This window comes from Lepus europaeus, chromosome 13, assembly GCF_033115175.1.
Source record: "Lepus europaeus isolate LE1 chromosome 13, mLepTim1.pri, whole genome shotgun sequence".
In the NCBI taxonomy this organism is placed as follows: domain Eukaryota; kingdom Metazoa; phylum Chordata; class Mammalia; order Lagomorpha; family Leporidae; genus Lepus; species Lepus europaeus.
In genome coordinates, this window is record NC_084839.1 from 96,798,986 (window position 1) to 97,368,787 (window position 569,802).

Below are 569,802 nucleotides of genomic sequence, written 5' to 3' on the forward strand. Positions count from 1 at the left end.
GCAATTTTGATGCTCAAGCCTTATTATTTAAGGAATATATCTTGTAAGGCTATGGCTAACACAGATGGTGATTCATCTATTGGATGTGGGTAAAATCAGTTTAAAACCATGTAGAAAGGAATCACCATAGGAAGGAATGGAGGATGGCCCAATTCCTTGGGCCCCTGCACCCACGTGGGAGACCTGGAAGAAGCTCCTGGCTCCTGTCTTTGGATCAGCCTAGTTCCAGGTATGGTGGCATATGGAGAGTGAACCAATTGATGGAAGACCTCTCTCTCTCTCTCTCTCTTTCTCTCTCTCTCTCTGCCTCTATAACTCTGCCTTCTAAATAAATAATTAATTCTTTAAAAAATTAATACCAAAAGTGGCAACCAATATGAATCCAAACAGATACTTATTTCATGACAAGCCTACTTCACACGGAAATGAACAGCAAGGAGTGGTACTGGAATTGAAACTTCTGTTTTCTGTAGAGAATCATTTACACATTCTACACATTTATTATTAATATATTTTTATTTCAGAAGCAGAGAGAGATAAAAAGAGAGCTCCTACTCACTGGTTCACTCCCCAACTACCTGGAACAGCAAGAGCTGAGCCAGGACTGAATCTAGGAGCCAGAAACTCAGTCTAGATCTCCCACATGGGTGGCAAGAATCCAAAAACTTGAGCTATCACCCACTGCTTCCTAGGATCCACATCAGCAGGGAATTGCAGTTGGAAGCAGAGTTGGGGTTTGAACTCATGTATGCCAATATAAGGTACAAGTGCCTTGACCAGTATTTCAACTACTAAATGCCTGTCAGAAGCTTTGTAGCAGCCTCGGTATTTAGCCATGTTCTCTCTCTGCATTTGCAAAGGCCACAGAAGTCTGTCTGGTTCCAAGATAAAATCACACACTAGAGCCAAAGCAAGACATAGAAAAGGACCCTGGAAGGATGCACGGGGCTCTGTGGAAGGCAGTGGAGGGGATACAAATGGCAAAGACAGATCAGCCCAACACACATGGCCCTGTGAACTCTGCACATCTTCCCCTCTCTGAATCTTGTTTTCATCATGTGTAGGAGATGAGAATAAAACACACAGGATTTAGCACTACTCTAGAGTTTAAATGGAATGGAAAGGCAACAACACAGATAGTGTGAAAGTGTGCCTCCCACAGACAACCTTCATCGACCTTTATCAAGACCACCTGTTAGCACTGCGTGGTCCTGGACTGATGACCTTTCCTCTCACCCAGGCTTCTTCATCTGTAAAATGGGCAATGGTACTGCTTACCTGTAAGGTTCCAGGGAGGATTATATGACACAGGTAAACACTTACTACAGTGCCTGGCACATTTCTCATGTTCGATGATTGTCAGCTGCGATATAATGACGATGGTAACCTTGAAGATGAGTGGGAATAAAGACCATCCCAGGAGAGCATTTCAAGCATGGGAAGCCAAGACACTGTGGCAAAAAATAACCTACATGGAGGATCTCTGTGGGTGAGACCCCAGTGGAAAGAAGGGGCTACCAAAGAAGGAGGTACTTTTCTTTGAAGAGAGGCGAGAACCACTTTGCATATGGCCCTGTCTTAATACCGATGGAGATTGTGGACTCAAAAGGCTTCCATAGCCTTGGCAGCTCATGTCAAGAGCCTTGGGTGATCACTGATGTCAAAAATAAGAGTGTCAATTGTTAAATCAACAACAGGAATCACTGTGCACTTACTCCTCATGTTGACCTCTGTCCATAATGTGTTGTACTATGAGAATTAACGGTATAACTAGTACTCAAACAGTACTTTATACTTTGTGTCTGCAAACAGTACTTTGTGTGTCTGTGTGGGTGCAAACAGTGGAAGTCTCTACTTAGTATAGAGTTGATATTCTGTATATAAAGTGAATTAAAAATGAATCTTAATTAAAAATGGAATGGGAGAGGGAGTAGGGAGGTAGGATGGGAGTCATGGTGGGAGGGCAGGAATGGAGGGAAGAAACACTATATTCCTAAAAGCTGTACACATGAAATTTGTATTCATTAAATAAAAGCCATAAAAAAAGACCATCCTGTGGGAGGAGGCCAGGACACAACAAAGCTCCCATGGTGTGCAATCCTTCCCACGACCAGCGATCCACATCCTCAACCCCTCAAGCAGCAGCCTGCCTATCAAACTGTGCCAATGTGCCTTTAGAAACCCGATAATGTTAGGATCTATGGGGAAAATCTGACTCATTTGCATTTTTCCAGGACTCACCTGTGACTTAAACATCTTTTTTCTCAAACTTTTCCAAAAATAATCTATTTTGTTCTCCTGTGTGAGTTTGTTGGAAACTCACTCAATCCTTTTGCTACAACAGTCTGGCCTAAATAATCAAAACAGTCCAGGAGCTGAACCATCACCAGGCAACTTTTCTATGTCTTCTATATGGTTTGATGATAGGTGAGAAAGATCTGTCCAGACAGACTCATGAAAAAGCGTTATTGTATTATACTCAATTACTCTCGTACACCACCCACAGATGCTGTGGGGAGAGAGAAGTGGCAGCTCTATGTGATGTGATTTCAGCATTCCAGAGATTTTTTGCTTTGCCATGAACCATGAATTTCTCCAAAATCTCACATCTGTTTTTCATGTTGTCATGTTGTTCTAGAAAAATATCAAAATAGTTTAACCAAAATAGTATTTTCATACACATGGACCTCCTGCCTTCTGTAGTGTATTTATGTGTACATGCTTGGAAGGGTCAATAGCTCATTACTACATCCAACAAGTAATATTGAAACAGAACTTATATCTTACATCTTTGTAAATAACTCACAAGAAAAGAGAGCAGTGCTTCTAGCAACGAGACCAAAAGACTGTAAAAGAAATAGATGGATACTTGTCTTCTGAGTAAAATACATATGTGTGTGTATGCCTTGGATACTATCAAAACATCCCTATATTTCTTTTTTTCTATATGTTTTATTATATTCCCGTATTTCTTATGTCGCCTTGCCTTGCCTTGCCTTGCCTTGCAGAAATGCAAACCAATCAGCTTACAAAACTGACCAACTGAAACATAATGTAGAGCAGTGGTTCTCAAATCTTTCCCCTCATCAAGACTGCGTAGAGCAATGATGGAAACTTGTCCCCAACATGACCTCGAGTCACAGAACCAGTATTGTGGTGCCTACCCTGCCGCATGGTGTTTACTTTCTTGGACTGATTCCTCAAGGAGAAGTGCAGACTGCCACAAAACGAGTTTCAAGATCTGTCCAACACCAGTGGCCCATGAATACTGTGCTGTCTCTGCAGCCTGGACCCCCCGGAAAGCCTCCATACCACCTGGGTACTGTCGCTCCATAACATCCAGGGATTCCCCCTTTTAACTTAGTCTCCATAACTTGTTGTGATTAGATATAACAAAGACAGTTAAAGAAAGAATATTTCATTTCTATAGAGAAAAGTTTTTTTACTACTCATTATCTTCTCGAAAGCAAGAGAGGATTTGCTCTAATGAGTTGAATTCCAGTGACAGTAGAACTGCCCCCCTTCCTGGGAGGGTTGACATAATGCTAACAAAAATAACAATTAACATTTGTTAAACACTTTCTGTATGCTTGACATTATGAAAAGACACTGATAGCCATTATCATTTAATCATTAATGTAAGCCCATTAGATGTGCACTATTATCGCGCTCACTTTAGTCAACAGAAAGAATACTCAGAATAGCCTTTTAATCCACTCAAAGTCACAAGTAAAAGAACTGAGATGCAAAACTAAATTGTTTTGATCCCAGATCTGGGGCCCTTGACCTTGGTGAAATTGTATAATATAACTGTACATAGTTTACAGCATAAAACTGCAATTCTACCCCAGAGTGAGCTTGTAGGTAAAGTTCCAACAGAGGGTCAAGTGAAGGGATGAGGGAGGGGGTAAAGTCAGAAGCACACTGGGCACAGCAAAGGATCTGAGTCAGAAGAAGGAGGCCCAGGGCCCAGCGTTGTGGCACAATGCATTAAGCTGCTGCCTGCAATGCCAGCATCCTTGTGGGAGCCGGTTCTAGTCCCAGCTGCTCCACTTCCAAACCAGCTCCCTGATAATGTGCCAGGGGAAGCAGCAGAAGACAGCCCACGAACTTAGGTCCCTGTACCCACATGGGAGACCTGGAGGAAGCTCCTGGATCCTGGCTTCAGCCTGGTCCAGCCCCAGATACTATCAACATTGGGGGAGTGAATCAGCAGATGGAAGACTCTCTCTCTCTCTCTCTCTCTCTCTCTCTCATCTCTATCTCTGTAACTCTGCCTTAATAAATAAATAAATAACTCTTTAAGGAAAAAATAGTGAGGGCCAGCACCAGCATCAGGCTAAGGATGTGGAAAAATACCTGAGACTCACAGTCACATTGAAATCTGGGAAGCTGTTGGAAGCAGGCCAGCATCAAACGAGGGCAGCTCATGGGCAACTGGGAAGATGCAAGAACTGGAAATGAGGTGAGAGTCAGTCCCAAGTAGGCCCTGAAACGAGACTCCTGAAGAAGAGGGCCTACCTGTCTGGAGGAGCCATCCTCTGCACCCACACCTGAGTTTGTCCAGGCTTTCCGTCTTTCTATTCCTGCCTATGCAATAGCACAGTGAGCACTGGGGAGAGGCCAGTAGTACACAGGTACTATGCCAATTCTTCATGAGTCATGCCATCCAACATGCTGGGAAAAAAGAATTGCATTGATCCTTGAATTACTCAACATCAGAATCATTTGAATTGCACCAACAAACAAAATTCAATAGGACATGGTAACATGTAAAGGACTCTACAAGATGCATTGGGAACGTGCCCATTCCCAGAGCCCCCTAACACATTGTCTACTGTATTTAGACAAAAATTTTTAAATAAAGCTTTTTAAAAGCTAGTAAGGATCAGAGCTGTGATTAATGGGTAATTTGCAGCTTTAAGTTATTCTTGTAGATAACATACATCTAAAAAATGCTTAATCTTTATTTATTTCAGTATTTACTTGAGAGGCAGAGAAGCAGAAAGATAGAGAGAAAGATCTACAGATGCCAGCATTGTCTCAGGGGGTTGAGCTGCTACTTGCCATGCTGTCAGTATTGGGTTAGCAGTTCAAGTCCTGAGCACCTGAATGTTCTTCTTCTGATCCAGCTTCCCACTAATGCACGCAGGAAGGTAGCAGAAGCCCCAAGTTCCTGGGCTCTTGCTGGGAGCCCACAATGAAGCTTCTTCCTGGCCCAGACCTGGCTGCTGCAGCCACTTGGGGAGTGAACCAGCTAATCAAAGATCTCTCCCTTAGAAACTGTGAACAAGAAAAAAAAATTCCTTTACCTGGTAGAGATTCTTCAATTTCTTTTTTTTTTTAACTTTTATTTAATGAATATAAATTTCCAGTGTACAGCTTATGGATTACAATGGCTTCCCCCTCCCATAACTTCCCTCCCACCTGCAACCCTCCCCTCTCCCGCTCCCTTCCCCTTCCATTTGCATCAAGATTCATTTTCAATTCTCTTTATATACAGAAGATCAATTTAGTATAAAGATTTCAACAGTTTGCACCCACATAGAAACACAAAGTGAAACATACTGTTTGAGTACTAGTTATAGCATTAAATCAAAATGTACAGCATATTAAGGACAGAGATCCCACATGAGGAGCAACTGCACAGTGGCTCCTGTTGTTGACCCAACAAATTGACACTCTAGTTTATGGCGCCAGTAACTATCCTAGGCTGTCGTCATGAGTTGCCAAGGCTATGGAAGCCTTCCAAGTTTACCGACTCTGATCATATTTAGACAAGGTCATAAAAGACAGAGTGAGGATAGTAACCAATGATCCTAAGAGTGGCATTTACCAGGTTTGAACAATTATGCAGCATTAAGTGGGGAAGAGGACTATCAGTACACACAGGTTGGGAGTAGAGCCATTGGTGGTAGAGGTTATGATTACAAAGGAATGAGGCCCAAGTACGCTAGACAGGGCCTAGAACAAAGGACAGAGTCATTATTAGAGGAGCTAAGAAAGGTGCTGTCTAAGCTACAAGTAATTTTTCTGATTGAGAGGCAAATAGAACCTGATAGAAGGGGCTTGATAATAATCTGGTGGGCTTTAGGCCTTGTAAATTCAGAGGCCCAGACCTATCTATCTCTTCACATGGGGTATATCCTAAGGGAGGTGTGAACCTCCTAGGGGAAGGCACTCTGTTGACTTTCATTACTTGGCTGGCCTGGGAGGAGAGCTGGCCAGGTAAAGGCAGGGGGCATCTCTAACAAGAAATTTACAGTTCTGCCTGCAATGTTGCTGACCCTAGTTGGCTGTCCCCTCAGCTGCAGTGGTCACTTTGGAAGTTGGGCTGAGTGAAGGGCTTTTCAGCTTAGAGCCAATAAGATCTGTGGCTCTGACCTGGGCATCCTTCGACTCCAGGGCAGGTCCATTTCCAGTGATCCAACTCTTGGCAGAGCTGCCAGGGCTCTTCACAAGTTGACTTCTGCTGAAGCCCAGGCTTACCACTTTGAAAGCCACTGCAGTGGACTGGCCTGTTGGGTCTCCTTGAGGGCAGATCACTGTACAGATCAGCCATTAATAGGCCTGCCACCCATTGCTTCTGATGCCTAGCTTTCTTTTCCTCCTGGTTTGTGTTAAAGCAGACCAGAGGATGCAAGTCAAGGGAGTGCCCAAGTCCCATCTCTCATCTTCGGTGGCCTGAACTACAAGTCTATAGTCACAGGCATGTTCTGTAGTAGTTTTTCTAAGGTAGACAATGCCCATGAGGAAAATTATATTCTCACTTTCAAACTTTCTTTCCCTTTGGTCTGAGAGGGAGGTTTTTTCTACTTACTGTATACTTCGCTGATGGCGAAGTGAATCTAGCTATGAGATTATTATTTAAGTTCTTATTTTGGCTATGCTATTACAGAAAAATGTTAGCCATCTCTTTTATAAGGTCTAAAGATTAAATTGTGCGTCCTACAGATTCCTTTATAATAGAATTAGTTTCCTACCTTGAAGAGAATAGAGAAATGAAAGAACAAGTTGGGCTTAGAATAGAGAAATGAGGGAGCAAGTCCTAGATCGCTTGCTGACAATAGCAATATTACATGAATACTTAGCAAACCATTTCAACCACTAGATAACAACTTAAGAAAACATTTACCAGAAGGTCCAATGCCTTCTATAAATTTTAAGAATCATGTATTTGAAAACACCTCTTAAATATCTAACATGGTGTAGTTTGTTTAGCCAGTAAACTTAAGCACAACCATCTAAAATGTTTTTAGTTTCTTTCTACCAACACGTTTAAAACATATGATACACAGATTCAGGTCACTCAAATTAAAATGTATCTTTGATTGATTTTAGCAGCTTAAATTTATGGACAATCTTATCTATAAGCCATTTAAAATAAAACTCTTAATAAAATTTCCCCATGTGGACATACAATATGTACACACATATAACATAGCATAATAGACCAATATAGCAATTTTAATAATAGCTTTTAAAATCTTTAACTCTTTTTGTCAATTGCCAATTGATTTGAATTGCTTTTTCTTTTTAGTAACCTCAGTTAACCATACTTTCTCTCAGTTGGTACTTTTAATACATTATTGGCTTCATCTGTTTACAGAGCCGTCCCAAAGTACTGAATACAATAGAAGTGGCTGGACAAAGTCCATAGGAACCTATAGGAGGACAGCTAAACACAGAACCAACAACGCTTTAGTTTTATGAGCAGCACATCATATATAACTGTGGATGACAAAAGACTTTAAGTCGCCATGTTTAAAATTATAAACTCATCAACCAACAAGAGGCACATGCTTACTTCACAGTATTTTTGAAAGCACCTGTAGGATTTTACAAGTATTTAACCCTTTAGGCCTCTGGGGCTTTCTCATTAAGATAACTATCATGTCTAGTAACACAAGATCATTAGACTTTTTAATTCTCAAACATTTGTATTAATAGCATTTTCCATTATAGAAACTTAAAGTCTGGTACCACATCACATCTTGACAGAGATTCTTCAATTTCTAAAACAAAAATCTTAATGGTGAAATGTTGAGACTAGCATCAAGGTAGGGATACTAATTTTAATTATTTCTCTTCTACTCAGAAATGCAGAACAGCATAATAAAGTAAGAAAAAAATTTCAGCTGTAAGGTCTTGAAAAGAAAAATATCATTATTTGTAGACATCATATTTCACATGTAGAAATTTCAGTATAATTTATGACTAAATTAAAATACATAAAGAAGCTAATCTGAATCTTCAAATAAATCAGCAAAGTAATTGCATTCTTGTTTACCAAAAATACACTAAAGGAATATGCAATTTAAAAATCGAACTTATTTCAGACTTATTTCATTTGTAAATTGGAAGACTTGATATAATAAAGATCTGAATTTCTCCCAAATTAATCTAGAGATTCTGCTGTCTAACAACAGAAAAATGTCAGTGTACTTGTGTGACTTGATGCACTGATTGAAATTTTATACGGACTTGCAAAAATCCAAGAACATTTACAAAGAGGAGCAATGCCAAGGGAATTATCCATCCAGAGAGTAAGAACGACTGCCAAGCTGTTGTGAATCGGGCTGTATGATGAGATAGGAGGAGAGACAAACAGACCAAAGGGACAGAATAGAAAACATAGGAACAGTCTCACCACCTGGTTCACGGTGTAGGTGAATTGTAGGGGACAGAGTTGCTCTTCAAACTGTGGTTGTGTGTCCACTGAATATCCACATAGAAAAAGTCATCATTGACTCCTGCTTCTCAAGTGATTAAAAAACAAGCTCCAGGTGGACCTGAATGTGAGTAGTAAAATACAAAACAGGAGGACAGTTCATGAGTTAGAGTAAGCAAGACAAAAGAGCTCTGGTCACCCAGGAAAATGCGGATAAGGTGGACTACAAGGGATCTTTCAAAAGACACCATTAAAAGAGTAGATAGGAAGCCTGTGAAGTGGGAGAAGATATTTGCCAAAGGTGCAACTCATATATATGTCAAGAATACATAAAGATCTTTGACAGATCAGCACTTAGAAGACAGAGAAGCTCAAAGAATAAGGATTCTAAATGGCCGCTCAACATATGAAAAGGTTTTTAACTTTGATAATCATCGTGGAAATAAAAATTGAACTTACAATGTAGTATCATATATAATCCACAATGATTAAAACAAAAAGTCATTAAACCAAGAGTGGATCAACTGGAACTCCCATACATACACTGCATAAGGGTTTACAAATAGTTATAGCTCTTTTGGAAAAAGCTTTGGTAATATCTGCCAGCTGCACCTATGTACATCTTGTGACCCAGCCATTCCAGTTCTGGGTTTGCTGCCAATGAAATGATCCACATATGCTCTCCAGAAGACATTTACCAGAAGGTTCATAACACTGCTTTGTAACAAAAGCTAGAGACTCCCCAAATGCTCTTCTACAGTTGAATGAAGAAAAAAAAAAAGGTTTATTGATGCTAAAGAATTCTGTTGAGCAATGAACAAGATTGACACACAACTGCATATAATAGCTTGGCCAAGTCACCAGAATAAATTGAATAAAAAAGCCAGACATAAAAGAGTGCACATGGAATGATCCTGTCTAGAGTTCACAAACAGTGTGGATCATTCATGTTAGAAGCCACAGTGGTGGCCTTTCTTGGTGACAGGAGCAGAAGGGAGTAGGGTCAGGAAGGAAGGATATAGGGCTGTCCTTGGGGATGGGGTTACAAGTATGTGATCACTTTGTGAAATTTGATCAAGTTGTAGACTTAAAATTAGTACTATGCCTTTGTCTGTCACTTTTCAGTAAAAGGTATTTTAAAAATAAGTTAATAGAAGGTGCTGAGGCACAGCGTAAACTTCTTGGGACACCCACATCACTGAGTGTTATTTCAAGTCCTGGCAGCTCTTCTTATTGAGCTTCCTACAAATGCATCCTGGGAAATAGCAGGTGATGGCTCCAGTGCGTGGACCCCTGCCACCCACTTGGGATACCCGGATGGAGTTCCTGGCTCCTGGCTTCAAACACTGTCCAGATCTGGCTGTTGCAGGCATCTGGGGAGTAAACCCATAGATGGAAGATACCTTTCTCTACTTTTCCTTTTGTGTAAGAAGTTGAGAGGAAAATAAATAAATAAAAACCTTTCAAAAAGTAACAGGAGGGTGGCTGATTGGCCTAACAATTAATTAAGAAGCCCACTTGCCACATCTGAGTGTGTGGGTTTCATTCCCGGCTCTAGCTCCTAGAGCTTCCTGCCATGCGCACCCTGGGAAGCAACAGTGATGGTGCAAGTAAGCTGATTCCAGCCACTCACACAGAAATGTGTGTTAAGTTCCCAGCTCCTGGTGTCTGCTGAAAGCATTTTGGAAATGAGCCAGCAGGTTGGGAGCTTTGTCTGTATCTGTCTATGAAATAAACTTCAAAATTTTTTTTCACATAGTCAAAATAAAATGAGTAAAAACAGCAAGAGTTTTTAAAAATTAAATGCTGGTAAAAAAATTAACAGGGGCTGGTATTGTGGTGCACTGGGTTAAGTTGCCACTTGAGATACCCACACTCCATATCGGAGTGCCAATTCAACAAATGGCTGCTTGGGTTTCAATCCAGCTTCCTCCTAACATGCCTAGAAAAGCAGCAGATGATGCCTTAAGTACTTGAGTGCCTACTGCCCACACGGGACACCCAGATGGAGCTCCCAGCTCCTGACTATGGCTTGGCCCAGACCTGACTATTGCAGGCATTTGGGGAGTGAACCAGCAAATGGTAGATGTGTGTGTGTGTGTGTGTGATTGTGCATATGTGTGTTACTCTTTCAAATAAATGAGTAAATCTTTTTGATAAACTAGCCAAAGTTTGTATTCTAGAAGCAAAATATCATGCCAGTCATTTACATTTCCAGAAAAAAAAATAGGCTCCAGTTCAGTAAAAGCAGCACTAGCCTCCAAGTGAGACAGAGCACATTTGCCTCCTACCTGGAGTATACACTAAGGACAAACTCAGCCCTAGTCCCCTAGCCCTGCAATCACACTGCTGAGAAATGACAGACTGGCTCTGCTTTTTTGGGGTCTTTGACCAGGGAGCAGGATCCTGTTGGTAATAACCAATGGACCTTCTGGAAACAAAAGAGAAGTGCAGGCAAGGCTATTCCCAGAGAAAGCCAGGGAAAGAGTAGCCAGTGTGATAGTAGATTCATTGGAGCTACATTGATGTGAACTCTATCTCTTTATTTCTTTAAAAAAATATTTATTTGAAAGGCAAAGTGATAGAGAGAAGGAAAGAGATCTTCCACTACCAGCTCACTCCCCAAATGGCCACAACAGCCAGATCTGGGCCAGGCTGAAACCAGGACTGGGAATTCCATGCAGGTCTCCCACGCCTTCCCAGGTGCTTCCAGATGGGAAGCAGAGCATCCAGTACTTACCCCAGGGCTCGAATGTGGAATACAGCTGTCACAAGAAGAGGCCTAACCTGCGCCACAGCGCTGTCCCCTAGTGCTTTACTTCTTTTATTTCCTTGAGATTTATTCTAGTTATTTGAAGCACAGAATAATAGTGAGAAAAGAAAAGACAGAGAGAAAGAGAACTTTTTTTTTTCATTGTCCATCCTTTTATCTAAGGTCTACAAATTTCATGCATTTCCTGTATGCAAATTCAGGAATAGAGTGATTCTTCCCACTCCACCCTCCCTCCCACACTCCCACCCTTCTTCCTCCTCTCTCCTATTCCCACTCTTAATTTTAACAGAGATCTAGTTTCAGTTTCATTTATACTCAAAAGATTAACCCTACAGTAAGTAAAGAGTTCAAAAAGTAATATGAGGGGGAAAAAAACTGTTGCTCAATCCATGGTTCACTCCCCAAATGGCTACAATGGCCAGTCCTGGACTAGACCAAAGCCTAGAGCCTGGAACTCATCAGGGACCCCGATGTGGGTGGCAGGGCCCAAGTATTGGGCCATGATCTGCTGCTTTTCTAGGAGAATCAGCAGGGAGCTGAATCAGAAGCAGAGCATCTGGGACTCAAACCAACACTCTGATATAGGATGCCCACGTCATAGGCGGTGGCTTAACCTGCTACACCACAACATTGACCCTGCCTTTCTTTCTTTCTTGACCTAAGTGATTATGTTAAGAATGTGCAATTCATGGGAAGCGCAGAGAAATTTCCAGCAGCATGTGGAAAACTAGGATATGGCTCAGAGTCCCAACACAAAAATGCAAGCACCAGACTGACTTCGATACAACGAAGCCAGTTTCTGCTTCTGCTTCATTCCCTGTCTTCTCTGGGCTTCTCCAGAAGCTGAAACTAACAAAGAGAGTTTGTGAACTGTGTTTTTGAACAGAAGCATGTCCCACGCAGTCAAAGGGAGGGACGAAGTCAGTGAAACTCATACAGGGACACACTACCCAGACCACCATCGCTCAATCCTGGGAACGTACCTGAAAACACCCGACAAGTAGCATGCCAGGACTACCCTGCACGAGAGACAAACAGCTGCACACATGTGGGTGTGGCTGGGAAGCTCGCAGGCCAGGAAGCCCAGGTGTGCAGTGTGGGCCGGTAGTAAGGTCGATGAGGCGGCCCCAGGATAAAGGGTAGCATGACTCACAGCTAGAAGGGAAGACTGCTGGGGCCCAGTGGATCTGGACGGATAAGAGGAACCCTTTATGATGTTTTTGCAGGCTAGAAAACACAGTTGTTACCCCCATTATTGAAGGAAACACAAGGAAAATGTAATTATTGGTGCCACCTGCAAAGTATCCTAGAAAACCTTCTATCAAACCACTCTGGATTCATCCCAAGTTTAATAAGGGTGTATGCACTTGAGCATCCTGCCCATCTGAAAATCAAAAAGAAAAATGGAGTCTCCCTCTAGCGTCCAAAATGCTGTTGTACAATTCTGTTGTAAATTCATGACAAGACATTGCTTAATCATCTAGAGAAAGAATTTCTGAGCTGCCTGTGTTTTGTTGAGATTTCTGTCTACACGTGGCAGTTTATTTCACTGGAGATATCATGATGCTCAGTTAATTGATGCAGGACAAAAGTCAGCCAGCATTTTCTGCAGAGAACAAATGCTAAATATTCTAAGTGTTGTCGAGCACAGAAGTCTCTATTGCACCTATTTCTGGTTTTTCATCATATATTATTTTAATAAGTCATCAAAAATGTAAAAAGCATACTTGTTTAAGATTTATGTCCTTATTCATTTATTTGAAAGGCAAAATGACAGAGATAGAGGGAGAGGAAGAGATCTTACATCTTCCCGTTCACTCCGCAAACTCCTGCAACAGCCAAGACTGTGCCAGGCTGCAGCCAGGAACCAAGAACTCTATAGAGGCCTCCCACAAGGGTGGCAGAGACCCAGCTCCTCCGGCCATCACCCACTGCTTTCCCAGGTGCATTAGCAGGAAGCTGGATCAGAACTGGGGCTCAAACTAGCACTCCAGTATGGAATGGGGGCCTTCTAAGTGGTGGCTTAGCCTGCTGCATCACAGTATCAGCCTCCCATAAATGTGCTGACCATACATAAATGGGCCAGGTGGTGAGCAGCTGTCCTAACCATCAAGATGTGCGTTGGGATACCTGTGTCCACTTAGGAATGCCTTGTTTCATCGTGTGGTTCTGGCTCCTGATTGGAGCTTCACACTCATGCAGACCCCGGGAGGCAGTGGTGATGGCTTCAGTAACTGGGTTCTTGCCATCCACGTGGGAGACCCAGACTGAGCTCCCAGCTCCTGGCTTTGGCCCAGCTCAGTCTCAGCCTTTTTGGGAAGTGAACCAGTGAATGGGAATTTTCTCTTTCTGTCTCTATGTCACTCGAAAGAAAACCAAAAAACAGGCCAGAGTAGGTTATAATTTGTTGATTCCCAGAAGGACTGGCCCTAGTTCTAAAGAATATATAATTATTTCTTTTCTATCTATTTTAGTTAGTATTTAATTTACTTATCATAAATTACATATGTGTAGGTTGATACACATGCTGATAATATTAAGATGTGGCTTTTTTTAGTGCTTTAAAATATTTGTCAAGTTCTTTACAAATATCCTTGGTTTCTAATGTTTATGCTTAGGTTAGTTTAAATTCTAAAGAAGAATCATGGCATTTTGGTGGATTGCTAGAACTTAAAAGAACCTCTCTCCCAGTGCAGAAATTCTTAGTACAAAATCTTTAAAAGAGGATCACTCCACCTCCTCAACATATTTCCGTGATCCTTTTTCAACTTCCTGAGTAATCACTAGAAGATTCTATAATCAAATTGCTGAGCTACAAGTGTTCTGCTGAAATTCCTTTCCAGAGGTAGAAATTTCCTTTATTGGAGATAGTCAAGCTTGTCCACTACATCTTCCTTGTTCTTGTTCTTCATGTATTTGAGAGGTCAAGGCCAGCTTTGTAGCACAGCTGCTTAAGCTGCTGTCTGCGACACCAGCATCCCATAGGAGTGCCATCTTGAATCCGGCCGCTCAGCTTCTGAGCCAACTCCCTGCTAATGTGCCAAGGAGAGCAATGGAAGTTGGCCAAGCTGCTTGGGCCCCTGCACCCAGGTAGGAGACCCAGATGGAGTTCCAGGCTTCTAGTTTTGGCCTGGCCCAGTCCTGGTTGTTGAGGCCATTTAGTGAGTGAACCAGCAGGTGGAAGATTCATATTCTCATTCTCTCTCTCTCTCTCTCTCTCTACCCCCCCCCTTAACTCTGCCTTTTAAATAAATCAATAAATATTTTTAAAAGGTTGAAGATGTTATCATGTCCCACTACATTTCCTATGTTTTTGAGACACCATCACCAACTCAGATGTGGCACCAGTCTTTGAATATGCTCTCGTTTTGTGTGCAGGGCTGCCTTTAATAACTATCAGCCTGGGACTTTGGATAAGACACTAAATGATGCAGTGGACAGAGTCCAGGCACCACAGTCACAAAAATGGAGTTTAAACCTGACTCCAGCTTTTATAAACTGCAAATCGTTTAACCCCACTATACCTGTTTCCTTATCTGTAACAGATGTATAATAATAGTACACATAGCATAGGCTTCTTTAAAAGGAATTCATTTATTTGAAAGGGAGAGTCTTTTTCACACAGAGAGAGAGACGGAAAGAGAGAGGGAGGGAGAGAGAGAGATAGAGGGAGCAAGAGAGAGAGATTCCTTCCACTGCTCCACTCCCCACATGGCTACAACAGCCAGGGCTGGGCCAATGTGAAGCCAGGAGCCTCAAAATCCATCTGGTCTCCCACATAGGTGGCAGGAACCCAAGCATTTGATCCATCAGCTGCTGCTCCCCAAGTGCATTAGCAGGAAGACGCATGGGAAGTGCAGCAGCTGTGACGTGACTCAAGCACTCTCACATGGAATATGAGTATCCCAGGCAGCTCCTGGTCTGGTAGCTGAACACCCTGCAGATAGCCTTCTTGATAGGCTTCCTGGTGACAACTCATTTAAATATGTATTAAGTGACTGGAATAGTAAAAAATCCTCAAATTTTTCACTTCACATATTTTACCAGTAATTATTTGTGCATGCAAGAAGACTTCAAAAAATTGATAGAAAATTTAATTAAAATAGATTATTTTGGTTCAAAAACATTTTAAAACCATGCCTAACTTTTTTACAATACCCAGCTTCATAATGAACATTTTACATGAATTTTTTTAAGTATCCTAATAAGAATAATAATAATTAATATAATAATTATAATTATTAATTATAATAAGTATAATAATTTGGGCTTATTAATATTTCATAATAAATATATGTTATGATTCATTTAACTCAACTATGAGTTAATTTTTCAATTGTAACATTTTAATTTAATGATGCAATAATTACCTTTGAATATGAACCTTTTATCTTCAGAGGAATTAAGATTTGTTTCCATGAGATTTAATGATTTTTTACAGCGCTTCACTCTATCATTGAGGAATAATGTTTTTTTCTTCTTACTATTTATTGAAATCTTTACTTAGTGTAGGGTTAACATTCTGAGTATAAAATATACTATAAGTGGATCACTGTAAAATTTAAAAGAAAGGATGAAGGAGAGAGAGTGGAACCATGGGCAGGAGGGAGAGTAGGGTGGGAAGTTTCACTACACTCCTAAATCTGTATTTTGAAATACATAAAAGTCGCTCACCTTAAATAATATTTAAAGTGAAAAAAATTTTAAAGTTTGTAGAAATGATTAATTAAATATCTGTTTATTTTGTGCAAAACGCTTTGAAATCTATGAATATAAAGGATCTTCAGAAAAGTTAATGTAGTTTTTTGTTTTTGTTTTTTTCGTTTTCTTATACAAAGTGTTGATCTCTTTACCTAGAATAGAGTTAATCTTCTGTTTCTAGATCTTGGGACCAACACTGTGGCATAGCAGGTATGGCCACTGTATGTAGCGCCAGCATCCCACATGGGAGCTGGCTGGAGTCCCGACTACTCCACTTCCAATCCAGCTTTCTGGTGAGGCCTGGGAAAGCAATGGAAGATGGCCAAAGTCCTTGGGCTCCCCACTCACCTGGGAGACCTGGAAGAAGCTAATGGCTCCTGGTGCAGCTCTGGCTGTTGCATTCAACTGGGAAGTGAACCAGCAGATGGAAGATCTCTCTCTCTCTCTCTCTTTCTTTCTCTCTCTCTCTCTCTCTCACTCTGCCTCTACCTCTCTGTAACTTTGCCTTCAAATAAATAAATAAATTTAAAAAAAAAATAGATCTTGGGGTCGGTGTGTGGTGGAGTAGGTAAAGCTGCCACCTGCAGTGCCAGCATCCCATATGGGAGCTGGTTCAAGTCCCAGCTGCTCCACTTCCAATCCAGTTCCCTGCTAATGTGCCTAGGAAAACAGTAGAAGATGGCCCAAGTGCTTGGGCCCCATACCCATGTAGGAGACCCAGAAGAAGCTCCTGGCTCCTGACTTTGGATCAGCTCAGCTCTGGCTGTTGCAGCCATTTGGAGAGTGGGTGGAAGACCTCTCTGTTTCTCCCTCCCTCTGTCTGTAACTCTGACTCTCAAATAAAGAAAGAAATCTTTAAAAAATAAAATATTTTTAAATTTCCTTTTTTCACAAATTTTGTACAGTACTCTCATATGTATTTATGTATAGTATGTATACCTATACAAAATGTATATATACTTATATAATAAATACATGTATCTATGGAACATTTTATACATAACATTTTACACTGATTTAAACATTGTGATTCATTGACACATACATACATTTATATGTACATACATACTTGTATATGATGTGATTTATTGATTTTTTGTGTGCATTCTGAATTAATAAAACCCTATCAATTTATTGTGTACAAGCACTTACACCATATGTGAATGTTTTACTTGGGAAACTATAGATGTTAGAATTGGTTAGGTAGACCAAAGGAATTTAATTTGACAAATAAAAAAGCCATCTGCACATTAATGTTTATTGCAGCTCAATTCACAATAGCTAAGACCTGGAACCAACCCAAATGCCCATCAACAGTAGACTGGATAAAGAAATTATGGGACATGTACTCCATAGAATACTATACAGCAGTAAGAAACAATGAAACCCAGTCATTTGCAACAAGATGGAGCAATCTGGAAAACATCATGCTGAGTGAATTAAGCCAGTCCCAAAGAGAAAAATATCATTTGTTTTCCCTGATTGATGACAACTGAGCGCCAAAGGGGAAACCTGTTAAGTGAAATGGACACTATAAGCAACAATGAACTGATCAGCTCCTGTCCTGACTTTAGATGTACAATGTAATACTTTATCCTTTTTAGTATTTGTTGTTGTTGTTCTAGTACTATTGGTTGAACTCAGTAATTAACACACAATTATTCTCAGGTGTTTAAATTTTAACTGAAAAGTGATCCCTGTTAAATCTAAGAGTGGAAAAAGAGAGGGAGGAGATGAACAATTTGGAACATGCTCAATCGGACTGGCCGCAAATGGTGGAGTTAGAAATGTGCAGGGGATTCCAACACAATTCCATCAAGATGGCATGTACCAATGCCATCGCACTAGTCCAAGTGATCAATTTCAGCTCACAATTGATAGCTCTGATAGGTCTAAGAGTCAAAGAGATCACACAAACAAGACAAGTATCTGCTAATACTAACTGATAGAATCAAAAAGGGAGAGAAAGATCCAACATGGGAAGTGGGATACACAGCAGACTCATAGGATGGCAGATGTCCTAAACAACACTCCGGCCTCAGAATCAGCCCTCAAGGCATTCAGATCTGGCTGAAGAGCCCATGAGAGTATAGCAGGCATGGAAAGCCAAGATATCATGGGGAAAAAAAAAAAAAAAAAGACCTAAATGAATGATCTCTGTGAGTGAGATCCCAGTGGAAAGAACGGGGCCATCAAAGAAGGAGATACCCTTCTCCGAAGGGAGGAGAGAACCTCCACTTTGACTATGACCCTATCGGAATAAGACCAAAGTCAGCGAACTCTAAAGGCTTCCATAGCCCTGGCAACTCATGACTAGAGCCTAGGGAGATTACTGACGCCATGAACAGGAGTGTCAAATTGTTAAGTCAGCAACAGGAGTCACTGTGTACTTACACCCCATGCGGGATCTGTCCCTAATGTGTCGTCTAAAGCCAAGTGATGCTATGACTGGTACTGAAACAGTATTTTTATACTTTGCGTTTCTGTGTGGGCGCAGACTGATGAGGTCTTTGCTAATTATATACTGAAGTGATCTTCTGTATATAAAGAGAATTGGAAATGAAAAAAAAAAAAAACAAAAAACAACCTGGTGTTAAAATGGAAATGGCATAGAAAATTAATTATTTTGAAAAAAAAATTATGTAGGATCTCTGTCTTTAATGTGCTGTACATTGCTATTTAATGCTATAATTAGTAATCCAATGGTAGTTTTTTCACTTGATGTTGCTATCTGGGCAAAATGTTGAAACCTTTACCTAATATATACTAAATTGATCTTCTGTATACAAAGAGAATTGAAAATGAATCTTTACATGAATGGAAGGGGAAAGGGAGCGGGAGGGGGGAGGGTTGCGGGCGGGAGGGAAGTTATGGGAGGGGGGAAGCCATTGTAACCCACAAGCTATATTTTGGAAATTTATATTCATTAAATAAAAGTTTAATAAAAAAAATAAAAAAAAAGAATTGGTTAGGTAGAAAAAAAAAGAATTGGTTAGGTAGAATGAAAGAGGTAAAAGCAAATTGTTACACGTAGACTTGGTCAATGCAAGCTGTACATACATTTTTTAGATTAAAAAAAGATTTGTTTTCAGATGTACAGTCACTGGATCAATTAATTTAAACTCATTCAGTCTCATATGGCACACCTATTTTCAAAAATATTATACCCAGTTTGGCCTTCTGTCACCAAGTTTTGCGTGTGACCATCTAAATGTATCTTTATCACCATTGAGTCATAGTTTTTTAGGTATTTTCTACCACTTAAGGTTCACTCTTTTTTTATAGGAAATATCTCCCCTCTCCTAAAACAGTTAAGATAAAAGAAGGGGAGTTTAATCAGGAATAAGTAGATGTATTAGAGTCTTAGGAAATATTCTGTATGCTTATATATATAAGTATATGTGACAGTACTTCAAAAGTTTCGTGGAAATTGGAGTTAAATTGGAGTTTATTTTGATGCAAGAACCCATGCAAACAAGGGGTTTTCAAAAAGTTAGTGCAAAAAGCCTAGTAGGGAAAAAAAGGCTACGCATGGATTTCGAAATGGTTTTGCACCAAAATAAACATTAATTCCATCTTTCCCACAAACTTCCTAAGAATTATTTCATTTTGTATGCTCGAGAGGCATAAAAATAGAGAGCTCCCATCCACTGGTTCACTCTCCAGATGCCCATCACAGCCAGGTCTTGGCCAGGCTGAAGCCAGGAGCCATCTATTCAATCTAGGTATCTCATAAGGGGAACAAGAACTCAAGTATTTGAGTTATGGCTTGATATCTCTCATGGTAGACAATCTCAGGAAACAACATCAGAGCCAGGTCTTACACCAAACACTCCAATATGGAATACAGATGTTCCAAGAGGCGTCTTGGCCACCAGGCAAAGTGCTCACACCTTTAAAACTTATTTGAAGTTCCCTTACCCGTGACCAGGATGCTCATTTCCCATCAGCACAACTGCTGGCCCCTCCCCCGAGCCTCTGGCAGCTCTTACCTGGATTAATACAACGTCATTCTGATTTCCTTTGTTCCACTCTAGACCACAACCCCATCAACTCAGTCATCATATGAGCCACTGTATGATCCTCTTAAATGGATCACTTAGTAGTAGATCACACCACTTTGCTGAGAAAAACTCTGAGGCAGCTCCCCCACCTCATTCAGGCTAAAAGCCAAACAACATGGTGGCCCCAAGGTCCTTCACCATCTTTCCCCAGGTCCCTTTCTGACTCCCTACTCCTCTGCTCACTCACGGCTATTCAGACCCAGGAGACTGTCGCCACCCTGGAGCTCACCCAGCATTTCCCACAGTAGACTCTACCCTGGCTTTTCCCTCTGCCAAAGATGCTCTTCCTCTAGGCAGCCATATGGCTTCCTCCTCACCTCCTTCAGCCTAAGCCTAGAGACCACCAATTCAGGGCACCCTGACCATTCTATTTTTTATTCAATGCTTTTCAAACCATAATTCCTGAGTTTTTTCCATCACTTACATTCTCTTGAAACATACTGGACAATTTATTTTTATGATTATCTGCTCACCCTAAAATATAGGCTCCAGGAAGACTTTCTCACCCTTTGCACAGTGTCCAGCAACCATATGGCTGGGAGTAGAAATAATAAAGAAAGACAACATTCAAGTCCTCCCACATATACATAATGTACCTAAGGTCAGCATTCTTCCAGTATAGGCACTTAGCCTAGTGGTTAACAAGCCTGTATTCCACCTTGGAATACCTGGGTTTGATTCCCATCTGCTTGACTCCTACTTCCTGCTGATGTAGACACTGAGGGCTCAAATCATTGGGTTCCTCTCCACTATGTGGGAGACCCGAAAAGGAGTGAGAAAGGTCAAAAATCAAGCTTCTTTCTCCTCAATCAACTGAATGTGTTGTTCACGAGTGAAACGCTGAGGAAATCTGACCTCGAACATTTGGGCAGTAGATACACATATTCAACATTAGCAGTCACACTTTATGGCTAGACTTTTTCAAACCATGAGTTAAAAGGTGCAATTCTTAGTGAGGTAACCTGAGTTTTTTCCTGGGTGACTGAAAACTAGAAAATACTACCAGTGCAGAGACATAGCACAGACATTATTTATAAAAGAAAGTGAACCCACCACAACCTTTTCCAGATTTATGGTTGAAAGTGTTGCCAGGCCGACGCCACGGCTCAACAGGCTAATCCTCCGCCTAGTGGCGCCGGCACACTGGGTTCTAGTCCCGGTTGGGGCACCGATCCTGTCCCGGTTGCTCCTCTTCCAGGCCAGCTCTCTGCTATGGCCCGGGAGTGCAGTGGAGGATGGCCCAAGTGCTTGGGCTCTGCACCCCATGGGAGACCAGGAGAAGCACCTGGCTCCTGCCTTCGGATCAGCATAGTGTGCCGGGCACAGCGCGCCAGCCGCGGCGGCCATTGGAGGGTGAACCAATGGCAAAGGAAGACCTTTCTCTCTGTCTCTCTCTCTCACTGTCCACTGTCTGTCAAAAATAAAAAAAAAAAAAAAAAAGAAAATGTTGCCAGACATTTTCAGATCTTCGTCTCTTGTTGTTGCTGTTGGACCACTAATGATGTTGGATAACTTGGAACAGTATAAAGATCCATTGTAGTTGTTTAATAAATGTCTGATAAATTTAATTAAGACTGGAGGACTGGGGTGAAACTTTGGCAGTTGTTTTTCGGTTTGTTTTGTTTTTTTTTTTTTTTTTTTTTTGACAGGCAGAGTTAGACAGTGAGAGAGAGAGAGACAGAGAGAAAGGTCTTCCTTTCAGTTGGTTCACCCCCCAAATGGCCGCCACGGCCAGTGCACTGCGGCCAGCGTGCTGCGCCGATCCAAAGCCAGGAGCCAGGCGCTTCCTCCTGCTCTCCCATTTGCTTCAGCTGTTTTGGCCTCTCACATCCTGTTTGCCTAAGAACTTTTTTTTTTTTAGGTTTTTATTTAATGAATACAAATTTTCATATGTACAGCTCTTATTTATGTATTTATTTATTTATTTTTGACAGGCAAAGTTAGAGAGAGAGAGAAAGGTCTTCCTTCCATTGGTTCACCCCCCAAATGGCTGCTACAGCTGGCGCGCTGCACCGATCTGAAGCCAGGAGCCAGGTGCTTCTCCTGGTCTCCTATGTGGGTGCAGGGGCCCAAGCACTTGGGCCATCCTCCTCAGCACTCCCGGGCCACAGCAGAGAGCTGGACTGGAAGAGGAGCAACCGGGACAGAATCCGGTGCCCCAACCAGGATAGAATCCTGGGTGCTGGTGCCACAGGCAGAGGATTAGCTAAGTGAGCCGTGGCGCTGGCTGGAACAGTTGTTAAGACACAATTTGAGATGCCCACATCAAATATAAGAGTGCCTGGGTTTGAGTCCCAGCTCCTCTCCAGATTCCAGCTTCATGCTAATGTATACCCTTGGAGGCAGCTCAAGTGGTTGGGTTCCTGCCATCCACATGGGAGAATGGATTTGATTCCCTGGCTCCTGGCTCTTGCCTCTGACTTACCCCAGCCCTAGCAACTGAGGACTTTTGGGGAGTGAATCAATATGTGGGAGACTTCTCTCTCTCTTTCAAATAAATAAGTGATTTTTTTAAAGTTATTTATTTATTTTTGAAAGTCAGAGAGAGAGAGAGAGGCAGAGACAGAGAGAGTATCTTCCCTCCACTGCGTCACTCCCCAAATGACTATGGTAGCTGGGGCTGGGACAGCCTGAATCCAGGAGCCAGGAGGCAAGAGTTTCCTCTAGGTCTCCCACCTGCGTACAGAGGCCCAAGTCTTTAGGCATCTCCCACTGCTTTCCCAAGCCACTAACAGGGAGCAGGATTGAAAGTGGAGAAACTAGAACACAAACTGGCACCCCTATGGGATGCCAGCCTCACAGGTAGCACAGCTTAACCAATATGACGCTATACAATACCAACCCCCATATCAGTGATTTTTTTTTAATTTTAGTATAATAAACTCTTTTTTCCATGCTGATAACAATAAGGTAACCAAGAAACAATATGGCTGCTTGTAGACAAAGAAATAAACCAAATCCCACTCCATTGGGATCCAGATGAGAAAGCAATGGGCTGAAAACACTTAAGAAAATGTTCACAGTTGATCAAGGAATTCTCACCACATGCCGTCATAAGCATCACTTATTTCATTACAAGGAACTTCAAAAGGTCTATAGAAAATGAAACTAGAAGATAAGTTTATAATGAGTCAAAAATTTTTGAAGTCAATGCATAAAATGGATCTTTATGAAATTCATGGAAAATGTGTTATGAAAAATTATGCATGGATTTCAAGTGTTTTGCACCAAAAAAACATATTTTTGTATTCCTTTTCTCACAAACTTTCTGAAGTGTCCACATAATTCCAACATTCTGGTATTGATATCAAAATAAAATATCAGAGAATCACGGCCATTGTTCTCAGCTTCATGGTAACCTAAAACTTATATCCCACTTACTGGATTCTAACTACGAGGATGGTTCAAGCAAAAGCTCTATCACACCCAGAACTGTTATACAAGAGTCTCTGGTGAGATGAGGGATTTTGCACATTTTGGGTACAATCTGAGAACTTTGATCCAAGGCAGACACTGAGAGCTATAATGCACTAAGTTTGGCATAACAAAAGCTGTGGACTCACACTGGTTCGTGGCTATGAAGAGAACATCTAAACTCACATTTACAGAAGGGCCTAATCTGAGTTTGCTGGGGCACGGCGGGGGGTGGGGTGGGGTGGGGGGGTAGGACTCATGGCTGCAGAGCCTTGGAAGGGCCAGGCAGGATTGAGAGGGTCCTGGGGCCACATCCTCTGGCTGTTAGCCTGTTTGGCCCAGAAGCACAGAGCTCTGGGTAGTGATTCCAAGGCTTCCACCTGTCCCCGCTCACCCCTCACTGATGTATCTCTCAACACACCAGGCTCCAGCCACGGCCCTGACCTGCATCAGGCTGTGACCTTGTCTTTCCACCTGGCGTCTTCAGGGCTGGGCTCTCAGCTGTCTCTGCCTATCACGCCTGGAACCATCCACTAGAATTCACCAAGCATGCAGTGCCCTTTCTATTCTGAGAGCCTCCACCTCAGCCCTGTCTCACAATATATGAGAAGGTTGGGAAAGGCTTGAACATTTAGAATCTGAGACATAGACTCACTGGTCATAAATGGTCAGATAACTATCAGATTCTCAAAAGCTCTTGTAGCCCCATACCAGGCCTGCATTTGTTTCTTGGAGTTGCTGTAACAAATTACTACACATTTAGCACCCAAAACACCAATGATTTATTATCCTGCTGCTCCAGAGGTCCGAAGTCCTAAAATCCAGCTGTTAGCAGGCCTGTGCTCTGCCTGCAGGCTTCAGATGAGAATCCATTTCTTGGTTTTTCAGCTTCTGAAGCTGCTTACAGTCCTTGGCTTGCAGTTTCACTCTTCTGTCTTCAAAGTCGGCAGTGTTGCTTCTTAACTCTCTCTCTCTCTCTCTCTTTCTCTTTCTCTCTCTCCCTCCCTCCCTCCCCCTCTCTCATAGGATCTTTCTGTATAAGGATCCTGTGATTCCATTAGGCTCACCCAGACAATCCAGGAAAATCACCCCACCTCAAGACTCTTATACTACTCACACCTACAAAATTGTTTTTGTCATGAAAAGTTACACATTTGTTATGTGCTTGAGTATCTTAATTTTTATTCCTAGTTCCTGGCCCCACAGAGATAAGAATACAAAGCAGAGGCATAAATCCAGTGCAAGAGTGAGAGCAGGATTTATTTAAGAGTGAGAGTGAATACAAATTGAGGCATGAGTGTGGGCAACCCCACATGCACAGTCACCTGCTATGACTGGGCTGGAGAGTTGTCCATGAGGAGAGAGAACTGGGGGAGGCCAGAGAAGGACCCATAAGCAAAATCCAGAAGTCAAAAACTGAAGAAGAGCCACTCCCACATGCATTAGTCCCTTTTATGAAGTAGGGGGAGGCACTGCACTTGAATACACAAGTGGGATGGAACTTGGACGCAGTGCAGTGTATCGGAGACTTTTTGGGAGTTTCGTGGCACTTCCACGTAGAGTTTAACTTTCACATGGTCATCACAGCATCTCCTTCCTGGTCCTGGATGAGACACAGGTGAATCATGGGAAAGTGTGTAGATTAACAGGTAAGAAGCTGCCATTACAATGCAGAAACTGTGATTCCAGCTCACCTCTTCCTATCCAGTCTTCCTGCCTGGTTCGCCCATATCAGATTGACAGTTTCTGGGGTTAGAGAGTGGACATCTTTGTGGTCACCATTCTGCCCACCACGACTCAAGATTTTACTCATTTGAAGACAAGCCTTTACTGGGCAGGCCTAGATCAAGGCTGGGTGCAGAGCTACCCTGAGGGCAGAAAAGCAACATTCCGCCTTGGACATGTGTCTGATTGGCTGAAAAGGGCAGGTGCTTTGCCAGATCAGTGTGCTGCAGCCTCCGAACAGGGAAACTGGAAGGAGGGGCTCTGCTCGCAGCTGGACACAAGACCCCGGCTACTCAGCACCGTGGCTGGGAGGAAGTCACTGCACCTTCTGAGCCAGGGCCTGGGGAAGCTGTGGTTCTGGAAACTATTTCTGCCACAACAAAGCCAAATGGATTTTCAAAATCAGCAGAGACAATACAAAATCACGAGAACTCGCCACATCTTCCCATACCCAACCCTCAACTATTTCTAATGTGGTTTGTATGTTGTCCAACACTGAAAACTTCTGCATTCTGTCCTGTGGTTCAAGTTTGAACATGGGTCTCTATGCAAGCAGACTGGAGCTCACTCCCAGGCTTCACTGTTGCCAGCTGCATGGTGGCTCCTCTTTGGGTGGACTGACATCCATCATCCTCCTAAGGGTTCAGGGTCATTGTCTGCCCTGCGTTCCCACCCACTTGATAAGTTCCACTTCCTTTCTATGTGAGGGATCTTTTCAGATTTGAAATTCTTGTGTCACTCTTTGCATATGAGTGAATATCTATTTTTTTAACTTTTATTTAATGAATATAAATTTCCAAAGTACAGCTTATGGATTACAATGGCTTCCCCCCTCCCATAACTTCCCTCCCACGAGCAACCCTCCCCTTTCCCGCTCCCTCTTCCCTTCCATTCACATCAAGATTCATTTTCAATTCTCTTTATATACAGAAGATCAGTTTAGTATATATTAAGCAAAGATTTCAACAGTTTGCCCCCACATAGCAACACAAAGTGAAAAAATACTGTTGGAGTACTAGTTATAGCATTAAATCACAGTGTACAGCACATTAAAGACAGAGGTCCTACAGGATATTTTTAAAAAATTGATTAATTTTCTATGCAATTTCCAATTTAACACCAGTTTTTTTTTTCATTTTCAATTATCTTTATATACAGAAAATCAATTCAGTATATACTAAGTAAAGATTTCATCAGTTTGCACCCACACAGAAACACAAAGTGTAAAAATACTGTTTTAGTACTTTGAATATCTATTTTTTAAAGATGTATTTATTTGAAAGTCACACAGAAAGAGAAGGAGAGGCAGAGAGAGACAAGGAGGGCGGGGGCCGGGGGGGGGGGTGTCTTCCATCTGCTGATTCACTCCCGACTGGCAACAATGGCCAGAGCTGTGCTGATCCAAAACCAGGAGCCAGGAGCCTCTTCCAGGTCTCCACATGGGTGCAGGGGCCCAAGGACTTGGGTCATCTTCTACTGCTTTCCCAGGCCATAGCAGAGGGCTGGATCAGAAGTAGAGCATCCGGGACTTGAACCAGCACCCATATGGGATGCCAGCACTGCAGGTGGCGGCTTTACCCGCTATGCCACAGCGCTGGCCCATAAATATCTTGTTCACTTGAGAAAGTGGCAAGTAGTACCCCAAGCTGACAGTTTGAGTGATGATGAAGAAACTAGAGACAGGAGGGAAGCAGATGGGAGGGATAGAGAAAGTTTGGACTTAAAAAAAAAAAAAAAAAAACCCTAAGGGAAGCTGGATGCTGGATGTGTTTCTTTAATGGTGACAAATATCTCACACTGACATAAGTTAACAACAGGGAAGCTGGGCCTGGGGTATACTGGAGCTCTCTGCACTACTACAAAACTTGTAAATTTAAAAGCACTCTGAAATTTACAAATTAAAAAGAAAATGAATGCAGGTGTGGATATTTGACACAGCAGTTAAGATGCTAATGGAAATCCTGCATCCCATAAAGGAGTGCCTAGGTTTAACTCCAACTTCCTGCTCATGCGTACCCTGGGAGGCTGCAACCCAGAGCCCCACATCGGAGACCCAGATTGTGTCCTCTGCTCCCCTTTGTCCTGACCCAACTCCATCAGCTGTGGGCATTTGGAGAGTGATGAGCAGATGGAGCAGATAAGATTCTCCCTCTCTCACTCTTATTGCTGCCTCACAAATGAAATAAATAAATTTTTTTAATATTTAATTATATTTAAAAAAACAAAACAGGTGTCATTAGTTGTAGATTTTAAACATGCAGAGCATGAAAAGGCACCTCCATGATGCAAACACAAAATCCAGAATACCATCCAGGCGTTCTTTGCATCCTGAGGCTTCATCCGCACAGTCTTGTTCCGGTCTTTCTCTCTCTCTCGCTCTCGCTCCGGTTCTCACTTTCTCTTTCTGCTTTACGCCCCATCTGTTTGTGAAAGCTCTCCAGTTTCACACTGTGCATCCTCAGGTCCTGCTCTTTCTGCACACAGTGTTGTGAGGAGCACTCGCACGAGGGTTTGCAGATGTAGTCTGCTTCTTTTTCATATACAGGGTGGAAACATAGCACTCCATTCATTCATTCTGCTGCTGAGGGACATGTCACATTTTTACATTATAAAAATGAATATTCTTGCAAGTCTCCTGATGTCTTGAAAGAGCTTTCTGGTTTCTGTACTAAGATTGGAAGCCTTCGGGTCCTAAGAAATGCATGCCGGGACCGGCGGTGTGGCTTAGCAGGTAAAGCTGCCGCCTGCAGTGCCGGCACCCCATATGGGCACTGGTTCGAGTCCTGGCTACCCCACTTCTGACCCAGCTCCATGCTATGGCCTGAAAAAGCAGTAAAAGATGGCCCAAGTCCTTGGGCCCCTGCACCCGCATGGGAGACCCAGAAGAAGTTCCTGGCTCCCAGCTTTGGATCGGCACAGCTCCAGCCGTTTAGGCCAATTGGGGAGTGAACCAGCAGATGAAAGACCTCTCTCTCTTTCTCTCTCTCTCTCTCTCTCTCTGCCTCTCTTCTCTCTGTGTAACTCCGACTTTCGAATAAATAAAAATCTTTTTAAAAAATTGTTGATCGTAAATTTTCTCTTCTCGCTACAAAAAATGACGAGCATATGAAATGATGCTTATGTGAATTAGTTCAATTTAACTATTCCACAATGTATACATATTTTAAAACATCATGTTGGGCCGGCGCCACGGCTCAATAGGCTATTCCTCCACCTGCGGTGCTGGTACCCTGGGGTTCTAGTCCCAGTCGGGGCGCCCAATTCTGTCCCTGTTGCTCCTCTTCCAGTCCAGCTCTCTGCTGTGGCCCGGGAGTGCAGTGGAGGATGGCCCAAGTGCTTGGGCCCTGCACCCGCATGGGAGAGATAGGAGGAAGCACCTGGCTCCTGCCTTCGGATGAGCGCGGTGTGCCGGCCGCAGCACGCCAGCCGCAGTGGCCATTGGAGGGTAAACCAACAGAAGGAAGACCTTTCTCTCTGTCTCTCTCTCTCACTGTCCACTCTGCCTGTCAAAAAAAATCATGTTATTATACAACAAACATGTACAGTTTTATTCACCAATAAAAATTACATGCTTATAATAAAAATACATAAGGTGTATACCCTCGCCTTAGCTTTCAGACAGAGAATCTCCAAATTTCAAATGATGTATAAGTGCAGATGTGAAGTCCACAGCCCAGGGAGCTCTCTCTGGCAGTCTGGAAACTGCTGTGTGAGAGGTAGGAGATGGGGTCTTTAAGTCACTTGATGGAAAACAGAATCCAGCCAAGAAAGTCAAAGGTTCAGTACTTCAGCTCCAAAGCACTGGAAACAGCCCTGGCAGAGCCTGACAAATCATGCATAGGACCTGGGTGGACCGACTCGGGAGAGCAACTCTGGGGCAGAATAAGGTAATTGAGAAGGGAGTGGACCACTCGGAAAATACACAGCAAAGAAGTGTAGAAGCAGGAGGAGGAAATGTAGGGTCCTGCAAGATTTAGGAATATTAAAACCTCACAGATAGTAAAAGTTTCCTTCTGGTTGTCAACCTCCTCAAGACCCAAAAAGTGACTTAGAGGTGAGCATTTGGCACAGCCACTACTTGGGACACCAATTGTAGACCTGGGTTCCAGTGCCAGCTCTGCCTTCCTTTCCAACTTGGTGCTAACACACGTCCTAGGAGGCAGCAAGTGATGGTTAAAGTAGTTGGGTCCCTACCACTGACATGGGAGACCAGGACTGAGTTTCTGTGACCTGGATTCAAGCGTGGCCCAGCCATAACTCTTGCAAGCATTTAGGGAATGAACCAGCAGCAAATGGAATAGATCTCTTTCTCTTCTCTCTCCCTCTTCCTCTCCCTCTCCCTCTCCCTAGATCTCTATCTCTATCTCTATCTCTATCTCTATCTCTATCTCTATCTCTATCTCTCCAGCTCTATCTCGATCTCTCTCCCCTATCTACGTTTCAAATAAATTAATTTAAAACTTTTTATGTGATGTACTAAAGCAATTGTAGTTTGTGGACAGAAGAGGGAGCCTTTGAGATAGAAATTGAGATCTCCATCTCCCCAGCTCCATTACAAAGAAATGGAGAAACGCCCGCAAATTTTGTCCAAGCTAAACCACTCTAAAAGAAACAGAAAACAATTCATCTGGTTGTTATACCACATTCTTGAAAATCACCCAAGACTTTCCCCTGTGACTTCCATTGTATCCAGTACTTTGGGTCAGTTCTGTAAATAGACAATGCTAAACTTCAACAAGGGACTACAGGTTCCAACTGAGAAAAACTGTGGTTAATTCTGGTTACTAAGAGCAGGAAGTAATTCTACTCAATTAACGGTAATTTCTTTAAAAAGCAGTGAAAGGCCGGCTCCGCGGCTCACTAGGCTAATCCTCCGCCTTGCGGCGCCGGCACACCGGGTTCTAGTCCTGGTGGGGGCGCCGGTTCTGTCCCGGCTGCCCCTCTTCCAGGCCAGCTCTCTGCAGTGGCCAGGGAGTGCAGTGGAGGATGGCTCAAGTGCTTGGGCCCTGCACTCCATGGGAGACCAGGAGAAGCACCTGGCTCCTGCCATCGGATCAGCGTGGTGTGCCTACCGCGGCGGCCATTGGAGGGTGAACCAACGGCAAAAGGAAGACCTTTCTCTCTGTCTCTCTCTCTCACTGTCCACTCTGCCTGTCAAAAAAAAAATAAAATAAAATAAAATAAAATAAAATAAAATAAAAAGCAGTGAAAGATTTTAAAGAGCTATTACTGAAATTTATTTATTGTTCTGTGCTGTAATCCATGTGATGTATGTTGTATATGTGTACATATTGTATGTGTACATGGCAAAATGTATCAAGAGCTCTGTTTTAATTTTCAGATAAAATATCGTTCATATAAATTTAAACTAATAAATTAACCCAAAATACCTTTTTGGTCCATGTTACCTAAATAAATCTCTCACAGATAGGTTGTTTTAAGTTTGTTGCTAGGAAAAAAAACTAAAAATGTGTTTTAAGTCATTGACATGTTTATACTTGGGTTTGCTGGTCAAACAAGTTATACTTGTGTAAGATATTCAAAGTGTTTCCAAATACATGTACTCTTGCCTTAAATTTTACAGAAGGCATCAGACTTTTTGTTAAATGTTTTCATAGTGCCAGCAGCCGTGGCACAGCAGGTAAAGCCATGGCCTGAGGTTTCAGCATCCCATATGTGCGTTGGTCCGAGTCCCGGCTGCTCCACTTCTGATCCAGCTCTCTGCTATGGCCTGGGAAAGCAGTGGAGGACGGCCCAAGTGCTGGGCCCCTACACCCATTTGGGAGACCCGGAAGAAGCTCCTGGCTCCGGGCGCAGCTCCAGCTGTTGCAGCCAATTAAGGAGTGAGTGGGCAGATGGAAGACCTCTCTCTGCCTCTGCCTCTAACTCTGCCTTTCAAATAAATAAATATTAAAAAAATAAAATGTTTTTGTAAGTTGCTATTTGTCAGTTAAAATTGCTTGCTAGGTTTTCCCTTGGCATTAAGTTACTGAGACTAAGCAGTCTGGGAGGGCTGGCTTATTCCCTCATTTCTCCTCGATTCTCTTCAAGATGAGAAAGCGACTTTTCCGAAGGACTCTCCAGGATAGACAGTTTGATCCTCAGACCTTACAAAAGGAATGGCTAACATTTTTCTGTCATAATTCCCAGCCCCATTATAAAAGGCCAAATAGCCTGGCCACATATAGAAGACCTGGATAGCATAGCCAAAATGGGAGCTTAAATTATGATATGATTTCACAGCTAGGTTTAGTTTGGCGCAGGCACAATAAACAGGCAAAACCCCTTTACAGAGCCGCAAAGCAGAGAGGAAAGAGCTTTTGCGCTGAGAGCAAGCTCAGGAGGAGGTTTTAATCAGAGCCTGTGAAAACTTGCCTGTAACTAGAGATTTCTATCTCAGGCCACTAAAGATTAGAGATGGGACTAAACACCCCCTTGGGTAGCATCCTAAGGGCTGCCTCTCTGGTCTACTTTAACCAAGAGCAGGAGGAAGAGGAGCAATGTAACAATAGGTAGCAAGCCAACTAGTAACTGCTTTACCTGGTGTTCTGCCATCAAGGAGATCCACTGAGGCCAGATAGCACCTGTTTTTGATTTAAAAAGCCAGGAGATTGGGCAAACAGCACTTGTGACTTCACGACAGAAGCCAGCCTCTAGAATCTTGTCACAGCTCTGCCGAGAGCTGGGTAATTGGAACTCCCCAGGGGCCCCAAAGGGCTCCAGGACAAAAGCAAAGACACCCACTGTTGTCTACAAGCTGAAAAGGCTCTTTACTTGCTCCCCACCCCCACCCCAGCTTCCAAAGCAGCCACTGCTAGTGTGGGTATGGCCTCAATATGAGGTATGAGGCTATGAGGGTGACATTGATGGCGGCTCTGTAAGTTTCCTTCCAGAGACACTGCCTATGCTACACCAATCTCCTATTCAGGCCAGCTCTCCTCCCAGGCCAGCCTGGTAATGGAAGCCAGCAGGCTGGCTTCCCTATGTTTCTATAATCTGTGGTCAATAACCTCAATATAAAGTCTGATTGTTAAGTACGTTGTTTGAAAGTTAAAAACGAAGGCTTCGGATCAGCGCGATGCGCCGGCCACAGCGTGCTGACCGCGGCGGCCATTGGAGGGTGAACCAATGGCAAAGGAAGACCTTTCTCTCTGTCTCTCTCTCTCACTGTCCACTCTGCCTGTCAAAAAATTAAAAAATTAAATTAAATTAAATTTAAAAAAAACGAAGGCTTGGAATGTCAACTTTCACAACAGGCACACCTGTTCCTAGGCTTTGGTTATTTCTAAATTTCCAGGTGCCTTGCTACCTGAGAGCCCCCTGGAATTTTAGGATTACGTTCAAGTTAGAGTTCTTCAGCTCCAGAAATACAAAAGAGGGGGCGGCACTGTGGCATAGTGGGTAAGGCCACCATCTGCAGTGCTGGCATCCCATATGGGTACCGGTTCGAATCCTGGCTGCTCCACTTCCGATCCCACTCTCTGCTATGGCCTAGGAAAGCAGTAGAAGATGGCCCAAGTCCTTGGGCCCTTGTACCCATGTGGGAGACCCAGAAGAAGCTCCTGGCTCCTGGTTCGGATTGGCACATCTCTGGCCATTGTCACCAATTGGGTGTCTCTCTTTCTCTCTATGTAGCTCTGACTTTCAAATAAATAAATCTATTTTTAAAAAAAGAAGAAATACAAAAGAGCCACGTTTATTAACTGCCCCAGATGGGGGTGCATCTCTGACCTGACAAGAACGTGCGAGCTGACCATCTGGAACAAATGAGCAGTACCCCAAGAAGCCTCCAAGTGATACAAGCAGGCAGATAGGATTAAAACCACGCCCCCCTCCACCCCACCCCACCCCCGCTCTTACGTGACCTCATCTGTACCCACCCACCTGCCAATCAGACTTCGTAACCACTCCCCTTTTGGAACTTGATAAGCGCACTGTGCCTCCCCCTCCTCTCCCATGCCTCTCTGGCCCTGTCCCCTACGTTTGCCCACCCACCACGCTGTTCTGCGGTCATTCCTGCCTACGAAGTTTTTCTCTGCATGGCTTCTGCTTATGAACTCTGCTTTGTGGGCCCCAATCTGCTTTCTTCCTGGTATGGAACTCCTGGTACGTTTTTCTGATCACCCTCTCCCTTCAATAAAGCCTTCACGTTCCTGTGTGTTTCTCTCACTTCCCCAAATAAGTTCTAAACCTTACCATGCTACCTGTCTTCTTTCTGTCTAAGCTTAGGATGCTTCTCCGAGCTTGAGACAAGAACCTGAAATATTGATTTAAAAACAGGTTCCCCATGGTGCTGTGGCTTAGTCGGTAAAACCACTGCCTGCCATGCTGGCACCCACTTCCAATCCTGCTCTCTGCTAAGGCCTGGGAAAGCAGTAGAAGATGGCCCAAGTCCTTGGGCTCCTGTACCCATGTGGGAGACCCAGAGGAAGTGCCGGTTCAAGACCCGGCTGCTCCACTTCCGATCCAGCTCTCTGCTGTGGCCTGGGAAAGCAGTGAAAGATGGTCCAATTCCTCAGGCCCTGCACCCACGTGGGAGACCCAGAGGAAAGTTCCTGGCTCCTGGCTTTTGGATCAGCACAACTCTGGCCATTGCAGCCATCTGCGGATGGAATACCTCTCTCTCTGTCTCTGTCTCTGCCTCTGCCTCTGCCTCTGCCTCTTTGTAGCTCTGCCTTTCAAATAAATAAACAAATCCAAAAAAAAGAAAATAGGCTCCCTGATATCACAGGCATGATAGTTCCAAAAGAGTTCCTGAGCACTACACTCCTGCTCTGACCATGCTGGAGGCTGGTCAGTCTATGCATGGCTGAAGCTACAGCCCTGCTCCAGTCACAAACCAGGGAGCCAATGGGCCAACACACATCAGAAGGCTGGAAAATTCAACGGGGGACACTGGAAATTAGGGTTGTGATGTCACACTATTCCATTTATTTTTTTAAAGATTTATTTGAAGGTCAGAGTTACACAGAGAGTGAAGGAGAGGCAGAGAGAGAGAGAGAGAGAGAGGTCTTCCACCCACTGGTTCACCTCCCAATTGGCCACAATGTCCAGAGCTGAGCCGATCTGAAGCCAGAAGCCGGGAGCTTCTTCTGGGTCTCCCACGTGGGTACAAGAGTCCAAGGACTTGGGCCACCTTCTACTGCTTTCCCAGGCCATAGCAGAGAGCTGGATTGGAAGTGGAGCAGCTGGGACTCAAATTAGCTCCCATATGGGATGCCGGCACTGCAGGTGGTGGCTTTACCCACTATACCACAGCACCGGCCCCTCATTATTCCATTTAGACTGTTGTACCTGAATGAATGCTAACAAGGAGTACCACACATTGATAAAATCTGATGGTCCTTTATTGCCAGCTGTGGAGAGTGGGCTCATGCCCTAAAGAACTCTCAACCCCGAAGCCCAAAGCAACAGGGTTTATAAAGGCAAAAACCACAACATAAGGAGGGGAATATATGGTTGCTAAGATCAAGAGGGAATACATAGTTACTGGGATCAAGCTTACCTAAAACCTATGCGAAATTAATATCAATTATGATATTGATAGTACCGGTTACAATCTTAACAATATCAATTATAATCTTGACATTAATCCAAATATTGGTTTGAATCCTATGTAGGATATAGACAAATTACATTTTTATCATTAACCCAGGTGCAGCTTATCCACTTCCAAGCTTGAGCGATCACGCTAGAGGGCTTCTATGCTTTGCCAAGTGTGATGTAGTGCACTGCTATTGTCTGACTGTTTCAGATCACAGTGTCAGACCAGAGTCTCACGGTGTGGGGGCTGCCTTTCCAGAATGGAGCCTCAGGTGCTCCAAAATGGAGTTCCTACTGTCAAGGTGTTACTTCATCCCCCCCCCCCCTTTGTGTTTTGGACAATAATCAAATCCTTGATTCAGCCACATCGTATGGATCAGGAAGGATATTTAGAGCAGAGTAATAGGTCTGTATATACATGAGTTTGACGGAAGCTATACTTTGTTTAATGAAATTTAGTAACTGGTTAAGAATTCAGGGGCCTACAATCAGCACAACCCCTTCAAGAGACGTTACCTGGCTGTGTAACAGATTGATAGAAGATTGGAGTTGGCTGATGTTGGCGTCTGGGGAGGAATTAGCTCACCCAGAACCAAGGCTGCTGTGCTGAGGGCAGCAGTGCCTGCCACACTGAACCCAACTAGGACCAGAACTAACCCGGGGCCTTTTGGTGACAATTGGAATGGGAGGTGCTAAGAGCTGATGTTTGCTTTGGTGGACCCAGCCCCCCTGTTGCTAGTTTTGGGTACAGAATATCACAGTGGGGAGAGTTGGGATCAGGTCTCAGAATAAATCTTTCGTTCACAGCTTACAGTCTGTATGTATAAGACATTCTGTTAAAGCCTGAGGGGCCCACACACACTTAGCCCAACCAGACGGCCTCAACCTCCCCCTCTTTAAATCCACACCCTACTACTGTAGGGACCCAGGGCGTCAATCTCATCTTGGCTACTTCCTGCTGACAGGGGGTCGTTGTCCTGGGGGCCCCTTAAGGTGTGGAGTGGGGAGTGGCAGCTAAAACAGGGTTCCAACAGGAGGTGGCCTCCCGAGGGGGCTGCAGGGTCAGCTTGTAGAAACTGCTTCCATCCAAGGTTTCATGTGCAGGGCCATCTAGAGTTGTATTGCTTTAAATCTGGAGAAAACAAATCTAACAAGCAGGCAAATACACAGAGTCTAAAACAAAGGACAGAGTCATTATTAGAGGACCTATGAAAGGTGCTGTCCAAACCAGGAGGGAGTTTTTTGTTTGTTTGTTTGTTTGTTTAGAGGCAAACAAACTGACAGGAGGGGCTTGATAACTACAGGGGTACTGGAAGAGACACCTTAAGGGAGGAGTGAACCTCCTTAGGGCAGGAACCCTGTTGACTCCCATTGCCTAGCTGGCCTGGGAGCAGAGCTGGCCTGAACAGGAGATCAGTAGAGAATAGGCAGGATCTCTAAAAGCAAACCTACAGCTCTGTCTGCAGTGTTGATGACCCTAGGCCCTCCCCCTTATGGCTTTGGAAGCTGGGCAGAGTGAAAGGCTTTTCAGTTTAGAGCCTACAAGGTCTGCGGCTCTGACCTAGGAGTCCTTCGACTCCAGGGCAGTTCGGTTTCCAGTGACCCAGCTCTGGGCTGGCAGAGCTGACAGGGCTCTTGGGAGACTGGCTTCTGTCATGACTGATGTCTGTCCTAAGCCCTGGCTTTTTACATTGAAAACCAAAGCCATCTAGGGTGGACTGGCATGTTGGGTCTCCTTGATGACAGATCACTGTGGAAAGATGTTACTAATTGGCTGTCACCTATCCTTACATTGCTCCTGTTCAGAGGAGGCCTTTAGGATGTTAGCCAAGGGGGTGCTCAATCCCATCGCTAATCTTTGGTGGCCTGGGCTAGAAATGTGTTGTCACAGGCATGTATAAGATCAAACATGAAGACCACTTTATCCAAACCATTTTGAACCAATTAGCAAGACTGTATCTCTCTGTTAGTTTGGTTTGGAAAGGGAGGTTTTGCTGTTAACTATATCCATGGCAAAATAAATCCAGCTGTTATATGTGGCCAGGCACAAAGACAGAAAAATGTTAGCCATTAATTTTATAAGGTCTGAAGATCAGACTGCATATCCTGATGGAGAATTTAGAATAGAATCAGTTTCTCATCTTGAAGAGAATACAGGCTTTTTAGATTATTTACTGTCAATAATTTAATATTAAGTGAAAACTTAGCAAGCAATTTTAATTGTCAAATAACAACTTATGAAAGTATTTACCAAAAAGTCTACAGCCTTTGATAAATTATAAGAGTACCTATAGTTGGAAATATATTTTGAATATCTAGCACAAGTATAACTTGTTTGACCAGCAAACCCAAGTATAAACATGTCAATGACTTAAAAAAATCATTTTTAGTTTCTCTGTACCACCAACTCTAAAACACCTGATACAGAGTTTTATTTAGGTCATGTGAACCAAAAATGTATGTTAGGTTAACTTAGTAGTTTAAATTTATGAGCAATCTTATATCTATAAGTCAATTAAAACAGAGCTCTTAATAAATTTTTTATGTAGACATACAATATATACACAGATAACACATAACATACATTACAGGATAGAAAAATAAAGCAGTCTTACAGCTTTTTAAGACCTTGAACTGTTTTTTTGATTACCAATTAATTAGAATTGCTTTCTGTTTTTAGTAACCTGAATTAACCATACTTTTTTAGTTGGAACCTGTTAAACTTTGGCTTTATCTATTTGTAGAGCCATACCAAAGTACTGGATACAATAAAGGTAGGAAAAAGAAGTCCTTTGACACCTAAAAGAGGACACATTGAAATACAGAGCCAACAATGCTTTAATTTTTATGAGCAGTAAATCTGACTTTTAGTGTTTAGAGGAAAATACAAAACTGTGAATGACAGAAAGCTTTAAATAGCCATGGTTAACATTATAGAACTTACTAGCCAACAGGGGGAGGCACTTGTTTACTCCACACAGTATTTTGGAAAGCCCCTGTGAGATGATATTAAACATGTATCCCTTTTTAGTCCTCTGGGAGTTTTTCATTAAGACAACCATTATGACTGATAACACAACAAAATTATCAGACTTTTGTAACTTTTGGACATTTGTATGAGTAGCACTGATATAGACCAGATTTTATTAGTGTTAATCAAACCATAATTTTTTCAGTAAAAACTCAGCTGTTTTTAAACAATCAATATTTAAGGAGAGACAGAAAACATAAAGATTACCTCAATAGGACACAAAATTGATGTCTCTTTGGTCTGCCACTAAAATGGGAACTAAAACCTTTAAATATAAGTTAGCACATGGAATGACCCCATAACTTGGAACAGTTTTAACGTCAGAACTAGGAAAGAGAAGAGAGCTTACTAGATCCGGCTAGAAAACTGACAGTCACCAATTAAATAAAAACTATTAAAAGCAGATGTTGTAGAAGTTTTTAACAGAATTTAAAGACTATTTTAAAATATTTACTAACATACATGTTTTACAAAAACCTCATTGTTTTAGCAGAGGATCAGATTTTAATTAATAGCTTTTGTATCCAGAAAATTTTTCATTACCTTTCGTGACTTTCTCACACCTTTTACAACTTAAATTTATTCTTGTAACCTTTCTATGACTTAAACCTGTTTTTAATCCTCTTTCTTTCTTAACCTTCCTTACCAAGACCCCTTTTTATCTGCTGATTTCTTAATTTACATTGAAATAACCGTTTAAAAATCTGTAAACTAAGACAACATTTTTAAAATAACACATCAAATTTTAACCTTAGTTACCTTTAAGCAGTCTTGAATTATTCTTTATACATGGATTCTATGAAAACATTTTTGTTAGACACATTTACCTCATTTACCTTTACCCAATTTATATTTAGCAGTTACACCTCGGTGACTTAACATGTTGATATTGTATCATACTTTTATCTGAATTAAGGTCAAAATTACATTTACATGGAATTTTACTCTTTTTATGAAAATCCAGCTAGAAATCAATGATATAAACCAGAGATTGAAAAAAATCCACATCGGAGCTGATCACCCATTGTTATTTTTTATCCAGATCTGTAAAAACCAAGCCACAAAATGTTGGCAAGTGACAAGGGAATTTTAAGGCAGCACTCTGTAGATTCAAAAGAGAGAAATTTTTGAACATCCACTGAAAAGGTGTCCCCTTAGACTGAGCAGAGCCCATGCTCAGGGGAGGGACAGAGACTCCAGAGACAAGGGAATAAAGGAGACAAACAGGCAGGACAGGGAGAAGAATTTACCTCCCAGGATTATGGATGCAGACGGTGCATCAGAAAGTGGCCACGAGACAGGAACAGAAGCCAGTACATCCAGGACAGGCCTTTCTTTAACCAGACCAGAGTCTCCCGTCCTAACGCCGTCGCGCTCAAACGGAACGGAGACTGTATTGGCGTCTCGTCAGACCTCCAATACCCAGAAGGCGCCACCAGAAAACAGGAGTCGACTTACCAGAGGACCTAAGGCCAATTGGTCGGTGAAGAGGTCGAGCCGAGCCTCCCAGGTCGATGAATCGGGACACAGGGCCCTGGAACATCATCAGGGGGCGCCTCCCCTATGGCCAGAGCACCAACCTGGAAGGATCGGAGCGAGGTCTTCCCGGAAGTGGGAGGTGGTCTCCATATCTCGCTGGGGCCTCCAAAATGTTGTACTGAGGGAGTGCTAACAAAGGAGCACCACACACTGATAAAATCTAATGGTCCTTTATTGCCTGCGGTGGAGAGTGGGCTCATGCCCTAAAGAACTCTCGACCCGAAGCCCAAAGTAACACAATTTATAAAGACAAAAACCACAATATCAGGAGGGGGAATACATAGTTACTGGGGTCAAGCTGACCTAAAACCTATGTGAAATTAAAATCAATTATTATCTTGACAATACCAGTTACAATCTTAACAATTCCAATTATAATCTTGACATTAACCCAGGTATTGGTTTTAATCACATGTAGGACATAGACAAATTACACTTTTATCATTAACCCAGGTGCAGCCTATCCACTTCCAAGCTTGAGCAATCTATGCTCTGCCAAGTGTGATGTTGTGCACTGCTATTGTCCGACTGTTTTAGATCATAGTTTCAGACCAGAGTTTCGTGGTGTGCAGGGGGCAGGGGGGAGGAGTGCCTTCCCAGAATGGAGCCTCAGGTGCTCCAAAATGGAGTCCCTATTGTCAAGGTGTTACTTCAAAACTAACGATAGTATTGACCTTGCTGTTGTCTGTAGGTCTGGCCAAGACAGCTCTGAAAGAATGGAGCCTGTCACAAAGGGTTGCTCCAGCTCTGTTTTATACAAGAGTAATGGGTCTGTCCAGAGGAACTTTTCTTTTTCTTACAGTAGCCTATGTTTTACCCAAAATAGTTCTTTTTTTTAAGATGTATTTATTTATTTGAAAGTCAGAGTTACACAGAGAGAGGAGAGGCGCAGAGAGAGAGAGAGAGAGAGGTCTTCCATCCACTGGTTCACTCCCCAGATGGCCACAACAGCTGGAGCTGCTCGGATCCAAAGCCAGGAGCCAGGACCTTCCTCTGGGTCTCCCACGCAGGTGCAGGGGCCCAAGGACTTGGGCCATCTTCTGCTTTCCTAGGCCATAGCAGAGAGATGGATGGGAAGTGGGGCAGCCAGGACTTGAACCAGTGCCCATATGAGACGCTAGCACTGCAGGCAACAGCTTTACCCATTACACCACAGTGCCCCCCCCAACCCAAAGACTTCTGAATGCATTACCAACAAAGCAGGGACAAAAGCCAACAAGTGGGTTAGCAAATAGCCAGTGTGAACCTTGGTTTTCCTCACTCCCCAAATACACCTTGTCCCCAATAACCAAACTCTTCCTATACTGGTAGCCGAGTGAGTCCAAGTAAGAGAGCCATCCATTTCATACCCTTAACAGATGGCCTGAGAATAACACCTAGAGTAAGTATGATGTGGAATGAACTGCTAAGTCATTAATGGCTCTCCAAAACCCATTAGACTCCTTAGCAGCAATGGTCCTGCAAAACAGGGGGAGATTGACCTGCCAACTGCAGAAAAGGGGCGAGTTTGCCTTTACTTAAACAAACAGTGCTGCTTTTATGTCAGCAGATCAGGAGTGGTCAGATATATGGTCCAACAACTTCATGAAAAGGTCACAAAAATGAGAGAAAAAATAGCTAGGTCTTCACAAAAAGGAGAGAAAAAAATAGCTAACTCTTGGAGTTTTGGGTTAATACATGGAGCTGCACATCCCGGCTCCTCCCACTGTCCCGACCTCTGCTCATGAATTGTCTAGCACTCCTGTTTGGTCCCTGCAGCATTAACACGTTAACCAGAATTGTCTCTGCCATAAAGTTCAAATTCTCCTCCAAAGCTACCAACCAGTTAATTTAGAAGAAATAACCGAAGATGGTTTTATTTTGGGGATTTCCCCAATACAGAAAAAGATGCAGTCAATTCTACCAGGAGACAGAAGATGTGTTAAAACTATCCATTTTTAGTTGGTATAATTTAATGCAATGCTCTAGACTGTCCATGGTGCTTATATCTCCTTATATTAAATACCCCTCGACATTAGAAAAGATTTAAGAAACTTTTTATGTATCTTTTTTAGAAATTTATTTTATTTATTTGAAAGACAGTTACAGAGAGAGGTAGACAGAGAGAGAGGTTTTTCATCTGCTGATTCACTCCCCAGTTGGCTGCAACAGCTGGAGCTGCGCTGATCCAAAGCCAGGAGCCAGGAGCTTCTGGGTCCCCCACGTGGGTACAGGAGCCTAAGGACTTGGGCCATCTTCTACTGCTTTCCCAGGCGCATTAGCAAGGAACTGGACTGGAAGTAGCACAGCTGGGACTCGAACCAGCACCAAGAGTGGATGCCAACGCTGCAGGCTGGGCTTTAACCCACTGAGCCACAGTACTGGTTCCCTACGGAACTTTTTAGAAAGACACCATGCTCGTGGGTGGAAATGTGTCTGTCAATAATCCTTTAAAATAAAAAAAGTGTAATGCAGTCCCAGTTCTACAACTTCAAGTATTACCAGGATATCTTTCATTGTTTCCATTGTTGTTGTGCGTTTTTCCTTTCTCTTTTCTTTTCTTCCATTGTATATGTAGGTGGGGAGCTTTTCTTAATTTTTCTGGGGATTTGACAAAGCCATATTTCTTTAGTAAATATATAAGAATAATTGCAGAAATGCTGAAAAGGAAGAGTGAGGAGGAAAAGTATAAACATGATAATATATAAAAAAGTATAAACATGATAATATATAAAAAGTATAAACATGATGATAAATTTTACAGTGGAGAGGATATGGATCTCTGGAACAAAACAGAGTTCCAAATTTGTGTTGAAATGTGGCCTGGGAGGCAGGGATCTGCTGCTGTGCTGGAGACCCCACCCACCATGTTACAGTTCCTGGGTTCGAGGCCCAGCTCCACTTGATCCCAGCTTCCTGCTAACGCTGGAGGCAGCTCAAGTACTACCAGTGTAGGAGATCCAGATGGGGTTCCTGGGTTTGGCCTGCTCAGCCCTGGATATCGCAGGAACTTGGGGAGTAAATTAGTGGATGGAGGACCTCTGTCTGTGTGTCTCTCTGCCTTTCAAATAAATAAAAATAGATAGAAGTCCTTATTTGGACACCTCGGTTGAGTTCCTAGCTCCCAGCTCTAGCCCTGGCTCAGTCCCATTATAAGGAACTATTGAGCCAAAATAAAGGAACTAAGACTAATACCAGCCGCATTTCTTTCTGCTTCTGTGTAATAGCTATGCTTACAGGACATGTGTTGTCTTTAGAGAACAAAGAAGAAAGAAAAGCTTCTAACTCTTATCCTGTTGTGACCTATTCCCCCAACCCCTTATCTTGTTTTATTGCTTTACTGCCGCCCTGCAGCTCTTCTTCCTGTTGAAACATACCAAGGTCTTGTTGCCACCCCCGCCCGGATGGAATTTTCCCAAGCCCCTCATCCTGTTACCCTGCCATGCTCATCGACCCCTCCTTCCCTGCTTAATTAAACTGCTTGCTTGAGCTGATAAGGAAAAAAGAAAGAGTGCAGAGCATGGACAGCCCGTACCATCCTCCGCCCTGCTTCCTCAAGCTGATAAGAAGAAACTACCCGCGACCCCCATCCCAAGCCCCTTACCTTGGCAACCATTAACTTACCCAATAAAATGCTAGTAACCTGTAGCTTGCCCAATAGAATTGTAACACAGTTAAGTATGCTAATATTGTAGTTTTAGCTTTAAATACTCTGTAAACCTTTTGTTCGGGGCCGCTCTCTCTCTCTGCGCCTCACTAGAGGGTGCTGCTGAGATGGCCCATTTACAAATGAAATAAACTTTCCTCTTGCCTTTTGCATCGATTGGAGTGGAGTCTGTGTTTCTGGGGGTCCAGTTTGTGGGACGCCTGCTTAAGGGGTCTTACACCATCTGTTGCAAGAAATTGGAGAGTGGGCCGGCGCTGCAGCTCACTAGGCTAATCCTCCACCTGCAGCACCAGCACCCTGGGGTTCTAGTCCCGGTCGGGGCGCAGGATTCTGTCCCGGTTGCTCCTCTTCCAGGCCAGCTCTCTGCTGTGGCCCGGGAAGGCAGTGGAGGATGGCCCAGGTCCTTGGGCCCTGCACCCATATGGGAGACCAGGAGAAGCACCTGGCTCCTGGCTTCAGATCGGCACAGCGCGCCGGCCATAGTGGCCACTTGGGGGGGTGAACCAACAGAAAAAGGAAGACCTTTCTCTCTGTCTCTCTCACACACTAACTCTGCCTATCAAAATAAAAAATTTTAAAAAAAGAAATTGGAGAGTGAACCAGCAGATGGCAGTGTGTTTCTCTCTCTCTCTCTCTCTCTCTCTCTCTCTCTCTCTCTCTCTCTCTCTCTCTCTCTCTTTCTCCCTCTCAAATAAGTAAGTAAATAAATAGTTTTACAAGAAAGAAAATAGGGTCTGATGCTGTGGTGTAGTAGGTGAGCCTCTGCCTGCAGCACCAGCACCCCATAGAGGGGCTGCTTCAATTCTCAGCTGCTCCACTTCTGATCCAGCTCCTTGTGGATATGCCTGGGAACGCAGTGAAAGATGGCCCAGGTGTTTGGGCCCCCACCCACCCACATGGGAGATCTGGAAGAAGCTGCTGGCTCCTGGCTTCAGATTAGACCAGCTCCAGCCATTGTGGCCATTTGGGGAGCGAACCATCGGATGAAAGACCTCTCTCTCTCTCTCTCTCTCTGTAACTCTTCCTCTCAACTAAATAAACAAATCTTAAAAAGGAAAGAAAATAAACAGCTAATTTTATTAATTATAGAGAGCTCACATTAACAATAGGAAAAAGACAAATGACCCCCTCTCTCCAAAAATGAGCCGACTCTATGAAAAGGCAGTAAGAGAAAAAGAAATACAGAGGAAAGTCAACAAATTTATGAAAGAGCAGTTGTTCTTTCTTAGATGTAAATGACTTCTGTTCAAACCAAAGTATGTTTCTCCTCACTGGTTGGAAAAGTAAGCAGGTCCCCTCTCACCCTGTGGCAGAAGTGTGCTCCTTCCAAAAGTTGTACTTTTGAAATTTATATTTATTAAATAAAAGTTTTCTATTAAAAAATTAAAGAAACAGAATAAAGAACTTTCAGTAACACTCTAAAAAAAAGTGTGCTCCTCTTTTGGAGGGTCATATCTATGAAAAGTTTAAACATACATTCTCCTGCCCTGCCATTCACAGAGCAGTCCTGGTCCCACATTTTCAGACACGCGTCCAAGGGTAGGTATCGTTTCCAGTTTATGGGGCTGCTTACATAAATTATAGTGCATCTATACAATGGAATAGACAGCAATCACCCAAAAGGTGGTGCAGAAGGAATAGCTATAGGTTCTGATAGGAGCAAATCTATAAGCTCTTTAAGTCTTTTCAAAAGAAGTTACAAAACAACATGTTTAGGATGATCTCTTTTGGGTAAACAAAATAAAATAGAGAAATGATTAGATAATGATAGATGAGGAGCAGGATAGACAGATAATCTCATGGAAAGCTACAGCAGAAAGTGTTGACAATATGTTACCTTTGGAGAGAAGAGCTGTCAGTGACACAAGAGAAGGACTTTCCATTCCATTCTATGCACTTCTGTGCCTTAAAGTGGTTTTCTTGGCACCAGCGTTGTGATACTATGAGTTAAGCCATTGCTTGTGATGCCAGCATCCCATACTAACAGTGCCAGCTCGGGTCCTGTCTGCTGGTCTTTCTGATCCAGCTCCCTGCTAATGCACCTGGGAAGGCAGCTGGAGATGGACCTCTGCCCCTAACACGCGGACCCAGATGGAGTTCCTGGCTCCTGGTTTCAACCTAGCCTAGTCCCTGGCTGCTGCACTATATGAGAACGGAAGAGCTCTCTGGGCCTCACCTGCTGCGCTCTCTCTCTCTACTTTTCAAATAAATAAATAAATCTTTTAAAAAAAGCTTTCCATTTTCAATCAATGCTAACAACTTTATAGAACATAGAATTAGGTCACATGATAGCTGTCTTGAGGTTATAAAACCACTGTGGTTGCATATAAATGTGTCTAGACGTCCAATGGACATGTGCCGAGTGTCCAGAATGGGTGGCCACTGCTCCCGGGACTTGGGAGACAGAGGCCACAAGGCACAGGCTAGCTCTTGGGAAGCTTATGGCCTTGAAGCTGGGGGAAGAGATGATCATTGAGAGACTTATTGACTTAGCCCATGGAGTGACAGCCTGGGGGAAGTCACAAAGCACCATGGGTGAGGGATAGCAGGGCAGCCCAGATTGCCAGAGAACAAGTCCACACACACTGTCGAGTAGCGATTACTCAATGTGGCTCCTTGTCCTCCACTGGGTGGCCAAGTACTCAGTAACCCGAGGAAAGGAGCACAGGACAGCTGGTCAGGGGACCCAGGACAAGGAAGGCATCAGAGAAAGGGAAGCTTTACTGAACTGTAAAGGAAAAACAGATCTGACTTAGTCTGCTTAGAGAACCACAATAAAATGTCATGGACCCGGCAGGCAGCTGAAACAAGAGAGACGTGTTGTCCCCCAGCTCCGGAGGCTGGGGGTCTGAGATGCGGGTGTCGTCAGGGTTGACATCTCCTGAGGCCACTCTTTGGCCAGCAGATTTCTCTGCATTCATGCCATGGGTGCATCCACACTTCCTGCTCTTATGGGCTCCAGTCCATGAGGTTAGGAGTCACCCGCAAGACCTCTGTACGACCCCTCTCTCCAGAGGTAGCTGGAGGCACAAGGGTTAGAGCATGACCAGGTGAATGTGGGGGGACACAGGCCAGCCCATAGAAAGTCCTAGGCCAGAACGAATTTGGGGGTGGTCCAGGCGGAAGGAGGCAGGGTCTTGCTTGCTCCAGTTGGCTCTGTTTGAAGCTGACCGGTGTCGGGCTGGGAATGTCAGAGCGAGGGCAAGGCCCCTACAAACCACCGGAGGGGAGTCTCTGGGCTGATGTTCCTGCCTTGGAAGAGGAGAGGGCTCAGGACTTCCCCAGGAGCCCTCCCAGTGGAGTTCCCAGGAACAGCCTCCATATCACTATTGTGAGTATCCAGCCCTCCAAGGCTACTTTGGTTCCTAGCCAACCCTGGAATCCCAGATCCAGGCACTTTTTCTCCTCCTGCATCCTCTTACAGGGTCCCTGGTGTGAGAGAACGTGAAGCCGTTCTAACATCCCAAGGCCCTTTCAGTGTCTCTGGAGGTCGCTCCTGCCCTGCACCTGCCTCCGGCCCACTAGGTCCAGCAGCAGACACTGGAGACCTCAAGGCAGACCTGGCCGTGGGCTGGGGGACTTTGGGTGGGACAGCAAATGTTCTGGGAGCGGGACCTCATCTCAGAAAAATGTACTTTTCTCTTCTGGGCAGTTTCTCTCTCTCTCTCTCTCTCTCTCTCTCTCTCTCTCTCTCTCTCACCTTCTCTCCCTCTCTCTCCCTCCCTCCCTCTCTCCCTCCCTCCTCTCTCCCTCTCTCCCTCTCTCCCTCTCTCTCTCTCCCTCTCTCTCTCTCTCTTTCTCTCAATTTGTTTTTGTACGTGTGTTTCCAAATACAGACTTAGCTAAAACTATAGCCCTGTCCATCTCTGAGAGGCGAATTTCACTCGCCTGCCATTTCCTGTTCACATGGTGAGGAATGAGGGAATTAGTGAGTGGCCCACCCCACCCACTCTGCACAGCCCAGGCGTCCGCAGGCCATCGGGTAAACAATTCTTTAATCCTCCGTGGTCTCACCTGCAATCCTATAAGTCCCCCAGGTGCCTTTCCCTGAAAACACCTCTATTGTATAGAGAAACAAATGATCCCTGCAGGTGTGCACTGGCCATCAATACACGCCCACAGGTGTTGCCACAGAAAAGGGACCAACGGGTAAGAAAGGTGGGATCTGCCTGGATGACAGCAGGGGTCAGTAACACGAACCAGGGGACATGTTCCCACAGCCACCACCCAAACATTGAACCCAGAGCCTGTGAAGCAAGGATCTTTCTAGCATTGCACCAAGGCTGACCACAGAGAGCCCGCCTGGTCGTCAGCATCCCAGCCCCCTACAGAGGAGTCTCTCACAGCAACCACCGAGCTCCCATGCGGTGGAAACCAGAGCCCTGATTTTAAGTAGTTTCCTTGCACAACAACTGCTGTCAGTGGGTTGAAATCAACATGTTAAATAAAGCAAAAATGGGGCCAGCACTGTGGGTAACACCACCACCTGAAGAGCCATCATCCCATATGAGCACTGGTTCAAGTCCCAGCTGCTCCACTTCCCATCCAGCTCTCTGCTGTGGCCTGGGAAAACAGTAGAAGATAGCACAAGTCCTTGGGCCCCTGCACCTGCATGGGAGACCTGGAAGAAGCTCCTGGCTCCCAGCGGATCGGCGCAGGTCCAGCCATTGTGGCCATCTGGGGAGTGAACCAGCAAATGGAAGACCTCTCTCTCTCTCTCTGCCTCTCCTCTCTGTATAACTCTTTTTTTTTTTTTTTTTTTTTTTTTTTTTGGACAGGCAGAGTGGATAGTGAGAGAGAGAGAGAGAGAGATACAGAGAGAAAGGTCTTCCTTTTTGCCGTTGGTTCACCCTCCAATGGCTGCTGCGGCCGGCGGACCGCACTGATCCGAAGCCAGGAGCCAGGTGCTTCTCCTGGTCTCCCATGGGGTGCAGGGCCCAAGCACTTGGGCCATCCTCCACTGCACTCCCAGGCCATAGCAGAGAGCTGGCCTGGAAGAGGGGCAACTGGGACAGAATCCGGCGCCCCCACCAGGACTAGAACCCGGTGTGCCAGCGCCGCTAGGCGGAGGATTAGCCTGTTGAGCTACATTGCCGGCATAACTCTTTCAAATAAATAAAGCAAAAAAATTTAATAAAGTTTAATCAAGTATAATAAAAACATTTAAAATAACATAAGATCAAAGTAGCTGTAAGTTTAGGAAATAAAAATAGTGATTTTAATGAATGTACAGGATAACTACGCAGTGTGTCCACAAGGACAATTTATGAGAATAAAATTATAGGCACTCAGTAAATTCAATCCAGTAAGCAAACCCAGATAAAACTATCTAGTTTGTAATTATCCATTAATAGAAATGGAATTCCATTTCATTTTTAATCTTTGGCTTCTATTCTATTAGATCATATGTACACTATAAACCAGAGACAGAAAATAGGGAATTATTTTGTTTTTGTTTTTTGAAGGTTTTTTTTTTAATGTATTTATTTGAAAGGCAGAGTTACAGAGAGGCAGAGGCAGAGAGAGAGAAAGAAAGAGAGAGAGAGAGAGTGTGTGTGTTCTTCCATTCACTGGTTCACTCCCCAACTGGCCACAACGGCCAGAGCTACATGATCCAAAGCCAGGAACCAGGAGCTTCTTCCAGGTCTCCTCTGCGGGTGCAGGCGCCCAAGGACTTGGGCCATCCTCCACTGCTTTCCCAGGCCATAGCAGAGAGCTAGATGGGAAGTGGGGCAGCTGGGACTTGAACCAGTGCCCATATGAGAAGCCAGCATTGCAGGCGGTGGCTTTACCCGCTATGCCACAGCACCAGCCCCGGAAAATAGGTTTAATCTTTTAGCCAAGTCTTATCAATTGGAAGTGATTCTTGGAAAACTGTTAAGAAGGATTCTGAGGACCCAACTGGGTTCACTGAGAAAGAGCTCCCTGGTCATTTACTAATGTGCATTACAGGTATAGGGAATAAGTGGCAGTGCACACGCCACACAATTATTGTTCCTGGTGATTCCAAAATGATTCGCCAGTGCCGGAACACAGGCAGCCATCAGACAGAGCGGTGTGGAACCAGGGCCAGGCAGAGCCATCAGGAAGAACAAAGGAGTTCACCCCTGGGCTTTCATTGGTTCCCTCCTTGGATTGCTAAGAGCTTAGGTGTAGCCTGATCCCTGGGCAGGTCCTATATGTAGGGAAGGAAGGGACAGGGTGAGTACAGGAGCTGCCCTCCAGGCCTCCCCTACCTTGGGCTCACACCCAGGCTTCAGAACTCAGGGCTACCGTGGAGGGGAGCACCTAAAGCAGCAGCCGTCCAGCGCCAACAGGCAGCCGGGAAAGAGCAAGGTCTTGAGAACTCGCGCTCCTGGACTTCGTGAGTATGGCTGGAGGCCTCGCCCAGTTCCCTGTTCAGCTTCCTCCCGTGAGAGCAGACAGCAGGGACAGGAGAGGGGGGAGAGTGGCCACTTGCTCCAGCACAGAGCAGATAGGAAGAAGAGAAAAATATGTCTGCCGCTAGTCCCGAGTTTCCCAAAGCCTCTGCCTGTTGGACCCAAGGTGGAATTCTTACCGTGAAGGGTGAGTCTCTCCTCAAGAGTGAACTTGAGCAAACTACTGCCAGGCGCTTCTCACCCTGCAGGTGGGAGACGCCTGGCCCCACCTCCGTGGAAGAAGGCTCCCAATCTCAGTGTGTCTGCCCCAGGACAGAGCTGGGGTCTGGTCAATGGAGCTGCTGCTGAAAGGATTCCCTCTTCTTAACTCGTCCCCCCAGAACAGGCTCAGCCTGCACAACCACAGACATGTGGGTGTGACAGTCTGGACTCAAACATAGGTCTCGCAAAGCTCTTTCCCAGGAGGGTGGGAGTGCAGTGGGTCCCAGGCACCCAGAGCCCTGGCCTGGGTCCTCAGGACGTGACAGTACTGTAGGAGAGACAAGGAGGCTCCTCTGGAAATACCTGGGCCTCAGGGCTTCCCTAAAACCTTTGCCCTGCATCCCGGCATCGCTGTGTCACCCAAAGTCCACTTCGGGTGCTAGCGGCCCTTAGGAATGAACTTGGTCAGGGAGACAGTATCTGGGTGCCTGGCACAGACCAGTTAGTGGACTGTCCTGTAGCTCCACTGGAATAAACACCACAGAGCTGACCCCACCCATTATGTGGGCACTGGGAGTGAGCACGCCCCCAGGAACCTCCTGGAAACCACCCCACAGGCCATTGTGGCAGCCGTGGCTTCTGGGCCTTGCTTCACCGTCCCTTAGAGCCCAGTGCGTGAGGACCCCGTGAACCGATGAACTGGGAAGCACCGTACATCCCTGAACCAAGGGGCTCCGGGAGGGCTGGCCATGTGCCAATTTCATTTTCCCATGGGGACGGCCGCAGAGCAGGACTGTGTCTGCAAGCGGCAGCAATGCCTGGGTAAAGGTGGTTGGGGCTGGGCGGGAAGCAAGCTGGGACTCGGGGAGGAGAAAGTGTCTGTGTTTGACGGGCACATAAGCAAGTTCAAAGTCACTCGACGATGTAACAGAGGTCGGGTGCTGGCATCAGACCAAGCTGGAGGCACGGAGGTGCACCAATGTCTTTCCCGTGATGGAAAAGCTGAAACCAGCCAACGCAGAGGCTCCCAGGGCTTGCTAAGGTGTCACGGTTTTCCTATGGCCCTGAAGTCATTGTCACTACGCTTAATGTGTTCAGGTTAGCTTTTCACTTAAGAAAGTTGTTTGAGGTAAATGCTATGTCTTTTTCAACTAGTTTTAAAAGTTGTTTAAAAGATGTCCAGGGAGGTACTCTCGGCCAACTTAACAGAATAAACAGGTTTTCTACTCAAGCCAACAAATAGTAAATTGAGGAATTTATAGTTCTGATTACAGAGCAGATGACGAAAATCCTCCCAAGACAACCACAAGAAAATTCTAGAAACCTGCAACAAATATGTGTTTGTGAGAGAAAAGGACATTCAAGGGGCCCCAAAAGAAGCGACTGCCTGGAGACAGCCCCCCAGGGGGGCGTGGGACCCACAGTGGGGGTGGGAGGCAATTTAATGCCTGGAAAGGTTGGGAGACGAGTGTTTGGGCCCTAGCAATGAGAACACTAGGGGCTGAAGGACCCTAATCTGTGAGGGTTCTACAAAGGGCGCTGGAGAAACTGGACCCCCAAGGGCAGAGAGCAAAGCAGCTGGGGTTGGGGGCCTCCTGGGCTGTGCACGCACAACACAGCTTCCTTCCCGGGCTAGAACAGCTCCAAGCATGCAGCCCACTTGGCCCAGCAACCCCCCAGACAATAGATTAACTTAAAAATAAATCACAAGTTATTACTACCCCTGGGCCGCATGGCTGGCCTGTGTCCAAAGCCCCCGTACCCTGAGAAAATTAAAGACCGGTAAGGAAGAAGGCAGCTGGCTGAACTGGAGGCCACACATCACAAGCCCCCACCCCAGGTAATTCTAGCCCCTTGTCCAGTAGGACACCCCCTTTCCCGAGATGCTTTGCTTCATCCTGGGTTTGGGGAAAACTGACCATGTAAATAAGTATATTAAGCTCCGTGTGGGATTTTCCAGATGTATCATGAAATTCCCAGGTTCCTGCACAACCCCATAAAAGCAGATGCTCCTCCCTCTTGCATCAGAGATCAACACTAGGACTAGGATAAGTGCTGAGCTGCTCTTTCTCCTTCTTCCTTTGCCATACCGCTTTGCTCCCTCAAGCCCACCCCGCTTCTCAGCTGGGCCACGCCTCTGTGTGTTCGTTTTCTCACCTTTTAAATAAGCTATCCCTTTGTGCACCATATATGTATGTGTGTGTGTGCACCTGTACTTAGGATGCTTCTCTAAGTCAAAGGCAAGGACCTGGAATAAAAATTAGACCCTATCTCTCCCACTTCAAAAACCCACTGAGAAAGAACCCTCACACAGAACAAGGAGTATACTAAGAACTCCTGGAACTTCAGGTTGTACGGTGTGATTACAGCCATTTGTTCGTGTATTTTAGAGTATAGATTGGACAGGGGGCCAGGGCTGTGGTGCAGTGGGTTAAAGGCCCTGCCTGCAGTGCCGGCATTAAGTATGGGCACTGGTTCAAGTCCTGGCTGCTCCACTTCTATCCAGCTCCCTGCTAATGCACCTGGGAGAGCAGCACAGGATGATCCAAGGCATTGGGTCCCCACACCCACGTGGGAGACTTGGAGGAAGCTCCTGGCTCCGGGTTTCAGGTCAGCTCATCTCCAACCATTGTGGCCATTTAGAGAGTGAACCAGCAGATGCAAGACCTCTCTGTCTCTACCTCTCTGTAACTTTGTCATGAATAAATAATAATTTAAAAAAGAATACAGATTGGACCATCAAAAACAGAATGACTACGTGGAAGAGTAAATTTCCTAAGCAAGTACACAGCTCCAGAACTTTGTGAAAAGATGTAAAATATATTTCTTAAAATATGAAGGCACATCAAAAGTTCATGGGAAGATGGAATCAAAAGACAAACCTGCTTTGTGGAAAAAATCTTTGGAAAATTGTAATATGTATTTCTCATAAATTTTTTAAGATCCCATATATGTAGGTGTTTCAAAATTTTTTGTCCCAAAATTAGCTTATTTTGATTCAATTGTCCATGAACTTTTTAAAATGCCCTTGTTTTTAAAGGGCATTTTAAAAATGCCCTTTAAGGCCTAACTGAGCTGCAAAACTGACAAGGAAGTGCAAGCTCCACAGGGAACCAGAGGGCTCTCCTCCAGGCAGCCAGGGGGTGCAGCACAGGAGCTAGGAATTCTGGGAAGAGGTCAAACTCAGAAAACGCCTCCTTGAGATGGGGCCTGGTGAGATGCCCACCCCTGCCCCAGCCCTCTGGCCTGTGTATGGGGAGGCAGGGAGGGAGGCGATTCTCCCCACACACTGGAAATCACGAAGTGCCTCTCACCCGTAAGCAGCCCACCTTCACATTATATAGGTAGTGTGGCAAGTGCGTGAGACTTTTGGTTTCTCTGGTCCTTTTCTTTAAAATATTATAAACCTCGGGGCCAGAGCTGTGGTGTAACAGATTAAGCTGTCACCTACAACACCAGCATCCCCTAGGGACACAGGTTCCAGTTCCAGCTGCTCCACTTCTGATGCAGCTCCCTGCTAATGCATCTGGGAAAGCAGTAGAAGATGGCCCAAGTCCTTGGCCTCTACACCCATGTGGGAGACCTGGAGAAAGCTCCTGACTCCTGGCTTCAGCCTGGCCCAGCCCTGGCTATTGTAGCCATTTGGGTAGTGAGCCAGTGCCGAATAGAAGATCTCTCTCTGTGTGTCTAACTCTGCCTTTCAAATAACAAAAAATAAATCTTTAAAAAAAAAAAAAACTTTTTTAAACCTACAGCAAAGCTAAAAAGCAAGCAGTACAAAGAGAATCTGTCACCATCTCCCAGCTCCACCAAGTGATATTTTGCTGCAGCCACCACCACTCCCCTGCCTCTGTCCTTTGCCCCTCCCTCTGTGTGTGTAGATGTGTGGGTGTGCACCATGCACTTGGGAAGCTCATGGAAAAGGAAATGAAAAGATAAATATATTTCATGCAAAAAGTCTGAAGTCCATGCTTACTACAGGGCTTCAAAATGTTCATGCAAATTGAGTATTATGAAAAAACTATACATAGATTTAAAAAAATTATACATCAAAATAAGCTCATCTCTTCATTTCCGTTTATGCATGGGTTTCTGAAGTGGTCCCGTAGCTGTCCACCCACACACACACAGATGTACACCATTTCACTGAACCTAAGTGAGGGTCACTCTTGATGGGTACAATGAATCTTTCACCTAATACGCTCTTTAGCCAAACTCAGAGGCACCAGCCTTTTGCAAAAGAATGAGGTTTATTATTTGCAAAGCCAGGCAAAGGAATATTTCTGCTCCAAATTACCTCCTCCTCCTCCGGCTCAGGGAAGGAGCTTATATAGCTGTAGAGGCCGAAGCTGGGGAAATTCGAGAGTGAGTCTTGCCTTTATGTAACACCTTTAGTCATAGCTGTGCACATGCAAATCCGAATATGATCTAGCCTCACAGCAGTCACAGGATGTTCATGTTAATGGCAAATCCCACCTGCACATTGGTAGCATTCATTCTTTCCTGAGTGACAAACTGCTTCTTTATTGAATGAGAATTTTTATTTGGAAAAAAAAAAAAACACCTTATAGATTGATCATAACAGGATTTGACAGGGGAAGGAAAGAGGAGAAAGGAAGTACTCAAGGGAAGAAAACACAGCCCACAGTTACCAGGCCTGAAATTTGTTTTATTGTTAGCAAGGCAAGGGGGGCCTCAGTGGAGAAACAGGACCTCTTCAATTTGGGGAGCTCTGTTCCACTGTAACACTGCACTCCTACATGGTGTTGGCTTTGTCTTCTAAGAGTAAGGACATTCTCACTCATGATCACACCGCCAACAACCAAATATTCTGTGTTCAAATTTAGCCAGAGGCCAGGCAGGTGTTTGGCTTCATGGTTAAAACACAGTGTCTCATATTGGGTACCAGGATTCAAGCCCCAGTAGCAGCTCCCCAGATCCAGTGCAGACCCGGGAGAGCTGCTGTTATGGCTCAAATAGTTGGCTCCCCACCACCTACGTAGGCATTTGGGGAGTGAACCATGGATAGACTCGCTGGCGCTCGCTCTCTCTCTCTCTCTCTTTCTCTCTTTCTCTCATTCTCATATCAAAAAGGGAAAGACAAGCTTCCTTAACATTTTCTAAAGCTCTCCCCCCATTCAGAATCAAAGTTTCTTGCATTGAGCTTGGTGATGTCTCTAGATTCTTCTAGTCTAGAACAAGTGCTCTCAGCCTGGATCATTTTATTTCTCTTCTTGGGCATTTCCCCTGCTGGTGGTTCTTTTGAAGAATCCAGGCTCATTGTCACATAGAACGTCTCTGCCTCTGGATGTATCTGATTATTTCTTCAGGATGAAATCCAGGTCTAACACTGTTCCCAGAGCACTCCACGGGCACTGCCATGGGCAGACACTCACTACCCCAAGTCCAGCTCCCATGGGTGCTGCTCAGAACACAGGGTTGAGGACATGGCCCGGACCTCTTCATCACGAAGGGATGCTTTCTCTTCTTTGATCCGAGGACAGGTACTCGGAACTGCACGAACAGCAGGCCTGAGCCTCCGGTTGCCTCTCAGTGTTTTGAACAATGGCTTTTGGCATCCATAGGAGTTTTTTACTTCTACCTTCCCTTCCACAGTTATGAACTAGCATTGTCCTGTACGAAAGGTCAGCTAATGCTTAAAAGCAGGCACAAAGCCTTGCAAGAATGATGATAAATCTTTAAAAATTACTTATTTTTAGTTGACAAAAATAATATGTATCACTTATAACCCCATGTCTCAAAATACACATACACAGCCAAACGCTCAGTCAACCTGATTAACCACTACTTCACATACTTATTTTTTTAAAGATTTATTCTATTTATTTGAAAAACAGAGTTACAGAGAGAGGTAGAGACAGAGAGAGATCTTCCATCTGTTGGTTCACTTCCCAGATGGCCGCAACTGCTGGAGCTGTGCAGATCAGAAGCCAGGAGACAGGTATCCCACACAGGTGCAGGAGCCCAAGCACTTGGGCCATCTTTACTGCTTTCCCAGGCTGTAGCAGAGAGCTGAATCAAAAGTGGAGAAGCCAGGACTTGAACCGGTGCCCATATTGGGATACTGGCACCACAGGCCAGGGCCTCAACCCACTGCGCCACAGCGCCGGCCCTCACATACTTATTTTTTAAGATGAGAACACTTAAAATCTGCTCAGTACCTCCCCAAACTCTGCTTTTCTGCTTGGTACTTGGTCCTTCTAGGAGGTTTGTTTACTTCTTTATCATCTGTGCACCCTGAAACAGAGCTAATTAAACTGCTTCCTATTCCCACAGTTTTGACTTCTTCTATTTAAATTAACAATATAGTATCAGATTCCCACCTTGTATCTCTCCCAGCTCTCTTAGAGTACATTTTTAAAAACAGGAATAAGGGTGCCAAGCATTAGAAATGCCACAAATATTTCTTTCTTCCAAATACCTGTGAAACCCACAGTTACGATGTCCTTGGAGGCAATGGAAGATCTCCACCTGGAGGAGCCAGAGACCCAGGAAGTGAACGGAATCCTCATGACCAAGATGATCAGCGATAATTGGGACAAAATCTGGAATTTCCAAGCCAGACCTGATGATCTCCTCATTGCAACCTATGCAAAGGCAGGTGGGTCTAGAGGCCTGGCTGTGGGGGCACAGCCAGCTGTTGCCGGGATGAGAGAAGTGACCCTTCTAATTTAAAGAACTGGGTGTCACCAGGGCTGGCCCCAGAACAGACGAAAGCCAGACTTAACATACGAGCTTCCATCCCACCCCACCCCCCAGATCCCAGATTTCTATTTCGGTCCCCGGTAGAGAAACAGTGACCAGAATCCCAAATCCAAATCCCAAATCCCAAAAGGACTTGGTGAATTAGGAAGTGATTTAAGAACACAGAGACAGCACAGAGTTTCTTCTAATAACTCTGGCCAACCCAGCCACTTCCGGTTCCCATGTGCTAAAACCTTCTGGGATTAACCACATGATGCTCGTTCTGGTGCAGGAGAGAGATGCGCAGACTGAGTGCCTTCATCCAACACAAAGGCGCTGAGAGATCCAAAACCTAGGGGAGCACAGTGGGATGGGGCAGAGCAAAAGAGGTGACTGCTACCAGAATCTTATAAAGTGCAGAGGAGTGTGTGATGAAGGCAGACAAAAGCCAGGAAGTGTCCTAGGCCTGTGCATGGTAGAACAGGAATTCTGAGCTGTGGAGACTGTGTTTCTGCCCTGCTGGCTCCGAATCCCCTCCTTAGCCTCACTGCCTTCTCACCTAATCAGCGTATGTTGCCAGAGCCCACTGAGCAAACTGGGCAAGGCGCTCCGGCAGCAGGCTTTAGGGTCTCAGGAACCACCTTGTCAGGCTGGTTAGCAACTGGATCCTTCTCTCGCTCAGATAGGCACTAAAATTCAGGGCAGAAATTGTCAGTTCACCTTGGAAACTACGTGGTCAATGCCAAGACCTTCCATGCAACGGTTCCAAGCTCTCTCTCCAGCCACCTGGAACCCTCACCTCTCCCAGCACCTCCCAACTTCCTGTGAGCCCCACCCACACTTCCCACCTGCAGTGGGACACTCACCTCCTCCCCCGGCTTCCACTCTTCCTTCCAAATCGGCTCCTCCACTGTGCCTTGCTGACCTCCTTGGCAGGGACCAGGCCTGCTCCTCTGACCTCTTCCAGAATTTTCCACACCTCACTGCCCTTCCTGTGTATTTAGTTAGCTGTGTATGTGTCATGTATCAGCCCCAGTTTGGCTCCAAGCTACAAAGACAGTTAAAGTAGTAAAGGGAAAATAGGTGTTTCTTGGGTAGCCAGCCCTCTGTGCCATGGTCCAGCTTCCCCCATACCCATATGTCCACTTACTGATCAGTCAGGACCCCACTGGCTGTAAGTGTGAGAAAACCCCAAATGCACAAAAGTAGCAGTTGGTTGTCCAGGACTGAACCTGGCTCCTAGCTTTCTACTCCACCATCTCCTGGTGAGGCTTTTGACTATGGCCCTACATGACTGCTGGAGCCTCAGCCTACACATGCATATTCGAAAGAGCAGCAAGGAGGTTAGAGGGCTTCCCAGAATTAAGTGGAGGGGCCACATTTAGCCTTGAGAAAGAATTAGCAATGTCGTCTTTGAACTAAGTAGTTGTGTATCCAGCTAAACAATGAGGGTCTCCTGATTGGGAAGAGAAGAAAAGCGCATAGCAGCTGGTCAAGAAGTGGTCTCTGCCATGTTTTTCCCTCTCTGAGAATATTTGCTAGAATTGCTAGAGTAGATTTGCTAGATTTACCCCCTCTGGGAAGATTCAAGGTTGCTAGAGTAGGCACAGTGGCAAGTTCCTCTTTATTCTTCCCACATTCAGCTTGATTGATTCATTTGATCAAGCTGTACCTACAACACAAAACTCTGGGATAGAGACAAGAACAAAGGGACCAGCTCCTACCTGGATCCAGCTCCCAGAGTCACAAACAAACAAATGCACAAGCAGATGGCAGCAGTGAGCACAGAGGGCCACCCATGCTCAGAGGAGGGCCCTGCTTGCCTTGGGTGGCCGGCAGAGGTGACCAGTGAGCTGATTCCACTCAGCGTTCAGCAAATGTGAATTTAACTGAGTGCGTGAGTAATCAAGGAAACAGAATCACCTTGACAAGGATCCCGATGCTGCCAGGCACAACCTGGACCCAGGAGATCGTGGACATGATTCAGAATGACGGCGACGTGCAGAGGTGCCAGCGGGCCAACACCTTCGACCGGCACCCTTTCCTTGAGTGGACTCTGCCTCCGCCCCTCAACTCCGGTAGGTGTGCCCCACCTGCTACCTGGGAAGGTTGGAACCACCGTGCAGGGTCAGTTTTTACCCGAGGGAAAAATTATTTCTCCACGCAGCCTTCTAGAACACCTTTCCAAAAGCCACTGGGGAGGAGTTTGAAAAGGATTCAGAGCAAAACAACAGGGGGAAAAAAAACCGACTACCACTTCCTTTCCTAAAACGCGTGATTTAGCGGCCTCAGCACATTCCCAGCTGTTGCTCTTTGAGAGTCACCACGTGCAACCCAGCGAGGGCTGGGCTGAGCACCCAGAGCCCTCCAGGATTCCGAGCCACATTCAGGGCCAGCAGTGTGGTGCAGTGGTTAAGCCACGGCTTGAGATGTCAGCATCCCCTATCAGAGCTCCGGTTCAGATCCTGGCAGCCCCACTTCTGATCCAGCTCCCTGCTAATGCACGAATGCACCTGGGAAAGCAGCACATGTGGTTCAAGTCCTCAGGCTCCTGCTGCCCGAGTGGGAGACCCAGATGGAATTCCTGGCTTCACCCTATCCAACTCTGATGTTGCAGCCATTCGGGGAGTGAAGCAGAGGATGGAAGATCTCTCTCTCTCTCTCTCTCTGTTTTTGTTTCTCCTTTTTTTTTTTTTTTTTCACTCTTTCAAATAAGTAAATAAGTCTTTAAAAAGCAACAAACATTCGTGTGCTACCAGGTCAGGGGGGTTGTCTTTGAATATGGGTTTCCTATAACCTATCAGAGAATCAAGCCAAATTATGCCTTGTACCATCATCAACAAATGGCTGTGCTTCACTCCCAGTAATCTGAGGAAGGTGAGATATGGACCCCTTAGAAGAGCTTGTAATCAAGTTGGGAATCAAGGCCACGCTTCTGTAAGGCAAACAAAAACAAGTAGCAGCTTTTGCACTAGGAGATGACCCTATGCTGAGGACATATAGACTTTGGGATCAAACAGTCCTGCTTCAAATGCTGACTTAGATTCTAATCTGGGTGACCTTGAGCAGGTTATTAAGGTCAAAACCTAAAGTTTCTTCATTTGTAAGATAATAATCCCAACAATAATTAATTGAATGTTTCAAAACAGCTCTAAGAGGATTTGGGCTGTCCCCAACACAAAGAGATAGTAGATGGGCCGGCGCCGTGGCTCAACAGGCTAATCCTCCGCCTAGCGGCGCCGGCACACCGGGTTCTAGTCCCGGTCGGGGCACCGATCCTGTCCCGGTTGCCCCTCTTCCAGGCCAGCTCTCTGCTGTGGCCCGGGAGTGCAGTGGAGGATGGCCCAAGTGTTTGGGCCCTGCACCCCATGGGAGACCAGGAGAAGCACCTGGCTCCCGCCATCGGAACAACGCGGTGCACCGGCCACAGCGCGCTACCGCGGCGGCCATTAGAGGGTGAACCAACGGCAAAGGAAGACCTTTCTCTCTGTCTCTCTCTCACTGTCCACTCTGCCTGTCAAAAAAAAAAAAAAAAAAGAGATAGTAGATGTTTACAGTGATGTATATTCCAATTACCCTGATGTAATATTGCATACATTTGTTGACATATCACACTGTTACCCCTAAAATTTACATACATAGTACAATTACCATGTGTCAAGTAAAATATTTAAAATAATAATAAAAATAACTAATAAGTATTGAAAGGCTACTATTAATTGTGCTAATTGTTCCAATGTCTTTTGTTGAAAAACTTACCTTACTCTCTCTTTCAATTGCCTTGACCCCTTTGCCCAATCAATAAACCCTGTGCACTGGCTGTGTTTCTGGGTTTTCTATTCTGTTTCTTCCCATTATGTATCTGTCTTCATGCTAATGCCGCATCATTTTGATTACTATAGCTTTATAACAGGTTTTGGAATTAAGCAATATAACCCTCCTCCAATTTTTCTTCTTTTTCAATGTCTCTATAGCTATTCTAGGATTTTTGCATTTTTAATCAGAATTAATACATATCAAAATTGAGTTTTCCTGTCTACAAAGGTGGTTTATATTTCCAACTCTTTAGGCTTTCTTTAATTTCTCTCAACAATACTTTGTAGCTTTCATTATGCAAATTTAGCACACCTTTAGTCAAATTTAACCTGGAGTATTTTTTATTTTATACTACTACTTTTACTATTATAAATGACAGTTCTACATTTTGAGTTTTGATTACTTATTGTTAGTACGTTGAAATATGGTTGATTTTTGTATTTGATTTTGTATTTGTATCTTTCAACCTGGCTTATTAGTTCTAATATTTTTTGTAACTATTCTCTTGAATTCTCTACAACCACATCTTTTATGAGTAAAGAAAATTTTACTCCTTCCTTTCCAGTATTTATGTCTAAAGTTTCTTTTTATTGTCATATTGCAGTATCTGGAATCCCTAGTGCAATGTTGAACAGAAATCATGGCAATAAACATCCTTGCCTTGTTCCTGATCTTAATGGAAAAGCCTTCAATCATACACCGTTAAGTGCGAAGTTAGCTACAGGGCTTTGTAGGGTTCTGTTGCTTTTGTTTTCTTTTTTTAATATGTCCTTCATCAGATGGAAGATGATCCCTTCTATACCTTGTTTTCTCAGAGTTTTTAATCATAGATCAGTGTTGGGTTTTTGTCAAATGCTTTTTAAATTAGAAATTCAATTCCTATGTTTTCATTCATTCTTTGTTTAGGATTATAAATTTTTACCTGATCACTGTGTTAAACATATTTAGTTTTGACATATAGTGCTTTCATTATATTTCACTTCACTACATTTTTTTTGGAATTTTTGTAATTTTACATGACATATTTCATAGATGTTTCTAAATAGCAATGCTTTTATAAATGTTATGTTTGGATTTTATTTCTTTTTAAAATTTTTATTTATTTGAAAGACAGAGAGACAGACAGAGATAGACAGGACAGAGCTCTTCCACCCACTGGCTCACTTCCCAAATGCCCACCACAGTCAAGGCTCGGCCAGGATGAAGCCAGAACTCAATCCAGTCTCCAGTGTGAGTGGCAGGTACCCGACTACTCGAGCTGACTCCCAGAGTGCACTTCAGCAGGAAGCTAAAATGGAAAGCAGAGCCCAGACTTGAACCAGGTACTTCAATATAGGATGCAGGCATCCCAAACAGCATCTAACCTCTGGGTCAAAAGACTGCCCCTAAAATCTAGCTTTACTGCACTGTGACCTGTTTCGCTCTGAATGTTGTGGTATTGTGTTATTAACGTGTTTCTATTTCTGCCGCATCAGCTGTGGTTTCTATTCTCTAAGTGGTTCCTCAGTTGCTTGGTACATACGTATTCATGACACACCTTACTGATATAACAGGGACTTTAACTTCACAAACTTCCTTTTATGTCTCATGGAGAGCTTTTAGGGTTGATCCTGCTTTATCTAATAGCATCATAATCCCTGGCTTCTCGGGGTTTTCATTTGCATGTTACACTATGCATTCTTTTAGTTTTGCTCTTTTTTTTTTTTTTTTTTTTTTTTTTTTTTTTTTTTGGGACAGGCAGAGTTAGTGAGAGAAACAGAGAGAAAGGTCTTCCTTCCATTGGTTCACCCTCCAAATGGCTGTTACGGCCAGCGTGCTGCGCCGATCTGAAGCCAGAAGCCAGCTGCTTCCTCCTGGCTTCCCCCATGCAGGTGCAGGAGCCCAAGAACCTGGGCCATCCTCCACTGCCCTCCCGGGCCACAGCAGAGAGCTGGACTGGAAGAGGAGCAACCAGGACAGAACCGGCGCCCCAACCAGGGCTAGAACCTGGGGTGCCAGCACCGCAGGTGGAGGATTAGCCTAGTGAGCCATGGTGCCGGCCTAGTTTGCTCTTTGTTAATCGCTGTACTTCAGCATTTGGATGAGTTTTCTTTTATGAGCCAATTTGACAATGGCTGATTTAAGCCCACTCACACTCATTGAAATGACTGAGGTGCTCGGTCACTGTTATATTGTCATGTGTTAAGATCATGCTGTGTACTACATATACTGTTCCCTTCCCTATTTAGTGTATCTTCTTTGTTTGTTTCTTTTTTTTTAAACTGTATTTTGGGTTTTTGGTTGCTTGGTTGGTATTGTGGGTATTTAGGAAAGTTTATACTTTTTCCTGGTGGATTTTTAGCATTATTACCTTTTATAATTCCTCACTTCTCCTTTCTCTTACTGAACATTTTACAGTCTGTTCTGCTAGTTTCAAAGGAATCCTTTGATCTAATCTGTTACACAACAGCCAATGATCTTATTCGGTGTTTTAAATCCTACTCTTTCCACTTTGTTGAAATTTTTGAGTTTTACACATTATTCCTCTGCTCATGATCTCACCCCCTGCCCCGAACTTTGATTCTAGTGTTAAACATGAAATATTCACTAACAGTCCTCTTTATCCATTTTCCAAGTAATCTCTTCATTAGATAAAACTCATTCCAGCAGCTAGAAACCTATCCTCTACATCAGCCCCTTTCTCTCTGACCCTTTTCACTTCATTTTTTCATCCCATCATTCTCTTTGTTGTTTTCTGGCTTTGCTTCAATGACCTTTATGAAATTTTCATTTAAATCTATTCCAATCTCTGCTTAATAAGCTAATCTTAGTTTCTTGTTATTTGAGAGGCAGAGAGACAGACAGATGGACACAGAGTGACTCCCATCTGCTGGTCCACTCCCCAGATGCCTGCAATAGTCCCAGCTGCAGGGCTGATGTTGAGCTGGTTGAGGAAGATGATGGGAGAATTGTCCCATGGAGCAGGGTGGAGCAGTGGAAAGAAAGGAAAAGAGAGAGACAGAGAGATCTTCCATCCACTGATTCACTCTCCAAATGGCTGCAACAGCCAGGGCTGGGCCAGCCCAAAGCCAGGGGCCAGGAACTCCAGCCAAGTCTCCGATCTGAGTGGCAGGGCCATCTTCCACTGCCTTCCCAGGCATATTAACAGAGAGCTGGATAGGAAGTGGAGCAGCCGGGAATCGAACCATCACTCTGATCAAGGATGCTGTGACACAAATGGCAGCTTCACCCACTGCGCCACTGCAGTGGTCCCCTGTACCCAGCATCGTAGCATTTAGCATTGGACTTTGCATTTCCAAGAAGGACTTGCTTGTGGTCTGTTCAAGTCTTCCCTGCCTCCCTCTCTACGACTGTCCATACCCACAGGCTCATTTCTAACTCTGGTTCTCATATTTACTATAAAGCTCAGTTTCCATCTGGAAGTGCATCTCGGCAGGGAGCACTGGTGGGCTTTGAAATAAGAGTTGAAGGAAAGGCTGAGGGTCTCCAGGCAGAGCTGCTGGGGCTACAGCGGACCCAGCAGGCCCCTCCCTAGGGACTGCCACTTCTCCATCTGCCTTTGTTCTACTTCCCATCACAGCAACAAAGCACCCAAGGGCTTGTTGGGGTCCAAGATCTCACCTGCCCCAAACCTCCGAAAGCCCTTTTATCTCCTCAAACAAGCACCCACCAGTGCACAGCAAACAAGGGGAGCGGTGCGGCCTCGGTGGTTGCAATAGCTCACAAGTGTTTCCTCAGCCAGAACGGTCAGGTGCGGTGTCCTCGGGAGGGAAACACGTGCATGCAAAACCATTATTTTAGCCAAAGAGCCAGTTATTGTCACTCTGACTCCAGATGTTTGAAGTGAATCCATGTAGCTAATGAAAATGTTTGACTGAATGCTGTGTGGCCGAATTTCCCAGGTCTGGATCTGGCTAACAAAATGCCTTCTCCCAGAACTCTGAAGACTCATTTGCCAGTTCAGATGCTACCCCCTTCTTTTTGGAAAGAAAAGTCAAAGGTAAGAAGTGCCAGCTCTTCAAACCCAGCTTCGGTCACTACGGCCACAGAATGTCTCTCATTAACTACAAACAAGCAGGACACTGAGAGAGAAGTACCCCGTGAAGCCGTGGGGCAGAGGGCAGCATTACCCCACATTCCCAGCCTCCGTTCTGGAGCTGCTTTTCCTTCTGCACTGAGATGTTTTCAGGAAAACCATTCTGACTACCTGCCAACCAAGCCACATTCAAACAGGATGCCAATGACACAAAGCAGGCTTCTCCTGAGGAAGGCCGGTCTCTCAGTGTGGGTCTTCTAAGACGTGAGGGCCAAGGTGTGACCTGAAAAGCAACCTATTTGAGGAAACTCTGCTGGGAAGAAAGTTGGGTGAGACAAAGGAGCATGGAGAACCGCTGTTCTGACCCCTGTGAAGGAGAGCCAAGGGAGAGATCTGGTAGACCTGGACTGCAGTGCAGCCCTAAGCAGGGTTCCCCACGCTCATGGGAGCCCTCGGCCAAAGTCGATCAGCAAACAGCCCCACATCTCAGGGGCTGGGCCTGCCTTAGCATCAAGGCTGGGCTCACTCATTAGCCAAGAGCAGCCCTTGGGAATTATGGCTCAGAAGCAACCTGATGGTGTATTCCGTAGTAGCTGAGACCGATTGTTCACAGCCAGCCAGAGACAGGAACAGCCCATGTCACCATGGCAACCCTCTAGCCACATGTCTACTTTGGTGTCCAAAATAAGACCATCTTCCTGTTGGGATAAGAAATCTGACTTTGTCAGTGTGTAGACAATTGGCCTACACGTAGAGGAAATCTCAAGAGTAGGTTCCCAGGTACTGCTATATCTCTATTTCCTCCACTTCCTATTTTTTTATTTTGACATTTCCTGATCCAAATCCTATAGATACAGGCAAGTTGAAGGTACTAGTGGCTCTCTTTGGTATCTGACTCACCCATGAGTCTTACTACTGATGAAATATGGAGTACAAGCCAGACGTCAACTTAGAAATTTGCAAAGGAAAGTCAGGTCATGTAGCACAATGGAATACCTGCAAGAGACAGACCAGCACATTTCTCCTTGTTAGCAAATTACTGGACACCCGCTTATATGAAGGCTGCTGAGAGAGTGAGTTGATGTTCTTTGTTTTTGCTTTAAAGATTTCTTTTACTTATTTGGAAGGCAGAGTGACAGAGAGGAAGAGAGAGAGAGAGAGAGAGAGAGAGAGAGCAAGTGAGAGAGAGAGCGTCCATCCTCTGGTTCACTCCCCAAATGGCTACAATGGTGAGAGCGGAGCGAGGCTGAAGCAAGGAGCTGGAACTCCATCCAGGTCTCCCATGTGGATGGCAGGGACACAAGGACCTGGGCCATCTTCTGCTGCTTTCTCACATGCATTAGCAGAGAGCTGGATCTGAAGTGGAGTAGCCAGGATTCAAACCAGCGCTCCAATATGCGATCCTGGTGTCCCAGGTTGTGGCTTAACCAGCTGCCCCACGACACTGGCTCCATGAGTTGCAGTTCCAAAGTGTCCCTCAGCTAAAATGATTGCAAACTCTTTCACCTTTTGGGCTGAAGTTACCAAGGAAATGACAACAGTCAAGACTGTTTAGCCGAGACATGCTGGCCTCAGTGCAATGCTCAATCACACAATGCAGTGGACAACTTGTGCCTCTTTTTCTGAATTTTCAGTATTTTTTTTTTTACAGGCAGAGTGGACAGTGAGAGAGACAGAGAGAAAGGTCTTCCTTTTGCCGTTGGTTCACCCTCCAATGGCCGCCGCGGTAGGCGCGCTGCGGCCGGCGCACCGCGCTGATCCTATGGCAGGAGCCAGGTGCTTTTCCTGGTCTCCCATGGGGTGCAGGGCCCAAACACTTGGGCCATCCTCCACTGCACTCCCTGGCCACAGCAGAGAGCTGGCCTGGAAGAGGGGCAACCGGGACAGGATCGGTGCCCTGACCGGGACTAGAACCCGGTGTGCTGGTGCCGCAAGGCGGAGGATTAGCCTAGTGAGCCGCGGCGCCGGCCTGAATTTCCAGTATTTACCAGCTCTTTATCTTGCCCATTTCCTTACTACAGATAAACCACAATACAATTGAATAGTTTCACAAATATCAAGATACTATTTCATTATTGATTTGCATCCTTGATATTATACCTGGGTCACTTTTATTTGGGAAACTTCCTGGTTTATTCTCACAGATAGATACCATCACTCACTATGTGATACTTTTACTGCCCAACCAATGTTGTTTTCAAATCTTACAGACTCAGTGTCAGAAGACACACTAACACTTGGTTATTCGTCATACTAACATCTTCACTGTGTGAAATCAGTCCTCCTGAATAAAGTTTTCAATGGCAGCATCTCCCTCCCTTTATCCACATAGACTTGTGAATTATCTGAGAATGACTTTAGAAAGTTTAGTCTGATCTTTTACTTTTATGAAGGTGTTGTCAGCCAAATAATGGTCAGCCAAAGATATCTAAATTTTAGCCAAAACTAGGATTATTACTATTGCAAAACAGACCTTGGAGACATGGCTGAGATACAGGTCTTGAGATGAGAGGATTGTCCTGGATTATCTAGGACATAAATATCATCACAGAGGTCCCTAGAAGAGGAGAGAACACGTATCATAGTAGGAAACAGGAGATCTGGCAACTGAAGCAGGAAGTTGGAGTGATCTTAGGAAGGAATCAAAAGCTTAGGAATGCAAGTGACCTCCACAGGCTACTAACAACAGGAAAATGAATTCTCCCCTAAAGCCACTAAAAGGAACCAGCCCTGCTGACACTGTGACTCTAGGCTGTGAAATCTGCCCTCCAGAACCACAACATTTGTGGCACCTTGTTACAGCAGCCGTTGGAAACTAATATAGATGGATCAAAAACATGGAACTTTCCTGTGACACTGGCCTTCACAGCACAAGTGCATTTGATTATGTTCCCTGTCTAGCCCAGGACTCCCCCCAATCTCCAGTCACTCAATCCCAGACAGCAGTCACCAACACAAGCATTAGATATTAAACAAAATGCATTGGCACAATAATAAGACCTTGCAGTTGTATCCTATGTGATAGCTTCCTTGGTGCTCTCATGAATATTGGATAGAAAATCTGTAGAAAGAAAGGGGGCAGAAAAACAAAGTCACACCAGGATGCTACTCCTCCAAGACAGTAATGGGGGAAATGCAGCTGGGAATGTAAGAGTTGGAGTAATTTGCTGAGAGGCCAGCGCTGTGGCGCAGCAGGTTAACACCCTGTCCTGAAGCGCCAGCATCCCATATGGGCGCCAGTTCCTGTCCTGGCTGCTCCTCTTCTGATCCAGCTCTCTGCTATGGCCTGGGAAAGCAGTAGAAGTGGTCCAAATCCTTGGGCCCCTGCACCCACATGGGAGGCTGGAAGAGGCTCCTGGCTCCTGGCTTCAGATTGGTGCAGCTCCAGTCATTGTGGCCAACTGGGGAGTGAACCAGCAGACAGAAGACCTCTCTCTCTCTCTCTCTCTCTCTCTCTCTCTCTCTCTCTCTCTTCTCTCTGTGTAACTCTTTCAAATAAATACATAAATCTTTTATAAAAAATGCACCTGTTGAAACCCTAAGCCCAAGGCGATGGTATAGGAAGTGGGGACTGTGGGATTGGGTCACAAGTGTGAAATTAGATTAGTATCTTTGTAAGGCATGATCATCTACGAGGAAGCCCTCACCAGATACTGAATCTCCTGGCAATTTAATCTTGGACTCTCAGCCTCTAGAACTGTGAGAAACAAATTTCTGTTGTGTGCAAGCTATGAAGCCTGTGCTATTTCATTATAGCAGCCTGAACAGACTGAGACACTGTGAGTAAATGTCTTAACCCCCAAGAATATCATAGATTGGGTGACTGTGGTATTCATACACAAATCAGGACCCTTTTGAGAGGTGCTTTTACTGTTTATGCTAAGATCACAGCTAAAATACGAACTGTCAATCTAGGCAAATTGGGAGAAATGTCGCCTTGATCACAGAAAACACATGCATATTTAATTATTCAAATGGGATAGTCCAAGGTTCTATCAAGAGACATTTTAAGGACCTGGGCCTTCATTCTGAATAAAGATATGTTTCTGCCTTGTTTCTCTCTGCCTTTTATTCTCCTCATTGGACAATTTCAGATCATCTATGTGGCTAGAAATGCCAAGGACTGTCTGGTGTCCTACTACCATTTCTCCAGAATGAATAAAATGGTGCCTGACCCTGGCACATGGGAGGAATACGTTGAGACATTCAAAGCTGGAAAAGGTAAGCGAGAGAAAACCACAGGCTCCTATATCGTTATTCATTCATCTGCTAACATCAGAAAGGAAGACTTCCCAATGGATGGTTGCATCTACCCAGTCCTGCAAGGACAAGACAGAGCACTCATACTCAGTCATCCAGGGAGACTTTAACAGAAGACTACTGCCAAAGCTATGGGAAGAGTTTAAGGACCCCAGAAGGGCTGGTAGAGTATTCTGGGGGAGCAGAAGACCCCTTGACAGGAGCTGAGGCCTTGGATGGGGGGAGAAGGCAAGCGCAGTGAGCCAACAGGGAGGGTATCAGGGGAATAAATACAACCATCCAAAAGCCTTCTAATGCCTCTTGCCAGCCAAGTCCAGGTACAAGCCTGAGATCAAGGAGCTCACTAACAGTCTGTAGGGGTCAACTCACAGGGCACTGAGCAGGGCGATAAGGATGGAGTGTGGAGGGTAGGACCAGCAAAGATGTTCAACACAGCTGTCTTCCTCCCATTTACCCTTATAGGGAGCAAATGTGCCCAAATAATTTCTGACAATTAGGAGAGAACTTCAAAGGTTTATGGGAAAATAGGATTCAGAGAGAAGTTTATTTTGGTACCAAAAACATCTGGAAATCAAGCATATTTTTTATATTATGCATTTTCTATGAACTTTTTGAAGACTCCTCATATACATTTTTCAGACAAAAGGCTTATTTTCCAAATACTAAATTATAAAGATTAAAAAATAAGAATTGAAGCACCTGGTATTCTGCCTAGGTTTTTGTCCTTTGCTCATAGGTATTAAACATCCTCTTTCATGAGACATGCATGGTCATTTTACACATTTCAAGTTGACATTGATGTCTCATCTCTTTCCTTCCCCTCAGTGCTGTGGGGCTCCTGGTATGATCACGTGAAGGGATGGTGGAACGCAAAAGACCAGCACCCCATTCTCTACCTCTTCTACGAGGACATGAAGGAGGTGAGGCAGTGCGATCTCCATGAGATCCTCCCATATCCTCAGATATGATAAATCCGTGGTGCACAACCTTCCTCTCTCTCTCTCTCTAGGATGTCCTTTCTAACTCAATTTTATCCTCAAAAGCTCTGACTGCTCTTCTGAGTTTCTAAATTTTCTTTGTTTCTGTTCAAGATTTCAAGAAGATTCTTTTTCTCTGTAAATAGCATTTGCTTTATGGGGAAAGCAACCTGTTGGGTCTTGACATCTATGACCCGTGTTTCTCTACCAACAAATTGGTATCACGTCTATCCCATGAGACTGTTGTGGAGATTTATGTGATCATATTTGTGTAGTGCACACAGCTGTGTCAAAAAATTTAGCTTCCTTCACCCTCTTCCAAGTCCCAAACTCCCATCACAGACCAAGATTTGATCCACAAGAACTTTGGTAGGATAGTCTCACATATTGGGATAGTGAACTGATTTCTCCCTCTCAAGTCATTGCGGATGAGTAGCATCAGAAAGGCACTTTCTTCTAGTGTCTGCTAATACTAACTGATAGGAAAAAAAGGGAGAGAATGATCCAACATGGGAAGTGGGATACACAGCAGACTCATAGAATGACGGATGTCCTAAACAGCACTCTGGCCTCAGAATCAGCCCTTAAGGCATTCGGATCTGGCTGAAGAGCCCATGAGAGTTTTGTAGGCATGGAAAGCCAAGACACTCTGGAAAAAAAAAAAAAAGAAGACCTAAATGAAAGATCTCTGTGAGTGAGATCCCAGTGGAAAGAATGGGGCCATCAAAGAAGGAGGTACCTTTCTCTGCAGGGAGGAGAGAACTTCCACTTTGACTATGACCCTGTCTGAGTAAGATCGAAGTCAGCAAACTCAAAAGGTTTCCATAGCCTTGGCAATTCATGACTAGAGCCTAGGGAGATTACTGACGCCATAAACAAGAGTGTCAAATTGTTAAGTCAACAACAGGAGTCACTGTGTACTTACTCCTCATGTGGGATCTGTCCTTAATGTGTTGTCCAATGTGAAGTAATGCTATAACTAATACTGAAACAGTATTTTACACTTTGTGTTTCTGTGTGGATGCAAACTGATGAAATCTTTACTTAATATATACTAAATCGGTCTTCTGTATATAAAGATAATTGAAAATGAATTTTGATGTGAATGGAATGGGAGAGGGAGCGGGAGATGGGAGGAGTGCAAGTGGGAAGGAAGTTATGGGAGGTGAAAGCCGTTGTAATCAATAACTGTACTTTGGAAATTTATATTTACTAAATAAAAGTTTTTTAAAAAAAAAAGAAAGTCACTTTCTTGACTGCATGGATTAGTGTCCAAGAATTACAAAACCACCTCCCCTGCCAGGGCTGGAAGTCCATGAAAACTAACGAAATGCTATGCCTCCTTCTCTTCCTGCATCTCTTTGATCAGAAAGACCCAAGGAACAAAGATTCACATTTCTGGATCAACTCAAGGTGCCTTTTATTTATCTTCTTACTGGTCCTCTGTTAAATTCATGGACACCTTTGACATCTCTTATAGCCCAAATGTTATACTGCGCGTCACCATCAACATCGTCCCTCCTTCACAGAGTCTGCTGTGGTCTTCCCAACAAATCTCATGGTGCCCTCTCTGTATGTGGGAAGCCTGTGTGTTCCCAGCCAGTTATCACTGTTAGTTGGATGATTTTCATTTGATTCTTCTACTGTAGAGCAAGGTCCTTGTGGATAACCCTCAGCTTTGAGTCGCTGCAGCCTCCGACCCAGTACAATGCCAGGCACAAGAAATCAAGTATTTGTTGAATATCTTTGACTCCCTAGCTCACCACTCTCTAAACACTGTACAAGTAGAATATCCTAGCTAAAGGATGATGCAAACTCATTTTCATGTGACTCTCTGCACACAGGACCCAAAGAGGGAAATTGAGAAGATATTAAAGTTCCTGGAGAAAGATATAACAGAGGAAGTTCTGAATAAAATCATCTATCACACCTCCTTTGATGTAATGAAGCAAAACCCGATGGCCAACTACACTACTCTGCCCGCCAGCATCATGGACCACTCCATCTCCCCTTTTATGAGGAAAGGTAGATGTGGTTTCTATTCTAAGATGCCTCACAGGGCTCCAGGGTCTCATGGTCTGCTTGGGACTTCCAGAAATGCCTCATGTTCTATTGCTTCTTCTTGCAAGCAGCACCATGAGACAGCTTGAGAGGCAAGCTTCTCTTCTGGTATGGATCCTAAGGGTGCATGCTCACTTCTCTCTGTGCTCATGGAACCATCACTGAGACTCTACTTTGTTTCAGGGATGCCTGGAGACTGGAAAAACTATTTCACTGTGGCCCAAAATGAAGAGTTTGACAAGGATTACCAGAAGAAGATGGAAGGAAGCACCCTGACCTTCCGCATAGAGATCTGATAGCAAGCGGGGAGTTTGCCCTGGACTTCCTTACTTGATCTTAACCATTTGAGTATTGGGATCAAGGATAATTAAACAAAGACACTTTCATTCCCATCCTGAGCTGTTCTGTACTATCTCTAGGTCCTGTGCCAGTGGGATAATATTTCATCAAAATGTAATCAAGTCCAGGGTGCAACATGTTAAATTTAGTTACCTGATCATTCACATAGATATCTACTACATGATAATGTACTCACCTGTCCCAAGGCAAAATAAACTTGACTTAACTCCATCACTAGTCTTCAACAGTCTGGTCTCCAGAGGCAAAAAAATCCATGAAGAGAGAAATACAGACAATCCCCAACTTAGACTTTTTCAACATTGTAATAGTGTGAAAGCCTACCTATACAGAATTCTGGCTTCACTTTCAGACTAATATTCAATTAATTATGTACGATACTCAGCACCCTATTATAAAGCAGGCTTTGTGTTATGTGATTTTGTCTAATAATAAGCTAATGTGAGTATTCTGAGCACATCAAAGTTAGGCAAGGCTATATTGCCAACCTATAGTGGATTTACTGGGATGTAACCAAATCATAGTTTGGGGAGCATCTTTAAATAAGAGTGGAATTTCAACATAAAAGAAGGAGAACAAGAGAAGGAAAGAAGATGAGAGTGAGCACTAGGAAGCATATCAAAGAAAATTTTTTATTCTTTTATTTTTAAAGATGTATTTATTTATTTGAAAAGCAGAGTTACAGGGGGATGGAGTAGAGATCTCCCATCTGCTAGTTCACTCCCCAAATGGCCACAACAACCAGGGCTGGGCCAAACCAAAGCCAGGAGCCTGAAACTCCATCTGAGAATCTCACATGGTTGGCAGGCACACAGGTACTTGGACCATATTCTGCTGTTTTCCTAGGCACATTAGCAGGGAGTTGCATCAGAAGTGGAGCAGCTGGGACTCGAACCAACACTCATATGGGATGCCTGTGTCACTAGTGGTAGCTTAATCCACCGCACCACAACTCCAGCACCTTCTTTTCATTCTTAACAAGCAAGTATGAGAGACAGAACAGGGTTCAGCTACTGGAAATACTGAGGTATGAGATGGAGAGGATGACGTGAGGAATGGAGTCCAGTGAGCAGGGTCTGACACAAGCTGAGACAATCCCAAGACCCAGAGGAAGGCTGCCACTGGGCAAGGCAGAGATGATAAGGAGCCTACGGTGAGCAAGGAAGGCAGCCTGCTCTGGGGCCCACACAGCTGGTCAGCTACACAATAATCATGTTCTATTCTTTTTACTAAAATGTCTCTCAAGAAGCTGTTTGCCATCATTTACCCAAGTTATGCAAAGGTCAGTGCAACTGTTGTATTTTTTAATTAATGAATGAATTTCATATATAGAGAGAAAGTTCGCATTTGCTAGTACAATCCTCAAATTTCCCCAAATGCCCACAATTGCTGGACCTGGGCCAGGCCAAAGCCAGGAGCTGGGAACTCAACCCAGGTCCCTCAAATAAGTGGCAGAAACCCAATCACCTGAGCCATCCCCTACTGCCTCCCAAGGTCTACACTAGCAGCAGGAAGCTGGATTCAGGAGTCAGACATGGGAATCAAACCCAGGCACTCCCATATGGCATGAGGGTAGCTCAACCAATCTCTTACCTGATAGGCCAAGTTCCAGCCACCTCCATAGTACATTTTGCGGGAGGGCTGATTTCCTGTACCACTAAGCCGTACCATCTGAAAAAATTATCCCATCCTGTTTATGTTCATTGCATCATTCCGCTTTCCAGGACAGCATGCAAATCATCAAGTGCATGACCAACAGCGTGGTACCCAGGCAGAGTGCTGAGCAGCACAGGGGAAGACATGGCTTAGCTCACCTGTGCAATTAACTGCAAAGAAATTCTATCAGTAACACCCAAAAAATATCTTCAGTCCTCATGCTAGGAGCTACCTAATAATCTAGGCAGCAATCACCCAATGACTTTCTTTCTGAATGCAGTATGGACTAGAGGTACTGATGAGAATACAGGCAGGGGCTGGTGTTGTGACTAGCAAGTAAAGCCACTGCCTGCAACACTAACATCCCTTATGGGCACCAGTTCGATTCCTGGCTGTTCCACTTTCAATCCAGCTCCCTGCTGATGGCCTGAGAAAAGCAACAGAAGATGGCACAAGTCCTTGGACCCCTGCCACCCACATGGGAGACCCAGGAGAAGCTCCTGGCCCCTGGCAACAGCCTGGCCCAGTCCAAGCTGTTGCAGCCATCTAGGGAGTGAACCAGCAGTTGCAACTGGGACTCTAACCAGCATCCATATGGGATGCCAGCACTGCAGGCAGCAGCTTTACTCACTATACCACAGTGCCAGCTCTTTGTTAATGTAATTCTTAACTGATGACTTAATTCAGTTTTGAAAGGTCTTTGTTCCTGGTCTTATATATAAGATAAAATGATGGAGAAGATGACCATCTATGCAGCTTACCAACTCTATCACTCTCAGTGGTCACAGATACATTCATGAGATCTTTGTTGTAGCTACATATTATATGTTTACAAACAACACACACACACACACACACGTTGCTAAATGCAGTATAGACATGGAAAACCAAATTGCAAATATTCATGGGTAATTTACCTTAAAACCATTCACTTAGATAAAAGGCAGCGTGGGAAATCAGAATCACAAAATCTTAGAATGAGAATCAGAAAATCAGAAAGTTCACACTCCCAGCAGTCTCACTTTTCAGATGAAGATGACTAAGATCAGCAGGGAGTGGCCTGGCCAATGTTTTGTGGTAGGTGTGGTTGGAGGGGACCCTCTGCCCCTGGCTGGGGTGACATCTCCCACACACTACTAGGACCATGCCAGTCACAAATGCTTCCTCTTCAGAGCACATCTCGAGTTCTCCAAGGCCTCTTAATGCTCAGGACTACATTGCCACAGCCTGTGTTCCACAGAGCCTCTTGGATACACTCATATCCCAGGCCCTTCTGAGGGCATACAGCATAGGCAGCTCTTCCCTCAGGAGTCTCTGGGGCAGGGCGTCCTTGTTGCTGAGAGTTCTGATCAGGAGAGGCCACCCTCAAACATGCAGCAGAGCCCAGTCCTGCCTCTTGGCCAGAGGCCAGCTCTTTTCAGGGCTTCCAGGCCCTTCTTTGGCTCATCCTGCCCAGCCCTACTACACTTCTCCCTGGCCTTCTTCTTCATGCCCTACCATCAGCACCAAAGTCCCTGAGTCTTTGACCCTTTCCGTGTTGTAATAGCCTAGTGTGGGCTAGCTGCTAATAACATGTCCTTCAGAGGCAAATCCTAGTCCTCAGACATTTAATTAGTGTGGATATTCTGAATTCAAGTTAAGGGGGATGTTAATAGCAAATTACAGAGGAAGGTTGGCAATGAAAATACTTATGCTGGCAATGAAAATACTTATGCTGGGGCCGGCGCTGTGGCACAGCGGGTTAATGCCCTGGCCTGAAGCATCGGCATCCCATATGGGTGCCGGTTCGAGACCTGGCTGCTCCACTTCTGATCCAGCTCTCTACTATGGCCTGGGAAAACAGTAGAAGATGGCCCCAGTGCTTGGGCCCCTGCACCTGCGTGGAGACCCAGAGGAAGCTCCTGGCTCCTGGCTTCAGATCAGCACAGCTCTGGCCATTACGGCCAATTGGAGAGTGAACCATTGGATGGAAGACGTCTCTCTCTCTCTCTCTCTCTGCCTCTCACTCTGCCTCCCCTCTCTGTGTAACTCTGACTTTCAAATAAATAAATAAATCTTTTTAAAAAAATAAAATACTATGTTTCTCCAGGTGTTAAAATAATGAGCTGGAGGCCATTAGGTTGATGTGGTTCAGTTCCCTGGATCTCTGTGGAAGTGAAGGGAACCCCTGTCAGTATGAAAGGCTTTGGCCAATCAGAAAGCTCCAACGAGGAACCTCCTCCTGGAATGATCCCACTGAAGCCCTTCCCCCACTTTCACCAGTCAAACGTTTCTTTGCCTTGCTTGCCCACTCATCCTTTATTTTATTTTTTTTCTTTTTCCCACAAATTAGAAAAGGTTTTCTTATCCTGATAAAATGCACAAGACATAAAATCTCCTGCTTAACCACATTGATACATAGTTCAGTGACACTGAGTATATTCACAATGTTGTACAACCATCAGCAGCCATCTCTACACATCTTTATCATTCCAAACTGAAACTCTGCACCTACAAAACAATTAACTCTCCCTCCCCAGCACTGGCACCTTCTCCTGCTCTTGCCTCTGGTAACCAACTTTCTACTTGCTCTACCAATTTGACTGTTCTAAGTACCTGGTGTAAATGGAATCATAGAATAGCCCCATCTATTTTTAATACCTGTTCTCAAACTATATCCTATTACACTTGTTTTAGATACATAAAACACTTTGAAACATCCACAAATTTATCAGAATGTTACCTATACAGTACTGTTAAATAAAACACACAAAGCAAACAACAGTCATAATATGAGCTGTCTTCTAAATATGATCATTTTGGCCTTGAACCATTACCTCCTCCTCACTTCCTTCCTCTCCACCACAATTCTCTTGGCAATGGTTGTAACCCTGAGCTTGTCCTTTTCTTTCTCAATTTGTCCAGCATCATTGGAAGCTACCACCTCATTTGCGTATACTCATTAGTTTGACAGAAATGTCGTAAGTGCTGTATGTATGCACCCAGATCCTTGCTTCTGACAGGTGTTGCTAGAACTATCTGGTATCCCATGACTCTTACGCTAGAGCTTGCCATGGACTATCAGTTCATCAATGCTGTCTTACTTCTGGAAGTAGTCATTAATGCTTCTTCTGTTAAAAAAAATTTTATTTATTTGAAAGACAAAGTAACAGAGAGAGGAAAAGACAGAGAGAGAAAAAAATCTATCCACTGGTTCATTCCCCCATGTGGCTGCAAGCACTGTGGGTGGGCCAGGCTGAAGCTAGGAGCCTGGAACTTGATTGAGTCTCCCACATGGATGCAGGGGCCCAAGTACCTGGGCACCTTCTGCTGCTTTCCTTGCATTAACAGGGAGGGAGCTGAATCAGAAATGGAGCAGCTGGGACTCGAACCCATGCTCCAGTATGAGTTGTTGGCGATTCAGGTGGCTGCATAAAAAAACTGGCTACTCCACAATGCCAACCCCTCATTAGTGTAATTAAATTTAATCATATCTGGGGCCGGCTTTGTGGCCTAGTCAAGTTGACACATAAACTTAGGCATCAAGGCTTAGACATCGAAGGTCTGTATTCTTAACCCACTCTCTTGGATTTGCCAAGTCTGTTGGTGTGAAGGGTGATACCCACCCCCACAGCACTCTGCCTGCCGATCTTCTCCCACATTCTCACTGCGCATGCACCCTTTACCTCGGCTCTTTTAGCAATCCCCTTACCAGCTTCCACTCTGCTTTCTCCAGCCCACATTCTAGACTATTTCCATATTATCATTAAAAGGCAGCTCCAAGAATGTCATTCCCCCACTAAAAGGTTCCAGGAATTACCTCTGACCATCAGACGATCACATACTCCTTGGCCCGAAGCCTAAAGGGTCTCCATAGTAGTATGCCTATTTCTTACTCTAAGTGCTCCGCACCAGTGGTTCTCAAACCTTTTGGTCTGAGAATCCCAACACATGCTTAGAAATGAGTGTGGGAGCAGGAATTTATTAACCTAGTGGTTAAGACTCCCACATCCCACATCCAAGTGCCTGGGTTCAATTCCCAGTTCCAGCTCTTGGCTCCAGCTTCCTGCTAATGCACACTCCGGGAGGCAGTGGCACTGGTTCCAGTAATTGGGTTCCTGTCACCCAGAGAGACCTGGATTGCATTCCCAGCTTCTGGCTTTAGCCCTGGCCAATCCCCAGTTCTTGCAGGCACTTAGGGGATGACCCAGCAGATGGGAATGCAATCTTTGCTTCTCCCCTTCTGTCTCTGCTTCTCAAAAAATAATAAATATTAATTAAAACAAGAGTATATAAAACTCATTTCATCATTCCATTTGTCATCAGAACAAAGACATAATCACAAATAAAACAGCCTTGGAAAAACCCACTGTATACTTCTAAGAGGATGAGTATTAAATGGTTGAGTGTGGCATTGCAGGTTAAGCTGCAGTCTGCAGCACCAGCATCCCACATGGGCACTGGTTCAAACCCCGGCTACTCCACTTTCAATCCAGTTCCCTGCTAATGTGCCTGGGAAAGCAGTGGAAGATGGCCCAAGTGCTTGGGCCCCTGCATCTACATGGGAGACCTGGATAAAGCTCCTGGCTCCTGGCTCCTGGCTCCTGGCTCCTGGCTTTGGCCTAGCCCGGTCCTAGCTGTCGTGGTCATTTGGGGAGTGAACCAGCAGACAGAAGATCTCTCTCTCTCTCTCTCTCTCTCACTTTCACCCCCTCGCCCCTCCTCTGTCTTTCCCTATAATTCTGTCTTTCTATAATTCTGACTTTTGAATAAATTTTAAAAATCTTTCTTTTTTAAAAAAGGCAAGCATCATCTAATTTTTATGAAATAAGTTTTGATCTTATGTAGAATCCCTGACAAGGTCTCCGGTACCACAAGGATTCCCAGAGCACACTTTGGGAACCACTCCTCAATGTCAAGGTCAAACAAGACGAGTCTCTACTGCCGAAGTCTCACACTGTATCCAGGCTATTTCCTCTCTCTGGGTCCTGTCTGCACCACCACCTCTGCTTCATAGTAAAAGTCCCTTCCTCCTTAGGAGAAACTGACATGCCACTTCCTTTGTGCAGGTTTTCCTGAGAGCTGAGAGGCTCTGTGTGTGTGTGTGTGTGTGTTTTCTTCCTCAGAATCTTCAGAGCACTTATTTCTCTCTTATGGAATGAATTCATTCCTCCTTGCACTACTGTGGTTTATGAATTTATTTTATGTCTTTCTTGTACTTATAGGTTGTGTTTTCCTTTCCAGCGTCAATCTTCCCTCTGCTATCACAATCTTGATTTTGCTTTCCAGAAATGCCCCTCCCCAAATGTACACAATTTAATGGGCTTATCAACTAAACACACCACCCTCCCCTGGCCAAAGGGCAAATTCGTGACTCAAAATAGGCCGCTCTGATACTCTGCCCTGGAATTTTAATTACGAGCAAAAAGTAAATTTCTTTGGTGTCCACTGACCTTGAGAGATGTGATTTGAAGAGACCGTCCCCCGTGACCACTTCCTGGACTCCCAGAGCTGCCTGGCTTTCTGTCCTGGTTCTTCCTCTTGTCTCTCAGCTTTGTGAGATTCCCCAGCTCCTTCTTAAAAACAAAAAAAAGTGTTGTTGAATCTGTCTTACCCTTGGCCAGTTCCTGTGGCATACAACCAAGTAACTCTAATAAAGCAATCACTTGCCGCCTCAATACAGATATACAGCATAGCCCTACACAATGTCATAAAGCAAGTCATGAGAGCAACCTTACAAATCTTTGTAAAGCATCCCCTAACATCTCTCTCTCTCTCTCTCTCTCTCCTCTCTCTCTCTCCACAAAGAATAAGTCAATATTAACTTCAAAACTTAATTCCTTAAAATCACATGTTATTATCACCATCTTTTAATTGAATGACATTCCCTCTCTGCTTGGGATGGCATCTAAAGACTACTCAGGGGGCCAGCGCTGTGGCGCAGTGGGTAAAGCCACCGCCTGCAATGCCCACATGCCATATGGGTGCTGGTTCACGACCCGGCTGCTCTGCTTCATGTCCAGCTCTCTGCTGTGGCCTGGGAAAGCAGTGGAAGATGGCCCAAGTCCTTGGGCCCCTGTGCTTGCATAGGAGACCTGGAAGAAGCTCCTGCCTCCTGGCTTTAGATTGGCACAGCTCCAGCCATTGTGGCCAATTGGAGAGTGAACCAGCTGATGGAAGATCTCTCTCTCTCTCTCTCTCTCTCTCTCTCTCTCTCTCCCTGTGCCTCTCCTTCTCTCTGTGTGTAATTCTGCCTTTCAAATAAATAAATAAATCTTAAAAAAAAAAAAGGACTTCTCAGAATTCAAAACTGCCAGAGAGGTCAGAATCCAATGCTTCTAATCACCAGAATAAGTACAAGTGATGAGGGTCCAGTGCTGACCAAAGGCCCTGTCCTCAAGCAGCCCACAGTTTGGGGAAACACGTACGATGGGGTGTAGTTAGTGATGGAGGTGCTGTGAAAGCCAAGAGGAGAATCAGGAAAACCTCGCAAAGCAGAAGCAAGAAGGCTAAGGCAAGGTCAGGCCTTGAAGACCAGGAGTACCAGTCACGGTGGCAAAAGCACAATTGAATGGGAAACAGGGAGGCAGGCAGTTGGCCTGGAAGTTAAGACACCGCCTACGATGCCGTGTCTCACAATGACATGCCTGGGTGTAGTGGCCACTGCTGACTCCTGACTCCAGCCTCCTGCTCCTGCAAACTCTGGGAGGCAGCCGTGACAGCTCCAGTGGTTGGGTTCCTGCCACCCATATGAAAAACCTGAATTATGGTCCTGGCTTCTGGCTTCAGGTGCTGGTCATTGTAGATATTTGGGGGAAAGAAACAGCATATAGAGTGCTCTCTCGCTCATGCTGTGTGTGTGTATGTGTGTGTGTATGCACACACGTGTGGGTATGTATGTGTCTGCCTTTCAGATAAACAAGTTGAAAATTAAAAGTAAGTAAATTGAGCTTTTCCAATATTAAAAGTTTTTGTGCTTCAAAGGACACTGACAAAAAAGAAGAAAAAGGCATAGAATAAGAAGAAACATTTGCAAATCATGTGTTTAGAAAGAGATTTGTATCTAGAATATATAAAGAACTCTTACAACTCAATAGTGAAAGTACAAATAGCCCTTTTTTAAAAATAAGACTTACTCCAATCCTTCTTATTTCTTTGATCTATGGAAAGAAATACTGTCATAAAATAAGGAGGAAAACAGGAAACACAAGCGTAAAAATGTAGATCATCCCCACGAACCAGAGACTGCGCTGTGACAGCAGAAGCCGACCCCAGGTCACCCAGGCTGCAGACAATGCCGATGTCTTCCATAACGTCCTGAAGTTGTCAATGGCCCAACTTCTCGTTCTGAAACAAGACCTCAGATGAACACGAATCCTGTGGATGGGTCCTAGTCCTCTCTTGCTTTGCTATTTAGCCAGAGGAATGAGGCTCTGACTAGAGCTGAAGAAATCTCAGACCTCACGGGCCACCTCCACCTCAACCTATGCATGGGGCGGGAGACAAAGCCCATCCCCGCCTGTGTAGGATCTGCTACAGGTTTGATGGAAGATGGTCCTCAGTCACCAGCTACAGGCAGTGCACCTGTTGGTGAGCTCCGAGCACCACAACTCCTCCACCGCTTCCCTCTGCCCTGTCTACATCTTGGTTGAAGGCTTTAGTGACTTCAGCTCCTCTCCCACCAAATCCTCTGCACATCCACCTGCAGCAACTGCAGGTGCTCTTCACATCACCATGGATATCACCACTCGGCTGCATCTCCTCCCTTCAACTCCTCTCCCACCCGTAGCCCGCGCTACTACAGCAGCTGCGACAGTACCAGTTCATCTGCTCTCATACAACCAGGTCCAAGGATGCCTCCACCCCCAGTCCACTTCCTCTGCATCTGACATGCTCCTCATCTGTCACAATTGTGACCTCTGTTCACCCCCCCTCGGGGTTACATCTAACTCCCTCCACTCCCTCAGGGTTACATCTAACTCCCTCCACCCCCTCAGGGTTACGTCTGACTCCCTCCACTCCCTCGGGGTTACCTCTGACTCCTCCACTCCCTCGGGGTTACATCTAACTCCCTCCACTCCCTCGGGGTTACATCTAACTCCCTCTAGCACTCCCTCAAGTCCCGTGAATGCTTCCATCTCCTCCAACACGCGTTAGACCCATTTCCAAGCCAAAGTGTGTCATCTATCAACTACACCTAAGATCGGTGATGCCAGAAGTATGACTCGGGAAGCAATATAGAAAGGTATTCAGCGACACAAAGGAGAAGAGCTGAACAAGAAGCTAACTCTGAACACATTGCAAACAATGTCACTACCTATTGCCTGACCATATTGCAGTGCTATAGAGTGACTCAGGTGACATTTGAGAATTTGATGAAATAAATTAGTTGGGTTAAGAAAAATGCACCAATAAATATTACAAAACATCCTCTGTGATGTTTTTCCTTTGAAAATCTTTGGGGTCCAGAGCTGTGGCGTAGCAAGCAAAGCTGCCATGCCAGCATCCCATAATGGCACCAGTTCGAGTCCCAGCTGCTCCACTTCAATCCAACTCTGGCTGATGCCCCTGGGAAAGCAGTAGAAGATGACCAAAGTACTTGGGCCCCTGTGCCCATGTGAGAGACATGGATGAAGCTCCTGGCTCCTGACTCTGGATAGGCCCAGCTCTAGTCATTGTGACCATTTGGGGAGTGGACCAGTGGATGGAAGACCTTTCTCTCTGTCTCTCCCTCTCACTGTCTGTAACTCTATATCTCAAATGAATAAATAAAAATTTTTTTTAAAAAAAAGAATAATCTTTGGTCATTCTAGGTGTTTTGCTTTATTTTTCTCATGATAAACAATTCTTTTCCTCAAGAATTTGTATTTCTAAGAAAAAGACTACCATATTTTTAAAACTAGATGTTTTACACTGATTTACTTTTCCCCTAAAAAGATGTTAATTTGGTCAAATAAACCACTAAGTACTAAGCATGGGCAAGTGTTGTTAGAGGAGAAGATTCAGTTTTCTAATTCATCTTCACTGGGTACTTTGCAAAATTTTAGTTTAAAGAAAACCATTGAGATTGAAATCTTATGCATAGCTACATGTGCCTTTGTCCATTTCCCGATGTTTCAGAAGAAAAAATATTGGCTTAATTTTGTAAATCACTCAGAAAACACATTTAGCTTCTAGTGTTGAATTCTTTTAAAGGAACTTTGGATGTTTTAAAATCATTGCTTTATTGTTGTTAAATATCTTACTTGAATGTTCAGTCATAACTTTTTTCTGTTTACATGCTATGTGATATAATTTTGCTTGCTTATAAGTGTTTACAATTTTTTCCAGGTAAAGTACTCTTGCTGAAACATGCTCATAATTATATAATTATCCAATGGGGGGGTGGACATTTGGTGCAGTGATTAAGATACCTATATCCCATATTGGAATGCCTGCGTTTGAGTCATGACTCCAGCTCCCAGCTCCAGTCTCCTGATAACGTGAACCCTAGAAGGTAGCAGGAGATGGCTCAAGTAGTTGGGTCTCTGCCACTCATGTGGGACACTTGGATTGTGTTCCAGGTCCAAAGCATTTGGGGAATGAGCCAGAGAAATCTCTCTCTTCCCTCCCCCCTTTCTCTCCTCTCTTTGCCTGTCAAATAAAATAAATCTTAAATTTTTTCAAAAGAATGGCAACCTGAATTTTTAGAAATAGGCAAAGCATCAAATAGGCACTTCTCCAAAGAAGATATACAAATGCCCAATCAGCATTTGAAAAGATGCTCAAGAGCATTAGTAATTAAGGAAATGCAAATCAAAATTAGTATGAGATGCCACTTCATACTCACTAGGATGGTTACAATGAAAAAGATAATAACAAGTGTCAGTAAGAAGATGGAGAAGTTTAAACCCATGCAGACTGCTGGTGGGAATGTAAAACGTGCACCCACTTGGGAAAAAATAGTCTGACAGTTCCTCAAAAAGTTAAACAGAGTTACCATTTGACCCAGCATCCCATCCCTAAGCACACACTCAACAGAAATCCAAGATCTCTCCACACACACATACACATACAAAACTTGAACATGAATTACTCAAAAGGAGGAAACAACTCGAATGTCCATCAAATAAAGAAATAAAGAAAATGTGATATATTCATACAAATTAGTATTATTTAACCATAGAGAGGAATGAAGAACTAATACACACAACAACACAGGTTAACTTTTAAAAGATTATGAAATTTAAATTATAAGATTGATAATGTTTATGAAAAAGTCAGTCACAACAGGCGTTTATATGAGTGCCCAGAATAGGTAAAGCCACAGACAGGGAATAGACTGGTGTTTGCCTGCACCTGTGGGATAGGAAGACTGGGGGATGGCATCTAAAATACATGAGATCTTTTTTGTGGGATGAAGAAAATGTCCTATAGTTGATGTGGCACAACTGTGTGCATATAATGAAACTCCTTGCACTATGCAATTTAAATGACTAAATTTGTGGTATTTGAATTTATATCTTTAAAAAAAAAAAGCACAAAAAGAAAAAAATGTGATATGATGAGGGACGGTGACAGCAAAGGAGCCCAGGGTACAGATGGGAGAAGTTCCAGAGTTTCCTCTCAATTCTGGATGCCAGAGTGGGTGGATCACAGCTGTGTTTTGGGAACACAGCCACACCCCACTGTCTGGCATTGGCTCTGGCTAGGATTTTACTACTGTTAGCATAGGAGTGCAAATACTGTTCAAGGGAAGTTTGCTGGCGCCTGCTGCTCTGATTTCAATGTGCTCCCCAAAGGTTCATATATTAAATACTTACCCCCCAAGTTCACGGTTATGGTGTTTGGGGGGTGGGGACCTTGGGAGGTAATATGGATGAGGCCGTGAGTGCGAGCCCTCAGGATTGCATTAGTGGGGTCATCAGAAGACGGAGAGAGACCTCAGTTGGCAGCTTGCTCTGTCTCACCTGGACATGCAGGTGCAGCAAGATGACCCCACCTGCCTGGCACCACGCCATCAGACTTCCTGACCTCGAGAACAGCAAGCTAACTGAATTTCTTTTCTTTGTAAATTACCTGATCCTAAGTGTTTTGTTACAGCAACAAAAAATGGACTAACAACCCTGCTTTGAACACGGTATAGCCACTGGAGACTTGTGGGGCAGTAACCCTGCTTGTGAATGGCGGGAACATGTGAGGGAAGAGAAACAAGGAGAGCACACTTGCCTCTACATCATGGTCTTTGTCCCGCACTTGAACTTCCTACTGTCTCTCTGCTCATGACTGCACATGGTCCAGCTCCCCGCTTCCACCTGCTCCTGAGACTGGGTACAGGCCCACTGGTTTTAAGACTTGTAAAAAGAGAAAAGTCACAAGACACACAGGTGCCAAGATTCCATAAACCACAGAGATTTCACAAAGCTTCATTTCCTCGTTTTCTCTGAGCCTAACACAGATCAGTAACCGTGAAATAAATGAGTATGCAATGGTAGTCTCCAGTATGGTATGGAAATCTTCATTAGTCTTTCTTTTATTTCTAAGGGTAAAGTCCTTTGGGCCCTCCTCCATCTTTCTAGATGAGCCTCTCACCACCTCCTGCAGCACTTCCTGCCTTTCATAACTGCATCTTGTTGCCAGAAGCAGATGTTCAAGCTAGTAGCCATCCTCAGTGCGTCCCCTCAACCCGCACAGGATCCGCAGAGTGCTCTGTCCTCTCACTATGGCCAGATTTTCATGGACGGGAGCTTGAGTCATTTCCTCCCACACTGGGGAATGAATTCAGCCTGTGTGCACTTGTCACCAACGGCTGAAAATCCAAGGCTGGTTTTGTACCGAGGTGTAGGCAGTGATATCAAAAGTAAACTCATTCATCAGAGCCCTGAAAGGGTGATTCCAGGACATAGGTTCTTGGATAAGAAAACTGTAGCAATACATGAGCCCTGCCTTTGCCAAGGTATGGCCACACCCACCGAGGGCAGGGCCAAAGGCGATTGGGCCTGCAAGTTGCCAGTTGACGATGATGCACAGTACTCAAATAGCCTGACTGTGAACCTTGCATACAGCCTATTTCAGCACGACTGGGACCTGGACCCCAGCTTCCTGCCTCTAACGCCAACCGTAAGTCGTCAGAGACAGACAGATAACCTATTTGTGATCCTTTCCGCTAAATGAAACAGATTAAAGCATTGAACATAAAATATGCCATTATCTTTGAAAATTGGGTGGGGCTTTTAGCCCCTTACAAGAGAATAAACTACAGATGACTTTGATAAATGAAATTTTTCTAAATGATGCTGCTCCACCCCTAGAACCATTGAATTACCTTTTACACAGAGCATACAAGACCTCAAGGATGGGCAGGTAGTTTCCCCAGAGGATAAAGTGAATTATAACTGACAGATACGGTCCAGGGCTCACTCTCTCTGGGGTTTCAGGAGCAGCTGTGCTGTGAAAAAGTAGCTGAGGCCATTTGCCTCCAGAACTTCTGCCTGGAGGCTTGGTCTCCAGGAAAATGACCCAACTTGGGAAACTTCTCATGTCTGGGCCAATCTTACTATTCTACCTTGGCCAGGAAACAAAGCTATAGAAAGGGGCTTAAAACACAGAGAAATGTGTGTTCAAAAGCCTGAACTGGGGGAGTGGCCTGCCGGGGTGATTTGGAGCCAGCTGGTTTAGGTACCCCTCAGGTCCTCCTAACAAGAAACTACAATAGCAGCTGCCTCACCCAGCTGCTGAGATCTGAATCTAAGATGAAAAGTGTGAATTTCCTACCATTGTGGAGTACTGGATTTTATTCTAGGTTCTTGTCTTAGCATAAGAGATGAATCCAAAGCAGAGAGACAGAAAGATACAAGAATGGGAGCAGGTTTATATAAAGAAATGGAAGAGGTGGTGCACACTCAGAAGTGAATGTGGACCACCTCATGAGGGAGAATCCTGCCCCCTGAGTTCAGCCACTCCCTTTATTGGGGAGGAGGTGGTGCCCTAACTGAATATAAAGATGGGGTAGAGGATGGGGCAGGATCCAGGGCACCTGACGATCCCTGGGAAGGTTCCGTGGCATCTCCACGTGGAGCTCAACACACATGTGTTCATCATGGTGTCTTCTGTATGATGGAGAGAAATTTTAATTTAAGGAAGTTACTAAACAATAAACTAAGGTAGTTGAGTCACTTGAACACTAATAGCTTCAAGGACAAGATCTATACTGCCCAAAGAAATCCTGGTCAGATTGGCTGATACCCACATTGGATAGATGCTCCCAGAGATAGAATTACAGACAAGGGGCCAGCACTGTGGCCTGCAGCACCAGCATCCCATGTGGGCTTTAGCTCAGGTCCCAGCTGCCCCATGCCATCCAGCTCCCTGCGATTGCTCTCGGAAAAACAGCAGAGATGGCCCAAGTGTTTGGGTCCTTGCTACCCACGTAGGGAGCCCTGATGAAGCTCCTAGCTTTGTCCTGGTCCAGCCCTGGCCATTGTGGCTATCTGGGGAGTAAACCAACAAATGAAAGATCTCTCTCTCTCCCCTCCCCCGACCATGTGTGTGTGTGTGTGCGTGTGTATCCATAACTCTGAGTTTCAAATGAATAAATAAATCCTTAAAAAAAAAAAAAAAAAAAGAACTGCTAGACTGGATTGTCCCTCCATGTACTTGGGTGGTCAAGAACTCTTAACAGTTTCTAGAGAGAAGTCTATTGGAGTAGGAAGCTCTGGAGGCTAGATGAGTTTAAAGAGAAATGCCATTGTTACATTATTGGGTTTTCCAGTACGAACATAATACAAGCGAATGGATATTTGTTAACTTTTAGTTAACACATCTAGCTTTTCAAGAAGCAGCTTATGTATCCTATGTTAGATTCATTCCTAAGTATTTGATGCTTTGTGATATTGTCATAAATGGTATCTTTTTTTAATATTTGCCTATTTATTTTGAAAGTCAGAGTTACAGAGAGAGAGGGAGACTTAGAAGGAAATCTTCCATCCACTTGGTTCATTCCCCAGATGGCCACGACAGCCAGTGCTGGTCCATGCTGAAGCCAGGAACCATGAGCTTCTTCCAGATCTCCCATGTGTGTTCAGGAGCCCAAGGACTTGGGTAATCTTCCACTGCTTTTCCCTGGCCATAGCAGGGAGCTGAATGGGAAGTGGAGCAGCCAGGACTCGAACCAGTGCCCATAAGGGATGCCTGAGTCAAAGGCAGTAGTTGTACATGCTACACCACAATGCCAGCCAAATGTTATCATTTTAAAATGTTTTTTTCTCTGCTGTTGCTGGTACAGTCCACTTGCTGAGCACAGCAAGGCAATCACTGACATGGTGGTGGTGGGAGAAATCAGGGATTTACTTGTAATGTGCAGGGCGGACAAGGAGCCAGGCAGCAAATGCCCAATTCCCAGACTCCCTGAACGAGGAGAACCAGTGAATATTATAACCAAAGTTGGCGAGGAGCAGTGTGTGATCAGCTCACGTGTGGGTCTCTTGTTGGACACCGTGGAGTGCGTGTGGCCTTCCTTTGATTGGTTGGTCAGGGAGGGGCCAGCAGAGGTGGGCTCCAGTCTGTCCAGGGTCTACTGGTAGAGTGGGTGTTGCTTTGCTTGATCAGGGTCTGTGAGTTCCTGCAAAGCTTTCGGAAGAGACTGGCATTGAACTGTTAACTACAGGGGGCAACCTGAGTCTTGGTGACTGGCTCTTGTCTCCAGCTTGACCTCTGTGTCACTCCTTTAGTTGAATGTGTTTCTCCTTTCAGAAGGAAGGCAAGCTTAGAGAGACTGGAGCCTGATAAAGCCTATATCCCAGGCTCTAAGGGTGGGCGAGTGCATTGGCGCCACCGCCTTGGAAAGCCAGCAGTACATCCAAAAGCTAGACCTCCACATATCTGAGGTAACACACAGAACCGTGTTCCTGCCAGACCCCTGCTGGCTTCTTACGCTTTTGCAACACAATGGGAAAACAGAGCAAAAACATAGGCAAGAAAAAAAAAACCCATTACTATATAACAGTATGAGCGACCTTCACAGACGAGATGCTGAACAAAAGACAGATGAGTTTCACCATGTTTCTAATAGGATGAACCTAATGAGATTGCCATGCTGAAGGACGGAAGTGATTGCTGAATATTGGCAATTCCATCTGGTTTGACATAATTTCGTTTGGAAAACCAGGCAGGTGCTGATCAGTAGCGTTAGATAAGGCTAGATGCAGAGGAATTCACGTTTGAGGTGGGGAAGGGACTGAGAGGTTGGGTGAGGATTTCTGGGGCATTGGTAGTGTCCCAGCTGCACGCTTGTACTCCTTTGTGTGTGTGCTACTTTCCTGATTTGCAAAGTTATAAACCAGAACTCTTTCTGCCTTGGTTATGACTTAGGAGCCAATATAATGAATAGCAACTACCAGAATAAGCCTGAGATAGAACTCCCACATCAGGACTTCAAAGAGACTCTTCAAGAAATTGCTCCCTGTGTCTTGGAATTCTCACCTGGTCAAAAGTACTAAAGGCAGGGGTGTAGCAAGGGGACCAGACTGGAGAAGAGCTCCCTGGGGAGATAGTGTGCCTGCCGGGCAGCGGGGGCAGCCACATGCCCCCTCCATGCTCTCCAGCCTTCAGGGTGTGGATTCTCTGCACCAGGAGTGTCCTTAGGGACTCCAGGTCTCAAGTCTTCCTGGAGAGATCTGGAGAGCTTGGTGGGGCTACCCCCCAGTGCCCAGGAGCTATGGGGAAGGCCCTTGGCTGGGGCACATGTACCTAAGACACAGAAATGGCCGGAGAGGGAGTGCAGGGCTGAGAATCTCCAAAGAGGACACCCAAGTGCCAGGTCAGAGGTCATGAAAAGCCCCATCCAGGTTGGCCATTTCCTGTCCCATCCTTTCCAGCAGGGTCCAAGGCTGCACAAATGATGAGAGCAGAAGGGACAGTGGAGCCCAGCCCACCCTGTTCCCTAAACTTAAGCCTCAGGAACGGGAAGGGGGGGAGGGGGGAAAGCCACCACCTCTGACACACACATCCTCTATGGGCACCCATACGGTTCCTGTTCCAGCTGCTCCACTTCCAATCCAGACCCCTGCTGATGGCCCGGGAAAAGCAGCAGAGGATGGCCCAAGTGCTTGGGCCCCTGCCACCCATGTGGGAGACCCGGATGGAGTCTCACCTCTGAACAACATGAAGCCACTGAAGCCAACATTAAAATCTAATTACAGAATCATCACTTCTCTTGCTGGAAGTGACAGTAGTACTGCCAGTTACGTAAGAGGTTGTGGCACCTGCCCAGGAGCCATCTGGGGCCACAGGACGGTCATCCCCACTGAATCAGATCCCAGGAGCAGCAGGAGCCAGGCTGTGTTTTAACCACATCTGACAAGGGGTGGTCCCCGCAGACCAGAGCGACACAACCCCATCCCAGAGATGACTATGGCAAGGCAGGGGTCCCGAACAGGCTTTGTTGAGCTATTTCTCCATAGAGTCGGAGGTCAACAAAGCGTTTTTACAAACATAGGATCATACTGAACACCCTGTCTCATCAGACGCTGCTTCACCCACTATTATCAGTTCATTTGCTCAGCCATTCAACATCTTAACATACGTACAAGATAAGACATTACCTAGTAACTTGAGAAACCCTAAAAGCATGTTGGGACTGTGGGAAGACCTGGTGAATTACTGGTCACGTGACAGCTTTTCTCTGCTTCAGGAGAGCGCGGCTACTGTCCCACACAGAGATGACAACAGGGACCCAGAAACCTGCACAGAGTTCACAGAGGAATCTCCCATTAAAAATTAACTGTGCTCAGAGTACACTTTGTCTTTTGAAACTTGAAAGACATTTTCCCGAATGCTGAGATGGGTACTGAGGTCTCAGGATTAAAACAGACACCCACAGCGTACCCCTATGTTCCCCCTACACTCTAAATGAGTCGGAAGGAGAAAACCAGACCGCCACAAAGCAAGTTAGTAAACAGAACAAGAGATAATTGCATTTACCAAAGGCCAGTGCCTTGGGACAAAAAGACAACTGAGAGGAAATAATAAATGAAGTTTGAAAAGTTTTGTGGAAAATTTTAAAGAGACTTCCAGACATTTTGTCCAAGTTTCAAACACTGATCTTAGCGTGTTTTGGATTCAATTGCGTTCCCCTCCCAACAAAGAAATGTTGAAGTCTTAACTCCCGGGGCCTGTGAATGTGGCCTCATTTGGGCAGCAGTCTTTGTGGATGACCAGGGAAGGATGAGATCACTGGAGCAGATGCTAATGCGGTACGATGGGCGTCCTTCCGGAAAGAGGACATTTGGACACAGAGAGGTCTTAAGGGGAACACCATGTGCAGGCAGAGATTGGGGTAACGCCACTGGAAGCCAGGAGAGAGGCCAAAGCCCTCGGAAGGAGCCAGCCTCTCTGACAACTTGCTCTCAGAACTCTGCCCTCCAGAACTGTGGAATAATTGTCATTCTCCGTCCTTTAAGGCAAGCCCCTCCCTCCCCGACAGATGCCCGAAACTAACACACATGACTCTTCATTATGTCTGACATCTCAAGGCCTCTCTCTTCCTCAGTGTGAGCCACGTCCCTGGGAGAAGCCATCGATATGCGGCAGGAGAGCAGCTGGGAAGAGAAGTTGAAAGAAAGGAGAGAGTGGTAGAAAGTGAGGGAGAGGGGCCGGCACTGTGGCGTAGCGGGTAAAGCCACCACCTGCAGTGCCGGCATCCCATATGGGCGCAGGTTCGAGGACCAGCTGCTCAGCTTCTGATCCAGCTCTCTGCTGTGGCCTGGGAAAGCAGTAGAAGATGGCCCAAGTCCTTGGGCCCCTGAACCCATGTGGGAGACCCAGAAGAAGCTCCTGGCTCCTGGCTTTGGATCAGCGCAGCTCTGGCTATTGTGGCTATCTAGGGAGTGAACCAATAGATGGAAGACCTCTCTCTTGCTCGCTCTCTCTCTCTCTCTCTCTCTCCCTCTCCCTCCCCCTCCCACTCTCCCTCTGCCTCTCTGCAACTCTGCCTTTCAAATAAATAAATCTTAAAGAAAAGAAAGAAAGTGAGGGAGAGAGAAAGCTGAGCCCTCTTTCCCTGGGAGACTGAACAAGAATTCGGCAAGAAAACAGAGGCAGAATCAAGCCATGGAGCAGAGCTCAGGGAAGAAAGTGACCTCCTGAGAATGGTGGCTGGTCAGAAACAGAGGGCACTAAGCAGGAGAGTGCAGAGCCGGGCCCCTGTCTCACAAGCAAGATCCACAGAGTAAGAGAACCGTGGGGTTGTGCCCAGTGAAGGCATGGGATCTGCAGAAACAGCTCCTCTGTTCATTTGGTCGTGCTCACAGTGACTGAAGCAAATGTTAGAAAGTGCACTCGGGCAGATGCACCTGTAGGAGGAAGCAGGCCAAGCTGGGATGGCTGGGTCCAGGGGAGACCTGACTCCACATCTCTTTGGAGCCCTCCCATGGGGACACAGTCACCATCATCTTGACACCTGTGAATGAGGCAGCTTACTTTTCCAAGTAAGCCATCATCATCAGATCCCGCTTAACACCCATGGCAGCTTTGGTCTGATTGGTGGGCAGAAGCAGCTATGTGGAATCTTCCCTGACTCCAAAGCAGGCTAACTTTACCTAGTTCTCAGACACAGCATAGAAATTTCCAGAGGGGGGTAATGTACCACCTGTAGTGCTAGCATCCCATATGGGTGCTGGTTCAAGTCCCAGCTGCTCCACTTCCGATCCAGCTCTCTGCTATGGCCTGAGAAAGCAGTAGAAGATGGTCCCAGTGCTTGGGCCTCTGCACCCACATGGGAGACCTGGATAAAGCTCCTGGCTCCTGGCTTCAGATAAGTGCAGCTCTGGCCATTGCAGCCAATTGGGGAGTGAACCAGTGGATGGAAGACCTCTCTCTCTCTCTCTCTCTCTCTCTCTCTCTCTCTCTCTTTCTATAACTCTGCCTTTCAAATAAAAGCAGGAAGGAAGGAAGGAAGGAAGGAAGGAAGGAAGGAAAGAAGGGAGGGAGGGAGGGAAGGAAGGAATGTCCAGAGGGACATGAGTTGGAAACCAGGGAGAATCCACGGGATTGGCACCTGTGCACACACCCATGAGGACAGAGTTAGGCTGGAACAGAACTGAAGAGGTTCTCACTGGGGAGGCTTGCAAGACCTTAGAGCAAGTGTCCCTTTATATTTTGCACCCTAGCTCCTTTATCTACCTCACCAATTCATTCACTAGCTGATCCATTCAATGCATCCATAATCCAGTTGAGAGTGTAAAGAGTGACTAGCATTCACTGAGATCACACTATGTCGTCCATTCTGATTGAGAGATAAGACTTGTTTTAAAAAAAAAAAAATGGCACTGGGGGCCAGCACTGTGGTACAGCAGGTTAACACCCTGGCCTGAAGCACCAGCATCCCATATGGGCGCAGGTTCAAGACCCGGCTGTTTCACTTTCAACCCAGCTCTCTGTTATAGCCTGGGGAAGCAGTAGAAGATGACCCAGTGCTTGGGCCCCTGTACCCATGTGGGAGACCCAGAAGAAACTCCTGGCTCCTGGCTTTGGATTGGCACAGCTCCAGCCGTTGCAGCCAGTTGAGGAGTGAACCAGCGGATGGAAGACCTCTCTCTCTCTCTCTCTCTCTCTCTCTCTCTCTGCCTCTCATCTCTCTGTGTAACTTTGACTTTCAAATAAATAAATAAATCTTTTTAAGAAATGGCACTGGAAGAGTGAGAGGTAGTCTCACCTAGGTATCAATGTTACAGCTAGGACAACTGAGTCTTGGGGAGGGTAATTGATGTATTCATTAAAATGGAAAAGGAAGATCGGTATAAAAGAAAGACAAATTAAACATATCATCTTAGGGCATTTTGTGCTGCTATACGGAATACCTGAGTCTGACTCGATGGTTATTTGGCTCGTAGTTCTGAAGGCTGGGAAGTGCAAGTTGGGGGTCTGGTGAGGGCCTTCTTCCTGCGTATGCAACAGGCGAGGGGCAGAGCAAGAGGAGGCCAAACTCTCTATTGTGGGAAAACACAGGACATCCATGCCCCCATAAAGAGCCCTCAGCACTGTGGTATTGGGGGGTTAGGTTTCCAACACATGAGCACTGGGGGCACATTCAAGACATAACACATATCCCATTTACAGAACATGTCCACGTGGGCAAATCTACAGGGACACAAAGCAGATGTGTGGTGAACCTAAGGCCAGGAAGGTGAGAGGAATAGGGCTGCGTGTTGACGGGTACAAGGGTTCTTTACGGAGTGATGAAACCTACACTTTGTTGTGTTGCTTGCACAGTTAAAAACTGCTGAACTGTACAGTTGAATGGGTGAGCAGTGTGCTATGTGGATTAGAGCCCAGTAAAACTGTTATTTTTAAAATGTTTATGGAGGGTGGTTCACGGTAGACCTTCCTGTCAGTTAGAACGTAAGGCTTTAAGGGAAAGATGGCTTCAAAGCAGAAGCATCTGACTCCATGGAAACAGAGTAGTTTCTGGTAGACAGAATAATAGGAGTGACACAGCAGGGCAGGAAGCTGCAGGATGTGTGTAGGCGACAGCAAGTTGTTGAGTTCAGCTGCTGGGTGGGTGGAAGGCCTTGAATGTCAGAAAGCAGCCAGACTGTGGCTGATAACAACAAGGGGTTAGGAAAGGGCGAGCCCGGAGTAAGGGTTCTGCTGGAAGGTGTGTGATGTCCCCTATCATCAGCTATCACTTTGGGGGAAGCAGCTTCAAGCAGTGGCTGCTCACTCCAAGTCCTAGCACTGTAGAGCCCAGGTCAGGACACTAGGGGGCGACCGAGAGGAAGGAGCAGCGTTTGCCTCCATGGCTCCTCCAGGCAGCCTGGAGCCTGGAGGCACTGAAGCTGAGACAAGGAGCATCCGTGGGTGAGGCCTGTACGGAGATCGGTTGTTGTGCATCAGGCCAAGCGCGGGAGATGGCGCCTGTGCAGTCCCAAGTCTCCCAGTGACAGCCCCAATGTGCGGGGCCAGGCTCAGAGCCTCCCAGGGCCCTTCCACCTGCTGAAGGCCCCGTTGCCTCTGCACAGTGGTCATTTGAGCCTCTGCCACTGCCATAGCTTCCTGCTTCCCTGGAATGCGCTTCCCGTGCCCACTGACCCTTGCTCAGGCCGTGGGGTTTCAGCTGCAGCTTGAAGGTAAGAACACAGCTTGGAAGCAAGGCTGTATTTATTTACTTTTTAAATCTCTGTCCACGTAGGTGTTAACGTATAGGTAGAGCACCTCAAGCCAGGAAGGAGTCCAAGGTACCTAAGAATGACATCGGGGACATTTGTAACCGACAGCAGAACAGCCGTCATGGAGTTAGACCTAGTGATCCAGGGCCCTGAGACAGCCTCTGGGAGCTCCTGCAACCTGCGCTGCTCCCTCTCTTTCCCACGCTGCTCCCTCTTCCCCACCCACCCCTACCTTTCCGGTCCCCTTCCCACCCCCAAGGGCCTTGTGTCCCTGAGGGTCTGCCTTTCACCCCAGCCTTTGCTAAGGGCTAAGCCGGCAAAGGGGACCGGACCCAGTGCCCTACCCCAGTGGGACTACACCTGTAAGCAGCAGTTGTATGGTGGCAGAGCAAGAACTGTAGCATTTTTAGACACAGAGACTATGCCGTCCCATGGGCAGGAGCAGTTACTTCTGTCTACAGAAATCCAGGCATATTCATTTTTTAAATAGGAATTTTTCCCATAAGGTCTGTTATATATTAATGTTAGCCGTCGCAAAGCACACCGGACACCGGAGTAAGGGAAAGGGTTTATTGGGGAACACCCACCCTACAGACCAGAGTGAAGGGGCGGCGAAGGAAAAAGAGAGAAAGAGAGTATAAGAGAGAAACAGAGAGGAGAGGAGCTAGCAAGGAGAGAACAGAGAGAAGAGGAGAGGAGAGAGGAGAGCAGAGCCAAGAGAGAAGAACCAAGAGCCAAGAGAGCACGTGTTCAGGAACAGGCCCTTTTAAAACTTCACCTGAGGGCGGGCAGGGAAGCAGGAGCAGCGAATCCCATTAGGATGGGGGTGGAGCCTGGCTCAGGTAGCTGGGCCATGCGGCCACCTGGCTAAAACTGCGTCAGTTTCCTAACAAAGTCTTTGATAATCTATTGTATTCATGGATTTCAAAAATGTTCGGCCTCAAATAACCATGTTTTAATTCCACTTTTCTACCCCCTATTTGCAGTCCCCTGATGCTGCTCTTCTCTCACACAGTCTCATGGCCACATCCAGACCCTCAAACACTACCTACCTCCTCAGAGCACACTGCCTAACCCCCTTGATCAACATGGTGAGTGAAAGGTTCTCAAGTCACTATGTGCAGGCCAGAGCCCTAAGCTCACACGTCCACCTGCGCACAGCCCACTCTCTGGATGTCCCACGTATACTCTGCAGGTTGGACCCATGGTGCCTCTTCCCCACCCCACAGAGGAGCTGCTCACCTGCTCTGCAGGAACAGCCCCTCCTCCCCATCCGGATTCAAGCTTGGACTTCCCCCGGGCTGCCCATCACCTCACACCAAATTAATTATTAAGTGCTATTGATTCTACCTCCCAAAGGTTTCCTGCATCGACTCACTCCTCTCTGTCACCCCTGCCATCCCTAAGCAAGGCCGTGGCCACCAGCTCCCATCTGAGTTACTGCCACCCGCTCTGATTCCCTCTCCCCAGCTGGGCTCCACTCCAGCCCTAGCTCGCCTCCACTGAGACGGAACTTTCTGAAGTCCCGCCAGGCTGGAGCAGGCCTTTCTGCTCTGTAAGGGTCTCTGGCAGCTTCCTGTTGCCCCAGGAGAAGAACGCATTCTCCTGGCAGGCTCTCCCCGGGCTTCCTGCCTGTTCTCATGCCCATTTCCAGACACTCTCCCACCTCAGCGCTCAAGGCGCCAGAGTCCGACACTCAGGGCTCACCTTGCTCCCTGTGCTCCTGGGCCCCCATCTGCTTCCTGGGTCAGAATATTCCACCCGTTTCCTGCACTATCCTCCAGGTTTCATATTCTGGAAGCACATTTTCCTTGCTAAACGTACTAAATACACCACAAAGATAGAAATTAAACAAAGCAAGTATATAGCTAAGGAATGATTATAAGGCAAAGTCCTTGTGGCTGGCACCCAGGCCGGGAGGTGGGATCTTGCCAACCTCCCCCGGAAGCCCACAGAGGATCTCCTCCTGTAAACATTGCCAGATCTCCTATTCCCCTCTCTTTAGAAGTAGCCACAGTCAGGGCCAGCGCTGTGGCATAGCTGGTAAAGCCACCATCTGCAGCATCAGCATTCCTTATGGACACCACTTCTAGTCCTGGCTGCTCCACTCCCAATCCAGCTCCCTGTTAATGCACCTGGGAAAGCAGCAGAAGATGGCCCAAGTGCTTGTGTCCCTGCCCCAACGTGGGAAACCCAGGTGAAGCTCCTGGCTCCTGGCTTTGACCTGGCCCAGCTCTGGCTATTGTGACCATTTGGGGAGTGAGCCAGTGGATGGAAGATCTCTCGCTCTTTCTCTCTCTCTCTCAATCTCTCAATTCTGCCTTTCAAATAAATAAATAAATCTTAAAAAAAAAATAGCCACTATCCTGACGTTGAAGATGATAACTCCCTGTGTATCTTTATAGTCTTTTTAGTTTTGCCACTTAAGGAAACATCCCTAAACATCATAGTTTAGATTTGTCATTTTATTTATTTATTCATTCATTCACTCATTTACATATATGTAAACAGCAGAGAAAAAGACAGAGACAGATAGACACAGAGATCTTCCATTCACTGGTTCACTCCCCCAAACAGGTCAAAGCCAGGAACCCAGAACTCACATGGGTGGCAGAGACCCAACAACTTGAGCTCCCACCCAGGGTGTGCATTAGCAGGAAGTGATCAGAAGTGGAGCCGGGACTGGAACCCTGGCACTCTGATACAGGATGTGGCTATCCCAAGCCACATCAGAGCCACCTGCCCCGCCTGAGGTTTTCTTAGGCATGCCCTTTTAGGGTTTTTTATCTTTTGAATTTTTTTTAATATTCAGGTTCCTCTAAATCTTTCTTTTCAAAGTCTCTTGAAATTTATTCAAAGGAAGTGTTTTACTGTCCCGTGGGCTTTCACATGTCTAGAATTTGCTGACTTCATTGTGATGTACTTTAACATGTCCCTGTGTTCTCTGAATTTCCTGTGAGTTGGTATTCAGCGATAGATTTACGTTCAGTGTTTTTGACAGGACTGCTTCTTGGGTTGTGTGTTCTTCATCAAGAACTACACAACATTTGATTGTCTTTCTTTCTTTTTAAAGATTTATTTATTTATTTGAAAGTCAGAGTTACACAGAAAGAGAAGGAGAGGCACAGGGAGAGAGAGACAGCCAGAGCTGCGCCCATCTGAAGTCAGGAGCCAAGAGCTTCCTCTGGGTCTCCCATGTGGGTGCAGGAGCTCAAGGACTTGGGCCATCTTCTACTGCTTTCCCAGGCCATAGCAGAGAGCTGGATCAGAAGTGGAGCAGCTGGGACTAGAACCAGCACCTATAGGGGATGCCAGCACTGCACGTGGTAGCTTTACCCACTAAGCCACAGCACTGGCCCCAACCATCTTTATTTTTGTGATGGTAAAAGTCATGAGTGTGTGCTGTCGCCGCGGCTCAATAGGCTAATCCTCCGCTTGCGGCGCCAGCACACCGGGTTCTAGTCCCGGTTGGGGCGCTGGATTCTATCCCGGTTGCCACTCTTTCAGGCCAGCTCTCTGCTGTGGCCCGGGAGTGCAGTGGAGGATGGCCCAAGTGCTTGGACCCTGCACCCGCATGGGAGACCAGGAGAAGCACCTGGCTCCTGGCTTCGGATCAGCGCAGTACGCCGACCGCAGCGGCCATTGGAGGGTGAACCAACGGTAAAGGAAGACCTTTCTCTCTGTCTCTCTCTCTCTCACTGTCCACTCTGCCTTTCCAAAAAAAAAGTCATGAGTGTCAACTGCCTAGATTCTTTAATTCATTAAGGGCAGCAAAGAACATAATAATCCTTTAATTTATTGTTTGTGTCTTTGTTGGAATGATTCTATAAAGAGAAGTGACCTTTCCTCTGCTATCTGTTTATGCAGTGGTACAATTAATATAGGAAGGTCAAGACAAATGATTATTTCATTTATTTCAAAATATTTTTATTTATTCATTTATTCCAAAAGAAAAAGTGGGTTTCTGAGCTTCAACCGAAGGTATGTGTGTCTGTTAGCTCAGGCTGCTGTAACTTAATACCAGGCAAGGGAACCGAAGCAGCAGAACAGTGTTGCTTCTCAGTTCCAGAGGCCGGAAGTCTGAAGACGAGGCATTGGCAGGTGTGATGCTCCCTAAGGCCTGTGTCTTTGGCTTGTGGATGGTCCTCCTTGTCTGATTTTCCCTCTGTGTGCTTCAGTCCCTGTGTGTCCAAATCTGCTTGTCAGACTGAATTAGGGCTTGCCCCGTGGCCTCGTGTTAACTTGACCACCTCGTAAAAGCCCTGTCTCTGAGATACACATAACGGGCTTGGGAGAGTTCGGAGGACATAATTAAGTCCATATGGTGACCAGCTAGCTTTGGGGAGCAATGCAGGTGTATGCGTAAGTAGTTTTCTATTGCTGCCATAACAATTGACCACCGAGTTTGCAGCTTAAGTCTGGACAGGGGTCCCTGGGAAGAATCAAGGTGATGGCTGGGCTGTGTCCCCTCCTGGAGGCTCAGAGAAGAATCCCTTCCCAGCTGACTCTGGGTGTGGGCAGAGTGCAGCTCCTCAGCTGCAGGGCAGAGCCCCCACTGTTTCTTAGTCAACCATTCTCGGCTCCCAGAGGCCCTGCCTTGGCTGGGGTTCCCCTTGGCCTCCAAGGCAGCCATGATGGTCGAGTCGTTCTTACGGTTTGAACCTCTGCCAGGTTCATCCACTGCCACCCGACGTGTGAGCGCTCTGGTGCTTGCTTGCCAGTCCACCTGGTTGATCCAGGACCAGGTCTCGTTAGTAACTTCTATTGTAAAATGAAGAGGCAGAAATAAGTTCTGGTATTCTCTTGCATAAGCAGGGTGATCACAGATAACAATAATGCACTGTGTATTTTGGGTTTTTTGAAGCTAGAAGAAAGAAATTTGAGTGTTTTCACCATTTGATTTGAGCATTGCACAATGTATGCATGTAGTGAAGCATCACACATTACCCCATAAACATGTACAATTTGTATTTTTATGTATTCACTATAACTTCTTTGAAGCCCCAAAGGCAAGTTTTTGGAAGGAACGAGGGACAAGGGATTTGTAGACAGACATCAGCTACCATCCGGGGCAAGTTACCTATCATGCAACTCTCCATTTCCTTGCATTCATTATCCCTTTATGACAAAACTGTGTTGTTGGCTAAAAGGGCCCAGCACAGCAAGTCCGGTTGGCTCCCACCCCCTCCTCCCCGAAGCTGATCACACCATAAACTCAAGTATTGCCCAACTCCGCCTGCTTTGACAAATTACAAATGCAGCAGCTTTTTATGAAATTTTTCAGAAAGAATTTGTCTTTAATTTTCTGGGCCTGACTCATTCTTCAAGCGGAAGCCACTGTGAAAGCTGGCCTCACTACACTGGGCAGTCAATGGGCACCTAACCAGGTTCTTTCATTCAATTTCCGGCAGTCACTCCCTGTTGCATTTTCTGTAAGGACCTCTTCAGCTCCACAGTTCTAGTGCTCCTATTGTGTAAGAGTTCAAATGAGTTAAGGTGGACGTGGGTGGTGTGGCACAGCTAGTTAAGCCACTGCTTGGGATGTCTGCATCCCACACAAGAGTGCCTGGTTGCAGAGCCCATTTCTCCGCTTCCAGTCCAGCTTCCTATTCGTGCACCAGAGAGGCAGCAGATGATGGCTTCCAGAGAAGGATGGTGGTGCTGTATGTGTGAACGGACCAATGCCACTGACTGTGCACCTAAAACCGGTTAAAACGGTCAATTTGATGTTCTATGTATTTTACCACATTTTTTTACAAATCTCCTCTGTTCTCTTCCTGCAGGAACTGCCCACCCTGAGACGCAATGGCGCTGGCCACAGGACCGGGGAAGCAGACGCAGCTGCGGGAGGTGGAGGGGGTGCCCCTGCAGGCTGCAACTGTGGACAACTGGGGCCAGATCCAGAGCTTTGAGGCCAAGCCGGACGATCTCCTCATCTGCACCTACCCGAAATCAGGTGGCTGGCAGGGGGCAGCACACCCTGGGCCCTGCTGAGCCCGGTGACAGAAACCTGCTCCGTCTTAGGTTCGCGAGGCGGGCTCTCTGTGCACCCAAAGGGTCCCTGGGCTTCCCCCGGGGACGGGCCAGCAGCGCCCGAGGCCTCCCCACCGGCGCACTGCTGCACACTGCTCTTGTGTGTGTGTGAGCCTTACCTCTGCTGCTCCCCACAGAGCTCCGAGCTCATCCCCTGGATGTCTGTGCCCCGAGGGAGGTGGGAGGCTACCCCAGCCCTCACACCGGAGGAAGGTCCCACCTTTCCCTCTGACCACAGGGACGACGTGGATCCAGGAAATTGTGGACATGATCGAACAGAACGGGGATGTGGAGAAGTGCCAGCGGGCCCTCATTCAGCACCGCCACCCTTTCATCGAGTGGGCTCGGCCACCCCAGCCCTCTGGTGAGACCTCCCGGGGGCCTTCCTTCCCTCTCTCCTCGCTCTTCTTTTTTTTTTTTTTTTTTTTAAGATTTATTTATTTGAAAGTCAGGGTTACAGAGAGAGAAGGAGAGGCAGAAAGAGAGAGAGGTCTTCCATCTGCTGATTCACTCCCCAATTGGTCGCAGGAGCCAGGAGCTTCTTCCAGGTCTCCCATGTGGGTGCAGGGGCCCAAGGACTTGAGCCATCTTCTACTGCTTCTACTGCTTTCCCAGGCCACAGCAGAGAGCTGGATCAGAAGTGGAGCAGCTGGGACTAGAACCGGCACCCATGTGGGATGCCGGCGCTGCAGGCTAGGGCGTTAACCCGCTGTGCCACATCTCTTTTCTCACCTTTTCCTCCTCCACCCTGCTCTGGGTGCTTCCCCTCTCCTCCCCACCCCTCCCTTGGTCTCTTCTCTCTCCTTCTCTCTCCCCTTCCATTTCTACAACTACTTCCTTCATCTCCTTCTTGTCCTTCCTCTTTCTATACATTTATCTCCCAGGCAAAAGTGAATCATCAAGAAAGAAGGATGCAGGCTAGGATGGGAGGGAGTCACCTTCTTCGCATTTTCTTCTTAAACCCTCCCTGGGGTCTCGGGCAACTGTGGACACATGGGGAAGGTGTGGGCTGTGTCTGAGCAATTCACGCCCCTCTTCTCTTCATATCACACCCCCCAAAGCCCTATCCCCTCAGAGATGCACCTGATAAGTCACACTCACACACACACACACACACACAGAGTGCATTTAGAGGCAATTATTTCTGTTCCATAGAGAATCCTTGTTTGGGTAATGTTCAGCCTGGAAGTTTTTTTCTTTTTAGACCACAAAAATGAAGCTTGAAAAGACAGCAGAGGGCTGGCACTGTGGTACAGTGAGTGAAGCTGCCATCTGCATCCCACATGGGCACTGGTTTGAGTCCTGGCTGCTCCACTTCCGATCCAGATCCCTGATAGTGTGCCTGGAAAAACAGCAGAGGATGGCCCAAGTCCTTGGGCCGCTGCACCCACGTGGGAGACCCAGAGGAAGCTCCTGGCTCCTGGCTCCCAGCTGGCCATTAAGGCCATTTAGAGAGTGAACCACTGGATGGAAGCTCCCTCTCTCTCTTTCTCTCTCTCTCTCTCTCTCTCTCTCTCTCTCTCTCTCTCTGCCTCTCTGAAACTCTGCCTGACAAATAAATAACTAAATCTTTAAAAAAAAAAAAATGGATGGCCAGGGTTTCAATCCTGACTGCATCACTCACCCCAGCACCTGCTGTGAGTTACTTAACCTCAAAATGTCAGGAGAATGAGTGCCTTCTCCAAAGATTTGCTTTGAGAATTAGGTGGACTTAATTACATATTTTTAAAAAGCTTGGAACAGGTGCCTGGCACATAGCAGAGGGACCTAAGTGTCAGGCGTGACTGCACCACTTCTCCAGGCCCCATCCCTGGATCACCCACACCCAGCTTTTGATCCTACTTCTGTACCCTGCCCCTAATGCTGTCGTCTTACCTCTGACACTAGGAGATTGAAAGGAGAGAAAAAAGCCCAGGCAAGCTCTCTAGTGAGCAGCAGAGAGTCCATTAGAAAGAGAACACAGTTTCCCTCGCATTAGCTCCTGCATCTGTAGACTTTCAGTAAAGGATGGCCATGGCCTGCCCTACTAGGGGAGCTACAAAGAGGCCAGGAGGGTGCCTCCTCAATCCTGTATCCCAAGAGGCAACACACAGCCCCAGTTCATGATCTTTGCAGCCACACACCGATGCTGGAGAGAGATTCCACGGTACCCTCTGTGGCTCGTGCATGTGTTCTCACACCACCCAGAGTCTGAGCAACCACGCAAGTGCCCAGGGGAGGACGAGGCAACCCAGTGACAAGAGAGAGAAAGGAGAAAATATAAATGAAACTCTAGTGGACTGTTTCATATAAAGCCCCACACCACGGGGTCTCTGCTCTAGGGTTCATGCACAGAAAACTCTGTGGCTGGAACGGGGCCGAGCCCACCATGAGCGTCACAGGTGCTACCTGTTTGTCACTGCTGACACACAGGAGTGACTGTAATGACCACAGGTAGACTTCCCCATTAGATGACCAAGCCTCTTTTAGGTACCAGGTGGCTACTGACCCCAGGTGTGATGGGAGAGAGATGAGGACCACCAACACCAGAGAGGAAATGGACCAGTTCCAGGTCCAAAGCCATGGCAGATAAGCTGGGTCTTGTTCCCTAGGCTGAGACCGACAGTCCTTCTCCACTGCACCTTGCCCTTCCGTCCGCCGTCACCTTTCTTCACATGGTTTTCATCCCTGTGTCTCTGCCTTGTGCTTCCTTAGCTTGGCCACTGTCCATTCGTCATGAGTTTTTACTGCCGGAATCCTCGTAAATCGCCCCATCTTTTTGGCAGTCCTTGCTCCTTGCCAGTGTTTTCAATTTTCTCTTTTGGGTCTTTGCACATTTTTTTTTTATTTGACAGATAGAGTTAGACAGTGAAAGAGAGACAGAGAGAAAGGTCTTCCTTCCGTTGGTTCACTCCCCAGATGGCAGCTACGGCCAGAGCTACGCCGATCCTAAGCCAGGAGCCAGGTGCTTCTTCCTGGTCTCCCACGTGGGTGCAGGGGCCCAAGCACATGGGCCATCCTCCACTGCCTTCCTGGGTCACAGCAGAGAGCTGGACTGGAAGAGGAGCAGCCAGGACTAGAACCTGGTGCCCATATGGAATGCTGGCGCCTCAGGCGGAGGATTAACCAAGTGAGCCAGGCGCCCGCCCCTGAGTCTGCACATTTTAACCGTGGTTGTTTGTATTCCTTGTCGAGGCACCCAAGGACTGAGGGCTTAACTCCTCTGTTTATTTCTTCCCAGCTCTTGCTCATGTGGCTTGCTGCTCATTTGTTTTGTAATTTTGTATTAAGAGCTCTGTTTTGTCTGGCTCCTTATCTTGCACCTGCACTGGAGCGTTTCCAATCTAGGATAATTAAAGTGAATTTCTGGACCAGACTGGGAGTGTGGTTGTACGCCCGGGCTGGTGGAATAAAGATAGTGTGTGGTTTGAGTTCTCTGGGAAGCCTATTTTTTTTTTGCACCCAGAGCCAAGGGAGAGCCAAGGCATGATGAGTGTGGACATTGCACTCAAAGTAGCTCTCCTGGCACTGAGCTTCTAAAAAGCAAAATGTGGCCAGGGTGCCCCCAGAACGAGCAGCAGGGGCATGGAGAGGCAGTTTTTCTGCCCATGCTCTCATTTCTGAAAAACCTAGCACCAAGAGGAGACGGCCCAGCTCCTCAGCCATATGCGGTCACTGATCCAGGGTCCTTGGAGTCACTGCCTAGGACAGGAGCCCCAGTCATCAGCTAGATCTGACACCATGCAGGGAGGTGAGGATGTTGCATGAATAGTCTTTTTTTTAAGATTTATTTTATTTATTTGAAAGAGTTATAGAGAGAGGTAGAGACAGAGAGGTCTTCCATCCGCTCGTTCACTCCCCAGATGGTAATGGCCAGAGCTGCGCCGATCTGAAGCCAGGAGCCAGGAGCTTCTTCCACATCTCCCACACGGGTGCAGGGGCCCAAGGACTTGAGCCATCTTCTACTGCTTTCCCAGGCCACAGCAGAGAGCTGGATCAGAAGTGGAGCAGCCGGGACTAGAACCAGCACCCATATGGGATGCCGGCACTTCAGGCCAGGGCTTTAACCCACTGCGCCACAGCGCCAGCCCCAATGAATAATCACTGAGAGCATAACCTGTGACTGCACATTTAAAACAAAAGGTTATCTTATTGTTAGCTTTTATTTCCGATTCTTAGAAGCCACACGCCCTCTATTTGGCCAGGCCTCCTGACTTCATACACAGAGGTTTGTACCCGTCGGTTGCGTGTCAGGGTCCCTCGCCTAGTGTGCTACTCGCAGCACCGATTCATTCCAGGTCCTTGAGGTCTTAGCTCCCAGCACTACCTCAACCCAGCCCCGGGGAACTCTCCGCAAGAAACCCTGACCCCTACACTAAGACGGCAGCTCTCTGGAGACAGGGTTCATGTCTTCCTGGTCCTTGCTGCCTTTTCCCCAGCCTCTGTTTAATGCAATGATTGCACACAGCAAGTGCCCAGTGAGGGTTTTAGAATGGCTGCACACACCAGCCAGCACCTATGTTTGCAGTGATGAATCGAGTGATTGCACACAGGCCCGGTGCCCAGGTGGCTCTGGCTGGTACAGAATGGGAAAGATGTGCTCTCCACTGCTGGAGGGCTTGGCCTCAGCAAAGATGGCTGGTCCATTCTTGGCTTCCGTCACCTCGTCCTTAAAGTGACAGAGCAAATTAATGTGACAGTCCTTCCAGCTCGCACATATGAGATGCTACAAAGTGAAGGTAGCAGGGGTCGGCACTGTGGTGCAGTGGGTTAACGCCCTGGCCTGAAGCGCCCATACAGGCGCCGGTTTGAGTCCTGGCTGCTCCACTTCTGATCCAGCTCTCTGCTATGGCCTGGGAAAGCAGTAGAAGATGGCCCAAGTCCTTGGGCCCCTGAACCCATGTGGGAGACCCAGAAGAAGCTCCTGGCTCCTGGCTTCAGATCAGTGCATCTCTGGCCACTGAGGCCAACTGGGGAGTGAACGAGCGGATGGAAGACCTCTCTCTCTCTGTCTCTGCTCTCCTTCTCTCTGTGTGTAACTCTGACTTTCAAATAAATCTTTAAAAAAAAAAAGTGAAGGTAGCAGCAACAGCCCCAGTATGAAGTCAAGAGTGGAGTGGAAGGACAGGTGGGTGAGGCGATACCGTGGACAGCGCCTGGGACATAACGGCTACCGGCAGTGCTTGTACTGAGCAGTTGCTCCTTCTTGGGTTATTTCAAAGGTGTGGAGAAAGCCCAAGCGATGCCCTCTCCACGGATCCTGAGGACTCACCTTCCCGCTCGGCTGCTGCCGCCGTCTTTCTGGAAAAACAACTGCAAGGTAGGACGGCCTCCTGCCTCCCCCGCCCCCCACTGTCCGAAAGTGCTCAGCGTTCACCAGCAGTAGGAGGAGACGCAAGATTCTGCAGCACGCGTCAGCGGCTCCCTCTGGCTGGCTGCAGGCCGCGGGCGGGCTCACAGAACCGACCCAAAAGCCTTTCTGTGGTTTCTGCAGGAAAGAATGGATAAGGCAGTGCAAGCAGGCCGGGGTGCAGGAGTACCTACAAATCACAACCGTTCACTTAAACAAGTTGGCAAGAATCTACTCGGACCATTTTTCACCCACCTCTCTCCCTCCCCCAAAGTTCCTTTATGTAGCTCGAAATGTGAAAGACTGCATGGTTTCCTACTACCATTTCCAAAGGATGAATCAAGTGCTCCCGGACCCCGGCACCTGGGAAGAGTATTTTGAAACCTTCATCAATGGCAAAGGTAAGGGAGATTCCCACTGCCTCTCGGCCAGCTCCAGAGAACCACAAAGAGCACTTGATTCCTGGAATGCCATGCGCTTCCGTGGGCCTCATCATATGCAGGTTCTGTCGCAGACAGACTGGGTGGAGAGGCTGCTCCTTTCACATGTCTGCCCACCAGTCTCTGTAAACATCTCCCACTCCATCCAGAAGCCTTTGCTCACCTTGGGTAGCCTGTTGGGACAAATAACCCAAGGCTTTCCCAATCTGCACCACCCTCAGAATCAAACAGAGCAAGAAATCCCTCAGGGTATGCCTGTTTTTTTTAAGATTTATTTATTTAGTTGAAAGTCAGAGTTATAGAGAGAGGAGAGGCAGAGAAAGAGAGAGAGGTCTTCTATCTGCTGGTTCACTCCCCAATTGGCCGTAATGGCCCAGAGCTGCACCGATCTGAAGCCAGGAGCCAGGAGCTTCCTCCAGGTCTCCCACATGGGTACAGGGGCCCAAGGACTTGGGCCATCTTCTACTGCTTTTCCAGGCCACAGCAGAGAGCTGGATCGGAAGTGGAGCAGCCGGGACTAGAACCAGCACCCATATGGGATGCCGGCACTGCAGGCCAGGGCGTTAACCTGCTGCACCACAGCACCAGCACCCTGACTGTGCTTTTCTTACTCTCTAAAGCACTAGAGGCCAGCAGAATCCAAAGCTTGGAAGGCTTTGGATGATCCTTAAGTAGACTTCTTTCTTGCCTGTGTCGTCACAGTGGCCTGGGGTTCCTGGTTTGAGCACGTGAAAGGTTGGTGGGAAGTGAAAGGCAGATACCAGATTCTCTTCCTCTTCTATGAAGACATCAAGAAGGTGAGTGAAGGCCCCTTCACAACCTCCTCTGACAGGGGACAGAGGACTCCAAGGCTGACTGAAGGCTGTATTTCCTGGAGGCAGGGGATGTCTCCAAGAATTCACAGTCATCCTTCGGATCCCCTCCATTCCTATCCACAGGACCCAAAGCGTGAAATTCAGAAGGTGGCGCAGTTCATGGGAAAGCACTTGGATGAGACCGTGCTGGATAAAATTGTCCAGGAGACCTCCTTTGAGAAAATGAAAGACAACCCCATGATCAACCGCTCCACAGTGCCCAAGTCTATCATGGACCAGTCCATTTCCCCCTTCATGAGAAAAGGTGTGTGGGGCCACGAGACCAGATCCTCCGCTTCTCTCCAGCATCCTGCCTGTGCCTAGCAGGATGGCATTAGTTTTCATTCAGCCCAACACAGCACACGTCTACAATTCACTGCAGCTATTTTTTTTTATAGGCAGAGTTAGCAAGAGAGAGAGACAGAGAGAAAGGTCTTCCTTCCATTGGTTCACCCCCCAAATGGCCACTAAGGCCGGTGCGCTGCGCTGATCCGAAGCCAGGTGCTTCCTCCTGGTCTCCCATGCAGGTGCAGGGCCCAAGGACTTGGGCCATCCTCCACTGCCTTCCCAGGCCACAGCAGAGAGCTGGACTGGAAGAGGAGCAACGGGGACAGAATCTGGCGCCCCAACCGGGACTAGAACCCGGGGCGCCAGTGCCGCAGGCGGAGGACTAGCCTAGTGAGCCGCGGCGCCGGCTCAGTGCAACTATTTCTAATAAAGCTGGCAATGGCACCCTCTTGGAGAAGAGAACTATCTTGGGGTGTTGTTCAGGTGTTAGTTGCAGACAATAGAGAGTCCCTAAAGCTAACCCCAATGTAAGGGGCTTCTTGTGAGGATTCACATGGAACAACAAAGGAAGTGCGACCTACAGATACCTGGGAAGACCCTATGAGTCCAGACCTGGGGCAGGGATAGGGTGGAATGGTCAACACTACAGTCAACATCTTTTTTTTTTTATGTGTACATTTTCTTGTTTTTTTTTTTTTACTTTTATTTAATGAATATAAATTTCCAAAGTACAGCTTATGAATTACAATGGCTTTCCCCCCCATAACTTCCCTCCTACCTGCAACCCTTCCCTCTCCCGCTCCCTCTCCCCTTTCATTCACATCAAGATTCATTTTCAATTATCTTTATATACAGAAGATCAATTTAGTATATATTAAGTAAAGACTTGAACAGTTTGCACCCACACAGAAACACAAAGTGAAAAATACTGTTTGAGTACTAGCTATAGCATTAAATCACAATGTACAGCACATTAAAGACAGAGATCCTACCTGAGGAGTAAGTGCACAGTGACTCCTGTTGTTGACTTAACAAATTGACACTCTTGTTTATGGTGTCAGTAATCACCCTAGGCTCTTGTCATGAGTTGCCAAGGCTATGGAAGCCTCTTGAGTTCGCCAACTCTGATCTAATATTTAGACAAGGTCATAATCGAAGTGGAACTTCTCTCCTCCCTTCAGAGAAAGGTACCTCCTTCTTTGATGACCTGTTCTTTCCACTGGGATCTCACTCACAGAGATCTTTCATTTAGGTCATCTTTTTTTCCAGAGTGTCTTGGTTTCCATGCCTGAAATACTCTCATGGGCTTTTCAGCTGGATCTGAATGCCTTAAGGGCTGATTCTGAGGCCAGAGTGCTGTTTAGGACATCTGCCATTCTGAGTCTGCTGTGTATCCCGCTTCCCATGTTGGATCATTCTCTCCCTTTTTGGTTCTATCAGTTAGTATTAGCAGACACTAGTCTTGTTTATGTGATCCCTTTGCACAGTCAACATCTTTGCATGTAAGTTCTGATTTCCCGATTGTCTTATTATGAATTTTCAAATAGAGGCATCAATAGGACAAAAGGTATTCAGCTACTTAAAATTTATTTTAAGTTAGTACTTGTGAAAAATAGTATCTCATACATTTTTCCCAAATTCTTTTTTTAAAGATTTGTTTTATTTATTTGAAAGGCAGAACTACAGAGAGAGGGAGTGATGTCTTCCACCAGTGGTTCACTCCCCACACGGCTCTGACAGCCAGGACTGGCCAGGCTGAAGCCTGCATGTTGGAATGTACAGCATGTGCTTTCTTGTCTCTGGGTTTGGGCTCAGGCTGTGTGGCTGCAATTCATTCGTTTGCACGTCTGTGTCGTGTCTATCGTGTGCATACACCACGGGTGGGGCCGGCTCAGGTTAGATCAGCTCCCTGCACAGGGACCTCGAGAGCTGCTTCTCAGAGCAGAGAGCTGCAGGTGAACAGGTATCCACTGAAGAGGAGTTGGGGAGGCAGGAGTGGTGACAGGCCAGGCCCACTGTGGACACTCAAGTGGACACTCAGGGCTGCTGAGCCTGCCAACCTGAGAATGATACTCCTGACTGGGCTTCTCCCTCCTAGGAACCGTGGGGGACTGGAAGAACCACTTCACCGTGGCCCAGAGCCACAGGTTGGATGAGCTGTACAGGAAGAAGATGGAAGGGGTCTCTATAGACTTCTGCCTGGAACTCTGAGCAGCACACAACTAAGAAGGAGGGCGGCAAGAAGTCCCTGAAAGCACGTCATGAATGTACGCAATCATAGAACTGTCCCTGGGATCAACACTGCCACAGCTTTGCTTTTAAAGAAGAATCCTGGGGCGGGTGCCGGTTCAAGTTCCTGATGCTCCACTCCCAATCCAGCTCTCTGCTATGGCCTGGGAAAGCAGTAGAGGATGGCCCAAGTCCTTGAATGCCTGCACTCTCGTGGGAGACCCAGAAGAAGCTCCTGGCTCCTGGCTCCTGGCTCCTGGCTTCGGATCAGTGCAGCTCTGGATGTTTCGGCTAGTTGGGAAGTGGGCCAGAGGATGGAGGATCTCTCTCTCTCTCTCTCTCTTTCTCTCTCTCTCTCCCTGTTTCTCCTTCTCTCTCTGTGTGGCTCCAACTTACAAATGAATGGATAAATCTTAAAAAAAAAAAAAGAATCCTGTCTAATGCCTATCTTAATGATTCTTTCCAAAATTAAAAAAGATGATTAATAAACCAAGTAAAACAAAAGACTTGAACACTACAAGGATTTGTAAAATTGTCAGTATTCTAGGAAATGTATCCTAGCTTCCTAGTCTTAATAAGAATGCCATAAGTATAAGGACACAAATATCAGATTAAACTTTCCTACATTGACAACAAGAAATAAGCTGGCATCCATCCTCACCGTTCAGGGAGCGCCAGTCAAGGCCTGAACCTGGGGTTGTGCCCGGTCATCCTGGGGAGGGACACCTTGAGGGTAACCCTGGTGCAGCCAGCCCTGAGGAAACAGACAGCAGCAGACCGACAGAGGCATGGGCTTGGGCTTGGAGACACTTGGGTCTCAGCTTCAATGCCAGCCCCTCTGGGGCGCCCATCCTAACCAAGCGGGGCATCCGTGTGTGCATATGTGCCCCAGTTTTAGCCCTGTGACCTCTTTCTACTTGTCTGTTTACTTATCTACATCCCCTACTAGGCTGTGAATCCCTTGGGGCCCCCAACTACGTCTTTATCCATCATTCTACTCCCAGTACCTAATGCAGTGACTGGCACGTGGCACGAGCCCACTGAGACCCTGTTGAGTGACTGAGTGACAGCGCAGAATAAAGGAAGGCAGGTGTGTTTCAGCTCCCAAGTTCCCAACTCTGACCTTTTTCTTTCAGTCCGGAGTAGTGGCATTCCAAAGCTGAGGGTGGTGGGAGCAGCTAATAAGAGAGTGCCTCGAGCCAACTGCAATGCTGACTACTTTTTATCATCACCAGACACTGGCAATGATCTCAGTGATAAATCATGCCTCAAAAGACAGAAATAAAGGAAGAAAGGAGAGAAAGAGGGAAAGATGGTCCAAGTTCTATTGGTCCAAGTCCAAAACAATTGCTTGGTTTTAACCCAATGTCTATAAGCTTCAATTAACACTTTTTTATTGTGTTTTAAGAAAAAGCTGTCTCTATCACCACTAGTATATAAATTTCTGTTGTTGGATTCCCTGTCTTACCCACCCTTGTATGGAAATTAATCCAGACAACCACGGCAAGGCCTCAACCCTATAACTCCCAAACAGGCAGCCACATCCGCTTCCTTCCACAGTTAAGTTCAGAATCCTTCAAGTTCATGTCTGGTAGAACCTGTGACTCCCCCCCTGTAGCATTTGAATATACAGACATTTAAACAGTAGATTCATGCTAAACAAGACCATCAAGATAGGTGAATAGACCTTCACAATGGGGTCTTGCAGTGGGGCAGAGAGATTGGGCTCAACTTTGACTATAGCCTAGGCAATTGGGACTTTGTAGGCAAGAATCAGGATGGGGTCAGTGAAAGAAAAGTTCCTAAGAGCAAACTTCAAGAGATGAGGCCTGACTCGGCAGCCAAAAGGGAACCGGTTTAAGGTGTTTCCACCACCACCACTACCACCCCCCCTCCAGAAACAGTCCCTCCTGCCTGCTTGCTCTGTGCCAGCCCCTTTGTGAATGACAGAGACTCAGTGGCTAGCAGGGCCTGTCTCCCCTAGAGTCTGCAGCCTGAGAAGAGTGGGATTTTTTTTAAGTGCCTACATTCTTTCTAATAAACTCTTGGACAATTTCTTGGCTGTCCTTTTAAGTGTCTGGTTTACTGTAATTTCATGTATGTACCATTTACTGGAATGGAATTTTTATTTTTATTTGAAAAAGAATTTGGGACTATTCTGTTGAATAAAGAGGCTTGCTGTAATGTCGCAGGAAACCTTCTTAAAGCGGATCGGTAATAGAAAATTGTAGATGCATTTGGTAGCAGTTGAAAAAGAAAGCTGTTGTGATTTGATTGAAATAAAACTAAATGTGTTGTCCTCCAAAAATAAATAAATAAATAAAATGCATTGGGGCTGACATTGTGATGTAGCAGGTAAGGCTGCTGTCTGCAATGCCAGCGTCCCAACTGGTACTGATTTGTGTCCCAGCAGCTCCTCTTCTGATCCAGCTCCCTGCTAATGTGCCTGAGAAAGTGGTGAAAGTTGGACCAAGTGCTTGGGCCTCTGTTACCCATGTAGAAGACATGGAAGAAGCTCCTGGCTCCTGGCTTCAGCCTGGCCCAGTCCTGGTTGTTGCAGCCATCTGGGGAGTGAAACATCGATGCAAGATCTCTCTCTCTCCCTCCCTCTCTTTCTTCCTGTGTCTCTGTAACTCTTTCAAATAAATAAATCTTTTAAAAAATCAAATAAAAGGCATGATTTGGGTACACTCTTTGTGGAATACCTTTTTCATTCTGAGCACACAGATGGTTCCCTGGTATCTGCTTACTGTGTGCCCTTGAAGAGTAACTGGAGGCAGGAGACCTGGGGATCTGGCTCAGATCAACAAGTGAAACAGGGCAGGTGCACGGATCTCTCTGAATATGAAATGTGGGGGTGTTGTGCCCAGATCGTTGGATCCCCAAACGCCCCCAGAGACTTGAACACCCCCCAGAGACTTGAACACACCGAAATGCAAGAGCAATGTTTATTTCGGAAGTACAAGCTGCAGCAGGGACCCCGACTACTCAACCGCACAGCAGAGGGCAGAGGAAGGCCCCAGCCATGCTTGGGAGCCTCTTTTAAAGCCGGGTTACGTCATCGAGGGGTGCGGGGTAACAGTGGATTGGCTGGGGTCACCTCTGGTATTCCTGATCGAACGTGCTTGTTCCTGATTGGGTCAGACCCAGGGGATTTCCTTATATGGTGAACGCTAGCAAGCTGTTCCAGTGTAACTTGCGGTTTCCCCAGAGTGAGGCTGCTTTAAGGGAAGTCAGGCCTGCCCCCCTGAACGGAGGCACTTTTTCAAAACATGGTTACTCCGGCCCTTCATGGGGTACTTAGCAGACCCTGGATAGGGACTATCTTTCATGGGCAGCCCCATGTCCGCCCTAGGCACATGGGGGTCAAGGTCTCGGTGCCAGGCAGAGGACTAGACTCCCCAAGCAAGGCTGTTGGGAGTCAGAGAATCTGAGGTGAGCACAAGGCAGCTCGGACGATCGCTGTCGGCACTGGGTGACTGGGTGCTCTTCCCAGTTCTGCCTGCTCAGAGACATCGCTGGGAGGAAGAGCAGAATTGAGGCTGGCCTGGCCCTCTCCCTTCCTCTCCCTCTCTCCCCCTCGGCAACGCCATCAAAGTACCAGCTGCCAATCATTTCGGGATGGGTTGCACTAAAACCACAGGGGACCTACAGATCACCTTTAGTGTTCCTGCCCACCCAAGAGAACACAAAAACAGATTTTTCAATAAAGAACACCATGCGATGACTGTGCTAGATACTTCTGAAGGTTAATTTATTAAACAAACAAAACAACACGCACAGGAAATGAGGAGAGGGGAGAGAGGAGAAGGGAGAAGAACAAAGGAAAACACATTTAAGCTCTTGTGTATGTTGTTCCAGACCCTTTTAATCCAGACGTGGAGGAGGACAGACGCCAAGTCCACTGTGGCAAATCAGATCAGTCAAGGATGGGCACGCTCGGGACATCTCCCACTGTGCTGGCTCAGGCTGTGATAAAACAGAAATTAAAGTGCCTCAGAGGCAGCAGGTGGTGACTCAAGTAATTGGGAGACTTGGATTGAGTTTCCAGCTCCTGGCTTCAGCCTGGCCAGCTCCAGATGTTGTGGGCATTTGGGAAATCAATCTCTCTCTCTGAAATTAAAAAAAAAAAAAATTCAGCACTGCAAGGTAAATTACCACCAAGGCTTCCCCTCTGCAGCCCACTCACGAGCTTGCATGTTCTCCTACGCGTCCATTCCCAAAGTCTCCCCTGAGAGGATCTCTGCCAACTGAAATACAGTCACTCCCCACCCGCTGGCCCGGAGACAAAGGTCAAATCACTGCCCTGGAGTGGACTGTTCAGACTATGCGGAGGGGACTTTGTTCACCTTGGGAGGTGAACTCTGCCTCTTCCAGGCTCGGCTCAATGACCTCTTCATTGCTGCGTAGCTTAAAGCAGGTGTGTGTGAGTGTTCAGGAAGACACAGAGGCACAGTGTGGGAAGCGAAAGAGCACGTCCCACCGCTAAACCTCAGGGGGCCCCCTTACCTGGCACAGTGCGCACCTTACACAGTGCACCTTACACTGCGCAGGTGCACACCACCACCACTCTCTTGCTCATTCCCAATGGCGGAGGGAGAGTGGCTTGAATAGCCCTAAGCAGAATTCACCAAAGCAACACCCTGGACCACGTGCATACACAGAAGGCACACACAGGCAGTCTCAGACACAGGCAGCATCCTCACCCCTGCGCATGGATGAGATTAGTGTCTGGACGTGCCTCTCCCTAAACCTGCTTCCCCAGCCCTCCTAGAGAAATCCACCCCTTTTTTCCTCCCAGTCCCTCTGAGCTACTTCAAAAAGTCCATGGGAATGCAATGAAAAGATGTTTATTTTAGCACAAATTCTTTTGAAATCCAGGAATATTCTTTTCATGATATGTATTTTCCATGAAATTTTTAAAGACCTCACATATGCATGGATTTTTCTTAAAAAAAAAATTTCGCATAGGGGCCAGGTTGTGGCACAGCAAATTAAGCTGGTGCCTGTGACACCGGCATCTCAGATCAAAGCACCAGTTCAAGTCCCAGCTGCTCCGCTTTCAGTCCAGCTCCCTGCTAATGAGCCTGGGAAAACAGTGGACGATGGTCCAAATCTAGTTTAGCCCAGACCTGGATGTTGCAAAACAGCAGATAGAGGCTCACTTCCTCTCTCTCTCTCTCTCTCTCCCCCACTCTGTCTTTCAAATAAATAAAGTTTAAAAAAAGAAAAAGAAATGAAGTGTTTTAACACCAAAATAAGCTTTTTTTTAAAGATTTTTATTTATTTATTTGAAAGTCAGAGTTACACAGAGAGAGAAGAGGCAGAGAGTGAGAGGTCTTCCATCTGATGGTTCACTCCCCAGATGGCCGCAACTGCGCTGATCCGAAGCCAGGAGCCAGGAGCTTCTTCCGGGTCTCCCATGCAGGTGCAGGGGTCCAAGGGCTTGGGCCACCTTCTACTGCTTTCCCAGGCCACAGCAGAGAGCTGAATCAGAAGAGGAGCAGCCAGGACTAGAACCAGCGGCCATATGGGATGCCAGCGCCTCAGGCCACGGCATTAACCCACTGTGCCACAGCACCGGTCCCTTGTTTTTTAATTCCATTTTCCATGACGTTTTTGAAGCACCTTCATATTTTAGACATACTCCTCATATTTCTTGTCTCCTTCTAGTAGCTCTTGACTATGGAATAAGCAGAAAAGAAACCTGTCAGACTCCCCATCAATTGGTGAAGTAACCACAGCAGCGAGCCTGTTCCGAGGATGCTCTCACTTCCCTGGCATTTGCTGCCTTATACAAAGTCAGGAAGAATGTTCTGTGGGCTTTGTTGTCATGGCAGTTTGCTGCGCTTTGCATGTTTCATGGCATTGTGTTATGGAAAGCAGCTCTGACCCCTAAGGATAATGGCATCCGCAGGGAGTCAGGGAAAGGAGTTGATCCTTGGGCTCAGGCTCTACTCTTAGAAGCTGTGTGAATTTAGACAAGCCAAGTAGCATATCAGGGCCAATGTCCTCATCAGGGAGGCGAGAATACCGTCCACCTGGCAGTTTCATAGAGGTTGGAGAGAATCGGTAAAGGAAAAGCAACTGTCCGGTGCACGGCTTGGACCAGCACATGCTGGTGTCTGAGCCTCTCACCCTCAGCCCCTCTTCCCCCAGAATCTCTGGGAGAAAGGCACTGTGGGGTCACTTAGTGAGGTGACCTCTCTCACCTCCAGCTTTCCCTCTTGCTATTTGCTCTCTGGAATCTTCCATTCTTCTGCACTCCCACTCTCACCCAGCTGCTGCCTACTTACGCTTCAGTTCTGACCTGGGTTTGACCATCACCCTCCAGGGTCCTGTGGGCCCCCTTGCAAATGCCCACCTAACACTCGCTGGCTCAGCTGTTGCCTGTCAGCCTCTGGGCTGCCTCCCGCCCCACTAACATCCAAGGTCCTTGAAGGTGAAGTTGTGTCTCCAGCACACATAGCACAAATGGATACTTGAGCCAAACGAGCAAGAAACGCGGGCAAGTGTGAAAGTCGCTGGCAGAAGGGGTGTCTGGCCTGATCCCACTGTGACACTCAGCCCTTTGGGCAATGGACTGGGAGATCTGCAGTTACATCATGAACTGTAAGGGGTTAAATGCCAATGTGTGCTGAGAACCATGAACCAAATACTGTGGATGCACTCTCCCCACGTGCGGCCAGCCAGGGACAACACAGACACACTGAACTGACATTGTGTTCCATGATGGAGATGCTGACAGGCAAGCAAGATCTACACATGAGCAGCATCTTGAATGGGTCACTCTACACGGCCACTTTGGTCAGGAGCTGTGAGTGACCACTCGGCACCCACCCCCAGGACTCCCAGACTATGAGAACTGCACAGGAAAGAAAATTCAGAGAAAACTATTTAACAGTAAGCTTGGTTGATTTTTTTCCTGCATGGCCAAGAAGTGAAAAAAATACAATTGAAGCAGAATTTGGTGTGTCTTTAAGAGATGCATTTAGGGGCCAGCACTGTGGTGTAGCGGGTAAAGCCACCTCCTGCAGTGCCGGCATCTCATATGGGCACCAGTTCGAGTCCCAGCTGCTCCACTTCAGATCCAGCTCTCTGCTATGGCCTGGGAAAACAGTAGAAGATGGCCCAAGCCCTTAGGCCCCTGCAGCCACGTGGAAGACCCAGAGGAAGCTCCTGGATGCTGGTTTCTGATTGGCACAGCTCTGGCTGATGCAGCCATTTGGGGAGTAAACCAGCGGATGGAAGACCTTTCATTCACTCTCTGCCTCTCCTTCACTCTCTGTGTAACTCTGACTTTCAAATAAATAAATAAATTTTTTTTAATTTATTTGACAGGTAGAGTTATAGACAGTGTGAGAGACAGAGAGAAAGGTCTTCCCTTGTTGATTCACTCCCCAAATGGCCGCCACGGCCGGCACTGCACCGATCTGAAGCCAGGAACCAGGTGCTTCCTCCTGGTCTCCCATGTGGATGCAGGGGCCCAAGCACTTGGGCCATCCTCCACTGCCCTCCCAGGCCACAGCAGAGAGTTGGACTGGAAGAGGAGCAACTGGGACTAGAACCCAGAGCCCACATGGGATGCCGGCGCCACAGGCAGAGGATTAACTAAGTGAGCCATGGCACCTTCCCAAATAAATCTATTTTTAAAAAAAGATTTTATTTATTTGAGAGGTAGAGTTACAGACAGTGAGAGGGAGAGAAAGAGAGAAAAGTCCTCCATCCTCTGGTTCACTCCCCAAATGGCCACAATGCCCATAGCTGCAACAATCTGAAGCCAGAAGCCAGGAGCTTCCTCCAGGTCTCCCACATGGATGCAGGGACCCACACGCTTGGGCCATCTTCTACTGCTTTCCCAGGCCATAACAGAGAGCTGGATCAGAAGTGGAGCAGCCGAGACTCAAACCAGCACCCATATGGGATGCCAGCACTGTAGGCAGAGGACCAACCCACTGTGCCACAGTAGCAGCCCCTCCCATGTTTATTGCAATATTCACAAAAGCTGAGATACAGAATCAGACAAGATGTCCTTGACAGATGAATGTGTTAAGAAAATGTGGTGTATATATACACAGTGGAATATTAAAAAATGAAATTATGTCTTTTGCAATGGGACTGGGGGAACATTAGGTTACATGAAATAAGTCAGACACAGAAGGACAAATACAGTGTTTTCTGTCTTTTAAGTGGGAGCTAAAAAATAAAGCCAATCTGATGCAGAGTGGGGATTACTAGCAGCTGGGAAAGGGAGCAGGAAGAGGGGCTAGAGGGGGATTAGACAATGGATACCAAAACACAGTCAGCTAGAAGGGGTCAGCCCCAGTGTTCCATGGGAAGGTTCACAGGAACACGTGGGGAACTCCAACTCTCCAAACATTAAGGCATGATGGGGGGAATGGAGATACTAATTACATGCTTGGATCAGTACACACTGTATACAAGTGTTGAAATAGTAAATAGCATATGGTACTCCATAAAAATGAGCAAATATTACCTGTGTTAATAAAAATGATCAGTCTGGTTGAAGGATCAAAGTTAAAATTTATGTAGTTGATCAAATTGAGAATTTAAATCCCCCTCCAGCAAAAAAAAAAAAAAAAAAAAAAAAAAAAAAAAAAACAGGTGCCTGAGTTGGCTGCTCTGCACAGGGTGAGTACGACCTTGGTGCTTTGTCTCACATGAAAGAATTATTTCCACATGGACAAGGCAGAGAGAAAAGCAGGATTTAATTTAAGTCAGAAACCTCTGGCCACAGTGATCAGGAGGGAGCTTCAAGACAGGAGGACCCAAGCAGCTATCTTTTAAGCACACTTTTGGGGGAAAAAAGAAAAAGAAAAATGAAAAACAGGACAGCAGCTAACAACCAGTTAGAGGGCCAGGACAAGACACATCAAAAGGCCAGGTTTGTGATCTTGTCTGTCCTCTCTAGCTTGCTAGTGATAAGACAAAAACAAACATCAGGGGCTGGCACTGTGGTGTAAAGCAGTGCCGGCATCCCATATGGGCACCAGTTCAAGTCCCAGCTGCTCCACTTCCAATCCAGCTCCCTGCTAATGGCCTGGGAAAGCAGCCGAAGATGGCCTAAGTGCTTGGGCCCCTACACCCATGTGGGAGACCTGGAAGAAGCTCCTGGCTCCTGGCTCTAGACTGGCCCAGCCCCAGCCATTGCAGTCATTTAGGGAGTCAACAAGCAGATGAAAGATATGTCCTTCCCTTTCTCTATAACCCTACCTTAAAAATTAATAAATCTAAAAAAACAAAGCACCTCTAGGTATGTTTAGCCTCTACTGGAAAGCACCATTTGTTTCTGACTGGTGAGAAAAGCAGAAGAAACAGAGAAATCAAGAGAATGAATTAGCCCTGAATTTAAAGGGAAAGAACACAGGATCAAGCCCAAGAATATCACAGACATTGCGATGGAGCCATTGGAAGAAGTTCTCCCAGAGGTCCCCTTGCTCTCCCGAGCATAGCACAGGCAGGAAAGCAGAGACCCGGGGGCCAGAAGGCAGGGGACAACAAGGGAAGGGCCCACTGTGCTCCAGGCCTTTTATTCACTTCTAAAGGGGAGTGGTTATGTCATGTGATTGGCAGGGGGGCATACAGGTGAGGTCAGGTAGGGGCATGAGATCACACAGTGGGCACAGTGACGGTGTGGTTTCCAGCTCAGAAATCTAATCAATTTAGTCCTATCTGCCTGCTTGTATCATTAGCTCTCTCTAAGGCTTCACTTCAAGGAGTGAGTATCCAGAATGGCTCTACCCCATCTCCCAGGGATGGGAGTCTTCACGGAATCAGGAATCACTTCTCTGTCGATGAGAATGATCAGGCTCTATGAGAGAGCTACATGAGGCTTATTCAGGGCAGAATATGCGTGACCCAGGCCCAGGAGACACAAGCCCAGTGACTTTTAAGGAGTCCTAGGAAGTGTTCCAAAGTGGTCACATCTTAGACTGCAGGTTTCCTTGACAGTAAGTCTTTTTTTTCTTTTTTTTTTTTTTTTTTTTTGACAGGCAGAGTGGTCAGTGAGAGAGAGAGACAGAGAGAAAGGTCTTCCTTTTTGCAGTTGGTTCACCCTCCAATGACTGCCACGGCTGGCGCACCGCGCTGATCCGAAGCCAGGAGCCAGGTGCTTCTCCTGGTCTCCCATGGGGTGCAGGGCCCAAGCACTTGGGCCATCCTCCACTGCACTCCCTGGCCACAGCAGAGAGCTGGACTGGAAGAGGGGCAACCGGGACAGAATCCGGCGCCCCGACTGGGACTAGAACCCAGGGTGCCAGTGCCACAGGTGGAGGATTAGCCTATGGAGCCACAGCACCGGCCAGTAAGTCTTCATTTATCACAACATAATGAGTGAACATGGATTTTGCCCAAAAGGCAGGCTTCAGGTACCTGGGGCCGAATTTCTCACAAGTTGGAAATGACTGGTTTTTTAGAGCATAGTTGATTACAATCATATTCAGAGACAGGGTGTGCTGAAAAGCAGGCTACTGATGAATATCCAGAAAGATATTTCTGGATACAGATATAAGTCAGAATGTACAGACAAAAAAAATGCACAAGGTTGTTCCAGATGGCTAAGGCGAAAACAGATCATGTGTTGCACAGGTCCCAAGCTGAACGGAACTGGCTGGACAAGATTAATTGCTCTGCGGGTGACCTCTTCAGAGGGATCTCTGCAAATGTTCCTCCGGATGCTTCGCTAGCTCCTTCAGGACAGTTTGTTCTTAACAACAATGGCACAGAATGAGGCATTTCCCAAAGACTACAGCAGGAAAACCACAGGCCTCCTCCAACCTTCCAAACAGAGCACCGCAGAGAGGAACATGCCGTCCACTGCTGGCAGATACCCTTGTTTATTGCCTGTCCCTACTTTTCGCTTAGAAATGACTTTCTGAGTTCTCTCAAGCTGTTCACATAGGAACCGGCAATTGCATACATTTTTCTGCCCTCACCTGGAAAGGAAAACCACATTATTTTAAAAACTGAGTTGTTGTTAACTGTGGAATTTTGTCAAAAGCCTTCTGGCTTTGTCTCTAACCCATGGCACCAAGATCCTGAGGTCACCCGGTCACGTTCTTCCAGCCCTGCAGCTGGCCCAGGCCTTCCCCACAGAGCTGTGGCCGTGACTGGCTGCAGAATCCCCCAAGGGTCTCCCTGCAACTTTCTGAGACGTGAACCGGTCTAAGATGTTCCCTGCTCAGTCTTCTTTCCTCTAGTCCCTCTCTCCTCCATAGGGGTTTGTCCTGCACCATGCTAGACAGCCAAGCTTATTTATCCCTGGCAAGCATTGCCCTCACTGTACCCAGTGGCTGCTTCTCCCTAAAATAGACAACACCATCCTCCCTTGGCAACAGTGATCATTGTGCTCATGATGCACTGTTGAATTCAAATATTCACTTGTTAGATTGAATCACTGGACGTTGGAACCCAAGAGAGAGAGAAATAGAGACAGAGGAAGAAAGTAAGCTGCTTCAAGTATTGCAGAGACAGCAACTTCAGAGAGACTGGAGTCTACAACTTAGGAGCTGGGAGGAGGGGCCTGGAGAAACTCTGGACCCTGGGAAGGGAGCACAGGGCTGGGTTCTGGGCTGTGAGGATGCTGGCTCCCAAGTATGAGAGAACAGCACACTGGATTTGTCCACTGCTGCAAAAGGACACTGACCACTCTGCGTGTGGAGGGGCGTCCCCCAGGGCCAGGAAGGCAACAGATGGAGTAAGATCCTGTTCTTCCTCTGACCCTCAGTCTCCCTGTGGGCAGAGACTCAGGGAAGAGATGCCAGCTGACCCAGCGGAGTCGTGGATCATAGTCCAAACCTCTGCACCTCATCGAGCACCGGAGAGACACCATCCTGGACCCAAGAGGCAATAACTCACAGAGAGGTCGGACAGTACCTGACCTTCCTTAATCGCAAAGCAGCCGCTTCAGATGGTTCAGCTACTGTACATCTGCTCCTGAGTGTCTGTGGGTTCTGCATCCCCTGAATCGACAAATCACAGATAGAAAATAATTGGAGGAAAATCACTCTGTACCCAACACGGGCAGACTTTAAATGACACGGCGTAGCAGCTATTTCCATTGCATTGGACATTATGAGTAACCTGGAGATGATTTCAACTCTATTGGAGGGTGCACACAGGTTCTATACAAGCTCTAGGCCATTTTATAGGAGGGACTTGGGCACCTGCAGATTTGGAACCAACCTCCCAGGACACTAAGGGACAACTGCTCAGAGCTCATGGAAAAATATCTCAACTTCCCTTAAAAGAAATCACGTTCACAAACTCTGTCCCCTCCCTCCGCACTGGGAGGGTGGCAGCTCTTCCCTGAAGGCGGCCTGAAGCCCCGGAGACAGCTCAGAGGGCGAGGGGGCCATGGGCACTGCTGAGGCTGAGCTGGAGAAACAACTCTGGGTGGGAAGCCAAAGCGGACGTGATAGGTTTGGTGGCGTTTTCTCCCTCTGCCCAGCTGAGGCAGCATTGCCCATCTGATCTGTGTTGATGTCTGTTTGAAATCTGTGTCACCACCAATGCCCAACCTGCCAGGCAACATCCACCAGGAAATCAACAACACTATGAGCTCTCAGAGCCTCCAAGGAGATTGGAGGCAGCAGCCCCTGTCCAGGGCCAAGCTGAGCGAAGTCTGGAGAAGCCCGGCTGGACAGGACAATGACACAGAGCCTTGTCTGTGCAGCGACCACGTGGATGTACCCCCAGAGTGAAGCTCAGAGACACGTGGGCAGACCTCTGGCTGAGCCAGGTGAGACAAGTGAGCAGCTCTGCTCCTTCCACACTTGCAGGGACCCAGAATCTCAGAATTCGGAGCCTTCAAGCTCCTTCAGACCGACAGCTCTTTTGATGTCATTAAGTCAGTGTCTTTGATATGCATTGAGAAACCAGCACTTTCTATTCATGTTAAGCACATCAATGATGTGGCAATTCAAATCTTAGTCAAATATCCAAGAAAACAAGTCAGAGTGCACATGTCCACAAAATGCTTACAAAAATATCATAGGAGCTTTATTCATAATCACCAAAAAAGTGGCATCCATCCGTATGCCTTTCAAAAGAAAAATGGAGCAACAAATTGTGGCACACTATTCAGTGATATTGTGTACAGCAATAGAGATAACTCATATAAGGGGCAAAGCTAAACTACGGTGTTGAGAGTCAGGATGGTGCTTGCTTTGGATGTGGGATGCTGGTGAGGCAGTGATTGGGATGGGGCTAGAGGGAATTTTGGAGGTGGTGGGAATGTTCTGTGTCTCAGAGTGGCTGGTGGTGACATGGGTAAATGTACAACGGTTCATCAAAGAGGTCCTGGGAAGAGGGCAGTGAAAGAGAAGCTTATTCTATGCATAAAGATAAAGGCCTGCTAATGTGATGGATTGTGCTACCTTGAGAATCATTGAGTTCCTATTGCTGGGGCCACATGGGCAGAGACCTTGTGCATATTATACACATCATAATAGGCATTTTCCATGACCTTTTTGAAGTACCTAATATAAGTAAAAATTCATCAACATGTAAACAAATTTTGACTTACTGAAGGCGTGCCCTTTAGGGAGAAACCTGTGGGAGGGTGTGTGCAGGATAGAAAAGGGAAAAGGGCCAAGAAACGATGTGTCCTGTGATAAAGTCTAGCCTTGGGCTGATCCACTGGGTTGGAGTGGGAGCAGAGAGTAGGCAAGTGGCTCCTTCCAATAGGAGCCTCCTTCAGAGGTAAACATTTCTCTAGTACACAGGGCTGCTGTGAGCCCTTAGCAGCCAATATTCATAGCAGTTAGGGAGAGAGAGGGTCCAGCAGCCTGGCCCAGGGAATCTGGGGAAGCCACCAACAGTCTTCTAATGATGACATTTGAAGCGTGGAAGTGAGTGGGATCATGGAGAGGAATCCTGACCAACAGTGGAGTGAGTCTTCCAGCCAGAACCTCACCTAGCTCATCAGACTGACTGGCCTTGTAAAGTGTCCCAGAGCGGTCCCTGGGCTTTCTTTCCTCAAGAAAGACCTCTGGGTCTCCCGCATGGGAGACCCAAGGACTTGGGCCATCTTCTACTGCTTTCCCAGAGCATAGCAGAGAGCTAGATTGGAAATGGAGCGGCTGAGACTCGAACCAGTTTTTACCTGCCATGCCACAGCGCTGGCCCCAGAACTCCCTTTGTAAAGTGGCAAGCCAAATTATCTAGGATCCCACTGGTCCAGCTGCCCTCTGGGATGGCACTTGTTAATGTGGAGAAAGAAACAAGCGCAAGAGGCATTCATTTTGAAAACAGAACTTTTACCTCCTTGGGACTCAACTCAAACCCAGAAAGCAGGAAAGAACGTTCCTCCTGAGTTCTGTAGCTATGGGTGTCTCATGACAAACACGTGAGAGACAGAACGACCTGGTGCTGTGGTGACCCCACCCTTTATCACTCAAACTGGGGCATTTGAGGTTGGGAAGGAGCTCTGTTAATAAGCACACTGGTACAGTAAGTAGGCCCTCATCTGCCTCCTGAAATCCTGAGTCACAATCTTCACGCCCAACCCAGCCCTCCCTGCGTCACAGGATGTGTGCCTCCGCAAGGGGCAAACTCTGAACTGGAGCTAAGTGCATGGGATGTTTTGCAGGGAGTGCTCCTGGGATCACTTCTGTTAGAAAGGGAGGGAGAGAAGCAAGACTGGGCAGCCAGAGATGGCAGGCTCCAACTCAGTACCAGCAAAAGCCCCGTGTGGAATTGCCCAAGGCTGGGACAGCCTTTCAAGGCTGCTTCCAGCACAGCAAAGGGGCAAGGCGTTGACCAGTCCCTAGATGCAAGATACCCCGGGACGGAGGTATGACCTTGAGCCTACGGAGGACTGCATGACCGAGGGCCATGGGCCAGCAGAACTTCTGGCAGCTGGGGAAAAAACAAACACTCTGGTCCAGAGGGAAGCTTGGGCCACGGGTCTTGCAATCTTTACAAACCCCCACGGGAGCTGTAGAGCAGTGCACAGCTCCCACCACCGCTTGCCTGAGCCACACCATGCTTTAGTGAGAGGCCACCTGAAGACCACAGGTGCCATCCTGGGAAGGCCACATCTCCGCTGCACTGGAGGTCAGACCACAGGGATGCCGCTGGGAGCAAGCACAACCCAGCACCACCAGGCCTAGAGAGGGTAGTTACTGTGAGTATAAGCCATGGTGTGAGGCCACGGCCAACAGAGGGAGTTCAGGCAAGCCTGGCATGTGAAGCATGGAAGTCTGGCAGAAGCCCTTGTATGGCCTGAACCAACCCAGCAGAACAGGGTCAAGGCCACCAAGGGAACATGGGATTTCCTGAGATGCTCACAGCCTTTGTGACAGCAAAGGTGGAGTCTACAGGTAGAGGGCAACCATGAGCTTCTCCAGGAAGCTTCGGGGGATGCAGGTCCACAGGTCTCATTCAGAGTCCAGGAAAGGTCAGGGCCAGCATCCCCCTCTGTGGTGAGCCTCCCAAAGCAGCCCAAATCACACTGTAGCATTGGGACAGCAATTGGCAGGGGAAAACCCAGCATCCAAGCAGGAAGATAAAATTCTGATTCCAGAGGGCAGAAGAAGAACTTGGTCGTAGTGCAGAGTGAAATCTGACCAGGGGCTGGGTCAGGAGCCAGGGGAAAGCACTAGGGATCCCCACAGGGGGCTTAGGGCAAGGAAGCCAGGACCACAGAAAACCTGCAGGAGGAAGGGAACCGAGAAGGGGGTGGCATCTTCCTCTCTAAGGTTCCCTGAGCAAGGTGGTCTCACACATCCTGACCCTGGCCCTCAAGATGTGCCCCAACACAAGCTGTTGAGACACTTCACATTTATTTAGTGCCTTCTGTATTTTCTGACTCTCAAAGTCACATGAAAATAACTGACGCTTGGTAGATTTACATAACTCTTATCCAAAACCATCCAATTCTTATGTCAGAGAGAGGATTTGAGCCAATCTGATTCCCCACATAGTTCCACATGCATCCAGACCATGCTGTCTCTCAGAAAAACACGGCCAAGTCAACCAACTATCCAAAAAGTCAGAGCCTGTTTCCCTGGAGTCTACATGCTGCAGAGGCCCACAGAAACCTCCAAAGTCAGTACACAATTAGTTGGTGATATCTTTGAGATGAACGAATATCACCTCCAAACGTAGGAATGGCTATTATTCTGCTTTAAAACAGTTCAGCTTTTGGGGCCAGACTGTGGCATAGTGGGTAGAGCTGTCACCTGAAGCACCAGCATCCCATATGGATGCCAGCTCGAGTCCCGGCTGCTCCACTTCCAATCCAGCTCTCTGCTATGGCCTGGGAAAGCAGTAGAAGATGGCCCAAGTCCTTGGACCCCTGCACCTATGTGGGAGACCCAAGGAATCTCCTGGCTCCTGGCTTCAGATCGGCACAGCTCTGGCCATTGTGGCCAATTGGGGAGTGAATCAGCGGATGGAAGACCTCTCTCTCTCTCTCTCTCTCTCTCTCTCTCTCTCTCTCAATCTGCCTCTCCTTCTCTCTCTGTGTAACTCAGACTTCTGACTTTCAAGCAAAATAAATAAATCTTTAAAAAAAAAAAACAGTTCAGCTTTCTTGTAGAAATTGTCACTTAAAATTACATTGAGTCTGTCTTTGCCTTTGAAAGAATTCCCCATGGTTTTTTCCATTGATATTCTTACTTTCGTTTTCTCCCTTTTCCTATTACTGACTCTATCAAAAAAAAAAAAAAAAGGAGGGAGAGCATGGCTATTTATTAGTACCAAGTTTAATGGAAAAAGCATTTGGGAAAATCTGGGGTTTTCCTCAAATGGAGATTTTCTTTAATTAATCCATGATGTCACACATAATAATTATTGATATTGCTGTTTTCTAGAAATACAAAAGCACATTCAGTTTATTCAAAGTATATTCTAGGAAAGCAAAAGTAAAAATATCACATTTCTGTTTAACCTTTCTAGTGATGAAAAGGTAACCTGAAAAGTTCATTTCAACTCAACACAGTAAGCAGTAAGCAAGTGAGGTACTGATCGACAAATTAATTCTTTTTACAGCATCTTTCTAAATTGCGGAAATCACTAAGTTCCTATGTTCATCATTTGGCCTTCTTTCAGGAACACTTGGATACAGGAAACTGTGGCTCTGATCCAGAATGATGGTGCTGTTGGCAAGAGCAGTCAGGCTCCCATCAAGCTTCAACAACCTTTCTTAGAGTGGGTGAGAACAACACACACTGGTGAGGCCCCGGCTGACCAGTTTGTTATCATCACAGAAAGCTGGAAAATCTGGGAGGAGACTGTCTAGAAGTCTACTGCACACAGGTAGGATGCCCCTACCATCCCCAGTTCTGAATATTGAATGAAACTGATGTCTCCTCGTACCCATGTAGGCATCCCTCTACCTAGAGACTGCCTTAGCCTCAATGCTAACGAGAGAGGGGTGCTATCTCTACCACAGAAGCTGCTGAACCAATTACACATGCCAAGCAGTGTGTACTTAGCCTTCACCCAGTGGGACTCCTGCTCTCCCATGGTGGACTCCAGTGTCAATGCCAAGGAAGCCTGGCACCAAAGGCCCTGGTAGAACCGTCAGCTTTCAGCACTATTACAAAGCACTTGAGGCAGGCTAACTTTATAAAGAAAATGGGTTTATCTGAACTCACAGTTCTGGAGATGCAAAGTTGAGGGGCTGCTTCTGGTGCTGGCCTCTTGTCAGCAGGACACCCATCACCACATGGTAAGAAACTGGGAACACACATGGGCGTTTCTTTTCTAGTCTTTTTCCCTATTCTTATAAAACTATTAGGACTCAATCCTGGTGCTCCACCCTCCTGGCCCAATCACCTCCCAAAGGCCCCACCTCTCAGCTCCATGGTAAGGTTGGGTTTTCATCATTTTCATATCTTGCAATGAGGATTAAGTTCCAATACATGAAATTTTGGTGGATGCTCAAGCCATAGAACCCAATATTGAAAGTTGAAATCTACAGCACACTTTCCACAGGAAAATAACAAATAGTAGAGTTATGCCAAGAGTTTCATAGCCTTGACCATGTGCTGGACATTTTTCTAAACACTTTTCATGTATTAACTCATCTACTCTTCACAACACACTTGCGAGATAGCTACAATTATCAGTCCCATGTTGCACACAAAGAAGCTAGATGTAGAAGGGCTACCCTGTTCCTCAGGGTCTACCTCGAATAGGGAACTGATGGCCTTTGATCTTTCCAAAGTCTTCACTTGATTGTAAGTAGATAGGTAACAAGGGTATGGCATTGAGGGAATCTTAGACACCATGTGCTCTATCAACCTCTCGCTTTATCTCACACAAAATTCTCTTTCTCTCTCTCTTTTTTTTTTTACAGGCAGAGTGGATAGTGAGAGAGAGAGAGACAGAGAGAAAGGTCTTCCTTTTTGCCATTGGTTCACCCTCCAATGGCCACTGCGGCTGGCACATCTTGCTGATCCGAAGCCAGGAGCCAGGTGCTTCTCCTGGTCTCCCATGCGGGTGCAGGGCCCAAGGACCTGGACCATCCTCCACTGCCTTCCCGGGCCATAGCAGAGAGCTGGCCTGGAAGAGGGGCAACCGGGATAGAGTCCGGTGCCCGAACCGGGACTAGAACCCGGTGTGCCGGCGCCGCAAGGCGGAGGATTAGCCTATTAAGCCACAGCACCAGCCCACAAAATTCTCTTTTTAATCTAAGGTGTCTACAAGATCTAGCCATTGTGAAATCTGATGATTAACAGATTATTGGTAAGATTTTGTTAGCATCAAAATTATTTTCCACATTAAACCCTATAAGGGGGCAACACATTTTCACTTATGTTTTAAGTTAGTGACTAAGGAATCATTTCCACTCTTAGAGGCATCTGAAGAGGTGCTCGGCTCCAGAGAGGGTCTGCAGTAGAATTTCCTCTGAAATACCCATTTTCTCTTGCAAGAGAGAGTTACATCAGTGTCTCTGGTACATCCCCTAGAAACAGGGCCTGAGACAGGAATTGACGGACATTGTGGTTAATCAAGGAGGGAGGTAAGCAGGATGGGGAAGAGAAAATAGAAGCCCAAATAGGATTTCTGAAAAAATGGGGGTGGGGCCTGTGGAAGCTGTCCTGCCTTGAGACAAAAAAGGTACGGGCCGGTGCCCAACCAGTGCATGAAGGAAGGAATTAAGAGTTTAACACCTGGGCATCATGAAGCAAAGTTACACAAGTGTGTGAACCGAGCTCTGGCAGGTGCTCTGTGGTAGCTGGGGGAGGAGCACCATGCCCTGGCCAGGTAGCACACCGTAGGGGACCTCGGGCAGGGTACCAGCTCCTGCCGTGATCAGGTATTCCCAAAGAAAATGAAGTTAGCACCTGCTAACAGAAGAACTGTAAGCAGAGAAGATTACATTAGCAAACAGGAAAAGAAACTGGACTCCCACACCACCTCAACCTATAATTATGAGCACAATAACCCACCTGCAGGGAAATGGATATTGAATGAGGTGAGTGAGAGTGTAAGCTTCAGGACTCAAGTGCTATCAATCCTCAACTTCAGGGGCAAGGTACCTGTAGTCACTGGCAATGACCGTGTGAGTTCACCTCCCTGGACTGGCCTGAGCAACCACAGATTGCAGAAAAAAAAAAAAAAAAACAAAACAGTGCTCTATCGAGTCTCCTGGAGCTCTCTCCTGCCACAGGTCTGATTCCCAATCTCTCCCGCAGCAAATCTCTCCTTCGCCTGCCAGGAGTCATGCCAGTTTCCAGGAAGCACATTTCCTCACCAGCCCTGGCAACCGTCCTCTCGTGTAAGGCACAATCCTACGTGATGTCTAAAGTCCACGTGTGAGCAGTTGTACAATATTATCAGGAAAAGTTCAAAAGGCATACTGTGAGGAAGGAGACGTAACTGCAACCAACACAAAAGCTAAGAGCAATTCATGTGGCTAGCCAAAACCTAATGTGAACGAGGAGCATAACTCGCTTCAGTATTTTCTCGGCAACTGTGGTTGCAGGAAGAGGATGGAAGGAGCCAGAGACAGCAAGATCCCACAGGGAAGCAGGTGCCCCTTATGGTAGAGGGGACCCCCAGCCCACATTGGAATCACCAATAGTCTGGACCCTGTCCCCCAGCGTGTGAGCCTGCTGATCCGCAGAGTTGAGAAGCAGTATAGTCAGGACTCCCAATTTGTAGCAGCCCAGGGCCAGGACTCCAACGGAGCAACAGCCTCTGGAGCTCCCTGGGCTCCTGCTGGAGATGGAGCCGATGCTCAGCAGGTGCTAACTAGTCCACTTGGCTCGCATCCTGCCTTGCCCTCCACAGGCAACGTAGCTGTCACCTACAACAGGACCTGCCACTCTCACCTTAGAGTGTGTGATTGGAATGCAGACTACGTACTGAAAGACTAATTCTAGCAGTACCAGGGAAAGAAGGGGTGCACAGACGTGGACATTTGGCACAGAAGTTCAGACTCCACTTGAGATGCCCACATATCATATCACACCTGGATCTCAGTCCTTTGTTCAGCTTCCAATTCCAGCTTCCCGATGTGATGCCGCAGTAATGGCTCAAGTGGCTGGGTCCCTGCTAGCCACGTGAGAGACCATTGGAGGGGGCTGGCACTGTGCCACAGTGAGTTAAGCTGCTGCCTGCAGTGCTGGCTCCCATATGGGCACTGGTTCAACCCTCGGCTGCTCCACATCAGATCCAACTCCCTGCTAATGCACCTGAGAAAGCAGCAGAGGATGGCCCTAGAACTTGGGCCCCCGTAGCCATGTGAGAGACCCAGATGAAGCTCCTAGCTGCTGGCTTCAGCTTGACTTGGCCCTGGCTGTTGTGGCCACTTTGGGTGTGAACCAGCAAATGGAAGATTTCTCTCTCTCTCTCTCTGCCTCGATCTCCCTGTCTTTGTCACTCTGCCTTTCGAGTAAATAAATCTTTTAAAAGGTGGAGGGAGAGGGAGAGAGAAAGTGAGAAAGAGAGAGAGAGAGAGAGAGAGAAATATCCATGGGAGACTCCTGGCTATTACAGGGATTTGAGGAGTTAATCAGCAGATGGAAAAAAAAAAAAAAATATATATATATATATATATCTTTCTCTCTCTCCCTCTCTCCCTCTCTTTCTTTCTTTCTTATAAATAAATAAATGAATAAATAAAAGAATGTTCAGCCTTGGAGCTAATGAGTTGTACCAGACAATAGAGGCCAATTCTTGAAAGATAATCATCAGATTCATAAAATCAGCCATTACAGAATTATTTTATTTCATATTTTTGTTTCCATTTAATGAAGTCATGTTTGAAATGTTTAAAATTTTCTCATCTAACATTAGGGGAAATCAAATCAGTATAACAGCAAGAAAAAAGTCCCAGAGTCTGAGGGAATGGTAAACAATGATGGAGAAAGTGCTGAAGGATCTGTCCAGCCAAAAGGGACTCTCTCTCTCTCTCTCTCTCTCCCTCCCTCTCTCTCTCTCTCTCTCTCTCTCTCTCACACACACACACACACACACACTGCAAGATCTTCTTGCTGGCCTTGTACAAAGACTTTGCTGTACTCAAATATGTGTTGAAGTGTGTTTTCCAAACACAATAATGGATTTGAAATTATTAACCTTATGTAACATCATGAAAAACTGCATGATTTCAGTTGCTTTTGTGCCTCAATAAACTAATTTAATCCCACATTCCACAAACTTTTTCAAGTACCCTCATTTTGAAAACCCTAAAGATTCTACCAAAAACCTATAACTAATAAATTGATATAGTAAATGTGCAAGATTTTGAAAAGTCATCATACAGAAATCAGTACCATTTCTATATACTAACAGTAAACTTTCCAAAAAACTAAATCAAGGAAGTAATCACACTTACAATAACTAAAAAAAGTAATTAATTAAATAAAATACCGAGAGAGCCAAGATGGCAGAATAGGGAGGAAGCATCCTGCTCTAGTCTAGGGGACGATAGTTTTTAAAAAGTGGAGAGAGTGCAGTCTCAGGGAAGAGTCAGGCAGAAAATGACAAAGCAAACTCCACTCAAATTAGAGGGACACTGTGACCTACGTGGAGGGAGTAGGTGTGCATACCTCAGGACCCAGCACTGAGAGCCTCCGCACAGCTTTGGAGGGTGAGGTGAGACCAGACCTCAGCAGCCCAAGCCACTGGCAATAAAGGTACAGGAAGAGCCTAACACAAGCTGGACTCAGAGCCCTGTGAGGAACAGTGCACCTGCCAACCCAGAGGAGAAAAAAAGAGGGCACATTTCTCTCTTCCAACCACTCTGCACCAGTGTCCTGTAACTAGCCAAGAGAGGGCAGATGCCATTTTGGACATACGTAATACGTCCATGCACCCAGCAACCAGCCTGAGTCTGGCTGGGAGAACTGACAGGAGACTGGGAGCTCATGACCGTGGGAGCCTTGTGTGCTGGGACTGTGAAAACACTGTAGCTGGGGGAGGGGGGGGGTGCAGGGTGTGGCAGGGACTATGGGCAGTCACTGTGGGTGGGTCCGCACACTCAGGGCTCCCTGATTCCCTGGTCAGGGTCATTGCTGCAGGATCTCTGCTCACACTGAGGACTACGCAGATCCTTCAGGTGGTTCTTGCGGCAGTGTGGATGAAGATTGTACCAACTGGGTCTAGCACCCAGGCACTGGTCTCCTTTGAGGAGAGGAGGTAAGAATGAGACTACACCAACAAGCAGAACAAACCTCCTCTCCGATTTAAAAAAAAAAAAAAAAAGTGGAGATTTACCTTACCCAACCTGGGTGTCACCTTGGACACTGCCTTCACACTGGAGCACTGAACAGAGCTCATTCTCAGCAGAGAGCTGGACAGGAAGTGGAGCAGCTGGGTCTTGAACCAGCACCCATATGGGATGCCAGCACTTCAGGCCAGGGCATTAACCCACTGCACCACAGCACCAGCCCCTACAAATGCCTAACATTAAACACAGCAATTCAAGAAACAACAATGAGGAAGACAACATGATGCCTCCAAAACAATACAACAATTTAATACTAGAATGTGGACATAAAGATATTGAAGAGATTCCAGAAATTGAATTAAAAAACTGATTATAAGATTATTTATGAGTAATAGAAGCAAATCCACAATCTAATAAAATCTGTACATGACATGAAAGAAAATTTCTCCCGTGATATTGAGATGTTAAAGAGAAATCAAAATGAAATATTGAAAATTAAGAATACAATAGAACAAATAAAAAATGTGGTGGAAGCCAGGCTAATCCTCCACCTTGCGGCGCCAGCACACCAGGTTCTAGTCCCGGTCGGAGCGCCAGATTCTATCCCGGTTGCCCCTCTTCCAGGCCAGCTCTCTGCTATGGCCCGGGAAGGCAGTGGAGGATGGCCCAAGTCTTTGGGCCCTGCACCCGCATGGGAGACCAGGAGAAGCACCTGGCTCCTGGCTTCAGATCAGCGCAGTGTGCCGGCCGCAGCGGCCATTGGAGGGTGAACCAATGGCAAAAAGGAAGACCTTTCTCTCTGTCTCTCTCTCACTCACTATCCACTCTGCCAGTCAAAAAAAAAAAAAAAATGTGGTGGAAAACCTTAACAACAGACTCGGTGAGGCCAAATAAAGAATATCTAATCTGGAAAACAAATCTCTGGAAACTTTACACTCAGGCCAGAAAGAAAGAGAGAGAGAGAGAGAGAGAGAGAGAGAGAGAGAGAGAGAGAGAGAGGAAGGAAGGAAGGAAGGAAGGAAGGAAGGAAGGAGGGAGGGAGGGAGGGAGGGAGGGAGGGAGGGAGGGAGGGAGGGAGGGAAGGAAGGAAGGAAGGAAGGAAGGAAGGAAGGAAGGAAGAAAGAAAGAAAGAAGGAAAGAAAGAAAGAAAGAAAGAAAGAAAGAAAGAAAGAAAGAAAGAAAGGAAGAAAGAAAGAAAGAAAGAAAGAAAGAAAGAAACTATAAACCTAAAAAACAGTGCTGGAGAGCTATAGGATAATATCAAAGTACCCAACATACAGGTCTTACAAGTTTCTGAAGGCATGAAAAGAGACTGGATTAGAAAGTCTTTGTAGGGAAATAATTACAGAAAACTTCCCTAATTTGGAGAAAGAAATGGACAGCCAACTATGGGAAGAACATAAAATTCCCAATAGACATGACCAGAAAAGATCTTCACCATGACACATTGTAGTCAAACTTTGCACAGTAAAACATAAAGAAAATATTCTAAACTGTGTATTTCAGAGAATCTCCAATTAGACTCTTAGTTGACATCTCATCAGAAACCCGAAAGCTAGGAGAGAATGGAGAGATATATTCCAAGTCTTAAGAGAAAGAAACTGTCAACCCAGAATACTGCAACCTGCAAAGTTCTCATTTATGAATAAAGGTGAAATAAAGACCTTCATGACAAACAGAAACTGAAAGACGTTGTCACCACCCATTCAGCCTTACAAAAGATGCTTGAGGATGTGCTGCACACAGAAACACAGAAACATGGTCAACACTACGAAAGAAGGTGAAGGCAGAAAAATCTCCCAGTACAAAGGAAATCCAAAGTAAACAATAGGAACATTTATGGGAAAATGGCAGAGCCAAGTTGTTAGTTATAAATAGTCAACTTGAATGTAAATGGACTCGACTCTCCAGTTAAAAGATACAGACATGCTGAATGGATTAAAAACAAAACCCATATTTGCTATCTACAAGAAACACACAGACAGAAAGTGAAAAGATATAAAAAGATACTCCATGGTAACAGAAACCAAAACAGAGCTGATGTAGCCATCTTAATATCAGACAAAATAGACTTTAACACAAAAACTGTTAAAAGAGATAAAAGAAAGACACTATATAATGATTAAGGGATCAATTCAACAGAAAGATGTAACTATTATAGACATACATGCACCTACTTACAGGGCACCTGCTATTTAAAATAAATGTTATGGGATCTAAAGGGAGACATAGACTCAAATACAATATAATGTGGGATTTCAATATCCCACTTTCTTTTTTTTATTAAACTTTTATTTAATGAATATAAATTTCCAAAGTACAGCTTATGGGTTACAATGGCTTCCCCCCTCCCATAACTTCCCTCCCACCCACAACCCTCCCCTTTCCCACTCCCTCTCCCCTTCCAATCACATCAAGATTCATTTTCAATTCTCTATATACAGAAGATCAGTTTAGTATATATTAGGTAAAGATTTCAACAGTTTGCCCCCATATAGCAACACAAAGTGAAAAAAAATACTGTTGGAGTACTAGTTATAGTATTAAATAACAGTGTACAGCACATTAAAGACAGAGATCCTACATAATATTTTTTAATTAATTAATTTTATATGCCATTTCCAATTTAACACCAGGTTTTTTTTTCATTCCCAATTCTCTTTATATACAGAAGATCGATTCAGTATATAATTAGTAAAGATCTCATCAGTTTGTACCCACGCAGAAACACAAAGTGTAAAAAATACTGTTTCAGTACTAGTTCTAGCATCACTGCACATTAGACAACACATTAAGGACAGATCCCACATGGGATGTAAGTACACAGTGACTCCTGTTGCTGACTTAACAATTTGACACTCCTGTTTATGGCGTCAGTAATCTCCCTAGGCTCTAGTCATGAGTTGCCAGGGCTATGGAAGCCTTTAGAGTTCGCTGACTTTGATCTTATTCCGATAGGGTCATAGTCAAAGTGGAAGTTCTCTCCTCCCTTCAGAGAAAGGTACCCCCTTCTTTGATGGCCCCGTTCTTTCCACTGGGATCTCACTCACAGAGATCTTTCATTTAGGTCTTCTTCTTTTTTTTTCTTTTCCATGGTATCTTGGCTTTCCATGCCTACAATACTCTCATGGGCTCTTCAGCCAGATCCGAATGCCTTAAGGGCTGATTCTGAGGCCAGAGTGTTGTTTAGGACATCTGCCATTCTATGAGTCTGCTGTGTATCCCACTTCCCATGTTGGATCCTTCTCTCCCTTTTTGATTCTATCAGTTAGTATTAGCAGACACTTGTCTTGTTTGTGTGATCCTTTTGACTCTTAGACCTATCAGTGTGATCAATTGTGAACAGAAATTGATCACTTGGACTAGTGAGATGGCATTGGTACATGCCACCTTGATGGGATTGTATTGGAATCCCCTGGCACATTTCTAACTCCATCATTTGGGGCAAGTCTGATTGTGCATGTCCCAAATTGTACATCTCCTCCCTCTCTTTTTCTACTCTTAAATTTAACAGGGATCACTTTTCAGTTAAAATTTAAATACCTAAGAATAATTGTGTGTTAATTGCAGAGTTCAACCACTAGTACTAGAACAACAACAACAACAACAACAAATACTAAAATGGATAAAGTATTACATTGTACATCTAGAGTCAGGACAAGAGCTGATCAGGTCATTGTTTCTTATAGTATCCATTTCACTTCAACAGGTTTCCCCTTTGGTGCTCAGTTGTCACTCAATATCCCACTTTCAACAATGGACAAATCAACCGAACACAAAATCAGCAAGGAAACAGCAGAATTAATCGACACTATGCCCTCAAACGTGGATGCCTTATCTTTAAAGTGGCCACTCCATGGCAGTGCATTTGGCCCCGAGGCATCGGCCCTAAGTCGGGGTGGTTTGACCCTGACGTCATTCAAGATCTTTATCACTTCTGTGAGCGTTTGGGAAGATGGAAGGGATCCCATATGCTCAAGGTTTTCTATCTTTGACCTAAACCTTGTATCTGTAGCTTCTGCTCTCTGGCCCAGGTCCTACTGGACTCCAAGGTTTCCACTAGAAATCAAGGGCCTAAGCTAAAACCTCTGCCTTCCACATTTGCAACCCTAACTTAACTATCTCAGCTCACTGTATCTCCCCCTCCCACCCAGGAATTTGGACTTTATCTTAGAACCAGACCTGGTCCAAAGTCTACTCTCCTGGTGCAAACGCTACTCTCCCTGTCTTATCAATGATCCTCTCCCAAGTTTGGGAATGGCTGTCTCCATGCTTTCACTCTCCAGCCCTGTACTCCAACTCGTCTATTGCCCCTCCCTCTCTTGTTCCAATATTACCATTATAGCAAGGGGTGGTAATCCTATCCTTCTGAGCTCCCAGCCTATAGAAACAAATTAGGTATCCCACCCTTCTGATGGCTCTTTTGTTTTATCATGAGCAAGCCAGGCAGGAAAATCAGGTCTTCTGACCTCCACTTATTGTCCCTCTGGCCTCTGGCCAAGGTCACCTTTGGGAACTCTCTTGAGGAGGCAGTTCCAAGTGGCTGACAGTGACATCATGGGCCTAAGGTGTTCTTAGGAAAACAGCAACTGTAACTAGACATTGAGTTTGAAGGAATTTCTCTCTTGAATCTAGGAAGATCACTACCTTTAAAAAGTTGCTTTGTAACTTGCTGAACTTATTTTGCAATTTATTTTGACAGGTTTCTGGGTACTCAGTACTCAATGAAACAGCAGTGGGTATGTGAGACCCTAAAATAATGTTAACAAGGGTAAAAGAAATTGGGCAGGTTTAAAATGGAGTTGCTTGTGAGCTAACTGCATACTGTTCTGCTTCTGTGCAAAATAGCTGGGCTTGCAAAATGCTTTCATGAGATAATTGAACTTTAGTTGAACTTGTAGCATGTGATAATTATTTTAGGAGCTATGTTAAGTTTTTGGGAACCATAAAAGCAGAAGTTGATCGAAAATGTACCCAACCTATGTCCTGATGACCCCGTATTTGTGCTTGCTCAAGTACTTTGTTCCTTTACCCTGGAAAAATCCTTTACCTTGTGATCTTTTGTTATGCTGTGGAAATATGCTAATGTTGTGGTTTTAAGCCTTACATACTCTGTGCAATTGATGGTCGGGGTCGTTCTCTCTGCACTGCTTTGTAGTGTTACTGAGACGGCCCATCTGCGCAGATGTAATAAACTTTCCTCTGCTTTTGCATCGATTGGAGTGGAATTCGTGCTTCTGGGGGTCTCTCTCTCTCTGTGGGACACCAATTTTAGGGTCCTACAGGTAATTAGTACTTGTTTTAGATTAATGCAAGTTTAATTTTAATTGAATTCAGATAGATATATAATATCAGCATCTTAAGTCATTTAGGTGTAACTGTTAATTTAAATTGAGCAAAGGCAAATGAGATAAATGTGTCTAAATGTAAACTTTGGTACTCTCAGCATGTTATTTTCTATAGAAAAATTATTTAGCAAATATATAATCATAAACTGTCTATTAAAAATAGTTCAACACTGCTTAAAGTAACTCAAGCTAAAATTTGATGTGTTACCTTATTTAAAAATGTCTTAACTTGGAGATATTTAACAGGTTATTTCAAAATGTAAATCAAGGACATTGACAGATGGAAAACATCGTAAGTATAGAAATGTGCGCTTGGTAAGGAAAGTTAGATCTTGGATACAAAAGCTATTAATCTATTTCCCTAAGACAGAATTAGAATCTGATCCTCTGTTAAAGTAATCTGTTATGTTCTCTTGATGTCTCTGTTAAATTCTAATTGTTTGAAAACAGCTGAGTTTTTTTTAAGAGCTATGGGTTATTTAAATATGTGCTTATTTTCAGACATTTGAATAATCGCCTTGTAACAATGATCAAATTTGGCCCATATTATGTCATGATGTTAATGGATCTTATTTCAACCACATACTTCGAGCCTTCTTGGCATCCTTGACAGGCATTCAAAAACTCAAAAGTCAAAGTTTCAAAGAATTTGGACTCTGAAATTTCCAGTAAATTTGGACTTTGGTTTTTCCAGTTTGGGCCCAACTGGAAAAAAATTGAAGACATATATATGTCTCTCATCTTGTAGAGACACCAACTAATCAGGCTATTTGGACTATATTAGAAGTACTGTCAAGACGTGAAGTGGTGCTAAATTTTAAGTTTCTATAATATAAAATGGTATTGATACAAATGTCTGAGAATTAAAAAGTCTAATGATCTTGTGTTACTAGACATGATGGTTATCTTAATGAGAAAGGCCCAGAGGCCTAAAGGGTTAAATGCTTTGTAAAATCCTATTTTCAAAAATACTGTGTGAAGCAAGCAAGTGCCTCTTGTTAATGAGTTTATAATTTTAAACATGGCTACTTGAAGCCTTGTCATCCACAGTTCTATATATCAGATTTGCTGCTCATAAAACTAAAACATTGTTGGTTCTGTGTTTAGCTGTCCTCCTATAGGTTCCGATGGACTTTTCCCAGCCACTTCTATTGTATTCAGTGCTTTGGGATGGCTCAGTAAACAGATGAAGCCAATAATGTATTACAGTTACTAATTGAGAGAAAATATGGTTAAATGAGGTTACTAAGAGCTGAAAGTAATTTGAATCAATTGGTAAATTACAAAAAGGAGTTATATTTTTAAAAAGCTATTATTGAAACTGTTACATTGCTCTATTATATTATGCTATATGTGTATACATGTTGTATGTCTATGTATGTTGTATGGGAAAATTTACTAAGAGTTTTCTTTTAATTGGCTTATAGATAAAAGATTGCTAATAAATTTAAACTGCTAAAGTTAATCAAAGGTACATTTTGATTCATGTGACCTGAATCTCTGTATAAGATGTTTTAAAATATGTTGGTAGAAAGAAACAAAAAATCATTTTATATGTTTGTGCTTAAGTTTTCTGGTTAAACAAGCTACATCATGTTACATACTTAAGAGATGTTTCCAAATACATGTATCCTTAAAGTTCATAGAAGGCTTTGGACCTTCTAGTAAATGTTTTTCTAAGTTGTTATCTAATGGTTGAAACTGCTTGCTAAGTTTTGATTTGATATTGCTATTGTCAGTAAGAGATCTGGGACTTCCTCCCTCATTTCTCTATTCTAAGCCTGACTTTTTTCCTCATTTCTCTATTCTCTTCAAGGTAGGAAACTAATTCTAATCTGATGGACTCTCCAAGATGCAAAATTTGACTTCTAGATCTTATAAAAGGTATGAATAACATTTTTCTGTAATAGCATAGCCAAAATAAGAGTTTAAATTATAATTTCACAGCTAGATCTACTTCACCATGAGCACAGTAAACAGGCAAAACCTCTCTTTCAGACCAAAGGGAGAGAAAATTTTAAAGTGAGAACATAGTTTTCTTCATGGGCATTTGTCTACCTCAGGAAAACCACTACAGAATATGCCTGTGACTGTAGACTTCCAGTTTAGGCCACTGAAGATTAGAGATGGGACTTGAGCACCCCCTTGACTTGCATCGTCTGGTCTGCTTTAACAAAAGCCAGGAGGAAAAGAAAGCTAAGCATCAGAAGCAATGTAAAGATAGGTGGCAGACTCATTAAAGGCTGCTCTGTACAGTGATCTGCCATCAAGGAGCCCCAACAGGCCAGGCCACTGCACTGGTTTTCTACATGGAAATCCAGGGCTTCAGCAGAAGTCAGCTTATGAAGAGCCCTGGCAGCTCTGCCGGCCAAGAGTTGCATCACTGGAAATGGAACTGCCCTGGAGTCCAAGGACTTTAGGTCAGAGCCACAGATCTTGCTGGCTCCAAGCTGGAAAGCTCTTCACTCAGCCCAGCATCCGAGGTGACCACTGCTGCTGAGGGGATGGCAAAGGAGGGTCAGTAACATTGCAGGCAGAACTGTAAATTTCCTGTTAGAGATGCCAACTCTCCTCCCAGGCCAGCTAGGTAATGGAAGTCAACAGGGTGTCTTCCCCAAGAGGTTCACACCTCCCTTAGGATGTACCCCACCCACCAGATTAATATCAAGCCCCTTCTGTCAATTTCTATTTGCCTCTCAACCAGAAAACTTAGTAGAGGTTTAGACAGCAGCTTTCTTAGGTTCTCCAATAATTACTCTGCCCTTTGTATCTAGCCAACTTGGGCCTCATTGCTTTATAATCATAGCCTCTACTCTAACATCAATGACTCTACTCCCAACCTGTGTATATTGATGGTCCTCTTCCTCATTTGATATTGTGTGATTTCAGAATTTCTCTACAGACAAACACCTCTACCTACAAAAGTTTAGTGGCCTTTCTCCCAGTCTTAGTAGGGATAAGCTTTAAACCACGTCCATCAATCTTCACAAGGGTCCAGAGACCCCCCCTCATTTCCTCTCCCTATGAAATCCTCTTATTACCTGATTAATACCACTCTTAGGATCATTGGTTGTTATTCTCACCCTGCTTTTATACTACAGTGTCTGTTTAAGTGTTTACAGGAGGTGATAATGGAACAAACCAGAGCCTTCAGCAACCAGGCAGTCAACCAAACGCTGCTACAGGGATGTACTTGGCTCCCCACCCAGAAAACAATGGCTTGAGACATCGCCCCATAACAGCGAAGAGTACCTTGTCACCCCATGTCAGCAGGAAGTAACTAAAAATAGATCATCATCCCTCTACCCCTCCTGGACTTTGGGGGCTAATATTATCCCATACAACTCCTGCTTTATAAAAACATAGACACAAAAATTCTCAACAAAATACTAGCTAATCTAATACAACACATCAGAAAGATCATTCACTTGGAACAAGTGGGATTTATCCCTGGTATATACAGGGATGGTTCAACATTTGCAAATCAATCAATGTGATGCATCACATTAACAAATTGAAGAACCAAAACCATATGATTATCTCAGTAGATGCAGAAAAAACACTTGATAAAATACAACACCCTTCCATGATAAAAGTCTAAGCAAATCAAGTATAGAAGGAACATTCCGGCCAGTGCCGTGGCTCAACAGGCTAATCCTCCACCTTGCGGCGCCGGCACACCGGGTTCTAGTCCTGGTCGGGGCACCGATCCTGTCCCTGTTGCCCCTCTTCCAGGCCAGCTCTCTGCTGTGGCCAGGGAGTGCAGTGGAGGATGGCCCAAGTTCTTGGGCCCTGCACCCCATGGGAAACCAGGATAAGCACCTGGCTCCTGCCATCAGAACAGCGCGGTGCGCCAGCCGCAGTGCGTCTACCGCGGCGGCCATTGGAGGGTGAACCAAGGCAAAAAGGAAGACCTTTCTCTCTGTCTCCCTCTACTGTCCACTCTGCCTGTCAAAAATAAAATAAATAAAAATTAAAATTAAAAAAAAAAAAAGAAGGAACATTCCTCAACACAATCAAGGCAATTTATGATAAACCCACAATCAGTGTTCTATTGAATGGGGGAAAGTTGGAAGCAACCCCACTGAGATTCAGAACCAGACAAGGATGCCCACTCTCACCACTGCTATTCAAAATAGAGTCCTGGAAGTTTTAGCCATAGCCATTAGGCAAGAAAAAGAAATCAAAGGGGTACAAATTGGGAAGGATGAAGTCAAACTATCTCTATTTGCAGAAGACATGATTCTACATATAGGGGATCCAAAAGATTCAACTAAGAGTTTGGTAAAGTGGCAGGATATAAAACTAACATGCAAAAATCAATAATCTTTGTATACACAGACAATGCCATGGTTGAGAAAGAACTTCTAAGATCAATCCCATTCACAATACCTACCAAAAAATCAAATACCTTGGAATAAATTTGACCAAGAATATCAAAGATATCTACAAAGAGAATTACAAAACATTAAAGAAAGAAATAGGAGAAGATACAAAAACATGGAAAATTTTTTCATGTTCTTGAATAGGAAGAATAAATATCATCAAAATGTCCATACTTTCAAAAGCAATTTAAATATTCATTGCAATACCAATCAAAATACCAAGGACATTCTTCTCATATAGAAAAAATGATGCTAAAATTCAGATGGAAACACAGGAAACCCAGAATGGCTAAGGCAGTTTTATACAACAAAAACAAAGCCGGAGGCATCACAACACCAGATTTCAAGACCTATTACAGTGCAGTTATAATCAAAACAGCCTGGTATTGCATATAAACAGTTGGATAGACCAATGGAACATAATAGAAATGCCTGGCCAGTGCCGCAGCTCAACAGGCTAATCCTCCGCCTGCGGCCCAGGCACCCCGGGTTCTAGTCCCAGTTGGGGCGCCAAATTCTGTCCCAGTTGCTCCTCTTCCAGTGCAGCTCTCTGCTGTGGCCCAGGAAGGCAGTGGAGGATGGCCCACGTGCTTGGGCCCTGCATCCGCATGGCAGACCAGGCGGAAGCACCTGGCTCCTGGCTTCGGACTGGCACAGTGCACCCGTCGTAGCAGCCATTTGGAGGGGGGGGTGTGAACCAACAGAAGGAAGACCTTTCTCTCTGTCTCTCTCTCTCACTGTCTATAACTCTTTCTGTGTCTCTCTGCAAAAAAAAAAAAAATAGAAATGCCTGAAATCAATCCAAGCATCTATAACCAACTTGTCTTTGAAAAAAGAGTTAAAATCAATCCCTGGATCAAGGACAGTCTCTTCAACAAATGATGCTGGGAAAACTGGATCTCTACATATAGAAGTATGAAGCAAGACCCACCTTACACCTTACACAAAAGTCCATTAAAATGCATTAAATACCTAGATCTACAACCTGATACCATCAAATTATTAGAGAATATTGGCCAGTGCTGCGGCGAAGTGGGTAAAGCCTCCAACTGCAGTGCTGGCATCCCATATGGGCACCAGTTTGAGTCCTGGCTGCTCCCTTGTGATCCAGCTCTCTGCTATGTCCTGGGAAAGCAGTGGAAGATGGCCCAAGTCCTGGGGTCCCTGAACCCACATGGGAAACCCGGAAGAAGCTCCTGGCTCCTGGCTTCAGCCTGGCCCACCCCTGGCTGTTGTGGACAATTGGGAAGTAAACCAACAGATGGAAGACCCTCTCTCTCTCTCTCTCTCTCTCTCTCTCTCTCTCTCTCTCTCTCTCCTCTCTGTGTAACTCTGACTTTCAAATAAATAAATAAATAAAATTTTTAAAAAAGAAAGAACATATGGGAAACTCTGCAAGACATTGACATAAGAAAAGAATTATTGGAAAAGACCCAGAAGCACAGGCAATCAAAGCAAACATTGACAAATCGGATCACATCAAATTGAGAAGCTTCTGTACTGCAAAAGAAACAGTCAGCAAAGTGAAGGGACAACGAACAGAATGGGAGAAACTATTTGCAAACCATGCAACTGATAAAGCATTTATACCCAGAATATAGAGAGCGATCAAGAAACTCAACAAGAAAACAATCCAGTTAAGAAATGGGCAAAGGACTTACACAGGCATTTTTCAAAAGAAGAAATCCAAATGGCCAACAGACACGTGAAAAAGTGCTCAGGATCACTAGCCATCAAGGAAATGCAAATCAAAACCACAATGAGGTTTCACCTCACCCCCATTAAAATGGCTCTCATACAGAAATCAACAAACAACAAATGCTGGCAAGGATGTGGGGGAAAAGGTACCCTGATCAACTGTTGGTGGGAATGTAAACTGGTAAAGCCACTGTGGAAGACAGTATGGAGATACCTCAGAAATCTGAATATAGACCTACCATATGACCCAGGCATCCCACTCCTGGGAATTTACCCAAGAGATATGAAATCAGTATATGAAAGAGTGATCTGTGCCCCCATGTTTATTGTAGCTCAATTCACAACAGCTAAGATATGTAATCAACCCAAATGCCCATCAACTGAAGACCATGGAATACTACACAGTGGTTAAAAACAAACAAACAGGGGCTGGTGCCGTAGCACATTTGGTTGATCCTCCACCTGCAGCACATGCATCCTATATGGGCACTGGTTCTAGTCCCAGTTGCTCCTCTTCCAGTCCAGCTCTCTGCTGTGGCCCAGGAGGGCAGTAGAGGATGGCCCAAGTGCTTGGGCCCCTGTACCCATGTGGGAGACCAAGAAGAAGAACCTGGCTCCTGGCTTCAGATCGGTGCAGCTCCAGTCATTGTGGTCCTTTGTGGGGTGAACCAATGGAAGGAAGACCTTTCTCTCTGTCTCTTTCTCTCACTGTAACTCTACCTGTCAAATAAATAAATAAAATATTTTTTAAAAATCCAGTCATTTGCAACAAAGTGGATGAAACTGGGAAACATAATTCTTGGTGAAATAAGCCAGTCTCAAAGGGACAAATACCATATGTTCTCCCTGACTTGTGATAACTAATAGAGTACCTAAAAGACAAACAGTAAAGTTAAACTGACACTTTGAGAGCCAGGATTTTGAACAGCTCTTGTCTCGACTATTGAGGGACAGGTTGTTTTGTGTTTTTCATACTATTTGTTGAACTCTTTACTTAACAGAGTTAATCATATGTGTACAAAGTTAATTGAAAATAGATCTTAGTGAAAAAATTGAATGGGAATAGGACAGGGAGTAGGAAGAGGGGTGGGCGTGTGGGTGGGGAGGTGGGCATGCTGGGTAGAATGACTGTTCCTAAAGTTGTAATTAAGAAATGTATAAACAGGGCTGGCGCTGTAGCACAGTGGGTTAATGCCCTGGCCTGAAGCGCCGCCATCCCATATGGGCGCTGGTTCTATTCCTGGCTGCTCCACTTCCAATCCAGCTCTCTGCTGTGGCCTGGGAAAGCAGTAGAAGATGGCCCAAGTCCTTGGGCCCCTGCACCCATGTGGAGACCTGGAAGAAGCTCCTGGCTCCTGGCTTCAGATAGGTGCAGTTCCGGCTATTGCGGCCAATTGGGGAGTGAACCATCGGGTGGGAGACCTCTCTCTCTCTCTCTCTGTCTCTCTCTCTCTCTTCCTCTCCTCTCTCTGTGTAACTCTGACTTTCAAATAAATAAATAAATCTTTTAAAATAAAAAAAGAAATGTATAAACTTTGTATTCCTTAAATAAAAGGTTTCTGGAATAAATAAATAAATAAAACCTAACAATACATTTACCCAGGTGAAAAGCAGGTAGAAGGTTTGTGCTCTTTGGGGCCGGTGCTGTGGTATAGCAGGTAAAGCCACTGCCTGCAGTACCAGCATCCCATATAGGCACCAGTTCAAGTCCCAGCTGCTCAACTTCCAATCCAGCTCCCCATTTGTGATCCAGCTCCCTGTTAATGTGCCTGAGAAAAGCAGAGGAAGATGGCCCAAGTACTTGGGTGTCTGTACCCATGTGGGAGACCCAGATGGAGTTCCAGGCTCCTGGCTTCAGACTGGTCCAGCCCCATCACTGTGGCCATTTGGGGAGTGAACCAACTGATTGCTCTTTCTCTCCTTCTCTTTCTTGTAACTCTGCCTTTCAAATAAATAAATAAATCTTTTAAAAATTTTTCACAAAGTCCAAGAAAAGGCCCTATGCAAAGAATCTGATGGGGAGTTCTGTTTTCTTCCATAATGAAGAACTCTGTGTGGATATCACCTGGCACTTTGGTGAAGAGGTAGCGACAGATGACAGCAGCAACATACTTTTCTCCAGTTTTGAACTGGATCCATGATTATTTTTAAAATTGTAAACTCACCCAAAATTGAACACACAGATATTCTAAATCTGGTTGGAGATTTCCTTTATGCTTCTTCTATTGCTATGTCATTGAGATCACACTGCACAATGCTTTGTAACTGATTTTTTTCTCTTAATATAATAATCATTTCCCAGTTACCCAGCCCAAAATGTCTTCAATATCAAGAGAAACTGGGAGCTCCCAGAGCTCTACTAGAATATCTGAAACAAACATTGTCAGTTCTAGCTCTCCTTTAAATTCATTTTTCCCTAGACTCAGTATTTAGGAAGAAGATATTCAAATCAATTTCAGAACCTCAGTGACCCCAGAATTTTGCCTGAACTAAAGAATCAGACAGTGGTCATTACAGCTCTCTGCACTTCAAGGCCAAGAGCAGAGAAAGGAAGGGCTCCATTTGTTATAAACTATATTGCAGCCCAGTATGGACAACAAGTATTTGTACAGCTTAAGCTTGAAATGGCTAAATTACCTAAAGCTCGATTCATTGTGGCCACTCCCCAGCTCCCCTCTTTGGCTATCCAGTAGCCTCTGAGAGAAAACCTGCAGGCCTAAGGGGCTGAACAAAATGACCCCTGCACACTGCTGTAGACGGTATCACAGCACATCTGTCCCTCTGCCAGCATCCAGGACACAGTCCCTGTGAGCGTCCTGCACGGCCACGGCAGTCAAATCCAGGTAAGAATCCTTACTTAAGGCGACTGCTGGGGAGGGGGTAGCAGTCAGCCCTTCTGTATTCAGATCCCAGCCCTGCCACTCATGGTGTGTGTTACCTAGGACGAGCCATGCCACTGTCCTCTGTGCCTTTGCCACACCATCTATAAAATGGACAGACTCAGATCTACTTGGAGAGAGGCTGTGGAGACTGAGCTGTTCGTGTAAAGAGTTTGGAGCAGGCGCCTGCATGTTGGAAACCCACCAAAAAGAACTACAATGAATCCACAGCAAGGAATCAGAACACCAAGTTCTGTTCACTTGTCCAGAACAAGGCTACAGGACTTTCCCAGCCTGTGTTTCTTCATACGCTTTCAGGGATCTCGTGGAAATTCTCTTTTTTTCACTAAGATGTTAGGGATCTAAGAACAATTCTCCTCTTTTTGTGCACGAAGATGCTAGAAGAAAATCAACTTTTAAAATACTCTCAACTGCCAAAGTAGTTTTTCCATTCTGTTTAACTACAAACTATTACTTTAAACTACAAAGTGTTCAATTTTTAAATAACTTATTTATTATTAAATAATACATATTTATTACAGGGAATCCCCAGGGTGTATGAAGTAATGTGGTCACACCACCTCCCGGAGATAACTTTAAAAATGCTGGCATACCTTGTTTCAGGTTCTCCACACATGCATTTTTGTTTTCCGTGGGGCTATGCTTTAGGAAGTGCCACATGGCAGAAAAGGCCATTCAGAATGAGCAATTTAATAAAGACTACCAAAACTTAGTCTGGTGCTTCTCTGTCTGTCAGTGGGCTCTGCAGGGTACAGCGGGATGTCAAGGCGATGGATGAAGACCACCTCAGCACTCACACGGCCCAGCTAGGCTGCTGTCTTTACAAGTGACAACCCATGTGTCTTTGCTGTAACACTTTTTTTTCCTACAATAATCTAAAGCCAAATTCACCTTTTTTTATGATGCCCTTTCTAAACGTCTGTGAGGCCTGATCTGCCCATGACACAGCCCTTTGCTATCCTGGACACGGAGTCCCCTCCACCCCTACAACCCCACCCCACTCCAGCACCCACTTTTAAGAAGGCATAAATGGCAGCTGGAGTTGTGGCAAGGCAGATTAAGTCACCTCCTGTACATATGGGTGCCATTTCAAGTCCTGGCTGCTCCATTTCCCATCCAGCTCCCTGCTAATACACCTGGGAAAGCAGTGCCCCTACCCTGACCATTATGGCCATTTGGGGAGTAAACATGTAAATAGAAGATTTCTCTCTCTCTCTCTCTCTCTTTCACCTCTCCCCCTGCATCTCCCTCTAACTCTTCCTTTCAAATAAATAAAAATAAATATTTTAAAAATAACTGTCATCCCTTAAAATGGCATGAGTTACTAAGCAGATGTAAAAGTTAGATATACAACAAGCTTATCATAAGGTTAAATACATTCAATTTTCTTTTTATTCTGAGATAATACTGAAAGTTGGTATTAAAATGTTCTATCTCCATAAAATGAAAGTATGTTGGTAATATTTTTTTTAAAAATCCCTACTTCGGGCCAGTATTGTGGCACAGCAGGTTAAGCTGCCATTTGTAACACTGGCATCTCATATGTGAGTGCTTGGTTTGAGTCCTGGCTACTCTGCATCTTGTTGATGAGCACCTTGGGAGGCAGCAGGTGACAACTGAAGTACATTGTGTTCCTGCCGCCCAAGTGGGAGACCAGGATTGAGTCCTCAGTTCCTGGCTTTGTCCTGGACCAACTCCAATTGTCACAGGCATTTGGAAAGTGAAGAAACAATTGGAAGGTCTCCCTCTGCTTTCCTCATTTTTCCCTCCCCTCCCCCTCTGCCTTTCAAATACATTTTTAAAAGAATACATGTGAGGGGCTGGCTCTGTGGCATAGCAGGTAAAGCCTCCACCTGCAGTGCCACCATCCCATCTGGGCACGGGTTCAAGTCCTGGCTGCTCCACTTCTGATCCAGCTCTCTGCTATGGCCTGGGAGTAGAAGATGGCCCCGGTCCTTGGGTCTCTGCACCATGTGGGAGACCATAAGAAGTTCCTGGCTCCTGGCTTCAGATCGGCACAGCTACAGCTGTTGCGGCCATCTGGGGAGTGAACCAGCGGATGGAAGACCTCTCTCTCCTTCTCTCTCTGTGTGTGACTCTTTCAAATAAAAATCTTAAAAAAAAAAAAAGAAAAAAGAAAAAAAAAAAACCCTTTTGCTGAGTGAAAGAAGCCTGTTGCAAAAGGTTACGTGCTGAATAATGCCTTTTCCAAGGACAAAGCCATCGTGACAGAGCAGTGGTTTCCTGGTACTAGGGTGAGGGTGGGAGGATTTCAGAGCTGATAAAACCAATCCGCTCTGGGCTCTGATGGTAGTTATGCAATGTACACCTCTGCTAAAATCCATAGAGCTGCACCGCAAAGCGTTCACGACAGCATCTACAAAGTGCTTGTAGCAGGCACTGCAGAGTCCCGTCCTCACCCACTGACGCAGGCGTCTATTCAGGTTTGTGTCTGGCGCCCATGAAGAATGAGAAAGCTGACGAGGAAGAGCAAAGCTTTAGTGAAACAAAGGGAGAAGCTCCCTCAGCACAGTGAGAGGGCCTCCACCTGAGCGGAAGTCCTGGAAGGAGGAGCAGCTGGGATTCCACAGCCTTCAGCGACACGGAAGACTTCAGAGTTCTTTCTAGGTGTTCTCCCCTCTCTGTTGTGACCTTATCCTGCTTTGTTTCTCATCCCTCCCCCTCATTAGGCTCCAGTCCCAGGTCCTTATCTCTGGTTCTCTTGTTAATTTATAGTTCCCCTGTCTTGTCTTTGAAGACCTGGTTTTTTTGTTTTGTTTTTGTTTTTTTGCACATAGGCCCTTTGTTCCCGGCTAACTCAAAAAGTTAAAACTGTCTCCTGAATCTATCACCATGAAATTAATTTTTTTAAAGATTTTTATTTATTTGAAAGTCAGAGTTACACAGAGAGAGGAATGGAAGAGAGAGAGGTCTTCCATCTGCTGGTTCACTTCCCAGTTGGCTGCAATGGCCGGAGCTGAGCTGATCTGGATCCGAAGCCAGGAGCCAGGAGCTTCCTCTGGGTCTCCCACACAGGTGCGGGGGCCCAGGAACTTGGGCCATCTTCTACTGCTTTCCCAGGCCATAGCAGAGAGCTGGATCAAAAGTGGAACAGCCAGGTCTCGAACTAGCACCCATATGGGATGCCAACACTCCAGCCAGGGCGTTAATCCGCTGTACCACAGCGCCAGCCCCACCATGAGACTTAGACAAATAACCTTTGATAATCTACTTAGTTCTTCATGAATAGTAATAAAAAAAAAAAAGACTGCAATCTTGCACTCTGCATACATAGTGTATCCTAAAATGCATCTTGAGAACATTGGGGAAAGTGCAGAACACACCAGTTTGCTTATCCAAGGATGAAAGCAAAGACTATTACTGAGCTAACTGAATAGTTTTGCAGAGCGGAATTCCTGACATTGTAAATTGTTCAGCCCTGGAACCAAGCCCCATTCCTAATGGCTTTGATGTAGACTTTATCAGGCCCCAGATCTCTCCCTCAGCTAGCAGTTCCTCTGTCTTTACTGTGATGACTGCAAGCCAACTCCTTATAAAGGCTAACCCGCTGAATTAACGGAATGGCACAAGGGTGGGACTCCAGATCACAGGCCTAGGGTTCCATTGTCACTCCCATAATAGCATCCTGAGCCAAGTTTTAATGGAAATATTTTTCAGGAGCTTCAAGGCCTGATCAAACAAAATAACCAATCCATCTATAGACCCCCAAAGGCCTGGGGCCCACCCTGCCATCATGGCATCTTCAGAAGACCACACTGGCCTCCTGGCACAGACCAAAGGGAAGACATGAGTCCTGTAGACCAGTAAGAGTCACACACAAGCTGATCTGTAAGATTCATTGTCCCCAGACCTGTGCTGTGGCATAGCCAGTAAAGCCACAGCCTGTGACACCTGTATCCCATATGGGTACCTGTTCCAATCCAGCTCCCGGCTAATGCACCTGGGAAAGCAGTGGAGGATGGCCCAAGTACTTGGGCCCCTGCATCCACATGGGAAACCCAGAAGAAGCTCCTGGCTCCTGGCTTCAGACCAGCCCAGCTCTGACTGTTATGGCCACTTGGGGAGCGAACCAGTGGATGGAAGACCTCTCTCCCTCTATCTCTGTTAACTCTGCCTTTCCAAGAAATAGATAAATCTTAAAAAAAAAAAATTCACTTAGTCCCTTGGGGAGTCTGGTAGTTGAGCAGCAGCCGCCCGACTCCTTGGTCTACACAGTACCAAGAAGCCCCTGCTTTCTCCCACAGCCCTGGTGTTAGCAACTGGCTTGCTGCATGCTGGATGAGTAGATCCAGTTTGGAGGTTCTATTGCGATTCCTCCAACTGAAATCGGACATGACCCCTAAAATTTATACCAAAATGTGGCCCCTTAAGTTCCCCCAGAAGTGCTATCTGGGGTGCCACATGTGCTACCGGAACTTGGGGTGCCATATGATATCACCATGAGCTTATTTATAAATCCCCAATATTAATAAGCCGGAGAGGGTTTTTGTCTCATATTTAGAGAAGAACTCTAAATACCGGCACAGATAAATGAGGCAGCATGGTACGTTTTAGGCTTTTATTTAGTGTGAGAGGTATCTAGGAAAGTGAGGGTTTAGTTCAGGTTGGGGAGAGAGAAAAGTCTGGAAAGTAGGGTAGCATCCATACCACTCAGAGAGCAGGCCAAAAGCCACGTGCAGCAAGCACCATGAGCTGCTATCCACCGCTTATCACCAGCAGCAAAGCAGAGACAGAGTGCTTTATTTAAGAGAGGGAGGTGAATAGGGGTTCATACCGAGCACCAGGAACCAGCCACATGGAGGAGCAGCATCTAGGCCGTGAAGCGTGGCCTTTGGGCCACATGCCCTGGTGGCGCTGAGCTACAGCAAGAGGCCAGGGAAAGAGCGGGGCCAGGCCACACCGTTCCCTGGCTTTTAACCCACTTCCAAAGGGGAGTGGTTAATTAACCTGATTGGCTGGTGGGCACCCAGGTGTGGCCAGGTAGGGAGATGAGGTCACACAGGGGCGTGGTGAATGCGTGGTCTCCCAGCTGACAAATCTAATCAATTTTAGCCTGTAGGCCTGCCTACTTCATTCCCCCCTCAGAGACTCCAGACCTTAATCTTAAGGGGATGTTGATGGGCATCGAGTCACCATCTTCTGTAGCTGCTTCCTGCTTATTAGGGACGCAGACCCTGCCTGTTCTCATTCCGGAAGTCTCTGCCTAGCTCATCTAATGAGTTCACTGTTGGACCTCTCAGTAGTAGAGATGCCCACTTGCTCGAGAGGACGCCCAAAAATCCAGACTCCAAACCAGTTGATGCAAAAAGCATGAGGTATTTATTGTACGTTTGCGCAAACGGGCCCCACCTCAGGCAGTGAGGAGCCCTGAGCGGCAGTTTCACACAGGTTATATAGGCAACGAATTAGCATATTCCTAACGCATGCATAGGATTGGTCAGTTCAGAGGGACCGTTAGCATATGGGAGAATGCTGGCGAAGAATGCTGGTGGAGAGTGCTGGTATAAAATGCAGAGGTGGCACGGGATTGGTTGGTTCGGAGGGACAATTAGCATACCGGAGAATGCTGAGGGAGAGTGCTAAGCGAGAGTGCTGAGGTGTTACAGGATTGGCCGGTCGCAGTGACATCATAAGTGTGCGCCTAGAGACCCTCCGAAGGGAGGGGCAGCTCTGCTCTGGGCGCGCCCAGAGGTTTCCCGGAGGGGAGGGGCAGTTCTGCTCTGGGCGTGCCTAGAGGTTCTCTGAAGGGGATTGACTTTTCCTTCCCAGAGAACGTCCTGCCCGCTAGACTCTGGGGAACATCTAACCTCTTAAGAAGCCCCTGATATTTGCCCAGGCCTAGTTTCTTGTCCCTCTCCCCCATAAGGGTCCTTTATTCACTTCGCGAGCTGGAGCTCTTTCAGTCGCCGCCATCCTCTGTGTCTCCTGCATGATCATCATTATTCTCAAAAGCTGCTGGGTTAGGAATAAGCCGATGTATCTGTTGGATCTGCCTGATGACTGAGGCCTCCAAGAAGTATGGAGGTGGTAAGAAATTCCTAGAGCAGTGGCTACCTGCTGGATTATTTTAGATATAAATGAAGGTCCACTGTCACTCTGGAGTGACTGTGGGAGTCCAAAGCGTGGCACGATGTCTTTCAACAAGGCTTTCGACACCTCGTGTGCCTCTTCTGTCCGGGTCAGAAAGGCCTCTATCCATCCTGTAAAGGTATCAATAAAGACTAGAAGGTACCTATAATTGCTTGTTGGGGGCTTGTTGGTAAAATCAACCTGCCAATCTTCACTTGGGTATATTCCCCTCCTCTGCACAGGGGTCAACAGGGGAGGTGGCCCTACATGGCCAGAGTTATTCTGTAAATATAGTGGCCAAGAGCGAGTCATTTCCTTTATGACCGTATTTAGTCCCTTTCCTCCAAGAGCTCAGGAGACCAGTTGTACTAACGCATCTCTTCCCAAGTGGGTAGAGTTGTGTATCTCCTTAATAATTTTCCATTGAGTGGCCAATGGTAGCATAATTCTATGATTTAGCATCCACCAGCCATTTGCGCTTTTAGTATAGCCTCGCTGTTGGGCCCATTCATTCTCAGGTTCCGTATAGTGAGGTTCCTTAGCCACTTCCACAGATTGAGGTATAAGGGCCATTTCCAAACTCTCCTGTGTAGCTGTTCTTTTTGCTGCTCTATCTGCTAACGCATTTCCCTGGTTAACATAATTATCTCCCTTCTCATGTCCCTTGCAGTGGATGATGGCCACTTCTAAAGGCTCCAGTACTGCCTGAAGTAGAGCCAGTATCTCTTTTCCATATTTAACAGGGGAATTCTTTGCAGTCAGTAAGCCCCTCTCTTTCCGGATTGCTGTGTGTGCATGTAACACAAGGAAGGCATATCTGGAATATGTATATACATTAACTCGCTGGCCTTTCCCCAGTTGTAAAGCCCTAGTCAATGCAATGAGCTCCGCCTTTTGGGCTGAAGTATTGTGTGGTAGTGCTTGGGCTTCTATCGTCTCAGTAAGATCCACTATGACATAGCCGGCCTTTCTAACTCCTTCCATCATATAGCTGCTGCCATCAGTACACCATTCAGCATCTGGATTTTCCAGGGGCTCAGCTCATAGGTCAGACCTACTAGAGTGCACCTGCCTACTTCATTCCCCCCTCAGAGACTCCACCCCTTAATCCTAAGGGGAGTTGATGGCCATCAAATCATCTCTCCTATAACTGCTTCCTGTGCATGAGTGGTGTACTGCAGGCCTTGCCTATCCAGGGTCTGGAAGGCTCTGTCTATCCTGCCTAACAAATTTGCTTTGTGGGTTGGAGCAGTCTCGGTCACTGCCAAGGTCTGTGTCCCCTGCATGGTCAGTTACTCCCAGAAGTTGAGTTCTAAGGTTTCTGATCGGCTTATAGGAACAATCAGGAATGTCTTTCACATTCACCTGTGAAGACTTAAGAGGTAGAAGTTTAATCCTAATTTCACGGAAGTAGTCGTATTCAATAGCACCTGGTAAGGCCCCTTTTATTTAAGCTGAAGCTGATCGGAAGAGGCTCTTCTTATGAATGGCTTGCTCAGGAACTTCTAATGTTGGAGTTTTTGTTAAAACTCCTTGATTCCATGGAACACCTTTGCAGCTCCCCTGTCCAGCACGGTGTCTGTTTCAGAGGCTTTTAAGCAAACACAAGGCTTAGAATCCAGACCTGGAATCCGTAACTCTTGTAGCGACCCTCTTCAGTACAGAGTCTGCGTCAGGGCCTCTTTAAAGCTGTACACAAAAGTTCAGAATCCAAATCCTGGAATCCAAATTCCATAGAACCCGGTCATCAGTAATTCCCAAAACCGGAGCTTTTATTTAGAATCTCCTTGGTTCTCTGGAACAACTTTGGCAGCTGCCCTTTTCAGCACGGAGACTGCATCAGGGCGTCTCTAAAGCTGTACACAAAAGCTTGGAATCCAAAGTCCATAGAACTTTGCCATTCTCAGAAATCTCCTCGGCTGCCTTTAACTATCTGACCCTATGTTAAAACATACGAGATAGGAATTTCACAGAGACATGTATGCAAGACTTCCCATTTGAGGCACTTACTAAACCTTAAATAAATACCTAGAAACACAGGCAATGGAGTCTGACATAACTAGAACTTATGATGCATAATATCATACAATAGAACAAAGCAAATCTTTGGGATTAAGTTTTGCCACTAAAGTTAATACTGTAGCTCTTTTGAGAACAGAGGTCCTACACGGGAAGTTAGTACACAGTGACTCCTGTTGTTAATTTAACAATTAACACTTTTACATGTGATGTCAATGATTAACCGAAGCTCTTGACTTGAGCTGCCTAGGCCATGGAAGCCTTCTGAGTTCCGCAAACTCCATCAGTATTCAGACAAGGCCATAAGCAAAGTAGAAGTTTTCTCCTCCCGCCGGAGAAAAGTCCATCCTTTGACGGCCACTCTTTTCCACTGGAGTCTCACCCTGGGAGGTTCTCCAGGTAGGGACACTTTCCACGAGTGTCCTGGCTTTCCACGCCTGAAATGCTCTTCTGGGCTTTCCAGCCAGACCAGAATGCTTTCAGGGCTGATCTTGAAGTCACTGAGTGCTCTTAAAGCCATTGCCACTCTGAGTCTGCTGTACAGACTGCTTCCCATGTCGGAGCATTTACTCCTCTTTAACTTTATTATTAGTAGTAGTAACACTTAATGCTATTGACATGATCACTCTAACACTTAATCCCGCCTATATGGTTGCTTTATAACCTAAGATGTTACCATTACTGCCTAGCCCAAGGTGAGAAGAGCTTTAAAAGAGAATTTCCAACGAGTTTCAGCTCCCGGCAACCAGTGGAGACTGGGTCCTTTCTGGAGTTGTAGGAGGGAGATATGGGGCAGGGTGGGGCAGGGAGGATACACTTTGACAATGAAGACACTGATCCCCAAAAATGGAGAGCCCTGAATGTTCCTGGAATGCAAGAGCAATGGTCAGAAAGGGAGGCTTCACCTTTCAGCTCCCCACAGGTGTCCATCTCATCAGAACGTTGACTGGCCTTTAAATATTTGTGTATTTATTTCAAAGAGTAAGAGACAGAGAGGGGGAGAAACAGAGAGAAAAAGAGATCTCCCACCCACTGGTTCTTTCCCCCAAATGCCTGCGATGGGAGGGGCTGGAGCAAGGAACTTCATGAGGGTCTCCCATGTGGGTGGCAGGAAACCAAGCACTTAGTCCATCACACACTGTCTCCAAGAGCATTAGCAGGAGGCTATGTTGAAAGTACGGAGAAACTACAACTTGAACCAGGCACTGCAATACGGGATGTGGACATCCCAAGTGCCTGCTCAACTCACTGAGCCACAATACCCACCCCAGAACACTGCGGTTTAAAAAAAAAATTATTTGTTTATTTGAAAGGCAGAGCTACAGAGGGGGTGGGGGAGAGGCAGAGAGAGAGAGAGAGATCTTCCATCTTCTGGTTCACTTTCCAAATGGTCGCAACAGCCAGCACTAGATCAGGCTGAACCCAGGAGCCAGGAACTTCTTCCAGGTCTCCCCACATGAGTGCAGGAGCCCAAGCACTTGGGCCATCTTCTGCTGCTATCCCAGGTGCATTAGCAGGAAGCTGGATGGGAAGTGGAGCAGCTGGGACATGAAATAGTACCCATCTGGGATGCCAGCATTACAGACAGTGGCTTTACCTGCCACGCCATGACTCCAGCCTCAAACATTGAGTTTTAAATCCCGACCTGCAGCTAGCAGCAGGCCAGGTAGACATTCAGTTGGAGATATTAGTATGGACACACACACAGACACACACATACACACCAGGAATACGAGCTCACAGACCAGAATAACTGAGGCCGGAGCTGCACACCACCTCAGAAGAAAGACAAGACAGCACTTGCCAAAGTATGAGAACACACAAAATCTAAAATCACATGCAAACTGAGATTCAGTGTGAAAACCAGAATAGCTGGAGTACACAATAGGTGGGATAAACAGACCAGCTAAATCCAAAGAACAAATTACGAATGAGGTAGGAAGATCATTATTAATGAGGTTACAGAAAGACAGTAGCAGGAAAATAACAAAAAGAGGGGAGCCGTGAACGAAAAGCTGAGAAAGGTAGAAAGGACCAAAATCTAACAATGAGAGAAAAGGAAAAATAGGAGGAGTTGTTTAATGAGGTAGTGGAGATAGATTTACCTAAAGAAAAAGACACAGCATTGAAAGGGTCACTGAGTAACGGGATAGAGATGGAAAAACCCGTGTGAGAAAAGCCATGGAACAGAAACCTGGGGCAGGAAGACTCCCTCCATTCAAACAGGCACCAGAGACAGTGGAGGATCCAGCAGTTTATTACGCCAGTGGGCCCAGCTGGAATCACTTCCCGAGACCTGAGCGACAATCCCACGTTTCTTACAATATTTATAGGTTCATCAGCATCACACCTCAGCTGTGACAGCACTGGTGGGTTTAAACTGCAGCCTACGCGACTTAGGACCACACTGCCAATGTTCGGTGTGTCTGTTATGTTTGTAAAAGAGATACCGGGGCAGATTTATGACTGGAGTTGACAGAAGCAGAACTTAGGACGTCTTCCCTCCCTAGCAAGATCTCAGTGGCCGCTGTTTCACTAGTTAACTGCGGGCAGCCACTTTTTAAGGTTTGTGCTGGGGAGCGGGTGGTCCACTTTTCTTTCTTTCTTTGATTCCTGTTGTATTTCCTGTACAGCCACATGCTTAAGAACAAGTCAAAGAGAGAGCTCAAATACTTATTTTTAAAGTTTTGCCAGAAAAGAGCTACCTCTACTAGTACAGTTCCAAAATATAATTCTTAAATTGTATCCAACTTCAGAAATAATAAGCTGAAGTATACAGGAAGGACTAGAAGGGTCACCAACAACCAAGCCATTCCTATAAAAAAGAAACTATGGAAGAGGGCCAGCAGGACCACCACACTGCTTCTCAGGAAGGCAGCTTCTTTGGGGAACTAAGTGCTGGGGATTTCACATTTTAGTCCTGATACACACTATGGAGTCTTGGTTTGTGTCTCCACTGTTTTTTGGTATTATTCCTGGGATTTTTATACTTCCTTGTTTGTGCCTTCCCCCACGGCTTGTGAGCTTGGCCAGTTTTCTATGCCTGCCCCAAAGGATGCTTTTTGCCATCAAGTACACTGGAGCACTATTGCTGGGATCCCTTTGAGAGGTACTGTCCTCACCTCGGTGGGAGGTCCAGGATGAAAAGAAAAATTGAATGGGAAATAAAGTCAAGTCCATCTGAAAGTCCCTTAATAGGGAAGAAAAAAAAAAAAGTAGCTTGAAGGAGGATCTCTTCAGACTGGCTAAGGAGAAAGAGAAAGGGGCAGGGCCTCCTCCAGCACCCCGCCTGAACCCTCAGCTCCTGGCCCTGAGATCCTGCTCCCCTGACTGGCTGCCAGCCACCCCTCTGTCTGTGAGAGTGGCTTGGCCAGTACCAGGCCCACCCCTCCCTAAAAGCACAACAGGCATTCCCCACCCAACACCAACACAGAACTAGCCATGATGGGGAAGAAATGTTGATAACTGCTCATTTGCCACTCACCACCTCTGACTTGCATAATTGCAAGGCATGCATCAAAGGCCTAAGCACTAACTCTGAAGAACTCCTGTCACTGATAAGAGGTATTATTTCAACTCACAACCCCACCTGGGTCCCATCAAACCTTAATGACTACCCTTCTGACAGTGGAAGAAATGTCAGCTGTGCTGATAAAGGCCAGGGAGGGAGGCTGACGAGCAGCTGCCAATCAACCCGGTGACCAGGTGTGGAGGTGAGCTGAGAAATCTGTCCCAGTGTTGGCCCAAAATCGGGACCTCAGTATACCGAAGAGCCTACAGAGATTATAGCGAAATGTTGCTAACAGGCACCACCCCTATCTGGAGGCAGCTGAGTGAAATACAGCAAGGCACAAGAAAATCCCTCTGCCTTCCCAGAGAGGCTAAGAGAGCATCTCAGTCTACATCCTGACACGCTGAAGCTCAGAGAACTCAGGGTTCTAAGAGCTGTTTCATATCTCAGCATGTCCTGAACAGCAGAAGTCGGCTGTTGGTACCGAGACGAATCCCTCTCAGCTGGTGGAGACTGCCTTCAAGGTTTTCAACACTTACAACATGGCGGAAGACGAGAAAGAAGACAAAAGGATATAAAGGCAGGTGGCTTTGTTGGCCATTGCTCTCCAGGCTGCTCCACGAACCCTGAGGGAGACAAAGGAAGCCACGATGAGAGAGGAACCCCAGCCCCCAAAGTGGGACCAATAGTAGGCCACCAGCTAAGTGAAGGCCTAACAGTGTGCATTCTGCAAGTTGGAAGGACATGGGCATGGGCACAGGAGGGCCCAAGCTGCCCCAGGGTGAAGGCTCAGGGACAAATAGTTTCCTTTCAGCTCTCCCTGAGGGAAGAAGATCAATGGGGATAAGGAGCCCCCTCACAGGCTCCTTATGGACCCAAATGTCCCCCAGGGAGCTCTTGGTTACCCTAGAGAAAGAAAGGGAGAAAGTCAAGTTAGTGCTCAATAACAACTAGCTCAACACATTCTCTCTACTGCTTACAAAAAAGGGGCTTTTTGTGAGAGGCTGTGCAGCATTAAAGCAGTGTCAGGAGAATGAGCAAGAAAGATTTCCAGAGCTCCGGGTCTGTGCAATTGGTCCTGGAGTTTGAATTTGCTCCTTTCTGCATGTCCTCCAGGGTCCCTTCCCATTCCTGGGGAGAGACCTGCTAACTGAATTGGGTGCTACCGTGTGTGCTGGAACGTAAGAAAATCCAGGTAGACACTTGAACAAGGTGCATTAAGTTCTGTACTGTTATCTGTGTTTCTGTGACAACCAGGCAAACCCCCGTGGCTGATAACACTTTGTGCCCTTCAATGGGCCCAGAAAGGATACATTTCCTGCTGGGTAACTGGCTGGCTGGCGGCCACTACTGTGGAAACCCCCTACAAAAGCCAACTCCCAAAGTGTTGGGCTGCTGCTGTTGTGGTTGGGGCTGCCCCTGGGCTGGCTGATAAAGAATGTCCCATCTTCCTACCGCTCCTCCAGTTTCTTCCAGCCCCGGGCCCTGCGCAGCCAAGCTGAGATTTGACACCTGGCATAGTGGGTGAGTACTCCCAGTCCCCCACCGGAGGACATGTGGCCTCCGACTGGACCATGGAGGCAGACTTGGTCACCCCCTCCCGTACCCCCAGAGGAGTAGGAACTGGTGGATGGGGTCTTCAAGCCTTGGAAAAAGCCCTGCATGTCCTGGAGGCTGTGCTGCCCGAGGAACACTGAGCCAGTGCTGTCAGATGGGTGGGTGTTCCTTGGGGCTGAAGCAGCAGCGTGAAGGCACCAGCCAGTGATGTCCAGGTATGAGAACTACGCAGTGTGGAGGAACAGGTACAGGCATGCACTTTGGTGCCATGAGCAGGATTCTTTTCAAGCCAGTATGGAATTCGGGGGTAAACATCCACAAGTATTGGTGCTTGGTGACTATGGGCCTTGTAAGCCTGCCACCCCCACCAAGAGTGTGCTGGACCCTTAGGGCATCCTGGTCTGGCTGAAAAGCCCATGAGTGCATTTCAGGCATAGAAAGCCAAGACACTGTGGCAAAAAATGTCCTACACAAAGGACCTCTGTGAGTAAGACCCCAGTGGAAAGAGAGGAGAGAACTTCCACTTTGCTTATGGCCCTGTCTAAATACTGATGTTGTTTGTGGATTCAAAAGGCTTCCATAGCCTAGGCAGCTAATGTCAAGAGCCTTGGGTGGTGACTGAAATCATACATAAGAGTGTTAACTGGGGCCGGCGGTGTGGTACAATGGGTTAACACCCTGGCCTGAAGCACCAGCATCCCATATGTGGGCACCGGTTTGAGACCCGGCTGCTCCACTTCCTATCCAGCTCTCTGCTGTGGCCTGGGAAAGCAGTAGAGGATGGCCCATGTCCTTGGGCCTCTGCACCCACGTGGGAGACCCAGAGGAAGCTCCTGGCTCCTGGCTTCGGATCGGCGCAGCTCCGGCCATTGCGGCCAATTGGGGAGTGAACCATTGGATGGAAGACCTCTCTCTCTCTCTCTCTCTTTTCCTCTCCTCTCTGTGCAACTCTGACTTTCAAATAAATAAATAAATCTTTTAAAAAAAATAAGAGTGTTAACTGGTAAATTAACAATGGGAGCCATTGTGTACTAACAACCCATGCAGGACCTCTGTCTTCAATGAGTTGTATCATGAGATTTAACTGTAAAACTTGTTCTCAGTTTGTGTGTGTATGTGTGTGTGCGCAAACTGTTGAAATCTTTACTTATTACAGAGTTGATCTTCTATGTACAAAGTTAATTGAAAATTAATTTTAATGGAGAATGGGACTGGGAATGGGAGAGGGGGGAGGAGATGGGGTGGGAGTGTGGTTGGGAGAGCGGGTATGGTAGGGAGAATCACTATATTCCTAAAGTTGTATTTATGAAATTTGTACTCTTAATAAAAGGTTTCTTGGGGGGAAAATTAATTAATCTAAAAAAAAGAGTGGGCTAGAGCAGATGATGGCTCACCCACTGTTGTGAGAATGGCATTGCATGGGCTCAGAGAGATGTCCACGCAGGGAGATGCCCAGATAGTGCCACGGGCCACAGGGTGCGTCTTCCCAGCTGCCTTCCCATCGATGCCAGATCACCACATACTGAGACCCAAGAACGGGACTTACTGGTTGCCTTAAAGGAGGCAAAGGAGAATAAGCGAGTTGTCCAGACAACAGCTGATGCTGTGGGGAGAGTCTTTCTTACTGCCTGCGGTGAGCTCTGCCCCAGGCCAGGCATTCCACCTCCCCTTCTTCTGGGAAAAGGAGTGGGAGGAATAGAAAGAGGTGACTAAGGCAGCTGTGGAAACAGCAGAGACCTTGATGAGACGGCCTTGATAAAGCAACAAGGAAAGAAGCTCCAGCACCGGGGGAAAGAGCCAAAGACCAAGGTAAAGGTAAAAATGACTGTGCTACAAGAAAAGCTGCAGAATGCTTGTCAGGGTGAGGCCCCGAGCCGGGGCACCTGCTGGGGCTGCAGACAGGTAAATGTTCGCTGCACATGTGAGCTGCAAAGTCCATGGTCAGGAGACACCCGTGGCTCACAGCAGTGACTGATGGCCTGGAGGGCATGAAGAGATTGCATAGACCATTCTCTGGTTGGAGAAAGCTGGCATTGTGCGCCCCATGCACAGCCCCACTGTTTTTTGTGGACTGGTAGCCAAGGACCTGGTCTCTGGGGGAAAGACTTCCCACTGCTGTTTTGTTCAGTTATATCCATGATATGATGCTACTATCTGATTCCCTTGTGGATTTAGAAACAACAGCTGACACTCTAAGGTGTGCCCTGGATTCATGGGGCTGGGCACTCGATGGAAGCAAGGACCCGGCTTGTCTGTCAAGTCCCTGGGAGTTCTTTGGTCACCTGAGCAGTGGGTTTTTCCACGGCCCACTACGGTGAGGCAGTTACAGGCCTTTGTGGGCATCCTGGGGTCCTGACAACTGTTCCCTATTTAACACTGATCCTCTGCCCATTATACCAATTGTGCCAAAAGGGGGCAATGTGGGGATGGACTCTTGAGGCTAAGCAGGACTTTGCGACCACCAAGAGCATGGTGGCCCAGGCACAGGTATTACAAGGGGTGGATCCCACCAAGCCTTTCCAACTGGATGTTCCTATTACAGATGCTAGTTTTGAATGGGGCCTGTGGCACCAGGCAGGAAACAGATACATACATTCCTGTTGGGTTCTAGTCCCAACTTTGAAAGAGCACCGAGTTGTGATAACTCCCTTATTGAGAAGCAATTAGCAGCTGCGTATGCTGCTTTACAGGCCTGTGAGCCTACAACTGCCCATAGGAAAGCCCAAGTGCAAACCACAAATCCCATACCTGGCTGACTGCAGTCCTGGGTGACAGCATCAAAAATGGGAGTAGCTCAGATGCCCACCCTGGCCAAATGGGAGTCATATCTAGATCAGAGGGTAGCTATGAATACTAGTCCCTCTCCCAGGAGTTGCAGGCCTGATGAAAGTGCTCTGGGTGTTCCGAGGGTTAATTCTATGGTTGGCCCAATGCAAGCAACAAAACTGGTCTGTAGGCTATCGACCAGTATGGGCACAAGCTATATGGAAGAATCTATGGGACCAGGGTTCCACAAAGCAGGTCACCATGTATCATTTGAGTGGACACGGTCCACTGCTGGCCTCTGGGAATGAGGAGATGGATGCTTAGCCCAGCTTCACAGCCTCTGGGTGCCCAGCATAGACAAGGCTACATGGCTTCACAGGAAACTGGGAGTTTCCTTGAGGTGTGTGGCCCAACATTGGAGAATGGATATTACTCCAGGGGGTTTGAGGATAATCGGGATGTGCAAGAGCTCACCCAAAGTGGTTTGGGTTGCTGCCTACACCTGGTCATGTGTTGTGTGGAGAAAAGCCCCTAGCTGTGGTGATGTGGTTTGTTTTGCTTTGTTTTGTTTTTTTCCTGTATGTTTCCTACAGTCCACAAGCTGCTAGTGTGATTACAGCTAGAGGCTGACCAGCATAGCCTCAAGGGGTGGACGTGCCAGTTGAACCAAGAGGTTCACTTGTTAAATGAGCAACCCAGGAAGACAGGGATGTCCCCATTACATACATCCAGGTTAACAGTGATGATAAACTCTTATAGCCACAGAGTGGTCTAAAAGGTCTTGTATTATTGCCAGCCTCCTCTCCTTTGGTAAAAGGAGGAAAAGCTAATCAGTTGTGGCCCTGGTTGATCACAACTAATGTCACTCCCTGGGTAGCCTGTCTTGTCCCATGGGGGCAGAAATACAACACCAGTTACAAGTGAAACCCATGATGATTACCTAGCTGAGCCTAGTAATGGTGCAGGGCCCCAGACATGACAAAGACCCTGTACTAAGGGAAACACCTGTGTTGGCTGCATGGCCTGTTCCTCAACTGCCAATAATGTTAACCAGCTAAACACAAGAGAGACTCATGTGCCTTCATGCGTAATGTGCCACACTGCTGGGTGTGCACTGAGTTTCTTGCAGGAGCAGTGAGAGCATCTCCATGGTGCGTCCACCCAGCAACTGGAAAGAAGTCAACCTGTTTAAGGGGTGGGAATGTTAGAACATAGAAAGTACAGGTAAACAGCTGAATAATTCATATTTAAAGTATTATACTGTTGTCTGTTTGTATAACAACCAGACAGGCCCCAGTGGCTGATCTATTTTGTGCTGGGTAACTGGTTGGCTAGTGGCCACTGCTGTGGAAATCCCCTATAAGAGCCAACTCATAAAGTGTTTGTTGGGCTGTTGCTGTTGTGGTTGGGGCTGCTGCCATGCTGGCTGACAAAGAATGTGCCATCTTCCTACGGCTCCACTGGTGTTCTCCCAACTCCCTGCCCTGCACAGCCTAGCTCAGACCCGACACTGGGTCAAGACCAAGTAGAAATGGAAGTTCCAAGGAGCCAGGGGCCAGAATTCTTGGCTCTCCTCTAAGAGGTACCTAAAGATCCTAAAACCACTCCAGATGATATTTTAGCTCGGGTTAATCCGGAAGTATAGACCTAGGGTCTATCCATATGAACCAGAATATCGGATCAATTTAGACTTGGAAACTGGGCCCTTCTCAATATCAGTTAAACTGCATCTGGGCCCTATTTGATTCTTCTCTTAAATTATAAGATGTGACTCTTAGTATCCGCTATACCTAAGGAAGAAAGATCTTAAGCCTACCCTAACCTCCCACTAGCCACCCATGAGGAATGGTGTCACAGCTAAAACTACACTTCAGAAGAACCCGATATTGGGCTGGCATAGCTGTTAAGACACCTGCATTCCCATATGAAAGTTCCTGGGTTTGAGTGACAGCTCCACTCTCCATTGCAGCTGACTGCTAATGTGCATTCTGGGAGGCAGCGGGTGATGGTTCAATTGCTTGAGACCCAGATTGAGTTCTAAGCTCCCAGCCTGACCCAGACCCAACTGTTGTAGGCGTTTGGGGCAGTGAACCAGCAGATGAAGAATCTCTGTTTCTGTCTCTCTCTGCCATTGAAATAAAATGAAAATACATATAATAAAACAAAACATATATACACCATTAAAAAAAAGCAACAACATTGATAAATATGCTTCTAAATGCTTTGCCATGTTGCTGATAGCTTCCGCAGGGAGGGAGGACTTTGTAACCAAGAGTGTGGGATTTAGGCAAGGGGGCAGAGAATCTGTTTACTGGTCAGAGCTTAATTTTCAGAAGTTCCAGGAAAGCTTATCTTGCCACATGGTACTTGAAGGGGACCAGACCACCAGGAAAACTGAAAGAAACAAGTCTGAGTAAAGGTTTTAAACATAGGATGAATGAAGACATGTGCTGGGCAGGTGTTTTGGTGTAGCAGGTTAAGCTGCCACCTGCCACACCACCATCCCAATTTGTATCCCAGCTGCTCCACTTCCAATCCAGCTCCCTGCTAACGCACCTGGGAAGGCAGAAAATATTGACCCAGGTCCTTGGGCTCCTGCACCCACACAGGAGACACGGAAGAAGCTCCTGGCTCCTGGCTGCAGATTGGCGCCGCTCTGGTTGTTGCAGCCATTTGGGGAGTAAACCTGCAGATCTGAGTATTTCTCTCTCTCTCTCTCTCTCTCTCTCTCTCTCTCCCTCTTCCTTGCTCTATAAATAAAATGAATCTTTAAAAAAAAAAAAAAAAGCAGATCTGTGTTGCTTGAGCAAGAAGGGCCTTCCTCCTGCTCCTCTTCTGCACCCTGGGCACTCCCCTACCCTTGCTATAGAAGCCCCGGGAAATCGCTTCTAGGGAGGTAGTTTCTTTAGGGAACCCTGTCTTCCCACTGTCTCCTTCACTTCCCGCAAGACAATAACTGTTTCCTCTGAGCAACTCTCATTTGAGGCTGATTATTCAGGGGCCATTCCAAGGGGATGGACTCCTTCTTCTACTAACAATTTTCAGAATTCACAAGAAAAATTGCAATCAGTTAGGAAAAAAACAAGTAACTCACATTGAGAGGAATGGCCAAGAGGAAGGAAATCTCCAAAAGTAAAGCCCAAAATGGGATAAGCATTTGAGGAGATGCTCCAAATTAGTAAAAAGAAATACAACTGAAAACAATGAGCTGTCGTTTTGTGTCTACTAAACAAGTCAGATAATATATGACCTGTGACCTGTAGACAGGTGCAGCAGAGTGGTCTGGCAACAATGAGTCAAAATAAGTCAACATTCTCTATCCCAGAAATTCCACCTGTAGGTGCCTCCCACAAATAAATGCCTAAGCAGCTCCATAAAGGGATGGGTATACAGATATTCACGTTCATGTTCCCTGAAACCTGTGTTGGCTAGGACTTGAAGATTACTGGGTGCTCATTGTTAGGAGACTGAATAGGCAAAAATGTGGTAGATGCATACCTTGGAACATTAGAGGGCAATGAATTGTAAACAACAGATTGACACATAGTGACATGAATGCATCTTTAAAATGTACCTAGAGGGGCCAGCACTGTGGTGTAGCAGGCTAAGCCTCCACCTGCAGTGCCAACATCCCAACCGATCAGGCCGTTGTGGCCACTTAGGGAACAAACCAGCAAATGGAAGACTTTCCTCTCTGTCTCTCCCTCTCTCTGTAATTCTACCTCTCAAATAAATAAATAAAATCTTCAAAAAAATATTGTACTTAGAGAAGGGAAAGTAAGTGAACATGAGATACATAACCAAATATAATTTGTATAAATTAAATACATGCATTCAAAACATTCACTTTGCAAAAACATATACAAGCCAAAAGACACATATGAAATGTCATGTATTCTGTGGGAGTAGGGGTACAACAGTGGGGTTATAAAGAAAGCAAACAAGAGAAGAGGCTGTGCTTGGACCAGTGATGAGAGTGTACACTGCACCATCACCCCAAGCCTCTGTACCCTGGGTGAATAAAGCCACGTTGACCACTTCCCTGCCCTCCTAGTGGACAAGTCTTAATAGAGAAAAAGCGTGAATGTCAGTCCCTAAATCCACATGACACTGAGAAACTCAGCAGGCAATGAGAATCTCTAAGTCCTTGTTGGTCTCACTGACAAACACTGGAGAGGGGATGGGGAGGATCAGGAAGATTCTCTGGCCTTCTTCCCTCCTCAAGGAGTCTGTCCATGGATAATGCTTCCAAGAGTGGATGCCCACTGCACACAGCATCACCCTGAACATGCTATGCCCTGTTGTCCCTAGCACCCAGAGTAGCACATCCTCAGATGGACATGGGGGAGTACACAGGTGATGCAAATCCCTGCCCTTATGAAAGACACTGTCCCCAGGCCCTAGTCATGTTTTACTTGATCTGAATGTGGCTGTCTGCTCTCTCAATTCCCCACACAATCTCTGAAGCCACACAACGTGATCTAGGAAATAATGACATGCCTGGGAATTGGACGGTCCCCAAAACACCCTATTAACTTTTCCTCACCCTGTTGCTGTGAGATCAGCAACAGAATACTTCAAACAGGTAAACATCCAAAGACATTGCTCAGTACAAGGCCTGCAAGGGGATCCATCCACTCCAGAGGGACATGTATTAAAAGGAAAGAGGGAGTAAGAAGAAAAGAGAAGAGAGGAAGAGAAAGATTGAGGCCCTCACTTTGGTATTTAAGAATTGAAACATTTCAGATTAATTGTGTCCAGCGTTTGTGGATAAAACTGTGTCATGATAAGTCTTACACTTGGAACCAGCGTGAAAAATCATAAGGCACATTTTACTGATTCTGCTATCACTGTATTCTTAGCATGAGATTAATATTTTCATGAGTAAGAGTAATAGAGTAGTAACATTAGCAATTTTGTTGGCATTCCTTCCCTTGTCAGAGCACAAAAGGCTTACCCAGACAGATGCCCGTGTGGAAAGCCTGTCCGTATGTTTTCCTTTGCATTCAGTATTTCAGCCTCACTCAGTAAAGCTCTGTGTGATTCCGGACCCAGCTGGGGTTTCATTCATGCCTCATCTATGCACTTGAACAAATTGTTATTAGCCAGAGAGTTCTAGCTGATGGCCTACAATTTCGAACTTTGGGAACCCAAAGGAAGAGTGAATTCCGTGGAGGACTCTGGTTTGGGCACATTCTTCCTACATTATGTGGCCTTTTTTTTTTTTTAACCAACGCCAGTACAATTGCATCCCTTGCCAGGGATCCAGATGTTACTGTTGTTGACTTTAACACTGGTGGAGCAGCTATTGTTAACGGTCATGTAGTGTGCATGACTTACAGCTATCTCAACCTGCAAAGACATTCTGTAGCCACATTTTGCAAAGGCTTTCATTTTATTTGTCCTGCTAGAAAGCGCAACCTCCCCCTCCCCCAACATATGAGTTACAGAGTTCCCTCCTCAAACATTCCAGACAACCGGGAGTTAACATGTCAATGTTGAGCTTTGCTTCAAATCTTTCTAAAACGCACAGTTGACTTCACTGTCTTAACTGCGATTTTGCATACTAGAGCTGTGGATGCTCACAGATACAGCCTGGAAACATGGGGCTGAAGGCTCATCTCCCTGTAGGCAGGAAACACCCAGCACCAAGGCCAGCCCGCTCCTTAGTAGACCTCCTTCAGCAGCGTACGGAAGCTGGGAAGCCACCTCCTCCGATACGCTCCCCATCCAGATTGTAGAGCTCTGTGGGATGGGGAGTGGCTGGACACTGCCCAGGCACAGAAGGAGTCCAGTCCTCCTTGACTGTCGACTCTCCGAAGTGGAGGCCCTTATTTTACGTCTCTAGGCTTCCACCTCTCCATCTGGAAATTCAGGACACAACTTCCCACGTCAAAGGATTACTGTGAAGATGAAAGGGGACTTTTGCTCCCGGGTTCCAGATCACTCCGTGGCTGCCCCTACCTACACAGTGTCTGACTTCAGCTCCTCTGCAGCCCCGACAGTCTTCTAAACTTCCCTCCTGCCCTCCTCTTCCTCTGCCCTTCACTCTGTCACTCCCTGAGCACACCTTGTGTCCATGTGTGTACACAGGCAGCTCCTCTGCCGAGGTCACCCTGCCTCCCTCATTCACTTGGCCAGCCCCAGCTCATCCTGACAACTTTAAGTTAAGGGTCCTCTCTCCTGGGAGATCTCCCCTAATTCCGGATTGACTTTGGTGCTTCCCCTCAAGCCCTGTTCACACCCCCATTAAGGGAAATGTTGTTCTGGATCCTAATTGCTTGTTTACAAATGAGTCTCTGCATCAGAGTGCGAATCCCCTGAGAGCAGAGACTGTCTTCTGCTGCAGCAGACCAAGGATCCTGCAGAGATCATCAAACAGGAGCCCCCTCTGCCCACTTGTCCTCTGGGGGTGTCTTCCTCAGTGGTCCAAGTCTCTGTGTTCTATGTCTGCATCCCTTCTTGCCATTGTCAGTGCTGACCCGTCTCTCTCCAGTCTCTGAAGGCAGTTGAAGTCTGGCCTGGGAGGCATGTGCAGGTTTGAAGACACTCAGCAGGGAAACTGGGAAATACAGGCCAGTAAAATGCCCAAGCCTGTATGCCCACCCCTGGCTCTGTTTTGTTAACATCAGCACTTGTTTTTGTGGGGAAAGCACGGAGAGTCCCACGCCAGCCCTGAGAGCTGGCATGGAAGAAAGGCAGGGAACAGCCACGTAACATTAGAAACTGCCCCAGACATGAGTTCCTGTGATTCACTGCTCTGATCACACTGAGGACTTCCTGGGCCATCTTCTTACCCCCCCCCCCCCAAGTAGTGCCATAACCACAGAACAAGCCGGGAAACTCACCAGAGACGCCAACAACTGACAGTGCAAACAGCACGCATTTCTCCACGAGCCAGTGGAAAAAAGACTGACGCCTCCTCGGCTCACGTACAAGTCTCAAGGGCTTTCTGGTTCAGTCATGTTCCTAAGCCCGCTTGCTGGCTTCCAAAAGTTTTTGTTTTGTTTTGTTTTGTTGTTTCGGAGCAACTTCTCCCTTGCTTAGGCTTGCAAAATAAAATACAAGCCTCCCAGTTACACTGGTGTTTCAGATAAACAATGACTTTTTTAAACTGAAAAATATGCTCCAAATATTGCATGGAACATGCATATAATAACAGTGAATTCAAAGGCCTGCACAGTGGCATAGCAGGTAAAGCCACCACCTGCAGTGCCGACATTCCATATGAGCACTAGTTCAAGTCCCAGCTGCTCCACTTCCAATCCAGCTCTCTGCTATGGCCAGGGAAAGCAGTAGAAGATGGCCCAAGTCCTTAGGCCCCTGCACTCTCATGGGAGACCCAGAAGAAGCTCCTGGCTTCAGACTGGTGCAGCTCCGGGTGTTGTAGCCAACTGGGGAGTGAACCAGCAGATGGAAGATCTCTCTCTCTCTCTCTCTCTCTCTCTCTCTCTCTCTCTACCTCTCCCTCTCTTCTGTGTAACTCTGACTTTCAAATAAATAAATAAATCCTTTTTAAAAAGGTGAATTCATCATTTATCTGAAATTCAAATTTCACTAGAATCCTGTATTTTTATTTGCTAAATCTGGCAGCTCTACATGATCCATTATATGATGCTTTTTGAGAACCAAGGGATTTAGGTTGAGTTCTGCTTTTTGATTTCTGTTTTAAGGGCCTCTCCCACATTAAAGAGCGCCAGGTCCCCTGCTTCACTTTATTAAACATTCACAGCTAACACCAATCTCAGCAGCCGATCAGAGCAGCAAGGAGTAAGGAACGTGATCTGTTTGAGCTTCATTTTCCTGCCTTCTCCCCCTGCAATAGCGTGGGGCACACAGAGTGGCAATAAGGCAACCTGTGTACAGCAAGTTGGGAAAGAAACGAGTTACAAAGAAACTACATTTGAATGCCAGACCCCAGCTGGCAATCTCTGACCCCAATGTCCACCCACCCCAACAGGGAAAACCAAAGAACTGTCTTCTCCGAGCTCACATTCAGAACCTGGACCACAGAACAACAGGAAGCCTGCTCATCCCTTATTATTAGAGCCACAATTTAGAGGACAGGGCCCTGTTGCAAGCACTAAGTGCACTGGGTTATCTCCTCCGCCCCAGCAACATAGCGTGAAGTGGCAACGCAGAGAGACTCAGTAACTCCGAGGAGATGGCCTTGAAGGCAAGCAGACCACCCAGCCCAGCCTGGGCTCACCCAGTCCCCACACAATCGGGGCCCAAAGCACTCACTTCCCCAATTGTCTGTTTCGTTCTCTCCCTAGATGACAGGACGGCACACCTGGGCATACCGCTGGTGCACAGTGAGAACATAAGATGGCGGCCTGGCCCTGTTTCACATGCCTTTGTGTAAGGAAGGACAAAGAACAGGTTAACAAGGTCACAAGCAAAACTTTAGACTTGGCAGCAACTTCGGCAGCTGCTTTGGATGCAAGAAAGCTGCCCCAAGCCAGGAGATAGGAGATGCTGGTGAAGGCAGCTATTTCACTGAGGTCAGTGGGAGGGGATTCTGCAGGGGGCAGTATGCATTTCTTTTTTTTAGATTTATTTATTTATCTGAAAGAGTTACACAGAGAGAGAAGAAGAGGCAGAGAGAGAGAGAGAGAGAGAGGTCTTCCATCTTCTGCTTCACTCCCCAATTGGCTGCAATAGCCAGAGCTGCACTGATCTGAAGCCACGAGCCAGGAGCTTCCTCCAGGTCTTCCACTTGGGTTTAGGGACACAAGGACTTGGGCCATCTTCTACTGATTTCCCAGACCACAGCAGAGACCTGGATCAGAAGTGGAGCAGCCGGGTCTCGAACCAGTGCCAATATGGGAAGCCAGCACTGCCATCAGCGGCTTTTCCTGCTGTGCCACAGTGGCATTTCTAACACCACCACTGTCTTCTGTTCGGTCTGGAGTTTTCTGCATCCATTTCTGCTGTACCCGAGATGTGCGTGCTTTCCTGGCTGGGATGAGGTCCCTACCGACATTCAGCAATAACCTACAGAAGGAAGGGAACTTCTCCAGTGGCCCACGATGTATTCTGCTTTGCAACAAAACTGACCCTGGCAGCTGTTTGTCTGGGAAGTGCAGACCAAGGTCTGGACACTGCACAGCGCATGGCAAAGTCCCTGCAGCCTTCAGAGAAGTCACTGAGTTGTCTGTCATCCCGCAGGCAAGTGCCCTACAATGCAAGTGCTCACAATTCCCAGGAAAACCATGAATGACAGACTTGGGAACTGTTTTACAGACGCGGGATACAGACCACACAGACACCAGTAACTGGCTGGGGAGAGCACCACTGGGACAGGAGCCCAGGGAACTGGGAACGCCTCCCTGGTGACGTCACAGCCCGTGGGGAGGGGCAGGCGCTCAGCAGGAAAAGTCCTAAGGACTAGATTAGGAAGCAGCCCAAGGGGTTCAGCATTCAGTGGCTCCCTTGCTTTCTGCTGGCCGGCACCAGGCTGTTCCAGGCTGGACTGGTGTTCTGAGTGTGGCATTATCTGCACAATATCAAAAACACAGCCCTGTGCTGTAGCTTTTTACCCGGACAAGATCCCAACTTCTGATACCCATGGCAGAGAACTCAAAATTTGATGAAACACCGCGCATAACTGTCGACTATGTGAGAGGAATTCTTCAACCCACGCCCACCTGTGACACCTGGGATCTGATCTGGAACTTCCAAGCCAAGCCTGATGACCTGCTGATTTCTACCTATCCTAAAGCAGGTAGGTGCAGGAGCTGGCAGGGTCGGGGAAGAAGAGTTAGGAGGTAAGTGAAGGATTCAGTAAGGGAGAAGGTTTGCTGTCAAGGAGCTCTTTTCCTCACACACACACACACACAGAGGGAGGGACAGAGAGAAAGAAAACCTCAGTCTTCTCTGAGATTGTGTGCAAACCTCCACAGGAGGTTAGATCTCTCTTTTCTAACAGAAGAATGTGCAGGCCAACAGAGGCCTTGTCCAGTGGTTAATGTTGGTCCTGATGTCCCAGTCTTACTCATCAGGAGTCTATTCGGGATCAAAATTTCTAAATGTTAATTTTGAAAATTAGCCACTAGCAAAGAACATGGCTTAAATTCATCCACAACTCTGCTTGATTATCATTTCAGCTCAGTGTTGTTTTTTCCATCTACTTCCTCATTTGAGAGGCAGAGAGAAAAACAGAGCTGCATAGAGAGCTCACATCATCACTGCTTCATTCCCTAATGCCTGCAGTAGCCATGGCAGGGGCTAGAGCCAGGGGCCAGGACCTCAATTCACCTCTCCCATGGGGGAGGCAAGAACTCAATCACGCCAGCCATCACCGCCACTGCCTACCAGGGGTTGCACTGGCAGGAGTCAGAGGCCAGGGCCAGCAAGTGAATCCAGGTCCTCACACCAATGTGGGACATGGAGTATCCTGACCACTAGGCCAAAAACCCATTGTTTAATAATTAACCTTTCATTCTACCTGCCAAGTGCAAGCCTTAAGATTTTATTCATTTAAGCTTTTCATGGAATTAATGGAGTTTAAAAATTCAAAAAGCACAAAGAATAAAATGTTTTTCATCTGATGTAATATTTAATCATTAAAATCTTATATAGGAATAAAGATTTTTATTAGAGGGAAGATATAAGTATAAATGACAAAATAATCCATCCTGTCTTTAAAAAAAAGAAAGAAAGAAATACTATGGGCAAGGAAAAAATACTATGGGCAAGGAAAAAACGTCATAAAATCACTAAGTCCTGGAGAGTGACTTGGGAAGTCATTGATCCACCCTGAAGCTCCACTGCTCTTGAACATCCCTCATCACAGCCTATGGCCCAAATTCAGAGTAGTCACACCCAGCTAGGTGCAATGACTCCAGAGTTCTCTGAGTAGGTAGCTACGCTAGTTTTGGTGCTCTGTCCTGTAATAAACTTGGTGCCAGCAAACACAGGGGATATGAAGTGTGATTTCCTAATCATTTTTGAACCCATACCCTTAGAAGCACTGAATTCAGAGTATGGAAAAGGAAGTCAATGGGAGAGCTGCTGCCAAAGAACACAGAAAAGAGCAGCGCTGATCAGGATTGAGAAATCCATGCTAAGAGCTCAGTGACTGAGATGACATTCACCATGTAAATGTAAAAGGCACAAAGGTCAGCTGAGGGCTAAGGTTACTTTTAGAATTTGAGCATAAAAACACTTAATACCAAACAGGTTTTTACTAGAAAATAGTTCATATTAAATTTAAAAATAAATAGAAAGTATTGTTTCCATCTTATAGTTTGAGCATCCCTAATCTGAAATCCTAAACACTGTACAATCTAAAGCCTTGTCAGTCGCAACACAGTGTCGCAAATAGGACATTGTAACAGTGTTGTTATACATCCTGTGTAATGCTACCTTCAGGCTGTGTACATAAGGCTTATAAAACCTAAATGAAGGTCATAGTTAGCCTTGGTTCCATCCCTGTGATATCTCATTATGCTTGTGCAACTACTACAAAAACCAGAAAAACTTGGACTCCAAAATACTTCTGGTCCCAAGTATTTCAGATAAGGGATACACAACCTGTACTAAAAATCAGAACTTGCTAGTACTAGTCTGAAAAGAGCTAATTTTAATAAAAATAAGAAAGTATTTTCAAAAAGAAAGAAATCGATGCTAGAAGAACCAAACATCCAAACGTGTGAGCACATCTGGTTAGATCTTCAAGCTCGGGGGAGGGAGCTCTTCCTCCTCTGACCATGATGGCAGTGTTGGTGCAGCTTCCTGGGGTTAGACAGGGGCTGTGGAGTGTGGAATGACCTCTGCCAAAGTGGTGTTGGTGCCACCATCAGCAGCCACTACACTGGGCAGGATGAACTCTATTTGGCTTCTGCCTTCCAAATCTCAGCCTAATCCCTCTCATTAGCAGAATTGTTGTTTTCTTTTTTCTCTTCATACTGTTTGTTGAATTTTCTGACTTAGGGTATGTTAACTGTATGATTGTGAAGTACACTGAAAATAGGTCATGGTAAAAATTAAGGTGGGGGAGGAAGGGTTAGAGAGTAGGCACAATAAGGTGGGGGGGAGTGTCACTATGTCACTATGTTCCTAATTCTGTATATATGAAACTTGTATAACTTAAATAAAATTTTGTAAAATGCAGACATTATTATATAAAAAGGTAGAATTCAAAAAAAAGAAATAGCACTCAGAATCTTTGTGGCAAAGGAGGCTAGGGAATGTACAGTTTTGCCTTTCTACTGCTGAGATGAGGAGAAAACAGAGAAAAGAGTGAAAACAGACACTAAAGGTTAATGGCACATAGCAAGCCCAGGCACTAATCGTTCACTCACTCAGCCAACATCTGCTGTCTCTGAAGTGATAACCTCATACACTGTGCTTAGGGGAAAGAATTTGAAAACCACAGCCTTTACTCCACAGGGGATCATAATTCTTTACCACACAGCTAGATCACCAGGCCCACAACCCAAATTAAAGGTCATGATAGAAAAAATAATTGCATATCATCAATCTAATGCCCACTCATGACTGGAGTATTTGTATAAAAATTCATATCATGATAACTTATGGTATAAATAAGAAAGGATGTTTTCTGAATTCCATTTCTATAAACCTGGCTTCAAATTCACATAGATGTTCTAACAAAGTATTTGATCACAATTTAAAGAATATAGTACTCTAACTGTCCTGCATCTTCCTCTTCTATGTGGAATAAGGAACAACATGGACTCAGGAGATAGTGGACCTAATACAAAGTGAAGGTGATGTTGAGATGAGTAAACGAGCACCCACTCATATACGGTTTCCTTTCATCGAGTGGATAATCCCTTCCATAGGATCTGGTGAGTATCGAATAGCCACACTTGACTGTGTTTCTGAACATATCCTTAGGGGTTTTACAATTAAATTGCACCTCTCAAAATTATAGGCACTCAGTATTGATGGATTTTGTTGCTTTGTCTTTTTTTTTTTTTTTAATGAGTATTTAATTGAAAAACAGTAACAAAAAGAGAGAAGAACAGAGACAGAGACACAGAGACAGGAAGATCTTCCATCTGCTGGTTCACTCCTTAAATGATCCAATAACCAGGATTTGGCCAGGCCAAAGGCAGGAAGCTGGAACTCCATCTAAGGGTCTCCCATATGGGTGCAGGGGCCCAAGCACTCAGGCCATCTTCCACTGCTTTCCCAGACACATTAGCAGTGAGTTGGATCAGAAGCAGAGCAGCCTAGACTAGAACCAGTGCTGAAATGGTATCTGGCATTGCACGCCATGGCTTCACCCAGTGTGCCACCAGTACCAGGCAAAGCCTTGCGTCTGGCCATTGCTATACTACAGAATTTTCTAAATGATTTCCTCTTTATGCAGAAGTAAGTTAAATTTTTATTTTGTAGGTATAAATTAGTCACAGTTCACAAGGATGACCCTTATAAGATAATAACAGTGAGAGGGTCTGAAAGTTTAGGTTCTTATTTGTCCGGCTGGTCGTTTTTGCTAGGAATTTTTCTAAGCAAAAAGTCTACTGATAGACTACATGTCTTCCCTCAGATCAAAGACAATAGCTCCAGGGCTCTATGGCTGCCTGGCATTGCTCCCCAGGTATTTTTGCTCCCTGTTTGAAGCTAATAGAAAAAATAGTAGGAAATTATTAAAAACCACTTTTTCAGGTTTGGAACAAGCTAATGCAATGCCCTCACCACGGAACCTGAAAACACATCTTCCCATCGAGTTGCTGCCACCATCCTTCCTAGAGAACAACTGTAAGGTAAAAAGCAAAAGGGACTCACAGTGTACTCTTTAGAACAATCTTAGTCTTCCGCGTCCTTCCTCTTAAAATATTTTCCTTGTTTAAAAAAAAAGATCCACCTCCTTAATGGACAAAACTTGACAGGCATTTTTCAAGACAGGAAATTCAATTCAAATGGCCTATAGACACATTAGAAAATACTCATGATCAGGAGCCATCAGGGAAATGCAAATCAAAACCACAGTGAGGCTTCACCTCACTCCAGGTAGAATGGCTCTCATACAGAAATCAACAAATCACAAACGCTGTCAAGGATGTGGGGAAATGGTACCCTAATCCACTGTTGGTGGGAATGTAAACTGGTAAATCCATTGTGGAAGACAATATGCAAATACCTCAGAAATCTAAATATAGACCTACCATAGGATCCAGCCAGCCTACTCCTGGGAATTTACTCAAACCAAAAGAAATCAGGATATGAAAGAGTTATCTATACCCCCATGTTCGCTGGAGCACAATTCACAATAGGTAAGATATGGAATCAGCCCAGCTGTCCATCAACTGTTGACTGGATAAAGAAATTATGCTATATATACACTATGGAGTAGTACTCAGCTATATAAAAAAAAGAAATCCTGTCTTTTGCAACAAAATGGACAAAATTGGAAACCAGTTTACTTAGTGAAATAAGCCAGTCCCAAAAAGACAGATGTCATATGTTTTCCTTGGTCCAAGGTAACTAACAGGGTACCTGGAATCATGCACTGAAGTGAAATAGACATTTTGAGAGATAATGATCATGTACAGCTCCTGTCTCTTCCATTGAGGATCACCATTTTGTGGGTTTTTTTTTTCATATTGTTTGTCAAACTCTTTTACTAAGTGTAGGGTTAACTATTCAATTGTTAAATAAACTAAAAATATATCTTTGTGAAAATTAAGAGTGGGAATGTTAGACAGAGGAGGAAGAAGGGATGGAGCGTGGGCAGGAAGAGGGGGGGAGGGAACTGTCACTATGTTCCTAAATCTGTATATATGAAATACATGAAATTAAACTTGTATAACTTAAGTAAAATTAAAAAAAAAAAAAGTTCTGCCCCCTCACAGTCATCCATATGCAAATTGATAGGAATGCTTTTCCTCTCTCACAAAAGCAGGATTGTTGGGGCCTGCACTGCTACATAGCAGGTAAAGCCTCCTCCTGGGGAGCCTGCATCCCATGTGGATGCCTGTTCTGATCCCAGCTGCTCCTCTTCTGATCTAGGTCTCTGCTATGGTCTGGGATAGCAGCAGAAGATGGCCCAGGTCCTTGGGCCCTTGCACCCATGTAGGAGACCCAGAAGAATCTCCTGGCTAGTTGCTTTGAATCAGTGCAGATCTGGCCATTGCAGCCAACTAAAGTAAAAAAGAAAAAAAAAGGCAGGATGGCTGTAAGCAGCACCAGAACAATTGTCTGCCAGAACTGTACCCACCCCCGTGTGACTGTTGGCAATAAGAGTACGGACATGGATTTGATCCTCTTCTGTTTCTTCTCTCCCTTCCATATTCACAGATCATCTATGTGGCAAGGAATGCCAAGGACAATATGGTATCCTATTATCATTTCCACAGAATGAATAAAGGACTTCCTGACCCAGGAACATGGGAAGAATACTTTGAGAATTTCCTCGCTGGGAAAGGTAAGAGAACTCAGCTTTGCCTCCTTCCTTCCTTACTCACAATCCTAAAACGCCCTAAAAGGAGTGAATCACCCCTAGGTCTGCAGGGCTTCTGCCTCCTTTAGGACAACACTCTGATCCCCTTCAGAGATTCTCCTTCCAATGGAACGTCTGGTGGTTGGACCTGTGTAACTCACTGCCTTGCTTTCCATCCCACTTTCCAGTGTGCTGGGGCTCCTGGCATGACCATGTGAAAGGATGGTGGAAAGCCAAAGACCAACACAACGTTCTCTATCTCTTCTATGAAGAAATGAAGAAGGTGAGGGCAGGGCCATCCACTGTGTTCCCGTGGATGGTAAAACACACAAGTCATGAGTAGTGACCCTGTCAGGGACTCGGGCTGAAGCAGAGAAGGGAACATTCCTGCATTTCACAGGTACAGCTGCCCATGTGTCCAAGTACACAGGGGAGATCATGTATTCATGCATTACAAGTCTCACCCTTAGCTTCCTGGTGCCCTGGGTGGTGGTGCACCTTACAGGCTTTGGTTGCAAAATACAGATGATGCTCTTCCCCCCTTGTGCCCCTCAGAATTCAGTTTAGATGGAAAAGTCTTTCTAGCACATTTTTTATTAGCATTGAGGAACAACATAGTTTCAAGAAACACTTTTAAGAAATGATGGTGTAATGGAAAATACTAACAATTAAAATTCTTGAATTCACGTTCTGGCTGCACAACCTAGTATCAACTATACTTGGGAAAGACACTTAACATCTTGGGTACTTAGATTTCTTAAATGAAAAAAAAAGGAGATAATAATATTTAGCAACCCAGGATCTGTCATACAGAACTAAATGAGGTTGTGATTGTTGTAAGGATAGTCTACTCAGATACCTTCTGTGACTCCACTAAATATGGAGATCTACACAGAATACCACCATCTCTGGTCTTACATTTATTATCAAAAACTTTGATACTGAATAGGCGCTTCACAAACTGGCTGTATCACCCACTCCTGGTACAAAAGTGGTGAAATGCATGCAAAGGGCACCAAAGATAAATGACAGGAGAGCATGCAAACCAGACCCTCATTGCCTGTGTCCTGAGGGAATACCTTTCAGATATATGCACTATTTTAGTGCAGAGCATTGTCTAACCCACAGTCTCCCCACATAGACAATAAAAGAATATGACAGTTGCGAGAGGTCTATCAATAGCATTTGCTCTTTTAGAGTAGATATGACAGGCTAAGGGGTTATAGAAGAAAGAGTCCTATTAAATTTAGAATAGGAAACATCACACAGACCCTGTTTGCCTACTGCATGTATCATAGCAGAGCCAGAGACACAGAGTGTGTCCTGGGGATGGGTGACACGGATCCTACTGTGTTGAGTTCCAGGAAGAAGTTTTATTGAGACCTCATAGTCTCTGAAAGCATTTTAAATAGTTCTGTGATCATGCTCTGGGGTGTTCCCTGCGGTAGTTCAGCGTTCACGTCTCAGCGCTCTAATTCCAAGTCCGTATGAAGACAAGTTAATTAAGCTCTTTGAACATTCAAGGCTTTGAAGCAGAGGCACACTCCAGACTCGGTGGTCAGCGTAAGCCCCTCCATCCCCACACCCTGCCCTGCAGACAATGGATTCCCACAGCCACAGTAGTTTCCCGGGCTCTGTGGCCCTCCAGGAAGAACTGAGTGCCTCTCAGAATGCCCCAACACCTGACCCTGACCATGCTGGGCACCGGGTATTAATAACCATCAGTGCCTTTGGGGCATACGCACACACAAAGAACGAACCTCTCTGCTCCTCTTCCTTCCACCATTGCTGTGGTCTGGGAGACTTCTGTCATGCTGGGGACAGGATACAGTCACCTTTGGTCAGATCTTTTTAAAGATTTTATTCATTTATTTAAGAGGTAGAGTTACAGACAGTGAGAGGAAGAGAGAGAGAGAAAGGTCTTCCCTTCCGTTGGTTCACTCCCCAAATGGCCACAATGACTCGAGCTGCTCCAATCTGAAGCCAGGAATCAGGACCTTCTTCCAGGTCTCCCATATGGGTGCAGGGGCCCAAGCACTTGGGCCATCTTCTACTGCTTTCCCAGTCCATACCAGAGAGCTGGATTGGAAGAGGAGCAGCCAGGACTAGAACCGGCACACATATGGAATGCTGGTGCTGCAGGCAGAAGATTAACCTGAGCCTCTGGGTCAGATCTTACACTTTCTGCCCCTGCACTTCTGGAATATCTCTGTTCTTACTGGGAGTCTATGCAATCTCCCTATTAGATGTTGAGCTCACCAAGACCCCTCCCTCCAATAACTAAGTGAGCAGGACTTCGGGAAATAAACCTTAATGCATTCCCACAATGAAACATTCACAGACAATGAATGTCACTGTTTGTGTCACTAACCCTACCCACCTGATGCTTACATATTACAGGAGAAAATACTCAATAATTCCAATTAATATAGAAAACAGTATAGGCCACATGATAAACTGATTCCTTTCTAGGAAGTTGGGCATTTACAAATGAAGACTCTTTTTTAACATTGTGCTGGTTACTATCCTTAATACATTTTCGTAATCTTTTGAACTAATTATTTTATAGCAAATCTTGTCTTTCTTTTTTAATTTGATCATAGAATCCAAAGCAGGAAATTCAGAAGCTGGCAGAATTCATTGGGAAGAAACTAGATGACAGAGTTCTAGATAAAATTGTCCACCACACCTCATTTGATGTCATGAAGCAGAATCCGATGGCAAACTATTCATCAATGCCTCCTGAATTTATGAACCACTCCATTTCTCCATTCATGAGAAAAGGTTGTTTATATTTTCTTTTGGCCTTCACCTTGAAAGAATGATGCAGCACTTCAGAGCCTTTGGGGAGCTGCCTTTCCTGTGCCTGGGATTAGAATGGCTGTAATGAAGGGTTCTGGGAAAAGACGCATTTAAGAAACCACTGAAGAAATGAAAACAATGGTTACAATCCCCTATCAGCCAGTGAGGTTTGGTATCTAAATCCCACCACCCATCCCCACGTTCCCTCCAGAAATCTAACTCAGATGTGGTGAAGAAACTAGTTTATAGACAGCTATATGCTATCAGATTCAAGTATCCAAAAATACTTATTGAGAGGCTACTATGTGCCAGGCACTGTTGGGTGCAGTTACAAAACACGAAAATCCCTTCCCTTGTGGATATCATATTCTATTGACAAGCAAAATAAATGAGAAATGCATGAGATAACAAACAGTGGTATGAAAAACAACACTGGGATGCATAAGTGGGATGCCAGGTGGAGAACTGGGTGGAGCACTGGATGGGAGCGAGTTCTACAACTTTAGAGTTGTACCTTGAACCTCCCAGGAAGGGGCCCTTCTGCTCAGCTCACAGCATAGAAGCCATGGTCCCAGCACCCACCGTGCCTTGGTGTGCAACAGGCCAGGAGAGACACAGGAAATCCCAGGCCTGCTGTTGCAACAGTGGTGTCCTTCCCCCAAAATGGGGCTTGGTGGGGAACAGGCTCTTCCCGTCCACAATTCAGACAAGAGCAAGAAAGTGACAGGATAGCAAGAGCCTTGTTTTCCCCTACACTGCCCCCTCCTAGAAGACAGAGTAGAAATCATCCCACAGAAACAGGAGAGGAGGCAAATACAAACTCCTCCGGCAGCTATTAACGCTCTCCCACGTGGCTGTGTTTCAGGGACAGTGGGAGACTGGAAGCATCACTTCACTGTGGCCCAGAATGAGAGGTTCAATGAAGACTACAAGAAGAAAATGGCTGACACCAGCCTCGCTTTCCACTTCCAATTCTAGTAAGAAAAAAAGTAAAAGCTGTTTTACGGGCTGACGCTGTGGTGTAGAAGGTAATGCTGCCATCTGCAATCCCGTCATCCCATACGGGTGCCGGTCAAGACCCAGCTGCTCTACTTCAGAACCAGCTCTCTGCTATGGGCTGGGAAACAGTGGAAGATGCTGCAAGTCCTTGGGCCCCTGTGCCGGCTTGGGAGTTCTGGAGGAAACTGCCTGGTTCCTGGCTTCAGAGAGGCTCAGCTACAGCTATTGTGGCCATTTGGGGAGTAAATCAGTGGATGGAAGATCTCTTTCTCTCTGCCTCTGCCTCTCCCTCTGCCTCTGCCTCTCAAATAAATAAATAAATCTCTTTTTTTTTTTGAAGTTGTTTTATTTTGTTTCCCAGTGTATTGCATAATAATTAAAGTTTCATACTCAGACTTAGTGATATTGAATTCAGGTTCTAGGACTGATTGTGCACACTGCTAAAAAAAAAAAAATAACAAGTGTAGGGTTAGCAGACATTGGGCAAGGTGCAGAGTGAGAGGAGGGTGGCAGTGTAGGAGAGAGGTGTTAGTAAAATGGCACAGTCTTATCTGTGGCACAATCTATGGCCCAGACTCCTAGGCTCTAGCCCCCTGACACCATTGCTGGAAGCCAGCTGACCCCATGGCCCAAACACAGATGTCAGCTCCACCCCCACCCTAATGGGATTTGCTGCTCCTACTTCCCTGTCCGCCCCTGCAAAGGTTTAACAGGACCTGTTCCCCTGAACACGTGTCTCTCTCTTGATCTCTCTCTCTTACACACTCCTGCTCTCTCTTACCCTCTCCCCCTCTCCCCTGGCCCGTTGGGCTTCCCCAACCCGACTATAAACCTTTCCTCTAACTCCAGTGTTTGCTGTTCTTTCTGGTAGCCTTTCTCTACATTGGTGCTGTAACTCGGATCCTGGCTCCCCCAGTGACTTTGCTCTCCCTTTAGGGATCTCTGAGCTGTCTTGGGGTCCTGGATTTCTGCCAGTCACAAAACACACCCCCAGAACTCCTTCCATGCCACCAAATGCTCTATGATCTCCATCCACACACCGGTCTTTCAAATCCTGAGGTAAGACACAGAATGGGAAATTCTCACAGCAACCTCTGTCACGGGTCTGGCTTCCCTCTAGTTCACCTCCAAGCCCTGGTACCAGGCACCACAACTCCCTACAGACTCTGTGTCCAGGCAACAGTGTACGTGGGTGACAACTCAGCCTCCTGTTTCCCTTCTATGGGCTAAGCCTTGGACTCCAGTGGGTGCATGGGTGACCACCCCCACCCTCTGTTTTCTTATCATCCTGTCGGGCAGCCGTGATCTTGGGGACGCCCGATATCCACTGATGCGACTCTAGAAGTCACCATGGGAGCTGCTTCCTTGCGCGTTCCAGCCGATTCTCCTCTCTGTTGTCTTCTAAGTAATATGGTCCCTCGCAAATTGGCTCCAGACCTCAAACACCAATCCTGACATTTTTATCACTTCTGTGAGTGATCCTGTATGTTCAAGCTTTTTCCTATCTTCCATCTAAACCTTCTTTGTGTACTTCCTGCTTTCCGGCCAAGGGTCTTTTGGCTTCCAAAGTTCCCTCTAGAGGTCAAGGGCCGGACCCCAAACCCAGCTTTCACTGTACCTCCCCCTTCTGCCCAGGAATTCCGACTTTATCTTAGAACCAGACCTTGTCCAAAGTCTACTCCCCTCGTCTTACCAATGATCCTCCCAGAGAAGCAAGGGCAAGTTTGGGAATGGCAGTTTCCCTGCCTTTACCCTCTGGCCCTTGTCATCCAACTGGTCTTTGCCCTGCCCCACCTTATAGAAGGCATTGGACCCTTCACGATATTGGACAGGCGAAGAATTCCTGGAGAAGACCCCAGAGGCACGGGTAATCAGAGATAAAATAAACAAATAGGATTACCTCAAATTGAAGAGTTTCTTTACAGCGAAGGAAACAGTCAGGAAAGTGAAGAGGCAACCAACAGAATGGGAGACGTTATTTGCAAATTACACAACAGATAAAGGATTAACAACTAGAATCTACAAAATGATCAAAAAACACCACAGAATCAAAACAAACAACCCAATAAAAAAAATGGGCCAAGGAACTTAACAGACATTTTTCAAAAGAGGAAATCCAAATGGCCAACAGACACATGAAAAAATGCTCAGGATCCCTAGCCATCAGGGAAATGCAGATCAAAACCACAATGAGGTTTCACCTTACCCCGGTTAGATTGGCTTACATACAGAAATCAACCAACAACAGATGCTGGTGAGGATGTGGGGAAAAAGGGACACTAATCCACTGTTGGTGGGAATGCAAACTGGTAAAGCCACTATGGAAGACAGTTTGGAGAGTCCTCAGAAACCTGAATATAGCACTACCACAGGACCCAGCCATCCCACTCCTTGGAATTTACGCAAATGGAATTAAAGGGGAGAAAAAAAAGAGCCATTTGCACCTCGATATTTGTTGCAGCTCAATTCACAATAGCTAAGACATGGAATCAACCTAAATGTCCATCAACGGCTGACTAGATAAAGAAACTATGGGATATGTACTCTATGGAACACTATACAGCAGTAAAAAAAAAAAAAAAAAAAAAAAATGAAATCCGGGCATTTACAACAAAATGGAGGAAGCTGGAAAACATCATGCTCAGTGAAATAAGCCAGTCCCAAAGGGACAAATATCAAATGTTCTCCCTGATCAATGGCAACTAAACGAGCATCTAAAATGATACCCATTGAAGTGAAATGGACACTATGAGACAATGACATGATCAGCTCTTGTCTTGACTGTTGAAGAACAACTTACTATTTTATTCCTTTTAGTATTTTTGTTGTTGTTGTTGCTAAGTGAAATGGACACTATGAGAGACAATGACAGGATCAGCCCTTGTGTAGACTGTTGAGGAACAACTTACTATTTTATTCCTTTTAGTATCTTTGTTGTGGTGGTTGTTGTTGTTGCTGTTTGTTCTACATAAGACCACTGGTTGAACTCTGTAATCAATGCACAATCATTCTTAGGCGTTTAAAATTAACAGAAAAGTGATCCATGTTAAACATAGGAGTGGGAATAAGAGAGGGAGGAGATATATAGGTTGGCACATGCTCACTCAGACTTACCTCCAATGGTGGAACTAGAAATGTGCCAGGGGATTTCAAATCAATCTCACCAAGGAGGCAGGTACCAATGACAGCACACTTGGTAAAGTGTAAAGTATAAATACACAACCGATCAAAAAGATAGGGTATGTGTCGAAGAGATTTCACAAATAAGACCAGTGTAAGCAAATAATGAAGGATAGAATTAAAAGGGAGAGAATGATCCTGCAGGGGAAGCAGGACACACAGCAGACTCATAGAATGGCAAATGCCCAAAACAGCACTCCTGCCTCAGAATCAACCCTTGGGACATTCGGATCTGGCTAAAAGGTCCATGAGAGTCTCACAGGCATGGAAAGCCATGACATGGTGGCAAAAAACAATCTAAATGAAAGACCCTGGTGAACAAGACCTAAGCAGAAGGAACAGGCCATCAAGGAGAGAGGCGCCTTTCTCTGAAGGGAGGAAAGAACCTCCACTGTGACACGGCCTTGACTAAACAAGTTCAGAGTCGGTGAACTCAAGGGACTTCCATAGCCTAGACAGCTCATAGCAAGAGTCTCGGGTGATTGCTGACGTCATAAATAAGAGTGCCAATTGTTAAATCAACAAGGGGAGTCACTGGGTACATGCTCCACACGTAGGGTCTCTGTCCTTAATGTGTTTTACTATGAAACTTAAAAACACTACTAGTCGAACAATACCCTATACCTTGTGCGGTTGTGTGAGTGCAGCCTGTTGAAATCCTTGCTTAGTATATACTAAGTTGATCTTCAGTATATGAAGGTAATTAAAAATGAAACTCGATAAAGGGCGGGATGGGAGAGGGAGAGGGGAGGGCTACGGAAGGGAGGGAGGTTGGGGGGGAAGCCACAACAATACAAAAGTTGCACTTTGTAAATTCATATTTATGAAATAAAAAATTTAAAAAAAGAAAAGAAATACGCCAGATACAGAACAAAAACAAAAAAAAAGGCATTGGACCTTCTGATAAATGTCTTCATAAGTTGTTATTTAACGGTTGAAATTGCTAAGTTTTCATTTGATATAGTTATTGTCAGTAAGCGATCTGGGACTTGCTCCCTCATTTCTCTGTTTGCTTTAAGATCGGAAAATGACTATTTGAAGGACTCTCCAGATTGGACAGTTTGATCTTTAGATCTTATAAAAGGGATGACTAACATTTTCTGTAATAATAACATGGCCAAAATGAGAGCTTAAATTATGCTTTCACGGCTAGATTTACTTCGCCGTGGGCACAGTAAACAGGAAAAACCTCCCTTTCAGACCAAAGGGAGAGAAAGCGCTTTTTTTTTTAAAGATTTTATTTGTTTATTTGAAAGAGTTACAGAGAGGCAGAGGCAGAGAGAGATAAGTCTTGCATCAGCTGGTTCACTCCCCAGATGACTGCAACAGCTAGTGCTGAGCCAATCCAAAGCCAGGAGCTTCTTCCGGGTCTCCCATGCGGGTGCAGGGGCCCAAGGACTTGGGCCATCTTCTACTGCTTTCCCAGGCCATAGCAGAGAGCTGGATCAGAAGTGGAGCAGCCAGGACTTGAAGCAGCATCCATATGGGGAACTCCGCAAAGCAGGAAGCCCCTGACTGAACTGAAGCCATCTTCTCTCTTCTTTCTATTAGGCTTGATAATGATGTAATCATTGGGTTTGGGTGTTCAAATCATGGCTATCAATGTAAGCAAAATTGTTGTTTCTTGTAAAAAAATGAATTACATGAGGTGACTGGAGAAATAAGAGGGTAATCTTCTAAAATTTGTCTAGAGCAAAATATTATCAGGAACATGAGTAATGAGGAGTTTTATGAGAAAATAGAACAGAAAGAGCATACAGGTGCTTGTTCCCACAAACACCCCGTCTTGCCTTACCAGGAGTGTATGATGAGGATGGCAGGTCCATAGTTAATATTACAGCAGGTGGATTGATGTACAAGCACTGCCATTCTTACAAAGGTTAGGACGTTATACCCCTGCTTGGAAATGTAGACCACAGGAACAAGGCACTCTTACATTAGCCAATGGAATAGGTTTTATAAAAAACACAGCTGTTGGGGTGTGACTTACCTTTAGAAAAATAGGATATAATCATTAGAACTTTATACAATTTTGGCCGGCACCGTGATTCACTTGGCTAATCCTCCGCTTGCGGTGCCTGCACACCGGGTTCTAGTCCCGGTTGGAGCGCCGGATTCTGTCCCAGTTGCTCCTTTTCCAGTTCATATCTCTGCTGTGGCCAGGGAGGGCAGTGGAGGATGGCCCAAGTGCTTGGGCCCTGCACCTGCGTGGGAGACCAGGAGGAAGCACCTGGTTCCTGGCTTTGGATCGGCGCAGGGCGCTGGCCATAGCAGCCATTTGGGGAATGAACCAATGGAAAAGGAAGACCTTTCTCTCTGTCTCTCTCTCTCTCTCTCACTGTCTAACTCTGCCTGTCAAAAAAAAAAAAAAACCTTTATACAGTTTTGACCTTTTAAAATAAATCGATTAACCTATGAAACCTTAGACTTTTGTCTAGCACCTTTAGATAAGGTAAGCAAGTTGCATATAGCTGACGTATCCACTATGAATAGAGAGAAGATAAATGGGGAGGTTACAATGAGGCCGTGAAAGGAAAATGAAGCAAAACAAGCTTCATAGAGAAAGGTTATGCATAGACGATCCCTTGTGATGTGTTCTTTCCCAGAAAGAATAGAGGCATACGAGGAAGAAGGCTTAATGAAAAGTATGTGTAAAAAGACTATGAAATAAAGCTATGAGGAGGAATGACAGAATGATGCTTCCCCTTGCCACCTAAACCTGGTCTCCTTGTGTCCTTTCTAGCTGACACCTCCCTTCCTTCAGGACCCTGGACCTGCCGAGGCCAGACCACGGGACTCTCCTCTAAGAAATCCTCTCACTACTGGTTAATGCCACTCTTAGGGTCATGGGCTGCTATTCTGGTTTTTTTTTTTTTAATGTATTTTATTTATTTGAAAGAGTTACACAGAGAGAGAAGGAGAAGCAGAGACAGAGAGAGAGACAGAGACAGAGAGAGAGGTCCACCGGTTCATTCCCAAATTGGCCACAGTGGCCGGAGCTGCACTAATCCAAAGCCAGGAGCCAGGAGCTTTTTCCAGGTCTCGTATGAGGGAGCAGGGACCCATGGACTTGGGCCATCATCTACAGCTTTCCTAGGCCATAGCAGAGAGCTGGACTGGAAGTGGAATAGCCGCGACTCGAACCAGCGACCATATAGGATGCCCGCACTGTGGGCAGTGGCTTTACCCACTGCACCACAGCGCCAGCCCCCAACCTGTCTTTTACACTACAGGATATGTTTAAGTGTTTACAAGAGGTGATAGTAGAATGAACCAAAGCCTTCACCACCAAGCAGTCAACAAAATGCAGGGACATACTCGGCTCCCCACCCAGGAGACAGTGACTTGAGACACCGTCCCATGCCAGCGGAGAGTAACTTGTCAGCAGAAAGTAGCTCTAAAGACAGATAATCCTCCGTCTACCCTTCCTGGACTTTGGGGATAATGTAATCCCATACAACTCTTGATGTATACATAACAAAAGAGGAGAATGTTAGTAAAATGCAACAGTTTTATCTGTGGTGCGATCTACACCCTGGACACCATCCTAGGCTCTTGCGCCCACATCACCATTGTCGGAAGCCAGGTGACCCCATAGTCCAACCACAGGTGTCAGTTCTACCCCCAACCCTAATGAAATGTGCTGCTCCTACTTCTCTGCCCGCCCCCCGGCAAAGGATTAACAGGATCTGTTCCTGAACATGAGTCTCTCTCTCTCTTGATCTCTCTTACACGCTCCTCCTCTCTTACCCTCTCACCCTCTCCCCTGGCCCGTCAGGCTTCAGCCACCCGACCATAAACCTTCTTAACTCCAGTGTTTGATGTGTTTTGTGGTAGCTTCTCCTTACAAGAGGTTCACTCAATAACTAGTTAGGATCCTGGTAACACTGTTGATTATCCTTATCCTGAAGCTTTCCACAGACCGTGTTCACATACTAAAAATGTTTTAGGCATCACCTAAAAAGACCCTGGACTTTTCAGACTAAGTTTTGGCTTACGCTCATTTTTAAGTACGTGACTGTCCTAGCCCTTTTCCCGCTGCTGTAGTAAGATGCCGTGGGTGGGAAAAATTATGAAGAGTACACGTTTATTTGGCTCATGGTCCTGGAGATGGGGAAGTCCACGACCATGGTGCCAAAACCTGGCAAGGGCATTCATGGTCAAAGGCAAGAGTACAAGAGGGCAAGAGAGCACCTAAGAGATAGGCAAGAGTGCAAGAGAGCAAGAGAGCACCTAAGAGATAAGACAAGGAGGGCAAACACCAATGCTCCCATGATAAACAACCAACACACTCCTGTGATCCTGGCCTTAACTTATACATGAGTTGGAGCCCTCAATGGCTCCCATTAAGCCCCATCTCTTGATTCTATTACAGGCAATTAAGATGAGCATAAATTTTGGAGGGGGCAAACTTTCAGACCGTAACATTCAACCTCTGGCTCCACAAAACTCATGCCCTTCTCACATGCAAAATACATTCCTTCCATCCTAGTAGCCTGGAAAATCTTAACTTCTTCCAACCTGAAGTTGAAAATCTCAGTTAAATCACATGACAGGTGACCCTCATCCTGAAGCCAATGCCCTACAGCTGCGAGCCGATGCAAGCAAATCAAGACATTTCCAAAATAAGAGTGGTGGGACAGGCATAGGACAGACATTCCTCCCCCGAAAAGAAGCAGTAGGCAGGGCAAAAGAGATAACTGGTTCCAGGTAAGTTCAAACTCCACAGCAAAACAGCATTAAATCTTAAAGCTGGAGAACAGCCTCCCTGGATTCATGTACGGAATCCTGGGCACCGGCACACCTATAGCTTTGTTAGGCTCAGTCCACCCAGCAGCTCGCTCGGCTTGGGCCTCATGCCTGCAGCTCTCCCCAAGCCCGTCATCGCACAGTGGTAACCATATGGCTCTGGTGTCTTGGAGGTGACCCCACTCATACAGGTCCCTGAAGCATTGCCTTGGCAGAGGCTGGCTGTGGTGGCTCTATCCCCGAGACAAGTCTCTGTCTGGGCCCTCAGGCTTTCCAGAGCATCCTGTGAAATCCAAGCAGAGGGAGCCATGGACCCACAGTTCTTGCTTTCTGTACGTTGTGGATGTCACCACGGTTTATCAGTTGTACCTTCCATAGCACAGGCCAAGTCATAAGTAGGTCTGAATGAGTCAAGACCGAGACAGCCAAGGAACGCTACACCAGAACACAGGAGGCCCATGGAGGGCACCCAGGCCCCTTCCCTGAGATACTCTGCCCTCCTAGATTGCTTAGCCAGAGCTGGGAGGAGCAGCTGAAGGATCTCTGAAATGCCTCTGAGGTCAGTCTCCCACTGCCTAGATTCGCCCCTGTTCACTTGTCTACTTGGTAGCTGTCACTTGGCCACATCCCTGCTTTGCTCCCCTGAACACACCTTTTCATGTTTTATGTGGCCAGGCTGCAAAATTTCCAAATCTTCTCATTCTACTGCTCTTTTAATTATCAATTCCAACTTAAGTCAGTTCTTCCCACTTGCATCTCACTGTGTGTGGTTAAAAGCAGTCCCATGGTAGACTGAATGCTTCGTTGCTTAGATAATTGTTTACCAGATGCCCTAGTCCATCCGTTTAGTGCTCTGCATCCCACAAGGTCCAAGGACACGGACAAAATTCTGCCAAGATCTTGGCAACAAGGATGGGCTTTACCTCAATTTCTAGTACTTGATTCCCCAGTTCCCCTGAGGTCTCCTCAGATTGGCCTTTGCTGTCCATGATCGTGGCCACTCATGTCATCCTTCAGGACCTCCAGACTTTCCCCATAGCTTTTTCTTCTACTAAGCTGTCACCAGAATGATCCTTAATGCAGCATTGGTGGTCACCTAGGCTTGTTCTGGTCTGAGCTTCCAAATTCTTCCAGTCTCTGCCCATTACCCCCTCCAAAGGTTCTTCCACATTCTGGGGTATAGGTTAAAATAGTGCCACTTCTAGTACCAATTTTCTTCCCTGGTCTATTTTCTTCCAATAGGATACCACTTATTGTAAATTATGAACCATAGAAAAAGATTTGGCTCACCATTGTGGAAGTGCAAGAGAGCAATGCTGAGATCTGATGAGGTCCTTCACACTCTGTCACCTCATGGCAGAAGGCAGAAGAGCAACACAGTGTGAGAGAAGAAAGAGGCTGAACTCCCTCTCTTGGTAACAACCCACTCCCACAAGAATGGTGTTAATCCATTCATGGGGGTGGAGCTCTCATAAGTTAAATACCTCCTATTAGGTCTCCTCTCTTAATACCATTTTATTTAAAAAGGAAAAAGAAAAGATAGATTTATTTATTTATTTGGGAGGCAGAGTTCCAGACCGAGAGAGAGGTCTTCCATCCGTGGGTTCATTCCTCAGATTGTTGGAATGGCTGGAGCTGTGCCAATCTGAAGCCAGGAGCAAGAAGTTTCTTCCGGATCTCTTACGTGGGTGTAGGTACTCAAGCTCTTGGGCCATCTTCTGCTGCTTTCCAAGGAACATTTGCAGGGAGTAGCCTAGACTGGACCCAGCGCCCATATGGGATACAGGAGCTGCAGGCAGGGGCTTTTACCCGCTGCACCACAGAGCCGCCACCTCCCCTTCATTTTTACAGTGATCTACTTTCAGATTACTTTATACTCATAAAATTAACCCTGTGCTAAGTAATGAGTTGAACAAATGGGATGAAGAAAAAAACACTGTTCCTCAGCAGTAGAGACAAGGGCTGTAAACAATCATCGAAGCTCAAAATGTCAGTTTCACTCTTTTGCATTACATTTTTGGTGCTCCATTCGTTACCACAGATCAGGTAAAATAATAGTATTTGTCTTTTGGGGACTGGCTTATTTCACCAAGCATATGGTTTCCGGTTACATCCATTTTGTTGCAAAAGAAAGCATTGCATCCTTTTTTACCAGCTAAGTAGTATACCATAGTGTAAACATACCATAATTTCTTTATCTAGTCATCGGTTGGTGGACATCTGATGGACTCTAATAGAAAAAGTAGACAACATGCAAGAGCAAGTGGTAATCTAAGCAGAGGTGGACATTCTAAAAAAAAGAAAGAAAGAAAGAAAGAGATAATGGAGGGAGCCCGGTGTTGCTGTACAATCTGTTAAGATTCCACCTGTGACGCTGGCATCCCATGGCAGAGCTGGAGTCCCTGCTGCTCTGCTCTGATCTAGCTCTGTGCCAATGCACCCGGGAAGGCAGTGTGGGCCCTGTCACCCACGTGGGAGACCTAGATGGAGTTCCTGGCCCCTGGCTTCTGTCTGACCTAGCCTTGGCTGCTGTGACCATTTGGGCAGTCACCCAGTAGACAGACGACTTCTCTCTCTCTCTCTTTCTCTCTCTGTTTTTCTGCCTATCAAATGAATAAACAAATAAATCTTTTTTTGAAAAAAGAAAATAGTAGAGATCAAAACAATGTAACAGAAATACAGGGATCATTTCATAGGCTCATTGGTAAACTGGACTCAGCTGAGTGAACACTCTCTGAGCTTGAGCACTTGTCAACAGAATCTCCCCACATTAATTTCAGACACCATACCACAGAGCTAGGTCAGATAACACCAGCTGGAATAAATAAAAATGGAAAACAAACCACTACCCCATCCCAAAATTATACTCAGATTGCAGAAAATAAAAAATGGGGGATGGCATGAACCCCAAAAATAGTCAGAGGAAAAAAAAGTATACCTGTAGGGGAGCAAAGATAACAATTACATATGACTTCTCCTTCAACACCAGCCAAGCAAGGAGAAAATGGAATACAAACTTGAAATGTTGAAAGAAAAACCTGACCCATCTGCTATCCTGATCAGTTATACTTCAAGAATGAAAGAGAAATAAGAACTTTCTCAGGCAAATAAAAACCAGAGGAATTTGTTGCCATTAGACCTGCTTCACAAGAAATGTTAAAACAAAGGAAATTAATACAGGTCAGAAACTCAGATCTACATAAAGAAGAGAGAATGAGAGAAGGAATAAATGAATGTAAAAAAATTTATTTTTCCATTTGTCAATCTAACAGATAACAGTTTGTTCAAAACAATACCAATGCTCCACCTGATTGTTATAGTTTGCTCATAGGTGAAATAAATGGCAACAAAGACACAGGGGAAGAGAGAGGAATCAGGACTGTTTTGTGATTGTAAGATATGATATGAAGGTACTTGGCTTTTACAAAGCACCTGTGAAATGGCATCGTATTTTATGAAAGTGAACTGCGAGCACTGGTTGAGTTCCAGCTACTCCATGCTTCCAATCCAGCTTCCTGCTAGTATGCCTGGGAAGGCAATAAAAGATGGCCCAAGTGCTTGGTTCCCATCACCCACATGAGAGACCTGGACTGAACTCCTGGCCCCTGGCTCCTGGCTCCTGACTTTGGCTTGGTCCAACCCTCACCGTTGGCACCATTTAGGGAGTGAACCAGTGGATGAAAGTCTCTCTCTCTCTCTCTCTCTCTCTCTCTCTCTCTCTCTCTCTCTGCCTCTTTCTGTCTCTGTCACTTACATAATTTTTTTAATCTTTTATTTAGAAATATAAATTTCCAAAGTACAGCTTATGGATTACAATTGCTTCCCCCCCCATAACTTCCCACCCACCCGCACCCCTCCCATCTCCCGCTCACTCTCCCTTTCCATTCACATCAAGATTCATTTTCAATTATCTTTATATATATATACATATATATATAAGATCAGTTTAGCATATATTAAGTATACATAATTCTTTATAAAAAATAAAGTGGACATGGATTAGTTGTGAATGTATATTGCAAACTCTGGGGTAGCAACTAAAAGAAAAGCAAAAAAATATAGTTAATACACATAGAAAGGAAAGAAAATCATATGAAATGTGCAGTTGAAACTACAAAAGCCTGAAAAATTGCAAAACATAAAAATAGGAACAAAAAATAAGACCAAGAGAAAGTCAATATGTATGAAGATTCAAGACCCAACTATGCATGGTCTACGAGAAACCCATATGTGTAAAGACACATAGAGAATAAAAATAAAGGGATGGGGAAAGATATACCATGCTAATACAAAAGAAAAGAAAGTTACAATAACTATATTAATTTCAGAGAGAGCTGACTGCAGAGCAAAGAACATTATCAGCGATCAAGGGACTTTACATGATAGGAGGTTAATTCTCTAGGAAGACTTAATAATGCTTCATGTGTTATGTACAAAACAACAAAGCTCCACATTCATGAACTAAACCTGGCAGGATTACAAGGATAAATACATGGAACCACCACCATACTTGAAGACTTCAACAGCTCTGTTTCTCTATCAGAAATGGAGAGATCCAGCAGACAGAAACCCAGTAAGGACATACATAAGCTCAAAACACCGGCAATTAACTGGACATAATGGCCACCTGAACACTACCTCACCTAGTAACAGCAGAGTGCACACTCTCCCCAAGGCCACATGGGGACAGGCTATGCCCGTGCTACAAAACACAGCTCAACACATTCTCTGAAGTACAAATTAGAGAACATATGTCCTCAGACCACAAAGGAATTGGACTAGAAACCAATAACAGAAAGATACCTGGAAAACCAGGAAGTACTTAGAGATGAAACTACACACTGCTAAGTAGCCCTGGGTTAAAGAAGAAATCACAAGAGAGAATTTAAATATTTTGAACTAAGTGAACAGTTTGTCAAAATTTGGGAGAAGCAAAAGCAGTGCTTAAAGGGAAATTTGTAGAATTGAATGCATATAGAAGAAAAGATGAAAGATCTAAGGAAACTAGAAAAAGAAAAAATAATAAATCCAAGGTAAGCAGAAGGAAGAAAAGGAAAAAAAGAGAGAAAGGGAAAAGCAAGGGAACAAAGGGAAAGAAGACAGAATTATTAATATCAGAAATGAAAAAAGGTGCATCACTGCAAATACCTAGATATCAAAAGGACAATAAGGAATATTAAGAATTCTGTATCTACACATTTGATAGCCTAAATAAAATGGTGTGATCCTTTGAAAGAATCAATCATCAAAAACTCACACAAGAAGAAGCAGGTCCTTGTCAAAGAAACTGAATAATTGATAACATTGCCAAACAGAAAACACTGGGCTTTCATGGGTTCACTGGTGAATTCTGCTAAACAGCCACGAAAGAAATCATAGCAAATCTCTTCCAGAAGATGGCAGCAGAGAGAACACTGCCTAGCTCATGCATTTCCTTAATACCAAAACCAGACGAAATATTACAAGAAACTACAAACCAGAATCTCAGGGATCCAAAAATTCTCAGCAAAATACTCACAACTGAATTGAACAAGATTCATCCCAGGTATGCTGGGCTGGTTCAACATTCAAAAACAAACTAATGTAATCTATCACATGAACAAAACCTTGAGGACATGATGCTAAGGGAAACAACCCAGACACAAAAAGATAAATACCATATAATTCCACTTAGACCAGTAGCAGTCAGACTCATAAAAACATAAAGTAGGATGGCAGCTGCCAGCTACTAGGAGGAGGGAAAAATGTGTTATTATTTTTTTGAGATTTATTTGTTTATTTGAAAGGCAGGGTTACAGAGAGGCAGAGGGGGAGAGAGAGAGTGATCTTCCATCCACTGGTTCACTCCCCAGATGGCTGCAATGGCAGGAGCTGGGCCAATCTGAAGCCAGGAGCCAGGAGCTTCTTCCAGGTCTCCCACATGGGTGCAGGGGCCCAAGGACTTGGGCCATCTTCCACTGCTTTCCCAGGCCATAGCAGAGGGCTGGATCAGGAGTGGAGCAGCCAGGACTCGAACCAGCACCCACATAGGATGCCAGCACCACAGGTAGCAGCTTTACCAGCTGCACCACAGCGCCAGCCCCAAAATGTGTTGTTATTTAATGGGTATGGAGTTTCAGTTTGACAAGAGGAAGGTTCTAGAGAGATCTCTGTTGCACAACAATATGAATGCACTCATACTGAACACTACTGAAATGCACACTTAAAAATAGTAAGGGGGTAGGGATTTAGCCCAATGGTTAAGATGCCTGTGTCCCATTTATTGGAGTAGAAGGGTTCAGTGCCTGGCTCCGGCTCTTGACTTCGGGTTCCTGTTAACGCATGTCACTGAAGGCAGCCGTGATGAGGACATGAGAAGGACTTAGTGGTGGAGCATCCTTTATGGCGTTTGTGAAACATAGGAAATAGGGGCAGGCGTGGTGGCACAGCAGACTCAGCAGCAGCTTGGGATGCCCACACCCCACATCAGAGTGCCTGCTTGAGTCCCAGCTCCTCTGCTTCTGATCCGGTTTCCTGCCAATGCATCTTGGAGGCAAGAGATGATGGAGGGTGGGTGGGGTGGGAAGTATCACTATCCTGTGACACACAGAGCAGACCTGGACTGAGTTCCTAGCTCCCAGACGACTCAGGCATATGGGTGAGTGAGCCGGCACTCTCTGGCTTTTGTATGTTCTTTCTCTGTCCCCTATCTCTGGCTCTCAAAAAAAAAAAAGTTTAATTTTTAAATGATTACGATGATAAATCTATGTTATGCATTTTGTTATGTTTTTTTTCCCACACTTAAAGTTTTTCAAAATCATTATAGGAATTAGACCATATATAAAACTGAATGACAATATAGAGCCTTCACATGTTAAAGCTGTGAATCCAGCCAAAACAGTACTTAGAAGAAAGTCTGTAGTATAAAGCATACACATGGGGCCAGCACTTTGGTGTAGCTGTTAAATCCGCTGCCTGCAGTGCCACACAGCATCCTATATGGGCGCTGATTGGAGCCGGCTGCTCCACTTCTAATCCAGCTCTCTGCTATGGCCTGGATAAGTAGTGGAAGATGGCCAGATGCTTGGGCTCCTGAACCCATGTGGAGACCCAGGGGAAGCTCTTGGCTGCTGGTTTTGGATCAGCACAGCTCCAGCCATTGCAGCCTATTGGGGAGTGAACTGGCAGATGGAAGACCTCTCTCTCTCTCTCTCTCTCTCTCTCTCTCTCTCTCTCTCTCCTTTCCTTCTCCTTCTGTGTAACTCTTTCAAATAAAATAAAAAATAAGTCTTTATAATAAGAACATTTAGAAGTTCTCAAAAACAAATTCTTGAACTACAGAAATCCTTATTGGATAGGTAGAAAATTTCTCTCATGAAAATGAAATCTTAAGGAGGAATCAAAATGAAATGAAGAATCTATAGAATATGAAATTGTGATATTGCAGAGAAATCAAAATGAAATGAAGAATTCAATAGATCAAATGACAAACGTATTAGAGAGCCTTAAAAACAGAATCAGTGGAGCAGAAGACAGAATTTCGGACTTAGAAGACAGAGAACAGGAAAGTATACAGTCAAACCAAAGAAAAGAAGAGTAAATTAGAAATATAAAAAATATTGTTGGGAATCTACAGGATACTATTAAGAAAACCCAACATTCAGGTTCTAGCAGTTCCTGAAGGCTTGGAGAGAGAGAAAGGATTAGAAGGCCTTTTAAGTGAGATACTAGCAGAAAACTTCCCGGGTTTGGAGAAGGACAGAGAGATCCTAGAACAGGAAGCTCATAGAACCCCTAATAAACATGACCAAAAGAGATCCTCACCACGACATGTTGTAATCAAACTCACCACAGTGAAACATAAAGAAAAGATCCTAAAATGTGAAAGAGAGAAACGTCAGATTACTCTCAGAGGATCTACAATTAGACTCACAGCTGACTTCTCATCAGAAACCCTATAGGCTAGGAGGGAATGGCGAGATATAGCCCAGGTACTAAGAGAAAAAACTGCCAGCCCAGAATATTATATCCTGCAAAGCTCTCATTTGTGAATGAAGGTGAAATAAAGACCTTTCGTAGCAAACAGAAATTGAAAGAATTTGTTGCCACTTGTCCAGCCCTGCAAAGGATGCTTGAAAGATGTGTTACACACAGAAACACAGAAACACGGTCATCAATATGAATGAAGGTAAAGGAAGAAAACCTCCCAGTAAAAAATCACACGAGTTCAAAGCATATACTAGAAAATATCTTTGGCAAATGGCAGGGCAAAATTACTACTTATCAATAGTCACATTGAATGTTAATGGCCTCAACTCTCCAGTTAAAAGGCACAGACAGGCTGAATGGATTAAGGAACAAAACCCATCTATTTGCTGCTTATAAGAAACACATCTTTCCAACAAAGATGCATGCAGACTGAAAGTGAAAGGTTGGGAAAATATATTCCATGCAAACAGAAACCACAAAAGAGCAGGTGTAGCCATCTTAATATCAGACAAAATAAACTTTAACACAAAAACTGTTAAGAGAGACAAAGAGGGGCACCATATAATGATTAAAGGATCAATTCAACAGGAAGATGTAACTATTACAAATGTATATGCACCTAATTACAGGGCACTGGGTTATTTAAAAGATATGTTAAGTGACTTAAAGGGAGACTAAGACTCCAATACAATATTATTGGGGGACTTCAATACTCCACTTTCAGAAATAGATCAACCGGACAAAAGATCAACAAGGAAACAGCAGATTTAATCGACACTATAGCCCAAATGGATCTAACAGTTATCTACAGAACTTTTCATCCTACACTTAAAGAATTTACATTCTTCTCAGCAGTATATGGAACCTACTCTAGGATCGACCACATACTAGGCCATAAAGCAAGTCTCATCAAATTCAAAAGAATTAGAATCATACAATGCAGCTTCTCAGCCCACAGCAAAATGAAGTTGGAAATTAGCAACTCAGGAATCCCTAGAGCATATGCAAACACATGGAGATTGAACAACATGCTCCTGAATGAACACTGGGTCATAGAAGAAATCAAAAGAGAAATCAAAAACTTTCTGGAAGTAAATGAGGATAACAGCACAACATATCAAAACTTACGGGATATGGTAAAAGCAGTGTTGAGAGGAAAGTTTATAGCAATTGGTGCCTACATCAAGAAATTGGAAAGGCATCAAATAAATAAGCTTTCAATGCATCTCAAGGATCTAGAAAAACTGCAACAAACCAGACCCAAATCTGGTAGGGAGGAGAGAAATAATTAAAATCAGAGAAGAAATCAACAGGATTGAATCCAAAAAAACATTACAAAAAAATCAGCCAAGCGAAGAGCTGGTTTTTTGAAAAAATAAACAAAATTGACACCCCATTGGCCCAACTAACTAAAAAAAGAAAAGACTCAAATCAATAAAATCAGAGATGAAAAAGGAAACATAACAACAGACACCACAGAAATAAAAAGAATCATTAGAAATTACTACAAGGACTTGTATGCCAGCAAACAGGGAAATCTATCAGAAATGGATAGATTCCTGGACACATGCAATCTACCTAAATTGAACCAGGAAGACATAGAAAACCTAAACATACTCATAACTGAGACAGAAATTGAAACAGTAATGAATGCCCTCCCAACAAAAAAAGCCCAGGACCAGATGGATTCACTGCTGAATTCTACCAGACATTTAAAGAAGAACTAACTCCAATTCTTCTCAAACTATTCAGAAAAATTGAAAAAGAGGGAATCCTCCCAAATATGAAGCCAGCATCACCTTAATCCCTTAGCCAGAGAAAGATGAAGCATTGAAAGAAAGTTACAGACCAATATCCCTGATGAACAGACACACAAATCTTCAATAAAATTCTCACCAATAGAATGCAACAACACATCAGAAAGATCATCCACCCAGACCAAGTGGGATTTATCCCTAGTATGCAGGGATGGTTCAACGTTCGCAAAACAATCAACGTGATACACCACATTAACAGACTGCAGAAGAAAAACCATATGATTCTCTCAATAGATGCAGAGAAAGCATTGGATAAAATTCAACACCCTTTCATGATGAAAACTCTAAGCAAACTGGGTATAGAAGGAACATTCCTCAATACAATCAAAGCAATATATGAAAAACCCACGGCCAGCATCCTATTGAATGGGGAAAAGTTGGAAGCATTTCCACTGAGATCTGGTACCAGACAGGGATGCCCACTCTCCCCACTGCTATTCAATATAGTTCTGGAAGTTTTAGCCAGAGCTATTAGGCAAGAAAAAGTAATTAAAGGGATACAAATTGGGAAGGAAGAAGTCAAACTATCCCTCTTTGCAGATGATATGATTCTTTATTTAGAGTAGACTTTGGACCAGACCTGGTTTTAAGATAAGTTCAAATTCCAAGATAAGGCAAGGGAGAGGAAAGTTACCCAGTCCGGGCCAGTCTCTAAGGCCAAATTCGAATTTCATGGCAAAAGCCAAAATGCCTGCTGTTACAAGGACTCGGGTCTGCTATGGGAAATGGAGGCTGCTTTTTACTGTTTCAAAATGGAGTCACTTTGGCTCTTCACTGTCATCCTTTGGCTTCTGGATATTTACCATGTAGCCAGTGGGTTATAGGCCTGGGTTTCCGGGTTTAACTAGTCTTATTGTATAACGCATAAGTTTAGGTTTTTGGGCTTCCAGGTTTTCACCGTGTAGCCTGTGGACACTAGAGCTTTCCTGGGCTCCTGGAACATAACCATCTGCCACATAACCATCTCCCGTCATCTCTAAGTCTCTTTTGGAACATTTTCTGTCTTTTGGCTAGACCTCTGTTTGACCCACATTTGAACTAGCAATACATTTGAACTAGCAATGCCTGGATATTCAGTGTTAGCTGGATGGAGACTTTGTCAGTCCGTCTTTAAAGAATCTGGCTTTTCCAGTCCAAAAAGACAAATATCATTTGTTTTCCCTGATTGGCGACAACTAACTGAGCACCAAAGGGGAAACCTGTTGAAGTGAAATGGGCACTATGAGAAACAGTGACTTGATCAGCTCTTGTCCTGACTATTGATGTACAATGTAAATCTTTATCCATTTTAGTATTTTTTTTGTTCTAGTACTAGTGGTTGTACTCTGTAATTAACACACAATTATTCTTAGGTGTTTAAATTTTAACTGAAAAGTGATCCCTGTTAAATATAAGAGTCGGAATAAGGGGGAGGAGATGTACAATTTGGGACATGCTCAATCGGACTTGCCCCAAATGGTGGAGTTAGAAACGTGCCAGGGGATTCCAATCCAATCCCATCAAGGTGGCATGTACCAATGCCATCTTGCTAGTCAAAGTGATCATCTTCAGTTCACACTGAAGGTCTAAGTGTCAAAAGGATCACATAAACAAGACTAGTGTCTGCTAATACTAACTGATAGAACCAAAAAGGGAGAGAATGATCCATCATGGGAAGCGGGATACACAGCAGACTCATAGAATGGCAGATGTCCTAAATAGCACTCTGGCCTCAGAATCAGCCCTTAAGGCATTTGGATCTGGCTGAAGAGCCCATGAGAGTATTTTAGGCATGGAAAGCCAAGACACTCTGGAAAAAAAAAAAAAGACCTAAATGAAAGATCTCTGTGAGTGAGATCCCAGTGGAAAGAACGGGGCCATCAAAGAAGGAGGTACCTTTCTCTGCAGGGAGGAGAGAACTTCCATTTTGACTATGACCCTGTTGGAATAAGATTGAAGTCGGCGAACTCAAAAGGGTTCCATGACTAGAGCCTAGGGAGATTACTGACGCCATAAACAAGAGTGTCAAATTGTTAAGTCAACAACAGGAATCACTGTGTACTTATGTCTCATGTGGGATCTGTCCTTAATGTGTTGTCCAATGTGAAGTAATGCTATAACTAGTACTGAAACAGTATTTTACACTTTGTGTTTATGTGTGGGTGAAAACTGATGAAATTTTTACTTAGTATACAGTAAATCGATCTTCTGTATATAAAGATAATTGAAAATGAATCTTGATGTGAATGGAATGGGAGAGGGAGCGGGAGATAAGAGGGGTGCGAGTGGGAGGGAAATTATGGGGGGGGGGAACCATTGTAATCCATAAACTGTACTTTGGAAATTTATATTTACTAAATAAATGTTAAAAAAACACAAAATTATAAAAAAGAATTTGTTTTTGAGAACTTCTAAATGCTCTTATCATAAAGATTTATTTATTATTTTATTTGGAAGAGTTACACAGAAACAGACAGAGAGAGAGAGAGAGAGTGGAGAGAGAGAGAGAAAGGGAGGTCTTCTATCTGCCAGTTCACTCCCCAATAGGCTGCAATGGCTAGAGCTGTGCTGATCCGTAGCCAGGAGCCAGGAGCTTCCCCTGGGTCTCCACATGGGTTCAGGAGCCCAAGCATCTGGCCATCTTCCACTACTTATCCAGGCCATAGCAGAGAGCTGGATTAGAAGTGGAGCAGCCGGCTCCAATCAGCGCCCATATAGGATGCTGTGTGGCACTGCAGGCAGCGGATTTAACAGCTACACCAAAGTGCTGGCCCCATGTGTATGCTTTATACTACAGACTTTCTTCTAAGTACTGTTTTGGCTGGATTCACAGCTTTAACATGTGAAGGCTCTATATTGTCATTCAGTTTTATATATGGTCTAATTCCTATAATGATTTGAAAAACTTTAAGTGTGGGAAAAAAAACATAACAAAATGCATAACATAGATTTATCATCGTAATCATTTAAAAATTAAACTTTTTTTTTTTTGAGAGCCAGAGATAGGGGACAGAGAAAGAACATACAAAAGCCAGAGAGTGCGGCTCACTCACCCATATGCCTGAGTCGTCTGGGAGCTAGGAACTCAGTCCAGGTCTGCTCTGTGTGTCACAGGATAGTGATACTTCCCACCCCACCCACCCTCCATCATCTCTTGCCTCCAAGATGCATTGGCAGGAAACCGGATCAGAAGCAGAGGAGCTGGGACTCAAGCAGGCACTCTGATGTGGGGTGTGGGCATCCCAAGCTGCTGCTGAGTCTGCTGTGCCACCACGCCTGCCCCTATTTCCTATGTTTCACAAACGCCATAAAGGATGCTCCACCACTAAGTCCTTCTCATGTCCTCATCACGGCTGCCTTCAGTGACATGCGTTAACAGGAACCCGAAGTCAAGAGCCGGAGCCAGGCACTGAACCCTTCTACTCCAATAAATGGGACACAGGCATCTTAACCATTGGGCTAAATCCCTACCCCCTTACTATTTTTAAGTGTGCATTTCAGTAGTGTTCAGTATGAGTGCATTCATATTGTTGTGCAACAGAGATCTCTCTAGAACCTTCCTCTTGTCAAACTGAAACTCCATACCCATTAAATAACAACACATTTTGGGGCTGGCGCTGTGGTGCAGCTGGTAAAGCTGCTACCTGTGGTGCTGGCATCCTATGTGGGTGCTGGTTCGAGTCCTGGCTGCTCCACTCCTGATCCAGCCCTCTGCTATGGCCTGGGAAAGCAGTGGAAGATGGCCCAAGTCCTTGGGCCCCTGCACCCATGTGGGAGACCTGGAAGAAGCTCCTGGCTCCTGGCTTCAGATTGGCCCAGCTCCTGCCATTGCAGCCATCTGGGGAGTGAACCAGTGGATGGAAGATCACTCTCTCTCTCCCCCTCTGCCTCTCTGTAACCCTGCCTTTCAAATAAACAAATAAATCTCAAAAAAATAATAACACATTTTCCCTCCTCCTAGTAGCTGGCAGCTGCCATCCTACTTTATGTTTTTATGAGTCTGACTGCTACTGGTCTAAGTGGAATTATATGGTATTTATCTTTTTGTGTCTGGGTTGTTTCCTTAGCATCATGTCCTCAAGGTTTTGTTCATGTGATAGATTACATTAGTTTGTTTTTGAATGTTGAACCAGCCCAGCATACCTGGGATGAATCTTGTTCAATTCAGTTGTGAGTATTTTGCTGAGAATTTTGGATCCCTGAGATTCTGGTTTGTAGTTTCTTGTAATATTTCGTCTGGTTTTGGTATTAAGGAAATGCATGAGCTAGGCAGTGTTCTCTCTGCTGCCATCTTCTGGAAGAGATTTGCTATGATTTCTTTCGTGGCTGTTTAGCAGAATTCACCAGTGAACCCATGAAAGCCCAGTGTTTTCTGTTTGGCAATGTTATCAATTATTCAGTTTCTTTGACAAGGACCTGCTTCTTCTTGTGTGAGTTTTTGATGATTGATTCTTTCAAAGGATCACACCATTTTATTTAGGCTATCAAATGTGTAGATACAGAATTCTTAATATTCCTTATTGTCCTTTTGATATCTAGGTATTTGCAGTGATGCACCTTCTTTCATTTCTGATATTAATAATTCTGTCTTCTTTCCCTTTGTTCCCTTGCTTTTCCCTTTCTCTCTTTTTTCCTTTTCTTCCTTCTGCTTACCTTGGATTTATTATTTTTTCTTTTTCTAGTTTCCTTAGATCTTTCATCTTTTCTTCTATATGCATTCAATTCTACAAATTTCCCTTTAAGCACTGCTTTTGCTTCTCCCAAATTTTGACAAACTGTTCACTTAGTTCAAAATATTTAAATTCTCTCTTGTGATTTCTTCTTTAACCCAGGGTTACTTAGCAGTGTGTAGTTTCATCTCTAAGTACTTCCTGGTTTTCCAGGTATCTTTCTGTTATTGGTTTCTAGTCCAATTCCTTTGTGGTCTGAGGACATATGTTCTCTAATTTGTACTTCAGAGAATGTGTTGAGCTGTGTTTTGTAGCACGGGCATAGCCTGTCCCCATGTGGCCTTGGGGAGAGTGTGCACTCTGCTGTTACTAGGTGAGGTAGTGTTCAGGTGGCCATTATGTCCAGTTAATTGCCGGTGTTTTGAGCTTATGTATGTCCTTACTGGGTTTCTGTCTGCTGGATCTCTCCATTTCTGATAGAGAAACAGAGCTGTTGAAGTCTTCAAGTATGGTGGTGGTTCCATGTATTTATCCTTGTAATCCTGCCAGGTTTAGTTCATGAATGTGGAGCTTTGTTGTTTTGTACATAACACATGAAGCATTATTAAGTCTTCCTAGAGAATTAACCTCCTATCATGTAAAGTCCCTTGATCGCTGATAATGTTCTTTGCTCTGCAGTCAGCTCTCTCTGAAATTAATATAGTTATTGTAACTTTCTTTTCTTTTGTATTAGCATGGTATATCTTTCCCCATCCCTTTATTTTTATTCTCTATGTGTCTTTACACATATGGGTTTCTCGTAGACCATGCATAGTTGGGTCTTGAATCTTCATACATATTGACTTTCTCTTGGTCTTATTTTTTGTTCCTATTTTTATGTTTTGCAATTTTTCAGGCTTTTGTAGTTTCAACTGCACATTTCATATGATTTTCTTTCCTTTCTATGTGTATTAACTATATTTTTTTGCTTTTCTTTTAGTTGCTACCCCAGAGTTTGCAATATACATTCACAACTAATCCATGTCCACTTTATTTTTTATAAAGAATTATGTATACTTAATATATGCTAAACTGATCTTATATATATATGTATATATATATAAAGATAATTGAAAATGAATCTTGATGTGAATGGAAAGGGAGAGTGAGCGGGAGATGGGAGGGGTGCGGGTGGGTGGGAAGTTATGGGGGGGGAAGCAATTGTAATCCATAAGCTGTACTTTGGAAATTTATATTTCTAAATAAAAGATTAAAAAAATTATGTAAGTGACAGAGACAGAAAGAGGCAGAGAGAGAGAGAGAGAGAGAGAGAGAGAGAGAGAGAGAGAGAGAGACTTTCATCCACTGGTTCACTCCCTAAATGGTGCCAACGGTGAGGGTTGGACCAAGCCAAAGTCAGGAGCCAGGAGCCAGGGGCCAGGAGTTCAGTCCAGGTCTCTCATGTGGGTGATGGGAACCAAGCACTTGGCCATCTTTTATTGCCTTCCCAGGCATACTAGCAGGAAGCTGGATTGGAAGCATGGAGTAGCTGGAACTCAACCAGTGCTCGCAGTTCACTTTCATAAAATACGATGCCATTTCACAGGTGCTTTGTAAAAGCCAAGTACCTTCATATCATATCTTACAATCACAAAACAGTCCTGATTCCTCTCTCTTCCCCTGTGTCTTTGTTGCCATTTATTTCACCTATGAGCAAACTATAACAATCAGGTGGAGCATTGGTATTGTTTTGAACAAACTGTTATCTGTTAGATTGACAAATGGAAAAATAAATTTTTTTACATTCATTTATTCCTTCTCTCATTCTCTCTTCTTTATGTAGATCTGAGTTTCTGACCTGTATTAATTTCCTTTGTTTTAACATTTCTTGTGAAGCAGGTCTAATGGCAACAAATTCCTCTGTTTTTATTTGCCTGAGAAAGTTCTTATTTCTCTTTCATTCTTGAAGTATAACTGATCAGGATAGCAGATGGGTCAGGTTTTTCTTTCAACATTTCAAGTTTGTATTCCATTTTCTCCTTGCTTGGCTGGTGTTGAAGGAGAAGTCATATGTAATTGTTATCTTTGCTCCCCTACAGGTATACTTTTTTTTCCTCTGACTATTTTTGGGGTTCATGCCATCCCCCATTTTTTATTTTCTGCAATCTGAGTATAATTTTGGGATGGGGTAGTGGTTTGTTTTCCATTTTTATTTATTCCAGCTGGTGTTATCTGACCTAGCTCTGTGGTATGGTGTCTGAAATTAATGTGGGGAGATTCTGTTGACAAGTGCTCAAGCTCAGAGAGTGTTCACTCAGCTGAGTCCAGTTTACCAATGAGCCTATGAAATGATCCCTGTATTTCTGTTACATTGTTTTGATCTCTACTATTTTCTTTTTTCAAAAAAAGATTTATTTGTTTATTCATTTGATAGGCAGAAAAACAGAGAGAGAAAGAGAGAGAGAGAGAAGTCGTCTGTCTACTGGGTGACTGCCCAAATGGTCACAGCAGCCAAGGCTAGGTCAGACAGAAGCCAGGGGCCAGGAACTCCATCTAGGTCTCCCACGTGGGTGACAGGGCCCACACTGCCTTCCCGGTGCATTGGCACAGAGCTAGATCAGAGCAGAGCAGCAGGGACTCCAGCTCTGCCATGGGATGCCAGCGTCACAGGTGGAATCTTAACAGATTGTACAGCAACACCGGGCTCCCTCCATTATCTCTTTCTTTCTTTCTTTCTTTTTTTTAGAATGTCCACCTCTGCTTAGATTACCACTTGCTCTTGCATGTTGTCTACTTTTTCTATTAGAGTCCATCAGATGTCCACCAACCGATGACTAGATAAAGAAATTATGGTATGTTTACACTATGGTATACTACTTAGCTGGTAAAAAAGGATGCAATGCTTTCTTTTGCAACAAAATGGATGTAACCGGAAACCATATGCTTGGTGAAATAAGCCAGTCCCCAAAAGACAAATACTATTATTTTACCTGATCTGTGGTAACGAATGGAGCACCAAAAATGTAATGCAAAAGAGTGAAACTGACATTTTGAGCTTCGATGATTGTTTACAGCCCTTGTCTCTACTGCTGAGGAACAGTGTTTTTTTCTTCATCCCATTTGTTCAACTCATTACTTAGCACAGGGTTAATTTTATGAGTATAAAGTAATCTGAAAGTAGATCACTGTAAAAATGAAGGGGAGGTGGCGGCTCTGTGGTGCAGCGGTGAAAAGCCCCTGCCTGCAGCTCCTGTATCCCATATGGGCGCTGGGTCCAGTCTAGGCTACTCCCTGCAAATGTTCCTTGGAAAGCAGCAGAAGATGGCCCAAGAGCTTGAGTACCTACACCCACGTAAGAGATCCGGAAGAAACTTCTTGCTCCTGGCTTCAGATTGGCACAGCTCCAGCCATTCCAACAATCTGAGGAATGAACCCACGGATGGAAGACCTCTCTCTCGGTCTGGAACTCTGCCTCCCAAATAAATAAATAAATCTATCTTTTCTTTTTCCTTTTTAAAGAAAATGGTATTAAGAGAGGAGACCTAATAGGAGGTATTTAACTTATGAGAGCTCCACCCCCATGAATGGATTAACACCATTCTTGTGGGAGTGGGTTGTTACCAAGAGAGGGAGTTCAGCCTCTTTCTTCTCTCACACTGTGTTGCTCTTCTGCCTTCTGCCATGAGGTGACAGAGCGTGAAGGACCTCATCAGATCTCAGCATTGCTCTCTTGCACTTCCACAATGGTGAGCCAAATCTTTTTCTATGGTTCATAATTTACAATAAGTGGTATCCTATTGGAAGAAAATAGACCAGGGAAGAAAATTGGTACTAGAAGTGGCACTATTTTAACCTATACCCCAGAATGTGGAAGAACCTTTGGAGGGGGTAATGGGCAGAGACTGGAAGAATTTGGAAGCTCAGACCAGAACAAGCCTAGGTGACCACCAATGCTGCATTAAGGATCATTCTGGTGACAGCTTAGTAGAAGAAAAAGCTATGGGGAAAGTCTGGAGGTCCTGAAGGATGACATGAGTGGCCACGATCATGGACAGCAAAGGCCAATCTGAGGAGACCTCAGGGGAACTGGGGAATCAAGTACTAGAAATTGAGGTAAAGCCCATCCTTGTTGCCAAGATCTTGGCAGAATTTTGTCCATGTCCTTGGACCTTGTGGGATGCAGAGCACTAAACAGATGAACTAGGGCATCTGGTAAACAATTATCTAACCAACAAAGCATTCAGTCTACCATGGGACTGCTTTTAACCACACACAGTGAGATGCAAGTGGGAAGAACTGACTTAAGTTGGAATTGATAATTAAAAGAGCAGTAGAATGGGAAGACTTGGAAATTTTGCAGCCTGGCCACGTAAAACATGAAAAGGTGTGTTCAGGGGAGCAAAGCAGGGATGTGGCCAAGTGACAGTTACCAAGTAGACAAGTGAACAGGGGCAAATCTAGGCAGTGGGAGACTGACCTCAGAGGCATTTCAGAGATCCTTCAGCTGCTCCTCCCAGCTCTGGCTAAGCAATCTAGGAGGGCAGAGTATCTCAGGGAAGGGGCCTGGGTGCCCTCCATGGGCCTCCTGTGTTCTGGTGTAGCGTTCCTTGGCTGTCTCGGTCTTGACTCATTCAGACCTACTTATGACTTGGCCTGTGCTACGGAAGGTACAACTGATAAACCGTGGTGACATCCACAAGGTACAGAAAGCAAGAACTGTGGGTCCATGGCTCCCTCTGCTTGGATTTCACAGGATGCTCTGGAAAGCCTGAGGGCCCAGACAGAGACTTGTCTCGGGGATAGAGCCACCACAGCCAGCCTCTGCCAAGGCAATGCTTCAGGGACCTGTATGAGTGGGGTCACCTCCAAGACACCAGAGCCATATGGTTACCACTGTGCGATGCCGGGCTTGGGGAGAGCTGCAGGCATGAGGCCCAAGCCGAGCGAGCTGCTGGGTGGACTGAGCCTAACAAAGCTATAGGTGTGCCGGTGCCCAGGATTCCATACATGAATCCAGGGAGGCTGTTCTCCAGCTTTAAGATTTAATGCTGTTTTGCTGTGGAGTTTTGGACTTACCTGGAACCAGTTATATCTTTTGCCCTGCCTACTGCTTCTTTTCAGGAGGAATGTCTGTCCTATGCCTGTCCCACCACTCTTATTTTGGAAATGTCTTGATTTGCTTGCACTGGATCGCAGCTGTAGGGCATTGGCTTCAGGATGAGGGTCACCTGTCATCTGATTTAACTGAGACTTTCAACTTCATGTTGGAAGAAGTTAAGATTTTCCAGGCTACTAGGATGGAAGGAATGTATTTTGCATGTGAGAAGGGCATGAGTTTTGTGGAGCCAGAGGTTCCAAGTTTGCCCCCTCCAAAACTTATGCTGAGCTTAATTGCCATTGTAACAGAATCAAGAGATTGTGCTTAATGGGAGCCATGAGGGCTCCAGCTCATGGATGAGTTAAGGCCAGGATCACAGGAGTGGGTTGGTTATCATGGGGGATGGTTGGTGTTTGCCCTCCTTGTCTTATCTCTTAGGTGCTCTCTTGCTCTCTTGCCTTTTGACCATGAAGGTCCATGCCACTTTCCGGCACAATGGTCATGGACTTCCCCGTCTCCAGGACCATGAGCCAAACACACTTGTACACTGCATAATTTACCCACCCCTAGCATCTTACTACAGCAGTAGAAAAAGGGCTCAGACAGTCATGTACTTAAAAATGAGCGTAAGCCAAAACTTAGTCTGAAAAGTTCAATGTCTTTTTAGGTGATACGTAAAACATTTTTAGTATGTGAACACGGTCTGTGGAAAGCTTCAGGATAAGGATAATCAACAGTGTTACCAGGATCCTAACTAGTTATTGACCGAACCTCTTGTAAGAAAGGACCCCCACAAAACACACCAAACACTGGAGTTAGAGGAATGTTTATGATCAGGTGGCAGAAGCCTGACGGGCCAGTAGAGAGGGCAAGAGGGTAAGAGAGAGGAGGAGAGTGTAAGAGAGATTGAGAGAGAGAGAGAGAGAGACATGTACAGAACAGATCCTGTTAATCCTATGTCCCAACTGGGAGCCAAATAGAAAGTAACAGAAGAGGCTTTAAGGCCTTTCCAGTTAGGAGTCCCAGGCCTAGCCATCTCTTCACAGGGTACATCCTAAGGGGATGTGCACCTCCTTGCGGAAGGCACCCTTTGACTTCCATTACCTAGCTGGCCTGGGAGGAGAGCTGGCCAGGTAAGGCAGGTGGCAACTGTAACAGGAAATTTCACTTTTGCCCGCAATGTTGCTGACCCTACTTGGCCGTCCCCTCAGCAGTGGTGGTTACTTTGGAAGCTGGGCTGAGTGCAGGGCTTTTCAGCTCAGAGCCAGTGAGGGCTGTGGCTCCGACCTGAAGTCCTTGGACTCCAGCACAGTTCCATTTCCAGTGATCCAACTCTGGGCTGGCAGAGCTGCCAGGGCTCCTCATAAGCTGACTTCTGCTGAGGCCCTGGCTTTCCCTATAAACCAATGCAGTGGACTAGGCTGTTGGGTCTCCTTGATGGCAGATTGTTAAAGTTGATATCTTCCTGAGAGGATTCGTTCTGAGAGAAGGAGCATGGTGGGGCCAAGAGGTGCGGCATCACCACACAGACCCCGAGAGTCGGGTGAAAGCGGGCCAGAGGTGAGCAGTCCGCATACTCATTTGTTTCACTTGCTACAGCTGCTTATATATCCAAAGCAGCCAATCCGGTCCAGGGGCAGTCTATGCTCTAACCAATCACAGCCTGTCGCCGGGCAGTTTCCAAAGCCATCCAATCACAGCCTGTTGCCAGTTAGGCTCTGTTGCCAGGCAGTTTCTGAAACGATCCAATCACGGCCTGTTGCCAGTCAGGCTCTGCTGTCTTGTGGCTTCTGAAGCCATCCAATCATGGCCCATTGCCAGGCAGTTTCTGTTGTCAGTGGCCTTCTTGGCATGACCTTCTCACCTCAGTGGCCTATCTTGGCATGACTTTTCACCTTCTCATTCCACCACAGCAGATCACTGTACAGAGCAGACTTCATTGGCCTGCCACCTATCTTTACATTGCTTCTGATGCCTAGCTTTCTTTTCCTCCTGGTTTTTGTTAAAGCAAACCAGATGATGCAAGTCAAGGGGGTGCTCAAGTCCCATCTCTAATCTTTGGTGGCCTAAACTAGAAGTCTATAGTGACAGACACGTTCTGATAGCAGTTTTTTCTGTGAGGTAGACAATGCCCATGAGGAAAACTATGTCCTCACTTTAAAGCTTTTTCTCGGGGCCAGTGCTGTGGTGTAGCAGGTGGAGCCACCACCTGCTGTGCCGGCACCCCATATGGGTGCCGGTTCAAGCTCTCTGCTATGTCCTGGGAAAGCAGTAGAAGATGGTCCAGGTTCTTGGGACCCTGCACCCACATGGGAAACCCGGAAGAAGCTCCTAGCTTCAGATTGGTGCAGCTCTAGCTGTTGTGGGCATCTGAGGAATGAACCAGCTCATGGAGGACCTCTCTCTCTACCTCTGCCTCTCTGTAACTCTTTCAAATAAACAAATAAAATCTTTTAAAAAATGCTTTCTCTCCCTTTGTTCAGTCTGCAAAGGAGGTTGTTCCTGTTTACTGTGCCCATGGCGAAGTAAATCTAGCCGTGAAATCATAATTTAAGCTCTCATTTTGGCTATGTTTTTATTACAGAAAATGTTAGCCATCCCTTTTATAAGATCCAAAGATCAAGCTGTCCATCCTGGAGAGTCCTTCAGTACAGTCAGTTTCCGATCTTAAAGCGAATAGAGTAATGAGGGAGAAAGTCCCAGATCACTTACTGAAATAGCAATATCAAATGAAAACATAGCAAGCAATTTCAACCTAGATAACAACTTATGAAAACATTTAACAGAAGGTCCAATGCCTTCTATAAATTTTAAGAATACGTTTATTTGGAAACATCTTTTTAATATCTAACATAGTGTAGCTTGTATGACCAGCAAACCCAAGTACAAACACATAAAATCATTTTAGTTTCTTTAGTTTTCTCCAGTCCTTGGAATTTACCCAAAGGAAATTAAATTGGCAAATAAAAGAGCGGTCTGCACCTTAATGTTTATTGCAGCTCAATTCACAATAGCTAAGACCTGGAATCAACCTAAATGCCCATCAACAGTAGACTGGATAAAGAAATTATGGGATATGTACTCTATAGAATACTATACAGCAGTAAAAAACAATGAAATCTGGTTATTTGCAACAAAATGGAGGAATCTGGAAAACATCATGCTGAGCCAAATAAGCCATTCCCAGAGGGACAAATATCATAAGTTCTCCCTGATTGGTAACAACTAACCAAAAAAGGAAACCTATTGAAGTGAAATGGACACCATGAGAAACAGTGACTTGATCAGCCTAGTCCTGATTGTCGAGGAACAACTTAATACTTTATCTCTTTTAGTATTTTTTTGTTCTACTTAATACTATTGGTTGAACTCTGTAATTAACACATAATTACTCATAGGTATTTAAATTTAACTGAAAAGTTATCCCTGTTAAATGTAAGAGTGGGAAAAAGAGAGGGAGGAGATGTAAAATTTGGGACATGCTCAATTGGACTTGCCCCAAATGGTAGAGTTGGAAATGTGCCAGGGGATTCTAATCCAATCCCATCAAGGTGGCATGTACCAATGCCATCTTGCTAGTCAAAGTGATCAGTTTCAGTTCACAATTGATCATAATGATAGGATTAAGAGTCAAAGGGATCACATAAACAAGACTAGTGTCTGCTAATACTAACTGATAGAATTAAAAAGGAGAGAACGATCCAACATGGGAAGCGGGATACACAGTAGACTCATAGAATGGCAGATGTCCTAAACAGCACTCTGGCCTCAGAATCAGCCCTTAAGGCATTTGGATCTGGCTCAAGAGCCCATGAGAGTATTTTAGGCATGGAAAGCCAAGACACCATGGCAAAAAAAAAAAAAACCTAAATGAAAGATCTCTGCAAGTGAGACCCCAGTGGAAAGAACGGGCCATCAAAGAAGGAGGTACCTTTCTCTGAAGGGAGGAGAGAACTTCTACTTTGACTATGACCTTGTCTAAAGAAGATCGGAGTTGGAGAACTCAAAAGGCTTCCATATCCTTGGCAACCCATGACAAGAGCCTCGGGTGATTACTGACGCCATAAACAAGAGTGTCAACTGTTAAGTCAACAACAGGAGTCACTGTGCACTTACTCCATCCACATGTAGGATCTCTGTCCTTAATGTGTTGTACAATGTGAATTAATGCTATAACTAGTACTCAAACAGTACTTTACATTTTGTGTTTCTGTGTGGATGCAAACTGTTGAAATCTTTACTTAATTTATAGTATATTGATCTTCTGTATATAAAGAGAATTGAAAATGATTCTTGATGTGAATGGGATGGGAGAGGGAGCGGGAGATGGGAGGGTTGTGGGTGGAAGGGAATTTATGGGGGGGAAAAAGCCACTGTAATCCAAAAGCTGTACTTTGGAAACTTATATTTATTAAATAAAAGTGTAAAAACAAAAGCTTACACAGGATGAGGGGGGAGAAAAATGAAAATTAACTCTAAAATTTAAAATGATTTTAATAAATAAAAAGTAGAAGAAAATAATAAAGATAATTAAACAAAAAAGATATAATTTAGAAGACACATAAAAATAAAGGCTGGATTTAAGGATGGAGTGGTGAGTTCTTTTCTAAAGGCTAATAAAATAGAAAGAATTCTGACAACAAAGAACACTCCCAAAACATAAGAATTCCTTCCTAAACATTGGTACTCTTTCCTGTAAAACTCTGTAGCTAGGAATACACCCCCTTTATGTTTAACAGACTACACAGTGTGACTTCCTTTTCCCTCCACAATATTTTAAATGAGAATAGTTATAATGTCCAATACAGAAACCCAAAGACCCCACCCATTTCCTAAAGACATCTAAACAAACTAAAAGACAGCAAGATTCTTTTACATAAGAAATAAATTATCATGATACCACAAAGTTATCCACGGGGTCAGTGTAATCCCTATCAAAATTCTAATGATTTTTTAAGATTTATTTATTTATTTGAAGGGAAGCATGAGAGAGAGAGAAGGAGAGGGGGAGAAAAGGATCTTACATTTGTTGGTTCCCTCCCCAAATGGCCACAATGGTCAGGATTGGACCAGAACAAAGCCAGGAGCCAGGAATTCCATCCAGGCCTCAATGTGACCAGCAAGGACCCCAGTACTTGGGACAGCCTCAGCTGATTTTCCAGGATCAGAAGTGGTGCAGCCAGGACCTGAACCGGCACACATATGGGATGCCATTGTTACAGGCAGTGGTTTAACCTACTGAGCCACAACACTGGCCGCCTCTAATGATATTATTCACAGAAAAAATTCTAACATCTAAAACTCATATGGAGCCGGCGCCATGGCTTAACAGGCTAATCCTCCGCTTTGTGGCGCCAGCACACCGGGTTCTAGTCCCGGTCGGGGCGCCCGATTCTATCCCGGTTGCCCCTCTTCCGGGCCAGCTCTCTGCTATGGCCCGGGAAGGCAGTGGAGGATGGCCCAAGTCCTTGGACCCTGCACCCGCATGGGAGACCAGGAGAAGCACCTGGCTCCTGGCTTCAGATCAGCACGATGCGCCGGCCGCAGCGGCCATTGGAGGGTGAACCAACAGCAAAAAGGAAGACCTTTCTCTCTGTCTCTCTCTCTCACTATCCACTCTGCCTGTGTAAAAAAAAAAAAAAAAAAAAAAAACCTCATATGGAACCACCAAAGACTCCAAAGTCCTGCCCCACAGCAGGCAGCATAAGGGGCCATTTGTACTTTTACTTATACTGATAAAAAAGGATGTCTTTGTGAATATAAACTACATCAGACACAGTGCACTGATTGATGAGACTGAGAGCCATAAGGAAGAGGCAAGCTCTTCTTTGGGAAAAGCCATAAGGAAGAGGGGTGACAGTTGTAGAGGGAGCTGATCTGGAACCCCCACTGCAAGGCTGATGCTCTGCTAGTTTCTGCCTCCCTAACACAGCAGCACAGGCCAGGGAGGAAGAAACAGAAGATGCCGGAGAATCATCAGTACAAAAGGAAAATGTGTCTGCCAGTTTGGGAGAGAAAACCTTTACTGGAGAAGGAAATGGATTAAGTTAATATAACTGAAAACTGAGAGGACCAGGAGACAAATCTTAGAGATTCCATCAATTCTTAACTTAAATATAGGAATGCATTTTACAGTCCCAGAAGAGAGCTAGTAACAGCCCAAAGACTGGTTTGTCTGTGTGTTCATTTCATGTTCTAGTAGACATTGTGTTGGGGATATGAGAGAGGGAGGCTTAACAGACAACCTTTTCCGAGTCCCTTCTAGAGGGACCCAGTTTTCCAGCCGATGGCTCCCTCTGCTGGAAGCTGTGGACGTGCAGCCTGCACCTCTTGGAAATCACTCTAGTCACCTGGCTCCCCCAAGTCCTTGTGTGACTCCTCGGGATGGGGAGGGTGCCGAAACCAGTGCATGCCATAGAGGGGGTGCCTTCTTTGTTAGAGGATGTCATGCTCTGATGCCTTCTTCCTCACAGAAACGTGCTAACCCTCAGGCTTTTACACACTCTGACCTCCACAGTGCCCTTTTGCCATCATTATCTAATATTGAGCTCAGTATTTCTGTGGTGGAGTGAGAAGGCCATGCCAAGGTGGCCACTGGCAAGCGAGCATCAGTTACTAAGGAATGGCTTTGGAAACTGCCTGGCAACAGGCTGTGATTGGATGGCTTTGGAAACTGCCTGGCAACAGGCTGTGATTGGATGGCTTTGGAAACTGCCTGGCAACAGGATGTGATTGGATGGCTTTGGAAACTGCCTGGCAACAGGCTGTGATTGGTTGGGGCATAGACCTCCCCTTGACCGGATTGGCTGCCTTGGCTATATAAGATGTTGTACCAACTGAAATAAACGAGTCTGCCAGCTGCTCACTTCAAGCCTGCTTTCACCCGACTCCCGGGGTCTGTGTGGTGACTCCACGCCTCTTGCCCCACCACGCTGCTCCTCTCAGAAACCAACCCACTGCAACATTGTTGAGAAATCAACGGCAACATCTGGCGCAACAACAACGTGACTGAGAGAAAGACAGAGTGTCTGTGGGACTCGGCGAGGTCCCCCCTGGATTTCGGCAAGTAGGCCCCTCAGTGTTTTGTGTGCTGTTCGGTTCTGTGAGGGTGAGCACAGAACCCCCTCCTACGCCCCTTTCCTTGTCCTTGTCCTCGGTCTAAGTGACCCCAGGTTAGCACACACCGCCCAGAAGCGTACGTCGCTTCTCGGCTCCTCCTTTTACTTTCGGTTCGCCCGGCGAATTCACATAAGGGACTGACCATCCCAGAATTCGGAACCAAGTCATCTTCCCTCACTGAGAGAGGTGACGCTCTGGAGACACCGTGTGGGCATACGGCCTTGACCTAACAAATCAAGGAAGTCCCCACTAAGCACAGGACATACGTACGATCTGATACACCACTGTCTGTCTAACGTAGGGAAACCTCCTGCAAAATGCCATCCACAGCTGAGGTGCTAGGGATTTGCTTTGTTATGGCAGCAGTGCTGTGCGTGTCTTTCCTTTGGCTAGAGTTGGCATACCATGCCACTCTTAAGCACTCAGACATGGGAAAGATACGACCCTCTCAGAAGCGCACACAGATTATCAAACATAGTGAATCTGTGAGTGATAAGAGCCTGTCACTCCAGGCATCTGTCTCACCGACAACAGTTGATGACTTAAGGAGAAAGAGCTCAGACAGTGAAAACGACAACATAGCATACAAGGTAGCAAACAATGTAGCTAACAAGGTAGCAAACAAGGTAGCAATGCCTAGTCAGCACCCCCCACATACCAGTGGGATGAACTGTCTGAGACAGTAAGAAATTTACAATTCCTGGGTTTGTCTATTGCCACAGAAAAGATACAACATTTTCCTCCCTCTCAATTCTTGGGTTATCAAATCTCCTCCCATATATCTCCAATGGACCCAAACCTAAAAGTCAAGCATAAATACTCACTTAATGAACTTCAGTAACTATGTGGCCAAATCTGTTGGCTGAAGCCCTTCCTTCCCCTAACACCTGCAGAACTTAGACCGCTATACGATTTACTGACTAAGGAAAACAGCCCTTCCTCAAAAATCACATTGACACCAGCAGTCAAATCCACTATAGAAAAGATTAACACCCAGTTGTCAAATTTAAAAACCTTTAGATATGACCCTCAGGTGCCTCTATTTGCCATAACCATATCTACGCTCAAGGTCCCCTTAGGAGTTATTTGGCAACAACACGGACCTCTTTTTTGGGTGCACATAGCCTGGAGCGATTGTCGTAAAATAGTAAATAAAGTAGATGCCATCCTTATGATGGGACTTAAGATATTATGCCTATAAGATATTTAACACAGAGCCAGCCACAGTGGTCCTACCACTATCACAATTGGAACTGTCAACATTGATGCAGAATAGCATGCTCTTTCATACTTTAATGATAAATTTCCCAGTACAGGTTGACAATCACCTGCCAACAGACAGGCTACTCCAGACACTAAAAACCTTAGAAATAGACTATCCAAAACATGCTTTCCCTGCTAATCAACCTATACCCATGGCACCATGTGCGTTTACGGATGCCAACAAGTCACTCTTTGGAATAGTGATCAAATCTTTAACAGAAAAAGATAAGATCCATGTAGAACCCCACGGGGGATCAGTACAGTTGGGAGAAATAAAAGCAATAGTCAAGGTTCTACTCCTTAGCCAAGATGGACCGGTAAATATATTTTCGGACAGCAAATACTCAGTACAGGTAGCAAAGATGATCCCTTTTGCAGTCTTTTTTTTTTTTTTTTTTTTTTTTTTTTTTTTTTTTTGACAAGCAGAGTGGACAGTGAGAGAGAGACAGAGAGAAAGGTCTTCCTTTTGCCGTTGGTTCACCCTCCAATGGCCGCCGCGGTCAGCGCACTGCAGCCGGCGCACCGCGCTGATCCGATGGCAGGAGCCAGGGGCTTCTCCTGGTCTCCCATGGGATTCAGGGCCCAAGCACTTGGGCCATCCTCCACTGCACTCCCTGGCCACAGCAGAGAGCTGGCCTGGAAGAGGGGCAACCGGGACAGGATCGGTGCCCCAACCGGGACTAGAACCTGGTGTGCCGGCGCCACAAGGCGGAGGATTAGCCTAGTGAGCTGCGGCGCCGGCCCAACCCCCTTTTGCAGTCTTTAACCCGACCAATAAGCCAATTGACCAGATGTTCACAACACTTAAAGAGCTAACTGAGAACAGAAAATACCCATGGTATATCTCACACATAAGATCACATACTGGGTTACATGGCTTTATTTTCCAAAGCAACAGAAATGTTGATCATCTTATCTCCTGCAACATGGCTTCCATTGGACACTTAGAACAAGCCCATATTTTACACCAAAAATGTCATATGTCAGCAAGCAACATAAAATTGCTTTTCCCAGAGCTAACAATGAGCCAATGCAAACACCTAGTGCACGCTTGCAAGAATTGTGCACCCCAAGCCCCATTAGGCCCACTGCAACAAGCAGGAGTGAACCCACGAGGCCTTGCTCCTAATAAGCTATGGCAAGTGGGCATCACCCACATTAACTCCTTTGGTAAACTTAAGTTTGTCCATGTGATGGTAGATACTTATTCAAAGGCTGTATTTGCATCAGCCCAATCTGGAGAAAAGGCTAGTAATGTGATAAAGGCGGTTAAATCAGCCATGCTGGTCCTTGGTGTCCCCTGGACAATAAAGACTGATAACGGGCCAGCGTATATATCACAGGAATTTAATTCCTTCCTGAAATCTTGGAACATACAGTCTGCCACAGGTATCCCATACAACCCACAGGGACAGGCAATCGTTGAAAGAAATCATAGGACGATTAAAGATCTCTTACAAAGACAAAAAAATAATCATATGCCCTCAGACCACAGCTTGCTTTGACTGAGGTCCTTTTCACTATCAATTTTCTTACTTTTGATTCCCAAGGGATCAGCCCAGCTTATAAACACTGCGGATCCTTTCCATCCCAGACCCCAGCCCCTATGGTTAGGTGGAAAGACCCCCTGACAGGAGAATGGAAAGGACCACACCCTCTGCTAACCAAAGGTCAGGATATGCTTGTGTCTTTCCAGAGAATGCGGAACAGCCCATTTGGGTACCAGCCAGAAACATCAAGCCTGCAACTGACAGCCAGCCAGCCAGAATCAGCTGAACAAGACTGAGAGTCTGCCTTGTTAGCAGACGCACCTGCCCTATCATCCTACCCTGAGGAACTGCCCATAGCCATATCTGTTATTGTTTTGTACCCCACTAGCTCTGGTCAGCCACTCAAATGGCCCACAGCCTGTGTGTGGTTGTGCCATTCCTGATAACCGTTATTCCTCATTCCTACCCCTATCTGAGCAAGCAATCCTGTGGTCTCTCGATTTGAGCGCTGGTTAGTCAATGATGGGTAAGATCCCCTAGAGGACAACCTAAGGCAGGCACAGCTGCGTACGGAGACCACATGGAAACAGGGTCAACAGTGGTATGGCCAAGAATCATGCCTCCCGTTGCTCAAAAATAAACAAAAAGGGGGAAATGTGGTGGAGTGAGAAAGCCATGCCAAGGTGGCCACTGGCAAGCGAGCATCAGTTACTCAGGAATGGCTTTGAAACCTACCTGGCAACGGAGCCTGCCTGGCAACAGGCTGTGATTGGATGGCTTTGGAAACTGCCTGGTGACAGGCTGTGATTGGATGGATTCAAAACTGCCTGGCAACAGACTGTGATTGGTTGGGGCATAGACCCATAGACCCCCCTGACCGGATTGGCTGGTCTTGGCTATGTAAGATGTTGTACCAACTGAAATAAACGAGTCTGCCAGCTGCTAGCCTCAAGCCTGCTTTCACCCGACTCCCTCCCGGGGTCTGTGTGGTGACTGCACACCTCTTGCCCCCACCACGCTGCTCCTCTCAGAAACGAATCCACTGCAACATTGTTGAGAAATCAACTGCAACAGTTTCTATCTTGTATTCTTCATTCTATCAGTATTTTGAGATCCGACACACAACGACCACATCTTTAGATGAGATGGAGTGCCTGATGTTATCTGAATGAGTTTACCAGAAGACTACCAAATCAAAGCAACAGATAGGGACTTCTGCACGCTGGAGTGTGGATTGGGACAGAGGACACCATGCCTGGCTCTCCAACGTCCCCGTCTTGTCTCCGTGGGCCTCTAAATCTGCTCAGCAAACCGGGGCCCCCAGGCCAAACCACCCTCACTCCACTTGCTTTTGTAAAGGAAGTTTTATTGGAACACAGTCAAGTCATTTAGGTTTGGTCTCAGGCTCTCGAGTAGTCGTGACAGAGACCATGTAGCCTAAAATGCCTAAAATATTTATCTAGCGCTTTTCAGAAACAGCTTGGCTTTCTAGAGCAGAAAAGAAGGAGTCTTCATTCCTAATGCCTAGGATGGGGAGAGTGGGGTCAGGGTGAGCCAGCAACGCTTCCGGGGTGATACTCCACAACTCCTTAACTATGGATCCTGGATCTTCCAAACAGCCTGGAAAGAGTCTCCTGTGCAGATCATTCTCCTCTCCTTTCCTCCAGCTAATGACCCTGTGCGACAGTGCATGTACTCACCGCCCCGTGTTCCTGCTAGGGCCCTGCCATCCACATGGGAGACGCGAATGGAGTTCCATGCTCTTGACTTCAGCCTGGTCCAGCCCTGATCATTGTAGCCATTTGAGGAGTGAACCAGCAGATAGAAGATATCCTATAGATAGGATGAAGTATTAAAGGGATCATATAAATAAGAGCAAATGTTTAGTTATAATAATAAATAGAATTAAAAAGGAGCGAATGTTCCAACATGGGAAGCAGTCCATGCAGAAAACTCATAGATTGACAAACACTCTAAACAGCACTCTAATCTCAGAATCAGCCCTTAAGGCATTCTGGTCTGGCTGAAAAGCCCATGAGAGCATTTCAGGCATGGAAAGTCAAGACACTGTGGCAAAAATAATAATGATGATAATAATAATTATCCTATACAATGGAATGAAGTAGCCATCAAAGAAGGATGAACTTTTCTCTGTAGGGAAGAGATAACTTCTACTTTGCTTATGTCCTTATCTAAATGCTGACCAAGATTGTGGCTTCAAAAGGGTTCCATTGCCTTGGCAGCTCATGTCAAGAATCTCAGGTGCTCACTGACATCATACATAAGAGTGTTAATTGTTAAATTAACAACAGGAGGCCGGAGCCGTGGCTTAACAGGCTAATCCTCCGCCTTGCAGCGCCGGCACACTGGGTTCTAGTCCCGGTTGGGGTGCCAGATTCTATCCCGGTTGCCCCTCTTCCAGGCCAGCTCTCTGCTATGGCCCGGGAAGGCAATGGAGGATGGCCCAAGTCCTTGGGCCCTGCACCCGCATGGGAGACCAGGAGAAGCACCTGGCTCCTGGCTTCGGATCAGTGAGATGCGCCGGCCACAGCAGCCATTGGAGGGTGAACCAACAGCAAAAAGGAAGACCTTTCTCTCTGTCTCTCTCTCTCTCTCACTATCCACTCTGCCTGTAAAAAAAAAGAAAAAGAAAAAAGAAAAAGAAAAATTAACAACAGGAGTCACTGTGCACTTATTTCCCATGCAGGACCTCTGTCCTCAATGAGTTGTATTATGAGAATTAACCGTAAAACTTATTCTCAGTTTGTGTGTGTGTGTGTGTGTGTGTACAAATTGTTGAAATCTTTACTTAATAGAGAGTTGGCCTTCTATGTATAAAGTTAATTGAAAATGAATTTTAATGGAGAATGGGACTGGGAATGGAGAGGGAGGAGAAGATAGGGTGGGAGTGGGGGTGGGAGGGTGGGTATGGTGGAAAGAATCACTATATTCCTAAAGTTGTACTTACGATATTTGTACTCATTAAATAAAAGGTTTCTTTGTGGGAAAAAGCAGCATTACAAAAAAAAGCTATGTATAGCTTTCAAAAAATTTTGCACCAAAATAAACTTATCCATATATTGGATTTTTCCATGAACTTTTTGTATCTTCATGCTAATTTTATTCTTGATCACATAAAACTATTTGTATATCCCAGTGGCATCTCAAATTCAGCTCATTCAAAACTGAATCTATCATCTTCCCACATTCAATATGTTTGTCTGTTTTCTTATTTTATCTTAGCCCACCAGCAGCCAAGGCCAGATGTCCCCTCATTCCACATATATATCACCAGCACACTTATACCTTCAATACTTCTGAAACCTGAAACCCTCCTGCTTGCTTCCATTCCCACTAAGTCAGACATCTATTTGTTCTTTCTTTTTCCTAATAGAGTCCAGTTCTGTTTTCTACCTCTTCCCTGCAGCCCAGGTACCTCATGGGGAGGAGACAACTCAACTCTGGCTCCAGGAGTTAGCCTGAATGGCCAAGGATAGGCACATTCACCTGGGTAGTAGTCAGTTTAGGAACCTACATGAAATATACTTCAGCCAATAAGAGCCAAGAAGAGGCCTACAGAGAATTCTGGCTTGTAGAACATTTCTTACTCTCCTGGGAATCCTCTCACTTTCTTTGGATATTTCATGAACAGAATATAAAACTTGGACCTACTGCAGCAATTTTGCTGGCAAATCCTAAGAATCAAATAATAACAAGAAAGGCTATGCTGGAGATGTTCTTTTGTTTGTTTGTTTTGCCTATCCTGATGATAAACAGAACTCTGTTCTAGATAGAAACCTAAATATTCATCTACAAGAGATCAAACTCAGCAAGCTATATAAGTGATAGGATATCAACCTGAACAAACTCATTCAACTGAAGAATAAACATCTCACAAGAGAAGTTCAACAAGTTCAACAAGAAACTTAAGAGAGAAAAATAATTAAACTGGATTACCCTGAGTTTACTGGGTAATCAAACCAACGGTCTTTCAGCATGTGACTTTCAAAATATGTAAAATGATATTTACTTTACAATACAATTTCAGAAGCAGAACAAGAATGAATTTTTTTTTCTCATGCTCAGACTTCCATTGTGAATAAATGGGTCAATGACACCATCATGCACCTGCCTAAGGCTTATATAATACATAAGCTCATCCTTATACAAGAATGTGGTGGCTTGTGCAGAACAGCTAAAACCAGAATAACAGGTTCGTGTGTGAGCCAGGTGTCCAGATCTGGACAAAGGGAAAATCACTTAGGATATATTTTTATTTAGATTAGGACAAGTCCTGGACCAAAATGTTGAAGACACTTGAGGTACTTGGACAAGTGCCCTGGAATCAGAAGAGACAGAATTTGGAATGTTATATTTAGAAGTCCAAATAAAATCAACAGTGGCTGATTCTAAAGCCAGTCTTGCTATCAGTTCTGTGTATCTAGGATTACCTACCAGGCATGGAGTCTTTGAACCATCATGCCTCTAGAACTGTATTAATTATTGACTTCTCGAAGACTATTCATTCAGCCTATGCTGATATAATCACATGGACACAAGAAATGAGAAAGGCAAATACAGAATGGTGTGTAGTGAGGGCTGACTTCCTTTAATTTTCTTTTCTTTTTTTTTTCCGATATCAGCCATTGATTGTGTTGATGGTCCCTGTGTGTGAGGACTCATTTTTTTCTCGCAGCTTTTAAGATCATCTTTGTCTTTCTTTTTTTAAAAAATATAATTTTTGGCCAGCGCCATGGCTCAATAGGCTAATCTTCCACCTGCGGCACCAGCACACCAGGTTCTAGTCCCAGTTGGGGCACCGGATTCTGTCCCAGTTGCCTCTCTTCCAGTCCAGCTCCATGCTGTGGCCCGGGAGTGCAGTGGAGGATGGTCCAAGTGCTTGGGCCCTACACCCGCATGGGAGACCAGGAGAAGCACCTGGCTCCTGGCTTCAGATCAACGCGGTACGCCGGCCGCAGCGCGCCAGCCGCGGCGGCCATTGGAGGGTGAACCAACGGTAAAGGAAGACCTTTCTCCCTGTCTTTCTCTCTCACTGTCCACTCTGCCTGTCAAAAAAAAAAAAAAAAACAAATAGATATATATAATTTTTATATGAGAGGTAGAGTTACAGAGAGGAGAAACAGAGAGAAAGGTTCTGCACCCATTAGTTCACTCTACAAATGACCACAATGGCTGGAGCTGAGCCAGTCTGAAGCCAGGAATCAGGAGCTTCTTCTGGGTCTCCCATATGGGTGCAGGGGCCCAAGCACTTGGGCCATCTTCCACTGCTTTCCCAGGCCACAGAGAGCTGGATTGGAAGAGGGGCAGCTGGGACACAAATCGTCACCCATATGGGATGCCAGGCCACAGCACTAGCTCTGCCAACTTCCTTTTATAACATCCTGGATATACTGTATGCATCCTTCACGTGGTTGGATTTAACTACACACATGCAATCATGCAAACGAGACACTCCCAGATTCTTCTAGTGGTCTGAACGTGGTGAAGGGCATGAAATAGCTACCAACCATCTAGAAGTCAGTCAGCAATTCCCACTCAGGAACAGTATCTCTTCTTTAAAGTTCTCCATCCCCAAAAGAAAAAAATAAAGTTTGCATTATTTATACCATATTGTTTTTAACCATTAGAACAGATTCTTTGAAAAAAAAAAATTGAGGGGGCCAGCGCTGTGGCATAGCAGGTTAAGCCACCGCCTACAGCACTGGAATTACACATGGGCACTGGTCCGAGTCATGGCTGTGCCACTTCTCATCTAGCTTCCTGCTAATGTGCCTGGGAAAGCAGTGGAAGATGGCCCAAGTGCTTGGGCCTCTGAACCCATATGGGAGACCCGGAAGAAGCTCTTGGCCCCTGGCTTCAGTTTGGCCCAGGCTGGCTGTTTGTGGCCGTTTGGGGAGTGAACCAGTGGATGGAAGATCTCTCTGTGTCTCTTCTTCTCTCTCTGTAACTCTGCCTTTCAAATAAAATAAATAAATCTTTTAAAAGAAAAAAATTTTTGCCTATTGATTTTTTAAATAATGTAATTTTAGATATGATGAATCACAATAATTACCAGAGTCCCTGTTGGGAATAAAGCACATGCAATGGACAAATATTTACTGAGAAGCTATTATGTACAATATTGTATGGGGCTACCCCAGGTGTGAAGCAACATCAGACCGATAAGGTCCTTTCCTTCAAGTCTCAAGTGCCATCTACCTGGAGAAGTTCTTGATCTTATCACAAATCACTATGATTAAGAAGTAAAATCAGGGCTGGCGCCGTGGTGCGCTAGGTTAATCCTCCACCTGCAGCACCGGCGTCTCATACAGGTACCGGTTCTAGTCCCAGCTGCTCCTTTTCTGATCCAGCTCTCTGCTGTGGCTTGGGAAGGCAGTAAAGGATGGCCCAAGTGCTTGGGCCCCTGCACCCGTGTGGGAGACCAGGAAAAAGCTCCTGCTCCTGGCTTCGGATCAGCGCAGCTCCCGCTGTTGCGGCCATCTGAGGAGTGAACCAACAGAGGGAAGACCTCTCTCTCTCTCTCTCTTTCTCTCTCTCTCCCTCTCCCTCTCCCTCTCCCTCTCTCCCTCTCTCCCTTTCTCTCACTGTCTGTAACTCTACCTCTCAAATAAATAAAGTCTTTTTAAAAAAAGAAGTAAAACCAAGATTTTTAAGAATATGTAAGAACTTAACATGAATACAGATTGTTTTATACTAAAATTACATGTTTAGAATCAGCACAATACATTTTCATACCCTAATAGGCTGTGATAAAATAGGCCTATAGTATTTTAAAGATCGAGTGGCAGGAGTGTACCTTAGTGGTTAATATACTGGTTAAGACATCCATATACGACATCCTCAATAGAGACAGACAACCTGTTTCACATCATCTTAACTCACTGTAGAACTACTTTCATTGAGTCTCATCAGCTATTTGTGAGAGGAATGTTGTGGATGGTACTGTGTACCCCTTTACACTGGATTTCATGAGGATCCATACAAAAAATACTTTTTAGATCTTAATACCAAGATAAGCTAACCCATTTCTGAGTAACAGATTTAAAAACAAAACATAAAAAATTATTTATTTATTTATTTGAAATATCAGAGTTCCAGAGAGAGACAGAGATCTTCCATCTGCTAGTTCACTCCCCAGCTGGCCACAATGGCCAGGGCTGAGCCAGGCTGAAGCCAGGAGCCAGGAGCTTCAACTAGGATGGAGGCAGGGGCCCAAGCACTTGGGCCATCTTCTGCTGCTTTTCCCAGGCCATTAGCAGGGAGCTGGATTGGAAGTGCAGCAACCAGGACACAAACCAGTGCCTATATGGGATGGTACCATTGCGGGCAGAAGCTTTTCCTGCTATGCCACAACACTGACCCCACTGGTTTGTTTCTAATTAATGTATTCTCTGATTGGCACATATTTGTATATAAAATACATACCTATATTCCCTACTTTTGTATGAGTTTCCCATTGCTCCTGTAACAAAGCACCACAAATTTAGTGGCTTAAAACCACACATTCATTCTGATACAGTTCTGGGCTGCATTTAGCCAGAAGTCTACAGTCAAGGTGCAACTTCTGGAGGCTTCAGGGAGGTCTATTTCATCACTTTCCAGCTTCTAAAACTTGCCTGCGTTCCCTGGCTCATGCCCCCTCCTCCATCTTCCAAGACAACTTTATTTTCTCTCCTCTCTGATTTCTTCCCTCTTTCCCGTAGGGATCATGTGACTATTCCAGGACCACCCAGATAATCCAGGATCATCCCCCTATTTCAAGATCCTTAGCCTCATCTGCAAGGTTCTTTAGAATGTAGGTTTGGGGTTAAGATGTGTGTACCATTATTCTGTGTTCCACAACATGTGAGGACACATGAGAATACTTCAAAAAGTGCACTGAAAGATGGAATTAAAGGAAAAGTTTAACTTTGCTATTAAAAAAATTGAATTTCTTTGTCTCTCCTCTCTCTGTAATTCTTCCTTTCAAATAATTTTTTTTAATATTTAATAAAATGAAATGGGGCTGGCCTTATGGCATAGTGGTTTAAGGCACCACCTGCAATGCCAGCATCCCATACGGGTGCCAGCTGGTGTCCGGGCTGCTCCACTTCTGATCCAGCTCTCTGGGAAAAGTAGCAGAAGATAGCCCAAGTGTTTGGGCCCCTGCTACCCACATAGAAGACCCAGAAGAAGCTCCTGGCTTTTGCACAGCCCAGCCCCAGCCCTAGCTGTTGCAGCCATTTGGACACAGAAAATTCTCTCTCTTTCTCTTTCTCTCTCTCTCCTTCTACAACTCAGCCTTTCAAATAAATAAATATTTTTAAAAACTGAAAACCATGCAGTTTGTACAACGTATATTTTCCAAGATTTTTTTAAAGACCCTGTGCATACACATTTTTGCTGCTCAAGTTCTTCCTCTTCAAGGCTGAGCAGACCTAGAAGCAATGATACTCAGCAGCAAAGGGCACGCTGTCTCTACACACACCATTCTCCATGGAATAGAACCAGAGCTCCCGAGAGACGTGCGTGCTTGACTCCAAGTCCGGGGAAAGGAAAGCAGAAAGTTAGCCTTGAGCATCTTTTTGTGCTACAAAAGGAGAAAGGGGTCTAACAGTAACCAGAGTGTATTTAAAAAGAAACAAGGAACCAATTTGTAAGGTTTCCCACTGATCCAATCTGGTACACTTCCAACTTCAAAATAAATGGCGTTACTAGATAATGGAGTTACTAATAGCATTAATAATAGAATTAAAGGAAAGTCTATGAATCCATAGTATTACAAATAAATGAATAAATAAGTAACTAAATAATGGAGAAAGGGAAATTCCTTATTACAGTAAAATGACTAAAAAATGTAAGAGGTATAGTGGAATCAGAAACTTATCATGAGAGTAATAAGTGGTTAGGGCAGTAATTGTCAGAGAAATGCTAAAATTAGCAGATGACAGCTTAATGAGACACAGGATATTCACATAGTTTCAAAGCAGCTACTATAATATACTCACTAATTACAAAGGGGGAAAATAGTGACTATAGTGAAGAAATCTGGCAAACACTGTCTTAACCAAATGGTCAAGGTCATCCTCACCATTAAGGTGACATACCAACACACCACACACTTCAGGATATGACACGGCATGGCTTCACCGGCAAAGCTGCATAACCTGCAAACCTAAACTGAAGGGAATCCTATAAAATTACCAGCCTATAATCTCCAAATACGTCAATGTCATGAAAGACAGTGAAGTGTTACTAGGCCGGCGCTATGGCATAGTAGGCTAAGCTTTCGTCTGCAGTGCTGGCATCCCAAATGGGTGCCAGATTGAGTCCTAGCTGCTCCACTTCCTATCTAGCTTTCTACTACGGCCTGGAAAAGCAGTAGAAGATGGCCCAAGTCTTTGGTCCTCTGCACCAGCATGGGAGACCCAGAAGCAGCTCCTGGCTCCTAGCTTCAGATTGGCCCAGCTCCAGCTGTTACAGCCATTTGGGGAGTGAATCAGTGGGTGGAAGACCTCTCTCTCTCTCTCTCTCTATCTCTATCTCTCTATCTCTGTAACTCTACCTCTCAAATAAAATCTTTTTTTTTTTTTTTTTTTTTTTTTTTTTTGGACAGGCAGAGTGGATAGTGAGAGAGAGAGACAGAGAGAAAGGTCTTCCTTTTTGCTGTTGGTTCACCCTCCAATGGCCGCTACGGCCGGCGCATCGCCCTGATCCGAAGCCAGGAGCCAGGTGCTTCTCCTGGTCTCCCATGCGGGTGCAGGGCCCAAGGACTTGGGCCATCCTCCACTGCCTTCCCGGGCCATAGCAGAGAGCTGGCCTGGAAGAGGGGCAACCGGGATAGAATCCGGCACCCCAACCAGGACCAGAACCCAGTGTGCCGGCACCGCAAGGTGGAAGATTAGCCTGTTGAGCCACGGTGCCAGCCAAATAAAATCTTTTTAAAAAAAAAAAAAAAGTGGGTTGTTTCAGATATAAAGAAATTAAAGCTAACAACTAAATACATTCATGAGACCCTGGAGCAAAAATTGTTCTTCTCTTCCTTTATCTATAAAGGAAATTGATAGGAGACTGGAATTTCAACAAGGTTTATACATAATAACAATACCAACATTGATTTTCTGATTTTTGATGATTGCATTTTGATTACATAATGTCCTGTCATGAGGAAATGCACAGATTGTTTAAGGATAAAGAACATGTGTTTGCAACCTACTCTCAATGGCTTAGAAAAATTTTACATAGTCACATAAAGCATGATAAAGCACATGCAGCAAATGGTTAATACGAGGGAAAGCTATACAGACTTTCTTTACTATTTTTGCAGCTTTTCTCTTAAATCTGAAGGACTAAGTAAAACTGTGAATTATGGCAAATGATGGAGTAGGAAGAATATCGTTTCCTCTGTGTCCACCAGCATCTTGCCTGGGGGCCTGCCTCTGCCAGCCTCTCCTGTGCCCCAACCAAGCAGAGGTCATCAGTGCTGTTCTTGGGCTCCACCAACGCCAGGCCTCCCATTTCCCCAGAGACGTCATTTTCCTCCATCTTTTAGGCTTAGTTGGTTACAGGTGCCCTTTGGAGATGATAACTGCTATGGACTGAGTTATGGCCCCTCACCCCTCAACTTCACATGTTCAAGTCTTCACTCCCAGTGCCTTGTTGGGAAACAGGGTCTTTACTCAGGTAACCACGTTAAAATGAGGTCATTCAGAAGGATCCTGACGCACCATAACCAGGTTCTTACACAAAGGAGGAAATGGCCACAGAGACATGCCTAGGACAAAGGCAGTGTGACGAGACACAGGGAACACAGCCATCTCCAAGCCCAGGAGGGGGGCCGGGAACAGTCTCCCCCACAGCCTCTGAAGAAACCCACCCTGCCAACTGACACGTTTGGACTTCCAGCCTCCAGAACTGTGAGAAGCCACTTCTCAGTCATTCAAGCCACCCAGTCTTCAGGACTTTGGTATAGAAGTCCCAGTGAACTAGTGAAATAATCACATAATCTGACACTGTAAATACACAGACACTAATCCTGACTTACTAGTGGAAAGTAGAATCCACCAGTACAGACACTTAATATTTGTTTAAAAGCCAGAGTTACAGAGAGAGGGAGAGACAGAGAGAAAAAGGTCTTCTACCCCCTGGTTCACTCCCCAAATGGCCACAATGGTGGGAGCCGGGATGATCCAAAGCCAGGAGCCAGGAGCTCCCTAAGGGTCCCCCACTGCAAGTGCAGGGCCCCAAGGACTTGGGCCATCTTCTACTGCTTTCCCAAACCATAGCAGAGAGCTGGATCAGAAGTAGAGCTGCCAGGACATGAACTGGTGCCCTTGTGGGATGCCAGTGCTGCAGGCAGAGGCTTAGCCCACTACACCACAGCCCTGAGAGTTTTTCTTTAAAAGGAACAACAGCAGAGGCCATCATATGGTCGAGGACATTATGCCTGCCTCCAACATCCCAGGAAATAAATGACACACAGAAAGGAGAGTGGCAGTGAGGACGAGCTGGGGGAGTGGGGGCAGGGAGAAGCTGGCAGTCCTGACACGGGGAGTATCTGGACCCTCTTGTACCTGGGAACTCTGTGGAAGTGCGGTTCTGCCTGCCACTGTAGCACATGGACAACTTTACTCAACCCCGGTGCCACAGAGGACTGGGGCAGGAGAAGAGCAACAGAAAGGAAATAAGGCTCCTTTTGGCTTCAAGTGTAAGACAGAGTGCCCTGAGAACACTAACTCCTCTGTACCTAGGCATAGAGCTGCACTCCTGGAATATTACTGAGAACTTTCACAGCTCAGAATGAGCGCAGACTCTAGTTAACCCGCCATTCTACTACCTAAACAGGAATCTCCCATAGATTTCTCTTAAGTCAAGAAATTATTTTGTATTAGCATTAGAGCATTAGAGTGAAGTCATTTGGCTCATTAAAAATAATGTAGATTTGGGATACATACATGTGAAAGTTCATGGATAAATAGAATTAAAAATGAGTTTGTTACAAACATTTTTTGATAAAAAAATTTTTTCAGAACACATGTAAAATGTGTATTACAAAAAAATCAATGCATGGATTTCAAAAAATTTTGCAACAAAATAAACTCATGCTTTTAGTTAGATTTTTCCATGAACTTTTGGAAGTACATTTGTTCTTAACCACAAAACCCAGCAAATCTCACTCCTAGGTATTTACCTTGGAGAAGTAAAAACTTACATTCACACAGAAGTCACACAGGGGCCGGCATAGTGGGTAAAGCTGCCTCCTACAACACCAGCACCCCATATGGACACCGGTTCAAGTCCTGGCTGCTCCACTTCTGATCTAGCTCCCTCCTTACTAAAGTGCCTGGTAAAGCAGTGGAGGACGGCACAAGTACTTGGGTCCCTGCAACCCACATGGGAAACCTGGCGAAAGCTCCTGGCTCCTGATTTCAGACCCACCCATCTCTGGCCTTTGCAGGCCATTTAGGAAGTGAACCAATGGATGGAAGATCTCTCTCCCTCTCTGTAATGCTGCCTTTCAAATAACTAAATTTTTTTAAAGCCATATATTAATGTTCATAATCACCCAGAACTGGAAACAAATCCAAAATTCTGTAATTGATACATGGAAACAAGTTGTGATACATCTCATTATGAATATTACACAGAAATAAATTATGGATAAAAGCAACAACTTGGATGAATCTCAAAGGCATCATGGTGCATGAAAGAAGCCAGTCTGCAAAGGTCTCATACTTCGTTTCCCTTTATAAGATACCTGTGGAAGGACAAAACCACAGTGATGAAGAATAGAGAGTGGCTGCCAGGGAATAGGGATGAAATGTTAATGTGAGTGCAATGGAGTAGCGTGGGAGAATCCAGGAGACAACAGAACTTTCCTATAGCATGGTTATGCTGATGATTCTTACATGTGTTAATAGTCAAAGAAATGCATGTGAAAAGCAAAGTCTATTCTACTACATATTAATTGAAAAATAAAAGGTAGGGAGGACTATATAAAAATGTTAATTTTATAAAAAGTCAAGAAAGGCTATAGAAATGTTTCAGATTAAAGGAATCTGAAAAGATGTGACAAGTAAACGCAATTTTTGTAAGATTTATTTATTTATTTGAGAGGCAGAGTTAGAGAGAGAGCAAGAGAGAGACAGAGAGACAGAGAAAGAGATCTTCCATTCACTGGTTCACTCCCCAAATGGCCACATGGCCAGGGCTGGGCCAAGCAGAAGCCAGGAGCCAGAAGCTTCATCTGGGTCTCCCATGTGGGTGCAGGGGTCCAAGCACTTGAACCATCTTCCACTGTTTTCCTAGGTTCATTAGCAGGGAGCCGGATCAGAAGTGTAGCAGCCAGGACTCAAATTGTTGCACACATGGGATGCCAGCACTGCTGGCAACAGCTTTACCCCCTATACCACATCACTGGCCCTAAACGTCAATTCTTGATCCTGGAGTAAATCCCCATGGAAGGAGAAAAACGTTCTAATTTTCCATTGATAGAACAAATATCCTTGTCAGTTCTAGTCTTATCCAAAACCTGGAAAACACCGACAAGTAGTCTTAAGTTCTCTTACTTTGATTGTTTTCCACATCAATTCATGAATGCCATTAAATATGCATGGAGTACCTGCGATGTAAAAGGCAACGTACTTCATGTAGCTAGAGTAGCAGAAATTCCTCTGTTGCTCAAAGGCTGCTCATAGTCTTGAAGTTTTCCAACACTATCTGCCAAACCATTTATCCACTCTTCTTTGATAGTACTTGCTGCCATGAATACATTAAAAATTTTGGTTGTGGGGCCAGCACTGTGGCATAGCAGGTAAAGCTGCCACCTGCAGTGCCAGCATCCCACATAGGTACAGGTTTGAGTCCCAGCTGCTCCACTTCTGATCCAGCTCTCTCCTGGGAAAGCAGTAGAAGATGGCACAAGGACCCACGTGGGAGACCCAGAGGAGGATCCAGGCTCCTGGCTTTGGATCGGCCAGATCCAGCCGTTGCAGCCATTTGGGGGGTGAACCAGCAGATGGAAGACTCTCTCTCTCTCTCTTATTCTCTCTCTCTCTCCCTCTCCTTCTGCCTCTGCCTCTCTGTAACTCTGCTTTTCAAAGGGATAAAAATAGAGAAGAAAGAAGTCAAACTACCCCTATTTGCTGATGACATGATTCTATACATAGGGAACCCAAAAGACTCCACAGAGAAACTATTGGAACTCATAAAAGAGTTTGGAAAAGTAGCAGGATATAAAATCAACACACAAAACAATAGCCTTTCTATACACAGACAATGCCATAGTTGAGAAAGACCTTCTAAGATCAATCCCATTCACAATAGCTACAAAAAATTTAAGTACCTTAGAATAAACTTAACCACAGACATCAAAGATTTCTATGATGAAAATTATAAAACATTAGAGAAAGAAATAGAAGACATTAAAAAGTGGAAAAATCTTTCACATTAACTGCAAAATATCCATACTACTAAAAGCAATTTATAGATTCAATGCAATCCTAATCAAAATACCAATAACATTCTTCTCAAATACAGAAAAAAATGATCCTAAAATTCATATGGAAATACAAGAGACCCCAAATAGCAAAATCAGTCTTAAACAATAAAAACAAAGCTGGAGGCATTATAATACCAGACCTCAAGACATACCACAGGGAAGTTATAACCAAAACAACCTGGTACTGGCACAAAAACAGACATGTAGACCAATGCAACAGAATACAAACTCCAGAAATTAATCCACATCTACAATCAACTTATCTTTGACCAAGGAACAAAAGCAACTCCTGGATATCTGCATGCAGAAGCATGAAACAAGACCCCTACCTTACACCTTACACAAAAATCCACTCAAAATGTTCAAAGACCTAAATCTACAACATGATACTATCAAATTATTGGAGAACACTGGGGGAACCCTACAAGACATTGGCATAGGGAAAGACCTCTGGAAAAGACCGCAGAAGCACAGGCAATCAAAGCCAAAATTAACAAATGTTATTACATCAAACAGCAGCTTCTGTACTGCAAAAGAAACACTCAGCAAAGTGATGAGGCAACCTACAGAATGGGAGAAAATATTTGCAAACTATGAAGCTGACAAAGGATTAATTTCCAGATCTCTAAAGAGCTCAAGAAACTCAACCACCACAAAACAAACCACCTACTCAAGAAGTGGGCAAAGAACCTGAACATCGTTTTTCAAGAGAAGAAATTCAAATGGTCAACAGACACATGAAAAAATGCTCGGATCACTAGCCATCAGGGAAATGCAAATCATAACCACAATGAGACTTCACCTCACCCCCTTTAGAATGACCCTTATACAGAAATCAACAAATGACAAATGCTGGTGAGGATGTGGGGAGAAGTGTACCTCAATCCACTGTCGGTGGGAATGTAAACTGGTACAGCCACTGTGGAAGACATATGGAGATATCTCAGAAAGCTGAACAGAGAGACCTACCATATGACCCAGACACACCAATCCTGGGAATTTACCCAAAGGAAATGCAATCAACATATGAAAGAGTACTCTGTACCTTTGTGTTCATCTCAGCTCAATTCACAATAGCTAAGATACGGAATCAACCCAGATGTCCATCAACTGAGGACTAGAGAAAGAAATTATGGTACATATACACTATGGAATACTACACAATGTAAAAAAAATGAAGTGTTTTTCATTTGCAAGAAAATGGATGCAACTGGAAACCATTATACTTAGTGAAATAAGCCAGTCAGAAAAAGACAAATATCATATGTTCTCTTTGATCAGTGGTATCTAATATAGAACCTAAAATGTAATCTGTAGGAGTGAAATTTACACTTTGAGATGCCTTGATGTTGAACAGTCCTTGCCTTGACCGTTGAGGAACAATATTTTTTTTGTCCTTGGTTGGTTTTGTTTCTTGCTTCATACTGATCAGTGAACTCTCTGCTTAGCGTAGGGTCAATTTTATGAGTATAAAATTTAACTGAAAAGTTGATCTCTGTAGAGGATGGGAGTGGGAGGGGAAGCAGGAGGGGAGAGGGGTGGTAGTGTGGGTAGGGGTAGGGAAGAATCACTATGTTCCCAAATCTGTATGTATTAAATGCATGAAGTTGTAGTCCTTAAACAAAATTTTTTTTTAAAAAAAGTGTTAGGGAGGCCACCATAATGACCTTTCTCTATTCTTTGACCCTTGCCTTACCTCAAAATTATTAACTACTGTTTATCTAACACACACTGTACGCTGTCTTTTCACATCCTTTTGGCCATTTCAAATGACAAGAAATTGAGTAATATACGGGTGCTTCAAAAAGTTCGTGGAAAATGGTGCTAAAGGTCGTTTATTGTGATGCAAAAAAGTTTGAACGCCACGCATAGGTCTTTCTTAACACTCACTTTCCATTAAGTTTTTGACGACCCCTCAGCATGCACAGGTCTCCAAACGTTGCGTGAAACACCGTCAGTCTCCGCGCCCCGGGCGCGCCCGACTCTGCCGCCAGCACGTCCAGGCGGAAGCGGAAGCGGAAGCGCCGCCGGTGGTAGCCATGGCGACGCGGGTGGGCGGTGCCGCGCGGAGAGCGCGACCTTTGACTCCCAGCCGAGCGTACGTCAGCGGCGCCGGCCGACGGAAGCGCGGCGGCGGCCGAGGTGCTGCTGGGTTACGGGGCCGCGGGCAGCCGGCGGGCGGCGGACGATGGAGGTAACACAGCCCGGGGGTGCTGGCGCCGAGCCTTCCGCGCGGGGACTGGAACCCCGGCGTGGGCCGCCGCCCCCAGCCCCTCGCGGTCACCTGCCCGTCCCCGGGAGCCCTTGTCACCGACGGTCTGCCGTCCGCTGCGTTCCCGGGGGGGCTTCTGCTCGTTGGGGGTGGGCGCGCCCCGTGCGGGGACCGAGTTGTGACACCTGGGCTTCGTTCGCAGGACCCTGCGCAGGATGGCACGGCCGCACCCAGCACCCCCGGGACCGGGAAGTCGAAGGTGCAGAGCGGGGTGGTGGACTGCAGAGCCGCGGCGAGCGTCCGGGGGCGGCTGCGGAAGGGGGCTCGGTTTTAATGGCGAGGCAGCCACGTATTTCTTGGCCTGGGGTTCGTGGTGTGGGACGACTTGACGTTTCGTCCGCTTCCTGATCCTGGTTAGCGCTGCTGAGAGTTGCTGCAGTTGTTCAAACATCGCACGGAGCAGTATAATCTGTGCACTCGGGACCGAGGAAGGAACCCAGGGCCTGTTCCCTGGGCCCGCCTCCCACTGCAAAGGGAACTGAACTGGGCAGTGTTTATGGCCCCAGTGTTTAACAGTCGATGATTTGCAAAGATAGGGGTTTATTGCTAGGATTTATTGGTTGTGGATCAAGTTTCAGACGCTTACCTATGCACGCACTTTGTTTAAGCCTCTTGGTCCCCACTTACAGATGAGAAAACTGAGCTCACTAAGGTTAAGTAGTTTTCAAAAATGGTAAAGCTTAATTTTTCAGTTGTAAGTAACCGGATGCATCTTGTTGCTGTAGTTATACTCAAATTTTCTCGTGGCTCAAAACTTCCTAAAGTGTTCAATGGAAGTATTTTCATGGCTTTCAGGATTCTTGGGTAGCATGAGTTCTAAGCCGGTAATTTTACGGTTAAATCAGAGTTTAGCATCAATCTAGAATAGCACGGTTCATAAGAGGGTACGTGTTATTTTTTGCCTTTCACAGTAGTTGTGTAACTAATTTTTATGTTTTTAGTAGATGCATGGTAATAACTATTGAGTTGAAGCTGCATTTACTTTTTTAGCCCTTGGAACCAAGTGTGGTATTTGGTTGGCATAAAGATCTGCATTCAGTAGAATGTTTTAAGCAGGCTTTGTCTTTATCTTGTGGTGTGCTGGAAACGTGAGTTGTAATGAGTTGGTAACATGACTGCATCTTTCAGCTGGAAACGCTGCCCAAGGAAGATCTCATCAAGTTTGCCAAGAAGCAGATGATGCTAATACAGAAAGCTAAATCAAGGTGTACAGGTATTGGGTTGAAAATACTGATCTTGACCACAGTCTCATTGGATAACAGTTTAAAATGGTAGATTTTTAGTAGTACCTTAGCACGTTTTTGTTTTCTAGAGACTCCAAATACATCTTAGACACTGGAGACTAATTTTTTTTTATTATTATTATCTCACATTCCTAAACTGAAGCCTTGCCTGTTAAAGTCAGGCAAGAGGATTAAAACTATGTTTGTTGAGTATTTGTTTCCTTCATGGGGATTCTGTAGTCTTCTGAGTAGAGTATAAAGTAAACTACTCTGGAGGAGTCCGTTGAAATATTAAGAGACACGAAGTTATAAGCCAGAGACATAAAAAGGATCCTAATGTGATTTTTAAAAATTTCCATTCCTGGAAATTTGAGGTTTATTTATTTGCCACAGTTTGTTAATTCCTATTCAGTTTCCTTTTCTTTTTATTTCAAAAGGAAGAAAAGAAAATGTTCATGACTTCTTTTGGTATATTTGGGTGAACTCTTGAATTTCTGAGACTTAACAACTGTTAACTGCTCAGCCTAAAAACCCAAAACTGATTTTCTGTTAGGAGAAGTCAAATTACGTTTTGGGACATTGGATCAGCTTGTGATCAAGAGTAATTTATCTGGAAGAGGCGGGTGTGTGGCCAGGCAGAACAAGCCCTCCATCAGGATGCCCATATCCTGTATTGTAGAGTCAGCACTGACTACCATGCTTCTGATGCAGCTTCCTGCTAATGTGCCTGGGAGGGCAGCAGATGCTGGCCTCCCTGTAACTCTGCCTTCCAAATAAATAAACCTTTTTTAAGAAGATTCATTTACAAGGCAGAGTTACACACAGAGAGAGGGGGGAAGCAGAGAGAGAGAGAGGTCAGTCTTCCATCTGCTGGTTCACTCCCCAGATGGCTGCAACGGCTGGAGCTGAGCCAATCTGAAGTCAGGAGCCAGGAGCTTCTTCTAGATCTCCCTCATGGGTACAGGGCCCCAAGGACTTGGGCCATCTTCTACTGCTTTCGCAGGCACATTCGCAGGGAGCTGGATTGGATCAGCCAGGACTCTAACTGGCACCCATATGGGATGCTGGCACTGTAGGCGGAGGCCTAACCTACTTTGGAAATAGGTTCTGGTTTCCAGGTCTGTACATGTGTTAATGAAATATTCAGATGCAGGGGCCAGTGTTGTGGTGAAAGCAGGTTAAGCCACTGCCTGAGATTCTGGTTCCAGTCCCAGCTGCTCCATTTCTGATCCAGCTCCCTTCTAATTTGCCTGGGAAAGCAGCAGAAATTAGCCAAGTACTTGGGCTCTTGCCATCCACACGTTAAGTCAGGATAGAATTTCAGGCCCTGGTGTCAACCGCACTGGCCATTGTAGCCATTTGGGGAGTGAACCAGCTAATGGAAGATCAGAGTCTGCTCTCCCTCTCCCTCCCCCCTCCCTCCCCCCCCATTCCCCTCTTCCCTTTTTCCCCCTTTCTCCCTTCTCTCTCTCTTTCTCCCCTTTCTCCCTCTCTCTCTTTCTACCTGTAGCTCTGTTTTTCAAATAAATAAATCTTTTTTAAAAAAGAAATATTCAAGGGCTGGTGAAGTGGTAAAGCTGCTGCTTACAACGCCAGCATCCTGTATGGGCACTGGTTTGTGTCTTGGCTGCTCTGCTCCACTTCTAGTCCAATGCCTTGTTTAATTGCCTGGGAAAAGCAGCAAAAGATGGCCCAAGTGTTTGGGCCCCTGCCACCCATGTGGAAGACCTGGATGAAGCTCCTGACTCCTGACTTCTGCCTGGCTCGTCTGCCTGGCTCAGCACTAGCCGTTGAGGCCATCTGGGGATTGAACCCATGGATGGAAGATCTTCTCTTCTCTCTTCTGTCTTCTCTCTTCTCTCTCTCTTCTCTTCTCTTCTCTTCTCTTTCTCCCTCCCTCTCTCTCTCTGTGTGTGTGTGTATATATATAAAGCTCTGACTTTGAAAATAAACAAATCTTTTTTTTTTTTTTGACAGGCAGAGTGGACAGTGAGAGAGAGAGACAGAGAGAAAGGTCTTCCTTTTCCGTTGGTTCACCCCCCAATGGCCGCCACAGCCAGCATGCTGCGTCCGGCGCACCGTGCTGATCGGAATCCAGAAGCCAGGTGCTTCTTCTGGTCTCACATGCGGGTGCAGGGTCCAAGCACTTGGGCCATCCTCCACTGCACTCCCGGGCCACAGCATAGAGCTGGCCTGGAAGAGGAGCAACTGGACAGAATCCGGTGCCCCGACTGGGACTAGAACCCGGGGTGCCAGCGCCGCAGGCAGAGGATTAGCCTAGTGAGCCGTGGCGCCGGCCAAAAATAAACAAATCTTAAACAAAAGAAAAGATATTCAGGTTAGCATTTATACTTCAAGGGATGGGGATGGGGAGCAGGTGTTTGGTGCAGCCATTAGGTTGCTGCTTGGAGCACCCACATCCCACTTTGGAGTTGCTGACTGAGTCCTGGCTCTGCTTCCAGTCTAACGTCATGGCTGATGTGCATTCTGGGAGACAGTAGATGAGTCTGTCTTGCTCTTCAGATTGGGTCCCTGCCACCCATGTGAGAGACCTGGATTGGGTTCTGGGCTCCTAGATTCAACCTGGCCCAGTCCCAGCTGTTGTGGACAATTAGGGGGTAAACCAGTGGATGGAAGACCCTGCCTTTCAAGTAAAAGTGAAGATTAATAATAGAGCTGAGTGTCTGGCTCAGTGGTTAAGAGGCACTGTATCCCATGTTGGAGTGCCTGATTCTAGTAAGCTCTGATTCTCATTCAGCTTCTACTAACATGTATCCGGGGAAGCAGCAATGATGGCTCAAGTATTGTGAGTCCTTGCTACCCACATGGCAGACCCGGATGGAGTTTTGGGCTCCTGGCTTTGACCTTGTCCAGCTGCAGCTGTTATAGGCATTTGGGGAGTGAACCAGCTAATGGAAGATCTTGATTTCCCTATCCCTCTCCCTCCCCCTCTCCCTCTCCCTCTGTCCCTCTTCCTCCCTCCCTCCCTCCCTCTCCCTCTTTCTCTCTCCCTCCCTCCCTCCCTTTCTCTCCACCTTGCCTGTGTGAAATAAATACTTTTTTTTTTTTTTGACAGGCAGAGTGGACAGTGAAAGAGAGACAGAGAGAAAGGTCTTCCTTTTGCCGTTGGTTCACTCTCCAATGGCCACCGCGGCCGGCGCACTGCAGCCGGTGCACCGCGCTGATCCAAAAGCAGGAGCCAGGTGCTTCTCCTGGTCTCCCATGCGGGTGCAGGGCCTAAGCACTTGGGCCATCCTCCACTGCACTCCCAGGCCACAGCAAAGAGCTGGCCTGGAAGAGGGGCAACCAGGACAGAATCCAGCGCCCCGACCGGGACTAGAACCCGGTGTGCCGGCACCGCAAGGCGGAGGATTAGCCTGTTGAGCCACAGTGCCGGCAAATACTTCTTATATATACACACTCCATACAGAGCTAGGTGTTCCTTTAAGATTACATAGTCATGTTTACAGCTGAATTAATATGTCTGGGATTTCCTTCAACATTATTAGGGGGAAGGAGGGAGTACAGATTGGGGTGAAATTAAGTATATCATGGAATAATTGCTAAAACGGAATAATGAATTCATAGAGATTAATCATACTATTCTCTACTTTTCTATTTGAAGTTTTCCATAAAAAAAAGGAAAAGAAAAGGTAATATTATGTAGGTGAATGTAGCACTTTCTCAATGTCTCTGCTTCCTAAGTATATTCTGATTTATTGATGTGGGGCTTTTTTTAAGAATGTACTTACCAGTTTAGCCAGTAATTGCTGTCTTCATTTCTAAGCTGGCATCTTTTGTTTATTGTTTAGAATTGGAGAAAGAAGTTGAGGAACTCAAATCAAAACCTGTTGCTGGAGGAACTGATGACATTATTAAGGTAATAATTGTGAATATAGCTTTAATTTTTTTCAGCCTGCCAGAGGTTATCTGACTTTCTGTCCCTATTCTCCCATGTCTTCTCCAGCCTTGGTTAATTTTTTTTTTTTTTTTTTGACCTCTCTGGCTCACTACAAAAAGAGAGAGTTCATGCTATCTAGTTCTTTTCTGTCTGAAATGATCTCTCTGCTTCGCATGTGCTCTGTAATTATGGCTGAGTCTCTGTCTTGCTCTTCCCCAGCCCCCTCGGAAAACCTGGCTGTGGGCAGAACTTTGATGATCTCTCTTGATGATCTCTCTCTTCCTCCGCCTCTGTGTACACTCACACGCCCGCGTGCGTGGGAAATCTATAGATAGTTCCGTCCCTGAACTGCACTGACCCAGAACTTGCAGTTGTATTTCTAGCTGCCTGATGAGGGGGGAAATAAAGGTTCACATATTTCACTTCTCATTTCCTCCACCTCGGCATAACCAATCCGCTCTCCCGGTTGGGTCGGTATCTCCGGTGTTCACGGCTTTTGACTCCAGAGATGCTGTCACTTTCCCATTTTCTTTATCCGTGTGTCCGTCCCCAGAGACCATATGTTGCTTTAGGATGTCGCTGCACTGTATCCTCTTCCCGTGCATTGATGTGCCTCCTCTGCCTCTGAGCCTCCTGTCTCCCTGCAGTAATTTGGGCTGCTGGTTCTCTTCCTAGGCCTGCTGCACAGTGCTGGAACTGACTTTGGTGCTGATTCTGTGACCCCTACACCCCTTTCCTATGTTGAATTCCCATTTGCTGGGTCCCACGTCACTCACTTTCTGGGTTAACTAGCTCATTTTGGAAACTCACGACCTCTAGTTTCCTAAGGATGAACATGTTTATTATATATTAGGATTTTTTACTTTTTCTTTTTTCCTGCAGCTTATCTGTATCATTGCGTATCACTACTGACTACTGGAGAATCTGTTGTCTTATTGTTATTACAGTTCGGTCATGGACTAGACTATTAATGTCATGACCAGGTTTATGAAGTAGATTTCAGAGCTGTGAACTTGTCATAGGCATCTTTTCATAACTGTGCAAAAGATTCTCATAGGTACCTGAGTGGATTTGCATCAAAAATTACATGAAGGTTCAACTTTAGGAGGTCACGTCATACCACTTTATAAAGCATGTCAAATAATGTACACTCTGATCAGCCATGTGCAAGTAATCCTATAGATTCATATACTCTCAAGCCACTGAGTGTTTTCATATGTTATAATTTTTGTAAATCAAACAATTGTAAAATGTTAGGTCATTGTGGTCTTGATTGAAGTTACTGTTAGGTCCAGCAGTCATTTTTTAATGATAATCTTTCTTAATGAGTATCTTCCAGTTTGTGGCTTGTCTTTTCATTTCTTACATCTTTTTAAAAACAATATTTATTTATTTATTTGAGAGGCACAGGTAAAGAGAGCTACCATCTCCTAGTTCACTCCCTTCGTGCCTTTGATGGCTGGGGTTGGGCCAGTGCCAAAGCTGAGAGCCAGGAAGCCTAATCCAAGGTTCCTGTGTGGATGGGAACTGAATTACTTGAGCCGTCACCACTGCCTTGCAGGGTCTGCGTTAGCAAGAAGTTGGAGTCTCGAGGTGGACACAGGTATCAAATGCAGACAAATTGTTAGGGTATTCTGGCAGCCTAACTGCTAGGCCCCTACGTGTATCTTGAAACAAGGGGTCTTAATTTTTTATATGGTCAGACATTCTTTTTTTGAAAATAAAAAGGTTTACTTGTTTATTTTGAATTTCAGAGGGCGGGAAGATGGAGAGAGATCTTCCATCCACTGGTTCACTACCTAGATTGCCATAATGGCCAGCACTGGACCATGCAGAAGCCAGGAGCTTCATCTGGGTCTCCCACATGGGTGGCAAGGGCCCACACACTTGGGCCATCTTCTGCTGCTTTTCCCAGGCCATTAGTGGGGAGCTGGATTACAAGTGTGGAGCAGCCAGAACGTGCACTGGTTTCTGTGTGGGATGCTGGTGTCCTAGGCAGCGGCGTGACCCAGTATGCCACAATGCCAGCCCCTCTTTTTTTATTTTTTATTTTTTTATTTTTTTATTTTTTTTGACAGGCAGAGTGGACAGTGAGAGAGAGACAGAGAGAAAGGTCTTCCTTTTGCCGTTGGTTCACCCTCCAATGGCCGCCGCGGTAGGCGCGCTGCGGCCGGCGCACCACACTGTTCCAATGGCAGGAGCCAGGTGCTTATCCTGGTCTCCCATGGGGTGCAGAACCCAAGCACTTGGGCCATCCTCCACTGCACTCCCTGGCCACAGCAGAGAGCTGGCCTGGAAGAGGGGCAACCGGGACAGGATCGGTGCCCCGACCGGGACTAGAACCTGGTGTGCCGGCGCCGCAAGGCGTAGGATTAGCCTGTTGAGCCACGGCGCCAGCCCTATTTTTTTTTAAATCAGTGTTTTTACTTATATTTTTTTAAAGGAACCTTCCTCTAGCCTAATGTGGGGAGTATTAAAGATGTAGTTTTGATATTTGTGTTTAAATTTGGGTTAGTTTCCAGACTTCTCCTCTTCTTCCCGTTGGTTGTCTCTTTGCCAGTCCCATATTGTCCTCATTATTTTTCTTCAGCTTTTTGTTAGATCATACACCTGATAGAGTAAGTCCTCTGTCTATTGTCTGCAAAAGTGTCCTGTCTGGTTTTGAACTCTGGTGTATGCATTTGAAATCATGTTAGAGTCCATGAAAAAGCCTATTGGAACTGTTTGGGATTACAAGAAATCTGTAGTTTCCCTATGGAAGTTTTTCACACATCTTTTGGTAAAGTTGTTCTTAAACTCTTGGTAATTCTTTGATACCAAAATTATAAATAATAACTTCTTTATAATTATGTCTCTCATTATTTTCTACTGATACTGAAAATGGAACTTACTTAGCCCATTAATTTTCTATCTGCTTTATGAACTCTGACATGTTTCTAATTGAGATTGGTCTGGAGTTTTTATGTAAGCAGTCATATCATCTTTAGACAGTTTTTCTCTACCTTTCTTTCATGTATCTTTCTTACACTTTATTTCACTGGCTATGAAATTCGATATAGTGTTGATGGAGATAGAGGACTAATTTTTCTATTATGTTTGCATCTAGATTCGTGGTAAAATAAGGCTTTGCTTTTTCCTATCTGTGAAATACTTGGATGTTGGTTTCAAGTTAATCTGATTTTATAGAAGAACATAGGAATTACTCTTGCTTTTTGTCTGGACAAGTTGGTGTGGAATAGATATAATCTGTCCACTCTTCAAAAATTTGAGAGACTTCACCTGTAAAACCATCTGTTTCCTTTGGTGGACTGTTTTTAACTGCTAGTTTGATTTTTTTTAAGTTGATACAGTATTATGCCTTCTAACTTCTCTTGAGTGATTAAAGCTGTATTTTTCTAGAAATTTTTGTTCACTTTTTTTTTTTTTAAGATTTATTTTATTTATTGGAAAGGCAGAGAAAGAAAGAGAGATCTTCCATCTGCCGGTTCACTCCCCAGATGGCCACAACGGCCAGGGCTGGGACAGGCTGAAGCCAAGAGCTAGGAGCTTCTTCCAGGCCTTCCACATGATGTAGATGCAGAGACACCAGCACTTGGGCCATATTCCGCTGCTTTCCCAGGTGCATTAGCAGGGAGCAAGATCAGAAGTGAAGCAGCTGGGACTCAAACCAGCATCCATATGGGATGCCAGCGCTCAGCAGCTTTACCCACTATGCCACAAAACTGGCCCCTATCCATTTCATTTGTTTTCAATATTATAAATAATTGCTTCATATTTTCTCAACTAATCTCTGATCTATATAGAGACTTTTTTTGTTACTGTCATATCATGATTTCTAGCTTCTCTTGATTAGTATTGCCAGAGGTTGCATATTTTGTTCATTTTTTTCAACTAACTGACTTTTGACTTATTGATTGGTTTTCTATTTCATTAACTTCCTTTCCCATCCAATTTGTTCAAGATAATAAACCTGTCTTGGTTATTTCTTGCCTATTCTTCTGGTGACTCTGTCCCCATTATTGCCCAGTTCCCTAATTTTTTTTAATTGCAGAAGGTATCCTAGCCAAAATTTGGAATGAGCCAAAGAGTCCATCATCAGATGAATGAATAAAGAAAATGTGGTACATATACACAATGGAATATTATTTGGTGAATATTATTCAGCAATAAAAAATAAAATTCTACCATTTGCATCAAAATGGATGCAGCTGGAGGACCTCATGTTGCGTGAAATAAGCTTGACACAAAAATGAATACTGCATGTTTTCCCTTATATGTGGAGTTAAAATTTAAAAAAAAAGAAAAGAAAAAAAATCAAGAAACAAAGGAATGCCTGTGTATATCGGTATTGTTGCAAATACAGTTTTGTAAAATTTTGTGTTATACCTTTGTCTAAACAGTGGTTAAGAATGTCATGCTAGGGGGCTGGCACTGTGGCATAGTGGGCTGAGCCGCTGCCTACAGCACCAGCATCCCATATGGGCGGCAGTTTGAGTCCTGGCTGCTCCTTTTCCAGTTCAACTCTCTGCTATAGCTTGGGAAAGCAGTAGAGAATGATCCAAGTGCTTGAGCCCCTGCATCCACTTGAGAGACTCAGAGGAAGCTACTGGCTTCTGATTGGCCCAGCTGCAACTGTTGGGCTGTTAAAGAGTTTTAAAAAAAAAAAAGAATGTCATACTGCTATAGTTTTAATGATCTGTGATCACTTTAAAATTTACTGTATATGAGTGAGTCATTTTTCCATTCAAATATGTTTTTGTAACGGTTGTCTGTAGCCCCAATAAAATAGGGTCTTTTTGCTTGTTAAATTTCTTATTCCATGAAACATTAAGCCTTTTTACTGTAAGGAAAATTTAAAATATGTTATCTCAAAAACTAAAAAAAAAGAGAGGGTGGTCTGGTGCAAGGAAGGAAATATCATTATATTCTTGGAATTGTAACTGAACTACGTTGAATCTGTTAAAAACTGATTAAATTTTCTTAAAAGGTTTTAAAGAGCTAATGTATTATTAAAAAACTCTGTTGTAGTTAGGGGAATAATCTTAGCTTCATAGCAGATAGTGAGGAGCTATATGGATGGCCATTTCCCCATTTTTGAACCCCAAACGTTATACTTTGTTTACCAAATATTTGATGCCTCCAGTCCTGAGCACCTGATTTCTGGGAGTGTTTGCCAGCTCCTCCTGTGTACTTCCTTGTGATTGTCCTTCAGTTACATCTTTCTTCTTTTTTCTAGTTCAATTCTTTTTTCCTCCAGTTCGTTTTCCAAAAATGTGTTGAAATTTTTCATAGCCTCATGTCTTTTTTTCCTTTTCTCCTCGTTCTCATGTTTATACATTTTTAAATTTTATTCACACTTCCACATGTTTGGCAAATGTGAAAAGATAACATGTGGTCAATCCAGAATATTTTTAACCTCAGGCAACATATGGTCTTCTTCCAAAACAGGCACTAACCGAACGTCTGGATGCTGTTCTTCTGGAGAAAGCAGAGAGTGAACAGCAGTGTCTTTCTCTGAAGAAGGAAAATATTAAAATGAAGCAAGAGGTTGAGGTAAGACTCATCTGATTTTATTTTTACATTTCCTGAACAAAGAGACAACTCAGGATTTTAGAAGGAACTGAAGCGTGGGCATGTAGCACAGTGATTAAGGTACCCACACCCCATGTTGGATCATCTGCTGCAGTCCCAACTACTGTGTTTCCCATCCGGCTTCCTGTTAATGTACTGTGTACTCCGGAAGGCAGGAAAAAGCACCTGGGTCCCCACCACCCACATGGGAGACGTGGATTAAGGTGCAGGGTACTGGCTTTGGTCTAGTTCAGCCCTGATTGTTGGAGGCATTTGGCAAATAAACCAGTAGGTATAAGATCTCTCTTTCTCTGTCTTTGTGCCTTTCAAATAAAATGAAAATAATTACATAAAAATTTTTTAAAGTGAAAAGAAAAGTAGGTGAAATCCCTTGACTATACAGAGATAGAACTAACATTTATTTGTTGCCTTTTTAATCTTTCTTAAAGCTGTAATGTCTTTCTTTAATAAAAGTTGGGGTGGGGAACAGTTGATTTTCACATATAACACATTACCTATTCAAGGATATTCAGTGTCATATTTTTGCTTTCTTGCCAGTTAGATCTGGGCTAATTTTATCCAAAAAGTCTCTTTATTTATTCAGAAGCTGTTAGTTAAAAGTTTTATGACTTAGACAGCTTACATAATTTATCACCTTTTAAAATAAAATTAAATTCAGAGATTTTCTAGTTATTAATTATTACTTGAAGTGGTAGATTACTATTGCTGATTCAATACTTAAGAAGGCAGATACATTATTTATCTAGGGTTGTTTTTGCTCATTTCCTTTTTTCTGTAGTTAGCCTAAGAATCATTTTTCCTGAGGGAAGGGCTTTCTTTTGCCTTACTTAAATAATTTATATGTGTTTATTTTGTAATAGGATTCTGTAACTAAGATGGAAGATGTGCGGGAGGAGTTTGAACGGTCACATAGACACTACGTGAAAGAAATTGAAACTCTGAAAAATGAGTTGTTGGTAGTACATTCCAAACACAGTGAAGATAAAGCTAGCTTGCAAAAAGAACTGGAAGCAGCAACAAATAAACAATTAGAACTTTCAGAACAACTTAAAATTCAGAATGACTCTGAGGATAATGTTAAAAAGCTACAAGAAGAAATACAGAAAATTAGACCAGCTTTTGAGGAGCAAATCTTATATTTACAGAAGCAGTTAGAAGCTGTGACTGATGAAAAGAAACAAGAAATTGCTCACCTCCAAAAAGTTATTGAGTCTAATTCTCAGCACTACCAAAAAGATATAAGTAGTTTGCAAGAAGAGCTTTTCCAGTTGAAAGCTACACACCAAGAAAAGGTCAAAGAATTGATGTGCCAAATTGAAACATCAGCTAAGGAGCATGAAACAGAAATAAATAAGTTAAACCAACTAAACGAAAACTTAGTAAAGCAGTGTGAGGCAAGTGAGAAGAATATTCAGGAGAAATATGAATGTGAATTAGAAAACTTGAAGAAAGCCACCTCAAATGCAAACCAGGAAAGTCAGATATGTTCTGTGCTCTTAAAAGAAGATACTGTTGTAGAACAGGTAGTAAACGAAAAAGTCAAACACTTAGAAGATACCTTAAAAGAACTGGAATCTCAACATAGTATATTAAAAGATGAGGTAACCTATATGAATAATCTTAAATTAAAACTTGAAATGGATGCCCAACATGTAAAGGATGAGTTTTTTCATGAGCGGGAAGACTTAGAGTTTAAAATTAATGAACTGTTACTAGCTAAAGAAGATCAGGGCTGTATAATTGAAAAATTAAAATCTGAGCTAGAAGATTTAAATCGACAGTTTTACTGTACTGTAGAAAAACATGACAAAGAAGTACAGAGTCTTAAGGATCAGTATCAAAAAGAAATATCAGAACTAAATGAAACATTTCTGTCAAGTTCAGAAAAAGAAAAATTAGCATTAATGTTTGAAATACAGGGCCTTAAAGAACAATGTGAAAACCTACAGCAAGAAAAGCAAGAAGCAATCTTAAATTATGAGAGTTTGCGAGAGATTATGGAAATTTTACAAACAGAGCTAGGAGAATCTGCTGGAAAAATAAGTCAGGAATTTGAGTCAATGAAGCAGCAACAAGCATCTGATGTTCATGAACTTCAGCAGAAACTCAGAACTGCTTTCAATGAGAAAGATGCTCTTCTTGAAACTGTGAATCAGCTCAAAGGAGAAAATGAAAAGTTACTGTCTCTACAAGACTTCGTACCAGAACTTGAAAATACCATAAAGAACCTTCAAGAAAAGAATGAAGAGTACTTAGTTAGCCTCAGTCAGAGAGATACCATGTTACAAGAATTGGAAGCAAAGGTAAACTCCTTCACTGAGGAAAAGGATGATTTCCTAAATAAAATAAAAAATTCTCATGAAGAGGTAGATAATCTCCATGAAAAATATGAAAAGCAGGAAAGATTGATTATAGAACTTGAGGAGAAAGTGGAACAGACTACCCAGTACAACAGTGAATTAGAGCAAAAGGTAAATGAATTAACAGGACAACTAGAAGAAACTTTAAAAGAAAAGAACCAAAATGACCAGCAAATAGAAAAACTAATGGTTCAAGTTAAAACTCTCTCTGAAGACCAAGAAGCGTTGGCATCTGAAGTGAAGTCTCTTAATGAAGAGAATAATAGACTAAGTTCAGAAAAGAACCAGTTGAGTAAGGATTTGGAAGCTCTTTTATCTCGAAAAGATGATGTTATCCTTAAAGAACGTATTACTGAATTAGAAAAGAAGCTTCAGTTAACAGTTGAAGAGCGAGACAATTTAAGTAAACTGTTTGAAAGTGAACAAGCTCAGAAGTTATTTGTCAAAACACAGTTGTATGGTTTTCTTAAACAGATGGGATTGGAAGTTTCAGAAGAAAATGAAGAGCAAGATGCTATAAGTGTCCTACAAACCATAGGTGAAGCCTTAGCAAAATCAAATGAGGAAAAACATAACTTGTCTTCTCAATATGATGAAAAGGTATTAGAGCTAGAAAAAAATATTAAGTTCCTTCAGGAAGAGAATGTAGTTCAATGTGAAGAACTTAGATGTTTATTAAGAGACTATGAGCAAGAGAAAGCTCTCTTAAGGAGAGAGTTAGAAGAAACCATGTCAGAAAAGGAGTCTCTGCAATTTGATCTTCTAGAAATGAAAAATGCCAATGAAAAAACAAGACTTGAAAATCAGAATCTTTTAATTCAGGTTGAAGAATTGTCTCAAAAGTATGACAAAAATGAAACCCATAATGAAAAAGACTCTTTGATAATGGAACAGGAAAACCTAAGGTCATCACTGGAACAAAAAGAATCTGAATTACAAGATGTGAGAGCAGAGTTGATGTTATTAAAGGTACTGTTTGAATCCTGTTAATTCAAGTTCTTAGTTCTTGTCGTAGACTAGAAAATATAAATGTTTTTACGGTTTGAAGTCAAAAGTATTTAAACTCAAATGACACATTTCTGAAAAATACATTAGACATTTTATTACAGTATATCCTGTTTCATTATACTGAATTTGATTAGACATTTAAATATCACGATCAAAAGTGTATAGCTGGTTAGTGGGAAACCGTCTAGATATGAAAAAACGCAAGTCATTTTTGTCTGATTAGAACTTTTTTTTTTTTTTTGCACTGTCAATCTGGAAAATTGGCTGTAGTGGTATTTCGATTTGGCTAAAATTACAGGGTTTTCTCAAAAATGTTGTGAGGGCCGGCCCCACGGCTCACTTGGCTAATCCTCTGCCTGTGGTCGGGGCGCCGGATTCTGTCCTGGTTGCCCCTCTTCCAGGCCAGCTCTCTGCTGTGGCCCAGGAATGCAGTGGAGGATGGCCCAAGTGCTTGGGCCCTGCACTCCATGGTAGACCACGAGGAAGCACCTGGCTCCTGCCTTCGGATTGGTGCGGTGCGCTGGCTGCAGCGGCCATTTAGGGGGTGAACCAACAGAAGGAAGACCTTTCTCTCTGTCTCTCTCTCTCTCACCGTCTAACTCTGCCTGTCAAAAAAAAAAAAAAAAATGTTGTGAAAGTATGATAATTACCAGTTCATCTTTTCCTTATTACATGTGTGTAAGGTTGTTCATCTTGGCCTTTGATACTGCTGTTTCTAGTACATGCCAGACGCATAATAGGTCAGTATTATCTGCTCTGTCACAGGAAGAAAAAGACTGTTGACCAGATTGCTTTTTGTACGAATTCTCTTTGGTAATGATTTTCTCATGCTTAATACGATGGTCAGTTCATCTTGGGGGATGAAATGAATTCTTTTTGTTTTTGTTTTCCCTATAAAATCTAGGATTCTTTAGAGAAAACACCTATAAAAACTGATCAGCACTCCCCAATGAAAGAGCTGGAAGAAAAAATCGGTAATTACACTTTTATAAATGTCGTCACAAATTGATTAGAAAAATTCTTGTTACAATTAGAATAGAGTGGGAACTGTAAAGGCCAGTTAGTGAATTGTTAAGTGGCAGTCCTTATCTCATGCCTCCTTTCCTTTCACAATTTTTTTTTTTTAATTTTTCATTCATTTAACAGTCTTTATTTGAATACCCAACTGTTTTGTTTCTGGCAACAGAAAGGAGATGAATAAGGTGTGGACCATGTGCTCAAAGAGCTGTCAGGAGAGGCTAATGGAAAATCTGCCTCTGTCTCTCCCTCTCTAACTCTTCCTTTCAAATAAATAAGTTAATTTTTAAAAAAAGAAAGTTTGTTTTCTCTACTTTAACTTAAAGATTATATGTTCTCAAAAAGCAATGTCTGAGCTAAATTAAGCAAATAATTTTGATTTTTTTCTTACTTTTGGGTTCACAAACAAGTATGCTTCGTAAAGTGCACAGAAAAAAATGGAATTAAATGATTATTTTGGTGGAAAAAATTGTTTTTAAATTTATACAACAAGGGAGTCTTCAGTAGGTTCATGAAAAATACATATTGTGAGACCCCATGCATGGATTTCAAGAATCTTTCAGCACCAAAATAAATGTATGTTTTAATTCCATTTTTCTATTGAATTCTTTACCACTGAATAATCCTTTTGTTGTCTGTTTTTAGGAAATCTGGAAAAAGAATCCAAAGAGAAGGAGGAGAAAATAAGTAAGATAAAACTAGTTGCTGTGAAGGCAAAGAAAGAACTAGATTCTAGCAGGAAAGAGGTAAGATTCAGGCATCATGTTTTAGAAAGCCAGGAATTTTATCTCCTTGAAAACTTTTCAACTTTACCATGTATTTAAAATAGGCCCAGAATCTGAAGGAAGAACTTGAATCTGTTCGGTCAGAAAAGGATCAGTTGTCTGCTTCTGTCAGAGATCTCATCCAAGGAGCGGAAAGCTATAAGGTAAATAGGTTTTCTAGTAGCAAGTTGTATTTGTCACTTCTGAGTTAATGAATGGACTGAAAATTTGCAACTCTTGTCCATAAAATAGTCACCTTGTATTTTTTTTTTCTGTTTGTACAGTGTAGTGAAAATTGAGGTTTTGCAGTTAAGCTTTGAAGAGTGCCTTTAAAATACTAGCTTTTAAAAGTAAAATTCTGTTTTTGGGTTTCCTAATGAAAATGAGTCACAAAGGATGATTTGAAAATTTAAAGACACAAGCCAATGAAGAAGGAATTAGACAGCTGAGAAAAATCTAGTCAGGTTTTTAATTTCATTCCATGTACCGAAGTAACTTCTGAATGGATTGAAGAGTTTTATGAGGGGGCCGGCGCCGTGGCTTAACAGGCTAATCCTCCACCTTATGGCGCCGGCACACCGGGTTCTAGTCCTGGTTGGGGCGCCAGATTCTATCCCGGTTGCCCCTCTTCCAGTCCAGCTCTCTGCTATGGCCCGGGAAGGCAGTGGAGGATGGCCCAAGTCCTTGAGCCCTGCACCCGCATGGGAGACCAGAAGTACCTGGCTCCTGGCTTCAGATCAACACGATGCGCCGGCCGCAGTAGCCATTGGAGGGTGAACCAACAGCAAAAAGGAAGACCTTTCTCTCTGTCTCTCTCACTATCCACTCTGCCTGTCAAAAAATAAAAAATAAAAAATAAAAAATAAAAAAATAAAAATAAAAATAAAGAAATGGCCTAATTAACTGCTGTATAACAGCACCCGCATGGGAGACCAGGAGAAGCACCTGGCTCCTGGCTTCAGATCAACACGATGCGCCGGCCGCAGCAGCCATTGGAGGGTGAACCAACGGCAAAAAGGAAGACCTTTCTCTCTGTCTCTCTCTCACTATCCACTCTGCCTGTCAAAAAATAAAAAATAAATAAAAAAAGAAATGGCCTAATTAGCTGCTGTATAACAGAAAATGTCAGTCTGGCCCGACTGAGTAGGCCAACTAGAAATATCAGAGAAAGAAATTCAGTTGGTTTTACTTCTTCAGAAAGTATTGGAAGTTTTGCTGCATAGTTTAGTAGACTGTAATTATGTAATGTCCTTCACTTAGCACTCCCCCCTTCAATACACCTGGCTTGAAACGTTTTCCTCATCAAAATTTCTCAGGCAAAGTTAATAAGTGTCCGGGTTAAACTTTTTCTCCTCCATCTTTAAATTTGTTCATGTTTCATTTCTTGATGAGTAGAATATTTAACCCCAGAGTTAAATATTCATTTACTATTTTCTTCCTTTTTAGTGTATACTACCCTATCCTAAAATTCACCTGAATTGTGCTAATTTTATTCCCTAATGCCAGTTAGGTATTCCATCAAATGTGAAATTTAGGTAAATATTTTTTGAGTGTTCGGAATAAACTCTGAAATTTTATATCAAGGTGGTTTGATGATACTGTGTGATCTACTGAATGCATAGTGACATGCTACAGTTAAACCTTTCTCACATTACAGAATCTTTTGTTAGAATATGATAAGCAGTCAGAGCAGTTGGATGTGGAAAAAGAGCGTGCTAATAATTTTGAACATCATATAGAAGACCTTACAAAACAATTAAGAAATTCAACTTTTCAGGTAATGTTAAATTGAGGAAATTCAAACATGAAAATTACAATAAGTCTATTCTAATGCCAATACTGTCACATAAAAATTACCAGTGCCGTGTATGAGCTGAGTCCTGTGTGTGTACTGGGCATTCTGCAGGGCCAAGACAGAGGCTCCAGTACTGACGCTGCTTGTGTGCCGATCGTGGCTGCAAGGCCAACCCTCAGTTGGCTGAAGCAGAAAGCAAATTATCTGAGAAAAATTAAATTAACAAGTATTAATAATATATACTGTAATACTTGTAATACAGTATACAGTTGTATACAGTTACCATGTGATACTTGTATACAGTTACCATGTGTATTCTGCCCACTGTTGAGAAAATTTGACGACAAACAGATAGCAGCCATCCTGTCTGCTTACTCTAATCTCATTTCCCCTGGGGTTTTTCTGTTTGTTTTTTTCATTTATGCCTTTTGCTCTAGAGGTATCCCTGGCCTCTTATGAGATATGGCATATAAATATCAACCATGACAGATTTTTAAGTTCATTCTTCATATAACATTGCCATTCTGGGGGCTAGATTGGAAGGCTATATTTTGTGGACAGTGCTAGTATTCTCTGTTTTTATTCTTCCTCTCCTGTGTGTATTTCCTACATGTTTAAAGTAATGTAATGTTTGTCATTTCAGTGTGAAAAATTAAATTCAGATAATGAAGACCTCCAGGCTCGAATTGAGACACTACAGTCCAATGCTAAGTTATTAGAAGTACAAATTTTAGAAGTCCAGAGAGCCAAAGCAATGGTAGACAAAGAATTGGAAGCAGAAAAACTTCAGAAAGAGCAGAAGATACAGGTACAAACAGTCCTGTGATGGATTCATGTGTATAGTGATGTATCAAAATACCTGAAGGAAAGAGCAGCATGTGTGCATACAGCAGAGTGCATGTAATTCCTTAATGTGTAACAGCTCTACATTTAAGGATCCAAGCTAGGATTTAGGCCATGCTTTAAATGTTGAAAGACTCCAAGCTTTTTGTATTCCAATGTGTCAGATTTAATGTATAACCCTCTACATATACCTTTTTAACGTTGGTTGTATCGTTACTTTTAATTTTAGGAACATACCAGTACTGTAAATGAACTTGAAGAACTTCAGCTACAACTTCAACTGGAAAAGAAACAGCTCCAGAAAACCATGCAAGAATTAGAGCTAGTTAAAAAGGTAAAATAAAATACCAAGGTCAATATTCACATTGTTAACTATACATATTAGAAAGGAATATTTTTTAATATTTGTAGTGCTTAAATAAATTCTTAGCCTCAAAAAAGTGAAAATTTAGCTCCTTTAAGTACCTATCTTCCCATAAGAATCTAGTTGACAAATTATTACACTTTGATTTGACACTGTTTCATTTTCTACATCTGATCATTTGTGAAAAAATAACAGTTAATATCTGAAATGAATGTCAAAGCTTGAGATTTATATTATACTTAGAAATGTGGATAATTTTTTCAACCTTTTCAAAGAATTGGCTCAACTGAAAAGTACAATAAGAACTGCTTAAAATACTAATTTGGGGTGGCATTGTGGTGCATTGGGTTAAGCCATGGCTTGCAATGTCAGCAGCCCATATCAGAGTGCTGGTTTGAGTCCCAGATACTCTACAGTGTGCCCAGGAAGGCAGCAGATGATGGCCCAACTGCTTTAGCCCCTGCCACCCATGTGGGAGACCATGGTGGAATTCTATTTATTTATTTGAAAATCAGAATTACATAGAAAGAGGAGAGGCAGACAGAGAGAGAAATCTTCCATCTGCAGGTTCACTCCTCAAATGGCCACAATGGCTGGAGCTGCGCCAATCTGAAGCCAGGAGCCAGAAGCTTCTTCCAGGTCTCCCACGCAGGTGCAGGGGCCCAAGCACTTGGGCCATCTTCCACTGCTTTCCCAGGCCATAGCAGAGAGCTGAATCGGAAGTGGAGCAGCTGGGTCTCTAACCAGCGCCCATATGGGATGCCAGTGCTTCAGGCCAGGGCCGTTAACTGACTGCGCCACAGCACTGGCCCCAAAATAAATATATCTTTTAAAAAATATATTTCATAAATATAAGCCCTAGAAAAACATTGTGATTAATGAAAGTTATAATGAAATACAGTGAAACCAAGAAAGTTTTGTTACACTACTAGAAAATACATCATGTTGTACAGTTAAAAACTAAAATGTATCCAACTTCTCATATCTTCATTACTGTGCATAGTACTTTCATATTCCAGAAAAGTATAATAGAACCAGTTTATTCCTGTAGTGTCAATTTTAAAATTTTTACAAATGAAATTAACTGATCTAGTATTATATAAACCTTTTATCTGTAAAACATACAGGATGCCCAACAAACTACATTAATGAATATGGAAATAGCTGATTATGAACGTTTGATGAAAGAACTAAATCAAAAGTTAACCAATAAAAATAGCAAAATAGAAGATTTGGAGCAAGAAATAAAAATTCAAAAACAGAAACAAGAAACCCTACAGGAAGAAATGAGTGAGTAAAATTAAATTCACTTTGTAATTATTCATTATCACAGAATTGGGGATGGGTCAGGGCTGGGAATAGGCATTAGCTGTTGGTTTCACCAGTCTTTGACTGCCATCCAGTTGTTGTAAACCATCTGCCACTAAGAAGTTTATAGGTCCACCTGGTGCTGATGCAGTGATGTCATTTGAGTAATACAAAGATGAAAGTGCTCTTTGCCAGCAATTTACTAACAGGTTTGAAAAATCTGTGAAACGTTTCATTTTAAAGTGATTGTATTCCATTTTATCCAAAACATTTTTTTCTAGTGTCAGCATACAAATTTCCCCATAGGTGCTCTAACTGTATCTCACAAATTGATATGTTGTGCCCTTAACTGGTATGTTTTATTCCTATTTTAATTCAGTTCAGAATATTTTTAAGTTTCTTTTATGAGTTTTTTGTGTTTTTGGTCCATGGAGTATTTATAAGTATGTTGTTTAATTTCTAGATACTTAAAAGAATTTTTTCAGTTATCTTTCTGTAAATGATTTCTAATTTACTTCATTTGCAGTTAGAGAACACACTCTGTATGTCCTTTTAAATTTGAGCTTTGTTTTATGGCCCAACATAGGATTTCATTTCAATGAATGTTCCTTATGTACTTGAAAACAGTGTAGTTGTTGGATAGAGTTTTCATCAAACCAGTCGATGATGGTGTTTGAGTCTTGCATAGTCTTAATGACTTTCTGTCCACTTTTTCTACCAAGTGCTACAAGAGGTGTGTTGATATCTCTAGCTATAATGGTGGATCTCTCTTTTCAATTCTGTCAGTTTTTCTTTATGTATTTAGAAACTCTAATATTGGGCTATATGCACATTTGGGGTTGTTAAATTCTTAATGAATTCATTCCTGTGTTATATTGAGGAACGTTTTCTCTCCCTACTACTATTCCTTTTTCTAAAGTCTTCTTCGCTATTATTACTTGATGTTTATAACCACTCCCTCTTTATTATTTACATGGCATATCTTTTGTAATCCTTGGACTTTTAATTATGAAGTATTCTTTTAGATTGCATGTAATTGAGTTTTGCTTTTCCCTCCAACATGATAATTTGTTATTTAATTGAAATATTTAAATAATCCATGTATTTTAACATGATCATATATGTGATTAAGTTTAAATCTACCTCCTTTCTGATTGTGTCCTGTTTGTTTTGATCTTTATTTCCTTTTTCTACTTCTCTGGAATTACTTGACTTTCCTATGCTACCGTTTTACTTCCTTTATAAGTTTATTAGCAGTTCCTCTTCGTTAGCTTTTAGTAGTTGCCTTAAGGCTTTAAATACACATTGTTGAATGTATCACATTATTTTCAAGTAAATTATATCCCTTCATGTGTAGTGTAGGAAATTTACAGTAACATACTTTATTTCCTTCCTCTTTTGTCCTTTGTACATTTTACTTCTATATGTGGTGTAAACATAATTCATTGTTGTTTTTGTTTGAAGATAGTTCTCCTTTAAAGCAGAAGTTTGGGGGTGAAAAAAGCAAGTCAAAGCCTGTAATACTCATTGTCTGACCTTTTAAGAAAATTTTATTGAAAAATTTGGGATTTTAAAAAAATATTAATCCACATATGAGAGCTCTTCTTTAAGCAGCAGCAGCCCCAGAGCGCTGGGGAGAGGAGACAGACAGGAACAGAGGAGCCGCGGAGTTTGGCTTCACAGTGGAAAGGCTGTGCCTCTAGGAGCAGCAGCAGCCGCACCAAGAGAATGTTGAAATATTCTGGGCCTTACGGCTGCAGGAGCTGCACGACACAGGTGTCCTGCTTCTGTGGGTCCATCTGCCAGCCAGGGGGACAGATGCGGAGGTATCAGCCAGGCAGAAAGCTTCCTGGGTTAGAGTGAAGTAGGGCTTCTGAGAAAAACCAGGTGTGAAGAGCTCCTGTAAGAGACCAGAGGGAAAACAATAAATACACACCAAAAAACCTTGGCTGAATGAACATTTGATTTTTAGTTGAATGGGGTGGGCAGTGTCCTTTTGCCCTGATGTGTTCTTAGCATTTCCTGCGTGATGGAGGAGGCCCAGGTGCACCACAGGAAAGTGGTGTGTCAGATTGTTTTTAAAGGGGTGGGGTGTTTTAGCAGTGCAGGGCTACAGCAAGGACACTGCTGGCAGCCTCTTCTGTCCTTCGCTAATTGCATGCCTACCCCACATCACTAAGATGTGTCAGAGAACATTCAGACATTTTTATAAAAGAAACACTGTGTGATCAGGAACCTAGGCCTGTGTTGTAGATCAGACATCACAGGTGGAACTTTTTTGGGAAGCCTAGTCACAGATGTGGTGAATCAAAGTCTTCGAATGTGGAGCCTGGACATTTCTTTTCAAAAGCTTTCATATGTGATTTGAAGTTAATGCTAGTTTAGAAACTACTGACATGGTGAACTGGTGTTCTCAGTAATATCCTCACAATTAATAAAATAGCACTTCTGCCAAGGCTGTTCCATAGGCACACTGCATTATTAGGTGGTGACCACATCACATCTCAAGAGTGATTTGAGTGAACAATAAAATTCAGGAGCAGAGTTCTGATTATCTGCCTGTATGTAAAGATAAAATTTAGACTAAGTAGGTAATTGAATGGATTGTATAGTTTGTAGACAAATCACTTTGCATATACAGTAGCTTTGAGTTAAGTTCTTAGTACAAGTTGAATGACAGTTCTGAGTTACATTCCTGCAGTGCAAACATTTCATTTTGTCAATTAGTCTTTTTCTTTATTTTTAAATTTGCTTATTTGAGAAGCAGAGAAAGAGCTCCCATCTGCTATCTCACTCCCCAAATGTCTGTGGGTGCTGGGCTGAGCTATGCTGAAGCCAGGAGCCAGGAACCAGGATCCCAATTCAGATCTCCTACATGGGTGGCAGGGACTCACCCACTTGAGCCATCTGCTGCTGCTTCCTGGACTGCATTAGCAAGAAGCTGGAATCTCACATGGAATACAGTCATCTCAAGCAGTACGTTAAGCACTGGATCAAACACCCATCTCAGAATACATATGTTTTCAAGTCAGCCAGTTCAGACAGTCTTGGTACCTTGGAAAAACTGAAAGGAGCTGTTCACTGAGAAGTCCACCCCCACTTCTCACTGGTAACGAACAGAAATGTGTGGTACCGACAGTGAGTGCTAAGAACTCAAGGGAGAGAGGTTCTATAGACTAAACCATTGAAAGTTGGGGGTCAGGTTACCTCCCAAAGGTAAATTTTGGAGAGAAAACAGGAATTAACAAATGACCTTTCTTTCTGCAGCCGTGGTGTGGGCAAAAATTAAACTATTATTTTGGAAGTCTTGACTTGTTAAGGAGAAGTTAAATATGATTAAGATATCTTGGGGCTTGTGCTGTGGCATAGTAGGTTAAGTCTTCCTGCGGTGCCAGCATCCCATATGGGCACCAGTTGGAGTCCCGGGTGCTCCAGTTCTGATCCAGCTTCCTGCTGTGGCCTAGGAAAGCAGTAGAAGATGGCCCAAGTGTTGGGCCCCTGCACCCGCATGGGAGATCCAGAAAAAACTCCTGGCTCCTGGCTTCAGATCAGCCAGCTCTGACCATTTCAGCAATTTTGGGATTGAACCAACAGATGAAAGACCGTTCTCTCTCTTTCTCTCTGCCTTTCAAATAAATATTATGGATCCTTTATCAGTTGCATAGTTGGCAAATATTTTCTCCCATTCTGTCAGTTGCCTCTTCACTTTGCTGTGTTTCTTTTGCAGTGCAGAAGCATTTTAGCTTGATATAATCCCATTTGTCTATTTTTGCTTTCATTGATTGTGCCTCTGGGGTCTTTTCCAAGAAGTCTTTGCCTATGCCAATGTCTTGCAGAGTTCCCCAACGTTTTCCTCTAGTAATTTGATGATATCAGTCATGGATTTACATCCTAAATAAATTTTGAGTTGATTTTTTTTTTACAAGGTGTAAGGTGGGGGTCTTATTTCATAATTGTGCACACATAGATCCAATTTTCTTACCACCAGTTGTTGAAAAGACTGTCCTTTCTCCAGGGATTAATTTCAGCTTGATTGTCAAAGATTGATTGGTTGTGTGTGCGTGGATTAATTTCTGGGGTTCCTATTCTGTTCCATTGATCTGTCTACTTTTGTGCCAATACCAGCCTGTTTTGATTATAACTGCCCTGTAGTATGTCTTGAAGTCTAGCATTCTGATGCCTCCAGCATTGTTTTTGTTTAAAATTGCTTTATCTGTTCAGGGTTTCTTGTAAGCTTCCATATGAATTTTAGCATCACTTTTTTCTATACCTGAGAATAAGTTGTTGACATTTTGATTGGGATCACATTGAACCTGTAAATTATTTTGGATAGTATGGACGTTTTGATTATGTTAATTCTTCCCATCCACAAACATGGAAGATTTTTTCCATTTTTTGTGTCTTTGTCTTTCTCCAATGTTTTATAATTTTCATTGTAAAGATCTTTCATGTCCTTGGTTAAACTTATTCCAAGGTATTTAAATTTTTTGTAGTTATTGTGAATGGAACTGATCTTACAAGTTCTTTCTCAGCCGTGCCATTGTCTGTGTATACAAAGGCTATTGGTTTTTTTGTTTTTTGTTTTTTATTTTTTTTATTTTTGACAGAGTGGACAGTGAGAGAGAGACAGAGAGAAAGGTCTTCCTTTGCCGTTGGTTCACCCTCCAATGGCCACCGTGGCCAGGTGCTTCTCCTGGTCTCCCATGGGGTGCAGGGCCCAAGCACTTGGGCCATCCTCCACTGCACTCCCGGGCCACAGCAGAGAGCTGGCCTGGAAGAGGGGCAGCCGAGACAGAATCCGCCGCCCCGACCAGGACTAGAACCCAGTGTGCCGGCACCGCAAGGCGGAGGATTAGCCTAGTGAGCCATGGCACCGGCCCAAGGCTATTGATTTTTGTGTGTTGACTTTACCAAACTGTCTTATGAGTTCCAATAGTCTGTTGATGGAATCTTTTGGTTCTCCTATATATAGAATCATATCAGATGCAAACAGTGATAGTCTGACTTCCTGCTTTTCATTTGATTTCTTTTTCTTGCCTAATTAATTACTCTGACTAAAACTTCCAGAATTGTATTGAATAGCAATGGTGAAAGTGGGCATCCTTGTCTGGTTCCAGATCTTAGCGGAAATGCTTCCAACTTTTCTGCGTTCAGTATGATACTGGAAGTGGGTTTGTCATATATTGCCTTAATTATGTTTTTCTATACCCAGTTTGCTTAAGGATTTTATAATGAAAGGATTTTGTATTTTACCAACTGCTTTCTTTGCTTCAATTGAGATAATCATGTGGTTTTTATTCTTTAATTTGTTAATGTAATGTAATGTATCACATTGATTTGCATACCAGGGGTAAATCCCTATTTGGTCCAGGTGAATGAACTTTCTGATGTGTTGTTGGGTTCAATTAGCTAGTGTTTTGTTGAGGATTTTTGCATCCTTGGTCATCAGTGGTACTGTATAGTTTTCTTTATTTGTTATATTTTTTTCTGGTTTTAGAATTAAGGTGATTCTGGCCTCCATAAGAGTTTGGGAGGATTCTCTCCGTTCAATTGTTTTGAATAATTTGAGAAAGATTGGAATTATTTCTTTAAAAGTTTGATAGAATTCAGCAGTGAAGCCATCCAGTCCTGGGCTTTCTTTTTTAGGAGGGTCCTTATTACTGATTGAATCTCCATCTTGGTTATTGGTCTATTTAAGCTTTCTATGTTTTCAAGACTCAATTTTGGTAGATTGTATATGTCTAGAAATCTAGCCATTTCTTCTAGATTTTCCAATTTGTTGGCATATAGCTCTTTGTAGTAATTCCTGATGATTCATTTTATTTCTGTGGTATCTGTGGTATCACATTCTTTTTCATTTCTGATTTTATTGATTTGGGTCTTCCCTCTTCTTTTTTTTTTTCTGGTTGGGCCAATGGTGTATCAGTTTGGTTGATTTTTTTCAAAAAGCCAACTCTTTATTTCATTGATCTTTTGTATCATGTTTTTGGTTTCAATTTTGTTTATTCTCTATTTTTAATTAGTCCTTTCCTCCTACTAATTTTGGGTTTGTTTTATTGTTTTTCTATGATGTTGAGTTCCATTGATTGTTTATTTGATAGCTTTCCAATTTCTTGATATAGGCACTAAATTGCTATAAATGTCCCTCTTAATGCTGTTTTTGCTGTATCCCATGAGTTCAATATGTTATCTTTATTTGTTTCCAGGAATTTTTGGATTTCCCTTTTGATTTCTTGTATGACCCACTATTAATTCAGGAGCATTTTGTTCAGTTTCCCATGTGTTTGCATATTTTCTAAAGTTTCTTAAGTTTTTAATTTCCAGCTTCCTTCTGCTGTGGTCAGAAAAGATACATGGTATGATTTTGATTTTCTTGAATTTTTGAGACTTGCTTTATGGCCTAGCATGTGGTCTACCCTAGAGAAAATTCCATGCATTGATGAAAAGACTGTGTATCCTGCAACTGTGGGATGAAATGGGGTTTTTTAAAGATTTATTTATTTATTTGAAAAGTAGCATTACAGAGAGAGAGAGGGAGAGGCAGAGAGGGAAAGAGATCTTCCATCTGCCAATTCGCTTCCCAAAGGCCGCAACAGCCAGGGCTGGGCCAGGCCAAAACCAGGAGCCAGGAGCCTCTTCCAGATCTCCTGCGTGGGTTTAGGAGGAGTCCAAACACTTGGCCGTATTCTCTGCTTTCTCAGGCACATAGCAGGGAGCTGGATCAGAAGTGGAACAACTGGGACTTGAAGCGGTGCCCACATGGGATGCCAGCATGGCATTTGGCAGCTTTAACCACTATGCCACAATATCAGCACTGGTGAAATGTTCTGTAGATACCAGTAAGGTCCATTTGGTACATAGTGTACATTAGCTCTATTGTTTCTTTGTTGATTTTCCATTTAGTTGATCTGTCTGTCCATTGATGAAATTGGGGTGTTGAATTCCCCCATTATTATTGTGTTGGAGTCTGTTTCTTCCTTTAGATCCATTAACATTTGTTTTAAATAGCCAAGTAGCCTGGCATTGGGTTTATATACATTTACAAGAGTCACAACTCCCTGATAATTATGTATTATCATTACATAATGCCCTTCTTTGTCTTTTTTAACAGTTTGTGTGTTAAAGTCTATTTTATCTGGTATTAGAATGGCTATACCTGCTCGTTTGTGGCATTAGCACAGAATATCTTTTTTCCATCCTTTCATTTTCAGTCTGTGTATATCTTTGTTGGTGAGGTATGTTTCTTGTAGGCAGCAAATAGATAGGTCTTCTTTTTTAATACATTCAGCCAGTGTCTTTTAATTGGAGAATTTAGGCCATTTACATTTCAAAGTTATTGATAAGCAGTGACTTGGTCCTACCATTTTCCCATAAATATTCCTGTTGTTTGCTTTGAATTTCCTTTGTACTTTCATTAGGAGATTTTCTGCCTTCACCTTCTTTCATAATGATGACTATCATTCTTTGTTTCTCTGTGTAGCACATTCTTAAGAATCATATGTCAGGCTGGACAAGTAGTGTCAGATTCTTTCAATTTATGTTTGTTTTGGAAGATCTTTATTTCACCTTCATTTATAAATGAGAACTTTACTGGGTACAGTATTCTGAGCTGACAGTTTCTTTTAGGACTATGTCTCTCCATTCTCTCCTAGCCTGTAGGGCTTCTAATGAGAAACCAGCTGTTAATCTAATTGTGGGTCCTCTGAAGGTAATCTGGTGTTCCTTTCATACACATTTTAGGATCATTTCTTTACTTCCCCCACCCCCCGGGTCTCCCATGTGGGTGCAGTGGCCCAAGGACTTGGGCCATCTTCTACTGCTTTCCCAGGCCATAGCAGAGAGCTAGATCAGAAGTGGAGCAGCCAGGACTCAAACCAGTGCCCACATGGGATGCCAGCACCACAGACTGCAGCCTTACCCACTGTGCCACAGCACCAGCCCCTACATTTTGTTCTTGAAAGTTTGGTTATAATGTGACATGGTGAAGCTCTTTTCTGATCAAGTCCATTAGTTCTGTGTGCTTCCAATACTAGGATGTCCCTTTCTCCAAATTAGGATAGTTTTCTGCTATGATATCACTGCATAGGCCTTCTACCCCATCATGTCTTTCCACAGCTGCAGGAACTCTAAGACATGTGTATTTGGTTGTTTGATACTGTCCCATAAATCTAAACACTATTTTGAGTTTTTCTAATTTGTCCTTCTCTTTTTTTAATCTGAGATATTTCCAGTGATTTGTCTTCTAGCTTGGATATTCTTTCTTCTGCCACACCAAGTCTAGTATTGACTCCTGACTCTGTATTTTCTATTTGACATATTGAATTCTTCATTTCTAATACTTCAGTTTGATTTTTCTCCAAACGTCTATCTCTCAGCAAAATTTTTCATCCATATCGTATATGGCTTTCTTTCTCTCATGAATTGATGTTTCTTTCTGAGTAGTCTTTATAATTGACTTTCAGACATTTCATCAGTCTCTCCATCTTCACTTGTTGATTTTCTCCTCTGATGGCTTCTTTCTTTGAAGTATGCCTCTGTGGCTTAGTGGAGTGTCCGCTCCTTCAGAGGATAGCTAGAGGCATGTGCTGGGTAAGGCCAGGAAGCTCTGGTCAGTGCTCAAGAGTGGATCAAGAGTCCAGGGTGACACCCAGGTTGGGCGTGGTAGAGCTCCTCTGTTGTCAGCATGGGGAGGGCATGATCACTAATGCTATTGTTGCCACAGCCTCACCTCCTCTGTTCCAAGGTGATCAGTGCCTAGGATTAGCCCACAGTGGCTACAACCTGACCCATGTAGGCACATGAGCCTCACAAAGGATCTGTGCAATCCTCAGTGTGAGCACAGATCCCTCTGAAGTGACCCACCCCAGGCAATCAGGGTTCTAAGCCTCTGAGGCCAGGCCCAGTGATTTCACAGAGTCCCAGCTATACCCCATGCCCTATAGTACATTTACAGAATTCCCACAGTCATAGGGCACAGGGGATCTACTTTCAGCCCTGTGTGCCTGCTCCATGCACAGAGAGAGCAGAGGTGTTCCCAGGGCCAACTGCCTGTGGGTGCTCCGCCTTGGCAGTTTGAGTTCTGGAGCCTGTGATAGGGTCGGGGAATGGGAATGCCTCACAGTCCTGGGTGTGCACCCAGCCCTCTGTCAACCCTCCAGCCAGACTCAAAGTCAGTGGGGAACACAGATTTATCCCTCTGAGAAACCCCCTGGTCACGTGTGTACTTGAGAGCTGCTGCATCCTCTGTTGGCGCTGAGATGTTGCTTTCTTCCTGCTGGTCACTGGGCACCCTTGTGGGGGGATGGGGAGAAAGAAATGTGCTTCTCTTTCAAAGGGTTAGGGAGGCCCCCGCCCCAGTGGGGCTCCAGGCCAGACTCTGAGGTCTGCGAGGTTATCCCTCAGTCAGTATCACCAGTGATACTCTGCTCTCAGAAGCTGGCATCCCCACCAGCCTGCAGCGGCGGGAGACCCAGATGGGGTCCGCACTTGCTGCTGTGTGTTGACTGTGTCCATGCTCCACAGCGTCTGTCTGCTTTGTGTAGAATTCCCACTGCTCCCTGTGGGAATGCACTGCCTCCACTCTTCCTCTGTTGCCTGCCTCTGGTCAAAATCATCACATCTATCTCAGTGCTTCCGACAGCATCTCTTTTGAAGCCCTTTTTAACAGTGGAATCTCCATCTTTTAGAAGTGTTTGAATATGGATGGATTTACTTTATTTTTTCCCCCAGAGAAGTCGTTTATTTAATGAGTACAAACTTCATAAGTGCAACTTCAGGAATACAGTGGTTCTTCCCATCATACCCACCCTCCACCCCCAGCCCCACCCTTCCTCCTCCCTCCCCCATTGCCATTCCCATTCTGGATGGATTTGCTTTAACATAATGCAGTGAGGCCTTAGGAAGTAGGTGAGGGTATAGGTCAGTCTCCAAAGACAAACATTTTTCACAGAGGGCCAACTGGTAATATTTTACGCTTCCTGTGCCATGCAGCCTCTGTCATGATTACGTGAGCCTCCTTTGTAGCCCTAATGCATTTAAATGAATGACAGCATTTAAATGAATGAGCATGATGTTGTCCAGTAAAACTGTATTAACAGAAGAAGCCTATAAGCCAGACTTAGCTAACTCTGGGTTAGAGTGAAATAAGGTGGGTGAGATATGTGTTGGAATTATTCAAGCTGGATGATGGATACATTGGATTTTATTGTATGTACTGTTGTCAAATATGTTTGAAATATTCCATAATGAAAAGCTAAAACTAGTTTTCTTTCATGGGTGAGTTAATACAAAGAAAACTCTTGTCTTCATGTATTTAAATTCAGTCATAAAATTGTTTCATCTTCTGCTGAAATTATTTCTGATACTAGCTTTACTGCAGACTTCAGTGCAACAATATGAAGAAAAAAACACCAAAATCAAGCAATTGCTGGTGAAAACCAAGAAAGAGCTGGCAGATTCAAAGCAAGCAGTATGTTGATTTCTTGATTTCATATTTTAATATTTATTCATAGTTTATGAATAATGTATTTCTTTAATTTAACCAAGATTCTCATTCTGTAGGAAACTGATCACTTAATACTTCAAGCATCTTTAAAGGGTGAGCTGGAGGCCAGCCAACAACAAGTAGAAGTCTATAAAGTAAGGTTCTTTGCACTTTATAAGATGTAAAAGTAATTTCCGTGTAGAAGTGGTGTAGCACTTATAGATTGTTTTAATCATCTTATAAGGATTTGTCTTATGAGAATATTTAGAAAATTTTCTTAACATTTTGAGGAGGTAGGAACAGTAGAGTTTAGCAATTAACTGGGATATAGCTTTTAGCTCAAGATCTATTGCTTTCATGTTTTTGAGAATCTACTATACTATAGAATAGTACAAAATATAATTAGGTAATCTTGGATTTTTTCATGATTACATTTTTAATTTCCGTTTAACAAAATGGGGAATGTTCTATTTATGTTGTCTCTGCTTCTACAATGATAATAAATAAAAAATATTGGGTGGGCTTTTGGCTAGTTGTTAAGACACCTCCATCACATATTGGAGGGCCTGGATTTGAGTCCCAGCTCCGCTGCTGGTTCTGGCTTCCTGCCATGCACACCCTGGGAGGCAGCAGGTGATGGCTCAAGTAGTTGGATCCCTGCCACCCATATGAGAGACCCAGATTGAGTTCCCGGCTCCCAGCTTGTTGCAGGCATTCGGGAAGTAAGACAGTGGATGGGAACTCACTCACTGAACTTTTTTTGCTCTGCCTCTGAAAATCTTAAACAGATTTTCAACCATTTAGTTATACCATTTTATGTATACTGAAGCCTCAAACCCCAAGTTTATGTGTTAGGAAAACCTATTAATCCAGGGAAGATCTGATTTACTTGCATTAAATTTAAAGATTCTTATTCCTTGGCTGGTGCTATGATGCAGCGGGTTAAGCCTTGACCCGCAGTGCCAGCTTGTGTTTTAGCTGCTCCACTTCCAATCCAGCCCCCTGCTAACGCACCTGGGAAAGCAGTGAAAGATGTCCCAAGAGCTTGGGCCCCTGCACCCACCGAAGGAGGCTGCTGATGGCAGCTTTGGCCTGGCCCAGCCCTGGGTGTTGCAGCCATTTGGAGAGTGAACCAGCAGATGGAACATCTCTCTCTGTTTCTCCTTGGCTCTCTCTGTAACTCTTCCTTCCAAATAAATCAATTAATTAAAAATAAAGATTCTTACTCCCTCCCCTACCCCCCCCCCCAGATTCAGCTGGCTGAAATAACATCCGAGAAACACAAGATTCACGAGCACCTGAAGACATCTGCAGAGCAGCACCAGCGCACTCTGAGCGCCTACCAGCAGAAGGTGACGGCTCTGCAGGAGGAGAGCCGCACCGCCAAGGCGAGTCCTCCAGCACACAGCCCAGCCAGTCCTGTCCGAGGGCTGAGTGACTATAGCATAACGCTTGAAAGAATGGCTGGGAGTGTTTAAAAAATGGAAAAATAATTTTGTTGCATTTCTCCATTCTTATCTTTAAAGGGAAAGCAAATCCCAAGCCCTACAAATGGTTTGCATTGAACATTTACGTTTGGGTTAAAGATTGTTAAACATGGGGAAGCATGGGGGGAGGACAGTTGTAAGTAAGAAGTCTTTATGTGTATGAAGTTCTAAAAGCAGATGCTGTCAGTATCTACCAGAGTAGAAAGCATGGTAGAAATATCTCTTGTCAGACAAAACTACAGCATTCAGAGACTTAGAAAGTATGAAGCCAACAGAAGAGTTACTTTTTATAGAAATTAATTGAGGCTAGAAAGGATGTCAGCCATTTTTCCTAATTTTCAGAAATACTTCACCTCAATTTGCTAATCTGTGAAGGAAAATAGATCATGTTACAGCAGAAAATGTTTTCTCCTTTTTAAATGTTACAGGCAGAACAAGCTGCTATAACCTCTGAATTTGAGAGCTACAAAGTCCGAGTCCATAACGTTCTAAAACAACAGAAAAATAAATCCACGTCTCAGGCTGAAACTGAGGGAGCTAAGCAAGAAAGGTAAAGTCTAAGTTAACAAAGGACAGGGAGCAGGCGCTGCAGTGTGGTGGGTTAAGCCAGCGCTTGGGGCACCCACATCACAGACTAGAGTGCTGGTCCTAACTCCGGCTACTCTGCACTTCCAGCCCACTGCTAAGGTGCACCCTGGAAGGCACCAGATGATGGCCCAGTTACCCAGGTTCTTGTCACCCATGTGGGAGATCGGGATGGAGATCCTTACTCCTGGCTTTGGCCTTGCCTACCCCTGACTGTTGCAGGCATTTAGAAAGTGTAACAGCAGCAAATCTTTCTTTTTAAAAAAGATGTATTTATTTATTTGAAAGAGTTATAGAGAGAGAGGTCTTTCATCCATTGGTTACTCCCCAAATGGCTGCAACGGCCAAGGCTGGGCCAGGCCCAACCCAGGAGCTTCATCCAGGTCTCCCACGCAGATGCAGGTGCCAAAAGACTTAGGCTGTTCTCCTCTGCTTTCCCAGGCACGTTAGCAGGAAGCTGGATCAGAAGTGGAGCAGCTAGGTCTTGAACCGGTACCCATATGAGATGCTGGGCACTTCAGGTGAAGGTTTAACCTTCTACTCCACAGCACCTGCTCCTAAATAAAAAAAATAAAAAGCTGGAGTTTTCTCCCCGCACTGTATGTTCTTCATCACAAAGGTTGAAAATATTTTGGGTTCTGGTCCTGTGGCACAGCAGATAAAGCCTCCCTGCAGTGCTGGCATCCCATATGGGCACTGGTTCAAGTCCTGGCTGCTCCACTTCTGATCCAGCTCCCTGCTAATGCACCTGGGAAAGCAGCAGAAGATGGCCCGAATGCTTGGGCCCCTGCACCCACATGTGAGACCTGGAAGAAGCTACTGGCTCCTTGCTTTGTATCGTCCCAGCTCCAGCCCTTGCAGCCATTTGGGAAGTGAACCAGCAGATGGAAGACCTCTCTCTCTCTTTATCTTTTTCTCTCTGTAACTGATCCTTTGAAATAAATAATAAATCTTTAAAAAATTTTTTGTATTTCTTTTGACTTGGAAGTTTATATGTAATTTACTAAGGAGCATGGAGTTTTCTTGGTTCTCTGAGTCTCTGGCCAGTTATTATTACCTTAGAACTCTGTGGATTATTTTTTTTTAAAACTAAGAACATAATCCTATAACATAAAAATAGCTATTTTTTTCTTTCTTTTTTACGAGATTTGTTTTTATTTATTTGAAAGGCAGAGTTAGAAAGAGGGAGCTCTTGCATCTGCTGGTTCACTCCCCAAAATGGCCAGAACAGCTAGAGCTGGGCCAGGCTGAAACCAGGGGCTTCTTCAGGTCTCCCGCCTGTGCACAGGGGCCCAAGTACCTGGCTCATGTTCCACTGCTTTTCCCAGACCATTAGCAGGGAGCTGGAACAGAAGTGGAGCAGCCAGGACTCAAACTGGTACCCGTATGGGATGCCTGTGTTGTAGGTGGCAGCTCTACCCACTGTACCACAACACTGGTCCCCCAAAAACAGCTAATTTGATGCCATGAATAGTCTGTTCCGTTTGAATATAAAACAAAAATTAAGAGACTACGGCAGGCATTTTTAACAGCTATTGAGATGCTACTTGGGATATCTTTATCACATATTAGAGTGCCCGTGAAGGAATCCTGGTTCGATTCTTTCTAGCTTCCTTATAATGTATACTGTGGGAGAGAGCAGGTGATGGCCCAAGTAGTTGGGTCCCTGCCACCCACATGGGAACCCAGTTTGATTGCCTGGCTCAGTTTCAGCCTGGCCCTGCCCTGGCGGTTGTGGGCATTTGTGGGGTAAACCAGCAGATGGAGGATCTCTGTCCTTCTGCCTTTTAAATAAATTTTACAAATTAAAATCTGTAGTACTTGAGATTTAGAATCTGACTATAGCATATTTTGTGTATTTAATTTTAGTCTCTCTGAATTCTTATTTGTTATATCTCCTTTAAAATCATCCATACTAATAGCAAAAGTATGACATTGAAAGTTTAGTTGATTAAAGTATATTTGAAACCACAAAATCAGGTTCACCTCTTTCAAAACAATTTTTAAACTGTTTGTTTCTGTTTTAGGCAACACCTGGAAATGCTGATTGACCAACTAAAAATCAAATTACAAGATAGCCAGAACAACTTACAAGTCAATGTGTCCGAACTTCAAGCACTCCAGTCCGAGCACGATGCTCTGCTCGAGAGGCACAACAGGATGCTACAGGAAACTGTGTCCAAAGAGGCGGAACTCCGGGAGAAGTAAGGTTACCGGCAGCAGTACCAGTGTTTGTACCAGGCAGTAGTGTATCTCTGTGTTAGAACTCCTGATGTGTTCCTTGGGATACAGGTTTGAAAATAAGAGGCCGGCGCCATGGCTCAACAGGCTAATCCTCCGCCTTGCGGCGCCGGCACACTGGGTTCTAGTCCCGGTTGGGGTGCTGGATTCTGTCCCGGTTGCCCCTCTTCCAGGCCAGCTCTCTGCTGTGGCCAGGGAGTGCAGTGGAGGGTGGCCCAAGTGCTTGGGCCCTGCACCCCATGGGAAACCAGGATAAGCACCTGGCTCCTGCCTTCAGATCAGCGTAGTGCGCCGGCCGCAGCGGCCATTGGATGGTGAACCAATGGCAAAGGAAGACCTTTCTGTCTGTCTCTCTCTCTCTCTCACTGTCTACTCTGTCAAAAAAAAAAAAAAAAAGAAAATAAGAAACAGGGCCTGATGTCCTGATGTTGTGGCATGCAGATTAAAGTACCACTTGGGATGCACACATCCTGCATCAGAGTGCCAATTTGAGTCCCTGCTCCTCTGCTTCAGATCCAGCTTCCTGCTAATGCATCCTGGGAGGCAGCAGATGATGGTTCAGGGATTTGAGTCCCTGCCACCCACATGGGAGACACAGATGGAGTTCCAGGCTTCTGACTTTGGCTTGACACAGCCCTGGCCGCCTGCAGGCACGGGGAGTGAATGCAGATGGAAGATATTTTCTCTCTCTGTGTGTCCATGTGTGTCCATCCCTGTCTCTGCCTCACTCTGCCTTTCAAATGAGTAAATAAATATTATTTTTAAATAATAATTTTAAAAAAGAGACATGTCTGAAGGCTTTGTAACTTTGTTCTCTGTATCTTAAAGCTTACTTTTTGGATTACTTTTGTGTTTAGTGTCTTTAAGATTTTCTGTAAACTTCATGGTCAAGGTGTTTCTTTTATAAAAACCAAAATCCTATTTCTGGTACAGTGTTATGGCACAGTGGGTTAAGCTGTTCCTGCAATGCAGGCATCCAGTATGAGTGCTGGTTCAGGTTCTGGCTGTTCCACATCCCAATCATTTCCCTGCTGTGGCATGGGAAAGTAGCAGAAGATGGCCCAAGTGCTTGGGCCCCTGCACCCACATGGGAGACCTGGATGGAGTTTTGGGCCTCTGGCTTCCGCCTGGCCCAGCCTCAGCTCTTGCAGCCATTTGGAGAGTGAACCAACAGATCAAAGATGTCTGTCTGTCTCTCTCTCTCTCTCTCTCTCTACCAGTGCCTTTCAAATAAATAAATAAATCTTAAAGGAAAAAACTTCCAATCAAGGTGCCAGATTACAAGCATTTTTCTTCGTTTCTAGAGGAAAACATTCAAGCACCTGCTGCTAGCTTAAAAGAATATGCAGTTCATCTTTGCAACTCTGTCTTCAACTTGTCATATTCTGTTAATCCTTACAACACTTTAGACATTAGGAGTATTGGCATAATAAATAGGCTATTGTGAACAAGAGATGTTGAACTCCTGTAACTAAGAACTTGGTGCTAATGTTCCTTTTACCTTACACTGAGGAAACGAATTGTTCATTGAGCATCTTTCATCAAGGGTGTTAGGATACCACAGGTCTGCTTACAATACATATTTAACAGTATCCTAACCTGAAGAATGAGAACACTTGGACTTTCTTGGCTTACACAGCTGTGTTTAACGGTATAATTTGTATCTTAATCACATAAACCGACAGTTGAAGAGAAGATCTACCAGTTTTCTAACTACAAATCTCACCAGGATTTACCACGATTGTTATATCTAATGATGCATAATTGATGTTTATATCAAATTTCTTTCACTTTATTAAATTTTTTTAAATTGTTGAGTTTCATCTACTTGAAAAGCAGAGCAACAGAGATCTTCCATCTGCTAGTTCATTCCCCAAATGCCCGCAAAGGCCAGGGCTGGGCCAACTCGAAGCCAGGAGCCAGGAACTCTGTCCTGATTTCCCACATGGGTAGTAGAGACCCAAGTACTTGAGCCATCATCTGGTGCCTTCCAGGGTGCTCATTAGATAGAAGTTGATGGGAGTCGGAGGAAGGAGTTGATCCTGGCCACTCCAGTGTGTAATACTGGTATCTCAAGGGGCCGTTGTAACCACTGAACCAAACACCAGCCCCAAACGGCTGCGAGTCATCCCCTCTCCAGAAATATTGAAAATTAATAGTATCGTTACCATCTGTGCCCTAATTTGAAGAGATGGCTTTTTCTTCATGTGCTATGCCTTTTGAAACGTTAATATCTGCATTACTCAAAGAGCCCAGCTAATACAAACACCCCAGGAACACCTGGGATGGAAGAGTGAACTTCCCTCAGAACAGTCATTCTGATTCCAGGTGGCAGGGACGGGGGATGTGGGGGTTTAGACATCTAACTTCTAAGTAGTTAAACTCGTAAGTGTCACTGATAGCACCTGGAAACCAGAGTAGAAGCATTACCCTAACTCTAAGATGTGACTTTTATCTTGTTTAGAAAATTGTGACTGTCAGTGGTTCTTCCTTTACTGACTTGCTGGATATTGAACAAAATGCTTGCAGAGAAATAGACATACACTAACCTTCTCTGACTTGTTAATTAATGTAAACTTGTCAATTCAGATAACCCTTTCTAAAAACATATGGTGTCTTTATTGCATTTCTCTCTCTACCCACTAAATTCTATTTTAAACATTATGTAGTGGGTAGAAAAAATACCTCCAGAACCTTGGAAGGTTACACTCCAGTTAACAATGTTTATTTAACCCTGAAATTAGAGTTTTATGCTACTAAGAGTTGAAAGTGAGTAAAAGCAGACTTAAACTCTCTTCACTAACTGTGTTTATGGTTATTTACATTTTTATCAGGAAGTACTTCTGTATCCCTCATGTAAAAAGGAAATGTATTTTTTTTACCAAAACCAAACATACAAAACATTAAAACTGCATTAAAAGTAGTGGTTCCCAAACTGTATGTCCTCCCAGGGTCTCCACTGATGGGAAGTTGGAGTTGGGCCAGAGCTGGGAGTTGAACTAGGCACTCTGATGTGGAATGCAGGCTTCTTTACTGCTGGGCTAAACTCTTGCTCCAATTTTAAGGCTTTCTTTTTGAGTGAAAGTATTCTTTATCATGTTTTCTGAGTAATAGAAAAAAGGTAATCTTGGCCGGTGCCGTGGCTCACTAGGCTAATCCTCCACCTTGCGGCGCCGGCACACCGGGTTCTAGACCCGGTCGGGCACCGGATTCTGTCCTGGTTGTCCCTCTTCCAGGCCAGCTCTCTGCTGTGGCCAGGGAGTGCAGTGGAGGATGGCCCAAGTCCTTGGGCCCTGCACCCGCATGGGAGACCAGGAGAAGCACCTGGCTCCTGGCTTTGGATTGGCGCAGTGCGCCAGCCTCAGCACGCCGGCCACGGTGGCCATTGGAGGGTGAACCAACGGCAAAGGAAGACCTTTCTCTCTGTCTCTCTCTCTCTCTGTCCACTCTGCCTGTCAAAAAAAAAAAAAAAAAGGTAATCTTTTTATTTTTGACAGGCAGAGTGGCTAGTGAGAGAGAGAGACAGACAGAAAGGTCTTCCTTTTTGCTGTTGGTTCACCCTCCAATGGCCACCATGGCCGGCGCATCATGCTGATCCAAAGCCAGGAGCCAGGTGCTTCTCCTGGTCTCCCATGCGGGTGCAGGGCCCAAGGACTTGGGCCATCCTCCACTGCCTTCCCGGGCCATAGCAGAGAGCTGGCCTGGAAGAAGGGCAACCGGGATAGAATCCGGCGCCCCAACCGGGACTAGAACCCGGTGTGCCGGCGCCGCAAGGCGGAGGATTAACCTGTTAAGCCACGGCGCCGGCCAAAAACAAGGTAATCTTATATTTATATGAGCCGCTACCAAGATGACATGAAGAAGTGGAGTGATTAAAATTCTATTTTATACTCTTATTGTGACCATGTTTTCAGTTGAACTGTACAACACAGGTTTTCAACTGAGGTTCCTCATCTGAGCTGTAGAACACAAAATGGTTTGAACTGAAAGGCACCCTGTGTCATTTCTCCCAGGTGGTTGCTAGAGGCGTAGCTAGTACACTGTAGATGTACAGGGGAGAAGTTGATTGATAGCATTCAGTAGATTTCTGAGGGCTGATTTACTGCAGAACTAATTTGCTTGGGAAGGCTGAATCAGCATGTGGAGTTGCAAGCTGTTTTGAAACAGAGTCTGTCTCCCTTTTCAGGTTGTGTTCCATACAATCCGAGAACATGACACTGAAATCTGAACACACGCAGACGGTGAGTCAACTGACGTCCCAGAACGAGGCCCTTCGCAGCAGCTTCCGAGAGCAAGTGCGACATCTGCAGGAAGAGCACAGGAAAACAGTGGAGACGTTGCAGCAGCAGCTCTCCAAGGTGGAAGCCCAGCTCTTCCAGCTTAAGAGTGAGCCGACCACAAGAAGTATGTATGTACCCACGGAGCTGTCAGTGCTCCCTCAAATGCACCCTCACCCGTCCACGAAAGTTGGAAATGGACGTGGGGACAGCTGATGTCAGTTCTGTGAATAATGAATTTGGAATTTACTGACCAGAGGATACTTGAACCCTCATGTAACCTCATAGAGTCTGATTTTCATGTGCTCATTACCCTCCATGTAAAGACATTGCTTTTTCTCTGACCTAAACATACTCTGTCAGTCTCATAACATGTGAACCAGTCCTAGTATTCATTGGATCTGCTTGATGTTCCCCATAGTTAGTCATCAGATAAATTTTTTTTTTTTTAATTAGAAATAGAACAAAGGGCTTAGAAACACTCAAGCAATACCAAACTTGAATTTCTTGGCCAAAACAGCTTCTTACCTATCAGATTTCTAACTTTTCACAATTTTAGTTCAGCCATACGCTGTATCTTCCATTCTAGTTCCAGGAGGAGACAGGAAAGTGTCAACCATGGTGCTGTACTTCAGTAGAAAGTTGATCATATTTTGTTTTCTTGTGGAAAATGTTGTTGGAGTATTGACAGCTACAATCACTTGTCAGGGTCAAAGCCCAACATCAGGAGGGTTTTAACACATACCAGGAGTCAACAAAGGAAGTAGTCAGCCAGGAAGAAACAGCTCGCTTGAGAAACTGTAATCTAGGAGTTCTGCAGCAAAGTGCCAGAAACCCAGGAAGATGATTGAGAAAGGGCAGCCCAGAGGCAACTTCATGGAATAGAAAATAAGTGAAAATTGAAGCTTAGAAATCTAGGTTAGAGTTTAATCAGGTTTCTCTGAACTTCAGATGTCTTAGGGTCAGTGAAGTAACATATTTGAAACATGTAAACTTTACAGATCTGTGCGAGTAATCATTATCAGCCAGACAAGCTTTGCCCAAGAAACATGGTCCATTAGCTCCCAGCCATGGATTCTGGGCTTTATTGACTGAATGCTGTATATGGGAGTGGGAGCAGGCATGTTAGGGACCAGCAGGTGTGAAGATGGGAGAACTATGGAGGGTAACCTATGCTGGGCAGGTGTCAGCGAGTGTGCAGCATCGGTAAGATGCCATGGTTGGAAATGCCTAATCCACAACATGGAATCTAGTTTTAGAATTTCAACAGTGTGACCTACTAACCTGTGTTCATGAAAATAAGCAATTAAGAGCTTCATGCCAGTAATGTCTGCTTAACTTAACTGTAGCAACTAATTTATGACTTCTGAAATGACTGAAATGTTTAAAAGTTCAGTGACAGAATTTTGGGACCGTTTACCAATTCCTTCTCCATACACCATTTTCTTGTGTTCTAGTTATTTAATTTCCCTACTGTATCATTTGGCATCCCCAGGATCATGGTCATTGTATCCTTTTTAAAGATGAATCCAGCAATGTTGAACAATCTCACACCCTTTAAAAAAATTTTTAATAGGCCCAGCTTCTTCCCACCAGTCTTTGAAGAACCTTCGAGAAAGGAGAAACACAGATCTCCCACTCCTAGATATGCACACTGTGACCCGGGAAGAGGGAGAAGGAATGGAGACAACGGATACCGAGTCTGTGTCTTCTGCTGGCACGTACACCCAGTCTCTAGAGCAGCTGCTTAATTCTCCTGAAACCAAACTTGGTATGTTGCTCTGTCTAAACATGTTCTTAGTTAACTTTGCTAGATTTTTTAAAAGGGAATTTCCATTATTTTTTGAGATTTATTTGAAAGGTAGATAACAGAAGGGAGAGGCAGAAAGAGATCTTCATCTACTGTTGTCACTCCCCAAATGGCTGCTGTGGCGTGGGCTGGACCAGGCCACCGTGAGGAACCTGGAAGTCCATCTGGGTCTCCCATGTGGGTGGCAGGGCCCCAGGTACTTAAACCATCTCTGCTTTTCCAGCCACATTAGCAGAAAGCTGGCTTTGAAGACTCGAACCAGTGCTCCAGTATGGGATGCCGGTGGCGTAACTCACTGAGCCACAATGCCAGACCCACTTTGCTAGCTTTTCTAAAGTTTGTATTTATTTATTTAATTTGAAAAGTAGAAAAAGAGAGCTGTCATCTGCTGGTTCACTCCCTCGAATGCCCGCAGCAGCCAGGACTGAGCCAGCCAAAGCCTTGAGCTGAAAATTCAATTCAAAGTCTCCTGTGTAGATGGCAGGGACCCAACCTGAACATCACCTGCTCCCTCCCAGGGTGTACATTAGCAGGAAGCTGGAATTAGACGCAAAGTCAGAACTCAAACCCAGCCACTCCAACATGAGATATGTAGTGCGTCTTAACCGCTACACAAAATAATCCGTCCTTAATGTCATTGTGTTTTATAGCTAGTATTACTGTAAGTTGCATGTGCCGCTGTTTGGCGCAGTGGTTAAGATGCCACTTGGATTGCGTGCATCCCATATCAGAGTGTCTGTGTTCAAATTCTGGCTCTGCTTCAATAAGAGCTCTAGCTTCAATAAATGCACACAGTGGCAGGCAGCTGATGGCATACCTGGATTGAGCAACCCACCCAGCTGTTGCATTTGGGAAGAACCCAGGGATGGAAGATACTGCCTCTCCCTCTGTTTCCCTCTCCCTCTCCAACAAATCAAAAGCAAGTTTTTAAAAAAAAATTTATACATTGATATCTGCCCTTCCTCAAAGAAGATTCTTGTAAAGGTCTGTGATGTAAGCATCCCTCATTTGTAAGTGAAACCACTGTTTTCAGAACGTTAATAGAAGGGAGGGGGCTACATAATGAAACTAATAAAATAATCTAAAAACAGAAACCTGATGGATTTCAGCGTTGGGACTCATGAGGCTTATACTCAATTAGGTTACACATATTACAGCAGAGATTCTTAATTACGTTCAAAATGTAGTCTTTCACTTGAGCTAAGTTCAATAGATGAATGTATAATGAACAGAATAAGATATTTATATTCAGGTGTTTTTCTTATTGAGACTCTGATTTTTGAAAATTAATTCTTGGAACAACGTCTTGCAGAGCCTCCTTTGTGGCATGCGGAATTTACCAGAGAAGAATTGGTTCAGAAGCTCAGCTCCACTACAAAGAGTGCAGATCACTTAAATGGCCTGCTTCGAGAAACGGAGGCAACGAATGCAGTTCTTATGGAACAAATCAAGGTAAGGTCAGAAACAGCCCAGGGAATACGCTGCTTCAGTTTGGTTTTTGGACCCTCTGCACCTAAACAAAATTAAAAATTAATATTTCACATACATCCATAGTGTCTTGATTCTTTACATTAGATTCCTGACAGATGTTAATTGCTTTTATATTCTGCTATGTAATGACTTTTAATTTCTACTCTATGTAAAATAATAGATTTAGAAACTGGGGAGATGTTCACAGGTAGTTAATGTACATACACTTAAACCTGAATAGATACAGTTCCTTAAATTCTAAAGTTAAATAATGGACTCTTACAAATCAAAGTCAGTCATCTGGGAGCAGGCAGTTAGCCTGGTGGTCAAGACTCCACTTAGAAGACCACTATTGGCTCAGGGTTGCAGCCCTTCTCCCGGGCTTCTACGCCACTCCAAGGCTAGGGTGGCTGTTGTTCGTTTGTGATGCCTGTCTGAGATTCCTGAACCCTACCCAGCTCAGCAAGCATCCACTGAGAGTGGCCTTAAACTGCATGTTCTGCTGTCTCACAGACAATCAATTTCATGATCACCACTTTGTTAGCATCTATAGGACCTGCCTCTCCCACCTAGTACCAATGCTACTTTCAGAGCTCTGAAGTCAGCAGTGGCTAGGAGTCCATGTGACCATCCTGCTGTGGTGCCAACTTCAGCTCCTGACGTGGGTATTGGCTGCAAGTCTGTGTCATGGGCCCACCTGGTAGCACCAACAGGACCTGCTCCCAATGCCTGAGAAGGGAGACAACTGGGGACCTGCATTTCAGGAATCGCAGCACCCACACTAAGCCACAGGAGCACCCCAGATCCTATTTCTGATACTATTAACCATAGCAAATCAAGGTATTGGGAGGCTATGCTACAGAGTCCAACTGGAACTAAAGCCAAAGTGTTCTACCAAACACAGTTTCAAGAAGCCTTCAGTCAATAAAATCCTTCCTCTAAAAGTGATAGAAACAGCTGATTCCCCAGATGTGCAAAAACCAACATAGAAACACAAGAAATACAAATAAGCAAGGCAATAATATGTAACACAGTAATGGGTTAGTATCAGGCCATGAAGTCGAGATGATGAAATGCCTGAGAAAGAACTCACAAGAGACATAAGAGGATACATAGTGTATGACATGAATGAGAAGTTCACCAGAGAGAGATTAAAAAAGAACCAGGGGAAAGTCAATGAGTCAGTAACAACAACAACAGAATACCGTGCTGTGTCGTAGCAGTAAGCTGCTGTTTGCAGTAACACATCCTATGAATTCTGGTTCAAGTTCCAGCTGCTCCACTTCCAGTCCACCTCTCTGCTCATACACTGGGAAAGCAGAGGAGGATGACCCAAGTACTTGGGCCCTTGCCACCCATGTGGAGGATCCAGAAGGGAGTTTAATCTCCTGGCTTCAGCCTGGCCCAGCCTCAGCCATTGCAGCCATGTGGGGAGTGTGCCACCAGATGGAAGGAGATCTCTCTCTCTCTCTCTCTCTCTCTTTGTCCCCCTCGGTCTCTCTGTTACTCTGCCTTTCAAATAAGTCTTCAAAAAAGAGCAAGGGTAGGCCGGCGCCGTGGCTTAACAGGCTAATCCTCCGCCTTGCGGCGCCGGCACACCAGGTTCTAGTCCTGGTTGGGGCGCCGGATTCTATCCCGGTTGCCCCTCTTCCAGGCCACCTCTCTGCTATATGCCCGGGAAGGCAGTGGAGGATGGCCCAGGTCCTTGGGCCCTACACCCGCATGGGAGACCAGGAGAAGCACCTGGCTCCTGGCTTCAGATCAGCACGATGCGCCGGCCGCAGCGGCCATTGGAGGGTGAACCAACGGAAAAGGAAGACCTTTCTGTCTGTCTCTCTCTCTCACTATCCACTCTGCCTGTCCAAAAAAAAAAAAAAAGAGCAAGGGTAGCTATATCTATATCAGACAAAGCAGACTTTTAAGACAAAAACTGTTAAAACAGAATTACTATATAATGATCAAGGGATCAATTCATCAAGAAGATATGACTTAGAAATGTAAATGCATCTAATGCTAGAGCATGCAATTGTATGAAAAAAGTTAATAAATTAAATAGAAACATAAGCTCCAGTATAGCAATTCACACCCCATTTTCATTAATGGGTAGATCAACCAGACCAAAAAACAAAGAAGAGAATTTATCTATACTATAGACCAAGTGGACCTAATAGAAATTTATAGAACATTCTATCCCAGAGCTGCAGAATATATACCCTGTTCTCCAGCACATGGAGCATTCTCCAAGATAGAGCATATACTAGACCATAAAATAAGTCTTTATAAATTTAAAAAAAAAAAACTGAAATCTTATATCTTCTCCAATGACATGGGAATAAAACAAAGTTAACAACAAAAGAAACTAGCAGTTATACAGATATATGGACTGAAGAACATCCTCCTGAACGAACGGTTGGTCGTTGAAGAAATCAAAAGAGGAATTTAAAAATTCCTTGAAACTAATGAAAATGGAAATACAGGATACCAAAATTTATAAAATACTGCAGAAGCAGTATTAAAGGTTTATGGCAAGGTCAATGCTGTGGCACGGTTGGCTAAGCCTCTACCTGCTGCGCTGGTAGAACATCCTTTTGGGGATGTTCATGTCCCAACTGCTCCTCTTCCGATCCAGCTCTCTGCTATGGCCTGGGAAAGCAGTGGAAGATGGCCCAAGTGCTTGGGCCCCTGCACCTGCGTGGGAGACCTGGAAGAGGCTTCTGGCTCCTGGCTTCAGATTGGCCCACCTCCAGCCATTAGAGCCATTTGGGGAGTGGACCAGCAGATGGAAGATCTTTCTCTCTGTCTCTCCCTCTCTCTGTAACTCTGCCTCTCAATTAAGTAAATATTTTTTTTTAAGTTTATCGCAATAGGTGTCTACATAAAAAAATAAAATAAATAATCCAATAGTGTATCTCAGGGACCTAGATAAGCAAGAGCAAATCAAAAACTAGTAGAACTAGTAAAAAGAAAGAAAAATTAAACAATAAAAATTTTTTAAAGTATAAAAGATTAATGAATTGAGCTGCTTTTTAAAAACGTAAACAAAATTGATAAACCATTAGCAAGATTAACCAAAAAATAGGACTCAAATCAATGAAAACAACAACAACAAAAAAAAAAGATGTTAAAACGGATCCCATGGAAATACAAATAGTCAGGAACTGTTATGTACAACTGTATGCCAACAAATTGAGAAACCTAGAAGAAAAATTTCCAGAAACATAACAACCAAAATTGAATCACAAAGAAAATCGGAACAGATCAGTAATCAAGAATGAGATTGAATCAGTGATAGCATCCCAAAACAGAAAAGTCCAGATGGCTTCTGCTGAATTCTACCAAATGTTAGAGGAAGAAGTAACACTAACTCTTCTCAAACTATTCCAGACAACTGAAAGGGAGGGAAGCCTTCCAAACTCATACTATAAAGTCATCATTCCCTTAATTCCAAAACTAGACAAAGATATAACAAAAAAGAGGACGATAGACCAATTTCTCTGATAAAAATAGATGCTAAAATACCCAATAAAATACTAGCAAATTGAAGCCAACAGCACATCAAAAAGGTCATCAACCCGAACCAAATAGAATTTTTCCCAGAGGTGCAAGGATGACTCAGTATACACAGATCAGTATACATGCTACATCACATTCAAAAAATATTGAAACATAAAGTATCTTTGCTGACCATAATGGAATAAAGAGCTGGAATTAGCAACAAAAGAAATTCTAGAAATTACAGAATAAAATTTGCGTGAAGGATAAAAATAATAATTATTTCAATAGATGCAAAGAAAGCATTTGATAAAATGCAACATCCTTTCATGATAAAAATTAGGTATGGAAGGAACATAACATAATGAAGGCTATATGTGACAAACCACAGACAATATCATGTTGAATGAGTAAAAGCTCAAAAGCAGTTTCCACTAATATCTGGAACCAGACAAAGAAGCCTACTCTAGCCACTCTTATAATTCTGGAAGTTTTAGCCAGAGCCATTAGACAAGATAAAGAAGTAAAGGGTATTCAGGTCAGAAGAGGAGCAAGTCCAATTATCCCTATTTCAGATATAAGGGAAACAAGACTCCACCAAGAGACTATTAAAACTGATAAGAGAATTCAGCAAAGGTAACAGGTGACAGAATCAGTGACACTTTAATATACCAACAGTGGTCTTACTGGATAAGGAATTATAATAATCCCATTCACAATAGCTGCAAAAATGAAAATACTTTGGGGTAAATTTAACCAAGGATGTGGAAGATCTCTACAATAAAAATTACAAAACTGAAACAAATATAAGACACAAAAACAAAGTGGGAAAATCTCCCATGGGCATGAATTAGAAGAATGAATATTATCAAAGGGTTCATACTGTCCAAAGCAATGTACAGATTCAGCACAAATCCCATCAGTACCAATGACATTCTTTACAAAACTAGAAAAAAGCAGTTCTAAAACTCAAAAACACAAACGACCCCATGTTAACCAAAGCAACTTTGAAAAAGACAAAGCCAGAAGTATCACAATACCAGATTCCAAAACATGCTACAATGCTGTTATACCCAAAACAGCATGGTACTCGCATTAAAAAAAAATGCATAGACCAATGAAATAGAGAAGAAACTTAAGAAATATATCCAGGCATTTACAACTAATTAATCTTTAACAGATGTGTTTACAAAATTCCTTGGAGAAAGGATATTATGTTCAATAAATGGTCTTGGGAAAATTGGGTTTCCACACACAGAAGTTTGAAACAACACCCTTACCTTACACCCTATGCAAAAATCAATTCAAAATTGGTCACGGATCTAAATGTAAGACCTGGGGGCCAGACCTGTAGTGCCAGCATGCCTTATGGGTGCTGGTTTGAGTCCCAGCTGCTCCACTTCTGATCCAGCTCTCTGCTGTGGCCTGGGAAAGCAGTAGAAGATGGCCCAAGTCCTTGGGCCCCTGCACCTATGTGGGAGACCTGGAAGAGGCTCCTGGCTCCTGGCTTCAGATCAACACAGCTCTGGCCATTGAAGCCAATTAGGCAGTGAACTAATGGATGGAGGATCGATCTCTCTCTCTCTCTCTCTCTCTCTCTCTTTCTCTCTCTCTGCCTCTCCATTCTCTGTGTAACTCTTGCAAGTAAAATAAGTAAATCTTATTTAAAAAAGAAAAGAATGTCTATTATCGAAAAGCTGAAAAAATAACAAATGCTTGTGAGGATGTGGAGAAAATGCATTATTGGTGGGAACGCAAATTTGTACAACCATTATGGACAACAGAATGGAGATTCCTCAGAAACCCCTAAAAAGAGATTTACCATATGACCCAGTTATCCCACTTTTGGGAATATGTTCAAAGGAAATGAAGTTAGCATAAGAGATACCTGCAATCTCATGTTTATTGCAGCCCATTTCACATTAGCAAGAAGCAGCCTAGAAGTCCATCATCTGACAACTGAATATAGAAAATGATAGTATATAAGATGATAGAATATGACTCAGCCATTAAAAAAAAGAATGAAGTCCTGACATTTACAGCAAAATGGATGGAAATAAGAGATCATTTTACTAAGTGAAATAACCTAGACATAGACAAATTGCACCTCTTCTCATATGTACAAGTTAATACATAGAAAAAAATATTTAAAAATGTGTGGATGCCATTTTTTAAAAAATGTATCTCTTCACAGAGTTAGACCCTCTGTATGTTACTACATCTGTCTTACTTTGATCCTTGTCATGAATTCTGTATTATATGATATTAATATTCCTAGTTTAACAAAAATACTATGCATGTGTATAATTACAAAGTTTTTAAAAAGTAAATTCATGCAGAGAGGAGATAAAAGAGACACACATCACATTTTAGAGTACTTGGGTTCTGTGTCCGGTTCCACTCCTGACTTGGGCTTCCTGCTTCTGGCTTCCTTCCTCCATGCTGGGAGACAGCAGTGATGGCTCAGCCGGGTTCTCACCACCCACGTGGGAGTCCTCAGTTGAGTTCCCAACTCCTGCCTTGGCCATGCCCAGTCCCCACTACTGTGGACATCTCCAGAGTGAACCAGTAGACTGCAACGTATGTGCTCTCCCCTCTCAGTCTTTAAAAATAAATCATTCGGCTGTTGTTTATGGCTCTGAAGTACGTAACCCAGATTGTAGGTGGAGATAGCAAAGTGACCTAGCAAGATTTTCCTATTTAAACTCAACATCAGAAATATCCAGGAACGTTACAGAACAGTTGAAGAGAACGTAAAGGCGGTATTTCTTTTTTTTCTTTCTTTTTTTTTTTTTTTTAAGATATATTTGTTTGTTTTGAAAGAATGAGAGAGAGAGAGGAATTGATCTTCTATCCACCGGTTCATTCCCCAGATGGCCGCAATGGCTGATGCTGGGCCAGGCCAAAGCCAGGCGAGGTTTCCCATGTGGATGGCAGGAGATCAGAAACTTGGGCCATGTTTCACTGCCTTTCCCAGGCCATTAGCAAGGAGCTGGATCAGAAGTGAACAGCCAGGACTTGAACTGGTGCCCATATGGGATGCCAGTATCACAGGTAGCAGCTCCACTCACTATGCCACAGCGCCATCCCTTCAAAGGAGATATTTCTACCCTCACTCACTAATCAGTCACCTCTCAGAGTAGAGTCATGTGCTTGAACAGCTCTCATGCTCCATGCCCCAGGCTTTACATATCTTAGACCCAGTGAGCACTGGATGAGAGAAAAACTGAAACCAGTGGTGGTGGGACAACATTCACATCCACCTGGAAAGTGCATGTTTGTGCTCCTGCGTGTTGGTGCCAGAAAACATCAGCTTTCCTTTTCAGAGGAGCTTATCCAGTGCTGGTTCACTCCTCATTTAGAGTACATTGTACACACCGCGAAGTCCCACCACTGAATGCTTCAGTGTGCATCCCCATAAAGTAACATAGTTCTCCAGCGAAAACGTTATCAGGTCTAACAAGTCACTCACTAGGACTTAGTGAAATGTTGTGTTTCCACAGTTACACTCTCTGACATGATTTCTTAGATCTTACTGTTTTTTGTTTGTTTGTTTGTTTTTGTTTTTTAAATGACCCTATACTTCAGGAGGGAGCTGACTGATTTCCTGGACTAATTAAAAAAGATTAAATGTTAACAGTATAACAAAATTGACTGCTCTGTTGTTCAACTTGGGAATCCTCAAAGACTTCAACAGCAGCATTGTGTGTATGTGTGTGTGATTGATTGACGTGTTCCTGAATGCTCACTGTATTCTGGAACTAGACTTCTATTTGGATTTAGTGCTGATCACTGTGGACATGGTAACAGCCTCAGGCTCTAGGAACGGGGCAGGTGGTGGTTCCTGTCTTCTCACCTATTGCCAGACTTGCTCATCTGTTACCCAGAGCCCCGAGCCTTGCTGGCCTGGTTTCTGTAGAGTAGGGGTGAAGAGAGCATCACCACCGCCCTCTGGCTCCAGTTCATCCTCATGCAGACTTCCTGTCAGTTGCCAGCTTTCGGCCCCTGTTTACGAACACCTTGTGCTTCCAAGGCAGACATTTACTGATTTTTCACTCAGTGGCCCTTGGCAAGCTGCTGGACTGAGTCACTTTGGCTTCTTCACCAGCTTGCATCATCTTGGAGTTTCTTGCTGTCTCTCACCTGTTCTGTAGCACCATTATTGTCATTTAGATGGGGTGGGGGGCAGGCTTCAGGAAGAGAATAAAATGCATGTGTTCAGTCTGCCTCTTTTAACCAGAAACTCATTTCTCTCACACCAGCTTCTCAAAAGTGAAATAAGAAGATTGGAAAGGAACCAGGAGAGAGAAAAGTCCGTGGCTAACCTGGAATACTTGAAGAACGTCTTGCTTCAGTTCATTTTCCTGAAACCAGGAAGTGAAAGAGAGAGGCTCCTTCCTGTTATAGACACAATGTTGCAACTCAGCCCTGAAGAAAAAGGAAAACTTGCTGTAATTGCTCAAGGTGGGTGAAAGGAGACCCTTACAGCTTCTGTTTTACACTCAGTCTTGGTTGAAAAACTGTCTGCAGGTGTGCTTCTTATCTTTCTCATGATACTGTGACTTAAATAACTTGAATTGTGTTCATTTAGACTGCTTCCATCATATGTATAACCTATGGCTAGATCTGAAAAGAGGGCTTTCTTTTTTCTTTTTCTTTCTTTTTTCTTTTTGGAAAAGTAGAGAAACAGAGAGATGGAAAGAGAGCTTCCATCTGCTGATTCACTCCCCAAATGACTGCAGCAGCCAGGGCTGAACCAGGCCAAAACCAGTAGCTCAAAACCTGAAACTCAATGTGGGCCTCCCATGAGGGAGGCAGGGACCCAAGTACTTGAGCTGCCTCTCGGGGTAAACATTAGCAGGAATTTGCATCAGAAGTGGAGGAGCTCCCAGTCTCCAATAGCAGCGACCTAACCACTGTGCCAAACACCTGCCCCCAAAAGCCAGCTTTTCAAAATTCTGGAGCAATTATAGTCTAGCTATATAAAAGTTTAATAATCAGTAATGCAGTATAGTACTTAGTTTGATCTTCTAGTTATTTGAAAATTAAATTTTTATCCTGGTGGTAAGATCCGGTGTGAGTGTGGTTTTATAATACTTTTTTTCTTTTGACATGCCTTAGCTTGTTCCTCTTCGGCTTCTCCCTCTTCCCTACTCCTACCATCAAGTAGTCTAAGGACAGCAGAGTCCTGTGGCCCAACACTCAGTCCACATCCAACAGTCTGTCTTCCAGACGCAGCTTCAGACTGTCTAGTGGTTAGAGTTGAGAATATTGTTTCAGAGCGATCTGTATAAAGTCCTTTAGAATGTATCACATGCAGTTACTGATTTCATAATGCCTCTTCAGAATCAGTTGCATTTTTGGTGGAGTATTTAGATGTTTTTATTGTTGACATTTTCTAACATGCAGAAAAGTATAGAAATCTCCCTTGTAGCTGTCAACCATCTCTTAATAGTTTTCAGCCTATGGTCAGTTTTTTAGCAGGGTAAGAGAGAGCTAGAGATTTTAAAGCAAATCCCACACATCATATCATTTCCCCTGGGAACACATCAGTGTGTCATCTGTACCACTTCATGCTCATTGTTCCTGAGTAATCTCAAAGGTCTTTATACAGTATCCCAGTAGGGCACATACATTGCATTAGATTGGTTGTGTTCACTTTGTTAGCTATAACAAGTCCTTGCTCTTCTTTGAATATGCCACTTATTGAAAGTTCTCCATGCACATTGTGGGAGACAGATACTATAGTTTGGCTATTGATTTTGGTGACCCCCAGAAGCCCATGTGTTAAATGCTTGGCCACAGGGTGGTGGTACTGGGAGAGGTTGAAGGTCTGATCCAGTATAAATAACCAGCTCTGGCCCTTTTGGCCATTTGGGGAGTGAACCAGCAGATGGAAGACCTTCCTCTCTCTAGTTACCGACAGAGAGACACACAGAACTGGGCCGACCCGAAGCCAGGGACCAAGCGCTTCTTCCATGTTTCCCACACAAGTGCAGGGGCCTAGGTGCTTGGACCATCTTCTACTGCCTTCCCAGGCCATAAGCAGAGAGCTGGATTGGAAAAGGAGCAGCCGAGCCCATATGAGATGCCAGCACTGCAGGTGGAGGATTAACTTACTATGCCACAGTGCCAGCCCAAAATCTTAAAAAACAAAACAAAACAAAAACCTGACTTGTACAGAAAATTGGTACTTGACACCAGGAGTGCATGACTGTTACTATAAACTATACCTAAAAATGTGGAGATATCTTTAGAATTGGGTAACCGGCAGATGTTGGTAGACTTTGGAGACTCAGGCTAGGAAAAGCCTGCAATACTGTTGAGTGGTGCATTAAGGGTGGTTCTGGTGAAAGCTCAGAAGACAAGGACTAGAACGTCTTAGAGTTAGAGTAAGCAGTCGTCCCCAGAATGCTGATACCAGGACATGCAGGCAGCTGATGTGACGTCAGGTGGAAATGAGGTTCTTACTGGGGACCAGACTCGGCCATCTGTGTCACACCATGGTGTAGAACTTTGTGGCTGTGTCCTAAGATTTTGTGGAATACTGAACTTAAAGCTGGTGGGCTGGCTGGTTGGACATGGCTTTCACGGCAGCACTGCTCAGGCTACTGTTAGTATTTATAGTGAGAATCAGGAACAAAAAAGAGCATCAGAACAAAGATTGGGAAAATCTGCAGACTGGCCAGGAAGGGAAGAAGAAATTGTTTCAGAACAGGAAGGTGAGAAGGAGAAGCTGCTGGCTGAAGAGATTAGTGCAGGTAAAATGGAGTCATGGCTAATAGGCAAGCCCCGGCTCAGGACGTCCACACCCCATTTCCAGCTTCCTGCTGATGCCTCCTGTGAGGCAGCAGATGATGGCCCAAGTACTTGAGTTCCTGCCACACAGGGGAGACCTGGGTGGAGTTCCTGGCTCCCGGTTTTGGCCTGACCCAGCCCTGGTTATTATGGACATTTGGGGAGTGAACCAGTAGATGGAAGATTTCTCTCTGTGTGCGACATACACACACACACACACATGTTTTCAAATAAAATAATATTTTTTTATTTTTTGCCAGGCAGAGTTAGACAGAGAAAGAGTTACAGACTGTGAGAGAGAGATAGAGAGAAAGGTCTTCCTTCCGTTGGTTCACTCCCCTAATGGCCACTAAGGCCGGCGCTGCACCAATCCGAAGCCAGGAGCCGGATACTTCCTCCTGGTCTCCCATGCGGGTGCAGGGACCCAAGCACTTGGGCCATCTTCCACTGCCCTCCCGGGCCACAACAGAGAGCTAGACTGGAAGAAGAGCAACCGGGACTAGAACTGGCACCCCAACCAGGACTAGAACCCGGGGTGCCGGTGCCGCAGGTGGAGGATTAACCAAGTGAGCCACAGCACCAGCCCAAATAAAATAATGTTTTTAAAATAGAGGCTATCACTGTGGTGTAGCAGATTAAAGCCATGGCCTGCAGCGCCTGCATCCCATGTGGGCACCAGTTCAAGTCCCAGCTACTCCACTTCCAATCCAGCTGCCAATGTGCCTGGGAAAGCAGTGGAGGATAGCCCAAGTTCTTAGGCCCTGCGCTCATGTGGGAGACCTGGAAGAAACACCTGGCTCCTGACTTCAGCCTGGCCCAGCCCTGGCTGCTAAGGCCATTTGGAGAGTGAACCAGCAGATGGAAGACTCACACTCTTTCTCTCCCACCCCCCACCCCCCCGTAACTCTGCACTCAAATAAATAAAATAAATCTTTAAAAAAAGAAAAAAAAAAAAAACCATACTGTCTTTCAAAGTGACTGTGCTGTGCGTTACCACCAGCAGTGATGTGAGTTCCTGTCGCTCTACATCTCCACCAGCATTTCGTGTCGTCTTCATTTTAGAGTTAGCCATTCTAATTCCTAGGGGTGGAGTGGTTCACAGGCCTTCAAGGCTGCCCCTCCTGTCCAAGCCCAGAGGCCAGAAGGGGCAGAATTGTCTTGTGAACCCCAGGGCCAGCTGCTGGCAGAGTTCCCCGAGATCACTAATCCTGACTGCCGGGGTCCTGCACAGCTCGTGCTGGCAGCTGACCCTGGGGCACTGATTTCACAGGTGTGCAGAATGCAAGACTACGGGGTCATGACGGCTTCCACAGAGATTTCCAAGGAAAGCCAGTAGGCCAGACAGAGTCGTGCTGTGGGAATGGAGCCCCTAGAGGGGCAATACCTAGGGAATTGCAGGAGTAAAGCCAAGATGAAGTCCCCAGGAGGGGAGAGGTGCCAACAGCCAGACAAGGAAAGCTGCACACAGTGTGCCAGGCGAGCCTTGCAAAGCTGCAGACAGCATCGTCTTGGAGAGCAGCTGTGTGGCAGAGAACAGCAGAGCTGGGGAGACCTGGGACCCTCTACCTAGCTTTCAAAGGGTGTCTCAGACATCCTGGGGGTGAGGGAGGCAGAGCCCTGTCACAGGGACAGAGCCACTGCAAAGAACCCACCACAGGGCAGTGCCTAGGAGAGCTACAGAGGAGAGACCCAGCCTGTGAGAACTAGCACTGGCTGTGTGAGCAGCAACGCTGGGGGGGGGGGGGGGGGGCTGCACAGACACTGGGGCCTCACCCTGCCACAGCCTGAGCGCTGGACTCGGGGCTTCCAGATTCAGTGCTTGCCCTGCAGAATTTCCTTCTGGCTCTGATTAATAATTCAGCCATGCACACAGCTGGAGGCATTTGTTGAGAATCAGTATCTAAAAGGGGATTTTACTGTACGTAAAGTCAGTAAACATGATTTCTGAATGATTAAAACATTGTTTGGGATTTGTTTTGGTTAAGTTTTTATGTTTATCATAAGTCTGTAAGAGTCCAAAGTTATGTAAAGGCCTCTGTTTAAAAGAATATCTTAAAATTCCCCATATTATAAATAACACTTGGTTATGCTGGGTATTTTATTTGAAAATTTTCTAATAGAGAAAGACAAATACTGAATGTTCAGGAATAAACAACATTATGATATGATAAAGTGGTATTAGAATAATGGAGACATTTCTTATGTATTACTAACAGTATTTCTAGCGAATAATTTCTGCATTATTTTCAAGTTATATTTTTAAAACTACATCATTAAGGGCTGGCACCCTGACTCACTTGGCTAATCCTCCGCCTGCGGCGCCAGCATCCCAGGTTCTAGCCCCGGTTGGGGCACTGGATTCTGTCCCGGTTGCTCCTCTTCCAGTCCAGCTCTCTGCTGTGGCCCAGGAGTGCAGCGGAAGATGGCCCAAGTGCTTGGGCCCTGCACCCGCATGGGAGACCAAGGGGAAGCACCTGGCTCCTGGCTTTGGATTAGCGCAGTGCGCTGGCCGCAGTGTGCCGGCCTTAGCAGCCATTTGGGGGGTGAACCAACGGAAAAAGGAAGACCTTTCTCTCTGTCTCTCTCACTGTCTAACTCTGACTATCAAAAATAAATAAATAAATAACTACATCATTTGAAAGTAAAGTTATGGATTGCTTCATTTTGCCTGTCACTGTTCTAAGGTTAAAATATAAAAAACAGAGGCTAGTATCGCAGTATAGGGGTCAAGCTGCTGCTTATGATGTTGGCTTCCTATTTTGGGGTGCTGATTCACATCCCAGCTGTTCTCCTTCTGATCCAGCTTCCTCCTGATGAGCCTGAGAAGGCAGCAGGTTACAGCTCAAGTACTTGGACCCTGCCAGCCACCTACAAGATCAGAATGGAGTTCTGACTCCTGGCTTTTGCCTGGCCCAGACCTGGCTGTGGTAGCCATTTGGCCAGTGAACCAGCAAATGAAAGATCAGTCTCTCTCCCTCTCTTTTTCTCTCTCTCTCTGTCTCTTCCTCTCTCTTTCACTCTGCCTTTCAGCTACATAAATCTCTAAAAAATAAATAAATGTATCCATTAAATTGTTGTAACAAGGAAATCCAATATTATATCTTTAAGAAAGAATGATAGGGGCTGGTGCTGTGGCGCAGTAGGTTAACGCCTTAGCCTGAGGCACCCGCATCCCATATGGGTGCCAGTTCGAGTCCCAGCTGCTCCTCTTCCGATCCAGCTCTCTGCTATGGCCTGGGAGAGCAGTGGAAGATGGCCCAGGTCCTTGGGCCCCTGCACCCACGTGGGAGACCCGGAAGAGGCTCCTGGCTTCAGATCAGCACAGTTCTGACAGTTGATGCCAATTGGGGAGTGAACCATTGGATGGAAGACCTCTCCCTCCCTCCCTCTCTCGCTCTCCTCCTCTGCCTCTCCTCTTTCTGTGTAATTCTGACTTTCAAATAAATAAATAAATCTTTAAAAAAAAAAAAGAGTAATAAATGTCTAAATAATGGCGTATAATCAGTGAAAAAGACATTGTTCGCTTGTGCTGTACTGTGATACTAGAATATAGATTTCACATTGAAAAAACTTAATACTTTTTTTTTTTTTTTTCACTTTCCAAAGGTGAGGAAGAAAATACTTCCCGTTCTTCTGGCTGGGCGTCCTATCTGCACAGTTGGTCTGGACTTCGGTAGATTGATGGAAAGAAAATTATTTGCGAACCAAATGGAACCCATTGGCAAAAATGGTTCACATATCTAGCTGTCATTCTTTTGTCAGAAAGTGTATCCATAGGTTCACGTCCTCATATACCAGGACGTGTATGTGGAAAATGTGTTTCAAGAGCCTCGGCTTGAAGTCCACTGCTGTCTGACACAACACAGCAGAGACCACGGTTCTGTGGTCTCCCTACACAACTCCAGAACGAAAACATGAAGACTGGGTTCCCCTCCGCCCCGGTACCTCGGGACTCGCCCATTTCTAGGCAGTACTGTGAATTTTGAAGCTTAACTAAATTTTAATACATCCCAACTGGAATTTAAGCTTTTTAAGTAGTGTTTCAAGGCTGTTCATTGCAGATAGGTTGTTATTGTAAATTGTTGAGAAAATTTGGGAAATAGAATGTGAAGGAAATTAACTTATATTTATCAAAGGATTATGAAGTAAACATGTTCCAGTTAATTATTGTGATGCTTAAGTTAAATTACAATTTAGTTATTTACCTTACACTTTTCTCTCTAAAGTACTTTATCTCAGAACTCCCTATGTAGTTGTAACACTGAGTAGTCGGGACCACACCTCAGTAGGGTGATTTCATGGTGTCTCTCCAGGCTCCTGACAGGGTACGCTGCTTGCAAGCCATGAGTCTGTTTTGAGAATACTCTGTATCCCCAGATAAAAGCACCTCAGAACAGTGACTGTCCTGCCCAGCACTGTGAATGACTGAAGCAGGTGTTTCCAGGATCCCGGCAGTGTTAGTCCCTAAACTTTCTGTCAGTGGGAATTCTAGGGAGACACCTTGGAGGTCAGTGCTACGTTTTCACAATTCCTGGCAGTAACCCCAAATGGTGGTGTTACTTCCATTTGACACCTAGATGTATTTGACTAGCTCTAAACTGTGTTCTTAAAATCAAATTTGAAAATTCTACTTTTAATATTTGTTAATAAATCACCATACAGTATGCTTTCTGAAGTTTTTAGTCTTCTAATTTATGCTCTAATTTTGAGACTTAGCTGAAGAACTGATTTTTTTGTTTTACTTCAATTACACAAAAGAACATCAGTTTCCAAATTTGCTTAACCAGAATTTGCTGCTGACAGGTTGAGTTTCTTTAAGAAAATATCTCCTCTGTCTTTGCTCCTGTCTTAGAAGAGCAGACCTAACTAGTGAATGTATTAATAAAAGTGCATCTATTTCAAAGCTGACTTTAAAAGTTTAGTTTTTTTACTTTATAAACTGTGAATATGAGTATGCCAGCAGCATACAATGTAACTGTAATATTTAAATAAATTTTACTTCATCTTTGACAAGCCTTTCGCAGTCTGTACAAACGTGTTTGAAAATACAGCCTCAAATTATGAATGTGATAGCAAATGCTTTTTTGCATGGTGAAAAATTACTACTTTGATTAGAAAAGGCGCACTCTTTGATAGCTTTAGCCCTGAGGAAACGCGGTGATTATTTTAATAAATATGTTTCACTGTATATTACATTCCAGTGGCTAGTCTTCGTCAGACACTGTCTCTCCGGGGTTTTAAGCTGATTATGACTTGGAATTGCAGACTCTTCCTAAACAATTAGGACCTGTTGGCTAGTCGAGTTGGCACAGACTGACTTCATCATGTGCCTGTAGCCCGTGGTGTCCTCTGTCTGACATCCTGCTTCAGCTGAGACTGGAAGCAACATAGGTAGGCATTGGCCTTTCACAAAATGGACCAAGATTCCCCCGGGGCAGTTGCCAGCCTAAGGGTGACCTCAGTTCACGGGATTTTTTCCGTGAGGGGCAGAAGCCACTAACTCCTCTTGGAGTTTGGCCTGTGAAATGGGGATGGACAGAGCAGAGGGAGAGAGAAGCAAAGGTACCACAAGAAAAAGGGATCGAGCTGACCTGTGAACACCACAGCCAGGCTGAGTAGTTGATGAGTAAGTGGTTTCTGTTAGCATATTGTTGTGTTTTCCTGCATCGAGCCCTTACTAACTTATTTTTCATCATTTCTAATTGCTCAGAGCTGGGTCTCTAATCCAGTGTCCTGACCATTGCAGTTCTCACTGAAACATTTTTATAAACATTTTTATGCTCAAAAACTATTTACCAGGATAAATTTATATCATCAAAATGTACTTTTTTATATTTTTATTTATTTTGAGAGAGTTACAGAGAGAAAGAGGGAGAGACGGAAAGGTCTTCCATCACTCGTTCACTCCTCAAATGGCCACAACTGCTGGAGATGGGCCGATCTGGAGCCAGGAGCTTCTTCCAGGTCTCCCACGTGGGTGCAGGGGCCCAAGAACTGGGGTCATCCTCTACCACTTTCACAGCAGAGAGCTGAATCAGATGAGGACTGGCCTGGAGTGGAACCATGCGCATATGGAATGCCAACACCACAGGGGAGGCTTAGTACTAGGTAGGCCACAGCACCGGCCCCCTCAAAATGCATTATTAAAGGAGACTGTAAGCGCTCAGCTTCCCGTTCTGCTGAGAACAGTACAGTGATTTAACGCCCATTGTTACGTAATTATTAATAGCACCCTCTTTCACTCTCGGAAGACTCCAGCTGAGAAAGTACGTGTCCGTGCCACCCGCCAACACAGGAAATACAAAGATGACAGAAGGCGTTCAGACAACGAAATCATCTGGAGTATATTCCCTCTACCGGAGCTTTGTCCAGCTTTGTCCACCTGGCTAGGAATAGCAATGCTACAGATTTATCAGTAAAGAGAAGATTGTGATGGGATTTTTTTCTTTCTCGGTGATCAGTCATACAAACAGTAGGATGAACATAGCGTGCATTTGTAATAGTTCAATGAGCTCACATGGACCCACCAGTCAGCTCAAAAAGTAAATACTGGGAGAGGATGGCCCAAGTGCTTGAGCCCCTGCACCTGCATGGGAGACTGGGAGAAAGCCCAGGCTCCTGGCTTCAGATCGGTGCAGCTCCAGCTGTTGCGACCATTTGGGGAGTGAACCAATGGAAGGAAGACTCTCTCTCTCTCTCTCTCTCTCTCTCTCACTCTTACTGTCTGTAACTCTACCTGTCAAATAAATAAATAAAATCTTCAAAAAAAAAAAAAAAAGTACTGGGGCTTGGCATTGTATGTAGTGCAGCAGGTTAAGCTACCACTTCCAACACTAGCATCCCCTATCAGAGGGGCCAGTGTGAGACCTTGCTGTTTTGCTCTGCTTCTGATCCAACTTCCTACTAATGCATCTGGGATGACAGTAGAAGATGGTCAAAGTACTTGGAAGCCTGCCGTGCATGTGCTAGAGCAGGATGAAGTTCCTGACTTTAGCCTGGCCCAGCCCTGGCTGTTGTGGCCATTGTGGCCATCTGGGAAGTGAATCAGAGGCTGGAAGGTCTCTCTGTCTCCCTCTGTCACTTTGCCTTTCAGATAAATAATACATACATACATACCAATACCTTTGAAGTTCCCTGTATGCCTCTCATGTCTAAGCAGTATCCTGAATTTGGTATTAATCATTCCTGTGCATTTGTATTGTTTTCTTGTTTGTTAGCCTTATAAAATTTACAATATTACGGATTTTCTTCTAACTTGGTTTCTAACTCAACATTTAATTCATATTGATGCACATAGCTGTAGTTCATGTATTTCACTGCCATATAGTATTAGATTTTATGAATATACCACACCTTATCCCATCCATCAGTGAGTATTTGGGTTGTCTTCACTGTCTTATTCTGAGGGATGATGTTGCATGAACAGTATTCTACCTATGTTAAGATACTTAGTTACAAGAGTTTAGCATACACCTTAGTCAACATGCTGGAGTGTGCACATGCTCAACCCTACTAGGTCGTGCCAGATGGGCTGGTTGCATCAGTGTGGTTTTTGAATACAGTATTTGAGAATTCCTGTTGCCTTCATTCTCATCAACAACTGACGTCAGCCTTGGTAATTCTTACCAGGCTGATGGGTGGAGTCTTAACTGTGGTTTTAGTTTGTAATTTCCCTGTGGTTTTAAATTACTAGTGAAATTGAGCATCTCTTACTATATCATTATTTGTGTTTCCTGTAAATGTCTGTTCATGTATTTTGTTGCCTGTTTTTCTATTGATTGCTTGTCCTATTTAAATTGATTCATGAGAACTACTTTATATTAGCATATCCTAGAAAATAAATCTTAAAAAAAAGTTTGTCCTACCCAGAACAGGAAGACAGATATTTCATTTTTTAAACAAATTTAACCAGAGAAGTTTGGGACTTAAGAATACTAGGTATATCCGAAAGTATCAGAAAGGAGAAATAAAACTGCATTGAAAAGCCATGGGTTAAGGGAAGATCTGCACCATGAATGCCACCACCCACCCAGCCTGCTCTGTCACCCTTGCCCCACCTCTATTCCCAGCACCCAACAGCTGGCCCTGTCGCTCCGGCCACCAGGGTAATTTTCTTGAGAAACTTTACAGTCCAGGAGAAAACACCAAATGACTGACATTTAGAGATTCCCTACTGGACATTCATTGCCCTCAATAAAGAATAAAGAAAGGAAGAGAAGTGGAATAAACTCTTGGAAATTAAAATTCAAATACCTAGGGGCCAGCGCTGTGGCATACAGGATAAAGCCGCCACCTGCAGTGTCAGCATCCCATATGGGTGCAGGTTTGAGTCCCAGCTGCTCCACTTCCCATCCAGCTCCCAGCTATGGCCTGGGATAGCAGCAGAAGATGGCCCAAGTCCTTGGACCCCTGTACCCGCGTGGGAAGACCAGGAGGAAGCTCCTGGCTCCTGGCTTGGGATCAGCAGCTCATGTCATTGGGGCCATTTGGGGAGTGAACTAGAAGATGGAAGATTTCTCTCTCTCTGCCTCTGCCTCTCTGATTCTGCCTTTCAAATAAATAAATAAATCTTTTTTTAAAAAATTGAAATAGCTAAACACAAAAGATGAGAAAGAGGTGGACAGAAAGAAGTGGACTATTGGAAAGATTCTAATCTAGGAAATTCAAGATTTAACAGGAGTTTCTTGAACATCAAATAGGAAGAAACTTCTAAAGAAATAGTGTAAGAAGACTTCAAAAGAAAGGGCTGTGGAAGATCCAGTATCATGGAAAAGGACTTAGAGCATGTTAATGGAAATTTTTAAAACAAAAAGACGTTCCAAAAAGTTTCCAAAGGACAGTTGTTTCAGACTTGTCACTGGCAACGCTGTACACCAGAAAATTCCTCAAAAATCCAAGGGAAAATTATTTGCAACCTGAAATTCTGTAAACAACAGAGCTTCAATTATGCAGAAGGGAAACATTTTCAGAGGCCTAACAACTGAAATTGCTTCCCATGCATCCTTTCTTAGAGACTTATTGAGAAAATGTGCTCCCGAAAGCTGAGAAAGGAAAAAAACAGAGGGATAAAGACTCCCCAGGGCAGCTGTGAGCTCAGGGAGCAGATGACTGGCCAAGCCTCCAGGGGAAAACATGGAAGTAGCAGATCATAATTCAGCTCCTGTGTAAAACATTATTGAAAGATGTTAGAAATAGTGACATTGGCAAAGTATTTAACATTAAGGAAATGTTTTGAATTATTAGTTTTGATAATATCGTGTCTATGTTCAAAAAGAATTCTGATCTTTTAAAAATACGCAGAACTGTGGTAGTTGAGATTATATTTGATCCAAATTGATGTGAGAAGGAAAAAATGGGTAGGAGTAAAGGTGAAGTAGGGGTGCCATGGGGCCAATATTTGTTTTTATTAGGGACAGATATCTCCATTTTACATATTTACCCACCCACACATTTTTTTTAAAGATTTGTTTATTTATTTGAAAGAGTTACACAGAGAGAAGGAGAGGCAAAGAGAGAGAGGTCTTCCATCCACTGGTTCACTCTTCAGTTGGCTGCAATGGCCGGAGCTGTGCCAATCCAAAGCCAGGAGCCAGGAGCTTCTTCCAGGTCTCCCATGTGGGTGCAGGGGCCCAAGGATGTGGGCCATCTTCTACTGCTTTCCCAGACCATAGCCGAGAGCTGGGTCGGAAGTGGAGCAGCTGGGACTTGAAACAGCACCCATATGGGATGCCAGCACGGCAGGTGCCAGCTTTATCTACTATTCCACAGCGCCAGCCCCTACACCCACACATTTTTAAAACAGGAATTTTTTTAAAAGATTTATTTATTTATTTGAAAGGTAGAGTGACAGAGTGACTGCAACAACTAAGGCTGGGCCATACCAAAGCCAAGAGCCAGGAACTCAATCCGAGCCTCACACGTGTGTGGCAGGAACCAAAGAGTGCTTTCCCAGGTGCATTAGCAGGGAGTTGGATCAGAAGCAGAGCAACCCAGACTTGAATCAGCTGCTCCAGTATGGGATGCCAGTGTCACAGGCTGCAGCTTAACCCACAGCTACACAATGCCGGCTCCAAGTATACATCTTTTTTTTTTTTTTCACATAATTATGCCTTGTGTTTTGTTTATTAAACCATTATTGATATATAATTTACATACCATAAAATTCACTGAGGGGCCGGTACCGTGATGCAGTAGGTTAATCCTTCACCTGCGGTGCCAGCATCCCATATAGGCACTGGTTCTAGTCCTGGCTGCCCCTCTTCCAATCCAGCTCTCTGCTATGGCCTGGGGAGGCAGTGGAGGATGGCCCAAGTGCTTGGGCCCCTGCACCCATATGGGAGACCGGGAGGAGGCACCTGGCTTCAGATGGGCACAGCTCCAGCCATTGCAGCCATCTGGGGAGTGAACAAGCGGATGGAAGACATTTTTCTCTCTGTCTCTCCTTCTCACTGTCTGTAACTCTACCTCTCAAATAAATAAATAAAATCTTTAAAAAAAATTCACTGATTTAAACAATATATTGGGTTTAGTATATTCACAGAGTTGTGACAACATACCCACAACCTAAGTTTAGAAATTGTCATTGGGGCCAGCGCTGTGGCGTAGCGGGTAAAGCCACTGCCTGCAGTGCCATCATCCCAAATGGGCACTGGTTCGAGACCCTGCTGCTCCACTCCCAATCCAGTCCTCTGCTGTGGCCTGGGAAAACAGTAGAAGATGGCCCAAGTCCTTGGGCCCCTGCACCCACATGGGAGACCCGGAAGAAGCTCCTGGCTCCTGGCTTCAGATTGGTGCAACTCTAGCCATTGCAGCCATCTGGGGAGTAGACCAGTGGATGGAAGACCTATCTCTTTCTCTCTGCCTCTCTGTAACTCTGCATTTCAAATAAATAAATAAATAAATAAATCTTTTTAAAAAAAAATTAAAAAAAAAAAAGAAATTGTCATTATCACCCCACGCCAGCTGTTGGCAACTATCAATGTCCTTTCTGTCTCTAGATTGGCCTATTCCCAACCTGCATACACAAGGAATCATACATATTACGTCTTTCGTGTCTGGCTTTTTTCACCTAATATTTTCAAGGTTTATCCACACTGTACCTGCCCTAGTCCTCCATTCATTTTCACTGCTGAATAATATTCCATCAGTGAATACCACATTTTACTCCCCAGGTGACAGATGTTTGGGTGTTGCCAGCTTTTGACTGCCAGGAAAATGTGCATGGGAGTTTTTCTGTGAATGTGCTTTCATTTCTCATGGATGTGCACCTAGGAGTAGAGATGTTGTGTTGTGGTAACTCCACGTTCAGCAGTTGGACAACCTGCCAGACCGTTTTCTGAAGTGATGGCTCTACTTTACAATCCCACCAACAGGATGTGAGGCTCACCACCATGTCTTTTACTGGAGCCATTCTAGTGGGTATAAGTTGGCATCTCATGATTGTGATTTGTATGGAACTAATAATTCAATGTCATTAGTTATATGTTGAGCATTTTTCATGCATGTGCTTTGTATATCTTGTTTGGAGAAATGGCTGTTTAACTTATTCCTATTGTTAAAGTTAGATTGTCCATTATTTAGTTGTAGGTACTCTTTACATAGTCTAGATATGTCCTTTATCGGGTACATGACTGACAAATACTTTGTCTCACTATGTGAGCTGTATGTTTACTTTCCTGCATGGTATAATTTCCAGCAGGAAAGTTTGTATCTCCAGCCAAGTCTAATTTACCTTTGTCTTTTGCTTTTGGGTCACTTGTGCCCAAAGCCTTGGCTGATCCAAGCTCACAATGATCTATTCCTTTGTTCCTGTCAGCGATGTTATGCTTTTAGATCTCTGGTCTACCTTGAATTACTTTTTTAAATTATAAAAGAGGTCCATCTTCATTCTCTTCATTGACATCCATTAGCCCCAGCACCATTTATTGAAAACACCGTTCTCCTCCTACTGAATTGTCTTGGCACCTTTGTTGAAAATCAATTATCCATACACTTACGGAGTTACATCTAGACTCTCAGATCCACGCCATTGATCCGCCTGTGAGCCAGTACACCGCCATCTCACCGCCATCTCGATTACTGCGGCTGGTAGTAAGATTTGAAGTTAGGATGTGTGAACCCTCCAACGTTGTTCCTTTTCAAGATTGCTTTGGCTCTCCCAGCAGCAGGTGAGTTTTAGAATGAGATTGCCTTCTCTCTCTCTCCTTCCACACCAGGCATTAGAAATCCACATACTTTGCCAGGTAGGAACGGCCAGTGATCCCCGTGTGGTCAATGAAGAGTATAAGGAAATCTACTGTTCCTCGTTCTCCCTGCTTGAAAGCAGGCTTACTGCCTGGAGCTGTGACAGCCGTCTTGGGACAATGAGGCAGTAGATGTGCTAAGAATGCTGGATTTGGAAATACAATGTGTGTTCATTCTTGTCACTGAACAATCCATAACCTACCCCCGATTTCTTATTATGAGAACAAACACTTTTTTGGGTAATTCCTGTTCCATGCTGCTGACTCACTCCTAATTCTTGAGTAGGAGTGATAATCTCCTAGGATTAAATGAAATTATGCAGGTAAAAGACTGACTCAGAGCAGTGCCTGGTACATGGGACATGTACAATAAATGTTCTATACTATCATTGTCTACTTCAGACATGCAGTTATAAAAATGTATGTTGATTGTGTTCCTTGATTTTCTTTCTTTTTTTTTTTTTGGCACCTTAAAGAAAATAGATGTTTGGGTTGGTTTGGTTTTCATTGGCTTTTCTGAATGCTGTTGTACTATTTTTTTTTTTTTTTTTGACAGGCAGAGTTAGACAGTGAGAGAGAGAGACAGAGAGAAAGGCCTTCCTTCCGTTGGTTCACCCCCCCAAAATGGCCGCTACGGCCAGCGTGCTGCGCCGATCTGAAGCCAGGAGCCAGGTACTTCCTCCTGGTCTCCCATGTGGGTGTAGGGCCCAAACACTTGAGCCATCCTCCACTGCCTTCCCGGGCCACAGCAGAGAACTGGACTGGAAGAGGAGCAACTGGGACAGAATCTGGCACCCCGACTGGGACTAGAACCCAGGGTGCCAGCACCGCAGGCGGAGGATTATCCAAGTGAGCCGAGTCGCCGGCCTTTTTTTTTTTTTTTTTTTTTTTTTTGACAGGCAGAGTGGATAGTGAGAGAGAGAGACAGAGAGAAAGGTCTTCCTTTTTGCCGTTGGTTCACCCTCCAATGGCCGCTGCGGACGGCGCATCATGCTGATCCAAAGCCAGGAGCCAGGTGCTTATCCTGGTCTCCCATGCGGGTGCAGGGCCCAAGGACTTGGGCCATCCTCCACTGCCTTCCCGGGCCATAGCAGAGAGCTGGCCTGGAAGAGGGGCAACTGGGATAGAATCCGGCACCCCAACAGGGACTAGAACCCAGTGTGCCGGTGCCGCAAGGTGGAGGATTAGCCTGTTAAGCCATGGCGCTGGCCTTTTTTTTTTTTTTTTTTTTTGAAAAGCAATTCTTTTTAACTTCTCATGAAACTAAAGAAAACCAGAGCTGGTATTGTGGCACACAGGTTAAGCCGCTGCTTGCAACACCTGCATCCCATATCTGAGTGCTGGCTGGAGTCTCGGCTACTCAACTTCTGATTCAGCATTCCTGCTTAATGTGCTTGGGAAGGCAGAAGACGGTGGCCCAAATGCTTGGGCCCTTGCCACCCACATGGGAAACTCAGATGGAGTTCCTAGCTCCTGGCTTCAGTCTGGCCCAATTCCATTTGGGTAGTGAACTGGCAGATAGAATCTCTCGGTCTCTCCCTCAGTCTCCCTTTCTCTCTCTCTCTCTTTGCTTTTCAAATTAATTAATTATTAATTAGTCTTATAACAAAATATAAAAAACTTATAACATGAAGCCAATTATTAAACTGATCCCACGCCTATACTGATATTAAATGATGTGCTAGATTCTAGAAACAATGTCCTTTGGTAAGAGTACTGCCAGGAGCCGGCGCTGTGGCATAGCAGATAAAGCTACCACCTGCAGTGCAGCCATCCCATATGGGTGCCGGTTCGAGTTGCAGCTGCTCCACTTCCAATCCAGCTCTCTGCTGTAGCCTGGGAAAGTAGTGGAAGATGGCCCAAGTCCTTGGGCTGCTGCACCCATGTGGGAGACCCTCTTCGGATCAGTGCAGCTCTGGCCATTGCAGCCATTTGGGGAGTAAACCAGGGGATGGAAGACTTTCTTCTCTCTTCCTCTCCCTCTCCCTCCCTGCCTCCCTCTCTTTCTCTCCCTCTCTCTGCCTCTGGCTCTCTGTAACTCTGCTTTTCAAATAAATAAATCTTAAAAAAAAAAAAAATGAAAGAGTACTGCTGGCTAACGGAGGAAGTTACATTGTTGATTGCTGTGGATGTCTAGTTTGTACACAAAAGTGTGATTGTAGGCCGGCGCCGCGGCTCACTAGGCTAATCCTCCGCCTTGCGGCGCCGGCACACCAGGTTCTAGTCCCGGTCGGGGCACCGATCCTGTCCCGGTTGCCCCTCTTCCAGGCCAGCTCTCTGCTGTGGCTAGGGAGTGCAGTGGAGGATGGCCCAAGTGCTTGGGCCCTGCACCCCATGGGAGACCAGGATAGGCACCTGGCTCCCGCCATCGGATCAGCGCGGTGCGCCGGCCGTGGCGGCCATTGGAGGGTGAACCAACGGCAAAAAGGAAGACCTTCCTCTCTGTCTCTCTCTCACTGTCCACTCTGCCTGTAAAAAAAAAAAAAAAAAAAGTGTGATTGTTTTACTCTTTTACTTACACCCAAAATAGGATTCAGACCTACTCTGAACAATTTAAAAGGTTTCCTTATTTCTGTTAGTGCAGTTTAAAAGACAATAAGATAAAATCCCCAAAGAGTAGAACACGATAATGGCGAAGTATGGAACGGTGGTGGTCTGTAAGGTAACAATATATGCCTCCTCCCTAAGCAGAGTTAGGAAATGTCTGTATTTGGTAACATGATACAACCTTACTGTAAACTAGAGGCTCATGTGGAGCACTGGACATTGTCCAGTGCATAATTCGTGTGACTCGCTCCCAGTTTCTCACTGAGCTCATTCTCTCTGGCCATGTGCCTTTCTCCTGGGACCCATAAAATATGCAGCTAACTTAATTTCATTTCTGCTTCCTTTCCTGGAAAAGAAGAAGTCATTCAGTGCCGCTGTCAGACTGCCTCATGGACCACAACTTTGAAATCCTTCTAAAGGAACTGCTTTGTTCTAGAATGTCTCTGTTTAACACAGTAGCCACTAATCCCACGTGGCTATGTGGTCATTCAAATGGAGATGTGCCATATGCATTGAGCACACACCAGATTCCAAAGACTCACGAGAAAAAAAGACAGTAAAATGCCTCACAAATTTGTATGGTGAATACATGTTGAAATTGGTTACAATGCTGATTTAAATAAAATATTGTTAAAATTAAGTTCTGTTTGTTTAGATTTTATAATGTGGGTATTAGGAAATGTAGTGATCATATGTGTGGTTTGTGCTCCATTTTGGTTACATGGTGCTATTCTGATGACTCACTCTGTTCAACCCTGAAATTAACTCCAAATGTTTTCCAGGAACCAGGAACTTTCAAAAAATACTCCCCAACTCCAGAATATCAGTGACTGCTTTGGGGACTTTTAAGCCTATTTTAAACAGCACATTTCAGGAAGTAGGCCAGAGTGATTGTCGGCTTAGTACCAATGGTATAGTTAGATGACTTGCCTTGGTCTTTCCTGAAACCTGCCCAAGACGAGTTCTCTCTCAGTGCTGTGAGACTCCTTTCACGATGGGCCACAGGAATTAGGGACTAACTTAAAATCTCCCCTCTTCTTGCAGACTAGAAAACATATGAGAATTCTATGTTAGCTCTTATGAGCTTTGACAAAAATATAAGGTTTAAAATCATGGACTTTTTTTTAAAGATTTATTTATTTATTTATTTGAAAGTCAGAGTTACACACAGAGAGAGAGAGAGAGAGAGAGGTCTTCCATCTGCTGGCTCACTCCCCACATGGCCAGAGCTGCCCCAATCCGAAGCCAGGAGCCAGGAGCTTCTTCCGGGTCTCCCACACTGGTGCAGGGGCCCAAGGACTTGGGCCGTCTTCTGCTGCTTTCCCAGGCCATGGCAGAGAGCTGGATCAGAAGAGGTGCAGCCAGGACTTGAACCAGTGCCCATAGGGGATGCCGGCGCTTCAGGCCAGGGCGTTAACCAGCTGCGCCACAGCACAGGCCCCAAAATCATGGACTTTTACAAAACAAAAATTTTAATTGACTTTGAAAGCTGTGCATATAAAAAAAAAAAAAAAAAAAGCCAGGTCTCACTCTCAGAGAAAGAAAAATTACAAATAAGCCAATGAGTAACCCAAGAAGGATGCACGTGCTGCCAGGTTAGAGTCAGAGGCATCCACAGAAATCATATTCTTTGAGATAAATACATGGGGCCAGTGCTGTGGCTTGGCGGGTAAAGCCACCACCTGCAGTGCCAGCATCCCATATGAGCGCCAGTTCAAGTCTCAGCTGCTCCACTTCCCGTCCAGGCCTCTGCTATGGCCTGGGAAAGCAGCAGAAGATGGCCTAAGTGCTTGGGCCGCTGCACCTGCATGGGAGACCCAGGAGGAAGCTCCTGGCTCCTGGCTTCAGACTGACACAGCCTCCAGCCATTGTAACCATCTGGGGAGTGAACTAGTGGATGAAAGACCTCTCTCTCTCCCTCTCTCTCTTTGCCTCTGCCTCTCTGTAACTCTGCCTTTCAAATAAATAAATCTTTTTTTTAAAAAAAAGATAAATACATATAGTCATAAGATGCAAACATATGTAAAATATTTCTTTATATCATTTATTTATATGCATACGCATATGCTATTTATATGCAAACATTCAAATGGATAAATGGACCCGCATCAACATATATACATGTATTTCATACCTCAGTTGACTGAGAAGGCCTAAATAAGCACATCTAAGTGCCCAGTTCTTTGGGGATTTCTGTTTTGTTTTTAATTTGAAAGGCAGAGAGACAGAGACACAGAGAGACAGAGGAGTTATCACCTAATGGTTCACCCCCAAGTACCCAGCCGGGGCTGGGCCAGGCTGAAGGTGGGAGCTAGAAATTCAATCCAGGTCTTCCACAAGGGTCGCAGGAATCCAACACCTTGAGCCATCACCTATTGCCTTCCAGGGTGTGCAGTAGCAGAGAGCTGGAACTGGAATGGAGCTGGGGCTCGAACCCGCCAGGCTGAGTATATGGTTTGTGGTACAGAAGTACTGCGCTCACTTTCCCTGGGGGAGAGAGACGCTAAGGTGATGCCTTCCAGAACATACCAGACAATTGCTAATGAACCTAGGAACAGAGTATTTGGCTTCCAGTCAGGTTGCCAGCTAAGACACTGGAATCCCATGTTAGGGTGCCTGAGTTTGATACTGGGCTCTGGCCCCTGATTCCAGTTTCCTGCTGATACAAATCCTGGGAGGCTGCAGGTGATGATTCAAATAGGGAGACCTCGATTACATCCCAGCTCTTGGTTCTGGTTCCTGCCCAGCCCGAGCTGTAGCAGGCATTTGGGGGGGGGTGAAACAGTGGATGGGAACAAAGTAATTTATTTTTTAAAGTAATTTACTTTCAATGTCAGTAAAATACAGATTAAACAAACTGACAATGTTAATTGCTCAATGCAGATGGCAGCTTAATACTATTCATAGATTTGCATATTTCTAAATTGCTGTGTGCTTGAAAATTTTCATATGAATAAGTAAAAATATACTTCTGAGTATCTATTGGGTACACAAAACTAAGACTGTGAAAAGAACATTAAAAGTGGAAGAGCAGAAGACCATTGACTATATCTGGGTAGTGGACTGTAGGGACTTCAGCATTTCCATGATTACTTTATTGCATGACGGTGTTAGTTCATGCTCGCATCCTCGTCATTTTTGTGTGCGTGCTTGTTTCGGTTTACGCTGCACATCTCAGGGAAGGGCACGTATTCTCAGCCACTCAGCTTGCAGAGCAGAAAGTGACTCCTTCACAGATCCCAGGTGTTTCCATCCCCAGTGAAGACCCCAGCCCGAAGTGAGATGGACGCCTCCTCGCCTCTCATTCTAAACCCTGAGGCGCCAGCGGGTTAAAGAACTGGCCTAAAGCGCAGGCATCCCAAATGGGCGCAGGTTCTAGTCCTGGCTGCTCCTCTTCCGATCCAGCTCTCCGCTGTGGCCTGGGAAAGCAGTAGAAGGTGGCCCAAGTCCTTGGGCTCCTGCACCCGTGTAAGAGACCCGGAAGAAGCTCCTGGCTCCTGGATTTGAATTAGCCCAGCTCCAGCCATTGCGGCCATTTGGGGAGTGAACCAGCAGACAGAAGACCTTTCTCTCTGTCTCTTCCTCTCATTGTCTGTAACTCTACCTCTCAAATAAATAAATAAAATCTTTAAAAAAATAGGCCAGCGCCGTGGCTCAACAGGCTAATTCTCCACCTGTGGCACCAGCACACCGGGTTCTGGTCCCGGTCGGGGTGCTGGATTCTGTCCCGGTTGCCCCTCTTCCAGGCCAGCTCTCTGCTATGGCCCGGGAAGGCAGTGGAGGAGGCCCAAGTGCTTGGGCCCTGCACCCCATGGGAGACCAGGATAAGCACCTGGCTCCTGCCTTCGGTTCAGCGCGGTGCGCCGGCTGCAGCGGCCATTGGAGGGTGAACCAACGGCAAAGGAAGACCTTTCTCTCTGTCTCTCTCTCTCACTGTCCACTCTGCCTGTCAAAAAAAAAATCTTTAAAAAAATAATCAAAAACTAAACAAGATAATTTTTAAGTGAGCTATTCATGGACCCATGATACAGTATCTCATGAACTAATGTTTACCTGAGCAAATGCAAACAAAGGAGCACCACACACTGATAAAATTGGATGGTCCTTTATTGTCAGTGGTCAAGAGCGGGCTTTTGCCCTAAAGAACTCTCAGCCCTGGAGCTCAAAGCAACAGGGTTTATAAAGGCAAAAACCACAAGGAGGGGAGGGGGAATACCTGGATTCAGGGAGAAATATGTGGTCACTAGGGTTAAGCTGACCTAAGGCCTATGTGAAACTAATATCAATTACAATCTTGGCAATACCTATTACAATCTTGACATTACTCTAGGTATCGACCTAAATCATATGTGGGACATAGACAAAGTACAGTCTTAACATTAATCCAGGTGCAGCCTATCTGTTTCAAGCTTGACCGATCATGCTAGGGAGTTTCTATAGTCCGCCAAGTGGGATGCAGTGTACTGTTACTGTGTAAGTTTTAGACCATAGTGGTTTTTTTCTAAAGATTTATTTGAAAGTCAGAGAGTTATGCAGAGAGAGAGAAGGAGAGGCAGAGAGAGAGAGAGAGAGAGAGAAAGGTCTTCCATCCGCTGGTTCACTCCCCAATTGGCTGCAATGGTTAGAGCTGCACTGATCCGAAGCCAGGAGCCAGGAGCCAGGAGCTTCTTCTGGGTCTCCCACATGGGTATAGGGTCCCAAGGCCTTGGGCCATCTGCCAGACCATGGCAGAGAACTGGATTGGAAGTGGAGCAGCCAGGACTTGAACCAGCACCCATATGGGATGCCAGCACAGTAGGTAGTGGCTTTATCCAACATGCCATAGCGCTGATCCCTAGCTATAGTTAGTTTCAGACCATAGTTTCACAGTGTGAGGTGCTTTCTCAAGAGGGAATCGCAGGTGTTCTAAAATGGAGTCCCTACTGGCAAGGTGTCACTTCGCTAATAATTATAATTGACCCAATTCCACACCTAAAGTTACAAAAGGTCACCCAGAGAAAGTTATCATTAGCATTTTGGTATATTCTTCCAAAAAATTTGTTTAATAAAAAGGCAGAGAGAGAGAGAGAGGGAAAGAGAGAGAGAGAAACTCCCTTCCTTGGGTTCATTCTCCAAATGTCTGCAATGCCTGAAGTTAGAGCCAGGAGCTGGAAACCCAATCCAGTCTCCAGTGTGGGTGCCAGGAACTCAACTACTCAAGCTGTCTGCTGCCTTTCCCTGTCTGCCTTGGAAGTTGTAGGAAGCCAGAGCCCAGAATAGAACCGCGACACTGACGTGAAACACAGGTCTCTTAACTGGTAGGCTAAACACCGATTCCTTTTTATATATTCTTCCTAGTGTTTTTCCATGTGTATACTACATTAATTACTGACATCATCAGCCACCAGCCCCATTCACAATAGTGATATACAGTAGGTAAATGTCACCAGCATAAGGAAGCCATACTCAACTCTTATGAGCCTTCCTGACCTCATGCTGTGTGGTCATTGCATGAGAGTGGGCAATGAGTTTGTTTGTGTACAGCTCAAAGAAGTAAAATTTCACAACAGTAATACAAGCTAAACCCCCCTTTGCCTTGAAATATCTTGCACAACATTCCCATACTCCAGGCCTGTCTCTGATCCGTAGTTTAAACCACGGGAATAGTTATCAAGAGGGAGTGGAAAGGAACCTTGCAAACTTGCCCTGGGCCTCTGGTTGGAAGTGGGAGGCAGTGGTCCATCAGCATTGCAAAGCCACTTACAGTTCAGAGAAGCTCGGAACCACACTCACCCCTGCCTTCATGATCAGCATCCTATAAAATGGAAATACGAAGAACACAGGGTGGGCCGGCGCCGTGGTGCAGTGGCTAATCCTCCACCTGTGGCGCCGGCATCCCATGTGGGCGCCAGTTCTAGTCCTGGCTGCTCCTCTTCCCATCTGGGCCCCTGCACCCAAGTGGGAGACCCGGAGGAGGCTCCCAGCTCCTGGCTCCTGGCTTTGGATCGGCGCAGCTCTTACCGTTGCAGCCATTTGGGGAGTGAACCAGCGGATGGAAGACCTTTCTGTCTCTCCCTCTAACTGTCTGTAACTCCACCTCTCAGATAAATAAATAAAATATTAAAAAAAAAAAAACAGGATCCCATGGGACATGCACGAGAGAGGTGAAGAATGAGAATGCTATGCATAGTTGAGGAAATAGTACATCATTTTTAAAGAGGAAGAAGCATGTGGAATATCAGCTGAACGTAGACGGCGAAGTCTGAAAGGCACTCAGGGATGGCTGAGCTGGTTTGCTGGTTTGAACCCAGCCCAGGCTGACTTCAGTACTTCACAATTCAGCCTTACTTTATAGTAAACTTTTCTTTTTTCTGTTTTTTTTTTTTTTAAGAATTATTTATTTATTTGAAAGTCAGAGTTACACAGAAAGAGGAGAGGCAGGAAGAGAGAAAGAGAGAGAGAGAGAGAGAAAGAGAGAGAGGCAGAGAGAGAGAGAGAGAGAAAGAGAGAGAGGCTTTCCATCTACTGGTAAACTCCACAATTGGCCACAATGGCCGGAGCCGCGCTGATCCGATGGCAGGAGCCAGGTGCTTCTCCTGGTCTCCATGAGGGTGCAGGGCCCAAGCACTTGGGCCATCCTCTACTGCCTTCCCAGGCCACAGCAGAGAGCTGGCCTGGAAGAGGAGCAACTGGGACTAGAACCCGGTGCCCATATGGGATGCCAGCGCTGCAGGTCACAGCTTTACCCGTGTCACCACAGCCCTAGCCCCTATAGTAAAATTTTTTAAAGAAAAGTTCTGAAGATGCAAGAGAGAGTAACCTCTTATTTTGCAGGCAGAAAAATGCTTTTTTCTTTGCCTTCTGGCTGAGTGCTTGGGCACTGAAATTAATGGAGGTGGAAAATAAGAGCAGACATACTTATTATTGATCTGTTATGAATATAACCTTCAAAATATTTCCAAAAATGTGCTTTTTTGTGTAAGTGTAAATGTATGTATTTATACATACATATAATATACAAACTTACAAACACCAAATTTCATTTTAAAAAGCTGGGTAATGAGATTCAGAACAAAAATAAATGAAGCAGCCATGGAGACATCCGTGTTTTCATCCTGAAAAACTTCACAGAAGATTGAGCAGTAAGAAAGTTAATTTTGCGTTCAAAAGCAATGGATGATTTTTTCCATGTTTTCCTTCTGACAGGCTTTGGTCAACCACAGAAACAGGCTCACCCTACAGCACATTTTGCAGACAGAACAGCTATGACGATGATCCGTTACCACTTTACACCGCCAATCAGAAACTGAGGTGAAGCCATGGTTTTAGCCAAGTTCCTGAAGTGATAGCAAGATTTAAGCAAGGTGCTGTAAAGATAAACCTGATTTATAAAATGCAAGCATAGGAGCAACTATACGAGATAACTGACCCACTAGTTAATCTTTTGCTTCACCTTAACAAAAGAGAACATGGACACAATTAAAAAAACTGCTATTCAAAAAGAAGTTGGAAGATGGACAATGTTAGAAATGAAAGACCAATCACTATTAAGGCTCTACGATTTTTTAAGTTTTTTTTTTAATCTAAAATCTAGTACAATAAATGTTAAAAAATATATAGATGGTTTCCAACAAAATTGAACTACTTGTAAATCACATACTATATAAAAAATTTAACTTACTCTATACAATTACTGCACTATGCAAATATTTTCTCATATTACTATGCAATCTTATTACTGGAATTTTTCATGAATTTTCTCCATTATGGAAATACAGATTGCATCCACATTTTCCAGTGACTTCTAATTCTTAGCCTCTCTACAGGACTCAGCATCTGTTACTAGTTTCTTTAATACTTTCCTGATATTTCTGCATATCTAAGCAGGCGTGTGTGTGTGTGTGTGTGTGTGTGGTATTTCTCATCGATCTTACTTCAAATGGTAGCAAAATGAACTTTTGCCTCTTGTTTCGTCTCCTCATTACAGAAAATATATGTTGAAGAGCATTATTATTACTCATCATTTGCTTTATTATTTGTTCAGTTGTAGAAAAATATACTTAATACAAGGTTTGCCACTGTAACCGTTTTCAAATGTAAAGTTCAGTAATGTTAACTGTATTCACATTGTTGCACAACCAAATCTCTAGAGCTTTTTCCACTTGCAAAACTGAAACTCTGTATCATTGAACAATAACTCCCCAGTCCTCCTGCCCCCAACCCTGACAACCATCATTCTACCTTCTGTCTTTGTGAATTTGATTATCCTAGGTGCCTCACATAAGTGGAATCACACTGCGTTTGCATTTTTGGTGATTGCTTTATTTCATTTAGTATAGTGTCCTCAAGGTTCATAAATGGTGTATGAATACACGTATCATCCAGTGATGGGCATTTAAGGTTGCTTATCCCTTTTGGCTACTGGGAATAATACTTCCACAAACACAAGCAGACAAACACCTCTTCAAGACCCTTCTTTTTGGGTATGTATTCACAAGTGGGAGTTGCTGGATCACATGGTAATTCCATTTTAATTTCTATTTTTAAGATTTATTTAACTATTTGAAAGGTAGAGTGAGAGGGAGAAAGCGAGAAGGGAGAGAGATTTTCCATCTGCTGGTTCACTCCTGAAATGCCTGCAATAGCTAGTGCTGAGACAGGCTGAAGGCAGGAGCCCAGAATTCTCCCAGGCCTTCCACATGGGTGGCAGGGACCCAAGCACTTGAGCCATCATCTGCTGCGTTTGCAGATGCACCAGCAGGCAGCTGAGTCAGAAGCAGAGCGGCTAGGATTCAAATCGGCACTCAGATGTGGGATGCCGGCTTCATAAGAAGTGGCTCAACCCCACCGCGCCACAGAGCCCACTTCTTTATTTTTATTTTCTGGAGGAACCACCGTCCTTTTTTTTCCACAGCAGAAGCACCACTCTCTATTCCCATTAGCAGCACTAAAGGCTTTGACTTTCCCCACATTCTGGTCAACACTTGCTCTTTTCTGGCTTTGTCTATTTGTGTGTCTTTTTTTTTTTTTTTTAATAGCATCCATCTTAATGGGTAAAAGGTGTTAACTCCTGTGGTTTTGACTTGCCTTTCCCTAATGATTAGTGGTGTTGAGCATCTTTTTATATGCTTCTGGGCCATTGTTATTTTTGTAACTTTTTAAACATTTTTCTTCATTTGGAAGACAGAGACAGAAAGATGGGGGAGGGGAGCACATTTGCTAGCTCACTCCCCAAATGCCCACAAAAGCCAGGGCTGGACTGGGTCAGACTGAAACTTGTGGCAGGAACCCAACTACTCGAGCCATCTGCAGCCTCCCATGGTGTGCATTAATAGGAAGCTGCAGTAGAGAGCAGAGCCAGCACTCAGAACAAAACACAAGGGGCCGGAACTGTGACGGGTAAAGCCGCAATCTGCACTGCCGTCATCCCATACGGGCGCCGGTTTGAGTCCCGGCTGCTCCATTGCTGATCCAGCTCTCTGCTGTGGACTGGGAAAGCAGTAGAAGATGGCCCAAGTCCTTGGGCCCCTGCACCCACATGGGAGACCTGGAAGAAGCTCCTGGCTCCTGGCTTTGGATCAGTGCAGCTCTGGCTGCTGTGGCCATCTGGAGAGTGAACCAGTGGGTGGAAGACCTCTCTCTCTCTCTCTCTCTCTCTCTCTCTCTCTCTCTCTCTCTCTGTGTAACTCTTTCAAATAAATAAATAAACTTAAAAAAAAAAACAAAAACAAAACACAGAACACAAAGACTCCCAGATGGGATGCAGGTGCTCCAAACAGCAGCTTAACTTCTGCACCAAACACCTGCCCTATTCTTATTAATAGCTACATAGTTGCATGTATAAAAACCATAATATATTTAGTCAGTGTGCTGAATAAACTTTGCTAAGGCGCTAACAAACAAAACTGCAAGGATTCTCCTTATACATATTTTCTATCTTCCATGAATTTTTTTTCTCATGGAAACTTTAAAATATATACTCAATGCAACAATCTAAGGATCCCTGTACCTCTGTGGCAGTATCATCAGTTATTGACTTACAGCCAGTCTGGTTCCCCTGAGACTCCTACCCACATCTCCCCCCACTGCCACATTTTAAAGTAAGTCTCTGTAAGGAAAGAAGAGCCAGGCAAAGAGGAGGCAAGACACAAACTCATAGCCAGAAGAGGTTTATTCTGGCAACAAACCTGAGCGGTTGCTAGCAAAGGGTGAACGGTGAACGCATGACAGAGAGCCCAACCCCCTCACAGCCTGAGGCTTCTGTAGTCAAGGAAGCTGAGGGTCGTGCGGGGGAGGGCGTTTTGCAGGGCTGAGTGGGTTTCCCTGGGTTTTCCAAACTTGGCAGGTGCTCCAGCTGGTTAAAGGAAGACTGCAGGGGGCTGGAAAGGCCCTTTTTCACACAATTAAGGGACTAAAATGGCGCTAAGGCTTATGGCATTGCTCTATCAGTCTCAATCAAGTCATTTAGTTCATAAGTAGTTCCCAGGGTATCTTGAAACGTTGTACATACTTTTGGTGTGCACATAGAATACATCTGTAAGATACATTCTAAAATGTGGATTTCCATGGCCTAAATAGGGCTGAATTTTACATTATGATAGCTACTGTCCACTCCTTCTCCACAAAAATTAAATGGATTTACATTCCCATTAACACTAAGTCAAAACAGCTTTTCCCCTGTAACCTGTCAAGTTTTAATTTTTGCATACATGGAAATGGTATTTTATTTTCATTTTATTTATGATACTGGATACTTTCTTGTACTTTTTTTTTTAAGATTTATTTATTTATTTGAAACAGTTACACAGAGAGAGGAGAGGCAGAGAGAGAGAGAGGTCTTCTATCTGTTGGCTCACTCCCCAATTGGCCAAAATGGCCGGAGCTGCGTTGATCTGAAGCTAGGAGCCAGGAGCTTCTTCCGGGTCTTCCACGCGGGTGTAGAGGCCAAGGGCTTGGACCATCTTCTACTGCTTTCCCAGGCCATAGCAGAGAGCTGGATCAGAAGTGGAGCAGCCAGGACTTGAAACAGTGCCCATATGGGATCCTGGCACTGCCCACAGTGGCTTTACCCGCTAAGCCACAGTGCCAGCCCCTACTCTGCTTCTAATCCAGCTCCCTGGTAACGTGCCTGGGAAAATAGCTGATGATGGCCCAAGTCCTTGGGTCCAAGCCACCCCGTGAGAGACTCAGATGGAGGTCATGGCTTCCTTGTGAACATTTGGGGAGTGAACCAGCAGATCGACTACTTCATCTTTCCCCCTCTGTCTCTTTGTCTATCAAATATGAAAATAAATGACTATTTTATTAAAAAAAACTTTAAAGACATTTATTTATTTGAAAGGCAGAATTAGAGAGAGGGAAAGAGAGAGAAAGTGAGATCTTCCACCCTCTGGTTCACTCCTCAAGTGGAAGCCAGGAGCCAGGAACTCCATCCAGGTCTCCCAAATGGGGGCAGGAGCCAAAGTACTTAGGCCATCTTCTCCTGCTTTTCCCAGGTGTGTTACCAGGGAGCTGGATGGGAAATGGAGCAGCTGGGACTCCAACAGGCACCCAAATGGGATGGCAGCATTGCAGGCAACAGTGTACCTGCTGCGCCACGTAGGCCCCTACAGAAATATTTTACAAAGTCATTCTATGGAAGCCTGTTCATATTCCTTGTCTGTTTTTCTCTTAGATGTTGAACAGTCATACTGATTCCTTCTGTAATAAGGAAATTAGATTTTTTTGGTCGTGTATCTCAGATATTTTCCTCAGTTGCTACTTGCCATTTTTGTTACACAGAAATTTTAGATTTTATTTTGCTACATTTATCAATCTTTAATTTTATCCTTTTTGAAGTCTCCCACCACTCCACCTTTAATTTTTCTTCTCCTGTGTTTTCTTCTAGTACGTTTATATACCTGTCTCATACTTGCTTGTTAATGATTTTAATTTTTATTTCAAGATTTGTTTATTTGAAAGGCAGAGTTACAGAGAGAGGGAGAGGGGGAGAGAGAGAGAGAGAGAGAGAGATTTCCATTTGCTGGTTTACTCCCCAAATGCCCACAAGGGCTGGAGCTGGGTCGGGCGGAAGTCAGGACCCAGGAGCTTCACGTGGGTGCAGGGTCCCAAGCCCCTGGGCGATCCTCGCAGCTTTCCCAGGCCAGGCCATTAACAGTGAGCTGGGTGGGAAGTGAAGCAACCTGGACGCCAACTCACATGGGATGCCCGTGGCCCCAGTTTTTATTCAAAGACTTTCAAATAAGAAAGAGTTGCACAGAGGGAGAGACAGAAATCTTCCATCTGCTGGTTCACTCCCCAGGTGACCCTACCGGCCAGTGCTGAATCATGAGGAAGCCGGGAGCCAGGAGCCGGGCGCTTCATCCAGGCAGAGCCGCAGGAACAGATCTCCCAGGTACCTGGTCACTCACCCAGATGCCTGCAACCGCAGGGGCTGAGCCAGGCCGCAGCCAAGGGCCAGGAATTCCATGTGGCAGAGACCCCAGCACGTGGGCCATCACCGGCTGCCTTCCGGGGTGCTCATTAGCAGGGAGGCGGAGGTGCCAGGGAGCCTGACCGGGATCTGGGCGTTGCAAGGCCAGGCTTAAGCTACAGTTCCCGCCCCTGGGACGCACGTGGACGTGGGGCTGTCGGGGGGGCCCAGCGTCTCCCTCCCACACTGGGCCTGGTGGCCGTTTTTACTCCACTGCTGCAGAGTGGCTAGGGTGACAGGGCCAGACACCCTGGAGGAGCGCTCTCTGCTTCGGGTAAATAACTGGCATGAGCGACCTAAGGGGGCCGGGTTTGCGGACTCCACGCGTGCAAGCTGCGGGGACCCGCGCAGAAGCGGGAGCCCGAGCTGCTCGGGCCGAGGCTGGCTTTTCCCAGGGCTCTAAGGGGGGCAGCACGCGACACGCGACACTGACGCGGGCTCCAGGCTCCGGCGGCGCCCAAAGCTGGGGACCCGCTCCATAGGTCGGGCCAGGCCCGCGCCCGCCTCACCTCCTGCAGAACACCCCTTGGCCGGGCGGGGGCGGGGCGGGGCGGGGCCGGGCTGCGGCTGGGGGCGGGGCCGGCCCGCTCCCGCCTCATCACCTCCAGATCAGCCCCCTGACCGGGCGGGGGCGGGGCGAGCAGGGGCGGGGCGGGGCCGGGCTGCGGCTGGGGGCGGGGCTAGCCGCGCGGGGCGGGGCCGGGCTGCGGCTGGGGGCGGGCCGGCCCGCTCCCGCCTCATCACCTCCTTCAGATCAGCCCCCTGACCGGGCGGGGACGGGGCGAGCAGGGGCGGGGCGGGACCGGGCTGCGGCTGGGGGCGGAGCTAACCGCGCGGGGCGGGGCCTGGCTGCGGCTGGGGGCGGGCCGGCCGGCGGCCTCCCGCCCACCGCCCACCCGCCTCGCCTTCCTGCCCCAGCCCGCCTGGCGCCGGCCGCTGCGGCTGAGGAGGACGACGCGGCGGGCGCTGCACGGTGGGGCTGAGGCGCTGAGGGGCTGAGGGGCTGAGGGGCTGAGGGGCCGAGGCGCTGAGGGCCGGCGGCGGCGGCCGACTGCGGAGACATGTTGGGCGTGGCGGCCGGAATGACCAACAGGTACGGGCCGCGTCCGCGCTGGCGGCGGCGCCACGTCGGCCCCGCGGCTTCCGCGGGCCTCGTCGCTGGCCTGCTGGCCGGGCCTGGCGCGTCCGAGCCGTGCGGCTTCCTGCCCCTGGCGGTGGCAGCGTGGGCTCGCGGGCTGGAGCTCCCGGCGCTGGCGGCGCCGCCGAGGGTGCGGGAGCGGAGCCGGGCTCGGGCAGGTGCGGACGGAGCGGCCGAGGTGGTGCCCCGCGTTCTGGCGGCTGCAGTCCTGCGCCCCTGGGGGGCTCTCAGGACCCCAAAGCCTGCGGCCGGCCGTGCCCGTGGACCTCTGCTGTGTTAGGAGTGCTCGGGAACCCGCACCGAGCAGATCCACGGGGGGCCGGGGGGCCGGCGCCTAAAACGTATTTTCCTGAAACCGTGTTTTCCTAGACAAAGAACTCGGCGCTTGCCGCAGCCCCTGCCCTGCCCCGCGGGCCAGGCGCCCGGCCGCTGCCCTGGGGTCCGCCTACTCGGAGAGATCCGGTCTCGCTGGGCGACGCGGGAGCCTCTCGGCCGCTTTCTCCGATAGGGGTGGGCGTTGTGGCTGCATCGGAACTTCGGGGTCGCTGGTGTGGGTGCGGAGTACCGCCCTTACGCCCCGATTCCCTTCCTCGGTCGTGCTGTTTGAATGGCCCGGTTCCCCAAGCGTGACAACCTCGCTTGTCCTTTGGAAAACCCTAAACGTGCTGCATTTCGTTAGTGTTACCAAATAACAAGTCGGCACTGATCGCGACGGAAAGGTGTTGAAACAAGCTGCCACACTGCAGGTGGTGGTGGGTACACGTTTCCCGGCGCCGCTGGTTCTCGGTTGAAAGCTGTTTGTTGCACAGTGGCAACAAGTGGCTGTCAGTCGTTTTCCTAAGCTGACAGGCTCACGTCAGTTTCAAGGAAATGCCTGCCCAGCTGAAGTCTAAATAGCCGTGTTTGTGGGTCTCTCTGCAGTAACATGGTGTTTTGGGAAAGCCGCAGCAGTGGAGCGCCTGCTGGTCGCTCGGTGGCTGCGTGCTTTTCTTGGGGAGAACCCGCTCACTTTGGTATGCAGGAGGAGAGCTTGCTGAATACCTACCCTGTCCGCACAGGCCACACAAAAGAGGTCAGGGAACAAGACTTACTCACATTAATGGTTCCTACTGCTTCATCGTGGACTCCTTTTAAGAAAAAATGGAGTATTAATTCGATAGGACATTTTTAAAACTTTATTTACTTGCAGGGCAGAGCAACAGAGAGAGAGAGAGACAAAGAGAGATCTTCCATCTGCTGGATCACTCCCCAAATGCTGACAACATCTAGGGCTGGGTCAGGCCAGAGCCAGGGGCCAGGAACTCCATCCTGGTCTCACATGGGTAGCAGGCGCCCAAGCACTTGGACCGTCGGCTGGGATGCCAGGTGCATTAGGAAACTGGATTGGGAGCGGAACAGCCAGGTCTTGAACTGGTGTTCAGATATGGGGTGCCGGTGTTGCAAGTGGCAGCTTAACCCATCGCACCATAATGCTGGCCCAGCTACTGCTGTCTTGACCAGTGGTAAGAGGCCAGCAGTTGGACTCACCATTGCAGGCGTGGGGAGCCTTCTTTCCTGCCAAGGGCCATTGGTTATTTATAACATCATTTGCCTGCCATACAAAATTATCAGCTGAAAAATTATCCTGCTATGGATTTATTAATTTTTTATTTTTATTTTTTGACAGGCAGAGTGGATAGTGAGAGAGAGGGACAGAGAGGAAGGTCTTCCTTTGCCGTTGGTTCACCCTCCAATGGCCGCTGCAGCCGGCTCATCGCGCTGATCCGAAGCCAGGAGCCAGGTGCTTCTCCTGGTCTCCCATGCGGGTGCAGGGCCCAAGCACTTGGGCCATCCTCCACTGCCCTTCAGGGCCATAGCAGAGAGCTGGCCTGGAAGAGGGGCAACCGGGACAGAATCTGGCACCCTGACTGGGACTAGAACCCGGTGTGCCGGCGCCGCAAGGCTGAGGATTAGCCTGTTGAGCCACAGCGCCGGCCAGTTTTATTAATTTTTTAAAATATTTATTTATTGAAAGATTTACACAGAGAAAGGAGAGGCAGAGAGAGAAAGACAGAGATCTTCTATCTGCTGGTTCACACCCCAGTTGACCACAATGGCCAGAGCTGGGTTGATCCAAAGCTAGGAGCCAGGAGCTTCTTCTGGGTCTCCCATGTGGGTGCAGGGGCCCAAGGACTTTGGCCATCTTCCACTTCTTTCCCAGGCCACAGCAGAGAGCTGGATTGGAAGTGGAGCAGCTGCAACTTGAACCGGCGCCCATATGGGATGCCGGCACTGCAGGCAGTGGCTCTACCCGCTACGCCACAGCACTGGCCCCGGATTTATTGAATTTCAAGTCCCACCTGCGATTGCCTTGGCAGGGCCAAGAACAAACGATTTCACTGGCCTTACACAGCCCACGGGCCAGACATGCGCTAGCCCTGTTCTGTTGCTTTGTACCATCAGTGTGTTGACAAAGGGCAAAAAGATTACTGCTAACTTCTTAGGAAGAAATATTATTGTGAAATTGATTTGGGGGGCCAGCCTTGTGGCGCAGTGGTTTAAGCTGCCACCTATGATGCTGGCATCCCATATGAGCAACGGTGAGTCCCGACTACTCTGCTTCTGATCCAGCTCCCTACTGATGTGCCTGGGAAAGTAGCAGAGGATGGCTGGAATGTTTGAGCCCCAGGATATCCACATGGGATACCCAGATACTCCTGGCTTCAGCCTGGCCTAGGTTTGGCTCTTGCAACCATTTGGGGAGTGAGCCTGTAGATGGAGGATCTCTCTGTGTCTCTCTCTGCCATTCAAATAAATAAAAATACATTTTAAAAAAGACAGACTTCAGTGCTCTATGCCTGTTTGTGTGGTGAGAAGATTTGTTTTTAAAAGAGTTATTAGAAAAGCAGAGTTACAGAGAGAGAGGGAAAAATGAAGACAGGGAGATCAGTCTTCATGCCCCTAAATGGCTGCAACAGCCAGGGCTGGGTCAGCGGCCAAAGCCAGGAGTCAGAAACTCTTGAGTGTCCCATGTGGGTGGCAGGGGCCCAGGTCTTGAGCCATCAAGTGCTGTCTCCCAGGATGCATTAGCAAGAAGATGGAATCAGAAGCAGAGCTAGGACTCAAACCCATACCCTCCAGCACAGGTGTCCAAGAGGCGTCTTCACTGCTGCCGCCAATGCCTGCCCAAGCCCTTTTTTTTTTTTTTTTAAGAAAGCCAATGATGGGGCCGGCGCCATGGTTCACTTGGTTAATCCTCCGCCTGCGGTGCCAGCATCCCATATGGGCGCCGGGTTCTAGTCCCGGTTGCTCCTCTTCCAGTCCAGCTCTCTGCTGTGGCCGGGGAAGGCAGTGGAGGATGGCCCAAGTGCTTGGGCACCTGTACCTGCATGGGAGACCAGGAGAAAGCGCCTGGCTCCTGGCTTCGGATCGGCGTAGCTCTGGCCGTAGTGGCCATTTGGGGAGTGAACCAACGGAAGGAAGACCTTTCTCTCTGTCTCTCTCCCTCACTATCTAACTCTGTCAAATAACAAAAAAAAAAAAAGAAAAAAGAAAAAAAAAAAAAGCCAATGAAAATTTGGTAGTGGAAAAGATCGCTTCAGTGTTGGTTGTGACCTGCAGACTTCGAGGGTGTGTGTCCTTCAGGATTGTGCTGTCTTGGTTTTATTTTATGTTTGCAGCCTTTTCCTCCACAGTAGCCCCTGACCCAAATCCTGGGCAGCTCAGCGTGGGTGCAGTGGGTGAGCTCTTCTTTCCTCCTGGGCCTGAGTAACTCCCGACAGCTGCAGCAGAGCTGTGGTAGGGGAGCAAGGCTCTCCCCTGAAACAGTCTCTGTTTTCGATGTTTGTTTCTCAGAAAATCATTTAAATAAACCTTGGTATGGGTTATGTTCTTAGCCAAGCATGCACTTAAATAGGACAAACATCTCAAACTGTCCATCAGTTTTACAGTTCCTGTAACTGTGCTTTAAACTGTGGGTGCCTGCCCGTGGGGATATCGCCTACGTTACATGCTTGACTGTTGTCTCATTGTCTTCCAGAAGTTTGCTGTTAAGATGCTTGAGTAGCAACAGTCATACCACCTGTTGCCTTCACGGTGCCGTCTCCAGCAGCTGTGGTCCTGAGGTGGTCTCATCTCTCCTTCATTGCATCTGACATTTAGGCCTTGGAACTGTTGTGGGCAGCCGGGTGCTGTCTGGATTTGTTCCAAGTACTTCCCTCCATGCATGAAAGAATTCAAGGTGGAGGCAGTCAAGGGGTGTTGGAAAACAGGATTTGGTTAAAGCCAAGGAAAAATGAAAGAGAGAGAGAGGGAGAGAAGGAAGGAGGGAGAACACAAACAAAAAGACTCAAAAAAACAAAAAAGACTTCCTCAACAAACCTCAGGCTGCCCTTTCATACTGTTGGGAGGCATAGGAGGTGGTGCCTGGTGTGAGGCTTAGTTGTATGTTCACAAGGGACAGAGTTTGGGGTGGGACTTGAGTGCTGCCCATTTTGGAAATACCAGAAAGTGTAGTGTTAGGTGCTTGATGGGAGTGGGAGTGCACCTCTCTCATGGTAATTTTTTTTTTTTTTGACAGGCAGAGTGGACAGTGAGAGAGAGACAGAGAGAAAGATCTTCCTTTGCCTTTGGTTCACCCTCCAATGGCCGCCACGGCCGGCGCGCTGCGGCCAGCACACTGCGCTGATCTGAAGGCAGGAGCCAGGTGCTTCTCCTGGTCTCCCATGCGGGTGCAGGGCCCAAGGACTTGGGCCATCCTCTACTGCACTCCCGGGCCACAGCAGAGAGCTGGCCTGGAAGAGGGGCAACCGGGACAGAATCTGGCGCCCTGACCGGGACTAGAACCCGGTGTGCCGGCGCCGCTAGGCAGAGGCTTAGCTTGTTAAGCCACGGCACCGGCCCGGTAATTTTATTTTTTAAAGACTGCTTTATTAATTATTTGAAAGAGTTACAGAGAGGGGAGAAAGAAAGAGAGAAAGAAAACAGTGTCAGGTGCTGTGGCACAATGGGTTAAGTGACAGCCTTCAAGTGCTGGCATCCCATATGGGTGCTGGTTTGAGTCCTGGCTGCTCCACTTCTGATCTGGCTCTCTGCAAATGATGTGCCTGGGAAAGCAGCGGAGGATGGCACGAGTCCTTGGGCCCCTGCACCCATGTGGGAGACCAGGAAGAAGCTCCTGGATCCTGGCTTCAACCCGGCCCAGCCTGGCCATTGCAGCTGTTTGGGGGAGTGAAGCAGTGGATGGAAGATCTCTGTCTCTGTCTCTCCTTCTCTTTGTAACTATGTCTTTCAAATAAGTAAGTAAATCTTTAAAAGAAAGAAAAGAAAAGAAATCATCTGCTGATTCACTCCCCAGATGGCTACAACATCTGGGGCTGGGCCAGGCTGAAGCCCGGAGCCTGGAGCTCTATCTCTCACACGGGTGCAGGGGCCCAGGGGCTTGGGCCATCTGCTGCTGCTTTCCAGGTACATTAGGAAGGAGCTGCATCAAAAGTGGAGCAGCCGGTGTTGCAGGCGGCAACTTATCCTGCTGTGCCACATTCCCTTTGCACCAAGAGAGAATCATAGTCATATTCCCCAATTGCTTCTTTTTTATTAAAAAAAAAAATTGAGGTAAAGGCTACATAACATAAAATTCACTTTAACCATCTGTAAGTGAACAGTTCTGTGGCACTGAGTACTTTGGCACTGTTGTGCAACCATCACCCCCATCCATCTCCAGAACTTGTTCATCTTCCCGAAGAGAAACTCTGTGTCCATTAGACACTTAACTCCCCACTTCTTGCATTTGCCTTTTTACAGGCCCCCGTAATTTTATTATAATGTCCTAAAAGTCATTGCGGGGACATAACCATACTGGATATGGACATATCCATATTGGATATTTCCAGCTGGTGTTGGTTCTAAGTTTGCAACATTGTGGAACTCGCGGTTTCCACAACAGGGAAGTTGGGGGGCTTGGTCATTTGAGCAGGACACAGAAGGGGTGGGTGGTTTGGGTGGTGCCCTGAAAGGGAAGGGAGTTTGGATAGTGCACAGAAGGGGATTTTGGATGGTGCAGATTAGGCTATCATGCAGACCAGGCTGGGTTATCATGCTGGAGGCCAGCTACAGCTGCTGTGCAGCTGCCCAGGGCTTCTACATGGACTGGCCAGAGCTGTCCTGTGGCCATCCTGTGGCTGTGTGGGTCAGCTGGGGCAGTCAAACACCCGAGTTCCTCTTGCTAACACTGCCTTCCTGCCCAAATCAGAATTTAACGGTAGGGGGCAGGGGTAAGCATTCCTGCCGTCTTTTTCATGTTGGAGCGTGTTTTAGCTTTGATGAGTCTGTGCTGACATTTAACACAGGGGTGGAAAACCTGCAGATCAAGCAAGCCCTGAATAGTGCCTTCTGTGAGAGGTAGCAAAAGGTGTGGTAGGAATTAGTTTGAGTGATGCCAGCATGCACTCAGTGGTGGGAGGCACAGACCCATCGTGAGCATACCCAGGAGTCTGGAACCTTACCAGGTCAGGTGAAATAATATAAGACAAAGGACTAAACACATTTTGTTTTTTAGGATTTATTTATTTATTTGAAAGTTGAAGTTACATAGAGAAGGAGAGGCAGAGAGAGAGAGGTCTTCCATCTGCTAGGTCACTCCTCAATTGGCCGCAACAGGTGGAGCTGTGCCGATCAGGAGCCAGGAGCTTCTTCCAGGTCTCCCACATGGGTGCAGGGGCCCAAGGACGTGGGCCATCTTCTTCCCTAGGCCATAGCAGAGAGCTGGATCAGAAGTGGAGCAGCCGGGATTCGAACCGGCACCCATATGGGATGCTGGCACTGCAGGTGGTGGCTTAACCCTCTGCGCCACAGCGCCAGCCCCAAAACACATTTGTTTACACACATTCCCTTTGCACAAAGAGAGAATCACAGTCATATTCCCCAATTGCTTCTTTTTTATTTTAAAAAAATTGAGGTAAAGTCTACATAACATAAAATTCACTTTACCCATCTATAAGTGAACAGTTCTGTGGCACTGAGTACTTTGGCATTGTTGTGCAACCATCACCCCCATCCATCTCCAGAACTTGTTCATCTTCCCAAAGAGAAACTCTGTGTCCATTAGACACTTAACTCCCCACTTCTTGCATTTGCCTTTTTAAAATAAGTGGTTATCTTAGAGGTTTTCCATTGTGGCCTTTCTTGGTTTGCTTTATGTTTTTAACCTTTGTTTTAATGGCTGCATAGTGTTTCGTAGTGTTCATGTGATATGATTTATATGACCACTCCCCAACTGATGGATGTTTCGGCTCCAGGGTTCCGTTATCACATACACATTGACATCTCTGCCAGCATTTCTGTAGGAGATTCCTGAGTGTGAGGTCTGCATGTGCACTAATGGCTGGGCCATGTTCCAAACCCAGTTCCGCCTCTTTGTGGCTATGCGACCTTGGTTCAGTCAACCTGATGAAGCTTCAGTTTCTGAATTTATAAACGAATCCCACTTATCCTGCCACTGTTGTGAGAATTAAACCTGACGGCAATATAAATGTTTCTGAAGGGATCCAGATGAGATTGTTAATAATTATTGCCCTGGAATTTGAAATGGGAGGGAATTTTTTTTATTATAACAAATTTGTACTGTTTTGATTTTTAAAAAATTACATATGGGTTAAATTTTAAAACATTTAACATCAGCTCAGCTAATAACTTTAATGTCCTACACCCTGGTTCTTTGTTCCAGGTTTATAATTTCTCCTATTAATGGCACTAACGTAGTGCTCTTTGTTTCTTCCTCTCTTTCATTCTCTATGTCTACTTTCTTGCTAAATTCTTACCTTAGAATTTTCTCTCTAATCCATATTTTCTTCGTCTTTTTAAAAGCATACTCTTTTTTTTTTTTTAAATCTTATTTATTTATCTCTTTGAAAGGGAGAGAGTGAGATCTCACATTCACTGGTTTACTCCCTAAAGCCTGTAGCACCAGGGGCTGGCTGTGCTAGGCCAGGAGCCTGGAATTCAACCCAGGTCTTCCAGTTAGGTGGCAGGAACCTGATTTTCAGGAGCCATCGCATGCTGCCTCCCACAGTGCCCATAGCAGGAACCTGGAGTTAGGAACAGAACTGGGCATGAAACTCACACACTCCCATGTGGGATGGAGGTGTCTTAGGCCTTGTGCCAAATGCCCACCTCCATCCTTTTCTTCTTTACTCCTTTTTTTTTTTTTTAATATTTATTTGTTTACTTGAAAAGCAGAGTTACAGAGGGACAGAAGGAGAAACAGAGACAAGAAAGATCTTCCATCCTCTGGTTCACTCCCCAGATGGCTGCAATGGCTGAGCCTGGGCTGGGCTAGGCTGAAGCCAGGAGCCTGGAGTTTCTTCCAGTCCTCCCACATGGGTGCAGGGGCCCCAGTACTTGAGCTGTCCTCTGCTGCTTTCCCAAGTGTGTTAGCAGGGAGCTGGGTCAGAAGTTGAGCAGCCAGATCTCAAATGGGCACACATATGGCTTTACCCACTACACCACAACACTGGCCCCCCACTAAACACTTAAGTAGGTCCACTATAGTAGCCCACTAAACTGTTCCTTTATTTTATATAGTGGGAGTTGTCTAGTGAGGTAAAATCATCTATTTAAGACTGCAGAGTTAATAGAGTTAGGAGTGTTGCCCAAGAGTTGGATGTATGGCCCCCTCTTTCTGGACCACAGTGGTTTGCTCTGTTACTGTATTCAAACTGCATATGTATATGTATACTTATAGATATATCTGGCCTCAGAGGTGTTCTAAAATGAGGGTCTGGGATGTCACTGTCTTCAAGAGGATTCCTCCTGTGAAATGCGGTTTTGGTGACATGGTCATCGTAGCCACATGTGCTGGTGCCTGTAATCCTTCTTCTCAGAGACCCAGGTCTTCTCACTCTCCACTATCTGCACGGCACAGTCTGAGATCACTTGTTATTGAAAAGCTGCAGTTTCTTTTTTTCTCTTGTTGGTTAAGATGTGTTTATTTGAAAGAGTTACAGAGAGAGATCTTTCTGTCTGCTGGTTTACTCCCCAGATGACAGCAATGGCTGGGGCTAGCCAGTCCGAAGTCAGGAGCCAGGATCTTCTTCCAAATCTCCCATGTGGGTAACTGGGGCCCACACACGTGGGCCATCTTCTGCTGTTTTTCCCAGGCCATTAGCAGGGAGCTAGATTGGAATGGAGGAGCTGGGACACGAAGCATTTGGGATGCTAGTGTCACAGGTGGCGGCTTTACCCGCTACGCCACAGCACCGGCCCCAGAAAGGCTTCTTGACTGATGCGTCACTTCAGTGACAGATGTTACCGACTGCTTAACTGGAGTGTAAGCTTGTTTCTCACTGGGAAATATAGAAGGTATGTTTTGCTGCTTGTTTATTTTTATAGCTGGGCCCATTGCTGCACTTTATAAAATTTGTCTTATTCATAGTTAGGAGGAGAGGGAGAGTAGACGAGGCCAGGCCACTACAGCCTCTGCCACAGTTGACTGCACCTCCTCCCCCAGACGTAGCTGCAACAGGGTTTTAAAAATACACATACAGCTGGCGCCGCGGCTCAATAGGCTAATCCTCCGCCTGAGGCGCCGGCACACCGGGTTCTAGTCCCGGTCAGGGCGCCAGATTGTCCTGGTTGCTTCTCTTCCTGTCCAGCTCTGTGCTGTGGCCTGGGAAGGCAATGGAGGATGGCCCAGGTCCTTGGGCCCTGCACCCACATGGGAGACCAGGAGAAGCACCTGGCTCCTGGCTTCGGATCAGCGCAGTGCGCCAGCCACAGCAACCACTGGGGGGTGAACCAACAGAAAAGGAAGACCTTTCTCTCTGTCTCTCTCTCTCACTGTCCATTCTGCCTGTCAAAAACACACACACACACATTCGTACATTCATTCACACACACATACATACATACATTCATACACACGTACATACACACATACATTCATACACACATGCATACATACATTCAGGCACACACACACAAGCCAGAGTGCAGGTATGCCTGAGGAGATTCGGAACGTGAAGAAAACTTGGCCCTACTCTTGAGAATGTTCCAGTAACTCTTCTCTCATGGTAGCAGCACATTGGTTTAACTGGCCCTCCTTTGCAAAAGCTAAGAAGCTTCTTACTGCCAATCAAATAAGGTTCCAACTCCAGAGCCTGGAATTTTAGGCTGCTGTGGCCCAGCCCAGCCCATCTCTCTGGCCTTTGGACAGCTGCTCTCTCAGTGCCTGTTTCTCTAAGCCCAGTCATGGCCTGTTTCTGAAAACAGCTATGATTTCCCACCTCAGTGCTTTTGTTCATGCCGTTCTCTTTACCTGAAAAAACATTTTCTGTGTTTTCATGGCAGCTGAGGGAAATTACTGCTTCTCTCATGAAATAATTTCTGGCACATTTATTGAGCCTTCACTGTGCGCCAGGGCATTAGAGATTCACAGCTTTATCCTGTAATCCAAACCATTTTGACTTCTTTTGTGGGAGTTAGCAATTTCTATTTTGTGTGATTACAGTTTTTTTGTAATATTTTCTGCTAAATTGTAATCTCTCAAAGTGAAAGGGAAATATTGATTAAATTTGTTAAATGTCCCAAAGAAGAAGAAACTGGATTTAAATAGGCCTTATTTCTCCCTTCATTCCCCCATTTGTTGGTGAATTGAAAAGTTGAGGGTTTGCTGTGTGTAGTATCTGAAATGTTTGAATAAACTCATACAGTGTTGAGTAAGACAAGACAGCGTTCACATTTGGTTTGACTTGACTCTGCAACACTGCAGTGTGTTGTAGACAGGGGCAGAGACCCTGCATCCGTGGGTGGGACATGGGAAGAAGTTCACAGGATGTTTAGGCGTCCTTGTTTAGTTTATTTCATTTCCTTGCCAGATGGCTCTTTAGGAAACTCTTGGTAATAGCCATCATCTAATAATGACCTAATTTTACAGAAATACTTTAAAGATGCTATTTTATGTAATACGTCTTGCTGTCACAGCCACACCGGGAAATGGGATTTTTATGCCCATTTTACAGATGGGGAAACTGAGCTCAGGGGGTTCAGAATTTACCATGTACACAGTTTGTGACAGAGCTGGGGTCATGCTGACATACCCTATGTCGCCCTGTGTCTCAGTTCACATCACTGCTTAGGAAGAGGTCACAGCTTCCTGCTGCTCTTCCTATGTCTTGGATTTTTTTTCTTCCCACACTCAACCAGCCTCTCCAGTTTTATCCCCTGCTCCTCCTCTTACTGGCCACACATACCTCAGTTCTTCTTGCTGAACTTGACTTTGATTACCATCTAGCAGGAATGCCCTGTCTTTCCTTGAGGGGAAGTAGTTCCCAAATCTCAAGGCACAGCTGAAACCCCTTTATCTTGGAGGTGGCTTCTCTGACCACTTGGACTCTGGTTAGTCTTTTCTTTCTCTACTGCCTGGAGAAGGTGTTGGGCAGCATTCAGTTCTTTGGAGCAGTGTGCATGTACTTAGGTGTAATTTTCCCAGATGGTGAGTGCCTGACGTCTAGTGAATCCCTTCAGGGCAGTGATTTTTGCCTCTTTTTTTTTTTTTTTTTTAAGATTGATTTATTTATTTAAAAGTCAGAATTACACAGGAGAGAAGGAGAGGCAGAGAGAGAGAGAGGTCTTTCATCTGCTGGTTCACTTCCCAGATGGCTGACGTGGCCAGATCTGTGCTGATCCAAAGCCAGGAGCCAGGATTCCTTTGGATCTCCCACACAGGTGCAAGGGCCCAAGGACTTGGGCCATCTTCCACTGCTTTCCCAGACCATAGCAGAGAGCTGGATCAGAAGTGGAGCAGCCGGGACTCGAACTGGTGCCCATGTGGGATGCCGGCACTGCATGCGGCAGCTTTACCTGCTACACCATAGCGCCAGCCCTGATTTTTGCTTCTTTAGCCTTTGAGCTCAAGATGTGGCAGCAGTGCCTGGGACCTGCACAGTAGGTGCACATGAGTAAATGAATGGGCCGCATGTGTAAATGTGAATATCTTTGTGTCTGCACTAAGAGTTAGAGTTCTGGAGATTTAAAAGATGTACTCAGGGTGCTGGGCTGTCAGAGGCAGGGGCTGGAGCTTGAATTCTAGCAAGTTGACTCCAAGGGTGTTGGTGCCTGGCCATGGGCAGGGAGTTGACCGTACAGAGCAGGTGTTTTCACGGCTGTGTGCTGATTGCAGGTTGCAGCCTGGAAGCAGCACAGGCAGAGGTTAGTAGCACAACAGCCCCGATTGTGGAGTGAAGCCGTCTGTGGGCAGGTCCTGCCTTCTTACCTGGTGGCAGCTGCCCGACTTCCGCCTGCCTCGAGTGAAACGAAGATGGTAGTACTTAACTGGTGTGGTTGTCATGAGCTTAAACAAGTTGCCATGCGTAAAACACCTAGAACAATGTCAAGTGCAGTAAGAGCTCTATGTGTTCGCTGTCATGTAACATATTTTTATTCCTAGAAGTGGTGAAATGAAGACTTCCTTAATAAATGTAAAACTGTAAGAACTGTTTTAGGGGCAGGTGGTGTGGCCCCAGCTGCTGGGGAAGCCCACATGCCGTATCAGAGGCCCTGGTCAGCATCCCTGCTACTCCATTTCTGAGCCAGGCAGCAAGTGATGACTCCAGTAGCTGTGTCCTTGCTCCCCGTGTGGAGGCCAGGAGAGCGCTCCGGGCTCTGGCTTTCCGCCCGGCTCAGCCCTGCCCATTGGGAGCATTTTTAAGGCTTGAAGCAGTGGGTGTAAGATCTCTCTGTCACTCTGCCTTTAAACAAAACAAAGACAAAACTATTTTGGCTCGCAGGCTGTATACAAACAGGCAACAGGTTGGTTCTCTTGTTTTTTAGATTTTCAATCTAGATCATTAATTTTTACAGGGTTTGCAAAATGACGATATTCTGATTGTTATTTAAGATATTTCATCTCTTAGCTGTAGTACCTCTAAAAATAGAAGTCCTCCTTGTTGATTATTTGCTAACTGATGGTACTGCTTGACAGATTACAAATGACTTTTATATTTGTTGTCATATAATCCTGTCCAGTCTGCTACTCTGTGGTATGTGTGTTGCCTTAACATTTATTACTTTTCTATGAAGCTGGATATGGAATCTATGCTCAAAAAAGCCCACGGTATCTGGGTATTCCTTCACTTTTACATGCTTTTGCTTTTTGAAGTACTTCAGCTAGAGGTGAGGCATCACATTTTCTTTCTTTCTTTCTTTCTTCCTTTCTTTCTTTCTTTTTTTTTTTTTTTTTTTGATAGGCAGAGTTAGACAGTGAGAGAGAGACAGAGAGAAAGATCCGCGCTGCGCCGATCCGAAGCCAGGAGCCAGGTGCCTCCTCCCGGTCTCCCATGCAGGCTCACGGCCCAAGCACTTGGGCCATCCTCCACTGCCTTCCGAGGCCACAGCAGAGAGCTGGACTGGAAGAGGAGCAACTGGAACAGAATCCTGCGCCCCAACCAGGACTAGGAGGCATCACATTTTCTAACTGGTGCTAGTGGTTTTCTCTTACTCTCAGGCTGCTTCTCTGCTTTCTAAGTGGAGTTGTCTGCTTTATAAGTAGAGTCAGGCTTTATAAGCCCCTCTGCCGAGGATTGCGTCATACTTTCTGGAAGTTCACTGGAGTGCAGGCACCTCCCACTCACACTTGGTGCTCATTGGTCGATTGCCATTCTATTGAAGGATATAGTTAATGTTTGGATCACTTGTAGCTGAACCAGCACAACACTGCTGTTCCCTAGCAAATCTGTTTGTATTTGGGTGGTATATTTTTAAAAATATTTTTTAAATATTTATTTATTTTATTTGAAAGAGTTACAGAGAGACAGAGGCAGAGAGAGAGAGAGAGGTCTTCCATCTGCTGGTTCCCTCCCCAAATGGCAGCAATGGCTGGAGCTGGGCAAATCTGAAGCCAGGAGCCTGGAGCTTCTTCTAGGTCTCCCATGTGTGCAAGGGCCCAAGGACTTCAGCCATCTTCCACTGCTTTCCCAGGCCATAGCAGAGAGCTGGATTGGAAGTGGAGCAGCCAGGACTCAAACCAGCGCCCAAATGGGATGCCTGCACTGCAGGCAGTGGCTTTACACACTGTGCCACAGCACCAGTCCTTAGGTGGTATATTTTAAAGCAATGCTATAAATAGTCACATGTTAAATACCATGTAGCTTTTGAAAGGAAGATAATCTCTAAAAGGCAAAATAACTTGGTTATGGAGGTTTTTGAGGAAAACACCTATAAATCTTTTTGGGTATTTTTTGGGTATTTTTTTTTTAGATTTATTTATTTGAGAGTCAGAGTTACAGAAGAAAGCCAGAGGCATAGAGAGAGAGAGAAGGAGAGAGGGAGAGAGGGAGAAGGAAAGAGGGAGAGGGAGAGAGAGAGAGAGAGAGAGAGAGAGACAGAGAGATCCATCTTCCATCTGTTAGTTCACTCTCCAGATGGCCACAATGGCCTGGACTGGGCCAGGCTGACACCAGGACTTTCGTCCAGGTCTCCCGTGTGGATGCAGAGGCCCAGTACTTGGACCGTCCTCCGCTGCTTTCCCAGGCACATTAGAGGGAGCTGGATTAGAAGTGGAACAGCTGGACTCAAACTGGTGCTCATATGGGATGCTGACACTTGCAGGTGGAAGCTTAACCTTCTATGCCACAGTGCTGGCCCCATATATTTTTTTTTGAAGAATAAAATTTTCTTAATGATGCTTGTGTTTGAATTACGTTTTCCTTTTGGGTAGTTGTCTCCCTGACTATGATCGTGTCCATGTGACTCAATCTGTGAAATTACTGAAGTATAGTTCTGACTTCAACATAAATTAAGAAGAAAGGATGATGGAGTTCACTCTGGGCAGTTGTATTTTGAAATTAAATTTATGTGATTTACTTTATTTACTTGAAAGGCAGAGAAACTGAAAGGGACACCGGGGTCGGGGGGCAGGGTGGAGCACGCCCCCCATCTGCTGGCCCTTCAGGTGCTCAGTTGCTGTTACTGGAAGAGGCTGAGGGCAGCGGCAGGGGCCAGGAACTCAATCCAGATCTTTCACGTGGGCATTAGGCACCCAGCTGCGCCCCAGGGTCCGCACTGGCAGGAGGCTTGGGTCAGGAACTAGAGCTGGGCAATGACCCAGGTACTCTGAGATTGTGGCATCTTAACTGATGTCTTAATGATTGCGCTAAATGCAGCCCATCACCCTAGATTTTTAAGTAAAGCCTTCCCCTCATTCTTTGGATTACAAAGTAGCAGTTGGACTTTGCCTTTGATACAAGTCTGTTGTGTTCACTGATAGTGCAGCTGTGTTCTAAGGTGGTAGGTGGCCAGGCAGGGCATCTCTGGGTGTTGTCTGGTGGTGTGCATTTCATTGTCAAGGGACAGGATAGGAGGGCAGAGATAGGCTCTGATGAGGTTAAGGGTGTCTAGCTGTTCACACCCTCAGAAAACGATTGTAAGAATGTCTGCAGCACAAGTCAGCTTGCCCAACTGCAGGCTCCAAGAGGCGGACTTTGGTCTTGGGTAGTTAGTCTCCTCGGTCTTTATTTACAGGTATTCATTTACTGCTCTCCGCCTCTTTCATTTAGACAGTGTGTGGGGAAATGATGCCCAGAATGGCACAGTTTAAGGTTATTGCCCACATTAGAATATACTGGATCCCTTGGATTTTTGTGTTCTTTCTTTGGAGTACAGCATACAATTTGTCACAGTGAAGTGTGTTTTAGGGAATATAGAGCAGCCTTCATTAGAGCCTGGAGTTAGAGTAATTCATCCACCAAATGAGCAGCCTTTTGTTTCAGAAGTGTGGGTAGTGGCATTTTTGTAAAAGCCATGAAGCTTTTGTAAACATGGCTAGAAATTTATTTAATTAAAAAAAAATATGAGCTTTATGACCTGCCCCATGAGATCTGGAAAGTTCATCTGCACTTTTTTTTTTTTTTTTTTTTTTTGCCTATTTTGAGTCATTGAATATAAGTACATCACTAAGGAGAATGATGAAAAACTGTTTAAAAATTTTTAGAAAGATATATGTGGAAAGCACTGGGTAATCTGGTTTATGAGGTAAATTAGAATTACAGTGATGTGGGGCCAGTGCTGTGGCTCACTTGGCTAATCCTTTGCCTGCGGTGCTGGCATCCCATATGGGCACCAGGTTCTAGTCCCGGTTGCTCCTCTTCCAGTCCAGCTCTCTGCTGTGGCCCGGGAGGGCAGTAGAGGATGGCCCAAGTGCTTGGGCCCTGCACCCACATGGGAGACCAGGAGGAAGCTCCTGGCTCCTGGCTTCAGATCGGCGCAGCGCCAACCATAGCGCCCATTTGGGGAGTGAACCAATGGAAGAAAGACCTTTCTCTCTTTCTGTCTCTCTATCTAACTCTACCTGTCCCCCAAAAAAAAAAAAAAAAAAAATTACAGTGATGTAACTGAAGTGGATGCAAGGCTAATTTTTGAAATAGTTTAATGGGTGTTTCTGGACTTAATGTGCTTTTTTTTGAAGATTTATTCACTTGAAAGAGTTACAGAGAAACACACACACACACACACACAGAGAAATATCTTCTATCTGCTGGTTCATTCCCCAGATTGCCAAAACAGCCCAGGCTGGGCCAGGCCAAAGCCCGGAGCTTCATCTGGGTCTCCCACATGAGTAATGGGGGCCCAAATACTTGGGCCATCTTCTGCTGCTTTTCCCAGGCCATTAGCGAGGAGCTGGATTGAAAGTGGAGCAGCTGGGACATGAACTGGTGCCCATGTGGGATGCTGGTGTTTCAGATAGTGGCTTTAACTGCTACACCACAATGCTGACCCCTAATGTGCTTTTCTTAAAAAAAAAAAAAAGACAAAAAAAGCTGGGTAACCCACAGCAGGAAATGAGAGCTTTTTTTATCTCCTGGGCTTTAGCCAGATCTGTACAAAGCATGAAACATCTGCACATGTGTATCTAAATTGATGTCTTTCAGCTTTGTGATAGAATGTTTTAACCATCAATACCTGTGTGTTACACACTCTATCAAAGCTACTTTATTGTAGACCAGAGATTATTGTTTGTCAGGTGCTTTTCCTTCTGGAGTTGTATTAACAATGATAAGATGTAGGCAAAATGTGGAAAATGATCTTTAAGTTCCTAATGAGGGTACTTAAAAAAATTTGTGGAAAATGGAATTAAGGTAAGTTTATTTTGAAACCCATACATATAAGAGGTCTTCAAAAAAGTTAATGAGAAATGCATGAAGTTTGTATACCTGAAATGAAAGATTTCTGAGGAAAAAAAAGTTTAAGATAAAATTTTATTTCTGCAAAAAAAAAAAGTTAATGAGAATTGTGAATTATAAAAGAATTGTGCATGGCTTTCAAATTTTTTGCACAAAAGTTGTCCTTTTTTATTTTAAATTTGAGAGAGAGCTCCCAAATGCCTGCAATGGTGAGGACTGGGTGGGAGTTGGGAAATCCATATAGATCTCCCATTTGGGTGTTGGAGACTCAAATACTTGAGCCAACAGCTCAGGCACTGCTATTTAGGATGTAGCTGTCTGAACTGCTAGGCCAGACACCGCCCCGTAAACTTCTTTTAATTCCATTTTTTCTTCCAACTGTTTGAAGTCCCCTCATACAGAGAACTGGTGAAAGACAATGTTCCAGCAATTTCAGAGATCTCCTTTCACAAAGGTCATTTTAGGGCCGTGAGAACAGACTTTAAAAAAAAGTTTTCCAAGCTTGAGCCCTTTTGAATCTTAAAAGGAAGAAACTCACATGTCTTTCTGATAACACAGTAGGTCATTTAGAACGCTTTCTGTGAAGGAAGTGGTGGCGATGGGTCCTGGAATGTGGAGTTTGATGGGAACTCTAAGGATACAAAGTTTGGGAACTTTTTAGAAATGAAGTTTTCTTAGGCTCAGTCATAGTCTGCTCTCCAGGATAAAGCGTTACTAGAGATCAGCTGAACAAATGGGGTACAGGAATATGAGGTTGGAATTTTCAGACAATAAGAGGCGAAGTTCTAAAGCTGCAACATTTTCTTACAAAAAGCTTCTTGTGCTTTTTGGGATACTTACATATCCCATGCTCATAACAAAACATGGCTTGTAATAGGCCATGTAAATGCTTAATAATAGCTTGTCCAGGCCAGCGCTGTGGCGCAGCGGGTTCATGCCCTGGCCTGAAGCACCGGCATCCAGTATGGGTGCAGGTGCTAGTCCTGGCTGCTCCACTTCCAATCTAGCTCTCTGCTGTGGCCTGGGAAAGCAATAGAAGATGGCCCAAGTCCTCAGACCCCTGCACCCACGTGGGAGACCTGGAAGAAGCTCCTGGCTCCTGGCTTTGGATGGGCACAGCTCCAGCCGTTGCAGCCAATTGGGGAGTAAACCAGCGGATGGAAGATCTCTCTCCTTCTCTCTGCCTTTCTTCTCTATGTGTAACTCTGACTTTCAAATAAATAAATAAATCTTTTAAAAAAATTGCTTGTCAATTGATTAAATAATGATACAGTACATTTTGGTGTATATGGTTTTCTGTTTAGTGAAATGTATTTCTTTAAATGTTACCATGAACTATTATATGGGTAGAAGGGTAAATTGATAAAATCTGCCAGTGAAGAATCTGACAGTATATTTCAAGTCTGAAATCATTTATAATTTGTAATATACAGTTTCTTTTTTTACAATGTATTTCTTTGAAATTTTAACTTATTTATTTGAAAGGCAGAGTGACACAGATGGGGGAGACGGAGAGAGGTCTCCATCCACCAGTTCACCGCTGCGAATGCCTGCAACAACCAGATGGGCTGGGCCAGGCCAAAGCCAGGAGCTAGGAACTCCACTTGGGTCTCCCACGTGGTGACAGGGACTCAAGTACTTGGGCCATCATCTGCTGCTCCCCACGGGGCATTAGCAGGAAGCTGGATGGGAAGTGGACTTGATCCCAGGCATTCTGATATACGATACAGGGGTCCCAACTGGTGGCTTAGTATGCTGCACACAGCACACACCCTGTAATCTGTAATTCCTGGTTCTGTAAATCAGACCTAACAAAGTGTGGAGAAAATTTGATGTGAAGATTTGGGCAGCATCATTTATGCTGCAGAAAGTTTGAAGCTGCGTAATTATATGATAATAGATGATTTAAAATGTGTGATGATACCCTAAATTTAGTGAAATTATGTAATTAGAAATTGTATCTATTAAGGGTCTGAATTTTATTATATAATGATCACTTTTTATTGTTGATTTTAAGAACATGAACATGGCAATGGTTACAACATCTAAACATAAAATGGGAAAATAAAAAGGGATTTCTTTTTTTTAATATTCTTTGAATTTTTTAAAAGATTTTTATTTATTTATTTGACAGGTAGAGTTACAGACAGTGAGAAAGAGAGACAGAGAGAAAGGTCTTCCTTCCATTGGCTCACTCCCCAAATGGGCGCAATGGTTGGAGCTGAGTTGATCTGAAGCCAGGAGCCAGATGCTTCCTCCTGGTCTCCCATGCGGGTTCAGGAGCCTAAGTACTTGGACCATCTTCCACTGCCTTCCCAGGCCACAGCAGAGAGCTGGACTGGAAGAGGAGCAACCAGGACTAGAACCAACGCCAGTATGGGATGCCAGCGCCACAGGCAGAGGATTAGCCAAGTGTACCATGGCACCGGCCCCAAAAGGGATTTCTTAAAAAAGAGCTTTATTGGGGCTGGCGTTGTGGCTTAGTGGGTTAATCTGCCTCCTGCAACACTTGCATCCCATATTGGCACTGGTTCCTGTCCTGGATGCTGCATTCTGATCCAAGCGCTCGGGCCCCTGCACTTACGTGGGAGACCTGGATGAAGCTCCTGGCTTCGGCTGGCTCAGCCCTGGCTGTTGTGGCTGTTTGGAGAGTGAACTAACAGATAGATAGAAGGTGTCTCTGTCTCTTCCTCTCTTTAACCCTGCCTTTCAAATAAATAAAACTTCTGTTAAGAGCCTTATTGAAGTAGTTTGTGTACTTTAAAATTCATCCATCCTAAGTGTGTAAGGTTTTCACATCTTTGGAGACTTGTGCGACCATCATCACACTGCTGTTTGAGAACATTTCCTGCATTCTACCTCCCACAGCCCTAGGCAGACACTGACCTGCTTTCTGGCTGTATACATCTGCCTTTCCTGCACATTTCATGTAAATGGAGTCATGCTTATGTAGCAGGAAGCATTTGGCTTTCTTCATTTGTGTAACTTTTAAAAAAAATATTCATTTATTTATTTTGAAAGAGTTACAGAGAGAGAGGAGAGACAAAGGGAAAGAGATCTTCAATCCACTCCCTAGATGAGTGGACCAGGCTGAAGCCAGGAAGCAAGGGCTTCATCAGGATCTCCCGCAAGGGTAGCAGGAGCCATCTTTTTAGGCCATCATTTGGGTCATCTTCCTTTGGTTTTCCCAGGCCATTAACCGGGAGCTGGATCCAAAATTGGAGCAGCCTGGACGTGAACCTGAGCCTTAATATGGGATGGCTGCGTCACAGGCAGTGGCTTTACCTGCTGTGCCACAACTCTGGCCCCTACTTGGTGTGACTTTGAGATTATTCCCTGTTGTAGCTTTATTATTTGTTCATTTCTTTACGTTGTTAATATTCTATTGTATGCTTATCCTGTTACAGTTGATAGATATTGGACTTGTTGGGAGTTTTTGTCTATTCATAAATAATGCTGCTGTGAACATTAGTGTGTGCGTCTGTGTGTGTGCAAATGCTTGCATTTCTCTTGGGTGGATTTCTGGGGGGTAGAATTACTGCTTCACATGCAAAGAGTTATTTATAAGAAAATGTTAAAGTAGCTGTTGTCAGCAGCCATGTCTGATGGTCCTGTTTGGTTGATATTTGCACCAACATTGGGTGTGTTTTTGTTATTTTGATTGTAGCCATCCTCATAGGCAACAAGTAGTATCTCATTGTGCCTTCAGCTTGCGTTTTCCTACTGATAAATGATGTTGATATACAGGATATTTTCTAAAATTCTGTTTTTGCCTTGTCTTAAACTCTTAACCTCTTATGTAGTTCTCAGTATAACCAAAAGAGTAATTTGAAAAATATACTAGAAAATGGGAAAGGGAAATTATGGACTCTGGATAAAACCGACAAGAATTTAAACAAATGCTAAAATGAATATTTCCATTATAAGTAAATATTATTGAATTTAGGCACTTGATAAGTTTCTTTTCTGTTGGTTTACAAATAATGGTATTTTTCAGTTTTCTTCTTTTCCTCGATATTTCCTTTTTCTGCTAAGAAACCAGGTGTGGAGGTGTAGACTCTGAATAGAATCAGATCACAGAGGAACCTAGTTATCCAGGTGTGAAGGTTAAACTCACCAACAGGTCCCTGAAATAACTCCAGGTGATTTGTTAGATCGTTTAATAAGCATATTATCACCCTGGCCTTGTTTATGTAGTGCAATATTACTGTCTTCCTCTTTTCCTTTCTCTCTCTTTCCCCCTCTCCCTCTTTCTCTGCTTGTCCGATAAATACAAACATTTTTAAAAAGGAACTGTGGAAAGACTATGAAGTAGTCAAAGGAAAACTGGTTATCCAGGCCTCAGAAAGAACAGGGGGCATATTAGTCTCTGTAGGTTGTATTTCTTGGGATGAGTGTGCCAGTTGTGTTTCTTTGGTTTTTGTTTTTTTTTTTTATTAAAGATTTATTTATTCATTTGAAAGTCAGAGTTACACACAGAGAGAAGGAGAGGCAGAGAGAGAGGTCTTCCATCCACTGATTCACTCCCCAATTGGCCGCAATGGCCGGAGCTGTGCCGATCCAAAGCCAGGAGCCAGGAGCTTCTTCCAGGTCTCCCATGTGGGTGCAAGGGCCCAAGGATGTGGGCCATTTTCCACTGCTTTCCCCAGGCCATAGCAGAGAGCTGGATCGGAAGTGGAGCAGCTGGGACTCGAACCAGCGCCCATATGGGATGCCGGCACTGCATGCGGCAGCTTTACCTGCTACGCCACAGCACCGGCCCCTCGTTTGTGTTCCATGCATGTGTCATTGAGCTTAAGATTCCCGTGTCTGGAGGAAAGAAGTCTGTCCAGCCAGATTTGGGCGTGTGCCCACCTTTGGTCCAGTGGAGTCAGGGCTTGTGTAATTCTCACCAAAGGAGGCCAGAGGCAGTGTTAGTGCCAGAAGACGGGGCCTGGATGAGGAAAAACAATGTGTTCACCAGGAGGGCTAGTTTGTGGTTGATTCTTTTTGTTCCGTTTTATTTTTTAAGGATTTATTTCTTTATTTAAAAGGCAGACTGAGAGAAAGAGAGAGACAAAGACATCTTGCACCTGCTGGTTTACTCTCAAAATGGCCACAATGGCTAGGGCTGGTCCAGGCTGAAGCCAGGAGCCAGAAACTCCATCCAGGTCCTCCCTGTGTGTTGCAGGTCCCCAAGTACTTGGGCCACCTTCGGCTACCTTTGTAGGCACATTAGCAGGAAGCTGTGGGGATTAGAAGCAGAGCAGCCAGGACTTAAATTGGTGCTTGATGCGGATGCCGGCCTCATAGGTGGCAGCTCAACCTGCTGCACCACAGCATTGGCTCCTGATATTCTCTCTCTCTCTCTCTCTCTTTCATAAAGAATTTTTATTTATTTGAAAGGCAGAGTTACAGAGAGGGAGAGGCAGAGTGAGAGAGTCTTCCGTCCTCTGGTTCATTCCCCAGATGGCCCCAACAGCCAGGGCTGAGTGAGGCGGAAGCCAGAAGCCAGGAGTTTCATCTGGGTGTCTGTATTGTTGGCAGGGGCCCAGGCACTTGGGCCATGTGCTGCTGCTTTTCCCAGACCATTAGGAGGGAGCTGGATCAGAAGTAGAGCAGCCGAGACACAAACCAGTGCCCAAATGGGTGCCGGTGTAGGCAGCAGCCTTACCCACTACACCACAAATACTGGCCCCTAATTTACTCCTTTGTGATTCTGCACTTTAAACAAAAACACCAGAAAAGCTTCTTCCGTGCTTATGCTTGTAAGGTGTAGCTATAGAGCAGGGAAAATGAAGGTTATTCCTCTGAGGCCTCTGTGTCATAGCCATATCTCATTATATCGCATTTAAAAACCAGGTTCAATTACACGAGCCCTGAGGAAGGTCTCGGAGCGTGAAAAATCACTGCTGGCGCTGGTAGGCCAGTAAAGGGAAACCCGCAGAGAGAGCTACAGTCCACTCGGCCTCACGCTTACGTGGGCGCATTGGCCACGCCTCTCTACTGCAGTCCATTGAACACTCCTAGGACAGAGGCGCTCCCGGCCCAGACCCAGCCTGCCCCTGCGCAGTGACATTCCTTCTGAGGGAGATGGTCAGTGCCCTCTGAGTACTTCTAGCTTTTGGTTCTTTTAAAATCATTGCTCCGTGGTTAAAGCAAGTGGCCAGTCTTCCTGTTGTATAAATGAGGGAGCCAGTCGAGGACAGCCTGGCGCTTGGCAGGACTAAGTAGTGGTCAGGATAATAGAGGCTTTGTCAGCAGTGAGCTCAAGTTTCTCGAAGCAGTATTCAAATCACAGAGTCCCAACACGCTGGAGCTGGAAGAGGCCTTGCATTAGAAAGAAGGACAGCTTGCACTGGGGCCGCGACTGTGTGGTCTTCTCAGAAAGAAGAGTCCCTTGCCGAGAGTGTTCCTCCTTCACGTGGAGACCTTTGAGTGATAGTCGTGCGTGTGTGCTTGTTTCATACTGACAAAAGGCTTGCTCTGTGCCATTTTATTTAATTCCACAAGTTTTATAGGTAGGCATGGGTACCATCATCCTCTTTTTTGGATGAACCATCTGAGGCTCAGGGAGTGTTTGTTTCATCACGTTGCTGGTTAGCCAAGTGGTGGAGCTGACACTGAGATCTGGATCCTGGAGTTTCCTACCCTGTGCATTTCCTTTCGCACTGAACTCCCTCTAGATCTACTCCCTGGAAGGGAGTCTTTGACTTGCTTATCCTGAAACCAAGGAAACTGCCAGATGTTTTACAGAGTTTCAGCTGTCCAGCTCCTAAGGACCAGACAGAAGAGCTGGGGGATGGTGGGGCCAGGTAGTCCTGAGATCTTAGGGAAAATCTCAGAGATACTGCTGCCTGTTTCCTGTGTATGCGCTGGACACTTACTGCCCCTTACCTCTCGTGGGGTGAGCCAGCCCAGCCCATGACCACTTTGTGCCTCTGGAGTCTACACTGATTCCCAAGGAGCTGTTGGTTAGTGCCCCTGAAGGACAGCCTTTCTCTGAGGAAGTGTGTCTTCTTCCTTCGTTCTAGACTCTAGAGGAAGAAACTGTTATGCCAGTGGTGAGAGGAATGCAAGAGACTCCTAATGGCTTGCATTAGAGCTCCAGTGCATTGTTTATCACCATCGATTATTTTGCCAAGTGTTTGGTACAGAAAGCTTTTTAGTTTCTGAATGCCTCAGGATAATTTGTCACACACATAACTCAACATCCGTGCCATTGCAGCTGAGAGGAGTGTGCTGGCTTGTAAAACCCAGATCCCAGTTGGCAGTCAGCCTGGCCAGATACACAACGTGATGATCTCAGGAGGACGCCAGCACCCTGGTTACTAGAGGAAGTGAGTGCGTTAGGGAAGGAGCACATCAGCGGTTGTTGGTGGCTCCTCTGTGCCCAGTGGGACCAGCAAGCCTTGCATTAGCTGGAACCTTCTTGGAAATGTAGACTCTTGGGCCCTGCCCAGACCTCCTGAGCTGGAAGCTTTGTATTAGTGAGAATCATGGGGGAAGCACTGGCAGCATGGTGGCCAGCATTGGTTGCCTGTCAGCATCTGTGTCCATTGTGTTAGTAACAACATCCAGAGCTTTTCGGTCAATATCAAGGCAGCCATGAGAATCTACTCTGTGAGAATCTACTCTGGGAGCATGGTTTTGCCTTGGTTGCTGTTGACGGTCTGGGGTAGTCATGTGTGACCTACCTTGGTTCAGTCCGAAGGAAAGACTTATTTTTTGTTTTGGGAAGCATTTTCTTTCCTGTCCAGCAGGAGAGAATAAGCCATAAAACATGAGTGTGGCTCTTACTTCCGCTGGCAGCCATCCTGTGACCACAGGGTCAGTCTGCAGATGAGCTGATTGGAGGTCATCAGAGCAGAAAGACAGAGGAACCTGGATTTATTTTTTTAAATTAGTGCATTATTTTTACTATATTTTAAGGGCAGAGTAGAGAGACAGAAAGGACAGAGATTTTTCCATCCACTGATTCACTCCCCAAACGTCTGGAAAAGCCAGGGCTGGGCCAGGCTGAAGCCAAGGAGCCAGGAATGCTGTCTTGGTCTCCTGCGTGGGTGGCAGGGATCCAGGCACTGGAGCCATCCTCTGCTGCATCCCAGGGTGTGCATCAGCAGGAAGCCGGGTTTGGAAACAGAGTCAGGACTTGAACCAGGCACTCTGATTTGGGATGTGGGTTTCCCCGAGCAGTTTTAACAGCTGTATCAAATGCCTGACCAGGTGTTGAGCTGCGTGTTGTAGGATATATGCTCAGATCTCTCCTGCCGCTGATCTCACAGTCATGTGTGACGGCAGACTTTCTCATGCTTTATGCCAGTTTGACTTCGGGTTTTTAAATTATTTTCAGCTGAAAGCATCCTTATAAACCCCGATGTGAAATGAACTCTGTGCCCTGCTGCCGGATGTGCTGATCTTCCTGCAGTCTCTGCTTCTTCAGGCGCTCTGGAGTTCTCCCCCTCGTCTTGTGAATCATGCCTTGACTCTGGGTGTCATTAGCTGTTCAGACAAGGTGTAAGGAGAACTGGAACTGGGAGAGGGCAGAGTGCTCCGCGGGGCCGTGAGCCAGGTGCTGGGCCAGGCTGCTGCAGAGCAGGAAGGCCTGCAGCCACCGGCTGGAGTGACGGCCCATTCTTAGCCCTGGCTGGTGTTCAGGCCTCAGTGTTCTCATCTGTAGAAAGAGGAGGGGAGGGGAGAAGAATGAAGTGGTGGGTGTGACTGGAAATACTTTGAGAGCTGGATGCTTTTATTCCCAGTTCACTCTCCTTTCTGATGTTTCCCTTTTTTATTGCACTAAAATATAAATACACAGCATTTACCATTATAACTATTTTAAGTGTGCAGTTCAGTGGCATTAAGTTGACATTCACAATGTTGTTCAGCCACTATCACCGTCTCTAGGACTTTTTCGTTTTTCCAAACAAATTCTGTACCTGGGAAACAGTAACTCCCATTCTCACTTACCTCAGTTTACTTTCTTTTTTAAAGATTTATTTATTATTTGAAAGGCAGAGTTACAGAGAAGCAAAGGCAGAGACAGAAGTCTTCCATGCACTGGTTCACTCCCCAGATGGCTGCAATGGGCGGAGCTGAGCCGATCCAAAGCCAGAGCCAGGAGCTTCTTCTGGGTCATCCCACGTGAGTGCAGGGACCCAAGGACATGGGCCATCTTCTACTGCTTTCCCAGGCCATAGCAGAGAGCTGGATCAGAAGTGGAGCAGCCGGGACTCAAACCGGCATCCATATGCGACCAGCACTGCAGGCGGCAGCTTTACTGGCTACACCACAGTGCCAGCCCCCCTCAGTGTTCTTTCTGTCTATAAATTTGCCCACATTAGGTAACTCACTGAAGTAGAATCATGTGTTTTTTATCCATTTATGCCTGACTGACTTCATTTAGTGGAATGTTCTCAAGGTTCATCTATGTTGTAGCATGTGTCAGAATTTTGTTTCTATTTATGAGTGAATAATATTCCTTTGTATATATGTGTTCATACTACATTTATTTATCCATTTATCTACTTACAGATAGTTGTATTATTTTTACTTTTTGGCTGTTGTGAGAAACATCACTATGAATGTGGTATACAAGTATCTCTCTGTTTCTAATTCCTTAAGGTATATTCCTAGGAATAGAATGGCAGGGTCATATATAATTCTATATTTAACTTTTTGAGGAACTGTCAAACTGTTGGAAACTTGACTCTTTCTTTACAAATGAGTTACAAAAGAGAGACATGGATTGGACAATGTACTTATGCTTTTTTTCTTTGAGACTATAGTGTTTTCACTGGTGGAAAGGACTTAGTAATTTTAACAAAGGACTTCTGAACTGATGCTTTGAAAACACGATAAATATAGTATCAGATACATGGATCACCCTCCTTAATAAAAATAGAAGAATAGGTAGTTTCTTTGACTCAAAGATTAAATGTAAAATGATTTATGAGGTTGTTGATGTTACTGTACCCAACTTTTTTTCTATTTGTATTTGAGAGCAAATTATTCTATTTTTAATGAGCAAAAACAAAATTCTGAGAAAAATAAAAGGTTGAAATATGGCATATATGAATATAAAAATTTGGATTTAAAATACAAGAGTTTATGGTTCTGTTAACATTTTCAAGTAAACAGAAATGACTTTGGAATATTTGATACCTAAAAAATTACAAGTATAGGAATATAAAAAAATTGTGGGAATTCTTGCTATAATATCTCTGAAATATACCAGAAAGTAATCATATATATAAAATGGATTGCGCTTTCTTTTCTTGAAATTCGTGTGTGTTTTTATAGTACTCAAAATGCCTTTGCTATTCTGGCATTTCTCATTCTTTTTAAAATATGACTTAGTCAAATTGATTTAGTCTGTAGAATGCATTAGAGACAAATATCCTTTCACATCAACATGAAAAGCCTTTTAATGGTGTATTTAAAGGTAGGCAGCTGGCCAAGGTGACAAAGGCTGCACTGATCCCCACTCTTTGGGTTGATTGCGCAGGTAGCCAAACATCACTTACAAGACATTACTCTATATGGCATGACTTATATTTATCTAGAGATTGGCTTTGATTCAGTGTGCATGTAACATCTTCCTTAGAAAGCTACAAAGATAGATAATCATCATAATCCTTGACATCTACGATTGTTAGAAATGCTAGTCAGGAGACTGTATATGAGAGGCAGAGAGAGATAGTATCCTCATGTGCTGGTTTACCCGTTGAGTGCTTGTAATAGCTGGGGCTTGGCTCGGCTGAAGCCAGGAGGTTGCAGCTACATCTGAGTCTCCAACGGGGGTGACGGGACCCTACTTGAGCCATCGTCACTGCCTCCCAGGGTCTGCATTAGCAGGAAGTTAGAGTCAGGAGCCGAATTTGGATACTCTGATGTGGAATATGGGTGCCTTAACCTCTAGGCCGAAAGCCTTTCTGTCTCCTGAAATTTTCTTTCCTAATTTTTATTTATTTTATTTGAAAGGCAGAGGAACAGATCTCCCATCTACTCTTTTACTACCCACGTTCCTACAATAGCTGAGGGCTGGGCCAGACCAAAGCCAGGAATTTGTAACTCCCATGTCATTGCCTGCTGCCTCCCAGGTGTACATTAGCAAGAAGCCAGAATAGGAAACGGAGCAGGACAGTACAGGGCTCGAACCCAGACACCCCAGTGTGGGATATGAGCATAGCAACCCATGTCTTATTGCGTCAAGTGCCTGCCCCAGCCTGAGAATTTTAAAATGCCCTCAGCAGTGTTGAAACACTTGAAAATAACTGCTAAGGTGTATTGTTCTAGAATACTTTACATATAATTGAAAAAGTTTATTTCTTAGTTTATAAATATGAATTGGTTTTAGTTGCCCGTGTTACATTATTAATGTTGCATAAAGAATAAGAAAATGAAACTTTCTGGCTGGTTTCATAATCGACTGTCTTAATAACTTCCAAAAGCTATTATTTTGCAGCACAGTATTGCTTTTGTACTATACTAGAAACCACTTCAGGATTATGAAAGTCCATGCTAAAAATCTAAGCTCTTTGTGGGAATCACATTCTTCACATTTAAGAGAAAATTTTCTTCACATTTTAAAATATGCATTACCCTCAGCCCAAATGAAAGCTGTGTGAAATTGCACATATTCTGTCTAATGTGGTTATTATAGAATTTGGAATCTCTTTAGCTTGTGCTGTGGGTAGGGTGTTGGGGGCAGTGCCCTTGTGTTTCCTTTTATATTTTCAGTGAGTTGATCAACATTTAGACAAACAAGCAAACAAGGATTTGATAGTAAATCAGCCTTGAAAACTATTATCTGAGAGTAATTTATTCTGCAACTATTTATGCCAGAGGCTGTTCTGGGTGCTGGGGATTTAGTAGTGAACAAACAGAGCTCAGCCACCAACTCCCACACATGGAGACCTGGGGGTCCTTCCCGTACTGGGGAGTCCCTTGCCCTCCTTGTTCCCTGCCCAAGGAAGAAGTGGTAGAGAACGCCTCTGTGCCCTTCCGTGGGAGTTGTTCAGTTTGTGTTTCCAGGGCCGCAGAGGCCCAGGCACAGAGTGGGTGTCTCACCGAGCACGGGTAGAGTGGATAGGTAAGGGTGAAACGAGGCTGCCGTCCCCTGCAGACTGCTGCGTCAGCTTCCCGTCTGGGGTGTCTGCTGTTCTTATTCCTACCACCCCGGTCTATTCTTTTCTTCTTCTTCTTCTTCTTCTTTTTTTTTTTTTTTAAGATTTATTTATTTATTTGAAAGGCAGAGCTACAGAGAGGCAGAGAGAGAGAGTCTTCCATCTGCTGGTTCACTCCCCAAATGGCCACAATGGCCAGGGCTGGGCCAGGCTGAAGCCGAGAGCTTCATCTGGGTCTCCCCTATGGATGCAGGGGCCCAAGCACTTGGGTCACCCTCCACTGCTCAGGCACATCAGCAGGGAGCTGGACTGGAAGTGGAGCAGCCGGGACACAAACCAGTGCCCTTGTGGGATGCCGACATTGTAGGCAGCAACTTAACCCACTGCACCAAAACAGCTCCCCAGTCTGTTCTTAACACAGCAGCCAACAAGATCTTTTTACTACTTCAGATTACATCACTTTCACTCAAAACCGCCCAAGGGTCTCCATTTTTCCAGAGATAAAGCTGTAGTCTTTACAGTGACTCACAAGGCCCTCTAAGGCCTAACTTCCTCGTGCTCTCTCACCTCATCTGCTACTGATCTTCCCCTCAGGTAGCCATTTCTGCCCCCAGCTGTTTCTCAGATTCACCTTCTGGGGTGGGAGGTATTTGGCTTAGAGGTTATGTGGCTGCTTGGGGCTCCATGTTGGAATACCTGATTTGAGTCCCAGGTTCCTTTGCCTCTTACCAATCTTCCTGCCAACATATACCCTGAGAGGCAACAGCTGATGGTTCAAATACTTGGGTCCTTGCCACTCATGTGGGAGACCCAGACTGAGTTCAGGGCTCCTGGCCCACTGTTACAGCCATTTGTGAAATGGACCAGCAGGTGGAAGCCTCCTTCCCTCCATTTGTCTCTCTACGTTTCAAATAAATTGGGGAAAAAAATTAAGGGAAAAAAAAAACAACCCTCAGCAGCCATGTTCCTGTACCAGAGCTTTTCCTCAACTACTTCACCTCCTGTGCTGACCAGGCAGATGCCTAATGTTTGTCCTAAAGGCCATGCACTGTCAGCCACCCTTAGCCAGCTGGCTCCTCTCCTCTTACATCACTTGTTGGACACATTCTAACTTCCCCTCATCCCTACTTACCAGCAACCATGCAGTTGGGTTTTCTCTAAGCAAAAGCTTCATTGTGTTTTATTCTGTAAGGTATGTACCACTGAGGAAGAATGGAAGGGTTGGAAAGAATACAAGAATAGAAAGAGTTGTTGGTGTAGATGTATGGTTCTTTGTGATTAGGTACAGGAGAAGTTGGGAGCCAGGGTGTTGCAGTTGATCAGACCTTCTGCCACCTGTTTAACCTATTTGACTCTCAGTTTCACATGGCGAATCATCAAAGTGCCCAATTCAGTAGCAGTGCATTTTTTTTAAAAGTGCTCCAGTTTTTTAAAAAAGACTTATTTATTTATTTGAAAGGCAGAGTTACAGAGAGGAGAGGGAGAGAGAGAGAGAGAGAGAGCGAGCTTCCATTTGCTGGTTCACTCCCCAAATGGCTGCAATGGCTGCAATTGCTAGGGTTGGTCCAGGACAAAGCTTGGAGCCAGGTGCTTCTTCCAGGTCTCCCACATGGGTGCAGGGGTCAAAGCACTTTGGGCCATCTTCCGTGCTTTCCCAGACACATTAGTAAGGAGCTGGATCAGAAGTGGAACAGCTGGGACTCAAACCGGTGCCCATATGGGATGCGGGAGTTGCAGGCAGTGGCTTAACCTGGTACACTGCAGTGCTGACCCCATAGCAGTGCATTTTACAGGTGAGGAAGCTGTGGCTTAGAGAGGCTGTGCAACCTGATCAAGGGCACATGGCAAACTAGTGACCAGTATTCAGCGTTAGGATTTTCCAGAGAGGCCGAGTGAGATCCATACAGAGGTGGGGAGGAGGGATTGAGATTGACTGCTTTTAAGCAAATGGCTCACAGGATTATAGAGGCGGCAGACACAAGACCCTGGAAGAGCCACTGTTGCAGTTCAAGTCTGAAAGCCATCTGTTGGCAGTCTTCAAACCCAGTCTTACTTCCCAGGGGCTTTGACCTCCTGGTAGGCCAGTTGGCTTAGTGCTTGGCAGGGTTGAGAAGGAACATACATAGGAGTTCCATGAGAGGTTGGTGTAGCAGGTGGTGTCATGTTAGGGCCGAAGCTGAAACTGGAGTTGTCAGAAAGAAGTGAGGTATGGATGACACATGTAGCCTAAAGGATCCTACCTGTCTTGATCTTGCAGAATGAGTACCTGTACTGCAATTGCATGACCCATGGGGTACAGGGAGGGAAAGACCATAACTGCGTCAGCTCTTAAGGCAAAACATACAGTTCACAAAGTGTGTGTGCTGGACAAGATTCTGTGGAAACTCTGAGTTGCTCCATAACTGAGTTGACCTCTGGAATACTTGAATTTTTCAATTCAGCCTTGTTCACTGTGGATACTGTTAACAGCCAGGAGGTAACCCTTTCTCTCCCTTGGATGCAGCATCTACATTCCACAGGGTGGTGGTAGAGTTGGTATACATGTAAGGTTGTAAGGTTGTCATGTTAGAATTCAGTCAAAGGGCTGGCGCTGTGACATCTCATATGGATGCCGGTTCGAGTCCCGGCTACTCCACTTCTGATCCAGCTCTCTGCTATGGCCTGGGAAAGCAGTGAAAGATGGCCCAAGTCCTTGGGCCCCTGCACCTGAGTGGGGGACCCAGAGGAAGCTCCTGGCTCTTGGCTTCGGATTGGCTCAGCTCCAGCCATAGCAGCCATTTGGGGAGTGGACCAAAAGATGGAAGACCTCTCTCTACCTCTACCTCTACCTCTGTCTCTGTCTCTGTCTCTGCCTCTGCCTCTGCCTCTGCCTCTTGCCTCTCTGTAACTCTGCCTTTCAATTAAATAAATAAATCTTTACAAAAAAAAAAATGACACAATTTCTGGGATGATTACCAAAGTGGGTACTTTATAATTTGGTGGAAACAAAGGTCTCCAAGACAGTATGGTTGACACAATACTTAGTTATTTACGAATCATAGAACGCATTAAGCAACTCTTTACCATCTTAGTTGGAGAAAGAAGCAGCAGATTGGAATGGCACCATGAGTTAAAACTGTCTTGAGAGAGAACTGGCAATGTTGAAATGAATGCTGAAGGTAGAAATCAGTTGTTTAAAAGTTAGGGTGAAAGGTTAAATGACCTTTTAAATAAGTCTGTGGAAATGCAAATTATAAATGGACAATTGTCTCTCTTAATCCTGTCTTATCATTTAGTTGACCTTTGGGACTTCGTCCTTATGATCTGTTTTATATGTCACGCTCCTGTCTTAATCCATTCCTCTGCTATAGCAAAATGCCACAGACTGGGTTATTTATGAAAAACAGAAATTTATCTCTCACAGTTCCAGAGACTGGAAGTCCAAGACGAAAGTGCTGGCTCAGTGTCTGAGAAGCTCTCCTTCCACGACGGCCCCACGGGCACTGCGCCGTCACTCGATGAAGTCAGGCGGGCAGAGGGCCCAGACGGTTCCTCCAGGCCTTTTGTCGATACTGATCACTTCCTGAAGCCCCAACTTCTTAGTACTGTTACAGTCGGGGATTGAATTTCAACACGAATTTTGGAGGAGACACAGACATTCATACACCATAGCAATCCTTCCCTTTTAAAAAATTATCTTCTTTATTTCAAAGACAGAAAGTGCAAGACAGAAAGATCTCCCATCTGCTGGTTCACTCCTCAAATATCTGCAGTACCCAGAGTGGGCCAGGCTGAAGCCAGGAGCCAGGAACCCATTCTGTATCTCCCATGTGGGGTGGCAGGGACCCGATTACTTGCTGTCTCCAAGGGTGTGCAGTAACAGGAAGCTGGAATAGAAAGTGGAGCCAGGACTTGAACTCAGTCACTCTGAAAAGGGATGCTGGTGTCTTAAGTGGAGCTCTTCAGCCATGCATCAAATGTCTGCCCCCAGCGGCTTGCTCACTTCCTTCCTTCCTTTCTTTGATTTATTTGTTTATTTGAAAGGCAGAGAGAGATACTTTCCATTCACTGGCCACAACAGCCAGGGCTGGTCCAGGCTGAAGTCAAGAACCCAGAGCTTTATGTGGGTCTCCCACATGGGTGGCAGGGGCCCAAGCAGCTGGGTCATTTCTGCTGCCTTCCCAGGTACATTAGCAGGGAGCTGGATTGGAAGCAGAACAGCCAGGACTTCAACCACTGCTCTGATATGGGATGCCAGCACTACAGGCATCAGCATAGCTCCCTGTGCCACAGCACTGGCCCCTGAGTTTTGTTTTTATGCTCTTGGTTTTATTTTCTGTGTTGTTCTTTCTCCTGTCTGCGTGCAGTAAAATTTCTGAATTTATCAGGCTCCATCACTTCTTGGGAACCCAGGCAACTTAGGCCACTTCTCTGCTTTGCTTCCCATCAGCAGAGTGGGGATTATGGTCTGCCTACTTTCCTTTCTGCCGGGATGGATCATGCATTCCTGGTGAATCACCCAGAACAGTGCCGGACTCAGTGAGCCTTTAATTTGTGCCAGCTGCTGTGAGGAAGGTGCTGTACTGATGCAGTTCCTGGGGAAAGAATTAAGGATACCAGCTGTGAGTGTCTTCTGTGTCAGCAGCTCTCATCTAATCTTCAGGTCTCTAAGGTACTTGTTGTTTATTCCCATCTCTGTGTAGACGAGGAGAATTGGTTCTCAGAGAGTAAATTGCTGAAGGCCACACAAATAGTGACAGAGCCGACGGTTTCAAAATAGAGTGTGTAAAACTCAAACCTACCTTCTTTTAAGTATATATCAGGCTGTTTTTAATCCTCCGCCTCGCGGCGCTGGCACACCGGGTTCTGGTCCCGGTCGGGGCTCCAGATTCTGTCCCGATTGCCCCTCTTCCAGGCCAGCTCTCTGCTGTGGCCAGGGAGTGCAGAGGAGGATGGCCCAAGTGCTTGGGCCCTGCACCCCATGGGAGACCAGGAGAAGCACCTGGCTCCTGCCGTCGGATCGGCGCGGTGCGCTGGCCGCAGCGCGCCAGCCGCGGCGACCATTGGAGGGTGAACCAACGGCAAAAGGAAGACCCTTCTCTCTGTCTCTCTCTCTCTCTCACTGTCCACTCTGCCTGTCTAAAAAAAATTAAAAAAAAAAAAAAGTTGTGTTTTAAAAACCCACATCATAAAATTTATCATCTTAACCATTTTTAAATTTGTAGGTCAGCAGTGTCAAGACTATTATTTACATTGTTATGAAACTGCTTTCTGGAACTATTTAATCTTGCAGAACTCAAAGTCTATACCATTAAACAACAGCCCTCTGTTTGCCCCATTCCTTGGTAAGCACCATTCCCATGCCTATAAAGTGAACTACTTTGGATATCTTGGGTGGAATCCTGTAGTGTGTGTCCATTAGTGGCCGATTTGTTTCACTTACCATAAGGTCATCAAGATTAATCATGTTGTAGCTTGTGATAGGACTTCTTTTTAAGGGTTGCATAATATTCCGTTGCTGTATACTACATTGTGTTTGTCCATGCATCTGTCAGGGGATCATGAGTTTCCTCTGTTTTTTTTTTTTTTTTTCATAAATATGAATTTACAAAGTGCAACTTTTGTATTCCTCTGGTTTTTGAATCTGTGAAGAGCCCTGCTGTGAACATGGGTGTGCAAAGAGATTGCTAGAGTCTTACTTTAGATTCTTTGGATATAGACCTAGAAGTGGGATTGATGGATCAAGTAGTATTCCTAATTTTTTGAAGAACCACCATACCATTTCCCATAGCTCCATTTTACAATCCTAAGAGTGCACAAGAGTTCTACTTTCTCCATGTCCCACCAACGTTTGTGATCCTGTTGTTGATTATAGCCATCCTAGTGGGTGTGAGGTGATGTCTCATCAGGTGTGATTTGCATTTCTCTGCTGTTTAATGATTATATTAGTTTCTCATCACTGTAGCAAGTCCCTGAGAGGAGCTACTTAAGGCAGAAGGTTTATTTTGGCTCTCGGTTTTGGAGGTTCACAGTCTAAGATCAAGCACATCTGTTGGTCTGATGTCTGATGAGGACAGTGGATGGCAGAATCATAAGGTGTACAGGAAGCAGAGAGAGCAGCTGAACTTGGCTTAAATAATTAACCCTCTTGAAAGAACTACGTACTCAGGGCAAGGCCCCACTGACATAAAGACTTTGTATAGGTTCATCTCCCAGGTACCTTAATTGGATCAGGCCTCATTTGCTGAGTTGGGGAGCCAAATCCTATTCAAACCATAACAGTGATGTTCAGCATGTTTTTATATGAGTGTCCTTTTATATGCTTGTTAGCTATTTATGTATATTTGGAAAAATACTCAAATCCTTTGCCCATATTTTAATCAGATTATATGATTTTTTTGTTGAATTTTAGGAGTTCTTTATATATTCTGAATTTTTAAAACTGTCAGATTGTATAGGATTTGCAGATATTTTCTCCCATTCTGTAGTTTGTCTTTTTGTCCTTTGATGTGCATTTTTTTTTTCTAAGATTTTATTTGTTTACTTGAAAGTTAGAGAGGCAGAGGCAGAGAGAGAGCGAGGTCTTCCATCAGCTGGTTCACTCCCCAGATGGCCACAACGGCTGGAGCTGTGCCAATCTGAAGCCAGGAGCCAGGAGCTTTCTCTGGGTCTCCCACACGGATGTAGGGGCCCAAGGATTTGAGCCATCTTCTACTGCTTTCCCAGGCCATAGTAGAGAGCTGAATCAGAAGTGGAGCAGCCAGGACTCAAACTGGCACCCATATGGGATGCTGGCACTGCAGGTGGTGGCATTGCCTGCTCTGCCACAGCGTCAGCCCCAAAATCTGTGACTTTTAAAATAGAGTGTTAGAAGTCTTGCTTGTGTCTTTCCATAGCAAATGTTATTTTTTAATGTTTATTGATTTTTTAAAAATCTACTTGAAAGGCAGAGAGAAAGAGATCTTCCATCTGCTGTTTCACTCCCCAAATGCCCTCAACAGCCAGGGCTGAACCAAAGCCAAAGCCAGTAGACTGGAACTCTTATCTGAGTCTCCCATGTGGGTAATAGGGGCCCAAGCACTGGAGCCATCACCTCATGCCTCCCAGGATGCGTTGGCAGGAAACTGGGTTGGAAGCAGAGGAGCTGAGACTGGAACTGGTACTCTGTATGTAAGGCAGACACCCCAAGTGGTGGCTTAACCTTCTGTGCCACAGTGCTCTCCCTGCAGATATTATTAAGTATCTGTAGATACTGTTTATTGTGAGTAATATAAATGCAGAAAAGACAAAATGTCTATAAATAATGGTCACTCTTTGCTTACACCAGTGGCAGTAGTGGGAAGAACAAGATGGGAAGTTAGCTTTTTAGATAAACTTTTGAGGGAGAAAATGTCTTTTTAATGGTGGAGAGACTGAGAACTAAATATTTTTTAAACTTTGTAGGTGTGGGTCCTTAATGATGTTACGTTTTAATGAAGATAGCCAGAGGCTCTGTCAGTGTGAATAGTGACTGGGATTTGTGTGTGTGTGTGTGTGTGTGTTTTTAATTTGACAGGTAGAGTCATAGACAGTGAGAGAGAGAGAGAGAGAAATATCTTCCTTCCGTTGGTTCACTCCCCAAATGGGCGCTATGGCCGGTGCTGCACCGATCCAAAGCCAGGAGCCTGAAGCCTCCTCCTGGTCTCCCATGCGGGTGCAGGGACCCAAGCACTTGGGCCAACCTCCACTGCCCTCCCGGGCCACAGCAGAGAGCTGGACTGGAAGAGGAGCAACCGAGACTAGAACCTGGTGCCCATATGGGATGCCAGCGCTGCAGCCACGGCGCTGGCCTGACTGGGATGTTTTAAGCTACGTCCTGCTACTGCATTGGATGCTGTCTTTGAGTTATTTGCAAAGGTGGTGGACACTGTGAAAATAAGCATGGATGTACGTAATTGCTCATTATCTACATTCTCATCTAAATGGGCAATAAATACTCATAAAAGTATTGTAAAATTATCCATTGGTATAGCAATATGAATAAAACAGTCTCACATGGTAATGTGTGAATAGTACAAATGCTTGTTAATGCTGTGATAGAAGTAGGAATAATAAGGGTACAGAGGGTGAATCTTGAACGTTAGATCTTTTCTGTCTTTGAAGACCTCTCACATTTTAGTTTCTGATAATTCTGTGTGACAAGAAAACATGGATAGAGGGGTATGGGCCTAAAGATAGTACTTAGAAGGTCAGCATGTGGTACAGTGGGTTAAGCCACCACTTCCAACACTGGCATCCCACTCAGAGTGCTGGTTCAAGACCCAGCTTCTCCACTTCCGATCCAGCTCCTGTGCTTGGGAAGGCAGTGGAAATGGCACAACTGGCTGAACCCCTGCTACCCATGTGAGAGGCCTGAATGAACTTCCTGGCTCCTGGCTTTGGCCTGGCCCAGCCCTGAACCAACAGATAGAAGAATGAAAGATCTCTCTCTCTCTCGCTCTCTCTCTTTCTCTCTCGCTCTCTGCCTTTTAAGTAAATAAATAAAGCAATCTTAAGTAGAGACAGTACTGTTTAGGAGAGCTGTTCACTGGAAGGAGGAGTGGCTGAGAGACTGCTGCTGTGAGCTCAGCCTGTTCCAGCCAGGAACCACACACCCTTAACTTTATACAGGATGAGGGGATGCTGTGTTGGAAAACTAGGATTTAGTGTAGCAGTGGTAAAGCTGTAAAACATACCCCCCCCCCTACACACAGTGAATACAGTTTGAGCTTACGTCGAGTACTGGTTGTATTATAGGTGACCTCTTAGAAAGGCACTACAAAAGTTACTCTGAGAGGATTGAAGGAACTGAGCTTTTTAAACCATAGGATTTATGTCCTAACCCTGGCTTTGTATCCACATGGTTGATGTCTTACTATTCTCATTTAGCTTCCCTACATTTCCTGTTATTAAGATAAAATTGACATGTAGGAAGCTGTTTTACTGAATTTGATGTTACAAGTTCTGGTTTGCGGCTGTCACGCCACACTCAGGAAAATGAGCATATCCCTTTGTAATTCTCTTCCTTTCTTCCAGTCTCTGGGATCTTTTGCCATTGGAGTGTGTAGTAAACACTCTAAGAAACACAGGATTCTCCTATGTTCTGGTACTGACCTACTTCCTGATCCCTGAGGCAACTCCTGATGTGGAACCTGCCCCCCTCAGGCCTAGAACCCTCCTAAGCTGCAGTTGTGACCTTGCTTTGTGAATGAGCTTTGTGGGCACACTGCAACTTCCTGGGCTACAGTGGACTGAGTGTGTGCCTGGCCAGAGCTCCTCAGACTGTCCTGAAAAATGAAGGCTGCTTTAAACAATACTTTCTAATTTATTGTTGGCTGATCCTTAGGTAAAAGGCTGCTAACGTGGCTTACTGTGAAAAAAGTCAGGTGAATGTGCATCTCGATTTTCTCTCTGTAGGTTCAGCATATATAAACTTTCTCTGTGTAACTGTTAAGTTTCTAAGTCCCCGTTCTCCATTTCCACCCTGAATTTGTTGCAGATTGGATGAAATCTTGCAGATCACTGAGCCACAGTCTCACATTTCCCCTTTTGTGCCTGCTGGACACAGTGATCTCTGGGCCATGCCGTTAGAATTTCTGCCTTGGAATGTTCCGCAACTTCTGGCCGATTATTTTGGCTTAAGAAACGAGAGGAAACTGACAGTTGTTGAAAACTTAATGATATGCCAGCCAGTGTGCAGAGCTTTTTTATTTTTATTTCCAGCCAATCCTCAAAGCAATCTTGCAAAGTAAGTGATATTTTCCCCACTGTGCGGATGAAGTAACTCACTTCTAGTCGTGTCTTCACTCATGAAGGTCCCTGACGGCCCGCTCAGGACCAGCTGTGTGCTAGGCAGGCATGGGGAACACAGCAGCAAACGGGGCACGTAAAACCCTGTCCTGGTGGCATTTAAATCTTTGTTGGGGGTGGGAGGATCATAGATAAATAAAGTGTGCACAGTGTATCAGATGGTGAGAAATGACGTGGAAGCAAGTGAGAGGAAGACACGGGAGTAGCAGGCAAGGGGTGCACATCGAAGCAAACTGGGTGCGACGTCCTTGCTGGGGTGACCTAGGGGCTGAGGGAGAGGGAAGCATCTGGGATTTGGGGGAAATCACTGAGGTTAAAGCCCTTTCTCATGTCACCCTGCCAGTAAACGTGTTCTTTTCTGTGAGGTTCACTCCCCAGGCTCCTGGGTTGAGAAGTGCCTGTGGTGCAGGCACTGTGGCACTGCTGCTTGAGCTGTCGCTTGGGGCACCTGCATGCTGTGTCAGGGGGCCTGGCTCAAGTCCCAGCTCCTCTGCTTCTGATCCCGCTTCCTGCCAATGCCCCTGGGAAGGCAGCAGAGGATGGGTTAAGTACTCGAGTCCCTGCTACCCACGTAGGAGACCTGGATGGAGTTCCTGCCTCCTGACGTCGGTGTGGCCCAGCCCTGGCTGTTGTGGGCATTTTGGAAGTGAACCTTTTAAGTAAGTAAAAATTTTTAGGGTGCCTGAATCCAAAAAAAGCAGAAATCAATTTGAAAACAGGAAGATGCAATTTATGTATTAGGGAGATGGAGTTTAGTCTACTCTTTTTGTGGATTTTGCTTTTGATTAACTCTGTATATATATTTATTTTTAGTTATTTGAAAGAGAGAGAGAGAGTCAGAGACAGAGACAGAGAGAGACAGAGAAATCTTCCATCCACAAGTTCAGCAAATAGCTGTAACAGCCAGGTCCGGTCCAAGCCGAAGCCAGGAGCAGGATCTCCATCCTGGTCTCCCATGTGGATGGCAGGGGCTCAAGTACTTTAGCCATCTTCTGCTGCCTTCCTGGCACATTAACAGGAAGCTGGTGAGAAGCAGAGCACCTGGGACTGGAACTAGCGCTCCAACCTGGGATACCTTTGTTGTTGTTGTTGTTAGCCCAACTGTGCCACAATGCTGGTGGCCCTCCCTTCCATTTGCATTTTAATTGGATAAAATTTCTCTGGGGGATTTGGAAAGCTAGATACAATCAGGGAAAGAATTTTTGGAGAGGAGATTAAAGCTTTGTCATGAAGGCAGTGCTTTGAAGTCTGGGGTGCCTGAGATGCTGCCTGCTCAGGACGTTGTGGCTCTACAGGCAGCCGTCCTCATTCTCAGCTGGCTGCTGAACCACACGCCCTCAAGTGGGTTGGTGAAGAGGAAGAACAGGGTGGATGACTATTTATGACTGGTGGGTATTGTAGTCTCATTTGAGTTGGTGAAATTGGCAGAGTTGGTCTTCCCAAGGTACTGAAGAGAAATGTGAAGTTCAGAGATGTTAAATAGTATGAGAAAACCAATGTGGAGGCGTCAGCCAAAGTCCTACATTTCCATGTCCCCTGACTGTTGCTACTGCCTCATCTTACCCAGCTATGTTTCGGATTAAGCAAGCTTTCATGGGTTGGTCATGATTTTATTACAGTGGAATTGATTATATGGCCTCTATGGAAAATGTGTTCCAGAGTCGTAAACAATAGAGAATCCAAGTTTTTGATAACTGAGTGGAAACTAAATGAATATCATTTCAATTTTTTTTATTTATTTATTTGAAAGAATTACAGAGAGAGGTAGATAGAGAAAGAGAGAGGTCTAACATCTGCTGGTTCACTCCCCAAATGGCCACAAAGGCCGAGCTGAGCCGATCCAAAATCAGGAACCAGGAGCTTCTTCCGGGACTCCCACGTGGATGCAGGGGCCCAAGAACTTGGGCCATCCTCCACTGCTTTCTCAGGCCACAACGGAGAGCTGGATCAGAAGGGGAGCAGCCGAGACTAGAACCAGCGTCCATATGGGATGCCGGTGCTTCAGGCCAAGGCTTTGACCCACTGTGCCACAGCGCCAGCCCTCAATTTTTATATGCTTTGCTATTTTTATGTTGAAAATTTTTTTTAATTTTTTTTTTTTTTTTTTTTGACAAGCAGAGTGGATAGTGAGAGAGAGAGACAGAGAGAAAGGTCTTCCTTTGCCATTGGTTCACCCTCCAATGGCTGCCGTGGCCGGCGCACTACGGCCGGCGCACCGCGCTGATCAGATGGCAGGAGCCAGGTGCTTCTCCTGGTCTCCCATGCAGGTGCAGGGCCCAAGGACTTGGGCCATTCTCCACTGCACTCCCTGGCCACAGCAGAGAGCTGGCCTGGAAGAGGGGCAACTGGGACAGAATCCGGCGCCCAGACCGGGACTAGAACCCAGTGTGCTGGCGCCGCAAGGCGGAGGATTAACCTAGTGAGCCGCGGCGCCGGCCCTTATGTTGAAATATAATAATTCATATAAGTGTACTTTGGCAGGGTACTCTTACTCTTTTTGGAATTTGTATTACCCGTTAGGAATATTTCTTGCACTAGGTACATTCTTTGGTAACTAGCTTTGACACTGAGTTATCAATCAGATAGAGAACTATCACACTGTTTTTTCCTGGCTAGTTTGTTTTGTCATTTGTAACTTTCTTCCAAGGTTAGGGGATAGGGATGGGGTTGGGAATTTTAAATCAGAGGTAGTGTATGTTTTGATACTCTCTCACACACAGTTAATCTGCTTTTTAGAATGTGAACTAACCATTCTCCAAAAAGTGAAAAACAATTAATGAGTGTGGTACTGGTGACCATGTAGTAAAAACTAAGTCCTCCCAGAGTTAACCTGAAATAGTAAATAGTTGTGCTGCCTTAACGGAGCTCATGGGAGCCCTAGTCTGACAGGGACAGACGATTAACTTCTTAGTTCAGAGGAACCTTAAATAGCCAGAGGCTTTGGGCACTCCTCCTTGAAGTTTATCTTTTTTATTTTCTTTCTATTTTTTTTTTTTAAAGATTTTATTTATTTGAAAGGCAGAGTTACAGAAAGAAAGACCTTCCATTTGCTGGTTCACTCCCCAATTGGCCACAGCTGTGGTCTGGGGGAAAGCCCTGAAGTTGTTGGCCTGTTTTAGGAGGTGGGGTGGTGCCTCTACATGTGTGAAACCACCTGTGGATTTTATGACACTGCCACAAGTTCCAAAAGCCTGCAGGTGGGAGGGCAGGCGTCCTCTCACGTCCTCTCACGGGGCCCTTGGCCATCCTAGGCATGAATACTCACACGTCACTGCTTGAAGCCTCCTGACCCTGCTGCTTGATCTCTTCTCATAAGTCCAGATTCCTTGAAAATGGATCTGAAACTCCAGCTGTAGTGTGCTGTCTCAGAACCATCAGTGCACGGGACGCTGGTCTCCCGCACTGAACTGCACGCTCACTTGGAAGGCAGTGAGGCTGTTTGAGTGCTGTTCCTGAGCGCTGCACCGAGCCGACAGTTGCTGTCCTTCCCCTCTGCTGCTTTGTGAACCCCACTCAGCGTAGACGCCCTTCAGCAGCTCACTCCGTAGCTTTCCTGCTGTTGCTCCACCCAGAGAATTCTCTGCTGTTTCACAGGATGGTGCGGCGTCCTTGTGATTCCAGCACAGCCTGGGCAGGTCCTCAGGGGGCAGAGTCTGTGCCTTGGTCATCCTACTGGGCCCTGTGCCTACAACTGTTAGATAACTGTTAGATAAATACTGTTTGTCCCTCTCCCCATGCCACCCCCCACCCACCCCGCAAACTGGGTAATTAATAGGCTAGCACTTGCATATGCACAAAAGTCAACTTTTACTACCTTAATGTTTTTACTGACTTATACTCTATATATACAAATTCTGTGTATTGTAGTACTTTACTTTTAAGAGAGAAAATGGTGCAACAGCATTGTAGCATAACAGGTTAAGCTACTGTCTACAACACCAGTATCCCATATGGGCACCAGTTCGTCTCTGCTGCTCCCCTTCCGATACAGCTATCAGGAAAAGCAGTGGAGGACGGCCCAAGTCTTGGGCCCCTGCACCCATGTGGGAGACCTGAAGAAGCTCCTGGCTCCTGGCTTCGGCCTGGCCCAGTCCTGGCTGTTGCAGCTATTTGGAGAGTGAACCAGTGGATGGAAGATCCCTCTGTATCTCTCTCTTGCTCTCTGAAACTCTGACTTTCAAATAAATAAAATAAATCTTCAAAAAAAAAATGCTGTTTAGCATTGCTGGGAACATTAAAATCTGTTTTTTTCTGAGAAATAAAATCTTGTCCAGCTATTCTCCTTTTACCAACTGACTGTTAAGTATACTTCTGAGATTGTACATCTTATAATACTGTAATAAGGTATATATTGAAATTGGTAGTCACCAGTAATTTCTAATTAACACTCATTTCATCTCCCTCCTTCAATTAAATTATTCCTAACAGCTTATCTTTTGCATTTGGCTATGTGAAAACTTGTTTTATATACTTCTAATCTGTATGTGCTATCCAGTTTTGTTATATCATCTTTGAATGCAAGCACTTTTATTTTCAAGTGTTAATATAACTTTCAAGTGTTCAAGTGTTAACTTTCAAGCTTTCAAGTGTTAATATAACTTGGTGGTGTCAGAGGATCTCATGCATACAGAGGAAAGAAATTCCCAAATTTCCAAGAGGCTAGTGCCTTAGCTGAACTCTTAAAAACATTTCAGCTGCTATAAATATGAGAGGTTTTAGTTCATGAGATCTGATTTATTTTCCACTCAAGTTCCCAAGAAAAATGATGTTGTACATAGGGATATCCTTTCTTGTTTCTCAAGAATAAGTTTAATCCAGAAATGTTAGGTGAGCATTCCAGATTCAGTATCTTTCATCGCTTTTTGGTATGCACTCATAGGATTTTGTAGGCAACTTCATGCATGAGTGTTATATTTTCTAAAATCTGATTTTTAAAAAAGATTTATTTATTTTGAAAGGCAGACTTAGAGAGAGCATGCGCTTCCATCTGCTGGTTCACTCCTCAGATGGCCACAACGGCCACTGCTTTATCCAGGTCTCCCACGTGGGTGGCCAGGGCTCAAACACTTAGGCCAACTTCTGCTGCTTTTCCCAGCTGTTATCAGGGAGCTGGATCAGAAGTGGAGCAACTGGGACAAAACTGGCACCCAGATGGGATGTCAACATCACAGGTGGCAATTTTACCCACTACACCATAGTGCTGGCCCCCCCACAATCTGATTTTTTTTTAAAAGGATTTATTTATTTGAAAGGAAGAGTCACACACACACACACGCTCAGATATCTTCCATCCACTATAGTGTTTACTCCCCAAATAACTGCAATGGCCAGGACAGGCCAGACTGAAGTCAGGATCCTGGAACTTCCATACTGGTGGCTGGGGCACAAGCACTCAGGCCATCTGCTGCTGCCTTCCCAGGTGCATTAGCAGGCAGCTGGATCAGAAGTGGAGCAGCAGAGACCCATACTGGCACTCTGATATGGGATACTGGCAGTTTAACTTGCTATGCCACAACACTGGCCAGAATCGGAGTTTTTAATAGTTTATATTCAAATTGGCACTTATTTTGAGGTGATTCTGAATTTTTAGCAGAAATGCCCTAGGTTTGAATTTTCACTTTCATGATTTAATCTTTCCCATAGCACTGAAATATATGCACAATGGTTACTATCCCATGTTATGGATGCTAAAGCTCAATATCAAGAGTTTTGACCAAATCCTGGTGTCAACAGCTGGTAGATGGTACAACTGAGACTATCACTCGTTTGAGAAGGATTCACTCGCACTTGCTCTCTGCCAGGCGTGCATGTACTGCTTGTCGGGGGTGTGGCTGTGGATGAGATCAGCACTTGTAATAAACCGCGATTTGGGGTCACACTGCTGAGGAATCAGGCGGATTCCTGGGGGAGCCTAAGTGTCCAGCCCGAGCAAGTGATGTCTTGACTGAGCATGTGCGTGGGTGGAGTCATCCAGAACTGGCTTTGGGGCAGGAGGAGCAGAAGGCAGGAGGCCAGGAGGTAAGAGAAAGGATGCTGAGATGGGCGGCAGAGCAGCTGGGCTGGCCGGGAGCTGGGACTCGCTGGGCAGGAGCCGGGCAGCCAGGCCCGCTGTTACGGCCTGCCTCCTGCCTCCGCTCTGAAAGACGCCTGGGGCTGGAAGCATTGCAGATCAGCAGCTGCTGCTCGGGGCTCGCTCTTGTGTGTTACTCTGTTTGGAAGAGGCTTGCTGTGCTAGAATGCTGTTTTCCTCATGTAGTTTAGTCTGAGTTTGATAATATTTGGCAGTTGAGGCCTTCTTTGGTTTTTGAGAATTAAATTTATAGCTGTGTTTTCAGTTATACTATTCAAATTTTTTTTAGTAGTGTGTAGGGCTGTGGAAATTACCTCGAATTTTTTAAAAGGCCTGAGAGATAAAGAAATGCAAGCATGTTAGACCTTGAACATGTTAAAAAGTAGAACTGTGTCCATTCAGAAGTTATTCTACAGAAAGTGTTTATCCTGATTTTGTTTCTGTGTGAGCCTAAGAGAATAGCGAAGTATGACCAGGGACAGATGAAAAAGGCTGGTTCTCAGGCACAGTGGGAAGCCACAGGGTCCCCCATCCTGTCCCCTCCCTCAGGCGAGCTCCTCACTTGGTCCCCTGTTTCTGAAGCCACCGGGTATGACCACTCTCCTATGGCAGCTGCAGCACTGCACGACCCTCTCCGGCTGCTGCTGTTCCGGGGGCGTGGCCACAGCCTCCTAGGCTGCTGTTTTCCCCTTGCCCCTTACCCACCCTCCCCAGAACCCCCTCTCCCCAGCTGCCTCCATTTGCTTAAGAAAAGGTTTTTCTCCTGCTTCCCCAGCACCAGCAGGCCAGCGGAGGTCACTTCACCCAGAAGGCCAGGGTATGCAGACAAACCAGACCCAGCCAGACCCAGCCAGACCCAGCCAGACCCAGCCAGACCCAGCCGGCACAGAGCCTCCTGGCACAGGATCCAGGGGCTGAGGAACCTTTTTTTGGCCAAAGGTCATTTATGGGTATTTATGACATCATTCACAGGCCATATAAAATTATCAACTTACAAATTAGTCTGCTATAAATTTATTAATTTCAAGTCCTTCCTGTGGTTGCATGGGGCAGGGGGCAGACCACAGATTTCATGGGCTAAGTTATCTACAGGTCCTGAGAGAGTTCAGAGGAGGCTCGCTCGGGCTGGACACTTAGGCTCCCCCAGGAATCTGCCTGGTCTCCTGTTGATTGCAGGGCTAGGCCTAGGGGGCCACCTTTGTGAGTGGGCGTGGACCCTGCTTCATCTGCCGGTCTGTCTATGAAGGCGGTGTGTTCCTGCTGTATATCACATTTTCATCACATTACCCGATGAAGCCACCAAGGGTATCCTGCAGTATCAACAGTCAGGAACCTGTCTGGATGTGCTTAAAGACAGCTGTGGCCCTGCTTTGACTATTTCAAAGGTTCCCTTTTGACAGACAGCAGCCCATGCAGGCCCTCTGGGTGGACGCTTAGCCCGTGGGGTGTTTGACCGAAGGAGTAGTAGAGCATGACAGGACAGCCAGGCCTTGTCTAAGAGATAACACACTGGGATTCACATAATTTGTGTGCTGTGTGAAGGAGCGGATTGCATCTCCTCACTGAGCCAATAAGCCTCTCCCATACAGACGCGTGTGCATGTTATGCTGATTCTACTCTGTGCTTTGATCCTATGAAGATTCCCCCCAAAAGTAGATGCTCTCAAGAGCTGAACTTTATAGCCATCCACTGTGTTAAAATGCCTACTCGCAAGTCTTGCTTCTTTTGGGATATCAAAATGTATTTTGTACTGTCCTGAAGTCTATCAAATATTATAGTGCATTTTAACCTAATTCATTTTCTGAATGAAGTAGCTGTAGATGACTAGCAATTATGTCACTTGTGTTAAACAGATCTATTTCCGAGTATGTGGTTCATGCCATTGTGAAAAATAGTTTACCTTTTACCTTTGTCTGTAATATAGTCCTTGGAGAGCACCTAATGTATCATCTCAACATAATAAATGTGCTCCTGAAAGCATTTGGAGAGAGAGAGAGAGAGAGAGAGAGAGGAGAAAAATGAAAGGAAAAGACAAGGAGGGGAGGAAGAGAGGGAGGGGAAGAGAAAGAGAGGACAGAAAAGAAGAAAAGAAAAAAAATAAAGGCTTGTTCTTTCCCAGGGCACTGTGTCCCTAGCTGGAGGTGGCACAGAGCTGTGGCTCCCTCTGCTGGAAAGAAACAAACCCGCGCATGCACAGCGTGTATGTACAAGCAGTGTTTCCAAGGCACTTAACTGTGTGCTGGGTAGCACCTTGTCAGGGTCTGCAATGACAGAGCAGAACCTGGGCGTGTTCCCTGTTCCACTTTGCTTAGCTCCGAGGGACCTGCTGCCAAGAAAAAGACCTAACTTAGCTGGTGTGCTTCTGAATTCTGTGCCCCCTGCTTGAAAGTCACCTTGGGTAGCTTGGAGGCAGGCAGCGGCTTCTCAGCTTCTTTTTCCTCATCTGGGAGGTAAGAATGGCATGCCCCTCCTGCAGGCTTCAGTTTAGCGGAACTGTCTTCAGTGCCTAGTAGCTGCCAGGAATCTACTTCCTGCCCTCAAGGAACTTAGAAAAAAGAAGACCAGAAAAATGATCATTGTAATGTAAATGAGAAGGGGCAGATGGGGCAAGATGTTCCTGTCCGAATGGTCATGGTAAATGGCAACATGGACATGGCCTGCATGGTGTATGTGTTGCTTTCTATGTGAAATGAGAAACAGGAAGTTCCCAGAAACGAGGGTTTAGGGAAGTAGGTGAGCAGAGTCATCCCAGGGTCTATTCAGGGTTCAGTTAGGAGAGTGTCAGCCTCCTGGAGAGGTGGCATTTGACTAGGGGGATCAGGCTGAAGACAAAGAATCCACTTAGGAGACCACAGCAGCTGACCAAGTGAGTAATGACTGAGACTGAACTGTAGCAGGGGTAAAAGTGGGAGTCGGGTCGGGGTTAGGGACACGGGTAAGGCTGCAAAGATGACCAGGAGACCTCCGGCTTGGATGACTGGTTGGACGATGGTGCCGCACCTGGGAGAGGCATAGTGAGAGTGAGAACTGGATTTAGGCATGGTGGGGAGGAGTGGGTGGTTTGTTTCGGGCTTCATGAGTTTGAGTTACTTGTTGTGACTGCGTGAAGACAGGCAACAGATACTCTGATGTGTGACTATGAAGTACAAGAAGATCTAGCCGGTGTTCCTAATGTGGAAGAAGCAGTTGAGCCATGAGAGAGGTTGAAGTCATCCGGAGAATGTGTGTGACGGGAGGAGTGGGGGCAGGTTGGTACTTGGAAGTAGCCATACTTCTTCTAACGCAGGTGAGGAAGAGGCTCCTGCAAAGGACACAGTGATGAGTTGATGAGGGATGCAAGTATGATGGTCTGGCAGCCAAGAGAATCAGTTTGCAGGACAGCGTTGTTTAAAAATGTCAAAGCTAAGGTAAAGACTGAAAAGCGTCTTCTGGGTTAGACTCTTAAGAGGTTGCTGTGACCTTAATGAGAGATGTTTCCACATAGTACTGGGTTGAGTAAGAAGGAGGTTAGATTACTCAGGAAAATGTCTGAAAGAGGAGTGTGAGAGTAGTTGAGAATGACTCAAGAGAGGCTCACTTCAAGGAAACAGGAACTGAAGCTTGTTTGCAATTCCTGGTGGGAAAGAAAGAACGTGGCTGTCTGGATCTGTTTGGTTGTTTCTGACCGGCCTCTCTGGGGCTGAGGTTAGAGCCAGCAGATGGGTGGGGAGAGAGGGTGGCGGCGGCGGAGGGGGCAGTTGAGAGAGAACCTTCCAGAGATCTATGATCTGCTTTGTTCTTAAAGCAGCTGGAAGGTAATACCATACCATCTGCTGAGAGAAGAAATGGATGTGGTTGATAATGGGAAGAGGCTGGCGCCACAGCTCACTAGGCTAATCCTCCGCCTGAGGTGCCAGCATCCCGGGTTCTAGTCCCGGTCGGGGCACCAGATTCTGTCCCGGTTGCCCCTCTTCCAGACCAGCTTTCTGCTGTGGCCCGGGAGTGCAGTGGAGGATGGCCCAAGTGCTTGGGCCCTGCACCCCATGGGAGACCAGGAGAAGCACCTGGCTCCTGCCTTTGGATCAGTGCGGTGCGCCGGCCGCAGCGGCCACTGGAGGGTGAACCAACGGAAAAGGAAGACCTTTCTCTGTCTCTCTCTCACTGTCCACTCTGCCTGTCAAAAAAAAAAAGACAATGGGAAGAGCCCCAAGACAGGTAAAACGGCCCGTGATGGGAGTGGCGCCTGGCTTCCAGAGGAGGATTGGCAGGACCAGCCATGAGGAAAGGAGCTCTCAGCAGTGCCCGTCTTTGCAGCGGGGTCAGCTGCTTAGCGCTTGCTAGGTGTGGTGGTGCGGAAGCTGGCTGCAGCAGGGCTGGAGGACTCGTGAGATGTGGGGCCTGGTGTGTCAGGCTCAGCACGGGGCAGTGGAATCCAGGCTAATAGAACCGAAAGGCGAAACTGGTCCAGGGACTGAAGAGAGATGAGAGGCGGACGTGTGGAGGGGCAGGAGTTTCATGGCTGCAATTGGGTGGGCTGTCTGTGCAGGTGTTTTATCTCATGAGATTTTGAGGTTGGCTCTACTGGAGAGGAAGGTGATCAAGTGTCCCGGGAAGGAGGGAGGGTGACTTAGAGGCTCAGGGCGACAGCTGGAGGATACACTGTGGTGGCTTGAGGGTCAGAAGAGGATGAACGTTGCGTCTCTCTGCCTAGAACTCTGTGCCCTTTCTTCACTTCTCATTCTTCTGCTCTCAGCGGAAGTGTTCCCTCAGAGCGCCGTCTCCAGGTCACCAGTCACTTCCTTTCACAGCCGAGTAGAACCGGGACAGAAGACGTCGGCCCTTTCCTCTTGTGGGTTCTTACTGCAGTGACATGACTGTTAGAATGCCGTCTTGGTGTGTGTGGGGGTGCAGCCCAGAAGCTCCCCTCAGTGGCTGCCCTCCAGGCACAGTCACTCTGCCCCAGAACCATCCCTGCTTCTTGTCCACAGGCAAGCGTCTCACTTCCAGAGCCTAGAAACACTGTTAGCCTGCTAAGAATGGCTCTGTGACAGACACATTGAGATAAGGACCTCCCTTGTATTCTCCAGGAGTCACAGTAGAGGAAGAGGAAGACTGCATTCATTGCTTCATAAGTTCTTCCTCAGCCTCCACCAAAGATCTTTTTTTTTCTTCAGTGGAAACTTAGCACTTTGGAGTCCCAGGAGGTGACTCAGCTGGGTGTGTGAGACCTCAGCCCCACTGCTCAGCCCTGCTGCTGTGCTGCACCATTTTTCGGGGACATCCAGGACAGAAGGAGCAGTTCCCACTGTTCAGCCAGCCCGAGCCTGCATCCCCATCTCCACGCTGGCCTGTTCCACACACTGGACCGCAGAAGAGACAGGGGCTGTTAATTCAAACAGTGGATATTTTCATGGTCCTGAAGGGTAGAGGCCCCATTTTATGAAAGTCCACCTTCTCCCTTGCTCATTAGTTATTGGTCATTTTTCCAGTCTTTGGATCTGCGTGTCACAAATGCTTTCTTGACATCACAGAGTATATAAAACAGTTCAACAGGGTGTGAGTTCTGACATGTAAGGATGTTGTCTTACTGCTTTAGAACTGTGGGGCTATCGTGTAATACACCAAGTCACATGACTTGACTGCATGCAGGAAAAAAAAAGCCTCAGCTTGGTTTCATTGGCTCAAATATAGTTCAAGACAACAGACACAAAGTTGTGATGAGGAAGTAGTGTTCAGTATAGGAAACAGGAGCTTGGAGAGATAGTTTACTGGTGTGTGGAACTGGCTTCCTATGCTCTGATAAGTGGGTTAAAATAAGAGTGGAAGCACAGGAGAGTCTTGGCTCTTGGGTGGGGAGAGAGGGAATGTGAAGACACCTCAGGCCGAGCACTGGGAGTATCAGCTTGCCTTTGCAGAGTAAGCCTGTGTACGCTGAGACTGAGAGGAGCGGAAGTTGGAGAGAAGAGGGCCTGGTACCCTAAACCAGTGTCACAGGGTATTGTATCTCTGGATTCAATTGTTTGCCTCATGACTTATCCTTCTCAGTTACTTGAAAGCCAGTCTACAAGTTATTTGTCTAAACTCCTGTACACAGTAACAGAAGGGGTCTGCAGTAAACTGTAACCTTTAGCCGTGCTGCCCAGGGGGTCTTACATCTTGTTAGGTACATATTTAATTATTGAACACAAGGATGTGTGAAAGCAACTTTATGTTCTACTGGTTTCACAGTAAGGTAGGTGTGGAAGGGAAGCTATCTCTTGTATTTGCGAAGAAAAAATTACCAGCTGTAGTAACGTGTAGTATCATATACTTTTTTGGTCCTACAGAGCCTTATACTGTAAAAGACCTTATAGCTTCTTTTGACTTTTTTATACATTCAATTTTTTAAACACAAGTTCTGCGTGAGGTCTTTGGTGAAAAAGATGTACTGTTTAACACTATGCTTAGTGACCTTTTGTCCTTGCCACGGTTAGGGAAAAAACAGCTATAACTAGTTAGGGAGTTATTCTTGTTCATTAACCTGTAAAACTCAATTTAAAAAACAATCCAGCAGGTTGTTCCTAAAGGAATCTTGTGCACCAGTGCAGATCTGTAAAACACTTATTAAGAGGCGATTGTTCGCCCCAGTGTAATCTTGTGCTTTATTCTATGACATGCTTTGCACAGTGAATTTCCTGAGATTTTACAAAATTTTAACAGATGAGGAGTACCGTGTGATGTATGCATAGTGTAATCAGAGTAAATATATCTATGTCTCGAAGCATTTAACTTATGGTGAAAACACTCAAAATCCTATCTTCTAGGTTTTTTTTAAATACAGAATACACACTATATTAACATTAGCTGAGAGATTTAAATGTATTTACAAAAATACTTTGTAGTTATTCTTAAGGAAAATAACATTAGAAGAATATGCTTGAGATGTAGATTGGGATGTATGAAGGAGTCTCCTATGTTTGTGTTATATGATGGATGAGTTATGTGGATATGTTTACATATATACACATAGTTTTCAGGTATAAGAAAGAAAAAGTTAATGTAAAAAGTCCCTGTAATCCAGTCTTTGAGTTAATAAGAGGGTACTTTAGTTTGCAAACAGCAAGGCACAGCTGATAGAATGAAAAGTGAATAAAATATCCCAGATGAATATACTCATTAGGTGATATTAAAAAACGTGCACACATCCCAAACATCTTGACATAAATGTTGTCAAGTTTTGGGGATAATAAAAGGGAGGCATAGCCTAGAGTTCTCAGGATGACATCAGTGCATTAGTGATTTTTGAGTTGGGCTTTGAAGAATTTGAAAAGTAGGATGAGGGTATTGCAGGTGGAGCTGCCTGGTGACGGTTGAAGCAGGTTTACAGTCAGCGTTACTTCTCTGTCCTCAGTGCCCCTCCGCGCCCAGGATGAAATCTGAGGGGCCTGCTGGACCTGTGCCCGGCCCTGTACCTTTTGGATACTGTGATAACCTCTCTTTCCCATGAGACTGTAAGATCCATTAGGGAGAGGCTTTCATCTCCTTGTTCGCCAGTCTTCCCAGTGCCTAGAGGAGTCAGTACTCAATAGGTACATGTTGAATACATGAAAGAAATTCAACAGCCATCTAGCAGTCTGGAATGAGCCGAAAATGACAGGGAGGGAGGCTGCACATAAAGTATTGGTCTTGAATGCAATGTAAAGTCTGGGGGCTTTGGGAAGTAGCTATGATTTCCCAGTAAGTTGATACAATATTGCAGAGTAAGGGATGAATTCTAGTGGAGAGAGTTATACAAGAGGAAAGGGGGTATCCATGGTTCCTTTATTCAATTGGCGTTTGAGTGTTTGCTGCATGCCAAGCACTGAGCTAGCTTCTGGGAATACAAAGATGACCAGAAATGGTTCCATTTGGCGGGGTCAGATGTATGTACAAACCTCTTGCTGGCAGGTGAGATGGGGTGGCTGGGCATTGCCAGAGCAGCGGCAGGGAATCTTAAGTCTCATTGATAGTTTCTTGATATCAGCAGCTCCAAGAGTTCCCAGAGAAAAGATAAAATATTTAAGGAACCTTTAAAAACATTTTAAGTTTTAATTCTTTTTAATGCCAAGTTCTTATGATTTTGAATTAGATCTTGCCCAAAAGTTCTTAGCAATGCATTGACTGATGCATTGACAAAAGATGTTTATAGAAGCAGTGCTATCTGTAATTGTCAGAACAATTGTAGAAAGAAATACTGTTGTCCTATAGAGTTTTCGATTGAGTTAAGTGAGGTGATATGTGGGGGAATATTTTATGCGCCAAACATTGCTACAAATGTGTGGTAGTATTGTTGGGGAAAATGGATTTCTGTAACTTCACAGATAGTGGTTTGGAATAGGGCTTATAGAGGAGGAGAAAAATGCCCACATCATGCACTGGGGTGCCAGGATTCAATTCCTGGCTTCTACTCTAACTCCAGTTTGCTGCTAACGCAGACCCTGGAAGGCAGCAGTCAAGGCTCAAGTACTTGGGTCCTGACCGTGGGAGGCCCCGATTGAGTTACTACTTGGCTCCTGGCTTTGGCCCCAGCCCAATCCCAGCCACTTTGGTGTTTGGGAAGTGAACTGGGATAGTTCTCCCTCCCCCACCCCCTGCCTCTCAAATATATAAGTTAAAAAAAATTTTAAACCATGAGAAAGTTAAATACCTTTTACCAGTTTGAGGCGACTGTGTGTGTGTGTGTGTGCGCGCACGCATATGAATGACATTCAGCCTAGAAAGGCATTTAGACACCAAGTTCTTGGCTCAGTTGTTCATGGTCTTTCTTGTCATTGATTTGAAAAATTTCAGACCTGTAAAGAGAATATACTTTTCTTACTTGTTTCTTTATTCATTGAGCTTATTTGTACACAAAACACTATGGTATAGTTGAAAGATCATGGGTTTTAGAGCTAGTGGTCTTCGGTTCAGGTCTTCTGCATTTGTGCAAGTTTGAACAATTTACTGTCTGAGTCACAGATTCCTCATCCATAAATGGCAGTTGTATCTATGAGTAATGAGGATTAACTGAGATAACATACAGAAAGGATATTGCTTGATATTTGTTCGGATCTAGCTCGTCAACAAATGCCCCCTTTTTACTTTGGTAAAATATACCTAACATGAAATTTTCCATTTCAGTTATTTTAAAGTGCACAATTTGGTAGCATTAATCACATTCACAGTGTTGTACAGTTATCACCACTATTTCCAAATCTTCTCACCATCTCATACTGAAGCTCTGTAACCTTGATTAAGCATTAAGTGCCCATTCCTTCCTCCCAACCTCTAGTAACCTCTACTTTCTGTGGATTTGCCTATCTAGGTTTTTTTAGATAAGTGGAGTTGTTCAACATTTGATCTTTGTGTCTGCCTTTTATCTGTTAGCCTGTGTTTGAACTTTATCCATGATGTGGCCCGTGTATCAGAGCTTCATTCCTTATCATGGCCACATACTCTTCTTCCTTTGTACAAATACATCACATTTTGTTTACCCTTGATCTGTAGAGGGACACTTGAGTTGTGTCCACTGTTTGGCAGTTACAGATAATTCTGCTCTGAACATGGGTGTACAAGTCCATGTTTTCAGTCTTTGGGGCATATACCCAGAATTAGAATTGCTGGGTCATACTTATTTAATGCTACTCTATGCCATTTGTGGGTATCTTCTTTGAGATCCAGAACTACTGGAGCTCAGAGTTGAAGGCAACCAAGTCCTGTGGAACACCTGACAATCTCATGGTTTTGTCTACCTCCATCCAGCTGTGACCTCCTCGAGCCTCCAACACCTGGCTACAACTACGGAAAACACCCTTCTTTCCTTTGCCTTTTCTTTCTTAAATCTCCTCCCCTTTTCTTTTTCTCCCTAGCTCTGTCTCATTCATCCTCTGCTTCTGTTACCAGTCACCACCGTCTACAGAGGGATGCCAAGGAGGAAATCTTGCAGGATTGGAGCTGCTGTGCTTTGTGGGAAGAAATGAGAAATAGGACACAGTGGATCAGACCCAGAAGCTGCATTGCACAGTAAACACATTTAAGCCAGATCTCGAGAATGATTTGTATGGTGCCCAAACCTGGCAAATACGAGGGCTCTTCAGGAAATTCATGGTGGGGTGGGTGTTGTGGTGCAGCCAGTTAAACTGCCACTTAGGATGCCCGCGTCCCTCTATCAGACTGCCCAGGTTTGAGTCCTGCCTCTGCTTTCTGTCAAGCTTCCTGCTAATGTACACCCTGGGGACAGTAGATGATGGCTCAAGTACTTGGGCCCCTGCCACCCATGTGGGAGAGCTAACCTCTGGCTGTCGCAGGCATTTGGGGAATGAACTAGCCAATAAAAATGTTCTCTCTATCTCTGCCTTTCAAATCAATGAAAAACAATTGTTAAAAGTTCATGGACATTTTCCATTATGAAATTATTATTACATTATGAAAAGGCTGTAGATTTTAAATTATTTGCACCAAAATAGACTTATCTTTTTAATTCTATTTTTCGTGAACTTTTTGAAGTGCCCTCATATTTGGGAGTTGGATACAGAATGAGAAAATAACATCAGTCAAGGGGAAGTTCAGTCGTCGGAGCTGCCAGCGAGGAAGAGATCACAGAAGTGAATTTTCCACAGGCAAAGCAGCCAGAAAGGAGCCCTAGACTGCAGAGTCAGCTGTGCTTTCTTCGCACCTTAGGAGGTGTTTCCATCCCTATGATCCTGCCTGGCCTAGTCAGTAATTACAGGTCAGCATTCACTTGTGTTTTGTTTGTTTCTGAGCCCTAACCTGATGAGGCCCTAGTGGGAAATAGAGGATGTGTCCATGCGTCTCGAAAGAATGACACGTACACATATGAAGTAGCCAGAGTACAACAAAGCCACATTTAAACACAGCACCTGCTGTGATCTATTGGAGACAGTCCTAAAGAGAAAATGAGCAGCAGCCAGAGTTTTGAAATGAATTTTAGTAACTTATTGGTGTGTGGACCAACAGTGAGGAAGTGGGAATCAGTAATGCGTTTGTGGGAGGAGGAAATGTTCTGTCTAGAACGTTCCCCCGCACACACTGCCTGTGGGGGTGAACCCTGTGGAGGAGGAGATTGGAATGCAGACACCCCCGTGACTCACCCCAGGATGACTGTGTCAGCTGCTGAACATACTCGGAGGGAAGTGCCACTTACGGAGAACGCAACTTGGTGGCTAAATGCTAAAATGCCTTTCTTGTGTGTTCAGCCTTTTCCGGCACAGGAGGGGTTTTATTTTGCCCACACTGTAATTGGAGACTCTGATGTGCAGGGGAAGAAACTCTACCTTTTAACGCTGTTGATTGTGTCCATGGGTGCAGAGAGGTTTTTATTCTTGATATAATCTGTTTTTTCTTTTGTTGTATGTCCTTTGGTATCAACATTTGTAAAAAAAAATTTATTAAAAATTTGAGACCGGCGCCGTGGCTCAATAGGCTAATCCTCCGCCTTGCGGCGCCGGCACACCGGGTTCTAGTCCTGGTCGGGGCACCGGATTCTGTCCCGGTTGCCCCTCTTCCAGGCCAGCTCTCTGCTGTGGCCAGGGAGTGCAGTGGAGGATGGCCCAAGTGCTTGGGCCCTGCACCCCATGGGAGACCAGGAGAAGTACCTGGCTCCTGCCATCGGATCAGCGCGGTGTACCACGGCCATTGGAGGGTGAACCAACGGCAAAGGAAGACCTTTCTCTCTGTCTCTCTCTCTCTCTGTCTCTATCCACTCTGCCTGTCAAAAAAAAAAAAAAAAAAAAAAAAATTGAAAGGCAGAGAGAAAGAGATCTTCCATCTGCTGACATGGAGCCAGGAGTGTGGTTCAGGGAGTTGTTCTGGTTTAGAAATAAAGACTCCAGGGTGCTTCTCCCCTGAGTTTGAATATGATCTGCCCGAGTTTTCGTACATCTTCCTCAGTGTGTTCTGGGCTACGTGTCTTTATTCATAGAGGGCTTCTTCTGACATCTGGAGTGGTGCTACCTGTTGAAATGTAATCTGAGCTCCAGGTAGGATTTTTTTTTTTTTTTTTTTTTTTTTTTGACAGGCAGAGTAGATAGTGAGAGAGAGAGACAGAGAGAAAGGTCTTCCTTTTTGCCGTTGGTTCACCCTCCAATGGCCGCCGCGGCTGGCGCGCTGCAACCGGCGCACCGCTCTGATCCGATGGCAGGAGCCAGGTGCTTCTCCTGGTCTCCCATGGGGTGCAGGGCCCAAGGACTTGGGCCATCCTCCACTGCACTCCCTGGCCACAGCAGAGAGCTGGCCTGGAAGAGGGTCCATGTAGGATTTAAGATTTTCTTGTATCTGTGTTCAAAATGCAAAAAGAAACAGAATTAATTTTAATAATGTATTTTATTTACACCAGTATGTCAAACTATCATATCTGAGCTACATGCATACCATGTCATCGTATTAACAAATTACTGAGATAATCCAGCATTTATTTTACACTTACAGCATATCTCAACTTGGAATTGCCACATTTCAAGTTAATACGAGTGGCTAGCAGCCGAACTGGACAGGATAGCTCTAAGAAAAGGCAGAGACTCAGCCTAAAAAACGTCGAAGGTAGAGGCCTTGCTTTGGAGCCACGGGAGACACTCCTGGTGGCACAGGAGCACAGGCTGCCCTGAGGGAGGAGGCTCTGTGGCAGAAAGGCACCCTGCACAAGAGGCGGGAATGCTCCTGAGAGGAAAGGAGAGGGAGCCATCCTGTGGGGCAGTGGGTTAGCTCCCACTTGGAATGCCCACATCCCGTATCAGAGTACTGGTTTGAGTCCTAGCTTCTCCACTGCTGATCCACATTTCTCTACTGCATCTTGGGAGTCAGAAGGTGATGATTCAAGTGCTGGAGTTTCTGCCACCCATGTTGAGCTCCTGGCTTCAGCCTGGCCCAGCCCTGGCCGTTGTGGGTATCTGAGGAGTGCCAATAGATGGAAGAGCTTTTTCTCTCTAAATGTCTGTCTCTGTCTCTATTGTACTGCCTTTCAAATAAAAATAGATAGATAGATAAATAAATAAATAAAAGCAGAGGATGTGGCCGTTATCTGTGAGTGCGTTACCCGCTGCAGGGCTATTTCTGGAGAGCAGTGACATCCTGCTGGCCTTTATCAGCAGCCCAGTAATGACCACAGGAACACTGTGTGCTGACTGCAGATGCTGAGCCATGTCTGGGCAGGAGCGGGGTGAGGAATGGCATGTCTTGGCAAGTCTCACCTTTAAGAATGGAAGCCACAGTTTTTAACGTATGTGTGGATGTTGTTGCCAAAGAGTATTTCCTCCTAATGCCTTTTCCAAATGGAAAACGGTGATGTCTGCCTGAGGAAAGAACCGTGAACAAAGTACCTTATATGGGAATTTCCAGACCTCAGCTCTACCCAGAGCAAGATAAACGATAGCTTCAGCCTTCTATTCCAGCTAAACAAGGTCATCCTGAACTTACAGAGCCTTAGTCATTTTTCCGTGCTTTTAAACAGTTTTATTTAGAAGACAGACAGATACCCATCTGGGGGTTTCCTCCCCCAGATCCTGGAAATAGTTGGGTGTGGGTCAGGCAGAAGTTGGGTGGTTGGAATTTAATCTGCATTTACTTTAAATACCTTTTTAAAAATTGTGGTTTGGGTTCTCTTATTTATTTGTTTGAAAAAGAGAGCACTCCCATCTGCTGGCTCATTCCTCAAATGCCCACAATGGCCCTGGGTCAGGGACTGAAGCCCTTACCCAGGAGTATGCAATTCAGGTCTCCTGTGTTGGTGTCAGGGATCCAGTCACTTCAGCCATCTCTGCTACCTCCCAGGGTCTGCGTCAGCAGGAAGCTAGAATAAAGGGTTGGGTATCAGGGCCGGCACTGCTGCCTGCTGTGCCCACATCCCGTATGGGTGCCAGTTCAAGTCCTGGCTGCTCCACTTTTGATTCAGCTCCCTACTAATGCACCTGGGAAAGCAGTGGATGATGGCCCAGGTGCTTGGGGTCCTGCACTCACATGGAAGACCCAGAGGAAGCTTCTGGCTCCTGGCTTTTAGGGAATGAACCAGCAGATGGAAGATCTCTGTTTCTTCCTCTCTTTCTGTAACTCTGCCTTTCAAATAAAATAGAATAAATCTTTAAAAGCAGAAAAGAGTCAAGTATCAAATTAAGGCACTCAGGCATCTTAACCAGCAAGCCAAAAGCCTGCTGCATTCCCTGGATCAGATTCTCTAAATCTCTGAATCGCTGAATCAGGAGTGGAGCAGCTGGGACTCGAACTGGCACCTATAGGGATGCTGACATTGCAGGCAGTTACTTAGCCCGCTATGCCAGAGCGCCAGCCCCCATATTTTTCATTTTTTTAATCAGCTGCCCACTATTTTCCATAGAAACTATGTCAGTCTACATTCCCACCAACAGTATAAAAGGGTTCTAATTTTTCCAAGTCCTTGGCAACACTGGTAATTTGGTCTTGTTGATAGTGAGGATCCAATTGAGTATGAGGTTATATCATTGTGGTTTTGTGTTTTCCAAGTGATTAATAATGTTGGGCATCTTTTAATGTGCACATTGGCCATTTATATATCTTCAGAAAAATGTCTGTGTACATCTTTTGCCCATTATTTAATCCGGTTGGTTTTCTATTGGTGAGCTGTAGGAGTTCCTCATTTATCCTGGGTATTAGAGCCTTACTAGATAGGTGACTTGCTGATATTTTCTCCCATTCTGTAGTTTGCATTTTAACTCTGTTGATTGTGTCCAGAGGTTTTTATTCTTGGTATAATCTGTTTTTTTCTTTTGTTGTCTGCCCTTTTGGTATCAAAAATTTAAAAACATTTATTTATTTGAAAGGCAGAGCTAGAGAGAGAGAGAGAGAGAGAGAGAGAGAATGAATCTTCCATCTGCTGTTTGGAACAGCCAAGTCTTGGCCAGGAGGAAGCCAAGAGCCAGGAATTCTATCCTGGTCTCCCACGTGAATGGTAGAGGCCCAAATTCTTGGGCCATCTTCTGCTGCCCTCCCAGGTGCAGTAGCAGGAAGCTGGATCAGAAGTAGAGTAGCCAGGACTCAAACCAGCCCTCCGAAATGGGATTCTGGGGGCAGCTTAATTCATTGTGCTACAACACCAGCCATTGATATCATATTTTTTTAAAAGATTTATTTATTTATTTGAAATTTAGAGTTAAGGGGCGGGGGAGAGGTCTTCCATCTGTAGGTTCACTCCCCAGTGGCTGCAACAGCTGGAGCTGGGCTGATCCAAAGCCAGAAGCCAGGAGCTTATTCCAGGTCTCCCACATGAATGCAGGGGCCCAAGGACTTGGGTCATCTTCTACTGCTTTCCCAGGCCATAGCAGAGAGCTGGACCGGAAGTGGAACAGCTAGAACTTGAACCAGTGCCCACGTTGAATGCTGGCACAGCAGGTGGAGGCTTTACCCTAATGGGATTCTGGTGCCACAGACAGAGGCTTAGCCCACTTTACCACAGTACTGGCCCCACTGATAACATAGTTAAGAAAAACTATTACTGAACCATTGTCATGAAGCTTTTCACCTATGTTTTCTTTTGAGAGTGTATTTTTTTAAGTCTCAGTTTTTTATTTTGAGAGGCAGAGAAAGAGAGCGAGGAAGCAAGCTCCCATCTATGGGCTCACTCCCCCAAATGCTTGCAACAGCTGGGGAAGGGTTAGGCTGAAGCCAGAAGTGAACTCAGTTCCCATCTCCCACATGGGTGGCAGGAATCCAACTGCTGAGCCATCACCTGCTGCCTTATAATCTTAATTCTTTCGTGATCAACACCTGCATTTAATGTTTGCAGAAAGATTGTAGGAACATATGTTGTCTTCGATTTGGCAGGGAGGAAGTGGAAGGCTCTGTAGAGGACGACCTGGAGGTAACACAGTATCTGGAATGGCAGGAAAGCCCAGCAGTGCCTCAGGAGCCTGTTCCAGCTCTGGGGAAGGGGGTGGCAAAGTCAGCAGGGCTGGCAGGTGGTTGCTCCCTCCAGTGGCAAACACTTTCACAGACAGTTTGCTGTGACCTGCTGGTCTGAGGTGTCCCTTCTGACTCTGCCTTCTGACTCTTCCCTTCTGGCTTCTTTCTTCATCTGTTTGTTTATTTATTTATTTATTTTTTGACAGGCAGAGTGGACAGTGAGAGAGACAGAGAGAAAGGTCTTCCTTTTCTGTTGGTTTACCCTTCAGTGGCCGCTGCGGCCGGCGCACTGTGCTGATCCGAAGCCAGGAGCCAGGTGCTTCTCCTGGTCTCCCATGTGGGTGCAGGGCCCAAGCACTTGGGCCATCCTCCACTGCACTCCTGGGCCACAGCAGAGAGCTGGCCTGGAAGAGGAGCAACTGGGACAGAATCTGGGGTGCCAGCGCCGCAGGCGGAGGATTAGCCTACTGAGCCGCGGCGCCGGCCATCTTCATCTGTTTATCATGTTGGGCAGAAGCATAGAAAGATCTGTTTATTGTATTCTCTAACCAAAATGTTTTATGTGGTTCTTTTAATATAAAAAACAGGTGAAGTGGGTGAATATCCTACAGTTCTCCCCTAACACACACACACACGCACACGCACATACACACACACACAGCTGGCACTGTAGGGTAGAAGGGTAAGCCTGCAGTGCTGGCATCCCATATGGGTACTGGTTTGAGTCTCCACTACTTCACTTCTGATCCAGCTCTCTGCTATGGCCTGGGAAGGCAGTGGAAGATGGCCCAAGTCCTTATGCCCTCACACCCACATGGGAGAGGTGGAGGATGCTCCTGGCTCCTGGCTTTGGCCTGGCCCAGCCCTGGGTATTGCAGCCATTTGGGGAGTGAACCAGCAGATGGAAGATCTTGCTCTTAATCTCACTCTGTATTTATGACTTTCAAATAAACAAAATCTAAAACCACACCCACTAACACAAAAAACACTTTTGTTGGGCATTTGGCACAGTGGTTAAAAGGCCTCTTGGGACACCTGCATCCCATATCAGCGTGCTTGGGTTTAAGCCCTGGCCCTAGCTCCTGACTCCAGCTTAGTCTGGAAGGCAGCAGGTAATGGCCCAAGTGGTTGGGTCCCTGTCACCCATGAGGGAAATTTGGATGGATGTCTGGGCTTCTGACTTCGACTTGACCTAGTCTCAACTGTTGTGGGCATTTAGGGAGTAAAAGAGAGAAGGAAGATCTCTTTTTCTCTCTGCCTTTCAAATAAATAAAAATAAAATTTAAAACACCTCTTAAGTTGCATTCTGTTTCTTTGGTCTTGGTTGGTTTTAAAAACATGTAATTTGGTTTTATTACTTATATAATGTAGAGCATCTTCCTGTGCATAAAAGAAGACACTCTGTGATAGATTTAAAACAGAAAATAATTTATTATTTGATAGTCTTCAATATTTATCTCAAAGTATAACTTTTAAAGTAATTGTTTATTTCAGCAAGTTTTCCTTTTAAGAGTGAGGGTTTTGGCCGGCGCCGCAGCTCAATAGGCTAATCCTCCACCTTGCGGCGCCGGCACACTGGGTTCTAGTCCCGGTCGGGGCACCGATCCTGTCCCGGTTGCCCCTCTTCCAGGCCAGCTCTCTGCTGTGGCCCGGGAGTGCAGTGGAGGATGGCCCAAGTGCTTGGGCCCTGCACCCGCATGGGAGACCAGGAGAAGCACCTGGCTCCTGCTTTCGGATCAGCGTGGTGCGCCAGCCGCAGCGCGCCAGCCGTGGTGGCCATTGGAGGGTGAACCAACGGCAAAAGGAAGACCTTTCTCTCTGCTTCTCTCTCTCACTGTCCACTCTGCCTGTCAAAAATAAAAAAATAAAAAATAAAACAAAAAAAAAGAATGAGGGTTTTCAATGCAGCCTGCTACTCCTCTGTTATAAATAAGTATTGTTAAGCCCTGTGCATCCTTAAAGGGATAATGACAATGCAGTGTTAGGCGCCCCCTCTTGCCAGGATGTCAGAGTTAACAAACCTCAGTGGCTGGAATACAACCCCTTTAATTAGCCCTTTCTGCTTTGGGATTTTAGGTAAAATTAATTATGCTGAGCTTCAGTTTGTAAGACCAGAAAGTAATCCTTGAATCTCGGGTCTCGATCAGCTTGCAGGACTGTTCCAGAGCGCAGGGTCATAGTTTCACTTTTCTGGAGAGACCAAAGGTCATGTCTGCTGACCTTTCCCCTTTGTCAGGTCCTGGCCTTGTGGCTTTGTCACCACCACCACACATCCCTTGGTGTGAGAAGTTACTGAACCCGTTAGAAAGATGTATACAGTTTTTTCAGTTGCGCAGTGAAGAAAGTGAGAATTTTGTTTCGTGAGATTAGGTAGTTGTACTTAAGAGTAAAATTACATGGGGAAAAATAGGAGCAACCTTTAAAATGTTAACTTGGGGCCTACACTGTGGTACAGCAGGTTAAACCGCTGCCTGCAGTGCCAGCATCCCATGTGGGCTCCAGTTCTAATACCAGCTGCTTCGCTTCTAATCCAGCTTCCTGCTAATGTGCCTCGGAAAGCAGAAGATGGCCCAAGTCTTTGGACTCCTGTATCCACGTAGGAGACCCAGGTGAAGCTCCTGGCTTCAGTCTGACCCAGCCTTGGCCATTGTGACCACTGGGGAGTGAACCAGCAGATGGAAGATCTCTCTCTCTCTCTCTCTCTCTGCGTCTTTCTCTCTCTCTCTGCGTCTTTCTCACCCCCCCCCCCCCAAGCCCCATAACTCCACCCTTCAAATAAATATGTTTTTGAAAATGGTAACTTGTCTGGCGCCACGTCTCACTAGGCCAATCCTCCGCCTGTGGTGCCGGCACTCTGGGTTCTAGTCCCGGTTGGGGCGCCGGATTCTGTCCTGGTTGCTCCTCTTCCAGGCCAGCTCTCTGCTGTGGCCCGGGGAAGGCAGTGGAGGATGGCCCAAGTGCTTGGGCCCTGCACCCGTGTGGGAGACCAGGAGGAAGCACCTGGCTCCTGGCTTCGGATCAGCACAGCGTGCCGGCCATAGCGGCCATTTGGGGGTTGAACCAATGGAAGGAAGACCTTTCTCTGTCTCTCTCTCTCGCTCTCTCTCTCACTGTCCACTCTGCCTGTAAAAAAAAAAAAAGAAAGAAAATGTTAACTTAATATGAGAGCTTTTACAGCACAGATGCGTGGGTTTCAGTTAGGTCTCAGATCCTGTCTTCCTTGAAGGGGGGACACAGAGAAAGGACATGTAAAGGAAATAGGAGCTGGGGGTATCTGAGAAGGCTCATTAGTTCCCCACTGGCAAGGTTGTCCTGTCTGGATTTTTGTTATGGCTTACTTTGAGACTCGAAGACTTTTATTGAAAAAGGCACAAAAGCACATACATAGAAAGTGTTTCCTATAACTTCAGGAATTCATGCCTCCAGCTCCCTTCCAAAACATAAAAATGATGTTGCAGTTTGCCATCTGTTAGGAAGCCTTTTTTTGAATAGTGAATTTTTGACAATTGCATAAGCAGTACATTCACTAACTGTCACTAGAGGGTGATGTTTTCTAGCACAGACTGTTGTGGGCCAGGTTGGGCCAAAGTTAGTATCTCAGGCTCTTGCCTTTTACTTAGAGCACAGGCTCAAACATGCATGCAGTATGGCAAGGTTTATTTACAAAGTGAGAATACGCAGACATGTGAGGGCTTCATTTAGGGAGAGTGGGCCAGGAAAGGTAAAAGGGGAATTTCATATCCTGCTCTGCTTGTCCTGAGTCTTGAGGTGGAGAGAAAGAGAGAATGCCACGCCCCTTCACTGGGCTTTTATTAGCTTTGAAAAGGGGTGTAGTTATAGGACCCAGGTAAGGGAAGGTGCATCTTGGGGAGAGGTCATCTGATTGATGATAGGATTACATGGTGGAGGGGGAGGTGTGGCCTCCAGCTAATGAACTTAATCTGTCTCCCTGACTTTATCCACCTCATTGCCCCCTCAGAGATCCCCTTAATCTCAGGGGATGCTGAAGGACATAGACTCATCATATCTTCTGTATCTGCTTCCTGCTGCTCATGAACACAGACCCTGCCTGTCCTGGTTCTGGAAATCTCTTCCTGTCTCACCTAATACGAATCTGTTTCATGAGCTGGAGAATTTTCAGTGACTGCCAGTGACTGTGTTCCCTGCGTGGTCGTCATTACTCAGAAGTTGTTGAATTCTGAAACACACAAGTTTATCAATCAGTGTGAGCAAAACGGGAAGAAAACAAATTACAAGTGGGATGCCCTTAAGAATGGGAAGAAAATATTCTGTTGATTCCCAGATAGTGGGTGGTGATAGGCTGTCCTTGTGCAGGCTATAAAACCATTTAGCCCGAGCATAGAGATTGTTACTGTCTTTCAGTAAATATATACTGTTAGAGTAGAGGTGGCAGAGTCCACTAATCACCGCACATGTTTCTTCTTGATCTGTCATGCCTATTGATTGTCCATAACTACCTTAGCGTGTTCACAGATGTAAGTACTTGCTGTAAAAGCTGGCCTGAACGTGTAAGCCAGATTGCCTACAGGAACGGTCAGGTTTTTAAAATCAGCTTCATGTGGCACATCAGGATCTTCTAGTATTGCAATAGAAGAGCCCACTATGGAGTTTTTCTGCCAATAACAGCTCCCAGAAAGAACCAGCAGAGGTAGGTCCAACATGTCTGCCTTAAAGTGCAGCAGTCTTGATGCGACAAAAGCAAAAGCTTTACTTATCTTTTTCTTTTTGAAGAGGTATTTGAGTTCTTCAGTTGGCTCATAGGAATAGGCAGACTTATCTTTCAAGTGCACCTGCAAAGACTTAGGAGGTGGGAGTTTAATCCTTGACAAATGTACCCAGCCCTGTAATTTCATTGAGGTAGGCATGCTCAGTAGCACCTGGGAGAGACCCTTCCATGTAGGCTGCAACTGGCCTGAAGGAATCCTTCCTTCTGAGGTTTTTTTTTTTTTTTTTTTTTTTTTTAAGATTTTTATTTATTTATTTGACAGGTAGAGTTACAGACAGAGAGACAGAAAGGTCTTTCTTCTGTTGGTTCACTCCCCAAATGGCCACAACGGCCGGAGCTGCGCTAATCTGAATCCAGGAGCCTGGTGCTTCTTCCCAGTCTCCCATGCGAGTGCAGGGGCCCAAGCACTTGGGCCATCTTTTACTACTATCCCAGGCCACAGCAGATAGCTGGACTGGAAGAGGAGCAACTGGGACTCAAACCGGCGCCCATATGGGATGCTGGTGCTGCAGGGATTAACCTCGTGCGCCATGGCGCTGGCCCCCCTTCTGAGTTTTCAATAAGATTGGATCTCCTGGGGAAATGGGCTGCTCATGAATTTTAGGATCTAGCACTGGGAGAGCTTTGTTACCTTACTCTTATCAGAGTCTTTTGTACCTGGCCTAAATTGATAATATACTTTATCTGATCTTGAATCTCTGAACCAAAGCAGATGTCAAAGGTGAGGAAGGGCCTTCTGTATAACATCTCATGCGGACTAAGCTTTCAGGCAGTCTTGGGCGCTATTCTCATCCTGAGGAGGGCAATAGGCAGTAATTTAAGCCATGTTTTTGGGGTCTCTTGGCAAAGCTTAGCTAGAATTTTCTTTAGACTATGATTGACGTTTTGAACTTTACCCAGTGACTGAGGTCTCCAAGAGTGTGGAGATGGTAAGAAACTCCTAGAGCAGCGGCTGCCTGTTGAGTTATTTTAGGTACAAATGCAGGTCCACTGTCACTCTAGAGTGACTGTGGGAGGCCAGAGTGTGGCACAACATCCTTCCTCAAGGCTTTGGACACTTCCTGTGCCTTTCCTGCCTTTTCTTTTTTTTTTGACAGGCAGAGTGGACAGTGAGAGAGAGAGAGACAGAGAAAGGTCTTCCTTTTGCCGTTGGTTCACCCTCCAATGGCCGCCGCGGCCAGCGCACTGCGGCCGGCGCACCACACTGATCCGAAGGCAGGAGCCAGGTGCTTCTCCTGGTCTCCCGTGCGGTGCAGGGCCCAAGGACTTGGGCCATCCTCCATCTGCCCTCCCGGGCCACAGCAGAGAGCTGGCCTGGAAGAGGGGCAACCGTGACAGAATCCGACACCCCAACCGGGACTAGAACCCGGTGTGCCGGCGCCACAAGGTGGAGGATTAGCCTGTTAAGCCACGGCGCCGGCCCTTTCCTGCCTTTTCTTCTATCAATCCGGTGAAAGTTGCTATAAAAACTAGAAGATATTTGTAATTATTCATTGGAGGTGTGTTAGTGAAGTCAGCCTGCCAGTCTTCACCTGGTTATGTCCCTCTCCTCTGCACAGGAGACAGCAAGGGAGGCAGCTCTGCATAACCACCAGTTATGTTGTGAACAAAGTGGGAAGAACGAGTTACTTCCCTTATGGCAACACTTAGTCCCTTCCCACCAAACACTTGAGAGTGTTCGCATTAAAGCTCCTCTTCCCCGATGAGTAGAATCATGTATTTCCCTAATGGTTTTTCATTGAGAAGCCACTGGGCTTATGATCTAAGTCCACCATGCACTAGCATCCTTAGTATAACCCCATTGCTGGGCCCATTCAGTCTCAGACTCAGTGTAGTGAGGCTCTTCAGTCATTACTGCAGGCCGAGGTGTTACAGCCATTTCCAGAGCTTCCTGTGCAGCAGCTCTTTCCGCTGCTTTATCTGCAAACTCATTTCCCTTGCTCACATGGTTCTTCCTTCTGACGTCCCTTACAGTGAATGACAGCCACTTCTGAAGGCCCCAGTACTGCCTGAAGTAGAGCTGACATCTCCTTTCTGTATTTAAGAGGAGATTCTTTGCAGTCAATAGGCCTCTTTCTCTCCAAATGCCCACATGTGCATCTAACACAAGGAAAGCGTATTTGGAATCTGTGTATATATTAACTCGCTGTCCTTTTCCCAGCTGCAAAGCTCTAGTTAATGCAGTAAGTTCAGCCTTTTGAAGCTTGAGCTTCTATTACTTGGGTAGTGGGTGAAGCCGCCGCCTGCAGTTCTGGCATCCCATGGGGGTGCCGGTTCAAGTCCCAGCTGCTATACTAACAATCAAGCTTTCTGCTATGGCCTGGGAAAGCAGTAGAAGATGGCCCAAGTCCTTGGGCCCCTGCACCAGCATGGGAGACCTAGAAGAAGCTCCTGGCTCCTGGCTTCGGATGGGCTCAGTTTGGGCCTTCGCGACTATCTGGGGAGTGAGCTAGTGGATGGTGCACCTCTCTCTGCCTCTGCCTCTCTGTAACTCTGCCTTTCAAATAAATAAATAAAATTTTTTAAAGAGTTGTCTTAGGTGAGTCTAACAGTAGAGCCTGATATTTTGTGAGCTGTCCTCCTGTCCTTTAATTTCTAAGACCCTTTGCCCCTGGTGTGGAGTTTGAACTAAAAATGGCTGGCCTAAAGTCAGGTTGGTGGCTTCCTCCACCAAGAGTGCTGTAGCAGCAACAGCCCTTAGGCACGCAGGCCACCCTGTAGCCACTGAATCTAGCTGCTTAGAAAAAATAGGACACTGGTTGTGGAAGTGGACCCAACTTCCGAGTCATTACTCCTAGAGCAACCCCCTGTTTCTCTGCTATAAACAAGGTGAGTGGCTTACTCAAGTTAGGCATTCCTAATACTGGAGCTTGTTAAAAGCTCTTTAGTTCTTTGGAACACTTTTTGTAGCTCCCCTGTCCAGCAAAGTGGGTCTGTGTCAAGGCCTTTTTAAAGCTTCATACAAAGGCTTGGCTATTAATCTGAATCCTGGGATCCACATTCTACAGAACGCATTCTGAATGACTGCTAATGTGTGCACCCCTCTGTGTGTCTCTGTGGGGAGGGGGCCAAGAAGGGAGAGGAGACTCTTTCCACTTGCACAACTGGAAGAATTCCTTGTGCACATTTCCTTTTTTTCTTGTCCAGCAAGTAATGCTGTTTTTAAAAGCCTCTGCTCCCACATGTTTTATAGTGTAATGCAGACATCTTTATTGTCATCTGCCTCTTCAATTGTTAGTACCAACTACAGCCTGCATTGTGGCATAGCAGGTTAAGCCACCACCCTGCGGGGTTGGAATCCCAGATGAGTGCCAGTTCATGTCCCCGCTGCTCCAGTTCCAAACCAGTCCCTGCTAATGGCCTGGGAAAAGCAGCAGAGGATGGCCTAAGTGTTTGGACCACTGCTAACCATGTGGGAGACCCAGGTGAAGGTCCTGGCTCCTGGCTTCAGCCTGGCTCAGCCCTCGGAATTGCTGCCGTCTGGGGAGTGAACCAGCAGATGGAAGATCTCGCTCTCACTCTTTGTTAACTCTTTCAAATAAATCATTTAAAAAAAAAAAAGTTGTTGGTACCTACTATCTTGTGGGCTGTGCATTATGAACTTGACCTCTGATCCTTACAACCTGTGAGCTGTGCAGTAGGTATGAACTTGACCTCTGATCCTTACAACCATGCTCAGCCTATGCTGGTTCACAGATTAGGACCTGTTATTTAAGTAGCTGGCTTAACTCCCAGCTAGTGAACTGACCTTTATCTGTTCACAGTAAACCAAAATAAGTATATCTACGTTTCCAAAATTACTAGTTTATAAAAGGATATTTTTTTAGGTCAGTAGGTTTTAGATGTGATTTGAGAGGCATGGAAAGGCCTTTCTGCTCAAAAGTATCCTCTGCTGCGGTTGAAGTTTCCGTGTTGCCTGTCAGAATACTGATGGGGAGGTGGGGACTCTTCTGGGAAAGAGGGTGGATGTGCTCCCTAAGAGCAGCAGTTCCTGTGTCTGCTCAGATGTTTGGTAGCTACGCCCTCCCTCTTGTGGGCGGGAGGAGCTGGCCAGCCTGTGTGTGCTGGTCACACTGTCCGTTTGTTTGTTCCACCATTTATGCTGATGCAGCACAGTGGAAGCAGAGTCTGTTTTTCCAGTCACCATAAAGCCAGTCCTGGCCTTTCTAAAAGCTGAGTTTGTGTGGCTCTTTTGAGCATTCCTTTAGGAAATGTGGTATCCAGTATTTTGTTTATGGAGTTAGTATCTTGTAAAGAAAAGTCTGGTAGTCTGCAAGACCTAAATATTTACTGTTTGACCCCTTGTAGTAGTTTGGTGATCCCAGCTATAGAGGAATTGTAGCCACTTCTGACAACATTGTTTAACATTGTCAAGTATTAGACTGCTATTGCATTTAGATATTTTAGCCTTTACCTTCAAATTAAAAACAATTCTTATACAAATAACTAGGTAGTAATATACTTTAATTACATCTAAGTGAGTCTTGTCTGGATCTCCACCTGCCTTCCTCGAGAGTGGATTTCTGGGTGGGCCAGAAGTCACAGCTGCTCCACTTCTGATCCGACTCCCTGCTAATGTGTCTGCAAAACAGCTGAGGATGTCCCACGTGCTGGAGCCCTGCCACCCATTTGGAAGACCAGGGTGAACAGACTTCCTTTCTCTGGCCTGGAAGAAGACTAGGGATTTGCCTCAGGTTGCAAATCTCAGCAATTGGTCTTCAAATCTCAATTTGAAGACCTCACTCTGTCTCCCACCCTCACCCATCACTCTGACTTTAAATAAATACATCAACATTAACAAAAAAAGATAATATAGAGTAGATTGCCTTGCACATATCAGTATTAATCTATGTAATAACTATTTCCTTATGTGAGCCTGTGTATCTTGGTTTTTTGGGTTGCAGGGGGTAGATGAAAGTTATGCAAAACATACCTATAAAATCTATGAGAAATGTAAATATATTGTTTTGCAAAAATGGAGATTAAACCATAGGTAATTTCAGTAAGAATTTTATTATGTGGCCAGCATTGTAACACAACAGGTTAAGTCATTGCCTACAATACCTGCATCCATATTGGAGTTCCTGTTCCCAGTTGCTTTGCTTCCTATCCAGCTTCCTGCTGATACGCCTGGAAGAATCTTTCTTTTTCTGTCTCTCCCTCCCTCTTTGTTTTTCTGCTTTTCAAATGTATAAAGTAAATCCAATGAAAGAATTTTATTAATGACTTGATTTGTGTATGGGCAATCAGAAAATCTTCTTAATGTATGAGGGATCTTCATGGTAAAAGTATATCATGAAATAATAATGCATGGACTTCATTTTCTGCATCAGAAATATATTTAATTCCATCTCCATGAAATTTTGGAGTACCCTTGTAAATAGGAAAATTTTAATATCAGTTACTATGTTAAGAAAGGCCATGGTAAAGATGTGTACAATAAAAAAAGAATCATCAATTAAAGGAAAAGTAGCACTTTATGAATGAACAAATAACTTCAGTGAGGGAGGAAAATAACTGTCAAAGGACAGTTGGAGGCTGCCTCCAACGCCCTCTGCTCCCCAAAGCTCAGAGCTCTTGGGAGTCAGAGAGAGAGAGAGCGCGATGTCTTCCACATACTGGTTTACTCTCCAGATGCCCACAGCAGCCTGGGCTGGGCCAGGCTGAAGGCCAGGAACCCAGAATTCCATCCAGGTCTCTCATGTGGGTGGCAGAAACCCAAGTACTTGGGCCATCATCTGCTGCCTTTTGGGTTCACTGACAGGAAGCCGGATCAGAAGGGGAGGTGGGTGAGGGGGTTTGAGTGTTGTGGCATGGCAGATAAAACCACTGCCTGTGATACTGGGAACACATAAGGGTGCCAGTTTGTGTCCTGGTTGCTTCACTTATTATCCAACTGCCTGAAAAGCAGTGGAAGATTAGCCCAAGAGTATGGGCCCCTGCCACCCATATGGAAGACCAAGATGGATCTGGCTTCTAGCTTTGGCCAGGCCAAGCTCTGGCTGTTGCAGGCATCTGGGCGGTGAACCAGTGGATGGAAGGAAAAATCTCTGTCTCTCTCTCTGTATAACTCTGAATTTCAAATAAATATATTAATTAAAAAAAAAAAAAAAAAAAGATGGGACACTGTAATATGGGATGCGGGTGTCCTGAGCCACAGCTTAACCCACAGTGGCATAGTGCCCTCCCCTCCACTGACCTCTTTTAATCTAAGACATAATATGATCAGATTTATAGTTACAAAAACAAAGGAAATAAAAAGCCCGGATTATTGGCGTTTGGCATAGTGGTGAAGAAGCTGCTTGGGATGCCCACATTCCATTTCAGAGTGCCAGTGTTCAGGGCCAGCTCACTTCTGTGATAGCTTGCTGCTACTGCACACCCTGGAGGCAGCAGATGATGACTTGGGTGACTGAGTCCCTGCTGTTCCCATGGGAGTCCTGGATTGAGTTCCCAGCTCCCAGGTTTGGCTGGGCCCAGCCCAGCTGTAGCCATTGAGGGCTATAAAAATTTTTAGGCTTATTTATCTCAAACTTAGACATTCAGGAAAGAGGAATTGATCTCTCTAGTACATTTTACTGTTAGAAGTACTGATTTTTATAAGTAGAATTATTAACATCACGGATGGAGTTTGTTTTTGCTGTATTTTTTCTGCTTGCTTCTGGGTTTTGAGGTCTGTACTGAGGTCTGTGCTGATTAAGTTAATTGCCTGGAAGCCAGCCTTTCCCATTTGTTTGGTGGTCTGATGATTACTCATCTCTATGGTGTATGATGTCGATTTTTTTCTCTTAACAGTTTACAACCAGTAACTCTCATTGCCATCTTGCTTGTGTGGTCTCCGAGCACAGTATTTTATGCTGTCTATTTAGTTAACCATCACTTGGAAATGGGTATGGTATGTTTTTAATATTGCTCGTGAATCAAGAGGTGGCTCTTCGGGCTTCCCTGTGGTTGATTATGTGATACTGCACTGAGAATTGACAGTGCCCCTTTCTTCCATCTTCTGAAAATTGTGTGCATGTAATATCTTCAGGAGCCACATGGTGGCAGTGTCTAATTGCAGTGTTTGCTATGTGTCTTCAACTTTCCTTGTTAAAAAAATTGTGAAGATACAGGAATTAATAGATGGAAAAGTCATATATCTGCCACCCACCTGGAGAAATAAAACATTCAAAGACTCCTGGTATACTTTCCTCTTCCAGTTATTTTCCTTCCTCCTGCTTTGTTGGTAGTTTGGAGTTTGGTAAATATCACCTCTCTGCGTGTCTTTATTCTTTTATTACACATTTACAAATTTGGAAGCACTTTTAAACAAATTTGAGATGCAAAGAGAAAGCTTCCTTCTACTAGTTCATTTTGCCAGTGCCCACAATGGTAAGGGCTGGGCCAGGACTCAGAATGCAATCCAGGTGTCCCTCAAAGGTAGTAGGAACTCAATTATTTGAGCCACCAATGCTGCCTCCCACGGTTCGCACTAGTGAGAAAAGAGAGCTGGGCTGGCGCCATGGCTTAACAGGCTAATCCTCCGCCTTGCGGCGCTGGCACACCGGGTTCTAGTCCCAGTTGGGGCGCCGGATTCTATCCCAGTTGCCCCTCTTCCAGGCCAGCTCTCTGCTATGGCCCGGGAAGGCAGTGGAGGATGGCCCAAGTCCTTGGGCCCTGCACCTGCATGGGAGACCGGGAGAAGCGCCTGGCTCCTGGCTTCGGATCAGCGCGATGCGCAGGCCACAGCGGCCATTGGAGGGTGAACCAATGGCAAAAAGGAAGACTTTTCTCTCTGTCTCTCTCTCTCTCACTATCCACTCTGCCTGTCAAAAAAAAAAAAAAGAGAGAGCTGAGAATTGGATGAAAACATTCCAGTGTGAGATGTAGGTGCCTCAGCCACTAGGCGAAACACCTGCTCCCTATTTATGTTTTTTTTTTTTTCCCATTTTTATATGGAAGACAGACACACACACACACACACACACATAGATACACAGACACAGAAGCAGAGTCAGGGAGGGGAGATATCTTCCATCACCTGGGTCATTCCTAAAATGTCCACAGCAGCCAGATTGAAGCCAAGTTGAAGTTGGGAGCCAGGAACTCAATCCTAGTTTCCCATATGGGTGGTAGGGACCCAACCAGATGAACCATCACCTGACTGACGCCTCCCAGGGTGTGCCCTAGCAGGAATCTGCAATTGAAAGCAAAGCTGAGGGGAGCCCTGTGGCATAACCCCCTGCAAATGCACTTGGAAAAGCAGCAGAGCATGGCCCAAGTCCCTGCCCCTGCACCAACATGGGAGACCCAAAAGAAGAGAGAGAGAGAGAGAGATCTTCCATCCACTGGTTCATTCCCCAATTGGCAGCAACAGCTGAAGCTGTACTGATCCGGAGCCAGGAGCCAGGAGCTTCCTCTGGGTCTCCCACGTGGGTACAGGGGCCCAAAGACTTGGGCCATCCTCCACTGCTTTCCCAGACCATAGCAAAGAGCTGGATCAGAAGTAGAGCAGCCAGAACTCCAACTGAAGCCCATATGGGATGCCGGCGCTTCAGACCAGGGCTTTAACCTGCTATACCACAGTGCCAGCCCCTATAACTTTACCTTTCAAATAAATATATAGATCTTTAAAAGTAAAAATCGGGGTGTGCCGGCCGTAGCGCACCGGCCACAGCAGCCATTGTGGGGTGAACCAATGGAAAAGGAAGACCTTTCTTTCTGTCTCTCTCTCACTGTCTACTCTGCCTGTCAAAGAAAAAAAAAAGTAAAAGAAAAATAAGTTGTGATATATGCTCTCTTCTATTACTGAGAAAAATGACAATTTTCTGGCTAGGATACAGTACTCTGTAATGGTTAAAAACCAAGAGTAAGGCCAGGTTCTGAATTCCCACTCGATTACATAATAAGTATGGGATCCTGAGCAAATGACTTGTATTTTCTATATCTGCCTCATCATCTTCGAAATGGAAATAATCATAGTACTTACTTCATGGGATCATTGTGCTCATCACAGTGCCTGGCACAACATAAGCACTTAGCAGGCCCAGGACTTGACAAAGGTGTTATTTCCTAAATTGTAGTGAGCCTCAGGGAAGAAACAGACATCCCTGAGGCTCACTGCGGTTAAAAATAAAGCATACTGGGCTGGAACTGTGGCTTAGGGGTAAAGCTGCCGCCTGCAGTGCCAGCATTCCAAATGGGCGCTGGTTCGAGTCCTGGCTGCTCTACTTCTGATCCAGCGCTCTGCTATGGCCTGGGAAAGCAATAGAAGTGGCCCAAGTCCTTGGGCCCCTGCACCTGAGTGGCAGACCCAGAAGAAGCTCCTGGCTCCTGGGTCCAGATCGGCGCTGCTCTGGTCATTGGGGCCAACTGCGGAGTGAACCAGCGAATGGAAGACCTCTCTGTCTCTCTCTCTCTCTCTGCCTCTCGTTCTCTCTCTGTGTAACTCTAACTTTCAAATAAATAAATAAATCTTTAAAAATAATTAAAAAAATAAAGCATACAGTGGTAGGCAGTTAGTGTACCCCAGAGATGCCTGCACCTCACATTGGAGTGTCTGGGTTGTTTCCAGCTCCAGTCCTTCATTCCATCTTCCTGCTAGTGCACACCCTGTGAGACAGCCCTGGTGGCTCAAGTAGTTGGTTCTTTGCCACTCATATGATCCAGTTCCCAACTTCAGCCTCAGCCTGGGGTGTTTGGTGGCATTTGGGGATGAATCAGCAAATGGGCGCTCCATCTCCATCTGTCTGCCTCCAAGTAAGTAAATATTTTTTAAATCTTCTCTTGCCTTAAAAGCCGTGCCTTTGCTTTGGTTCTGTGTAACCATCTCATTGAGTTCTGAGCTATTTCGCCTCCATTTTAGGAGTTTTTATCCAGTACAATATAGTTCTGTGGTATGTTTTTATCAAATACTGCATTGGCTTCAAAGTTATTTGCTCTCTTGCAGCTGTGAGCCTTTCTTTTTTCACACAGCGACTGGTTGGTTTTGTGTTTTACCAGCCTCTCTGTGTGTAGAGTGTAGACAAATGGCTCTTATAGTGGCTTAAATTGTCACCAACTCTGTGGTCTACAGAACCGAACTGGAGTGCTCACAGCATGAGTGTGCCTCTGTACCCCAAGCCCTTCCCAGGTCTCCCTGTGCTGACTGCCAGCACCCTGGTCTCAGCAGAGTTGCTGTGATAAACCACACGTGTTTTCATGAGAATCGGGAACCACTGCCTAGTCACATGTGCTCTAAAAAGAAAGTAAGTTGGTGGTTTGGACCCAAGGACTCCAGGAATTCGTTAAATTGAAGGTTGCCAGTTTGACCCCTGTTTTTGCACTGGCTTCTGTTTCCAGACTTGTAGGAGAAAACTGGTTGAAGAGGAAGAGATACATACTTGGGTCTTCAAAAAAGCTTGTGGAAATGCCTATGATGGAAAAACTGCATGGAGTTTAAAAGTTTTGCACCAAAATAAACTTATCTTTTAATTCTATTTTCCTCCAGCTTTTTTTTTTTTTTTTTTTAATTTATTTGAGAGGTAGGGTTATAGACAGAGGGAGAGACAGAGAAGAAAGGTCTTCCTTCTGTTGGTTCACTCCCCAAATGGCCGCAGCTGCGGGAGCTGTGCCGATCCGAAGACAGGAGCCAGGAGCTTATTCCAGGTCTCCCACACAGGTACAGGGGCCCAAGCATTTGGGCCATCTTCTGCTGCTTTCTCAAGCCATAGCGGAGAGCTGGACTGAAAGAAGAGCAGCTGGCACCCATATGGGATGCCGACACCACAGGCGGAGGATTAACCTACTGCACCATGGCGCCAGCCCCCAGATTTTTTTTTTTTTTTTTTTAAGATTTATTTATTTATTTTGAAAGTCAGTTACAGAGAGAGAGAGGGTGAGACAGAGAGAGAGGGCTCTTCCATTCACTGGTTTACTCCTCAGATGGCCACAGCAGCCAGCACTGGGCCAGGCTGAAGCCAGGAGCCAGGAGTTTCTTCTGGGTCTCCCTTGTGGGTGCAGGGACCTGGGGACTTGGGCCATTCTCCGCTGCTTTCTCAGATACGTTAGCATGCAGCTGGATGGAAGTGGAGCAGCCGGGACATGAACTGGCACCCATGTGGGATACTGGTACCACAGCCGGCGGCTTAACCCACTATACCACAATGCTGGCCCCTCCCCCAGCCTTGCAAAGTGCCTTCATATGTATTAGTGGAAAACTGCACATGAGTGCCCACAGGTCTGCTTCCCAAACTCCCAAAGCAACCATTCACGGTCTCTACCTACTAGACTATGGATGTGGTCCTACCTACTAGATGCTGGATGTGGCTCACTTGGGAAGGTGGAAGGTGCAGTCCAGCCAAGGCCACTTCTGGTCTATGTGGGCATCTTCAGGAGGCTTCAGGAGCCTCCTGGTTAGGCCTTTGTGTGGGTAGAGGTGACTGTATTTCAGAGTTGACCTTGGGGTGGCCCGTGGGGGAGGATGATCTGGGGTTTCAGGTGTTACAGTCAAACAGAGCTGAGTTTGGCTCCACACTCTCCCTTACTGGCCGTGTTGCTGTCAAGCCGTTGAGCTGCTTCAGTGTTCAGTTTCCTTGTCTGTAACATGATTCAGGCCTCATGAAGTTGCAGTAAAGATTAAGTGACGTACACACAGGGTGCTTGGGAGGCGTTGAGGCCTGAGTGGTTAGTGTAATCGTCAGGTAAATACTTGAGAGAGAGAGCCTCACGGTCAGTAATGTGAGGTAGACATTTGTGTGTCCCAGCTTTTTTGTGTGTGTGTGGATTCTTGTGAAACTACTTCGTTAGGTTTGAAGTAGGTTTAGAATGCTTGCCTTTGTGTGGACATGACTGAAGAAGTCAGAGCTGTTTTGTTGCCATGTCAATAAAATAATATGGAGGAAAATGTTAACCGTGTCCTCGCCTCACCCTGCCCTCTCCACTCGACTTCTCCTCTCTGTGCTCACCCTCCTCTCCCCACCCATCTCAAGCTGCTGTCTCCCCAGGACCACTGCCTATGCTTGTCACCACTCTGCCTGTGCAGAGTGTCCCCACTGCCCTGTGCCTGCTGTTTACTGCTACCTCAAAGGTCTCCCATAGACAGCTTTTATCTTGTCAAGTCACTGCTTCAAACAGTAGCTTCCCATTGCTCCTAGGATAAAAAGAACAAACAAACAAACAAAAAACCCAAAAAAAAGCAAAGAACTACCAGGCCTTTTGAACATGCTGTGGACTTTCTCTTTCAGTTCATCTAACACTTCCTATCCCCACCCCGGCCCGGCCCCGGCCACATGGTCCCTTTGGGTAGTGTGATCACCTTGGGCCCTTCTGCTTTGGTGCCTTTGAACCTTTCAGGTTTGGGGGGTTTCTGTCTCAGGAAACTTCACCTGCCCTGCCACCCCATGTCCGCATCGTCATGGCACCCTGCTCTTCTATAACTTGACATGTTTTGCAATATAGATTTATTGGTGTGGTTATGTGGCCGCCACCTGTGTCCCCTAGTAGACTGCAGTCTCCACAAGGACACTGAGTCTCTGGTGCTCAGAGCAGAGCTGGGCATGTTTTTGACACCCACTAAGGGTATGGGAGTTGAATGACTGGCTGTGCAGGTGCACAGAGCATTTCTCTGTGAGGGTCTACTGAACCCCGTCCTCTCCCTCAGTCCCGTCCCTTCCTTACAGTGCCTCACTTCACCTTGTACTTGAGTGATGACAGACCCCCTGCGTGTGACTTGCAGTGTTTTCACACCAACTTGAAACTGACTGTCCTGATTGTGCCTATATCATCATAGCACTGACAGGTGTCACACTGCACAGTCTCCTCCACTCTCCTCACCTCTGTCTAACCAGATCCCTCCCTGTCTTTTAGTTCCTCCAGTGAGAGATACCTTGGAAAATACTCTTCCGGAATCTGTGGGGTGTGTGTGTGTGGGTACACATATACCATGCATGTGGCACATATATATACAATTTTTTTTTTAAAGGCAGAGACTGACAAATCTTCTGTTTTGTTCCCTAAATGCCCACAATAGCTAAGAAAGGTAGAGGCCAAAGCCAGGAGCCCAGAACTCAATCTAGGTCTCCCATGCATGCGGGTGGCCGAAACGCAACTTCATGAGGCATCAACTGCTGCCTCCCTGGATATGCATTAGCTGGGAGCCTGGACTGGAGCCCAGGCTCTCCAGTGTGGGATGCAGGCGTCCCAAGCGGCAGTACAAGTATACTCAGCAGTACAAGTATACTCCATAAAGTTTGTGGAAAAGAGAATTAAAACGTAAATTTATTTTGGTACAGAGAAAATTGAAATCTGTATATTGTTTTTTACATGATAATGCATTTTCCACAAGATTTGTGAAGACCCCCTTTATGCATGGATTTCAAAAAAAGTTTTGTACCAAAGTAGACCTATCTTTTCATTCCATTTTTTCGTGAACCACCTGAAGTACGCTTGTATTATCATGAACTCTTAGATAAGCTTGGTCCCCCATGTAACAATATTGAAAAGTGGTGCGGCATTTTTTCCCCCATCTACTTGAAAGGCAGAGTGACAGAGACATTGATTGATTCACTCCCCAAATGCCCACAACAGCCAGGGTTAGGCCAGGCTGAAGCCAGGAGCCCGGGATCCTGTTCTTCTATATGGTAGCAAGGGCCCAAGCACTTGTGCCATCCTCCCCTGCTTCCCAAAATGTATTATTAGGAAACTGGTTAGGAAGCTGTACAGCACTGTTCCAGCTGGCTGTTCAGTGAACTAAACAATTTCTTCCTCCCTTCCTTTCCTTCCTTCCTTCCTTTTTTTTTTTTTTTAAGATTTTATTTATTTGAAAGTCAAATTACAGAGATGGGAAGACAAAGAGAGGGAGAGCTCTTCCATCTGCTGGTTTACTTCCCAAATGACCATCTGGGCCAGGCCAAAGCCAAGAGCTTCTTCCAGGTCTCCCATGTGGGTGCAGGGGCCCAAGCACTTGGGCCACATTTTGCTGCTTTTCCAGGTGAGTAGCAAGGAGCTGGATCAGAGTGGAGCAGTCAGGGCATGAATTAGCACCCATATTGATGCTGGTCTCTCAGGCAGCAGCCCAACCCACTGTGCTACAACATAAACCCCTAAGTACTTTTGTTTATAAAGGTCCCAGCTCAGGTATTTTGTCATAGTCACACAAAATGGACTAAGACAAATGCCTTTTCACGTCAGATGGATGTCTGCATTGTTGTTTTCAGTGCAATAGTACTCTAGTTGAAATAATTATGTCTTTCTAGAAACCCTTTTTTAAATTTCTAAATTCTAGTTTTTTATCATTGAATTGAATATGAGTTAGGAAGAAAAAAGAAGCACTAAATGAAAGGATTTGGCTGATATTAGAAACAAGGCAAGGGGCTGGTGTTGTAGCCTACCAGGTTAAGCCAATGCCTGTGACACTGGCATCTCATATGGGCACCAGTTCATGTCCTGGCTTCTCCATTTCCTATCCAATTCCCTGATAATGGTCTGGTTAAAGCAGTGCAAGATGGCTCAAGTGTTTGGACCTCTGCCACCTGGGTGGGAGACCCGGATGAAGCTCTTGGCTCCTGGCTGCAGTCTGGCTCAGCCTTGGCTATCGCAGCCACTTGGGGAGTGAACCGGTGGGAGGAAGATCTCTCTCTGTCTCTCTCCGTCTCTGTAACTTTGACTTTCAAGTGAATAAATAAATCTTCAAAAAAAAGAAAGAAATGAGGCAAGAAGCCCCCCCCCCCCTTTTTTTTTTGACAGGCAGAGTGGATAGTGAGAGAGAGACAGAAAGGTCTTCCTTTTTGCCGTTGGTTCACCCTCCAATGGCCGCCGTGGTAGGCGCGCTGCGGCTGGTGCACCGCGCTGTTCCGATGGCAGGAGCCGGGTGCTTATCCTGGTCTCCCATGGGGTGCAGGGCCCAAGCACTTGGGCCATCCTCCACTGCACTCCCTGGCCACAGCAGAGAGCTGGCCTGGAAGAGGGGCAACCGAAACAGGATCGGTGCCCCGACCGGGACTAGAACCGGGTGTGCCGGCACCGCAAGGCGGAGGATTAGCCTATTGAGCCACGGCGCCGGCCTAAGACAGCCCCTTTTTAAAAATGTTGTTGCATTTGAGACACAGAACTTGGTGAATATGATCCTGAAGTGATTGCTGCTGTGCTGACAGTCCTGACTGTGAGTAGTGAAGTGTGCTCTACATGAGGCAGGAATTGTGTAAGTTTTTCAGGGCACACCTCTTGAATTCCAGGGCGTGGAAAAGAACTGCATTTTTCTTCCTCGTTCCCGGAAGCTCAAAATTACAACTTTGCCACAGGACTGCATGTGAGAAATCGCGGTATCTTTTTCTCCTCTTGCACACAAAACTTCACCTATTTTTTAAAAATACATATTTTTTATTGACTTGCAAGGCAGACAGAAAAACAAACGGACATTGAGAGGTCTCCGGTTCACTGGTTCACTCCCCTCATGCCCTCAATAGCTTGGGGTGGGCCAGGCGAAAGCCAGGAGCCACCAGGTGTCCCACGTGGTTGAGAGGAACCAAAGTGCTTGGGCCGTCACCACTGCCTCCAGCAGTACACCTGGAACCCATGTGGTGGCTTAACCTACAGGTGAAGCCGCCACCCAGCACCCGCTTTTTATTTCTTTATTTTTATTTCTTTATTTTTTTAAAGATTTATTGGAAAGAGTTAGAGAATCTTCCATCTACTGGTTCAGTCCCCTGATGCCACAACTGCCAGGGCTGGGCCATGCCAAAGCTAAGAGCCAGGAGCTTCATCTGGATCTTCCACGTGGGTGGTACGGGCCCAGACAATTAGGCCATCTTCCACTGCTTTTCCCAGGCCATTGGTAGGAAGCTGGGGAAGTGGAGCAGCTGAGACACGTACCAGTGCCCATATGGGTTGCTGGTGTCGCAGGCAATGGCTTAACCCACTGTGCCACAATGCCAGACCACCACCACCAGTTATTTTAATGAAGATTTAGTTTAAAATGCATTCAACAGCTGTAGATATTCTATAAAATATATAGTAAGTGGGTGGGCAGAAACTGTTTGTAGCTATGGCATCTTTTGTGCACTAGGCTTTGGGGAAGGATTTGTTGAGCCCCTAAGTATATACTCCCTGTAGTCCTGTTTCATCCAGGAGTGGGGTTGCTGGTGGAAGCTGTGCTGCTCAGGGGGTGTTGTCAGCACTGTTCATGCTGTTTCACAGGACCTTCTTAGAAGCAAGCAGTCTCAATCTTGGGAGAGACCATTGAGGTCATCTAATTTAGCTGCTCTATCTCCAGATGGAAATATTGAGGGCTCCAGTAGTTACAGGACTTCCTGTCTGCTTAGCAAAGTTTCCAAACATGGAAATATCAGCACTTGGTTCCCTTTTGTACCCTTTCATCAACCTGCCCTGTACTTTCCTTGAGCCCCTTAAAGATAAAGGATTGGATACATTATTTGAAATTTCACTCAAAATTCTTTGGAAATATGCCAGGAAAACGTACCATATTATGTCAGTGCCTTTGCGTCCATTTGGTAATTATCCAACAGAAGACTGTAGGTGACTGGTGTTGTAAGAGAGACTGCTGCAGATTTCTGACTCAGAATAGCACAGTCAGGTTTGCGTGACCTTTTGATAAAAGCTCACCCTAGCCACTTGGATGTGTCAGCGTTACCAGAAGGCTGATTATTGAGAAAGTTCAGAGGAGGTTGTAGATGGTGACATTGTCATCTACTTGTGAATGGGCTGTATTTTTGGTGTTTTTTTCCCCCAACTCTGAACTGTGTGTTCCTTGCCATAGTTAATTTCTTTTTTTCATTTTATTTCAAAGAGAAAGAAAACAAACCTTCCATCTGCTGGTTCACTCCCTAAATACCCACAATTGCTGGGACTGGGCCAGGCTGAAGCCAGGAACCAAGGACTCAATCCTGGTTTTCCAAAAGGGTGGCAGGGACCCAAGTACTTGGGACAGGATCTGCTGCCTCCCAGGTGCATTAACAGGAAGCTGGATCAGAAACAGAGCCAGGACTTGAATCAGGGATTCTGATACCATATGTGAGCAACTTAATCTCCCCCCTCCCCCAGTTCTGGTTGATTCGAGCTTGAACCTACTCAAAATGGGAAACTGTTGCTGGACTCTTCTGCACAGTACTCTTCTGTGTAATACTAGGTCTTCCTTCATGTTCGTAGCCCAGAGGGGCCCCATTTAGCTCTTCCTAATGTGTGGTTAGCAAAGGAGTGTTTACAAGATGAATGTACATGGGAAATAGTGTCTGAAAGGACAGTCTTGTTTTATTAAAGTTTGGTTTTCCCTGTAAATAATTGTTCATAAGATAAAACTTAAAGTATAAAAGAGTTTGTTTTTATCAAGGTTAAAAAGTTAGTGCAAAACCTGACATTTCTTCTCTTATTATATATCACACAAGGAAGTCAGTGGCGTGGAAATGCAATAGCTGCAAGACCAGTTTGCCAGCCTTGGGTCCCTGGTATAAAAGGTACCATCAGGATCCCCGGTTAACTGTCACTTTGCCGTGTATGCTACTATGCAGCTCTCTTAACTCTACAGGTGAAAGAACTGATGATTCAGCGACAGTAATGATCAATTGTAGGGGCTTAATGTTCCAGTAGGTTTGTTTACATTCCTATACCTGAACAGTTACCAGGCTATGATAAGTTTAGGTAAAAATCTAGACTATTTTTTCTTATCCCAGGTGGAAAGTTTTTAATCCTTAAGGAAGGTGTTGTTCAATTCTACGAATATGAAACCTTCAGGGTTGTTAGAAACTCTAAAATCTCACCAAGGAAGTAAAATTTTCTAAACTATCCAATGGATATGTCTTTTTAAATCCCTTTTAGCTCATATTGTGTGTTCAATGCAAAAACATTTTCAAAATTCTAGAGGACTCATCTCAAACATAACATTCTAAAATGAGTAGGTTGTCAAAATCAATTGGTTAAATAAAGCAAAGAATTTCTTTATCTAACAGATGGGAGTGTTTGCCATGTCCCTGGCCCTCAGATGCGGTGATAATTTAGATATAATCGAATTGCTGCCCTCCAGGATCTGGTACCCAAGGGCAAAGGTGGGTAGGAGCTAGCGTGTCATGGGGCCCTCTGATGGTGATAACAAGAGGACACATGGGGAGCCCTGGGGGAAAGGGGATTATGTTGTGTGGGTTCTGGAAGACTTTGTGGAAAAGCTGATCCTTGCACTGAGTCCTGGTGGTGGCATGACCAGGGGCTGGTTCTGCCAGAGACACTTCTAGTCTTAATGAGGCTGCGTGTGCACAGGCTGGGAGGGGAGAGGAGGGACAGTGTGTCCTAGGAACTGCCTGGTGTCCAGTGCATGGGGGTGGGGAGCAGGCTCAGCTGGCGCCAAGTGGCGCCAGGTTCTCCCCATCGGGCCTGTATTACAAACAAGGTCAGTAAGTGATCTGCTTACACTTTGAAGGAGAGAGTAAGACTGGTGGAAGAAAGGTCCGTCAGAGGCCGAGAGAAGTTAAGAGGGGACGAAAGGAACTTTTCTGAAGCAGTATGTAGCCCAGTGCAGGCTCAGAGTAGATACACGATACGTGAACAGGAGAGAGGGAGGCAGTGTTGGTGGGGGCCTTACTCCTGCGCCTCTTCCGGAGAGAGCTGCAGGAGGCCCGTGACCCCCAGAACATGGGCAGCTGTGGGGTGAGAAGTTAGACGAGGAGGAGCCAGGCTGTGGGCAATGCCCCAGAGAGCTACAATTCAGTGCAGAGCGTAAACCTGGAGGGGAGATCAGTGCCGGCTGTGCCCGTGACATCAAAAACAGCCTTCTGTTCATGCCAGCAGTCAGAGCACAGATCCAAAGAAAACCCCGCAGGCTGAGGAAGAGGGCAGGAGAGAAGGGAAGGCTGTAGGGTGGGCCTGGCGGTTTCTGTGAACTGTTCTCCCTCGCTCTCAGGCCTGGAGTTTTAGGAGGTTGGAAGCTCCCCATCACGGACCCTGTCTGGGAAGAGCTGTGATCCTGGGTTGTGAGTACTGTGCAGGGGTGAGGCCTTGAGGAAAGTGAGAGTGGGAATTCTACCGGATGGGTCTTAACAGATTTTCTTAAGAGTGCTTAAGTGAAAAGTCTCCTTAGGTAAGTGAAAGGCGGTGAGGAGCCGGCGCCGTGGCTCAACAGGCTAATCCTCCGCCTAGCGGTGCCAGCACACCAGGTTCTAGTCCCGGTCGGGTGCCGGATTCTGTCCTGGTTGCCCCTCTTCCAGGCCAGCTCTCTGCTGTGGCCCGGGAGTGCAGTGGAGGATGGCCCAAGTGCTTGGGCCCTGCACCCGCATGGGAGACCAGGAGAAGCACCTGGCTCCTGCCTTCGGATCAGTGCGGTGCACCAGCCATTGGAGGGTGAACCAACGGCAAAAGGAAGACCTCTCTCTCTCTCTCTCTCTCTCTCACTGTCCACTCTGCCTGTCAAAAAAAAAAAAAGGCGGTGAGGGCAGTTACCCAGGCCTCGGCACTGTCAAGGTCATGTTAAGACAGTGAAGATCCGCCCATTCTCAGAACTGAGGCACAATTAATTGATAACTCGGTTTCTGTGCGAAAGTGTGTTTGAAAGAAGTGAAGATGGGGACCTGAAACCCCGCTTTGGGCTGGCAGCTCCTGCTGTGTATACTGGGTGTGTCCTTGCCCCTGGTGTGGGGAGGAGCTAGTCCATGGTGTATTTTGTGGCTTTGGAGCTTTTTGCTTTCAGAAATTATGTGGGTGCCTGCTGGTGCCTGTCTGTTTTCCTCTAGTTCTCCTTCTATCACTGTCAAGTCTTAGTGCACCAAAGCGGGCAGAGAGAGAGGGCTGTGCTTTCTCCGTCTCTGTCTTCACGGATGAGCCGGCTAAAAGAACTTTCCCCAAAGGCCCAGAATTTGGTTTTATACAGTAATGGCAGTTTCATTAGAATGTAGCACTTACACCAAGCCCAGACATCTTAAAAGTCAAAGGGCAAGAATTGTTTCAGCTTGCTTGTTACACAGCTTGGGGACTGTTTTTTTCTGTTCCTCTATTCACATCCTTTTAACCCTAGACTCATCAGAAGTGGGACTCCTCCTACATGGTAGGTGTTTCCTGTCTGGTTAACCTTCAGTAGTCACCACGCTCTTTGTCCTTGTCAGCACACTGTATTCATTTTTTAAGAGCTTTTTTAAGAAATAAAGCTATTAATCACCTTTTCCCATAGAAACAGGTCGCACTTAATGTTGGGTTCTGTGTTTGCAGAGAATATACAACTGATTTGTATTTTACTCTTCAGACATCTGGATGCCCAGAGTGAAGATCAGTGGTTGTTTCTCTTGTTTTTTTCACATGTCTTGACCAAAGGTTAAAGAATGGATATTCGAGGAGTCCCAGTCTTACATGTTTCTGTTACTGTAAACTTTAAAATTTTCCCTACTTTAGATCTTAGGCTCATACGGCTTTGGAAAAAGACTTGTAAATCTTCTAAACTATTTATGTTTATTTTATTTAAAGAAAAGATTTATTTTATTTATTTGAAAGGTACAGTTACTGTGTGGAGGGTATATATACAGCGATCTTCCATCTGCTGGTTGACTCCCCAAATGACTGCAATGGCCAGGGTGGGGCCTGCCCAAAGCCAGGAGCCAGGAGCTTCTTCCAGGTCTCCCATGTGGGTGCAGGGGCCCAAGCACTTGGGCCATCTTCCACTGCGTTCCCTGGGCGCAGCAGAGAGCTGGATTGGAAGCAGAGCAGTGGGGACTCAAACCTGAATTCCCATATGGGATGCCAGCATCACAGGCTGCAGCTTAACTCACAGTACTGCAACACTGGCCCGTCTTATTTTCTTTTAAATAAAAAATAAAGACATGTTTCATGACTAATTAAATCCAACACACTAACAAAATCATTACATTTTCCCCTGCATCTTCAGAAATGTTTATATTTTAATGGCCATTTAAAAAGTGATTTGTTTTTTATTTGGGCCATGGAACTAGGGTCAAATAGTGACCCTAAGGGAGCTAAGGATGTCCTGAGTGAAAGAGTAAGATAGAGACACCGCTTTCCCTGTGGATTATCCTAATGTTTATATTTATAATGCAGATACTCCTGGAGAGGGGAGTATATTAACCCTCTATCCCTTAGTGTAAAGGAGGTGTTAGACCCATTTGTGTTATTATTGCTGAGGGGATTCTAGAAGGCAAGAGGATGGTACAAGTTGTGGAAGAGAAATTCTCGTTAGTACCGGAATCAAACCGTGGTATGGTGATTTGTATAGACTGGGACTAACCCAGTCAGAGGACAGAACTGTGCCTGCCCTTGTACTCACATTATTCGGGGCTGAGTGACAAAGAAGTAGCCTTCTACACCCCCACTCAACATCCAGCATTGGGACTTTCTTCCCAATGTCACCATCTAAGAGAAAACATACAAATAAAACAGACATTATTTAAGCTGCCACCTGAGACACCGACATCCCATATAGGTGCCAGTTCTAGTCCCAGCTGTTTCACTTCCCACGCAGCTCCCTGCTGATGCACCTGGGAAAGCAGTGGAAGACGGCTCAAGTGCTTGGGCCCCTGCACCCACATGGGAGACCCAGAAGGAGCTCCTGACTTCTGGCTTTAGCTTGGCAGTTGGTGGCCATTCGGGAAGTGAACCAGCAGATGGAAGATCTCTTTCTGTCTCTCTCTGTGTAATTCTGACTTTCAAATAAATAAATAAACCTTTTTTAAAAATCATTTAATGGAGGTTGACAGAAGAAAGCATCTTCCTTTTGTTCGGAGTTTTTGAGTAATATTTAATGAGAGAGGGTGGTGGACTTCCTTCCCTCCACAGAGGATTTAGAGTGGTGAGAGGGAGGAATTGGACTGCTTCCCGCTAGGAGGTTTTTTTGTTTTGTTTTGTTTTTTTAAGGAAAATGTCCCAAAGAGCTCATGATGACAAGGCACTTTCTTTAAACTGACAGCTGCCTGTGAAATGTTAATGGGTTTCCTGGCAAATAAAACCGGATAGGACCCTTCTCTAGTCATTATCTAACTGAAGCTTTTTAGCTCAATTTTAATTCAGAACAGTCCTGAAAAGGCTTATAAAGGGATCTGTGTGATTATTCCCAAGAGTAACACTTTGCTTATTAGTAAACATGTGGGTGACCGCCTTCTCAGTGGCAGGTCCCCCCTCCCCAAAGTGCAAGGCCCAGAGATAAGGCAAGTCATGCCTTGCTGAGGAGGGTGTGTGCCTGCGAGAAACAGGAAGCTGTTCTCTCGCAGCCTGGCCTGCCCTGCGTGGAGGGTTCCAACTGTGAGTCAGGTGTGCTGAGGTTCCTCACCGGGAGACACGGCAGCCACGCTGCTTTCAAGTGTCGGTAGCCGGTGCGTAGAGAGAAGTATGACTGCATTACGACTGAAGGAGCTTTCGCATTCAGGTCTCTACCGGAGAAGGCGTGATCGTCCTGACAGTTTGAAACTGAATGGGTTACCGGAGGAAAAGCTCAGGTGAGTGCAAAGGCAGGCTTGGCTGAAGGTCGAGGCGCCTTGGAGTTGTGGTGGGGATTTCGTGTCCAAGTGGATGCAGCAGGGGCGTCCACACTGAGCAGGAGGCATTCAGGCTGTAATTGCAGACTGAACACAGTCCCAGGCTGAGCTGGACTGGAACTCTTCCCCACTTAGGCACAAATCCTTTGAGTTGGTTTAGCTTTTCTCCAGACCTGCAGTGTTGCTGTAACTGAAAATGAGATAACCACCAGAGTAACATTTTAAACTGGGACCTATTTTTTTTTCCCACCGTAAAGGTACTTTGTTTGGGTTTATTAGCGCATTCTTCTGTGAGGAATTTTTCTGAGTGTTGGTGGCTGGTTGCTTTGGGTGGGGGCTGGGAGGGCTTCTGGATTCTTTGTTATTGAAATAGTGTAACAAAGGAATGCTGTAACCTGGGAAGGAAGGGCAGGAGAAATCTGGAGACGGCTTTAACCGGAAAGCCCAGGGTTTGGGCTCTCAGAAGTTAATTTGCCTAGAATAACAGCGTTTTACTCTTTTGCTGCTGCTACGGAGCGGTTCAGAGGTGGGGTTCTGAAGAGTCCCTGCATCCTGTAGCCCACGTGTGGAGGCTTTCGACTTTCTGTTCCTGAGATGAAATGTGCGCCTGTTCAGTGCTGACAGGGCTGCAGTGCAGGCTTCCTCTCCTTTTTTTTTTTTTTTTATTTGTTTGCTGTGCAGTGTGTCCTTTCTTTCTTTCTTTCTTTCTTTTTCTTTTTTTTTTTTTTTTTGATTCTTTCTTCCAGTGTTCGAATATTCTGAGAACATGGCAGGTGGACTATCTGTTGTGCACTGTTGCTGTTTTTCCTATAAACTCCTCTTTTAGACTGTATTTTAAATTCTGTCGAAATGTGACAGGGAAAACATGACAAACTTTTTAAAACTTCTTTAAATTTGCACTTATGGCCAGCTGTACCACGGGAAGTGTACGTGGAGAGAGAAATACTTATTTGAAAATTAACTGACTTTCACCTGTTTCTGAAGAGGGGCGTAGCTTTAAAAGACTGGTAATTGATGCTACTAACATCAGAATTGATTTCTGGCTCTGTCAGGTGTCTCTTAATTACCTTTAATGGGTTGACAGAATTTTAAACAGAATTTCAAAAACTTTGAAGTTTGAATTGTTACAAATTTCACGTGTTGGGCTGTATGTTGCTAACCAGGTAGAAAGCTGGACGTGAGCTGTGTAATTGACATTTATTTGTAGACTATAATGTACGCTGAATACAAGAGTGAAGCTGTCAAAAACAGTTAATTTCAGGGTTGGGGTTCTAGAAATTTCCTTTTTAAAAAAACTGAGGGGCTGGTGTCTGGCTGCTCCACTTTCAACCCAGTTCCCTGCTGTTGGCCTGGGAAAAGCAATAGAGGATAGCTCTAGTGTTTGTGCCCCTGCCATGCACGTAGGAGACCCAGATATGAAGCTCCTGGCTCCTAGCTTCAGCCTGGCCCGTCCTTGGCCATTGCAGCCAGCTGAGGAGTGAAGTAGGGGATGGAAAGCCTCTCCCTCTCCTCTCTTGTGTCTCCCTCTCTCCATGTAATTTCAAATAAATAAATAAATCTTTAAGAAACTAAAATAAAAAATGGAGATCTAACAGCATTTAAAATCAGCCCTTCTGAATTTATTTTGAGACAGTAGCCGAAGCACTCATGAATAAAATTACCTGTGTGCCCAGGGAGATGGGTAGTTACATAATTAACAATGATCTTTAAAACAACCACGTTTTTTGTTTGTTTTTGTTTTTCTCCAGAATATAAATTTAAAGAGGGAGAGTAGTTGTTAAATATTGCTTGCTCCAGAACCTGTGATGTAAGAGACTTGCGTCTCTGCTACTTCTCCTGCTCACTAATGCAGTAAACTGTTTTCCTTATTTAAGTGACTGTTTTCCTTATTTAAGAACACAAGTTAGCCAGGAAAAGTAGACAGTTGTTTTCTTGCATAATTTTTGATGAGCTTAGAGAGATCGGATTCCCCTCAGCTCCTATTTATACCTGGCCTGTTTTTTAGTATTAAATTGGATTTCTTAGCTTATAGGAGTCAGAGAGAATAGACTTTAGAGTTAGGCACACCCACATGTCAACAACATTGTGTTTGACAAGGTATAAAATCTTTTTTTAAAAGGTTATTTCATTTATTTGAAAGGCAGAATTAGAGAGAGAGAGAGGTCTCCATCTGTTGGTTCACTCCCCAAATAGCCACAATGACCAGGGCTGAGCCAGGCCGAAGCCAGGAGCCAGGAGCTTCCTCCAGGTCTCCCAAATGGGTGCAGGGGCCCATCTTCTGCTACCTTTCCAGGTGCATTAGTAAGGAGCTGGATTGGCAATAGAGCAGCCAGGTCTTGAACTGGCACCCATATGGGATACTGGTACTGCAGGTGGTGGCTTTACCCACTATGCCACAACACAGGCCACAAGTTATAAACTCTTTTTGCACCTTGGTTGCTTTTCTTTATAATGGAGATAAGAATAAACTACTGTTGTTGAGTGTGATTTATTATCTCCTAAAATCCTTACCACCACCTCAGTGAGGCAGGCATTGTTCTTACCTTGAGAATAGAACCATTAGTTAACACTGCCACAGGGTTGGTTAACGCACCAGTTAACTAATTTTCATGGCATGCATTTGGTATCCAAAATACATGCAGTGGTGAAGCAGGCACACTGAGTGCTACCAGCAAGTGGCCTCCCTGTGAGCAGTCACTTGACTTTGAACATGTGTATTACCAGACGCCTCTCACACTGTCTCCAAGACTGCCCGAGATCCATTCTCACTCCTGATTCCTTCTTACACATTCATTTTCTTGATGTGTTTGTGGACTCTAACAGAAACGTTGTCAGAGGCCCAGGAGAGCTGTAGCCATGGTCAGAAAACAGTCCCCCCTTCAATGGAAGATTGCTCTGAAGCATAAAATGCAAATATTTAAAGAACACCGTAGTACACGTAAAAATAGTTCTGGCTTCAGACTTTAAATTGTTCATGTGGAGGGCAGCACAGCACACATGGGATGGTGCACATTTCTATTTTAAAGCAGTGAATATGACGTTGCGTAGTTTGTACAGTTGGACCCTGTATCGGAGGGTCGTGGAGTGAGGTAACTCACTCCCCTTCCAGTGGGCGCAGGAACCACTCTGAAACTCACATCTTTACCAGTGCTGTTCCCTTTTCCCCTGAAATTTTTGATGCCCCAATGTAGCGTCTAAAATGCACCCACGTATACAAACTTACTCCCTAGCTACTTACTCTTTTAGAATATGTGGCACCCAAAAAAGTTTTGTTTTGGGGTGTGTGTGTGTTTAAGGATGTCTGAATGACAGACATACCTGAGCAATTTCCTTTCTTTATAATTCTCAAAGTCACTTTTGCTCACCCTCAGATATCAGGGATCTGTAAATAACTGATCTGGGATACCTGAAATTCAAGTCTTTGCTGGCTGAGTCTGAAATTTATTTTAATCCAGGGGTTGTCCAGCCATGACCCTCATGCCAAATCTGGTCCATAGATATATTTTTACACTTTCAAATAGTTGGAAAAAATAATAAAAAGATGACTTTTCTTGACATGGGAAAATTACCTGAAATTTACATTGCAGTGTCCATAAATAGTTTTATTGGAACACCGCCATTTTCATTTGTACTTGTCTGGGCTGGATTTGTGCTGCAAAGACAAAAAGTGTTTGCTGTCTGGACCTTTGCAGAAAACCTTGGCTGACCCTGGTCTAGTGCTAAGATAAAGAACCCTTGATGTTTCTCTGTGGTTCTTTAGTTATGCCTCTGCCCTCTCCACTCCCTTCCTCCCAAGTTAGGATAAAATCATGCCTGGATAAAATCAGGGCTGGGCAGCATCTGAAATGAATGTGAATCAAAAATGGACTCTGGGGGCCAGAGTGGCACAGTGGAGGAGGCACACTGCCTCCCAATGGCACAGTGCCATGTGGGCATCAGTTCATGTCCCGGCTGCCTCACTTGTGATCCAACTCCCTGCTAATGGCCTGGAGAGCAGTGAAAGGTGGCCCAAGTGTTTGGGCCTGTGTCACTCACATGGAAGACCCGGAGGAAGCTCCTGGCTCCTGGCTTCAGCCCAGCTCCTACTCATTGGGACCACTTGAGGAGTGAACCAGTGGATGGAAGACTACTTTCTCTAACTCTTTCAAATAAATAAATAGCAATGTACTCTGAAGCGTGTGTCTGTAACGGTTTAGGAGTACAGTGAGGATGTGAGAGTACAGAGAATGCACCTGTGAGCTCTTTGCTTCCTGTAGCACTCTCTGAACGGCCCTTCTCCTGGTTTCTGGACAGACCAGGATAACCTGGAATGATGGGCAGAGGGAAAGTGACCTGTATTTTCTGGCTGTGGAGTAAACCGTCCAAGCTTGTATCTTTCCAGAGACAGCATACAAAATGATTTTTAAGTGGTGGGAATGTTGGTGTCTTGGTTTGAGAGTGAAAACTCAGACCATGTGTCCCAGGGTGACACATTGCCGTTCATAGAGCTCTTGTGGCCAAGCACAAGCAAGGGCTCAGGGCACGCACGCCTGTGTGCCTGCGCCTGTGTGAACAGATGCGCTTAGTGTGTGAGTTTCCTCGGAGCTCTGTGTCGCAGTTTGCTGTTTGCTTTTTGGCTAAGCAGCTGTTCATAATTTAATCTTAGAAACCCCAGTCTGTTGTCATTATTGTCCGTTCTCATTACTTCATGGTTCAGAGAGAGCAATGCCGGTGATCGCAGTGAGCAAACACCTCACAGGCTTAGCACAGCATTTTTTTCTCTGTGGTCAGTTCGTTCACGCTGCTCTCTGACAGTTAGCAGGACTTTCTCTGTGATGTTTCCTCAAGTGCTCCTGTTGGGACCACTGTGTCCCAGGCTCCCCCGCTCCCTCTTGCCTCCTTGCCCAGGTTACAGGGGAGGCCCTTCCCTCATTGCCTAGGCCTGCATGGTGCCTGATGGGCCGGCACCAGCCAGTGCCTGCCTCTCATTGGCTGAGTGAAGGCCCGCCCCGCCCTCTCTGTCCAGTCTTCCTGGTTAACTGACAGCTCACACACGGAGCCCGGGAGCCCGTCCGAGAGGCGCTGTCTGCACCGGCCAGTGCCTGCCTCTCATTGGCTGAGTGAAGGCCCGCCCCGCCCTCTCTGTCCAGTCTTCCTGGTTAACTGACAGCTCACACACGGAGCCCGAGAGCCTGCGCAGTGCTGACTCGGCGCTTCTGCAGTGTGTGGGGAAGCGTGTTTTCTGAGGACAAACAGCCTTCCTCTGTCGTCTGACATGTTTCTATAGAGTAGAGGGAATGGCTGCTGAAACTTACAGATATCGAGGCTAATGCTTTAAAATTAGGTCTGTCAAGGAAATATTAAGAAGAAGTCGAAAGTCTGTCGTAAAAATCCTTTTTTTTTTTTTTTTTTTTTTTGACAGGCAGAGTGGATAGTGAGAGAGAGAGAGAGACAGAGAGAAAGGTCTTCCTTTTGCCGTTGGTTCACCCTCCAATGGCCGCTGCGGCCGGCACATCTCGCTGATCCGAAGCCAGGAGCCAGGTGCTTCTCCTGGTCTCCCATGCAGGTGCAGGGCCCAAGCACTTGGGCCATCCTCCACTGCCTTCCCGGGCCATAGCAGAGAGCTGGCCTGGAAGAGGGGCAACCAGGATAGATTCCGGCGCCCCAACCGGGACTAGAACCCCGGTGTGCCAGCGCCACAAGGCGGAGGATTAGCCTGTTAAGCCACGGCGCCGGCCAAAATCCTTTTTTTGTTTCTACACTGCTGAGAGACATTTAGGAAAGAATCTCGGCTTTAACAGATTCAACCTGTAAATCTTTCATTGCACGTTAAGTTTTCAAAATTATTTACTATTATGACAAGTTCTAAGCTATTAATAGTTGTAATTGCTGGCCGGCGCCGCGGCTCACTAGGCTAATCCTCCGCCTTGCGGCGCCGGCACACCGGGTTCTAGTCCCGGTCGGGGCACCGATCCTGTCCCGGTTGCCCCTCTTCCAGGCCAGCTCTCTGCTGTGGCTAGGGAGTGCAGTGGAGGATGGCCCAAGTGCTTGGGTCCTGCACCCCATGGGAGACCAGGAGAAGCACCTGGCTCCTGCCATCGGAACAGCGCGGTGTGCCGGCCGCAGCGCGCTACCGCGGCGGCCATTGGAGGGTGAACCAACGGCAAAAGGAAGACCTTTCTCTCTGTCTCTCTCTCTCACTGTCCACTCTGCCTGTCCAAAAAAAAAAAAAAATAGTTGTAATTGCTTTTCTATTTTTTAAGAAAACATAAAAACTTGGAGTATCAGGGGTAAATCACAAATATAAAAAAAGCATTTGTCTAGAACTTGTGCCTTACCTGTGTAGCTTTTTTTTTTTTTTTTTTTAATTTATTTGAAAGGCAGAGTTACAGAGAGGCAGAGACAGAGAAAGAGATCTTCCATCTGCTGGTTCCCTCCCCAAATGGCTGCAATGGCCAGAACTAGGCCGATCCAGAGCCAGGAGTCAGGAGCCTCTTCCAGGTCTCCCACACGGATGCAGGGGCTCAAGCATTTGGGCCATCTTCTACTGCTTTCCCAGGCCATAGCAGAGAGCTGGATCGGAAGTGGAACAGCCAGAACTCAAACCAGCACCCATATGGGATGTTGGCACTGCAGGCAGTGGCTTTACCTGCTACACCACAGTGCCAGACCCATGATTTATTTTATATGTATTTATATATCTTGGAAACATAGTACCTTTATGTGTCTGTGTGACCCACTGGCTATTCTGGGATTAAAATAAATTTTGAAAACATTTCCTTATAGGAAAAAAATACTTTTAGAAATAATAGCCATTAAACATGTTTCACATAAATATAAAACTCCTGAAGTTTTTTTTTTTTTTTACAGGCAGAGTGGACAGTGAGAGAGAGAGAGAAAGGTCTTCCTTTTTGCCGTTGGTTCACCCTCCAATGGCCGCCACGGCCGGCGCGCTGCGCTGATCCCAAGGCAGGAGCCAGGTGCTTCTCCTGGTCTCCCATGCGAGTGCAGGGCCTAAGCACTTGGGCCATCCTCCACTGCACTCCCAGGCGATAGCAGAGAGCTGGCCTGGAAGAGGGGCAACCGGGACAGACTCCGGCACCCTGACCGGGACTAGAACCTGGTGTGCCGGCGCCGCTTGGCGGAGGATTAGCCTGTTGAGCCAGGCTCCTAAAGTTTTTCAGTGGTTGATTTTTCATTTCCTAGGACCTATAAAAAAGTACCATAACCTTGGTAGCTTCAGACAGCTACAGTGTGCTGTTTGAGAGTCCTGCACACTGGGAGTCAGAGGTCAGTGTGTCGGGCAGGGCCGTGCCCTCTGGGGCCTGGAGGCTTGTCTGGGAGGCGGCAGTGCTGGGCATCCTTCCACTCCAGTCACACGGCTGACTTCTCCCCCTGTCTGCCTCACCTCTGTCGCCCCCTCTCCCTCTCTCTCTCTACTAAAGCCAGCAGTCTTAGTGGGTAAGTCTGAGCCTACTCCAGTATGACCTATCTTAACTTGTCTCTTAATCACATTTACAAAGACTGTTTCCAAATGAGGTCACATTCACAAGTCGAAGGAGAGATCTTCAGTATATCTCTTTATGAGACAGAATTCAGCCTATAGCGGCGGTCTCTTTGTATAGTGGGCGGTAAGATCATTCCAGTGGGCAGGTTTTTAAAAACAGCTTTACTGACATTCAAGTAATGAATCTCAGTAGTGCATGGTTGCAATGTGCCCAGTACGGACATGTGTACACGGGGATAGCATCACTGCGGTCAAGATGAGGGAAGTGGTCCTCGTCCCCAGTTTCCCTGCTGCCTGTAACCCTTTCCTCCCTCCCCTTCAGCCTTCCATCCCTAGACGACCTTTGGTCCACTCTGTAACTTTCAATTAGTTTGCTCTTTTCAGAATTTTATATAAATAGAATGGTCCAATATGTTTTGGCTTTTTAAATTTAGCATGATTACTTTGAAATGTGTCCACTTTGTGTGTGTATCAGTAGTTCCTTCCATTTTATCATTGAGTGGCATTTCTGTCTGTGTAGATACTATAAGTTGTATAGCCAATCACTTGTTGGTTGACATTGATTTGTTTCCAATTTCTGTCTATTTCAAGTAAAACTGCTATAAACAATCATGTTCAAATCCTTGTACAGATACCTACTTTTTTTTGTTTTAAGATTTGTTTATTTATTTATTTGAAAGGCAGAGTTATAGAGAGGCAGAGCCAGAGAGAGAGAGTCTTCCATCTGGTGGTTCATTCCTCAAATAGCTAGGAGCTTCTTCCTGGTCTCCCACACAGGTGCAGGGGCCCAAGGACTTGGGCCATCTTCCACTGCTTTCCCAAGCCATAGCAGAGAGCTGGATTAGGGAGCAGCCGGGACTCAAACTGGCGCCCATATGGGATGGTAGCACTGCAGGTGGTGGCTTTACTCCCTGTGCCACAGTGCTAGCCCCCAGATACCTATTTTGATTTTGGAAAGGCTGAGTTATTTGTTAGGTATCTTAGTTAAGGTTTTTTTTTTTTTTTTAATTATTCACTTGAAAGAGTTACAAAGAAAAGGGAGAGACAGAGATCTTCCATCCACTGGCCCATTCCCCAGATGGCTGCAAGGGCCGGAGCCAGGCTAAGCCAAAGCCAGAATCAGGAGCTTCAGGTCTCCTGTGGGGCCCAAGCACTTGGGCCATCCTTCCTTACCCTTCCCAGGCCATTAGTAGGGAGCTGGATCGGAAGTGGAGCAGCCGGGACATGAACTGGCACCTATGTGAGATGCCGGCATTGCATGAGGCAGCTTTGACTGCTACACCACAATGCCAGCACCTTATTTTAAGTTTTTGAGAAATAACTAACTTTTCTAGAAAGGTGTACCATTTTATATCCACACCAACAGTGAAAGAGGGTTCCAACTTTTGTACATCTTAACCAACACTGAGTATAGTTTCTTTTTTTTTTTTTTTTCAATGTTAGCCATTCTGTGGGTATTTCACTATGATTTTTAAAAAGATTTATTCACTTGAAAGGTAGCATGGCAGAGAGGAAGGGAGGGAGAAAAATAGAGAGAGAGAAAGAGAAAGATCTCTTCCATCTGCAGGTTCATTCCCTAGTAGCCAGGGCTTGACCAGGCTGAAACCAGGAACCAGGAACTCCGTCTGGGTCTCCCATGAAGGTGGCGGAGACCCAAGCTCTTGACCATCATCCACTGCTTCCCAGGTGTATTAGCAGGAAGCTGGATGAGAAGTGGAATGGCCAGAACTGAAACTAATATTCCAACACACAATGAGAGCCTCAAGCAGCAGCTTAACCCACTGTTGCCCGCCACTTACTGAGATTTTTAATTTGAATTTTTATTTATTTTTGTTGAATTAAACAGAGACAGATAGATCGTGGGTCTTCCAGTTCATTTCCCAAATGCCCACAATAGCCAGGGCTGGACCAGGTTGAAGCCAAGAGCCAGGAACTCGTCCATGTCTCTGACCGGGGTTACAGAACCCGGTTACTTGAGTCATCACGACTGCTTTCCAGGGTGTGCACGAACAGGAAGCCGGAACCAGGAACACAGTCAAGACAGGCCCAGCACTCTGAATGGGATGCAGGCATCTGAACAGCACTTTTATTATTATTTTTTTAATGTTTACTTACTCATTTGACTTATTTTTTAAGGCAGAGCATGAGTCAGAGAGACAGAGAAAGAGATCAGCTTTCCATCCACTGGTTCACTCCCCAGTTGCCCGCAACAGACAAGGCTGGGTCAGGCTGCAGCTGGGAGAAAGGAACTCCACTGTGGTGTCTTATGTGGGTGACAGGAACTCAAGTAGTTGAGTCGTCTTCTGCTGCCTCCTGGTGCATTAACAGGAAGCTGGATTGGAAGTTGGGGACAGGACTGCATCCCAGGCACTCAGTTATGAGATGTGGCCTTCCCAGGTGGTGGCTTAACCCACTGTGCCACAGTACCACCCCTCACGTGGTGTAACTGCTGTGGCAAACCCCTGCCTCTCTCAGCGTGATTTTTTTCCCTCTTCATTTTATTTGAAAGAGAGACAGAAAGACAATTCTTCCATCCTGCCTGGTTTATTCCCCAAATACTGGCGGCAGACAAGGCTGGGCCAGGGTGAAACCAGGAACCTAGAACTCAATCCAGTTCTCCCATGTGAGTGGAAGGGACCCAACTTATTTTTTTTTAAAGATTTATTTTATTTACTTGAAAGTCAGAGTTACACAGAGAGAGGAGAGGCAGAGAGAGAGAGAGAGGTCTTCCATCCAATGGTTCACTCCCCAGTTAGCTGCAACAGCCAGAGCTGTGCCGATCAGGAGCCAGGAGCTTCCTCTAGGTCTCCCACGTGGGTGCAGGGGCCCAAGGACATGGGCCATCTACTGCTTTCCCAGGCCACAGCAGAGAGCTGGATAGGAAGTGGAGCAGCCGAGTCTCGAACCAGCGCCCATATGGGATGCCAGCGTTTCAGGCCAGGGCGTAAACCCACTGTGCCACAGTGCTGGCCCTGGGACCCAACTTCTTGAACCAACACCTGCTGCCTCCCAGGGTGCACAGTAGTAGGAAGTTGGAAGTTGAAGTGGAGGAGCTGGGACTTGAGCCAGGTGTTGCAGTATGGGATATGGACATTACAAGTGGCAACTTAATCGCTGTGCCACGTGCACCCCTGCCCCCATAATGTGACTGAATGTATTTCCCTAGTGAGTCTTGAAGTTGAGTATCATTTCAAGCAATTTGTACATCTTCTTTGGCAACATGTCTGTTTAAATTTTTTGTCCATTTTAATTAGCTTATTTCTTGTGGTATTAAGTTGTAATCATGCTTTGTGTGCTCCATATACAAATGTTTTGTCAGATACATATTTTGCAAAGGTCTCTTTTCTAGTTTTTTAAGTGTCTTTTGAAAAGTAATTTTTTCTAAAAACTGAGAGTTAATTATTGTTCTTTTGGAGTTTATACTTTCTAGTTTTCTGTTTAAAATCTTTCTCGACTTATTTATTTGTTTTATTTGAAAGGCAGAGAGACCAAGAGCAATCGCCCGTTTGCTGGGTTATTCTCCGGATGCTTGTGGCAGCCACGGCTGGAGTAGGCCAAAGCCAGGCGTCCATAGCTAGATCCTGGTCTCCCACAAGGGTGGCCCCTTGAGCCATCACCTGCTGCCTCTCGGGGTATGCATTAGCAGGAAGCTAATCAGAAGCAGATCCGAGATTTGAGCCCAGGCACTCCAGTGTGGGATTCAGGCTTCCCAGGTGGCATATGTTTTAAGCACTGTGCCAAACACCTACCCCCTTTGTGTTCTATCTGGAACATCGCTCCCAAGCTCCAAGTCAACAGATTTTTTTTTTCTAAAGATTTTTATTTATTTATTTGAGGGGTAGAGCTACAGACAGTGAGAGGGAGAGACTGAGAGAAAGGTCTTCCTTCCGTTGGTTCACTCTCCAAATGGCCACAGCAGCTGGAAGTGCACCGATCCGAAGCCTGGAGCCAGGTGCTTCTTCCAGGTCTCCCATCTGGGAGCAGGAGCCCAAGGACCTGGGCCATCTTCTACTGCTTTCCCAGGCCACAGCAGAGAGCTGGATTGGAAGAGGAGCAGCTGGGACTAGAACCTGCGCCCATATGGGATGCCGGCACCACAGGCGGAGGATTAACCTAAGCGATGGCGCCGGCCCCAACAAATTCTTATTAAGTGTGTTCCATCTGTGTATAAATTCACTAATTATTTCTGTAAGCCAGGTGGCCTTTCATACTATTTATTACTTACCTAGCAATGTGGTAAATACTCTACTGTTGACCGTTAGTAATAATCCTCTGGGCTGTGATGCAGTTTCTCTTTTCACATGAGGGGTAAGGACTCTGAGAGGCACGGGGCTAGTAACTGGGACATGTGAGGTTTGGACAGGGCTGCGCTCAGCTGTGTTGTATGTGCAAAGCTGGAGCTGTTCTCCAAGAAGCCATATGGCCTACTTAGGTTTTAGAATGATTTGTTACATGAAGTTTTGAATACACCTGGTCATATCTTAGAAGTTTAAAATCTACCATTGAACTTAAAAGTAAGTTTTAACCTCCTGCGCTTTTCTATAATAAGATTGAAACAGAAGGGAAAATGTTCTGCCTCTTCTTCATAGACATTTGCCAGAGAAAATATCTAGGTTGAATTTGCTAAAAATACTACATGTATGTTCATAGTGGGTATATAACTTAAAATTAAACATCACAAGAATATCCAGGATTTTTTTCTTGCCAAAGACATTATCCTACTGTTCTCAGCGGACAGAACGTAAGGGGAAGCAGACCAAGGTAGGAAGCTGCCTTTGTGTAGGGTGTTCCTTTGTATTCAACACTTGCTGCTGCCAGTGTTGGCTTTTAATTTGAATGTGTACACTTTGGGGGGACAGAATTCAAATGCTGCAGTATTTTGGAAAATTTCAACATTTCTAGATGCTAGAAAATACATTCTTTGTTTTAAAGTAAAAACAATAATGATGATCATTGAGATATTAGATAAATTGAAGTAATAAGTATTTCATTTTATATCTATTATTAAGAGATTTAGATATTTGAAAGGCAGAGTGACAAAGAGAGGGAGAGAGAGAAACTTTGATCTGCTGCTTCACTCCCCAAGTGCCCGCAACAGCTCTAAAACCAGCAGCCAGCAGCTCCATCCTTGTCTCCCACCTGGGTGGCAGGAACCCCAAGTCTTTGGGCCATCATCTGCTCCCTCCCAGCACATTAGCAGGAAGCTGGAGTAGAACTTGAACCAGGTACTCCTATATGGAATGCAGGAATTGCAAGTAGCAGCTTAATGTGCCTTGCCACAACACCCACCCTGGATGTTACAGGTATTTTTTTTTTTAATAAATCTTTTTTTATTTTATTTTATTTTTTATTTTTTAACAGGCAGAGTAGATAGTGAGAGAGAGACAGAGAGAAAGGTCTTCCTTTTGCCGTTGGTTCACCCTCCAATGGCCGCTGCGGCCGGCACATCGTGCCGATCCGAAGCCAGGAGCCAGGTGCTTCTCCTGGTCTCCCATGCGGGTGCAGGGCCCAAAGACCTGGGCCATCCTCCACTGCTTTCCCGGGCCATGGCAGAGAGCTGGCCTGGAAGAGGGGCAACCGGGATAGAATCCGGCACCCCAACCGGGACTAGAAGCCGGTGTGCCGGCGCCGCAAGACAGAGGATTAGCCTGTTAAGCCACAGCGCCGGCCAGATGTTACAGGTATTTTAAACAATGAAGTTTTATGAGAGTATAGCCAGTTTAAAAGATTAAAAATTTCTATGAGTGGGTCTGTAGTCATTTTTTGTGTACAGTCAAAATATCTTTAAAATAGATTCAACTGGAAATAGCAGTTATTCGGCCTGTACTCTTCACGCTCTTTAATGTCGTAGATGAAGAGGATATGTTCTTAGCGTGAGTTTTCTGGATTAATGTGTGAAATATGTTTGACTAGGCATTTTTTGTTCAGTCTACATTTACTAAGGCCCTACTGTGTGTTGGGGATTTGGAGCTATACCACTGATTAACATATTCGTTATCTACTGACATGTAGCAGCTTGTGGGAAAACAGGTGCGTGGGGGTAGACTGCTAGAGGGGTAGCCAGGATAATATAGGAGCAGCGTGTACCATCTGTCAATTGCTGACTAGCAAATCACACCTAAACCTAGTGACCATAAATGTCGTTTTTGGTAAAGGGCAGGTAGTACATATTTCAGGGTTTGGGGGCCTCACATCTGTCACCACCCCAGCCCTGTGCTGCAGTGTGATGCAGCTGGAGAACACGCATAAATGAGTAGGTGTCCTAGCAAAACGTTCCCGCAGAAACAGGCTGAGAGCCACATTTGGCCCCCGGGTACTGCTTTTGCTGACTGTAGACCTGAAACAACAAATATTTACTATCTTCTACTTCTGTGGATTAGGAATCCAGGTACAGTTCTCCTGGGTGCCTTGGGGTTCTAGGTCTTTTCATGAAATGCTGTTAAGTTTTCAGTCAGAGCTACACAATTATGTAGAGCACATGTCTCTTCTACAGTTCAGCTTTTTCCTGGCTGAATTTAAGGCTGGGCATTTCTCATCATTCTGGTCACTGTAGCTCATAATATTTCTCATCATATTTGTCACTGTAGCTATTTGAAAATGTTCCTATTCATCAGGCTTTTTTTTTCAATTTTAAAAGTTATTTAGTGGCCAGCGCCGTGGCTCAATAGGCTAATCTTCTGCCTGTGGCTCCGGCACACCGGGTTCTAGTCCCGGTTGGGGCGCCAGATTCTGTCCCGGTTGCTCCTCTTCCAGGCCAGCTCTCTGCTGTGGCCTGGGAGTGCAGTGGAGGATGGCCCAAGTTCTGGGAGACCAGGAGAAGCACCTGGCTCCTGGCTTCGGATCAGCGGGCCGCAGCGCGCCAGCCGCGGTGGCCATTGGAAGGTGAACCAACGGCAAAAGGAAGACCTTTCTCTCTGTCTCTCTCTCTCTCTCACTGTCTACTCTTCCTGTCCAAAACAAACAAACAAACAAACAAACAAAAATAGTTATTTAGTTTCATGTTATTGAAATGCAGAGGCAGTGGGGTTGAGGGACCTTTGATCTGCTGGTTCGCTCTGCAGATGCCTGCAGTGGCCAGACCTGGGCCAGGCTGAACTCCAGGTGTCTCAGGTGGTGGCAGGGGGCCTTGAGTCATCACCTGCTGCTCCCCAGCATGCACAGTAGCCGAAAGGTGGCTCAGAAGCCGCGGAGCCTGGGCTCAATCCAGGCCCTCCTGCGCGCAGTGGGGGCGTCCGGGCCGGTCCTCGCCAGCTTCCCTAATCCCATCCGACTCTCTTGCCTACAGCTCCCCTCCTACTTTCCTAAAAACATCTGAGCTGAATATGTAAGATTGCTCTCTACTCCCCCTCCTTTTTGCTTAGAGGAGCTTTTCAGTCTGGGGCCGATGTCAGATTGCACAGATATGAGGGTAGCCGAGTCCCTCTCCTTTATCACAGTGCCTTCACTTTCTCCCACCTGCTTCCCTGTCACTGGGTTTACCCCTTGTCTGCCCACAAGGTCGGATGCTGTGCTGAGTCTCAGGGGCTCCCCCTCCTCAGGGTCTTTGATCCCGTCCTGCTTCTCCCGTCCTTCTCCCCTGTGACCGAAGGTCTCAGAACCACGGTGACCTTGGTCCCTGCCACCCCACCCTGCATTCTTGACCCCTTGTGGTCCATCTTCTGACCCCACCCCGCATTATTTGCCCAGTGTTGGTTCTCAGTGGGGAGCTACAGCAGCAATTTAGCTAAATTAGGCAGAGAGTGATTTTCCTGGAAAGGCCTGGCTGGCTTGTACTCCTCCAGGTAGGGAGAGGGCGGCCCCTCCCAGCCCCAGGGCCTCTGGTTACTCTGGTTACAGGGCCTCTTCCCCTTGAAATCTGATGGAAGTCATACTTCCGTCTCGAAATCTCCCAGCACCGCCTGTGCTGTCTTCCTCCTGGTGGCTGCTTTTCAGTCCCCCCATCTCCCTTCAGTCAGCGTTTTCTTGAAGCTCCCCAGTAGAGCTGGCCTCACACTCTGTCCACGTGAAGACGATAGTCCAACCAATCCAGGCCGGCCGGCATTTCTGACTCCCCGTGACAGACACACTTTAAACTAGTGTCCAGTTAGTGTTTGTGATGAGGCAAATTAGCTGTGAAAGCAGTTTATTGGATCTCACTGACTAGGCAGTGGAATCAAGAATTGAGTATTTGAAATTTTCTTTCCACAGCTTAAAGCCATCAAAAGATAGCAGAATATGTAGCAGTGAAAATTTCAGGAAAAAATCTTACATCTCCCTCCAAGTCTTCCCCCAAAGGAGAAGTTCTTGTTGTCTGTTGTGGTAGAGAATGCTTTCATATATTTTAAAATAAAGGAAGAAATTTCAGTGCATATATTTTTGAAAATAAATATCATTAATATGATAAAGTTAGTATTACAAAGTAGAATGCTCCTTAAATAAAAGGTTGCTGGGGGAGGGGGGAGAGAATGCTTCTTTGGTCATATGTGGTAGCTTTGGGATCCACAAGGAGGGAAGGCCTACACTTCCGGGAATGGAGAGTCCCTACCTGTACTTCTGGGGAAGAAAAGTCCTTGTCAGGGTCCCTGTGGGTGCCTAAAGGTCAACCAGTGAGGATCAGACCCGCCTCAACCTTTAACCCCCATGCCCTGAATCTACAAAAGGAGCCCTCCCAATCTGTGACTCCCAGGACTGCACGACTCCCCCCCCCCCCTTCCACCCCTACCCCCCCACCCCCACCCGCTCTGTTGGGACTGGGAACCTCGCCTGGGAGCTGAATCCTAATAAAAGCTTGTGAATTAATTGATTCTTCTGCCTGGGAAGATTTGTTACGCGCCGGACACCTTGCAGTATGTGCTTAAAGCAATATTGATCGAGTTGGTGACCACCATAACCAACTATGCAACTCGGCAGGAACTCACTGCTCTCATCTCCGTTCATCTCTGTATTGGCAATTGCTATACAACTATTCAAGGGACAGTGCTGTGGCCTAGCGGGTGAAGCCACCCCCTTTGACGCCAGCATCCCATGTGGGTACTGGTTCAAGTTCTGGCTGCTCTGCTTCCAATCCAGCTTCCTGCTAAAGTGCCTGGGAAGGCGGCAGAGGATGGACCAAGGGCTTAGACCCTTGCACCCATGTAGGAGACCTGGAGGAAGCTCCTGGCTTTGGACAGGCCCAGCCTTGGCTGTTGCTGCCATCTGGGGAGTGAACCAGCAGATGAAAGATCTGTGTGTGTGTGTGTGTGTGTTTCTCCCTCTCTCTGCCTTTCAAATAAATATCTTTTAAAAAAAAAAAAACTGTTTAAAGAAGGCTTTGTCAAATAGTATTGAGATGAAATGGTATATTTTATTGTTAGCGTTCTGATTGCTTAGAGGCAATGGGAGCAAAAAATAGCCACAGTATAGGAAACAAATATGAGTATGCATGGAACTAGAAATGAATCATAGCTTACCTGTGGGCTTCTAGTTTTTAATGTTTCTTCTATGTTTGAGTGGAAAAAAGAACAGTGCAATTGTTTGCAAAAGTTTGAATTCTCTGCAAATGCACCTGGGATTGTCTTCTGAGATATATGTAAGGAACAAGAGGAAATGAAGACTGGTAGATGTTTTTAGGTGATGCATAATAATTGCATATATTTATGGGGCAAATATGTATGTTTTGTGCGATACACCTTGCATACACTCATTTCAGGGTATGTAGCATCTTGTTTACCTCATACTGTTGTCATTTCTTTGTGATGAGAGCATTTAAAAACATCCTCTTGAAGCTTTTGTTCAATATTTGATACTGAAGTGCTAACCCTAGGGGGAAGGGAAGGGAGGGGAGGAGGGGGAGAGGTTGGTTAGTGGGTATTAAGATAGGAGACAGAGTGAGTCAACTACCAGTGAGTTAACTTTCACTCATAATAGAAATAGATAAATTACATCTCACATTTCTGAAAACCAATCACCCTTTTTAGAGCTCTGTCACAGAAACAGACCAAAAACGTACAAATGTGAGTTATATAGCAACTCCCGATTTGAGAATTCCAGGAAAGGAGTAGTTGATTACTATATTGGTTTGACATTTCATCTCCTTCGGCCTTGCATGAGCTCATGGAGCATATTGGAAGGGGAACTGTGGGAGCTTCGGCCTCTCTCGACCTCAGTTTATCCAAATACAAAAAGAGGCAATATGGCAATCAGAAGCTTAAAAAAAAGAAAAGCTGTCTCTCCGGATTTCCCTAGGGCCTGTGGAGTAAGAACAATCAGAGATGCGGTGTGAAGAGGGAAGGGGCTGTGTGACCGACTGTGGATTCCTATCCCCAACCTTCTGCTCAGCTCTGTGGTGCTACCTGTGTTCCAGCTTGGAGAGCCCCTTGTGGGCAGCCCGCCCTCCACGGAGAGTGTAACAGTGGAGTTTGTGCAACCCTTCACTGCACCTCCTTCAGAATCCATGGTGCTACTGTGCACCACTGTGGGAAATAGGAGCTTAACTTGCTAACACTTTCATGCTGAAGAATTCATGGGTCAAATGATGCACTGTATGAAATTAGCTTCAAAACATTAAACACATTGACAGTGATTCGGTTCTGTGGGATTCATTGTACTTACTAGCTTAATCCACTTGAAATCTTAAGGAATCCAAGTTTTTTACTATATTGAAATATGTACCATGGTGAATGGCACAGTTTTTTTTTTTTAAATAATTATTTTATTTATTTGAATGAAAGAGTTACAGAGAGAGGTAGAGCCAGAGAGAGGTCTTCCATTCCGCTGGTTCACTCTCCAAATGACCACAATGGCCAGAGCTGAGCTGAGCTGAAGCCAGGAACCAGGAGTTTCTTCCAGGTCTCCCACATAGGTGTAGGGGCCAAAGGAGTTGGGCCATCTTCTACTGCTTTCCCAGGCCATAGCAGGGAGCTGGATCGGAAGTGGAGCAGCTGGGACTCAAACTGAAGCCCATATGGGATGCTGGTGCTGCAGCCTGGGACTTTAACCCACTGTGCCACAGTGCTGGCCCCGAATGGCACAGTTTTAACTTTCCCCTCTTAGACAATGAACACATTACAATTTTTCAGTTATTGGGGTTTGCCAGTGGTTGTACCCCATCCAGAATCTACACTAGTTCCCCTATTATTCATATTTCAGGATCTGCTGTAGATGCCTGAAAACACAGGTAGCACAAACTCTCCTTGTACTGTACTTTTTCCTATACATACGTGCCTGTGATAAAGTGTAATGTATCAATTAGGCACAGTAAGAGACAACATAAACACAGTCATTATAATATACTGTAATAAAATTTGGCCGGCGCCGCGGCTCACTAGGCTAATCCTCTGCCTTTGGTGCTAGCACCCCAGGTTCTAGTCCTGGTTTGGGCACCAGATTCTGTCCCGGTTGCTCCTCTTCCAGTCCAGCTCTCTGCTGTGACCCGGGAGTGCAGTGGAAGATGGCTCAAGTCCTTGGGCCCTGTACCCACACGGGAGATCAGGAGAAAGCACCTGGCTCCTGGCTTCGGATTGGTGTAGCACACCAGCCGCAACGCACCAGCCGTAGCGGCCACTTGGAGGGCAAACCAACAGAAAAAGGAAGACCTTTCTCTCTGTCTCTGTCTCTCTCACTGTCTAACTCTGCCTGTAAAATAATAATAAATTTATATGACTGTGAGCTCTCTCTCAAGCTATCCTGTTGTACTGGATTCACCCTTTTTTTTTTTTAATACTGCCCTTTTTTTTTTTTTTTTTTTTTTTGACAGAGTGGATAGTGAGAGAGAGAGACAGAGAAAAAGGTCTTCCTTTGCCGTTGGTTCACCCTCCAATGGCCGCCGCGGCTGGCGCGCTGCGACCGGCGCACCGCGCTGATCCGATGGCAAGAGCCAGGTGCTTCCTCCTGGTCTCCCATGGGGTGCAGGGCCCAAGCACTTGGGCCATCCTCCACTGCACTCCCTGGCCACAGCAGAGAGCTGGCCTGGAAGAGGGGCAACCGGGACAGAATCCGGCGCCCCGACCAGGACTAGAACCCGGTGTGCCGGCGCCGCAAGGCGGAGGATTAGCCTAGTGAGCCACGGCGCCGGCCTGGATTCACCCTTCTAACCCTTCCTCTTGTAGATCACATGTAACTGACACCTGGGAAAGCCAAACGGGGAATGAGACAGGACTATTGTGTTCCAACACTCAGGTACATAGCATAGGCCCGAGAGAGGGTCCTTCTACCTCCAGCCTCAAGCATAACAGCTGGTGCAGAAACCGGACTAGGATTTCACTGCATGGCTCTGGCACCTGTCATTTGGAGATTGACCAGGAAAAGTAGGGATGGGAGAAATAGGATCCTCTATTTGAATCTAGGATGCCTACCTATGGTAATTATGACCTTTAACATTTTGTGTTGGGAAGTATGATGTGTTATTGTTTTGTTAAAGATTTTTTAAATTTATTTGAAAGGCAGAGTTACAGAGAAGGGCTGAAAGAGAGAACTTACCTGTGCTGGTTCACTTCTAAAATGGCCACAGTGGCTGGGGCTGGGCCAGGCCAAAGCCAGGAGCCTGGAACTACATCTAGTTCTCCCAGGACCATCTTCCGCTGCTTTCCCAGGTGCATTAATAGGGGCTGGATCAGAACTGAAGTAGCCAGGACTCGAACTGACACTCATTTGGGATGCTGGCATCACAGGTGGCTGCTTAACCTACTGTGCCACAACACTGGCCCCAGTGTTTCCTAGCATTGTTAGAAATGAAATTTCTTCCACAGTGTGAGGATGAGAGGAGGAAATTGAACTCAAAAATGAACACTGGGGCCTACACTGTGGCATAGTAGGCTAAGCCTCTGCCTGCAGTGCCGGCATCCCATGTGGGCACCGGTTTCAGTTCCGGCTGCTCCACTTCCTTTTTTTTTTTTTTGACAGGCAGAGTGGACAGTGAGAGAGAGACAGAGAGAAAGGTCTTCCTTTTTGCCGTTGGTTCACCCTCCAATGGCCGCCGCGGTAGCGCGCTGCGGCCAGCGCACCGCGCTGTTCCGATGGCAGGAGCCAGGTGCTTCTCCTGGTCTCCCATGGGGTGCAGAGCCCAAGCACTTGGGCCATCCTCCACTGCACTCCCTGGCCACAGCAGAGAGCTGGCCTGGAAGAGGGGCAACCGGGACAGGATCGGTGCCCCGACCGGGACTAGAACCCGGTGTGCCGGCGCCGCAAGGCAGAGGATTAGCCTGTTGAGCCACGGCGCCGGCCCCAGCTGCTCCACTTCCAATCCAGCTCTCAGCTATGGCCTGGGAAAGCAGTAGAAGATGGCCCAAGTGCTTGGGCCCCTGCACCTGGGTGGGAGACCCAGAAGAAGCTCCTGGCTCCTGGCTTCAGATCGGTGCAGCTCTAGTCCTTGTGGCCAATTGGGGAGTGAACCAGTGGATGGAAGACCAATCTCTCTCTCTCTCTCTCTCTCTCTCTCTCTCTCTTTTAAGATTTATTTATTTATTTATTTGAAAGTTAGAGTTACAGAGAGAGAGGAGAGGCAGAGGGAGAGAGGTCTTTTGTCCACTGGTTCACTCCCCAGGTGACTGCAATAGCCTGAGCTATGCCGATCTGAAGCCAGGAGCCAGGAGCTTTTTCTGGGTCTCCCACATGGGTGCAGGGGCCCAAGGACTTGGGCCATCTTCTACTTTTCCAGGCCATAGCAGAGAGCTGGATGGGAAGTGGAGCAGCCGGGACTTGAACTGGCACCCATATGGGATGCCGGCGCTTCAGGCCAGGGCATTAACCCACTGCACCACAGTGCCAGCCGCCTCTCCCTCTCTTTGTAACTTTCTCAAATAAATAAATAACATCTTTTAAAAATTGAACATTATCTTACTGCTCTTAATAGAGCAGAAATGGATTTGTTTGCTTTCTAAGACCCGTGTTGTGGTGCAGTGGGTTAAGCTGCCGTCTGTCATGTCAGCATAGGGTATGAGCACCAGTTCACAATCTGGCTGTTCTACTTCCAGTCTAGCACCCTGCTAATGCACCTGGGAAAGCAACAGAAAATGGCCCAAGTACTTGGACCCCTGCACCCATGTGGGAGACCCAGATGGAGTTCAGGCTCCTAGCTTTGGCCTGGCCCCAGCCCCTGCCATTGCAGCCATCTGGGAAGTCAACTAGCAGATGGAAGATAGCTCTCTCTATATATCTCTAACTCTCCCTCTCTCTTGTAACTCTGCCTTTCAAATAAATAAATCTTAAAAAAAAAAAAAAAAAAGACAGTTTCTTTAGAAAATGTGAACTTGGCTCAGAGAATGTGGGACATGGAAGATAGCTGTGAGGAGTCTGGGGTGGTCAAAGACCAGCCCTGTGTCTTGGTTCACCACTTAGTAATTGACTTAGTAGTTGACTCTTCTCAGAAGGGTGATGAAAAGTGAGGGAAAGCCCACGGTTTCAAGTGCTCCGAGTTCCGTGGTTCTGAACAGTTTGTTCTTTATCAGGCAGCGCCAGACCATATGGAACAGAATGGTGTTTAGGGCTGAGGGAATGGGAAATGAGCTTGAGAGAAGCCTTCTGCCTTCTTTCTCTGCCTCCTCGCCTTCAAAGTATAAGAGGGAACGCAGACAGGACTTGAGAACCATTGTGAATAATGGCATGACTGTGGCTTCTGTAGCACTGTGTGTGATCCCCTAGGATGGTGGCCCCAGGCACTACAATCCTGACTCAGGTTGCCTAAATTTAGATGAAAATATGAAAAAGGCAGGTAAATTGATCTTTTAAAGTCTGTTTATATAAGCAGTTTACTTAGAGCCAATCTGTACGTGCACAGCAAGTATACACATCAATTCTAGATGAGAAAGCACTGACGCTGCCCCGTGAGCCATTGCAATATTGTTTTTATATCAGTGCTCAGGTTAATAAAGTGCTCTGGATAAGTTCCCCGCCCCCCTCCCCATCTGCTCCAGAAAGCACCAAGCATCCCTTAGGACCATCATGTTGGCTCAGACAGCAATGTAAAATCATGGGTTTGCCTTTTTGCTTGCTATTCTTTCTCCTCACTTTTTTTTTTTTTAGATTTATTTTATTTATTTGAAAGAGTTACAGAGAGAGGTAGAAACAGAGAGAGGGGTCTTCCATCTGCCGGTTCACTCCCCAGATGGCCGCAACAGCTGGAGCTGGGCTGAAGCCAGGAGCCAGGAGCTTCTTCCAGGTATCCCACGCAGGTGCAGGGGCCCAAGACTTGCGCCATCTTCTACTGCTTTCCCAGGCCATAGCAGGGAGCTGGATCGGAAGAGGAGCAGCCAGGACTAGAAGCAGCACCCATATGGGATGCCGGCGCTTCAGACCAGGGCTTTAACCCTGTGCCACAGTGCCAGCCTCTCTCCTCACTTTTAGTCATTGATTCCATGGTACTTTCTTCATTCACCCTTTAAACATAGATATATTTCCTTCATATCTGATTGGTTTACCTAAAGATAGAACCGTCACTTGAAATTATCATGTGGTCATTGGTTTCTAGTGGATAAGAATGTTGCCATCTGTGGGAGAGTAAACCAACTGGAATTTGTAAATAAGATTAAGTGATTGGCTTGATATTATCGATGCAGATGCTATCATTCTAGAGGGTTTTATGCCTCTTTTCCTTACATTTACTCTGTATGGCCTTCCTAGGTTATGTGAACCATTCTCCGCATTCCTGTCGTTTGATTTGCTTTCTTAATAGAGCCTAAGCTTTTTGAAAATTATTTTGTTTTCTCCATATTTGCCCAGAGTAGTAATTTGGCCTCATACCAAATTAAGTTTGGTTACATTTTTGCTTTATAATTTATCAACAACCATGAAGGATATTGTTATGTTTTAGCTTTTACTGATGTGTGGTTTAAGGTGTCGTTCAAGGGACTGGCTGGGCCCAGAGTCCTCGACAGCGCTTAAGTCTCTGGCGACAGTTGTGTTTGTAAAAGGATTAGAACAAGGAGTTTCCTGCCCTACAGCCAGGAAGATCTGTTTCATTTACATCACTGGGTAATTAAATGTTGGGGTACACACACACACACACACACACAGCGTCTGTCATCTCCCGAGATCCGTGGTGGTGGTCTGGCTCCCAGCTTCCTCCTGCTTCTTGCCTGCACACTGTTGTTTAGCAACAGTACTGTGTCTGTAGTGGGAGTTGGGAATTGGTTGCTGGCTGTGGTCTCTCAGTCCTCAGGGACCCCTGCAGGACTGGGTGGGAGTTTGCGAGCGGAGCAGGGCTCTGGTGCCATCAGCGAGTCGCTGCTCTGTTTCGGGGTGGCCTCTCCTCCCAGGCTGTCTAAAAAGAGAAAGGGGCCGCTTTCCGCTTTCCACTCTCTGTGGTAGCAACTCCATCTTGCATGCAGCCCACTGTTCAGTTTAGTTTTTCTGTCTGTAGGGATTGGCAGAGGAAGATGAGCAGGAAAGGGAAGAGTTTTGTAATAAGAAAGGGTTCAGGCTTAACTGTGTTGATTTTGCCTGATTCCCTCAGAAAACACAGAAGCCTACTGTAGGACGCTGCCCTGTTGGTGTTTGCGTGAAGCTAGCCCACCAGCCCTGCCAGGGCCTTTAGCCTGCCCCCTAGCTGTGCTTTCTGACCTTGGCACAGCCCTGGGGGGAGGCTAGGCACACCTGCAGTGCACCTGGTCCATTTCACCGCAGATACCCCAAGGGCAAAAGCTGCTGCTTCCTTGTGCATGTACTCCAGGAGTAGAAACGCGGCAGGAACGGGGTGCAGCAATAGTGCCGCAGCGCTCGACCCAGGCGTCCGTGCACGGCGGGCACCCGGGAGGCTGACCACTGCCTCGTGGGCTCCGGCTCTTTGACTCTGACCTTGTACTGATTCCCCCACCCCTCCCTTCGTTCAAAGGCAAATACAGGTGTTTGAAGTTGCTAAAGGAGACGTGTGCCTCCTGGTGGACGAGGGCCCACAAACTCTTTAACAACTCAGCCACTGAAGCCTGACTGCCTCTGTTGGTCTGGATCCAATCAGGAAAGAAAATGCACACAGTAATTTAAGCAGTGACAATTTAACACAAAGATTGAAAGAGTAGATGGCCAGTGCTGTGACACAGCGGGTTAGGGCCATGGCCTGCAGAGCCGGCATCCCATATGGGCGCCGGTTTGAGTTCCAGCTGCTCCACTTCCGATCCAGCTCTCTGCTGTGTCCTGGGAGAGCAGTGGAAGATGGCCCAAGTGCTTGGGCGCCTGCCCCGGCGTGGGAGACCCGGAGGAAGCTCCTGGCTCCTGGTTTCAGATTGGCACAGCTCCAGCTATTGTGGCCAACTGGGCAGTGAACCAGTGGATGAAGATTCTCTCTCTCTCTCTCCCTCTGCCCTCACTCTGTGACTCTGTCTTTCTTTCTTTCTTTTTTTTCTGGACAGGTAGAGATAGACAGAGAGAGAGAGGTCTTCCTTCCGTTGGTTCACCCCCCAAATGGTTGCTATGCGCGAAGCCAGGAGCCAGGTGCTTCCTTCTGGTCTCCCATGCGGGTGCAGGGCCCAAGCACTTGGGCCATCCTCCACTGCCCTCCCAGGCCACAGCAGAGAGCTGGACTGGAAGAGGAGCAACCGGGACAGAACCAGCGCCCCAACTGGGACTAGAACCTGGAGTGTTGGCACCACAGGCAGAGGATTAGCCTAGTGAGCCGCGGCGCCAGCTGACTCTGTCTTTCAAATAAATAAAATAAATAAATAAATAATGATTGAAAGAATTAACTCTACTGGGTGCTGGAGTAATTGGAGATTTGATTATTAGGAAAGAAAAAGCAGGGGTAGGTATTATCACAACACATTGAGCCTACACTTGGAACACTGCATCCTATAACCAAGTACCTAGGATTGAGTCCCACCTCTGCTTTGGATCCAGCTTCGTGCTAAGTGCCTGGGAGGCATCAGAGGATGGCCCAAATACTTGGGTTCCTGTCACCCAGATGGGAGACCCGGATGGAGTTCCTGGCTCTTGGCTTTAGCTTGGCCTGACCCTGGCTGTTAAAGGCATTTGGAAAGTGAACCAGTAAATGGAAGATCTCTGTCTCTCCCTCTCTCTAACCCTCTGCATTATAAATAAAAGATAAATAGGTTTTTATCAAAAGCCTGCATTGTGGCATCTGAGTGCTAGTCCCAGTCCTGGCTGCTTGGCTTTTGACCCACCGCCTGCCGATGTGCCTGGAAAGGTAGATGGCAGGCGATGGCTACCTACCTTGAGTCCCTGCCACCCCTGTGGAAGACCAGGGTAGAGTGCCTGGATCCTGGCTTCAGCCTGATCCAGCTCCAGCTGTTGCAGCCATTTGGGGAATAAACCAACAGCTGGAAGATCTTGATCTCTCTTGTCACGCTGTCTTTCAAATACATGAGTAATTTTCTTTTTTTGAAAAACAAGAGTTACAGGAGTAGCTGCTACCAGGAGCAGCCATTAGCCCAAGGGCTGACTTGGAGCCCACCCTTCCCTCCCCTCCAATGGCAGAGAAGTCCCAGGCCCAGCTTGCTGGAAATCTTCCCTCCAGGGTGCCAGAGACCTGAGGCACCCCACAAAGACCTGCCCAGGCGGTGGGCGTGCCGACTGCCCTGCCCCAGCAGCCGATAACCAGAAGCCATGGGTGCCGCGGGCGCCGGCTCGTGGGCAGCCCTCGCCCTAAGCAGCTGCTTCCTCCCACAGCGTCCGTGCAGCGCCCTCTGCTGGCCGCCGCCGCCACCGGCTTGTAAGACGGAGGCGCTGCTGGGACTCGCCTGTCCCTGCTCGGGGACTGAGCAGAGCCTCCTCCTTAGCCATTGGCCTGCCTCCGAGGCAGAACCTCGTTGTGGCAGGATGCTGAGCAGGAGGAGGGGAGGTGCAGAGTTCTGCTGGAGGACAGCCAGGGCGTTCAGCGCCCCGGGGCTGCGGTGGGCGGAGTGGGAGCCTCCCCGCCCTGCCCTTCCCGCCTTTCTTCGCACTTGGGAGAGACCTACCTCGTGCTTAATTTCTTGCATTCTGTGTACACTTCTTCAAACCTTAAGGAAACAGAGGAAACCATTTTCAGTTTGGCAAAAAAATTTTTTCCTTTTTCAGTTCCTTTCCCAGGGAGATGTTGGGCATAACAGTTACGCTGCTGCGTGGGACGTTGGCAGCCCATGTCCGAGTGTCCCCTGGTTTGGAGCCCTGGCCCTGCTACCATTCCAGCTTCTGGATACTGCTGCACCCTGGAGACAGCGACTTGGTTCCTGCCACCCACTCAGAGGCCCAGGTTGAGTCCACGGCTCCTGGCTTCCTCCTGGCCCAACTCCCACGTGGGCATCTGGGGAGTGAACCAGTAGATGAGAGATTCTGTCTCTCCCTGCCTATCTCTGTGTTTCAGAAATAATAATGATTTTTAAAAAAAGAAAGCAACTGACATGAAAGGCATGCAGGTTTGAATTTGAAAGGGTTTTCTTTGTCCTTCCAAATTGAAATTCTTATTTTTTTTTAACCTTATCATTGAACAAAGCAGACCTCACATTGCGCTTAGTCATGAAATAAAAACTCCCACTGACTTCGTCTGCCAGTGTAGCTCACTGAAGGTCAGTGTTGGTGAGATAGCCCAGCCTGAGTCAGAACTAAAATAAGAGTGTAATTTAGAGCCAGAAACTGTGGTGCCAGTGGCCAGCAGAGCCTTATAAGGAGCCATGGGAGCACGGGAAGGGCTTCCCTGGTCGTCTGGACACCCTCTCCAGTCAGCACTCAGCCAGAACACTGTTGTTCTGTTTGTAACCCCAGCCTTCCTCACGTGCGTCTGTTTCGGTCATTACCTTCTTAAAAGGATGTTAGCAATGAAAATACATGTTAGCAGGTCACGGCACACATTGAGGGGAGAAATGATTTGAGCAGTGAAAGAGCTGTTTCAGAGACGGTTTCCAGTGCAGGTGTTTTTAAGAAGTCAGAGAAAAGTCGCCTAACCTACAAGAAAAAAAATTCAGAGCTTTTAAAAATTAACCAAATACTCTGCTTTTTTGAGTGGCCATGGGGTTCCAGGAATTTTTAAAAGATAAGTTTCTTTGGATGTGAAAATATTTGGAATTCATGCATGGTTTTTTCATCATGTGTGTTTTTCATAAACTATTTAAAGACCCCACAGAGACCACTCAGCAGGCTGTTGTTGGTACATGTCAGACTGGCTGAGATTGAGCAACTGAGCTCCTTTATTTTGTTTTAAATTAAAAAGTTGTATGTATGTATGTATGTATTTTGAAAGAGTTACAGAGAGTGAGAGAGAGAGAGATCTTCCATCTGATGGTTGATTCCCCAGATGGCCACAATGGCCAAGGCTGGGCCAAGCCGAAGCCAAGAGCTTCATCCAGGTCTCCCACATGGGTGGCAGGGGCCCAAGTACTTGAGGCACCCTCCACTGCTTTTCTCAGGCCATTAGCAGGGAGCTGAACCAGAAGTGGAGCAGCCAAGACTTGAACTGGCAGCCGTACAGACTGGTGGCATCTCAGGCAACGGCTTTACCACATCACAACGCCTGAGCTCTTTGTTTGCAGTAACCTGTCACACATGGGCAGGGCACTTGTGACTCTGCGGGCTGCTTTCAGAACCTGTCTTATGCTGTGGCACCCTGATGGGTCCTGAGACCAAGCAGAGAGAGCCCTGCCGGCCTGTCCCCATGCACACCCGGCTGTGTGGCTCCTGGGAGGCCACTCTGCTGTAGGTTGTGTTGTGAGCTTCAGAAGTCAAACCAGGACAGACAGCTTTCCCTCACATACTAGACCAGGCATTTTTGCCTCATCCCCTTTTATTAGAAACACTGTATTCTATTTTTTTATTTTGGGATAAAACGTGTGCTTGATAGTTTACTTCCTGAAAAATTTCCAACCTGAGATTGAATAGTATTTCATTCATTTTCATTGTGTGGAAAATAAGCACCCTTAAAATGTCCTATTTGAGATGCTAATGAATCTTACTGCCAACACCAGAGATAATCCCTGAACTTTTCGATTTGTTTCCAAAGGAATTTCTTGTGAACAGTCCGATGTAAAAAAAACCAAAAAAACAAAAAAAAACTTATCCCTGCCATACTTCATGTGGTTGCTGAACTTTGGCCTAGTATTTGTTATTGTTTGGGATCCTGGAATGGGACCTTGGTGGTGCATAGGAAATGATTTGATACACGTTTGTGTCACCTTTGCTAGGAGGCATTTTTTTCTGCTTGGTGATTTGAGTTATCTTCAGCATTCTGTAACACGAAGTTTGATAATCCAGTGTGGAGCACTCGCTCAGACGTGAACCACAGGCAGTTTTCCCCTGTAAGCTAGTTTGAGAAAATGTGTGTCATTTCTTTCACACACTCTCTTGCCTCTCTGGTAGTGAATAATTTCGTTTTGCTTGCGCAATCCAGAGTTAGGAAACAATTTCACAGACAGGCAAAATGGCATATTCAGTGCAGACCCATCTCCTCCTCTGGGCAGCCTTTGTCTGCTTCCTCACTGTCTGTGGAAAGAAAACAGAGTGCGTTTGTCCTGGAAGTCGGGAAGTGGGAAGGAACTTTCCAGCTCCATTATCTTTACTTGCATGGCACAGTTGTTTTGTTTTTAGTAGTCTGGGGGAAATCAGATTAAATTTTCCATTTGAGTGCGACGGAGAGTCGCAGTGAAAGCAGTCCATTTTGCCATAAGTCCTTTTTAACCAGGCCACCTCAACAATTTGGAAATCCCTGTATATGTGGAAGCCTTTGATTGCGGTTGAAGATGTTTACTGTATTTGTTAATGCCTCGTGCTTGCCTTAGCCATCACTTGTGCAGATCTGTTTGTGGAAGGGAGCAAAGCACTCCCCTTTTTCTTACATATCAATCCCATGTTTTAAGGCAATTGGTTCAAAATATCCAGTTTGGCTTTATTTTTGTCTGTAAGATTTATTTATTTAATTTGAACATCAGAATTAGAGAGAGAGAGAGAGATCATCCATCTGCCAGTTCACTCCCCTAATGATCGCAACAGCCAGGGCTGGGCCAGGCCAGAGCCAGGAGCCAGGAGCTTCATCTGGATCTCCCGTGGGTGCAGGGGCCCAAGCACTTAGGCCATCTTCTGCTGCTTTCCCAGGTGCATTAGCGGGAAGCTGGATCTGAAGTGGAGCAGCCGGGACTTGAACCCGTAGCTGTTGTTGGATGCCTGCACTGCAGATGGTGGCTTAACCTGCTATGGCACAGCACCGGCCCCCAGTTTGGCTTTGTAAACCCTTAGATGAAATACTAGATAGTCATGCAAGTAATTCAGTCATTCTTTTTGAGAGAATTTTAATTTAAAAACACCAGCTATTAAACTACGTGTTCGTTTTGGCGGCTGTGCTCATGATTCTGTCCATACTTCAGCTGTTTGTGCTCTTGGAAATAGCTGCCGTGTGTGTGGTGTCGGTGTAGTTATTTATCTCTGTGTGTTTGGCTGAAATCTTGGAGTTGGCAGACTGGTGGCGTCTGATGCTCTTCCGCCTTCACAGGGGGCCCTGGCGTGAGCACACTTGACAGCATACCCGTGACGCAGTTGCAGGCACACTCAGCCAGGGCCCCCTGTGCTGTAGCTATCAGGACGAAGGGGCTTAATTAGATGTTAGAACCTCTTGGGAAAACCCTTAAGGAATTGAGGGCTGCAAGCAACCCCGGGTCTTCAGCAGAAGGCACCTCATAGGCTTGGTATTCAGACAAAACTGACTTGTTGGTGCTTTCATTAAACAGCTTCCCACCTTGCTTTACGGCTGTTTTGATGCCACTGGAGTGGCGCCAGCAGTTCCCATCTAGGGAGTTCTGGTAACTATTTTTTTCAAGGTTATAACCACAGTCCAGAAGAATTGTTTCCATTTTTTAGAGTGACATTTTAAGGCCAAAATGTAACAGAATGCCTGCATTATAACTTAAGCAGTGGTGTTTATTTGGCCTCAAATGATTCCCCTGTCCTCTTGGAAAATGAGCAAACATTAACACACAGGACCCTTTTTTTTTAAGCTCTGCTCTGTAGTAACTAAACAACAGAGGTGACTGCCTGCTTAGTGTTTTGGGAGATTAGCGTCACCTAATCTTTCAGCGGCCACATGGTCACTAATCCTCGTTCAGGGCACTGGGACATACAAACAACCTTGTTCACTCATCACTAGGAGTTGATGTGGAAATCTGCACCATCAGATGCCTGCCTGTAGCAAAGGCCATGTGTACCTACATTGTTATCTAGGTAATTGAGCGTCCAGCTGCACTGTGTACTCCTTAGGCTGCAAACTCCGCGGGTGCTGTATCCCTTACGTTACATAAATGATGTAGAATTCCCATATAACCGATGCACTTCCTCACATCCTCCCGTGTTCTCTAAATCATGCCTGGACTGCTTCACACTGCCTACTACAATGCAGATTTTGACTTTTGTTGGATAGCTCTTGGATACCAAGGCCAGCTGTGTTCACTTGCTTATCCACTCAGCAGATATGTCATATTGTCTACTAAGATGGCAGGCCAGGTACTTCTTGGGTCCCCTTTGGGTCTGTGACATTAGGAGCTCATAAGCAGAGGCTCATATGTTCAGGCATGATGTAAAGTACACAGGGAGGGGCAGAAGTTCAGCCTAGTGTTCAACACACTGGTTAAGATGCTGTGTCCCTTATCAGAGTCCCTGCCTCCTGCCACACACATGGGAGACCTGAATTGAGTTTCTAGCTCTTGCATTGTGGGCATTTGGGGAGTGAACCAGCAGATGGGAAGATGGGAGTGTTTCTCTCCCTCTCCCTCTCCCTCTCCCTCTCCCTCTCCCTCTCCCTCTCCCTCTCCCTCTCTCTCTCCCTCTCTCTCTCCCTCTCTCTCTCCCTCTCTCTCTCTCTCCCTCCCTCCCTCCCTCCCTCTCCTTCCCTCTCTCCTTCCCTCCCTGCCTCCCTGCCTCCCTGCCTCCCTCTCCTTCTTAAATTAAAATAAATAAAGTATACAGGGCCATCATTGTAGCTCAGTAGGTCAAACTGCCACTTGCGATGCCAGCATCCCATATCATAGTGCTAGTTCAAGTCCCAGCTGTTTGGCTTGTGATCCAGCTTCCTGCTAGTTCTCCTGGGAAGACAGTGGCAGATGGTCCAAGAGCTGGGGCCCCTGCCACCCCTATGGAAGACAAGAGTGGAATTCCTGGCTCTTGGCTTCAGCTTGGCAAAGACCTGGCTGTTATAGCCATTTGGGGAGACCAGTGGATGGAAGGGATCTCTCTCTCTCTCTCTCTCTCTCTGCTTCTCTTCTCTGTGACTCTGCCTTTAAAATAAATATTTTTTAAAAAATAAATGGAGTTTGCCAGCGCCGTGGCTCAATAGGCTAATCCTCTGCCTGCGGCGCCGGCGCACCAGGTTCTAGTCCTGGTCAGGGCGCCGGATTCTGTCCCGGTTGCCCCTCTTCCAGGCCAGCTCTCTGCTGTGGCCCAGGAGTGCAGTGGAGGATGGCCCAAGTCCTTGGGCCCTGCACCCCATGGGAGACCAGGAGAAGCACCTGGCTCCTGGCTTTGGATCAGCGCGGTGCGCCGGCTGCGGCGGCCATTGGAGGGTGAACCAACAGCAAAGGAAGACCTTTCTCTCTGTCTCTCTCTCTCACTGTCCACTCTGCCTGTCAAAAAAAAAAAGTAAAAGTAAATGGAGTTTGTATACCTTAGATAAAAGGTTTTCCAGGGGGGAAAAAAAAAAGTAAATGGGCCAGTATTGTGTATAGCAGGTTGGTCCACTGTTTGCTATGTAGCATCGCATGTCAGAGCGCTGGTTCGAATCCCAGCTGCTCCACCTCCAATCCAGCTCCCTGCTAATGTTCCTAGGAAAGCAGCAGATGATGGCTCAAGTACTTGGGCCCCCGCCACCCACATGGGAGACCCAGATGGAGTTCCCAGCACCTGGCTTCATCCTGGACCAGCCTTGGCCATTGTGGCCATTTGGAGAGTGAACCAGCGGGTGAAAGATCTCTAATTAAATCTTTTTTCAAAAATAAACAATGGAATAATATTAGCAATTAATTAAATCTTATTTACATATTTTCACTTTATTTGAAAGGCAGAAAAAGACTTTGTATCAGCACTCCTAGCATGTGTAAGTTGCAGAGAAATATTTGTGCTTCAGTATTTATGCTGAGAATAACTGATTGGGGCTTTAGTTCCTAAGAAGAGGCCGATGGGAAGTGGATGTGTGACAGGAGATCTGTAAGTCCTTCATGCCCATTTTTTCTTCCTTCAGAACCTCAGCCCCCTTTTCTGTCTGGCAGAAAGAAAAGAGGAAAGAATTAGTTCTGGCATTTGGAAACAGTGCAAATATGTCTTCAATACTCTTAAACTGATTGATTAAATATTTTAAAGATATTTTCATAATATATGATACCTTTGATCATAAAACCAACTCATATTGAGGTGCCTAATGTTTTGGAATTTTTGGGCCAGCTCTGTGGTGTAGTGGCTAAGGCTGCCACCTGCCACACTGTTACCCCTTATGGGCACTAGTTCCAGTCCTGGCTGCTCCATTTCACATCCAGCTCCCCGCTAATGTGCTTGGGAAGGCAGTGGAGGATGGCCTAAGTCCTTGGACCCTGCACTCACATGGGAGACCCAGAAGAAGCTCCTGGCTCTTGGCTCCTGACTTCTGCCTGGCCAAGCCCTGGTCATTGCAGCCATTTGGAGAGTGAACCAGCAGGTGGAAGATCCTTCTCTCTGTCTCTTCCTCCCTCTCTTTCTATCTCTGCCTTTCAAATAAATAAATAAATTTTTTAAAAAGTTTACAAGTTCTATTTAGGGTACTGTATGGCATGCACCCTCATTAACATATTCCCAGCTGCAAATAGAGGCAACCAGAAAAAAGAAAGGTCTCCTAATACTTCCCCTTCCTGTGGTATCCCCTGAAGGGCCAGGAGCAGCTAGGTGGAAGAGACTTGGGGAAGGGCATAGAGCTTCCACCCTCATTGTGCCTCCGTGTGTTACAGGGCCTGCCCTCGGCAGGAGCTATGCCATGAGCGAGGAACCTTGCTACAAAATCAACATATATCATGATGTCACAAGTTGCCCTTGGCCTCTGTAATTGTTGGATGGCACCCTGTGCTGCGAGGACTGAGCCCTGAGAGAGGTTCTGTGGGCCCTGGGACCTCATCATGGTCACTGTCGTTACTGATAAGCACCCAAGAGAACCTGGTAGTATGGACTAACTACAACAAGAATGGCAAAGCATGGAATGTCTTTAGTTGTGACAAAGATCACGAAATGTTAGCCCTGAGTTATGGGGTTAGCTGGGGTCAGATTGGAAAAAGAGTTACGATTAAATTCTAGCACTTTCCTATTTCTGCCTGCATGCATTCACTGAATGTTGAACTCTTGCTCTGTGCCAAGGGCGAAGGTGATAGAAGTCAAACACAGCTGTTCGCAGCAGGCTTCTGGAGTCCTGGGGGAAGGTAGCCATGGCATAGCTGGCCATCATGCCCTGAGGTCCAGGGTGCCCCAGTCAGGGAGGCTCCCGATGTTCCTTACCAGTGTCTGGCAACAGCAGCCTCTCGAAGGGCTTGTCGGGGGTGTTTGACAAGCTGGCCAAAGATTCGTATGCCCACCAAAGCTGAGAGCACAGTGCTGGTTGGTGGGGGTGAAGCCAGGTGCCTGCCCAAGGCACTGTGAGTGTTAAGTCCTCTCTTCCTGTGGCATTCTTTATGGTTGCAGTTCACCAGCAAGGCTGCTCTGAACACCACTGTGCCCCTAGAACTTCCGGAAGGCCTCACAAAATGCAGGCTGGTGTGCCGACCAAGTGTTGTGCTGCTGAGCCCTTCCCGTGGAGTGTCAGCTGCAACTCTGGCAGCTGGGCTGACATGCGTGGGAACAGGGGGAGTGACCCTGGCGGGGAGGCGGGGAGGCCTGGATATTGTTTCCCCTGCCGCGTCCTGTCGCACCAGTCCCTGTGCGGGGAGCTCTCAGCAACATCCACAATGGCTTTCCCAGGCCAAGTGCGCCCCTGCGCTATCCCAGAGAATGAAGAGCTGTCCCAGACAGTCCTGAACAGCGTCCATGAGGCTAATGGGAGTGAAGATGAGAGGGCTGTGTCCAGACTGCAGCGCAGGCACAGTGACATAAAAGTCTACAAGGAGTTCTGTGACTTTTATGCGAAATTGTGAGTGTCTTTCCTCTGGACCTGGTGTCCCGGGCTCTCTGACTCCTCAGGCCTTCTGACCTGCTGTGCGCCTTTCTGTGTTCTGGGCTTTCTCTGGGGCTTTTCCTTGGTGATCTGAGGGCTCTGAGGGCAGCTCACAATGCAGCATGTGCCAGGGAGGCAGTCAGGTTGCCTTGTCGCTGTCACTGGATGGCATGCAGATGGGAAGGAGAGTGTACCTCCATGGTGAGAGTCTTTGTCTTCAGTGGGTTCCTGATAACAGTGCAGCTTCATGATGCTGTCCAGAACGGGTGGTTAGAATTTTTATCATCAGTGGGTTTATAACAGAAAAACATTACACTCTAAAACTTCCCAAAGATAAGGAGCAGGTTGAGCAGTAAAAATTGAAGTACTGACTGTTGATACATATTTTTTTATTAAGTTTAACAGTCAGCAGTTTTAAGTAGGCTAACTGGGTTTCTTAAGATTATTGACCTCATTCAAAGTTGTCAGCTTGGAATCATTGCCGATCCCCAGTTTGTCCGGTAAGAGTTAAGAGAATTTAACTGAGCCGATTCCCTATTACTGGGATCACTTATGTCGCAGCGTTTAACAGATGTCATTTAGCTCATGGAGCTCTGTTTGAGAGCAGCTGGGGAATTGTAAGATCGTGACCAGTACATTTAAGGGCTTGGTGAATTCTCAAGGTCATTTTTGGATGTATTTGTTATTGCATATTAAGACCAGAACATTTGTTCCCCATCCAATGATAAATGAGGCACTTGAATAATGGAAAGCTAGATGGTGTGAGACTGCTGTGTGAGATGGGTCTGTGGAAGTAGCTCAGCTTAGTCCATCATGACAGGCTGTGGCAGAGGCGCTCTCGCTCTCTCTCGCTCTCTCTCTCACTGTCTCTCTCTCTCTCTCACACATATACACACACACACACACCTTCCATGTCATCAACACTTTTTAGTGGAAGTCTTTTTCGGGAAAATTATCAGTTATGGCTAATCTAATGAGAGCTACAATGATCACTCATAACTTTTGAAAAGTAACTTCAGTCATATGTCATGTTAAATGTAAAGTAAAGAAACACTTATAAAAAGTATCGTGCTGCAGAGAGTCAAGTTCAGGTGGCGACAGCAAACCTAAGCAGTTCAGTGGGATGGTGCTTGTTATTGAAGACTCCTTAAAAAGACAAACTTGTTTCTTTTTCCTGTGTATGGGAAATACGCTATGTGCTTGTTCTTATAATGTGTCTACCTATTTCCTAATTCTATCTGAGTATTTGAACTTGCATATAAACCATCTATAGTATAATGGGTATAAACAGATAAGTGATACTCAAACATTTTGATCCAGGGATCTCTTTATACTCTTAAAAATTAATGAGGTTTCCAAAGAACTTTTGTTTAATATTTACTGTCTGAGAAATTTGCACTGAGGAAAATATTTACTTATTTAAAAATAACAAACTCATGGTAATATTGATATTTTTATTCAAAATACTGTTTTCCAAAACACTGGCATTGTGGGATAGCAGGTTAAGCTGCTGCCTGCAATGCTAACATCCATGGGTGCCAGTTTGAGTCCCGGCTACTCCGCTTCCCATCCAGCTCCCTGCTGATATAAAGAAAATACAGTTTCCGCAGAGATGTAATTGGAGAAGACCCCTAAAACGGTCATGGTGACTTCACTACCTTGTGACCGTGGGATACAGGTGGTAGGGAACCAGGTTGTGCTAGAGTGTCATTCTTTTTTTCAGGGAAGTTTATTTTTTTTAGGTTTTTATTTATTTGAAAGGCAGAGTTACAAAGAGAGAGGGAGAGGCACACACACACACACACACTGTCCATCTGCTGATTCATTCCCCAAATGGCCGCAACAGCCAGGGCTGGCCAGGCCAAAGTCAAGACCAGGAGCATTCTCCGGGTCTTCCACGTGGTGCAGGGGCCCAAGCGGTTGGTCCATCCTCCCCTGCTTTCCCAGGCACATTAGCACGGAGCTGGGTCGGAAGTGGAGCACCCGGCCCTCAGCACTGCCGCCCATATGGGATGCCAGTGCCACGGGTGGTGGGTTATCTCGCTGAGCCACAGAGCTGGGCCCTAGAATGTCCTTTTCTAACTTTTTGGAATTTCATTAAGATCACTGGGGTTTGGTGAATCTTTTGAGAGGGTTCAGAATTCATGGTAATGCTGTGTAGCATATTCTGATTTCCAGAGTGGTTTGCTGTAACTTTTGTTATTTTGCATCCCCTAAATAGCACTGAGAATTAACCAGGAAGGGATGGGGTTCACCATGCTTCTCTTCAAGGGAGAGGCTCAGGGCTTTCTAAAACAGCCACAGTTCATCTGTATTACAACAAAGCTGGTGCAAAGGGAATTTTATAAATATTTTGCCCAATCCACAGTCAATTTTAAATGACAATGTAGGGGTCCAGCGCTGTGGCACAGTGGGTCAACACCCTGCCTTGAAGCACTGGCATCCCATATGGTTCTAGTCCCGGCTGCTCCACTTCCAATCCAGCTCTCTGCTATGGCCTGGGATGGCAGTAGAAGATGGCCCAAGTCCTTGGGCCCCTGCACCCGCGTGGGAGACCCGGAAGGAGCTCCTGGCTCCTGGCCTCAGATCGGCGCAGCTCCGGCCATTGCAGCCAATTGGGGGAAGAATCATCGGATGGAAGACCTCTCTCTGCCTCTCCTTATCTCTCTGTGTAACTCTGACTTTCAAGTAAAAAATAAATAAATATTTTTAAAAAATGGCAAAGGAAAAATTTTAATATGAGACTTAGGCCAGGTTTGCCAAGCAGTGAGGCCGCCTCTCTTTCTTTGTTTTTTCTGATGACATTTTAATTCTATATTCAAGCCTGTTAAATAAAATTGAGTTTTGCTTGGTATGAGGTTGTAGTGTTTCAGCATGGAGTTACTGGAGCTACAAAATAGGATTACCTATATGTGGGAAGTCAGTAGAATACAAAGTTGTCTTCCCCTGGAACTCCAGTAGTTGGAGGTGAGGCCGGGTGGGTGAGGCCACTTTTCCCTTGGGAACTAACTGGGGGGAGGCAGCTAATGGTCTGTGAAATGGACACTCTGCGTCCCATCAACCTAAAGGGCTGACAGTGAAGACTCAGGAGCATGCTGAGTTGATTAAACATTAGAAGGTTGCAGACCACCCCAGGGCACCTGACTGGCAGGTAGAGCTTATGCTCCAAGTAGGCGTCTACAGGGAACACTTTGCAAACTCCACAGGGCAGCTTGGCCAGTGAGTGCTCATCACAAGGCACTTTCTCCGTTTCTGAAACTTTTTTATGTGAGATCCTTACCTAATTACAAGTCTGTTGAAGCTCTGTTGCTTTTCTGCTTCCAAACTGAACAATGGTTAGAGGGAATTTGGGATCATTTACACAATTCCTCTGTGTTTTAAGATGTAGTAGGGAGGGGGCATCGCTGCGGCATAGCAGGTTAAGCTGCTGCCTGGCCTGCAACACCAGCATCCCATATGAGTGCTGGTTCAAATCCTGGCTGCTCCACTTCTGATCCAGCTCCCTGTTAATGTGCCTGGGAGGCAGTGGAGGATGGCCCAGTGCTTGGGCCCCTGCACCCACGTGGGAGACCTGGAGGAAGCTCCTGGCTCCTGGTTTCGGTCTGGCCCAGCATCTGGCTGATGTAGCCATTTGGGGAGTGAACCAGCAAATGGAAAGTCTGTGTTTCTGTCTGTCTCTGTCTCTCTCTCCCTCTTCCTCCCTCTGTAACTCTGCCAAATAAAATAAATAAATCTTTAAATAGATAAAAAAAAAAAAAAAAAAAAGATGTAGTGGGATTACTGATGAGGGAGTTACCCAAGCTACTTGACTCAGCAGTAGTTACTGGACTACCTGGTTTCATTTTCCTGACCTATAAAATGTGATGGTGTCCCTATCACAGCCTCTCAAATGTTTCACGTAAATGTAATCTGTGTTGATTGGGATTCTGATTTTATGAGGGGGAGAACCTGGATTCTAGCCCTGTGCCTTCCATTAATTGATTAGCTTTTTAATGTTGGACTTAACATTAAACGCCTCAGTGAGCCTCTGGCCATCAGTGTAATGTAAAATTCTGTGATTTTAAGATTTCACATTTGTCTTCCCTGAAAGTTAATGGGTTTGGGGCATCCTGGCTGGTTTTAAGGGTTCCTTAAGCAGGTGCTTTCGACAGGGCGTAGTGGCATGGTGTACAATGGATATGCAGCTTGGGTTCTGTTGTCAGAAGGTAAAGAAACTGGCGTTGAGGTGTTGACTTGTGGATATTGCATTTTTATTTTTTATCTGTTATTTGAGAGAGAGAGAGTGAGAGAGAGAGAGTGAGAGAGAGAGAGCGCGCGCACACTCTCCCCAGTTAACTACATTCAAATTCCTGCAACAGATAGGAGGGACTGGGCCAGGCTGAAGCCAGGAGCCCAGATCGCCTATGTGGGTGGTAGGGACCCAACCACTTAAGCCATCACCTACTGCCTCCCAGTTGCACGACGGTGGAATTGGGAGCAGAGCTGGGACTTGAACCCCGGGCACACTGATATGAGATACAGGTGTCCTGAGCAGCATTTTACCCACTGTGCCAAACACTTGTCCCAACTTGGGGATGTTTTTAATTAAGCTCTTTGTCAAGCTGGAAAGGCAAGTTCCTTGAAGACAACTTGTGAAGAGACAACCAGAATCAAAGCAGGAGGCTCTTTCAGAACCTGAGATGCTCGGGTGAAGAGCCTGGACAGTTATCAGATTTTCTCTTCAGTTCTTCAAGTTGTGAAGTCTAAGAAAGGCTGACAGTCTGTGATTTGCTGTGCTTTGTGTGTTACAGCAACATGGCCAATGCCCTGGCCAGCGCCACTTGTGAGCGCTGCAAGGGGGGCTTTGCACCTGCCGAGAAGATCGTGAACAGTAACGGCGAGCTGTACCACGAGCAGTGCTTCGTGTGCGCGCAGTGTTTCCAGCAGTTCCCGGAGGGGCTGTTCTATGAGGTAGGTCACACTGGGCGGCAGCAGCAGGACTTGTAGACTAGCGCCCTCCTTTTTTCTCATGCTCTTTTGCTGTTGAACATTGTATTGAAGTGCCACATAACACGCCAGGTCTTTGGTGCCTGTCAGACAGTGATGGAACTTGTGGGCCATGGCCTGGCTGGGATGCCCTTACAAACCCCACCATTTGTATCATGCAATTCATCTTCCTGCTTCAGAGCCCGTCTAAGCCCATGAGGTCCAAATTCAGAATCTTCAGCTGAAGTTCTTTGGGCTTCTCCACTTAGGTTCCGCTGTGCTTACCCCTTGCCGATTCCTGGCCCTGTCTTTCTATCTCTCTAAAGTTAAAAGCATATATCCTGTTCTGTGACTGCCCAGCCATGAGTAAGAGCTTCCGTGTGTTTCTTATCTTTTTTATTTTTTGAAGATTTATTTTATTTACTTGAAAGGCAGAGTGACAGAGAAAGAAGAGAGAGATTTTCCATCCCCTGGTTCATTCCTCAAATGGCTGCACTAGCCAGAGTTGAGCCAGGCCAAAACCAGGAGCCTGGAACTCCATCCAGGTCTCCCGTGCTGATGCAGAGACCTAAGCACTTGGGCCACCCTCCACTGCTTTCCCAGGTGCATTGGCAGGAATTTGGATCAGAAGTGGAGCAGCTGAGAATCGAACCGGTGCTCACATGGGAAGCTGGCATTGTAGGCAACAGCTTAAAGCTCTGTGCCATAATGCCAACCCCCATGTGTTTATTTAGAAAATAAATCTTGTTTAGAACATGTTGTTTAGAAACAAGTATTTTGGAGAACACCACCTGTGTTTAGTTATTCTCTGTGTCTTGTGTTCTTTTCAAAATCCTTTTTGCCCTCTTTGTTTTTGGGATGGTCAAGGGAGGCCAGCCTTATATGTAGGTGAAGATGAGAGTGATGCAGCTATGTGTGTGGGAAGAATTAGGTAACTCTTTTTACTAGCTTACTCCTCCATATCTGATTCTCTGCCCGCATCTCTGCTTAGATTGTATGTAGTAGAGTTAGGTTATAGCAGAGGCTGCTCTGGTGTGACTTCTTCCTTTGCCTGGAGGATCTTTACACTGCATGCCTGCGGAGGGAGAGGGAAAGGTGATGAATAAGGTCTTTGTTGGCCACTCAGGCAGTGTTTCCCGTAGAAACAATCCCTGTGAGAGTGCAGTGTCCAGGCCAGCCCCCAGCGTCATCCCTCCCGAGTGCCTGAGACGTGTAACTGGCACGTATGCAGTCATGTAACTGTGGGAAAGAGTGTGAGAGTCTGGGTTAGGAAATGCAGTCGTGTTCACTGGCACGTGTTTCTGTGGCCTCCAGCTGTGGCCCAGACATGCGTGTTCCCTACAACAAATCCTCAGCACTGGGAAGAAGACCTCATTTTCTCTTTTCTTCCAGAGTTCTTCCTGGCAGTAGGAATCATCTTCTTCTCCCCTCTCCCCCCAAATCTGATGCCTTTAGGGATGGGAATGACAAGTTACAGTGGTGGGGAGGGGCAGGAGCAGGGGAGCCCAGTGTCCACTACAGGAACAGAAGGATGGGGAGGAGCTCCTGGGGTGTGAATAGCCTATCAGGGCCAGAGACCTGGGCTGAGGCTGCAGTGGCTGCAGGGGTGAGGGGGAGGGAAAGGACATTCCTGGTTCCGTCTGCTTCCAGAGTCATGACAAAAGGCTCTTGGAGTAGAGGCTTCTCAGGGCTGATGCAGAGGGGCAGGCTGCTTTGATTTAGGATCTCTCAGAGGCTGCGCAGGCAGGGAGAGAAGCAGGGACCTGTGACCGATACCTTTACTGGGTCTGGGCTGGTATGCAGACCAGGCGTCCCAGGAGGAGTCTGATTTGGTGCATTTAGAGCAAGCAGGTGCGAGTTCCAGGAGGTGGGCTGTGACTGAGAGGTGGGCACTGAGGCATGGCTGACAGTCCCTGGGTCCAGCTGGCCCACAGGTCACAAGGGAGCAAGTGCAAGAGGCAGACACTGGGATGGACCACGTTGAGGGACCACGTGAAGTGTGGAACCGGGAACTGTCAAGGGTGCCTGCGCCCTGGTTCAGGTGTGAGAAAGGTGCACGTGTATTCAAAGCTGATGCCAAGGCTGTGTGAAGTTACGAGAACACACTGCAGCCTCCCAGAGCACACGGCAGAGAGCCACAGACATGGGCTATGGAGGGAGCACTAAGTTTTGGGCCATATAGCCTCCCTCTTTATCCCTTTTTCTTTTTCTCCTGTGGCCCAGAGAGGTTGAACTGCCCTCGACAACATAGCAGGTTTGGTCCCTAATGTCCAGTACAGGCTCTTTCCCTTACTTTTTTTTTTTGACAGGCAGAGTGAACGTGAGAGAGAGAGACAGAGACAAAGGTCTTCCTTTTTCCGCTGGTTCACTCCCCATTGGCCGCTGCGGCCGGCACGCTGCAGCCGGCACACTGCGCTGATCCGAAGCCAGGAGCCAGGTGCTTCTCCTGGTCTCCCATGTGGGTGCAGGGCCCAAGCACTTGGGCCATCCTCCACTGCACTCCCGGGCCACAGCAGAGAGCTGCACTGGAAGAGGGACAACCGGGACAGAATCCGGCACCCCGACCGGGACTAGAACCCGATGTGCCGGCGCCGCAGGCGAAGGATTAGCCTATTGAGCCGTGGTGCCGGCCCATTTTTTTCTTTTTTTCAGTGTAAGATATTATTGCTGCTAAGGCCTAGAAGAGAGTCCCAAGGAACCACACAGGAGGATGCAGAGAAAGACAGGCTCTGTTGTCCAAACATTCTTCCTGATTCCCTCAGAGGGCACCCAGAGCTCCAGTTCTCCTGAATTGTCTTTTTGTCTGACACTGGTGCTACCCTCATTCCTGAACAGGGCTGCCTCCCGAGCTCCTGGTTCTGCCTTTGGGTGCTATCAACTACAAGGCCACAGAGGGAGTCAGAGGGAGGGCTTGCCAGCAGCCTTGAGCAGAACGGAGGAAGGCATGACTCATGCTGGTTCTCACCGGCCTGCCTCCCCCACGTCTAAACTATAAATACCCTCCACGGTCTGTCTGGTGCTAGTCCAGAAGAGGTTATACATACCCAGAGCTGGGCTGCTCATGGGCTGTTGCCCAGCTTCAGCTCTCTTGAGTCCTGAGGAAGATCACTGTTTTAGCATCAGTGATTTTTGAAAGTGAACCTGAGGCCACCGTTGTGGTGTAGCAGGTTAAGCCACCGCCTGCAGCACCAGCATCCCACACAGATGCTGGTTCAAGTCCTAGCTGTGCCTCTTCTGATCCAGGTCCCTGCTAATGGACTGGGAAAGCAGTGGAAGATGGCCCAAGTCCTGGGGCCCCTGCACCCATGTGGCAGACCCAGAAGAAACTCCTGGTTCCTGGCTTTGGCCTGGCCCAGCCCCGGCTGTTGCAGCCATTTGGGGGATGAGCCAGCGGATGAAAGATATTCTTTCTCTCTCTCTCTCTCTCTCTCTCTCTCTAATTAAAAAAAAAAAGTGAACTTGTTTAGGCACCAGTTAAGATGCCCACATTCCACATCAGAGTGCCTTGTTTCAGTTCCTGGCTGCAGCTCTGGATTCCAGCTTCCTGCTAATATGGGACTTGGGAGGCAGTGGGTTCCTGCTGAGGTCATTGGGTTCCTGCCACCCATGTGGGAAACCTGCATTGAATTCCTGGCTCTGGACTCCACCTCTAACCCAGCCCCTCTCATGGGAGTTTAAAGAGTAATCTAGTTGGAGCTCTGTCTCTCAAATTAAAAAATAAAAATAAAATGTTAACCTAAAAGGTTGACATCACCACTGAAGAACACAGGATAGATATTCACTGATACCTGTGCTCTGTAACATCTATCATGAAAAGAATCATGTACCCAAGTGTTTGTTATTGTAAGACATCTTTAGTGGTATCTTTAGCTCAGCCTCCTCTGAGTCCATACAGCACTTCGTTTTTTTATTTGAATCATTATAGCTGTTTATTTATACATTTGCCTTCCCATCTAACTTTTAATACCTCTGGGGCAGGGACTTTACAGAATAATTTGCTATCTCTTGCGTTCTTTACAATATTTGATGCCTAGCAGGTCCTAATAAGCACAATGATACATATACACATTACTGATTTACTAACTAGGACTAAGTAAGACATTTCCTAACTTAAGCACTTACTGGCTGTGCTTCAAAATCTCAGCACTCTATAGCCAGTGCATAGCATGAACATGGCCCAAAGTTTCATATGCCTTTGTGCAGTGCAGGTGGATGAAAGAAATGCATTCTTGGGTGGAAACAGGATATTCTACTTGAGGGTAGAACTCTTAAGCTATGATGTCTTTTCTGTATGATATGAGTATGTAGAGTATGTAGAGTTGATGTGTTTATTCAGGCCAATGTGGTTTTGTTGAATGAACTTACTTTTTATTTTTTAAAATCTTTTTTTTTTTAATTTATTTGAAAGACAGATAACAGAGAGAGGAGAGAGAGAGATATCTTCCATCCACTAGTTCACTCCCCAAGTGGTCACAACAGCTGGGGCTGAGCCAGGTGGAAGCCAGGAGCCAGGAGCTTCTCCCAGGTCTCTCACGTGGGTAGCAGGGGCCCAAGCACTTGAGCCATCTTCTACTGCTTTCCCAGGCCACAGCAGAGAGCTGGATCAGTAGTAGAGCAGCCAGGACTTGAACCAGTGTCCATATAGGATGCTGGCACTGCAGGCAGAGGCTTAACCTTCTGTGCTACAGTATCAGCCCCTAGTTTTGAAAATCTTAAAATTTAAGCAAAGTTGAAAGAAAAGTACAGTGAGTAACATGTGCTGTATGCATCTTTCATATACATATGAAACACATCTGTTTGCCAAATGATTTAAAATTATATGACACTGAATAGAGTTACTTTTAATTTTCTACAACTTTTGCGTTTGAATACTTGTGAGGAGGATCCTTGATCTGACTGTTACTTGCAGGGAGAAGCAGTGGAGGAGTTGTAGATAAGAGGCTTTGGGATATTGGAATCTCCAAAATATTCTGTTATTGAGTGACAGGTTATATCAGATTGGGATTTTGATATGATGACTTCTGGTCATTGGAATATCATTTCTTAATTAAAAGCGACCCCTGCCTTTGTGTTTAAGTGGTTCAAATAAGTGTATAAGTTAAAAGGAAAATCAGTAGAGCTTTATTTGCCTTAGATTGAGTATGAGTTGGACTCAAGAACTTGCCTCTATGAGGTAGATAAGGGCAAGAAGTAACTTACGGTGGAGGAATCTGGCAGATGTAGGCCAACATCAGTAGTAATAAGTTGTGGTGAGGTCATGCGCCTTATATGATGCAACAAGTAGAGCATGTTACTACTTTTAGAGCATTCTTTCCCAAAACCCATGGCCTGAGTGTAAGCATGAGATAGGAGGTCAGTTGCTTGGGCGGATGCAGCAGCAGCAGTGTTAGATGCTGCTTTGCCTTGTCCTCCTCCATCTCTGATGCAGAATATGATGCTGAGGTTGGATATTTAGGGGTCATTATCACTGATGACAAGTTCTAGGTTTTTTTTTTTTTTTGACAGGCAGAGTGGACAGTGAGAGAGAGAGAGACAGAGAAAGGTCTTCCTTTTGCCGTTGGTTCACCCTCCAATGGCCGCCGCGGCCAGTGCACTGCAGCCGGCGCACCACACTGATCCGAAGGCAGGAGCCAGGTGCTTCTCCTGGTCTCCCGTGCGATGCAGCGCCCAAGGACTTGGGCCATCCTCCACTGCACTTCCGGGCCACAGCAGAGAGCTGGCCTGGAAGAGGGGCAACCGGGACAGAATCCGGCTCCCCGACCGGGACTAGAACCCGGTGTGTCGGCGCCGCAAGGCGGAGGATTAGCCTGTTGAGCCACGGCGCCGGCTAAGTTCTAGTTTTTACAGAGAAATTTAATGGCCCAGTACTACCAGGAATTTAAAAACATAGAAGAGAATAAATTTGCCTACAGGCCTATCTTTAACAAATATAGTTCTCATGGTAGAAAAGTATGTTGAGGTGGTGGTTTTGTGGTGTAGCGGGTGAAAGCTGCCAGATGCAGTGCCGGCATCCCATATGGGCGCAGGTTCAAGTCTTGGCTGCTCCACACCACCTCTCTGCTATGGCCTGAGAAAGCAGTAGAAGATGGCCCAAGTCCTTGGGCCCCCTATTAGGAGACCTGGAAGAAGCTGCTGGCTCCTGGCTTCAGATCTGTCCAGCTCTGGCCATTGCAGCCATTTGGTGAGAAAACCATTGGATAGAAGACCTCTCTCTCTCTCTCTCTGTCTCTCTCTCTCTCTCTCTGCCTCTGCCTCTGCCTCTTTATAACTGTGACTTTCAAGTAAATAATTAAATCTTAGAGAGAAAAGTGCCTTGAAGAACAGCTGCTGTGCTGGATTCCTGGAATTAGCATGGTGGTTTTCACAGCAGCATCAGAGCACCATCAGGGTGAAGTAGCTACTGGACATGCTGCTCACATTTATGGATTTTCCAGCTTTTAAAGAAATGTCTCTGAACTACAAAGCGGAAAAAGGCCAGGGGCTGGACTTCAGCAGTGGTTTAGTGATGACTTCATTGTGCAAGGCATCTTCTATGTTAGCTTTCCGGAACAATCTGCAGCACCAGTTCCCACCTCCAGACAGTGAATGGATCATTCTAGATGTTACTGGTCTACTTGGCTCAGAGGGACTTCAGCTCATGGTGACAGAGTACATCTGGAAAGACTTCTCTGTCCCTCAGCCCTTCATTCATGTCAAGTGTGGGGTCAAGACACGCCCTGTCCTCCTGGACCTGTTTCTTCTGAAACACCTTCTGCATTCAGTGACCCTGGCGGCCTTCCTCTCCTCAAGCAGATGTCTCTCTCAGAGACACTTCCGTAGCAAACTCATGTCAGTTTGCACCTGGGGCTTCCTCCCTAGTATATGTGTTGGTGTCAAGAGTGGGGAATAACCCATTGTCATGAACGCCCTTTGAACCAGCAGATTTTTTTCGTGTGTACTCAACAGCTCTTTTTAACATGGGTCAGGGTTTCAGTCCTTCAGCTCAGTGGGATTTTTGTTTTGGAGTAGTTATCTAGGGTGCTACTCAAGCCAGCTGCTCACCATAATATTTGTGTGTCTCTTGGGACCACAGATTGTCTTGGCTGTAAGAATCAACCGAGAGAGGTATCCTTTACTTAAAAGCTGCATGTAAACATTAATTTCTAGCCTTACATTTATAGTCCTTGTATTACTGTGTCTTCTGCTGTTCCTGATATAGTCTCACTGTTTCTAGAAGTCTCTCTTAAGCATTATTGTTCAAAATATATATGTATAATTTTTAAGTTTTATTCATTAGTTTATTTGAAAGACAGAGACTTACCGAGAGAGAGAGAGGGAGAAGAGAGAAATCTTCCATCTACTGTTTTACTCCCTCAAATGCCCACAATAGCCAAGGCTAGGCCAGGTCAAGGCCTCAGAACTCCATCTGGGTCTCCCACATGAGTGGCAGGGACCCACGTACTTGAGCTGTTGCCTACTGCTGCTTCCCAGGGTGCGCATCAGCAGGAGTTGGACCAGAAGTGAAGGAACCAGGCTTTGAAGCAGGCACTGCAATGAGAGATGCAGGGACTGAAGCAACACCTTCACTGCTAATGCCCCGGGCAAGACAGTGGCCTGACCAGCCCTGGCCATTGCAGCCATAGATATCTTTGTCTATTCTCTCATTTTCTTACTCTCTCCCTCTTTCTCCATAACTCTGCTTTTCAAATAAATAAATTTTTTTAAAAAATGAAAAGTGGAGAGTATGTGGGCTAAAAACCATTCATCACAGTCAGAGGTAAGACCACTGGAGCCTGGAGGTGTAACACTCACTCCAGCCTCAGCTTGCTCAGGGTATTGCTCCTGTACCAGCGTGTAGGGTATGGAACGTACATGAGTATTCCTGCCTTTAAAAATAGCCCATTGGAATTAGATTCTGAGCACAGAGCATTTAGTTAAAACACACACACACGCTTTTCTGTGTATCTCTTTAGAATAATTTTATTCCTCCTGTGATTGTTTAATATGTGGTACTTTGTCTTTCAGTTTGAAGGAAGGAAGTATTGTGAACATGATTTTCAGATGCTCTTTGCTCCTTGCTGTCATCAATGTGGTAAGTTTTACTGATGAGTACAAAGTAAAAAGTAACTTTAAAATTACATAAGTTGGGGCTGGCGCTGTGGCACAGTGGGTAAAGCTACACCTGCAGTGCCAACATCTGAAGCCAGGAACCAGAAGCTTCCTCTAGGTTTCCCACGTGGGTAGCAGGGGCCCAAGGACTTGGGCCATCTTCTACTGCTTTCCCAGGCCATAGCAGAGAGCTGGGTCGGAAGTGGAGTGCCTATATGGGACTATATGCAGTGGTACCTGCAGTGCCAACATCCCATATAGGCACTCCACTTCCGATCCAGCTCTCTGCTATGGCCTGGGAAAGCAGTAGAAGATGGCCCAAGTCCTTGGGCCCCTGCTACCCACATGGGAGACCTAGAGGAAGCTTCTGGTTCCTGGCTTCAGATCAGCCCAGCTCCATCAGTTGTTGCCATTTGGGAAGTGAACCAGCAGATGGAAGACCTCTCTCTCTCTCTGCCTCTGCCTCTCTGAAATAAAATAAATAAATTTTTAAAAATTACATAAGCTATTGACTGCTGTTAAAGTACCAGTGGTAAAAATGGTTTGAAGAGGCCGACGCCATGGCTTAACAGGCTAATCCTCCGCCTTGCGGCGCCGGCACACCAGATTCTAGTCCCAGTTGGGGCGCCGGATTCTATCCCGGTTGCCCCTCTTCCAGGCCAGCTCTCTGCTATGGCCCGGGAAGGCAGTGGAGGATGGCCCAAGTCCTTGGGCTCTGCACCCGCATGGGAGACCAGGAGAAGCACCTGGCTCCTGCCTTCGGATCAGCGGGATGCACCAGCTGCAGCGGCCATTGGAGGGTGAACCAACGGCAAAGGAAGACCTTTCTCTCTCTCTCTCTCTCTCTCTCTCTCTCTCACTATCCACTCTGCCGGTCAAAAAAAAAATTAAAAAAAAAAAAATGGTTTGAAGAGAGGTGTTTGGCACCGTCGTTAAGATTCTGCTTGGGACACCCACATCTCATATTAGAGTGTCTGGGTTCAAGTCCTTCTCCACTTCTGATTCCAGCTTCCTGCTCATGTGTAATCTGGGTGACAACAGTGATGGCTCAAGTAGTTGGGCCCCTGTTACCCACATGGGAGACCCAGATTGAGTCCCAGGCTCCTCGCTCCTCCCTTTCCCAGTCTATTGTGGGTATTTGAGGAGTGAACCAGGAGATGGAGCATCTCCATGTCTGTCTTCTCCCTTTCAAGTAAATAAGTAAATGAATATTTTTAAAATGTTTTTTTGATGCTTATTACCCATAACTATCAGGTTCTTTATCAGTCTTCTCTATTATTGATACATTACAAACTGGAAGAGTATCAAGACCTGGAGAGAATATTTTTACTTTTTATTTATTTGCTTATTTGAGAGACAGAGTGATGGAGAGACAGAGCGCACACACTAGTTCCCATCCACTAGTTCATTTCCCAAATGGCCACAACAGCCAGGGCTGGCTGGGGCCGGAACCGGAAGCCAGGATCTCCCATGTGAGGGGCAGGAACTCAACTACGTGAGCCGTCACTGCTGCCACAAGCGAATCTGCGTTAGCGTTCTACCATGGGACGCGGGCATCTTACCCAGCAGGCCAGATGCCACCTCAAGAAGTAAATTGTAGGGGAATCTAGGGCAGAAGTTTTGGGGGACTAACTAGGAAGCAGGCACTACGATAAGAGATGCAGGTACTGAAGCAACATCTTATCTGATAAATAACTGGCTGATAAATAACTAGTTGGTCTTCTGGAAGGCTGTCTGCCCTGGCAATGCAGCCTTTGCCTGCTTGCCTTTAGGGCTGTCAGGAAGGCATCAGTGAGGTGCGGATGCTTCAGGGTTGCTTGGGTGGTACGTAAGTGCTTGATTTCCTTGCATTTTAGCCCCTTCACTGGTTGCTAACGGCTCTACTAGAAGATTTCTAGAGACTGGAGAAGCTGACATAACGTTGTAAAGGTTTAGTGAAGAAGGAGTTAAGTCTGTGTTCCAAGAGAATGTGCTATGGATTTCAGTTGTCGAGGTTGACAATGACCAGAAGTAGCCAAAGGCAGTCAAGAGAGCCCAGCATATTGGGAAAGGAAAGACTTGCTCAGATGTTCCAAATTTAGAATGCTTAAAGCAACCTACAGAAAAGAAAAAGCCCACAGAAGTTCTCAGTTTTAAAAAATTAAAAGGCAGTAAGCAGAAATAAGTATTGTGTTATACCGCATTGAAAAAAATCAAAATTAAATATGAGCAAAATAAAGGAAAGCCAGATTCAGAAATATAATGAAACAGCCCCAAAATACAGCTAGAGAATTGAAAATAATGCAAATGGCAAAAAAGGCTATATTTTCTAAGGTAGTACTTTGGTAGACATATCGGACTTAAAAGTCTCTCTTTCTGGAGAAGGGTTTAAATGTGTGTTTTCCTCACTTGTTTTTAGCAAATAAGGTGGCACACTGGACATCCTTTGTGTACTACTTTCCCACAGGTGAATTCATCATCGGCCGAGTTATCAAAGCCATGAATAACAGCTGGCATCCTGAGTGCTTCCGCTGTGACCTCTGCCAGGAAGTTCTGGCAGATATTGGCTTTGTCAAGAATGCCGGGAGGTAGGCGGTTTCCATCCTTGTCGGATGTTGGGGGAGAGTGACTGCTGCAAGGTCATGTGTGGTTTCCACGTGGGGTGTAAGGCAGTGCTGCGGAACACTGGGTTTAGGGTGCGTGGTCACAGACGCCGCAGTGCGCTGACTGGGTAAGGACTCTGCAGTTGCTATGAGACAAGGCCCAGCTGCCCCACGCCCCCGGGCTGCCCACAGGAGATGCACACGCAGATAGAACTTCCTGGAAATCACTGGGGTTGGAATAAATAGTTCCTGTAGCTTGGTGCTGCTCTGCTAAAAACAGGAGTGATTTTTTTTTTTTTTTAAGCAATGATTTCCTTCTTGTCGGAAATATGCGAAGCATATTTCTTTTTAATTGTTAGGAAGAACCTAAGATTTTAAATTTAAGTTTTGGTTCTGCTTAGACACCTGTGTCGTCCCTGTCATAACCGTGAGAAAGCCCGAGGCCTTGGAAAGTATATCTGCCAGAAGTGCCATGCCATCATTGACGAACAGCCTCTGATATTCAAGAACGACCCTTACCACCCAGACCACTTCAACTGTGCCAACTGCGGGTATGGTGCTTTCTTCCTTCTCAGCGCACAAACGGGAGTAAAACAGAGCATGCTAGTCCTCCGAATCTCTGGTACTCCAGCCAGTTACATTATTAAAGTAATTTGTACTTGTTTTCAAGAACTTTCATCTTCCGGTTCACTCCCCAACTGCCCACAACACTCAGGGCTAGGGCTGGCCAAAGCCCGGGGCCCAGAAAATCTAGGTCTGCCACGTGGGTAGCAGGGACCCAATGTGTTGTGCCGTCTTCTACTGCTCCCAGGGTACACGTTAGTAGGAATGTAGAATTGGAAGCAGAGCTAGGACTCGAATCCAGGCACTCATTTATTGGGCGTGGGCATCCCAAGGGGAATCTTTTCTTTCCTTCTTTCCTTCTTTCCTCCCTCCCTCCCTTTCTCTCTCTCTCTCTCTTTCTTTTTTTCTTTCGCAGAGTTACAGAGAGAGATGGAGAGACAGAGAGAAATTTTCCATCCTGTTTGTTCCCCAGATGGCAACAATGGCCAGCGCTGGGCCAGGCCAAAGCCAGGAGCCAGGAGCTTCATCTGGGCCTCCCACGTGGGTGGCAGGGGCCCAGACACTTGAGCTACCTTCTGCTGCTTTCCCCAGGCCATTAGTAGGGAGTGCGACTAGAACTGGTGCAGCTGGGACTCAAACTGGCACCCGTGTGGGATGCAGCATCACAGGAGGCAGCCTTACCTGCTGTGCCACAGTACCGGCCCCCAAAGTGGCAACTTAACCATTGTGCCAGCACCCACCCCTCCAACTTTTAATGTAGAGAATTTAAAACTACAGAGGGTCGAAAGAATGATATAATGAAAACAACATTTTGCCACACTTCTTGAGTATGTGTGCAGTACCCCCTTCCCTCTGTGTTTTGTGTGCATGTACACGTTCATGTGCACACACGTATCTTTAACTTTTTTTCACTGTACAGATTGAAGGCTAGTTGTAAGCATCAAGACTCAGGGTGCATCTCCTGAGAATAAGGACATTTTCCTATAAAAACACAATTCTCTTAGCATACTAAGAAAATGACCAATAATTTTATAATATCAGATATTCAGTTCATGCTACAATATTCCCAGTTATCCCTAAAACTGTTTGTCATCATGATGTTTTTCCAGTATAAGATCCAAAATAAAAATGTTACCTCTGAACTGTGTGTTGGAGTACAGCACATTAGGCTGGGATGCCAGTGTCCTGTGCTGGACTGCAGGTCCCACATGCTCTGCTGCTAATCCGGCTTCCTGCTAATGTGCCTGGGAAGCAGCAGATGATGGTATTTTGTTTTAAAGATTTATTTTATTTATTTGAAAGATAGAGTTACAGAGAGAGGTAGAACCAGAGAGAGAGAGAGAGAGAGAGAGAAAGAGTCTTCCATCCACTGGTTCACTCCCCAAATGACTGCAATGACCAGAGCTGAGCTGAGCTGTTCTGAAGCCAGGAGCCAGGAGCTTCTACAGGCTCTCCCACGTGGGTGCAGGGGCCCAAGGACTTGGGCCATCCTCTACTGCTTTCCCAGGCCATAGCAGAGAGCTGGATTGGAAGTGGAGCAGCCTGGACTAGAACTGGCGCCCATATGGGATGCCAACATAGCAGGCCAGGGCATTAACCTGCTGTGCCACAGCGCTGGCTCCCAGATGGTGGCTTCAGTTTCTGCCACCCACGTGGGAGTTCCTTGCTCCTCGCTTCAGCCTCCCGACCCTAGCAATTGTGGCCTTTTGGGGAATGATTCAGTGGATAGAAGATCGTGTGTGTGTGTGTGTGCGCACGTGCATTATGTATGTGGCTTATCTTTCAAATTAATTTTTAAAGTGTCTCATCTTTGTATAATATATAATTTTAAAAGCTGTGAATATTAGACTGTTGGGGCCATGTTGTGGCATAGTGGGTTAAGCTGCCACTTGGGATGTCTGTGTCCCATATCTGAGTGCCAGTTTGAGTCCTGACTATTCCATTTCTGATCCAGCTCCCTGCCAGTGCACTTGGGGAACAGCACAGGATGGCTCCAGTACTCAAGTACCATGCATGTGAGAGACCCATATGGAGTTCCTGCCTCCTGGTTTTGGCCGTACCCAGCCCCAGCTTGTCGTGGCCACTTGGGGAGTGAACCAGCGGATGGAAAATCAATCCATCAGTCTCTCTTTATTTCTCTCTCCCTCCCTCTCACTCTCTCTCTACCTTTCACATAAATAAATTGATCTTTTTTTTTATAAAAATCAGGGTGTTATTTTAAAATATGGTAAATTACATTAGTTTTGCTTGATTGTTTTAAAACGATTTATTTATTTACTTGAAAGTCAGAGTTACACAGAGAGAGAGAGAGGTTTTCCATCGTTGGTTCACTCCCCAGTTGGCCGCAACGGCTGGAGCCACATCGATCTGAAGCCAGGAGCCAGGAGCTTCTTCCGGGTCTCCCACGTGGGTGCAGGGGCCCAAGCTGGACTGGAAGTGGAGCAGCCGTGTCTTGAACCGGTGCCCATATGGGATGCCAGCTCTGTAGGCCAGGGCGTTAACCTGCTGTGCCACAGAGCTGGCCAGTTTTGCTTGATTTACACCCAAAGGGAATATACCCACTTGTTGTTGTCTTCAAAAGTCATGACGAATTGTTAGACATGAATTTTCTAATTTTGTTGTCAGGTATAAAAACTTAATGGAGGCCGGCGCCGCGGCTCACTAGGCTAATCCTCCGCCTTGCGGCGCCGGCACACCGGGTTCTAGTCCCGGTCGGGGCACCGATCCTGTCCCGGTTGCCCCTCTTCCAGGCCAGCTCTCTGCTGTGGCCCGGAGTGCAGTGGAGGATGGCCCAAGTGCTTGGGCCCTGCACCCCATGGGAGACCAGGAGAAGCCCCTGGCTCCTGCCATCGGATCAGCGCGGTGCGCCGGCCGCAGCGCGCTACCGCGGCAGCCATTGGAGGGTGAACCAATGGCAAAAGGAAGACCTTTCTCTCTGTCTCTCTCTCTCACTGTCCACTCTGCCTGTCAAAAAAAAAAACTTAATGGAGGGGCTGGCGCTGTGGCACAGTAGGTTAATCCTCCACCTGTGGTGCCAGCATCCTATATGAGCGCTGGTTCTAGTCCCGGCTGCTCCTCTTCTGATCCCGCTCCCTGCTATGGCCTGGGAAAGCAGTGGAAGATGGCCCAAGCTGTGGGCCCCTGCATCCACATGGGAGACCTGAATGAAGCTCCTGGCTCCTAGGTCAGCTCTGGCCATTGCAGCCATTTGGGGAATGAACCAGCTGATGGAAGACCTTTGTCTCTGTCTCTTTCTCTCCCTGTCTGTAACTCTACCTTTCAAATAAAAAGTAAATAAAAATCTTTAAGAAAACTTAATGGAAAAAAATTTGTTTATATAGTTAGTGTATGAGCCTCCATGCTAAATAATAGTAGGGCGGAAGGAGAGGCCACAGGAGAAAGACTGGAGGACAGTTTGAGGTGTAAGTTCACCACCTCATGTTTTGTGGTTGAATTACCAGTTTGTACCTGTTCTCGTTTTCTTGCCTGTCCTTCCTCCGCGGGAGTCTTCTCTGTAGGGAATGATTTAAAACGTGAAATTCGCACAGGCCCATTTGATTGATTGCGGGCAATCTCTAGCATAATACTTACTGGTGCAAAACAATAGGTAAGCATTTGGAGAAGGAAAATTCTGGGCTATGTTCTGCTTATTTCCGTCAATCTAAGTTTGTAAGTTCTTAACAGGTTGTGACAATTTAAATAATTATTAGTAAATACAGTTGCCTCCTCATTCCTTGGTTAGTTTGGAAAGCAGAATCACTGAGTTGGTCTTCAGCAGTGACTCATTTCTGTAGTTTTCTGAAGACAGACAGGAGCCCTGGAATACAATATGACAGATGACAAGGAAATGGTAAATGGGACTGGTGTAACGGTGTGTGTGTGTCCTATTCTTGTGTCTTCCTATCACAGGTTACTGATGTCTTGGTAACAGTCTCAAACCTACTGAAGGCTATTAATTCAAGTTACTCTGATCATCTCTAACAGGAGAACAAGACATTTCACAGAAATTATCTTAGTAGTATCTGGAAAGTGTGCTAGCCACACTGATGGCCTGTTTTTCTCTAATAGTCATATCTATTGGATGTCTTTCTTGTGGACAGGAAGGAGCTGACCGCTGATGCCCGGGAGCTGAAAGGGGAACTGTACTGCTTGCCTTGCCATGATAAGATGGGGGTCCCCATCTGTGGTGCCTGCCGACGGCCCATCGAAGGGCGTGTGGTGAACGCCATGGGCAAGCAGTGGCATGTGGAGGTGAGAGCAGGAACCAGCACTTTGGCTTTCTGTGGTTTGGCTGTGCCAGCAAGATTAGGAGGGTTTAAAAGGCCGCATTGTGACATATTTAGAGACAGCTGACTTTGTAGAAAGTGAAGAGCGGAGAACTGCTTTGTGATAGTCAGTAATGGTGCAGGACGTGCCCTTGGTTAAGTCCTCCTTGAGGCTCTCTGTATGTAGCAGCGGCCCCTCCCTAAGACATCCCGCTGAGCTGTTCCTGGCGCTCATCTTGTGTTGTTTGCGGGGAGGCTGTGTCTAAGAGTACCTGTCAGAGACTCAGACACCGGAATCAAGACTGGAAGTGTTCCAGGAGGACTCATGTTATTGTTTATGCACACAGAGACTTTGGGGCTGCTTCATTAGATGAATGAAATATGGCCATTAAAAGTGACCTACAGCAATTTCTTTCCAGCATTTTGTTTGTGCCAAGTGTGAGAAACCGTTTCTTGGACATCGCCATTATGAGAGGAAAGGGCTGGCATATTGCGAAACGCACTATAACCAGGTATTGATTATACTCACTTGTACTTGTTGGACACTAGATAGACTTCTATGAATTTAAACTTACCAACACTTTAGCTTCAAGGAAGTATCTTAGAAAATGTACTTTGAGAAGTGAGCGCCGGTGTCGCGGCGGCAGCTCCAGAGGAAGCCCGGCGGCCGTGGCCGCTGCTTGCAGGCCAGACCCTTCCTCGCTGGCAGAGCTTTCCCTTGGGCTGGCGAAGGCGGGGCCGCAGTCGGGGCTGCCTCGGCATCTGGGCTGACAGCAGAACAGCTGCATTAAGAAAAAAAAAAAAAAAAAAAAGAAAGAAAATGTACTTTGATCTACAGAGATTTTGTTTTTATGTTTTCATTTGGGAAATAATTTCAGATTCATACAAAGAAAACTTATATACCTTTTACTCAGACTCACTATTCGATTCATGATTTGCATGCATTTGATCTTATGTCAAAACACACCCCTATATACACATACCTTTTTGAAAAATTTGTGTTTTTTGAGAGACAGAGAGACAGAGCAAGGTTCCATCCTCTGATTCACTCTCCCAATGCTTGGAATGGCCAGGGTTACGCCAGGGCTGAAGCTAGGAGCCAGGAACTCCATCTCCGTCTCCCTGTTGTGGCAAGAACCCAAGTCCTTGAGCCATTCTCTGCTGCCTCTAAGCTCCATTAGCAGAAAGCTTAATTAGAAGCTCTGAATTGCTAGAACTCAAACCAGGCACTCTGATACAGGATGTGGGCATCCCAAACAGTGACTTAATGTGCTGTACTACAATACCCACTCCTACAATACCTCTGTGTACAAATATTTGTTTGCATATGTCAAACACATACATAGCTTCCGTTCTTCAGCATCACAGTCCTTTATCCTTAAATACTTCCATGTGTAGTTCCCAAGAAGACAGAATTGTCTTACACACCTGTAGTTGTGAGTGTTGATACAGTATTTTAGTCCACTTATTCCAATTTTTTCATTTGCCCCAATAGTGTCGTTATAGATGTTTTTTCCTACTTCAAGACTGGACCCAGCCTGGGTTTGTCATGTTTCTTTGGTCTCCTTAAGTCTGGAGCATTTGCAGGCCCTTTTTTGATGTTTGTTAACATTTAAGAGTACATAGACTACTTTTCAGATGGGTGTCTACACTGGTCCCATGCAGCCACGCTGAGGTTGTGTGCTCAGGGTTGGAACACATGCAGGGGTACCGTGTGCCGTGTCCTACTCAGGTCTCCTCTGGGTCCTCTAGTCCCTCTCGTCCCCTGTTGGCGATCCCAAGAGCCCCATGCTGGATGATGTCATCACTCTGAGTTATTGTGTCCCCCTTCCCAAGTCAGTAATGACAGTCACTTTACACCAGATCAGTGTTCCTCCCCAAAACTCTGCTCATGATTCCCGCCTGCCTGGCTGATGATGTTTCTGCAGCCTTACCTGTGTTGGCCCTTGGCACTCTGGCTGAGCAATAGCCCGTTTTCCTCCTGTGTCTAACCTTTCTCACTTACCTAATGCTTATCCATATGGACTCACAAAGTCCTGTATTTTTTATTAATTAACTTTGATATCAAATTGCCATCGAGAAAGGTTTTTTTTAGGTGATGAAAAGTAAATTATTCTCATTGTATGAAGTGAAAAAACTTAGTGAACTTGTACTAACTTTCTCTGATAATGGCAAGTTCTGGATGAGGTAGACATTTTCTCTGTTTTTTTAAGCACTAGAGAATACTGAAATTGTATTAGATTATCCGTGTGCTGAAACTTAATTATAATACATCCTGAACCTTGACCGCTTGTTTTTCCTTTGCAGTTATTTGGTGATGTTTGTTTCCACTGCAACCGTGTTATAGAAGGCGATGGTGAGTGTCTGTGGGTGTTAACGTGGCCGTGTTTTGACACAGAACAGCTGGGTCATGTGAAAACTGAAAGAGGTTAATGGTCCCTCTTGTTTGGAATGTGATCGTTATCAGCTACCTTTGCTCTGTCTCTGGCATGTTTCCCAGAGCAGTGAGGTGACGTTATCCCAGAACCGGATTCGTTATTCCTTTATGGTGATAGAAACTGCTCCTGACTGACCCAAACACCTGTTGGAGTTGCCAGTTCATGGAGGCTTTCGGACACGTGTCTTAGGGCCAGTTTAATCTGCTGTCGCTATGAGGAAGTCGCTCGAGCCCCGCCCGTGCTGTGACCTGGCCGTTACCTGCCAGTGCTCCTAGGACTTCCCACCCTGCATGGCAGGAACCAGACAGGGCTGGCTGGCTGCAGTGCTGTGGAGAGGAAGCAGCTGTGTTTGCTCACAGTCACCAGCACAGTTCTGCCCGAGACTTCCTGGCACAGTTCTAAACAATCCTGGTTCTCAGCAGACATCACCCAACTCAGGAAATGCTTTCCGAAATACTGCACATGTGAAAAGGTCAGTGCAGGAAGACCCTCTGTAGTGCCACTGAAGATAACTCAGCTCGCTCCTGCGGGAGACAGTGGTGAGGCGAAGGGAGCCGTCAAGGCAGCGATTTTCTCACTGTTAGCTTTAGAGGAAAGGCTCCTGCAGGCAAACAATTTCATGTCTGGATTTTTTTAAAAAAAAATACAGACTCTGCATGTCTCCGTTGGACCAGTGACAGCAGGGACTGAGACATAACTGACTGATGGTCTGAGGTGCCGTGCAAGGAAAGCTCCTCTGAGTGGCACACTGCATGTGGGTGGGGCTGCCTTGTCCGCAGGGGGGGGGACCAGGTGGCAGACACATATATGTACCTCACAGGATGCCTAAGGGGAAAATTGGCAGTCAACATTGACAAGCCCATAATAATCTTCTCTAAATGGATGCCTGAGGTCAGTGAAGACATAAGTGTTTGGGAGTACGTGTGTGTGTGTTTTAAAGAAAATGATGTGAAAAAAGTAGTTCAAGAAATGGGTTGATTCAGTGCACTTGCGTTAATGACCCCGAGATCTTAGCTCTGTGAGTCTCTTGTGAGAAAATCTCTCAAGAAAGAGGTTCTTGAGTGCAGTTGGCAATGGCCATGGCTCCCGGAGTTGAAAATGCAAGCTCCCTGCTCCCCACGGCAGTGTTTCCCAGTGACCAGGTCTCTCTGCTCTCTCTCTAGTGGTCTCTGCTCTTAACAAGGCCTGGTGCGTGAACTGCTTTGCCTGTTCCACCTGCAACACTAAGTTAACACTCAAGTAAGTCGATGGCCGGTCCCAGGTGAATCCCGAGACTGAAAACTTTGGGAAGACATTTTTTTAAAAACTACTCCCAGAATTAAAAAATGTTGTTTAATTCATTTCTCCTTTCTCTTCAGCCCTTCTGAAAGTAAAGGTTCTTCCTTTAACTGTTTGCTATTCTTTCTTCTGTTCCTTCTTTGTCCTACTCAAAGGGATAAATTTGTTGAAATTGATCTAAAACCAGTCTGCAAACACTGTTATGAGAAAATGCCAGAAGAATTTAAGAGGCGACTTGCCAGACGGGAGAGAGAAGCAAAGGATAAGGACAAGCAGAAAAAGAAAAAGCCAGTCTGTTTGTAAACTTTTCTATCCCTTCTGTCATCATTTTTGCTACTTTCCTCTTTGGTTAGTCCTTCAGAATGTGTTTTTTGTTCTGTTTCTTTCGCTTTTTTTTTTTCTTTTTGGTCTGTATGTGCAGCCATCAGAGACTGGAATTCCAGGATCTGTTCTTATGCATAATTATAAACATGGTGACACTTCGGATGAGGTCTGCACTGAATACCAGCTGTGCTCACGTATTTCCCTCAGCCTGTAGACTCACTCACCTTTTATTTATTTATTTATTTTTAATTACAATACATCAGAGAGAACTTTTCTTTCAAGGGGAAGAATTCCGGTCTCTTAACAGAGAGTAGGAGAAGTTTTAAAATATTTTAGTCTAATAACACAGCTTTTAAAGTCCTGGTCTTTGGTTTTTTGGCTGAAGACATTTAACTAATAAATAGTAAATATTGTTTGATGTTTTAAAAAAGTGCATGTGTTTGAAGTTCTGTATTCTTTCAGCATGTTTTGTATCCAAGCCAAGTCTTATCTCATTGACATACGTACCTCTTACGGTGTTGCTATATGTCCCTTCATACAGTGCCTATATGCCACTGTTTATGAATTCATTTCCTTGATGTCTTCAAACTCTCTTGTTCCTGGTATTTTTTAAAAAACACTTATTTATGTATTTGAAAGGCAGAGTTAGAGAGAAGAAAAGGTGGGAGGGAGGAACATTTTCCATCTGCTGGTTCACTCCCCAAATGGCCACAACAGCCTAGGCTGCCCCAGTTGGAAGGCAGGAGCCAGGAACCCTATCTGGGTCTCCCACATGGGTGGCAGGGATCCAAGTACTTGGGCCATCTTCTGCTGCTATCCCATTTGTCCGTTAGTAGGAAACTGGATTAGAAGTGGAGCAGCTGAGACTCAAGCAGTCATTCCAGGAGGGGAGGCTGGTGTCACAAGCAGTGCATTAACTCACTGTACCACAACGCCAGCCCTGAAAAATGCATGAAAACTTGGACCCGACTTATTAGATGACAGTGTACCTCTGAACGTTTCCACAAATTCTCCCTGAGTACAATTTCACAGACAATGAACAAGTCATAAAATGTGTATTTAATTCAAAACCAAAGGGTCTGAATTCCAGCAGTGGTAGCTTACTGTGCTTCCCTGCTGGACGTGCATTACAGACGCAGCTGAGATGCAGAGTTGTCTTCCCCAGCACAGCTTTGTCAGATGCATTGAAAGCGTGCATTGCTCTGCCGTTAAAGAGCTGGGTGGAGCGATGTCGGATGCCATGGTGAAGACGCCACATGGGATTCCCACATCCCACACGGATGTGCTTGGGTTCAGTCCTGATTCCACTTGTTCAAGTGCTGGGGTCCTTGCCTCCCCTGGGAGAGACCTGGCCTGAGTGACTTTGTGCTGGCCCAGCCCTAGGTGTTGCGGGGGTTCCTTAACGTGCTCTCATGGCCCTTAGAACGCGGTTGACTCTACTTCCCCAAATTATACCTACATTGGGTTTCTCTTTACTTAGCACTGAGTAAAACGTAATGTAAATTATTATTCTGTGTTACACAGAAAAGCGATCCATTGTTAGGGGACAGTTTTTAATACTATGAATTTTTTTACATTTACCACAGAAAGAATTTAAGGTTGGAATTATAGTTCTTTACTAACTGGAATGTAGATGCTACCATATAGTGCTGTTAAGAAACATTTTTACATCTGTGTTGAATCTGTTTCCACTAATTTGTCTTTTTTTATGTAATTATTATCTTTAGGAATAAATTTGTGGAGTTTGACATGAAGCCAGTCTGCAAGAAGTGCTATGAGAAATTTCCACTGGAGCTCAAGAAAAGACTTAAGAAACTAGCTGAAACCTTAGGAAGGAAGTAACTTCCTTGATTTTGTTTTTCCTCTTCTATGCAAAGATAAAAGATTACTAACATGACTTAACTTGATCTGCCCTTACTTAAAGCTATAGCTCTGACAGTTGAGAGTGAAGAAGACTTATATGGATGATTCTCATCTCTCTTTTTCTGATTAAGAAAAGTTATATTTAAATGCTGATGAAATCAAGATCTGCCTTTGTTAGCTGTTATCAGTGTTGACTTGCAGATGCTACATGATCAAATGTTAAATTTCAGTTTAGGACCCCCAAATTAAATATAATTTTTTAAATGAAAGAATTCCATTTTTACATGATTCAGATAAAAAATAATATAAACATTTTATTTTGTATTAAAAAGAAAATTACTTCCCACTGCTGTTGGGGAGGATAGAAGGAAGAAAAATAATGAACCAAGAAAAATGAGTGCTACACAATCTCAGTATGTTCAGCCTATCGGACTAGTAGCTATAAAAATGAATGCATACATTACTAAGGAAAGAAAAAAGGTGTATTCAGAACTACTTGATTCTATTCTTTTTTGTTACATGGAGTAATTATTATGCTTAGTTTTATATTTTCTTCTTGTGAACCTCACCTTTGTATGATTACTTAGCACATTAGTTATAGCTAGCCATCAGTATGTCTTTGAAATTTTTATGCAAAAAAAAAATTATATAAGGCCTTTGAAAGTACTGCTTCCAATATTGGAAAAATGAAGTATTTTTTAATGTATTACAGCAATTGTATGTCTAAGTTTAACGTCAAACATGTAGTCTTAGAATAGGACATGGAATTAAATTTTATGTAGTTTGTAATGTATTACCTGGAAAAGGTAGTTAATATGTATGTATTGGTCATGTTGCTTTTATAACCGTGCTAATATGTATGCTTTATATATAATCAGACTTGCTTTGCCTTAAAAAATGCATACTTTAATCAGGAATTCTAGCTGTTTCCTACAATGCCAACTAAAAGTTAAGTGCATTGGTGAGATCTGTAGACCCAAATTCATTTATCGCAGCTGTCATAAAATTAAGAAAATGTTTTTCCTGTTTTTTTGGGGAAACACATTGAAATTAATTCCTGTCATCTCAGTGGAAGAGAGTGATGTTGATACGTGTTTTAGGTTTTCCATTTCAAATATCATGATTCATTGGATTTTATTTACTGTAACTGGGAGATATAAATGCCACATATTAATGGAAGTAGGATGTTTAAGTGCTGATTGTAGGTCAGAATTAGGGAACTATCCTATTTTATAAAATTATTTGATCCTGAAGTATCTGAACCATTCTTTCTGGATAACTTGTTATGCAAAGCTTTATGAACATTTCAAAAATGTTACTGCTGCTATGTTATTTAAACAGAAAGTTGCTTTTAAGATAGACTTTTAAGGGAAATTTTTTTTCCAAAAATCACAGAAACCTTGTTTTGCCATTAAAGAAAAATCTCAGGATGCTAATACTCTGCCATTAAAATACTTGTATGCATGCTTTTTAAAAAATATTTGTGCATGTGCTTTTCAGATTAAATTCTATTTTTATTTTCAGAAAACATAACCAATTACCATATTTTTTTAGTGTTCTTTTAGAGTTAAAAGAACTGTCATAGGTGATTGAAAATAAACAATATATAGTCTAAGAATGTATGTGCTCAGTAATTTAGAATGGCCATTTGACAGTGAAAAGCAAAATCCTTCCAGTGTGCCTTTGTCAGCTGATAAGACCAACCAGCACTGAACACCTGTAAAGTATTTATTAAATATTATACCCTGGGTATAGACAAAATAGGACAGGGTTTGCCAGTACTGGGTCATGATGCTAAATTCTTATATAACCCTATACCGAAACCAGAAGCATTTACATGAACTCCAAGTATTGCAGAAAAGCAAGCATTTACATTTAAGCTTAATCCCTTTGAAGATGCATGGGCTGAACTCATCTGCCTCACGCGGCCAAGCATCTCCTGTAGCCAGAAGTCCCACTGCTGTCTTTGCTCAGTGCTGTTTCCTGAAGTTGGCCTCGGAGGCCTGGGACACCCGCGGAGAGTTATCTCCCACAGTGTTCTCTTGTAGGGGTATCACTGGAGCCATTGTACGTGGGAAAGAAGGGCAAAAGGTTTACACAAAATGGAAGACAAACTTGGTCTAGATCATAGTATGTATCATGGGGTGTACCCAGGCTACTGACAACCTCAGGCCAGTAAGCATCTCTTTATTTAAAGTCCTACAGGACAGTCTGAAGCAATTCGTTGTTCTTACCCAGTTGCTAAGTACTCTTGTTCTTAGGAAGCCTGGGGTAATCAGGGAAATTGGTACAAGAAAGCCTTAGTAACCCTCAGCCAAAGTCATAGATCATTTTGCTTCACCAACTTGCCAAATAGCCATTTCCAAGTGAAGGAAAATTTAAGGTCAGCATACAGCATGCTTGGGTTTCATTTTAGATTGTAAGCCCAATGCAGGGAACTACATCAACCATTACAATATACTCTTGGTGCTTAATAAATGTTCATAATTATTCACAATAACCTGTTGTGTAGTGTTAATTTGAATGGCATCTATCTATCTATCTATATCTAATGTATGTAAGTGTCCATGTATATAATAGAAACATATATGAATGGAAGAAAGAACGGTGGTGGAGTCTTCCACTATTCAGTGTGAATGCTGTTAAAAAATTCTTCATGAGGGGCCGGCGCTGTGGCACAGCGGGTTAAAGCCCTGGCCTGAAGCACCAGCATCCCATATGGGTGCCGGTTCTAGTCCTAGCTGCTCCTCTTCCGGTCCAGCTCTCTGCTATGGCCTGGGATAGCAGTGGAAGATGGCCCAGGTCCTTGGGCCCCTGCACCCACATGGGAGACCCGGAAGAAGCTCTTGGCTTTTGGCTTCGGATCGGCACAACTCCAGCCGTTGCGGCCATCTGGGGAGTGAACCAGCGGATGGAAGACCTCTGTATCTGTCTCTACCTCTCTCTGTGTAACTCTATCTTTCAAATAAATAAAAATAAATCTAAAAAAAATTCTTCATGAAGGATATATGTATCTTCATACACACCCAGAAAGCCTGAGTCATCGCCAGTGTTTGGTCCTCCCTTGATTCTTGACTCACCTTCAGTGAGGAGGTTCCTGGCTCTGTCAGAATGGGGTCTTGCATTATTTTGCTCCCCTAGGAAGGTGAGCCAGGCCATTGCGCCTCCATGAAATGAGACAAGTGTGGGGATGGGAGAGCGCAGGGGCATTAAGGAGGGAGGGAAGGCTTCCTAGAGGAGCTGGGTCGAGAGAGATGAACAGACATTGGGCAGAGGAGGCAGCTAGGGATGCAGGGCCTGGGGTCTCCTCCATGGCCCGTGTTCCCCGTCACCCTCCGTCCAGGCTCTGGAGCTGGTAACCAGTTGACTTCAGCTTTTCCCTCCCCACAGCCTGCAATCTCCATCACCTCAGCTGGCCTCCTGACTGGCAGCCCTGGCTTGGCCACCCCGTGTGACGTCTGCCTTCTCTCAGGGTCAGCACACGTCCACACAGAATGGTCTTTTCCACCTCTTGACCGACTCCCTGGTCACAAGGGCACCCTTCTCACTTGTGAGACTCAGCTCCAATGTCACCATATTTGTAAACTCTTCCCTGATTTCTTCAAGCACCGTTGGTCACTTTCCTTGTTCCGCTCTGACGTAGCAGTTAAGGTGTGCACTGTAAAGATCAGCTTCCGTTCCCACTGGAAGGTTGGCTCCTTGGCGACAGGATGAGGTTGTTTGTGGCGTTGAACCCTCTGTGCCAACCCCATGGCCTGGCACAAGTGCTCCATGATTGGTGAATGGGTGAGTGAGTGCTGGTACAGTGTGCGTTACACCGTCACCTGTTCCAGACACTTTGTGTAGAACAGAGTTCTAATCAGCACGAAGACTATAGCCAGAGTTTTCTTTCTCAAAACACACTTCTTGCTTTATAAAAGTCTGCTTGGGAAATGTTTATAATAAATATTAAAAGCAGAATCCAGAATTTTATCTAGGATCATAAATATGTACAAAATGGCATTTTAAAAAAATTGAAGGAAATACATTAAAGTGTTGGGAAAATATTTATTTTTCAGTTTTTGTTTGGAGTTTATTTTTTGCAGGTGGGGTTTTTCAAAGCAAATGTTTGTTATAATACTAACAAGAAATGCCGACTTTAGTTTTTGAGCATGTTCTGTTAAGTGGGTTAAATGTATGTCTTACAATGTTGTTGACACAGCTTTGTTTTGAGAAAATTTCTCCATAGGTGGAGCAATGGTGAGCTCCAAGCATTTCCTGTCAAAATTATCAGAAATGCTAAATTCATACACATGGAAGTAGAGCTTTCACCCTGATGAGCCAGTCCCCTTGCCTAGTAAAATTTTAGATTTAAGCAGTTAGTTGCAGGGCCACCATTGTGCTGCAACAGATAAGGCTGCCACCTGTGATACCGACATCCCATGTGAGCACTGGTTTGAATCCGGGCTGTTCCCACTTCCAATCCAGTTTCCTGCTAATGTGCCTAGGAAAGCAGTGGATGGTGGCCCAAGTACTTGGGCCCCTGCCACCCCTGGGTTTGGTTTGGCTCAGCCCAGGATTCATTTATTTTCTCTCTCTCTCTCCCCTCTCCCCCTCCCTCCCTCCCTCCTTCCTCCTCCTCCTCTTCCCCTTCCTCCCTTCAAATAAATAAGTCTTTAAAAAAGAAATAGCACTGAATGCCCTCGCAGTAAAATTCACTAATCATTGTGACTCCTATTTGATCTTGTTGCATCAAAAATTCTCATGTGACAGCCAGATGAGACAGAAAAGCAGGAAATCCCAAGGTTTTAGAGGAGAGGAGGAAGGACCTTTCTGTTCTAAAATGCTGAGTACTCCCCATGGAGACTGAAAAGTCGCCATCTTCCACTGCTTTCCCAGGCCACAGCAGAGAGCTGGACTAGAAGAGGAGCAGCCGGGACTAGAACCGGCGCCCTTATGGCATGCGCCACAGCACAGCCCCTATTTCTGAAACTTTTACATAGCTCTTTCCCAGTGTCAAAAGATAGCTAGGGTCTTTTAACTTTATATACCTGTAGCTGAGCTGAGCAGATGGACCCCGACCTGTGGGACAGAAGTGAGTAGCCCTGTGAACTCGCTGGAAACTGAACCGATTTTGAAACCACAGACTGCAAAGAGGAGCTGGGACTTGTATCCTGAACCTAACCAGATAGATGGTCAAAACAGCATCTGGCCAGCGCCGTGGCTTAACAGGCTAATCCTCCGCCTTGCGGCGCCGGCACACCGGGTTCTAGTCCCGGTCGGGGCACCGATCCTGTCCCGGTTGCCCCTCGTCCAGGCCAGCTCTCTGCTGTGGTCAGGGAGTGCAGTGGAGGATGGCCCAAGTGCTTGGGCCCTGCACCCCATGGGAGACCAGGAGAAGCACCTGGCTTCTGCCATCGGAACAGCGCGGTGCGCCGGCCGCAGCGCGCCTACCTCAGTGGCCATTGGAGGGTGAACCAACGGCAAAAAGGAAGACCTTTCTCTCTGTCTCCCTCTACTGTCCACTCTGCCTGTCAAAAATAAAAAAAAAAAAAAAAGAAAAGAAAAAACAGCATCTACATTCTCCCTAGGATTTCATTTAGTTTTTAAAAAAAAAAAAATTCACAATGTTGTACAGCCATCCCCACAATCTACTTCCAAATTCCAGCAGAAGACTCCTTTCGTGTTAGCAATCACAGGCTCTCCTCATTCCCCCTCCACCCAGCCCCTGGCAACTGTGAGTCCACTTGGTCTATGATTTGCTTGCTCCTACTTGACTTCTCACATACATGAATTTTAAGCTATGTGGGCGTTTGTGATTATTGCTTTCACTTAATACTCTCAAGGTTCACCCATGTTGTAGCGTGTATTAGTACTTTCATTCTTTTCGTGGCAGTATAACATTCTATGCTGTGGAGATACCACGTTGTTTATATTTTCTTCAGTACGTGGACTTCTTGGTTGTCTTCACCTTTGACTGATAAATAGTGCAGCTGAAAAATAAAAAAATCACATGGGTTGGTGCTGTGGTGTAGCAGGTAAAACTGCCGCCTGTGGCCCTGGCATCCCGTATGGGCGCCCATTCATGTCCTGGATGCTCCACTTCCAATTCAGCTCTCTGCTGTGGCCTGGAAGAGCAAAAGATGGCCCAGTTGCTTGGGCCCTTGCATCCACTGGGAGACCCGGAAGAAGCTCCTGGCTCCTGGCTCTGGATTGGCACAACTCTGGCCGTTGCGGCCAACTGGGGAGTGAACCAATGGATGGAAGACCTCTCTCTCTCTCCCTCCCTCCCTCCCTCCCTCTCTTCACTCTGTAACTCTTTCAAATAAATAAATGTTTAAAAAAATTCACACAAAGTTTTATGTAGACATGTTTTCATGTAATTCATAAACACAGGATGTCATTGGTTTAAATAATGTTTTATTTCTTTCACCAGTGTTGTGTAGTTTCCAGTCTACAAGCCTTTTACTTCTTTGGCTAAATTTATTCATAATTACTCTCCTTGAGATTATTGTAAATGGGATTGTTTTCTCAACTTTCATTTCCGCATTGTTCATTGCTCGTGTACTAGAGTACTGTAAAAGGGAAAAAAGGAATTAAAAGTTTGTTTAGGTGCAAAAAGTTTTTGGAATCCATGCATTTTTTTTTCATAATACACATTTCTCATGCCAGGGTTCTTCAAAAAGTACATGAAAATGTGGGGAAAAAAACCATGCATGGATTTCAAAACTTTTTTATCTAAGTCAATTTTTGTAAAGACTTTGAAGTATTTTAATGTAAATAAACAACTGGATGGGGGTATGTATTGGCCTTATAGTGTACAACCTTATTTACCATTTTTTTCTTAAAAGATTTTATTTATTTGAGGCAGAGAGAGAGAGCTTCGATCTGTTGGTTCCCTCCCCAAATGGTCTTGCTGGTTGGGCCAAAGCTCAGAGCCAGGAATTCCATCCTGGTCTCCCATGTGGCTGGCAGGGGTCCAAGTACATAGGTCATCTTTTGCTGCTTTCCCGGGCGCATTAGCAGGGAGATGGATCAGAAGTGGGCCTGCCAGAATTCAAATAGGATGCCGCTGTCACAGGCCATGTCTTAACCCTCTGTGCCACAACACTGGCCCCTGAACTCATTAATGCCTTCTGATAGTTTGGGGTTTTGTTAGTGGTGGTGGCTGTTTTTGTTTTTTTAGGCTTCATTAGGGTTTTCTATACTTGAGTTCATGTCACCTGTGAGTAGAGAGTTTTATTTGCTCTGTTCCTATCTGGATGCCTTTTATTTTGTATTTTGTTTGTGTTTTGTTTTTGCCCAATTGCCCTGGCTAGACCTTCTAGCACAGTGTTGAACAGAGATGGTGAAAAAGGACATACTCGTTCCTGCTTTTACAAGGAATGCTTTCTGTGTGAGCGTTGTGGATGCTCCCACCGTGTAACGAGGTTTCCTGTTTCTAGTAGGTTGAGTTTTCCTGTTGTGAAAGGGGGCTGGATTTTGTTCAGTGCCTTCATTGAATCTTCTGAGACACTCATGTGATTCTGGCCTTTATTAGTTTTGGTGTATGTTGATTTTTTAAGTGAATCAACTTTGCATTCCTGGTTATATAACTTAATAATAACCCAACAATTAATTGAATCAATAATAGAAAGGAATTGTTGATGGCCAAAAAGATTTACTACTACTATTTTGTTGTTTTCCATCATTTTGGAGATGCTCTCTTTATTCCTTCCTGCTGTCTCCCTTTGTGATTAGCTGATTTTCTATAGTGGTATACTTTGATTTCTTATTTTTTGGTCATATTTATTTGAAAGATAGAATTACAGGGCAGGGGAGGGAGAGGGAGAGGGAGAGATCTTGATCTGCTGGTTCATGGCCCAAATGCCCGCAAAAGCTAAGGCTGGGCCAGGCTGAAGCCAGGGGCCTGGAACTCTATCCAGGTCTCTCATGTGGGTGCCGGGTTCCAAGGGCTTGGGTCATCTTCCACTGCTTTCCCAGGTGCATCAGCAGGGAACAGGAGCAAGTGGAGCAGCCAGAAATGCCGGTGCCTCAGGCCATGGCTTAACCCGCTACAATACAACACGGGCGCCTCGAGATACACTTGTTAAACAGCCCTTACAGCTACACATTTCCAACTAAGTTCTGCTTTGGCTGTTTCCTGTGAATTCTGGTGTGTTGTGTCTGCATTTTATCCACCTCAAAGTATTTTAAAATACCTTTTGGATCTCCTTTTTTGACTCACTGGTTCTTTAGAAATATGTTGTTTAGGCCGGCGCCGTGGCTCAACAGGCTAATCCTCCGCCTTGCGGCGCCGGCACACCGGGTTCTAGTCCCGGTCGGGGCACCGATCCTGTCCCGGTTGCCCCTCTTCCAGGCCAGCTCTCTGCTGTGGCCAGGGAGTGCAGTGGAGGATGGCCCAAGTGTTTGGGCCCTGCACCCCATGGGAGACCAGGAGAAGCACCTGGCTCCTGCCATCGGAACAGCGCGGTGCGCCGGCCGCAGCGCGCTACCGCGGCGGCCATTAGAGGGTGAACCAACGGCAAAGGAAGAGCTTTCTCTCTGTCTCTCTCTCTCTCTCACTGTCCACTCTGCCTGTCAAAAATAAAAAAAAAAAAAAAAGAAATATGTTGTTTAATTTCCACATATTTGTGAATTTCTCACATTTCTGTTACTGATCTGTAGCTTCACTCCGTTGTGCATGGAAAACATATTTTGTAAGATTTCAATTCTTTTCACTTTATTGAAGTTTGTCTTATGCCCTAGCATATGATCTGTGCTGGAGAAAGTTCTATGTGCATTTACGAGGAATATGTATTCTGCTGTCAGGTAGAGCTTTTTGTAGATGTCGAATACATTTCACTTGTGTATAATGTCTAATCTTATGCTACACTGATGAAGTCTGTTAAGTGGATCTGTTATGGTTCTTTTAAAAAATGTATGTTTGAAAGTCAGAGTTACAGAAAGAGATCTTTCATCTGCAACCGCCAGGACTGGGCCAGGCTGAAGCCAGGAGCTTCTTCCAAGTCTCCCATGTGGGTACAGGGGCCAAAGCACTTGAACCATCCTTGACTACTTTAACCTGGCCATTAGCAGGGTGCTGGATTAGAAGTGGAGTAGCTCAGACACAAATCTGTTCCCATATGGGATGCCAGCATTGCAGGTGGCAGCTTTACCTGCTATGCCACAACACCAGCCCCTATTATGGTTCATTAAAAATATATTTAATGGTTTAGAGCAAAAAATCTAACATTGAGTTTGTAATGCATGTAAATTTAATATATGACTTCAGCATTAAGAGGGAATGGAAGATAACTTGTATGAATGTAGTTGCTACGTTCCTTTATAATAATACAGATGCTGATGGGGTTATGTCCTGATAGAGCCATTGAAAATATACGTTGAACTGTATTTAACACACTTAACCTATCAGACATGATAGCCACACGGCACAATCCCTCATGGCAGATTGCGAGCTGTGGTTTACTGCCACTGCCCAGCTCTGTAAGACAGAACTATAATATCGTACATCACCTGTCTAGGAAAAGATCGAAGGTCAGAACTGCATTATGGTTTCCACTGATTGCACATTGCCTTTGCACCACTGTAAAGTTGAACATTGTAAACTGAGCTATTGTAAGTCAGCAACCATGCCTTCCTAAGAAGTCTGTGAGAGATTCAGTACATTGTGATTCCTAGAGTCGCTGTTTACTATTACAATAACAACAAAGGAGGCAGAAAAGGTATAAATAGAGGAATGAAAAGTGGAACAAACAAACAAAAAAATTATAAAGTATCCAAACAGATCATCAATAATTACATTACAAATAAATGGGGAGGAGTGGTAGGTGTTGTGGTTGCTTGGGATGCACAAGCCCACACTGCAGTGCCTGATTTGAGTCCTGGCTCCTCCACTTCCAACCCAGCTTCCTGCTAACATACACCCTGGGGGACAGCAGGTGAAGCTCAAGTGCTTGGGTCCTTGCCACCCACATGCGAGACCCAGACTGAGTTCCAGGCTCCTGACTTCAGCCTGGCCGGGCCTTGGCTGTTGTCAATACTTGGGAAGTGAACCAACAGAGGGAAAACCTCTCTCTCTCTCTCTTTCTCTCTTGTGCATGTGTGCGTGCAAGCACCTGCTCTGCCTTTCAAATAAATTTTAAAAATTTTAAAAAGTGGATTATACATAATTAAAAGACATTGTCAGAATAAATAAAACAATACCCAGTTACACGCTGTTTACAAGAAATTAGATTTAAATAGGACATATATGTGCTGGGTCTTAGTCCACCCGTACAGGATGGACTGGGTCCGAGGAAAGGTAAGTGCGCCGCTCGCCCGTTCCCTAGACTCCCGGTCCCAGAGAAGATCAGACGCAGCGGGGAGCCAAGACTAGTAGCAAGGACTTATTTACCTTTTGCATAATAGTACCTTTTATAGCACAAAACTGTAGAGTCATTGGGGCAGGGCTAAGGACCAACCAATCACTTAAAAAATCACCTTGTAGGGGGATTTCTATAGGACTAGCCCTATGTCTATACACTTGTTACTAGTTTTGTTACCTCCCCTGATGTTGCACAGCCAATTAGTTTTAGTGGTAAACAACTTTGGATTCCGCCCATCTTACTTCCTCTGGGCGCCATCTTCCTTGGCTCTGCGTGGCTTCGTTTCTTGCAGCTAGGGCGGGGGCACCCTGGGGCAGCTGCGCATGCGGAGCCCCCCGGGCCAGGCCGGGCCTGGCCTGGCCGCGCCATGGCCGCGCTCATGCCCCACATATATGTATATATATAAAGGATGGAAAATATGTATACTATATGTGTATGAACATATATAAAGGATGCGGAAATGATATACTATAGAAACCTTGATCAGTAGAGCTGGACTGGGTGCAGACACTGTGGTACAGCATTGAGACAACTGCGTCCCATATCTGTGCTAGTTCATGGCCACCTCCTCTGCTTTCTATCCAGCTTCCTGCTAACACATCCTGGGAGGCTGCAGATGATGGCTCAAGTGTTTGGGCCCTTGCCACCTATGTGGGAGAGTAGGCCAGACTTCCAGGCTCCTGGCTTTGGCCCTCCCAGCCCTGCTGGTACAGGAAGTTGGGAAGTGAACCAACGCATGGAAGATTCTCTCTCTCTCTCTCTCTCTCTTTATTTGACAGGCAGAGTCAGACAGTGAGAGAGAGAGAGAGATAGAGAGAAAGGTCCTCCTTCCATTGGTTCACTCCCAAATGGCCGCCACGGCCGCTGCACTGTGCCGATCCGAAGCCAGGAGCCAGGTGCTTCCTTCTGGTCTCCCATGCAGGTGCAGGACCCAAGCACTTGGGCCATCCTCCACTGCCTTCCTGGGCCACAGCAAAGAGCTGGACTGGAAGAGGAGCAACTGGGACTAGAACCCAGTGCCCATATGGGATGCCAGTGCTACAGGTGGAGGATTAGCCAAGTGAGCCACAGCGCCAGCCTCTCTCTCTCTCTCTCTCTCTTTCTCTCTCTTTCTCTTTCTCTCTCTTTCTCTTGCCTGGCCTGTCAAGTAGCTGGAAAAACATTTTTTTTAAAGAGCTGGCATGAACATTTTAATCAGACAAGGCAGATTTCACAGCAAACAATCAAAGAAAAACATGAAAATTACTAACTCACAAAAGGTTCAGTTCATCAAGAAGACATAAGAACTCTAAATGCATTTCCATCTAACACCGGAGCTTCAAAATTCATGAAGCAAAAAGTGACAGAATTGAAGGGAGAGACAGCCAAATTCAAAATACTAGCTCCAGATGTCAATATTCTTCTCTCAGCGACCGGCAGGACTATTCCATGAAAAATCAGCAAAGAACACAAGTGAGCGGCACCCACAGCTAGCTGGCTTGAATTACCACTATAGAACCCCACCTGGCAGCAGCAGAGTGCATACCCTCCAGCGCACGTAGAACCGTACAGCGAGACAGACTGTGTATGAGGCCTTAACAAACTTAGATGACATCAGGCAAAGTGTGTCCTCTCACAGAATGGAAGTAGACCAGGGTGCAGTAAGACAAACCCCCTGGAAGTTAAACAAGTTTCTAAATAATCCACGTAGCCGAGGGGGAATTAGAAAATATGAACATCCCTCATGGGCTCCAACACAAAGTTTGTTAATAAATTATTAACACTGGGGGCGGCGTTTGGCCTTGCCTTGCATTTGCGACATCTGTATTTCGTATCCGAGTGCCAGCAACTTCCCATCCAGCTTCCTGCTAACGCATCCCCTTCCTCCAAAGCAGCTTGAGTCCCTGCCACCCTCGTGGGAGACCTGGATGGAGTTCCAGGCCGCGGGCTTCAGCCTGGCCCAGCCCTGACAGTTGCCGACATCTGGGGAGTGAATCAGAGCATGGAAGACCTCTGTTTCTCTGCCTTTCAAGTAAAATGAAAATAAATAGAAACATTAAAAAACATTATCAAATTGAATCTAGACTACAAAATGTTAACAAATACTCAGCTGTGAAAGCCCATGGAATTCTGAGAAATACTACACTACAGATGAACCTTGAAAAACATTGTGTTAAATATGCCAGCTATAAATATAATCATCACTGATGATTCCACTTCTATAAAGGCAAATCCATAGAGACCCGGAGTAGCACTGGGATGACACGGGTTTGTGGGGAGGCTCCATGGGGCAAGTATTGTTTAATGGGTATGGACTTTCTATTGTAGACGACCAAAAAGTTTTGGAAATGAATTATGGTGCTGGCTCCATAACATTGTGAACATACTCAATGCCATTGAGTTGTACGCTTGAAAATAGTTATTTAATTTTTTTTTTTAGGCAGAGTTACAGAGATAGAGAGGAAGGGAGAGACAAGAGATATCTTCCATCTGCTGGTTCACTCCCCAAAGGGCCACAATAGCCAGGGCTATGCTGGTCCAAAGCCAGGAGCCAGGAGCTTTTTCCAGGTTTCCCACATAGGTGTAGGGGCCTAAGAACTTGGGTCATCTCCCGATGCTTTTCCCAGTCCATTAGCAGGGAGCTGGATCAGAAATGGAGCCGTTGGGACACAAACCCCTTTTCAATTAATTTAGAAGTTGAGGATTCAGAAGATTAATCAGGTAAACCCACTATTGATGAAAAATATGAGCCATATGTCATCCAGATGGAATTTTCCGAGGCTAGTGTTGCGGTGTAGTGGGTGAAGCTACTGCTTGTGATGCCATTGTCCCACATCACAGTGCTGGGGCTTGAGTTCTGGCTGCTGTGCTCTAATGCCCCTGGGAAAGCAGCAGCAGCTGTCTCAAGTACTTGGCCCCTGACACTCACATGGGAGACCTGGATGGAGTTCCTGGGTCCTGGCTTCAGCCTGGTCCAGACCTGGTTGCTGTGGCTATTTGGGGAGAGAACCAAAGAATGAAAGCACACTCTTCCCTCAACCCCATCATTGCCTTTCAAATAAATAACTCTTTTAAAAAAAGTTGATTTTGCAATTTGCACAGGATCTACTAGTGACGGTGCTGTTAAAGTAGAATTCATCGTCTAGCTCTTTGCTAAGAACATTTCAGTCAAGCACAACCGTTGTGCTGTGTGGAAAGATGTGGGCTGGGGTGGACATCATCAAGAAGAGAGTTCCTACCTTTATGCCTGGAAGGACTTACTGATTCTCATATTTGTTGAAAAATTGGGCTTAAAGCTTTATCAATGCATTTTATTTTTTATTTTTTTATTTTTTATTTATTTATTTATTGACAGGCAGAATGGACAGTGAGAGAGAGAGACAGAGAGAAAGGTCTTCGTTTTTCTATTGGTTCACCCCCTAATGGCCGCCACGGCCGGTGTGCTGCAGCAGGTGCGCCACATTGATCCGAAGGCAGGAGCCACGTGCTTCTCCTGGTCTCCCATGGGGTGCAGGGCCCAAGTACTTGGGCCATCCTCCACTGCACTCCCGGGCCACAGCAGAGAGCTGGACTGAAAGAGGGGCAACCGGGACAGAATCTGGCACCCCGACCGGGACTAGAACCCGGTGTGCCGGCGCCGCAGGCAGAGGATTAGCCTAGTGAGCTGCGGTGCCGGCCTATCAATGCATTTTAGACTCTACAAAAAAAAAAAAAAAGTTAAATGATGACTTATAAATGAAAACACAGAACTACATAACATTATTAGAAGAAAAAATATGAAGGCCGGCACCGCAGCTCACTAGGCTAATCCTCTGCTTTGCGGCGCCGGCACACCGGGTTCTAGTCCCGGTCGGGGCGCCGGATTCTGTCCCGGTTGCCCCTCTTCCAGGCCAGCTCTCTGCTGTGGCCAGGGAGTGCAGTGGAGGATGGCTCAAGTACTTGGGCCCTGCACCCCATGGGAGACCAGGATAAGCACCTGGCTCCTGCCATTGGATCAGCGTGGTGCGCCGGCCGCAGAGCGCCAGCCGTGGCAGCCATTGGAGGGTGAACCAACGGCAAAGGAAGACCTTTCTCTCTGTCTCTCTCTCACTGTCCACTCTGCCTGTCAAAAAATTTTTAAAATAAATAAATAAATAAATAAATAAAAAGATTTTAAAAAAATGAAGAAGAAAAAATATGAAGACATTAGTTCCTTGGGTCAGATTCCACCACAGGCAACAAAAACAGGCAAATGAGATTGCATCAAACTGAAAAGCTTCTGTACAACACAGGAAATAATCAACAGACTGAGACTACCTGCAGAACGGGAGAAAATATTTGCATACATGTGATAAAGAGTTAATACCCAAAATACTTATGGAACTCAAACAACTCCATAGTAAGAAAACAACCCAGTTTAAAAATGAACAAGGGGTAGGCATTTAGCACTGAAAATATGTCACTGCTTGGGATGCCTGCATTCCATATTTGAGTGCCTCACTCCTTCACTTTTTTTTTTTTATTTGATAGGTAGAATTATAGGCAATGAGAGAGAGAGACAGCGAGAAAGGTCTTCCTTCCGTTGGTTCACTCCCCAAATGGCTGCTACAGCCAGCGCCCTGCGTCGATCCGAAGCCAGGAGCCAAGTGCTTCCTTCTGGTCTCCCATGTAGGTGCAGGGCCCAAGCACCTGGGCCATCCTCCACTGCCCTCCCAGGCCACAGCAGAGAGCTGGACTGCAAGAGGAGCAGCCGGGACTAGAACCTGGCGCCCATATGGGATGCTGGTGCCGCAGGCGGAGGATTAACCAAGTGGGCCATGGCGCCGGCCCCTCCTTCACTTCTTTTTTTTTTTTTTTAAGACAGGCAGAGTGGATAGTGAGAGAGAGAGAGACAGAGAGAAAGGTCTTCCTTTTGCTGTTGGTTCACCTTCCAATGGCAGCTGCGGCCGGCGCATCTCGCTGATCCGAAGCCAGGAGCCAGGCGCTTCCTCCTGGTCTCCCATGCGGGTGCAGGGCCCAAGGACTTGGGCCATCCTCCACTGCCTTCCCAGGCCATAGCAGAGAGCTGGCCTGGAAGAGGGGCAACCGGGACTATAACCCGGTGTGCCGGCGCCGGAAGGCGGAGGATTAGCCTGTTTGCCAGGGCGCCAGCCCCTCCTTCACTTCTGACCCAGCTTTCTGCTAATGTGCATGCTGGGAGGCAGATGACAGCCCAAATACTTGGATCCTTGCCACCCAGGTCGCGGACTTGGCTGGGGTCCTGGGCTCTGACTTTCAGCCTGGCCCAGCTCTGGCTTTTGTACTTGGGGAGTGAACCAGAAGATGGTAGGTTTCTATCTCTCTGCCTTTTAAGACAATGAAAATAAAAAATTGTTAAAAATGGAGAAAAGACCTGCATAGACAAGTCTCAAGATATTCAAATGGTTATTAGGTATATGAAATTATGCTCAACATCACTAATCATCAGAAAAATATAAATTAAAACCATGATTATGTATCACTTCACATCTGTTAGAATGGCTATTTTGGCCGGTGCCACAACTCACTTGGCTAATCCTATGCCTGTGGCGCTGGCATCCTGGGTTCCAGTCCTGATCTGGGCACCGGATTCTGTCCCGGTTGCTCCTCTTCCAGGCCAGCTCTCTGCTATGGCCCGGGAAGGCAGGATGGCCCAGGTCCTTGGGCCCTGCATCCGCATGGGAGACTGGGAGGAAGTACCTGGCTCCTGGCTTCGGATTGGCATAGCGCTAGCCATAGCGGCCATTAGGGGAGTGAACCAATGGAAGGAAGACCTCTCTCTCTGTCTCTCTCTCTCTGTTTATAACTCTCTCTCTGTCTCTCTCTCTCACTGTCTAACTCTCCCTGGCAAAAAATAAAAATAATAGAAAAAAAGAATGGCTATTTTATCAAAAAATAAAAAGTGCTGATAAGTATATGCAGAAAAGGGATATACATTGTTGGTGGGAATGTAAATTAGCACATTTTGGAAAAAATTTATAAAATTTGTAAAAAACTGAAAATAGAATTATATGTGTCCGGCGCCATGGCTTAACAGGCTAATCCTCTGCCTGCGGTGCCAGCACACCGGGTTCTAGTCCCAGTCAGGGCGCCGGATTCTATCCCGGTTGCCCCTCTTCCAGGCCAGCTCTCTGCTATGGCCCGGGAAGGCAGTGGAGGATGGCCCAAGTGCTTGGGCCCTGCACCCCATGGGAGACCAGGAGAAGCACCTGGCTCCTGGCTTTGGATCAGCAAGATGCGTCGGCCGCAGCAGCCATTGGAGGGTGAACCAACAGCAAAAGGAAGCCCTTTCTCTCTGTCTCTCTCTCTCACTATCCACTCTGCCTGTCAAAAAAAAAAAAAAAAAAAAAGAATCATATGTTTCAGCAATCCTTTTTGGGTATATATATCCAAAGAAAATGAAATCAATGTTTCCTTTAACAAAAGGAAATTTTGTCATATGCAACATGGATGAATCCAGCAGGCAGTGCTAAGTGAGATAAACTATACACAGAGGAAAAAAATACCATATGATCCTGTATGTGAAATCTAAAATCCTGAACTCAGAAGCAGACAGCAGAATGGTGGTTGCCAGGGTTGGTGGTAACTGTGGACAGAATGGAGAGCCATTGCTCAAAGTAAAGGTTCAGGATGGACAGGTTCTGGAGATGTGTAGAGAGCACCAGCTGACTAGTTAATGTATTATTATTATTATTATTATTTTTTTTTTTACAGGCAGAGTGGACAGTGAGAGAGAGAAAGGTCTTCCTTTTGCCGTTGGTTCACCCTCCAATGGCCGCTGCGGCCGGCGCATCTTGCTGATCCGAAGCCAGGAGCCAGGTACTTCTCCTGGTCTCCCATGCGGGTATAGGGCCCAAGCACTTGGGCCATCCTCCACTGCACTCCCAGGCCATAGCAGAGAGCTGGCCTGGAAGAGGGGCAACTGGGACAGAATCCGGCGCCCCGACCGGGACTAGAACCCGGTGTGCCAGCGCCGCTAGGCGGAGGATTAGCCTATTGAGCCACGGCGCCGGCTTTTCTTTTTCTTTTTTTTTTTTTTTTTTTAGTTAATGTATTCTTTTTAAAGATTTATTTATTTATTTGAAAGTCAGAGTTACAAAGAGTGAGAAGGAGAGATAAAGTGAGGTCTTCCATCCACTGATTCACTCCCCAATTGGCTGCAATGGCCGGAGCTGTGCCGATCGGAGCCAGGAGCCAGGAGCTGCTTCTGGGTCTCCCACATAAGTGCAGGGGCCCAAGCAATTGGGCCATCTTCTATTGCTTTCGCAGACCATAGCAGAGAGCTGGATAGGAAGTGGAGCAGCCGGGACTCGAACTGGCGGACATATGGGATGCCAGTACTGCAGGCAGCAGCTTTACCAGCTATGCCACAGTGCCGATTCCTAGTTAAGATATTCTTTTTTTTTTTTTTTTTTTTTTGACAGGCAGAGTGGACAGTGAGAGAGAGAGACAGAGAGAAAGGTCTTCCTTTGCCGTTGGTTCACCCTCCAATGGCCGCTGTGGCCGGCGCACTGCAGCCTGCACACCGCGCTGATCCGAAGCCAGGAGCCAGGTGCTTCTCCTGGTCTCTCACGGGGTGCAGGGCCCAAGCACTTGGGCCATCCTCCACTGCACTCCCGGGCCACAGCAGAGAGCTGGACTGGAAGAGGGGCAACCGAGACAGAATCCGGTGCCTCGACCGGGACTAGAACCCGGTGTGCCGGCGCTGCAGGCGGGGGATTAGCCTATTGAGCTGCGGCACCAGCCCATAGTTAATGTATTCTTGAAAACTGCTAAAAGAGATCTTCAGTGTTCACACCATTTACATATAACAAAGCATAACTAGAGGATGTGGAGGTTATGTTTATTGCTTGGATGTAATTATTTCACAATCTATAAATATATCAAATTATGTTGTACATCAAAAATACATAATGTTGTCAATTATACTTCAATAAAGTTGGAAAAGTGCAATTGCAAAATGATAGAATAGACACTTGTACACATACAATGGGGCTACATCCTGATAAACCCCATTGTAAGTTGAAAATATCAGTCTAAAATGCATTGTATACAACTAGCCTACTGAAGAACAACATAGCTCAGTGTTGCCTGCCTTACACTTGCTCCGGATACTTGCCTGCAGCCTACAGTAGAGTGTTATGAGACAGTATTGTGCTGCATATCTCTAGCTAATGAAAGGATCAAAAATCAAAGTACAGTTTTACTGCACACGTATCACTTTAGTACCATCATAAAGTCAAAGGGGCATAATCTAGGAACAGTCTTCTGTATATCACAGGACAATAATGTAAGTGGATTTTTAATGCCTCTGTAGAGATGTTACACCACTTAACAAATTTGTTGCTAAAATGAAGAAAACATATGACTATCCTAGTAAATGCAGATATATGAACTGCCTAGAGGGAGAGAGAGAGAGAACACCCATCTGCTGGTTCACTCCCCAAATGCCTGTAATGTCTGGGGGCCGAGCCAGGCGTAAACCAGCAACCCGGAATTCAATCCAGGCATCTCACAGGGGTAGCAGGAACCCAATTACTTGAGCTCTCACTGCTGCCTCCCAGGGTCTACTGGGGGAAGCTGGAGTCAGGAGTCAGGGCTGGGAATTGAATCCAGGTATTCCCCAATATGGGCCTCTTCACTGTGAGGTTAAGCACTGGATCTAAGAAGTTTTTTGAATTCCTCATGAAGGTTCTCTTATTGGTCCACTTCTCAGTATGTTCAGCTTTAAAAGATCAGTATTTTTCACTGGTGAGTGTGTTTGGGCAAGTTGTTTTAGTGCCCATTCTCTTGGTTTACTAGTCTGTTGGAAACCATAGGATAACAAATAATAGTACACTCGGAAAGTCATTGGGAGAATTAAGAGTTCACACTGTGAAGCGCTATGAAAGAGCCTGCATCGCAGCAAGTGTTTACTTGTTAGTTATGGCTACTTTTACCAACACACTTCCCAAGGCTAACTCTTTTACCAACACACTTCCCAAGGCTAACTCTTTTACCAACACACTTCCCAAGGCTAGCTCGTGGTTCCACCCACTCCCTGAGGGTTATGACTCCCAAGTCCGTCACAGATCTTTGTCTTATCCTTTCATCTACATACAGGCCAACTCCATCTCTGTGTATTTCACCTCAAGGGAAAGAAAGCAGCTACCTAAAATGGGATATTCCAGCCCAAGCTAGATGCTCTTTCCATACTATTTGGTAAAGTACAGCAGTCATACAGCAGTAACCCAAGAATCATCTTTTCTTACAACAAAGACTGAAATAAAGAAAAAAATCTGTTTTTCCTTCTTCTTCATAAAGGTGATGCTTGTTCAATACAGAAAATATGGAAAATCCAAAAAGGATAAAGATTACTCAGGGTCGGCGCTGTGGAGCAGCCGGTAAAGCTGCTGCCTGCAGTGCCGGCATCCCATATGGATGCCAGTTCATGTCCCGGCTGCTCCACTTCCAATCCAGCTCTCTGCTGTGGCCTGGGAAAGCAGTAGAAGATGGCCCAAGTCCTTGGGCCCCTGCACCCCTGTGGGAGACCCAGAAGCTCCTGGCTCCTGGCTTCAGATTGGCGCAGCTCTGGCTGTTGCGGCCAATTAGGGAGTGAACCAGCGGATGGAAGACCTCCCCACCCCCCCGCCTCTCCTCTGTGTAACTCTGACTTTCAAATAAATTAATAAATAATAATTTTAAAAAAAAAGATTACTCATGGGAGAGGTGTTTGGCCTAGAGGTTAAGACTCTAGCATTGGCTGGCAACGTGGCTCACTAGGCTGATACTCCACCTGCGGCACCGGCACCCCGAGTTCCAGTTCTGGTTGGGGCGCCAGATTCTGTCCCGGTTGCTCCTCTTCCAGTCCAGCTCTCTGTTGTGGCCTGGGAGTGCAGTGGAGGATGGCCCAGGTCCTTGGGCCCTGCGCCCGCATGGGAGACCAGGAGAAGCACCTGGCTTCTGGCTTTGGATCTGTGCAGTGCGCCAGCCGTAGCAGCCATTTGGGGGGTGAACCAACAGAAGGATGACTTCTCTCTCTCTCTCTCTCTCTCACTGTCTAAGTCTGCCTGCCAAAAAAAAAAAAAAAAAAAAAAAAAAAAAAAGACTCTAGCATCCCACACTGGAAGGTTTCTGGCTCCTGCTAATACTGACCCTCCCATCAATTGGAGGGTCAGTTGATTGGGTTCCTGCCACCTACATGGGAGACCCAGGATGCTTTCCGGTTGCCACTGCTTTGGAAAGAGAAAACAACAGATACTCTGTGAGGAGTGAAACAGGGTCTTGCTCTCAAAAGAAAAAAAAAAAATCAAAATTCATAACATCCCAAATGTTGAATTAAAAATGTCAACAGCTTTGATTTGCTGGATATTAAGACCCTGATATATACACAAATGTGACCTAAGTCTGAAACATCCTGACCATTGAAAACATTTTCTGGCCGGCACCATGGCTCAATAGGCTAATCCTCTGCCTGCGGCGCCGGCACACCGGTTCTAGTCCCAGTCAGGGCGCTGGATTCTGTCCCGGTTGTCCCTCTTCCAGTCCATCTCTCTGCTGTGGCCTGGGAAAGCAGTGGAGGATGGCCCAAGTGCTTGGGCCCCATGGGAGACCAGGAGAAGCACCTGGCTCCTGGCTTCGGATCAGCGCGGTGCGCTGGCCACAGCGGCCATTGGAGGGTGAACCAACGGCAAAGGAAGACCTTTCTCTCTGTCTACTCTGTCAAAAAATAAAATAAAAAAATAAAAAGAAAACATTTTCTAAGCTTTATTTTAAACGAAGGTCTTAAAACTCGAAATCCCAAGATAATATTTGAGTATTTGGAAGATCCAGCTGACTTAAAATCCCGAGATTAGTACTATCAACAATTCGATGTGTCCTGTTCTTCGGCCACTGAAATGTAAGTTGCAATCCTCCAAAAAATAGCATTTGTGGCCTATTTTTTTTAAACGCATACGTTTTAAAAGCAGTGCTTCGTATTCACACGTGTCCCACACGATGTACTTTAGCCAGTCGCCTCCAGGATTGTGCCAATTTACAGGCTCAACCAAAATGGCCCGAGATCTTTTTCCTTCCACAACATCACGTGATTTTAACTAAGGCCAAACATGGAAGGAGCTTATGAACCCACGAGGTTATCTCGCGGCGCTGAACACCCCGCCGCACGCGGGAGAACCGGCCTCAGATTCAGCCAGCCCGCCTGCGCCTGCTCGGGTGGAGCCCGCGGCCGGCAGCTCTAGGCGGGAGCGCCGCACTCGATGGCGCGGCGCACAGCGATGACGCAACACGCACGCACGCCGCACCGCCCCCTCCGCCGGCGACTGCGCTGCGTCACGGGTTTTCAAGCGCTTCGTTGCTGGACCCTGCGACCGCTGCGGGCCCCAACGCCTGCCGGCCGCTCGCCGGGAGTCCGGTCGGCGGCGCGATGAGGCGCAGCAAGGCCGACGTGGAGCGGTATATCGCTTCGGTGCAGGGCTCCGCCCCGTCGCCGCGAGAGGTGAGTCGTGTCCGGAGAGGCCGGGGCCCTGGCCCAGCGGCGGCGCCGGCGCCATGGCTCCCGGCGCCAACCGCTCCCTGGCGCGTGCGGCGGAGGTCCGGGGCGGCTCGCCCTGCCCTGTGGGAGGGGCGTGGGGCCGCGGGGCACGTCGGCGTGGCCCGTTTCCTCGGGGGCGCCTTGGTCCTCGTCTGGCCTGGTCCCGTGCGGCCCGCGCTGCCCGAGGCCCCGGCTGGCGCCTCGGGCGGGCGCTTCCGTCCGGCTGCGGCCGCCTCAGGGCTGGGCGGTTGTTGGAACGCGGCGGCTGTCCCCGCTGTGACGCTGCCCGGCCGGGCAGGCACCTGGACAGCGGCCCGGCGCGGGTGACCACGCGCAGCCCTCTGGCCCGCACGCCGAGCAAGCTGCTGTTTTATTTGCGGCCCCCTCCCCTTTACAGACTGGGTGCTCTGAGCTTAGAGCTCTCAGGTCTTCCCCACAGCCGGTCCTGAGCACATTTCTCCCTCTTGGATTACTTAGAGGCGGCGGCGGGGCGTGGGGCGCGCGCCGGCTCGTTGGTCTGCCTGCAGTTGAGTCGGTGCGACCCTACCCTAGCAAACGCAGGTGGAGCATCCCGTCTGTAGAGCGGGCTCGCGACACTGACGAGATGAGGTGCGTGGTCCGTGTGGAACACCTCCAGCGATGCTTGGCACGCCGTCAGCCCTACGTAGGCGTCAGCCGCATCTCCTGGCTTTGGTGGTGTTGATGTTGGAAGTGGAGATCTAGACGGATGCTTCAACATGGACGTGGGGGAAATTCAACCATTAGTCTGTGTTGGGTGCAGAAAAGTTGTAAAGTTCTTGTATGTTTTTTTTCCCATAATACGCATTTCCCACGAACTTTTTTTGAGTTCTCACATTAGTGGTTGATCATGATCACAGTGCAGCATGACTTGCCTTGTATCGTAGCCTAGGTTATCTTACTTTATGCTCCCGATAACACCGAGTCCTGCACACAGAGAAGATACTTGTCCAGGGCCGAGTGGATGGCTCAGCAGAATGTTGGCAGTGGGTCTGATTGGCTTTTTTAGGAATAGTGTAGTGGCCTGTAGTCTGTCACTCTGGAGAAGACCCATAGGTTCCTGTGTGTAGATTGTCATTTCAAATCGCTGGCATAGTTTTTCTTTAAAGATTTATTTATTTGAAAGGTAGAGTTGGTGGGAGCCGGGGACTCGAAGGGAGAGAGCTTCAATCTGCTGCTTCATTCCCCAAATGGCTGTAAGGGGCAGAGCTGGGCCGTTCTGAGCCAGCAGCCAGGGCTTCCCCCGGGTCTCCTGTGGGTGCAGGGCCCCAAGCACTTAGGCCGTCCTCCGCTGCTTTCCCAGGCCCATTAGCAGGGAGCTGGATTGGAAGTGGAGCAGGTGGGACTATACCAGCTGCTGCCCATATGGGATGCTGGGACTGCAGACAGAGGCTTTACCTGCTGTGTCATGGAGCCTACCCCTGCATAGTCTTAAGTATGAATGTGTTGGCCGGTGCCGTGGCTCAATAGGCTAATCCTCCGCCTTGTGGCGCCGGCACACCGGGTTCTAGTCCCGGTCAGGGTACCGGATTCTGTCCCGGTTGCCCCTCTTCCAGGCCAGCTCTCTGCTGTGGCCAGGGAGTGCAGTGGAGGATGGCCCAAGTCCTTGGGCCCTGCACCCCATGGGAGACCAGGAGAAGCACCTGGCTCCCGGCTTCGGATCAGCGCGGTGTGCCATTGGAGGGTGAACCAACGCCAAAGGAAGACCTTTCTCTCTGTCTTTCTCTCTCACTGTCCACTCTGCCTGTCCAAAAAAAAAAGTATGAATGTGTTAAAAGTGTTAGAACCTTGTTGAGGGTTTCTGTAACTCCTAAGATTGGTGTACTTTTTTTGTTCTTATTTTTTGAAGCAAGTTTAGCGGCTCCACAAGATTTTTTTTTTTTTTTTTAAGATTTATTTTTTTATTTGAAAGTCAGAGTTACACAGAGAGAGAAGAAGAAGCAGAGAGAGGTCCTCCCTCTGCTGGTTCACTCCCCAATTGGCCACAATGGCTGGAGCTGCGCCGATCTGAAGCCAGGAGCCAGGAGCTTCTTCAGGGTCTCCCATGTGGGTGCAGGGGCCCAAGGACTTGGGCCATCTTCCACTGCTTTCCCAGGCCACAGCAGAGAGCTGGATTGGAAGTAGAGCAGCCAGGACTTGAACTGGCGCCCATATGGGATGCCGGCACTGCAGGCAGCGGCTTTACCTGTTACGTCACAGCAATGGCCCCCTTCCATAAGATTCTTAGTGAGGACCTTGGCTCTCAAATATTAAGAAGCTGCCACCTGTAGTTGCAGCCAATTGGGAAGTGAACCAGCAGATGGAAGACCTCTCTCTGCTTCTTCTTCTCTCTCTGTGTAACTCTGACTTTCAAAGAAATAAATCTTAAAAAAAAAAAAAAAATAGAACCACTATTCGAGACAGAAGCTAGAGTATTTCTACTATATAATTTCTGTCAGATAAAGTGAATTAGTTATTATGGCCACCTCTCAAACTTGAAGAATATTGTTTTAATTGGGTATTTTTCTTAAGGTGCATGCCCGAGAATGTCAGCAAAATATGAAGTAGCTAGTATGTAACTTTATAATGTGTGAAGATATTTTCTGTATTTTTTTTTTTTTTTTTTTGGACAGGCAGAGTGGATAGTGAGAAAGAGAGACAGAGAAAAAGGTCTTCCTTTTTGCCGTTGGTTCACCCTCCAATGGCCGCTGCGGCCGGCGCATCATGCTGATCCGAAGCCAGGAGCCAGGTGCTTTTCCTGGTCTCCCATGTGGGTGACTTGGGCCATCCTCCACTGCCTTCCCGGGCCATAGCAGAGAGCTGGCTTGGAAGAGGGGCAACCGGGATAGAATCCGGTGCCCCAACCGGGACTAGAACCCGGTGTGCCGGTGCCACAAGCCAGAGGATTAGCCTGTTAAGCCATGGTGCTGGCCTGTATTTTTTTTTTTTTTTTTTAAGACATTTTCAGAAGAGAGGCAGCCAGGACATGAGCTGGTGCCCATATGGGATGCTGGCACTGCAGGCAGAGGGTTAGCCTCCTGTGCCAGTGTCGGCCCATGAAGATATTTTCTAAAGTTAGATCTGAATGCAGTGTCAAAATAGGGAGAGTTGGATAGTTTGGAAGGGAGCTTGCTGGTGGAGAGGGCAGCAGCAGCTGTGAAGAGTGGGAAGAGAGGCACTGGCATTGTGGTGTGGCAGGTTGCATTTCCTGCAATTTCAGCATCCAGTATCCCGGTGCTGGTTCAAGTCCCGGCTGCTCTGCTTCCCGTGCAGCTCCCTGCTAATGCACCTGGAAAGCAGCGGAAGGTGGCCCAAGTGCCTGGGCCCCTGCATCCACTTGGGAAACCTAGATGCAGTTCTGGGCTGCTGTTGTGGCCATTTGGGCAGTGTACCAGTGGATGGAAGATCTCTGTCTCACTCTCCTGTAACTCTGCCTTTCAAATAAACAAACAAATAGATGTTTAACATTTTTGAAAATAAAAGAATGGAAAGAGGTTAGTACTTAATCTCTCATTTTGGCAGAGGCTGGCCATTCGTGAACTGACTATACTTTCTGGGATGTTGAGTTCTGCAGTTTCTTGATACGTGTATAATCTCATATCTTCCCAGTCTTCACTGAGTTTTCATTTGTTCATCTGCTTGTAGCTGTATGATGTTTCTGCTTCTTCACATCTACTTTTGTCCTTGTTGAAACTATTCTTTCTGTAATATTGCTTTTTACATATAATTTCTTTTGTCTTAAGATTCTGTCTGGTTGGCTTTCCATTCTGCACCTGATTTCTACTTCCTAGACGCTGCTGGACAGTACTAACTTGGTGGTTCTGCCAATTACATCTAAACTTCATACTTCTGATTTTTTATATATATATATATATAGAGAGAGAGAGAGAGAGACAGAGACAGAGACAGCCTGTGTGCACCAGAGGTCTCCCATCTGCTGATAATCTCAGGTGCTTGCAAGGACTGGAACTTGAGGTGGATCCCCCACCTTGGTTTGCGGGAACCTAATTACTTGAGTCTCATCAGTGCCTCCCAGGGAATCAGGAGCCAGAACTGGGAATCAGCCCAGGCATTCTGGTGTGGAATGTGGATGTCTCACCTTCTAGGCTTGTTTCCATGTATACTTTTTTTTTTAAGATTTACTTTTTTCTTTAAAGATTTATTTATTTTATTTGAAAGAGTTAGAGATAGAGGGAGAGACATAGAGATCTTTAATCTGCTGGTTCACTCCCCAAATAGCTGCAACAGGCACAGATGGGCTGGCCTGAAGCCAGGAGCTTCTTCTGGGTCTCCCACATGGGTGGCAGAGGCCAAAGCACTTGGGCCATTTTCTGCTGCTTTCCCAGCCACATTAGCAGGGAGCTGGATAGAAGGTGGAGTAGCTGGGATGTGAACCCCTGCCCATACAGGATGCCGGGGTGTCGGAGGCAGCTGCCTAACCTGATACGCCACAGTTCTGGCCTCTAATCTTTATTTCTTGATCCTGTTTCTTCTATTTCAGATGCTTTCTGTTGTGCTTCTCTAGAACTCTATCCACAGGCATTCCTTGTTTCTCCCTCATTCTTCCAGTACTGTTAATGTAATTTTTGGTTAAGTTAGTGTTTAGCATTTATATAATTACAGACAAATATTTTTGTGTTTAATTTGCCTTTGTGTGTAGTTTCATTTTTCCTGAGTTAATACTTGCTTTAAATTTTGATTTATTTATGGTGTATTGCTAATTCTTTACTCAAACTATTCAGTTTTAAACTCTGAAGTGTAGTCCAACAGGCACGTAATCCCACTAATTTCAGCCAAAAGATTTTTCTAAAACAGTTTTCTTATACTTGGAACACTGTTTTACTGCTACAGCGTTGACTGGTTTTTTCTTTCTCTTTATTACACAGCTGTGGTCCTGGGACGTCCCATTATCCTCACCTTGATAATTTCCTTTGCCTCTTTTTTGTGTTAGACCGTCTGTTTTTTGTACTTTCCATCTTCTTGATTTACTTTCATTGTTTTAGAGTAGGATAATCGTACTTTGAGAAGGAATGGATGAGAGCTGTTTTTTTTTTTTTTTTTAATTGTATGTTTGAGAAACATTTACTTTGATGGATAATTTGGTTATCAAATTCTGGATTCAAAATAACTTCTCAACTTTAAGAGCATTTCTCCATTTCTGATAGTTTTATTAGAAGTCTGATGATTCTTGCTTTGGTAATTTATAGGTTTCTCTGGAAGCTTCAACTTAAGAGTTCTGGCATATTATTTCTTTGAACTTTTTAAAATTTTTTTCTCCTGTTATCTTTCTGATACATTAACTGAAATTTGGAATTTTTGACTTGAGCCTCAAACTCTTTCTTTTTTTCCCCAATATTTTCAGTGCCGAGCCCTTTTTTTAAAAGATTTTTTTTATTATTTGAAAGAGTTACAGAGTGAGCGATATCTTCCATTTGTTGAGAGAGACAGATAGAGATCTTCCATCTGCTGGTTCACTGCCACAAAGGCCAGGAGTCAGGAGCTTTATCCAGGTCTCCCACATGGGTGCAGGGGCCAAGTACAGTCTCCCACAAGTGCAGAGGCCCAACCTCTGCTGCTTTTCCCAGGCCATAGCAGGGAGCTGGATTGGCAGTGGGGTGGCTGAGATATGAACTGGCACACATACAGGATGCCTGGGTCGTAGGTAGTGGGTAAAGGTGACTATACCATAAAGGTGGCCTCAAAGCGCCCTACAGCAGGAGAAAAATCACCAAAACAGGTCACATATTGGGAAGTTAAAAATGATGGTTCTGTTATTTAAAAGAGGTCATCTTAAAACATTCTTCTAAACATGGCCACATCCAAACGACTAATCAAAAGAGATTGGTAAAGTATTGGTTTGACTGTAGATCTCTTCCCTGCCCCTCCTGGAAGAAAATTGACAGGAGGCTGGAGAATGGTTATGGATAGATGGGTGGTAGCGGGGAAGGGGAATGAGTGACTGAGTCACTGGGCTGAGGTCCAGGAAGAATCCGAGCACTTGCTCACTGGCCGTCTGGGGCAGGGCAGTCACATGTTGTGTGGCTGGCCTTGAGCTTCCCGCCTCTGCTGAACTGAGGTCACCATCTCACCCACTTCACTGAGTTCAGGGTCAGAGCACTGGATTCCCCACAGACTAGCTCAGGATCTAGATGGGGCTGGAGTACCAGGCTGTACACTTGAGCTGGGCAAATGCACACTCAGGCTGTTTGGGAGCACACAGACTGAAAAGCAAGCACATTTTTTTCATTAAAAAGATCTACTACTTTGACCAGGTAATGCATACAATGGGAACTTATTCCAAAGAAACGAAGAGACAGTGAACCTCTTCAGTATAGTCTCATCTCGGCCTCCCCCAGTGCATCCTCGTGGTTGTTCATGTGACTCTGTGTTAGACAGGAAGGAGAGTGGCTGTGCTGTGCCCATGTGTGTACCAGGCACTCAAAAAATGTCACTTAAATTAATGGTTCAGGGTTTTGTGTCTTAAGACACTTTCTGCTATGCAATTATATTTTAAAAATCTGCCTTCTAAGGGCCGGTGCTGTGGTGTAGCGGTAAAACCACTGCCTACAGTGCTGGCATCCCATATGGGCACCACTTCGAGGCCTTGCTGCTCCACTTCCGATCCAGCTCTCTGCTGTGGTCTGGGAAAGCAGTGGAAGATGCTGCACCCACGTGGGATGACCTAGAGGAAGCTCCTGCCTCCTGGGTTCAGATCAGTGCAGCTCTAACCGTTGTGGCCAATTGGGGAATGAACCAGAAGATGGAAGACCTCTCTCTCTGCCTCTCCTTCTCTCTCTGTGTAACTCTGACTTTCAAATAAATGAATAAATCTTCTTTAAAAAATCTGCCTTTTTTTTTTTTTTTTTAAAGATTTATTTATTTGAGAGGCAGAGTTACAAAAAGACGGAGACAGAGGGAGGCCTTCCATCTGCTGGTTCACTTCCCAAATGGCTACAGCGGCTGGAACTAGGAGCCAGGAGCTTATTCCGGTTCTACACAGAGAAAGGAGAGGCAGAAAGAGAGAGAGAGGGTCTTCCATCTGCTGGTTCACTTCTCAATTGACCGCAACAGCTGGAGCTGTGCTGATAGGAAGCCAGGAGCCAGCAGCTTCTTCTGGGTCTCCCACCTGGGTGCAGGGGCCCAAGGACTTGGGCCATCTTCCACTGCTTTCCCAGGCCATAGCAGAGAGCTGGATCGGAAGAAAAGCAACCAGGATTAGAACCTATGTCCATATGGGATGCCAGCACTTCAAGCCCTGGCTTTACAAAACAGCACCGGCCCCTCTTCCTGTATCTTTTTTAAATGTGTTACTTCAGGGGAAAGGGGAGAAACTACCCACGTTTTGCATATTCTTTGCATTGCTTTTTCTTTCTTTCTTTTTTTACAGATAGAGTTATAGAGAGAGAGAGAGAAAGGTCTCCCTTCCGTTGGTTCACCCCCCTAAATGGCTGCTACGGCCGGCGCGCTGCGCTGTTCCGAAGCCAGGAGCCAGGTGCTTCCTCCCGGTCTCCCATGCGGGTGCAGGGCCCAAGCACTTGGGCCATCCTCCACTGCCTTCCCGGGCCACAGCAGAGAGCTGGCCTGGAAGAGGAGCAACGGGGACTAGAACCTGGTGCCCATATGGGATGCCGGCGCCTCAGGCGGAGGATTAACCAAGTGAGCCACGGCACCGGCCCCTGCATTGCTTTTAAAAGTATCTGTGGTTAATTGAGGTTCTGTTCTTTGGCCTGTTTTCTCAAGTCTTTGTAAAGAATTGAATGAAGTTTATAGGTTTTTAGTTTTAGACTATATATATATTTTAAGATTTTATGTATTTATTTGACAGAGTTACAGACAGTGAGAGAGACAGAGAGAAAGGTCTTCCTTCCGTTTATTCACTCCCCAAATGGCCACAACGGCCGAAGCTGCACCGATCTGAAGCCAGGAGCCTCTTCCCGGTCTCCTATGTGGGTACAGGGGACCAAGCACTTGGGCCACCTTCCACTGCCTTCCCAGGCTATAAGCAGAGAGCTGAGCTGGAAGAGGAGCAACCAGGACTAGAACCGGCACCCACATGGGATGCCAGCGCCACAGGTGGAGGATTAACCTAGTACACCATGGCGCCAGCCCCAGACTGTATATTTTGTTAAGGATGTACTAGGAAAATGCTGTCAACTAACATCACCAGGAATAGTTTGTCACTATCTTGTGATACTATCTTGATACGTAGTTTTTTTAAAACATCTTTATTGATGTATGTGCTATTATATTACATACCATGTAATTCACAATTTTGCAGTGTACAATTTAGTAGTTTTTAGTGTATTTCATTCTTGATATTTTGAATTATGGAAAAAGAAAAATAATTATCTCTCTGTATTTCTGGGGGATTGGTTCCAGGAGCTACCTCTTCTGCCATAGATGCCAGGTATTCAAGTCACTTGTATAAAATGCCATAATATGGCCGGCGCCGTGGCTTAACAGGCTAATCCTCCGCCTTGCGGCGCCAGCACACCGGATTCTAGTCCCGGTTGGGGCGCCAGATTCTATCCCGGTTGCCCCTCTTCCAAGCCAGCTCCCTGCTATGGCCCGGGAAGGCAGTGGAGGATGGCCCAAGTCGTTGGGCCCTGCACCCGCGTGGGAGACCAGGAAAAGCACCTGGCTCCTTGCTTCGGATCAGCGCGATGTGCCGGCCGCAGCGGCCATTAGAGGGTGAACCAAAGCCAAAGGAAGACCTTTCTCTCTCTCTCTCTCTCACTATCCACACTGCCTGTCAAAAAAAAAAAAAAAAAAAAAAAAGCCATAATATTTGGATGTAATCTTGCATACATTCTCCTATATACTTCAGGTCATTTCTGATTACTTGTACAAGTTGAGAGACCCTAATCTGAAATCTGAAATGCTTCCAAATACAAAATTTTTAAATGTTTATTCAAGAATTATTTACTTATTTACTTGAAAGGGAGAGTTCTTCCATCTGCTGATTCACTCCCTAAGTGGCCTCAACAGCCAGGACTGTGTTAGGCTGAAGTTAGGAGCTCCATCCTTTCTCTGTCGTGGATGATGGCAGAGGTCCAAATACCTGGACCATCTTCAACTGCCTTTCCAGGCACATAGCAGGAAGCTGGATTGGAAGCTAAGCAGCTTGGACTCGAACTGTGATATGCAGTGGCTTAACCTGCTGTACCACAATGCTGTCTTTCCAGGTAGCACCTTTTTTTTTTTTTTTTTTAAGTTTTATTTATTTATTTGAGAGAGTTACATCCATGTGCTCATGCACACAACACACACACACACACATACATCTCTTCCATCCTCTGTTTCACTCCCCAGATGGCTGCAGTGGTAAGGGCTGGGTTAGGCTGAAGCCAGGAATCAGGAGTTTCACCTGGTCCTCATATGGATGAAGGGGCCCAAACACTTGGGCCATCTTCTGTTGCTTTTCCCAGGCCATTAGTAGGGAGCTGGATCAGAGTGGAGTAGCTGGGATGCTAACTGGTGCCCATATGGGATGCTGGCATTACAGGCAGTGTCTTTACCTACTACACCACAATGTCACCTCCCCTCCCCTCCAGGGCATCTTAACTGGTGTGACAGATGCCTGCCCTGTGTTTATCCAGTTTTCATGCTTTGGGTTTTTAAATTGACTTAAGACTTTCCATTGTTCAGCTGTAGAAATGCTTTATATATTTTTGGATAATAAACCCTTACAAGATGTATGATTTTGAACTATTTTCTACCATTTTTGTAGGTTGTGCATTCATTTCATGTTAGTCAATGCACAAAAGTTTAAAACTTTTTAAAAAGTTTTATTATTTATATTTATTTGAAGGGTGCAGTGACAGAGAGAAAGAGAGAGATCTTCCATCCACTGGTCACTAGCTGGAGTGGGGCCAGGCCAAACCAGGAGCCCGGAACTTGATCTGGGTCTCATAGAGCTGGCAGGGAACCAAGTATTTGAGCCATCACCTTCTGCCTTTCTGGGTGCATATTAGCAGGAAGCTGAATCAGAAGTGGAGCAAGTACTTAAATCCAGGGCCTCTGATTGTTTCTTGTGCTTCAGTATTGTGTCAAAGGATAAGTAAATCTTGAAATTTACTTCTAAGAGTTTTATAGTTTTTAGCTTTTGTACTTGATACATTTTTTATCTACTTTGTTAATATTTGTGTGAGATATAATGTAGGGGTACAACTTCATTTTTTGAATGTGGAAATCCAGTTGTGCTTTTTTTTTTTTTTTTAACAGGCAGAGTGGATAGTGAGAGAGAGAGACAGAGAGAAAGGTCTTCCTTTTTGCCGTTGGTTCACTCTCCAATGGCCGCTGCGGCCGGCGCTTCGTGCTGATCCGAAGCAAGGAGCCAGGTGCTTCTCCTGGTCTCCCACGCGGGTGCAGGGCCCAAGGACTTGGGCCATCCTCCACTGCCTTCCCGGGCCATACCAGGGAGCTGGCCTGGAAGAGGGGCAACCGGGATAGAATCTGGCGCCCCGACCGGGACTAGAACCCGGTGTGCCAGCGCCGCAAAGCGGAGGATTAGCCTGTTAAGCCACGGCGCCGGCCTCCAGTTGTGCTTTAACCATGTTTGAAGAGAATGTTCTTTTCACTTTGAATGGATGTGGGACCCTTATCAAAAATCAGCAGAAGGGGCCAGTGTTGTGGTATAGCAGGTAAAGCTACCACCTGCAGTCCCAGCATCCCATACGGGTGCCGGTTCTAGTCCTGGCTGCTCCTCTACCGATCCAGCTCTCTGCTGTGGCCTGGGAAAGCAGTAGAAGATGGCCCAAGTCCTTGGGCCTCTGCACCCAGGTAGGAGACCGTGAAGAAGCTCCTGGCTTTGGATCGACTCAGCTCCAGCTGTTGCAGCCATCTGGGGAGTGAACCATTGGATGGAAGACTTAATGTCTCTCTCTCTGCCTCTGCCTCTCTGTGGCTCTGCCTTTCAAATAAATTTTTAAAAATATCAACTGAATTGGCCGGCGCCGTGGCTCAACAGGCTAATTCTCCACCTTGTAGCACTGGCACACCGGGTTCTAGTCCCAGTTGGGGCGCTGGATTCTATCCCGGTTGCCCCTCTTCCAGGCCAGCTCTCTGCTATGGCCCGGGAAGGCAGTGGAGGATGGCCCAAGTCCTTGGGCCCTGCACCCGCATGGGAGACCAGGAGAAGCACCTGGCTCCTGGCTTTGGATCAGCAAGATGCGCCGGCTGCGGCGGCCATTGGAGGGTGAACCAACGGCAAAGGAAGACCTTTCTCTCTGTCTCTCTCTCTCTCTCTCACTATCCACTCTGCCTGTCAAAAAAAAAAAAAAAAAAAAAAAAAAATCAACTGAATGTAGATGTATAGGTTTATTAATTTTGTTTCATTGATCTGTATGTATATTCAGTGCTGGTACTACACTTTTGGGGAGGGGTACCTGATTAATTTATTTGAAAATTACAATATTTAATTACAAATTACAAATTAAAAAAAAATTTTTTAAATGTGACACTGATTGCTATAGCTTTATTTTTCCTTTAAGGATTTATTTATTTATTTATTTGAAAGAGTTACGCAGAGAAGGAGAGAGAGAGAGGTCTTTTGTCTGCTGGTTCACTCCCCAGTTGGTGGCAATGGCTGGGGCTGTGCTGATCTGCAGCCCCGATATTCTTTGAACTGGCTATTTAATTTCTAGGAATTTATCGTAGGAAATCATGGGTACACTATTTTATAAGTAATCAGTAAATAATTGAGCACTGGTGGTGATCAGGCTGCAGGGGATCCTACCCCAGTGGAGCCTACAATTTTGAGAGAGCCAGTCATCAAAACAAAAATGATTATGACTTTGATCAGTGCTGTGAAGGAATGAACAGGAGGATTTTTCTTTAATAACAACGAAGGAGACGTATTTCAATCAGAAGAGAATGATAGAGCTGCTGTCTGAATCCAACCGTTTATCCGTCTTGCTGCTGTACTGGACTGCCTTGCTGGGGTTCTTAGAGACATTCAGTCAGAACCTCACTGATGTTTGCTTTGATACAGCAGGTGGCTGAACTGCAGTTCCCCTTGTACTGTGCAGGATTACTATATGACAACAACCCATTAGCAGCAGATAACACTAACCTATTTATTGAAGGTCTAAAACCCAGGTACATTAGTGAAGAAAATAGATAAATTCTTATTCACAAAACTGATAGGACCCAAAAGTGGGTCTCTATGAATGCATGACCTCCCAAGCCAGTTGTAATTTTCTGACACCTCTTGCTTAAAACCAAAAAAGTTGGAAGGATTGGGAGGATCCACTTTCAGGGTCTGTGTTTATATTGGAAATTAAGATGATGTGAATCCTCTCCCTTTGTGCCATTGGAGTCCTATGTCTTCTCTGAGCTTAGTAAACTTCCTGACTTAGGATAGTTACATTACCCTTTCAATAAGCATACCGGATCCAGCCTTTCCTCCCCATTGTGGATGGGTGGCCCTAGAACATAATCTGATATGTACTAGCATTCTGGCTTTGGAGTTTAGGGAAGTAAGAGCTGGGGTGTGAGCTTGGTTTACTACCCAAAAGAATAAGATTGTTATTTGTGTCTTTTTTATTCCTTGATTGTAAAATACTGATCTATAGTGAGAATAGTACAAGGACCAGGGAACCCCCAATTCTTTTCAGAGGCTTACACATGTTAGGAGAAGTTTCTGATACATCTTTTCTCCTGTAGGATGCTGTTTGCCTAACTGTAAAATGAGAGAGTAATGCCATAGGTTTCTAGGGTTGCCAAGGGTAAGCCTCCTTAAATTCTGACGTCTGCCTCTCTTGATGTTCAGGAATTTACTTTTGTTTTTGTTTTTTTTTTTTTTTAATATTTATTTGGTTATTTGAGAGATAGTTACAGAGGGAGTCAGAGAGAAAGGTCTTCCATCCACTGTTTCACTCTTCAAATGCCCACAATGACTGGAGCTGGCTGATCTGAAGCCAGGAGCTTCTTCTGGGTCTCCCACGTGGGTGCAGGGACCCAAGCACTTGGGCCATCCTCCACTGCTTTCCCAGGCCATAGCAGAGAGCTGGATCAGCTACCGCAGTGCCAGCCCCTGGAATTTACTTTTTTTTTTCACTTTAGAAAGTATAAAAATGTGGAATCATGACTTTTAGAATATATAGGTATATTTTAGGTGATTTTTATCTTTTAGGGAACGAAAATTAATAGTGATCTTGTTCGGAAAAATGTCCTTTTCAAAAAAGTTGTTAACTAGTTCAATATAATGGTAAGTGAAACTTTTTTTTTTTTTTTAGAAGTCAATGAAAGGATTCTATTTTGCAAAACTCTACTATGAAGCTAAAGAATATGATCTCGCTAAAAAGTAAGTACCAAACTGTAAGCATACTTTAGTTTTCTAAAATCAGTGCCTTACTTCATGTTTTTCTTTGAGATAGGTAACCATATTATGTTCTTCAGTAATGTTTTGTAAATATATCCTGGATTCATTTTTGCTCAGACTGATGTTAAGGGCTAGTCTAGATTCCGTTGAGATTGACCCTTTTTTTTGTATACTCCTATTTGTTTATACCTAAGGCACAAAACTGTTTGGCTTAAGTTACTTTAAAAAAAAAAAAAAAAGATTGATTGATTGATTTGAAAGTCAGAGTTACAGAGAGGGTGGACGAGACAAAGAGGAGTTCCATTTACTGGTTCATTCCCCCAAGATGCCCTCAGCAGCTAGGACTGGGTCAGGCTGAAACCAGGGGTTGGAAACCCAGTCCAATCCTAAAGGTACCCAACTACTTGAGCATCTACTGCCTTCCAGGGAATGCGTGATCAGGAAGCTGGAATTGGAGTGGAACCAGTCTTTAAACCAGACACTCTGAAAAGGGATGTGGGCATCCCAAGCAGCGTCTTAACAGCTTTGCCAAATGCCTGCTCCTAAGGCACTTTAAAAAAAATTTTGTTTCATTAACACACAATTATTCTTAGGTGTTTAAATTCAACTGAAAATTGATCCTTGTTAAAAATAAGAATGGCATTAAGAGAGGGAGAAGATGTGCAGTTCTGCACACCTCACTCGGACTTAACCCTAATGGTAAAGCTAGAACTGTGCCATGGGACTCCAAATCCCATTAAGTTGGCAGATACCAATGCCATCTTATTAGTTAAAGTGATCAGTTTAAATTCATGATTGATCATAAAGATAGGATTGTCAAGGGGATCACATAAATAAGACCAGTGTCTGCTAATAATAATTGATAGAATTAAAAAGGAGAGAGCAATCCAACATGGGAAGCAGGATACACAGCAGACTCATAGAATGACAAATGCCCTAAACAGCACTCTGGCCTCAGAATCAGCCCTTAAGGCATTCGGATCTGGCTAAAAAGCCCATAAGAGTTTCTCAGGCATGAAAAGCCAAGACACTACGGCAAAAAATGACCTAAATGAAAGATCTTTGTGAGTGAGATCCCGGTGGAAAGAATGGGCCATTAAAGAAGGAGGTGCCTTTCTCTGAAGGGAGGAGAGAACTTCCACTTTGATGGCCTTGTTTAAATAAGGTCGGAGTTTGTGAACTCAAGAGGCTTCCATAGCCTTGGCAGCTCACAACAAGAGCCTTGGGTGATTATTGACGTCACAAATAAGAGTGTTAATTGTTAAATCAACAACGGGAATCACTGTGCACCTATTCCCCATGTGGGATCTCTGTCCTTAATGTGTTGTATTATGAGAATTAACATAAAACTAGTCTTAAAACAGTACTATACTTTGTGTGTCTGTGTGGGTGTAAACTGTTGAAATTTTTACTTAGTATGTAATAAGTTGATCCTCTGTATATAAAGAATGAAGAATGGGATGGGAGAGGGAGTAGGAAATGGGATGGTTTGCTGGTGGGAATGTGCTTATGGGGAAAAAATCACTATAAAAGTTGTACTTTCAAAATTTATATTTATTAAATAAAAGTTTTCTTAAAAAGAAAGGAAAGGAGGCCGGCGCCGTGGCTCAACAGGCTAATCCTCCGCCTTGCGGCGCCGGCACACCGGGTTCTAGTCCCGGTCGGGGCACCGATCCTGTCCCGGTTGCCCCTCTTCCAGGCCAGCTCTCTGCTGTGGCCAGGGAGTGCAGTGGAGGATGGCCCAAGTCCTTGGGCCCTGCACCCCATGGGAGACCAGGATAAGCACCTGGCTCCTGCCATCGGAACAGCGCGGTGCGCCGGCTGCAGCGCGCTACCGCGGCGGCCATTGGAGGGTGAACCAACGGCAAAAGGAAGACCTTTCTCTCTGTCTCTCTCTCACTGTCCACTCTGCCTGTCAAAAATTAAAAAAAAAAAAAAAAAGAAAGGAAAGGAAACACACACACACAAATTGTTTCTGGGTTAGAGTAAAACAGTACCATTTCTGTATCTAATTTCTTTTGGTTAGATGTCTGGTATAGGTAGTAGCAGTGAATGCAAAATTAAACTGATACTGGGCAGAACAATAGCTTGTGTAAAAGATTTTTAATTGACTCAGCTGATGAAACTCTTGAGTGTCTGTTACACCCACAGATTCTGATTTCCTGACTTGGAGCACCTTAACATGGGAAATTAGGAGGGTGCTGTGCTATAACAGCACTGATGGAAAGACGAAATGAAGAAAGGAAGATGAGTAAAGCCTCGTAACTGGCAGTGTTGGGACTGCGAATCCATGCTCCTTGTTAATTTTTCCCCTTAGTTTTGGTCTTCGGTCTAATTTATCTTTAAAAACACTGCCACTGAACTTAGAGGATTACTGCTTGTTTTTAGTTGTTACTTGATTTAAGAAATGGAGATTATTTGCATTTGGTAATGTAGTTGCTAGTTTTTCTTTTGTTCAATTTTAGCTGGGTACAGTACAGTTAGAAATCACTTTATTTAAAGGATTAAATTTTTGTAGTTATCTTTAAAATTGCTGCTTTTTAGTTTTTGCAGTATGATAACTTTAAAAGTCTACTATAGTAACTTCATAATTTATATGCAAAACTATAGCATTTTATCAAAGTGTGATCAGGAAGAAAAAGCTTATATGTTATTTTTTAATGTGCAGAAAATGTATTTGGTAAATATAACATTTAATACTAAAGTTGGTACATGTAACATTTAATACTAAGTTGTAAACTGTGTGTGTCTTTGTTTTTCTGTTGATGAATACTTTTGAGTTATATGCATATCCCAGTTTAAGTAGACAGTGATAAGTCAATAAATGAAAATCAGTATAAATTGGTTTGATGGTTGCTTTGATTTAAGGTATACTGTAAAGTTAGCATTTAAGTACAATTCTGAGTAATAATTTAAGTATTATTTTTTGTATTCTATTTTGAAACAGATATATATCTACATATATTAATGTGCAAGAGAGGGATCCCAAAGCTCATAGATTTCTGGGTCTTCTTTATGAGGCAGAAGAAAACACAGACAAAGCTGTTGAATGTTACAAGGTAATTAATTATAATATTAAAATGTAGACTGCACAGCCAGATGTAAGAGTCATTTATGTAATGAATAATTCTAATATATCTTATGGATGTCGTGAAAAGAGGTGCTCATGTCACAGAACAGATTTAAAAAATATGTGGTGCAAAGTGTACTGTAATTTACACCTATAAATTTTGAGTCTAATATTGTGATATGGTATTCTTGTGTTTTTTGCATTCACCTAATAAAAAGATAATTTTTATTTGATTCATTATTACACTCTAAGTTACTTTAATAACTTTGAAATAATGTCATCTAGGAATAGAGTTTTAAATGAGTATACTGATACTTTTTATTCTTTGAGTGTATATATTCATACATACATAAATTTATTTACTGATTTTTTTATTTCTATTATTTCAGCGTTCAGTGGAATTAAACCCAACACAAAAAGATCTTGTGTTGAAGATTGCAGAATTGCTTTGTAAAAACGATGTTACTGATGGAAGAGCAAAATATTGGGTTGAAAGAGCAGCTAAGCTTTTCCCAGGAAGTCCTGCAGTCTATAAACTAAAGGTAAAAAATCCAAAATTTAGGAGAAGAGATTATGTAAAACACAAGTATTTCTAATATTTGGAATTTAGATTAATTTTTTATCTGTTGGTTCACTCTATCCATTTGGGCCAGGCCAAAGTTAGGAGCTTCATCCAGATATCTCCCATGTGGCTGTCAGGGGCCCAGACACTTGGGCTGTCTTCTATTTTTCCCAGGCCATTAGTAGGGACTTGGATTGGAAGTGTATAGCTGGGACACAGACTGGCACCTATATGGGTTGCTGTTGTTGCAAGTGGTGGCTTTACCTGCTATGCCACAGTGTTACATCCTACATTAATTTTTAGTAGCAAACCTTAAAATGGAGTAGGTCTATGTTGCCTTTAAAATTTTTTCTTGGAGGCCAGTGTTATGGAGCAGAGGCACTGATTTGAGGCTAGACTGTCCCACTTTCTTCTAGCTCCCTGACAGTGTGCCTGGGAAAGCAGTGGAAGATGGCCCAAGTACTTGTGCCTCTGCATCCACGTGGGAGACCCGGATGAAGCTCCTGGCTCCAGCCTGGCCCAGCCTTGGCTGTTGTAGCCATTTGTGGAATGAACCAGTGGTTGGAAGATCTCTCTCTCTCTCTCTCTCTCTCTCTCTCTCTGTCTCTCTCTCTCTGCCTTTCAAATAAATAAATCTTGAAAAAAAATGCTTTTTTTCTCTTAAAAATTACAACCTTTCTCAATTTGTGTCTTTTTAGCCATTGTATTGTATGCTCTACAAGTGATATGTGCTTTACCCTTCTGGAATATTTAATATTTTAGAGATTTTCAGTTTTGTAGTTAATAGTAGAGCTAAGATATAGATCAGGTTTTGTCTACGCGCATAAGGTTTTTGTATCATTATGTGAAGACTGCTTATAGGATGACAGTTTAGGGTTATTATATATAAGAGTTTTCTGGTAACTGTTTAGAAATGGAATGAATTATCTTATGAGATAGATTTATAAGCCAGTGATAACAGGTGGTTTTTCTAGTATGTTGGAGATAATAACTAAAAATGTCAAGAAGCTCTTGGTAATATATTAACTGGTCCCTATTATTATTCTTCATTGATAAATGCAGATTAGTAAGTAATTTTTCTAGAGGAAAGTCTTTCCAAATATGCCTTACCAACACTTTTCTTTTATAAAAGGTTTATTTTATTTATTTAAAAGGCAGAGTTACAGAGAGAGAAGGAAAAACAGAAATCTTCTATCCACTGGTTCACTTCCCAAATGGCCACGACAGTTGGCGCTGGGCCAGGCCAAAGCCAGGAACCAGGAGCTTCATTTGGGTCTCTGATGTGGGTGCAGGGGTAGATTAGCAGGGAATTGAATCAGAAGTGGTACAGCAGGGACTTGAATCGACCCACTTATGGATGCTGGCTCACAAGTGGCAGCTTTATCTGCTATGCTACAATGTTGGCCTCAGCACTTTTTTTAAAAAAAATTTATTTATTTATTTGAAAGTCAGAATAAAATTATACACACAGGGATCTTCTATCTGCTGGTTCATTCCCCAGATGACCATAACAGCTAAGGCTGTGCCAGGCTGAAGTTAGGCATCAGGAGCTTCTTTTAGGTCTCACTTATGTGTGGCAACGGCCCAAACGCTTAGGCTGTTAGCAGGGAGCTAGATTGTAAGTGGAGCAGCTGGGACTTGAATCTGCACCCATTTGGGACGCCAGCATCATAGTTGGCAGCCTCACCCACTATGCCATAAAGCTGGCCCCAGGACTTTTGTCTCAAGCTAAACCTTTGTGTTTGAAATTCTTTCCCAGGTTTTTGGAACTGAAATTCATGATGTTTTGAACTAGTTTGCAAAGTAGATCTGTTTCTGCTTAAATTTAAGGCTTATTGACAAAGACGGATAGTTTTGTGATATTTGTGTAATGAATGAAAGTATTACATATGAGAGGACTTTTTCTATTGAGTAGAGTAGAATTTTCCAAAAAGCTTTAAAAACATTTTGAATTGCAAACAAATTTTAAAAGATTTGTTTGAAAGGCAGAATGACTTCCCGGATGGCTCTAGCAACTGGGGCTGTACCACACTGAAGCCAAGAATTCCACCTGGATCTTCCAGATGGATGGCAGGAACACTTGAGCCATCATCTGCTGTTTTTTCACCACATTCAGTAGGGGCCTGAATTGGAAGCTGAGTAGCTGGCACTCACACTGGCATTTCAGTATTGCATGGTGATGTCACAAGCAGCTGTGGTTTCACCTGCTGCCCCACTGTGTCTGTCCCCAATTTCAAAAAAATTTAATGCCAAAATGAACTTACCTTTTTATTTCTTTTTGCAAACCTTTGAACTACCTTTGTCCTAGGGACAAAGACCTCTATGTCCATTTTATTTGAAAGACGTACACATGGAGTGAGAGCTTCCATCTACTGGTTCATTCTCCAAATGCCCTCATCAGTCAGCTCTGGGCCAGGCTGAAACCAGAGCCTGGAATTCAATCCAAGTCCCCATTTGGGTGGCAGGGACCCAAGGACTTGAGCCGTCGTCTGCTGTCCCCTAGAGTGCGCATTAGCAGGAAGCTGGATCCATAGTGGAGGAGCTGGACTTGAACTACTCTGATATGGCCTGCGGGAGTCCCAAGTGACAACTTAACCACTCTCCCAAATGCCTGCCCCAGACTGCAGCATTTTAGTTTGACAGAGAAAGAGTGTGTTGTGTGTGTATGTTATGGCTAATTAAAACTTGGTGATTTCAGTGCAGTAACGGAGCTTTTCATATAGTAGAGGAGAAAATATGTGATGGGGGCCAGTGGGGAGGATATGTGGGCCCTAGGTAAGGTAGAAGAATAAGAAAGGTATTGGCCTGAGTGGTGCCTGAAATACAGCTTTTGAAGACTAGTATCCATGGCAAATGGATGGCTGAGGTTGGAGTTGAGACTAGTATCACTGGACATGAGGTAGCCAAGCCATAGTATGTCTTTCCAATGGCTAGCATCAGTGATAGCTGTTAAGATGAAGTATCTTATTCCAGTTACAAAGTGAGGGAAATATTTACAAGAGGTGTGAAAGGAGCTGGGGTTTGGAGGAGGCAATGAGGAGTAAAGCCACAATCTTACCTTCTTTCTCTTGTGTGTAGTCCAAGAGAGGAAAAGTTATGGCAGAGGGTTGGATACTCCCATGGAGTATCCTTACTCACGTAAGGCCAGGAGATGAGGACTGTGCTTTGAGAAGATGATGAGGAAAACAGCATGGTGGGAGCTCTGAGGGATTCAGATTCTGAGATACTGAGCAGCTTGAAGATAGGATCTCGCAGTGAGGGTTGACTGGGATTAGGGTGAGGCCAGGATTCTGGTGATTGTGCTATGCAGGGATGTGGGCAGTGGGCTTGCTAATCCCTAGGTAACCACAGCTCCTGTGGTAATCCTGTAAGCTCTCCATATAAAGTTATTGAGGTTTAGCTTCTAAGCTGGAAGCAGCTCTTTGAAGGGGTTAATAAGATTGTAAGATGGTACTTTTGGTGAGACTCTCCTAACTAATGATTTTTATTCTCAAATAGGAGCAGCTTTTAGATTGTAAAGGTGAAGATGGATGGAATAAACTTTTTGACTTGATCCAGTCAGAACTTTACACAAGACCTGATGATGTCCATATGAACATCCGACTAGTGGAACTGTATCGCTCAAATAAAAGATTGAAGGATGCTGTGGCCCATTGTCATGAGAGAGAGAAGAACATAGCTTTGCGTGCAAGTTTAGAATGGAATTCATGCGTTGTCCAGACTCTTAAGGTAGGTAAAAGCTCTTTTGTCTCCGTGCTTGTACATTAATGATTATCATGTCTCTTTGTACAGAAACAGCACCCTCTAAGACTTAAATTTCACTTGTTTATGTAAAAAAAAAATTTAAGATGAAATTGTTACAAGGATCATTTTGATTTGTGATGGGTTGGGGGGGTGACAAATTGGTTATATATTTTGGTGATTTTACTTAAATTCTAATGTAAAAATCACTATGTGATAAGAATGGATGAAGAGATTTTTAGCATAAAAGTTTTGCAACTTGGCTTTTTCTACAAAACAGGAGTATCTGGAATCTCTACAGTGTTTGGACTCTGATAAAAGTAACTGGCGAACAACCAATAAAGACTTACTTCTGGCGTATGCTAACCTTATGCATCTTACACTTTCTATCAGGGATGTGCAGGAAAGTAGAGAATTACTAGAAAGGTATGTTGATTTTGTGAACAGTGTAATTTAGCATAAACTACTGATGCCCTTTTTTTTTTTTTTTTTTTTGACTTCTTTACCACATCATAATTTCTAGCTCCTTGGAGTTATAGTGAGTAAGATAAACCACTTGGAGGGAATCCTAATTATACTTACTTTCTGGGGATGGTATAATTGGTTTTGTCGGAATTTGAATGTTAAAGACAATTCATATAGTTTAAATTTGATTAAAATTGGCCTTATAGTTAAATAATTTAGATTTTATTATGCTTAATAAAGAGTAAAATGAATGTTGTAACTATTCCATATTTTACTGTTTTTAAAAAAGATTTATTTCTTTATTTGGAAGGCAGAGTTATAGAGAGGGAGAGAGAGAGGCCCTTCATCCACTGGTTCACTCCCCAAATGGCCCCAACGGCTGGAGCAGAGCCTTTCTGAAGCCAGGAGCCAGGAGTTTCTTCCGGGTCTCCCATGCGGGTGCAGGGACCAAAGCACTTGAGCCACCTTCTACTGCTTTCCCAGGCCATAGCAGAGAGCTGGATTGGAAGTGTAGCAGCTGGGACTGGAACTGGCACCCAGGTGGGATACTGGCACTGCAGGCGGTGGCTCTACTTGCTATGCCACAATGCCAACTCCTCCATATTTTATTTTTAAAAGGGGGCTATCTTGAGTGAAAATTAGATAGTAAGGTTCTTCTTCTGTTAAATGGCTGGGTTCAGATGTATAAGCACTTAACATCACTAATATTTCAGAAAAGATTTTCTTTTTTTCAAAAAAAGATTTATTTATTTGGAAGGCAGATTGACATATCTTCACTTAATGGTTCACCCACCAAATGCCCACAATAGCCTGAACTGGGGCCAGGAGCCATCACCTTCCCAGGCACATTGTCAGGAAGCTGGAATGGAAGTGGAGTAGCCAGGACTTGAACCAAGCATTCTAGTATGGGTTGCAGGCCTCCCAAGTGGCAACTTAACCCATGGTGCTCCAGTGACTACTGTCTCAACAGTTTTCACTTAATATACACAATACAGAATGACTCACATGTCTACATTTTCTGTTTTCTTAAACTCTCAGTTTGAGGACTAGTTATCTCTGTTTTCTAAAACTCTAAAAAATATCAATTGAACTTTAGTTTGAGTATGTTAGTTTAAAGCATGACGAATTAGAGTTTGTGAACCAATTATGGCCTTGTAAACTCAAAGGCCTCATGATTTTATAAATAAAGGTTTATTGGAACATGGTGTGTCTCAGTTTACCTGTTGTGTAGCCGCTTACACTCCACAGGGGTGGGCTTGAGTGGTTGTGACAGAGACTGTATTTCTGAAAAGCCACATTAGTGGCTGACACTTTGTGGAAACAGTTTGCTGATCCCTGGCTTAGGCTGTCTATTTCTTGGGAAGTTATTTTTTGTTTCCCCAAATGGCATATGGAAAGAGGGCCTAGGGGGTAGATAGTGTCCTTGAAAAAGTTTCTAGTGTCCTAAGGGGGATAAAAGCAGTATTCAGGACTTGCATTGTGACATAGCAGGTAAAGCCGCCCGCCTGCAACACTGGCATTTATATGAGCATTCTTCAAGTCCCAGCTACTCTACTTCGAGTCCAGCTCCCTGGTAATGCGCCTGCTTGGGCCCCTTCCACTCATGTGGAAGAAGGTCCTGTCTTTAGTCTGGCCCAGCCCTGGCCATTGCGACCACGTAGGGAATGAATCAGTGGATGGAAGATTTCTCTCTTTCTCTGTCTCTCATTAACTCTTTAAAGCAGTATTCAAGAAAACCAACTTGCAGATTATTTTTGAAAATAATTAGGACATTGGATAGCTTATATATACTAAATTTTTTGGTCAAAAGATCCTTTTACATTCTTGGAACTCCAGACATCTTTCTTTGTAGGTTATTTATATCAGTGTCATATTAGAAATTTCATCAGAAAAATTTAAAAATACTTATACACTAAAAATGTAATTGAGCCCTTTGTATGCTAACAGCAATAGCCTTTTAAATGAGAAAGTTATTTCCCAAAGGACAAAAGCAGTTGTGAGAAGAGTGGCATTGTTTTGCTTTTCTTTATTTTTTTATTTTTGTTTACTTATTTTATTTATTTGTATTTATTTGGGAGATAGATGGATCTTCCATCCTCAGGTTTACTCCCCAAATGGAATATACTAGGATAAGCGAGGAGCCCAGAACTCAATCTGGGTCCCCCATATGGTTGGCAGGCTCCCAAGTATTTTAACCATCATCTATTGCCTTTGAAGGACACACATTAGCAGGAAGCTGGAATCAGGAGTGAAACCAAGACATAAACCAGGCACTGTAATATGAGGCAGGTGTCTAAAGCGATGTCTTAATTGCTGCACCACATGTCCCTAGTTTTGCATTTTAAAAATTAATTTTTATTGACATTACATATTTATACTTTTTCATTTAAAACTTTATCATGTAACACTTGTACATTTTTTAAAAGATTTATTGATTTTTATACTTTTTAAAAAAGATTTATTTATTTGAAAGAGTTACACAGAGAGAGAGGAGAGGCAGAGAGAGAGAGAGAGAGAGAGAGGTGTCTTCCATCCTCTGGAGAGAGAGAGAGGTGTCTTCCATCCTCTGGTTCACTCCCCAATTGGCCACAACAGCTGGAGCTGTGCCGATCCAAAGCCAGGAGCTTCTTCTGGATCACCCTCCTGGGTGCAGGGGCCCAAGGACTTGGGCCATCCTCTGCTGTTTCCCCAGGCCATAGCACAGAGCTAGATCGGAAGTGGAGCAGCCGGGCCTCGAACCAGTGCCCATATGCTGGCACTGCAGGCGGTGGCTTTACTCACTACGCCACAGCGCCGGCCTCCATTTGTACATTTTTATGAGGCACACACAGTACAATATTTCAGCAGATGCGTACAATATAAATTGTTCAGGTTGTGCAATCAGCATCTCCACCTCTCTATCCTTTTGTGTTTTTGTAAATCTGTTTAGTGTCTGACATAATAAAACACAGCTTGATTCTCAGTGATGTCATAAAGCCTCTGGGAAACTTAGCTATGGTATATCTATGAAAATGAGAATGAAGAGAGAAGAAATTTAATACTATTGCACAATAAATTTATCCTTGTGGATCCCCTGTAGCTCTGTTTTCTTGATTCTAAGCTAATTTAGAATCTTGCTACAGGGGCCAGTGTTGTGGCACAGATTGCTAAGCTGCTGCTTGAAACACCAGTATACCATATTGGAGTGCCAGTTTGAGTCCTGGCTATTCTGCCTCCTGTCCAGTTTCCTGCTTATGAACCTGGGAAAGGAATGGAGGATGACCCAAGGACTTAGGAACCTGTCACCCTATGGGAGACCCAGGTGTCGTTTCATGCTCCTGGCTTTGGCCTGGCCCAACCCCAACTGTTGGAACCATTTGGGGAGTGAATCAGTGGATGGAAGATTTATCTGTTCCCACCCTCTGGCGTGTTGCCTTTCAAATACATATTTTTATTATTTTTTTATAGAGTTTTTTTTTTTTTTTAATTTGATAGGCAGAGTTAGCGAGAGAGAGAGAGACAGAAGTCTTCCTTCCATTGGTTCACCCCCCAGATGGCAGATATGGCCGGTGCCCTGCGCCGATCCAAAGCCAAATCCAGGTGCTTCTCCTGGTCTCCCATGCGGGTGTAGGGGCCCAAGGACCTGGGCCATCCTCCACTGCCATCCCAGGCCACAGCAGAGAGCTGGACTAGAAGAGGAGCAACCGGGACTAGAACCCGGTGCCCACATGGGATGCCAGCGCCGTAGGTGGAGGATTAACCAAGTGAGCCACGGCGCTGGCCCCTATTATTATTATTATTTTTAATTATCCTTTCTTGGATGGAAATTATTGGAGACAATTTTGGTTTGTCTTTTTGATTTTTTTTAAAGATTTGTTTGTTTATTTGAAAGGCAGAGTTACAGAAAGATAGAGACAGAGAGAGAACAACAGAGAGAGCTTCCATCTGCTGGTTAACTACATAGATGGCTGCAATGGCTGGAGCTGTGCTAATCCAAAGCCAGAAGCCAGGCGCTTCTTCCACGTCTCCCCCTGTGGGCAAAGGGGCCCAAGTATTTGGTTCTATCTTCTGCTTTGCTAAGTGCATTAACAGGGAGCTGCATTGGAAGTGGAGCAACCAGGACTTGAACTGGCATCCTAATGGGTTGTCAGAGCCACAGATGCTGTGTTTACCCACTATATTCATACTTCTGATCCCTCAAATAAATCTTTAAAAAACAAGTCATGCTTCATATTTGTTTCTTTTTTACTTTTATTACAAAGTAAAGATCATTAGGATATATAGGCACTTAATAGAATATAGATTATAAGAAATAGTTTTATAAGTTTGTAGTTATATAATGTGGAGAGCAGTCGTGTTACTGATAGCCAAATATCTGTTAGTTATTGCTGTTTGGCAATGGAGTATCTAATTTGAGAAATTCCAACTTTGGATTAAATACTGAAATAATGTGGATCAAGAAGAATCTAGAAAATAGCTTGCATTTTTTCTGAAATGAAAAGTTTTCCAACTTTCCAGTTTATTGTCAAATATTCACTTGTAATCAGTAATCCTACTTGAATTGTATCTTTTCTCTGATTTAAAATAAGATGTAGAGCAGTGATATGGAAAGTTTTTTCTGTCAAGGGACATTTTAATATTTATAACATCATTCACGGGCTATACATAATTACCAACTTAAAAATTAACCTGCTCTAGATTTATTGAATTTTAATTCCTGCCTACAGTTGACTTGGTGAGGCCAGACTAAATGATTTTATGGACCCCGTGTGGCTCACGGGCTGGATGTTCCCCACCCCTGTTCTAGAGATTAAGTTGGAAGTATGGGCAATGTGCAGGATAAAAGTAATAACTAGGTGATTCATAATCCATGAAATAGAGACTAAGGACTATTATGAGTTCAAAATTGGAAGATGAAGCATGAAGTAGACTTAATTTTGAGTTAATGAGACAGTGCAGCAGGTTAGAGTACGTGCTTACTGTTTTACTATTACAGCTTTGATGATGCTCTGCAGTCTGTGAAATCTTCTGTGGGTGGAAATGATGAACTGTCAGCAGCGTTCTTAGAAGTGAAAGGACATTTCTACATGCACGCTGGCTCCCTGCTCTTGAAGATGGGTCAGCATAGCGATGTACAGTGGCGCGCGCTCTCTGAGCTGGCTGCCTTGTGCTATCTCATAGCGTTTCAGGTAAGCTTTTTCCAGTTTTAGGTACTGGGACTTTGTTGTGTTTTTCCTGGTATGTAATGAAAATATGTGAACAAACCCATAGAATTAAGTTAAATTATATTGAGAGGTAAAAAATGAAGATGGACACCATACTGAGGAGGTTGGTGAATACATTATGTTGGTGTGCTGTTGGTGGTAGTCTGTGTTGCCATGACTATTTTTGAAGACTGTTCAGAGAATTTGATCTTTTTACTTTGCTATTTCGGGGGAATGTGTAATCGGCAGATAATCTCAAATATATTTAAAAAGATGTGTATGACTTTGACAAAAACATATAAATAAGCAAATTTTCAGGGGATAGTTTACATAAGTTATGATAGATTTAATAACATTAGTTGAAGTTGTATATGTATATAAAGTCTATACCATTTGATAGTATGTAATAAATGTCACAGTATGTGATAGTATGGTCATTTTTGAAAGCATAAAACATTGTGTTTACATAGACTATGACAAGGAGGAAATAATGTCAAAATGGTGTCCATTTTTTTTTTTTTTAAGGTATGATGCTGGCTAATACATCCTGGCCTAATTTTTTAAAATTTAATAAGCTTGCTTTACTTCTGAAATGAAAAACAGTCTCCTCAGAAGCATTAAGTTAGGCTTATAAAAATGAATATGCTTTAGAAAATGAATTTTTTAATTAGATGGGTAGGAAGAACTCAATGCTTCTATTTATTTTTAAGTATTTATTTACTATTTGAAAAAGTAAGAGGAGAGATCTGTCTTCTGGTTCACTCCCCAAATGATTATAAAAACCGGGGCTGGGCAAGGCTGAAGCTAGGAACTCCATCTGGATCTCTCACATGGGTGGCAGGGCCTTGCCAGGTGTTTTACAAGAAGCTGGATGAAGCTAGCCCCGGAACTCACTACTTTTTAAGAGAATGCTCCTCCTTCTAGTTTTTATTATTTGAATCTTTTAAGCACGGTGTTGATATGCATCTTCCAATGTTCATTGCTGTTATTATTATTTGTGTTTCTTCATTGTTCAACCTTAATCTTGGTTTTACTTTTTAATGTTTTTTTTTTTTAGGGGTCGGCGCTGTGGGGCAGGGGGTTAACGCCCTAGCCTGAAGCGCAGGCATCCCATAGGGACGTTGGTTCTAGTCCCGGCTGCTCCTCTTCCGATCCAGCTCTCTGCTCTGGCCTGGGAAAGCAGTGGAAGATGGCCCAGGTTCTTGGGCCCCTGCACCCACGTAGGAGACATGAAGGAAGCTCCTGGTCCTGGCTTTGGATTGGCGCAGCTCCAGCCGTTGTGGCCAATTGGGGATTGAACCATTGGATGGAAGACCTCTCTCTCTGCTTCTCCTTTCTCTGTGTAACTCTGACTTTCAAATAAATAAATAAATCTTTAAAGAAAAAGATTTATTTTATTTGAAAGACAGGGTTACAGAGAGAGGTAGAAACAGAGCAAGAGGTCTTCCATCCACTGGTCCACTCCCCAGATGACCGGAACGTCCGGAGCTGCACCAATCCGAAGCCAGGAGCCAGGAGCTTCTTCCGGGTCTCCCATGTGGGTGCAGGGGCCGAAGGACCTGGGCCATCTTCTACTGCCTTCCCAAGCCAGAGCAGTGAGCTGGATCGGAAGTGGAACAGCTGAGACTCAGCCTAGGGTTCTGATAGATGATGTCTGGTGTTGTAAGTGGTGGCTTAACATACAGTTCAACAAAACAGCAGCCCCCTCAAAAAAAATTTTTTTTAAGATTTATTTATTTATTTGAGAGGCACTTCTCAGAAAATCTGCCGAAAGCACATTCGAGTTAACATTCAGGGAAATGGAGAATTTAGTTACGTTACTTTTATATTCTGCATAAACAGAACAGATGTCAACTTGCTTTAAGCCAGTGAAGCCATACTTGGAAATGCCACATGTGGACAGCACATTAGTATAGATAACTGAATTACCACAGGGGTAAACTAAATCAATTCTAAGAGGAAATGGACTCCAGATCATGCCCCATGAGGAAAAGCTGAAAGAACGATGAATAAATACAATAGTGCAAAGAAGATATGATAACTGCCTTCAGATACTAACAAAATTCTTTTGTAAAAGTATTGAGATTGGTGGCCAGCAACGTGGGGCAGGGATAAGGCTGCAGCCTGCAATGCTGGCAGTCCATATAAGCGCCCCTTTGAGTCCTGGCTGCTGCACTTTCAACCCAGCTCCCTGCTAATGTGCTTGGGAAGGCAGTGGAGGATGGCCCAAGGACCCCTGCATCCACATCAGAGATCTGGAAGAAGCTCCTGACTCCTGGCTTTGGCCTGGCCGTTTGGGGAATGAATTAGTGGATGGAAGATATCTCTGTCTCTCCTCCCTAACTCTTTCAAATAAATAAATCTTAAAAAAAAAAAAAAAAAAAAAAAATTAAGACTTTTTAAGTAGCACCAAAAAGAAAAACAAGAAGTATCTCAAAAAAGTATAGATTATATAAATTTCTTGTTTTTCATTCTGTTTTCCAATTCAGTTTAATCATTGGTTAACTGTTATCAATAAAATACAGTGTAATAGAATGAAACATTTGTTAGAAATACAGATATCACTGCATTAAGATTTTTTTATTTTAAAATTGCCAGGTTCCCAGACCAAAGATTAAATTAATAAAAGGAGAAACTGGACAAAATCTGCTGGAAATGATGGCTTATGATCGACTGAGCCAATCAGGTAACTGTAGTGATTGATTAAAAAAGGAAGATGAGGATTTCTGTTAGGGCATATCTGGTGATAAATTCTTCTTGTCGTCCAGAAGATAAATGGTTATAATTGTTTCTCTTTGGCCTGTTAGATAAGGGCAGTACATATGGAAAGGATTGGGATAAATGATACATTCTTTACAAAAGAAACAATGGATACTGTTTGCTTTCAGATGGATATAACTTCTTAATCCCTTCTTTTTGCCATTAGATAATTATTTTGCTTGTGGAAATACAAAGATGAAGAAGATACTGGTCTCTCCCTTAAGAGCTGAGTACATATAGAGGAAGATAGTGATAATTATACATATTATCATATACATTCTAATATTCTTCTAGACTGCTGCTCTTGTGGTAGATTTATTCTCAGTTCTGGTTTTCTTGGATGCATCCTACAGGTCTGTTACATATTTGTAATTTTCCCAAGGCAAAATCTTTGAGAGTCATGTAGCCAGTAAATCAATCAGGAGCAGTTTTGTTGGAGAATTGGGTAAACTTTGTAACGAGCAAGAAGTAGTGTTCAGAGTTCCTGTAAACTGATCTGTCAGAGCTTATGTTGCTCTTGTATCCCAAAACCCGATTTTTGATAGGAGTTAGATTTGCAGTTCTTTTTTTTTTTTTTTTTTAAAGATTTTTATTTATTTATTTGGCAGGTAAAGTTACAGACAGTGAGAGAAAGGTCTTCCTTCTGTTGGTTCACTCCCCCAATGGCCGCCATGGCTGGAGCTAGGCCTATCCGAAGCCAGGAGCCAGGAGCTTCTTCCTGGTCTCCCACACGGGTGCAGGGTCCCAAGCACTTGGGCCACCGTCCACTGCCCTCCTGGGCCACAGCAGAGAGCTGGACTGGAAGAGGAGCAACCAGGACTAGAACTCAGCCTCCATATGGGATGCCAGTGCCGCAGGCAGAGGATTAACCTAGTGCACCACTGTGCCGGCCCGATTTGCAGTTCTTAAAGTGACTTTCCACTGCCCCCATTTTTCCTTCTACCTTTGCAGGGCTGTCACAGGTGCTTTTGCAAGGTGTCACAGTTAGTAAAATCAACTGTGTTTTTTTGTTTGTTTGCTTGCTTGGTTGTTTTGTTTTTCCTCTGAGTATTCAAGTTTGCTAAGAGATAATAATTGGTGGTAACCAAATTAGAATTAACCCGTGCTTGAGATTTAATTTGTGTACTCTATGATACGCCTGTTTAAAAAACAGTTCATTGATTTTTAGTATGTTCCCAGAGTTGAGCAATCATCGTCACAGTTTTTTTATTTTTACTTTTTTTTTTTTTTTTTTTGACTGGCAGAGTTGGACAGTGAGAGAGAGAGAGAAAGGTCTTCCTTTTTCTGTTGGTTCACCCCCCAAGTGGCCGCTACGGCTTGCACGCTGTGGCCAGCACGCTGTGCCGACCTGAAGCCAAGAGCCAGGTGCTTCCTCCTGGTCTCCCATGCGGGTGCAGGGCCCAAGGACCTGGGCCATCCTCTACTGCAGTCCCGGGTCACAGCAGAGAGCTGGACTGGAAGAGGAGCAACTGGGACAGAATCTGGCACCCCAACAGGGACTAGAACCTGGGGTGGCTGCGCTGCAGGCGGAGGATTAACCTATTGAGCCACGGCGCCGGTCCACAATCAGTTTTTGATCTTTTTTATTTTTCATCTCCCCATAATGAAATTCTGTAGAATACTTAGTAGTAACTGTACCTTTACCCGAAACTCCTTAGCCTTAGGCATCTACTATTCTATTTCTCTCTTTCAATTTTCCTATTCTGGACATTTTATATAAAAAGAATCATAAAATATATGATGTTTTATGACTGATTTCTTTCAGTATGTTTTCAGGGTTCATGTTATATGTCATTGCTTTATGCAAAGGGTGTTTTTAAAATAGATTGCTCATCCCAAATCAGTGGAATAAAAATCTGTCAGGTAGGGCCTGGAAGTAAGTATTACTTCTTAAAAGCTATTTAAAGGAAGATTCTGATCCAGGTAGGTTTAGAAATCTTTTTTTTTTTTTTTTTTTTTTTTTTTTTTTTTACTTTTTGACAGGCAGAGTGGCTAGTGAGAGAGAGAGGCAGAGAGAAAGGTCTTCCTTTTGCCATTGGTTCACCCTCCAATGGCCGCCGTGGCTGGCGCGCTGCGGCCAGTGCACCGCACTGTTCCGAAGGCAGGAGCCAGTAGCTTATCCTGGTCTCCCATGGGGTGCAGGACCCAACCACTTGGGCCATCCTCCACTGCACTCCTGGGCTACAGCAGAGAGCTGGCCTGGAAGAGTGGCAACCGGGACAGAATCCGGCACCCCAACCGGGACTAGAACCCGGTGTGCCGGCGCCACTAGGCGGAGGATTAGCCTGTTGAGCCACGGCGCCGGCCTAGAAATCATTTTATCAGACCAGAAATGAGAACTTGGCTTTACTGTTTTATGGCTACATAAATCTTAGACTTTCCATCTAAAATTACATACTTCTGGCATTTTTCATACATATGCCTGTCTTTGATTCTGTCATATATATACCGATTGTCTTAAATTTCAATATGTTTGTTTTCTCAGTAAGCACATACTTCTTGTCCAACTGTGGTTTTAGGGTTGAAGGGTTAAATTTGAGATAATCACTGTACTTTCGCTTTGGGCATATGAATGAAACAATTGGGACATGGAAGTAATTAGAATCTGTATCTTTTTAAATAATGGAAATAATTTATTTTGTTTTTCAGGGCACATGTTGATAAACTTAAGTCATGGCAAGCAAGATTTTTTGAAAGAGATTGTGGAATCTTTTGCCAATAAAAGTGGACAGTCTGCTTTATATGATGCTCTATTTTCCAGTCGGTCATCTAAGGATAAATCTTTTCTTGGTGATGATGATATTGGAAACATTGATGTGCATATACCAGAGTCTGATGAGTTGGCTAGATATGATGTTGGTGAGTTGAATGTTTGAAAAGAAGCATTCTGCTGATTAACACTTTTTGCATTAGGAGAAAAGTGAATAAATTGCCCATGCTCTCATTACTAAGAAATACTGACAATGTTTTCCTGTAGTCTGTTCAGGATTTGTTTTGTTTTTGTGGTGGTTGGCGGGCAATGGTGTAAGTGGCATATATTTTTCTTCTAAATAGTTGTTTTATATTGTAAGTATGGTTTGTCTTGCTGCTTGCATGAATTCTGTCCCAAAGTATCTATTTTAAAACTCTTATCACCTTTTTTTTTTTTTTTTTAAAGATTTTATTTATTTATTTGACAGAGTTACAGACAGTGAGAGGAAGACAGGTCTTCCTTCCGCTGGTTCACTCCCCAAATAGCCGCAACGGCTGGAGCTGTGCCGATCCAAAGCCAGGAGCTGGAGCTTCTTCCCAGTCTCCCACGCGGGTGCGGGGGCCCAAGCACTTGGACCATCTTCTGCTTTCCCAGGCCATAGCAGAGAGCTGGATCAGAAGAAGAGCAACTAGAACCGATGCCCATATGGGGTGCTGGTCAGCAGGCGGAAGATTAACCCACTGTGCCACGGTGCCGACCCCAAAACTCTATCACCTTTAATTGCATTGTAATTTTTTATTTAATCAACTATGTTCCATTGTCCTATCTGTAGGAAACCAGTGAAGACTTAAATTGAGCAGTCACTTATGGTGACTTTGAAGTAGATAGTATGTCATAAATTGAAAACTTGGGACTTAATGGATTAATTATAATTTACTTACTACATTTTCTGTTGTACTTCCAAGTTGCTTGTAGTTTTCCCTCTGTTAAGATTAGTACTTTGGGAGCTGGTGCTGTGGTGTAACAGGTAAAGCTGCTGTCTGCAGTGCCAGCATCCCATATAGGTCCTGGTTTGATTCCTGCTGGTTTGATTCTCCACTTCTGATCCAGCTCCCTCCCTGCTAACACACCTGGGAAAGCAGCAAAAGACGGCCCAAGTGCCTGGGCCCTGCACTCATGTGGGAGATCCAGAAGAAGCTCCTGGCTTCAACCTTACTCAACCTTGGCTGTTGTGGTCCTTTGGGGAGTGAACTAGCAGATGGACAATCTCTCTAACTCTTTAAAATAAATAAATAAATCTTAAAAAAAAAAAAAAAAAAAAGCAAAACAGAATAGTATTGGGAGGAGCAGGCATCTGGCCTAGTGGTTAAGCCAATGGTTAGGATGCCCATGTCTTGCATTGAATACCTGGATTCAGGGTTCTAGCTCCTGATTATAGCTTCCTGTTAATATTGACCCTGAGAGGCAATGGTAATGGCGCAAGTAATTGAGTTCTTTTTATTCATTTGGAGACCTAGATGAAGTTCCCATCTCCTGTCTTAAGTGTGCTTTTTGGGTAGTGGGGAAGTGAGCAGTGGATGGAAGTTCTCATCCTTATCTCATAGTTTGATATATAAACTGTCTGCATTTCAGACATTTTTTTCCATAGAGATTCTTAAAAACAGAATATTGGAACAAAGGAGGTGAACATCTTCAAGTCTCCTGTAAATTAACAAACGTTGAGAAGATTGAGCCTCTTCATGTTTTCAGAAGCCCCTCAGTTCTCTACTATATCAGAGGATTAACGTAGTGTCATCCCATTGTTCTAGTGTCTACTGAAAGGGAAATGTTTGAAGATTTCTTGTTTGATGGGCATTCTTTATTTGATTGCTCAGTAGATTTTATTTTATTGATTCTGTAGAGTTTTCATTGTGTTAGTGGGCTTGAAAGACAAAATTCTTTCCATCACAACTGTTACATTCCTAGATACAAGGTGTGAATGCATTTAATAAGAGCATAAGACTTTTGCTTATCATAGAATTTCCCTCAGTTGTAATATAGCAAAGCAAATATATAATTAAGACACCTTTACTGTGTGTTATTTTTAACAAACCTAATAACACAGTGAAGGTTTCCAAGACCTCAAGCCATTTCCCTCCTTTATTTCAGGTGCTGTTCGTGCGCATAATGGCAGTCTTCAGCACCTTACCTGGCTTGGCTTACAATGGAATTCAATGCCTGACTTACCTGCAATTCGAAAATGGCTAAAACAGCTTTTTCATCATCTGCCCCAGGAAACTTCAAGACTTGAAACAAATGCACCTGAATCCATATGTATTTTAGATCTTGAAGTAAGCAAAGATTTTAACAAAGTAAATATTCTGAATTTTGTTTAATTTTTTTCTTAAATTAAATTTTCTTTAAATGAAACAGGTATTTTTACTCGGAGTAATATATACCAGCTACTTACAATTAAAGGAGAAATGTAATTCTCACAATAGCTCCTATCAGCCTCTATGCTTGCCACTTCCTGTGTGTAAACAGCTTTGTACAGAGAGGCAGAAGACTTGGTGGGATGCAGTTTGTAATCTAATTCACAGAAAGGCAATGTAAGTAATAATCTGAAAGTATTCTTTTAACTTATTGCCTGGGTTTTACTGAAAATTTAATTTGTCATATCATAGCATAGATGTAAATGTTGAATGTATGTTTTTAAAGTGGTTTTATTGAAACTTCTTTTAGACCTGGAGCCTCAGCAAAATTACGACTTCTAGTTCAGCATGAGATGCACACACTAAGGGGCCAGGAGAAACATGGCCTTCAACCTTCTCTGCTTGTACACTGGGCAAAATACCTTCAGAGAACGGTGAGTTCACTAGAACGTAAATGGTTTTAGGAACATTGTCTTCGTTTTTTGTTTTATTTATTTATTTTATTTTTATTTATTTATTTATTTTATGGTTTAAAAATTGTTTGAAAGGCACACTTAAACAGGAGAAAGAGGAAGAGAGATCTTCCATCCATTGGTTCACTCCCCAAATGGCTGCAATGGTCAGGACTGGACCAGACCAAAGCCAGGAACCAGGGTACTTTCCCAGGCACGTCAACAGGGAGCTGGATTGGAAGTCGAACAGCTGGGACTCAATCTGGTGCCCATATGGGATACTGGTCTTGCAGGCCGTGGCTTTTCCTGCTATGCCACAATGCTGACCTGTCGTACTCTTTTAAACCATGTATTTCTTTCTTTTTCTTTTTTTTTTTTTTTTAATAAAGATTTTTATTTATTTGAGAGGTAGAGTTACAGTGAGAGGGAGAGACAGAGAAAGGTCCTGCGTCCGCTGGTTCACTCCCCAAATGGCCGCAACAGCTGAAGCTGGGCTGATTCAAAACCAGGAGCCAGGAGCTTCTTCCAGGTCTCCCACGCTGGTGCAGGGTCCCAAGCACTTGGGCCATCTTCTACTGCTTTCCCAGGCCATAGCAAAGAGCTGGATTGGAAGAGGAGCAGCTGGGATTAGAACTGGTGCCCATATGGGATGCCAGTGCTGCAGGCGGAGGATTAACCCACTGTGCCACAGTGCCGGCCCCAATCCATGCATTTCTAATGGAGTTTTTAAATTCTGGAAAAAGCAGCTTGTTCATATGCTAGGTGAAATGTTTTTTATTTTGCCACAAAATAGTTAATATACTTAAATACAAGCACTCAGAAGAATACTGCCTGGTACATCATAAATCTTTTATCAGTATAAATGTTATTACTTAGGATATTGTTGTTAGACTGAAAACCTTTTTTTATGTATTAAGTTGTGCAGGACATTGAAAGTAGGAGTATTACTGATATTTCTGAATATTTCAGATCTCTTTGTTGATGAAATTACTTTAAAGATGGTTAGCACTTTGACCAAAGTGTGATAAAGAGCCAGATTTTTTTTGACTATCTAGAATAGATTGGGTTGCCCCTTTAGGAAATATCATTGAAAGTGTTTAAAGTTTGGGTCTACAATGATCGCTGATAATAAGCTTGCTAAGTGATTTTTTCAGATTCCACTTGATTTTGAATTCAAATTTTAACCATTTACTGCCTTTTATAAATCTTAAATCTAGTCACACGTGTTCCTTAAGATTGTGTACTTGTAACTTTTTCTGTTTTAGGGCAGCAGCCTTAATTCTTTTTATGATCAACGGGAATACCTAGTCAGAAGTGTTCATTATTGGAAAAAAGTTTTGCCTTTGTTGAAGACAATCAAAAAGAAGAGCAGTATTCCTGAACCTACTGATCCTCTGTTTAAACATTTTCATGCTGCAGACATTCAGGTAATAGAATCTCTTTGTGAATTGACTGGAGTTGTGTATTTCCAGTTCGTAAACAAAGAAATTGAAATGTAAACTACTTTAATTAATTGCCTTGTTATTTAATACTAGTCTTACTTTTTAAATCCACTGGCACAAATAACCTATGACAGTAAAGTGTAAAAAAGATACTAATCTCATTAGATTAATGTAAAATCTTTGGAAAACCATTTGGATTTGATACTCCAAGCAGAAGCAATTTGACTAAAAACTATTAAATGTGTTTAGGCATCTGAAATTGGTGAATATGAAGAGGATGCACATATAACTTTTGCTATATTGGATGCAGTTAATGGAAATGTAGAAGATGCTCTATCTGCTTTTGAATCAATAAAAAATGTTGTTTCTTACTGGAATCTTGCACAGGTAAGTAGATGCTTTTCTTGTATTAAGAGTTTTTGTTTTAGTAACATTTGTTTTTGGGCCAACGTTGTGGCATAGTAAGTTAAGCCTCCACTTGCAGTGCTGGCATCCCATATGGGTGCCAGTGTGAGTGCTGGCTGCTCCACTTCCCATCCAGCTCCCTGCTGATGGCCTAGGAAAGCAGTAGAAGATGGCCCAAGTGGTTGGGTCCCTGCACTCATGTCAGAGACCCAGAAGAAGCTTCTGGTTCCTGGCTTCAGATTGACCCAGCTCCAGCCGTTGTAGCCATTTGTGGAGTGAACCAGCAAACAGGAGACTTTTGTCTGTCTTTCTCTCTCTCTGTTACTGTCTCTCAAAAAATAAACCTTTAAAAAAAATTGAAACATTTGTTTCATAAAAGCACTCTTTGCATAGATTTTTCACAGGAAAGCAGAAGACATTGAAAATGATGCCCTTTCTCCCGAAGAACACGAAGAATGCAAAAATTATCTGAGAAAGACCAGGGACTACCTAATAAAGATTTTGGATGACAGTGATTCAGATCTTTCAGTGGCCCGAAAAGTAAGTTGCAGATTGTTGTCTGTACTATTTATTAGTGACTGGGTGATCAGTTTCTTTGCCTTGGTTTTGTATTTTGATAATTTCAAAAAACAGTATCTTGTCATTTGGACATGGAAGGAATGTAAATTCTTAATTTGCTTTGCTTTGGTCTGTTTTGCTTTGCTTTTTCATTTTGGTCTTTTTTTTTTTTTAAACTTGGGAATCTACATATTTATTCTTAGCAAAGTACTTGTAGAATTAGAAAAACTTCTAATATAGGATGTCATTGATTTTGTTATCTTGGTAATGTAATCAAAGCAAACATTGCAGCCTCAGGGCTAGTTTTTAATGAATTTTGCTGAAAGTTAAAGTTGTTGACAACTTCAGAGGATTTCTTCTCATCTGCTGTGGGCTGTCTTGTTTTCTACCTGACAACAGTTTGAGATGTATTTATCCTACCTCCTGAGTATTTTGTTGGTTAATTTGTTTTGCTACTCTTAGATTAGGATTTCTGGTACATTGGATCATCTGTATTTCTTCGCCATCCAAAAGCAGTTAGAAAACATTAGTAATTTAGTTTATATACTTGTACAATTTATGAAGTTAACATTTCTCTATTATTAAGGCTAACAGAAGTAATAGAAGCAGCATGGACTTTAGAGTCAGAAACTTCAGATTATACACTTTCACATTTATTATTATTATTTTAATTTCATTTATTTGAATACAGAAAGATAGACATACCCCATTCATTGGTTCACTGCCCAAATGCCTCTGACAGCCAAGGCTGAACCAAGCCAAAGAAGATGGAATCTCAGACTGAGTCTCTGACGTGGATAACAGGGATCCAGTTACTTGAACCATCACCAGTTACTTCCTGGGGTGCATATTAGCAGGAAACTAGAATCAGGGCAGAGTGTAGACCTGAGGCCCCAGGCACTCAGGTTCAGAAGAGAGGTGTCCGAGTGATGTCTTAACTGCTACACCAGTCGCTGCCCTTTCCCCTGCCATTACTTGTATCAGATGTGAAGTTCTTGGAGCCAGCATTGTGGCATAGTACGTAAGACTGCCACCTGTAATGCCGGCATCCCATATGGGCACCAGTTCAAGTCTTGGCTACTTTACTTCCAATCTAGCTCCCTGTGAACATGCCCAAGAAAGCAGAATCCCAAATGCTTGGGCCCTTGCTACCCATGTGGGAGACCTGGATGAAACTCCTCTGACTTTAGCCTGGCCCATCCTTAGCTGTTGGCAGCTATTTGGGGAGGGAACCAGCGCATGGAAGATATTTCTGTGTCTCTCCCTGTGTCTCTGTAACTCTGGCTGTCAAAATAAATAAGTAAATCTTTAAAAAATGTTTTTACATAAAGTACGAAGTTCTTATTTCACGAAAATGAGAAAACTGTGAGTTAATTTTTAAGATAAAGTCCTTGTAATCATTTTACAGTTCTTACTTTGGTAGTTTTGCAAATTGAAGACCTTGATCAATGCATTTTGTTTTTAGTTGCCTGTGCCCCTAGAGTCTGTAAAAGAGATGCTGAATTCAGTCATGCAGGAACTTGAAGACTACAGCGAAGGAGGTCCTCTTTATAAAAATGGTTCTTTGCGAAATACAGATTCAGAAATAAAACATTCTACACCATCTCCCACCTTATATTCTCTGTCACCTAGTAAAAGTTACAAGGTAGGTCAGAAGTAAATGAATTAAAATGAATTATACCATAGTGGCATATATTTCTTTTGTGGATATTTTAAATATTCTTGTTATTGGAATTTTTTTTCAAGTATTCTCCCAAAACACCACCTCGATGGGCAGAAGATCAAAATTCCTTACTGAAAATGATCTGCCAACAAGTAGAGGACATTAAGGTAAGTGACTTGATTCCTTTCACTGTACCCCTTATTCAAAGATTGTTTCCTTGACCTCTCCTTCCCTTTTCTCTAAAACTGGTCAAACGTTCCCCTTCTATGACTATCATAGAATCATCCTGTGTGTTATATACCCATGTCTTAATCCTTAGCATGTTTTTGAAATCACTTATAAGTGCATCTTTTCCAAGACTGGATTCTTCAAAGATAGTGTCTTGTCTAAAACATGATATGGTTCTTGGCACAGAGGAGATTCTTAAGTGTTTGGATTGGATTGAATTATCGACATACACTAATTATCTTGCTGTTAATTGATTCTCAGATTGACTTTTGTTGAGATGTGTATCAAACCTGTAGTTAGGAATTGAAAATGATCTAAGCATCAAAAAGTCTTTTACCTTCTTAGTTGTCATTAGCAGGGATGCCAGTGCTGCAGACTTGGCTTTAACCTGCTGCACCACAGCACCAGCCCTAGGATATTTTTTAAAGGGGCGTTTTGTAGATATGGAGATTGGGTATGGTATTGCCATTTAGTTGTCTGTTAAGTAGTAAAGGATCAGATAGCCACACAGCTAGAAAGCAGTGTACCTGTCAAGTTGTCTAGGAAGTAGAGCAGCATTAGGAATACATTTTGGGCCTGCACCACGGCTCACGAGGCTAATCCTCTGCCTACGGCACTGGCACACCAGGTTATAGTTCCGGTCGGGGCGCCAGATTCTGTCCCGGTTGCTCCTCTTCCTGTCCAGCTCTCTGATGTGGCCCAGGAGTAGAGTGGAGGATGGCCCAAGTGCTTGGGCCCTGCACCCCATGGGAGATCAGGAGAAGCACCTGGCTCCTGGCTTCGGATCAGCGCGGTGCGCTGGCTGCAGCGCACCGGCCGCAGCGACCATTGCGGGGTGAACCAACGGAAAAGGAAGACTTTTCTGTTTCTCTCAATGTCCACTCTGCCTGTCAAGAAAAAAAAAAAAATTATTTATGGCGCTGGAGCTGTGGCGTAGTGGGTAAAGCCGCCGCCTACAGTGCCAGCATCTCATATGGGCACCGGTTCTAGTCCTGGCTGCTCCTCTTCCGATCCAGCTCTTTGCTGTGGGCTGGGAAAGCAGAAGAAGATGGCACAAATCCTTGGGCTCCTGCGCCCTCGTGGGAGACCAGGAGGAAGCTCCTGGCTCCTGGCTTTGGATCGGTGCAGCTCCGTTGCAGCCAACTGGGGAGTGAACCTGTGGATGGAAGACCTCTCTCCAGTCTCTCTACCTCTCCTTCTCTCTCTATGTAACTCTAACTTTTGAATAAATAAATAAATATTTTTAAAAAGATTTTATTTATTTATTGAGAAGCAGAGTTAGAGAAAGGTCTTCCATTGTGCTGGTTCACTCCTCAAATGGTAGCAACGACTGGAGTGGAGCTGATCCAAAGCCAGGAGCCAGGAGCCTCTTCCAGATCTCCCAAGCGGGTGCAGGGGCCCAAGGACTTGGGCCATCTTCTGCTGCTTTCCAAGGCCATAAGCAGAGAGCTGGATCAGAAGAGGAGCAGCCAGGACTTGAACCAGTGTCCATATGGAATGCCGGCACTCTAGGCAGAGGCTTAGCCTACTATGCCACAGTGCTGGCCCCCTTCATTTAACTTCTTAAAGTTCAGCTCCAGCCAAGATACTCCCCTGCTCAAAAATATAAGACTAAGGCCAGCACTGCAGCATAGAGCATGCAATGCTGGCATCCCATATGGGCACTGGATGGAATCCTGGCTAATGTACCTAAGAAAGTGGCAGAGGATGGCCCTAATCCTTAAGACCCTGTATCCACGTGGTACTACTTCATTGTAGGCAAGTGTAGGTTGGAAATGGAGCTGATATCATTTAGGAGGCTATTTAGGTTAGATTAGCAGGAACAAAGTAAGGCAGTGGTACTAAGAATGAAAGAATGGGTGGGTGGGCAGCGCTATGGCACAATGGTTAAATCACAGCCTGCATCTGGGACACCCAGATGGAGTTCCAGGCTCCTGGCTTTGGCCTGGCCCAGATCCAGCCATTGCAATCATTTTGGGAGTGAATCCGCAGACAGAAGATCTCTCTCTCTCTCTTCCCCTTCTTTCTGTAACTCTGCCTTTCAAATAAATATATATCTCTTAAGGAAAAAATCTTAAAAAAAAAAAAATTTCTGGCTACTACACTCTTTAGTCAGTGTTGACGACTGAACACTCTCAATCACCTCAAGATACTAGCTTTTCGTTTATCCATATATTAAAAAAAGAAATACACTTAGGCACTAAAAAGAAACAAAGAAATGATAAATGTTTGAGGAGAGAGATATGTTTACCCTGACTGACTACAAAATGTATTTCTGTTTTGTTTTGTTTTTTTGACAGGCAGCGTGGACAGTGAGAGAGAGAGAGAGAAAGGTCTTCCTTTTCCGTTGGTTCACCCCTCAATGGTCACTGTGGCCGACGCACCGCACTGATCTGAAGCCAGGAGCCAGGTGCTTCCTCCTGGTCTCCCATGGGGTGCAGGGCCCAAGGACTTGGGCCATCCTCCACTGCACTCCCTGGCCACAGCAGAGAGCTGGCCTAGAAGAGGGGCAACTGGGACAGAATCCGGCGCCCTGACCGGGACTATAACCCTGTGTGCTGGCGCCACAGGCGGAGTATTAGCCTATTGAGCCGTCGCGCCGCCCCATAAATAAAATCTTTAAAAAATCAAGCTTGTTTTAGGCAAGTGTAAGTTGAAAATGGAGGTGAAATCATTAGGAGGCTATTTAAGTTAGAGTTTGCATGAATGGATGAAGATAGTGGTACTAAGAATGAAAGAATGGGGGTCAGTAAACCATGGCCTGCAGCACCAGCATCCCTTATGGGTGCCAGTTTGAGTCCTGGCTGCTTCACTTCTGATCCAGCTCTCCCTGCTAATGGACCTAGGAAAGCAGTAGAGGATGGTCCAAGTCCCTGGGCTCCTGCATTCACTTGGGGGACCCAGAAGAAGCTCCTTGCACCTGGCTCCTGGCTTCAGCCGACCCAGCCCTAATCGTTCTGGCCATCAAGGGAGTGAACCAGTGAATGGAAGATTTCTCCCTGTCCTTCTCTCTCTGTAACTCTGCCTTTCTTATAAATAAGTAACCTTTTTTTTTTTTTTTAAAATGAAAGAATGGGAACAGGTAAATTTCAGCATATTAAGGATCATGCTCTTAAAATAGCATCTGATAGTCAGGTTTCACTGGAAAGTAGAATCTCTTAAAAGGCATCATCAAGCGGCCAGCACCGTGGCATAGTAGGTGAAGTCTCCACCTATGGTACGAGCATCCCATGTGGGCGCCACTTTGAGTCCCAGCTGCTCCATTTCTGATCCAGCTCCCTGCTGACGGCCTGGAAAGGAACCCAGGTGGGAGACCCAGAAGAGGCCCCTGGCTCCAGCCATTTGGGAGTAAATCAGTGAATGGAAGACCTCTCTCTCTCTCTCTCTCTCTCTCTCTCTAACTCAGCCTCTGAAATAAATCTTTAATAATAATAAAAAAACACACACACATGCAAGATTGGCTTTTTTTTCCTTCTTTTTTCTTGTTTTATTTGAGAGACAGAGAAGCACACACTAGGGAGAGACAGAGCTTCCTGTTTCTGGTTTACTCCATTAATACCTGCAGTGGCTAGAACTGGGTTGAGTGGGAAGCCTGAGCCTGGGGACTCAATCTAGGTCCCACCCACTTGAGCCATCATCACCTGCTGCCTATTCAACGTCTCTGTTGTCTGGAAGCTGGAATCAGAAGGAGGAAGTAGAACCCGAGCAATCTGTTGTGGGGTCTTTCTTACCCACTAGGCGAAATGCTCACACTCATCAAGTATTAAATTTTAAAATACTTTGTTAAGTTTTCCCCAGCTCTGTTTTTGGTATAATGGTTTAAAATTATTTTCTTCCAATAGAAAGAAATGCAGGAATTAAAACTAAATAGCAGTAACTCGGCATCCCCTCATCGTTGGCCCACAGAGAATTATGGACCAGACTCAGTGCCTGATGGATATCAGGGATCACAGACTTTTCATGGGGCTCCATTAACAGGTGAGCAGGCAATTGGATAATCCCAGATTGATAAAAGTGCTTAACTTCCTTCTCTTTCAATTCAATGACTTGTTTATATGTGTTTGTTTTTATATATGGCAATATGTCTGCTTATATGTTATTTAAAAAGCTGCTCTTGGTATTAATCTTTATGAGCATAAAGAAAATAAGCTTTGTCTGATGACTTGTATAGAAGGCTTAAAGAACCCTTTAATGACATGTCAAATGAGCGGAGTCTGAAGAGATCCCTCCTTAAATTGAAAAATGTTACCCTAAGAGATGCTTAATTACTAATTAAGAACTTAAACTCAGGGAATTACTTTGAGCCTGTACAGAGAGGCTGGTAATATTTATTGTGAAATATGACAATATCGAGGTAACAGGAGTTTTGAGTTAGATCATAATAGGTTTTTAAGTTTTTGCTGTATCATCTACAAGCTGTGTAGTTAACTTTTGAAATGTGAAGACACTTCTCTCACATAATTACTGTGAGCATTTGTGTACATACAAGTCGGTATGGATGTGTAGTAAGCATTTACTCTTTATATACAGTAAACATTTAACTTGCTATGAGTTGGTTATTTGCAGAAGAACTTTGTGTATGTAACCATAGTAACTCAAGAGATAGTTAATAAATCCCAGTTTTACAGGTGAAATGTGTTTAAAATCTCATGTGTTTAAATCTGATGTGATAGGTTACAGTCAGAATGCATGCAGGTACACTAAAAATACTGTGTAAAATCACCTTCAGACAATGTGTAAAAGGTGCTTATGCAACATAAATGAATTATGTATGTAGACTTGGGTCTCATTCCCAAGATATCTCATTATGCACATATTATTCACATATTCCAGAATCCAAAATAATGTGTGCATTTAAGATAATAATACACACAACCTGTAGTAGTGTGTATTTTTTTCTATTTGTTTTTACATTTGATTTAGCCAAAAAGCTGAGAAACGATCTCTAATTGTTTTTAACCCAGGAAACATGTAGGATGATACAGTTGTGCATTGAATAGAGTGTGTATAGGTAGGATAAAGACACTGGCTAACCTTTTCCATGGCTTTTTTATTACTGGGTATGGTCAGTAACTGAGCACTTCTTGAGATCACAATTTCCATTTCTTCTTTGTGCAGGCTAAAAGGTCTTTTGGTGCTATATACGCTTGTGAATTGAGCATTTTTACATTGCCTCACTTTATTCTTGCTGTGGCTTTTATGTGTAAAAGCAAAGATCCTCATTTTACAGTTGACAGCAGTGTAAATTTCAAATGACTTGTTGACAGTGTTCACAAGTCACTTTATGGCGCTGAGAGAGACCAGTTTCCCTGATTCTTCTCCCATGTTCATAGACTTCTTTTTCTTAATAAGAATAAAAAAAAATAACAAAAAATATCAAAATGGCCCTTGTCTTTAAAAAAAATTATTTTTCTCAGAAGCCTTTTATTTAAGGTATACAAACTTCATGCATTTTGTAAATACAACTTTAGGGACATAGTGATTCTTCCCATTGTACCCTCCTTCCCATCCACACTGCACCCTTCCTCCTTCTCCACCTCCTCCTCCTATTCCCATTCTTATTTTTTACTAAGATCTATTTTTTTTTTTTTTTTGGACAGGCAGAGTGGACAGTGAGAGAGGAGAGAGACAGAGAGAAACGTCTTCCTTTTGCCGTTGGTTCACCCTCCAATGGCCGCCGCGGCCAGCGTACTGCGCTGATCCAATGGCAGGAGCCAGGTGTTTCTCCTGGTCTCCCATGGGGTGCAGGGCCCAAGGACTTGGGCCATCCTCCACTGCACTCGGGCCATAGCAGAGAGCTGGCCTGGAAGAGGGGCAACCGGGACAGAATCCGGCACCCTGACCGGGACTAGAACCCGGTGTGCCTGCGCCGCAAGGCGGAGGATTAGCCTGTTGAGCCACGGCGCCGGCCTTACTAAGATCTATTTTCAATTAACTTCATACACGTAAGATTAACTCCATACTGTGTAAAGAGTTCAACAAATAGTATAAAGAAAAACCTGTTCCTGAACAGTCACATCAAGGGCTGTTCAAAGTGTCATTTTCACTTCTATAGAGTACCTTTTAAGTGTTTTATTAGTTATCACAGATCAGGAAGAACATGTGATATCTGTTTCAGGAGTGGCTTATTTCACAAAGTATGATGCTTTCCATTTTGTTGCAAATGACAGGATTTAATTTTTTCATGGCCTACCATGTGGTCTATCCTAGAGAAAATTCCATGCACTGGTGAGAAGAATGTGTATTCTGCAACTGTAGGTTAAAAAGTTCTGTAGATACCTGTTAGATCCATTTGGTCTATAGTGTCGATTAACTCTTGTTTCCTTGCTGATTTTCTGCATGGTTGATTGGTCCATTGCTAAAAGTAGGGTATTGAAGTCCCCCATTACTACTGTATTGGAGTCTGTGTCTCCTTGTAGATTCATTAACATTTTTTTTTAAATAGCCAGGTGCCCTGTAATTAGGTGCATATACATTATAGTCACATTTTCCAGTTGAATTGACCCCTTACTCATTTCATAGTGCCCTTCTTTGTCTCTTTTAACAGTTTTTGTGTTCAAGTCTATTTTGTCTGATATTAGGATGACTACACCAACTATTTTCTGGTTTGTTAGTATGGAATATCTTTTTCCATCCTTTCACTTTGAGCCTGTGTAATTTTTGTTAGTGAGATGTGTTTCTTGTAGGCTGCAAATATAGGTTTTGTTTTTCAATCCATTCAGCCAGCCTGTATCTTTTAACTGGAGAGTTGAAGCCATTTACTTTCAAGGTGACTATTGATAAGTAACAATTTGGGCCAGCGCCATAGCTCACTAGGCTAATCCTCCGCCTGTGGCGCCGGCACACGGGGTTCTAGTCCTGGTTGGGGCGCTGGTTCTGTCCTGGTTGCTCCTCTTCCAGTCCAGCTCTCTGTTGTGGCCTGGGTAGGCAGTGGAGGATGGCCCAGGTCCTTGGGCCCTGCACCCGCATGGGAGACCAGGAGGAAGCACCTGGCTCCTGGCTTCGGATCGGTAGCGGCCATTTAGGGGGTGAACCAAAGGAAGGATGACCTTTCTCTCTGTCTCTCTCTCTCACTGTCTAACTCTGCCTGTCAAAAAAAAAAAAAAAAAGATAAGGGCCGGCGCCGTGGCTTAACAGGCTAATCCTCCGCCTTGCGGCGCCGGCACACCGGGTTCTAGTCCCGGTCAGGGCACCGATCCTGTCCCGGTTGCCCCTCTTCCAGGCCAGCTCTCTGCTGTGGTCAGGGAGTGCAGTGGAGGATGGCCCAAGTGCTTGGGCCCTGCACCCCATGGGAGACCAGGAGAAGCACCTGGCTCCTGCCATCGGAACAGCGCGGTGCGCCGGCCGCAGCGCGCCAACCGCGGCGGCCATTGGAGGGTGAACCAACGGCAAAAGGAAGACCTTTCTCTCTGTCTCCCTCTACTGTCCACTCTGCCTGTCCAAAAAAAAAAAAAAAAAGATAAGTAACAATTTGGCCCTGCCATGTTTCCATAAATATTCCTATTGTTTACTTTGGATTTCCTTTGTGCTTTTACTGGGAGATTTTCTGCTTTCACCTTCTTTCATAGTGATGACCATGTTTCTGTGTTTCTGTGTGTAGCACATCCTTGAACATCTTTCATAAGGCTGGATGAGTTGTGACAAATTCTTTCAATTTCTGTTTGTTATGGAAGGTGTTTATTTCATCTTCATTCAGAAATGAGAGCTTTGCAGGGTACAGTATTCTGAGTTGATAGTTTTTTTTCTCTTAAGACTTGGAATGTATCTCTCTATTCTCTCTTAGCCTGTAGGGTTTTGGTGAGAAGACAGCTGTAAGTCTAACTGGAGATCCTCTGAAAGTAATCTGGCGTTTCTCTCGTGCACATTTTAGAATCTTCATTATCATTTACTGTGGGGAGTTTGACTACAATGTGTCATGGTGAAGATCTTTTCCAGTCATGTCTATTAGGAGTTCTGTGTGCTTCCTGTACTTGGACTTCCCTTTGTTTCTCCAATTTAGGGAAGTTTTCTATAATTATTTCAATAAAAAGGCCATCTAATCCATTCTCTTTCCACACCTTCAGGAACTCCTAGGACCTGTATGTTGGGTTGTTTGATAGCATCCCATAGATATCCAACACTGTTTTTTAGTTCTCTAATTTTTTTTTTTTTTTTTTTGGTCTGACTAAAATTTCTAGAGATTGGTCTTCTAACACAACAGCCAGAGCTGAGCCTGGAGCTTCTTCCAGGTCTCCCACACTGGTGCAAGGGCCCAAGGATTTGGGCCATTTACTGCTTTACCAGGTCATAGCTCAGAGCTGGATTGGAAGAGGAGATGCGGGAACTAGAACAGGTGCCTATATGGGATTCCAGCGCCGCAGGCAGAGGCTTAACCTACTATGCCACAGCACCAGCCCTTGATTTCTCTTTAAAATCTCAATTTCATGGAAACATTTCCATTCATGTCATGTATGGATTTTATTTGTGGATTTGCTTCTGATTACTTCTAAGTAATTAGGATCAGTTTTTTGAATTCCATTTTCAGCATTTCATCAGTCTCTTCATCTTCGCATTCTTATATATTAAAGTGTTGTGGTTCCTTGGAAGTATCAGGTTGTCTACTTTATTCTTGCTTCTTGAATTGCTGCGTTTATTTTTAGGCATTTGTAGAGGTAATTGTTGGTGTCTGTCAGTCGTTCCTCCACCCCCCCCACCCCCAGCTTTTATCTTTTGTCTATGCATCTGTGGCTTAGTGGAGTGTTTGCTCTTTCAGTAAATACCCAGAGGTGAGGGCTGGGTGTTGCTAGTGAGCTCTGTTTAGAGCTCCAAGGTGAAAGGAGTGTCCAGGGTGACACCCAAGTTGAGTTCGGTAAATCTCTCTTTTTTTTAAATCAGGGGAGAGTTTTTATCAGCTCTGTTAACATAGTATCAAGCTTACCTCCTGTCCTCCATGGAACCCAATGCCTGTGTGCTAGCCCCAGTGGGTACAATATTCATCATCCATGCTGCCACAAGAACCACACGAAGGATCCATGCAGTCTTCAGTGTGAGCATGGATCCTCTAGCAGTTACCCTCACCAGGGACTCGGGAAGCCCTGAGCATGTGGACCCGCCTACAGTGACTGCCCAAAGACCCAGCCACACGCTGCACCCTCCCACCACAGGCACAGTGATTTCACAGTCCCAGCACACAAGGCTCCCACAGTCACGAGCACCCAGCCCACATCAGTCCTCCCAGCCAGACTCGGGCATCGCCTCTCAGCTAGTTGCTGAGCACGTATGTTCAAAATGGTGCCCACCCTCTCTCGGCTTGTTACAGGGTGCCAGTGCCGGGTTGTCAGGGAGAGAAATGTGCCCCCCTCCTTTTTTTTCCCTCTAGGTTGGCAGGTACACTGTCTTCCTCAGGACTCCAAGCTAGACTCAAGCCAGGCTTTATCACCAATGGCTTGGGCTGCTGCATTCTGGTCTTATCTCACTCTCCAAAGCTGATGCTGAGGCTCTCAGCTGGGATCCTGAGTTGTGCATGTCCACAGCCACCACGTAGATCCACAGTGTCCCTCTAATTTGCATGGCATTTCCTCTGGAGTTTTCTCCCAAACTCTTCCCTCAGAGTGTACTCTCTCCACTTTTTTTTAAAATTTTTTTAATGATTAAAACACAAAGATTGGGCCGGCGCCGTGGCTTAACAGGCTAATCCTCCGCCTTGTGGCGCTGGCACACCGGGTTCTAGTCCCGGTTGGGGCGCCGGATTCTATCCCGGTTGCCCCTCTTCCAGGCCAGCTCTCTGCTATGGCCCGGGAGTGCAGTGGAGGATGGCCCAAGTCCTTGGGCCCTGCACCCGCGTGGAGGACTAGGGAGAGATACCTGGCTCCTGGCTTCGGATCAGCGTGATGCGCCGGCCGCAGCGGCCATTGGAGGGTGAACCAACGGCAAAAAGGAAGACCTTTCTCTCTGTCTCTCTCTCTCACTATCCACTCTGCCTGTCAAAAAAACAAAACAAAACAAAAAAAAAAAACCCAACAACACAAAGATTAATAAGGTTGTAACAAATACTCAGAAGTATTGAGTGTGAAAAAAAGTACAAAGTAATAGCCTTTCTATTATGTAGAAGCCCTATCACTGTTTTGGAGCATTCTTTTCTAGTTCTTTCTCTTTTTATACATACACTATTTTTAATGAGATTGTTACCTTGTTACTATTTCATGTGTAGATGAGTTAGCTTGTTTTGAAAAAGCTCCATTAATTTCTGGACATTTTTAAAATTAAATATTCCTTGGAAATACTATTAAAGTGTTGTGCCATTATGTGGAAGCATTGCAAGTTCTGTTCTCTTGTATTGTTTCCAGTTGATGCTAATATGAATAATACTGTGGATACATTCCTATGATTGTAGGATATTTTAAAAATTCAGTTTATGCTTTTACCACTAGTACATGGTATTGCTATCACACTTTCTAGTGTTGACTATGTATCAGTTTATAGAAATGATTGGGCCGGCACCGTGGCTCAATAGGCTAATCCTCTGCCTTGCGGCACCAGCACACCGAGTTCTAGTCCCAGTCGGGGTGCCGGATTCTGTCCCGATTGCCCCTCTTCCAGGCCAGCTCTCTGCTGTGGCCCGGGAGTGCAGAGGAGGATGGCCCAAGTGCTTGGGCCCTGCACCCACATGGGAGACCAGGAGAAGCAGCTGACTCCTGGCTTAGGATCGGCATGGTGCGCCGGCTGCAGCATGCCGGCCGCGGCGGCCATTGGAGGGTGAACCAACGGCAAAAGGAAGACCTTTGTCTCTCTCTCTCTCTCACTGTCCACTCTGCCTGTCAAAAAATTTAAAAATAAATAAATAAATAAATAAGAAATGATTGAATTTGCAAGCATAGGAGTGGTATCAGTTTTTAAATAATTTATACTAAAATGTTTCACACTTCATAGTTTTTTATTTTTCTTTCCTGTATTGTTTATTCATGTGGTGCTTCTTTCCATGAAAATATTTTTTGTAGCTTAATAATAAGCTTTTCATCTCCCCTCTCCCCACTGGTAAGAATTACTTCACTGGTCACTGATACAGTCCCTAGTCAAACTTGAGATTTAAGAATTCTTGGCTCTCATATATTTAGCCTAGTGTTTCCAATCACTACACAATTCTAATTAGGTTTCCAAATTTAAATTTGGTCTTCTGGATAGGCTTTTCTAGGTCATTAGTGCTTTCCAGAATTAGTTATTTGGCACCTTTTGGGTCACAATTTCTATTTCTTGTTCCATATCCAGACATAAAAAGAACTGGAGGTTATTTTGTTTTCTGGAAACTGATATAAACAAATCAAGCAATGACTGGTACAATATAAATGTCTTCTAGTTGCTTGGTTTCCTAGTAAAACTGTCAGAAAACAGATGAAGCAGATTGTTATTAAATCAGAAATATTCTCTTTCTTCTTTCTCTACCTCCATCCCTTCTTCCTTCTCCTTACTCCCCTCTCCTCCCTTTTTTCCTTTTTTTTTTTTTTTAAGTCAAGCAACAATTTGTGTTACTTGTGAGATCTCTTCCGTAATTTATTAGGTGATTTTTCACCTTAATGTTTTCAGCAGTAGCTTGAATGTAGCAAAAACTGTCTACCTCATCATTCTGCAGATTTCCAAGGCACACATCACAAATGTGGCCTTTGAGATAATTTTGGTTCTTTGACTTTTTATCTGTGACTAGTGTATTTCCAGTGTTTCTGAGTTGAGCATGACTGTACTTTTACATTCTACTGATAGTTATTAGAAAATAGACCAAATACTCTCTTGGTTCCTTTTTTATGCTTATTAGGTGCTCTTGACCATTGCACTGCCATCCGCTTATTCCTCATATGATATTTAGCAATTTTTTTCCTAGTTTGTCATTTGATAATTACTGTTATGGTGTATTTTGATGTGCAAAAATTAAAAACCCTTTGTAGTTATTAATGCTTTCTCTGATTTCTGTTGTTTTTGTATTTATAGTTCTTGTATAGATAGGGCTAACTGTATAACAGTGTTTTCTTTCTTTTTTTCCCCCCTTTTTTAGTTTCAACTACTGGTCCTTCAGTATATTATAGTCAGTCACCAGCATACAATTCCCAGTATCTCCTCAGACCAGCAGCTAATGTTACTCCCACAAAGGTAACAGAGGAATAATTTATATAATATATAGATATCACCTTTTTAATTGATTAGGCTACCTTCAAAGGAATAAATTCAGGTTCAGTTCTTAAACTTATATGTTGCTGAATATAAAGATATTTCTAAAAATCTCTCCAAATGCGGAAGTTACACTTTTTAGTAACCTTATTTTGTGTTAAAATAAATTTGAACATTTAAAATATTTTAATAATTAGAATGGTGATAGTTTTGGGTTCTTCATCATTCTGTTTTGACAGAAATAAGATTAGAATGTTCTTTTTAAAACACTGTATGGCAAGTACTTCTAGGCCTAATGTGGCTATATAAATATTAAGACAATATTGCAACAGTAGTTGAATATGCGGGCTTTGAGGGTTCAGTGCATGTAGACCCTTGCTTTTCTGTTTACTTTGACCATTCACAAGTTTCTTAACCTCTCTATATATCAATTGCCTTGTGTAAATGAGCATAAGTCTTTTAATTCATAGAGTTTTTGAGAATATTAAGATATATCTAAAATGCTTAGAGCTGTGCCTAAATTGCCATGTTAATACATGTTTACTAAATGTTATAATGTTCATCAGCAGCAGCATCAGTAGTTAGAATTTTTTAATAAATTACTTAGAAAGGAACATATTTGCTCTTTGAATTTATTGTAGAGGTAGATTTTTTAAGATGGTGTCATTTGTTGATTTTTGTTATGTACTGAGTAATAATGCTGTCTTTTAATGATGCGCTGTGTATCCTATCCTAATGATATTTCTTTCAACTAATAGTACTCAAGTTTGAGGTTTGTGATAGTTGGTTTGTATCTGGCTATTTATAGTTTTGAATACAATCTGTAAAACATTTTAACTTTTTTTCTTTTAGGGTCCAGTTTATGGCATGAATAGGCTTCCACCCCAACAGCATATTTATGCGTATTCACAGCAGATGCACACACCACCAGTGCAAAGCTCATCTGCTTGTATGTTCTCTCAGGACATGTATGGTCCTCCATTGCGTTTCGAGTCTCCTGCAACAGGAATTATGTCACCCAGGGGTGATGATTATTTTAATTACAGTGTTCAGCAGCCAAACACAAACCCATCTTTGCCAGAACCAGGATATTTCACAAAACCACCTCCAGTGGCAAATCACGCTTCAAGATCTGCCGAATCTAAGGTTATAGAATTTGGAAAAACAAGTTTTGTTCAGCCTGTGCCAGGTGAAGGAATAAGGCCGTCATTGACAACACCAGCACATACAACACAACCACCTCCTTTTAAGTTTAATTCGAATTTCAAGTCAAATGATGGTGACTTCACATTTTCCTCACCTCAGGTTGTGACACAACCCCCTTCTGCACCTTATGGTAGTAGTGAAAGGCTTTTAGGTCTCCTGACTGCAGATAAACATTTGCAAGGAGATTGCTATAGTGGACCAAAGCCAATTCCTAGTCAGACCATCGGGTCTCGGAATACATTCAATTTTGGAAGCAAAAATATGTCTGGAATCTCATTTACGGAAAACATGGGACCAAATCAGCAAAAGAATTCAGGTTTTCGTCGAAGTGATGACATGTTTACTTTCCATGGACCAGGGAAGTCAGTGTTCGGGACACCTGCTCCAGAGCTGGCAAGCAAGAACCATGATACAGATGCAGGCAGTGCCCATGGAGATGAGGATGAGGATGGCCCGCACTTTGAGCCCGTGGTCCCTCTTCCTGATAAAATTGAAGTGAAGACTGGTGAGGAAGATGAAGAAGAATTCTTTTGTAATCGTGCAAAATTATTCCGCTTTGATGGAGAATCCAAAGAATGGAAGGAACGTGGGATTGGCAATGTAAAAATACTGAGGCATAAAACATCTGGTAAAATTCGTCTTCTGATGAGGCGAGAGCAAGTATTGAAAATCTGTGCAAATCATTACATTAGTCCAGATATGAAATTGACACCAAATGCTGGATCAGACAGATCTTTTGTATGGCACGCCCTTGATTATGCAGATGAGTTGCCTAAACCAGAACAGCTGGCTATTAGATTCAAAACTCCTGAGGAGGCAGCACTTTTTAAGTGCAAGTTGGAAGAGGCCCAGAGCATTTTAAAAGCCACAGGAACTAACTTAGCAACAGCACCAAATGAGACTATCAGAACTGTAAAAGAATCCACAAGTCATGACAACAAGGATATTTGTAAATCTGATGCTGGAAACATGAATTTTGAATTTCAAGTTGGAAAGAAAGAAGGGTCTTGGTGGCACTGTAACAGCTGCTCCTTGAAAAATGCTGCAACTGCGAAGAATTGTGTATCATGCCAAAATCTAAACCCAAGCAGTAAAGAGCTCCTTGGCCCACCATTAGTTGAAACAGTTCCTGCCCCTAAAACTGGCCCAGCGAATGCTCAGGATAGATTTGCATTAATGGCTCCAGTGAAAGAAGGTCATTGGGACTGTAGTGTTTGCTTAGTAAGGAATGAACCTACTGTATCTAAGTGCAATGCATGCCAGAATACGAAATCTGCTAACAAAACTGGGTCTTCATTTGTTCATCAGGCTTCCTTTAAATTTGGCCAGGGAGATCTTCCTAAGTCTGTCAATAGTGACTTCAGGTCTGTGTTCCCTATGAAGGAGGGACAGTGGGATTGCAGTTTGTGCTCAGTGCAGAATGAAGGGAGCGCTGCAAAATGCATTGCCTGTCAGAATCCAAGAAAACAGAGTGTGCCTGCCTCTGCTGCTGCAGCTCCTGCCTCTTTTCAGTTTGGTACTTCAGAGACGAGCAAAGCACCAAAGAGCGGATTTGAGGATGTTTTTGCCAAGAAGGAAGGACAGTGGGACTGCAGTTTCTGCTTGGTGCAAAATGAACCAGATGCTACAAAATGCATTGCCTGTCAGAATCCAGGTAAACCAGGTCCATCTGCTGCTGTTGGAACCCCCGCCTCTTTCCAGTTTGGTACTTCAGAGACGAGCAAGGCTCCTAAGAGCGGATTTGAGGGGATGTTCACCAAGAAGGAAGGACAGTGGGACTGCAGTTTGTGCTTAGTAAGAAATGAAGAGACTGCTACCCAGTGTGTTGCTTGTCAGAGTCCAAACCCACAGAACCAGCCTACTTCTGCTGTTCCAGCATCTGCCTCTTCAGAGACAAGCAAGGCTCCAAAGACTGGGCTGGAAGGACTGTTCCCCAAGAAGGAAGGACAGTGGGATTGTAGTGTGTGCCTTGTGCAAAATGAAGGTTCTTCCTTAAAATGCGTGGCTTGTGGTGCCTCTAAATCAACTCATAAGCCCGTTGCAGAAGTTCCCTCAGCTTTCACATTGGGCTCCAAAACAAAGTTAAGTGACTCTTCTGCAAGTCAGGTAGAGACAGGATTCAAAAGTAACTTTTCAGAAACAGCTTTTAAATTTGGCAGTACGGCAGAGCAAGGGTTTAAGTTTGGACATGCAGATCCAGAAAATGCACCGTCATTTACATTTCAGGGTTCTTCTAATACGGAATCCAAGTCAACAAAAGAAGGGTTTAGTTTTTCAATTCCTGTGTCTGCTGATGGCTTTAAATTTGGTATTCAGGAACAGGGAAGTCAAGAGCGGAATGAGAAACACCCCGAAAATGACACTGGCTTCCAGGCACAGGATGCTAGTAGCCAAAAGAATGGTAGTGGTGTGATCTTTGGTCAAAAAAGTAGCACTTTTACCTTTGCAGATCTTGCAAAATCAACCTCAGGAGAAGGATTTCAGTTTGGCAAAAAAGACCCCAATTTCAAGGGATTTTCGGGTGCTGGAGAAAAATTATTCTCATCACAGAGTGGTAAAATCGCTGATAAAACCAACACTTCTGCTGACCTTGAGAAAGATGATGATGCCTACAAGACTGAGGACAATGATGACATTCATTTTGAGCCAGTAGTTCAGATGCCTGAAAAAGTAGAACTTGTAACAGGAGAAGAAGATGAAAAAGTTCTATATTCACAGCGGGTGAAACTATTTAGATTTGATGCTGAGATAAGTCAGTGGAAAGAACGGGGCTTAGGGAATTTAAAAATTCTCAAAAATGAGGTGAATGGAAAACTAAGAATGCTGATGCGAAGAGAACAAGTCCTAAAAGTGTGCGCTAATCATTGGATAACAACTACAATGAACCTGAAGCCTCTCTCTGGATCAGATAGAGCGTGGATGTGGTTGGCTAGTGATTTCTCTGATGGTGATGCCAAACTAGAACAGCTGGCAGCAAAATTTAAAACACCGGAGTTGGCTGAAGAATTCAAGCAGAAGTTTGAGGAATGCCAGCGACTTCTGTTAGATATACCACTTCAGACTCCCCATAAACTTGTAGATACTGGCAGAGCTGCTAAGTTAATACAGAGAGCTGAAGAAATGAAGAGCGGACTGAAAGATTTCAAAACGTTTTTGACAAATGATCAGACAAAAGTGAGTGATGAGGAGAGTAGGAGTTCTGATGCAGGGTCGGCCAGTGCTTCAGATACAACAGTCAAGCCAAATCCTGAGAACACGGGGCCCACGTTAGAGTGGGACAACTATGATTTAAGGGAAGATGCTCTAGATGATAGTGTAAGTAGCAGTTCAGTACATGCTTCTCCACTGGCAAGCAGCCCTGTGAGGAAAAATCTTTTCCGCTTTGGTGAGTCAACAACAGGATTCAACTTCAGTTTCAAGTCTGCTTTGAGTCCATCTAAGTCTCCTGCAAAGTTGAATCAGAGTGGGACTTCGGTTGGTACTGATGAAGAATCTGATGTGACTCAAGAAGAAGAGCGAGATGGACAGTACTTTGAACCTGTTGTACCTTTACCTGACCTCGTGGAAGTATCCAGTGGTGAGGAAAATGAGCAAGTAGTTTTTAGTCACAGAGCAAAACTCTATAGGTATGATAAGGATGTTGGTCAGTGGAAAGAAAGAGGCATTGGCGATATAAAGATTTTACAGAATTATGATAATAAGCAAGTTCGTATAGTGATGAGAAGGGACCAGGTATTAAAACTTTGTGCCAACCACAGAATAACACCAGATATGACACTGCAAAATATGAAAGGGACAGAAAGAGTATGGGTGTGGACTGCTTGTGATTTTGCAGACGGAGAAAGAAAAATAGAACATTTAGCTGTGCGTTTTAAACTACAAGATGTTGCAGACTCATTTAAGAAAATTTTTGATGAAGCAAAAGTAGCCCAAGAAAAAGATTCTTTGATAACACCGCACGTTTCTCGGTCAAGCACTCCAAGAGAGTCACCGTGTGGCAAAATTGCTGTAGCTGTATTAGAAGAAACCACACGAGAAAGGACGGATTTAATTCAGGGTGATGACGTAGCAGACACAACTGCAGAAGTTGGAGAAGTGTCTACCACAACTGAAACAACAACAAAAGCGGTGGTTTCTCCTCCCAAATTTGTGTTTGGTTCAGAGTCTGTTAAAAGCATTTTTAGTAGTGAAAAATCAAAGCCATTTGCATTCGGCAACAGTTCAGCCACTGGGTCTTTGTTTGGATTTAGTTTTAATGCACCTTTGAAAAATAACAACAGTGAAACTAGTTCAGTAGTCCAGAGTGGATCTGAAAGAGAATTGGAACCTGCCAAGTCTGAACTGTCAAAGAGCTCTGAGATCAAACATCCTTCAGATGGCAAAGCCAAAAATCTCTTTGCTTCCTTTCCAAAGGAAGAAGCCTCAACCAGTTACATATTTAAAACACCAGAAAAGGGTAAGTGCTTAGTTTTTAGAGTTAAGCAGTTTTTTTCTTTTAATGTTCTTTATGTAGATTCTTTGTAGAATGGTACTGTTGTTCAAAGGTAGATTGTAAACATTGCTTTGTAAACCCAAAAAATATTTCTGATTTTTTACCTCAGGTTCACCCATGAGTATTCACACAGCAGCAGATGTTGTTTATTTGTTACTTTAGCGATTTCAATAATTAGAAGATATTGATAGCATATACGGTAGAGTAAAAGAACCCCAAACAGTTTAAAGAGTCCTGTACTTGATTCATGAGTGTTAACTGAGTCTTTTTAAAGTGTTCATTCTCCAGTTTATTATTATTAGCACGCAAAAAGCATGATTTTTTCAGAAATTCACATATTGGTTAGTCTTATCACCATTTTTTATACCTTTCATTAAGCAAAAAAATAGAACCACTATGTTAGATGAATAGATTAAGACAACTAGATGAATATGAATTGAGAGACACTGGCTTTTTATATTTTAAAATCCTATTTGTTTCCCAAAATATTCGAAAATTAATGCTCTTTGTTTTCTAGGATTTAATTTTAGCCTTTTTAAATCTAATCCAATGGCCTTTTGGACCAGCACCCCTTCCTCACAGCCTGAGAGTGAAGGTATAGAAATAGTATTCTCCAGTATGAGATGGCGAGCAGCTGGTAGTCCTTAGTAAAGTAATTGTGGCTGTGTATAATTCAGTACTTAACAACATGCATGTTGGAGAATGCCAGTTTAAGTAGAGTATCTTTTGACTGATGATGTGGTACCCTTTAATGCTGTTTTTAAAAGATTTACTTGGATTCATGTTTTCTCATTGCCCCCCCCCCCTTTTTTTTTTTGCTGTGTTGTCCTTTATTGCTTTATTAGTTCAACTCTGTTAAATGAAGATTATGTTTTGCCTAACCTTTGTCTTTAGCCACTAATGTCTGCCAGTATTCAAACCTTGTGGCCCCAGCATGCTTACAATATGAAACAGTGCCCTCTGTAGGGCTCTTTTTTATCAGCTGTATTTGAAAATAGACCATATTTTAAGCACCATCACTGTATAGCTTGTATGTTTTGTATGTAGCACTGATGGCTTGCAAAGGTAAAATGGTGCTGCTAGAGTGGAGCAGTTCAAAGTGGGATCTGTTGCAGATCTTTAAGAGCGAGGTTGGAGAAATGAGCTCACCATTAGTGTCTAATAACACAATTTGAGCATGCCAAACAGTACAATGATAAAGGGCAGTCTGATTTCTGGGGTCTTCCATTTCAGAATATACCAGTTATTACTAGTGAAGGTAGTTCTTAGAATCTTTTATTCCTTTTTTTTTTTATTAAAATTTATTTATTTACTTGAAAGGCAGAGTTACAGAGAGGCAGAGAGAGAGAGAGATCGATCTTCCATCCACTGGTTCACTCCTCAAATGCCTGCAACTGCCGGAGGGGCCGATCCGAAACCAGGAGCCAGGAGCTTCTTCCGGGTCTCCCATGCGGGTGCAGGGGTGCAAGGTGTTGGGCCATCTTTAACTGCTTTCCCAGACCATAGCAGAGAGCTGGATCAGAAGTAGAGAAGCCAGGCCGGTGCCGTGGCTTAACAGGCTAATCCTCTGCCTTGCGGCGCCGGCACACAGGGTTCTAGTCCTGGTTGGGGCGCCGGATTCTATCCCGGTTGCCCCTCTTCCAGGCCAGCTCTCTGCTATGGCCCGGGAAGGCAGTGGAGGATGGTCCAAGTGCTTGGGCCCTGCACCCGCGTGGGAGACCAGGAGAAGCACCTGGCTCCTGGCTTCGGATCAGTGAGATGCGCTGTACGCAGCGGCCATTGGAGGGTGAACCAACGGCAAAAAGGAAGACCTTTCTCTCGGTCTCTCTCTCACTATCCACTCTGTCAAAAAAAAAAAAAAAAAAAAGAAGAAGAAGAAGTAGAGAAGCCAGGACATGAACCAGTGGCAATATGGGATGTCGGCACTGCAGGTGAAGGCTTTACCTGCTACGCCACAGCAAAGGCCCCCAGAATCTCTTATTCTTAAAGATGTAGTCTTTGAGAAATTGTGTGAAAAAGGTGGACGTTATAAACTGAATATATACTTGTGGTGCACAGTCTCTGTAGATACTAGGTTAAGACTCTGACCTGAGAGTGAATTTACCACCATGGTTACGAAGGACAGTTTGAATCTGATAAGATCATAGTTCCATGAGACCTTAGAACTGAAGACCTCAGACATGAGGATACCAAAGTCTTGAAAACTTGTCTTACTTACCCAAGACATCTTTACCAGCTAATAACAGAACCAGAACAAGAATCTGTATTTTATGGTATTCTGTACTAGGTAGAATTGTTACTAAGTTTTTGTAATGGAGGGGCTTTAGTTTTCTAGAGCAGTATCATCCATTAGAAATAAAAGGTGGCCTGTGTATGCAATTTAAGATTTTCTAGTAGCCACATTAAATAAAAGGGGAGGGGGGGATTAAAAAAAGGGAAACATGAAATTAATAATATATTTGATTTAACCCATTTTGTCCAAAACATCACTTTAACTTATAATTATGTAGAAAGTTAGTAAGATGTTTTAAGCATTCTTTTTTTTATACCAAGTTTTCAGACTGTAGTATGTATTTTTACACTTAACAGCATATTTCATTGTAGATTTGCCACCTTTCAAGTGTTTAACATGTGCTAGGCTATGATATTGGATGGTATAACTCTAAAGAACGTCTTCCTAGTACTAGATCATGCCAGCATACTGCTGTTCTTCTAGGAAGACCACAACAGTCTATGTACAGAATTCATTTTCTCCCTGTAATTTTTTGCCCCTTTCATTGAAGGACTGGGGAGGGAGGAATTTTTTAAAGATTGTTTAATTTGAAAGAGTGACAGAAATAGACTGGTGAAGGGGGAGAGTAGTTCATTCCCTAAGTGCCCACAGCAGCCAATGTCCAGACCAGGCCTATGTCAGGAGCCAGGGACTCCATTCAGGTCTCTGTCATGAGTGGCAGGGGCCCAGCCACGTAGGCCACCATTGGGCTTCTTTTCCAGGCACAGTAGCACAGAGCTGGATTGGAAACGGAGCATCCTGGACTAGAACTGATGCACATACAGGGTGCTGCCCTCGCAGGGCAGCAGCTTTGCCCTCTGTGCCACAATGCTGGCCCTCTTTGATTTTAAATAGATGTGGTCACTAGAGGTTTTCGGTAGAACACTAAATCAGGATGCTAATTCTGATTCATAATTATTTTAGAGCTCTGCATCAGAGCCATGTGTGTTTTTATCAGTATGCTGTTTTAACCCACAGCTAAGTTCCATGGGTTTTTATTTTCAGTTAGAATGTTGATGTTAATGTTAATTCTTAACACCTTTATCTTTTTTTTTTTAACTTGTGTTATAGCAAAAGAGAAGAAAAATTCTGAAGATCTTCCTTCAGATGATGATGTTCTCATTGTATATGAATTAACCCCGACTCCTGACCAAAAAGCCCTTGCAACGGAGCTTAAACTTCCTCCAACTTTCTTCTGCTATAAGAATAGACCAGATTATGTTAGTGAAGAAGAGGAGGATGGTAAATCCCTTTGTCATTTTGAAAGTTTTCTGTTCCTGCCAATCTTAGTAATTGACAGTATGGTTTATTTATTTAAAGCCTGCCTCTTAGAACTCATCACTGATACCCTTACAGGTAGATACTTACTGTTGGGATGTATGAAAATAGTCAATAGATGTAATGAGCAAATGAATGGCATTCATCTAGCAACATTTTGGGGGGCAGCTGTCATATGCTGAGCAGGCATTTTTTGAGAGAATTGAAAGGGCACACAGGGTTCCAATGACAGAAAATTTTGTGTGCCATTTCAAAGTTTTTAAGCTGGATAGCTACATTCCCAGCCAAGTCTCAATGGGATAAATTGACAGTGGATTGGGTTGTGGGACGGGAGATTGGAAAATGTAGAAGTGATAGTAGAGCACTTCATAATCAGAAGAAATTCTGAGCAGAAGCTGTGACAGAAGGAGATGTAGTGGAGATGTACACTTGGTAAAGTGGGCTGCTATTTAGATGGAGAGAGTGACATTGGAAATAGTAGATTAGGAAAAGACCCAGACTTACTATAAATTATTAAATACAATCAATTTTACTTGAAGATGAAGATTTTGAAACAGCTGTCAAAAAACTTAATGGAAAACTCTATCTGGATGACTCAGAAAAATGTAAGCCCTTGGAAGACAATCTAACAGGTATGTTAAGTATAAGGAACTACCATGATATTTTCAACAAATCTACTTAAAAGCAACTGCTTAGTCTAATCATTTATGTAATTATCAATTTTACTTATGACTATGATGATTGAAAATATTTTAAAGTTACACTAGGTATAAAACATTGTTTTCCTGGTGGTTTTTATTCTCTATTAGCATTCACAGGTTGGGTTTGTTTGTTTTTTTAAGATTTATTTATTTGGGCTGGTGCCGCGGCTCACTAGGCTAATCCTCCACCTGCAGTGCTGGCACACAGGGTTCTAGTTCCGGTCGGGGCGCCAGATTCTGTCCCGGTTGCCCTTCTTCCAGTCCAGCTCTCTGCTGTGGCCCAGGAGTGCAGTGGAGGATGGCTCTGCACCCCATGGGAGACCAGGAGAAGCACCTGGCTCCGGGCTTTGGATCAGCGTGGTGCACTGGCCACAACAGCCTTTAGGGGGTGAACCAACGGAAAAGAAAGACCTTTCTCTCTGTCTCTCTCTCTCTCACTGTCCACTCTGCCTGTCAAAAAAAAAAAAAAAGATTTATTTATTTTTTCCAGTGACTTGAACAGCCCTTGTCTTGACTGTCAAGGAATAGTTTATTATTTTTTAATTATTTTTTTCTACTTAATACCATTGGTTGGACTCTTTACTTAACATAGAATTAATCATGAGGGTATAAAGTCAAGTGAAAATAGATCCCAATAAAAAATAAGAGTGGGAATAAGAGAGGAAGGAGCTGTACAGTTCTGCACACATTCCCATGGACCTACCCCTAAGGGTAAAGCTAAAAACTTGCCATGGGACTGCAAATTCCTTAAGCTTGGTGGTACTAATACCATCTTATGTATTAAAGTGATCATATTAAGTGTACAATTGATCATATAGATAGGATTAAGTGTCAAAGGGATCACATAAATAAGACAAGTGTCTGGTAATAACAATAGAAAGAATTAAAAAGGAGATGTTCTAACATGGGAAGCAGGCCACACAGCAAACTCATAGAATGACAAATGCCCTCAACAGCACTCTGACCTAAGAATCAGCCATTAAGGCATTTGGATCTGGCTGAAAAGCCCATGAGAGAATTTCAGGCATGGAAAGCCAAGACTCTGTGGCAAAAAATGTTCTACATGAAGGATCTCTATGAGAGAGACCCCAGTGGAAAGAGAGAACTTCCACTTTGCTTATGGTCCTGTCTAAATACTGACAGAGTCTGTGGACTCAAGGCTTCTGTACGTTGGCAGCTCATGTCAGGAGCCTTGGATGGTCACTGACATCATAAATAAGAGTGTCAATTGTTAAATCAACAACAGGAGGCACTGTGCACTTACTCCCCATGTAGGACCTCTGTTCTTAATGAGTTGTACTATGAGAACTGTAAAACTTGTTTTCAAACAATACTTTATACTTTGTGTGTGTGTGGGGTGCAAACTTTTCAAATCTTTACTTAGTATAGAGTTGGTCTTCTATATAAAATTAATTAAAAATGAATCTTAATGAAGAATGGGATAGATGGGAGAGGGAGTAGGAGGTGGGATGGGAGTAGGGATGGGAGGGTAGGTGTCAGGGGAAGAACCACTATATTCCTAAAGCTGTACCTATGAAAACTGTATTCATTAAATAAAAGCTTTCTTTAAAAAATTGTATTTATTGAGGCTGTGATCACAGGTTGCTGGTGTGTGTTTTCTTTCTTTTTTTTAAAAAAAGATTTATCTATTGAGGCTGCTTTGTGGCAAAGCATGTTAAGCTGTTGTCTGCAGCACCAGCATCCCATATGGGTGCTGGTTTGAGTCCTGGCTGCTCCACTTCTGAACCTGCTCCCTGCTAAAGCACTTGGGAGAACAGCAGAAGAAAGCCCAAGTGCTTGGGCCCCTGAACCCATATGGGAGCCATTTTGGCAGTGAACCAATGGATGGAAGACTCACTCTCTCTCTCGTTCTTTCAAATAAGAAAATATATAAGAATAAGACATTTTTTTTTCTTTTTTAAAGATTTATTTATTTATTTGAAAGTCAGAATTACACAGAGAGAAGTTCCATCCTCTGGTTCACTCCCTAATTGGCCGCAATGGCTGGAGCTGCACTGATCCGGCACCAGGAGCCAGGAGCTTCTTCTGGGTCTCCCGCACAGGTGTAAGGCCCAAGGGGTTGGTCCATCCTCTACTGCTTTCCCAGGCCATAGCAGAGAGCTGGATTGGAAGAAGAGCAGCCAGGTATCAAACCGCTGCCCATATGGGATGCTGACACTGCAGACAGAAGCTTTACCCACTGTGCCACAGTGCTGGCCCCACAGGTCATTTTTTAAAAGATTTATTTATTTGAAAGGCAGAGCATTAGAGAGAAAGGGAGAAGTCAGAGCAGGATTGTTCTTCCGCTTAACTCCCCAAATGGGCCCAATAGCCAGGCTGAGGCCAGGAGATAGGAACTCCATCCTAGTCCCAAATGGGCCATTGGCTGCTGATATTCTAGGCACAGTAGCACAGAGCCGGATTGGAAATGGAGCAGCCAGGATTCCAATAATTTGAATGGCATTCTAGTATGGGATATCAGTGTTGCAAGCAGTCCAACCTGCTGTGGCACAATCCTGACCCATGCATAGGTCTTTTTACTGTGGTTTATATTACATTGAGGACAACTGTTGTGGAATAATCGAATTTCATCCTAAATGTTTTCTTCTGTTTGTGTTGTATGTATTTTTCAGATCCTGAGAAAGAATGTGTTATTGTTTGGGAGAAGAAACCAACAGTTGAAGAGAAAGCAAAAGCAGATACCTTAAAGCTTCCACCCACATTTTTTTGTGGAGTTTGCAGTGATACTGATGAGGACAATGGAAATGGGGAAGACTTTCAATCCGAGCTTCAGAAAGTTCAGGAAGCTCAAGTAAGAAAGGCTTTTGTTGTTTAATTTTTGTTACCTTGCCTTTGTTGGTTCAGTAAATTCAGAACTCCAACGTGACAGTAGGGATTCAGTTACTTTTACCTCACAGAGTCTGCATGAACAGGAAGCTGTAGTCAGGAGCCAGAGCTGGTTATTAAAACCCAGATACTCCTTTGTGGGACACAGGCTAATACTTGCCTCTAATTTTCTTTTTCATTAGGTGTGTCCATTCTGTTTTTTATTACTTTGTTTTTGCCTTCTTACCACCTCTTCTGAATTATTTGAAAATTTTTCAGATTTCAGAATTTATTATATTTTTGACTATTTCTTAGTTTTTTTTAATGTTTGCTTTAGAGACACATGTACCAAACAGAAACTGTTTAGAATTGTGTTCCCTTTCAATTCAAATTAAAATATAGTTGCATTTGAACTATAGGTTTTTAACACTCCTTCATGATGATGGTAGTTGTCATATATTGCAGTTATGTACAACAAAAATTTGGTCAGTTGCATTTTGCTCTCGGTAGCCTTTTTTTATATGTGTATAAAGATTTATTTATTTGAAAGGTAGAGTGACAGAGAATGAGAGAAAGAGACCTTCTGTCTGCTGGCTCATTCCCAAATGGCCCCAGTGTCTGAGTCTGAGCCAGGATGAAGCCAGGAGCCAGGCACTAAATCCTGCCCTCCTATATAGGTGGCAGGGGCCCAAGCATTTGGGCCATTTTCTGCTGATTTCCCAAGTGCATTAGCAAGGAGTTGCTTCAGAAGTAGAGCAGCTGGGACTTGAACCTGGTGCTCTGATACAGGTACAGGATTCCAGTGGCCCTCAATATTCATATATTCTTCTGAACCTGAAAGCTAAGGACAGTTTTATTCACCTGGGTCTTTGCCATTTTTGTTGTTATTGGTTCATTCCAAGCATTCTACGACTCCACGTATGCTGTCTTTCACTTTGTATATACAGAACTTCCATGAGCATTTTCTTTGAAGTGGGTTTACTAATGGTACTTATTCTTAGTTTTCCTTTGGGTAAAAATATCTATTTTTCTTTCAGTTTTAAAAGATTATTTTGGAGAGATAAGGTGCAAGATTGACAGTTTTCTTTCAGTACTTTAAAAATGTTTCAGTATTTGTTGGTCATCTTAGTTCTTTGTGTATTCTGGATGTACATCCTCACAAAATATTTTGCAAATATTTTCTTCTATGTGGCTTCAGTTTTCATTCTCAACAGTGTCTTTCATGGAGCAGTAGTTTTTAATTTTAATGAATTCCAAGACTTTTTATCCTTTGATGAATCATGCTTTGATATTAGATTTAAAACATCATCACCTAACCGTATGTTACCTGTATTTCTTGCTTTTATTATATTCTAGAAGGTCTGTAGTTTTTACATTTCTTTGGTACATTTTGAATTCATTTTTTGTGAAAGGTTAAGATTTATTTTTTACTTTGTGAATGTCCAGTTGTTCCAGCACCGTTTGTAGAAAAGACTAGTTGAATTGCCCTTGCTCCTTGTCAGTGATCATCTGACTGTATTTATGTGGCTTTTGTTCTGTTCCATCATCTTCTTGCCTGTTCTTCCATCGCTACCAAAGCATCTCAGTTAACAGAGCTTTGTAGTGTGTCTTGTGGTTGGATAGTGTCAGTCCTCTGACTTTGTTCTTTAGTATTGTGATGTCCATTCTGTGTCATTTGTCTTTATATATAAACTTTCAGATTAGTTTGTCTCTACCTACAAAACAACTTCTGAGATTTTGGTTAGAATTGTGTTGAGTCTGCAGGTAAATTGAGGAGAGCTTTTTTTTTTTTTTTTTTTTTTAAAGGTTTATTTATTTGAAAGGCAGAGTTACAGAGAGGGAGGGAGAGACAGAGAGAGATCTTTCATTTGCTAGTTCACACCCCAAATGGCTGCAACAGCTAGAACTGGGTCAGGTCAGAGCCAGGAGCTTCATTGAGGTCTCCTGCCTGAGTGCAGGGCCCCACGTACTTGAGTCATCTTCCACTGCTTTCTTAGGCATGTTAACAAGGAACTGGATCAGAAGTGAAGCAGCAAGGACTTACACTGGTGCCCATATGGGATGCTGGCTTTGTAGCCAGTGGCTTGACACACCGCACAATGACACTGGCCCAGAGCTGACATCTTAATGTTGAATGTGGAACATCTATTTCTATTTCCTTTAATTGCTTTCATCACAGTTTTATACTTGTCCTCATGTAGGTGTATCTATTTTCATATTTTGTTCCATTTATGCTGTCATGGGTTTTTTTGTTTTTGTTTTTAATGTAAATGGGACTGTGTCTTAAATTTCAAATTCCAGTTGCCACCAGTATTTAAGAAGGCAGTTGACTCTTTGAAAGGCAAAGAGAGAAAGACTCCCATCTGCTGGTTCATCCCCCAAATGGCCATTGCATACCAGGACTAGATCAGGCCAAAGCCAAGAACCAGCCATGTAAGTGACAGGGACCCAAGGACTTGAGCCATCAATCATCTACTACTTCCCAGGCACATTTGTCAGTGGTCTGGATGGGAAGGTTGGCACTACAGTATGGGGTGCAGGCTTTCTAAGTGCTTACTACCCTGCCACTACACTGGCTCCCAAGGTATGTTTTTGTCTAGCCTTTGGGGTTTTTTACATAGATAATTCTTTCAGTATTGAGCAGTGACAGTTTTATTCTTTCCTTGCCAATCTTTATTTTTTTTTTTTTTTCAAATTTATTTCTTACTTGAAAGGCAGAGAGAAAGGGACAGAGTTTGTTGTATGTTAGAAATGTGACTACTAAAAAGAAATGAGTCAAGTTGTGTAATGGCAAGTGAAACAAAAATAGCATAAAAGCAGTAAGGGATCTGAATTACAATTATGAGATAAAAAAATCTCTTGGGGCCGGCGCTGTGGCGCAGCGGGTTAATGCCCTGATCTGAAGCTCCGGCATCCCATATGGGCGCTGGTTCGCGACCCGGCTGCTCCACTTCCAGTCCAGCTCTCTGCTATGACCTGGGAAAGCAGTAGAAGATCGCCCAAGCCTTTGGGCCCCTGTACCCATGTGGGAGACCCAGAAGAAGCTCCTGGCTTCTGATTGGCACAGCTCCAGCCGTTGTGGCCAACTGGGGAGTGAACCAGAGGATGGAAGACCTTTCTCTCTCTCTCTCTCTCTCTCTCATTCGTTCTCTCTGTGTAACTCTGACTTTTAAGTAAAATAAATAAATCTTTAAAAAGAAAGTAATAAGTCTCAATTGGTTAAAGTGTATACTTTTTATATATTGTTTTATTTGATTTGTCAATGCTTTGTTGATGATTGTAAGTCTTTGTACATGGAGAAACTGGTTTTCATGCGGCGGCCATTGGAGGGTGAACCAACGGCAAAAAGGAAGACCCTTCTCTCTCTCTTTCACTGTCCACTCTGCCTGTCAAAAAAATAAAAATAAAAAAAAAAAAAGAGAGAAACTGGTCTTCAGTTTCCCATTGTTGGTATGACTTCACCTGGTTTTGATATTAGGGTAATGATGGCATAGGATGAGTTCAGTGTTTCTATTTGCTGGAAGAAATTGCAGGAATTTGTATTTGGTTTTGAAATATTTGTTGGAATTTGTCAGTGAAACCATGTGGGCCTGGTAATTTCTTTAGGGGAAGGATATTGTTAACTCAGTTTCTTTAACAAATGTAGACTATCAAGATTATTTTTTCTTGTTAAAGTTTTGGTACATTTCATCTTAGTTGTCAAGTTTTGGGGCATTGTGCTATTCATGGTACTCGATTTTGGCTCTTAATGTCTATGAGATCAGTAGTGATGGATCTAGTTTCTGGGGTTAGTAATTTGTCTTTCTCATTTTCTTGATTAGCCTACTGAGAAGTTTTTTATTTTTATTGATCTTTTCAAAGCTTTTGATTTCATTGAATTTTCTGTTGTTCCATTGATTTCTGATATTTTTATTAGTCTTGCTGTGTGGTTTTTTTTATTTTATTTATTTATTTATTTTATTTATTTATTTATTTTGACAGGCAGAGTGGACAGTGAGAGAGAGACAGAGAGAAAGGTCTTCCTTTTGCCATTGGTTCACCCTCCAATGGCCGCCACGGTTGGCATGCTGTGGCCGGCGCACCGCGCTGATCCGATGGCAGGAGCCAGGTGCTTCTCCTGGTCTCCCATGCGGGTGCAGGGCCCAAGGACTTGGGCTATCCTCCACTGCACTCCCGGGCCACAGCAGAGAGCTGGCTGGAAGAGGGGCAACCGGGACAGAATCCGGTGCCCCGACCGGGACTAGAACCTGGTGTGCCGGCGCCGCAAGGCGGAGGATTAGCCTAGTGAGCCGTGGCGCCGGCCTGTAGTTTTTTTTTCTTTTGCTGTTCCTTCTCTAGTTTCCTAAAGTAAAATTTAGATGTTACTGATTTTAGATCTTCCTTTTAAATGTGTGTATTCCTGGTGCTATAAATATCCCCCATCCTAGTTTTTGCTATGTCTCACAAAATTTTATATTCTCATTTTATTCAAAATTTCAAACTTTATTTTGGTGCCTTTTTTTTTTTTTTCCTAAGATATATCTTATTTATTTGAAAGAGTAACAGAGAAAGGGAGAGACACAGAGAAAGGTTTTCCATCTGCTGGTTCACTTCCCAAATGGCCTCACTGGCCGGAGCTGGGCCAGGCTAGGGCCTGGAGCTTCTAGAGATCTCCCACATGAGTGCAGGGGCCCAAGCACTTGGGGCCATCTTCTGCTTTCCCAAGTGCATTAGCAGGAAGCTGGATTAGAAGTGGAGCAGACAAGACTCAAGTCGGGGACCATATGGGATGCCAGTATCACAGGCAGTGGCTTTACCTGCCATACCACAATGCTGGCCCTCTTGGTACTTCTTTTTTTACTTTGCACATGTTATTTAGAAGCATGTTTAATCTTCAGCAATCTAGAATTGGGGCCAGCGCTGTGGCATAGCAGGTTAGAGCCCCAGCCTGTAGTGACAGCATCCCATATGGGTACCAATTTGAGTCCCAGCTGCTCCACTTTTGATCCAGCTCTCTGCTATGCCTGGGAAAGCAGTAGAAGATGGTCCAAGTGCTTGCGGGCCCCTGCACTCAAGTAGGAGACCTGAAAGAAGCTCAGACTTCGGATCAGCTCAGCTCTGACTGTTGTGGTATTTGGGGAGTGAACCAGCAGGATGGAAGACCTCTCTCTTTGGCTCTACCCCTCTCTCTAACTCAGTCTTTCAAATAAATCAAATCTTTTTTTAAAAAAAAAAAAAGAATCTAGAGTTTTTTTCCAGCTGATATTTCTCTTAATGACTTAAAGCTTAATTTCATTGTGGTTTGAGAGCGTATATTGTGTGATTTCTGTTCTTTCAAATTGTTTGATGTGTTATATATCTTAGAATAGGTATTTTGTCTTGGTAAATGTTTTATGTGAGTTTATGAACAATGTTCTGTTGTTAGATGTCATCCTTAAAATCTATTCCTGTTAATGTATCTTTCATTTGTAAAATTCCCATTTGGTTCTTTTTTATAACTCTGTTCATTTGCTGAGAATTTCTGTCTTTTCATTTGTTTTAAGAGTATTTTTCATTACTTCTTGTGCCATTGTTGTAATGGCTTGGTTTTTTTTTTTTTTTAAGATTTTATTTTATTTGAGAGGCAGTTACAGAGAAAGAGGGACATACAGAAAGTTGTGTCATCTGCTGGTTTACTCCCCAAATACCATAGCAGCTGCAGCCACCTGAAGCCAGGATCCTGGAACTCCATCAGGATCTCCTGCATAGGTGCCAGGACACAAGCACTTGGGCCATCTTCTGCTTTCCCAGGCAAATTAGCAGGGACCCGGATTGAAGTAGAACAGCTGGAGCTTGAACCAGTGCTCATGTGGGATGCCAGCATTGCAGGCAGCAGCTTAACCCACAGTGCTGCAACACTGGCTCTTTGAATGACTTCTTTAAAATATTTTTTGTAGTTCCAGAACATGGGCTTCTTCCTCTGGCCAAAAAGAGCTGGCTTTTCGGCCGGCGCCGTGGCTCAACAGGCTAATCCTCCGCCTTGCGGCGCCGGCACACCGGGTTCTAGTCCCGGTCGGGGCACCGATCCTGTCCCGGTTGCCCCTCTTCCAGGCCAGCTCTCTGCTGTGGCCAGGGAGTGCAGTGGAGGATGGCCCAAGTGCTTGGGCTCTGCACCCCTTGGGAGACCAGGATAAGCACCTGGCTCCTGCCATCGGAACAGCGCGGTGCGCCGGCCGCAGCGCGCTACCGCGGCGGCCATTGGAGGGTGAACCAACGGCAAAGGAAGACCTTTCTCTCTGTCTCTCTCTCTCACTGTCCACTCTGCCTGTCAAAAAAAAAAAAAAAAAAAAAAAAAAAAGAGCTGGCTTTTCTCGAGACTTTTATGTTTGTGCCATTGGCAGTTTCAGGGTTTTGTGCTGCTCTAGCATCCAGGCTGGAATACAGAGGAGGCATAAAAACTCCACATGGATCTCACTACCAGATTATCCTTCTGCTCCTGTGTTACTTAACCCATCTGCTTTCATCCACCTTCCAGAGGCTTTGTACATTTTTCAGTCTACAAGTTTAGTTCTAGGTTTTGGGAGACATAAGTTGAAGTACCCTTCTTCCATCTTTCCAGAAGCCTAAGTCTTCAGTTTCTTTTGAAATAGCTTGTAGGGGGGCCGGCGCTGTGGCATTGTGGGTGAAGCAGCCGCTTGCAGTGCTGGAATCCCACGTGGGCTTTGGTTTTTGTCCTGGCTGTTCCACTTCAGATCCAGCTCTCTGCTATGGCCTGGGAAAGCAGTAAAAGAATGCCCAAGACCTTGGGCCCCTGCACCCACGTGGAAGACTCGGAATAAGCTCCTGGCTTCAGATTGGCACAGCTCTAGCCGTTGCGGCCATCTGGGGAGTGAACCAGCAGATGGAAGACCTCTCTATCTCTCTGCCTCTCCTTTTCTCTCTCTGTAAATCTGACTTTCAAAAAAAAAAAAAAAAAAAAAAAAAAAAAAAAGAAGTAGCTTGTAGGGTCCTTTTTCTGAAACAGTATTTAATGGCTTAGTATTTTATTACTTCCTCTTTGCAGAAATCCCAGAGTGAGGAAATCACCAGCACAGCAGATGGTGTGTGTACAGGTGGGACTGAGGTGACTGCTCCGTCGTTAGGGAAATCTGAAGAACCTGATTCTGTTGCCAAATGTATTGGTTCACCACCTGTTTCCTGTGGAGCTGCAGACAAGCCTGTGGATTTGTCTACTAGAAAGGAAACTGATCCAGGTTCTACAAGCCAAGGTAAAACCAAATATATGTTTAAGTCATTACATAAAGGAGAATACCTGTGTGTTTGAAAGAATAGACTTGAAGGTACATCCTAGAAACTTCCTTTAAAGCAAGTTTGAGGTATATAAGGGACGTCAGATTTAATAGTGTCAGAACAATCATACTTCTCCACCAGCAAAGAAAGTGAGCAAGCATTTTTATGATTAGAATTGTGGTTATTAGGAAATACAAAGCACTGGGACTCTAGCCTGTCTGCCTGAGTGTTTAAAAAAAAAAAAAAAAAAGGCAATGTAATTTGTGTACATGGTAATTTCCTTTTGTGATATTTTAATTAAGCTTGGAGTAGGTTATCACTAGGTATCTGATCCTGAGAGTATTTTAATTAACGGAAGTAGTTGTAGAAATTTTACAATAATGGTTTAAAATTTGTGTGATAGTACTTAAATATCTATGTTTTTCTCTATTAATCTCAAAACTTAAAAAAAATATCTAATAGTAATAATAATTGTATTCTTTCTCCCTTATTTTTCCATTTCAGTGGGTTTTGGTAGAGCAGTGTCTCTAAATTGTAGCGGTTTTTATACATGTGCGTTGTCTACGTTACCTAATCTCTTTTTCAGAAGTGTTCCTAAATAAGTCATAAAAACATTTATAGGCACTTTAGGATCTTGAAACACTAGAAGAGAGAGACCAAGACCTTATTTTCAGAGATTGTTTTGCTATACATTGGCAGCATTAAGACAGGGCTTTAGTAGTAGTATTTAAAAAAAAAAAAAAGATTTATTTATTTATTTGAAAGGCAGAGGCAGACAGAGGTCTTCCATCCATTGGTTCATTCCCCAGATGGCCACAGCTGCACTGATCCGAACCCAGGAGCCAGAAGCTTCTTCTAGGTCTCCCACATGGATGTAGGGGCCAAAGGACTTGGGCCATCTTTTACTGCTATCCCAGGCCATAGCAGAGAGCTGGATAGGAAGTGGAGCAGCCAGGACTTGAATCGGTGTCCATATATGAGGCCAGCACTGCAGGTGGCGGCTTTACCTGCTACGCCACAGTGCCTGCCCCTCTGGTAGTATTCTTTATGACTAAGTTTAATACTGAACACAGTAAGGCTTTATACAATTCCGTAAAGTCTTGCCTTTGATTGAATGCTTGTTTTGGGGTATAGGAGATTCTACAAAGGGGAAACTCCATAGTTCTATAAGTTGCTTAATGCTGATTTGTATCTCTTTTATAGAAGATGATTTTTGTTATACTTTTGGTATAGTATTGTAGTATTATTAGGAATAACATTTGTAAACATAATAAAGCTGACTGCTCAGAATTTGATGCTTTTACCAGATTATACTTTCTAATCCCCCTCACCCTGTAATATGGGAGGTTCTCCTATTCTGTCCAAGTCCTGGGCAAAGCTTTGCTTTTTTGTGTATGTGAAGTGAAATAATCAATTGTTCTTTTCCTTTCGCCAGTGGAAAGCAAAACAGTTTCATTTGGATTTGGAAGTAGCACAGGGCTATCATTTGCAGATTTGGCTTCCAGTAATTCTGGGGATTTTGCTTTTGGTTCTAAAGGTAAGATCAGAAGGAGAGATTTTTTTTTTTTTTTTAACTTTTATTTAATGAATATAAATTTCCAGTGTACAGCTCATGGATTACAATGGCTTCTCCCTCCCATAGCTTCCCTCCCACCTGCAACCCTCCCCTCTCCCGCTCCCTCTCCCCTTCCATTTGCATCAAGATTCATTTTCAATTCTCTTTATATACAGATCAATTTAGTATAAAGATTTCAACAGTTTGCACCCACATAGAAACACAAAGTGAAACATACTGTACTAGTTATAGCATTAAATCACAATGTACAGCACATTAAGGACAGAGATCCCACATGAGGAGCAAGTGCACAGTGGCTCCTGTTGTTGACCCAACAAATTGACACTCGTTTATGGCGCCAGTAACCATCCTAGGCTGTCGTCATGAGTTGCCAAGGCTATGGAAGCCTTCCAAGTTTGCCGACTCTGATCATATTTAGATAAGGTCATAAAAGACAGAGTGAGGATAGTAACCAGTGATCCTAAGAGTGGCATTTACCAGGTTTGAACAATTATACAGCATTAAGTGGGGAAGAGGACCATCAGTACACACAGGTTGGGAGTAGAGCCATTCATTGGTGGTAGAGTAGAGGTTATGATTACAAAGGAATGAGGCCCAAGTGTGCTAGACAGGGCCTAGAACAAAGGACAGAGTCATTATTAGAGGAGCTAAGAAAGGTGCTGTCTAAGCTACAATTAATTTTTCTGATTGAGAGGCAAATAGAACCTGATAGAAGGGGCTTGATAATAATCGGGTGGGCTTTAGGCCTTGTAAATTCAGAGGCCCAGACCTATCTGTCTCTTCACATGGGGTATATCCTAAGGGAGGTGTGAACCTCCTAGGGGAAGGCACTCTGTTGACTTTCATTACTTGGCTGGGCTGGGAAGAGAGCTGGCCAGGTAAAGGCAGGGGGCATCTCTAACAAGAAATTTACAGTTCTGCCTGCAATGTTGCTGACCCTACTTGACCATCCCCTCAGCTGCAGTGGTCACTTTGGAAGTTGGGCTGAGTGAAGGGCTTTTCAGCTTAGAGCCAATAAGATCTGTGGCTCTGACCTGGGCATCCTTCGACTCCAGGGCAGATCCATTTCCAGTGATCCAACTCTTGGCAGAGCTGCCAGGGCTCTTCACAAGCTGACTTCTGCTGAAGCCCAGGCTTACCACATTGAAAGCCACTGCAGTGGACTGGCCTGTTGGGTCTAGAAGGAGAGATTTTAATCATCATGTTATAGAATCAGTCAAGCACAACTCTTTTGTTATAATGTGATAGTAACTTAAGTTGGAAATTTCTTTACCTCTCTGGCTAGTTGGTTTAGGGTTTTAATAATGAAGGCTGCCTACATTTTATTATTTTTGATGTTTATGAATGTAGCCATAAGACATTTTGTCTTAATTTAGTACAAGTCCTGCTGATGGTTCTCCCCATTCTGAAAAACAGAATCGTTTTTCAGTTTTGGAATAACTCCAACTTTGGTAACACTGCTCTTTTAGCAATATATACTTTTTGGTAATATTGTTGTCTTAATTAGACATACTTTTAGGCTGCTTTGTTATTTTATAAAAACCTTTAAATTGATTTCGATTTTACTTGCTAGAAATATTTGAAACTACAAATCCCCTGCAGTTAGTTTTTAAAAGACCTGTTTATTTATTTATTTGAAAGGCAGATCAACAGAAAGTCAAAGGGAGGGAGAGACAGACACCTTCCATCTGCTGGTTCACTCCCCAAATGGCTGCAATAGCTGGGCCTGGACCAGGCCAAACCCAGGAGTCAAAAACTACATTCTGGTCTTGCACTCGTGTGGCAGGATCCCCAATATTTGGAGTGGAAGCTGAGTAACTAGGATTCAGACCAGCACTGTGACATGAAATGCAGGTGTTACAAGCAGAGCCTCACCCATTGAAGTAATTAAACTTTGTGTTTTTACAGAAAAATGTAGCAAGTATTTTCGGTGCATATATTTATCACATTGTTGAAATCATGTACATTACAGTGTCAATTTTGTGTTTCAAGGTTTTCATAGGGGATTTTTACACTTTTGTAAATTTCCAGAGTTTCAGTCTAATTTCCCTCTGTGATTAAGAGCTTATGAGACTTAATTTTTTTTTTTTTTTCAGAGTTCCTAAATTCCACCAGAATGTGGGTGTCAGTAAAAATCTATTCCTGGCATTGTGTGGACCTTCTTGATCTTAAGCCTTTTGTTTTGCTTAGGTTTAAGCTCTTTGGAGTCTTTCCCCCACCCCTTCCTCTTTCATAATATTTTCACAGTGGCTGATTTTTCTTTATGTGTTCATTTTCTTATTTTATTTTGTTCCTTTGTTTTCAATTTGGTCTGAAAGTCCCATTCATACAGGATTATTGGTCATTCTGTACCTGTTGTGCAACATTTCGTGAAAAATAATCTAAGAATAATAAAAATGGGTTTGACCCAGCTTTGACAAAGATTGCCATTTTATTCATACTTTGTTTCATTTACATGCACACACAATAGAAGCCTAGATAGACAACTCTTACCTGGAACTTTTGTCTCAAAACTGATACTGACTATTCAGAAACTAATCTTTTATACTTATCTTTGTGAATTTTCTCTCCTGGTTCTATTAGATAAGTTGACCATGATTTTGCAGGCTGGCCTTGGAGGTTTCCCAACTCCTGAAAGATAATGAGTAATGTTAGGTTGAGTCATCTCAATTGAGGTGGATAGTAGGGAAGTTTCTGGTTTTCACCTTCTGTCTTGTGGGATAGGTATCATCTTGGTTCCCCCACATGGAAGTAGGGAGTCTTTTCAGTACCTGTAGCTGTCTGGTACTCCTTGAAGGTAATTGGAGTTAGTGAATTCTAAGGCCCAACACCAACTACTTGAAGAAAAAGTTGAGGTACAGAAGTTATTACTACATATATAGACTATTGTGGCTAGTTTAGAAGTAACAGATCAGCCTCTTTGAGGACATATTTTTAGGTTTAAAAATTGCATTTCTCATGTGATGAAAGGTTTTAAGAAATAACATACCTAGATAAGTTTTAAGGACTTAGTTTATTACTAGAATTTTTTAAAAAATATTTTATTTATTTGAAAGGCAGAGTGACAGAACGAGAGGAAGAGACAGAGAAAGACATCTTTTATCTGTTGGTTCACTCCCCAGATGGCTGCTCTGGTCATGGCTGTGCCTGGCCAAAGCCAGAAGCCAGGAACTGCATCTGGGTCTCTCATGTTGTGGTGGCAGGGGCCCAAGTACTTGAGCCATCTTCTGCTGCTTTCCCAGGCACTTTAGCAAGGAGCTGGATTCGCAATGGAGCAGAGCAGCCCAGACTCAAACCAGTGTTATGATACAGTTTGCCAGCATTGCAGGTGTTGACTTAACCCTTTAGGGCCCCATTACTGGAAGTTTCAGTTTAGTAATGTGAAGCTTACTGAAGGCAGAGAATCTTACCTTATGTGTTTGTAAGGGTAAAACGGTCTAAATGTGTGGTGTTTTCACAAAATGACTTGAATTTGCCAAAATAACATAATTTGTAACACTTTAAATAAGTATCTATCTCACCGTTGGAAATTAGATGCATTGGTAATCTAAGTGTGATTTGAAAAAGTATTAAAGAAATAGACCATTGTTTAAGTAACTTAATTTATTCATCAGATAAAAATTTCCAGTGGGCAAATACCGGTGCAGCTGTATTTGGAGCACAGACAACCAATAAAGTTGGTGAAGATGAAGATGGTAGTGATGAAGAGGTAGTTCATAATGAAGATATCCACTTTGAACCAATAGTGTCATTACCAGAGGTAAACATTAATGATTGGAATTTTTACTAATAATTTTTTCATATACTGTTAGTGTATCATTTTTTTTTCATAACATGCTTCTGGAGACAGAAAATACCTAATCTCATACTTGACAACGTCCTTTCAGTAAAAAGTAACCTTGCTATAGATAAAGTCTAAAGTTTAAGTTAACCATATACGCTTCTTCAGCTCAGTAGTTAAGAAGATAATAGAACCCATGAAAGCTTTTTGTGTGGATAACTAGGTTTTATTTTTCTTATGTTGTTGATCTTAGTTATGATTAAAGCTGACCTGAACAGAGCAGTTTATGTGAAAAGTTCTTGTGTTTTAATGTCTTTTGTTGTTTTTTTTTTTTCCTTGAGAGATGAGTAATATTTGAACAGATGCATAAGAAATTGTTAGTGAATCAAGACAAACACAGTTGAAAGAAAGGAACTGTGTGTTAGCATGTTAACAAGTCATAACTACTTTTTCTGACAGTTTGAAAATCTTTAGTTATAGAACAGTGGGTTTTAACCTGTATCACATTTATACTTGCAGAAATTTATTTTGTTGTTCCTAGTTGGAATTAACTCAATAAAATTGGCAAAACTGAACCCACAAAAGTAAATATAAATAACCTTTACATTTTTTGAACAAGATTGTTGTTTTAGAAAAATTGTCCTCTTTTTTTAGCCTGGATCAGTGGTTGATGTTTCTTTTCAGGAACAGGGACTTCTTGAAACTTTTTGTTTACAATATAGGAAGCAATTTTTAAAATGAAAATGAATACTGTATAAAAGAAAGCTGGGCCGGCGCTGTGGCTCAATAGGCTAATCCTCCGCCTAGCGGCGCCGGCACACCGGGTTCTAGTCCCGGTCAGGGCGCCGGTTCTGTCCTGGTTGCTCCTCTTCCAGGCCAGCTCTGTGCTGTGGCCAGGGAGTGCAGTGGAGGGTGGCCCAAGTGCTTGGGCCCTGCACCCCATAGGAGACCAGAAGCACCTGGCTCCTGGCTTCGGATCAGCATGGTGCACCGGCCGCAGCGGGCCAGCCGCGGCGGCCATTGGAGGGTGAACCAATGGCAAAGGAAGACCTTTCTCTCTGTCTCTCTCTCTCACTGTCCACTCTGCCTGTCAAAAAAAAGCTATTTAATAATAAATTTGCTCCCTCCTGCTTCAACCAAATCAGATGAATTTCTAGTGCCTGGATATTACCAGTGAGCACATTATGATGTTAATGTCATTACAAAGAAAATGTCTTAAAAGAATTTGAATATTTGAAACTTGTTATATGCAACAGCTTATAGGTAATTGCTTTTGCTAATCTAGGTAGAAGTAAAATCTGGAGAAGAAGATGAAGAAGTTGTGTTTAAAGAGAGAGCCAAACTCTACAGATGGGATCGTGATGCCAGCCAGTGGAAGGAGCGTGGTGTAGGAGACATAAAGATCCTTTGGCATAGGATGAAGAACTATTATCGAATCCTCATGAGGAGAGACCAGGTCTTCAAAGTGTGTGCAAACCACGTTATTACCAAAACAATGGAATTAAAACCCTTAAATGTTTCAAATAATGCTTTAGTTTGGACTGCTTCAGATTATGCTGGTGAGTTTCTGTTTGGGAATGCTACTTTTAATTTTTGGTCTTTCCTGAAACCCATAACAAACGTTATACATTTGGTAGTGATTATTTTAATCTTAAAGGTATTCTCCATTTTTATCCCAATAGATGGAGAAGCAAAAGTGGAACAGCTTGCAGTGAGATTTAAAACAAAAGAAATGGCTGATTGTTTTAAGAAAAAGTTTGAAGAATGTCAACAGAATTTATTGCAACTCCAGAAAGGGCATGTTTCACTGGCAGCAGAATTGTCGAGAGAGACCAACCCTGTGGTGTTTTTTGACATTTGTGCGGATGATGAACCTTTAGGGCGTATAACCATGGAGTTATTTTCAAATGTCGTTCCTCAGACTGCTGAGAACTTCAGAGCACTGTGTACTGGAGAGAAGGGCTTTGGTTTCAAGAACTCCATTTTTCACAGAGTAATTCCAGATTTTGTTTGCCAGGTAAGTATGAATTGTCTGTCAGAATTGAAATCTCCTAGAGAAGAGTGTATGCTGCACAAACTCAGGAAGTTGAGTGTCCTTCCTGATCTTATGCTGTAGTGTTAAGGTTTATATAGATTGGCACACATTAATTGGTTTTATCACCCTAATTCTAGCTCTGCCAAAAAGTTTCAACCTAAATGGGTCTAAATTTTCTGTTAGAAACTGGGGGGGTGAGAGGGTGGGGAAGTGATGGATGTTTTATTTCTTAATTGTCTTTCAAAAATACATATTTCTTAGTTTTCAAAGAGCTTTTTTGGGGGAGGGAGTGCAGAGATTTATTTCCTTGTTTAAAAGACAGAGTGAGAGAGACCTTCCATCTGTTGGTTCACTCCTCAGGTGCCCAGAACAGCTAGAGTTGGTCCAGGCCAAAGCCAGGAGAACTCCATTCTGGTCAACACATGGGTGTCAGGGCTCAGATACTTGGGCCATCTTCTGCTTTCCCAGGTGCTGTAGTAGGAAGCTGGTTTGGAAATAGAGCTGTCTGGACTTGAACCAGCACTCCAGTATGGGGTGCTGGGATTACAGGTGGCAGTTTAACCTACTGAGTCACAGTGCTGGCCCCTTAAGTTGCATTCTTCAGGAAGCTGGTTGTTTAGGACTTACCCTGCAGTGATGAGTTCTGTGTGTAATTCAGTGTTTTACTGAGAATTCCTATTAATTAAATTTTTCTTTCAGGGGGGAGATATCACCAAGCATGATGGAACAGGAGGAAAGTCTATTTATGGAGATAAATTTGAAGATGAAAATTTTGATGTGAAACACACTGGTCCTGGCTTGCTGTCAATGGCCAATAGGGGCCAAAATACCAATAATTCTCAATTTTTTATAACACTGGGAAAAGCAGAACATTTGGACTTCAAGCATGTAGTATTTGGTTTTGTTAAGGATGGCATGGATACTGTGAAAAAGATTGAGTCATTTGGTTCTCCTAAAGGGTCTGTTAGTCGAAGAATTAGCATCACAGAATGTGGACAGATATAAAATCATTGGGTTTTTTTGTAGTAAATTTTATCTGTATAAGCAGTTGAATCGAAGCTTAGCTGTTACAATATGGTAATTATGTTCAGCTTTTGAAAATGGACGTTTCCAATGTATAAATGTACAATTGCAGCTCATAGCTGTTGTCACTTTTTAATGTGTTATAATTGACCTTGCATGGTGTGAAATAAAAGTTTAAACACTGGTGTATTTCAGGTGTACTTGTGTTTATGTACTCCTGATATATCTGTAATAAAATGGAATAGTAATAATAATGTTGTTAAAAGCAATATACCTTCACAGACTATTGAAGGGATTAAATATATGCAATTTAATTTTAATTCCTTTAAATATATGTGACTTCCAGCATGGAAATACTTAACATTTGAGTAGAGGGACCACAACTTGGATAATTTTATTTTGGATCTGAAATATATTTGGTAACCTTAACTGTTGGTGTGCTCATTTATGCATAGACTCATTTATGAATGGGTAGAGCCACAGAAGGTAGAGTTAACCAAAGTGCTCTTCTGTAATCTTACACCTCTTGTATAGTTTACAAATGAACTTTTAAGTAGAGTACCTTCTTTGCCTAAAATATATAGCATCTTGTGCCCTTTCAAAGGTGTTAAATTAATTTTTTACATTTTAAGCAAGTTGACTATTTCCTTTAAAAAAAAAAAAAAAGAAAACAAACTTTTGTCATCTGTCTCTACTACCTCAGCAATTTCAACTTGGTCCTGATGATAGAAATTGAATTTTTCCTTGCAGTTATTGTGATAAAGTATGAATATTTTTTAAAGGTCTATACCATGTTCTTTGGTTAAAGATTTGCTTTATACTAGATTGTTGCAGTATCTTTTTCTGGTGAATTTTGTAGCAGAAATAAAGTGACAATTGACAACAGTCATGATATTTAAAAAGTTCATTACTTGTGCATCTAGTTGTCTGTTCATTCTAGTATTAGATTGAAGTACAGAGGGCAATTAAAGGTCAGTACTGTTAACTCAAGCTGCCGCGTAATTTCCAGAGCTCCCAAAGAAATACTTCCCAAGTTTGATACACTGAAGTGCAGTTAGAAGTGGCTTGTGTCACAAGTTAGGCAAACTGCTTTAAAAATGTTCTTACTGGCAAACTTCACATAGAACCACAAAGAACCCAGTCAGAGCACAAAATTGTGTATATTGTGATCATGAGTATTGACTGTCTTCCACCCTGTGTGCCTCTCGGTGAAAGACAGTTGCCTGTGTGGTGACGTGGAAATGGGGTGTTGTGCAGAGAATGCCATGCAGGCAATGGGAGGGATGCCATGAGTGGTTTGTGTGAATATGAATGATTGAGTAGCAGCACTAAATCAACTTAAAGCTGCCGGAAGTAACCCAGCCCCAACAGTTCAGGTGAAGTACCTGAACCTTGAAGGGAACCATGAACTGCATACGTGCACATTTAACACTTAGAGTCGGCTTCTTTGCAAACCTATGTAATATGAATTGATTAAAAGTGAGTTCTAACTTTTCTGCTGAGACAGTTGATGCAATAGTCATGCTTTAAGGGTAAATTGTAAGTAAATGCAAGTGCTTTTTAGACTTTTTACACTTTGGTGGTGTCCTAAGTTAGGCATTAAAGTTATAGACTTAAAGCTTTAAAAAAGTTGACAACACATAAATTAACCTTTCCAGTATTAGTATTCCAAAGCTGCTAAAAGTGGCTAGAAGCATTTGTAAGGAAGTCTTCTGTGTCACATTTCAGGAGAGGACTTTGATTTCCCTGTTACTTAATTGCTGAAGTGGAACACTAAACACATGATAGATATTCTTAAGGCTAGATTTTATATGGTCTCATTAAGGCCTGCTTAGAGGTAGAATAAAATGTTTCCTTATTTGTACATTTTAAGTAATGCTTTGTTCGAATATTGGCTTAAATTTAGATCACTAGTTTGCTAAAATACTGGCCCTAAGAAATTTGAGGAACTTTGGAAATAACTGAAAATGTAGGAGTTGTTAGTCCAGACATGCAGTTGGCAATCATAATTTAGAAAAGGATTACTCTGCTGTAATTGTATGAAAGTGAGAAATTGGGTAGCTGTGCAGTTGTTCCCATTTAGTATGTTTTTAGGTTATACACTATGCCAGTAAATACTGAGCACC

General features: G+C 44.8%; 6 protein-coding genes and 1 long non-coding RNA gene across 17 annotated transcripts; 6 read left to right on the forward strand and 1 right to left on the reverse strand.

Moving 5' to 3' along the window:
- The first annotated feature begins 56,150 nt into the window (after positions 1-56,150).
- On the forward strand, positions 56,151-71,839 carry SULT1C3 (sulfotransferase family 1C member 3). Its single transcript, XM_062208807.1, has 7 exons — positions 56,151-56,310; positions 58,343-58,471; positions 64,112-64,209; positions 68,340-68,466; positions 69,331-69,425; positions 71,327-71,507; positions 71,727-71,839. The coding sequence occupies exons 1-7, from the start codon at positions 56,151-56,153 to the stop codon at positions 71,837-71,839; spliced, it is 903 nt and encodes a 300-aa protein (XP_062064791.1).
- Positions 71,840-94,339: 22,500 nt separating this feature from the next.
- Positions 94,340-110,618, forward strand: LOC133772918 (sulfotransferase 1C2). 3 transcript variants are annotated; one of them, XM_062210047.1, is made up of 8 exons: positions 94,340-94,639; positions 100,462-100,634; positions 100,950-101,075; positions 105,913-106,010; positions 106,315-106,441; positions 107,183-107,277; positions 107,419-107,599; positions 109,721-110,618. In XM_062210047.1, the coding sequence occupies exons 2-8, from the start codon at positions 100,484-100,486 to the stop codon at positions 109,831-109,833; spliced, it is 891 nt and encodes a 296-aa protein (XP_062066031.1). In that variant the 5' UTR covers positions 94,340-94,639; positions 100,462-100,483; the 3' UTR covers positions 109,834-110,618. The 3 variants fall into 3 exon arrangements, with proteins under 3 accessions (XP_062066031.1, XP_062066032.1, XP_062066030.1); XM_062210048.1 differs by lacking the exon at positions 94,340-94,639 and adding an exon at positions 100,114-100,152; XM_062210046.1 differs by lacking the exon at positions 94,340-94,639 and adding an exon at positions 100,190-100,341.
- A 4,536-nt stretch (positions 110,619-115,154) lies between these two features.
- LOC133772919 (uncharacterized) lies at positions 115,155-235,785 on the reverse strand. Of its 2 annotated transcripts, XR_009867837.1 has the most exons (5): positions 235,698-235,785; positions 221,008-221,140; positions 158,993-159,079; positions 121,747-121,832; positions 115,155-115,534 (listed from the first exon to the last, which is right to left on the reverse strand). It is a non-coding gene; the product is annotated as an uncharacterized LOC133772919 (long non-coding RNA). The 2 variants fall into 2 exon arrangements; XR_009867838.1 differs by lacking the exon at positions 158,993-159,079.
- Positions 172,166-182,334, forward strand: LOC133772917 (sulfotransferase 1C4-like). Its single transcript, XM_062210045.1, has 7 exons — positions 172,166-172,503; positions 175,469-175,594; positions 176,421-176,518; positions 178,053-178,179; positions 178,383-178,477; positions 180,798-180,978; positions 181,862-182,334. Exons 1-7 carry the CDS (start codon positions 172,347-172,349, stop codon positions 181,972-181,974), a joined length of 897 nt encoding a protein of 298 aa, XP_062066029.1. The 5' UTR covers positions 172,166-172,346; the 3' UTR covers positions 181,975-182,334.
- Positions 235,786-235,927: 142 nt separating the features above from the next.
- Positions 235,928-295,675, forward strand: GCC2 (GRIP and coiled-coil domain containing 2). The gene is made up of 23 exons (XM_062210049.1): positions 235,928-236,001; positions 236,222-236,278; positions 237,208-237,292; positions 241,115-241,182; positions 246,652-246,756; positions 247,656-250,124; positions 251,068-251,137; positions 251,826-251,926; positions 252,010-252,108; positions 253,602-253,721; positions 254,383-254,547; positions 254,812-254,916; positions 256,074-256,236; positions 266,622-266,722; positions 266,815-266,892; positions 267,988-268,129; positions 268,657-268,774; positions 270,837-271,013; positions 275,237-275,454; positions 276,904-277,098; positions 278,450-278,589; positions 286,362-286,563; positions 292,504-295,675. Exons 1-23 carry the CDS (start codon positions 235,996-235,998, stop codon positions 292,572-292,574), a joined length of 5,055 nt encoding a protein of 1,684 aa, XP_062066033.1. The 5' UTR covers positions 235,928-235,995; the 3' UTR covers positions 292,575-295,675.
- Positions 295,676-317,128: 21,453 nt separating this feature from the next.
- On the forward strand, positions 317,129-469,250 carry LIMS1 (LIM zinc finger domain containing 1). 6 transcript variants are annotated; one of them, XM_062210053.1, is made up of 10 exons: positions 317,129-317,230; positions 444,740-444,899; positions 452,919-452,985; positions 455,449-455,569; positions 455,986-456,135; positions 460,249-460,399; positions 460,833-460,925; positions 462,721-462,769; positions 464,015-464,090; positions 466,181-469,249. In XM_062210053.1, exons 1-10 carry the CDS (start codon positions 317,199-317,201, stop codon positions 466,293-466,295), a joined length of 1,014 nt encoding a protein of 337 aa, XP_062066037.1. In that variant the 5' UTR covers positions 317,129-317,198; the 3' UTR covers positions 466,296-469,249. The 6 variants fall into 6 exon arrangements, with proteins under 6 accessions (XP_062066037.1, XP_062066039.1, XP_062066038.1 ...); XM_062210055.1 differs by lacking the exon at positions 317,129-317,230 and adding an exon at positions 321,318-321,378; XM_062210054.1 differs by lacking the exon at positions 317,129-317,230 and adding an exon at positions 392,660-392,755.
- An 18,741-nt stretch (positions 469,251-487,991) lies between these two features.
- On the forward strand, positions 487,992-568,561 carry LOC133772922 (E3 SUMO-protein ligase RanBP2). 3 transcript variants are annotated; one of them, XM_062210057.1, is made up of 29 exons: positions 487,992-488,114; positions 501,386-501,453; positions 504,419-504,530; positions 504,931-505,083; positions 508,602-508,832; positions 509,125-509,270; positions 514,285-514,477; positions 517,091-517,178; positions 519,902-520,111; positions 522,093-522,274; positions 522,357-522,532; positions 522,666-522,789; positions 524,073-524,234; positions 524,499-524,636; positions 525,048-525,194; positions 526,678-526,857; positions 526,959-527,042; positions 530,946-531,081; positions 539,126-539,220; positions 540,091-544,900; positions 548,280-548,450; positions 549,026-549,118; positions 551,821-551,999; positions 559,035-559,239; positions 560,697-560,798; positions 564,452-564,597; positions 565,904-566,177; positions 566,301-566,635; positions 567,353-568,561. In XM_062210057.1, exons 1-29 carry the CDS (start codon positions 488,043-488,045, stop codon positions 567,656-567,658), a joined length of 9,318 nt encoding a protein of 3,105 aa, XP_062066041.1. In that variant the 5' UTR covers positions 487,992-488,042; the 3' UTR covers positions 567,659-568,561. The 3 variants fall into 3 exon arrangements, with proteins under 3 accessions (XP_062066041.1, XP_062066042.1, XP_062066043.1); XM_062210058.1 differs by having other exon boundaries at positions 501,389-501,453; XM_062210059.1 differs by lacking the exons at positions 539,126-539,220; positions 540,091-544,900 and having other exon boundaries at positions 487,993-488,114.
- Positions 568,562-569,802: the final 1,241 nt, after the last annotated feature.

Bases quoted from the DNA above. Each gene is read 5' to 3' on its own strand.
- SULT1C3 (XM_062208807.1), top strand. From the start codon at position 56,151: ATGTCCTTGGAGGCAATGGAAGATCTCCACCTGGAGGAGCCAGAGACC. The intron at 64,210-68,339 runs GTAAGAAGTGCC...GGACAATTTCAG, and splicing joins TTTGGAAAGAAAAGTCAAAG to ATCATCTATGTGGCTAGAAA. The intron at 68,467-69,330 runs GTAAGCGAGAGA...CCTTCCCCTCAG, and splicing joins GACATTCAAAGCTGGAAAAG to TGCTGTGGGGCTCCTGGTAT.
- LOC133772918 (XM_062210047.1), top strand. From the start codon at position 100,484: ATGGCGCTGGCCACAGGACCGGGGAAGCAGACGCAGCTGCGGGAGGTG. The intron at 106,442-107,182 runs GTAAGGGAGATT...GTGTCGTCACAG, and splicing joins AACCTTCATCAATGGCAAAG to TGGCCTGGGGTTCCTGGTTT. The intron at 107,600-109,720 runs GTGTGTGGGGCC...TCTCCCTCCTAG, and splicing joins TTCCCCCTTCATGAGAAAAG to GAACCGTGGGGGACTGGAAG.
- LOC133772917 (XM_062210045.1), top strand. From the start codon at position 172,347: ATGGCAGAGAACTCAAAATTTGATGAAACACCGCGCATAACTGTCGAC. The intron at 178,478-180,797 runs GTGAGGGCAGGG...ATTTGATCATAG, and splicing joins TCTATGAAGAAATGAAGAAG to AATCCAAAGCAGGAAATTCA. The intron at 180,979-181,861 runs GTTGTTTATATT...GCTGTGTTTCAG, and splicing joins TTCTCCATTCATGAGAAAAG to GGACAGTGGGAGACTGGAAG.
- GCC2 (XM_062210049.1), top strand. The intron at 246,757-247,655 runs GTAAGACTCATC...ATTTTGTAATAG, and splicing joins AAATGAAGCAAGAGGTTGAG to GATTCTGTAACTAAGATGGA. The intron at 266,893-267,987 runs GTAAGGTTCTTT...CCCCCCCCCCAG, and splicing joins AACAAGTAGAAGTCTATAAA to ATTCAGCTGGCTGAAATAAC.
- LIMS1 (XM_062210056.1), top strand. From the start codon at position 439,744: ATGGCTTTCCCAGGCCAAGTGCGCCCCTGCGCTATCCCAGAGAATGAA. The intron at 455,570-455,985 runs GTAGGCGGTTTC...GGTTCTGCTTAG, and splicing joins TTTGTCAAGAATGCCGGGAG to ACACCTGTGTCGTCCCTGTC. The intron at 460,400-460,832 runs GTGAGAGCAGGA...ATTTCTTTCCAG, and splicing joins GCAAGCAGTGGCATGTGGAG to CATTTTGTTTGTGCCAAGTG.
- LOC133772922 (XM_062210057.1), top strand. From the start codon at position 488,043: ATGAGGCGCAGCAAGGCCGACGTGGAGCGGTATATCGCTTCGGTGCAG. The intron at 526,858-526,958 runs GTAGGTCAGAAG...TTTTTTTTCAAG, and splicing joins CACCTAGTAAAAGTTACAAG to TATTCTCCCAAAACACCACC. The intron at 544,901-548,279 runs GTAAGTGCTTAG...CTTGTGTTATAG, and splicing joins ATTTAAAACACCAGAAAAGG to CAAAAGAGAAGAAAAATTCT.